Genomic DNA, 576,716 nt, shown 5'->3' with positions numbered 1-576,716 from the left:
TGTCTCACTAGGGATAAGCTTTTACCAAGAAGAGAATCTCTCTCTTTCTCTCTCCTGCTTCCCTGCCCCAGGAATGAGTGGTGAAGGGTACAAGAGAGGAAGTAAAGCAACGATGAAGAGGAGAGAAGGAAGGAGAAATGAAAGACCTAAGCAAGAGAAAGAGGGAAGCAGATGGAAGATTTGGTTAAAGGAAAGTACTGTGAGGGAAGAATACTGGTGTGTCAAGCACTGGGGGATCCTCCTTCTTTAATTTCATCAGCCTAGATGCTGGCACCCTATTAGAATATGGCACCAAAGTTGCCACATCCCCACTGTCTTCCTGGAGACTGATTCACTGCAGGACCTTGAAAATTTCATTTCATCTCTATGTTCTGTGTCTCTTCTTTGTCGTGTTACCCAGTGTGACTGAGCCCTCTGGGGTAGAAGCTCTACCTTCGCATTTTATGTCTGTGACAGTTAGCATAATAAATCCTCAGTCTTACTGGGGGTCAGGTGTAAGTGTAGCACAGATAATACTGTTACAGACATAATTCTTGCAGAAAGCACACTTGTGAATAGATCTGGTATAGCAACACTTTCCCTATGATCTTTAGTTTGTATTTCCATGCAGAAAAGTTTTCATGGAGAAAGTACATTCATGTTGTTGTCGCAATATAGGTTATCATAATAATGATTTCTCAGTTAAGGAATTATCTAAATCCACTAGAGACCTTTTAAATGTAAAGAAGACTTTTTCCAGGTATAGATTGTCTTTTTGTTGAAGTCATGCATTTATGATGTTGCGATAAATTGTGTGAAAATGAATTAGCAGCAAGACACAGGATTGTGGCTTCACTAAAATTCCAGACAAAACTATTACAAAAGTGAAACCCATTATTTGATCTCAAATATCTGTAAAGTTAGCACAGAAGGGCTCAGACTTACCCATATAAACAGTTAATCTTTTTCCTTTTCAACTTTGCTCCAATGTAAAAATTCTTCTCAAATAACACTTCATGTAATTATTTCCCAAAGTATGTGCAAAATGACCTTCTTTGGCATCCTAAGGAAGTTTCTTTTGTTGTTTTATAGGAGTTTTAAGAAATATATTGTTAGATATTCTTGCTGTCTACAGGCTCTTCTCTGAGCTGACATTCTGCTTGCACTTATCTGAGATATTATGTAAGACCAAGAATCTCACTTATTTTCTAGTTAGACAAGTGTGTATGTGAGCTAAGGATGACAGTCAATAAATCTTTTCACTTCCTTTGTACTTCCTTTGATCTCCAAGGAGGATTTTGCCATCCTCTTCAAAGAAAACAATATCCGCTGATGTCCATCTTTTCTGATTCCCTCTTGATATCTTTCCTTCTTTGTGACCATCATTGTGGCTTCTTGACTTCTTTCATTTGGTAGCTAACTCAGATATACTTGAAGTATTTACTCTTCTTTCATGTCTCTGTTTTCTTGTCCCTGTTCTCATCTTACCACCATTTTAATTAGCTGCCTTTTCTGGCTCTTTCTCCTAAAAATGCAGACATTTTTGGTCTCAGCTGTCCTCAGAGAGCTGTCCCTTAGTTTTACCTATCTCCAACACTGCAACATCTTTCTTCCCTTCACAGTCCTCGACTGTCCCCTCTGCCATCATTAGCAGAGTTTGTCTCTTCTAGTGTCATCTTGGATCCCCTTTGTTCACTCCTTTGCTGATCTACCTCATTATCAAAAAACATCTTCCTGGACAAAACTCTCTCTCTCATATCTTGAGTCTTTGTTTGTTTGTTTGTTTTTTACCATTGTTGTTCATACTGATCTCTTCATTTGATACTCTTCTCCTAAGTGATATCTTTTACTAACTTAATGATTATCTCTAATCTGCATGTCTATCTATTCCCTACGCCACTTTTTCTTCTGAATAAATGTTTGTTACACAGCAAGGATATCCTGTAAATACTACTTAGAAACTCTTTTCAAATCATGTAATCACCTTGCAATTCTGTCTATTTAGTCTAGTTGGTGTTTATTTTTAATTCCCATCCTAAAGGAGAAAAACATATATATCTATCTGCATTAGCAATGAGAGTTAAATTACCCAGTAGCTCAAGAAGGGATTGTGGTTTCACCTCATTAAAAGGTTTTTCTCTTTTCTTATCAGGCTTTATAATCAGTAAATGAGAAAGATCACAAGTGTCATCTCCCCAGTCCTGGGGGCAGTATGAGGCAAAACAAGAAAGCTATTCTCTTAGCAATTGCTTGCTATGTCAATGCAGATAAAGGAGTTTTCATTTAGTTTGTTGAAAAACAGCATCATCTGCATAGAAAAAAATAATGCAGCTAACAATTCTGAATTGGCACAGACTATGGGAGAAATAGGATGTACCAGTAAACCATCACCTAGTTATCAATGAGATAGAGAAATTCTACATTTCTTTTCTGTTTTTTTGAATGTCTGTTTCAAGATATTAAAATAAATATTAAAATAAATATTAAAAAATATGTAAGAAGTTATGTTAAGACAAACTAATTTGGCTGGGATATGTGAACAATTCAATAGCTTTGCAGGCAGACATGGCTTTAATAATATCCATCAATGCATGATACTTCTTATTTAATGGTTGCGGTCAACATTGACTGGGTCATTTAAACAGAGAAGAGGTGCCATTATCCATTTATTTTGAAGTTTTAAATACCTATCAGTAAATCAGTTTTTCATATTCGACCTACTCATTTAGTAGTATTGAGTAAAATTCTTTGCTGTTGAGGTCAATAGAGTCAGGATATTACTCACCAACTCTCACAAAATCATCTGTTGTATGGATGCTGAACATCTGGATTGAGCTAGTAGACGTTTTTCACAGATGATTTGATATCACTGTGGTACTGTACACACACCTGAGAAAATTATTTGGTTCTTATTTGGTTCACTTCATTGTAAATAGTGCTTTGATTAAACAGACCCTCCCCTTTTTTTTAAGTAAAATTATTCTAAAGGTTCTATTAAAATTAATAAAAGGTTCTATTAAAATTAATAAAACTCAGAAAATACTAATATTTCTGATGTGATTGAAAAGGATGGTGTATATTGCTTTCCACTCAGTGCGTCATCAAATAGGAGAAAAACAGTTATGTTCAGTTGAGCTGAATTGTAAATAATAATGGAACAGAGGAAGGTGTACTTCAAAATGTGAGAAAACTATCCAGTATCTTGGGAGTTTCTCTGGAAAAGCAGATAAGGAATGCTGTTCAGGAATGACCTCACTGCATTACAGGGTGTAGACGTCACCTACTTTCATGGATATAAATTGACTTTTTTAGATGGCTTCATGTAGGTAAATTCCAATCTGTAGTCAAACTATCTTTAGTGTCTGATACAATTTTTACAGTAGTATTTGTGGTGAAAAAGTGGCTTGTACATCACCTAGGGACTAGATCTATTAATCTAAGATGTTTTCAAGAGCTTGAAACTTTTGGCCTTTAGCTGTGAAAGAGAAACTTTGTTATCTGATGCATGGCTTGATATCTTTTTTCAAATGTCTGGAAATTAAGAGGAGCTGGCTTTTTATAAGTCATTAAAGTAGAATTTTTTTTTACTCTGCTCCCATTAAAGTGAGTGAGATTCATACAGCTGAGATCAGGTTTAGGCTAACAATACTGGGGTATTTCAATAGTAAACTATACAGTGAATCTTTAATAATAAAGATCATCAACAGTACTACTGACAATTTAATGATTTAGATTCAGGTTTATCCCAATACACATGCTTATTATATGTGCTCACTGGACAGCAGTAAGCTTCATCTTAAAAGAATAGATCATAAACACATTACATACACAAGGAGTAATTACTGAAAGTCTGAACTTACATGTTGAAATTTGAACCAAATCCTGTTTCATGGGAAGGTTAGTATTCTTTTAAACCTATTTTCTTTTTGGTTTTTTTTTCAGAAATGGAAGTACACAAGAGGTTGGATTTGTTCATGACTTTCCCTGACCTGTTACGAAATATTTCAAATTTGGTAAGTAGGCATGGGAACTAAAATAAATTGCTTTTATATTTTTTTTACCCATTTGGATGGACATATTTCTTTGGGTGGATTCCTCTGGCCAGGTTCTTTGATCATGGCCTACGTCTTTCTTGAAGCCTCTTTGGGTGGATGAAGAGCTTTGTACTATGCAAGCACCAACTGTTATTGTCAGTTATCTAATGTTTCTATCAGTTATTCACTAATATGTTCTAATATAATTGGTGTGAAATATGTGGTTTCTACCGTGACTAGCAAAAATTTCAATCTCTTTGCTGTCAGTAGTTGGCAAGATTTGCAAAGTAAACTCCAGTGGGCAGGTGAAATGCCCCAGGTTTTGAAAGAGTTTCTCTGCACTAAATTGTCTAAGATAAAATCCTATCCCATGTAACTCAACAGATAAAATTCCTTTAACTTCTACAGTCAGGATTTTGGACTGAAACATATCTTTATGGACTTAACTGAGAACTGAGATATTTTAAAACATGGCCTGTGTTTTAAGTAGGTCTGTATGAAAGTCGAGTGGGCGGGGCACCAGACACGTTACTGAATGAGTTTCAGGAGTGAAATGCTGGACCAACCCAAATCACTGGTGGACAGTACTGTGGTGGATGGCATGTTTTGTCCAAACAGGGTGCTCCAGGACTTATAATTGCATTTTTCCGCTACCCTGCCTTGCGGCTCTTGACTAGAAATAATGTGTAGGACATCTATTAGTCTCTGTGCAGTAATGTTGAGGTGAGATTTTTGTAGGCAGGCAGGCAGGCATAGCAGGCAGTTCAAATACAAGGTATGCGTGTATTCACATCCTGTTCGTGGTACACATGCTTACATTATACACCTCTTCTTTTTTAGTCATGACCCTCCTCTCCCTTTTGCACTTTCATATTCAAGGTTGCAACAATGTCAAACTAATTTTTGAAAGCTTCCAAACTCAAGATTAGCATATTCAAGCCAAATAAAAAGAAAGTGAGACAGCGACTAAAATGATGAAGAGAGATGTTTACAATGTGGAGCGGAAGGGTTGTGTAATAGTATATAACTCCTGTGTGGTCTGCTGAGAAGTGCCAATCTGTGCAATCTGTTGTGGCAAAAAGCCAGCAAAGAGGCCATAAATACTGGCATCATGTGAAGACACAGTATTACCACCTTGGTAGAGCTTTACAGTTTTTTGCTCATGACACAGCAAAGAGGGGAAGGAAGAAATCATTGTTTCTTAGTGCCTATTTCCATGCAAAGCCTGGCAAATCAAATTCTGACTGGCCTGTTGCAAAAGAAAATGTTTGCATTTCACGAAGCCATAAGGAAGGAGTGGTTATATTGACATGGGGGTCAATTTTGTCTGGGGAATCTGTAGAAGAACAAAGATAGGGAAATGATGAAGAGAAGAAAAGATTACGGAGGCTTACTTGGATGGATTTGTGCAATGTTCTCTTAAGACACGGTACCTCCCTCCTCTAGTGCCCCCCAGTTTCAAAGGGGACACAGGCAGGATGCAGGAAATCCGCTGGTAGACAGCCCATACATACTTTATGTGTGGAAAGAGACTGCTTGGTCTGTTGCCTCATGAGATTTGTAATGGGCCTGGTGATTAGCTGTTTTCGAGATGTCTTCCTATACTCAAGAGCTTTCCTTACTGATAATGTCAGAAGGAAGCTTAAAAATGTGGCCTTTCTATCACATGAGGGTTTAAAGACCAGAAGGCTCATGATTTTCAAATCATGCGATATAGGTTGATATAACTCATAAAACAAGATGCAAGTGAATGGAGGGAGAAAACACATATGATAAGTGAAATATTTCCAAAGTGTTTTGCTTTGATGGAAAAATACAGTGACACTTTAAATCTACTGAAATAAAAGGCAGCAAATATTTTAGCTTTCATATATTTAAATGTATATGTGGAAGCTGTTATTAACATGCACCTTACTATAATGATTCATACAGATGTTAAGCAGGATTATGAGACATATAAATGCATAACCATTCTCTTAAATCATGCTATACTGATCAAACAGTTCTGTGCAATACCCTAGCTATTTACTTACAACAAGATAAAACATGATTAGTGCATATTACCAGCTTGGTAAAAGGAAAATAATCTCAAAGCACACATTACCCAAGCAAAGAGTACTGAACTGAAATAGAGCCAAGTAATAAATTTAAACTCATCAAAGATGTTATTAAAAAAATTATTATGAATTTCATCAAATAACTAATGTATGCCTGTATTTGCTGATTCAACAAACCTCTAAATGCTGCTTAATTTTAAGCATGTAAATTAATACTTTTCAATCTGGGGTCTACAGACACCTGGAAGTCCATGGTCTCCTCCTAAGAGGACCAACAGAGGTAAGGAAGAAAAGTAAGCCTTTTAAATTCAGTATTCTGCTGGTAAACTTACAAGAGCGGCATATCAAAAAAGGGTAAAGACTGTTAATATAAGTAATCCGCCTCCTTGTCCATCCAAAAGCTTAAGCATGTGAGATTATGGAATTAAAGCACTGTACGCAAACTGTAGATTCATTCAGCTTGTCATTATTACACATACTAATTTTACTGTTACAATAGTTATTATAATCATTTAAATGTTGGCTGTATAAATCTCTTTATTGCATATGTTTTACAGAACAAAAGCAGAAAACACTGTGGAACCCAAATAGATTCAATGCTGAGTTGGAGACGATGTAAAATACACTACAGACATTCTTCCCAAGTGATATCATGACACAGAAGTTAGTGCAAATTCATGTATCTGTTTTAAACCTTTAAAATGTTACAGGGTGGCAGCTACTTTCTCTAATACAATTTGTGCTCTGTGTCCTTACCAACTGTTGGGTCCAACAAGCCATTCGGTTAATATGAAAAGTGATGAACAGACTTAGCAATTTATGTTGAACTCTTTTGTAGAGCAACAACACGTGTGACAGCACTGATGTGACAGGTGCCTATAGCTTGCAAAGAGATACGAAGAGCATTTTTGCTGTAGCGCCATTGTGTATTCATGTAGAGAGGTAGAGCAGGGTTGGAAATAAGGATGGTATGAAACACAAGAAAGATGATCTAGTTGACTGGGTATTAACCAGCAGTTGGAAGACCAGAGTTAAAACTAAATTTGGATAAAATTTCCTGCTGAAATTCTTCCCTGTTGTGCTACATAATTGCCCTGCGGCCTCCAGAGAGTCACACAGACCTAGAAAACCTGAAGGTATTTAGGCTCCTAACTTCCCGTTGAAAGCAATGGGGATATAAGCACCTAAATACCTTGGTGATAAAGTCTTTAATCTTTGTGTTTGCTTCAACTCCCCTTGTGTAAAATTGAGATAAACAGTGCCTCTCTGAGAACGTGATCATTTAGAAGGTGTGAGGTTTTGAGATATTACGGTAAAGAGGCCATAGAAGTACCTAAAGCAGATGCTTTTCACCAGGTGGAGCCTTCAAGCCAGCACAAAGCTTTGGCTGTTGCAGTATTCGTATTTCTCAGCAGTAGTTTGGATTTTTATTCTGCTTCTGTGAGCATTCTGTGCAGACTATCTTTGGTGTCTGTTGTCACTACAGATTTTGCTTATTTTGTTGTGTCATGGAAAACCCTGGTACCTTAGTTTGAATCTGTTTGGACTTCAAGATAGTGAGGGGAAAAAAAAGGCTTAATAAACATCCAAAATATGAACCAGATGAACAGTTATTTTCAACAGGAGTTTATTATAATTTTAATTTTGCCTTGAAGAGCTCTTTTTCTAGGAGCACTTTTCCCAACTGCATGGCCAGAAAAGTAAATGCTCACATCTGTTTTCATTGTCCACATTTTTTGGCATAGAGATTGATTTTATTTTTTTTTCCCCAAAGGAAAAACCCAACTGTGCAAAATAGATTCGGATCTCTATCAGGTACTTTTATAAAACTAATGGTAAGTCACTGTGCTCACAGCTGGGCACATTAGGCTTCCATCTTAATTGTGGTTAAATGCTACTGGAATAGAAGATATTTATTAGTATGATCATTACATGCAGAGCTGAAATATTAATGCAGAACTGGGTCTGTAGTCCTTATCAATAATTTTGCCAAAGGGAGAGGACAAGTAGTCCGGAGAATCAGTAGAAAAACTCCGCCAAATATAGCCATAGGAAAAGTGCAAAATGATGGAACATTAAAGTAAAATAAAGTGCTCAGCAGCTTTTAGAACAGTTGAGAACTTCTCTCTCTGCAATATTCATAGTGCCTACCTCACCAAAGTCTGTAAGGGTCATCTTTAGCGTTATCTACCTAATTGAAAGAGACCTCTTGGAGTATTTGCTATGGAGATGTACAGGACCTTGGCTCCCTGCACGGTTGATGGAGAGGTTTCGTCATGGTGCCTGGCAGATGGCCTGGCTTGATCTCAGTCAACTTTAAATCCCCATTGAGGCACTGATGCTGAGAGTGCACTTATCCTATATTGACTGGTCAGTTCTTCTGATGCAGCAAGTGTAAATCCTCTCCCCTCACTGCGTGGGGAGCAAGGGTGCAGCAGACAGCAGACTCACTCATGCTCTTGACTTTAGGCATCAATGCTCACACAATGAATACACCCCCAAATGCCACCCCTGTGCATGTGGTTATCTTCCCCAACACCTGAAAGGTAGGAAGGGCTGTTGTTCCTATGATGCATGCAGAACATAGGTGGGCTGTGTCTCTTATTTAAGTTCACAGTTGATGTCTTTGAAAGAGCAGGAATTGTACCCCAACCCAAGTCTCCCATATTGTACACAACTGGCTGGTCTTTACCATGTTCTTCCTCACAGTGAATGAGGCTGGTATCTTCAGCAGCCCCCTGGCAGGACAGGAGGTGATCATTCTGTGGACAGTAGCACAGTGTTGGTACTTCCAGGGTGACACTGGTGATTGTCCACAAAGTCTGCCTTGGTCCCCTGCCCAAAACCATGCCATCAGGCAATCATGAAGCTCAGAGTCATCTTGACCGATTTCTATTTTGTATATATGTTACTGAGGTTTCGTCATACTGCCTGAAGCAAACTCCTGTCAAACTAAATTATATATAATCACATAGATGCAAATTATGAACTGTCTACATACTCATTATAGAGGCGTTAATATTGAGATTGGTCTAGAAAAGTTCAGATCTGGACCGCTCAACTTGACTGTATCTTCAATTCATTTAGAAGGATGTCTAACTATTAATCCCTGCTGAGTCAATGAAGTGTCTGCATCCAGAACTGTGGATTTTTGCTTCAATGATAAATTTGGGTTTCAGCACGGGGAAACATTTTGTAAAGGTAGAAGAGAGAACTGACAAAGGAATTTCAAACTGTCTGAGGGACATGGAGACAGAGACACTGTTCTGTAAAAATAGCAACGGACTGTGTTATGGTACTGTTCTAAAAATCACATGGCAACACCTGAATTCAGAACCTCTTTTTATTCTAAGACTTGGAAGTTCAGGCCAACCACTGTTAGGACTACTCAGTAATGGCATGGCAAAGTAAGCTCTACCCACACATATAGTCCGCTGCTCCTGTGGGCACAATCCTGTGAGGCAGTGAAAACTTCTGAGAAATACTCAGCAGCCTCAATCCTGTTAAAGCCCCTGGGAAGGGAGGATACTCAACATGTTGGTAACATGGACTCTAAAGTGCATTTAAAGTGAGTACCTAACAGGCTTAGAGGTTGGATTTTTAAACTCTCAGAACTCAGTCAAATAAAACCAGTTTCCTCCACAGCAAGAATAAGTGCTACTTCCTCAGTTAAGGTTATTTCCACACTAAGATGGAATGGATCCGTTCCATGTTGGCTGCAGAGTTCTTGTAAGAACTAAGGTCAAAATGTGTTTTTATAGTTTGGAAACTGTACTTTTGTCATTCACTCAATAGTGTCTGAAATCTTCATGTTTGAATTTTCACAACAATAATAATAGTATAGCTTTTGAATGAGAACTCAGCATAGCAATTATCAGCCCAGACGAAATGAATGTTTCAAAAGATTATCACCATCCAAACCTAAGGTTTTATAATGCAAGATGCTTTATAATCTGATTGAGAAGAGATCCTCATATTCTAATAAAATAAAGTAACTGGAGGCAGAGTGAAATTAAGTCAGCAGCAGTAACAATACTCCTTGTAATTAAATATTTCATATTTCAAGGGTGCCTATTCACAAAACACTTAAATAGCTCATCAGTTTGGCCAATTTCCCTTGGTTGTGAGGAGAGGAACGCATTCAGCCGAGTGGACATCCTCATTGTACATCTACTTCAGGGAGTCAGTTTATCGTCGAGTTTTTGCAATTAGACTGTCTCATGTCTATAAAGTGCAAAGAAATCAGTCATATACGGTACACATTTTGGTTAAATAAAGTCACTTGGAGGCTCAGGTTCTGCTTAGGTCAAAGGGCGAAACACTCCACAGAAGAGGTCAACTGAATGTGGAGACCAGGGTTATGGGAGAAGCTTCCTAACTGATTAGCAGGCAAATTGCTCTGAGGGTTGTCAATCATGTTTTGCTTCCTTCGATATAAATACATGTTTATTTTTAGTCTCTTTAGGCCTTACTAGTACGAGGCAGCAGGGCCAATGTACAGCAATGCAGAGCTCTCAGCTGCCATGGGGGTCAGGAGGAAATTGTGAGAACTCAGCACTTCTCATGATTAGTCTCTAGACTGGGACGGGATGATGGCTATCCTGAAAAATAAGCCAGAAAATAAGATGGCACCTGACTTTCCAGGAAAATGCTTCTGTAAGTGTCTTAGTATTTAATAAAGTGTGTCTGATGTGCTCAGCTGCACACACAGACACACATACATAAATATGCTTTTTCTAGATTTGAGTCTACCCTTACCAAAAATAAAATAACTTAATTGATGTCAGTGGCATTACTCCTGGTTTCTAGAAGTGTTGAATGAGGTTCTCTATACACGTTCATAAAATACTCTTTAATACATATATCATATAAAAAATGTAATTATTTATATTGATATAATGTCTCTTTTATGATAAAGTAATACAAAACAAACTTCTAACTCCTTACATCCTTCATTGTTTTATTTTATAAATCTAAAGAAAAAATGGCTCGCAGCAGTCTTTACAAACAAGCTGCATCTGTTTAATATTAAAGTGCAAAAAATAATAATAAAACCATTACTTTTGGAATATCCAAATAACCTGAGGAAAAATAGCATCCATCTGGCCCTTGGTATAACTGTTTTTTACATCAGTTGGATGTTTCTGGGATTACAAGATTCAACACTTATCTTTAAGTAGCGCGAGTTTCTAAAGATGTAGCATCCAGAAACTTGCGAGTAATCTGTCTGCTTAGAAGTACAATATTGTGTTACCAGATCTGCTGAGCAAATGCACAATAAAGTTAATCCTTTAGTTCTGGGAAAGCTGTAGGTATAGCAATGGCAGATGTGCTGAAACAGAAGTGTTTACGTTTGTTAGGGCTTGTGAAGCAGCAACTCTGCCAGCTCACAAGTATTTGAATTTCCTGCGAACATTTACCTAAGGGCTATCATGGGGAAGGAAAAGAGCTCAGAAGGAGTCTCTGAACTCTGTTGGCAGACTGGCAAACCTCTTCTGGTGAACTGGTTGGCACGTGCCTGCATTTTCTCATTGAACTTATTCTCTGTGAAAGTAGTCATTATGGCACTAAAGTGTTTTTGGTATATGGGGTACAGTATTACCAAGACCAATACCCTGTTATATTTAATATGTTTTCCACTTCTTCCTTCTTACTATGACATATGGAAAGCAAGAAAAAAGTTAGATTAAGGATTTTGTACTGTGGAGGTGTGACATGACTCTGGTTCGGCCAGAGCTTTGAGGTGGAGCTGCCTTCTAGACCTTCTCTTATAGTGAGCTCCCTAGAGAAGACTGGGAGGCTTGAAACTCAGAAACCAGGCTGTGTAGAGCACAAACGAGTAGCGTAACCTTTTGAAGATAGGAAACACAAAGTAGCTAGGTTAGAACTGAAATAAAAATGAGTCATGTACAGCTCTATCCCTGCCTACAAAATCCTTGCAGGCAGGTCCTTTCTTCCATGCCTGGTTACAGTTGACTTGGGGACTTTGAGTTGCAGTTAAATCTGTCCAGGCCCCAGAAAATCCTTCTTTCTGTCCCCTTGTCCCCTTGTCGTGGTTTAACCCCAGCCAGCAACTGAGCACCACACAGCTGCTCGCTCACTCCCCCCACCCCAGTGGGATGGGGGAGAGAATCAGAAGAGTAAAAGTGAGAAAACTCGTGGGTTGAATAAAAACAGTTTAATTGAAATAAAATAAAGTAAAATAGTAGTAATAATAGTAATAAAAGAATATACAAAGCAAGTGGTGCACAATGCAATTGCTCACCACCCTCTGACTGATGCCCAGCCAGTCCCCAAGCAGCGGCCCCCCCGGCCAGCTTTCCCCCAGTTTATGTACTGAGCATGACGTCACATGGTATGGAATGTCCCTTTGGCCAGTTTGGGTCAGCTGTCCTGGCTGTGCCCCCTCCCAGCTCCTTGTGCACCTCCAGCCTTCTCAGTCGGTAGAGCATGGGAAGCTGGAAAGTCCTTGACTAGTGTAAGCACTGCTTAGCAACAACTAAAACATCGGTGTGTTATCAACATTATTCTCATCCTAAATCCAAAACACAGCACTGTACCAGCTACTAGGAAGGAAATTAACTCTATCCCAGCTGAAACCAGGACACCCCTCTAAGGCCCTGCTGACTGCTGTCTGCCCTTTCCCACTGCCTCTGTGGGAGCTGCTGACTCCCAGCTCTGTGATATATCTACTTTTCCCAAATGAAGGCACAGTTTCCCCCTTAGGAAGAGGGAGGTTTTGACTAGTCACTTTTCAGGGTCTAATTATGTTAGTTGGGTTATATCAAAGATGGTGGTGCAGGAGGTCGCAGTAGCACTTAAAAGTGTTTGTGTTGGGGACTTCAAAACATGGTGTTAGAGACTGTCCCTTCCCTAGGAAGCTTTTAGTTGAAATCTGAAAGGCAATCAAAACACAAATGGAAATGGACTCCCGAAAGAGTGAAGAGGTTTGCCCTCACCAGCAAAATAGCCACAAGAGAAGGAGAAGAGAACTGGGAATAGACCACAGCTCCACTTGTTCCCTTTCTATTCATTCTCTACAAACACAGTAGGACACGTTCAGTTTGCTCTATGGATGACCTGAACTCACCTCCACGGTCTTCTCACTAGAAATATCCTAGTTCTTCATCCAATATATTGATAGTTCTCTTCTTCCAGAGAAAAAAAAACATTATGAGGAGTGTCAGCAAAGCAGAGGAAGTCCCAGAGGGCCAGTTTCACTAACAGTATAAAAAATAAAAGACCAGAAGTCCCTGAACTGGATTCACTGTTGGAAAGTGAATGACGGTAGGTGGAAAAAAAGAACGGTGTTTCTGACGTAACAGTGGGGTTTTTTCTGTTGTTACTGTTGAGCATCAGCATAGGCCTTTGTCAAGAGCCAGAATACCACTGAACTAACTCCTGTATAAATACAGATTAAGAGGCCAGTCATTTCCCCGGACCATTTACAAAGTATATATGCAACAAGATAGGAGGAGGTAGAAAGAAACAGTCGAACCCTATTGATCATCACAATAAACAATAATCATAGAACTACAAGTTAGCAATTGTGGTCCAATTTTTTTGTAGGTATTGTGACAGAAGAGTTTACATCAGCATTTTGAAGGAGGATAATGATGATAACTTGATGTTATCAGAGAGCTGCTCCCAGGAGATGATGGCTGGAACAGAACATAAACGGAACTGAAAATTAAGCAAGTAGGTGGGGGTAGGGGCTCACTGCATGGGTGGATTGCAAGGAGGAGGGTGGTAAATAGGTGGGTAAAACCAGTTTATGAGTATCTTTGAAAGTAAAGGCAAAACCTTGTATCGACTGATAAAAAAGGGAAATGCAGTTGAGGGATGCCTAAGAAGGGTGATGTGGTCAGGTAATTGGCTAAGAAGATGTTTCTTGCAGCAGCATTCTGGATGAATGGATGGATGGATGGATGGATGGCAGGCAATAGATTAAAACTGCACTCATCAAAACCAGAAGAAAAGGGCATTTCAGCATTTAGCACACAATATGATGAGTAGAGAAGCTTTAGCTTTGTGGAATGGCAGAGAACTGGTAAAGTTTAAACAGAGCTGAAGCATGAGGACCTAATGAGAGACCCAGGTCAGAAATTACATCTGACTCATAAGCATGAGTGACAAGTAGGAAGAAGATTGTGTCAGGGTGGTTCAGCCTGCTTCAGAAAAACTGGTTGTTAATACCATAACCAACTCCCAAAATAGGCTTTAGTGCTCTTATTTATCATGCCTAGTATTTACCATGCTAGGCGATAGCTAGTTGTCCAGTGCAAAGACTGAAGACAAATGGAGGTAGTTTGGAATAGAATGATGACTGTGATATGTCTGTGAAGGAGTCCATTTTCAGGTCAGGTGTAAAGACACGCAAGGAAAGAATCATAACAGAACTTTGTGGGACTACTAGAGGGGCAAAAGGCAGCTGAAGAAAATCCTTCACAGACAGTCACAGAAGTTGAGGAGGATAAGCCATCAAGTTGATCATGCTCAAGTAGTAGATATCTGGCAAATCAGAAAGCAAAATGATTAGGTGTTGGTTCTAAAATTTGACCAACAAGAACCTATAAGAGATTCTGCAAGATCAACTTTGGTTGAAGGTACAAAAGTCAGATTCCAAAGGGCCTGGAATAAAAATAAAACAGAAGGCTAATATAAACTCCAGGCAGTCATTTAGATTTTGTGTTCACTATTTGCATAGGAGTGGAAGGGATCTCCTAGATTACCGAGTCCATTCCTCTGCTGTTGTAAGCAACTGTATCTCATAGTTGCATATTTATTAAGCTTCACATGAAAATTCTATTTTTTTCTTCCTAGTTTTAGTGGAAAGGTGTTTCAGAACTTCAGTCTTCTGATAATCAGAAACTTTAATTTATGGGTTGAATTTATTCATTGCTCATTAGTAATCATTTGTCCTTGTGTCATCATTGTCCATTTGCTTAAGTATCTTTTCTCTCGCTTTAGTGCCTAACCTGAATGTATTTATAGAGAGCAATTATATCCGCTCTCAGCATGAATGAGCTTAGAGATGAAAGGGAGAAGGAAGCAAACATGTTGCTTCAGCCTGGACCAGCTGGAATCTCTTTGTTCAGACTCATGTAAAATGTTTTGCAGCAGCTGAATCTGGAAGCAGCATTTGTGCAGCTCATAGCAATGTGATACAGATCTAGCCACCTCACAGCCAGATGAGATGGAAATGGACATATCAAGCCATGGTTGCTATCTGAATATCCATGGGCACTGTGGAACTCAGAACACTAAAACTACAGTCCAGCTTAGCTGGAGAATAACGATCTGCATTTGATTGTGATAAACACCCATGGTAAGCCATTGTAAACATTTTCCACCATTATCACTTGTATTTTTCTAGTGTTGGGAGTTAGGTATCTGTCTGTACTAGGTTATCACTAGCTGTGTGGCTTATTTTGCAGAGGGGACTCTACATAGTGTTGTCTGCATGCCGTAGACTCTGGAGTCAGCAATTCCTTCTGTTCTTTCCTAGAGTTGTTGTAAGGCTGTCTCTCAGAGCTCTTCACACTCAACATAATCAGAGAAGAGCAGGAGTTGCCCATCACATCTCTGAGATTTTGTTTACAAATTTCTAATTGCAAAATAGATTCAATAATTCAGTCATAACACTCTCTGCCATAGCATGTATTCAGATAAGTGGTTTGAAAGAGGGATCCTTAAGGGAAAGACAATTGCAATAAACTATTCTTTTGCTTGGTGGCATCTCATTGCCAGCAGCAGCAAGCATAGCTGAATGACTACACAAAGTGTTGGATACTTTAAATATGTGATTGTACCTCATTCCTTTGCATATAAATCTTAATTGCCTGAGAGCAGTTTGTTGTGAATCAGATTTTTTAAACACATTTTAATTTTTTTATAGAAAGGGCTTTTAGATCTAAAAATGTTTATTCCTCTCATAGATGTGTTTTCACTTGCCATCATTCATGCTGCAAAGTATGGGGTTTTTCCAGTCAAAATATTCTTGGGATTCCACGGACTGCAAAAGCAATGGAAAATTAAGGGCCTTTAATTCTGAAGAACATGCATCATGTAAATAAAAATATAGAAATTGAATAAGATGCTGGTCATTGTACCTGCAATAGATTAGTTACTCAGTGGAATAATGCATCTCATCAGCCCTTTTCTTCTGGAAAGTGGAGTTTTAGCTTGCCTTAAAGCTAAATCCTGCCCTCTCCTTGTAACTGACCTTTGTACATCCTCATGTAAGGGCAGAATTTGTACAAATTTGAGCTCTTCTCACAGGTCAGTACAAACCATGCTGTCTTTCCTGAGGGAGATAGAGACACAAGAGTACTGCAGGTCAGGGTTGTGGTGCATTGACAGAGATACGTAAGGAAGCTTGTACAATACCTGATTTAAGTGTAAGATTCTTACAGGGTTTTCAGAGAGGAAGAAAAACAGTGTGGTTGTCTACAGTGTTTCTCAAAGGAGCTCTGCATTAAGATTCTGGAGACACATTTTAGTTCACCTGGTCCTTTGCCCCTCGCTTGCCTGATCATGGGAGGGAAGGCCACATGGCAATCGAGAGAGGGACTGCACATTGCAGTAACTAATCAAAAATCAATTTTGGCAGCCTACTCAGTGAAAAGGAATGAAAAAGCAGAGGTGACAGGAGGGGTTTTTTAAGGCTTTCAGGAAGGGTGGTGGTTTTCTCCTGTAATTCAAAGAAACAGCAGCAAAACAAAAAGAGAGCTAAAACAACAAGGACAAATACAGTGTGTGGAAAAAGCCTTTTGGATACTTGTCTTTGCACAACAACTCTCTTCATCAAGAAAACAGCTTAAATACAATGAGTTGTGCAATAATACTCTAGTTTGCTGGTAGCGCCCTCATCTGTCTTCTCAAAATATTTGTCACTGGTCCAGGTGTAAATTAAAAAATAGGTAATAATCAGCAGACTGAAATCACAAAAATGTCTCCCATATGGTTATGCTGATAGGGTGATGCTGTCTGCTCTGTGCCTGCTCCGCGCACACAAACCCACAGGAGAAGGTGACCTCTTCTGCATGGACGTATCCAGGGCAGGTGTGGTGACCAGGCACAAAAGGATGTACTCACGGGTTTTGGAAGCATGTATAGTAAAGCTGCCTACACCCCCCACAGAGAAAAAGAGCTGGACCGTATAGAAGCATTTTCCTGAATCAGATTTGACCCACAGACCAGCTGCTGGACCAAACAGCTAAATAAATATGTCTGTAGGAAATCCTGAAATTTGGAGACATTTTGAAATGAAAAACTAGAATGTTTGTTTTCAGGCTATTCCAGGGTGTTTAGGGAGGGACCAAAGCAGACATAAAATTGCAACTTTGTGGTATCACAACTTAGTATCTTTTTAGCAAGAAAGGTTTTGTGTTCCTTTTAAAAAAAAAAGACATTGAAAAATGCTTACTCAAACTGTAGGAGCCAGTACCAACCTCACTTCCTACTAAGACCTTTCTTTTAAACAAACAAAACCCTTCTGCCATGAGAAGACTCACCAGGCTGATTCTTTTGTTCTAAAAAGTAGAAAATGCCCAACACATCCGAGAAAAGACCCAACTCTCAAGAAAAGCTCCAAATCCAGAAAGGAAGAAAGTAAAACCTCCATGAGGTGCCTAGGCACTTCTCTAATGTTACTGACTGTACGTAGAACATCCCCAACTCTATAGTGATGATCAGCAGTGTCAGACTCTCCAACTGATGTGACGCTTCATCTCCTTGAGACCTGCCATCGTTTGGATGGTGCTAGCTAGATGCTGGCATCTAGAAGTCATGGTCCAGATCAGGGGCCACTGTGCTAGGCACTGTATAAAGCTAATGTGAAAAGAAGGTCAGTGTCACATTGCAGCAATACCACATTGTTGTGGGATTTTTTGTTTTTTAATTGGAAAAAAACCCCTGCAATTATCTGATGCTCTAGGCGTATGTACAAAGCACGTTTAAAAATACAATAGGCATTGAAATGGGAACATTATTAATTAAAAGCCTCCACGTACTGTACAAACGAAACGTTCTTCTCTCTACCTACTCAAGTCATTCATTCAGAAAAATCCTGGGAAAATAGTTAGGCTTTGCAATGTGCCCCATAGGTCAATGTATTCTGGTTCCAACAGACCAAGTGGGAGGAGTGAGTTCCGGAATGGAGAAATCTTCTTTGCGAACTCCCTCTCAAAAGGAGTGCATTCAGAAATGTGCACAGCACGCTCACAGGAAAACGGCTCTAGCCCTTTGCCCATCTCAAATTTTAAATGAGTCCTTTAATATATGCATATCCAACCAAGGAAGAGATGCTGACCTATGTTCCTGTCTGAAGCACAGCAGTGGGAAGGACTTTGAAGCCCTGTGGGGTTTTCAGACCCACAGCTTGCCTGCCTTTTTTTTTTCCTTACTGCATATATCCTTATGGTATAGATTTATACAACAACCACCCCTTTTCTCTATGCTCAGCTACCCCATGTCCCCTTTATTTAATAGCAGTGGCATCCCTGAGACTCAAACTCTCCCTGGGTAGCTTGCTGACAGTATATTACAAAACGTATCCACGAGAGCTGGCCTCGCAACTATTTACTTTTCCTGTAGTCCCATAACAAAAGTCCCCTTTTAGTATAGGGATACTAAAGTCTGGCTGCAGAACCCAGAGCCAAACGTCCCTCATGCTTTAAAGTTTGGTGTTATATTTCAGATCCATCCCCAAAATCAGACTGGCTTTCAGTGTTCAGATCAGAACAATCCCTATCTTATTTGCTTGCTGGCTGCAAAACAGTAGGAAGATTGTTAATACGCTGCTCAGGCCCTAATTAAAAATCCAAACTCAAATTTAATATTTCAAACGTTATTTAAAATATATTAAGATAGTCAGTCTATTGCTGTTGCTCATTACTCTGTCGAAACCTAATATTAGTAACAGCATGTACAGAGGACCTGGAGCATGAATTAATAATGAGGTGCTTGTGCTGGAAAACATGCAAGAGCCGGGTTCCCTGAGTTGGCAGATGTTCGACAGAGACTAGTTTGCTTTTCTCTACACAGTGATCAAATCATCTGCTCAACAAAATCATTGGGAAGGAAAGTATTTCTGATTAGTTTACTTCTTCTGATGATCATTTTCCAAAAACAACGAAGACGACAGGCCATCAGAAATGAAGGGGGTCACATCGGGGGAAAAAAATCTTTAAACCATTGGCATTGTACTATTGATCAAATGGTAGTAGTGCTGGTATCTGAGTATGATCCTCAAATGGGTGAGGACCCCTCATGCCCTCAGCCTGCCCTCACCTTGTACATGAAGTCTCTTCTTAAGGCTTCTAAGGTGAGGTTTTAATCAACTCTTTCCCTCTTTCTCATTGTCCTAACAGAAAACAAATCTGAATGAGAATATAGAAAAAGAGCATGTGGCCTGTTAATGATCTTGGCCTGGAGCTAAGGTATCGGAGGTGTTTGCAGGTTTTCTGTAGATATGAGCAAGGACTTAGCAAGTTATTGAGCTCTTCAGGTGATGCCAGAATTGGGAAAGATGTGCAAGATAGAAAATATCTGCATCATTTGTAGTATGCAGTACATACATATTGAAATATATAATGTGTATGTGCCTATAAAAATATATTGTAGTCATGTAAGCTATATTTTTCATATGTATAATAATGCTACAGCTAGATCAATGATGTAGTATAGAGATTAGGTGTATTTATTTATATATACATGCATATTCCCTTCTTACGCATGCTTTAAAGGAAGCCGGCTTTCACCTGTCCTCGTGGTGCCCCACGCTGGCCTCCTCTGCCCATGCACGCTTTTCTCCTGAGGGTGAGTCCATCTACCTTTGTGCTTCCTCCATGCATGGAGATATGCCTTCAACATTTGCAGAAAACAAATAATAGTTATTGAAGCTGTTTGTGCCCTTAAACTTTACCTGTGCCCTAGCCTTACACATCCTTTTCCTTTAAGATGAATGTACTGTTGCCCACAGTGCAGCATTCAGTTCTGTAGCTACCGCCTTGTTCTCGCACTGTAAATTAAAAGGCGTGAAGGAGAAGGAAGTTTTCCAGAGTAAATGAGAGAAATTATTACATAATTTTGTGTAATTTTTGATGCAGGAAACAATTTTCTCAGTGCACCTGTTGGGGGGAGAAACAAGGCTGCTTCAACCATCAATCTGTGGGACCTCAGAGCTCAGCTTGAAAGCAAAGGTGAAACGAAATACGAAAATTGCAGTGCAGCAGAAGAGGAGTCAGCTATCTGAGGGCCTCTGCTGAAATCCCATCTTTCGGGTAAGGTTTCTTGTGCATTTTCGTGTTTTGGTCACCTGACGGTAGCTCTCTGGCCTAATTGGTTTCCTAGTTAACAGACTAAGTAATGATGTAACCAGAGTGTGTGGGAACCAGACCTGTGTGACAGATACAAATTTTCCCAGCCATACTAATTCTGCCTGCTTACCTGGTTCTGCTGCTGGTTATCTGGAAACTTGAACTACTTAAAGGATATAATGAGCCTAGCAAAGGTTGAGACACAGCTTAGTCATTTAACATGAAATTATTCCCCCGCTGCAAAATATATTAACTTGTGAAGTCCAGTTATTTTTGTTACTAAACAACGCTATATTTTAATAGATATGGCTGTCTACAGCTTTTATTTACTTTTTCTGTGGTTGGCTGAAGTGAGAATTAGTTGTTTGTAGCCTAGAGGAGCAGATCAGCTCTGTTCAATTACAAGCGTGTCTCCATAACCACTTTCTGCTCTTCACTGTCTGCCGTCCCCAAGCGCTCTCACACAATGTTGCTCGTTTGTGCTAGTCATCTTTGTAGCTGAATGTTGTTGCTATTGCTTGTATGACAATACAAGGATTTCAGAAAGGCTCCAGCTAAAATCAGGGTCTTGTTGAACTGGGCACTATATAAACCTATAATGAGAAACAGTCCTCTAAATGCAAAGTAGTTGCATCCCAAGAACCTCAGAAAGAGGTGGTTTGGTGGAGAAGAAAGCTTTGCAGCCTCAGAGCTGAGCCCCTAAGACAGTAATTTTTAAAATAATGAACCTGAGAAACAGCTTCATGTAAAATAAAATAATTGGGAAAGGGAGGTGAGAGGCAAAAGGGAATACCTGGCATGGAGGAGGCCTGACCAGCTTCCTTTTCCATGTGGTGGACAAAGAATGAAGGTCTCAAGACTTGTCTCTACGATAACATAAAATCCCAGTAACTACATGTAGCTCATACTGGGGAAAGCTGATCTTGGGAGCAGGTTGAGCTGGGGATGTGCCTGGCACTTGGCATTTCTGTGGTCCTCAGGTAGCTCTCATTTGCCCTTGCAGAAGGAACCATGTCTCTGCACAGCAGTTAAATGTTTTCTAACGAGTTGGGGCACCTGGGCTGTTGCTGGATGGGCTACAGAGCCTGGAGCCAACTTCGTCATGACCCTGGTGGTTATTGTTCTGCAGCAAAACGCAGCCAGTACAGCCTGTGTCTGATATTCTTTAATAGAGAGGAAGAAAGTTTTATGTTTGTTTGCATGCATCTAGCTGTTCTTTCACTTGGCACCCACAGACATGTTTGATAAATGGAAGAAACAGAGAGCAGAAGCAAGAAGCTGGACTCCTAAGGTGGTGTGAAACCGTTTTATGTTTTCCTTGAAAATAGGACTCTTAAATGTGATGACAGAAATCGTGAAAGTAGCAGGGCTTTGCATACACTTGATGTGGTTAATCCAGTTAGTAAACGTGATGTTAAAAAAAGGACACCCCACAGTGTTTCAGTATCTTTCTGTTTGAAGTTTATACAATGCCTAACGCGTGTGCAATGGATCTGGGGCCTGACATCTATTTCAACTCTTTGGGAGCAATATCAAACATTAATGGGGATTAGTGTTAGAACTGGTGTAAACATAGCAAACAATCTGCTGTAAGTGTATGCTCACATTTCCATATGTTATGTAGGTAAGCAGAGCCACCGAAGAGGAAAGAAGCCCTGAGAGGTAGTTCTCAGCTAACTACTTCTAGGACTGCTAGAGGCAGACACTAATGGGGCACAACTATCTCATGATATCAGTATCTACATACTCATAATATGCTCTGTCTAGAGCTGCAATTTAGTTTTGTAAACGGTAAGAAAGATTTAAAGAGATGCCATTCCATTGTGCAAAACCACTAAAAAACAGGTAAAAATGATTTAGTACTTCCAGGTGCACTGTAATTCTTGGCAGAAAAAGCTAATTCCAGGTGTGTAACTTAAAAAAAAAAAATCCAACAGAAATCCAACCCGGTTGTCAAACCTGGATAAAACCATCAAGTTAGAAAAATAGAAGCTAAACGAGGAACAAAGTCCAAAGTACAACTGAGGAAAGACAGCCTCTCCATTGAAGAAATTATTGCATATAAGTGAATATCCCTATTACTTAAGTAAACATAGCTTGATTCTGGGCAATATTTCAAAAGAGATAAAGCTTTGGCATGCATGAGCACATAGAAAGATGACATATTCGCGGTGGGAGGTATGAGGTGGGGTTTCCAGTAGTGCCAAAATTTATCTCACACATACATACTTAGGGCCAGATCCAAAGCTGCTGAAGCAAAGAGCAAATCTTTCCACTGTCTTCAACTGGCTTTGTATTCAATGTTCACTCACGCTAGGAGAAAGGGAAAAAAATACATGTTTCCTTATTTGCGGCCAAATCATTTACACATTTTTCCTTCTCCTTTTAAGCCTGGGGAACTCTTGTCATTGACTTCCTCAGGGGCAGGTCCTTAATCAACAGATCAAAATATAAGCTGTACCACAAAATGGAAAATACTATTATACCAGCTAAAGTTATTTGCTTCAGCAACACATGTGGTATGGGATATTATTATTCCATAATAGAATACACATTGATTCATTTGACACATTTTGTTTAAAAGAGCTCTTATTTATATGACGTGTTTATGGACAAATATGCATTGAATGCTTTTTAAGTCCTATTATGGTTTGGTTTTATTTCCACATGTTCAGATAAAATGACCATTACTGGGACTAGAAACCTACAGCACTAATGGAAGCTCTTATAGTTGGTGCCAGTTTTGCATCCTGCAGGGGTAGTTGCCACTGTATTAATATCCTGCAGGTCAAGTTAATTATTTTTTTTAAAGACAACATATTTTGCAGGCAATTCGATATAGTGTCACACTTAGTACATGCCAGTTTTGCATCTGAATTAAGAGCCGGGGAATTGTACCAGATGAGACCTCCAAGCAAGTAGGTTTTGCAGAAATCCATGGCCACACAGAAGGAAAACGGACACGGCAACTTTGTCTCCCAAAGGTACATGTGAAAACTCTTTAGAAATCAGAGTACTAGCTACAAAAGAGACCTATTTGTTGGGAATGTCTGGTTTTCCCTAAAGGCTGGGCCTTCTGCTGCCATGATCAGCAGTTGGGTGTGCGGCAGTGCATTCAGTTCAATTTGCTCCTGTGAAGCAATGTTTTTTCCCTTGCTGTAACCTCGATTTAACAAAAAGGGGGTTGAGAAACCCAGTTCTTTCTCAGTGACACGATCGCTCCCTGACTTTCAGTAGTGCTGCCATCCACAGGAGCCTAGACAGTGTCATGCCTGTGATAACACATGGGCATCTCAGTGACACAAAAATAACACAGGTGAATACGAAAACCTTTTTGTCCTTGCCCCTTGAGACTGCTGGGCTGGGTGGCCGTTTTTTATTGCAGAGGAGCAACAAGGTGTGACTCTGTGCACAGGGCAAAGCAATTAACAGCCCAGCTGTGATTGCACAGGGCTTTCTATAGCCTCTCTCTCTTTTTCCCACACATAACTACGTGCACGTAGGGGAGGGGAAGGGGCTTTTCATTTCCTTTCTCCTCTCGCTGCTGTGATTGCACTAAGTCGGTACAGAGATCCTTATCTTGAAGCAGAGAGGAAAGTGAAATCTCCAGTTTTGTCAGTTTGAGTGCTCTGTAATATCTAGGGAGTTCAGCAGGCACTGATTTTACTTTCATGGCATCACTACGAATTAGAGGTGTTCATTCTGTCCAGGCCTCAGCATTAGGGCAGACAGGGTCCCAGTGGAGTAAAGGTGTATCAAACCTAGCATGAAGTGATACTGCTTTGGTTTTGTGACATTGTGAGAAATCTGTTTTCCACTGAAAAACACTGAGGAGGTGTTTTAATTTTTACCTATCATTTCAGACTCTCCAGACTATTAAGGCTGCATAAATATTAAAGGCTTGTTACTTACATTAGAATAATTATTTTTATAGATATCAGTGCTTGTTAAATGATTCATAATGCATAATTCATTCAACCAATTCTGCCCTTTCCTCTGTTTGTTATTCACCTGCAAACAGACTTTGATTTTTACAAATTTGTTCATTATTCAAATCATTCCAGGCTCTCTTCACAAACACATTTTAGTGGTCTCCTTTGCTCAAAACCTATTGTCTCCTACCATATTTTTATCAATTTGCTTCTGTTGTTGCTTGCAGAGTGTAATTGAACATTTAATAACAGACCTGAAACTCTCCCTGACTTTAATCAAGATCTACAGGATAGCTGTGGGGATCCATGCTAATGCTTCTGATGCTGCCATGCAGCCACCGACAAGGTACGCTCTGTGGTCGTTCATCTGGCAAGCTTTGCCTTTTATTCCCACTTGTTGGAAACACAATAATTGATAGAGTTCTGCAGCACGTGGCCAGGTTGTAAAGTCTGGGAAATTAACTTTGGTGTTTATATACAAAGCAAGCGTGGCAAGATTTAGGTTTCCCTACACTGCAGCACAGTGTAGTTCAATAAGAGAGCACCAGAGTGGGATTTCAGAGATTTGGTTCAGATCTCCAGCCAGCCATTTCCATGCAGGGTTGCTTCCCCCTGTGCCTCAGTTTTCTCTTCTGTAAATTGATATTACTATTGCTTGAGGAAGATCTTGCTCTGCAGAGACCACAAGGAGTATAAAATGCTCCTGGCATCTAACCTTAGGCACATATATTAAGTCGCTTCCCCTGGGCTGCCTGAAAAGAGACTTGTGAGAAGTTTCTCCACTGATTTCTAGCCTTGGGGCTGATGTTCTGAAACATCTCCAAGCTGATCCTTCACTCCCCATAACAGGAGTCTGGAGAGACTCACCATCTCATAGCTTTGGTAAAGCGCCTGAAGAAACACTGCTAAGCTTCTATAAAAAGAAAATAGTTCGGCAAATAAGGTGTAGTGTGTTTGTCTCCGATCCAAATACTTTGATCTTTAAAATAAGAATAGGGAAGAAGTTCTTTTTGGTTTCAATTCAGTTCGTCACTGTTCATCGTTAGTTTATTTTGGATGCACTTCTGAGAAGTTGCTACCTGCACAATGGGGAAAAAGAACTCAAAAGAATATAGAAAAAACAAAGTCACTAGTAAGCAACTAACTTGTTATTTGAGTCTACAAATAAATGGTTGTAACAGATCACAATAATTAAAATCGGTTAAAATGTTTGAAGAAAAAAATTTTCCTAGAGTTTTTTAGAAAAAACAAAAGTGTACACTTCAAGTTTGACTTTTTTATCACTTCAGAGAGAAATTTCAAGATAAAAGAGTCAAAATTAAGCCTTTTTTTTAAGTTTAGTTTGAAACACAATTTTCGGTTTAGTTAACAAAAAAGACTTAAAATTTTCCTGGTGATTGCTCTCTCCATTATAAACTGATCTTAATATCTTTTTTTGTTTTCTTCCCACTAGAGGTAAAGGAAGAGATATGATTTATATAAACATTGAAAGTTTAGAAATGGAAAAAATTAAGAATGTAAAATTGGAATCAGAATCTTCTCTTCTCTTCTAGATTTTCAGCTAGAAAAATATGACAAATTCCCCCGAATGAAATTGTCCTCTTAATTTCTAATGTTTCTCTACTTAAAAATTTAAAATGTAATTGTTTTTCCCCTCATGTTCTCGGTTTTCTTTTTTTTCTTTTGCTTTCTCACTACTCTTAGTAATTTCCTTTTACTCTACAACCAAGCTCTTGTAAAATACTAATTTCTAATTAAGAGTGACAGTGATTCAGCTATTTAACATACACAGTCACAGTCCATATGGACATAAGTATCCTTGATATCTACTAACCACAATGCTCACCTTTAGCAGTAAAAAATAAAGTTGACTTTTACATCATGAGGTTTACTTTTACATTGTTCACAAGGAGGAATGAAGTAAGCCTTAGCATTCCTGCAATGTTTTTGGACTGAATATATGGAGGTAAAGAACATTTACTTATACAAATCCCTCAGCGTTTCTCAGGTCACATCCGCACCCAGACTCACGCCAGCTAAAACATTCGGGCATGCCTGGTGTGACACCTTGGATTGGTGTGTTATGGAGCTAAAGAGTAGCTTGGACTTTTTTTCTGGAGATCAGAACTCAACCTCCACCCAAGCACTGGGGTGTCTTTGGAGGAGCAGCAGCACTTCCATGCATTTCAGGGCCTGGAGTTGCAGTTCTGGTCCAAGTTTAGACCTGCCATAATCTCAGTCTGCCACACTCTGCAGAAAATCTATGATTTTCTTCATACCTGTCTCCAACTCAACTGATAGCAAGTTATGAAGAGAACCAGAGTCCACAGAATATAACAATCTCTTAAACTAGTCTCCTGATGAGCGATGGAAGCATTGAAAGTGAGAAACTACAGTACTGCTCATTTTCACTAGTCCTCGTTATCTTTCTTCCTTCTTCTCTCCCTTACACCATGAGTCATCCAACATTTGATGCTTGGGGACACCGTATGTTATTTTGTCTCCCAGTCACTTTTGTCCCTTCCTCATGCAATGCATTCACACAAGTCTTGTGATCACAGTGGAGCCCTGGCCAAAATGGTTCAGCTTCCTTCCCAGGGTATCAGAGAGCCAGGAAGAAAGGTTTGTTCAAGGTCTTGGCTCCCTCTCCTGGCTGGTTTTGCAGCAACCTAAAATGAGATTTTAGCCCTTCAAAAATTAGTGTTTGCTTACTGCCAATGCACGCTTGAAACAAGAGAGAAGAGCACTCTAGTGATGAGACTCTGGTTTTGGAAAAAAAAAATTAGAAATTTGAAAGCTAATCTCACTAAAAATATAGTTATTTAAAGCAAAATCATAATTGTTTTTGATATAGACTACTTGAAAATGTTTTCCTCCTGCCAAGACTTCTTGAATGTCACATACATATGAGAAAGGGTCTTTGTTTGTTTGTTTGTTTTTCTGCATTACCTCTATTTTTCTTCTGACCTGCAGGCTCTGGACTTCTACTTAGTAAATGTCCCAATAAAGGCTGTGTGTTATCCTTAAACAGTGGTAGCATTCCCCCTACCTGCTAATTGCTTTATTTGTCCTTACTGCTTCCGTCCCCTCATCAACAAAGGCTTTAGCATAAAGGGCAATGAGGTAGAACATGACAAGGAGAGTGGGAGCCAGAAGAGTGAATACTTCTGTAATTACACGGTAGCCTGGAGTAGCTCTTCTCAAATCAATTATGTAGCCTGGATTGCCCAAAACTCTGAGGACAAAGCCCTTGTTTTAATTTGCCTATGGAGATATGTGGTCCATAATGGGCAAAATTCTTGCCCTGTTACCAGTTGCCTTTTATCAGAATCCACAGAATTCCTTCCTTATTTATTTTTATTGAATTACTTTATTGATAATACATTGTACTTAGCACAGCTACAAACCAATCGTTGCAAATTGCTTTGCAAACATTAACAAATGAAGTTTCACCTTATCTTGTTGAAAAGGTAGTGACGTGTCCATTTTTCAATGGGGAAAACTGAGGCAGAGGATTGTAACAGAAAGTGATTAGAAAAAGCAACTGGAAGATCACCCATAAAATCCTGATAAACTGTAGTTGCAAAGTAAATTGCCAGATAAGCCAAGAATTTAACCCAGCAATCAAAACATTCAGCCCAATCTCTACACTTGCTGTGCGCTCCTCAGCATTGTCCTTTTTGGGAGTTTATAATGGGCATAAACCTAGACGGTATAAAAGCAAAGTATTGCCAGTGTCAAGAGGATTCCAGAAGTTTTGGAGACTGATTTTTGTTGTTGCTGAAGAGTTTACTAAATAGCGTACTGCATGTAACATGGACCTTACAGGAGTAAGGAGAATAAGCATCTTTATTGTCAACAGCTTTCACAGCTCCATAAAGGTCTCTTATCTTCCAAAGCTTCAAGCTCTTCTTGTTACAGAAGTCAGTGTCAGAACTTCCTTGGCATCAGTGATTGTGATTTGCCCACGTGGTGGTCACTGCCCTGATGTGTTTCTCCCTTCTTCCTTCCCTGTGGGACACTGAGCACAAGCTGCGTCCAAATGCTTGGAAAAGTTTGGAATCAGGCAAAAACTTGCTTTTGATGCCTATTCTCTTCCTAAATGAACTACCAATATGTAATAAGCAACTAGAGTACCAGTGGTTTTATTTAAGCAATGACTTCAGCAATGCTGTGGAGAAGGGGAGAAAATATTTTTGAAGATATATTTAAAAGGTGTTACTGCGACTGCCTGAAAGGACAAGTATACAGGAGGCAGAAGGATGGCTAGTGAAGCTGTTCGGGTTACTGGTTGTTCAATAACAGAGGTGTGTATGCAATAACAGAGGTGAAGGCCTGAAGTGAAGTTTTGGGCAAAATTTTGATGAACTAAAACCCTGAAAAAATATTTCATATTTCACTGAAAAGCAGTTTCAAGCTTCCTAGACGTTTCTAATTAACTGCAAGTAAATTTAGATTAAAACATTTTTAGACTCTTAGTTTAAAAAAAGAAATCAACTCAGTACCCATTCATGAAAAGTTTGTGATCATAACGTGTATTTCTCAGTGAAAAACATTTATCTGGAAAAAATGTGTCTGGCTCTAGCTGCAACCTTATCTGCATAACCGGTAATAGAATAACTATAGCTATAGAAAGACTTTTGTTCTTTTTGGCATAGCCGATCAATTAGATGCGTAGGATGGAGTTACAAAAGCTCTTAAAGTTTGCAGGAGCTGCTTTGCTGTTCATGGCTTTATGAACAGCACAGTGCTATAAATGAAGTTAAGATGACTGAATGATATTTTGAAAAGTGAGTTGTTCTTCTTTATGTCATATAGCTAAAGCCCTCAATTGCCACTGGTTTCCCATAGGATTTTGATGCCGCAGAAATGCCCATGAAGGGTCAGTCCTTGCTTCAGTCTGCCTTGATGGGGGAAAATAAAGGCAATGGTGTTATACCTGTTTTTTTACATAGGGACCTGAGGCACAGAGGGGCAGGCTTATTTTTATTCTGTAGTGTTGTTTTGGGTTGTTTTATACCTGGCCAAATTTTCAGTAAGCTTTTTATATTATTTTCTATTTTTGATGCTTTCACCATCACTATATCATCATTTCATCAGCAACCCTCATTGGCCGTAAGTAACTTGCCCAAAATCTCGGAGGAGGTCAATGGGAGAGCTGGGAACTGAACCTTTCTTATCTGTAATGACAGCCAATGCACACCTCTAGATAGGGAATAGATATAAACCTTCATCCAAAATCCATGTCAGGTTCAAAAACACCTTTTAAAAGACAGCTGACCTACTGCAGGATTACAGTTTCAGGTGAAGCAAGCCAGAGCCAGAGCAGGTCCTTACTGAATAACCTGCTGTGTGCAAGGTGAAAGCAGCACAATTTCAAGGCTGTGTACCCTTAGAAAGTCCAATGATCCCATGGAGAGCGACTAATCGACTAGGAATGAACCAGTACATCTTGCAAGATTTTTTTTCTAGGCAAGTTGGGTGCCAGTAAAATAGTCTAAAGAGGCAGAAGTGAAAAGTTTAGTAATTTATTTATGCACAGAACTCCAGTAGCTGGAGTGCAGGCTTGCCGGTGGAGTGTCACCTTCTCTACTCGGGCTCCCAGTCATCTCAAAAGGCAGCATCTTTTCTTTTTTATAACTCATTAAATTTCATGAGGCAAATCCAAATGCATTATCAGCCTGATATTAATTTGCCATGTTAGCCACTGCTGTAATGCCCAGATGGTCAAGAGTGCAGGGAATAATTGTCATTTGGGAGGAGACAGTATTACACGGCTAGATAGAAATCACCCCTTTAAGGATTTATAGGAAAACAATTGATGCAGTATGGTGTCCAGCTACCTCCCCAACTACTGGTAATGCATTTGTGAAGGCACTAACACATTAAGGTTTGAGCCAGGCTCCCTCTTATCTTAGAACAGCCACCAAGTGGCATTCTTGCAGTATTAACTTTCTGTCACTTCCAGCTCAAGATGTGACCTAGAGTAAAAGGCTTCCTATCTCCCCATCAGCTCCCTTAACTACTCCCTCTCAAGATGCATGTTAATTTTGTGCCTTCATTTCGCAGTGCACAACTGAAAAAAATGGACTTGTAGTAATAATCTTCCAATTAAATGAAAACATTTGTATTGTCAAAGTTAAAGCTAAGAAAGCTAACTTACAGTTTCCAGAAACTTCAGATATTAAGGAGCACACAGCCTTACCACACAGGTTGCAGGCAGGTGCATTGCAGAGTCTTTTCTTTCTTATATATCACTACGTTTGCTAAGTTAATAAAGGAAAAATAAAACAGTTCTCTGTTTCTTTAAAGATTTGGCTCTTTTTTGTACCCATGTGCTGCATGCACACTGATATAACAACCCCCTGTTCTTAAAAAAACCCCTCCCTCCAAAAAACAAGATCGATTTCTAAAACTTACAAACTACTGTCGTCGCCCACAGCCCGTACTGACAGACAGGGGCCCGTGTCACGATGATCAGAGGCTCAGGCAGCAGCTGGCAGCCCGGGCAGCTCTGCTGGTGCCGGGGCCACAGCTGGATGGGGCAAACTCCCCTTTCTGCTTTCCCAAACCCGGAGGCAGAAAGCAGAGATCACCTCTGCTTCGTGCTGCCAGATGAAAGGAGTTACAAACTGCAGCCAAGTAAACTGCCCAAAGCGGCATATTGTACTTAGTGTTTATGCCAAAGGTCACTTTTTACACATCTAAAATTAAGAATAATAAATATGACTAAAATATTGATGAGGGATAATATAGAAATAAATTTCTGCGTGGCCAGTCTGACCTGTGGAGATGTGCATTTGGCTTTTTAACAGATATACGTGACTTTTTTGCTTTGCCAGCGCAAGCATCACTCCACCTCCGCGCTCTTCCATTTCTCTTCACGACGGGAGGCGGCAGGTAGGGTTTGATGGAGAGAGACTGCTGCAGCAGGTGGAGGTTTTCCCTCATTGCATAGCTGGCTCGGGAGGACTCAAAACCCGAGGGGGAGGAAGGGGCTGCGAGCAGCCCGAACACAGTGGGAAAAAGCATCTTTATCACTGGGAAAGCGGAGAAAGCCGAAAGAGCTAAGCCTCCCTTCGTCCAAATCTTTTACCTTTGAGGGCTGGTTTTTTGTTGGTTTTTTTTTTTTTAAGGGGGGAAAAGGCCGGGAGGGGGGAGCAAAAATGCTGACCTTAATTAATGGAAGGCCCACTAGACCCGAAGGAAAAGGTTTGGCTCTCAAGGCCCGGGCCTCCCCCTGAGCCTCTCCTGGGTGTAATGAGAGAGCTCAGCTTCATTACTGGCAGCTGAGGGGAAGGGTCACTGGGGCTGGATTTGCAGGGCCCTCATTGAGGGATCACTCCATGCTGAGAGGAGCTGGCCATGCTCTTGGACACCTGGTCATTAACATTGCTAATTAGCGGCCATTAATCAGGGCCCTGGGTTTTTTGTTGTGTGTCACCGGCTCAGAGGAACCAAGTGAATAAGAAGATTGTTTCATTACCTCCACAAGAGGTGGAATGAAAGCAGTTCCCATCAGCTCAAGATGAGCTGAATTAAGGGAAAGGTTAGACAACAATTTAAGATGAGCTGCCAAGGGGGAGCTGGGGGACCTGAGCTGTCCTCTGAGAGGAAAACCAGTCACCTATAATTAATGAAATCTTCCACAACCTCACTCTAATCACCGTGTGAGCTTCTCACCAAAAAAACCTATCTTTTGCATCGGAAGGACCCTAATTTATCTGTTTATGAAGTTCTAATCTTGGCAAGCTTTAATTCCGTAGGATTTTAGCAACATATATACATATATATATAAAAAAAAAATGGAAGTGTGTATATAAGTATATGCTCACACAGTGTGAGTGTGTCTATGCGTTTGTTCAATACATTTACCTGAGTCAGCAAGGATGCTTTTTACACAGCTAACCCCCCTGGAAGGGGGGAGACACAATCTGTATTTAAAAGTATCTAGATTGTATTTAAAAGATTTTTTTTTCTGAATTGTATATAAAATATTTATCTATATATTTGTATTTTCTGTGCTATGGCTGTGAAAGCATAGAAGAAATCCAGTGTTTTTCAGAGGCAGAATAATTAAAAACAAGTTCTGTTTTGGTAGGTTAAAAATGACATGGGAAAAATGATAGTTATTGGCGTACATAGGAAAAAGTAAAGAATTTAATTAGCAACCAGATTGTTAAAATGCAGCGTTCTCCTCCCATGCTCTATTGTCTAACTTTTGTGGAACAGGTGCCTAATTTTCCTAATGGGATACATTTTAATTGACAAAGTAGTTTGATTGCTTTACACCAATTTTCAGTTTCTTGCTTACTTTTAATATAATAAACTCTTTATTTCTACAAACTCAGATGCCCTCAAGAAAGTAATTAGAAGCAGGTTTTATCTGCCTGTCTTTTTTTATAAACCACTTTTTGATTTCTAAAACCAACTAACCAAAAGCTTGATTTGTTCTGCTGATGTGTGAGAGCCAGTAACTTTTAGTCATATGCACTGAGCATTTCAATCGAGTTGTTTGCATATCCATTCATTTCGGAAAGACTCTCAAAATGGATTACAAACATTTAATTGTAAGAGGAATAAAATAATTAAGGAAGGACAAGTGGAAGTTAAAAATATGCCTAGGGATTCACAACAGTTATTGGATCATTCTCATCATGGGGCATAAATTCCTTCTTGTAGTTTCAAAGGACTTTATTCATGTAAGGCACATTGCCTTTTGTAACAACAGAAAGTAAAACCGTGTTTCTCATATATGTGGTTCTCTTTGTAGAGCTGTGAGGTTGGTTAAAAATGTCCATAAAACTAACCTTTGGAGCATTTCAGCTGGTCTGGAATTCTATAATATGATTTCTGGGACTTCATGGGAAAGTTGAAGACTCAAGGGGAAATTACACAATGAACAGCTGAGAAAAAGTTGCATTCTGGCACAGAATCATGCAAATGGGGCACATTCTTCAGTTTTCTCATGACGGATTGTCTCTGAAACTACTGAGCCAAGTTGCTGAAATGCTAATGAAGGAGAAGCATCAATGAGCAGTGTCATCCTGGGGGCTTCTGAAGGGGACAGAGTAGGAGACAGAGGGAGGGGGCGAGGGGGAAGGAAGGAAGGAAGAAAGAGAGAATGAAAAGAAATGGAGCAGGAGGAGTTTCAGATATTGGGGCTGGCCCACTCTTAAAATTAAATGGAGGGGGAAAAAAAATAGAGCCGTGATGAACTCTGATGAACAAGTCCCTCTTGGCTTATAAAAGCAAATAAAAGCACTTAAAAACCAAAGAGTTTGGCTTTGGACTGGGGGGAAGTGAGCATGGGCACTGCTAACATTGGGGGCCACCCTTCTGTTTGATATGTGGGGAAGATGGGTGTAAAGAGAACAAGATCCCATTGCAAAAATGTGGGGGAATGGTGCTTAATAATAGGTTTTTTACTTGGCTCTAAAAATTGTTACTGTTTACAATGTTTTAACAAGCATTTTCCTTATGGCACAGACTTTGTGCACGTCTATTTGTAAAGAAAAACAGCTACTTTTCCCCCAATAGATAGATAAGCTTTATAACCAGATACCCCAATGCTCAGCTATGAGTGCCCCTTAAAATATTGCACTTACAAATATTAGATCTTGAAACACATTTATATTAAAAATACCCAGCAGGCTCCATTTCGCAGACTTTCAAAATTGTTCTGTTCTCACTCAGACCACAGAATAACTGGCCAAAGATCTCAGCAAGTTGGTACTATGCTATTTTGAACATCTGGCTGGAGGTTGCTTCCAGTCAGCGTTCCTAGAGGTGCTGCTGGGTGCTAAGCACTTTAAAATACGGCCCTCAGCACTCCAGATGCAACATGTGTTATTCAAGCTCGCAGAAGGGCTGTGAAAAGCTGGCAGACGCAGAGGAACAAAATCCAGTCATCTGCCCTTTGTCCTCATTGCTGGTGAGAATAGAAAATTAGTAGGTGTCGTAAGTGTGTGTGTAGACAGGGGAGGAAACCAAACCCTCAAAGTTTGGGTCAGTGTGAGGCAGGGCTGTGCAGTGGATGCGTCACTGGTCCAGCGGTCTAAAGCCCTTGGTATTGACCTCATTTATAACCTCTGGCAAGTCCCTTCACCCTTTTTTGTTCCCTCTCCCACTTTTTGCCTCAATGTATCTATTTAAATTTGTTGAAATGAAGATAACTACCTCTTCCTATGGCTTTTTATGTTGTCTGCTAGGATAAGGCCCCAGCTTTACTTGGGGTTTTCTGATGCAGCTCTAATACAAGCAGAGATAAAAACGGTATAGCAGAATTGCACAAAATCTGAAATCTGAAATCTTTCAGAACAGTTTGGGAACGGCTGTGCTATATTGGGCCCACAGCAGTTAGGTGTGTTATTGTTGTATGTAACTGTGCTTTAATGGACTGCTTTAATGGTAGTTTTTTACTGCTTTCAAACCTCAGCAATACTTACAGCCTTAGTTTCACAAGCAGATTTTAAATGTTGTACCTGTATTTGCACATGCAAATCACTGGGTGGTGTTCGCCTGCCCACATGCTGCTTTTTTTTAAGTTTATGTTACATCTTGTAGCATTATTATAGCATCTAAGAGCTCTAGACACAGAGCAGGACTTGTGCAAGCACAGTTTCCCTGATGCTACAGTAACAGCAGGAGACAGCGGAGAGATGCAGGCAGATGTGGGAACACCAGAGCTCTCCTGCCTGCGGTCCCGTGGGCAGCAGGTTGAGGTTGGTGCCAGCACACCGGTGACCTAGTTATTGCCCACTCTTTTGGAATGTTTGTTAGGAGAGTTTTTGCAGATGCTATCCTCCCAAGTGAAAGGCATAGCCCAAAGATATTTTTGTTTGAGATCATCGTGACTAGACCACAAGGATCAGAGTTGACCTGGAGCTGGGCTGGCCATTTGATACTTAATAAGAGAATGATATGGGGAGAAGGGACCAGCTATGGAGGAGGCACTTAAAGCACAACCAGCACATGAGGAAACCTCTTTGGGTAACTGGCCCTGACGCCCCAGGGTAGGAGTTAAAGGGGGGGAGAAGGAAGCAACTCCTCCCTCATACAGTCCACATAGATACACAACTCATGTTGCTGCTAACCTGCAGGGAAAGGGCTGATGGCAACACAGAGGTGTACACATTGGAATATACACACCTTCTTATTCCCAAATGATATTGCAATGACTGTAATTAATGTGATTATGGATGCCGTCCCTGCCTTCCAGGACTCGTGCTACTGTGGCTGAATCCAGCCTCTCCACATGAAGCCCTGTCCTTCTATGCAGTGGTGTCCCAAAATGAGACAGGGCATGCTCCCATGCCCAAGGACCTCTACACTCTCCCCACCACTGCAGACATCTCCCAGTAGTTAGTGCATCCCACCCTGCTCCCAGCCGGCAGCACAATGCCTCTCACAGACCCTTGGTAGCAACCTGGGACTGTGCCAAACTAGACATTTACTCCTCCTTCATTGCTGGCCTTTCTGAAATATTTTCCACACCCCTGCAGGTGATGAGGGAGTTCTCACCTTCTGTAAATCCTGCTTGTGCTGCTGCTTCGTTTCACTGGTTTCCCAAGTTGATGCCGTAACTTCCTGATTTGCTGTGGAAGGATTGCTCTCTCAGCCCATCTGCACTGTTAAAAAAACTGGTAAGTGCTGAGATGAAAATATGAGCTCTTTTCTGTAGGGTGGTTCTATAGTTCTGTAACTACTGGAAAGTATGTGTGCATTAGGAGGGGGAAGAGAAAGAAAAGCTGTTTGGATTTTATTGCTTTGATTTAAATAAAAAAGAGATTCCTCTATAAGAGCAGGGGGTTCTTTGGTACTTAAGAAGGTTTTTACAATGTTCTACCCAAGCAACACTGAAACAGTAAACAAATGAATTACAGAAAAGTAACCAGAATGCAGGATAGGTGATCACGGCACAAAGCAGGCTGGTATAAAAAAATGAAAAATCCATACATAACTAAACATGGATGAACAAGAGGTGCCTGAAAGCCAACTAAGGCCACAGTCTGGGTCCAATGAGAAAGCATGTATATTGGCATCCAAAGTTTTGATTGTATCTAATCAAAAAAGTTAAATAACCTTATTTACCTCTCAAACTGAACTTTTCCAAGGTCTGGGGATGTCTGAAAGCAGGATTTTTGCTCAAATGCATCTCAAATGCTATGTTCTACACAGCAGTATGATTACAGTGAACAAGAATTAGGAGATTCTAAAACACGCTGACAGCCCCTAACATGCCTTATTGTGCTCCAGTGCTCCAGCTTATGTGGTACAGTCAGGAGAACCACCCACAGTTCATAACAGCCATAATGGAAAATTGTACGGGCTGCTTTAGCTAGGCATAATTGGATGGGCAAGAAATTGAGTTTTCCAGCTTTCGGAGCTGTTTACTTGACCTGTTTTAATTTTAGTTGAGATGGAGTAATACGTTTCTCAAGGAAATATTCAGGCGTTGTCACTTTTTAGCCTAATAAGTCTCATCTTCAGGAGTGTCTCTAAGATGTTCACATTTCTAATGGCAAAGAATACAAACTCTTTTGACATTATAGATTAAATTCACGGTGGTTGTACAGCTAACAGGACTTACACTGAACCAATTGAACTGCTTGAACGTTTTATGGGAACCAGCGTGGGGTTTTTTCACCATATCATTTGACCTGCTCTCTCCCACCCTGCCGGCCTGCAATTTACTTCTTCTGACATAACCTTAATGTAAGTCCTGGTGTGCCAGTGTCACCTTGAATTATGTTTATTTTGAAAGCTTGTGGACATCCCTGTTGGCCCCCCCAGGGAAAAGCACTTTTGGACTGACTGCTGAGAATTGGTATTGGAGTGTGTTTACTTTGCTCCAAGTCCAGCAGCTCTTTGGGCTGAAACTTGAGAAGAGGCTACCAAGACATTTTTAAAAACAAATGGATCTTAAGCCCTGAGACTTCCTAGGCAACATACCAGAGGCTGCAGAACTCAGAGCTGTTATGTTCGTTCAGGCAAGTATCCATTTATGGGACAATGTAATAATAAGGAGGGTTTGCACCAGTACAGTTTGTTTTGGACGGATTATTGTCTGTGGTGCCATTGGGTTCTGACAACACTCTAACACTGCAGTTGGCCTGCATATTTCAGCTGAAAATTTATGCCATACCAATTTTGGAGTGATTGAAAAAGCTATAAAAAGGTGTGAAACTCAACGTCCTGACATATGGGCCGTGGCCCATGAGAAGCAGGCGTCCCCAGAGTGCACCAATGCTTTGGGTGTTCCTCATTGCCAGAATGAGCCTTTGACATCCTAGATAGCATGGCACAGATTAAATCAGCCTTAGACTGTTCTCATGTACGCCTCGGTCATAATTCACTTCTCCAGTCCCCAAAATAGGGTATTCTTTGACCGTTCTAGTTCTGTGTCAGTCTGGCTTGAGGTTCTTTAAAGCCACTAAAGCCAAGACCATTTTCCTAGCAGCACTCTTGCAGTAAGGCTATTGGAGCTGTTGAGTCTTTCAAACCATTTTTTTGCAATGGTCAGTGTAGCAATAGTTTTATTTATCAAAACTTGGGACTGCAGCATAAAAGAAAGATCTCAGTAACCTACAGTTTTGCAAAAATCAAACAGTTGTCATAAACCAGGAAAATAATCCATTTTAAGGCAAATTGAAAACATTTCTAGAAATTGAATCAGTACGGGAATCTCTCCATTCCCCTCTGCCTAGAGCCACACTCGTCCGCTTGGACCCGAGGTGTGCTACCGGGACACTCCGGAAGAAACTCGTCTGGTCTTCCGCACTGATGGGAGTTTCTCTGACTCAGTGGGAAATTTGCCTTGACTTCATGGCGACTGGATCAAGCTTTCTGCAGCTAAATAAAGGATCCCATTTTACAGTCATAGTGTCTTTCAGCACTGGAAAATCTGTTCAGGTTATTAAAAATAATAATGTCATCAAACTGACTTTTATTCCTTTATATTCTGGCTTGAAAAATCAAACTGAGAAAAAAGCATAAACTCATTAAGCCTTAATCTAAACCAAAAGTTTGGAGCCAAATGTCCATGTTCAGTCTTTTCATTCTAAACAGCAGTGTCCTATTAGACAGAGATAACACGTAAGGGGTACAGATGACAAACACCACGTTCATAGGATCTGTATTCGCTCTGAACAGAAGGGAAAAAGAAGTGTGTATTTACCGGTAATTAACATTTTAACTAGTGTTTGGTAAAATCCATAATGTGATTAAAAAAACAAGAATTCCTGGATTACAGGGAAGAGCAATTACCTAAATAAAAGCTACTGAAAAGTTGTCCAGAGGTATATAATAATAATAATAAAAAAGATCCCCCTCCCCAGTGGGAAATGATTACACAGTAATCCATGCCACTTAGTCAAATATCAGAAAAGGATCCCATAGACCCATAATTAGCAATGTAACAAGCAGAGCCTTGAGAAAACAAGCTGGTCCTCAAGACAATGATCTTCATTGCTAGCACCCATCCAACAGGCTTCATCTCAAGGAGTGAATGAGGCAGGCAAGATAATAAAAGGACCTACAGAGCCGGCAGGAAAGTTCCCCATGTGCTACTTTGCGTGGCCTTCAAGGGGGTAAAAGGAGGAGAGGTAGGAGGCGGCAAAGCAGTCATGCCCCCCCCTCCCACCCAAAAAAGAATGCAAAAGAAAGGAAAAGAATCCAACTTGCTTCTGCAGAAGCTGCCTAGCGACACACAACTAATTACTATGACTGGTCCCCTGTTTGCAGATCTTGTTATCAGTAAAAATAATAATAAAATGAGCCCTAGCAGTCTGGATATCTGCAATTACAGTGTGAATTGCATGAGAGGATTATATGAAGTGCTCTTGGCGTGGAGGGTGGGGGACCAAGGCGCTTCAACTTGAGAGCAGTAAGCAGCTGCTTTGGGGCTTTGCACCTGCTGCTCACCAGGCTGTTTTCACCTCTAGACGAAAACAGGCTTCTCTCTCTCTCTTCCTCTGTCTCATTTCTTTTCACACAGCACACAAATGTAAAAACAGAGACGGATTTTTATTTAAAAAAAATAAAAAGGAGAGAAAATGAAATCGTCATCTTAAAGAAGTTTCACTGAAGCAACATGAGAGGCGTCTTATGGCAGTGAAGGGGAATCTGAAGATGGAGTGTGGGGCCAAAGAAACAGGCAAGCCAGCTCCATTTTAATGCAGAGGCAGCAGACAGAGTGCGATCTGAGATTGGCAAAGTTTCAATGTAAATCCAGGGGGGCAAGGGGGATGGGGCTGGGATGAGAAGAAAGGACTCTTTTACTGTTTCATGCTTCTAAGTCCTGCCGATCAGCATAAGCTCAGCTCGACATTCTGGGAATAGCAATGAGGCACACACAACAATCAAAACACCCTAAATCTGTTTGATGATTCAGACACTTCGTGCATCTGCACCGACAAAATGGGACTTCAATTAAATAACTTGCAGATTTCCACAGAGGGGGGAAAAAGTCGGGGGAACATGAGGATTTTTAATTAGTAACTCCGAATACAAGCCGTTTTTTTAATTAGGTGTTTGCACTACCACTTTATTCTTAAAGGGAGATTTGTAAGTGCGTGGGATTGTTGTGAAAGAAGATCCTGGACAGTTTGTTCCTAACATTTTGTTGCAACTTGCATTTGCTCCTAAACAGCTTTTCTTTAGCAAATGAAACTCAGCTACAATTCCAAGCAAGTTGTTCAAATTAAGGCCGAGATTTTTTGAAAGCTTTAAGTGCACACACAGATCCATAAATATATACGCGCATATGGGTAGTGTCCAGGATACGTTTTAAGGCCCTGCAACAGTTTTCCTGTGTTGCTATGGTTCAGATTAATCTCTGTGGCTAACCTAGTTATATATATATAACTGTACCGTAGACATTATACACATAACTGTACCATACGCAGGGTTTAAACAGAGATAGTAGAAGTTTGTTACGAAGTTGAATGAAATTCCCATATGACTACTGCACTGCAGTCACCACTTTTAGTCAGAGCAAACCACTAATGATTGCAAGCTTCAGAGTCTGAAAAATGATGGGTGAAATCCCAGACCCTTTGAAGTCATTGAGTGCTTTTCATTGACTACTGGGGTCAGGATTCACGCTCAAAATCTCCCAAGTGTGCTCTGGCATGGCACAGTGATGTACATGTCTCACACACACACACACACACACACACACACACACACACACACGCCCTGTGAACCTGCAAAATCTTCCTATGAAAAGGCATCCTCTCTGCAGCAGGCCGTGATTTTGGAGCCTTAGAAAACAGATCTGGTCTTTTTAGTAGACTAACCACCTAGTTACACTAGAATGAGGACACTTCTGTGTTAATTTTAAAAATATGACCAAAGAGGAAGCTGTGGCATTAACATGTTTTTGAATCTTTATCTCCTTGGCTCTTGGACAATTTTTGCTTTGACAAAACATTTGCAATGATGTGGAAGAGATTAAAAGTTGGATTTCTTTTTTCCCGTCTCCTTTTCCTAACAGGGTTACAGCAAGGAGATCATATAAAGAGGGACCATGATCATTTATCCAAATGCAAACAAACCTAAGTATGAGGATTTACCACAGAGTGACTTTCTTTTTTTTAAATTTATTTCATGTGTTAATACAAAGACTATTTAGCAAAAGTAGAATGCCAGGATTTGCATATGAATAGGTACCTAAAGATCAACGAGATCAACTCATTAGGGCCTGAACATCTAAACATAGGAAAGTCAAAGAGGCCAGAGCTCAAGAGTCCGGCTGCTGAGATTCCCGGTGACTAATCCAAGCAAAGCTGATAGTTTTAAACTTATTACTATTTTTCCTGCCTTCACAAAAAAAATCCTTTACCTGAAATCAAAGCTCATTCCAAAGAGAAAATAGCCTAGTGATTGTGTCTGGGACTCAATTTCTTCCTTTGCCACAGCCCTTCTCCATGGCATTGGGCAAGTCATTTAGGAGGGGATTCGTCTCACCTAGCAGTAGCTGTCTCAAAGGGAGGGATTTTAACTACTTCGTCATCCGGGCTCCCTTTGCAGTCAGCATAAACAGGCACTTTCCAAAGGGCCATTTGTTGTCGCTATAGTATCCCATCCCAAGACAGTGTCTAAATCTCTGGCTGCAGGTGCTTATCTCGTCCTCTTGCCTATGCCAAGAATGTCTCAGAGTAGCTCAGACTGAAATGAGTATGGAGTCTGATGTGCCTCAGTTCATCATCTGTAAAACGGGATTAAGTGATTAATGCTACCTCTGTATCTCATGGGTGAGTTAGGAAGTGGAATATGTCATAAAGCATGAGATGCTCAGATATTAAAATAGTGGGAGTGATATGGATGCCATAAAAAGATAAGGTCCTGATCCAGTATCTGTGGCAACCGAGGGAATCTCTCCTCTGGCCTTTTGTGGGTATTAGATCAATCAATCCCCAGTGACATTATCCATTCACTGCAGAGTAAGCGAAGGTATGGCCAGAATTTTTCCACCGGCAGAGAAGGGAGAGGGTATGGGAAAGCCCTGACCTTACTCTATGCTTGAATAGTAGGAAGAGGGAAAGCACAAACAGGCTTTCAAAGCTGCCTACAGGATTTGGACACATCAGCTTATTAATGTTAGCGGAAATTGGGCATCCACATCTCTGGAAATTTCAGCCTCTGCATTTACAACACAAAAAGAGCCCAACCACAGAGGAGATATTTCCCTAATCTTGGCACCACTGCAGATTTTTGTTTGAGCTTCCTTGGATTAGACCTTTAGCAAACGGCACTGCTCGGATGTTACGGGAAGGACACATTTACTCCTCATCCACCCCAAGGTGTAGCAGCCCAGTGTCAGGGCAGCATATTCTCATGGCTAGATCCTGAGCCTGTCATTAAATCCGTCTTTTGACCTTGGGCAAGTCACTTAACCTCAGTTTCCTCTGACTGTAAAATGTAGATAAAATATTCCCTGCCTCACGGCAGTGTTGGGAAGATTAACAGTTAGACATTGTTCTGAGAGCCTTGAATAAGAGCTGTGAGTGCATGCAGAGTACTGTTTCTATTGGATACTGCTTTCTCTTTCTACATACAGAAGGGCTGACTTTTAAACTGGCAAGAAGCCCAGGCCCGTGACTAGTGGTGTGCCCCATTTGAATGCACAATAACTACAGTTGCATGCACAAATTGGGTATCCGTGCATGGAAACTGGACACACAGTTGTTTACAGAACAGAAGAGTTTCTCGCGCTCGCTTGGAAAACTCAAGGACTCCTTTTATTAAGTAGAAAAAGCAATGCCACCACCCGTGCAATATCAAACAGTTTCTAGGCAGCATTTTAAACCGGTTAATAAGGTATAATATCATTCCCTCTGGAGACTGTAATGTGGGCACTTTATGTTGACCTGAGTTAAAATTTCACACTCATTTTACAACTCTTGCAGGCTGTCTTAGTTTAAATGTGCCAGATGAGATCCTTTTGGGGAAGTCGAGAAGGGAAAAGATCTGCGGGTATTTTGTTTGACGTGTGTAAATCAGGACTGAAATAAATGGCGCAAGTGCAGTTTACCCTGAGATAAACTGTACTTGGCTGAGGATCTGGCACTCTTTATATACGAGCCCATAAACAAATCACAATCAGGACAGCATACACGTTGTGTGAAGCCTCAGGAGGGCTGCTTTGCCAGGGGCTGGGCTCTGCTACCCTCACTAAAGAGCCCTGGGAGGGTTGGGTGGACAGGGAAAGCACTCTGGTCTGGGCTGCATTGGGTGGTGATGTGCTGGTGAGTTGTGGGGATCCCAGCAGCAGAGAGCCGTGGTGGGAGGAAGGGAGGCTGCATACTCCCTCTGTGCATAGTCTGATCTCCAGGCATTTTCCAGGATCATAACTCCAGGAGGAAAAAAAGATCTCATGAATAATGTAGGTGAGAGGAGAAGGAAGAGGGAGTGAGGGCAGAGAGCCACTGGCTAGGACAGTGTTATTTTTCTCACTCACACGGAACTCCTTTTGCTACGAAAGCTAAACCTTTAACCAGGAATATCTCATATCTCTGTATTCTCTGCTTTCTGCCTGGCTGTCATTGGAGGTATCTAGAAGAGACGGCAGCAAGCTTTTCCATCTGCGTTCCTGTGCCATACAGCTTCAGGGCCAAGCTTGCTCCAAGAGCCTTCCCATGCCCCAGGCTCGATCTGTGCCATGGCCCCATTAGCAGCAGGAGTCAGTGTTCCTCTCACACCTCGGCACACTAAAAGGAGATGATATTCTGGGATGGCATCAGGCCTTGTTGCCTTATTTATGGGGAAGAAACAGGCTGCATAGGTCTCTCTTCAGGGTGGGTGAGCAGCATCAGCTTAGGACGTCCCCATCGCTACGGCTTATCTGCTTTAAGCAGTAATACACTAATTTACTACTGTGGTAGGAATGATTGAAATATTTAGACATAATGGAGGAAGTTTAATAGGGTCTACTGAGAAACCCAGGTGTTTAGATCAGCTTAAAAATAATAACCTTCTCCCCTGCTGAGCACTTTCTTTTCACAATAAGCTCAGCTTTTATTCTTAACCATAAAGACTACCTCAGACAGGAAATTATTCACGTGATTGGTCTTTACAAGTAGCAGAGGGTTTAAACTCGGGGCTGGAGAGGTCATTAGTGGACAGCCATGTGATTAACCTTTGCTTGCCCGTTTCTTTTCACACTTTGTTAACAGCTCCCATTATTGCCCTTCTGTGTCTCGAGGAAGTCGTTTATTGACAGTATTAAAAATACATAGCTACAAATTCCAAAGAGCCCATCCTTGTGTAAAACCTCCAGTAATTTCTAACCAGATGATATACATGGGGCAGAGCCCCTCAATTTCTGGCGAAAGAGAATCCAGAAATAAATTTGCCCACTAACACTGGATTTGAGTTAACATCTGTTTGTTTTACCCATCGCAGGACCTGTTCCCCAGCCTGTCTCAGAAAGTTTTATACCACAAAAAAAGCTAAGGTTTAGTTAAACAGTAGTGTTAGTGCTTGTCTTAACATACCACAGCTTAATAGGAGTCACACCAGAAACTCAGTATCTTTTTGAGTAGAGTTGGGTATCCAAAGGACTTTGAAATCTTGATCAAAATGATGCAGTCTGTACTTTCAATGCTGTCTGTTTTGATTTTGAGATAATTCGTGTGCTACTTACTTCTTTTCAAACCAAAAGAGCAACCTTGCGTTTCTGTTCTGAACTGCGCTGACTGTGCCCCTGGAGCTCGCAGTGCGCTGGGCGAGGAACGGCTGGAGAGCAGCGCGCGTCACTCTGTCCTCATACCCGCCTGTGACACGGTCCCCTCCCTTTAACACACACAGACCTAGAGGGTCTCGTGCATGGTAGGATCCCTTCCCATGGCCAAAGAAACCAAGCCACGGAAAAAACAACGTCAAGGCAAAAGTGAAAAGTCATGAAAGAGGAACAGAAGTTCTGTGAATATAATGCCAAGTGGCAGCATTTTGCACTTGTCTGGGCTTTGCAAGTGTCTTGCATAAAATTAGTAGTGAAGATTGCAACAAAAAAAAATACTGCAGCAAAGGCTCGGGGCAGGGGAGAGGGGTGCCTCTTTTACTTATTTATTTTGCATTATTGTTGCAGGGTAAGTCAAGAGGGAGGTGAAAGGGGGGAGGTGTTCAATGGGGGCCTTTGCGAAGCAAAAGGGTCTTTTGGACAGAAAGGAAAGTGTCAAGGCATTTTGACAGAAAGTGGCTGAATGTGTCTTTTCTAGTTAACTTCTGTGAACTGTTGGGCATTTCTGCACACAAAGGGGCACTTTCTTGGCAGCTGAGGAGGGAGGGCAGAAGTCAGAGAGGGCAAAAGAGGAAGGCAAAGGGGAACATCAGTTTATGAATGCAAAACTTACAGTAGAATTTTTTTTTTAAGTAGAACACGTACACTGAAGAAAGCCCCTGGGCGGCCATAACTTCCTCAGCTGGTGGCTTTTTGGCAGAAAACCCAAGCCTCAGTGAATTTACCAGTGCTTCAGGAAGCATCCACCCACGACTTCACTCAGCCTGAGCTCAACTCAGCAGGGTGCTGAGCCCCTTCAATTCCTCTTGAAGTTGCTCAGTGTTGTGGTGCTCAGCACCTTGCAGGGATGAGGCCATAGCTCAGGATGGCTACAGTCCTGGTTTGGACCTGCAGATCCCAGTGTCTGTTGTTGGACAAGGTGAAGGCATGAGGCCTGGAGATGAAAATTCAGAGAAGATGCGTACGTGATCCTAGAGGTAGCTGAGGTACCAGCGGCTCTGGTGTCTACATCATTTGTGGTACCCAGGCTAGATTATTTAATGCTGGCTCAGATATCTCTACGCTACATTACAGGTCGGATATATCCTAAGAATTCAGCATTCCCCTTCGCCATCAGTTACTCTATTTAGACTTTTGGGTTTTAAATAAAATGTGGAAATTAAAGTGCTTGACAGAAGCGAAAACAAAAGACATCTTTAGGGATTATGAAAGCTTCCATAAAGATAAACAACAAGGAAAGCGCCTTTTTTTTTTTTTTTTTTAGTTTTACCTACATCTGACTATTTCTTAATCTATAACCCAAGCCAGACTAGGCCTTCCTTTATGACAGCTATAGATCAGAAGTGAGGCAAGATTTGGAATTTACTGTGAAAGAATTAAATGAAAAGCTATTCCAGGGGAAAGGTGAGATCAATCAGAAAGGTTTGTGCAGGTCTCTAGAAACAGCTGAGACGGAGCAGTGAGGAATTAAAAAGCCCTGCAAAAGTGGCAATGACAGGAGCATTTGAAATGGGAACCTCAGGAGCAGCTTCTAATTGCAGAGCACATAATTTTATTTATTCAGAGGGGGAAACTCAAGGTAAGGCCCCAAGGCAAAGGCAGCTTGCAGTTTAGTTGAATCCACAGATCCTTCTGTCATTGACCATTTATGTATAAACTGGTCAAGAGGTAGTTTTGTGAGGAGAGTCACAACTGTATTTTATGTTTTGACTTTCCCCTCAGAAGGAAGAGCTATGGTTTAACCAAACTTAATTAACTTACATTACTATTTAAGAGCAAAGGGGAATGGAGGCACAAAAGCCAGATAAGGACTCATTAGGATATTTTTACTTTTGAACTCTGTATTAGGAAGATGTATCTGTTCAGCAGCATAAAAGCATTTTATCAACAATATAGCAGAGGTGTTAGTGATGTTTTAACAGTGAAGAGCTTCTAACCAACACATTTTAGTGATTTACTTGTACCTGGTTACAACCCTCTAATTAAAGCTGTGTTGGAGCTTCTATGTATTCTCAGCTTTCTGGAGTTTATCACTTGACTTTAAAAATTAGCTGCTGGCTAAAATTTGTCATACAAGGACTTACATAGGAGCATGTTTTAAATAATAATAATAAAAAAACCACTTTGACAGCTTTGTAAGTTATTATAGTGTTTCAAAAAAGAAATCTGTCAGTTTAGGTTTTCTTAGGACCCCCTGGAAATGGTGCTGTCTGTTAAAGAGCAGTCCCTGACATTTGGGGATTGTTTATGAGTGTTGGGAATGAAGCCAGGTACCTCAGCTGAGGCATGTTTCTGAAAGAAGTTATTGCAGGTGTGTTTTATTAACTCACCTCCCCACGTATTTCTTCTGCATTTTAGGTCAGGAACTTCAAGGGCTGGGTCTCCTTGGTCTACTCATGTTGTTTTATTCTAATTGCAGCATAAAGGCAGGGTCACATTTGGACTAGGTCTTGTTGTGCTGTTGTTTTGTTTGGGGTTTTGGGGTTGGTTTTTTTTACAGCATAAAAAACCTGAAACTTGGCTGAACTTGAGATTCTTGAGAGCTCTCAGCTGGAGTTGTTTTGCTGTACACTGCTCCTCCTTCTTCCACAGTGGAGGTGTCAAGGTAGGAATATAGGCTGTACTTCCTTGCTCCAGTGCTGTACCAAAGCTGTAGGTTAGAGTCATCCTGAATTTGTCTAGCTTAGAGCAGGACTGAGAAGACACATAGTATTTGATTTTTGCCTGTCCCTGTTCTCCTGTGCTGGGTGCAAGTCACCCTCTGGCCATCAGGCAATAGTAGTAGCAAAGTAAGAATTCACTCTCTGCGCTGTGCTCTGAGCATAGCTTTTATATGTGGCTGAATACAGGACTCTGGTGGATCTTGTTGTAGGATTCTCTTCTGTGATAACTCCCAGCTGTGCTCTTTCCTTGGACGAGCCCAGAGAGCTTGCTGGGAACAGAGTGTATTTTGGGGAAGCCTTGAGCATGCTGTGAATGAATGGATTTGGCACTAGGTGAGACAAATAAAGGGGGTTTTAGTCACACAATTGTTTCTGCCCATAAGCTACTGTACTTCAAAAACCCTTTACCCTGCTGCTTCATGTCCTCTCCCTGGTAGCTGTCATTTGCTCCCTTAGTAAGGAGACATCCATGCGCTGTTAGCAACAGAGGTTGGTTGCTCACCATCCTGAGACCACAGGCTTATCTTAACTACAACACCCTGAAGGCAGCAGCACCTCTTATTCTGAACCCTGAGGCTGCTCAGTGTCTCTGGCAGGCTTGGCATTCGCTTGCGTGTTTTTTCTGTACTTTCACAGTCAGAAATCAGCAGGCATTTCAGTTACTAACAATATTCACTTTTTGAGCGTGTTTTAGTTTAGCTATATAGCCAGGGCATGTCTAAGCAGGTGTAAAAGACTGTTCTTTTTCCTCATGTTGGATAATGTGACTTCAAATATCCTAATCTGAGCAGGGTTTTGCAAGTGTACTAAGGTTTTGGGGATGGGAAGGTCTTTTCAGACTGCTATCAGAGCCCACCTCAGTGTTTTAAATGAGGTCTCTGTGTATTTAATACCTTAGCAGAAGGCTCACAGCTGTACAAATCTCACCAGAGCAGCCACAAAACTGGTTGCTTTTCTGACACAACCTTGTGACTAAGCTTTCCCATTGTAAGATTGGTTTTGTTGGCTTTTATTGTTTTTAAGTTCTGGATTCTGTTACATTTGATACATCTGTTATGATCTGGAAGGGTGACTCAGGTTGGGGGGTGTCCAAGTTGGGATCTGAGCTTTGCCACAAGCTAGTGTGATGGAGAAAGTCCCTTCAGCCACCTGTGTCTTCCTTATTCTTGCTGCAAAAGTGGACTGACAGTACTTCCCCATACTTACCCGCTCCTCATTTATTTGAAAGCTTTTAGAATGATGCCCTTTTTCCTGCTTTGGTGGGGTGGCTTGCTTGGTTGTTTTTTTTGACTGATAGCTCTAGTTTTTGCTATAATGCCAACATTAAGTGATGAGAAATGAGTGAGACAACACTTCTTCCCACCCTGTATAGGGTACACCATATCAAAGTGCCGAGTATTTTTGGTGAGAAGAGACAAACAAGCCCCTGTGCTTCTGCATGGGGAATGGCCAGAAAGGAGGGAGGAAGGACAAGGCTAATTCTTTTTGGCAGCGTTTTATTTTGAAATCCCAAGCTGAATGGTTTGCACTAACTTGCTAGGAAAGGCGAGAAGAGGTGCCAGTGAAGTTTTAATATCACAGTGTTGATGCAGTTTTAGTCCTTCCTCCCCCCCCCCCTTCTATCCATTTCTGTCCCAGAAGTCATATTTACAAGCGTATTCTGTGGCATCACTGATGTGTACGTGAGATCTTTGTATGTTTCTACCTAATGCTGAATTTTAATTGCATTTTTAATACTTTCAGAAAAAGACTTTCCTATAATTGGAATGTCAAAATATCAAATCAGGCTGGGTAGGACCTCTGTGTTTCATCCTGGGTAGCACATCCTTCGGGTTTGATGGGGCATCTCCTCTCCAAGCGCCGTCTACATCGATTGGCACCGCCAGATGCTTGGCTGCCTTTTCCACAGTGCTGTCTTAGGGTGCTTGGTACTCAGGCTGTCAGGACAAAAGCTGATTCAGACCAGCTTGATGCTCAGGTATACTGAGAACTAAACCATGAGCAGATACCATCAGAACACATTTCATTTGTGACCTTTCACAGCCAATGAATTGGAGGGATTTTCCTTTGCTGTGGATCAAATTTAAAACTACTTCCCAGGAGTGAAAGGTCATCGCGTGGAGTCATGATATCCAGTTAAATACAGCTAAATAGAACTCGTTAGCATCACAATGAATGGAGTTATATATTACCTGGTCTGGAGGATGACTGAGTGGAGCAGAAGGAGGGGGAGAGCAAAGGAATAGATCCCTCATCACCCTTAATAAAGTGCCATAATAGCAGAGGAAAAGCACAAAGAGCAGAATTTGACTAAATCTGCCCTTTAAATCTGTTTCTTCTGGCCAGCAATATGAGTGGCCAGAAAAACATGGGAAGTGTGACATAAAGAATGTATTCTCCTCTTGCTGTGTTTGCATTCACAGGAGTTGCAGATCCATCAAAGTGAGAATATACTATTTACCAGCTCCTGGCGGGGCTTTGATCTCCAGATATAGCCTGCACCGAGGAAAAGGAAATCCAGTGATCTCATGTCTGAAATCAGATTCCCTCGGAGGGGCAAACTGCGCCTCTAGACACTATCTGATTGGCAGAAGGATCTCATATATAAATGGATCCATGACATTTTTTATCCTTCCAAGCCATCTCCCTTCTGGGGAGTATTTCTTGCTCTCCAGACCTTTCCTAATGACTGTTATTTCAGCCTTTCTGTTTCTAGTTATACGTCAGAAAGGTTATTTTCTTCAGACTGAGTGTGAAGCTGCATGGCTTTTTCCTCAGCATTGGCAGCAGGTCAGGGGGTGTGAAATGAGTGCAGGAGGCTTTGGGAAGTGCTTTGGGATCTTTGGTGAAGAGGCTGTCTACAAATGGGGAGGATCTACACATAAAACTTAGCATCATTGTCCTGTGAAGTGAATAGCTCATAGTCAATCATTTACCTTGGTGATCTGGCTTTTTTTTTTTTCCTCCCCCACTTGGCATGGTTGGGTCTTTGTATTCTGTTTCTCTGTTTTCTGGGGGAGGGAAGGGTGGATGAGATCAAAGAGAAGGATCAGCTTCTTTGTTTATTTTAAATTAAACACTGTTTGAATTCTCTCAACCTTTTTTACAAGTGGTTCCTTTGCTTATATATATTGCTTTGACTTTTCTGTACTTATTCAAGGCTTAATGTTCATAATAGCCAAGCAAGTTACTGTCATTAGTAGTCAAATAGAGCTGGGCATCTACAGAGGTTCTTTTCCTGTTTAATTCAGAAGGTGTCATTGGGATGTCTATGCTGGAAGCCAGAGCAAACTGGACTCTGGGACTGCTGCACTCAACAAAGCTACCTCAGGACAGGCATCTCTTCTTGATGTGCAGACTTCAAGCTGTGGATGAGCTGCCATTTTGCTACTGTAGATGGCATTAGATTCCTTTTCTGGCTGGTTAAGCAGGACCCAAGCTGGGGAAAATGTTAAAGAAATAAATCAGGTTTCGAGTATCTCGTGGCTACGCTGCCCCGTTCCAAACCTCCCCCCACTCCTGCTTCAGGCCATGCTCTCCTGCTCCCTCTCAACACCAGATTCAGCAATCTGCTGCAATTCAGGAACTGGGGCAGACATTGATCTGAACAAAACCAATCTTTTTCCAAGTCAGCTGAGTGTGTCAGTAAGTTATCAACAGTTTTGCTCCCTGCTGAAACTACTGGAGATGCCGTGGGTGTGATCCAGCATGCAGCAGTGCCTCTGCTGGCTGTTCAGGCAGTGTGGCTGCATTTGGAGCACCAGACCAAAACCACGCAGTTTCCAAGCTATAAAGTTGAGAAAAGCTGGGGACCCTCACCCCCCTCCAAGGGAAACTTTTTCATTTCTTGCCCCAAGTATGATATACCAATCATACCTGCAAGCAGTAAGTTCTGCAGCCAAAAGCAAGCATGTGGGATAAATGAGAAGGAGCAATACAGAAAGGGGATCAGCAATGAAAATTCACATTTATACATTTATACATGCTAAACCAGGGATTAGCCATGGTGGGTGTAAATTAGTTTGTTAATGTACCCAAATAAACCAACGCTCAGTGCTAGGAGTCCCTATCTAAGCATTTACAGTGATTCACTGAAGAGATCTTAATGGAGGATGGTCCTGGGAGAAGTCTGGAATATTTACTTTTTTTTTTTTTTTTTTTTAGAATAAAACTTGTGTTTTAATGACTTCCAATAAACCTGCCATCCATGTACTGGAAATACCTCAAAATTTCCACCCCTGCCTGAGGCAAGCTCCACCGGAGTTAGGCAGTGCTGATTTACACCAGCTGAGGTGCCTGATTTTATTTTATTTTTATTGGGGTTTTTTTTGTCCTTGGTTATAAAACTTTTACTAGCTGGAGGAGATCACATTCCATTCAGGAGCTCGCTTATGTTCTTCAGATAGGAAATCATCACCTTGGTGCAGACAAGTTGCAGCATTTCGGCATTAAGAAAAGGGGGGGCAGGGAAGGGGAGCAGATTTATACTTCCTAAATGAAGCGCTTCACATGGATGGGGAAATGCCTCCAGCAGAAGGAGGCAGAGGGAGCCTGTTCTATAAGGAACATCTGGAAATAGACACATGCATATTGCTTTTCTTCATCTTCCCAGAGCTGTAGGGAAATTCTGGCCCAGAAGACCACTGCCTGCTCTGACTCTGAGCTCTCCCCATCATCTACAGCTTCCTCCTTTCCCACAGGCTTAACCTGCCAAACATGGGCATTTCCCAGGCTAAGGCTACCTGAACGTGTAACGCGATACCGTGATCTGTCATCTTCAATAGGGTAATCAGCCGCCTCTCTCTACCCCCATTTTTTAATGAGGAAATGATCTTCCTCCCCTGCTTTTAATGCAATATATCTTTTTGGATTTATAGAAATGCTGTGTACATCTGAGCCGCTGCTGAGTGATTCTATCAGTTGGGTTTATCTTAGAATTATTCTGCACTTTTTGTGGTTTCTAAGGCAACCACCCTTTTTGAATGAACTGCAGAGTAAATGAAGGTATCCAAAATATGTGACAGTTCAACCTACATGATGTGCCTCTGATATACTAAGTACATGCATGTAGCAGTTCAGCTTTTAAAACATTTAATGCTAAATGGTATCTTGAGCTCTTACAGAACCTGATTTATATCAGCCACAACTCTGATTCTTGTGGATATGGGACACGGTGCTTGGTATGGCCAGGCAGGTGAGGACTGTGAAAGACAAAGCAAAGCCTTGAGGATAACAAGCTGGTCCTTAAAGAGTTCAGCAGATTCAGGCAGTTTCCATGTGAAGAGAAGTAAGAGGCAAAAGCCCAGCTAGAACGCAATCTGGCCGCTGTCGTTAAAGACAACAAAAAAAGTTTTTACAAATATATTAATAACAAGAAGAGAGCCAAGGAGAATCTCCATCCTTTATTGGATGCGGGGGGGAACATTGTCACCGAGGATGAGGAAAAGGCTGAGGTACTTAATGCCTTCTTTGCCTCAGTCTTTAACAGTCAGACCAGTTATCCTCAGGGTACTCAGCCCCCTGAGCTGGAAGACAGGGACGGCGAGCAGGATGAACCCCCCATAATCCAAGAGGAAGCAGTCAACGACCTGCTACGCCACCTGGACGCTCACAAGTCTATGGGGCTGGATGGGATCCACCCGAGAGTGCTGAGGGAGCTGGTGGAGGAGCTCACCAAGCCGCTCTCCATCATTTATCAGCAGTCCTGGTTAACGGGGGAGGTCCCGGATGACTGGAGGCTTGCCAATGTGATGCCCATCTACAAGAAGGGCCGGAAGGAGGATCCGGGGAACTACAGGCCTGTCAGCCTGACCTCGGTGCCGGGGAAGATTATGGAGCGGTTCATCTTGAGGGCGCTCACAAGGCATGAGCGGGACAACCAGGGGATCAGGCCCAGCCAGCACAGGTTCATGAGAGGCAGGTCCTGCTTGACCAACCTGATCTCCTTCTATGACCAGGTGACCCGCCTAGTGGGTGAGGGAAAGGCTGTGGATGTGCTCTACCTGGACTTCAGTAAGGCCTTTGGCACTGTCTCCCAAAGAATGTCTCCTCCCCCTACAAGGAGGTTGTAGCAAGGTGGGTGTCGGTCTCTTCTCCCAAGTAACAAGTGATAGGACAAGAGGAAATGGCCTCAAGTTGTGTCAGGGGAGGTTTAGATTGGACATGAGGAAAAATTTCTTTACTGAAAGAGTGGTTAAACATTGGAACAGGCTGCCCAGGGATGTGGTTGAGTCACCATCCCTGGAAGTATTTAAAAGACGCGTAGATGAGATGCTTAGGGACATGGTTTAGTGGGCATGGTGGTGTTGGGTTGACGGTTGGACTCGATGATCTTAGAGGTCTTTTCCAACCTTAATCATTCTATGATTCTATGAAATCCTGAGAATTTTATCATGAGCATTGCTGTAAGTGTGATTAAGGGGATGAGAGTGTTTATTTCTCTGTTTTCTGTATTTAAACTCATCAGAAATAAGGTACTGGAATTCTGAACTTTTCAGTCTCCTTTTCTCTATTTTCTAAGGGTTGCCTCTCTGCAGAAACCGGACTTTCTGTCTGTGTTAAAGATAAATGATTTTTCCAGTGCAGATCAGTTTGGAACTGCAGAAATCTTACTTATTTATTCTGAGGATAATATCACCCGCTAACAAAACTGGAAGTGATGCAGCAGCAAGAGGATTTCCTCTATAACTGGCAACGTGAACATGAAATAGCAGCCTGTGAGCTTGGAGAGGGATGGTTCTTGGCGTCAAGGTGCAGCTTAAGCCACCTCGCTTGTACCCAGGCTTTTCTCTTGCAGAATTTACTTAATGCTTGGAAGGCTGGATGGTTTTGGGGACTTCTGAAATTACTGCTCTGAAAGCCCTACCCATTGCACACTTCAGTCATATTTAGCTGGAGGAATTGATTGGGCCTTTCAGGAAGAGGGCAGCTGAGAGTGATTGACAGCTCCCAGGATGACTGATAGGAAATGGATTGAGTGAAATGTAGCTTTCAGTTTTCTGTCTTCCCCTCCCTCCGCCTCTCATCAGCTTTGGACTGTGTGTGTGACATTTCCGTATTAGCACAAACCTGAACCACGTGCATCTTCTTTTGGACCAAATAGTTAAAGGAGACTTTCTATATTGCCAGATCTACAGTACAAAAATGCAGCATAATATGTACTTTCAACTATTGTGCACACCTCTTTGGCAAGGAAAACTTCTGATACAGGCTTTCATCTTGCTTCATTTTTATGTGGTTCAGCCCTGATGCTTCTAGATTCCTGCCCCTCCCCCAAAAAGGAAATATTTGTTTAATAGATTTTTCATTGCTCTTGCATTTCCATTTTTAGCACATGCAGATGTGCTCGCTCTGATGGAACCTTTCATTTTGCTAAATGGGGAGAAGGATTTTTGCACACACCAACTGAGCTGCAATTAGGATTATTACAAGAAATAGATCCAAGGAAGGTTCCTGTGTAGGCTAGGTCCGAGGTTCCTTGGCAACAGACAGGGTGGGGGGGGAGACAACAAATAAAATAGAAGACATTTCCTTCATAATATTCTCTTTTCCTTATATGTTAATCTCTTGTTGGGCCTTTTCTTCCCCCGAGCCCCCCCCCCCCCGATGCCCAATTTCTCTTCCCAGGAAAGCAGGTAGGTGTAACTGTCGGCATCCCCCAGAGCCTTCTCTTAATGCCATAATAACAGAATGGGACTGTTCACAGATGTGCTTGAAACGTTCAATCACCAATTCTCCTCTGAGCAGTCAAACATTATTCTGCCTTTGTTCTTGATTTCAGCTAAACAAAAATCAAGGCTATGCCCACCAAAACTTCAGCATTTAAGCTCTCTTCATTCTGCCTTTGCCACTGAGAGTTAAAACATAGAAAAGCATTTCAGTTTCCAAACCCAAGCATGTGAAACATTCACTTTCCTTAATCTGAAGAAGTGAATTCAACAACAATTTAAGAACGTATTCTGTGACATCCTTGCAGTGTTTTCACAAAAAGCCGGGCAACCCTTGCTGAATGAGCCAGCCTGTAAAATTGCAGCAACTTCCTGAGGCGCCAGCATGGCACCCAGTCACCGGGCTGAACGCAGCTCGGCACCTTCAATTGACGTAATTTTCAGGTACCCAAAATGCCACAATCTCGGAAATGAAAGTGTAGAGAGTGATCTGCTGAATTCCGTCAGGTAGTCGCGAGGGTGAGAGTGGGCTTGGACCTCAACTCTAGACTAGCAAAACCTGTATGCTGGGTAGCCTGGGAGGACTTGCCATTAGGGGATTTGCTCTGAGCCATCAGTGCTGCACCTCATGCAGGCTATGAAAATAATCTTTAATGAATGGGCAGGAAGGGATCCTTTTAACCCCTAGAACTTGGGGGAAAACACTTTTAGGTGGGAGGTTTATTTTCAAAGCCTCTGACCTGTTTTTCTAAGGGAGCAGTCACCACCTTTCCTAAAATGTTTGGACAGCCTAAGGACTGAAAGGTCTGAACAGCTTCTCTCTGCTGAGCAAACTCAAGAGACGGCATTTCTTTATGCAAGTTTAACAGTGGGTGGTAAACATAGAAAAATGTCCCTTCTCTCACATTGCAACATGATGCATCATGTATAACTTGTCAGGAAACAATGTCTGGTTTATGTTTGTTGCCAGGTATTACTGCAGGAGGAACACCTGACCTGGGATTTTTTTTTTTCCAGGTAATTAGTGGGTGGGGTAATCCACACCAGTGCAAGTATTTGGGGATTAGCTACAAATCATTCAGCAAAATTGGAAGCATCACTTAGCAGAAACTCAAAATAGTTACTGCTATCTGCAATACATGCTTCTGTGGCCTTTTTTTTTTTTTTTTTTTTTAAGGTAGACATGTGAACTACTCCAAACTTCCCCTGAACCACTCTGACTTCTTTAGAAATGAAAGTAGATCCTGACATAGAGAGTTAGAAAATAGAGTTAACTCAGTATCTTGTTATAAAATAGGGTAATTTCTGAATTTAAAGGTTAGGATTTCTGTTCATTGAGATAGTTGAGGGGGGAGGAAACTGATAGCAGCACGGACTTCACAGCCTATTTTCATGTTGGAACATCAATGGAATATCCCCCATACACTGCCCATATGTGCAGGTCTAGGACTATTACAAAGAGATTTGCACTATTAAAATAATTTCCCAGACAAAATTCCCTTTAGCTGATATATGTTACTGTATTTACATATAGTTATATATACAGATATAGCTAAGGACAGACTGGATCGGTTGGGATAAATTGAATGATAATACTAAAATGAATAGAAAATGAAATATAAAATGAATATAAAATTAATAATAATACTAAAACCCCTTTGTTCCTCTACAGCTGAGAGCACTCAGTATTTTGCAGACCTGGCTTCCTTAGCAGTCAATACAAGGCTAGATGATAAATGTTCGGGTATGGCAGTGTGGTAGTCTCTTTTGACAATCTTTCTCTGCAGCAAAATAAAATAATTCTGCTGTTACATGGAGCCCAGGTAAAACTGATAGCATGTGCCAGTATCTATTTTTATCAGGTGTAATGCCTTCCCAGGAGGTGCTGTTAGCACTGTCTTCCCTGGAAACCCAGAAGGCTCTGCTGTGTTCATGTGGCAACAGATATTGCCAAAATGAATTCTGGGAGCAGAAATTGCCCATTCCCTCTGAGAACCTCTTCGTTCAACATTTGTAATGACCAAGTCTCCTCCCAAACTCCTTCTCAAATACCTGAATGTACTGAGCTCCTGTCCTGGTTTTTGTTGGGATAGAGTTAATTTTCTTCCTAGCAGCTGGTATAGTGCTGCTTTAGATTTAGTAGGAGAAGAATAATGATAACACACCGATGTTTTAGTTGTTGCTAAGCAGTGCTTACGCTAGTCAAGGACTTTTCAGCTTCTCGTGCCCTGCCAGCGAGAAGCTGGGAGGGGGCACAGCCAGGACAGCTGACCCAAACTGGCCAAAGGGACATTCCATACCATATGATGTCATGCTCGGTATATAAACTGGGGGGAGTTAGCCGGGGCGTGGTGACCGCTGCTTGGGAACTGGCTGGGCATCAGTCAGCAGGTGGTGAGCAATTGCATTGTACATCACTTGTTTTTTATATTCTTTTCTCATTATTATTATTATTATTATTATTATTATTATTATTATTATTATTATTATTATTTTCCCTTCCTTTTCTGTCCTATTAAACTGTCTTTATCTCAACCCAGGAATTTTACTTCCCCCCCCCCCCCCCCGATTCTCTCTCCCATCCCACTGGGGGTGGGGGGATTGAGCAAACGGCTGTGTGGTGTTTAGCTGCCTGACGGGTTATGACAACAGTCATTTTGGTGCCCAACATGGGGCATGAAGGGTTGAGATAATGACAGATCTGACCAGAGTGTGTTAAGGCAAATTTGTTACAAGCATTCGTCATATTGGTTTAACCAGTTGCTGGTCACAGTGTTGATTAATTTACTCTCAAAGTTGTCGTGCTTGCTCTCAAAGTTGTGTTATGTAAAACCTTACTTGCTGTATATGTTCCCTGTTGCGCCATTTATCACCTCTGGGAGCTGGATCAAAGATACCATTTTGCTGCACTGTGTAACACTGCTGGTTTATGATGTGATAAAATTATTGGTCGTGAGACTAATTTTTGTATTTTACTCCTGTGTTTGTACTCAGCATTGCTGTTATCTCCGTACCTCGGGAGTCACTTCTCAGAAACTATTAATAATTACGCCTTTTACCTTTTCTCCTCGAGGAACCAATCTATGGGGGAGATGGGGGGGGACACTTTCCCCCGCTCCTTCACCTTCCCTTTCTCCTTCAGGTGAGTTACAACAGCTCTTGAGAATTTTGAATATCCTTGGGATGTTCAAACCAGCGTGGTCCTATTGCTATGTCTCCTGAATGTGGTTCAGGTCGTGATCTTGTTTAAGGTTAAACAATTATTTAAGAATACCATCCAGAGATCAACCCCGGTGACGGGCACTGTGGCTACTCCAACCCCCGTGATGGGCACTGCGGCTGAACCAGAGAACCAAGCCGTGCCAGTATCAGTCATCCCTATACACAAGAAGAAATACACAAGAAAATCAGCTCGTTTAGTAAGGGATGAAGATGAACCAGGGCCATCATGAGAACAGGAGCCGGAAGAGGCAGAACCCATAAATGAGATGATAACCACCTGATCCCTATCCCTGAGTGAGCTGTGAGATATGTGAAAAGATTTTAGTCGTCATCCAGGCGAGCGTGTTGTCACCTGGCTGCTCCGATGCTGGGATAACGGGGCCAGTAGCCTGCAATTAGAGGGTAGGGAAGCCAAGCAGCTGGGATCCCTTTCTAGGGAAGGGGGCATTGACAAAGTGATTGGAAAAGGGGCACAAGCCCTCAGCCTCTGGAGGCAACTCCTGTCAGGGGTGAAGGAAAGGTATCCCTTCAAGGGAGATGTTATATGTCACCCAGGCAAGTGGACCACCATGGAGAGAGGTGTCCAGTACCTGAGGGAATTAGCCATGCTGGAGGTGATTTATGATGACCTGAACAACAAGCAGTTATCCAAAGATTCAGTTTTTAGGAGTAAAATGGCAAGATGGATGTTGTCAAATCCCAATGGATATGATCAACAAAATAACAGCCACGTCTCCACCAACTAGCAAAAAGGAAACACAAGCTTTCTTAGGTGTCGTGGGTTTTTGGAGAATGCATATTCCAAATTACAGTCTGATCGTAAGCCCTCTCTATCAAGTGACCCGGAAGAAGAACAATTTCATATGGGACCCTGAGCAATGACAAGCTTTTAAACAAATTAAACAGGAGACAGTCCATGCAGTAGCCCTTTGGCCAGTCTGGGCAGGACAAGACGTAAAAAATGTGCTCTACACCGCAGCCAGGGAGAATGGCCCTACCTGGAGCCTCTGGCAGAAAGCACCAGGGGAGGACTCGAGGTTGACCCCTCGGGTTTTGGAGTCGGGGATACAGAGGATCCGAGCCCCGCTATACTCCAGCTGAAAAAGAGATATTGGCAGCATATGAAGGGGTTCGAATTGCTTCAGAAGTGATCGGCGCTGAAGCACAGCTCCTCCTGGCACCCCGACTGCCAGTGTTGGGCTGGATGTTCAGAGGGAGGGTCCCCTGTACACATCATGCAACTGATGCTACATGGAGTAAGTGGGTCGCACTGACCACACGACAAGCTCGAATAGGAAACCCCAGTCACCCAGGAATCTTGGAAGTGATCATGGATTGGCCAGAAGGCAAAGATTTCGGAATATTGCCGGAGGAGGAGGTGATACATGCTGAAGAGGCCCCACTGTATAATAAACTACCAGAAAATGAGAAGCAACGTGCCCTGTTCACTGATGGGTCCTGTCGTCTTGTGGGAAAGCATCGGAGGTGGAAGGCTGCTGTGTGGAGTCCCATGTGACAAGTTGCAGAAACTGCTGAAGGAGAAGGTGAATTGAGCCAATTTGCAGAAGTAAAGGCCATCCAGCTGGCTTTAGATATTGGTGACCGAGAAAAGTGGCCAGTGCTCTATCTCTAGACTGACTCATGGATGGTGGCAAATGCCCTGTGGGGGTGGTTGCAGCAATGGAAGCGGAGCAACTGGCAGTGCAGAGGCAAACCCATCTGGGCTGCCGCATTGTGGCAAGATATTGTTGCCCAGGTAGAGAACCTGGTTGTAAAAGTCCGTCATGTAGATGCTCACGTACCCGAGTCGGGCCACTGAAGAACATCAAAACAACCAGCAGGTGGATCAGGCTGCTAAGATTGAAGCGGCTTAGGTGGATCTGAACTGGCAACACAAGGGTGAATTATTTATAGCTTGGTGGGCCCATGACACCTCAGGCCACCAAGGAAAAGATGCAACATATAGATGGGCTTGTGATCGAGGGGTGGACTTGACCATGGACACTATTGTGCAGGTTATCCATGAATGCGAAACATGCGCTGCAATCAAGCAAGCCAAGCGGTTAAAGCCCCTCTGGTATGGAGGAGGATGGCTGAAATATAAATATGGGGAGGCCTGGCAGGTTGATTATATCACACTCCCACAAACCCGCCAAGGCAAGTGCCACGTGCTTACAATGGTGGAGGCAACCACCGGATGGCTGGAAACATATCCCGTGCTCCATGCCACTGCCCGGAACACTATCCTGGGCCTTGAAAAGCAAGTCCTATGGTGACATGGCACCCCAGAAAGAATTGAGTCAGACAACGGGACTCATTTCCGAAACAACCTCATAGACACCTGGGCCAAAGAGCACGGCATTGAGTGGGTGTATCACATCCCCTGTCACGCACCAGCCTCCAGGAAAATTGAACAATACAATGGACTGTTAAAGACTACACCGAGAGCAATGGGTGGCGGGACGTTCAAACATTGGGTTACATGTTTAGCAAAGGCCACCTGGTTAGTCAACATGAGGGGATCTGCCAATCAAGCTGGTCCTGCCCAGTCAAAACTTTTACGTACTGTAGAAGGGGATAAAGTCCCTGTAATGCACATAAAAAATATGCTGGGGAAGACAGTCTGGGTTATTCCTGCCTCGGGCAAAGGCAAACCCATCCATGGGATTGCTTTTGCTCAAGGACTTGGGTGCACTTGGTGGGTGACGCGGGAGGATGGGGAATTCTGATGTGTACCTCAGGGGGATTTGATTTTGGGTGAGAATAGCTAATGATTTGAATCGTATGATGTTAATTGCTATATGATACTGTATATCATCACTTCTATGGTGGCTATACGCCATATCAACAGTATTACAGTAAGAATCACCCAGATTAAGGAAGAATGAACTTTGATGAAACCGAGCAAAGTGCAGTGATGATAGAACTGGACAAGTGCAGCAGTGATGGGACCAAAACTGGCTTCAGCATGCAAAAAATCCAACACCACACACCATCTCTCCTGCCCTGAAGGACTGTTATGACAGATGGAGCCCAAAGTCATGGACTAAATGAACTCAACGAACATTTTAGAGGGATGGCCCATAGACGAAGGGAATGATATCTGTGTGTATATATCAGAAGACAGGAAAAATGGTGGTGATTAATTGGGATGTATTGGAAAGTGTGGGACCTGGGCATGACGTAGGTGGTATAGAATAAGGGGTGGATACTGTCCTGGTTTCGGCTGGGATAGAGTTAATTTTCTTCCTAGCAGCTGGTACAGTGCTGTGTTTTGGATTTAGGATGAGAATAATGTGATAACACACCGATGTTTTAATTGTTGCTAAGCAGTGCTTACACTAGTCAAGGACTTTTCAGCTTCTTATGCCCTGCCAGCGAGAAGCTGGGAGGGGGCACAGCCAGGACAGCTGACCCAAACTGGCCAAAGGGATACTCCATACCATGGGACGTCATGCTCAGTACATAAACTGGGGGAAAGCTGGCTGAGGGCGTGGTGACCGCTGCTCAGGAACTGGCTGGGCTTCGGTCGGTGGGTGGTGAGCAACTGCATTTGCATCACTTATTTTGTATATTCTTTTATCATCATTATTATTATTATTTTCCCCTTCTTTTTCTGTCCTATTAAACTGTCTTTATCTCAACCCACAAATTTTACTTTTTTTTTTTCCCGATTCTCTCCCCAATCCCACTGGGGGCAGGGGGAGTGAGTGAACGGCTGTGTGATGTTTAGCTGCCTGCCGGGTTAAACCACAACAGCTCCTTAGCTCTTCCCCCTAGAACTAAGTCTAGTTCTCCAGCTCCTGTATTATTTGTGTGGTTCCCATCTGAACTCTTTCCACTGTTTGCAGATACACAAGTGGACCTCGAAACTAGCCATAGTTTTGCTGTCATGATCTCGGTGTAGCTCCCTACTGAGGCAGGATCGCTTCCCCATCTCTAACTTGATACCTCCCTTTTCATACACTAAGAAGACACACTTGCCCTTTTAGCTGCGGCTTTGCATTGAGAGCTCATGTTGAAGCTGTTATCTCCACTGACTTTTTCAGTTTCACTCAGGGTCACTTTTTTCCAAGACAGAATCTTCTATCCTATAGCTGTAATCTGCCCTCCGGCTTCCCAGATGTATCACCTTGCATTTGGCTGTATTAAATGCAGCCAAACTGAATCACAATCATTTGACCAGGAGATTCGGCTCACTCTGTAAGAGTAACCAATCTTGGTGATGTCTGCTGAAACTTTATCAGCAAGAATTGTATATCATCACACAGGTTGTTGGTAAAAATCTTTAAATACTGTCAGACCATAGGGGAATACTTTCTCATTTTTTTTCCATGCATCTCTCTAAAGGTGTACTGCTAATTGGTATTTCTCCCTTAAAAATTGCACCTGTCATAAAGACGGTTTCAAGATATTGAAAGTATATACTATGTGATTCCTTTTAACAGAAGTTTTAACTAAAAATTTTGCTTACGGTAGAAAAGTTCAAGAATCCTATGTTAACAAACTGTCTTTATGAGCCTGCCCCATAATCCTTCTACCCTCCCCTCCCGCCCCCAAAAATATCTCCCAGACAGGTTTGCTAATTCCTAACCTGTGTCAAAAATACACTAATACGTACACTGGTATGAATTATGTCCTTGGCACTAATTGTCTGTTATTAAAATACCGAACAAACCGTTCCATTATTTTTCTGGGATCACTCTTGAGCTAGCCTCTGTAGAATGCCACGTATAATTTAAAGTCTGGTTTCCTAAGGAAATTTTATTTAGTCAGATCTGGACATCACTCATTCCTCTCCAGTAACAATTGAAGCTATTAGCCAATTTGAACTAAATTTCCTGGCGAGACTAATGTTCCAGAGATGCTAATTATTAGTGAGTTTTGTAAACAAGTTCCAACAAAAAGAGTGAAAGAAGGAGGCTCAATGTAATGCCCATTGCTCAGCCAAGCCTACTGGATCCCAGAGACTTCAACTAAGAGAAGACCTTGGGAAAGCTGGCTCCATAAGTTCAGTGTCATGGCAGTGAGGAAGAATATCTCAGTGGGTTGCTTGTCTCTTTGTCCCCACTGTTTTCTAATGTTAGACTGTTCAACATACCACTTCTCAACTAGTTCCTGTAGTACACTTCAGTGTGTTGTGTACAACTCTTGTTGCAAAAATGTCCATTTTTGGTAGGTACCGTGTCCCGTCCTTATTTCTAGTCCAATGCCAGCATCCTATTAAGAAGGTGGCATCTTCCTCCCATGCTCCACACACAGAACAGACGTAGCTGCACACAGTTCCCGCCTTTTTCTACATAATCTATTTATCACTTCTCTGTCTCGGGCTAGTAATGATCACATGCATGACCTATAGTTTGTGTGTTCCTAATAAGCTTTTCTTAAAAGGCTTATATTCAGCTCTTTAGACCGCAGATATTTCAGGAATTCTGTTGGCTTCACTGAGTAGTTGACTACATATTTTAGCTTACAGCTTTTATTTTACCTTATCTTGTTTCCATCTGTTGTATACAAGCTTTGTATCACTGATTATGCGTCTACTTGCAGTATGTACAGCTGCAATTTGACATTAATGAGGGCTCCAAGATAGCATCTTTATTATAATGAACTGTTAATATGGCCCTAAAATGCTTCTGCTTGTTCTGCTTCAGTATGAAGCAGCTGGAAGTGATGTCAATTGTCATTCTGAATATATTAATATACAAGAAAATAAGAAGTTATTAATATGAAGAAATACATAGAGACTAAACCAGGCAAATGGGCCTAGAACTGCAGCTGACCTGGGCAGTAGCTTGCACAGAGTAGCAGCTCACGTACACTTGATGAAACAAGTGTAAGAGTTTTCTATTGTGATTTGGATGGAAATTGAGGATTTGAATTTTGCCTGGAATGTACAGTTGTCTCCACCATGGCACCCTACTCATCAAATTCTGCTTTGTTATGATCTTCCTGAAGATCTTGGTGTCTTTTACAAAAGTCACTAAAACTGCATAGTAGCCTAAAGAATATCACAGGAAAATATTACCCTCATTTTGCAAGAAGAGATTAAAGAAAAGTAGTAGTAGCCAAGCTTCTTGACTTCCAGGCCCTTATTATAATTGCTAGACAACTTTCACCTCTCCAAAATGTGCTCTTCTGAGTGTAGCATCCCGCTGCAGATATGTCTATGTCTGAAGGCCACATATTCAGTATTTACAATGTGTACTGCATTATTAAAATGCTGACCTGTGATCTTAAGTTGGTATCGGGTAGAAAGCACAGAAATTGCAGGTGTATGTGCGATGTTTGTTGTACAAACACTACACCACTACTACAACCTGGTAGTGGTGAGAGACTATCAATGGTGTAACTCATTCAGCCACAAATTTGGAGTCCTTGAATGACAGCAGTATATGTTCCACAGAAATGTCGATTTTTGAGAGCGACCCATCTTCCCATCTCAGCTTAACAACCACTGTCCACCTGGTGACAGTTTGGAAGAAAAATGAACATAAGAAATCAGAGCAAGAGGAACAGAGAGGGGTAATGCTGAAGATGATTCGGGAGGGGAAAGCAACCCCTCCATAGATTGCATTTGCCCTCGCTAGTCTTGTGAATGGTGACTAAGTCGAGGTTACACAGAGATGTTAAAAAGATGAGACACAACACAAGAGGAAGCAGTGACAGGATGAAAGGTTTGCTGAGATCAAATGAGAGAAATGAGGACTCGAAGGGTCAGTCCTCCCTCTTATGCTTGCAAGTTCAGGCATTGGCTGTGCAAGGAACCACGGTTGACAAAGCAGGATCTGCTGAACGACATAGGGATGAAGGGCCTGATTCTTCACTCTCTGTGAAGCTGGTGTAACCAGCTTTGCATGCGTGGTACCCCCAGTGACTTCAGTGCATAAAGCTGGGAGCAAAGGAGCAGCAAGTCCTCTGAATGAACTGTGTAGAAGTACTTAACCCCTACTGGGTGGGTTGCAAACCTGTGATTACATTAATGGTCCCCAAGGCCTAGGAACACTTTGGGAAGATTTTCAGAGCTCAGTGTTTAACCATTTATTTAGCTGCAAAGAAAAGAAAGAAAAGGTTCTATCTTTGCAAACATTTCCCAATAAAACAGGAACGCTCATGAGTGAGTTTTTGTTCACTGCAAGCCCTGTGGACTTCCAAATGTTTTTCATTATCTGGTGAAAGCTAGGAAAAGCAGCAAAGCAGTAATAGCCAAAAATATCCCAGGAAATATTTGGAAGCTATGCAAAACTCCCACAGCGGTAAGGGATGTAACCAATCCTGCAAGACCATATGCAAAGCTGCGTAGTGATTATGTATAACCAATGTGGGATTAAATCCATATCCTCCAGTAAATTCTTCTTCTTTCTACAGACCCTGGTCTAAAGTGATTATGGACAACAACTAATGCCTCTCAAAAGTGTATCCACAACTTGGACTGGGAAGATTTTGAAGTTAAATGCCACACCAAATTTAATGTGACCATTCTGCTCAGCTCTGCGCTCCATGTACACATTAGCCACGGAGCTGGCCCGTTAGCAGTATTCCAACCATTACAGCAGTAAGGGAAGATGAATGTGTAAATATAAGTAATATTATCACTAAGTAACTTCACTATTAGCTGGATGTTTTTTCCTGGCCCAATAATATCTATAGCCTTTCTGCCCACTAAATATGGAAAAATAATTCATTTTTTGCTTACACTGTGCAGTGCAACATGGTACAGAAACTTTAGAGGTGGTGCTAATGAAAACCAGAAGCACAAGTCAGCACAGTGATGCAACTGGACTGATTAGCCTTCCTAAGAGCCTGGGCTCATTCACACAACATAATGCTGCACTGACGTGGTTGTATTGTTTCTGGGCTCTGAGCTGGTGTCTCTACCTGCTGAGAGGAAATGGCTGTTGATGGTGCTCTGAGCAAACTGGAGGACATCTAAGCAAGCATGGGTTTGCACTGTGCAGGCAGACCCTTTGTAGCAGAGTCTGTAGGGTCTTGCTCGTATTGGTCATGACAGTTAAAGACCTCAGTGGTCATGAAAACTCCTTGTGTTCAGTGGGAAGGGAAGAGGAGGAACCTTACAAGAAAAAGATGGGCTTTCAGCAAATCTCTTTTTTTGTAAATGTGCTGATGAAAATGATTTAGTTTCGTGAAAATATGTGGTGTATTAAGCCAGGCTGTTCACTGTGACTTCAGACAGATCTAGCAAAGGTGATCTGCTCTGCTAAGAGGTTTTTTTCCCCATCAAAATTATTTTAATATGAAATGCTCTTAAGAATAGATTTTGAGATGAAATATTGATCCTGTTATCCACCGTGCAGAAAGTGTGTGTAAACACAATCTGTAACACAGAATGATGTACTGTAAAAGAAGAAATTGTTTTAATTTGTTTTCACAGTTTTCAGTTGAAACCACACCCCTGTGGTCCAAAAACTGTCTGAGAATACCTCCAAAGCAACACTTAATGCGTGTGTATGTGCATTAATGAATTTCTGTTCTCAGTGAAAGAGGACTGCACGTCTCAGCACTCTGAATAAGAACAGAGCATTCAATCCCTCTCCATAGCAAATTCAACCTTCAACAAGTTAGTTCTTCCAGGGATGGCAGTGATGCAAAACTGCTTTGCAAATGTTTTTCTGGGTTGTGTTGCTAGGTGATGACTTGGAAAACTTTGCTATTCCTGCTGAGAGGTTTAAAAAAAACAGGCCTCACATTAAAGAGTACAAAAAATAGGCCATCTTGCTCCGTAACTCCCATTTCCTAACTCCTGGAGTCTGCACCCTGTGTGCCTTCTACACTCTCACATGCTCCTCTCTCCCCCCTGCCTCAGATCTGCTCACCAGAAATTGGAGGCCCAAAAAACCACTTCTATAACAGTGTGAGAAAGGGAGACAACATTAATCTTTCTATCCCTGAGCAAAATAAGCAATTCTGCGAGTGCACGTTGGTTTATACTGGCCTTTCCTTTCTACTTAAATTTTACTGTTTTTTAATTTTATTAATCCAAACCTGAATGAACAGATTAATTACTGATGAAATGGTTGCAATCACTTTCATGTAGCAAGAAACAAGAAAGCTTTGGGGATGACCCCACTGCAGTTTACTGAAACACGTACCTGGGCTGGATGCAAAATCCCTTGACTGGTAGCATGTTGGTAATTGATGAGGAAAAGATCTATAGGTGACACTGCGAAATCAAGTTGGGAGCTCAAAGAGTTATTCCTTGGGCTATTTCCAAACTAGGCCTGTTGGTAGGGGGGAAATAAGGTGTATTTATTCAATCCATTGTTGATTTTTGTGTCGAAGGGCATTTTTGATATATTATCCAAGTTTCCAGAGATGTAACCTTGAATTAGTATATGGCTAAACACAGTACACTCAGAAGCAACTAGCCACTGCTGCTCTCCTAGAAGGCTATTTCTAAAATCAGGGATGAAAGTCTTGTACTATAAACTGAATATAGGAACAAACATTTTTTGTGTATTGGGTCTGGACCAGAATATCAATAATGGTTAAAAATTGCTATGGTCAGAAGCTAAAGTCAGAGGAGCAAACACCTATTTTCACCAGCCAGAAAGTAAGGATCACTGACCTTTATAGCCCCAATTTGCAATCTGGCTCATTTGGAGCTTAATCCTGTTTCATCAGGTTGGCCAAGTAAGAAGACCCCAAATCTCATCTCCAGTGAAATTCTTGGCATTTGACAATATTCGGTCTCTTAAAATGATAGCATTTCTTGAGTGTAACTGGCACTGTACAACTCCATTGAAAGACATAAAGCCAAGAATTTCAGGCCCTAATCCTGTAAATCCTTGCATTTTTTTTTAAATCTATTCACGTGAAAAGCTCCCTTGGCTTCAGAGACACCATTTGTATTCATGACTTCACGTGCGTGAGAGTTTTTGTATGATCAGGGTCTAAAACCAGGAGAACCAACAAGCCTCAGTGTCTGACTCGAGTTTCCACCACCCACTCCTAGAAGGCTTTTGGCGGTTTTGGGTTTGGCTCTGCCGCAGGACTTGTTTTCTCTCCCTGTGCAGCCTCCACAGCAGATGCACAAGTGCTAGCAATCACCTTAACACTTCATTAGTTATGGTGCGATGGCAGAAGTTATATTCTCTCATGTCAGTAAGCAGTAAGTTTGACGAGGGGTGGGAAAGAGGCGCTTGCTTGCGGGTCTCGGGATGGGCAGTGCTTTCACAGGAGCAAGTGGCATGGACATTGTCCTAAGAGATTGCTGGATTTCTGGCTGCCCTTTTTTTTTTTTTTAACAAACTTAAGTAAGCAAGAATGTAGTCAGTGACAGCGGAACTAGCTCCTCTCCAGCCTTCATAATACAGAGTGGACGGCAACTCTACTCTCAAAGAGTCAGAGATGCATTTATTATCTAATTACGTATTCATCACCATGAGAAAAATTATTCATTGCAGCATTGCTGTTCTGTGCAGAATACCCCAAGAGAAGGGAGGGAGCTGGATACCATGTAGAGAGGGGGCTTTTTGTGGTTGGTGGTGTTTAATACCTACTCACTAGTGAGCTTTATGTGTGGCTTATAGATCTCTTCAGCTAAGGCTAAAGTTCTTCAAAGGTACCAGTTCAAAATTAACTGTTTCTTGTTGGAACAGCTTAGACTGGGTTTACTCCACCTTGTAAGTCTTCTGGTCCTTGGCTCTGCTGATGTCAAGGCAGCTTCTCACCAGCATTTGAACTTTTGCTTTCCTCTCGTCACCTGTCTGCAAGCAAAATGTTGTGGATCTGTCAATGTTTTTGTGATAGCACTGAATTATCCTTAGAAGCTTGCTCCAGTCTACTTGGTACATACTAATGTGTTTTGAACGTGTTTTTTAAAATATATGTCTGTTTAATGGTCTGGAATCATTTGGGAAGGGTAATGTTGATCTTTGGGGTGCAAAGATTATCCAGTAGCTTAAAAGAAAGGCAAAACCAAAAACAACTGCTTACTCAACATCATTCAACCTCCAGTACAAGAATTTAGAGGAATCAGCCACTGTGGAAGATGACTACCAAGAACGCAGCAAGTGAATCTGTGTCAAGTACATGAGAAAGAAAAGGGGATTCTAGTCTGCTTTCAGGTATTTTAAAACAATGGTGAAAAATATAAGTTAATTTAGTCAAATGAAAGCAATTTGCAATAGTGCAATACCTAGTGCAAGTAGTTCACTTACACACCAGCACTGTGAAAGATGCCATATAAAGGACTGTTAGAGGTGGGTCAGGGAGGACTGTCACTGGTGTCTACGAGCATCCCTCTCCCAGTCTGGTGGAGGGTTTCTGCCAGGGTGAGGTGGCACAATGGGAGTTGCAGTGCTCAGCACCGCAGTCTCTGCTCGTCTGTTTTCCTGTGGGACCAAAGGCTTACAAAGGTGTGCTGTCTGCATCCATCTGTGTGTCCCCTGCTAATGACTTTTGAACTTACTTGCTGATTTCATCTGAACTTGACAAGAACATAAAGGTCTCAAAGATCAGTAAGTTCCTACAGGTTTCAAGAGGTTTCCAATTAGTCTTGAGGCAGGGGCCCAAACTGTAGAAAATCAATATAGGAGAGAAAAAAGAACCCACATATAAATGACCAATTATGTCAAATACTTCTACTGGAACTTCATCCTCAGACACCAAAGGCAATGATGAGAAGTGTAGGAAACCAGGCTTCATTAGCTTCGTTACCTTGCAGAGCTGCTTGTTCCGTTTTGGGTGGTTAAGCAACCGCAGGAGAAGTTTGGTTGCTGAAAGGGCAGTAGGATCTGGGAAATGCGTGGGGACGGTGGATGCTGGCTCCAGCAGAGCTGTTACTAGACCAGACATATTCAGAAGTCTATGCAATGAGGTGTCCAAACCCAAATGACCTAATTGCCCTCAAATGGAGACAGTTATGGAGGAAGGTGCAATTGTCCACATACTTGGAAATTTGGACACTTGGAGCAAAAAAAAAGTCTGAATAGCTGAGATAGCAGATGAGCTAATGATTGGTTTGGATTTCATTATGACTGGTAACTTTGTATTAAATGCCAGGAACAGTCTGTGGAAACTCCCTTTAAAGATGTATCTTGGATCAAACAAACGATTTGCAAGCAATTAGTTTGCTGTAAACAAATTGTCCAGGGATAGATAGTGTAATAACGGCTACATGCTGCAGTTTTCCAAAAAAGAAAAAAAGGTATGACTGAAGCCTGTTTAAAGATCGAGCGCTTTGCCGGGATTTTAGCTGTGCGAGCTCACATTGATCTGCAGCAGAAACAGGACCTGTCCATTTTCCAAATCCACATTTCTGACAAGTAGCCAGTAGCAAAGAGGAGTCCTGCATTGTCATGAGTGAACCAGAGAATCAAGGAAACACCAGTACAGGTGGAGGAGATGGTGATTTGCCAGGGTGTTGTGGTTTAACCGGGCAGGCAGCTAAACACCACACAGCCGTTCACTCACTCCCCACGCCCCTACAGTGGGAAGGGGGAGAGAATCAGGGGGGAAAAAAAAAAAGTAAAATTTATGGGTTGATATAGAGACAGTTTAATAAGACAGAAAAGGAAGGGAAAAATAATAATAATGATGATAAAAGAATACACAAAACAAGTGATGCACAATGCAATTGCTCACCACCCGCCGACCGATGCCCAGCCAGTCCCCAAGCAGTGGCCCCCCCGGCCAGCTTTCCCCCAGTTTATGTACTGAGCATGACGTCACATGGTATGGAATGTCCCTTTGGCCAGTTTGGGTCAGCTGTCCTGGCTGTGCCCCCTCCCAGCTCCTTGTGCACCTCCAGCCTTCTCAGTTGGTAGAGCATGGGAAGCTGGAAAGTCCTTGACTAGTGTAAGCACTACTTAGCAACAACTAAAACATCGGTGTGTTATCAACATTATTCTCACACTAAATCCAAAACACAGCACTGTACCAGCTACTAGGAAGAAAATTAACTCTATCCCAGCTGAAACCAGGACACAGGGTTTCCATCGGAAGGATCTGCTGCAGACCTGTACCCGTAGCTGGGGAGTGGCAAAATCTTGTTGGGAAGCCTGCAGCTTGGCCGTGGCAGTGATTCACTCACGCTCTGTGCCAGCCAGATCCAGGTGAGAAGCTTCATTAGTGTGGCAGAAAGTAGCAAGCCATGGTGGGGAGCAAGGTGAATTAGTTCAAGCCACGATACTGTGGGTAAGCAGCTGCTGGCTCCACTCTGGGCAGCCTGGAGCAGGGGCAGAGCAGGACCCAAAACAAAAATAACATCAGAGAAATCAGCCCTATAGTAAAATGCCTCTCAGTGCTACTGGAGAAGTCAATAGCACAAATATTATACAATGTCTTGAAAGGGTGATGCCTGACTGCAAAAAAGCCTCAATTTCCTTCACAAGAATTAGATCGCTGTTGAGGAGGTGCCACTGGAAGTGGTCCCTGAGCAGTGTCACTCACTCACAGGGAGTGTTGTCTCTGATACTTGTATTTGCAGTCAGGATGCACTCTGGACCTATTTTCTTTTAGTAAATAGTTTCCTCATTCAAAAAATGAGGTTCCCATCACACTGAAGTAATCACAGATGGAAATAAAATTTTTCAAGTCATTTTTCAAATCGTTTCAGCAGAGGAAGGAATTGGAGTGAAATTGCTGATGCCTTTGGTGCGGGCTCTGTCACTGAGCTGGTAATTGAAGGATGAGACCATTGACAAGATATTTCAAGGCTTATCCTTCATCCTTTGTTTTTCCTACAACTACTCAAACAGAATTTTATTTTTATTTCATTTCAGGGCAGAAGGAGCCAAATCGATCATATCCCTCTACATAAAGCACAAGTGCCTTTTTCCTTTTTTTTTTCTTTTTTTTTTTTTTCCATTTTGTCAAGAAAGGAGGAATACACTGGTTTTGTTCTGCCCTTTTCTAAGCAGGTTATGGTTCAGCAGCCAAAATGGTTAATGCTCGCCCAGCCTTAGCCAGGAGAAAACATGTCTCCATCCCATGGCTCTCCAGACTTGCATACGCGGAGAGGGAGCTTGCCGGGGGGCTGGAGCAAGCATGGTGCTCCCCTCCCATGGGGCCAGGCAGGCCCAAGCATGTGCATGCCAGTGGTGTGGCCCTGTGCAGACTGGTTCGTTGGGAGACTAATTGCAAACCTGCCCCAACCGAGTGAGCGAAGAAATAGTTGCTCAGGGGAATATATGTGCCCAAAGGAGATGGGGTTTCCTATTGCCCTGAGTTGTTAGACGTGCAAGCAGGCCTGGTTTTGCTGCTGAAGGACTGGGTGTGCTGTCACCAAAATGGCCTCCAGAGCTGCTTAGGGATTCCCAAAGGGGAGACCCTGATGTCTTCATAACATGTGGTTGGAAATGGTCTGGTCACAGTGGGGAAAAATGTAAGTTTAAAGGTGATCTGTGTTTAGGTGATGGGGATAAATCAAAGGATGCTGAGGGCAGCTATCAACGGGTAAAAAAAGATAGTGATTAAAGGAAAAAGGAAACGATTTGTTGCTGTGGACATAGTGAAAGGGGTCCCTGCCATGTGACTGAGAGGAGGTGGGAAAGAGGAAAAAAATCTGGAGAGATTTACATGGCACTAAAATTGCTTTGCTTTTTCACGTGACTGACTAGGATGTGCTGCGAATCATGGCAGCGCCTTAGGCTCCACGGGGGCGATGAGTAAAGCCGGGGTGGAAGTGTTGCGAGGCGTTGATCTACCCACAGGTCCAAGTTTGTTTTCTCACGATGCCGTGAGCCCGAACAGCTCCCGCCCATCGGCTCGTCCTGTCTGCTCCCTCCTGTCCCCTTCCCGACTGGCGAAACAGCCGTCCGTGGGGCCATGTTGTGAGCTGGCTGAGGCATCTGATCTTCCCAGAAAATAACCTGGCACAAATGGAAAATTTTTTTTCGGCTGCATCAGCTCTGCGATCCACTTCACAGTGTTGTGGCAACAAATCCAAGGCGGGGGTGGAGGCTGGAATGAGCAGCAGGGCATGGGAATATTTTAGTTTGATATTGCCATCAAAGGTAGGAGCCTGCACTTAAATATCACTGAAATTTAGAGAAAGTGAGCACCACTTTTCTTACAGGGTCACTGTGAGAAACAGTGTAAACTTCTTTCAGAAATCAGGCTAAAACAATCGTGGCTTCCAACTCAAACACACCAGCACCGAAAACGTAGTATCTGCAAGGCCCAGGGGAAAGGAGCGCGGTGGGTGTCTTTTGGTGGCAGTTGGATGCTGTAGGCAGCACTGAAGCAAAAGTTTTCAAATAGGTTTCAAAAAATAAGTAATTTGTCTGTTTTTCTCCCATGTTCTGACTCATTAGGGATCACATTTTCTGCCTAAACAAGAACCCTTTTTAAAATGTAATCAAAATTACTCCAGAAGTTAGGGCTTTAAGCAAAATAGAAATGTATTGAGACTGACACTAGAAGTGTGGGAGTTGATAACTCCAGCACATTTATTTGTAACTATTGTCAGGATTTTGAAATTCAGTTGAGTTGAGAGGTTTCATGAGGCAGCTAGTTTAGAAACATTTGAAGTTGGGTAGTTGTGCCTCAGCCCTAATTGCAAGTGGAAAGAAAAGCATGTTTAAAACAACAATATCCTCTTTTCTCTGGGTCCCAGTGAGCAAAAGGGAGGCTTTAAAGAAGACTTTGTTGCAGAATTTCCACTCCCAGCACTGAAGGATTATAGCCCCACTCTTTTTTTCTTTTTTCTCTTTCCACTATGAGAGAAAGGTAAGTTCACTGTAAGTTGAAAAGCAAACAACCAGGCTAGGAATTTCTATGTACAAAGCAGATGGGTGCACATGGCCCTTTTTGGGATATTTGGACAGGTCTCCTTAACCACAGCTTGTTTTGCACTGCATATCACTCCACGCAGGCCATTGTTGCCACGCACCTGTCTGTAATTTTGGAGGTTCATCTCCCTCCAGCAAACTATATTTAAAAACTCGGTGCTGATTAGAGGAAAAAAAAAGTTCAGGGGAAGGGATTTCCTAGTTCACAAATAAGAATGTGCAGTGGAGCACTCACTAAGTAAACAGAAAACATGGGCAGCTGAGAGAAATCAATTTAGCTGAACAAACAATGTTCCATGTAATGAACTACTAATTATCCTTTTATGCCATGTCAGTCTGAGTGATTACAGAGCTGTGCAGTTTAATTTGACGTTTGAGCATTGCCTTGCTCCATTAGCCTCATATAAAGCTACGACACGTTGAGAGGAATTAAAAAAAAAATGGTGGTGGGTTGGGGGGGAAGGGGGCTGTATTTATCCAGAACTAAGTAAGCACCTGTAGCAGTCATGGGGAAAAGAGCTTCTTCATTTTTTCTTCTTTTGGCTTTTTAAATTCTTGATTGTGGTGAAAGGGACAGCACTTGGGAGACACAAAGGAGCATGTCTGATGCTCATAGAAAACTCCTTCAGCCTGTTGATAACGTCCCAAATCTTTAGAGCCTGCATTAAACTATCATCAAGGGCTAGAATAAATAAATTGCGTGGATCAGACACACATACAGATCAAGGGGAAAGTGGATGGTAAACAATACACTGTGGGAGCAAATATCTTTTCCTGGATACTTTCTTTTTACTGGCAATTTGCACACAGTAGGTAAATCAAATCCCTAGGTGCTTGGGAAATCTCGTGGTTAATCTAGGACTGAAGGACATGTATTATAAATACTGCTTTATTATCATACTGTTTGTCCAACTACCTGTACTGATAACAGGATTAGAGGGAATTAACATATGGAGAAAGTTAAAGACAGTTTGTTGGGATATATATTATGGCTATTAACTCTAGGAGTACCAGTGCAATACCTATAGTCTGATATAGAGCTACATATTTTGGACTAGATTTTTGTTTCACACAAGGTAAGTCAAGCCCAACATCACTGAAGTTCTAGGGGAAATTTCCATGGGAAAGGTACAGATGCAGAGAAGACCCTGCCCTGTGCCTAGGTAATACACCAACATGTGAAACAGTGTCATGAGGGATAAGTACGACCCAAGTGTCCAATGATAATATTTACGGGGTTGCATTCACTTAAGCACAAATTGAAACGCAAATGTTTAAATACCATTTGGTATAACTACCTGACTTCTCTGATATGCACACCACTGAAATATGTGCCATGACACCCTCCAGGCTCACTCTTCTCACAGTGTGAATATAGATGAGAACTCCCAAGTTGGGATAATATTTAAAGAAATGCTGTTTCAAAATATGTTTAAATTTTATTTTAAATCTCAAAGAGAATGAGTAGCAACTTGAATGGAAAAAGAAAGAAGAAAAAGGAAAATAAAAAGCCTCCCCAAAACTGGGAAACTCAAAGATCCAGTCAACTATTTTGGCTCACACGTAACTCATATGAGGCCAGATCCTTGGCAGGGGCAAGCTGATTTCAGTGAAGAATCCCTCTTTTGTCAGCTAAGGATGGGGCCTGAACACGCGTGCAGAGGGCGCAGTGGCTGCTCTCTTGCACTTGCTGTTGACACACAGCCTGATTGTTTTGGCCGTCCTCTAGGCTGTCCTCAGGGCCTCCACCCTGTCCCCCTTTCTTTCTTTTTTTTTTTTTAGGTCTGTTGAGATATATCACTTTGACAACCCTAGAGACTGGGGGCTTTTTATCCGCCACAGAAGTACCGCAGAAGTGGAAATTTTCCTGACACTGCATTGCCGAAAGGCTGCAGCCCCGACGCCGTTCAGCACATGCGCGTGCTGGTGTTTGGACACCTGTCTGCTGCCCATGCCACGGCCATCAACCTGCCTGTTTGGGGATTTTACATAGGACTCAGTCACCTACCAGGTGATACTGGGTTTTTGTTTGATTTTTTTTTGGTTTTGGTGATTATCCCATTGGGCTGGATTGAAGCTGAGTTGAATTTCGGCTCCGCTGCAAGGCATGACCGAGCTGCAGACTCTTACCCCAGGGCTGAACTGGCCCCTCTGTTCCTTCCTAATGTGTGTTAGACACATTGGGGCCTTTCTCCGCTGTGCATTTGTAACTCCCATTGACGCTAATGGGTGTGACATGTGTCTATCCAGCGGAGAATAGACCGCATTGACTACAGCAGTTCCCCGGCCTTGAGCGATGCTCGTCACTTGATTAAGCCAAACTAATGAGGCACGACCGGGGCCAATGGGAATGTGTGGGACTCAGGCATCGCAAAAGCTGGTGGAAACCTGCAGCTTTTACTGGGAGCTGGGTTTTGTTTTGCCAGGCAAAGACGCAGGATGCCACAGGATAGGGTGCACAGTAATGGGTGCTGTCATAGAAATGAGCAGTGGGGAGAGGGTTCACCATTGCTGATGACAGCACCCCGAACTGCCCTCTTCTAGTGGTAATTACATGTGAGAGTGTCTTGTGTGCTCAGCAGGATCTAAAGCTAGGTTTAGTCTTGGCTCTTGCTCAGTGTCTTTCTACGCTGGATCCTGAAGTTGGCCCTGTGGCTCTTTCTCTGGGGCATATGTACAGGTGTATTTTGGGCTCTTTAGCAGGTAGCCCACAGGTGGCTAAGGCAGGTGCCATCCTTTTCACCAAGATTAAACAGCATCAGTTTGGGAAATGGGAAAGGTGGGAAAAAGCAGAGACCCTGCACTGAGTGTTTCTTGCAGGTTGCCCACTCTGCAAGAAGAAGAGCCATTGGAGGCACGGCTCCTCCGCTGTGTGCTCGCCCTCCAGTGCATTGCTCGCCACTGTCTCCGAGTGCAGAGCACCCGCTGTGCTCAGGAGGAGCTGGAGGAAGTGTGCAGGACTGGAGCCTCTTTTACTTTGCCTGGGCCCAAATCATCCAAACTGGGCCAGATGCAAGAACGCAAGCTTAAGGTGAGTGCTTGGGATCTCAGTCTAAGTCTGAGCGTCACTGTGCTTGCAGAGAAACAGGTTGGGAGGAAAATCAGGATTTAGGAAGAGGCTAACACCTAACAAACTGAGAGCATGGACATGGCGTCTGTGAACAGGCCTGTACCCTGTACGGACACAAGATGCTGCTTGCTGAACTGAGGCCAGGAATCCTGGCCTTCCTGCAAAACACAGCATCATCCAGAACCACTGTGTTAACGTGAGGGCACAACCTAGTAGTCCAGGGCCAGACTACAAAGGCAGATAGGTCAGATGTAGATCTTGAGAGAAAACAGCATTAAAAAAACCTAAGTTCTATTTTAAGACTTGCTGTTTTGGAGAGCCTGGTTGAGAAGTTGCCTGTACTTTCCCCTGTACTTTACCTGCTGATACATTCCAGGTCAGAGGAGGTTTGTATTTTTGTCATATTGCAATACTTGCCTTTATGTAAGTGCTGCTAAGAATAAAATTAGCAGTGGGAGAAAAACATCAGTTTGATGTCTAAATTTGGAAAACTTGATGAATAAATCTATTAACTTCGTTGTGGGGAGAGAAAAGAATAGCAACCCTTTGTTTAAAGAAAAGATAAAATAAATATAAAATAAGAGCTGATTGCCCCCTCTGGTTTTCTGAGGTGGGTTTTTTAATGTCCTCTTGTCCCCTTCAGAGGATAAATATTAATTGACTCTGTTTGATTTGCGGGACTCTGGCTTGAGATGATATGGTCAGTTGGATCTGAAAGGCTTTGTCATGATTATCAAACACTTTCACATTTACGAAGGGAAAGAGCAAAGGGGGAAGGAGGGTTTGTCCGCTTGAGTAGGTGTCCTCCCAGAAAGCAGGCTCCTGCCAGGTGTTCAGCACCACCTCTGTCCTTGCTGGCACGGTCACAGTGGGCAGCCCCCTGTCCTAGGACACTAATTAATCAACAGGGAGTCTGTGGCAGGAAGCAGCACAGGGCTCTCCAAGGTTTGGCAGAGAGACTCCAAGCTTAAAACTGCCCCAAGCACCTCCAGTCTCCTCCATCCCTGCATCCTAGGCTGTGTGGGACTGTGTGCTCCAGTAAAACCCCACGGTGATCAGAGTATACATGAGAGTCTTCCAGCTTTGTCCAGAGCTGTAGAGGACACTGCCATCTGCACCTTGCAAGGCAGATGCCTCCTTTTGCCTGCCTCAAAGTTTAGCACAAGGTAGTAAAGTCTCCGTCACAGACTGTAGCATTTTATGGCAAGCACCGTCTTCCTTTGCCCAGCATCTCTGGCAGCTGCGCCCATCACTTTTCTTAGCATACCCAGAACAGGTCATTTTTACCTTTATTGGTAAATTATACCTTCATTGGTAAATTAGAGATTGTTTATTAAGTAATTGAGGTTGAAAGCAAGAGGTTAGAAATGAAAAAAATTGTTAGTCAGATACTAGACTAGTATAGTCCTGCTCTATCTTAAGAGGTGGATAACTTCCTAGTCATCTCATCTGTTTTTCTCTTGAGGTCCCTTATTTTTGTTCCAGCTGTTAGAGCTGCAAGTTCAGCATTCAAGTTCTGCAGAAATGCTGCCTTCAACCTGTTCTTTCTTTCCTCTCATCCTAATTGTCCCCTCTAAATCTTTTTGGAGTAAGAAGCTGGCTTACGGATGTGAATGTCCTGTTCAGTTCTTCCCAAGTGGCAGCCTTGGGTGCTTAATGACCATTTCCCTCTCCTGTTTTGTACTAAATTGGCTGGGCATGGAGGAGAGGCAGTGCGTAAACTAAGTAAATACTGTTTATGTTCTTCCTGTAGCTGCTTTTTGGACATCTACAGGTCATTAATTCCTTTGTTCCCAGCCAACCTGCCAGCTGGCGGCTCTCCTGCCCAGTTTGAGCCGTTCCCTTTGTGTGGGCTGTTGACCTGTTCCCACTGAGCCATGGGAGGCTCATCAGGACATGATCGGGAGGGATCAGGACTCTTGGGATATTACTAGCTTTCTGCTGAGACTAGATAAGTGATACAGTCGTAATACAGATAACCAGGAGCTCTGTCTCTTTTCCCACCCTACCCTCCATATATTGGCAGTGTTAAATGAAAGAGTAATATTATTACTTTGGTGGGGGCATCGGGCCATGCTAGCAGGTGGATGCCACTGCCGAAGAAAGGCTGAGAGCTATGCTGTGACTATAGATCCATCACACAAAAGCCCAAAGATTTTACTGCAGCCTCCAAGAAACAGCCTCTGATGTTGGAAAGAAAATCAGCGTCATCTCATGACACTGCTGTTCCTGTAGGTTGTGAATTTAAAAGAAGGCAGGCTGAGGAACAGAGCATGGAAATCCCTGCTGATCAGGAGCAAGACTATTTTTCTGCTATAAGAACATTTGCTCAGCTTTTTGATTTCCAGTGTTTCCAGTTGCCATATCAACCTGATAAATTTGCCTGGCAATTGACAGCATATTTTTCAACAGAAGATTTAAAAATTTAGTTGCATCAGCTCCAGCATCTGATTGCTGGGATTTCGCTTTATATTATTTTACTCCTAATCTTTGCTTTCCAAACCATGTTAGCAGATGACCAAGGACCCCCACGCTCCCTTTGACCATCTCATGTATAGAAGTTAGGCGCCAGGTCAAAATACAGCAGACATCAGTAGCAGGGATAAAGCCTGCGGGACACATCCTTCTCGGGTAGCAGGCTGGGAAAGGCCATGAGCATCAACAGAAACACTCTGGCTTAAGCTAGGTGGCAATTTCAGCTTTTATGTTGTTCTGAAGGGCAGGTGCAGGAGGCACAGTGGAGGGCAGGGAAGTTGCTCCTGGCTTTGCCGTTGGACAGTGTTGGTTTTTTTGGAGCCTGCATCCACCCCCATGTCCCTCCCAGCACTGTCGGGGTGGGGAGAAGCAGGGTGGGGAGGGAGCCTGCACCCATTCCCGATGGTAGTCCAGGACCTCCATGTCCCCCGATCTGTCCATCCATATCCTCTCTCCATCCCATCCCTGGCCATTCATGGGTCACTGGTATAAATGGGGACTGAATCTGCCCAGTGCAGATGAATCTGCAGGGACTTTTCTGTGGTGAATATATTGTTTGGTTTGTTGGGGGTTTGTGGTGGTTTTTTTTCTCTTTAGAAAGAATAAGAATGGAAAACAAGGAAGTCAAAAAGCCCTGAATCTTTACCTTTTTAAAGTGGAGACACCACCACAGCAGGACATAATGGCTCGCTGTGGTGGTGGTTTGCCTGAGAGCCTGGAGATTTATGTAATGAGAAACACAATTCCTGCAAAGAACATTGTTAAATCTTTTCAAAATTTTAGCTATAAGCCATTTTATTGCTAATAATATGGCTAGATTCTCCTTTTGAAGAATCTGGGAATGTTTGACAAGAGGGGCAAATGGAGAGGACTTGAGGCACCATAATCTGTATTTTCCATTTACCTTGCTTGAAGCTTGAACAACACATGTGCCACAAATGATTTGTTTATTCCTAAGCACCCCCAAGGAGCCCAGTCTCCATTCTCAGGCATATAATGGCTATTCAAATGAAAGCTTTAATAGATTGTTGCAGATCTGATATCAATGCAGCGAGAGAAAGAGATATGCAAATATTCGAAATTAAACAAACTAGCTCCTGCCCTTTGCCTTTGGAGGTGCAGTCTCAAATCTGGATGGTGTCACCAATGCAATGAGTTTGTTAGACTCAGCTCTCTGGAGAACTAGTTCCTTTTTTTCTTTTTTTTTTTTCCGCTTTGCCTCACAAAGCTGTCGCATTGTTTGAAATATTTTCTGTCTGTAGCACTCATGAGTAAGGAGAGCCCCAAGCGGGGCTGAAATCCATGATGTGCTCTGATTTGAGACTGAGGAACATTGGTAAGAGAAGCTCCTGCTGTGCTGGTTTGCCCCACATCTTCTTAAACCAAGGCCCTTAACCTCAATGTCTTCACCTGGGTATTTTCCCATACAGTAGAAACAATTTTGGAAGAGTGACACAGTCAAAAGCTTGCAGAGAGTAGAGCTGTAGTTCAATTTGGGGCTACAGTCTAAACAAAATTTGATTATGTCCACACTGCAAGACAAATTATGGGCTTCACTGGTTCTTAACACAACCCCCATTCCTCTTTCTCTATATATGTGGGAGCTGGGCCCAAAAAACACTTCAAAAATGTAAAAATAACGTCATCCACCTAACCATTGAAACTCTGCCAGCAGCTACTGTGTGCATTGAACAGCAGGGAAAAATAATAATTTTACATCAAAAACACCATAAAAGTTTTCAGTGTCTTCTAGGCTCTTGTAAAACTGCTATTATCTTGTCCAACCCCCAAGGCTTTTCGCACAATTATCAATTATGCTGTGTGGATTTCAAAAAAGGCAGTGTCTGAAACACGGGCCACGTGGTGAATCGCACAAACAGCAGTGGTAGCGTGGCTGTGCCTGGTCGGTGGAAGGTCCACATGCACCTCGGCTCTGATGCAGTCTCCCGGCTCAGGGGCAGAAACCCTCAGAGCATCACTGTATCTCTCTTGCCCTCCTATCTGCTGTGCTCTGATCACAAGAGCTTTGAAGAAAGGCTTGCCTCTTGCTCCATCATTACTGCTGATCAACCAAATGCTCCCAGCAATGATGGGTGGGACTCAACCTAATATATCTCCAGATATCTGCAAACAGCTAGAAAGCCCCTGAGCTACAGTATGAGCAATTAGAAATGAAAAGAGAGCTCAATGCTCAGCAGGAAGCATAAGGAGGACCTTGCTTCGGTTGGGGTATGTGGACAGTCTTCTGGCTGTAATAGTGACCAGAGTATGTTAGAAGTAGTGTGGGAAGGTGGGTTTGCATCTCAGAGACTTGATGCTCTGCTTCAATAACGGTAGCCAAGGCTGGGCACCTTAGGGTTTAGGGGGTGGAGGAGCTGATGAGGGCAGATGAGGAAGAGGGCTTCAGAAAATAAACTCTCAACTTTAATTTAGCTAGTCATTTATTTCAGAAACGAGGGAAATGCAGAGTACCCCAAATGATAGGGAAAAGAAGATCTTCCCATACAAGTGCAAACAGTATCGTACAGAAATGTTCCTTAAAACTATTTTGTGAGAGTGCTCGGAACCATAGCCAAATCCCATATTTGAATGTGGCTAGACAGTTGGTTTCTACTTGGAATTAAAAGCGATCTCTGAAAACCATGGCCATGTTTAAACACGAACTGGGCCATAAGCTTCTTATGGGCTGTGGTTACCAAAAAAAAAGGCTGACTCACAGTGGGAGAGGATTGGGTTGGAACATTCCCATGCAATCTTCCCCGCTTCCCGGAGGTGCCCAGCCTGTTCCTAGAGATCCTGGGCTCCCAGTGCTCCCATATACTTCCCTTGACATTTGTAGGTCATTAGTGTTTCTGAAAGACCGACTTAAGGGCTTCAGATGTTTCTTTTGGCCTGTCAGTAGCACAAATGAGAAGAAAGAAAATGGACTTTTCCAAAGTTTTTCCAAAATGCATGCCCAATTCAAACAGATTTGTCCAGTTTCCTTGCAAGTCTGAGTTCCAGATCACAGCTAAGTCTAGCACAGACTGCCCTAATACCATCACCAACCACAGCATTTCTGCATCGAGCCCTTGCTAAGCAGTGTACAGAAGCAGATTTGTATAGGAATTTTCCAATTAAGCATTTTTCTAATCCAAAATATTAATTAAAAATTGATACATCTTGTGGGAAGCTGTTGGTTTTGGCATATCTCATTTTCAGTTTAAAACATTTTGACCTGGTCAGCATTTTATAATGAAAGATATTCTTTTTCAAATCGAAACACGTGATTCTATAGGAAAAATATATTAATGAAAAAATAATATTTAAGCATGAAATAATGCCAAACTGTTTTATTAAGATCCAAGCAGCATCTAACGAGTTTTTGTTTCTTTCAGACTACCAGTTTTCAGAAATTAAGATTGCCATTTCTGGTCCTATTTAAGACTGGGGAGAAAATGTGAAATTCTGAAATCTTTGCAACACTGGAAAACAGTTTTCCACCAAGGTCTCCTCAGATGAGATTGCAGAAATTCTTCTGTTTTCTCCTTCCTCCCTGGCTCTGTTACCATGCAATTCTGTTCACGCTGTTCTCCAAGACAAAATCCGAGCCAGGCTGAGATTTGTGCTGATGGTGAGTACCTGCCTTTCTTTTTTTTCTTTCTTTAAATAAAACAATTTCCTAAGGCATTGAAATGGGGCTGATAAAAAGCAGCTTTTAAAATTCATTTTAGTAAATAGTTTGAAAGCAGTCCATAAAGTCTCATAACTGTAGGTTTGCCCTTAATTGTACCTCACTGACAGCCCATTTTCCTTCTCCCCTGCAACCAGGCTCCTTTTTCTTTAAGAGCAAAACATATTGTACGCTACTTTTGAAAGATTTGTGAGGTTTCACACAAATTGAACAAGATCTGTAGGTAAACAGTGTCATCTAGTGGATAAACGGCACCGATTTTCCCAAACTATGAAAGACGTTTGGCCGTGTGGTTTTTCCATTTTGTCCTAGAAAAATATTATTTCAAATTGGAAAGAGCCCTGTACTGAGAAATGGGATTATTTCCAAATCGCTGCAGAACTAAAGATGCATAATGCGGTGGCCAGCACTGAGCTGGAATATATGTCATGTGCACAGGCACGGATCCAGTCACATCAGTGGATACAAAAGGGGAGAACCAATTCTCCAGCTCAGTGCCTGAATAGCGAAATGTTAAAGCAGCGCAACGTGAAATACTTATTTCCTGGATGTGTAAAGGTGTACCGGGCTCCACATCATCTCCTGCACCATCAGCTGCCCCTCTCCAGGCACAGAAAACAAGAGAATGTCAGTAGGTGCCTTTGCCGTGTGATAAGCTGAGGCTCCTGAGCAGTAAAAGTAAAAAAATTGCCAAGTACTTGGGGTGACAGATTTGGCAGAGAGCATCTAAATGCTGGAGAAAGAGTATAAACTCCATGGAAAAATCTCTCATCCTGAGAGGGTGGATGATGACTTTGGGAATGTGGTGGTAGGTATCTATGAGAAAAGCTGCCTAGAGAGAGCAGGACATATGATAAGGCTCGAAGAGCCTTCTGAGTTGGAAGCAACAGGTTGGAAATTCCGGGCACGATAGCCTCAATCAAGGGTAAAATGCTCCAGAAGGAAGGATATGCTCCTGAAAACTAAACTGAGACTGGGTATCCTGAAGACCACTTACAGTACTTAGGTTTCTGCTTTCTAACTTGCTGTCAGGATCCCTTGGAGTCAAGCTGAATTTGAACTAAAGCAGTGGAGGAAGAAATTAATATAAACAGAATTGAGCCAAGAATTATGTGGAGAACAGTTCTTCAGGCTCTTAGAAACTCTTTGGGGAAAAAAAAAGTAGAATTCAAGCAACAAAGGTGAGAACTCAGGTAACTCTGTTTCTAAACAAAAGAAATATGGGTATTCAGCTGACTTTGTGCAGGGTGGGTGGGGAAGTGGAGGTTTTGTGATCCTCTCTCACTAACCCCCTGCTTCTTCCTCCTCCTGTAAGGCCATCACTGCAGTTTGTGAGCAGATCCTGGGAGCAGGGTTGGACATCTCAACTCTATAGTAACAATTGCATTTGTTTTTTCTGAAAATTCCTCTAATGTCCCTGATCCTTTCCTCACACCTTAAGGTAGCTGCTTCCCCTACAGCTCCTCTTGACGGGGCAGCGAGGGCACAGCACCGAGGGGCAGGGAAGACAGTGAGGACCCTGTCAGTGGGAGCAGGGAGCTCATCCTGCCTCATATGTTTGGGCAGGATGGTTCTCTGCTGTTATCACCCAGTGCAGGCAGACATGGTCCCTTGGCTGCTGCTGGATGATGGGATCATAAGATAATTCAGGTCGGAAAGGATCTGGGGAGGTTTCCAGTCCAACCTCCTGCTCAAAGCAGGGTCATCTGAGACCAGGGCAGGTTGTTCAGCGCAAACCTCAGAGGATGGAGAGAAATGGCACAACTTCTCTGGGCAACCTCTTCCAAAGCTTGACTGTCCTCATGGTGATATAGTTTTTCCTTATATCTAGTCAGAACCACTCTTCTTCCAGTTTATATCTGTTGTCTCTTATCCATGTCCGCCATGTGCATGTCTACCATGCACCTCTGGGCTGGTTTCTCTTGCTGAAATCTGTGGGTTTGCTCTCTCAGTCAACTATTCTGCCTATAATTAAAGCAAGCCCTGCCAAGAGCTCTGTCACTGGTTACATGGCCCTGACACAGGCAAAACCATGATTTCACTGGTTTCATTCATGACTTGTCTAAGAGTCGCTGAGATCAGAATGGGGGGCTGCATGTTCCCTATGGAAAATTCTTCCCAGCATGCTGGATCTAATTGAAAAATGCATTTGTGCAGTGGTAGAGCATGGAGGCTTCAATCATGGACCTGCTGTGGTCTGCAAAACCAAGCCCTGGTATGCATCTTGTTCAGGGGTTTGACAGGAGATAATCCAGGACACAGAAAGGGGCAGGAGCACAAGCCATAGAGATCTTAGAGACACATTGAAAAAGAACCTGAACAAGACCAAAAGCATGGTTCCAGAGGCAGCAGGTGGGAAAACATGAAAGTGCCTGTCTGAAAGCTCAATAGTTGGCCTGCAGGATATTATCAGCTTCTTTTTAACATAGAGACCAGTCATGAAGAATAGGAGGATTGTGTGAGGTGGTGAGGAAGAGAAAGATGAAAAGGGATATGACCCATTTGACCTGCAGGCCCGGTATTGTCGGCCTCCAGCGTGCTGGCTGTAGGAGCACTCTCAGACTGAATAGTTAGACCCAGGTCTTACGTTGACATGGATTTGGTCAAAGCAATAAGCCAGAGCATTTTGAAGAATGTATGAATGAATGTTAGAATTGTAGTCAAAATCATAAATATCTTATTTTCATAGTTCAGGAAACCTGAACTCTAGCAGTTAAGTACCTTCCAAATAAAAGGAAAATACTGATTGACTTTGATGGCAGGTTGTTCTGCTAAGTTTGCATTTGGCCTCTGTTTTCTTCATTTTTGTTAGGTATCAAATGGATGGTCTGTCATTCTTCTCCAAAAGGGTGAAAGTGATTATCATGAAAAGCCCAGGGAGCTCTGTATACAGGCAAGCTAAAATATGCTGCAAGTCAGGACACTTTCTCACCTGAGTATACACTCTGTTTCCAAAACAAACACTGGCATAACTGTATTTGCTCTGATTAGTGCAGTCTTCCTTCAAACTATTTCATTTTTCTTTTTTGTACTAGTCTTCTTGGACCAGTTCCCACTGATTGAATCAGTGGAAGGCACCATCTTCTATTGGTCCTCACTGTGGGCATCGGCTGGCATGGACTTAGCCACATGACTTTGATTACTCTGTGCCTCAGTTTACTCCTCCATTAATGTAAGTTCTACACTGACTTTCCACAGTGCTTTTATTCTTGGGATCTCAGAGCTCTTTTCTTAGCTATCCTCTCTCGGATAGTCAAATCATTACTAAATCAGACGCTTTTCATTTTTCCCTTCTCAAAGAGAAGGTGATACTAATTCCTTTGCTCATTAAAGTGTACATGGGGAGGAATCCTGTTGAGCTTAGTGATACTATGAGACATAAAAGCAGTGTGTGAGGTCAGAATCTTCCCATGTGAGTTACAAGTGCAAAAAACAGTGAGCAAAAAAGCCTGAATGGATCAAGGATCCCACTCCTGGGAACAACGGAAGGAAGAAATAGAAGTAGCCCCTGGAAAATGCTGCTCTCATCAAAAGAGGCCTCCTCCCCTGTAAATATCTGCTAACTCTAATATTAAACAAATAGAAATTCACCTATTCTGTGGAATCCTCTTTTGCTTCTTTACAGAGACATTCATAGTAAAGCCTGGGCTTTATTTTTAACAATAATAAAAAAAAGAAACTCTTGTTCCACCAGGAAATCATAATTTCTTCAGCCAAGAACATCTAGTCTGAAGTCTGAGGAGAGCTGGCATATCTCCGTAATGGTGTGTAATGACAGCCCAAACATCTTAACGTTCCCAGCCTGAATGCATCCCTGCTGTCAGCAAACCCATTGGATGCTCTTGCTTGGCCTCCTGGCTGCGTGTGCTCCCGTATCCATGTGCGCTAATGGCACCACGCCGAGCCCAGGGTGGGCTGCCAGGTCCCCTGGGGACGCAGGTACTGCATAAAGAGGGGTTTTGCCAGGCAGCCTGCCTAAAGCTGAGAGTGCTCTTGCCTGCATACAAAATTCCCTTCCCTCTGCGATAGCAGCACACACGAGTGCTCTTAAGCCCCGTTTGGACCCGTTTATACACACATACGCCAAATGGCGGGAGAAGAAGACTGTGTGGTCGAACATTGTTGCCAAAAAGGCAAATTGCATCGCTCAGGTAGATGAGGAACCTCTGGCAGCCGGGAAAGGATATAAAAATATAATCACATTAACATCCATCCCTCAGGCTGTCTGGGCAAATGAAGATCCAGGGCAAGCAGCAAGCTGAGGAAATGGGCTGGTCGTGAAACACCGTGTGTGTGCGTGCGCGCGCGTGCATGCACAAACATAACAGCAGGTTTGGAAACTTTCCATTCCTGTTCTCTTTTAATGTGAAATCAGGCTTCAGAGTTAACAAAAGTATTGTCTGGAATTGCCTTTTTTATTTATAAAACAGTATTTCTAGACAACATCTATTTCTGAGTTGCAAAGAAAAGTTAGAAAATCTTCACTTGGCTTGCTTTCAAGCATGCCCTTGCTTTAAAAGGTTAAACTCTCCCACTTGGTTGATTTGCTGTTTTCAGTAACCATTGGCTGTCTCCTGTAATTCTGATCTGATATCCTGAGGGAAAATAAGCCTTTTCTAACCAGCTCTATGAATGTGGTCCATGGAGGACATCTGTTGACTCCAGCTCCAGTAACATGGTCCATGATATAGTGGGAAGGCAAAGCCACAACACGATATATCAGCTTTAAGAAGAAGGGGTGGAGGGAAAGGGTGTAAGTGTGTATCTTCTGCCTGAATATTAAAAATGCAGCAGCTAGTGCTGTAGTAAGGGAGGCCATCTTTTATCCATTTAAATGATCAGCACACAAGAAAAGCGAAACACAAGGCTTACAAGCTGTCTGCATCCCGTCCTTCAAGGTGGCCTCATCTGCTAAGTAGTCACATTCCTGAGTACTGGGGAAATTTGAGCTAATCGTTTCCTCTGACTCAAAAGCAAAGCAGCAAAGCAAAAACAAAACGAAAAACACCCAGCGTGTTTCTGAAGCTCCCTGTTTAAATCTGCTTCTCAGTGTGCATAGGATTTGTTTATATTATAAGCTATTCTCAGGGTGATTCAGCTTAGGGCATCGGGTAGTTGTGAGGCTTGAGGACCGCAACAAATTTGAAGGGAGAGCCTGGAGGAACTATGAAAGACTCCACATTTCCTCAGCTTCCCTCCCAGCTGCCCATTCAGATTTTCCAGGAGTGCTATGAAATAAGCTTTTTATCTCCATCACCAGTTCACATCCAGTCCTGGAGGAGGTCGTGCCTTTCCATGAGAAAACATCTGGGAGCTTTGGGAGCTGGCTCTGAGCCAGGGGCCATTCAGTGGCATCTCCGAAAAGTTAGCAGATTTCAGGTCGTTTTCATGTGAAACAGCCATGTGAAAACCCACCACTGCTGCTGGCTTTACTGGTTTAAGGCTGACTGGCTATAGACCCTAATTTGCCCTCTTGTTCCTTGGGGCGGGCTACCAGGGTAGGACATTAATGATGCAATGAGGAGGAGGTGGCACCCCTTCTGTACGTGTAGGACTTCAGTCTCCAATTATTTCATTCCAGCACCTTTCCTCACAATAAATGCAGTGGAGATTCTTATTCATATTCTAAAGGCAGCATAAATGCGATGTTTTAAGCTGAGCATATTTTCCCAGCTCCTGGAAAGGGTTAGACGCACAGCCCTGAGGTGGGCCAAGTGTGTGATTGCCATCAAACTAAGCAGCCATGTTCAGCTTGTCTTGGATTTCTTTATATGAGATGGGATGATTCATAAAAGGAAATGCTGGGGACACACATGTTGTCAAGTCTCTAGTCTAACCAGATGTAATGACTGAGGTTTTGCAGGCGAGCTGCAGTTAAGGCAAAAAATCCATCCCTGATGCAACTCCACCATCTTCAGTAAGAGTTACTCCCATGTGAATCTGGCCCCATGTTCCTCACTCATAAAATAAAGCAAGATCCCTCCTGCAGCAGAATCAATTGGAAAAGGGAGAAGGAAAAAAATGCTTCTTTCTAACCCACATTAAAAAGAATCACTTTTTTATTGCACAATGGGGTACAGAAAACCAGTCCTACTAGACACCAGAGTACAATTTCCTCAGCATGTCACAGGGGGGAAAAAATTGGCATAACCAAGAGGTTTCTTTCATCTCTGCTCAGTTCTAAATGATACAGGGAAGAGGGGAAAGCACAGCTAGATATCTATATATCTATATATATCAGTATATATATACAGATGTGCTTTCCCCTTTTCTCTGATCTATATCTATAATCTATATCTATATCTAGATATATATCTATAGATAACTATATATCTATATGGTTAGATATATTTGTGCTTCCTAGGTTGATTATGTCACCAGTGTGAGATCTGGAGGTATTTAGGAGGAATTCTGCACAAACACAGAGTGATTTAGAAAAAATGATTATATTCCTTCTGTTGATTAGACCTGTTGTTTAAAAATAGTAAAATATGTCTGGTTTAAATGCCTGCTAGAGTTTTCACTGCTGCATCGTGTTTTCTGTCTCAGCTTTTTCTTCCCATTTGGCAGGTCTGTTGTGTACATGAGCTCTACGGGAATGCAGAAAAGCCACCTGAGGGAGAAAATTGCTAATCACTAAAAATTACTAATCATTCTTTCACACTAAACAAATCCCACCGAGAGGTTTTTAGTTACACAAAGGTGGATTTTTTTTTTTCTTTCCCCTTTTTCCTCTTTCCTCCAGCTAATGATACAGAGGTGCAAAATGCAGGATATCACATCCTACTATGCATTACCTGCGGCATTTTCATGTGATAAGATCTAGGTCTGAGTCCAAAATAAAAGCACAATAGCCTGAAAAATCTTCGAATGCATGCCACTAGCACTTTGCAACCAAAATGGCAGGGAAAGCAATTCAGACAGTCATAGAATAATCTTTCCAAGGTTATTTGTATTCCAGCAGCGGTGAGGTCCCCTTGCTGAGACTGTGGCCCCCATGCACTTGCCGCCTAAAAGAGTTTACAACCTAAACAGATGAGGCAGAAGGTTGGAAGAAAAAGGTACAATTTGATCTGCAATTCTTACAGCTAGGAAACAGTGAGAGTAAGTGCTTTTCTCAAGGCCAGTTGGGACCTCTCTAGTGGAACTAGAGGCTAGACCCACTTCTGAGTCCCAGAGTCCTAACCAGAGGAGCCTGCTGCCCCCCAGCACCACTCCCTTGCTCTTAGAAAGACCTTCACTGACACATCCCGGGAATGCGGAGCTGTTCTTCTTCCCATTATAATTCAACAAATGCATTCACACCTAAAACTGCTCATTTGTCTTTGCTAACGATGCTCAAAACCTTTCACTGGCTGAAGTTCCTCTTGTGTTGGCATGAGACAGCAGGCAGCAGCGGGTGGGTGGCTGGCGAGGAGCTTGGGTGCTGGTGTATGGCTCCTTCTGCGCAAGGGCATCCCGCTCCTGCAGCCCTGTGCTGTGGCCTCCCTCGTGCGATGTGTCCGCCTGAGTAAGCTATATAGAAATTGCAGCAGCTGACAGCAGCGTTTCCTGGGGAGTTTCCAGAGAAATCTGCCTTCCTGGGCTAGTAACTGGGTAACTGTCTGAAACTGGGGGGCAAGGAATTCACCGTAAAGGAAAAAAAAAATCAGTGGCAGCCCTGCCTGTACTTAATTATGCCATTAATGTATTTTTTTTTAAAATAAAAATCAGGCTGTATACCTTTGCTCACTCTATTCCACTTTGGTCCTCAGAGCACAGCTAAGCACCTTCTGCTGATGAGAAGGTGGCATATTTTGTGATTCCTTCAGCCCCTTTGGAAAATGCTTCAAGCCTTGGATTTCCCAGCCCATACGGGGCAGCCGGGGTTTCCTCAGGCTCAGCCGCTATGCCACAGCCCTGCAGCTGCCACCTCCCAGTGCTGCAGCATTCCTGTTTCCCACTTGAACAGATAGAAAATGAAGGTGACAAAATTACCTTGTTTTCAGTCCATCATCAACGATTTTATTGTGACAAGGTTATGGATGCTCCATCACTGAAAAGGACCTGTTTAATTTATGTTGACACATTGTGGTTTGTTTCTCTGGACAAAAATTAGGCCTGCTGTAAGCAAGCTGATCCCAGGTACATAATACTTGGAATAGATTTTTATTTCCACCCCGTTCCCTTCTGGTTTTTTCCTGTATCCGTGAACACAGCAGACATCATCTAAACCAAACCAAACAGAAGTGCAATATGTTTTCTATCACTGCTGTAAAGTACTCTGAAATTCACCTTTTTGTGTCAGCTGTGCCTATTCAGGTTGCAAAACACGAGACCTTCTCCAGAGCATTTTTACTACACTCATAAAGAAATAACAGAAAACCAAGAATGGTTCCTAAAGAAAGGGTGCCACGAGGCGTGAGCAATGTCTGGCTACAGTTCCACCCCTAATCTCTTCCCTGGACAGAACAAAGTAGGACAGTGCACTTAAAATACATCTATTTTATAATCAGACTAGCTGCTGCTTTGCTGCGGTGATAAGCAGTGATATTTAAATGCTGTTGCTGAGCTTTAGGATTAACACCTTGCGGGAAGCACCTGCGAGGAGCTGGCACTGCTTGGCTCTGCAGCTATCTGGGGAGCGCTACCAGCGTGGGGACCGCGGGAGTGCAGGCACTGCCACTCTGTGTTCCTGCAGATTGCCTTGGTTTGTGGTTTCTAAATCACTAAGTATTTTGCCTTGAAATATTTTGTCTCTAGAGAAGACACACTGGAATTTTCTGAAGCAGAACATGGCATTACATAAATTTGATGTTTTGACACACTGATATTTTTAAGCTTGCATAATTCATTGAATTCCACCCAAGTTTGTAGTTTCAATACCTCAGAAACATCATTAGTTGGTCAGTTTTAGGCTTCCTCAGAAAAACTTACTTTTTCCATTGCTCCATTCCCCAGGGGTCCCAACGGGCTCCAACGGAGCCTCCACGGAGCATCCTTTGCGTGAGAGGCCGTGATGACAACAGGCTTTCTCAAAAGTGCATATAAGGACTGTGATGTAAAGCTGCTGTTTTGTGGCCAAAACACGTCCCTGCCTTTATCAACCAGCCATAGCTACTGGCATCTGTAGGAGACCACACTGTTGCAGTGAGGTGGGTTAGTACTAATTACAAGGTGTTTATTCAGTCTAAGTAAATACATGGCATTTTACTCATTAGCACCCAAAATGGCACATTTAATTGGAGCAATATATTAATACAAATAGGGGATTACAGCTAAGCAGGGTGCTTAACTGTCTACAGTTAATTTATAGTTAACTAAGGTGCTTATTTACCCTGGTAAGAATATACATCCACACAGCAACTTTGTGAGAGAAGGATTTCATCATGCTTTAGAGAAGTGTAGATGCTGGGTCTTCTCTCGTGTTATCTGACCTTATTGGCATTAATGTGTTTGCAATAGGAAAAGATACTTTGCCCAGGTAAAGTTAAAATGGCCTTTCTCAACTCAGCTTTTCTTCAGCTGACCATCTAATAACTAAAGCACAGTAAAAAATTAGTCTATTTTCTCAAGTCCTGTATTTGCTAAATCTTTCCTATGTCCGTAATCAGGGCTGATCCTCAACTAGCTCATAAGAGATTTATTATAAGATCATAGGCTGGTTTCATAAAACTCAAGCAGAAGTCTATATGGACACATTTATGACTGATAAAGCTTAAAATTATTAGGAAACAATCTCAGCTCAACCCAAAACAGTTATTATAATCCAAGGTAAAAACATTTTCTCAGGGATTTGTGCTGATTGAAGTTCACATGTTCATTCATCTGCTGACTCCTTGCTGTGTATTTCACCATGCTACCTGCAAATCAGGTGGAGAGTACCTTGAGCTGGTCGCACCTTTTAATTGCTCCATTGAAAATGACTGAGGAAGAAGCAGACCAATAGAAAAAGAGGGTGTTGGGCTTGTTAACCCACAGGTGAGGTAACTTTCTGCCTATCAGGATGTTGGAGAGGCTATAAAAGGAGGAAAAGCGGTAGAAAGCATTTCTGACAGAAGTGAGCATATAGGAGTAATTTTAGACAAAAAAAGAACTTAGGTAAGAGTTATTGTATGGGATGATTTAATTCACTTGGTTTGCCATAAAAAAAGTAGTTGCTATTTGGATTCTAATCTTCTCTTCCTTTTTTTGACAATGGTTTTACTTCTCTTGGTCTGAGGTGCATTTCTGGAGTGAACCTTGATTTCTAGAGAGTGTTGTTTTGTCTCTCCTACTGGATAAAGAGCAATGCTGTTCTGGTGGCATAACCTTGGCTGTCTGCCAGATGCCCACCAAGCTGCTCTCTTGCTCCGCCTCCTCTACAGGGCAGGGGGAGAAAATGAGATGTAAAAAGCTCAGGGGTTGAGATAAAGACAGGGAGATCGATTACCAATTAGCATCACTAGCAAAACAGAATTAATTTTGGGGGAAAATTAATTTAATTTATTGCCAATTAAAAAATTGAGTAGGATAGTGAGAAACAAAAACACCTTCCCCACCCCTTCTTCCCAGGCTCAACTTCACTCCTTTGTTCCTGACTCTTCTACCTCCTTCCCCCCATGAGTGGCACAGGGGGGATGGAGGCACTTTGTCTCTGCCACTCCTTCCTTGCACTTTTCACCTGCTCCAGCATGGGGTCCCTCCCACAGGACACAGTCCTTCAGAAACTGCTCCAATGTGGGTCGTTTACCATGGGCTGCAGTTCTTCAAGAACTGCTCCAGCATGGGTCCTTTCCACGGGGTGCAGTCAGTCCTTCAGGAATGGACTGCTCCGTCGTGGGTCCCCCACGGGCCACAGTTCCTGCTGAAAAACCTGCTCCTATGTGGGCTCTCCATGGGCTGCAGCTTCCTTCAGGGCACATCCACCTGCTGCGGTGTGGGCTCCTCCACAGACTGCAGTGTGGGTATCTGCTCCGATGTGGTCCTTCATGGGCTGCAGGGGGACAACCTGCTTCACCATGGTTTTGTGAATGGGGGTGGGGGGAAACCCTGAGACCTTGTGCATATCTGTCCTGTATTTCTGCTTGACTATGTTTATTGCATGTTCTCTGTAAGCTCATTTTATCTGCTGTTTTTTTCTTATTAGGTGTTCATACTAACAGGGATTGCTATGCAGTGAAATCTCCTCAGTGTTCTGGGTTTTTTATATTACTGGTCACTCTGCCCTAACCCTAGATGTATGTGCTGAATAACCACATTGTTCATTTATAATGTCCTTGGCTTTTCTATAGCCTTGTCCCTGTGATATTACTTGTGGACACAGTGGGCTGGATTGAAGACAGTGAAGTTAAAAGCGGTGATGTATGCAGCTATGTAACTGTGAGAAGAAATGTATTGATTCCACATACTTCCTTTTTTAACCTGCTGTAAGGTGTTTCATCATGCAGGACATCATGGAGATCTTATATTTGTTACTTAACATACATTGAAAGGTCTGACTTCTTTTTCTTGCTGGCTTTCTGAATGGAAAAAGCTGTTGTTAACATGTCTTGAGTGTCAGGGATCAGGCTGTTCATGACAGCTTATGAAGCTTTGAACGTGTATAGTAATAGAGAGGTATGGCAAACTGTTAAATTAATGTAGCTGAAGCACAAAAAGTGGAACTATTGACCTTGCTAGCTCTGCATTTGGGGCAAATGTTACTGCAGTGAATAGAGTAACTTTAACCAGCATTAAACAGAAGTTGTTTTGAAATTTTTTTTGTGTGTTTTGTTCTGGTATAGATAAATGTGAATGCCGGAGAAGGGCTGGGCAAAATGCTAAAGATAGTTGCAATTTTGCAAATGTCAGGAATTTTTTTGTTGAAAACTTTACTTTTGGACAAAGAGACCAATAATGAAATAGAAGCAAAAATTATTTCCATGGGTTCGTAAGTCCCTGAAAAAGCCTCTGTTACTCAATTTCCTTTTCTGAAATAATGCCCTTTTAAATCAACCAACCAAACAAAAAGCCTTTACTATCACTCTTGCCTGGCATGGCATTGGTATTCTCTGAACAGAACCAGCAGGTATCCAGTAGGTGATTCAGCACAGCACAGCTCGTGACCCCCCTCAGACAAAAGGTCCTATGAGTTACACTGGCTGGTTCCTGGAGTATACACAAGACACTGCAAAAACATATGGCAAGAGACATTAATAAGCTTATATTGAGAGGTATGTATGAGCTACAGGGAGAGGCAGAGTGCTCAGCCGCTTTCCATTCTTTTCACCCAAATCCAATATCAAAATCAGCCTTGCAGGGCAGTGTATGGGAAGATAAAGCTTATCAATGGGCTGTTTCCAGGCTCAGTGATGTTATGTGCTGCCCAAGGGCCTTATTCCACAGAACCGATTCCTGCCCTATAGTTCATTTACACAGTCTTTTCGCTGCATGCAGCATCACATTTGCTTACACAGCTGCTGCCCTAGCAGGGGATAAAGAAGCTGGAGGCAGAGGCACCAACACACCATGCTCGGCCAGCCATGGGTTTGCACGGCTTGCATCGCCCAGTGCAGCCGAGAAAAACTGTCCTCTGCCTTTTCCACAAAGGAAAGCCCATGCACTCAAGCCCAGCACCGTTTCCCAGTCCTGCGCCAAGTCTCTTGAAGCAGCCTCCTTTCACCCTGCCAGCGTATATCTTCCTCAGGGCGCCGCGGCACGGGGAGCGTTCTGGGGAAGCCCGTGCCGTGGCCATTAGTGCTGTGCCGACAGCAGCCTCTGCGGATAACAAGAAGCCCTTCTGCCTCGCTGCTATTAAACTGCTGCCTTTTCACGAGAGGAATCCTGAATTCTTCCTCAAACCTAAACAAAAAAGTGAGCCTTTTATTCGTTTCATCATTATCTAGGGCTGCCACATTCAAATGATTCTCCAGCAGTCCCTTCATTTCCGAGTGCACACGTCGAGAAGGGATTGGAAGCCTTTTGATTAAGAATAAGAGGTGATGACACTACAACCAGTGCAGGGTTGTCATCATTACCGTGTACCTGCACTTCCACAGAGCTCTCACTCTGGGTTGCCTCTGATATAAAGCTGCTGTACTCTGTGCCCTAATTGAATGGAACTATTTTATAAACACGCATTCCCTGAATCCCAGAAAAGATCCTTTTAGAGGGGAAGATATGGGGAGGGTGGTGGGGAGGTGGGGAGCTAGATGGGCTCAGTTCCTGGCAGACCAATTTTGTCTGTGAGAGAGATTTCTTTGTTCCCTGCGAAACTGCTTGTCGTCTACGAGCGGATATCATGGGGTTTTTTTCCCTACAAGTCAAATGAATGATCTGACCACCCACTTTTAATCCTGTGATTTTCTGCTTTTGCCCTGGATTACAAGTCACCTATAGCCACCTTTAGCGCGTAGCAGGCTGCAAGTTTACACAAGACACCTAAGGGAAAACATCCGTTCCTCCCTGGCCCTGTTTGTTGACTGTTCATGTCTGATAATTTAACTGTCTGACTTGGTCACAGTAACGACCTTGTGGTAGCAACACAGGGAAGAAACCTGCCGTCTACCCACCAGGATGCTCTCATCTGTCTCATGAGATTGTATTCATGTGTACATCCTAAACCCACACTGCTTATCGCAGAAGTGACACTCTGCAGATGACTTATTTAAGCAGTGTCCCTCTTTTCGAGCACTCTGTGCTCACGCTCTGGAATCTCCACTGGTGATTTACTATTTTCCAGGTTAACTTTTAAGTGCTGATTTTGACCCATATTCCTGTCCTGGCTATTCCTCTGTTCCTATGCAATATAACTGCAGATGTAGCAGATAGAAGTGCTGTGCCTGAGCCTCCAAGGATGCAGGATCTGTGCTGGGCCAGTGCCGCTTTGGAAACTGGTCCCCCAGTTGCAGTTCAATAGTTAAACTAACCCTCTGCTATCTGTGTGTTTAAAGGTGAAAGGCTTTTATTGTTAAACAAGCTTTTCCTGGAGCCTACATTTTAGTAAGAATACTCTAAAACTGCTATATGAATTTGTATTAATAGACAACAAAATTACAGCCAATTCCTGGTACTATTTCAATAGCTATGTATGAAATTTACTGCATAAGGGATGTTGAGTTAAAAGTGGTCAGAGGAGGTACTTTTATCTCGGCTTACATATAGCATTACATTTACACCTGAACACAGGGTGAATTATCATCCAGAGGAGTTGAGAAGGAATCTCTTTTCTCCAGGAATGGCAATTATATTTGATTAGGTACATGGGAGCTTTTTCCTCTCCTGGCCAAGGAGCTGAGGGCAGTGCTTTGAAGACACCCAGCCTCATGATCAAGGTGTAAAGCATAATGACAAATGTGAAGTTCCTGCAGGGTCAGAGTCAGCTACAATAGTTCAGGGGAGAGGGCATCGGACTGGGACTTAAGAGGCTTGACTTGACTGCCCTGTTCTTCCACTGGGCTGCAGGACAAATCACTTCCTTTCTGTGCCACAGTTTCCTTATCTGTGAAATGGTGGTAATGAGCCTTTCTTCTTCATTTCTCTTTGTAATCGCTCCAAGAGCTGCAGGTAAAACATGCTATACAAGCACTTGGTATTACTGTGTTTGATTTGTGGGATTTTTCTGTGTTATATCCTAATGCAAGGAGTTGTTTCAGATTTGCACACATAAGCTCAAGAACCGTGGTGTTTGTCATCCTGCTGTTAACAGCTCTTCCCTGAAATCATTTGGATGTACAGGCAGTACTCTGGTTTTGTTTTTGTTAGGATATCTGCAGCCTGCAATCTTAGTGCAACAGGATTTGCTAGTCAAGCATAGCCCTCGAACAAAAGCACCCAGAGGATGTGCTCTTTTAGATGCTCTCCTTTGCACAACGAACCCCCTGTCCTTTTGCCTCTGGTCTCTGCTGGTCCCCTGTTGAGAGGCCTCCATGCCTGTGGTCGTCAACAGTTTGCCAACATGATGATAAGGGGGAGGAGGGAAAAAAAACCCCTGTAGTAACCTAAGCCTCGTTCCAAATGTGTTTGCTTAAGCATTGCTAAGGGTGCCCTCCTTCCCGTCCCCATCACTTCTCCCCTCAACCTGTCTTTGTTTCAAGATGGGAGGAGGCTGCTGGAGGGGTGGGGGTAGTTCTGTGGCGGTGCCTGCTGTGATCTGGGCACTCTTTGTTTGACAACGTGTGCAGAGTCCTGGTCACCGTCTCCTCTTGCTAATGAAATACATTGGGATGAAGAGTCCTAATTGTGAGGTGATACCCCACTGAGTGTCAGAGCAGGCGGGGTGTGTATGATGCTCTTTAGTTTGGGTCATTGGAAGTGATAGATGCAGGAGGATGGTAGATTAGTTCCTGCTGAAACCTGAGAAGCTGCCTGTATTGGTGAATGTCACCCAGTGCTCGGCAAATGCATTCAGATGAAATCGCTGCAATCTTGGGTTTCAGGCCTAAGTGACCGCTACAGGCACTAGTAGTTCCTGCCTGTGGAATAAACATTTGCTGAACACACTTCAGCATAATAACATTTTGTGCAGCAAGCAATCACTCACCACCCTCTGCCTCTTCTCGCTATTGTGACAATCCAAATGCTACCCAGACTACAACTATGTCAATCTCTCCTAGAAGTGTTTTACTACTAATAAATTGCTTATCTTCACTTCCCTTGACCAGAAGTCAGGGTGCAATATTTGCTTGTTGAATGTATTTGAGCTTACTGTGCTGTATTTCCCCTATCTGTTCCCTGGAGCTGGAGAGCAGGGCACTAATGAGAGATGCAGGACGTGCAGTGTTTCCACTAGCATAATGTGCAGATAGTGCTTGGTGCTATCGGTGACCTGAAATATAAAATGATTTGTCCAAGGCCATAAGTTTCCTCCCCTTCTCCACCTCTCCAGCTCATCTGCTGAACACCATTAGCATTTTGGGGTAAGAGCTGTACAATGCAGATCGTTTATCCAGTGCTGTGGGATATGCGATCTCACTCTAATACAACGAGGGTTTTTTTAGTGGTAGATCAATTTTCAGGAGGTCCAATGGGTGTACCTTTTCTTAACAGAAAACATCACTTGCAGAGTGAGGATTGGAGCCAAGTCTCTGGAATCCTGGCCCAGTATGTCATCTGCAATGGGATCTTGTTCTGGGCTTGGAGCTCCATGATGCTACTATGCATTTATGCAAAAGGACTGCTCGCAGTAAGAGATGAAGGGGTCTGCTTTGTAAAACTGAAACGGTACCCGTAAAACCCTTACAAGAAAGTGTGGACAATGGACAATATTATGACTTCAAGATTATAAAGATTACAAAAATGGAGAAGTGCTTCTCTTGCATTTCATCAGGCCTTTCTGCAGTATTTAACTCTGGAATCAAATTTCTCTTCCTGTTTTCAAATTTTATAGAGCCAACCATGAAATTAGGGATGTGTCAACTGGAAATAAGGAAGCATTTGACTTTGACACTAAAATTAATTAAACTGTTATTACATTGATCTCTACAGCATCTGTTCCACTTGTATGCAGAAATGCTAGTGTGCGCTACGGGGCCATTTCATACTGGTGGAATTGGATGCTGTGATCAGCCATATGCTGATAAAATTATTCTTTTGTCAGCATGTCTGCCTGGAATTGCTTCAGGAGCTGGAAACATTCAAAGCAACAATGCTCAGTGCTGAGTGCTTAAGACTGCTGATGTGAAAGGGACTTTTGGTCTAGTTCTATACTGCACATACACTTCATACCTCACATACAGGTTGGCAAGCCTGTTCCTGTGTAAGCATCTATAAATGGGCTTTTAGAGCACTTATGTTTTGAGACCAAACTTTGTTTACTGAATGGGGTATCACCTGTTTGCAAAGCTCCATCCAACTCTAGTCCAGTTGAATCTGGTAGTTCTGTTGCCACTTTGCGGGGATTGGGTCAGACCCCAGAGAAATCAGGGTAGAAGAAAGCTGACATAAAAACCCTGCTGACTGAGCATGTCAGGTGGAAGAGATAGGTAATTAGGTTGGTTTGTTGGATGGTCCTTGATGACCTGTCTGTATTATGCTTATGCAGCTTATAAATAGATCAGTCACAGGCACCAAATTCCATCAGAATATAAAAGGTTTGTGTGGCAAACAACAGAGCTGCATTCACGCTTTGCCTTCCTCTATGGTTTGCATCCAGAATTCGCCATGAGTCCCTATTTCACTACACATGAAGAATGTGAGATTTGTCAGGTGCTGGGAGGGGAACTGGAAAGAAGAAAAATGAACGAGCCATTGCAGTAGTTTGTAGAGTAATGATAGAGGAACTGTCTCAGTCCGGAGGTTATCTGCATTCCTCCCAGTGCAGTCAGTATTGCACGTAGAACCCTGTAGGGATTTGAAAAAAAAATGATGACGATGACATGGGCCAAATCCATCCATGGCTAAAGATAACGCTGATGATGAGCAGAGCCTCATCTGATTGTCTGGGTACTGTCCATATCTGTAATTAGTCCCTAAATATACACCTGAAACACAGATGTTAGAAGCTTTTTTTAGGAAAAGTGGCCATTTAAAAATGGGTATTGTGTTGGAGAACTTTCTTTTCAGTAGTTTCTGTTTACAGTTGAAAGCAATTCTCTTCAAGCCTCGAAAAGGATGTGATTATTTGCTTTTACAATTAAAGCCATAAAAGCGGCTAGCTATTGCTGCATGCTCCTTGAAAACATGCTATCACTTTTGACGACTGTGATATTATTAATCAGTTAATTATCATCACTGGATTAAAATAAAAATGCCCAAGTAAACACAAACGCCTTCTCTTTAAAGAATTCATCTGAACACATCTGAGTTGGCATGTGTGTTGTGAGCACTTGTTACGGCTGTGCTGTACGTCTATGCACAACCACCACGCTCTCGCACACAACGTGCACAGGCACAACCTGCAGCTCTGAAAGCGTGCAAGCCCCTGAAAGGTTGGTGCTTTGTAACAACTCCATCAGATGTCACCACAAGGTATTTGTCTGTCAGCAATGGCCAGCTAAGTGATTAGCTGACACAGCTACTCGCTGTATGGGTCGCTGGCAAAACAGAGAGGTTCAAAAATTTAAGACATTTGTTCCAACTCCTCCCGAGTGTCTTGCCTGCTTTGTTCAGCTATCAACTCAGTTGTCTCGTGCAGGCAAAATAACACATGTTGGCACTTAAAACAAACTGTTTAAAAATAGCCAGTCAACCCACAGTGGGCATAAATACTGAATTTTGTTTGTCTAGAGAGGAATTTTTTTGGCCTTCCTAGGGCTGTTTGCTGTCTCTGGTAGAGTGGAAAGGAAAGGCAGCACTGTTTTCCATGCTGAGCACTGCCTGTGTCCACGCTTGCACCTGTGCTACCTGATAACTACATTAAGTTTCTTAACTCCGGCCTCAATTTTGTGTCCTGTTTTCACAGTTGTAGGAAAATCCACATCAGCCTATGAAGCTGGTTTTAAGAGACAGAGATAGCTTTTCTGTCTCCAGAAGTGCAGCTATCTGAATCCACACTGGAATGGGAAATCTGTTTTCATCAAGTTGCATTTTAGACTTGTCCCTCCCATTTCCTTTACTCAAGCGGGATTTGTGTGAACTATAACCGAGGGATAGTTTGGTGGTTTAAAAAAAATTAGTGGTAATGTCCTAGCCCTGTAGATAAGTGTAAATAGCGTTATGATTGTGAGCTATAACAAGCCATAAAAACTAATGCCCAAAGACAGTAATAAGAAGTACCAAAGATCTGTAGTGGAGCTGATGGCTTAAGAAATGGACAGCCCATTCTTGTTACAGCACAAGAAAAAAGCTGATCTGCTTTTCTTAATTAAAGCTGCAGTTGGCTCTTAGTTAGGAGGGTTAAAAGTTGCTTTCCATTTAACATTTAATTTTTTTGAGAATTACCCTAATGATACACTACATCAAAGTTTCATAAGGGTCTGCTTTCTTCAATTGCCTCCTCTGCACTCATACATGTGATTCTCTCTTGAAGTGGTAATGGCTGGTGATGAAAGCTAAGGGATGGGCACAAGGTGGTCCTGCTAGCCAAAAAAGTTGCATAGATGGAGGAAGCGAAAGAGCATTTTTCATGAAATATAAAAGAGGCAAGTGTGATTGAAAGTTGGGGGATATATTTAGATAGAACAGGATCATGTCCTGTGTCTAGTTTCCATGGTGTCAAAGTCTTAGCTAAATCCTCATATCATAAAAATGAAAGTAGACAGAAATGTACTGTTTTAAATTTCGATTATGTGTCAGAGGGGCAGTAGAATTTGAAGATCTTGTCAACAGACAAAGCAGAGAAGTATTATTCTTTTGTAGGATTCAGCGCACAAAAGATACTACTCAGTTGACCACAAATACAAATGTTAAGAGATACAAGCCAAAGAACATTTTGTACCATGTGTGTAAATGCCTTTATGTAACTTACACTGGGCTTAAAGCACCCCAAAAAAGGCCCACGTTCTCCTGAAATTAAGGGTTTGACTTCAGGCTGAGAGAGCAAAGCTATTCAGATCCTGAAAGCAAAATGTTCTGCTGTGTTGGTTGTCTGAAAAAGACATGCAGCATCCCACTGGGAAGCATGGTGGAGGGAAATAAATCTACCACTCCTCCATCCATCCCTCCAGCCCTCAATTTAACACCCTTTTTTCACAAATCTTATCGAAACTCAGTGGCTGTATTTCAACATACCTATCTTTTTTCTTCCCACAAAAAATGGGAAAACCATGAAACCCATTAATACTTTCTCCCTTTTTTTTAAAACCTGAAGAAGAGGAGAAAATTTATCAGAGGACACATCACTGCTTTCTTCCATGTGTTTGTGAGCATGCTTGAAAGCAAAGATGGCCTTATTTTGATGAAGATCCTGTATGCTCCACTGCAGTATTTTAGCAGTCCTGTCCTCAAGACTACTGAGACTCCTTGAAGTTACACGTCTACGGATGCCAGCAATCTGCAATAACAAGCCATGGCTCTGCACTCAGGCTAATTACTGCTGAAGTCAAAGGGAGACGGATTATTTCCTGCCAGAAAGTGCTTGAGCTGCAGCAGAATGAATTCTGTGTGCAGAACCATTTGCGTGAGTTTTACTGTTTTCCAGCCTGAATGCTGAAATTGAGGCAGAACAGAAATTAAGGGATTTGCCAGAGGCTGAACAGAGAGGCACAGACTACAAGGGGAAAGAGGTGGGGCTGGTGACTCCCAAGATATCAGTTGGCAGATTGCTCTGTCCTACCAGCATGCACTGCAAGGAAAATTAACTACCTAAATGAGATGATTTTGAAAGACCTTTTTTAGCATCTCCCTCAGCTGTTTTTTTGGTAGAGGAAAATATGGGATGTTAGCCAAAACTATGTATTCTTGTAATGGCCAAATGTTATTCAAGCACCAGTACTAATAAGAGCAGGATTTGGCCCTGTATATTTGTCCTGTGCTCTTCTCTCTGCTCTATACTACTCAATGCTGGATCAGGGGTTACTCCCCACTGTTCAGAAAACAGGAGAGGTACATCCACATGAGAAGCTCTAAAACTCATTGAATTCATTGTTAATCAGGAAGGAGTAGAGGAGAGAGCCCTGTGTCTAACTCTCTTGCTGAATTTCTTTTGCAAGAAAACGTCCAACTTCAAGTATATTTAAATTTTTACTCCCAAGTTAAATCCTTGCATGAAAAAAAAAACTTACAGTGGAAATGCTGACAGGTCCTTAACTATAGTAGCAGTAGCAGCCTCCGCCATAATAAAGATATTGCATGTTATCAATAATCCTCTTTTTGCCTGAATCCCTGTCTTTCTAAAGAGAAAGGGCTTACTGACTGGGCAAATCTATTTATAAATTTTGTCTTGGCACAAGAGGAACATATTGACAATACAGTGGAGATCTGGGGAGGCAGCTGGTCTGACGGCACACAAGCAGCAAGCTGAGTGTCAAAGCAGGGCACTTAAATTTTCTCCCGTTCCTCTAAAAGAGGGAGTAGGGGGAAATTAAGAAGGGGAAAAAAAAAAGCTTTCCTTTGAACAAGGCAGGGTCAGCGGAGTTACAAAAGATTGAGTAAACTGTCACACTTGGCTCACTGAAGAGCTTTGAAGGGCTTTCACATACTACTCACCATTGGACAGAGTCATCTGAACTGGGAACCAGGGTGTGCGTGTATTTAGACTGTACAGAGGCACGCGCACCACGACAGCCCTAGCTGATAAGGATAGCTCTTCCTGGGGTTTGATGATATTTTGCTTTGAATAAAATGGTGGAAGGGTAAAGCTGGAAGGAAAAGAGATAAGATCTCAGGGAGGACACTCGCTATTTTTCCCCTCCATGCCATTTTTAAAGGATGTTTTTCTTTGAATATGCTGTGGTGGATTTCACATCTGTTCACTTCTAAGCAGTCTTACAGAGAAGGTGTTGGATTTATTTCATCAACAGCATAAACTGGCAAAAAGGTTGAAGTCCTGTCATTGACCATCTTTTCACATTAGTGATATTCCAGTAGAAATTGGACCTTTTCCTTTCAAATGGTAAGAAATAAAGATGACAATGGTCCTTAATGTTCCTGTACACCTGCAGCTGAGCAGTACCAAATAATTGCCTTATTTCCCCAGGTCCTCAGCCCATTTCTAACCAGTGTGATAGAGAATAAAGCCACCTAGATACTTATTAAGTAACCATGTTCCTGTGAGCACCAGGGCCTTCTTTCTCCTTTCTGTAGTTACTTTTCACAATTCATTGCGTGCATAGCATCGATACTGCATATGTACAAACACTGAGCTGCTATGTGCTACGAGTTACCACCTCAACTCTGCCTGCAGACTTTCATTACAATTCTTCACAACCCTTCTGTACATAGTCTCCTTCTGGAAACACTGAGCAGTTAAGAGAAACATTTCACTCTTATTGATGGGGCTGACAAAATGATGCAGTAATGAAGTGTGTGTAGAACTAAAAAAGGGTGCACTGAAATGGTGTGCAGTCTGAGCAATACAGCTCTGGTAATGGTAAGATGGGTGTTTGGGTGGAGGTGAGGATGTGTGCTCTTAGCTTTGCTTCTCATTTTCTGGCAGCTGTGTTGCTTTGCAAATCCCACAAGTGCTTCACAATGAAGTACTTTATGTATTAGTATACCTTGGGCAGGATTTTTTTTTAAAGAGCTCATTGTTGTCCTAGCAATGTTTCATTTCAGGCCAGGGATGAATGGTTTTGAAAATCCCATTCTCAACGTATATGGCTGTCCTCTATTACATGAATGTCATATTTTCCTCTTCTTACACCCAAAGGCTAAAGTTTACTCAAAGCAGAACAGCAAGGATCACATTGCTCTCATCAAAATAGCTTACAACGTGCAATAAGTAGGTCACTTATCTGAATGGGATACTGTATAAGTAGCATGTTTGCCACAAGAGACTTATGAGCAAGTCCCCTATAGTGTATGTATAATAGTCTATCGGTCTGATTCAATTCCCACAAATGTTTAAACTACACCTTGGTTTAAATGGAGATGGATCAAGGGGTATCGTCACGTATGAACTATGGATGTGTCTTTTTCCACAAGGGCTTACTGAAGTAACTGGGAATGTCACAAAAGGCCAAAATTGATTGTATAAGTTCACTTTCAGTCTTCACAAGCCATTTCAATGATCCAGACATATTCCTCCAGAAAATGCAAGGTATGCAGGGGAGGAGAATAATGCATGTGGCAGCGTTAGCTCAGGACATCGATGAACCGTTCAAATCTTGCAGGTGACCTGACTGACCCTTTTAGTGACTAAAGAGACACGAGTGTTTCTTTTATGTTTCTGTCTTCATTCTTGGCTGAGCAGCTCAAAGTTATGGGAAAGACGATAAAGACAAAATTCCCAACTAAAGCAAAGAAATACTGAAAATCTTGCTAGAGAGGCTGTAATTTGGGAAATTGTCTGCCGATTGCTTCTGCTAGTGGAGTGCATTACATCCAACAGCCCTAGCTTGGGAAAGGAGTCACAATTTGGGGCCCGGGGGCTGTTAAGCTTCGCTTCCAGCACTGTACGTTTCGGCAGCACTAGGGAAAATCTCCCTCTGCAGTGAACTTCCATCTAGGGAAGAGCATGACCCAATGTGTTTAAGTTTAAACTGTGACATGGCTTACGTGAAAGATAACCTTTGACTGCAAGGACCCAGGAAAGCGCTCGCCGCAGGAGTCGTCCAGCTGAAATCCCAGCACAGAATTTGCATCCCTCTGAGTTTTGAAGACTGTGACTATAATTAGGAGGTGCCTTTGATGGATTCCACCAACACCTCTTCTCCCAGAGGACAGAAGTCAGGCTTGTGGGAGATCAACTGTGAAAGCCGAGACTCCAACCGTATTGCACTGGAAAACCATAAAGAAGGGGACAGTGTCATTATTAATTTAAAACTATTTACAGTGCTGACAACATGACACAGAGAAAGGATTGGCACTGAGAAAGGATTGTTCTGCAGGGACAAGTTAGTTCTTCCACAGTTCTTATTATAAGAATTGCCTTGCTCTGGAGAACAGTTATTCAACAGTAAAGTACAACATTTTCAAGTGATTTAAAAAAAAACAAACACCAGAAAAAACAGCCCTTTTTGCTCTTTGTATAATTGCATATGTTCCAAGTCTGGTCGGTCAATCTAGGGTAGAAGAGTTGAGCACTGAACAGAACTGAACAAGACCAGACTGCCTGGCTGTACGCTCCCTGCAACTATCCATTTTTTTAAAGGGGCAGGAGATGCATGTGGATTTACTCCCCTGGGTATCCAGGGTTATCTGATTTCAACCAACATAAAAAAGAAGAAAACTGATGTGCTTTACTAGATGGTATATATACCTTCCTGACTGGGTCCTCACTCCTCACCTTGTTGTAGCTCTCCCTACTAGCAGCACAGGTTTTATATAGTTCTACTTTTTGCCCTTGGTCTTTGCACAAAATTTCAGTGCTGAAAAATGCACTTAAACCAACTCTTCTGGTTAAGGTGTAAAATTAATTGTGATTTTCTTTCTCTTGCCTGTACTAAGATACTTCACTTCAAGGAGCACCCTTTAAATCTATGTACAGGAACCCTAGGGGCCATCACCACAAATACTGTGTATGTGGTGTGTTACAGAGCAGGAACGGGTGACCAGGGCCTTCATTAGATGGCAGATTTCCGCATTAAAATGAACATTAGCAATTTCAGCCTCAAAAACACTTCTTCTGAAAACAGTTAAAAGGCACTGAAAGCAATAAAATATTAATCATTGGCAGTTTTAAGAAGGTAAAAGCATTTCCCAAGGGGCATCTTGTGGTGCTACAGCCTTGCCTTATGCACAGTTTCCTACCTCTCACTTCCTTCCTCATTAGGTTGGCATTGGGATAAAAGAGCAGAATGGGTCAGGAGGTCCCGTTCCAAGTAATTAGAGAGTTGCTTCTTTTATCTAAGTGTACCTTGTTAAAGTATATCAGTGTCAGCCAGGTTAATTGGAACTTTAATACATAATTGATGCTAATTTATGGCCCTTTTTGTTCCAGGATGCTCATGCAGACCCCAAAGTCAGGATACAGTTTTCTTGTTATTAATTATATACTGAAAACCAATATCCCGTTGGGAGGAGACCCACAACTTATTATAGTTGCATAGCTTTTCTGCCCCTAAACCCCTTGGTTCACTAGTGTTTCATGTTTTTTTAAAAAGCTCCCACTTAGCCTCAGCATAAAATAAATGTAAATGTTTATTTCTGCTTTCACCAGTCAACTTTCCTCAGCTCAATGGAAATGTTCCTCAATTGTGCTGCTGTGAGAAGGGTAGGACTCCCAACGCTGTAGCTGACACTATTGTTCCCACAAAATGCCTTTCCTCCCCAAAATGACAAAATACCCATGAAGAGAGAGGTAAACTTTTTAATGAATTTAATGCTTTTTAATGAATTTAAAGGGTAAAGTCAGGGCATTGGTGGATACTACTGAGAAGGGAAAACCTAGAAAAGGCAAATGGGGGCTGAGTACTATGCACCTTTGAGGCACATTGTTTTCCCTGTCTGAGGTTTGGACTGCCCTGGTGGGGTTAGCAGCTTTCCCCAAACAGGAGTATTTAGCGTAGTTGGAGCTAAATACTGAGCTTCTCATGGTGACATTTCATCTGAGGCACCTGGGAGCCTGAAACTTTTTCCTTCGTCCCACGGTGACCAAGAAGGGCAGCAGAGAAGGTGTGGGTCAGTCTGCAGTTCCCATGTAAGATAGATAGAGAGCTGCTTAAGAAAATCACAGAACGTATAGGATGGCCTGTTCTTTCGTTTTCCTTATGGTTTGCATGTCCCGGATTCAATGTCTATGGGCTTTCAGTGCTTGTGGAGGCAAAATGTGAAGAATACTTTTCCATCGTGCCAGTTTAGCTGAGATTTTAGTCAGATTTTTTCTCAAAAGTGTTATTCTAGCACCTAAGCATAGCAGGGGTTGCACAGATGATATGGTGTTATCAGATGCCCCTGCTTAGACGTATCCCAAAATACTGCCATTTTTGGGCTCAATGATGGTCCTACAAGTACACTGGAAGTTCACCTGCTCCTGTATGTTACCAGATATTTGAACTGGTTAGATCCGATACGAGTACAACTGGTTCCTCCTTTAATTTGCTCCTTGGTTCATTTTGTTCTCTGGAAACCAGATGTGGCCTAACATGATAACATACCTGTAGTGGGTTATGCTGGAACATGACACAACATGTGTCAAGTTTCTTTTGAACCTTTCTGAGATCAGGTATCAGTCAAAAGGAGGTCATTTTAATTATCAATGATTAATTAATTAGATGATTGTTGGACAGATGAATCCAAAGATTATATAGCACTCTTCATCAGTGTCTGTAACATAGAAGAAAAATTAAGATTTTTTTTTTGAAGTTGAATGAATGGAAGGACTGGTGCTCAAAATTTCAGCTACTTGTGTGACATTTGTGTAGCATTTCAGAGGGTTGAAAGTGATGAGGTGAAGTAGCATCTCTCAATACAGCCTCATGAACAGTGAGACAATTAGGGATCACTCTGCATTTTAGAAATTATTTCTTGATTTAAATATATTCTTACGCCTTTTTGGTTTTAGTTTCTAGATGACCAAACTGAACTATTTTTATTCATACTGCTATTTAGGGATTTGAGTGGTGTGCAGAGCTAGTCTGCGCCAGCAGTGCTTGCCCAGTTATCCCACGTGGATTCTCTTGCTGATGCTGCCGGCCGGTTTGGCTGGGGACCTGTAGGACAGAGTGATCCTGATCAAATCAAAGGCAGCACTGATCACAGAAGGCAAGGTGCAGACATTGGGATGGGGATGTTTTGGCAGCAGAAAAATCCTTGTGGTCAGATTTGTTGTTTTTAATGAAGCCTCGTGTGTTCTGCAGCTCTGTATATGCCGGGGCCCTGAGGGCACTAATGGTCCTTGCCGGCCCTGAGCCGGGCAGTGGCCCCATTTCAGTGCAATAGTGTGTACACAACTCAGGTGCTCATGCGCCCAATATTGTACATAACCTAAAGTGTTGCCAAACTTTGATATAAGATCAGTGCCTTTGATAGGACAGCCTTTTGAAGACCAGTTTACCCAGGGGGGAGCTAAGGGGATGTTAACACTTTGCTTTCATCAGTATTTCAGCTGAGGCAGTGTTTGCTTTTGCATCATGTGAAATGTTCACGTTAGACAAAGGTCCACCACTGCCCCAGGTATGGTGCAGGTCACCGTGAGAGGGAGCGTGGGGAAAGCCCAGAGGTCAGTCCATAGATCCCATCAGGAACAGAGAAATACAGAGGTACCAGTGAGCTCCAGCTGCTGCAAAGCAATGAGGGGTTTCGGTCTTCCAGTAACGAAACTGCATTTGTGAGTGCTGACTCAACAGAAATTGTGTTGGCAACTGTGGCAAAGAGGAAAGAGGGTTTGGCAAGTTGATTAGGCTCATTGTTGCCTGGATGGGTCTATCAGCCAGTGTTTAACACGTCAATCTCCGTGTGACTATAACCACTTGAACTAGCTTCCTTGCACTCGATGCTTTTTGGGTGCCAGGCTATACAAGGTGAACCTCTTCACAAAGTTTTGGAAGCTCTAGGTAAGACAGCATCTTGAGCAGTTCTGATAACTGACATGATGTTGCGCTGTACCTTGCTATATAGTGTTTTAAATGTGGCACAGTCTGGGTGCTCTTAGCAAATTAAAGGTGCAGTTCAGTATACGGGGTTTTTTTATTTAAGGAATAATATGAATATCTAGAAGCATGCTTTCCGAGGAGACTGAGACAAATACCACTAAAAATTGAAGCAATCTTGAGGCTATAAAGATTGCATGAAAAACTCTCTTAGCTTTTTCTCTCCTTATTCTTTCCTGTTCGAGGATTTCACAAGAGAGGACTGAGTGGAATCGATTAACCTCACAGAAACTCCAGCAAGACTTAATATTCTCAAAGGAAGGTCACCAGGTTTCAGTTTGTGCCAGCACTCCCTGTCCTTAGGTATTGAAGGCTGGGGAGCTGGAAGTGAACCTTGGTCTCCAGCAAAGGAACTAGAGAAATCTGCCAAGCGATTTGAATAGAAATTGATGTGGCAGTAATTTTTTCTTTTTTTTTTTTTTTTTTGGAAGTTGCTCCTGTTTTCAGGACTGTGCTCACCTCAGAAAGGAGGCTGGGGAATAATGCTTCACACAGGTGATTGTTACTGCTTTGGTGGCACAAAATAAACAGAATGGGGAAGGCAACGAGTGCATTAGGGCAGGGGGAATAAAGAAGCATTTCTAACCTCTCGCAGCAATAGGCAGCAGGGCACATAATGAGCTCTGCTGCACTAGTGTGAACTAAAGGAGGTTTTTTCTTTCCCCACCTCCCTCCTGATGCCGCATCTACCCATGCCCCGTGGAGAGCAGTCAGCCAGGGTTAGCAGCAGATAACCCTGTCTTATTAAGTGCAGGGTCTGATTTTAGGGGGGTTTATTGGATTTGATTGGGGGATTTTATTCTCCCTAAAGGGTGGCTGAGAAACCTGCAGGCCATCAACTTGGATGGAGTTGGCTGGGATTTTTTCAAAGTTGGACCAGAAACTGTCCCTTATCTCCATTATCTCCTCAGGTGAGGAGCCAGTGCTGGAGTAAATAGCCCTTAAGAAAGACAAAGCCCCTGTTTTCCTGTAAATGTCTGCAGTAATTAAAAACAAATGAATCATGACTTGTCTGACATACCCACAACTTTGTGTCTATACAGGCACGGGCTTGGTATGACAGACAGGCTGGTGGTGGGAATTTCCTGCCTCTCAGACATTTCTCAGCTCTTGCTGAGACTGCCTGCTTGTCCCTACTGCTTTCTGCACCATATGTACTGCTTTGAATTAAAAGACTAATGATAATGAGAATACTATTGACTCCTGAGTCTCTTTAAGACAAAGAACATGCAAAAGGTACCTCAAGGTCGCCTGTTTCTAACCAGCCCCTCAAAGAAGCCCAAGGATTTTGATTTTTATTTTTTTTAGGAAGAGAGCGTAGAAAACAGGAGGGCTCGCTTATTAATAAACAGATGACTCCAGCAGTGACTGAACAAAACTGGCTAATCAGAGCTCCCTCAGGAGGGCCGGCAAAATTGGGAAGGGCACCACTGCTCATACCAGGCAAGTAGCTCCTCTATAGCTCCATCACCCGCCAGAAACACTTAAACAAAATGAGAAATACTCTCCTGCCTGGTCCCCAGCCTTGCGAGCAGCCCTTCCCAACTGTCACTCCGCCTATGGAGGTCCTTTCTGGCTGTTATACATGTTTTGATTTTTTTACCTCAGGGACACTTAAATTATGAGGCTGTGCTTGCCACACATGGCAGATGCTGCTCCCTGGGGTTTTTAGCTGCTTGGTTTTTAAATCATGCTGCTGTTGCAAACCAATTTGGTCTTTTTTTTTGTGTTGTTTTCCTGGTCAGAAGAGTCCAGTGCATATTTCTGCTTGAACTGTTCTGCTTACCTGTTGCAATATATTTGCACTAATAGGCACCGATTGCACTGACGATGCTACAGGTATCCAAAACTGCCTTGTGCTTTAGTATGAAAGGGTAATGTGCAACTCAGCAGACAATAGCTTTGTAACTATAAAATATTCAGGCGTTATATGTCACCCCTTCAAAGCTGTTCAGATTAAATCAGCAGAGATGTACTTTACTTCAGACTCACAAGTTTCTGTTGTAAGCATCACTGTATGTGTTGCGTAGCAGTGTTTTTAAAATCTTAGCCTTCAAAAAGAGATGAATGAGATTGGTGTTTTATTGAGTCTATGTTGACAAGCTTAGGCTATAAGTACTTTCTAATGCCTATGACTGTGTTCGGCTCCAAAATAAAATGTATCATCTCGAAGACGTTCCCAGGAAATACCTAGTGAAACGCTGTATAAGCCTCACACTTCCTCAAGGTGTGCCAAGTTCCCCAGAGTTTGTAGCTGCTGTATTGGAAACCCAAAGTTAAGGAGCAGATTTACATTTCACAAATGTCCCTGTAAATGCACCATTAATTCTACGTACGTAGTTACTGCAAGAGGAAAGAAAACGGTTTTGGTGACATTTGCTTAAATGGGAGCCAGTGCCGAGCTCTGAGCCTGGAGCTCCCTTTAGCGGACCGAGGTGTGTAGTGCACTGCATCTTGTGGTTTGGCTCCTGGTGACATCAAATCGCAGCAGCTTAGACAGAGAATACGAAACACCGTTATCCGACCCATTTCTCTATCAGTGTAGAACTGTTAACATAAATCCCGTTTTTCAGCAGTGTTGACACGAATCTTAAAATGAAGTCTCTGTTAGAGATGGGGACAGATGCCAGCTCTCCCAACTTCCAGCTGGTAATCAAAAGACCAACCTTTCCATTTGCAATAGTCGAGCTTAGCAAAAAGCTCGACTCCTTTGTTGGTTGTTAAGTCTGGACTTGAACCCCCCAGCTGAGCCGGTTCTCCTGCTTGATTTGGAAAGCAAGTGCCTCTTTAATGCTAAGCTCATAGAGCTGGGACTTCTGTAACATGAAACAGCTCTTTCCTTCCTTGGTCAAGTGGGTTACAAAAACAAATGTGCTCTGTTACTGTGTGCCTCCGGCCCAGGATAATGGAAGACCTCAAGCCCCAAGTATTTATCTGCGGGGAGAAAAAGAGGCCACCTGAGGAGGTGATGGGTGGAAGGGAAGGAATTGTCTCCTCTCTCCACTGGGTGTGAATTACCCTGTCACTACAAGGACACACCATAGGCCTCTTATATCTCAAGTGCTGAGTATGTGACTTGCTTGTTTCACCTTCCCTCTTCCCACTTACTGCGGTGGCTGCGTCTCGGGCATTTGGAGCACCGTATCATATGGTCTCTCTCCCCCTTCTTGATCCCATGGGCAGACTGTGCTGACTTCTCTGGAAAAGTAGGACAGGATGTAGGACAGTAATGTCAACAATGAGTACTTGGAAATAGATGGGCTATCTCTGGCATGTGACCTCTGCTTACCTGAGCCCATGCTTAGGGAGTGGATGCTAACTCAAGCCTCTCCTGCACGCCATGGCTGTCTATGTGGTGAGGTGAGGTGGGGCAGATAACAAGTTTGTACTCCAGCCTATTCCCAGCAACTCGTGTACGTCATCATCAAGTCCTTGAGTTGATGACGTAGAGTTCTTTTGTTTATACATCTGAGTATTGTTACAAGCCTGATCCTTTGTAACTTCTGTTGCCTACTGAGGACACTTAGAAGCTCCCAAGGAGTTACCTGCTGCTGCAAAGCCTTGACATACAACTTACAAACCATGACACAATTCTGGAATTAAAAGTGCTTGTTAAGAGCTATTTGAATGACCAGAGCAACTGTGAATGGAAATATGGACAATGAAAACCTGATTGAGTTATGGTTCTGCAGATAAAAAGGCTTGAATTTCAAAATCTTGTATTGACTTTTTCAGGTTATGACAAAAAATGTCCTTCTAAGATGTCTTTTTCCCCATAGATCCCATGCAAATTTTAGATTTGCATCCATTATTCATGGGAACTGTTTTATTTTTATTGGTTTTTTTGCTCTGTGAGTGAAGTCATCTTTATATAAGAGCTAGTATTTGGCCTGAACTGCAGGGTGATGGGTATTACTTACATGTCTTTCCTGCATTTGTTTATTTGACAAATAGTTTATTCTTATTTTTACACACCCCTTTCCAATCCCTTATCTTGCATCTAGCATGCCAAAAGTGCTTGCCTTGCTGAAGTTCAGACTTCCCATTAACCACTAAAATTCACACTGCAATGTGAATTTTTAAGATTCATCATAGATTTTTAAGGAAGTAATCTGTACCACCGATAATAAATATTCAAAAGGCATTGATAAGTGTCTCTTCCCTGAAAGTATGTCTTGATAAGGAGAATGCAAGTCTAGTCTCCATATCCATTCAGTGTGGATAAATGAAAACCAGTGGTCTGAGTTGTTGGCAGCCTATACTGCGTTTGGACTGATGGCCTATATGCAAAATGTTTGATTTCAATATCAACTGCTTCAGCTGTCTGGTCCCCAAAAGTTTTTCTTTACCATCCTTCAATGTGATGTGATGGAAAAATACTGATAACATGCAGGCATATTAGAGTAAATATGTGAATTTGAACCCCCCCATATTATAGAATTTGTCGCGTTTTAGAAGAAGGTAAAGAATGAATGGCTTCCTTGGGAGCAGGAGCCAGTGCCTGGCTTTGGATGAGAATCTAAATTTCCTAAGTCTCGGGAGTGGTCAGGTCTCGTGTCGGAGTTCTCGGCTTCCAGCACACTTTGGGGAAGATTAGTTGCCTGTGGTAGCACATTCGACAAACGTGCAGAAAATCAGTAACAAGTCTAATTGGTGACTTTGAAGGATGGTGGAGCCGGCAGGAGAAGAGCAGGGGATAAGATCTTGACAACGTTGCAACTTTCCATAAACTTGTTTTGTTTAATTCCATGGTTTTGAACATATGGTCTATCGACTCCTCACGAGCATTTAAATTACATTTCCTAGTGACACTGAGGGATACGTTATTAATGCAGGATGGTGGGAGGTGTGTTCACAAATCCGTTTATCAGATAATGGGATTAACACGCATACCTCCCGAGCGCTGCTTTAAAAAACTTACTTCTAAATCTACATATTCAGCGACTACAGCAGCCACATTACAGCACAACAAATGAAAGTGCTGGATAAGCATTTTGAAGGCCTTCTCTCATGGTTCTGATAATACAGCAGCAGCCCGAAAGGGGGGACAAGCTCTCATGTTACCGAGTCAGTTGGAGGATGTGAGCTTCTGAACTACTGATAAAGTGAAACAAAGGCAGAGGAGATTGCAGCTGCATTTGAAGCAGAAAAGAGCAACACCGAAACACTGAAGGACACTGTTCTGGCTGTACCAGCATCTCCTTTGCTTCCGATTTCAGCAGGAGACAGAATGGGCCCAGGCAGAGAAGGGGAAAGATGCAGATGATTTAAAGATTAGATCAGACCTAAACTTCACGGTTAACTTCTGCTGTGTCTTATATAGGTCCAGCCATGCCACAGGCTATGTCTGTTTGCGTGTGCTGGTGTATTATGATTTTTTGTGGTTTCCTTTCTTATCCCACCCAAATTCTATATTTTTTCCTTTCTGCTGTATTCTTTATAGTTAACTGCTTTTTTAATATGTAAACTGTGGTTTGATGTGTTCCTTTTCTGAAAAGTCTCATCTGTAGAAGCAGTTCTTTGAGTTTAGAATATGATCAACCCTGCATTTTTACTATTATAAGCATTTTACTTTTATTTTACAATACAAGAAAATGCATCAGAGACAGGTTCTCTATGAGAATTAGCAGAACAATGTTCTGTTTGTACAGGGACATGTACCTTACTGAGCATGAACTTTTGTTTTGTATGTAGCCAAACACAAAGTTTATTGAAAAATTATTTCCATAAGCAAATACAATTTAAACCAAACTTTATCATTTTTCTCTCTCTTTAAAAAATTCCTTGAAGGGGAAAAGAGTGTGGGTTTTTTTCAGGAAAAGAATTGCAAGTTTCTCTTCATCTTTGTTGGTAAAGACACGAACAAAACTCCTCAAGCTGACACCGCTGAACCTCTACGTGTTGTAAACACAACCTGTGGCTTTGTAGCACCAGCCTTTATAGCTCTCTCTTTGCTTGTTTCATTCTTGCAAAGCAGAGCCGAAGGAGCAGTTTCGATATGCAAAGAACATCCCACCATTTGCAGAACGAGCTGGTTTCTAAGAGATGCTGGTTTCTGCATCCGTAACACCCTGGCTTTGACAGGAAAGCACTGCTAAACATTCCCTTCCCCTATACAACCTGCTGCTGCTTCTTACTCCCCTGCTGCAGTTCCTACCCCAGCCCCATGGTGCTGACAGTGCTGGTAGGCATGGGTGGGGGAGACATTTCTTACCCTGACTTTGCTGCTGAAGCCAACACATCCAGCATAATCTAAGTTTAATACTCTCACAGTGCATGTGTTAATGTCCACCTACTGAAGAACATGAACAAATTTAAAGATTAGCAATAACACAGCAAAGTATATTGTGAGATAGGTTACGGAGTTTTATGGAGGAAAAGGATTAGTAGATATTGCAAAAAGCTACTGCAGTAAAGGAAGTGCTGAGATTTTAATAACCTAAGGTATTAAGTTTTTATCTCAATTTTTCTAAAGCTCTGCATCAAGGTTTTTTGGAGCCATAGGGAGGATTTACACATACACATCATTTATTAATGGAATCTGGAAGCTGAGCAGAAACTCTGGGCATCTTGGGACAAGCTGGGCCCAAACTTAGTGGTGGTTCTCATCACACAAGCCCAGGGTGAGGGCTGGGCCATGGCCCTATTAGGAGTCACTGTTCCATTTTGGCTCCTGACCTTCAAATGTCAAGGTAGACTGGATCTATGCGAGGCCAGCACACGTATTTCTCCCTTTGAACCAAGTAGAACATAGAAGAGTAGGCACCGTTTACTCTTCTTTTGCTGCTGCAAGGCCAAAATGGGAAAGAATCAGCCTGGCATCAGTACAGGATCCAAAAGAAAACATCTTTATCGCAAGTACTCACCTTAGCTGTGACACTTGCAGTGTGTGACTGTGTGTCCCTTCCATAACTCTTCAGGGCTCTCTGCCTTTAAAAAAATTTCTGATAATGGCACTAAAAAGGTGTAACTATTAGAGTACACTGAGCTTTGTACTGTACTTTGAGTACTGCTGTCCATGTTCATGATGAGACTTCCCTCACTGACTTGTCCTCAGGAAGAACCTATATGCAAAGTGAGAGAAATGTGTTAAAAGACTGTACAGTTTCATGACCCAATGCTGAAGAGAACTGCTCTGACTTCAGGAATAAAAGATATGTAGTATCTTTGTGAGGCTAAAATACAATATCCTACAGATTAATCTTGTATTAATCGTTGGTTTATATCCTGGTACACATGTATTCTGTGTCCAAAGGAACAAATAAGGAAAATTTCTGGGGAAAAATCCTTGTTTGGTTGGATTTTTTAATTGAGGATAGACTTTTTGAAGTATGACATGTAATTGAGGTTCTTAGCTGAGTGTCTGGGACCAGCGAGATAAATAGCGCTGCAGTAAGTAGAGGTGTCAATAGACGAATAAACAGGGACAGGAATATTGGCCGTGGCTGTGCTGAGTTGGCTCTCCACATCCCTCCAGTACAGTATAGACGGGTGCTCCTAATGTCATCTGGCAGAGCAGCTTCAGAGGTCTCCATCTACGACCTCTCTGTTGTGCCAGCTGAGCAAGGTGCTAGCTGGCACCGTGACTGTGTCTACTGGAAAACCCAACCATTGCTTAGAGAAATTTGTACTACCCTCAGAGAAGGACCACTCGATTCATGTTGTCCTTGCTGGGAGAGCCCTGGCTATAAAGGGACACAGTCAGAGAGCCAGCGGGACGCCTGTGCTGTTGGATGTTGTCCTCCTCACATCCTGTGTGTGCCGGGAGAACAAGGCCTGCATAGACTGCGTCACTGCATGTGAAAGGGTGGGTTACCACCCCATTCTGATATGGTGGCATGGAGCCAAACAAGCAAAAGCTTTTCCTTGAAGCCCCTCGGTCCTGCTTGCATGGTCTGCCCGTGCCATTCTGCACATGCCCTCTGACAGGGGAGGACTGTAAGCAGCAGTGAGAACACATGAGAAGCTCAAGGTGGATATGGCAGGAGCAATGGAGGGTAAAATGTACGTGCAGAGAGCTTAAATCCTTAAATCCCAGTAGGTAGTCACCTTTTCCCTTTTTTTCTAGCTACAACTTGTTTCTCAGTTGTGATTATACCCTGACTCCCTCCCAAAGAGAAAAGAGACCATTTACTCCCAGGGAATCAAGCCCATACCTGGGCTTGATTCTTTTTCCTTAGTGCACATCACTCCCAAACAATCTGTGTGTCCGTCTAAGTCTGACCTTAGACAGATTTTTTTTTCCACTAGATGGTGCTTGAACATCTTCTCACCGCACGCCCCTGCAGCTGCGCTCTTCTGCCCTGACAATCCTCTCTGCCAGGGAGCTCAGCTCAGGGGTTTGGAAGCAGAAGCATCTAGCAGTGCAGATCTGGCTCTTGGCCTGCACCGTTGGCATTGTGCTTGCCATGCCATATCATTAATAATATATTTCTTTTCCTCTGCTGAAAACAACAGCAGCAACACATTATTGCGTAGTGGAAAGCCAGAGACCCCATGAGCTAATTCCTTGTGAGAGGATTCCTGAAGTCACACACTTGTTTGCAGAGCACCATCATGTCATATATACAGTGAGGCAATTTGCATGTCTTTGAGTATTTTTATTTTGGAAGTCTGCAGTGTAGCTGTGTTCCAGCATAAGCTTTGGGCTGTATGGTTTGGGAAAGTAACTTCCAAAATACGGCTGGACTCTGTTCTGGTACAATGCCATTTGACAGCAGATCGTCTGAATCCACAGCGATAATAGCACTGGGAGAAGGAGCAATGCCTGCTAGTCAGGCTGTGGTGCATGTTAGCTCTGAAGCTCAGTTACAGTATGGTTTCATGTCAGTACTAAAATTCACTGCAAATGGTTCTAGACAGGTATGAAAACTGCTCTGTGAGGGGCTCTGTGAAGACCAAACTGATAGTCATTGACATTTTGCTGGATCCTAATGGGAATGAGAATTTTAACTGCGTTTCCTGAAAAAATAAATCTGATTTTACTGTCCACAAAGAAAAGAAAAAACCTGTCCCTTTCCTCGTATCTTCTGAAAATCAGCAATAAGCCTACTGGGTATTTTTCTGAGTTTTTAAAACTGTCTGTGCCCTTCTCAGCCTTGGCATAAGCTAATTTCAACTGTTTTTATACTGTGTATTTCTACTTTCATGAGTGAAATCTTAAAGCTCTCTGAAAGGGAAGGAGTTTCTGTTACCGAGGGAGGAGGGAATTACCAGCTGCAGAAGAAATTCAGTGCTCAGGGAAGCTGCTGATTTTCCCAGATCTGGGCCTCTCGCTGAGGGAATAATAAATAAATCTTTTTAAACAAGCTCACACAAGTGAAAAAAATCTGACTGTTTTCTTCCCATATAGGTAAAAGCTGAGAACTTGTTTATTTAACTGAAATGGTCCTCTCCTAAGAATTGTTTCCCCTATACAGTTAGGGAAAACTGTGTTATTAATCTGTATTAATCTGTGTCTATATTAAAACTGTGATATAATACTATGGAGAAGTGATGCTTCTGTAATTTTCAATAATCCCGACTATAGGATTGAACACCCTTAGCAGGACTGAGCCCACCGGGCTGGTTTCTGTATGTCTGTACAGCAGCTAGCTCAGCCTGAATCGACTGAAACATCTTGTAAATCACAGTAATACCAATGGGAAGCATGCATAACTGGAGGGTGCACTGAGCAAGCATGATTCCTTAGGGAAACATCAGACGGTAAATATTATTTCCAGGCTATTTTGTTCTAAATCAAAGCTTTAGTTGCAAGGCAATTTATCAGCCTTAAAATTCAAGATGATCCCCAAGCTGAATTTTACTGATCATCAATAAACTCTGTAGAAGAGGTGTTTTCCTTTCTCCTGAGCAGGAGATTTGGAAACTTGCTGTTGACATAGCAGTCATTTTGCTAGAAATGAAGATTTCTGCCAAAACTGCATCTGACATCCTTGAAAGCCCAGGCACGTCTGCGAGCTTGACAAGCGGCTCACCTCTGAGCCTTCCGTAGGCACCAGCACAGCTTGACGTGGGTGTCAGTTTTCTGACTCCACTTGCGAAGTGCTTAATTGTGATTGAGCCCAAAGTCATCAGCCTATTGTGCACTGTCCTCCCCAGCGAAGGGTGTCCTCGTGAATGGCTCCTATTACATTAGCTCCCCCAATGTACTGATTGCAGGAATAAATAATGTATGCTGGGAACTACCCAAAGTGATGGGTGAGCTTTTTAGAGCCTGCCTCTGTTGCAGGCTTCAGTCACAAAAGGCATTGCCTTTTCTCTCCTCTTGTTCTCTGGTTATTTTGAAAGTGTGTTTGGTTTCCAAAGCTAATGGCGACATTGTTTTCTTGCCAGTCAGCTGATTGGCCATTGTTCCTTTAAATCAGAGGGATTTAAACTAACGCTCTTTAACTGTTCTGGAAAAAATATAACTTTACAACTGGACTCAAACAGATAATGGCAGCGAGAAATGCCACTCAGTGTTGCAGGAGGGCTGCTTTTAAAATGGTTTGCAGTGGGAAAAAAGGTTGACTGGCAGCCGGTAATGTAATGATCCATCTGATGTTTTGATTATGCTGTTACAGCTGGTTTGTCAAGGGCACCTGAAGACTCAGCTATAGCACCAGAAAAGTGAGGGAACAGTTATCCTGTGAATGGTCAGAAGCGAATATATCACCATTTCAGGGTCATCCCCTCAGTGATGCTTTGCATTTCCAGGACTCATTTCTGAAGGGAAAAGTACTTGGACGATATTGCTCAGCTTTGGCGTTTTCAAAGGCATCTCCATGGGTTAGATGCCAGATCAACAAGACTGGTGGCCATATGAGCTGAGCATTTAAAAGCCGGGGAGGCAAGCGTGTTCAGGACTGAAGTCAGAAAAAGCCCAAGATTTGTTCAAAAGGAGGCAAGAAGTCTATCACATACCCAGAACACATCCTCCCCATGGAGCACAGGAGATGTCAGACAGATATCTCCGATGTGACTATTTAAAGCATTCTCACGCTCCTGGTTTTTTCCTATTTGTATGCACACAGGGGGACAGAGAAGGGTGTTTCTGTTTTCAAATGAGGCTGGAACGAGAGAGTAGAAGACCGTGCCTAATGCTCCCAAACCCTTTTTATCTTGCATCTTTCCATCTGCCTGCCTGCAGTAATGGTAATACCCACAGGGATTTGCAGCTCTCAGCTGGAGCAGGGGAAGTCCTCCAAGCATGGCAGGGAGAGACACACAGTTTCAGAGCATACCATGAATATAACTGCCAGTCTCAGGGGAGCACAGATCGGAGATGTTGATTTGAAGAGTTAGAAGGTGGGGAGCAATTCACCCTTGGGGATAAGGATCCAGCTACAGGGGAACAGCAGTGCTAAGGATGAATGTGGAAGTCAGAGACAGTCAGTGCAAAACTTGTAGCCAAAGCGATGGAGCAGGTTCTTGGGCGCTGGGCTGTGTTTCTTCAAAGACTGCCATCTCCTCCAGAGGGGAGCACTTCATCTTGCAATCGGTGTGCTAGTTTGTCAGCCGCCTTCACATCCTGCCCTCCCACACTCAGCGGTGGCTTTCTGAACCCTCTAATGCTCCTGTTTTCGAATGTATTTCCTTATTATTTTCCCCAGAGATGAATCTCTCTTGTCATTTCACTTCAGGCTATGCTGTAAGTTGTTTTTTTGTTCTGTTATTCTCTGTAAGTGCTGGTGTGTAACTGAGCTGTCACAAGAACAAATAGGCAAAATAATTGTCTCTGACAGGGTATTCACATCATGTAACTTCCAGTGTCTGCCACAGATATTTAAACTAGCCAGAAAAACTGCTCTGAATCACAGAAAGGCTTTGATTTTCGAATGTGTTGTAGGTCTGAGTGTTACCTCTCTGTCTCATCTCGCCCTCAAGGTCCCACTCCTACCCCTCCCCAGTTTGGAGGCAGCCTTTGCATTGCCACCATGTCCAACCTGGAATATTAATTGAATCTGTGAAAGATGGAGAAGAAATCATGACAACTGTCTCAAAACAAGCGTTCCCCTGCTCACTACCCATATCCCTGCTGAGTGGCTCCAATTCACACCCAGGGATGGGGCTAAGGATCTGATTTACAGGTGGGGCTGGCTTAGCCCAGGGCAGCTGGTAGGGTTACTGCTGCTGGCTGTCCACCCGCCCGTGCTGCTTGGAAGCTGGGACGGGTTGTGGGTGAGCTCCAGCCCAGCTGTGTCCTCCAGCTCAGCACTGCAAAGCCAGGCAGAACTGGTAATACTGGGGAAGATGTGAGAAACTGCACTTCTCACATGGGCATCTTATTTAGGCACACAAAATTAGGCTGTCTGATTACATGCTGGCTTGTAATTTGTACTGTTCTCCCCTCGCTTTGATCTCAGAAGGAATAAAGACTAAATTTTATCAAGTGTGTTCAAGTATTTAATTATGCAATTAGGAAATGCAATTTGAAAGTCCCACTAATTGTCTGTCTGCACCATTAGCCATTTAAATAGTTTAAAAATCTATCCCCTCAGTACTTGACCCTGTTTCATAGAGCATCTTCCTTCCACTTGGGCACCCAGCCAGTACTCTGGGTGCAAAGGCAAGTGAGTAACATGGTGCAGGAGACTCTGCCTTTAAGAAAACACAGTTTCTCCTGCAGACATGGGGTTTCTTTCTCCTCCCATTTCATCTGTAGCCACTGTGTCCTCACTCTTCCCGTTGCAGACAGATTAACTCCAGCCATGAGCAAGGGAAATACGTGGCAGTAACACAGGCAGTATATCTGTACTAGAAGGGATGGTTAAGAAATAGAAAGCCCTGAGGTTCCTTTCAGCCCCACCTAGCCAAGATCAGTTTCAAAACTACTGCCCTGCAGTATACCCAGGATTGCCAACGACTACAATGTCCAAATATACTGCCTAAAACCGCCATCAGATTACAAGGAGGGCTCCCTCAATGTGTCCCTGGTTCTTAGTCTCCTTCCCTAATCTGCTGCTGACTATTTTGGAAGACTGACTCAGGCCAGCTGTTCATATGTATGTATTTATATACATAAATATTTTCGTATGTGATGCTTTATGGCTATCCCCGATAGATTCAAGAAAGCCATCAACCTCAGACAAGGTTTATTAAAGCAATTTTGTTTAGATAACATAATCGTTGTTAACAGTATATACCGATGCGGGGAGAATCATGTATGATTCAAGATTCGTGTATGAAGATATGTAATTTCAGATCAGCTCAAAATTTGTGGTTAATATCGTGTATAGAGAGAAGTAAAGATTTGTGATGTTCTTAGGTAGACTTTAGTACTAGAAAACTGCAAGCTACTAGCTAATTATCACTCATTAAATGTCTGTCTTAGTGCAGAATACAGCTTATGAGCTTTAAAGCTTACACTAATGAAGAAGCAAGATCAATCACTGATGTAGGTCACTTACAGCTCAGCTGATACGTAGCTGCTCCTCATTGATGTTACCACTTAATCATTTATATTGATGAAATAAAAAGTTACAAATCTACAATCTGAAGTAGGGGAATAATTATATTTTTATTATTAGGAAGTCAGTCACCAGTCCCATTTGCACAACTACTCAAGCAGATGAACAGAAACAGAACAATAAATGGATTCAATGATACATCATCTGAATTGTATCGCTTATAAAAAGTGTTGGAGCATCCATGTAAACGTCTTAATTGCTGTAATATTGTTATTTTAACCACAATTATAAATTTATATTGCAGAAGTACTTAGAGGTGTGCAGTCACTGGGCTGTGGGCTGTTGAGAAGGAATCTTTCTAAATCTCTCCTTTGTTTACGCAATGCAGAGATGTTCCAACACTTTCATGGAACAAGGACCTGGACACATATCTCAAGTGAGTGTCCTAACCGCTGTGTGATGTAAACCAGCCCCTCTTTCTGTCCCAGTGATTATTTTTTTCATTCACTGAAAAACTGGTTCAGTAGGCAGGCTGCATCCCACAGGACACTGTTGCTTGATAGTAAGAGCTTTCTCCTAGAACAGAAGTGATGCAGATTCCGGTCTGCATTTCACTCCTGGCTCAGGTTGCTCTCTTCACTTGGTTTCTAAAGATATCCCCTGTAAAGTGCTTAACATGCTTAGAAGAGAGACCTTGGATTGAGGCACAGAAACGAGTAAGAAAGAAATTGGAATATGTCGAGCAACTCTAGAGTAACTCTGCATCCTTCTGTGAGCTACTGAGCTGCTAATTCCTACTTACATTGGTTACCAGGGAATGCAACTGCATTATTTTTATGTATTCTTCATATTATGAAAACTGTTACCTTATAAGTTTACAAACTTTTGTGCATGATAGTCATCATTAGTAGTTGATATTTATATCTTGGTTCTTCTTTCACTTGCACTGGTGCAGCTGAGGAGTGGCTTGGTGAGAGCAGATCCGGAGTGGATGTAGATCAGCATAGCACTACTGATTTACAACAGTGGTTCATAGTTCATAATAACTGTGGCTCTTCACCAGTAGAGTTACACCAAAGTAAAGCATTACAATTCAGTTCTTGAATCCAATACCGTAACTGATGTCTAAATGCTTAAAAACGGAGGCAAGTACTCCATAGCTGTGAGGTCTAGGGCTACTTAGCACAAGTATAAAAGGAGAATATTGCAGGAAGAATATAAAAGGATTGAGAGTTAGGAAGTCATTCACACTGTCTCCTTGGATTACTTGGACATGTATTTTAATACTCTTTCCTTTCTAGTTTAAGTAACATTGAGGTCATGAACCAAAGTAGCAAAAGCAAGAAAGTTCACAGTTAATGGTGACATTGTCCTTAACTTGCCCTGAGCTGGAAAGGTGCCTTCATGACACGGCAGAATACTCTAAGGACACAGCAGCAAACTTAACTCATGTTTCGCCTCTGGCAGGATACAGCACAAGTGTAAAAAAACCTAAATAACTTGGTTTCGGTTAAGAAGCAGGACCAGTGAACAAATGTCTGAAATGGGCTGCTAGAGAGACATATCCAGTTTCTGATCCTCAGTTCTTTACTTAGTGGTGCTATCCTGGATTTGCATTTATGTGACAATTTGGCCAGGGTTAAAGAATCTTGTGAAGGCTTGATCTGCCATTCCTTGCGCTTACCAGTGATGGTTTTCCATGGAGTGCAGTGAGTACTGGGTTAGACCCAAAACTAATTAATTTTCCAATAGCTTGTTCTAGAAGTTATTTTTAGTTTTTCCTGACCTAGCTGCATTGTCATTTTGTTAAGAGCACTTTGATAATGTAATTCAGTCAGATGTACTATTACTCAGCAGAATCCATAAACCAACATCTTGTGTAACAAGAGAGTCGTAACAAGAGTTATCAGGTAGGAGCTGTCGTTTCCATCTGTGGTATTCAGCTCATCATATGAGATTCTGGGTAATATTAAACGATCGAGTTTCATGAGTTCTAACTAAACACTTGCCAAGGATGATAAACCTTAATTCTTGCTTTTCGCTGTCTCTGGTGTAAAGGCACATCGCTGTCTTGGAGAAGCACGTTCCATTTTCCAAGCCCCTGCACCAGGAGGTTTGCAAATCAGTGGCTGCCTGAAGATCTTATTGTGTGGCAAACAGCCTTTTCTTTCTCCCAGCTCTGTTCTTGGAACTGGCTGCAGTTGTTTAGAGATAGCTTTTTGTTTTCCACAGAACTTGGCCTGTTGCTGATCCCAATATGGAAAGTCACGGTGCAAGTCTTAAGGTGGAAAATTTGGCCTTATTCCTTTTAACAATTTGTTTAGGCCACAATTTTCAAATCAGACTGCCTAGATGTAGCTCTCTAGCATACGTCCTTTGAATCCATCTGCAAGGATTTAAGAAGCAATTGCCCACATGTTGATGTGGCCTTTCTGACAGGAGATACCACACATGTGAAGGAGGGCACAAGCCCCTAATTCAGGGGCTCCAGTTCATGCTGTGGTACCAACATAGGCAATCTAAATTGATGATTTCCGTTGGATCAGCAGTGGGAATAACAGAGCCTGAAGTTAAGCATCTGCTTGAAGTTATGCATGATACCAAATTGGCACCTGAAATCTGCACTGAGGCCTCTTAACATAAAGCTGAGTGCCTTGGCAAGCTTATGTCCACATTAATAATAAATCCTGGTGACACAACCCCTTTAAGAAGAGCAGTAAGAGCTGAAGCCTCCTTAGCGGAAGCAATCTGCTTTGTTTTGTTTCAATGCAGCCAGGATACTTGGAAAAATCTTTCTATTTTATTCTGCGCTCTCTCTCATTATCAGAGTTTCCAAAAACAGTGTGGTTCAGTCAATATTCTTTTAACTAGCTTGTTACTTTATCTGGTTAGTCATTTTAAGAGTTATCCACTTGCCTAGGGAAGTCTGTGTATTTTGGTTTTATTTTTATTCTGAATGACTGCAGTCATCTGACTGTTTATGTGGATGATTAGAGTCTTTAAAAGCCATGATGGATTTTTTTACTCCCTCGCTCCCATTACATTCCAGATTTCTGCAAATGCAGACAAATGCATGTCACTTTGTTAAAACAAAGGCTATTATTAAACAGTAAATAAACTAAACTCAACTGGACTTCTATTATAATGACAGACTAATGAGCCAAGTAATTTGAGTGGTATAAATAAGGAATGGCCAGAAAGCGAGGGAGGCTGTAACAGAGTCCATTGTAATAAGAGACTGAGTTTACCGAAGCCTTTCAGCAGAGTGATTATTTTATAAAAAGCCTTATAAGCAAAGGTCCTAGGCTTGAGCCTGCTTCTACCTCTGTATTGCTCATAACAGGACAACCCTGTAAGTGTTAGTGGGATCTGGTTCTCGAGTCCCAGTAGAACCGGAGGGGAATCCGGTCTCATGGCTGGTGTCACTCATTGGTGGTGCCTTTCGACCTGGAGTGCAAAACCGGGCTGGATTTCAGGTGAAAGAACCATTTACATAAGCTACGTGGCTCAGACATGGCCCTTGGCAGGGGAGGCAGCACCGGAAAAGGTTCCCCAGCCTGAGGCTGCACAGTGTGACAAAAGCACCACTTGCATGGGAGAGGGTAATAGGGGAATCACGGGAGTGGCAAGACGTGATTTGAAGTGGAAGGATTGTTGGAAAGGAGCGGTATTAAACTACCTTGCCTCGGAGATGGGGCAATATGATGCATTTATGATATGTGTGCATATACCAGTTTAACATAGCTCGTTAGTAGATTCTGGAGCATCAGAGTACAGGAAATAAATGGGCATGACATGGAAATGACACCGAGGATGTAGCAACAGGTGAGCAGGACACTTTAGGAATTATCATCTCTTATTTGAAGAATTGAGTGGATCTCGTCCCACAGCGCCAAGCCCTTTATAAATATATTCCAGGACAGAGAAATGTTTCTGTTACATTGGCTTTCATAACAAACAGCTAGAATTGGTTTACGGATATCTTTAAGACAGTGTCTTCCTTGCAGAATAGTGTGACATGGTCTCAGACACAGGACCAGACCAGGAAAAGGAAATCCTGCCAAGGTGTGGATATATCCAGGATATCTATTTGTATAGGCTGAGCTGAAGACGTGCTGATAAAGAGTAGTCCCTGCTATCCCCACATGAGCCCTTCCTTAGCTAATGTTAAACATTTTTCCTAGTGTATTGGCTGCCAACAAGTGGCACAGGATACTATAACTACTTTTCACTCCTGTCTCATACTTTCCTGACGATGATTTTTGACTGTGCTTACTTGTGTCTGTGTTGAAAGAAGACGGTGTAAATCAGAGAGTTTTAGCTGTTCTGTTGTTCAGTTCTGTATTCAGGTTTTAAATGACTATAAGCTCATGCCTATAAAAGTGTCCCTGTTTCCACCACCTGTGTTTGGCTTCCAAGCTACATACTATCACTGAAATTTATAGATATTGTGCGGCTTACAGGTGCTTTGTGGAGATTTTTGAGGAACTGTGTTCTCCATAGGCTTTAAGACTGACTGTATTTGAGTGGAAATGGTGTTCAGGGCCCAGAAACAAAGAACAGGCAAAGTAAAAGCAGCTTCTTGTGAGCATAATGGCTGGAAGTTAAAGCCATTTAAAAATGGCTGGAAGAGTCGCCTGAATTATTTCAGGCATTGCAGACTAAACAATCATGCCCCATTTGTACAGTCTATGACATGATAAGAACAGAAATTCATCACCTGAGTCCTGAGGTGTCCTTGAGCAGGTTGATGCCATTAAGATTCATATTAGCTTTTCTGTGTGCCGTTGAGCACTGGGAACCAAAGACATGCAGTGCCAGTGAGAATGGTCCACAGAGAAGGACCAGTGAATGTCAAACTTAGAGCCAATGTCTCTTTGGGTTTTGCTTTCCCCCAAAGCTGAATATTGTGTCATCCTCTTCTATTTAGATGCTGAATGCCACCAAGTTACGGTCTCTGCTGCATGCAGGAAGTGGTCTGTCCTCCCATGATGTTTCCACGTTCTCAGAAATGACCAGAGAGCTCTTTGGACCTTGCTGGGGGAAGCAAATAGACATCAATGCTTTTACAAAAATACATATGACTGGCTTTTTTTTTTTTCTGATTCTTCACTGTGCTTTAAACTGGAAAAAAAATCTCCTTCTTGTAATATTCTTCAGATGTTTGTAGCAAGTATCTGAAAATGTAGCTTGAGAAATGCTGATAGTGCTGATTAGTCCAGCTTATTGTACAGGAATATTTGTGCCTTACAAATACTGACCACTCTTCTCTGGAATGGTTCAGCTCGCTTTTGATTATATTTTCCAGCCACACTGAATTTTTCCCTGTAGCAGGTGTAGATGAGTACGAGAACTGACACAGATAGCAGCAAGGTGCTTCTTGGGGAAATGGCAAGTGACTATATAATTTACTCAGTAGTGTATTTCTACTTATAATTATGGCTAATTCAAAAAATATCAGCACAAATTGCATGACAGCAGTGTGTAAGATGGGTGTAGAGATAAAACATGAATACAACCCGTATCTTGTAGGCTGACAAATGAAGTGTAAAACGCTATTGTTTGTTTACTGACTGCCTAAGCACGTGATGAACGATTATCTCTGCCTCAAGAGGTAGCCCAAGGTTTACAGCGGTATCAATCTTCCTGTTTATGATTCATTTGTGTAAACAGTGGAAAGCTGAGCATGTAACCATGAAGGCAATTACCCGATTACTTCTCTGCCCCTTAAAAATTGTTGTTGTTTCTCCATTCCTTTTCAAAACTCAGGATTGCACTCGAGCAATCCTGGGAGGGTGAGCCCCCCTCCAGCCTGAACACGATGTGGCGGGTCCAGAGCCACAGTCATGTTTGTAAACCTCTCCGCTGCGAATTGCTCCTTCCCGGCAGCAACATTTTTCTAATGAGCTCACAGGGAGTGGGAGGAGAAGCCGGATTCATCACGGTGCATCCAGGGCTGCCAAAGGGCGGGAGTGACCTGTTGTCCTCCCAGGCAGAGGTTGCATTTATGTCCGCGTCAGGAAACTGTTGGACGGGGTTGTTTTTAGGGTGCGACATCCTTTTTCTGCTTCCTGCGCGGAGGCGTGAGGAAGCTGCAGGGGGTGAGGCTTCACCCCAGCTCGCACCACAGCTGCAACGGCAGGCTGCGCCTCTGAAAAAAGTCAAGTCCCGGGCCTGCTCTAGGTTCTCCATACTGGTCCAGTTAATGGCAAACTCAATGGGGAAGCTGGTCTGGGCAGCAAAACTAAATAAATAAGAAAGTCAGGTGTGAGCCTGATGGGTGTCTGAGTCCTCTTCCACCTTGGTGCAAGGTGAGAGCGGAGCAGCAGCAGGTCAGGGAGGACCGAGTGCCCGGGGCAGCTCCTGCCATCTTAACCCGGCTGCAAAACTGCCATGTTGTGCTCATCTCTAGGAGTTCAGCTCACAGCACCTCAACCGCACGCTTTGGAAAGAGCCTCTCTTTCTCCCTATACCATGCAGGACCCTGAAGAGTATTTCACCTCTGAAGTGCCATGGCACGAGGTCTCTGCAAAGGCCCCTCGGCCCTGTGCGCCGCATGGGAGCTGGGTCACGGCAGCATGAAATCCCTGGGTTTGCCAGGACATGCCAGGCAGCATTACCATTTTCCCATACCAAGCAATTACGCTCAAGCATTGTTTTGCCTTTGCAGGTGCTTCTTTCTTTCTGATTTTGATCTGCAATATTGTATTCATTCCGCTTCTGGCCATCTGATTCCCCACAAAGCACTGCCTGTCTGCAAACCAAGCTGGAGGAGTAAACTGAGCTCTGGAAAATAAACAAAGCTCCCAGTGAAAATCGTGGAAAGCTTAATCCGTTTAGTGGATTAACGCGAAGGTGAAGTGGTGACTAGACAGTAGTTTGTAAATATTTACATACATAAGATATCTGATAGTATTGGACTCTCTAGACTTTAAATTCCAAGGGACTCCTAAATCCAGCGGGTACCTTAAGTCAGATTCAGGTTAAAGTCTTGTCTCCATTTTTAACAAAGTGACTGGACACTGCAACAGCTTTGTAAGGGAGGGCTGGGCTTCTCCTTATTTGCAGTCATTAAGTAAAGAACTCATTCTTTTTTTTTTCTGTTAAGGAATAAAAATATCTAGTTTCACCAAAAAGTAGGGTCTGCATATGGGAGGTACTGAGTGAAACTGCCTGGCCGGTGGCAGGAAGAAGGTTAGACTAAAAGGTCTGACTGGCCTGTGAATCTACAGTATCATTAACTACTAAAATAAATGCTTTAAAATTAACTTAGCAATTACCCAGCAGCCTTGAAGAGAGAGTTAAAAAGTGAACTGTGGAAATGCAATGAAAACAACATTATAACAAGACACAAAGCCCTAATCTCCCAACTAACCAGGCCATTGAGGACCACGATGAGAAGACTGGAATGGATCATTTTCCTACAATCTGCAAGATGGATTGTCACTTCTTGGTGTGTGAGAAGTACCTCAGAAGAGCACCTCTGTGTGGCAGATCTGCCCACTGGGGCAAATAAAACACCAATGATTTAAAATTTTATTCTGTATGGTCTATGTCAAGAGTGGTTAACTTTTGTCAAAACCAGAGAAGTTAAATTTCACCTGCCATTTGAAGAAAATGGAAAGCCGTAAGCAAACAAGTGACAATAAAATAATAGAATATTTTGAAGCCAGGTTGTGACATTTACAGGAACATCTTGCCTTTCCTTTAATCACAGCGTTGGAAGGATGGGGACTAGTCGTCCCTCAAGAAACACACTGTTGGTGCAGCCAGCTCACAGCCCTGTGGACTAAGTATGAACAAAAAATGCAACCAAATACAAATAATTATTTGACCATACTAGCTTTCTTCTGGAACTCAGTATGGGTGCTAAAATAATGTGTACCCCATTAACTTTGGTCCTGACTCTCCTGGTTTGCCCAGTCCTTGCTTGTGTAGCCGAGTGCCTGCAGGAGCATCACTGGAGCCCAAAGATGATGGAAAGAGGTTCATTTTCATGGACCTGTTAGAACTGATCTCCCAGGAGATTGACTCTCCCTATCCACACATCATTTCATTCCTTTTCTCTCTCCAATTCAAACACTGATGTTCAGCCCCTATTAAAACTAAAAAAAAAATGATTAATTATTCTCCAGGAAGTAGGGATCTCTTGCGGGACTTTTTTTTTTTAATATCACTCTTAACTTAGCAGCATCGTTACATTGCTACCAGAGTGGAAATGTATACAGTACAGGCTGCAGCTTTAGCTACCTGATCTTATATAGTAGTCTAGCCATGTACCAATTTGTAACATGTCCAAAGCCTTGTGAAAGGATGCCCACGTGTAGAATTACATTTGTGTCATATTTATTTAATGGTAGATTTGCTAATACAGCACCTGCTAAACAGAATTGCAGACTATGTTGAAATCAATCACTGTATGCAAACTGCTTCTAGCAAATGGGATAGGTATCTGCCCACCTTATTTCTAGTCAGACAGTTGAGTATAGTTTTAAGTATGCATATCTGTGTGTGTTTAGTCATCTTTTTTAACATAGCTAATAACCTTGACTGTAAGAAGACTGTTTGGACACATATTAAATGTTTTTCTGCTTCTACTGTGTTTAAGTAAATGAAAACTGGTGCCCTCTCTAGACTTGGAACCAAACTGCTGGGAAGTCAGTGGGTGTCAGAGGTCAGGGTCTGTACGTAATTAGGGAGAAAATTCAGTTTCCAGCTAGAGCTCTAGCTAAATCTAGAGTTTCTTCTAAGTCTTTGTGTGCATGTCCTTGGAGACGGCTTTAGAGAGGTTTGAGCTTGAAAAGGCCGTGTTGGGTTTACCACTTTCTGGCGATGCCTTTCTGGGATACTTCTGGCTGCAATGAAGAATCATGTGTTCTGACCTGCTGTCAGACTGGGGTGCGTTCTGCTCGCCCTCCGCATCAGATATGCCTTTGGGCACATGCCTAAGAGAGGAAAAATCCCTTTCCTCAGTGCTATGTTGACCTAAAACAGCCCCTGGGGAGGGAAGCATGTCTGGGAACCCAAGGGCCTCATTCTCACCCCTTTTACATCCCTGTTGTAACTCCACTGGCTTACCTAGACTTCTTTCTGGATGACTACCACTCCTAAATACCTCCAAAATACATAAACATTTGTCTCTATAAACTTCAACAGAGTTTCCTTGCTTCGGAAAACTGTTTTATTTAATTTGTGTTTTTAATACTCACTGGGAAGCTGGAACTACTTGAGCTATAAAAGGAGCTTTGTGCACTTGATGCAGCTGACTTGATTTCCCTCATGAAAAATATATTAATCATCAGTTGCAGGATTGCAGTTTCTGATTAAAGTGTCCCCCAGAAAGATGTTCTAAAAGTTGAGGTAACCAAAAGAAATCTGGGGTTTTTTAAAGCACTGGTATGAATTGTGACATAAATAATGTTATATTAAATAAATATAACATTAATGATAATTAATTAATGATTAATTACTGATTCAGTAAATAAATTAATGATTCCGTATACTGTCAAAGACTGACATGGGGTTAATTCTGGCCATCACTGGAGGGAAAGCCAGAATCCTTCCATGATTAATATTAATGTCTTTTCTTCACGGTTCTGGATGAAAATAAGGTGGGTATAAAAACTGGCAGTGTTTCTTTAGCTTTAGAGGTAACTTTCATATTGGTGTTACAGGCCCTCGCCATCATAAATCAAACAAGATGGTACATCAGTTCCTTTCTGTATAGACTTCTTGCTTTTTGGTTAAAAGACTATTTTTCAGACCTGCCAAGACAGAAAGCTTTAGCTACTCAAATATTGGAGAGCTTTTCTGTAACAGGAGATACCAACAGAAAAACTGTCGCTCAGCTATATGCCGTCATTGTCACTATAAAGGGCACTGGCAACTGAAAAATATCTGACAAATTGACAACTTGACAGGGACACGAGATGGTGAATTAATCTACCTTGGCAGAAGGCTGTTGGTGAATATTTAAATAGGTTAATAGTCAACATTAGAATCCTGAAACCAAATACAGGCTGGCAGCAGAAGAGAACAGGTAAATCTGATATCTAAATTATACTGTTAATAGTGTGCTTCAATCTCAGAATGAAAATCAGATTCTCAAATCTGAAATAAAAGAGTTAATAATCTTTCCTTACAGATTCTTTTCTGAGCAACAGCCTTTTCTATCAAAAGAAGGATTTTTGCCTTTAATTCATGTGTGCCTTTACACAGGCAAATCCTCAACCCAGTTGACTTCCTTACTCAACTCAGATACATGCATTCAAATAGGAAGATAGGTAAGTTTAAGAAAGAAAAATCTATTAAGAATAAATAAACCCTGTCTGGGTTGGTTTTGATAAATATTGAACATGTCCGTGAGTCCCTCAATTTCTCTGGCCGTTCTCCAAAAACATCATGAGAAATGCCTGCTGGTCTGACCACATATGACAGACAGACAGACAAGAACACGTCTCTTTGGGGTGGCTTTCATGTGGTTTTACAGGCAAGATTTGTATTCCTGAGGGTAGCATCAATCCAACATCAGAGCTGGAAATGCAATAAAACGAGAAGAAGTAAAAAAGGAACATAAGGAAGCTTAGCAATTGTGTAGATGATCTAACCTCAGCTGTTAACTGCTGTACTTTCTGGGTCACCTGCAGTATCTTTCTGGCAATATGCAGAAGGGCTAACTCAGCTGGCACCACATACATTTACCTTGCAGAATATCATTAAAAATGTACAAGTTGGACAATGGACTTTGTCCATATCACTTTCAGGTACTTTCAGGTGGCATTTCTCCAAAGGGCTAACACAGTTCAATAACAATTGTTTTAGCCATCTGTGTGCTCTGTAATGAATTCTTTGACTAACCCAGAATCCTGTTTATCTCAAGAAAGGCTCCGGGGCAACCATGCAAGTCGGGTGCACTGGAAACTATCTGTTTTCTAAGGATAACTTAAATCCAGGTTAACAATAAGAGCTAGTGCTAGTCAAATCCATTTTCATTGTGAAAATGGAAGGATTGTTCTTGTGGGAATCTGTTCGGGGTCCAATACTAATTGGTATTATCATTAAGCATTCAGATCAGGGAATACTGTTTATTATATTTGCAGATGATACCAAGCTAGAAGGCACTTTGAAGGAAAGGATCCAAGTTCAAAATTATCTTGGTAAACTAGATGAATAGTCTGGGTGGTGCTAAAAAAATGATCAATGAAAAAATAGGTATTGCTTAAGAATAATAAATTGCATGAATATTAGATATAAAGTGACTGATTTGGCCTGCAGGAAAAAAAGTTTAAAATGTCATAGAAGAGCATACATTGACCAGTAGTCAACAGTGTAATAGGTATGGGGTAAAAACCCCCACTGTATCTTGTTATGGGTTATACAAATGTATGCAAGATAAGTGAAATGATTTTTCCACTCTGTGCAGCACAGATAAGGCCTCAGTTAAAGTACCGGCCCTGTTTGGTACTTGGCAATTTGGAAAGGAGGTGGCCAACTGGTACAAGTCCAGATGAGAGCAACAAAAATAACCACAGATTTTATGAGCAAAACTTGAGTAAACTGGGTGTTCTTCAGGTTAAGGAAGAAGGACTATTTTCAGATAGTACAAAGCTATTGCTCACTATCGTTCCTCATATTTGGATCAGGATAAGAAGCAAAAAATTTACCTTCTGGTGAAGAAGATCTAGGTTAGAGGTTCAGAAAAACTTAATGCTTTGGGGGATGTTGAGCCTTTGTAATTGATTTTTAGGAGCAGCTGGATGACCAGGATTGGCTGGTGCAGCAGGTCCTGCCTTCAGCAGGAGTGTGGGGCTGGAAGACCGCTGCCCATTTTAATTTCTAGAAAACAGTTGCTTAACTCACAACTGATGTTAGCGATATTGAGGTATCCGAATATATTTTTGTGGAATGAGCAAAACTGGGGATGAGCAAAACAAAGGGAAATAGAGTTACTTAAAAAACATGAAACACTATCGTTTTGCTTGCTAATGCTCATCATCTAATAACAACGCTTGAGTACTATATGCTGAGCTGTTGCCTTACATTTTAGCACGGGATTGTAGTACCTGCCATGAAATCTGTAAATTATCAAATGGCTAGTAAATTCATCATTCAAGAAGCTTTACTGTTAACTATAATCTCATATTAGATTTGAAGTCTTCATATAATTAATAAAAGCAATCGTGTCACCCTCATTATCATTGTGATGCTGTAGTCCTAGTTGTGAAAGAAGCATGATTTGTGTGGAAGTGCAATAGCAGTAATTAAACCAATTGATATAACTGGAAAAGAAGACAGACACCTGAGCTCTTATTTCCATTGACAGGCACTAAATTTTTGACTGCATGTGTTCTTTTAGCCCCTGACCAGATAATATTGTATATCACATCACCAAAGGTTAGTTATGCAAGGCAAAACTTAGTTAATCTGTGTGGATTCCACAGAAAGAATTACTATAAATATAAGTTTCAATTTGTAAATACATTTACAAATGTGTTGGGTTTCTTCCACATGTATTTTAGCAAACAGATTCATGGGCAGGCATGATAGTAAAAAAAAAATAAATAAAATTGGAGAGTATTTGCAGGACTCACTCACCAATTTATAAATGTGAATATTCTCTGCTTAAGAATGATTTCTGTTTTAGCAAGCAAGAAATAGAAGGAATAATATGTCAAATGTGAAACAGCTCATTTTTTCAGTACTTCCAAAGAATAACTTCGGTAACGTTTACAAAATAGGGATAAACTTCCAGTGACCTAGCACTGTTCCCACTCAAGTCAATGAAAAGCCTGCTATTTATTTCAGCTGGACGATCTCACAGCTATTTTAGCAATTAGGTTCATGTAATGAATTAATTACATAAAATTATAAGCAATTTGTAGACAAATACAAAGAAATTAAATTAACTGGATAAATTATATGCTGTGAACTACTCAGCTGTAATACTTATCTTTTGCTGTTGTGCACCCTTAGAAATATTCCAAATAAAAGATACAGTTCAATAAAAGGGACTTTTTCATAAAAATTAAGAACAATAATTGTCATAAGACGATTAATTGATATGTGGATTATTTTATAAAGTTTTTGGTGAATTTTATGAAGCTGGTAAATTCCAAAACATCTCCTGGAAATATATCACAAAACACAATCAGTAGCGCTCTCTCCCTTGTTTTTCTGAGTCCAGTATTTAAATCTGTACAGGATCCTGTCCCTCCTGGCCATTTTTCATTGAGCCAGTGAAATAATTTCGTATTATACCAGTGGCACAAATCCTAGGGTAAAATCGGAACAGGGTCAGGTTGCCCACAGAGAATTTAGTGCTCCAAAGCTGGAAGCGATTTGTTACCAACCAGTTTGTCTATAGCTATCTTCGATATCTTCTGGCTCCTTTGAATTATGCATTGTTGACATACCCTCAGCCAACCTCTACTGATATTAATAAAACATTGAAAACAATAGATATCAACTAAGGACTGAGTAAAAAATGTTTAAAGACCTCTAGGTTTGTTCCAATAGGTGCTTCAACAGGGTGAGGCTTAACATCTTATAGGATTGGGCACCTGTATAGCAATAGCATCAGTAATCAAACTGTGATTTTGCTGTGATCAAACATACAGTACAGTAAGGAAGCTGTCAGAAGGCTAAAAACCAGACGTCTCATTCCATTAGAACCATTATCAACTAAAAACGTATGCTTTCAGAAAAAGACAGGAGACTGGGAAACAAAAATAAAAATATGCAGGGAAATCACAAAATATGGGAGATTTATAGATTTACAGCTGCAGCAGGCCTAGATGGAGAAAGTGAGACAGCAGAAAAGGGATTAGGATTAGGATTGCTTATGCACTTATATAACGTTTGTTCTAAATTTGATTACAGTACTCAGTAAAATGAGAACTCAGTATTCATCATGCACAGCAAAAAACTGTATGTCAGCATCATCATTTACATTTGCAAAAATGATTAGGAAACATTTGTAAAATGCTTTAATTATGTTAATCAGCCGATGTTTTGCTACACTTTGAAGACATAAAGCATTGTAGGAAGTTCAGACGGAGCAGCCATATGTTTCTTTGTCTCATATGGCTGCAAGAACATCATCTGTCATGTTTACAGCTATTTTTTTTGTCTGCAGAGACCACAGACATCCCTGCATGGTAGATTATTGCACCCTACTTCTAGAATACTAGGCCACAAATGGATTTTTAAAATAAATAAATACATACATACATACATATATATATACACATACTCTCAAATTTTGAGTATCCAGTTTCAGATTTATAAAGCTTGAGTTTAAGAACTGCTAAACACTTCCTGTGATTTTATTCATTACTGTAGTTAGTTCTGAAGTTTGACTCTGAAATTATAGACAGGTTTTGAAACTCTGAGCCTACGTGACTTTTCTTGAAGCTTAGCCAGAAGTGAAATGCGGAGGTGTTGTGGTATCAGTAGTACCATGATCTGTCATTAGACTATACATATACTCTTGCTATATGATATACAACTTGTGCTAAAAATCATCTTTTAGTTATGGTACTCCATCCTAAAGGCCAGTAAAGTCTCATTCCCTAAGAGCAGTGTATATAACCCCACTTTACTATGTTTACTCCAAAATAAAGAGGGGGAAAAAAACCCAACCAAAACCCTTTTTGTGGTTGCTATTCAAAACCGTCAGTGTACATCAGCGCTAACCTAAACTAAACTACAATGTGCTGCGTCTGGGGGTGAGGAAAGCATGACTGACATGCACAAACCAGCACAGGGCACAGCACGGGACAGGGCCTCCTGGGGGGGGACCAGGGAGCGGTTGGGGATCCCCAGACTGACAGGCCAGGATCTATCCCACCACCCTAGCAAGGGAGCAGGGCCAGCCTGGAGATGGTGGCCACATTCAATCAAGAGACCAGATCATCAGTTTACGGTGACGGATCTGAAATGAGGTCAGGGTCCAGATCAACAGGTCCACGGCCAGGCAGGGCTGGAGATTGGCATCCCACGGTGTCGCTGGGGCAGGACGGGCAGCCCCAGGCTGCTGAAATGGAGCCCCCAGGCCCATGGACAGGATCGGGGGAGGGTCTAGGCGAGGCTGCTGTGGTCCACAAAGGTTCATTAGCACCCTCAGCGCCCTGACGGAGTGAGGGAGGTGAGCAGCTGTTTGGAGACAGCATGGTATTGCTGGTGGACACACCTACACTTCTCTGGAGATCTGCCTGGAGATATGGAGTGTATTATTAGCACCCGTTAGCACTTGGTTTAGGTAGGAAGGATGGTGGTGCTTAAGAGACTGAAGATACCCATTCTGAGATGCATTCTGAGATGCAGATAGGTCCTATAGCAAATATCAGCTGGAGATGTGGTTAATTTACAATTTCTGAAGTGCCAAAAACTTTACTATAAACACTGTATTGGAAGGAAGAAGTGTTTTTGCCAGCTTATTCTGTTTGGCAAATGTTTTTGCTAAACCCTTTTTCTGTATAAAATGCATCTCTGTCAGGAAAAAATGCTTTTACAGCTGTACTAACGAACAGCCTCAACCGTGTTGAGTAAGTGCAAGCTAGTGATTTTGTCTTGATCTGTGAGACCTTCTCATACCCACTGATATATCTGAAACCTGTGTTCATGGCCAACGTTGGCAAAGCTCTTTTATTTTGTCCTTTACAGCCCAAGGTGGCTGTATCAATTTTAGATGAGGCACGGAAATTTTCTTTACCTCTCCAAGGTGTCTGTCTTGCCCCTCCAAACTGTCTCTGCCTTGTTTGCTGAGGCATTTGCATAACCCAGACACACTGGAGCCCTGTGCTCTGTCATGGGCATGCCTGAGCGAGGGAGTAGCCATTACTCTTTAAGACACCTGTACAAAGCAGGTACACAGTTAGCTTCACCGTCCACCAGTTTTAATCTCTCACACTCTTGAGACAGGGACGAACTCACTGATACTGGGTAATATCCTTCACTTACCATTGATGTACGTGCTTAAATGGTGGGGAGTTGATGGAGAGCGCTGAATTAAGGCACTCCTAAGTTGTTTTGCCTTTACCCTTGGATGAGTTGAGAGAAGGAAAGAGCCTTGAAGAGGAGCCTGTGTAATCACAGCTCATTGCTGCTGGAAGTGGTAAGAACCATAGGCACCCAAGTTAGGTTTTCAGCGTTCAAGCTGGCTACAACCCAGCCAACAGCACAGCAAAGAACACCTTGAGGAATATCTGCTTCATAATTTGAGTGCTGTATAGGGGCATCTAAGCTAGTTTTATATGAGCTAGCTCAAATACTAGAAAAGCTGAGCCCTGGAAACTTAAAAAAATATATAATATAGATACACTCTTAGTTCTGACAAGCTTACTTCATACCTAAATCCCATTGAGATTTAGTAACAAAGCTTTTTCCCGCTTACGTGACTTGTAAAGTCTGAACCAGAAGGTGCTTTCAGAAAACCTCTATCAAATTCAGTAGTTTGTCCCCCAAAACATGGGAAACGGAGGTTCTACATGAGGGTGTTTGAAATCCTAACTCCCACTACCTGGAGAACGTCCCATATAGTAATGTTACACTATTTTGAAATAAGCTATTAAGCAAAGCGAGAGCGTATACAGCCATGAACAGAATTCCTGTGTTCCTTTCCCACAAAGATCTCAAACTTCTTTCCAAAGTAACATACCTAGGTGTGTAAGTGTATGTATTACAGTTGTCATGGCGGTGACCTAGGAGACTAGTGTCAGGAGACCTAGATGCTAGTCCCTGTGTTTATTCTCCAGAATTCAGTCTTTCATTATGCACTCAGTGGTCTTAACTGAGATGCTACAAAGCAGAAAAAAACTTCCCTGTAGAATATATTATGAGATGAGTGTTTATTAAGAAATCCCAACATTGAAATGCATCCTTTTCTGCCTGGCAATTTTTTACAAGGGCTAACCATGAGGTAATGTATAGATGTGTCCAATAATCACTTGAGCATATAAATTAGAAAAGTATATTGTTATAACAGGGCAAGTATAAGAATGAAATAGTTGGAAAAGTGTATTTTTATAGATCATTAAATAAAGATTCTGGAGATAAATTCACATTTTATAAGGATATCCATGTTTATAATACAGAATAGCAAAATGATGTCACTGTTCAGGATATAATAGCAATTAACTGACTAATCTTAACACACTTCCTTACAAAACCCTATTTTGCAAGATTATGAGTCCTCCAGTTTCCCTCAAGACAGGGCCATTGGAGATGTTCCAAACCTTATGAGCCGTGTGTTCAAAATTTAGCTCTTCCTTTAAAAAAAAAAAGAAAGAAAAAAAAGGCATGAACAACCAGAGTTTTATTCTTCATCCTGGTCATACTCAGCTTCATGAAGATAAGGGATGGCTTTTAAACATTTCCTATTTCCTCTAATCTTGGACTGCTTCCCTAGGGAAAAAAAAAAAGCAGTTCTAGAGAAAGCCACAAGCCAAACATTATGGCTTACAGGCAACACATAATTAAAAAGTTAACAGTGAGGCTGAAAGGGAGGATGAACTGTAACGTTTTCCACAGCTTGCTGTTATCCTGGGGTCTTGCAAACTGGGTAGCACTGACCCTAAACTCTCTGACTTGCATTTAGCAGGCCAGGCTATTCCACACAGCCAGGAGATCATGTAAGTGCAGAGTGTCTTTTTGTGGAGTGTGGTGCACTGCAAACTCCTCTGTGTGCATGCAGGGGACCTGACAGGTTTGACCTTCTGCATGCCGCATGGAGCCCCTAACCGGGCACTCTGGGATCTGGCTCTGTTGAGCTTAATGTGTTGGTGGAAGTTGAAGCTCTACACTGTAAACAAAGCTTTGAAGTGAAAAGGAAAAAAACAATAAAAGAAAGGTGAGGTTTTGCGTCAGGATCCAGGTTTTAGCAATTGAGAGAATGGGTAAGAAGAAGAAATAACAAAATAATGCACTATTGTGTAGATCCAGTAAGTGTCTTGGAAATGTCACTTTGTGCATCCTGTAATTTAATCTGATCTTATTTCTTGCAAGGCACACAAAAAGGAATAACAAACTACACACAAGGTTTTCCTTTAAAAAGCTCTGTTAATTTTCTAACTCTTTTACTTTTTCCCTGAAGACTGGTTGCTCTAGGCAAGAATCCACATGTGTATTTAGATGAAGGGCCTTGTGACTGAAAATCAGCCACTGGTTATCTATATATAATTGGTGCTTCAGCCAGTAATTGAATGCCTGTGGAATAAAGATGCCTTGAAGAAACCCTGTGTCTCTCAGGCAGCTCTTTCTCTCTATGGATTAGAAACAAAATGGGCATTTTTATAGTTAGTGTACATTTTTAATTAGCACCGTAGTTACCTAAGTAAATAATGCATAGATTAAAATACTCATTTAAAGAAATGACAAAATACTTAATTAAAAACAAAATAATGAGTGATAGGAATTCTCCACCAGGAAAGTGGTGAACTGTAAGGAGCTATTACTAGTCCTTTGCTACACAAACCTACCTCCCTGCTCCACTCCTCTTAGGCTTTGCTGTTTTTCTGTTTGGCCCCAAAGGACACTGGTGCTCACTAGCAGCAACACAAGACCTGGGCTGCCTCCCTGCCATGCGGCTGAATGCTCCAGAGTGCACCGTCCCCCTTTGCTATCGCATGCCTCGTCTGCACTGCGGCAGCAACCTGGGATGTGGCTGGTGCACCCAGGGATGTGGCAGGGGAAAGCGTTCAACTACCAAGCTGAAAAGTTTTCAAAGGCAGGAATGCTGGAGGCTGCTCACCATCTGGCATCAGTGCCGTACTTCGGTCTCATCTCATGATATACCAGATGTGGCCATACAGCCATACAGCATGCCAACACTTCACCAGCTCCTGCTGAAGATTGGCCCCAAAACACCATTCAATAACAATGGAAATGCATGAATGTATCGCACAAGAACAAGCCCAGGGAGTAACACCAGCAGCCCCAGCGTCAGTTTGATGCTTGCATGTTCAGGCAATGATTCTGTGGTTACCAATGTTTAATTTTATAAACCTAAAAGTAGTACCATTGATTATATAAGAATTACTCATGGACACATAATTAAAAGCTTGCTGGACCTAACGTTTAAGTGTGTGCTTTTATGTTTGTGTACACATTTTTATAACAGACAACATATGTGTCCTCATCTTGCTAAACAAACGTGAAATCATTGCTCTCATAGATACTTAACTGGAAAGCTTGGAGTCTCACCAAGAAAGCCTAGGCGATGGGTTAAACCTAATCTTCATATCAGAACGTGACTTTTTTCTTAAGCAGTTGCTTTTTTTTCCATATAAGCCAGCTGTGCAAATTCAGGTGAGGTTTCAGGGCAATATTTTAAACTGGGAATCTCTTATATGGGAATCTTAATTCTTAATACAGTTGACCTTTGATTTCAGAAGTTCTGGAGTGTTACTAGCTAATCAGTATCTGGCTTGGCTGCTCTGCTTCAGTTTTTCTCTTCTGAAAACTATTTACCTCTCAAGGGTGAGATGAAACTTCATAAATGTCTAGTGTGGGCTTTTGAACAATTTAAAAGGTGCAAAGTTTTACTAGCCAGAATGCTAGGCAAGGATATTAATTCTGGTGGAATTTTGCTGTATATTGGAAAAGGAATGCGGTCAGATCCTTCTGCCGCACACAGCAAAATAACTTCATCCTATCAATATAGTTTCATCCACTAAAATATATACTTTTTAAAGTGAAAAATATAAACTGCAGGGTTCAAATCACTTGTAAATTGCTTCCAAGTTTTGTCTGGTGATATAGTATCATTACAGCAATGTGGAACAGGAAGCGCAAAGTAGCTTTATGTAACGTAACTGCAAGCCGTGGGGATAGAGGCTTGCAGAAAGTGCAACTTAACTTACACTTGAGTTTGGCAGGGACACAGTGACAAATATACTTGCACTTCAGAGAAATGGTATACGATTTTTAGCGTGTAGTGGTCAGGACCCAGTTCTACATCTGGTGATAAAGGAGGAGCACAAGAATATTGAGTGTATCAGTTAAGCTTTTGGCTTAAGGCCACTCTCCAGGCAATGTGCCATAGCTATGAAATCACTGTTATTTTAGACTTCACATTAGATGAATAGGGTAGTGCAAGCTGTTTGAAATTCAGCTTTGATGTATTTCAATGTTTTGAAATAATGCCTAGCATTTAATATAGTTTTGCTAACATTAGCTTTCCTAAGTGCCTGATAAAATAGTCTTATTCCCCACTGTTTTAAGGTTATTTTTCTAATTAAATGTAGATGCTTAAACCATCAGCATTCACCACAAGTCGGTTGTTCAGATGTTATAGCATCTATCTTAAATCCTGAATTATGTTCTAAATTTCTAACTGAACACTAAAAACTACATTAGTTCTATGGCAGATACGATTACGATTCGTTGCTATATATCATAATTACCTGGAAACAAATGGGAACGGCAGGAACAGTACTCTGATCTTTACAAACAAAAAGAATTCCCTTTAAGTTAGCATCAAAGTTGTCATTGACTTCACTGACAACAGTATCTGGTCACAAATACCCAGGTATTTACTGCTTAAAATAATCTCCTTTAGTTATTAGCCACACAGGCCCAGAAGCTGCAGACTTTTATCGGTGTGCATGTTTGAAGCTGAACACTGTTTTGTTTTCTTAAGTAGTAGCTGTTTTCAGAGCAAATGGAAGATTTCAAAGAGATCACTGCCTGACATCAACACATTTCAACATCCAATTTTAACCAAACAGCAGTTTAGCACAATACTGCCAGTAGCAGGAAAAAAGAAAGGTGCCAGATCCTCCCAGCACGGGTACCTCGCCTTGGGATACCTACACACTGCGTACTTGCTTTTTAAGTTTAAATCAGTGGTTATCAGGCCTCTTTTCAAAGTCTTTATTCCAACATTTGCAGAAAAACAAGATGTACAAGGAAAGAAAGATAAAAATAATGAAGTTGTGAAGTAGCTTCACTTCACTAGAAAAGGGGAGTCTCAGAGCCGCTGAGGCCCTGGCTGACGGGCCCAGAGACCTGACAGGCTGCGACTGCAGCTCCTGTATGGGGAGGTTGGGATTTTTTGCAGGCCACCCCTGCCCAAGTCCCTGTAGGAGGCTGCTTGGACTCGGTCACTCACGGATGGCCCTTGTGATCCAGAAGCGGCACCTCGGGGCAGTGAAGAAATCAGGACCAGCGATTCACCCCGCCCAGACAAGGCCCGGGACGCATCAGGGGCTTCACCCCCCTTCCTCCATCCCCTCACCCCCTTCCTCCACCCCGCCACACCCCACCCCTCTTCCCGCCTCCCCCCGCACTCAGACGTCACTTCCTGGGGGCGGGCCGCAGCGCCGCGAGCTGCGGGGTGTCAGCGGCGGCCTTGTGATGGCGGCGGCGTGGCGCCGGCAGCCGCGGCGGCTGGGGGCGCCGGGGGGGCTGTGCCGCGCCTAACTCGGCGTCGGGCCCCTGCGCCATGGGGAGGAGCCGCGGCGGGCGGCTGGCCTGAGGCGGCGGCGGCGACAGCGGAGGGCGCGGCACTGCCGAGGGGGCCCCGCCGCGGGGGCCGCGACCCGCGCCGCCGGGGATGTTGCGGTGGGTCCGGCAGCAGCTGGTAGGTGCCTCCCGCCGCCGCGGGGCGGGGAGGGCGCGGCGCCGGGCCGCGGCCGGGGGCTTCACCCGCACCCCACGCGCCCCCGGGCCGGGCGGCCCCTCGCCTCGGCCCGGCCCTCCAGGGCGGCCCCGTCCCCACGCCTCTGGCCGGGCCGCTGCCGCCGCGGGGTCCCCAGAGGAAGCGGCGGGGCGGGCGGGCGAGCGGGCTGAGGGGGGAGCAGGGCCGGAGCGTGTGAGGGAGGAGAGTCCTGCCCGCCGCCGGGAGCGGGGAGGTGTAGGGGCTGGGGAGACCTGCAGGCTTCACTTGGATCGTTATTGTCGTTTTTTAAAAATTTTGGTTTTAAGACGTATCGGAGGGTTTGGGGTGTCTCTGTTTTCTGGGGTTTTTTGTTTGTTTGGTTTTTTTTTTCTTGAAACCACGTTGACACAGAGGAAAGCGCGTTCCTTTACCTGTGGCCCCCTTTGGGAAGGGCTCCCCGAAGTTCTTCTCTCGGAGGAATGACGGTGCCTTTTTCCGTGGACCGACACTTCAGGGATTTGCTGGCCTCTCTTCCTCCTTCACGTTGCGAAATCTTTCAAGGCTTTTTCACCTGACGTGCGTCTGTCTCATTTATTTCCCTGTACCTGAGAGCTTTGCAGCTGTTGCCGCTGCGTGTGTTAAGGCTTTGAAAGTGACGAGAAATGGAAGAAAAACATCCGTGAAATGCTTTTCGCGGGGGAAAACAGTTGAAAAAGGCTGCAGATAGAGGGTGTCTCCCTCTAAATAGGCGCTACTTGGTGTGCTTGTATCATAGCGTGCAAGGGAAATAAGGCGGCCGTGACTGTAACGTCTGTGGTGCTGTAGCAGGGAAGTACGTTGAGTTTGGCTGTTTTGGTTCAAGTGTTGGCCAGCTTCCTGCTCCCTCCAGCATTATTTCTTTTGCGTTTTCTCAAAGGGAGAAATTCCTTCTAAATGATGTATTTACAAACTTACTTTTTCCATTCATTGGAGTTACCTTGCATCACAGATGTTGCCCTGGTTAGTACGAGAACTTACATTAGTTAGGGTTTTATATTTTAATGGTTAAAGCTTCTGTCTCGCTAATGATTTGTTTAATTTGTTGTTACATCACTTTTTACAAAAAAAGGTAATTTCTTTTTTTTTTTCCTTTTCTTCCCCTACCTCCTTTCCCATGGCCCATAGATTTTCCCAGATCTGTGTCTGAAGCACACAGCTTGCGGTGATGGTCTCGGTGCCAGCTTGACAGTGCTCACTAGTTTGGTGTGACACCAAGAGTCACTGACCTGGAAGTTAATTGCTCTGTCTGAGCTCTGACTGCACTCTTCCGTTCTGTTACAGTCATACATGTGTTTTTAAGAATAAAGCCTGTTTGGTGTAACAGCTATTATTTTTTCCCCTTGAAGGTGGCTTGAGGTTTGTGTGTGTGGTTTTTAAAGCAGCGTTATGTTGTCTTCTGTAGAGTGTAGATTAGGACTGCATCAGTGCCGGGAATTCATGTATCAAACATGGTTGCTTTTCTCCCTGTGAGTACACTGACCAGCTTTCCTGAAATATGTTTGCCCTTAATAGAAAGTAAAAGCTTAGTGTAACAAGATGAGCAATAAACCTAGCACTAAGCGGTTTTTGTTCTTCAAAAGGAAACTGTTTGATGGGAAAATAACTGTTTAAAACTTGCACTAGTTTTGACAGGGAAGGATTAGTGTAGTAGAAGGACGGGATAATAAAAAGTCAAGATGCTTGAACAGACGTTCAAATATGGTACTAAGGAGAAAAATGTTTTGTGTTTTCTGTAAACCTCGCTGTTTGACGTTAATGGCTTGGTTGTTTCACAGCTCATAAAGATGAAAAATGGCCTAAGATAGGTATCACACTCATGTTTCTTCCGAGGGACACTCAGACAACTCATCCCTGTGTGTAATCATTGGTTTAACATAGATCCCACCATACACTTGCTTCTTCATACGTCCGTGATGTTTAGATTCTGAAAGAATGTCAAACAGCCGAGAACCTGGGGAAAGATACTGAGAAAATAATCAGAGCGAGTGGGAAGAGTGGGGTGGCAGAAGTAGTTGAATCAAAGGGTAGCAAAATCTGTGTCTGATATTTCTGATGGGAAAAGAGAAGAACGTGTGGGTTTGGGTGCCTTCAGAGTGTGTATTTGTACCTGTGCTTGATGTGGCAACAGGTTTTGAAAAAAGTGTTCTCTTCCATACAGGGGGGTTGGAACCAGGCAAATATGTGGGAGTGATTTAAGTGGGATGTTGTAGTACAAAAGAAAAAAGTTGGTGTGCAGAAATGTTGGAAAGTAGTAAGGGATTGGGGAAAGGGGGAGGGACTGGTACTTTGCTGAAGGTGCTTTTAGGTAGTTAAGTACTCTCTGTACGAAACCAACAAATGTTTTGCAACTTCTTGTTTGTTTAAGAGGACAGTATTTCATATACTAATTAATGAGATTGTCCTGAGTGTATATGGTCTTGAGAACTTGAGTTCTCAAGAGTTGTAAAAGGGGGCAGGGAAAATGAAGCAGGTGGTCTTAGAAGTAACTGATAGGACCTGGTATGGAATTCCAGTTATTTCAGCTGAGTTCTTTAAGTGGTGACTTTGCCGTGCTTTAGTCTGTGAAGATCTATGCATGCCTGGATAGCTACAGAAAGGGATGACTAGTCCTCTGAGAACAGGAGACATGCTGAGAATATAAGACTTTCTTCATCTTTATTATGATTGTACAAGTCCAAAACAATTTTCTGAGGTGTTACTTGTCTTTTCAGTGATTTGTTGTATAACACAAATTGGTGATAGTAATACTGTGGCTCAGTCTTCAGTGCCTATGTGGGACTCTCTTACAAATTGTCAGTTTGATTTGGTATCTTGGCCTTGAGTCTGCTTTGTTTGCTCAGAAACAATTAACACCACTCTACACAGACAGTTTATCAGTTTTTGTTCATCTAATGCTGTCCTCTACTATATAAACTGTCTAGTAAGTCATTAATAGCGTGCAACTTTCTAGTTAATATTATAATATATTATCTAGTTAATAGCTGGAAGTACTTAAGTTTTAGTAGTAAAAAACTGTAGAGACAAATGGAGTGCAGTTCATTGCTTTGAGTAAAACGTCCTGATGTATTTCAAAGACAAGCCTTGAGCAGGAAAGATGCCTGACTTCCATCTCTCTTACCTTGAGATCTCAGAAAGCCAGTAGGCATGTGGATTTGCTGAGGGTTGCAGAACACCACAGGCACAGCCAACTCTGCTTGAAAAAAGCAACCAGGTAAACAACAGTTGATAGGAAGCATATTCAGGAATAATACACTACATTTTATTTGCATTTCCAAGTATGATGGGTTAGACTATATAGCTGATTCGTGTACAGCAGAGTGCTATTGTGGCTCTCCTCGTCAAGTTTGTGCAGTACCAATACAAAACAAGAGTACAAAGTGGCATTTTGTAATGCTCAGTGACTTTCTGTACCACTTCTAGTTTGATAGATTTATGATAGTGTTTGGACTGTGCTAATGTCCTGATGGTGTACATGGAGTGTAGGAGCTGTTGCAGTGGTATTAACAGAAAGTAACGACAACTTCAGTTGTCTGGCATGGAGGTCTCCAAAAATTGTGATAGAATACCCTTGTATGTATGATCTTAGCTGCGTAATTTTGAACTATTAGTCCTGTCGAACGAAGAACGGTCTCTGGATTTCCCTAAGTTGCTATTAGGTGGAGTTTGAGCCTTTTGATCTGTTATCTAACAGTGCAATGATGTACAAAAGATACTGCATGGAGAAAATCTAAGGAGCTACCTGCCTGGTCCCTCTTTTATACGTGACAGTTCAAGAGAAGCAGAATTATGCTGTGTTTGGCAGAGTATCTTCTTCCTACAATTTGAGAACCTGTACGCTGTTGTGCACTGACAACAACTTTAATGCTATGCAGAACAAGGTATTCAGGCAAATGTAGCTTTGCTATTTAACTGGAAGTCAAAGACAAAATGTATGGATTAATTCCTTTGGATCGATGTCTTTTAACTGGAAAACCTAGTTACCAGACTATTTTATTTTGTGGTTATAGGAAGGTTCAGATTGGGAGGGACATCAGGAGTTCATCTAGTCCAAAAGTTCTACATAGCCTGCATTGAGAGGTGATCACCGGGAATGTTTCTGTTTTGTGTTGGTTGTCCTTGTCACACCCCACAGTGTCCTCCCAAGGACAATATCTGTAGGAGTGTTCTTGCTCATCTTTTGGATGCGTTCTAATGAAAGTTCCTTCTACTAATAAGGGAAGTGTCCTCGAATAGATTAGCACTAGAGGGCTGTATGTTTGGGATGTTCTTCCTTTTCCTTCCAGGTGTTGTTATCTGTTAAGATGTTCTGAGAGGGGCAGATGGTATTCTGTGATAACTTGCGGTTATTGGCATTCTGAACAAGGTGAACAGCATTTGATCTCATTGTTTGTACTGACGTGTGTATTATTTTCACTTAATCATTTTATAGAATTGAACCAATGCGGCTACTTCTTTTTTTTTCCCCAAAGAATTCCCTGTATTCTTTGAATACTGAAAGTACTTTGAACAAATCCAGTGAGTGAGAATCCTAGCTTCTGAAATCACGTTGCTTTTCTGGAGCACAATTTTTCCCCTCTATTCTTACTTGTCATTGAAGCCTGTTCCCCTTTTTGGCTAAGATTAAGTGGGTGTTTGTTACTGTATACTAGAAAAATAAACGCCTATTTGCTCAAAAGAGTTCCTCTAGTTCAGACTGCCCAGCTAATACCTTCTGTATTGTCACTGAAGGATGAGGTGCATGTTAGAACAGCCCAAAGGTTGCAGTGCTTTGGTTAGAGTAGTTTGAGAGCTGAGGGTTAATGATCCCCCTCATGTAACTTCACATAGGAGAAAAAGTGCTGGTTTTTTGCTAGAGATATTCTGTGATCTGCTGGACTAGTCCTCCCGTTGTGTTTGGGTCTTTTAACCTTATTTTCTTTTTATATTCTGTGACTGCTGAAGGCTAATACATTTGCAGCACAGTGTGTTCCAAAGTGTGCAGAACCTGGCCCTGTCTTCAGCCAGCTGTCCGTTCCAAACGGAGACATCCGTTGTGTTCTGTGTGTAGTTTTTAAATCTTATCTCATAAAAATGAAACTCTAAATTTAAAAATTGCCTACCAAAACCTAATCAAACCGGTCTTGACACTGTTTCTTTCAAAGACCATTTTAAAAATGGGAAAATCAGGGTTGTCTGATGTGCTGCCTTTCTGTGAGACTTGAATGTTTGACCTGTATCTTGTCCCATCTTTTATTTTTTCCCCCTAGCCATGAGCCTTTTAAGCAGCAAATTTTTAGTGTGCCAAACTTCCACTTGTCACACAATAATATGACCATTTCATTGACTGTATGATATTCCTGCACTAACAGGGTCCTGCTCCCTTAATAGCTACTGTCTATTTATATTTTATGTGACTGAGGGAGAAAAGTATTATTTTGTTGACAAAGAGCAAAAGCTTTTTCTGTTCTGGTCAGTAGTAGGTGGTACCTGGTGGGATGGCGGGATGGTCAGGGTGGATGCCTCTTTGTTTAGGGCTAGGAGATTGCCTCTGAACTCTCATCAGAAGGTAAAATTCATAATCTAAGGCAAGTAAATATGTGCTGAATTTAATTACATTCAACATGTGTTTTGGATATCACTGGTATTTGTTTTTCTAGTTTTTGGATGGGTTGGCTGAATTAATTAAAACTTTTTTTTGCTTTCTTCTGGGGTGGAGAGATAGGAGTTATAAGGGAAAAATATAATAATGTGTTTAAATTTCATTAAAAGCATCATGACTTGTCCCTTTCACTAGTGATCTGCCATCTGTTTTTCTTTATTGTGTTGTGGTGTCCTCAGTAGTTATGACTGGTTTTGTAACTATTTCACCGGGAAAAAGGTATCTACAATATACCTCTAAAAAAAAAAATCCTTTAATTTCTAGCACAAAATCTGTTTGTAAGGCAGCAGATAAGAACTGCAGCAAAATAGATATGACAAAGTGCCTCTGTAAACGCAAGGTCGTATCTTCCAGCTAAACACTGGTGACATATTTGCAGCTAGACTTTTTTTTTATACAAACCTCTTTTCAACTGCTGTTGGAAAAAAACACTTAGCAATAGTACAGACCATGGTAGAAAAGATAGAAAGTAGGACCAACAGCTACACCATGATTTAAAAACCAAAACCCTGCAATTCCTTGGCCTCCCACATGCTGTGACTTCAGAGGACTTTTTTTCTTGTTTACTTTGAGTAAAAATAAGCAGAAAAAGGAGAACTTTCCTGTGAATGGGAAGGAGAGAGAATGATGTAGACAAAAGGCAAGCTGTTTTCATCCTGAAATATTTTACCAGGGAAAGAAGTTTTATATGGTTTATACCAAGAAGTATACTTTGGTGTATGTTGTTACATTTTGTTACTCTTTTACTACCCCCTTTGCACATTTTTGTGCTAGTTTTATGAATGGCGGTGCTAATTTTTGCAGATATTTACATACCTGTTTGGAAAAAGAATTGCAACAAAATAGGAAGCTTAAGATTTAGCAAACTTTAAGGTTAAACTAGGTTGTAGACATGTCTGAAAGCAGGACATTAAACTATTTAGATCATAAATCATGTTTGAAATGGAATTAAAACTTAAAGTGATATTCGATGAATGGCGTAGACTCAAAACTGTAATATTAAGTGTTACAGAGCAGGCTTTATCAAAGCATGTTAAAAGGAAGAGCTAGACAGTTCTAGCTATGAACTACATTCTCTTCCCATTTGTTGTGGTTTAACCTCAGCCAGCAACTGAGCACCACGCAGCCGCTCGCTCACTCCCCCCTCCAGTGGGATGGGGGAGAGAATCGGAAGAGTAAAAGTGAGAAAACTCGTGGGTTGGATAAAAACAGTTTAATAATTGAAATAAAATAAAATACTACTACTAATAATAGTAATAATAATATACGAAGCAAGTGATGCACAATGCAATTGCTCACCACCCGCCAACTGATGCCCAGCCAGGCCCTGAGCAGCGGCCCCCCCCGGCCAGCTTTCCCCCAGTTTATGTACTGAGCATGACGTCACACGGTATGGAATGTCCCTTTGGCCAGTTTGGGTCAGCTGTCCTGGCTGTGCCCCCTCCCAGCTCCTTGTGCACCTCCAGCCTTCTCAGTCGGTAGAGCATGGGAAGCTGGAAAGTCCTTGACTAGTGTAAGCACTGCTTAGCAACAACTAAAACATCGGTGTGTTATCAACATTATTCTCACACTAAATCCAAAACACAGCACTGTACCAGCTACTAGGAAGAAAATTAACTCTATCCCAGCTGAAACCAGGACACCATTAAATTTGTTGAGTAATAACTGTCAGAGCAATTGTCAGTATAATTTTGGCACACATTTTGAAAAGGCCTTAAGATTTATTATCTAGAGGCGGTTCTGGGGGAAGAATTTCTTGAAAAGTTTTTTTTTTTATACTGAAAGAATATGTGAATTAGACTTGCAGTGCAGGAGCTGATCAGCCTAAGTAGCTATTGCCTACTGGAGCCAATCTAAGTACTGAAAATGGTAGTTCTCAATATTCATATGGGATAGTGGTCATATGAATAGCCCAGAACAGGAGCCCTTCACGCTTGTGTAAAATAGTTTTATAAATGACTCTTCTGAGCAGTGGGTAAAGAGCATTTAATTCTAAGATAATAGTGCACACAGGAATGTGTGATTCCTCTGTATTTGTCCTGTCATGGACTTGACAAATTTAGTTTTTGTATATGGTGAAATTGCTAGCTACAAAATTGGAGCTGCTTTCTAATTTTAAGTGAAAACAAATTTCATAACCTGTCACAGATTTGAATGCCTTATTTAATATTGAAAATCAAAGAAAAATATTTATGCTATAAAATGACTTAAACGAATCCAGGGACTGTGCAGAAAGGATACAATTAAATTTTTTTAATTTTGTTTTTAGTTTGAGATACTATGGTTATTCAAGGTATATGAAGGATTTGTGTGTTGAATGTTCCATTTACTGTACTGGTTCTGTATTTCTTAGTGTGACTTTGTTTAGTAACTGCTATTTCTGTGTGATTGGTTATTGCAGAATTGTAGCGCTTCCCATGTTCAAGTACTTTACATATTTTGAGGAGCATTCTTAAAAGTGGCTATTGATTTTTTTGAGATCTCAATTCTTATTTTATAAAATACGGTGCCCTATAGTTGCCTCCTGATGGGCGTCTAAAGTCACCCTCCAGCCTTGAAAATCTTGCCTACTCTTTGTTTTTATGTGTCTGAGAGGGAGATGATACTACAGGTAAGGATAACTAATTGCTGGAGCCCACAGAGGAAAACTGCTAGTTCTGAAATTAAGCCTGTGTAGTTGGAACTTCAAAGGCATCTTCATTCCCACTTCTTTAGAGCAATGGGCTGCTTTGAGAGTCACAGCAAAAGACCAATCATTTCAGACCACAGCTGCTGTCAAGCCTCAATTTCTCTTAGACCTCTTGCACCTTTATCGTAATGCATTTTCTTAAGGAAAAAATTTAGAGAGCACTGAATGGCCTTGCGAAGTAGTTTGGGAGCCACTAGCCATGTCTTTGGGATTGAGGCTTGCTTCTTAGAATCTGAATGTTGACTAAATTGCTTTCTTTATTAAAGACACATTTATTGTAAAGTCTCTGTTTTCTGTCATCTCTGGTGCAGATCGCTTTGCCATGTGTATGTTTGATTCTTGCCAGAAGACTCTGCAGTTATTTTCCTCTCCTCATTTTTTATTACTAGCACATTTTCCCCTCTGTAACAGTATAGACAGCCAGTTTTTTTTAAAACTTGCCATTGTATCCAAGTAGTGCAGAATGTGTGGTTAGAGGACATAGATAGTTGGATGTGTCTTGACACCCCACAAATACACAGTTTTTTGGTGAGCTGTTAATGACAGATAAAACTCATTAAGTTCATTTTGCTTGAACTGGCATTACTAGTCCTATAGTTTTTTCTTGGTCCAGAGTTTGACAAAATTATATGGATGTGTACAAATTTTTCTTATTGTTAACAAAGTCACTGCTAAAGAGATAGAGCAAAAGTATCACTGGGTCTGTTCATCACTGATAATTTTCATAATCTGTGTGTCTTGAGTGTGAAAGGGATCATCCTAAAATAAAGGAATGAATGAGGAATGTATTACAGGCATTTGGATAAGAATTTTAATAATCCTGTAGAAAAAATGTGAAGCTTGGAATTCTGTTGAAGACAGTCACCAAAAAAAGTAGCTGTTATAAAGCGTTAGGTTTGTTTTGTAATATGATGTCCAACATGGATTATGCTTTGTAAATACTGTGATTTGGATTGTAGGGGAGGATAAGAAAGCCGGTTCCTTAATTGATGCAAAGTTGGGGTATTTTAAAATTAAGCAGTGTACCTAAATCTCTGTTAAAATTCTTCACTACTAATGGAAACTGGACATGTCGTAACAGTCTTTGAGAGCGCTATGTTAGAAAGCCTAACTTGCATGCTCAGTTCGCTTTTCCTTTCTGATTTATTGATGTTACAAGACCAGTATGTTTGGCATCGGTCATCTGAATAGAGAAACTGGCACAGGCAAGTATCTTACCGATGAATGAGGCCAGTTTAGTTTGATTGTTACTTTTGCAGATAAATAAGGAGAAGATAGATGGCTTTTTAAATTTTAAGTAGGGATTTTTCCAGGTTATTTTTGTGGGCATTTTGACAAAATAAGGTAAAATAAGAACAATGTGAGCTGTATGTGACTAGGACTTTGTTCCAAGCCACCAGTATGTCTTTTCCAAATAGGGTACTAGGCATTTTTTTAACTTTATGAAAGGAAGGATTATTGCTGCATGATTTCTCAGGCCTTGTTTCGTAGAGTGTTTGTTTTCACAAAATAACGTCATCTGGTTATAGGTCTTTTAGGACGTTACAGCATGATTTGTTATCAGATATTTTAAAACAACTGTAGATACAGTAAGCGGGAAGAGGAAGTTGCATGAATAGTGCATGATTCTTAATACTGTTTTATTTCTTGACTGCAGTGATATTTAAAAGAGGAGGAACAAATGGCATGGCACTATGTAAACCTCAGGGTGCTTCAGCTGATTCACTACTTTAGTTGTTAGAGCAGTGTTTAAAATTGCAGTGAGAGGCTGTTTCTTCCTTCACGCTAACCTTTGATATGACAAATTCAGTTTGACTACTGCCCAGTTGTATGACTGAAAGAATTATTGGCTGACTGTTTTGAGTACAAATTTACAGACTTCTGAAAATGTGCATGGAGTGTGAATAGATCATCTTATCTGACAAAGGGAAAAGTATTCCATGTATATTCATTAAAAAATCCAAAGCAAGAAAATCCATTTCCTCACCTTTAATCAAAATATATCTTGGCAGCAGTGTAATAGCAGGCTTTTGGGCTATCTGCCAGGAAACATGGTGTTCTGTTGCTGTGGCCATGGTCAGTCATTCACCTCCCTAGGAAAAAGGCTTCCTGAGACTGAGTTTTCTTCTGTTTGTTAGTTTTATTAACTAGTATGTGGTGTCCAAAGGGCTTTTGGGGGAACTACTACTTTGCCTAGCAGTGTTCGGTGTGTTTTTTGAAAGGAGGAAGATGCTCGAATTGACTTCCTTCTTCCAAACCCCTTTAACTGAAAATTGGTCACATAGCAGAAGTTTTTAGCAAACATAATTTTGCTTTTTTTCCTGTAAAAGCTGTGAATGATGAATAAGAAACGCTGGGAGATCATGTTAAAGTATACTAGCTTTATGCAAAATGTAAGCAAAAACTGCTTGTCAGATGATTTGTAATTATCGGTGCAGGTATTGCAAAGCTTGAAACAGCAATTGATTTGTTGTGAGCTGGTCTCATGTCACTAATCCTAGCTGAAAGATCTGTGGATTTCTGCTGTCTCGCTTAACAGTGCTGTAGAGTGCGTGGAGAGGGCGTACGTGTATGCTGCCATAAGTTAATAGTGGTATTGAAGAAATAAGAGTCTGCAGTAGATAGGGTATCAACAAGTTGACTGAGAAAGCATTTTTTTTTTCTTGCAGGTGTTGGGAGGGCAGTCTTGTCCTTTGCACGGTTCTTTTTTGTAGTGCTTCTTCCCATTTGTTAACTCTGCCTGATTCTCCAGCTGCCTAATTCATTGTTCATGCTAATAATGCTTCCTCAGCAGCAATATAAAACTCTTCTTCCATGCTGTACCCTTTTGTTATACCACCAAGCTATTGGAATGACCATGCAATTGTTTTAGGGAACTGATACGTTAAAAAAAATAAAAAACAACTGGGTAAATGGTGGGGGTTCGGTTGGATCGGTTTTCCAGTCCACTTTACCATATGGCTGCATGGGCAGTTCTCCAAGTTCAGTGGAGGAGATGGAGATAAAAAGTAGGAAGGGGTTATTTGGAGGAGAGGTGGCTGTTGAAGCCCGTGTCTTTCATGGAAGACTTAGGATAAAATCGCAGTCAAAAATTTCTCCTCAGTTCCCCGGGATATGTTTTCTGTGCTGTTTTAAAGGAGCCTAATTATTACACAGAGGATGTCTTTGTCTAACTTTCAGAACACTGACAAAATCACTGCTGAAGAGGCTTAGTAACAATGACTTTGACTTTGGTTAGAGTCATTATAAATTTATAAAAAGGAAAAACTACGAAGCACTACTTTTTTTATTATTCTCCCGAAAAGTTATGTTGGTTTGTGCTTTATAAATCAGCTTGTCTCAAACATCTGTGTGTTCTATGTAAATGACATTCGTTTAGACTATTTTCAAAAACAAACGTCAAGTTTATCTGGGTGCAAAATTTCTACTGGGGAGGTGTGTATCGAAGATTAAATACGAGAGCTGTATTCCAGGGTAGATAATGCCTGGTTTATGTTGATAACATCAGCTGAATGGCTGAACTTTAGCCAATAAATCTAGATTTAATTTGCAGCATGAAGGGGAAAAAAATCAGGTTTGGGGTTTTTTTTGTCACTTAATCTTGTGGTCAAATTTTATTTTATTTACAGTTGATTCATGTAATACACCTGATTAAGAAGCCTTAAATATTAGGTTTTGTAATAAACTCTGCTTTTTTCTTTATGAAGTCAATGATCTATGCGCTTAGGTTGAAATCACTTCACTAGATAACTGCAGGAAAACTAACTTCATTGAAAGATATTGGTGATGACTGAATCTTTTTGCAAGACTCAATTAAATTTAGGGATTCTCTGCTCATGCGATTTGGCTGCAGAAATCCTTTGACAAGGGCATGTTACACTAGTTTTGCAGCTGAGTTTGATAATGACATTAGAAAGAGAAAGAACTGTCTAATAGGTGAAATTAGGAAACTGTGCTTTCTGCACCTCTTTGCTGGCTTGCATATAGATACTATGCAAAATCCCTTTGCTGGGCAGAAATTTGGACTACAAATCAGTTTTGTGTCAGGAGCAGGATCTGTGACCAGCCATATAGTTACAGAAAAGTTAAAGGCATTTCAGTTCTTGAACAATTAAGTTTAACATCTGTGCAGAATTTTCCGTGGAGAGATGTGTAATTAAAATTTCTCTGGAAGATCTGCTTGGTTGCAGTCTCACCAGCTAATTATGTGATGACAGGGTTGTTGGGTAATTTCAAATGATCTTTCATAGTTACAGACATGAAACATGGGAAACCTGGGTTCTGTTCCCAGCTCTGACACTTATTTCCTGCTGTGACTGTAGTCACGTCACTAAGGTTGTCAAGGGTGTGTCCTTTCCCAGCCATAGCTCTGAAAACTGAAGAGGTTCTTCCCCCAGCCTGCCTTGCTTGGGCATTGCCATCTCCATAGATCTGCTGACTGCACAGCTTCTACACTTTCTCCACGATAAATTTCAACAAAACAGAGTTAAGTGTGTACAGACAGCAATTTTAAATTGTTTTAGCTGCATAACTGCAGCTGTAAACTCATATGGCCTGAGATTTTGATTTGGAAAATAGATTCCTCACTTTTAATCAGTTGAGTCTGCTTCAGCAGAGGTATTCTCCTCTGATAGAAGTGCTTGTGCAGTTAGGCTTGACTTGTATGGAGGTCTTTACTCTTAGTGATAAAAATGTCATTAAACTCATCAACTTCCACGTGCTCAGACATTGGCCTAAAAGGGGCATATAAATATTTTGGAAAAAATTCAGTGATACCCTAGTCATCCTAGTCACTCTAAATTTTTTCATTTATCTTTTAATAACTTTAAGCGAGTAGCATGGCAAGTAGTGTTTATCACCATCAGAAGACTGCCAGTCGCTTTCTTTGCTTTTTCTGTTTTTTCCCTGCTTTATGTCTGTTTGGTTTAGAGTGGAATTTTTTTCAGGCTGTAGAATATGACTTTCCAAAGTGAGGATGTCTGGCATTTTGTGAGTGCCAGACGTTTTCTGAGATAGAAAAGATCTGTGTACCTAGTCTTACTAATTAAGCACATTTTTTCTTGCTTGCAAAACACTTTTATTGTGGCATCTTCTGGATTGGTTTAGAAATAATGTGTCACTAATATCCAAAATGCTTCTGCTACAAACATTGTTCTCTTTTTAAATTTTGTGTCAGCATTTAACAGGTACATTTTTTTTCCATCTTGCTTTCATGCTTGTATTTCTTTTCTTAAAGTTGTGAACAGTTCCTTTCTTTTTGCATCTTACATATTTCTTCCAGTCCTTTCCCCTATGTACTTTTTGTCTCCCTGCTCCACTCTTATCTTTAAACAAGCTGTCATACTGGAGCATGTGACTAGATGACATGCTTGTCATCTAATGTTTATTCTCCTTCAAATCTCTTTGAAAAATCCCCCTTCCTTTCTTTTTCCCTTGTTTCTTCTGGACCTCTTTCTTTCTGAAACAGAATGTTTCTGTAGTAATGATGCCAAATACAAAAATTTGTATGGTTGAGAGGATTTTTTAAATTATTCCTTTACTTTAAAATGACACCATCCTGAATGTGAACATACCTAATGCCCTGTGTTAGAGAACTTTATTGATTAAAGAAAATTCTTGGTTGATTATACCAGCCATTTTTTACGTATCTCACTGTGCTTGCTGTTCATCACCCTCTGTAGTTAACTGGTACAGAAGTATCTTCTGTTGGAGTTCTGTGAAGTGTCTATTTTTACTTGACACGCATCAAGGTCTGAGCCTGGTTTCACAAGTGGAGCAATACAACTGCAAAGGTAGTTTCCTTACCTCCGGTAGTGGAACTGGTAACGCCCTTTCTACCTGTTTCATCAGTTGTCCTTTCACTTGGCATCAAGGAACAGGGAGACTGTGTCTCCCTGAGCGCAAATTCAGTTCTAAGATTAGGAATGTCTGATGCTCATGCTGAAATTTACCACTTCCTGGACAATTGTTGATTCCCTGTCGAACAACTTAACAGTTCCAAATTTAATTTCACTAGTTTGTTCTATGTCTTAAAGCTTTTTGTTTTTTATTTTAGTAATTTTCTTGGCCTGTTATCTGAATTATTACTGTTTTACTGTCTTGTTTGTTGTCTTTTGCCATCACCTGCTTCTCCAGGTCAGAACGTTAGAGCTAGGAAGGGTTCTGGTGAGTCATGTAGCCCCAGGAAAGGCTCAATTAAAGATAGACTTGAATGACCTAGATATAAGCCCTTGTGTTACAGAGACATTACAATCTTCCCATGTGACTTGAGTTTTAATTACTCCTTTCCATAAGAAAGGAATTTTTGTTTGTTTTTCTAATATCCAAACTAAGTTTTCCTAGCTGCAACGTAAGCCTACTTCTGTTCTTTGTCCTTCCAATTACCCCTTTTCTCAGTGGAACAGTCTTTTATATATTGGAAGATGTGCTAGTATATCCCAAGTTTCCTCTCCTCTAGGCTAAATGACTTTAATTTGTTTGCTCTTTGCTTTTCAGATTGTTTAGCCTTGCATTATATGTCATGTTTTCAGTCTCTCTTGTGGCTCATGTTCCACTCCTCTGGATGCTGTCCAGCTGGTTCACAGCGCTTCAACTGTGGCTCCCACTCCTCCTCCAGCCTCTAGTACTGAAGGCCTTTTTCTCAATGGGATGACATTACTGACTCACATTCAGCCTGTGATGAGCTATAGCCTTTTGATCTTTTTCTACAGAGCTCCTATAAGGGCTTTTATTCTCTTTTTGTAGATGCAGTTAATTGTGTCTAACTGCTGTATCTTTCAGTCTTCTGTGCGTCTGGTTGGTCAAGATGATTTTGAATTTTTTCTTGTCATTTGGTGTTCTTGCAGTCCTGAGGTGGTGTCATCTGCCAATTTAACACCTGTATTCCCCTTCCCCTTGCAGAGGCAGTTGATGAAAGTACTGACCATTAGAGCTGAAACAGGGCTTTGGTTCCAAGGGACCTCACTCAGATCTTCTGTTTTGGCAGGAAACTATTGATAAGTATTTCTGAGTGTCCTCTTTTTTTATTATGAGTTTGCTTTCAGTGTTGCTACCACTCATGTATGAATTGGTGGTAATGGCAGGAAATCGCATTTGAGGTTAGACAGAATGTTAGTTCTTGGAGATAGAACTTGTTTGGAAAGATACTATTGTCTAGTCAGATGCATATGCTTTTGTTTTTAAGCTGTTGAGAATATTTTCAAAATCTAGTTATCGCAGCATATGAGTATGACTTGTTTTGACCTTTTACTTTTCTCATAATCTGTTTTATTAGGGTTCTCATGAGCGCGGCTTTGAGGTTTTGTAATTTATATATGTTTTCATCTCCATTTCTGTTTCTTCTTTAAGATTCACAGGGCTGCAAGTTTGCATGATAGCAAGTATTCTCTATCCTTTTTGAGACTTAGGATTTTTTCTTTCATTTTCCAGAATGAGTACACAACCTCAAAATTGAGATTTTTCTTTTTTCCCCAATTTTTGAAAATTCTCTGGGCACAGCAGACTTTAATTTACATGTTAATTTTGTTTCCCATTCAAAAGCTGCTATTCTAAAACTGCTGCTTGATATGTGGATATAATTTTTCAGCACAAAGATAACAATTTTACAAAACTACAGTTAATAAAATAGACTTTCTTGATCATCTTTTTTTTATTTTGTGTTTTAGGGTTTTGACCCACCGCATCAAAGCGATACAAGAACTATTTATATAGCAAATCGTTTTCCCCAGCATGGCCATTATGTTCCTCAGAAGTTTGCGGACAACAGAATCATATCATCCAAGGTAAGGAATCAGTTTGTCATGGGAAAACACTTGATATGTTACCTAAGTTGTGTAGCGAATGTGCATTTTTGTGTTATGTCTAATGGTGCATATACAATATTCAAAATGAAACAAGCTCTAAACTTTTTTGAGGAAAAAGCTAGATTGCTTCCTATGTAGTTTTTCTCCTGCTCTCATCCCGCTTTCCTCAGAACCTGACTAACTACAGTTAAGAATAATTAAGCATGTTGGTCAGAATTTCTGAAGAAAAGTAGGTTTTAAACCAGTGTTGCCTGTGTCTAGATGTGATGTACAGAACCACTTAAAAGGAAGGGTGAAGCTGGTTGTGAGGATTTATAAAATAGCCAAATTGTAACCTAGTAATCTGCATAAAATAAATCAGCAATGGACTGCAATTGCAGATTCCCTCCTAGTGTGACTTGGGATTGGAATCAATAGAACTGATGGTGGGGATGTGTCTTGTCGCTGTAGTGTGGGAGAGAAAGTTACAGCTGCAAGAATTAATTTCTTCTCTGCTAGCCAGGATGCAAGCAGCCAAATGACTCCAGCTGCTCCTATCCCAGTTGGTAGGAGAACATTTAAAACTTTGACTGTAAAGGCAATGCAGTTGCTACCCCGCTTCCCTGCTAGCTGTACTTAAAAAAAAAAAAAAAAAAAAAAAAAAAAAAAAAAAAAAAAACCCAAAAAACTGGATACAGCAGTTCTGTGTGGGAGTAGGGCAAGACCAGAAGAAGATTTGGGGAAGGGGAGATGGAAAATGAAAAGATTTAGGTTAAGAGAGTTTAATGGGAGCAGAACTGAATTTCAGTGAAAAATTGTTCAGTATGTCATAACAGTTCTTCTCTCTCTCTCCCTTTTTTCCCTTCAGTATACAGTGTGGAATTTTGTTCCAAAAAACTTGTTTGAGCAGTTCAGAAGAGTAGCCAACTTTTATTTTCTGATTATATTTTTGGTTCAGGTAAGTTGAATAATACTCAGGAAATTGCAATTTATGTTGTAAATTCTGCCACTGGTTTTTGTTTTAGGAATTTAACTTCTCTACTTAGATATTCTGTCTATAAAAACAACACATTTCCAGCTTCTCTGGAAAAATAACATAACTGTAAAAAGAATTATGTCCAAATTTAAGTACTGTCCTTAGGTTTTATCTTCATGAATGCTAATATATTTAAGTGTGCAGCTTCAAAGTCCATTGCACTGCTAGCACAGGGACTCAGTTGTCTGCCTCAAAATACAATTTTAAATCTGTTTAGTTAGTAATAAAATCCCAAAGATGCTTTTTGATTTTTGTGGCCATTGGTAGTGTTTGAATAAACCAGGAGTTTTACTCTGTGTGTTTTTAAGTGCTTCTTGGACATCAGTGTGCAGAAATGCAGACATTCAAGTTCACTTGCATCAAATTGGGCAGTATGCTTGCTCTTGAGCTGGGCATAGTTTATTGTATATTTTTTCATTGTAGGTGGAATCTTGCTTTTGTAAATCAACACAGTATTGTCACACAGTTCTAAGATCTTCAAATTCAATTTGTTCAGATAAAATGAGTACATAAAAAATTTACAGCTAGGATTGACAGTTTGTCAGTTTTGAAGACATCAGTTGATGTTGTTCATACAGTATAGGTCAGAAATATTACTGTGGCTTTTGTAGCAGAGTATATTTCTTCTAATTAAGAACATCCACAAATATATTGAAAGCATGACAGTCTGTAAACTTTCTGTGATCTTTGCACCTCCAACTCTGTAATTGTACTTGAATTCTGTTGAGCTATTGCAGACTTAGTAGATGAAGGATAGGTGAGAGAGAGGTTGTAAGGAGAGATAATAACTTTTGAAAGAGACAGAGGCAAGATTTTCGGGTACACTAACTTTTCTTTAATTATAAAAGAGAATGCTTTGAACACGTACAGCTCTCCACAGTGATTAACCAACTTTTACAGTATGTATCTGAAAAAGATAGTACCTCATTTGACAAAAAACAGGAATAGTGAAGAGTTCATAAGATTTGTCTGATTGTGCAAGATGTCAGTAGCAGGGCCAGTTCTGCAATTTTTAATCCATTGCCTCCATTGCCTCCTGTGTCCCTTGCTCTTGTTCTTTCACATTTAGAAAGAATGAACTTTCTAATAGGCTGAAAATCCTGTGTTGGGAGACTGAAGTCATATAGTTCTCACTTAGTCTAACAGAATGCATTGCCCATCCCATCTTCATAGTTAAGAATATTGACTTTGTCATTCCTGTTATGATGTTTCACGCTGTTAAACATATTGTAGCATGAGGAAGGTGGGGGCATGCTAGAGATGGAACATAAATGTTACTTAAAGTAACCACAGATGGTGTTGCATTTTTAAAGCTTTTATTTCTTTTTAATGCAAATTTACCTCTTCAGGTCAAGTTTGAGACACATTCCTTTCAAACTGTTAGACTTCAGTAATATCTGAATGTGATGTCCATGAACAAATATGGATCTGAAGGCAGAACTTCTATTCAGAGTGTAATCCTGTTCTTCTCTCAGTTCGTGACTCAAGTGGATGCCCTAATTTGTATGGGAAATGTCTTGTCTATATGTCTGTATTCTTGGAAACCGAACAGGAGAAAAGCTGCAGTCATTTTTGTTCATTTGTTAGAATGGAATTCTGTTTTTATTCAAATGCCATTTGGAAGTTCATTAATATCTAATATTTTTTTCTTTTTATAAGGCAAAGGTGCCTTTAAAAGTTGATCACCATGGTATTTTCTCTGTCTTACGAATCTCATGTGACCAAGATGCAGTGTCTGTCATTACCACCTTATTCCACTGGGGATGACAGAGCTGGGGCAAGTTCTCATTGTGTGATTTAAACATGCAGCACAATCCAGTTCACATTGTTCACCTCACATATGCATGCCAGAAACATGGTGACAGACTGCATTTTGGCAGCGTGAGGCTCCACACCAGTTGTGTGATGGATGCATGTCCAGCTGTGTAGCAGGCTAAGGGCCATGGTGTTCTGGTGAAAGAGGCAAAAGGAACAGGCTGCCATGACAATTCCACCAGAACAAAACTTGCTCCATTTTCACATATGAGCCTCTCTTGAGAAAGAAGGAGAGAGTGTCGATGGCAGAAATGTCATGGTTAACTCTATCCAGCCAAAAATCAGATGCTTTTGGCATGGGTTTTCTTGGACAACATGCTGCCAAGCTGAAATTGCAATGCTACAGTTGAAGAACAGACAATATTGCAGGCTAGGCCTAATTTTTGTTGTTATATAAATTGTTTGTGTTTCAGTGGGGAAGAAAAAAAAAAGCTCATGCATGTGTTGTAGGGTGGCATAATCTGTTTTCTCTATGAGGTTCTTGGCTTTTAACAGAGTAAACTTCATGTATGATTGTTGTTGTTTTTTTCTCTTCTTTAATGGTTCCCAAAGCAATGCCATAAGTCTCAGGTAAAGTGGATCAAATCAGTGTCTGTGGTTTTGAATAGTTTTTGTGTATATTTTCTTTACAGCACTTGACCATGTTGTTTTTTTCCTGCAGCAGAGGAGAACCACTAATATCCCCCCCACATACAGAATTTTAGTGTATACACTGCACTTTTGGCATGCCAGCAATAATAGCACAAATTGTAAAAACTGCATGTTAACTTGGAGGAACCAGAAAGGAGCAGTCTAAGAGAGTGTTCTCTAATATCTAAACTGTTGGAAATTACTATTTTTAACTTTATTTTCACTTCTGAAGTGGATGTTCTTATACTATACATTGCTGTTAAGTGGTAGATTGTATAGAGTATTGAAACAGCTTCACGAAATGTAGATTTCCTTCCTTTGTAATATACTTTTGAGTTAATCTTTGTAGGATGAAGACCTATCTTTCTTTTACTAAGGACTCTTAAAATTGGCGCATGCATTACAAATGTGCTTAAGTCTGTTCTATGCCCTAGCACCTTTGTTTGCATCATTATTGACATGTATTATTTAGGAGTCAGGAACTGAGTTTTGCTCCAGAAATACTGCAGGAAATGCAGTAAAAATACTCACAGGTTATAATGAGGAGTTTGGAAAATAGTTGCAATCTTGCTTCATTGGGGTTTTTTTGAAAGTACAATTGTAAAAATAAAATGGGGGCTAATTTTCCTCTTTTCTTCTCTTTTAGCTCATGATAGATACCCCTACTAGTCCTATTACCAGTGGATTGCCATTATTCTTTGTCATAACTGTGACAGCCATAAAACAGGTAACGGGGAAAAAAACTTGTAGCATGAAGTCCTTCTAAGGTAAAGTTACTTAACGAAGTCTGACCAAGATAATGTTTAGATACTAAAAATAAATAAAAAAGGTGTCATTTTTTAGAAAGGATTTTGTATTTCATGTTTCTTGTTAGACGCTTGAACTTTGAGCATTTTGGCTAGTTGACAAGCACTCAGTGACTCACTGCGGTACCCTTAAATGGACAGTGAATGACTGTCAGCATTTTTGTCTAAACATTACATGTCACTTGTTGTAAGACCTTTTCTGAAAGCTCCTCACTCCTTTGGCACACCTTTCTGCATATTAAAACCAATCCTCCCACATGACACACTGAGAAAGGAACTTGGGTAGATGAAGCAATGGTGCAATCCATGTTTGTCAGTAGTTAAAAGGCAAATTTTGCCCCAAGGAGTATGTTTCATGGCATAAAATATATATTAACTGTAATTCTGTACCAGGTAAAAGGTCCAATTTAGAAAGCTTCTGGTTTTGTTTTCTTTTTCTTTGGCTGCATAAAACATTTTGGAGTTCTTTATAGCACTTGAAATAAAAAAAATCTTCTAAGTATGAGTTTAATAGGAATCTTGTTCAAGCATCATACTACATCCTACTAAGACCTAGAGGCCCTGGAAGGAGAATGTTTAAAAAAAAAAAAAATCTTCTGTTTTCTTTAAACCCTTAAACTGAGAGGAGAAAGAAACAAGCACATAAATAGAGGTGATGTGGATAGAAGCTATATCTTCTGCAGGGAGGTAATTTTCAGGAACTGTCCCCTTCAAAGGGTTTGACAGTGCTATCTGGGGAAGAGATGCAGTCATAGCAACTGAACTGTAAGCAGGAGACTGTTGCAGAGCTACAACTGGAATTTCAATTTGCCTTCTGTGCCAGTAAGACCCAAAGCCACCCTGAAATAGGGCAAAAGTAAAAATAGCTCTAGCTTTCAAGCAGATAGAATGGTGTTTGGGGCAGAGGGGATCTTAATGCTGGAGTAATATTTGAACTAACATTTCATCTTGTTGCTGTGCAATTTGTACATGTAGAGTGTCCTAATCCTATTCAATTGCAGTTGTTATAATCACTCCCAAAAAATCACATGTTCAAAAGCTATAGTCATAAGTAGGCAATGGAAAATATCCCTTAAAGCTGTGTGAACTGAAAGAGATTGTGCAACTTAGTTATAAATATTAGATTTTTTTTTTCCCAGAGAGAAGTTGGACTTGGATAAGTCTAAAATAGTCCAAAATAATCTATTACCACCTTGTTTCCTGATGTCCAGTCTTATACTGGGAAATTTAAGTATCTTACCATCAATTGCAAAGAGTAGAGATTCTGGCATTCCTTCTAGAAGTTTCAAATCATTCATGACTTGCCAAGCATCAAGAGTTTTTCTGATTGTCTCAATATCTCTGCAAGGACTATTGGAACCACCTAAACTGATCTAATGGGCTCTTGTGTTAATCCTACCTGCTGCAAAGTAGGCAAACAGTATTCACAAGCTGGTATCTTGGAAAGACAATTCAGTGTGCTATTTTCAACAGGCTGCCCTTGGACAAGGAAGGAAGATAAATCCTCTGTTGGAATACAGAGGGGAAAAAACCCAGTATGGTCTCAAAAACAGCTCCCATTCTCTCTCAAACCAGAAGTGGAATAGGAAGCAGATTTTTAGGGGAAGAAACCCCTTTTGAAAGCTGCGGTGCACTGATTCTATACAAAGTTATATCAGGTTACTAAGTTATAGTTCAACATTTAGTCTCCTAAAAGATGAAGGGGAAAAATAGAAGCATTAACCGTATGCGGGTTTGAGAAGCTTAGTGGTGGATGGAAAAACTCTTCCCTGCTTCCAGGAGGCCAGTTAACATGGCACCTCTAGCAAACCTCAAAACTCAGCCGTATTTTAATCTCAGCCAAGGAAATAAACTTTTTCTTCTTAGAAGTGTAATTGCACCTAGGTCAGAAGAAGGACATACAAGCCAGCAAAGTGATGCAACTCATGCTGTGTCATTTTGTCGTATCTTGTTAGCCAGAGTGCTTTCCTCCTTATGCCTATGAAGATGCGTATGCAGTCCTCAGAGGAGTCCAAAATTAGAAAAGAAAATAAATAAAAACAAAAATTAAAATTAAAAAAAAAACCCCGAACAAAATACTACAATATAAAGGTATTTCGTAAGGAACTTTAGGGAATTTAGTCCACTTCAATAAGTTCATAGGTATTTAGCAAACAAGCTGATTGGACACAGATGTTTACACGATTATCAGGTAAATCAGAAGCAACTACTTTGCAGGTTTTGATTAAATACAGACCTAAACTGAGAATGAAAAACGTGGTAATATAATATGCAGGCCTGTTTTAATTTTGCCCTTTTCTCAGGTACATTGATGCAGTTATTTAAGCAGGACTTAAGAATCTAATTTAATTGAGGGATTTTAATCTTTAGTTTCTGTTCATGCAATTAAGCAACGTTGCCTGTATTCCTATTGCATCTTTCTTTTTAACAGTATTTTTTCAATATTTGCAAGTAAGGATGAGGAACTCTCTCAAAAATGCCGCAGTAGGTAAATTTTGGGGGAATTTAAACTGACCACAGTAAGTTGGCTCTTAAGAATTCCCTGGTGTGAAGTGTTACCCTTGTGTTGTAGGCAATAGGTGTCAGATGGAGAAGGTGCTGAAATCTGTACTTTCTAAAGAAGGTAAATTTCAGTTCTTTGCCAAATGCACATATTGCTCAGCTGTTCAGGTTTATGAGACAAATGCCCCAAGGTTACTGGATGTTAGTTAAATCCTTGTTTTCTTCTGTCAGTCACCTTTAACAAGGAGCTGTATGTACTGACTCTTGATGCTTTTTCATACTGATTAGGAAGGGCTCTTAAAGAGTCTTACTTAGGGGTTTTAGGATTCTGATTTCCCAGTATGTCCTGTGTGGCTGCTATTACTACACGCTTATTAATGATTTATTTTTGAGCAGTTGGCATATAAAGCTTCCCTCTTTTCTTTTCTTTCTTTTTTTTTTTTAAACCTACGTAGTGCGGTTGTGCTGTCCTTACTCATTTGTGCTAGTAACAGTGGAGGTGCATGAAGGCAGAACTGCAAAACTATACTTTTAACATGCTAAATTCATCATATAACTTTCCTCCAAACTCCAGTCAACTACAGAATTCTCCAAACTGCATCTGCATTAGTGCCTTTTGTATTATGACACTCATATATAATGTTTGTAGCATTCTAGGATGAGTTGGGATTATGCTTACTGTTTCAGAAGGCCCTGTTCTTCTGTCTGCAGACTTCCAAGGAAGTGGTTTTAACTCTTTCACATTTTTTTGTACCTACAGAAAAGCATTTTAGGAAATGTCTCTCTTATTGCAAATCAGTTGTAGGAGTCTTGCCAGGATGTAAGAGGCAGTTGAACTTCTGCATAGACTGATCCATTTCTTGTGCTTGCTCATGGGGCTTTCCAAACAGTACCTAGACTTGGGGATCAGAAATCATGCTATTGAAAATCATGCTATTAGATTAAATAAGCAATGTATTAATAGCTTAGGAAAATAGGAGGGGAGTAATATACCTGGATTCACTCTCATGAATATTTGCACGTGTCTGCATGGGATAAAGGGTGCTTAAAGAGGTGCTGAATATCGGGTAAAGGAAAACTGCTTAATTTATCCATTAAACAGTTGCTGTGAACTGTTGCATTAGGGCTTGCAAAGAACTAAAACTTTCTCAGTCATCTTTTCTTGCTATATAGAGCTGATGTGTGAACAGCATGTCCTACAAAATTAAGAAATCTTAAGATGTCTTGCATAGGCTATGGCAGGAACCATAAGAAGTGCTGTATGGTATGACATGAGGAAGTAATTTCAGTCTGTTACTTCTCTTTAAAAAAAAAAAAAAATCTGTAAGAGAGACTGGGAGTGACTGTTCCCAGTTTTATGGTATATTCATCCATATAGATAAAAGATTGAATGAGTGCTTGTTCATCTTGTCTGTAGAAAATGTCGCTGCCTGTTTGTTTTAACAGAGCATGGGACTGTTAAGTTTCTTCACCACTTTTGCTACTTTATTTGCCTTTACTTATTTGTGTAAATTGAGTAAAAAATTAAGAGGTTTCCCAAGTTCTTGAGTAACAGCTGTAGTAGAAACTCAAGAGAAGTTAGTAACTGTATTCAGGCTATGCAGCAAGTAATTTGAAGCACATTTACTTAGAAGATATCTGTTATGCTTATAGGTTTCTTGCTTAAAAAGTGAATTTGTATGTGTTTTCCACAGGGTTATGAAGACTGGCTACGACATAAAGCAGACAATGAAGTAAACGGTGCTCCAGTTTATGTTGTTCGAAGTGGTGGCCTTGTGAAAACTAGATCTAAAAACATTCGGGTATGTGCCTACGGACAAATTGAAAATTGTGTTTCTATTGCATAGCTAAAGTTCTTATTTCATTACTAGTCATTGTGGCCTGTTTCATCATGGTTCGTTAACAATGCTGAAATTAATTCTTCCTTTTAAAACTCTATTTGTACACTTCTCATTTGTGTTCATTTCATTAGGTGGGGGACATTGTCAGAGTAGCCAAAGATGAGACTTTTCCTGTTGATCTGGTGCTTCTGTCATCTGATCGAGTCGATGGTTCATGCCATGTCACTACCGCAAGTTTGGATGGAGAGACCAATCTTAAGGTCTGGGTTACTGCTGTGAAATAGAATGTAGTTAATTTGCGATGCCATTTTTATTTCAGCCTGTTGGAATACCCCCCTGCCTGGTAGTCCTGTATCATTAACTTAATGGACACTGTTTTACAGACACATGTTGCAGTCCCAGAAACAGCAGTGTTACAGTCCGTTGCCAACCTGGACAAACTTGTAGCTGTTATAGAATGTCAGCAGCCAGAAGCAGATCTATACAGGTATCACTTTATTAGTAAATATTTTGAAATAAATCAAAATGAAGTGTTTAATATTAGGAGTGTTACGGGTCTTGGTGGGATTAAAATAGCTTCAGACATCTGCTTAAATTTTAGGTTTTAATAATTAGCATAAGTGTTTATACATATGTACTTACTGAAAATTGCAAGTGACAAGTTAAATTTGAGTATTTCAGTAGTAAATCAGAAATTATAGGATAATATTTACCTTTTGTATTTTAATCATGACACTTACATACATTTCTGTTCTAACCAGTAAACTTGTTTCCAGATTTTAAAAGATTAAATGGCCCATGAATCGGAGCAGGTTGGAGAAAGAGTTGTATAAGGTTCTGCCAGGATATTTCAGTACTATATAGTATATTTTTTTTAATGGAATTAACTCGAACCATAGCAAATTGTTGTAAGCTTATATTAGTTCTAAGGATATGTGTTGGTCACGTTTCTTTTGCTTATGCTCAAGAGAAGATTTGAACATTCTTCAGCAGCAAAAATTTAGATTAAAAACAGCTGTATCTGAGTGTGCTTCATTTCAGCTTTTAACATCAGCCAGCAACGCCCTAGACTGTAAAACAGCATTATAGGTAGCAAAAGTTATAGAATCATAGAATCATTAAGGTTGGAAAAGACCTCTAAGATCGAGTCCAACCGTCAACCCAACACCCTCATGCCCACTAAACCATGTCCCTAAGCGCCTCATCTGCACGTCTTTTAAATACTTCCAGGGATGGTGACTCAACCACTTCCCTGGGCAGCCTGGTCCAATGTTTCACCACTCTTTCAGTAAAGAAATTTTTCTTCATGTCCAATCTAAACCTCCTCTGGCGCAACTTGAGGCCATTTCCTCTTGTTCTATCGCTAGTTACTTGGGAGAAGAGACCGACTCCCACCTCCAACCTCCTTTCAGGTAGTTGTAGAGAGCGATAAGGTCTCCCCTGAGCCTCCTTTTCTCCAGGCTAAACAACCCCAGCCGCTCCTCATAAGACTTGTTCTCCAGACCCTTCACCAGCTTCATTGCCCTTCTCTGGATACGCTCCAGCACCTCAACGTCCTTCTTGTAGTGAGGGGCCCAAAACTGAACACAGTATTCGAGGTGCAGCCTCACTAGTGCTGAGTACAGGGGCACGATCACTTCCCTACTCCTGCTGGCCACACTGTTTCTGATACAGGCCAGGATGCCATTGGCCTTCTTGGCCACCTGGGCACACTACCGGCTTATGTTCAGCTGGCTGTCAGCCAGCACCCCCAGGTCCTTTTCCGCCAAGCAGCTTTCCAGCCACTCTTCCCCAAGCCTGTAGCGCTGCATGGGGTTGTTGTGGCCGAAGTGCAGGACCCGGCACTTGGCCTTGTTGAATCTCATACAGTTGGCCTGGGCCCATCGATCCAGCCTGTCCAGGTCCCTCTGCAGAGCCTTCCTACCCTCGAGCAGATCAACACTCCCGCCCAGCTTGGTGTCGTCTGCAAACTTACTGAGGGTGCACTCGATCCCCTCATCCAGATCATTGATAAAGATATTGAACAAGACTGGCCCCAAAACTGAGCCCTGGGGAACACTGCTCGTGACTGGCCGCCAACTGGATTGAACTCCATTCACCACAACTCTCTGGGCCCGGCTGTCCAGCCAGTTTTTTACCCAGCGAAGAGTACACCTGTCTAAGCTATGAGCTGCCAGCTTCTCTGGGAGAATGCTGTGGGAGACAGTGTCAAAGGCCTTGCTGAAGTCCAGGTAGACCACATCCACAGCCTTTCCCTCGCCCACTAGGCGGGTCACCTGGTCATAGAAGGAGATCAGGTTGGTCAAGCAGGACCTGCCTTTCATGAACCCGTGCTGGCTGGGCCTGATCCCTTGGTTGTCCCGCTCATGCCTTGTGAGCGCCCTCAAGATGAACCGCTCCATAATCTTCCCCGGCACCGAGGTCAGGCTGACAGGCCTGTAGTTCCCCGGATCTTCCTTCCGGCCCTTCTTGTAGATGGGCATCACATTGGCAAGCCTCCAGTCGTCCGGGACCTCCCCCGTTAACCAGGACTGCTGATAAATGATGGAGAGCGGCTTGGTGAGCTCCTCCACCAGCTCCCTCAGCACTCTCGGGTGGATCCCATCTGGCCCCATAGACTTGTGAGCGTCCAGGTGGCGTAGCAGGTCGTTGACTGCTTCCTCTTGGATTATGGGGGGTTCATCCTGCTCGCCGTCCCTGTCTTCCCGCTCAGGGGGCCGTGTACCCTGAGGATAACTGGTCTGACTGTTAAAGACTGAGGCAAAGAAGGCATTAAGTACCTCAGCCTTTTCCTCATCCTCGGTGACAATGTTCCCCCCCCCATCCAATAAAGGATAGAGATTCTCCTTGGCTCTCTTTTTGTCATTAATATATTTGTAAAAACAATTTTTGTTGTCTCTAACGACAGCGGCCAGATTGCGTTCTAGCTGGGCTTTTGCCTTTCTCATTTCCTCTCTGCATGACCTAACGAGATCCCTGTACTCTTCTTGAGTTGCCTGCCCCTTCTTCCACAAGTGATAAACTCCTTTTTTTCCTGAGTCCCAGCAAGAGGTCCCTGTTCAGCCAGGCCAGTCGCCTTCCCCGCCCGTTCTTATGGCATATGGGGACAGCCTGCCCCTGTGCCTTTAAGACTTCCTCCTTGAAGATCATCCAGCTTTCCTGGACCCCTTTGCCCTTCAGGACTGTCTCCCAAGGGACTCTCTCAACCAGTGTCCTGAACAGGCCAAAGTCCACCCTCTGGAAGTCCATGGTTGCGGTTTTGCTGCCCCCCCTCCTTACTTCACCAAGAATCGAGAATTCTATCTTTTCATGGTCGCTAGGCCCAAGACGGCCTCTGACCACCACATCTCCCACCAGTCCTTCTCTGTAAACAGCAGGTCGAGCGAGGCACCTCCTCTGGTAGGCTCACTTACCAGCTGTGTCAGGAAGGTGTCTTCCACACACTCCAGGAACCTTCTAGACTGTTTCCTCTCTGCCGTATTGTATTTCCAGCAGATGTCCGGGAAGTTGAAGTCTCCCACGAGAACAAGGACTAGCGATTGTGAGACTTCTGCCAGCCGCTTGTAGAACGCTTCATCCGCCCCTTCATCCTGGTTGGGTGGTCTATAACAGACTCCCAGCAGGATATCTGCCTTGTTGGCCTTCCCCCTCATCCTTACGCATAAACACTCGACCATATCATCATCACAATCGTTGAGCTCTAGACAATCGAAACACTCCCTAACATACAGAGCCACCTCACCGCCTCTCCTTCCTCGCCTGTCCCTTCTGAAGAGTTTATAGCCATCCATTGCAGCGCTCCAATCATGAGAGTCACCCCACCATATTTCTGTGATGGCGACTAAGTCATATCTCTCCCGCTGCACAATGGCTTCCAGCTCCTCCTGTTTGCCGCCCATGCTGCGTGCATTGGTGTAGATGCACTTGAGCTGGGCTATCGATTTCGCCCCCAGCATTGGCATGCCACCCCTAGGCTCATCTCTAGTGAGCCTGGTTTTATCCCCTTCCCCCTTCGAACCTAGTTTAAAGCCCTCTCGATGAGCCCCGCCAATTCATGAGCAAGAATCCTTTTCCCCCTGTGAGACAGCTGAACTCCTTATTCCCATGAAAGTTTCTCCTGAATTGTATAATGGAAAATGGTAGCTATCAAGTAGTAGTTTTCAAAATCCGAGTATATCACAGCAGCTATTCGTAAGTAAGCTTTGGGATCTTTGAGAAATATTAAATTCTTAAAAACTAAGATACTTATTTGAACAGCTATTCAAACTGATCTTTAGTTCAGTTTGTAGAGAACATCAAGTTAAGGTACAATTACTATAGAGTTTATGTCCCTAATTGTAGCTGGGGTCATGCTAAATATGCAAGTGTCAGATGTTAATAGCAGAGTAGATTGGCTTTATTAAATGAAAAATTACTATTTCTGATGGATAATATGCTAACTTATATTTGTTGAGGAATTATTTCTTACTGATACATCAAGAAGTCACAATCTGTTTTAACTGAGTAAGAAATATAATCTTTTGTGGTTTTATTAATGAAACCTAATAGGCTTTCTCAAATGACTGTTCTTTTGAAGGATAAATATTTCTATTGTTAAATCTCTTGTAAAATTATTGCCAGTGTTGCCATATTGTTTTAGTTTGATTGTTAATAAAAGTCAATTGTTTTGTACTTGTGAACCATTAATGACTTTTTTGTAAATATAGAGGAGTTTTTTACGTTTTTGAGTCTTTATGTAGATACTTCTAACATGTGGCCATCTTTCATAGATTTGTTGGAAGAATAACTGTAAGTCAACAAACTGAAGAAATTGTACGGTAAGTAAAATTCTGTAAGATTAATGTTTAGAACTGGTGGAGGTGGTTAAAAACATGACCATCACAAAAAAGAGTTACTGTTGAATATACGAAAGGGAGGGTTATTTTTACTGAAAGTATCAATTGTAGCTGCATACTTCAGATGGAGATGAGAAAAAAATTAGTGAAAGAAATTTCATTACTACCCAGTTTTTCAGATTTAATAGGACAGTTCTGGAAAGCTTGGCTGTTCTGAAGGGGGTAATTCTTAGGCACTGGTAATCAGCTGGTAACTTCATTGCTATTTGTTACTTAAAACATTTATTGATCTTAAACATTTTCCAGTGGCATGTTATGTAGACTACAACAGATCCCCTGTCATCTGTTTATCAGAGGCACTGAGCAGGTGTTTTTGCAGTTGAAATTCCTAGAAATTATTGGTCTGTTTTAACAAAGCCTCTACTACACATTTGTAGCTTTTAGTATATGTTTCAAACTACTGTACTACCTGGACTGTAAAGATAAGTGCTTATATCTGTAATAGTCAACACATAATTGTGTACACATAAAGCTATGTGCACATAATCATGTGCTCACAGCCTTTCCCTGTGCAGTCACAGCAAGTAGCATACACCTAAACACATGTGAAAATATGAAAATAAAGATGTGAAGCCACTTAGACCTACATGTGGACTTCCTCAGAAGATTGCTAATTGTGGTGGGTTGGCCCCAGCTAGCAGCCAAGCATCCACACAGCTGCTCATTCACTACCCCCCACCATGACAGGACAGGAGAGAAAGTAGGAAGAACAAGAGTGAGAAAGGTCATGGTTTGAAATAAAGATGGAGAAATCACTCACAAGAAATTGCCAGATTTTCAGGAATATTTATCATGCAAGTTATTTAATTGTTTTCTCTGGAGAGTTGTTGATAATCAAGCTTTCAAAAAAACTTGGTCACCTCTTCTCAAAATGTGAAGTGCTGTGTTATGATGTATAAATATGTCACAGAAACAGGTAAACGCGTTACGATTCTTTCACTCTTCTAATGTCCAAAACGTTATCCTTTACATGTTTCTTCAGTGAAATTTCTACCTGAATCAAATATTAAAGCAGTATTCTTTTCCATGTAATATGTGCCTTCAGTCTGAAGAACTGAAAGTCTTTCAATCTGAGAGCCTCCTATGAGGCTGGCAAACATCTGTCAATTTTAGATAGGAGTAACGTGGAGTTCAGAGTGAATCAATGATTTGTCAATGGTTTTGCAAGAAATATGGGAATGTAGAAAGCAGATCACTTGGCCCCAAGTCCAATGCCTTAGCCACCCCCACAAACATGCCGCCCCCCCCCACCCCCCCAACACCCACTCAGCTGTTTTCTGAGGTCGCTTTATGTGCTACTTCACTTCAAGCTTTTCAGAATTCATTACTGCCAAGCTTGACAGGTTCAGCTTTGGGATAATCTATCAAAATAATTTAGTTGACAACATATAACAGAGCCAGTTTAAAGGGAGTGTGAAAAAAAATTGCAAGTTCTGACTACTGGTGGAGCTGTATCTTCTGACTGTCAAAGATAAACTTGTCTAGTCTGTGTTGCACTGATTCAGGTTTTGTATTTTGGGTTTGTCAGACTGGTTTTACAAACTGCAAAAAACATTTGAATCCAGAAATATACATTAGGTTTCTTATAAGAAAAGGTTAAATGCTTGAGCATTTAGTCCCTTTTAGTTCAATTTTCAGTTAAAGTTTGAGTCTAGCCTAATATAGTAACATATGTATGTGTAATTTAAAGAACCTATCATAATCCGTGTGTATAATTGTGCACACAGTATTTGTGATGGTAAATGTTACTGCAAATGTGACAGTTAAATGTTTAACTGTGGGAGGTGGGGTGTGGGGTTGGGGGGTTTTTTGAGTAACTCCGGGTTATGCTTTCAAAGGAACTTCAAGTATAAGAGCTTTGTTTATATAATAGTGATCATGGACTGCTTGTGGTACAGCTAATGGAAGAGTAAGACAAACCCAAGGCCTTGTATGCCGTAGCACTTAGTATATGATCTTTAATTCTTTTACTTATACCCAGTATGTCAACCTGGCCACCGCAGTTGTTCAATTTCTGCTTTCATTTGAAACACTGGCAAAAATAGTGAATGCACCTTTTTGTTTTGTTTTGTTTTTGTTTCAAACCAACCCTGCTGGCAGTTTCTAAGGATGATACAGCCACTGGAGTAGAACATATGGCTCTAACCTTATATGAACCTCGATTCTAATGGGACCTTTATTTTCACAGTGCTGTTTACAGTTAACTTAGCCAATGAAATTAATGTAGTATTGTGGTGTGATAGATGTGAGGAAAAAACACTTATGAAATTTTACTCTTGTGTTAGGAAGCAGAACTTGCACTGTTGTGGTGGTGGTGGGTCCATCTACTTGTTTGTCTTTGTTTCTCTGGTATGAATAGCTTTTGAACTTGCTAGATCACTTTAGTTTGACAGAGGGGTAGAAGTAAGATAGGTAAAATAGCCAAACCTAAAATAGCACTCCTGTTGCACTGTGAGCTCGACAGGTTTTTTTGCCTGCTGGCTTCTCAAGTAACTTGCAGGTCTTTCTGAACCAGCCATTTGGTATATTTAGCTCAATCACTAATTATGGGATATTGAACAGTGGTGGGAGAGTGTGGCAGTGACCAAAGGCGATGTGAAAGGAAACTGAGAGCTCTGTGGAGATGTGTGGGGGATGTGTGGAAAAAGGGGTAAGAAGATTGAAGGTGGACTTAAATGAGGGTGGGGTTGGAGTTGTTGTGGTGGGAATTCGTAGGGCATATAGGACAACTTTACATAGGAAACTGGATTTCACTAGTCCTACAGAATACAGAACAACTAATTTTTAAATGCTGATATGTCTATTTCTTTTTAGACCTCTTGGGCCTGAAAGTCTTTTACTTCGTGGAGCAAGATTAAAAAACACTAAAGAAATATTTGGTTTGTAGACCTCTAAATATTTAAAGAGTATTCTCTTCTTAAAACATGTTAATGAACTGTGGTTTAATTCTACTTGCACTGAAGAAATTGTAATAATCTTGCTGACTGTTACCTGAGGGGATATGATTATAGATGAAAGTAATGATACTATGTTGAAGAATCTCTAAGGATATAAAGTTCCAGCTCTGCTCTGTGAAAATATTTGAAGTGGTTTGATAAAGGAATAACTTAATTTCAATGGATAAATGACTGTTGTTACTGTTACCCATTGTTCAAGACTTTCTCCTGAGATTTACCAGTCTGATTTCCATAAAATACATATTGAAGAGCAGTACAGTCATAATAATGAACAGCTTTTTAGGTATTAAAATTACTTCAGTAGTACCGTTTTACTATAGCAGAATATTGCAAATACTTACAAAATACTGTCACCATTGTACTGAAGTAAACGCAAAAGTAATATCACCTCTTAATTTTTATCCTATGTCTCTTAAAACGAAAAATTCTGCAAATTGCATATATGCAGAAAATAAAGTGTAACTCTTTGTCCCCCCCTTCCTTCCCAGGTGTTGCAGTGTATACAGGTATGGAGACAAAGATGGCATTAAATTACAAGAGTAAATCTCAGAAACGGTCAGCAGTAGAAAAGTATGTTTATTTTCTAATATCTTTCTTATTTGTAGAGTTTTAACTTAGTTTTTCCTCGGTAACTTTAAAACCCTGATGATCTCATCATTGGGTTGTAGGCAAGGGAAAAGAGTGTAATTGCTCTGCCTTCAGTAGGAAGTTATAAAGATAAAATCTGTTTCTTGATGTTTCATCCTTTATTGATTCTTTCAGTAGTGTACAAAGTTGAAATTCCCAAGCTTAAAAAGGACTAAAGCAGAAAAAGTTAGTTCAGGAGGTTTGTTTTTGAGATGTGGAGATTATTTATTCACCTATAATGACAGGTGAAATGCTGCTTGAACCAGATGCTCAGAGATAGTTTTCACAACAGTCCCAGCCTCTGCTGTTCTCTGCATCCTTTACTGTAAAACTGCATCATGCCTTTAAAGAGGATGGATTGAAATGAAGTCTTAATCACTTACAAATCTTTGTCCTGAATCGTAATATTTGATATAATGGAAAATAGCTTTGTTTCACATAGTCTAAAGGATATAGCCTATCCAGATATGTTTTGCAATGAATCTTGCTTCTAGCAGAAGTCGCAGGCTCAGTTTTAAAAATCTTTGCTCGTAGTTACGGGATAGGTGTTACTATATTAGAGACTTATATGTTGAACCTCATGAATTATTTTAAAAGGAAAAGGAGTTCTGATATGTTGCCTTTATTCCAGTTACTAAAAATCTGAGATAGCATCCTGGCATTCTTTTGCAAACATGGGATTGATTATTCTTCTATAGCCAGATACAAACAGAACTGTAGAGTGCACAAGAAAAGTACAGTCATCAAAGCAAGGGGTGGAAAGATGGTCTGGCTAGCATTACAGAATATAGAGGCAAGTTTGACTATATCCTGGTAAAGCATGCCCTGGGTTAAATAATCAGATGCATGTGGTAGTGCTCTTCTAAGTGAAGAAAAAGGTGCAGCCTTGGATTTCCACTGTGGTTGTTTGTACTGCCTTCACAGCCTTGCTAGATACTCAGGGAAGAAGAGAAGGATAAGTCAGCCCCCAAAATCTTGGACAACAGGTGTGACACAAGCCAGCTGTTGGGGTATTCTTGCACCTTAGTCTAGTCTTCATACTGCTATAGGTAAAGTGTATCTTAGTCAGATGTAGGATTTCTTTTCACTTCTGTTGGCTGCTTGTCACACAGAAACTTTATATCCATATCAAACACAGGATGCATTTAAAAAAAAAATTGTCCAATAAGTTTTTGGTCGGTTCATGTAACCACAGTGTGTCAACAGATTAAGTAAAATAAACTGAAGTTGCATTTTTTTTGCCTCTTTGTAGGTCCATGAATTCTTTTCTGATTATTTATCTAATAATCCTCCTCTTTGAAGCCATTCTGAGCACTATTTTAAAGTATGCATGGCAAGCTGAAGAAAAATGGGATGAGCCTTGGTATAATGAAAAAACGGAGCATGAAAGAAACAGCAGTAAGGTAATGTATCTACCCAGTTGCATATCTGAGGAACCCTCAACCACTATATACTGAATGTGATATTTATTATGTCTCTATTCTTGGATATAAGTGTAACTACCACATGATCCACTTGAAAGTCTGTGTGCTGTTGTCTCAGTGTTTTTGAGAGAGTTAGTCCTATGTAGCCTCACCCTTGTGTAGAAATATCTTACCTCTGTTACTGGTTGGACATTTTCTTCCTTTATGAAAAGACCAAGCTTTTTGAAAAATCTGGGTGTTGTTAGGACGTATTTCTGATGTTCTATGTTCTTATTATAGGTATTGTTCTTTTTGGGTGTCTTTTGTCATTCCGTAAATGAAAAGAGGAGGAGGATGGCTGTTCTTGTGCACGTTCCATTGCAGTGATTTCACAGTTCAGACATTTTAGACATTCTGTGATGTTGAGATTGTTCAGACAATTTTGTAAGGCTGTAATTTTGCTCAAGCTCCTGCTTGCCTTCTCACTTTTCTGTAGAGATTGGGGGGATACTTTGAACTGTTCCTTCGGTCTGCAGTTCTGAGAAGCGTCTTTTTTTAATCATTCTGTATTTTTGTGTTCTGTTTAATTTTTTATTTCTGTATGAGTCTGCCTTCTTCCAAAGCAGTTCAGGAGTTGGCTGGAGCTGATTCTAAGAAGTAGAGGGGATTTTCAAAGCACAGAAGAATTTGAAATCCAGTTTCCACATGTGATGTGGTGTCAGATGTTTAACACCCACACACACACTCCCCTGTCTCCCAGACAGTTGAGAATTGAATGTGCTCACTAGGTGCAAAAAGGTCCAAATCCAAAGTCAGGAGAGTTCTGTTCTACTTCACAAGTAGAGTGAAATTTATGGTTAGTACACAGTGGTTCAGGAAGGAAAAAGAAGTAATTCAAGAATGTAGTTGATTCAAGGCGAGTTAAGAGTTTACTGGCGTTTCAGTAGAACATGCAACTTTGAGAAGCTTATCATGCAGTGTTTTTTGTGGTTTAACTGGAAAAATATCTTTATCTCAATGCTGTGTTTTATTTAAAATTATTAATTCAGGTTATCACTGCAGTTACCAAAAATTTGTCAATGTATTCTAAAATAATCTTATCTAAAAGTCTCACTGTTGAAAAGTACTAAATGACTTTAAAAGTTTTCAAATTGTTTAGTGAGTTTTATTTTTGGTACCTGCACCCACTTAACGCACTTTCAACTGTTTGAAGTGGTCAGTCAAGTAAATTCTTGGCTCATCTTAGTTTGAAGTAGTTGCTATGTAAGTTAGACTAGCCTGTGGAGCCTTTTCAGTTCCGAATAAGACCGGGATAAGTTCTTTCCATTCCTTTACCTTTGCCTTCAGGAGCATAGAGCCATCTGTGTTTCTGCAATGTCACTCTCCTTTTATCATGTCTTTGTTTTTCTCTCTCCCTTGTTTACTTCCACAATCTGCTTTGCATTTCTCAATATGCTGACATACTTACTTGGAGTGCTTTCTCTGTTCATCTGTCCTGTGTTGTGCAGATTGTTATTTAATAGACAGTGCTTGAAGAAACTCGCTAGCTGTAGTAATTGTCACTTCTCAATATGTCGTCTTTTACATGAATTACTGCTCTCCATCTTTATCTTTTCTGGTTTAGTTTGGAAGATCTCTTAAGGCACAGTACTTCCTGAGTTTTTTGTCAGACACCTTAATTATCGGTACTTTTATTAAGTAATGTATGGCAACACACCCTAATTGGGAAGAACAGACATTACTTAGCTTTGCAAACTGCTGACTAGTTTTATACGCCCTTTCTTCAAAATGTTCTCCTACACCAATATCTGGTAGAGTTGAAAGAGATGTCCCAGTTTTTCTCATCTCTAATCTCCCTTGCTCAATATACAAGTGTTGGTAAGAGTATTCCCAAAGTTCAATTTAGATACTGAGTTTGTTGTGCAGATGAAAAAGAGACTTGGAAGAGACTGTAATGTTGCATTTCAGAGTTTGCTAAAATTGTCATACCTAACAAAGAGAAATTTCTATCCTATTACATAGCTGTTTACCTGAAATGTATGTGTTGAACACAATGATTTGAAGAGGCATAAAAGAAGTCTGTGCCATTGAAAGCCACACAGTCTCTTTCTTGTCACGTAGTCTGCATCACCCATGTCACTGGGGAATGCCAGTAGACAGGAACCCTCTTGTTGCTCTGCTGTCCTAAACCAATATAGAATACTTACAGATTCCTCTGACAACATGAAGTATCAGTTGTTTGCCTTCACCATTTATGGTTCCTTAGAAAAGCCTATGAATGGTGCTGTTTGATGGAATGGGGAACACGTTAGTTTTTTCAGCTTCAGCTCTTTAAAGAGAACTGTTTGAAAACAGAATCACCATGACAGTTAATATTAATTGGCAGCCCTCCTGACAGATTCCATAGAAAGGACAAAAATTAATGAACTTGAGAATTGAAACATCCAGTGATAGCTTAAGGCAGTCTTTTTGCATCAGTCTGAAGGCACGTTACTGGGGCAACCTGGAAATGCCTGCATTGTCACTGTGTGTGTTCTCTCTCATGTGTACATGGGACTTGGTCTCCTCCGGCTCTGTCAATTTGTCATTTTTCATGCATGTTGAAACGTTAACTAAGTAACCATGTTTCACCTGATCCCTGCAGTAATCTGTACATTTTCTCTTTTTCTCTTGTAGATTCTGAGATTTATTTCAGATTTTCTTGCTTTTCTGGTACTTTACAATTTTATCATACCTATTTCACTGTATGTGACTGTTGAGATGCAGAAATTTCTTGGATCTTTTTTTATTGGCTGGGATCTTGACCTCTATCACGAAGAAACAAACCAGAGAGCACAAGTAAATACTTCAGACCTCAATGAGGAATTGGGACAGGTAGAGTAAAAAATATGTTGTTTCTTTTTTAACCTTCTATTTTCTACTTCTTTTTTAATATTAAAATTCGTTACTGCAGACTTCTTGTTGGTTGCACTTTGATTTCTGATTAATTTAAAAATAAGGTATAAATATCTGATGGCAGAAATTAACATTTTTACATGAGCAAAAAAGGGTGTGTAGTGCAGAGTGTGAGTTGAGATTATTTTTTTTTTCTTCTAACAAATACATGCAACTCCAAGTCTGTTTTTTGTTTTCTTTTACAAAAGGTAGAGTATGTGTTTACAGACAAAACTGGTACATTAACTGAAAATGAGATGCAGTTTCGGGAGTGCTCCATTAATGGCATAAAGTACCAAGAGGTCAATGGTAAACTAACTCCAGAGGGGTTTTCTGAAGATTCTCCAGATGGAAATAGGCATAGTTTGGTAAGACTACCCCCCTCCCACCTCCACCCCTCCCACCCCCATCCCCACCATCAGGCATCCTAGATAGAAAGTGTTTTATTTCAGAGAAATATTCTTCTAGCATTAACATTTTAAAAAAAAAAAAAACAGAATTTCTGAATAGTTTGAAGCTATTAAGTGTTACTGAACAACTATTGATTAAACATGTTGAGATGTGATAATTTAACATGGAATACTTGGCAGATTTTTTAAATAAAAACTTCTTTTTTATTAAGTATGTTCAAAACTGGGTTGTTATGCAAATGTTACAAATACAATTTTTTCCTTCTTATAGATGAAAGAGGAAGAACTCTTCTTGAAAGCAGTTTGTCTTTGTCATACAGTGCAGATCAATGCAGATCAAACAGATGGTGCTGATGGTCCCTGGCATGCCAATGGAATAGCATCCCCATTGGAGTATTATGCTTCTTCACCAGATGAGAAAGCTTTAGTTGAAGCTGCAAGCCGGTGAGTTGTACTGCCAAAACTATCTAATGTAGAAATTGCCTACTAGGGCAGGCAATTTGTTTTAAAAGCAGTCTTAAAAATTGCTCAGAAAGATTGTAAAGCCCAGGGCCTGGCACCGTCGGTTTACTATGAAAACATACAAAAATAAAATACACAAAAAATGAGGCATATTATGAAGTGATGATTCAAAATATTTATGGAAATCCTCGAGAAATTATAATGGACAGAGTATGTTGCTATTAAAATATTGTAGAAAGTGGGCATTCATTCCTAATTTTCTCTAGAAATAGAGAGCAGTAATGGGTTATAAGAGTCTCTTTTCTCACACACACACCCCTCCCCCCCCCCCCCAGTCAATAGGCATTATGTCTAAAGTGATGATTAAATGTATATTTTATTTTCCGTTTAGGGTTGGAGTAGTATTTACTGGAACTAGTGGGGACAGTATGGAAGTAAAAAGTCTCGGAAAATCAGAAAGGTATTAGTTTTTATTCCTTGTTTCTTTTGAAGGACAGAACAATAGTGAAGATTAATATAATGTTCTCCTCTTAATCCTCTCTGTTCATAAGAAAACCTTGCCTTTCCACAGCGTGCTCTTTTTAATGCTTTTTCCTTGATGTCTTAAGGACAGCTTGCATCTTATTCCTTACCAATTGAAACTGAGATGCAAGAATTTTGTGTGAGTTACTCTGTGTAGGTGTGTATTATAAAAGTTTGTGTCTTTGCCCATTCATCAAAGGCTGAGACTGTAGTAGAGTTGGGAAACTGGATTGCTTATTCAAGTCTTACAGTTTGTGTTTTCAGCTCTAGAAGTTCCCAGAATCAGTCTCATGTTTGCATAATCTAATTGCATGTTTTAAATTTTCCCAAAGTGAGTAGAAATACTGTTGATAACTGTATATCTGAGGTATGTCATAACACCTTTTATCCGTTTGATCTGTGTCAATTAGTTGGCAGTATTTTAAATTTAAATGTCTAAAATTAATTTTCTAAACTAGTGGTAATAGAACAAAAAATAGCCCAGTTATCAGGGAACATACACTTTTTTTGACTGTGTAGATTGTTTACAAGTGTTAGAAATAAAATGTAGTTTTCAAAGTTACACTTGAAGCAATGATAGAAGGATATGATGGTTGATAGAAGGATTGACGGTTGGACTCGATCTTAGAGGTCTTTTCCAACCTTAATGATTCTATGATTCTAAGGATAAAGGAATAGGTGGGAGCTCCTTGTAATCTCCAGATATAAAGCTAGTGTTCAGGAAGCTATTCCTATTGATAAAAACCTTTTATTCTTATAGAATGGGATTAAATATATATAAAGTGATGAAAAGCAATCAGTTGCACAAACACCGATAACAGTGATTGGTCAACGATGGTAGCATTAGTTTTAGAGTTTCTATATAAAAATGACACTTTGGGGAAAGCTCTGCGGGATAAGAATGTATTTATAAGTAATTGTCTTTGGAAATTTATTTCTAAAAATGTTTTCTTCCCCTTCCCTCTTCTATTAAAACAAAAAAATACAGGTATAAATTGCTTCATGTTTTGGAGTTTGATCCAAATCGCAGACGAATGAGTGTCATTGTAGAGAGTCCCTCAGGTAAGTGATCAGAAGTTGCATAAGCTGCAGTTGAGAACTTCTTAAATAGTATGTATTCTTAATTTCTGTTCTATTTCACTTTTTAGGGGAAAAACTTTTATTCACAAAGGGAGCAGAATCTTCCATTCTTCCTCGTAGTAAGAGTGGAGAAATAGACAAAACAAGGATACATGTTGATGAATTTGCTTTGGTAAGTGTATGTTTGCCCAGCTGATGGGAAGAAAATTCCTCGGTACAAATTCTGTGACTTGAAGTGAACAAATTGCAGGTGACACCTTCTTGTTAGGTCAGAATCTTGTCTACTCTGAATGTAGTCTTTTATTTTCTCACAGAAAGGACTAAGAACTTTGTGCGTAGCCTACAGAAGATTCACACCTGAGGAGTATCAAGAAATTGGCAAACGCCTTCATGAGGCCAGGACTGCCTTACAACAACGGGAAGAAAGATTAGCAGATGTATTCAACTTCATAGAAAGGGATCTGGAATTACTTGGGGCTACAGGAGTAGAAGACAAGTATGCAATGGAGTTTCTGCTAACTACACTCAAAAACATAGCGAGTTTAGGATTCATAACTGAAATATGATGTGTGCCATGAAAAACTATCCCGCCACGACCAAAAGTTCTGTGCTATTGTTCAGTATGTTTACCACTCTTTGGATTGAGGAGCATTCAAAACACATGTACCAACTGCTTTTGGCTTAATAACGATGACATAGTGTGCTTCATCAGGAGAGATTTAATGTATGTGAAACAGAATAATTGCAGTAAATATTTAGGGTAACGGCTAATTCCTTGGGAAAACTTCTATACATAGCTACTTAACAAAGCATTTTGCTTGTGTAGTGTGTATTCTGTAAGTCAGAGGGTGTATTGTACACTGGAGTGTACAGATGGAGCACCTAGAAGCTTTTCATGTACCACAGTAGGTAGTCATTGTTGTGGACTGTTTTAAAGCTTCTCAAATGCAGCAATGGTGCCTAATTTAAATTAAGATATGCTTATTACAAATTTTTGACCACTTTGCAGGATTGAAGTTCAGTTTTTGTTTCATCAAGGCCTTCGTTTTATTTCTGGTAACAGAATGTCATCTACCAGACTATGATTCTCTGAAAATATATGTAACGTTGGAAATGCAGTCTTAAATCATCGTGACAGTGGGGTTACAGCAGTAACATGGAGTTACAGTGTGAGCTCTTTTTTTGTAAAGTGTTTGATTGGTTATTTAAGATTTTTCTTGTTTCTAGACTGCAGGAGAAAGTCCAAGAAACTATAGAAGCACTCAGGTTGGCTGGTATCAAAGTGTGGGTACTCACTGGAGATAAGCACGAAACGGCTGTTAGTGTCAGTTTATCATGTGGACACTTTCACAGAACCATGAACATCCTTGAGCTTGTGCAGCACAAGTCAGACAGTACATGCGCGGAGCAACTGAGGCAGCTAGCCAAGAGGTAAAATACCCGAGGTGTCATTATCTCAGTGATGATCTTGGTTTTCTTTTATTTTCAAATTTTATGACAATCTCTTTGATGTATGTGCCAAACACATGAAGTTGCCTTTTTAGAAATTTATTTATTAATATGGTAGCGGACTTGAAGAAGCAGTCTGTCTACGAGGCTAACTTCTTTGTTTATTGTATGGGCAACTGCGTATTTCATAACAAAATTTAATTTTTTCCGTCACACCAATACAAAGCCAATATTTTTGTCCCTGAATAGAATAAAGGAAGACCATGTTATCCAGCATGGACTGGTTGTGGATGGGACCAGCCTCTCTCTTGCACTCAGGGAACATGAAAAACTGTTCATGGAAGTTTGCAAAAACTGTTCTGCAGTGTTGTGCTGTCGCATGGCACCCCTTCAGAAAGCAAAGGTAAGCAAGAATATAATCGGGATTGTCTTGTAGGTGTTTTTATCGTGCTTTGAGGAGGCAAGGATTTCTGGAACTGCTTTGTTTGTTTGCCTGACCTTTTATGTGACTTTTGAATCCTTGTTAAATTCGGTTGATCTGGAGTAGTTTGCTCAGAAGTTTCTATGTCTGTGTTTGAAAATTTGCAAGTGGATGGAGGAGAGTCAAAATACTGCCACCGTGCAAGAAAAAGGCTAATCTTTGATCAGCCTCTTGAGTGTTCTGTAAGGCAGTAGCTGTCCTGATCACCTGCATGCTTTTGCATTGCCTGTTCCATCACTTCTCCAAACCAAAAAAGCTAAATTAAAAATTCATGAAGCGGTAGGGTAAAAATGTGCTTCTCTAAAGATTTAAAAAATACTCAAGTTTGAGGAGAAAGTAGAAGGGAAGGGAGGCTGAGGCCTAGTCTTCAGGAGAGGTTTGCCTTAATGCTCTCATCTAAGACCATTTTTTTTTTCCACGTGTACTTAATTTTACTCAAATACAGATCAGATAAAATTCAAGTTCAGATTTTGTGAATTTTTTTTTACTCTAGAAAGCTAAGCTCTGAAGAGCTATAATATTTATTCTTTCCTTTTGAAATTTTCTTTCTTCATTTTATGCTTCTCTTTTTCTTGACTAGTATTCAATTGTATACCTCTGTCGGAGTATTTTTTAATTAATTATACTTTTAGCTTATCTGTATGCTGTAAAGGCTTTTTGCATGTATTTCCTGTAATATTAAACCTCTGAAAGGACACTGTTGCCCACTGTATTTTTACACCTTGTCAAAAAGAAAAAAGACATCTTTTTACCTTAAAGCACTAGGAAACCCTTACGTGAGGTACTAGATGTCCAAGAGGGCAGGCTCTTTTACTATAGCATGAGTGACCTGTTTTGAGGTCACTCTTCCTGCTTCCAACATTTAGCCAGACTTTTAATGTAGTCTTTAGAATCGCTTCATTATAAAACTGTTCAGCTGTGTATAAAACTTGGTAGTTTTATACTAGTAGTATAAATACTAGTTTCAGTATAATGTTAAAAGGAAGTTGTTTGTAACTACTGTGAGAAAAACAGTTTGTTGGATGTGCGTCCACTTTATGTACACTCTTTTAGCTGAAATTTTTGCCATCCCCTCTCTTTAAGGTATAATTTGCCTATGTTGTGTACTTGTTCTTATTTTGTCATTTAACTTGATTTATAATGTGGTTTGTACTGCCAAATTTGGCAGAAAGCAGCCAATAATGCTTTCCTTAATTCTTATCCTGTCCAGCGGGTAATCTCCATTATTTCCTGTGTTTTGTCATAAAATACAGTAAAACCTAACTTTGATGGCAGTGACTTTAAATGCTGAAGTATAAATCACTGAGACAAACGCTGTACAACATTGGAGAGAAGGGTGGGGAAGGAAGTATATGGCAGTTTATTCTAGTCTTGCATTTGATTTTCTGCTGTAGGCACACTTTTTGTGAAATTTATTCTAAGGTTAAGCTGGAACTCGGCTTAATATTTCCCTCATCTTTTCCTTTAATGCTCGTTAGTATATGGCTAGCGGTCTCACTACTTATTTTTGTATGTTTTACGGCTCGGAAACCTTTTTGAACATCTTTCATGTCAGTCAGAGCTGCTGATGATTGCTGTTGGTAAAATTTGCCAGAGGATTTGTCTTGACATTTTCACATAGATGTTTGTCTGTCTAAATTACCACAGTCTTCAGTATCTCATGAGGACTGATCTGGGTGACATACTGCAGCCTTGCTACTTCTCTAAGGCTGCTTACTAAGTTCTAATGCTAAATGTATTTGAAATAATTGCCCCTTAGGAATGGGGAACCTTTAAACTTGAATATTAATACCTGCAATTAGGGAATGCATTCCCACAATCAGGTGGATTACTCTGAACTGTGGACTGTATTTAATCACTGTTGTGTTCCTCGTGTGAAGTGAGTTACCACTCCTATGAATCAATGCACTGTGACACTGCCAGCTGGAACTCAATTATTTGAATACAGTTTTTGGTATCTACTTACCTCATGCAGTTGTTGCTCTGTTCATATTTCCACTTTGGGTTTTCTGGAACTTTGGGGGGAAAATGCAATATTTTTTCATAGGTAAATATTTTTTTGTTTTTAGAAAGCCGCCTGGATCTGCATTCACACCTTTACCTCTGCAGCCTGTTTACGACTGAGTTAGTGAAGCTTCTACCTTTAGTTAGAGCTCTTTGGGAGGTTAATGAATTATTAATTCTCCTTAACCAAAAACCTCATCTAACTCTCTCTATTTAGAATAATGTTGGCACTTATATTAAAGAGCTGTTTCCTTTCTGGGAAGAGCGGGATATCACTGCTCTTCTTTTGAGGATTTTAGAGCCTTGTATATAAACAATTTTTTTCCCTCTTTCTGTCCTATCTTCTTCTGTGACTTTTCCAACTGAGAATACCCATTGGTGATGATGAAGTTGCTTTAAAAAGAAACTATATTCCTTAATAACAGCATGTATTGATCTTTGAGCTAATACATTGTTTTTACAGATTCCTCTTTTACACGGATTAGTTCCATTAATTGAAAATGTGAAGAATCTGGGCATGTCTAGTAAAGGGCATTAAATCTGGATTACTCCCTAAGTAAATTTTCAGTTCCAACTTTTACTTGACTATTTTGTATGATAAAGCACCAAATTAAGAGTTGTAAAAGAACATCTAGATAAGAACAGCAAAATAAGCTCAAGGCAGGCATAATATTTAAATAAGGCTTGTGCCCCAAAGCAAGCGGCTTTTCTGAAGGAGCAATGAATTTGTGCATGTGATATGCCAAAGATGTTTTTTACCCAAGCGTGCACATTCATAAAACATATTAATTATATTTACAGGTAGGTAACTAAGATACTTGGGAATTAGTGTTATGGTTTGTAGATAGTCTGTCTAATCTGAAAAATTTCTGCCCTTTTTTTTTCCAGGTGGTGCGACTGTTAAAAACGTCTCCAGAGAAACCTATAACATTAGCGATTGGTGATGGTGCTAATGATGTGAGCATGATACAAGAAGCACATGTTGGCATAGGTAACTTTCTTTTGTCAGAAGAGATAAAGGCAAATAAGATGCAAATTTTAGTAAAGGATTAGATCATGAATAGTGTTTATAAACAGATAAACTTCTAAGGTTTTTGCACCTGTGAATGACAGGGTGTTAATCTGTGTCATCTGTTGTAGCAGAGTTTTAGTGACATTTAAAATTTAAGGCTGTTTGGTTTCAGAAGTCTTAGGTTTATTGTGTAGTCTACCAATAATCAGAGGCCCTGCTTAATGCTGCCTTAAGAACAGCAAAGATTCTCTGTAACCAGAATCTCAGAAGTACTCTACTTCAGGTGTTGGAAGTAGGTATCTCTAACTTCAGACATTGTCGGGTTCTAAGTTCCTGTGTAAACTTGACCTTTAAACCTTTCTTTGCGCTAAACTGCCACTGTTTGCACCATGTCTGTATCACTGTAGAAATGCCATTTGTGTCTAGTTTGTCTTTGAGTAGAAGGCTTTCATTACATCTCTTGAGAGGCTGATTCTCAGCTAAGGTTGGTAGTTTTCTCTGTTTATATTGTTTTCTGTTATCTGGCCAGGACCTTCTTTAAACTTTTTTTTTCCCCTGCTGTGTTATATAACTGAGTGCAAAACAAAACATACATACAACTGAATTGGTACCCATCACATAGTGTTTTGGTATTTCCTTTACTGACTTTGGTGGATGGTGTTTATTACAATAGTAAATGCTGAACGTTCTTACCTAAGGTATTGGTGTATTGGTACATCAGGATATTCAATCTGTCATCCTTTATGATTAAAAAGGTATATGTAATGTTTATCATGTAAATCATGTGGCCATGATTTTTAAGACCATGGGTATAACCTGCTTGAGAAGATTAGAGGCCAACAGCAAATGATGCTTTATTCTACAGCTAGTTTGTCAACTAACTGAAGCTTATTTAAAAAAAAAATTATTCACGTTTTTATTGTAATTTGTAGCATATTAGACATTACATGTACGTTGGTCAGAACTAGCAAATCTTTGCCACAGAGGGTGATGGGACCTTTAGACTATCTTTTTTTCAAAAGCAACCAACACTTTTAAGCGTCTGGTTTTCAGGAATCCTGGACGACTATTCTTCTGTAAAAGGGCATTTTGTGTTCTCTGTGTGTGCTTATCCTAATCTTAATAAGAGTTTTTAGAAATGAATTTGTGTTTACCTGTGACAAGTGACAAGCATTGTCAGCCCATCAGATTAAGTAAACTGCTATTGTAAGAACATAATTTCTTTTATTCTGCTGTTGCTTATAAATCATACATTATTCCCAGAAAGTACTTTAAGAAAAACCTCTCTGAAGTAAAACATGCTAAGTAAATTGGTAATTGATGATGGAGTGATAATGGTTTGCTTGGTTTGGGAATTTTGGTTTTGTATGAGTGTTATTATTTCTATGTCTCCCCATAAATCTTTTCTTAAGCATAGCTTACGGAAATAGTAGTCTTTTTTTTTTTTTTTAATTGAATCGGTATCAAATGAGCAGTTTTCCTTAGTTGTAAGTGTCAAGAATAATGCCTTCTTTTGGAACTGAAAGTTGCTGAAGTCTTTTATAATGTTGAAGTGCAGGAAAACAGAATTGTAGCTTCAGATGTATGTTGCTCTTTTTTTTTTAAACTTTAATTTTTATAATATTTAACCTGTTTTCTGTTTCGTTTCACAAATGTTACAGGAATCATGGGCAAGGAAGGAAGACAAGCTGTAAGAAACAGTGACTATGCAATAGCACGGTTTAAATTCCTCTCCAAGTTGCTTTTTGTTCATGGGCACTTTTACTATATTAGAATAGCAACCCTTGTACAGTACTTTTTTTATAAGGTAAGTCTGCAAAGCGTGCTAATGAAGTTCACAGAAAAATGTGTAACTCTTTCCCAGCAAGAAATTTATTTCAGATCTAAGAGTGTTGTTTGGAACAGGTTAAATATGTTTGTTCAAACACGTTTTCTGGGCTTTTTTTATATTTTAGAACCAAATGCAGTAGTTTAACTGTGAAATTGTTTAGTACTTCCACCTAGAAGTAGGTTTTAAATACCCCAATGAGTTTGCCTAGGCTGAGAGGCAGACGTGTTTGCTCTCTGAAAGCAGTTATCGCCAGCCTGAAATTAAATGCATTTTTTAGCAAGATGTAAAAGTAGAACCTTTTTTGTTTATTGATTTAATATGAACCAAATTCATTCATCTTTCTTAAAAGGAAAAAGGAGCACAGGAAGTAGTTGAGGGAGGGAAGGGCCCGCAGAAAGTGTATGGGGAGAGAGCATGCTCTTTGCCGGCAGGTTCACCTTAAGAAAACTTAACAGTCCCAGCCTTGACTTAAGAAATCCTGAGGTGAAACACTGCAGGGGAAGTAGGCACCTGGGACTGAGTTCTCTCCAGATACCTCTCAGGGAGCTATTGGCATGAAGCAGCAGGGTAAACTTAAGCACCTGGAAGCTCAGTCCTGGCCTGGGGTGTTTAAAATGCTAATAATGTCTTCCTGCCGCCCCCCCCCCCCCCCCCCCCCAATCATTAGTTTTGATAAGAAGTCAAAATTCACTATCTTACTTGAAATTTATCTGAGATTCTAGCATTGGCCACCAAGCCACTTTTTAATCTTCTATTGTTTGCTTTCATTTCAGGATAACAGCATGGTGTTAGGTTTTGGTTTCTGTTTTGTCTACTCCCATGCAGAAAGCTGACATGAGCAGGGCACAGGCTTTCTTGAATGAAATGTGGAAAATATTTCGCAAAGAAATTCTTACAAAGAAACTGAGGGGAAAATGGATGGATTTCTTCTCCTTTAACACTACTTGTACTCCCATAATGAGATGTGTTCATCAAGCACATATTAATTAAGTTTATATTTTTCAGGTTCATTGTCCCAAAGGACAAACAAAATACGCTCTCGAGCAAAGCATATTGCTTCACTTTGCCAAGTTAAAATGCTGAAATGCTTTATGCTCTCGCTGTGTATTTTTACCAGCTTGTAAGAGTTAGCAATTTCTTTTAGGGTTGTGAGGCGCATACTGAGGATTAACTATTTCCTTCACTTTTCTTTTTTCAGAATGTGTGCTTTATTACACCACAATTTTTATATCAGTTCTTCTGTTTGTTTTCACAACAAGTAAGTATTGGATGCCTTACATCTTGGTAAATGTGTATGAAACACTCGGGGTAAATAACTAAAAAAATGGGAAAGAACTACACAGGAGCAGCACAGATTTTACACTTAACAAATATCCAGCTTCATTTTCTATATTTGATAGCTTGTTGTTACTAGATGGTTATGTTAGTATAGCTTTTTTCTAACTAGTAAATTCATGTAATTAATTATTTGTTGCTGCTATTAGTGTGCTAATAAATGTTAATAAATATAAACAACTTTTTTCTTTACAAGACTCAAAATAATTTTTGTTTCCATTTTCAGACACTCTATGATAGTGTATACCTGACTTTGTACAATATTTGTTTCACTTCCTTGCCTGTCCTCATATACAGTCTTTTTGAACAGCATGTGCATCCGCATGTATTACAGAGTAAACCTGTGCTCTATCGGTATGTATATCTTATGTATATTGTCACAGTAGCACATCATTTAGAACAGTGGCATCTGCAGAAGTCTGAACCTGCTATTATGCATACGTACAGTATTTTTATCTGTAATTTATGCAATTTTTAGTAACTATCTTGATGAGGAAGAACTGCAGCTACATAGTTTTCATCCTAAAAGTTAATCAACATGAGTATTTTAAGAGAAGCATCTTTTTATGTCAGTCATGTTAAGACTGGAAGAGAGTTGAGCACTTGGTCAGCTTACGTGATTGGCAGCCTTCTCTCCTATTACACATAGGAGGTGAAAATCAGTCAGACACGCAACTGAAAAACTAGGACACTGTGGTTAGGGGAATCACCACAAAAAATGCTTTACTAAGAGGGGAAGTGATTTCCTGTAGAATTAGATGTCCTCCAAGTGGTAGCATGTTGCACTGCATACTGCTTTTTGGAGAAAAAAAGCGTGTATTTTTTGTAAAAAAGACATGTCTCTTAGATGTTTCTCTTTTCCTAAAGGTCTTTTAAGCAGAACAAGGGGCAAGTATCAGGAGATGTGGCTTTTTCTTCCTCTTGCAATTCCACCTCTGGGGAGAAGAATTCTAGTTTGTGCTATTCTGAATTTGACCCATTAGAGACATTCTTGCCATTGGTGATCCCTACATAAAGCAGAGGCAAATCATGAGAGCTCAGGGTTCTTTTTTTTGCCCATGATTTATGTATTTTTTTTTCATATGTCAGCATTCGTTAAATGTATCTTGGTGCAGCTGAAAGTTAAACTTATTCAAAGCAGTAGCAGTCATGCAATGTGAATAGCTGATGGGTTATATAAAGACAATCTGAAGTCCAAAATCTGTTTTCTTTCTTGCAGAGACATCAGTAAAAATGCCCATCTGGGATTTAAACCTTTTCTTTACTGGACCATCTTGGGCTTCTTTCATGCGTTTGTTTTCTTTTATGGCTCGTATCTTCTAATGGGAGAAGATACTTCTCTGCTGGGAAATGGCCAGGTACAATACCGTAAGAATTATTCTACCACTGTATTTTTGGTGATATTTCTTAATGTTTTTTTGAAAAATCCGCTTGTGTCAGAAAAATCTAAGATTTTTTTTATTTTTATGAACTATAGAATTACTAAAGATGCTTTGCCAATATTCTTGTGTGCTCTCAAGAGTAACATTTCTTAGTATGGAAACTGTAAGACGTTGTCAGAAAGTGTATGTCCATGAAGAACATATCTTTCAAGATAATAAATGTATTATGGTTGTCTTAAACTTTGTTCTATTTCATATACTGTCTTTGTCAAAATCATACGTCATAACTTCAGTAAATGAGAATTTATATTCATTCATTCAGAACTCATTTTGAGTTGGACTTAATTGCAGTGTCAAACAATGGCTTCCCTTTAGCATATGTTATAAAATTAGGCTTAAACCAGAAAGTTGCCAAAAGTCTTAAAGCTTTTCCTGAAAACTTATTATTTGAATTACTAAGAATTTTTAAAAATTAAGTGGTGCAAGCTGCTTTTAAATTACAATTTTTATTCAATAAATGTTTTTAAGACACTAACTTAATGAAATAATCAAATATTAATTTGACACTTTCTATTTTAAAGATGTTAAAGTTAACAGAAAAATCATATACAAAAAACTCTAAAGCTTGGATGAAACCATTACAAGTCTGCTTCCTCACTTTCCCTGATTCTGAGTTAGTTAACCCAATTTAGAACAATTAGATACTGATTTTTCTCTCATAAAACTGTTACGGGTAGCGATACAAAAATACATGTGCTTCTCTCATGCCATTCTTACTACTGACATGAAGTGCTTGCTGATTCTCGTGTAGTGCTTGGTAGAGTTGCAAGTTATGGCACAAGGTACAAAAATAGCATGATGCTGTATTCACAGTGGTCACCTGGTGATAGGGAGTGGGCATGAGCTCAGGAAGTTTAGCCAAAAAAAGGGTTTCCATATAATGATGTACAGACAATGGCCAGAATTGTCTTGAGTGACTGAAATCAGAGAGCATGTGAACTGGTGGTTAGCATCTCTGCAGAGAAAGGAGCAGAGAAAGGAGCAATAAAGGGGAATGGTGCAGCTAGCGGGAGTACCTGTTTCATCATGAGATGTTTGCTAAAAACGTTAAAATAATTGTGCTTTAGGCTAAAATGTCACTTACAATTGAGGTATGAGTGTGTCCTCTCTTGGCATTTGTTACAAGCGGTGTGACTTTGAAGTTGTTGTGAACTGGTGAAGGACTTTCAGTACTCTTCTAATGAAGTAATTTTATATTATGAATCACTATGTTTCTGTGCATCTGTCTTAGTTGTCAAAGCACCTCACTTCAAAATTGCTTAGTAAACATCCACAAGGCAGGAACAGACTTTTTTCATTGTATTTAGTAACAAATGTTTAGTTTGGGGAACAGATTATATTCTGTAAAGTCTAGACCAGTATGTTAATGTAGACCTTATGGAGAAGGTTCTTTTAATGGTTTCTTGTATAAATTAACCTCAAGATTTTTTAAATATACTTAGTGAATGAGCATACTGGAAATAAAGCTTTCAGACGCCCTTTGGCTTCTCATGTTTTCTGTGATGTGACTTAAGTCTTAGAATTTATTTGGAGTTAGTCTCAACCTCTCTGTGTTTGCTAAAAGATGGTTATTGGAACTGCAGAACTGCGTGTTGCAGTAAAATATCTGTGGTGCATAAAGTATGTTGCAGTTTTAACGTGTGCCTGAAAAAGCCAAAGTCAAGGGCAAGAGAAACTGGTGTACTGCTGAAGTGCTTTCTTGTAAGAAGTCCTCAAGAAGTGACCACTTTGTGCGAATGTGTGATACAGGGTACTGCTGGTGCAAGGCCTCACATCTTGATTCCGAGTTCTCAGTTTGGAGCAAAGCAGAATAGAAGAGATTGTAAATAACTTGTTAATGCTGGTGGCTTGTTAGGCTTACCTCAACACATTGTGCGACAACTTGATCTTTTAGTTCTTTTTTTCTCCCCGCTTTTTCATGCTGTGCATGTCGTCAGATATTGAAACCTAACAGGCAAATGGTAAGAGTTTAGAAGAGGAGGAGATACAGAATACTGTATCTGTTAGTTCACAGGATTAAAGGATGCAGCATCCACAGTGTAAATGTGTTCAAAAATAAAATGGTGGCAAGAACCTGTTCATGTTTTGCATTCTAACTCTGACCATTGAGAGCAGTGTTAGCAAAGACACTTTCTTTCACAGGTCACTCAGGAGCAGTAGTCTAATTTTACTTCAAGATTATTATTGCAGTACTTAACAGCAAGCATGTTGCTTGTTTAAACATTACTATTGTCATGAAAAGTAAATAGAAGGCTTCAGAAGATGTGTTTATAACAAAGATCTTTAATCAGTAAATCCAGACTCATGGCTGCCTCAATTTTCTACCTTGTGTAAAGATGAGAAAAGCCGTTGTGAGATCTATGATCGGACTGTTGGGGTTTTTTTTTTTGTCAGAGCTCTGTAACAAGGACTACAACTGTGTGAATCCCAGCTTCGTGCCTCTGTGCTGTACTAACAAATCAACTCTAGGATGACCTTTCATTGCCTGTCTGCATGTGGTACCTTTCTTGCTTGCATAGTTTGCTACCAGTAAATACCAAGTTGAGGGTTTGGTCATTGTTCAGTATGTCAGTGGCAAAACTAGCTGCGAAACAGCAATGTCTTCAGTTTCAGCACCCAGACTGCTTACAAGAGCAGAGCAGTTGGACCTGTTGTAGGATGGCAGTGTGTGTCTGAGTAGCATGTGTGTAGATAGATTACAATCTCGGCATCCCTGTTTGGTTGTCAGAGCTGAGATTTTATTGTTGTAGAACTTGTTCAGAGTTTTGATGGTTTAATTTACATGGACAAGAGAATACAAAAGTGACAGATACAGTGTTTTAGAATTGAAGCTTAATTTTGTGTTTATTAGCCTTGAAACAAAGTGTCTTTTCCTTAGAATTTTCTTAGAAAAATACAATGGCACCATTATTTTTGAATTGTAAAATTGTGCGTGGGGTAAAAAGTGAACTTTCAGGTGATGCTGCATGTTGAAAATAATCTGGAAATGTTTAAACTCAGTGTTTTGCACTTATGTTAAAGTAAATACCTTCCACCTAATATTTGCTTTCTTTTGGATGCTTGTACTTAATTGATCAAATTGATATCTTCATTTTCCTATCATTTCATGTTACTGTTTTGGACTTTCTTCGTATTTCATGTAAGCTTTGAGGTGATTTGTTTTGAACCAAGAAGGAAGATGACTTGTGGATTGTTAATTTTGCTCTTATTATGAGCTGTGTTTTTTCCTAGTAGTTTGTGTTGTACCCTTCTTGCTTTTCCACAATATTTGTTGTTACAAGCTTATGTCCACAGACTTATTCCATTAGTATAGCTGACTTGAGAAGAATTTAACTTACTGTGAATGCTCTTAACTGATTTTTTTTCTTCCATGATTTTTGCCTTGCCGTTTTCTTAGATGTTTGGAAACTGGACATTCGGTACTTTGGTCTTCACCGTTATGGTTATAACAGTTACGATGAAGGTATGATATTATGCTAATTACTCTCTGTGTTTGGGTATATAGGCAAATATATAATGGAGTGATAATTTAAAATTGATTCAGAAGTTATACAGAAGTAATTGATTCTTGAGGATTCCGGATAAGTGATTTTTATGTTTGGTTTCAGTGTTGGTTAAAATTTTTCTTTGTAGTTTTTGCATGTTACAACAATATTTAGTGTTTGAGCTGGAAGTTCATAAGTACATTCAGACCAGTATTTATCACTTTCTGTAAAGTGGGGGGAAAAAGAAAGTTCATTGAAGTTATCTTTGTTTTAGATGGCACTAGAAACTCACTTCTGGACATGGATAAACCATTTTGTTACTTGGGGATCCATTGTATTTTATTTCATATTCTCCTTGTTTTATGGGGGAATTATCTGGTGAGTGATTTTTTTTTTTTCTCCCGCCTCTCCTTTCTGTAGCACATGTGATAGATGAAGCTATGAAAAAACACTGAAGTGTTATGTTCTACCATGTTGCTCTGAATTTTGTGACAGGTGTTGAAAAATAAATTTTTAAGCCTAGAGCAGCCTCTCGCTTTTGGTGATTCTTTTAGAAATTTGAGCAATGCTGCTAAGCTGTCCTGTGCTCAAGGACAGAAATTACTTGTCTCTCACAGGCTGTGACTATAAAGGCATTTTTGTTTTTAAAAAGTAGATAGGTTCCCAAAGGTGGTATGCAATAGGTAAATATTTGCAACAGAAATTAAGATGCTGGGGTTTGAGTCAGTAAAGTGGTGTATTTTTGCTTGTATTTTGGGGTCTTGGAGGGATAGGATGGTGATTGATTTACTGCAACACAATTTAAAACTAAACCAGAATGTTTCCCTCCAGAGTTTGGTACCCTCCTTCCCCAGAGTTTCTTTGCAGGTCAGTTCCAACAGATTGCTAGACTTCTTCATGGACATCATGCAATTGTAACTCTGCATCCTGAGTGACTTGCTGCTTGATGTAAAATAAGATGCACTTAAGCCTGTCTGTGCTGTACTTCTGTTTCTAGAAGTTCCTTTTAGTAATTGCCAATTCTTTTAACATTTCAGGCCATTTTTACATACCCAGGACATGTACTTTGTATTTGTTCAACTGTTGTCAAGTGGTTCTGCTTGGTTTGCCATAATCCTCATAGTAGTTGCTTGTTTGTTTCTTGATGTCGTGAAGAAAGTGCTGTATAGACATCTACAACCAACAAGTACTGAAAAAGCTCAGGTAATGTTATGCTTTTGTATCCAACTTGATCAATAGTTAAAAGAACACATTTGTTAAAATCTGTCTTGTAAATTAATTACTTTCCTGTGATATTTAATTATCCTCTTACAGTGCTGTCATGTTTAATGCATAAAAGTGTTATCATTTCAAAAGATAATGTTGATTTGAAATTACTAAAATGAGGACACCATTTTACAGGGAAATAACTTTTATGTTTAAGTAATTGATATTAACAATAGTAGAATTATTTATGAAGGGGTCACTCAGTCTTTTGCATCTCAGCTTGCAACTGTATGAGATCGTGCTACATTTTTGTACTGCATTAAAGATGGTAACTCATTCTCATTTTTGTCTAGGCATTAGAAGTTCTCCAACTGTAATTGGCGCTGAATAGTTCTTAAAATGTGATGAAAACAATAATTTTAAAAATTACTTTAGTAGGACTTGTTTTAATTAGTATTTCTTAAATCTTGATCATATCATATGCCATGTATTTGATTGTTGATTATGTAATTAAAGATAATTACCTGTGTGGCATTTTCATAAATTCATAGAAGAGGTCTAAAGATATGCTGTGATAATAGAATCTCCCTTTTGCCTGACACAGGCTGTAAAAACTCCTTGAAATCATTCTGTTGAAATTAGGCTGTCTTTTAGCTAAATATCTCATCTATGTTTGAGTGTTTTCTTCTTTTTAGTGACAGTTATGGAGAGGTCATCCTGACCCATTGTTCTAATAGTAATAGTTACTGTCTCTGGTTTCAGTTTTCAGCATTTTATCTTTTTACACTTCTTCTGCTAAAGTGAAAAGCCTTCTATTAACAATTTTTTGTTTTATTCATGGTTAGGTTTGTGATCAAGCTAATTTTCTCATTGATAAGTAGATTGGACTTGCATCTCTTGTCAAAAAGGTTATTTTCCAGTCTTTTAATCATTCTTGTGTTTCTCCTGTAATCTTCACGATTCCTCAACCTCATCTTGAATTTTGGATTTCACCAGTGGACACAACATTCCAGCACAGCATACATCATTATCCAGTATGGAAATAATGAATCCCCCGGCTGTATTCAGTTTACAAAATAAGATACATCAATAACCTGTTATTTTCTGCCTCTTTTTCTCATCTGCAAGTGATTATGTTGGTTTCTTCCAGGTTGTTGATGAGAGGTCAAATAGCATAGGGCCAAAAAAAAAGTGAAAGTGAATGAAGAATCCAGTTGACAAAGATATCCCATATACAGTTATGTGCTGAAATCTGTTAGCAGTTTTTAGTCCATTTGTGTGCCATACTGATTTTGTGTGGTGTCCTAGTTGCTTAATTTGAATTACACTATGTGCCATACAGAACTCTTAACTGCAGTACATCAATACTGTTACCTTTAGCATCTAACCTTGTAGTTACTTTGATGTAAGTGCATGTTCATTTACTTAAATTATATTACTCTTCTAATTTGTGTGTTAAAAAAATCCATGTGAGACATTCTCTTAATTTGCCTGGGATCAACATCATGCTGACAAACCTATTGCTAGCCAGAATATCCCATTAGTCCCTTTTCAGAACTGGAATATGAACTGCTTTTTCCAGTCTTGGAATTTAGTAGCTAAAAGCCAAGGTAAATAACCACTAGCTTTCAGAAAACCGTCCAACTAGACCTGATAAGACTCTTGATTGCATGTTATTGCACTTTTGGGATCAAGTGTCTTGATTTAGGAGAAATTCTATCGGTAGTGGTAGTTACTTATCTTTTTCTTTTCCCCTTCAAAAACTAGTGGCAATATTTATCAAACACTTCCCTTTCTTTCCTTCCTGTACATCAGCTGTTTCTATTTGGCAGTCTCTTGGTATGGTTGTTGAGGTTTGTCATGTTCCTAAAGTGCTTGAATTAAAAATCAAAAAACCCGCATCTTTTTTCCCTAGCCTTATCCATATACTTCTTGTTGCATTCTCTTGCTTTCTGAATCGATCCTAAAGAATTTCCAGGTTCAGTTTGCTTCCATTGCAGTTGTGTCATCAAGGACAGAGTCAGACTTCTTATTTTTAAGAAAGAATCTTGATGAATGTCTAACACCTTTCCTGTGGCTATAGCTTGATTCATAGCCATGGGAACTTTGCTTTGTGCATCTCTATTAGTAATCTTTCTTTTTTTCCTTATTCCCATTCTACTTTGCCATTTGACAGTGTCAGCATAAGGATCTATGTTTACCAAAATACTGTCTTTTTTCTGAAAACACTTAATTCCTGATATTGCAAAGTTGAGGTATCTAACTGGTTTGACCAGAAATGCTTCAGCAGCCATTCGATGGTTTCTCTGTGTGTGTCTGATAACGAACTCATAGTTAAAAATGTATTTGCGAAAAGAAGGCACCTGTTTGTTGCTTTCTTGAGGTCTAATCTGTTGAAATTTTTCCATTCTTACTTTTAATGGGACAATCAGCTCCACTGAATTTCATTGGCTATTCTTGTAGTGAGGAAGTAGACATAAGTGAAGATTAACAGATGACCAACTTAGGACAGTTATTGTCAAGAAGTGACAGAATGCTTCTTTCAGGATTATACCTCATCAGATTTGTTTAAAATTTCTAGTAAATGTTTTTCTTTCAGTTTCAAAGAAGAGGGGAGGACTCTGACTTTCAGATAGAATGAGTTTGGAGAATGTCTTTGTCCTAAAAGCTAAGGAATTTTCTGTGGAAGTCATTCAAAGAGTGAATATGGAACTTTGTGTATTGCCCTTTTAAATGCATTTTTCGTAGTGTAGGTGCACCCTCTGTATAACTGACTATTTTTAAATATTCATTTTTAATTGTAGGACTAAGTATATTTGCATATTGGGGGAAAGAAAAAGTTTCATTTACAGTTACTAAGTTTTTATGAGGGCAAGATAAATTGTTACATGAACTAGTCAGTAATTTTTTAAATCACAGCTATTTAAGTTATTTGTTTCTGCCCCCCATCATTTAAATTCTGAAATATTCCCAGGAGCAGTGAGCAAATCACAGGTTTCTCAGCTGAAAATGCTTGCCCCTATTGTTTTAATCTTTCAGAAACTAAGAGCACACTAGTTGTGCAAGTTACCCAACTTAGTGCTCTGAATTCACTGTATCTGTAGGCATCAGCCTTACTCTACTGAGTATATAAGCAACTTGATTTTATATCTTTTATTAGTATAAGGTCATAGCATCAACAGCCAATCTGCCTCTCATCACTTGGATGTTCCATGTTGCTAATTTATTCATAAGAGAGCGAAGAAATTTAACTGGTGTGAGAGAGAAACACTTGAGAAATTCTGCTAAAGATAAACTTTTACATGTAAATATTGTTCTGTGTCACAACAAATTTAAAAAAAAAAGTCTGTTCCATTTTGGGAAGTCGGTGTATTAAAAACTTGACAGGCAAGCATGAGTTGACTTTTATAGAGGCATGAGTTTTTGGTTAACTCTTACCTTCCTTAATGCACTTAGGGTGCGCATGTGTAACTTTTTTTTTTCTGTGTTCCAAGATATTTTGCCGGCCTTAAAGAAAATCCATCTTATTAAGTTTGACTTTGGTCTGTTGCCCTGAAGTAGCTTCTGGGTAATTTCTGACTATAGGTCTGTTACAGAATCATATAGGAGGGAGTGAGGTAAATCTGAATCAAAATATAAATCTTCAGGTAAATACAAATCACAGCACTATTGAGGGCAGAAGGTAATACTGAATAAAGATGTCTGGTAAAGTATAGATGTAAAAGTATATGGGCCTTTTTTCTCAGTATGAAAGCTAAGGTACGCTTAAGAATGGTCCTACCAAACAATAACTGGCTGTGATGATCCCAGGAGCTGTCCTGAAGGTACCAGGCTTGGTTTCTGTATATGATGTGTATTCCGCTTAAATAACAATGTCTTGTCCTATGTCTTTCTCTTAGAAAATTACTGCTGCTACTTACTGACACATATGTTCCATCCCTTCTCTGTCCAATTGTAGATGTACTCCAACAGAGTTGCTTTAAGTGACGAGTTCATCGCACTGCAGCCATTGTCCAGGGCAAGGAATCAGCTGAGCAAAATTAGGTAGAGTAGGAGGGACAGTTCCTCATCAACTCTTATGCATGCTGAAGGTGAACTAACCAGTGCTGAGAGAGATGGGAAGAGGCATGAATATTAGTGGGTTGAGAGGGCAATACCTCTAGTGCAGACACATTCAGTTTGGTTATTTCTTAGCTTTGCTCTGTGTTTTTGAGCCAAATGCTTCTTCTAAGTAGCATGTGTTGGACGTGCTTTTTTTAGGAGAAAACATCCCTAGCATGACGCTCAACTTTCAGAATACAGATCTAGCTCTTCTTGCATCCATTTTTAAATAATCACCGTTTCTAGCATGGTTATAATGCTTTTAATTTCTTTATGATCAAAATTAACAGTGCTTTTTGCATGTTGGATAATTTCAGCTTCATAAGGCTGTGACAGGAAGGTCCATATATTTCAGGCAGCAATTTCTTGTGAGTTGTTTGCCCATTTTAATTTGCTTTCACTTGTGTTGAAAGGGCAGAAAATTTGTTTGGTGCGTGCATACACTTGTGCGGCTAAGGCTTTTTGTGTTTGTTTTGTGCATCTATAAAGTGAGTGTTGTTTGTTTTCAATGTGTATGGTGGATACATATTCCTAAAGGCATTTGGCTACAAAGTCCTAGAAAATTATTCAAAAAAAGATCAAAGCGTACATGTGTCTGTGTAGGTGAACCATTATGAATCTGAAACTCTTCAAATGCACTGAGTTCAGTCCATGAAATGCTATCAAATGCTGATTCTCATTTGTAAGACTAAAACATTCGTATGCATTAATAATGTCTCAACCTGTTTGATGTTTTATCCCACCCTTATCTACTTCTGTATTCCATAGCAAGAATTAATCCAAAGAACTGATTCCTTTTCAGTATTTTTTTAAGGTGACTGCGTTGTTTAAAAACATGCAAATAGGTGCTAGGAGAACCAACCATCCTACATTTTTGGGACCTCATTGCCGTTTGTTTAACTGAGGGAAAGTAGGAGACAGGAAGCTGACATTGTAAATGATTAGCTGAGAACTTTTAGTGGTTAATTGAAACAGATGATACAAGTCCTTTTAAAGGGGGGCAGGGAAGAGAAGAGCTTTGTATTTCCTCTGAGAGTGTGCTATACCTTTGCAGGCAAAACTTGAAATGGCTATTGTGTTTAGCTGTTAGTTGTCCCACTGCAAAACGTATCAGCTTAGATTTCCAAACACCCCAGGGAGGTAGTGGTGGGGTGTTTTTGTTTTGTTTTTAAATTCTGTACTTACTAGCTTTAAAACGGGCAAACTGCAGTATACCTCTTGAATTTTAGTAAACTTAGCAACATATTGGGGAGATTCCTCTGCAAAAGCTTTTACAAGTTAGCTTTTAAAATTCTTGGTTTATCAGTGTCATATAAGTAAGTTACCTTTTAAAAACTTTGGATAAATATATTTTCAGTAAACCTTTGTTTTCTCACTGAATTATTAAAGTGGTGCATCATAATTACACCAAAGGTTTTATAACAAAAGATTCTGTTAAACTTTCCAAAACTAAACAAGTTTTAAGGGTTATGCTACTGGATGGTAAAAGAAAAATAAAGCTGTCTAGGAATCTAGCACTGTAGTTACTAAAATACTAAAAACAGGCGAATGCTTGCTAACTTCAGGGGATTTTCATCATGTTACACTTAGGGAAGGGGTTGAAGAAAAATGGGAAATTTGTTTTGTCCATGAGTAACAAATGATTATGCAAATCCAATTCTCTTGTATGTCAGAATTTTTACACTTGAGTATCTAATAGTAAGGTACTGAAATACAAACACTGAGTGCCTTATACTATGCAGCTGAAGTTGTAAAGTGCAACAAGAAAGAAACAAGGGTTCGGGTTTCTCTAGTTCTTTATTTGTAGTCTTCAGATGAAGTTCGGAAGGTATCCTGTGGATCCTCACCTAAAACAGTAAAAAGGAAAATCAGCTAATAGATGGAAACTACTCACTTCACTATACTAAATCAAAACTAATTTGGAGTGAAGACCACGGGTTAGTTTCTGCGGTGTCCAGGGCAGCTGTTTTCCAAAAGCAGTAGAGCAGAGAAAGCAAAGAAAACTGTAGGAACATGAAACAAAACAGCTGCTTGGTGAATGTAGCTGTAAGCAGCTAATTTTGTCACACCTGATTTGTACACACCCACCCAGTAATTGCATCCTTCGTGACTGCAGAATGCATGTAGATTGATGAACAGACTTTGGCAGTTTTTTGCTGTTTGTTAAATATGTATTAAAAACCTCAAAAGGAATATAGCACCAGGTTAAACTGAGTTATGCCTTGTTCTGCGAATGTGCTTACTGTTCTGTTGGTATACAAAAGGAGAATATCTTTATGAATGCAAATTAAAAGACAAGTATAATGTTATCATCAATTTTCATGTCTATAGGCTTCACAGCGTGCAAAAAATGTTCACGTTTATATTAAGTACATTTGTGTTGTACAGTTAAGAGCTTTGAGGTGGGTCTTTAAGTGTCCATGTGATTTCTGTAAGTCAGAAATGCGGTCTTGTGTGTGCCTGTTAAACTCTCGCCTCTGAACTTTACTGTCACTTTTGTAACTTGGGATGAAGGGGAAATCAGGCAGCACAGGTCAGGTGCAGGCTTTATGCTTAACTGGAGACTGACTTGAGTACTTCTTCTTTCCTCTGTAGCTGTCTCTCCTGTTCTTGGAACATGTGAAATATATATCTGAGGGTAGTAACTGTATCTCATTGTATCTCATTTCAGTTTTTTTTGTTGTCGTGGTTTAATCTCAGTCGGCAACTAAGCACCACGCAGCCGCTCGCTCACTCCCCCCCACCTGGTGGGATGGGGGAGAGAATTGGAAGAGCACAAGTGAGAAAAACTCGTGGGTTGAGATAAAAAACAGTTTAATAATTAAAATGATAATAATAATAATATGATAATAATAATAATAATACACAAAGCAAGTGATGCACAGTACAATTGCTCACCACCCGCCGACCGATGCCCAGCCAGTCCCTGAGCAGCGGCCCCCCCCCCGGCCAGCTTTCCCCAGTTTATGTACTGAGCATGACGTGCCATGGTATGGAATGTCCCTTTGGCCAGTTTGGCTGTGCCCCCTCCCAGCTTCTTGTGCACCTGCAGCCTTCTCAGTCAGTAGAGCATGGAAAACTAAAAAGTCCTTGGCTAGTGTAAGCATTACCTAGCAACAACTAAAACATCGGTGTGTTATCAACTTTGTTCTCGTCCTAAATCCAAAACACTGTACCAGCTACTAGAAAGGAAATTAACTCTATCCCTACCAAAACCAGGACATTTGTAAACAAAGGCTTGTGTATGTATGTAAACCTATCTCTGTGCTTTATGAGAACTGTCAGAAATCTTAAGACACGTGAGAAGTGTTGCTCAGACAGATGTTTTAATTCTACTTACTGATGGGATTAACTGTTTACAGAGTTTTTACCGTTGGACAGTGTGTTACAACTGTACACAATACTAGGGAAATGTAAAACACAAAAAAGGTTTTTATTTACAGGGGAGGCTGTCAGTGCTTAATGTTATATCTGGGACTCTCGAACTGTAGCATTTGCCTTAGCACAGCCAAGACCCTGTTCTTTCCCCATCTACAAGCCCATGAGTCTATTGATGCCTTGTTTTCCCTTCATCTCTTTACAGATCTGCTTTCTTTAGCTGTCTCCAGAACTCCAGACTCCTAGCCCTGGCTTTACAGCCTTCATTACTTGTCTGTATTTTTTTCCTCTAGTTACTGTTTCATAGGATTCCCCTCCTAATAGCTTTCATATCTGATCCAGCCCAGCTGTGTAGAAGTCAAGAACAGACAGGTTTCTGTTCCTTTTACTGCGTATGTTTTCTGTAAGGAACATATAATTTCCAAGAAGACTGTTAAAGTGCAAACATGCATTCGCACTAGTGAAGTATACCAGAACATCTTAATATGCTAAACTTTGAACAAGGGTAATCTCTGCCTTTACAGGTTTGTACATTGTGTTAGCATAGTGTGGTGCTGATCTGTTAGCTAATCCGTAGAATCTATCGCAGGAAGAGGGAATAAATGAGAGAAGCATAGACTATTTCGTATTTATCTTCAGCCACAACAGTGCACGTATTTACTTACCTGAAGATACTTTTGTCTAATGACTTTGAAATAACAAAATAATTTGGCATTTGTAGGTTTATTCGATTCAAAGAGATGAAGAGTAGAAAAACTACAAAGATGTTGAAAACATAAGTGCCAGTGAAGTTGTTAGATGTCAACATTCTTATATTTTCATCTAATTGTTTGGGATTTTGGTATACAATATATTAAGGATTAAAGAAAGTGAGCTTTACAGCAGGGAGCAAGTTTTAACTTAATTGTGGAATAGTAATAACCATCTCATATATTTTCTGAAACATCTGTGTGGCATCAGACATGTCGGCAGCTAGGACCTGGGCTCAGGAAAATATGCTGCAGTGCTCTTAACTTGATGTACAGGATTAAATACATTTCCTGTTCAGCAAAGTCCCAACTGTATATTTCCGTGTGATTAAATATTTAGTTGAAATGTCTGTCTTGTGGCTTATAGAATACCCTGTAATAAGATAAACAAACTAAAATGGTCCTTTCTGTTAGAAGGGGGAAAACAAATAAAACTCCAAAATCTGAAATCAAAATCTGAAAATTTGAAATAGATTTCAAATTTGTTGGATTTTCCTCTTTTGTAGTCTACGGCGCACAAAAAGACCGAACGCTTCTAATATTTGTGCACTGATGATAAACCATGTTTGATCCACCGATTAACTTGAAAAAATGGCCTCTTTACCGTGTAAATATGCCTTGTTCTCTCAAAAACAGATCTGTAAAATGAAAGTTCGTATAAAAATGGTAACTGTTTTAAAGCAATGCAAGCATGGTGCTTTATAAGATTTGTTGCTTTTCTGTCCTTCTAGATGGAAGAAGATAAGGGTTCAGTCAGCTCAGCATGTGACTTTGCTGAAAGCAGGCACAGAGGGGAGGACAATAGGCAACTGCTAGATCCATCTAGCCTACCCGACAGTTCTTACGTTCACTAGGTAGTACTCCCACTCTACCCTAATGTGTGTGTATATTTATATATATATATATATCATATATAGACAGTCATGGAGCCATCTCCAAAATACCCATACTTTTGGTATCTACAAGAAAATTTGCATCGTAGTATGTGGCTTTGATTTTTCCTTATCAAGCTGAATCATTCTTTAATTCTGCACTTCAGTTGCTTTTTGATTTATTACATGAAATGGGCCATTATCATATGAAGTATTATGTTTATTGTGATCCTGGATCTTACCTTATGAAAATACTTTATTTGCAGTCCAAATATGAATAATATGAGGTATTTCTCTATACTTAATTTTTTTAAGGCATCGTCTCTCCTGCCTTTTGTTTCCTGAGGGTTTGTTTCAGGTCTTCAGAGACCATTATGCTCTACTGCCTTACTATGCCAGGTTTTACTTTGATATAAAACTATGATCATAACTGTCTGCTATAGAGAGAAAAGTGAGAAAATGGACTTTTTAGCATAATACAAGTATCTTCCTTCCAGGTAGTGGATATAAATATAAAAATCCGTGTTCACCAGGCAGTGATACACAATATATCTACACATAAAATTGAATTTACTTTTATGTTGTCCTTAGTGCTTTTCCAGTATTACTTTACACTTAACTCTGAGTTTGATTAAACATAAATGTTGTTTCCAGGCTATGTAAGGTCACGTTTGCTGTTTTTTAAAAAAGGGCAATATTAACTTTTCCATAAATTGTGGTTCAAGCATGATCCTAGCTTTTTGTGAGTATCTAACTTGAGAAGAACAAAGGAGGTTCTAGTGAAGAAGAGACATCAGCCCTCCAAAATCCAGAGCTGAGGGTTCAGTCCTTGGAAGCTAGTTTGGGTTACTCTTGGTTCCTCTTTCTGCCAGTCTTTGAATAATATCTAGGACTGCTAGCTCTTAGGTCAGCAGATTCTAGGGAAAAAAAATGTCTGGTCCATCTGATCCTACATACAACCGCTGTCATATGACCTTTTACAGTAACTTTAAAGGTATTACTTGGTCTGCTTCAAGATAATGGATGGACTAAATATTCTTTTTGAAATCCTAAGTGTAGGAATGTTGAGAGGTTTTTTTTGTATTGCTGTGAACACAACCGTGAAGATCATTGCATATGCAGCAGGGAGCTTGCTTTCTGACCTCCTAATAGGAATTCCTTCTGCTCTGTGTAATTTCTTGTCTGATACACTGAGCGCAGTATGAAGTGACTGTGAAGGTCATATTTGCTAGTACTGCAATGCTGCAAATTGTGCTGTTCCTAATTATGGTGTCTTCTGTGACAGTGCAATTATGACCAGATGTGATGGTCATCAAATAAGGGCGTTCAGGGACTCAAGCTCTGTTGAGGTGTGTTTTGTTTTGGTTTTGCTTTAACCAAAACCCCTTTTAGACCTGTCAGTTGCAATGCTTCTGCTCCTGTCTCTCAGGTATTTACAGAAGTTCGTTGTCATAGTAAATGTTCATTTTGTGTCCAGAAGACCTCCCAAATGAGTGTGAGTTAGTCAGAGGTGTGTGGTATATCCACTCATTCATGGCATCCGAGGTGCAGCAACTGAATCAAGGGTTTCAGTTTGTAATGCTTTCTGTAAGTTCATACAGTTGTTAACTGACAATCCTGTAAGCATCACGTTAGCGATGTGATGGGAAGATCTGGAGGGACCATGGGGAATGCGAACAGAGCTGAGGAAGGGGCAGGTGTAGGAAAAGATGCATGGAAACACGAGTTCTGCCTGTGTGGTCCCTCCTTGTCCTACCAGTTGGGATTTTTCTCTTGGATTTCCAAATGCCTCTTGTTTCTGTTAGCTGCCTCTTCTCTGTAGTATAGGAATTGTTCTGTTATGAAGCTGCAATCTCTCCAGTTGCCTGTTTCCGGGGATTAGCAAGGAATGTGTCCACTCATAGTAAACCATTCTGATAGGAAACTCTGAGGTTCTTTGCTTTCCTTGCAGTGCTGGGCAAGTGTGGGTGGCATGAAAGAAACTGGGGTTGGAAACCAAAGTCTTTAGACAACAGTCAGCGACCTTTGGTCACACAGTGAAAAGTTGGGGGGAAGCTCTTTAGTGAACTGTGTCCTATCATAGACTAAGGTGTCTCCTCCCAGATTTCTTCATTCACTGGTGTCTGAGAGTGAGGTGAGGATAATGGATGCTTAAATTTGGCCTGTGTGTTCAGCATTTGTTTGACAGGATGCTCTCATGCAGAGTTTCAAATTAAATTAAAAAGCTTCCCCACACTCCATATTTTTATTTCCTTTTGGAAAGGGTACTGAAGTCAGTTTTGCATATTCTCTCTCCAGCAGTATTATATTTCAGTTAGATTTCAGTTATGCTGCCGTTGACTAGTGTGCGAAAATAATAGAGGAGCACACTGATAGATGGCACTTAACTTAAACCCATACATCTCTGTGTTACTACTTTAGTTTTGTTTGGGTCTTTTTTCTCACCTACAAAGTATGAACAGTAGAAAGTTTGTTATGCTAATGTTGAATTATTCTTCATGCTGGCATGAACATGACTGAACCTTTCTAACATCAGCCTTGTTTCCATTTAGATAAAAGATATTCACAAAATCAGGAATGTGCTTTTGTTCCTTACCAAGCCAAGGGTATCTATGGTAGTGATATAATGTAAATTATTATAGGAAGTTGCATTCTACACTTCTTGAGGAAAAATTACTACTTACTATCAGGTTGCTGCCTTGTATTCTGCAGCCCTGGTTTGAAGCTTTCTCTTGATAGATTTCCCTTAAAATAGGGCAGACCTGCAGCTTGTATAAATTGTACCTCCGCTGAGGTTAATCAAGGCATCACAGCTTAAACTGCATGACGCTCTGCTCCAGAGATTCATTATAGCTGTAATGCAAGAGAATTGCTAACCAGTTTATTTCCAACATTAAGCAGAGATGGTGCTAAACAATTTCCAAGACTGCATTCAAACCTTCGAAAGATCAAATTTTAGTGTATATAGACCTTAGGAAGGGAAATGGTAATGTTATTCATCATTGTAGTTCTCCTGTAAAATTGAAAAATATTCAACACTCCAAGAAAATCTGCTTTTCCTAAGTATTTTCTGATAACACCTTCATTGCTAGAATCTGTGCGTACTGATTTTTTTGTTTTGTTTTGTTTTTTATTTCCTCCTTCCAGCTTACTGAGGCAGGTTCAGGTATCAACTGCTTGGACTCCATGTGCTGCTTCTCAGATGGGGAAACAGCATGCACATCTGTTAGAAGAATGCTGGAACGACTAATGGGAAGATGTAGTCCAACCCGGGTCAACAGGTGTGGCATTTCTCTCAATAGCCTTTGCTGCAGACGATTCTCCTATAAACTGGAACCTGATGAGCCTGCAGCAATAGATGTCTAGCAAACCAGCTGCAGGTTTTACTTATTTAAGTAGGAAATGCAACTCTTCATTGTACTCTTTTCATCCTAAAAGATGAGTTTCTTGTTTCTTTTTAAGTGCTTTCTTTTGGGATGGGGAGGGGGAAAAACAGCTTTCAAAAGATTCCTGTTAAAACGTTTAGTTTGGCTTACTAGTAGTTCTTGTGTTGTACCTATCATAATTTCTCTTGATTTGTACATTCTTCTCTTTAGAAAATCAAGCCTTGCTGTTTTTTTTGTTCTCCTTTTTATGATTTTTTTTTTTTTGCCTTCGCAAATCAGGAGTTGTTTGTAAAGTTGAAAGACTTTTCCCTTTGGTTCTTGATGTACAACCTCCAAATATTTACCTTGGAGCTTGCATTACTCCTGAAGATATACAAAAGGCTCACGTCCCCCCCCCCCCCTTAAATATAACTTCATTGTTAGAAGGAGAGTCTTTAAATCTTTCAGTCATTGATTGATATGAAGATGAAATATTTTTGTAGTATAACTTTTATAATCTATTTCTAAAATCAGAGTAATTGACAGAACAGAGCCTTCAGGTTCTAAGAATTTTAAACTTTTTTTGGTTCTAGAAGTTATATTGTCAAAATCATGTGTGCCATTCCAAAGTATGTGCTAAATAAATCTTTTTCCTTCACAAACCACGTGTGAAACAAACCTCAGTGGGGTAAAAGCACGTTAGAGTAATCGAATATGTCTAAGGAGCAATACTGCTCTTGCAGTCAGCATAACTGCGAGAAAATCTCTTACTAAATCTGCTAACGTGCCATCTCCCCATTTCCAAATAAAAAGGGATAGCTAACAAACATGGAAATATTTGGGGGTAGAAATAAAAATAGTGTTGTGTACATCGTAATCTCTCAGTCCCTGAATGATATCATGGTCCTTCATAGGTCAAAAGGCAAACCTGAAAAAGTTGCACTTCACACAATTTCAAGGAAACTCATTTTGTATTTGAACAACTTTGTCTCCTTTTGGTTGTGATATCATTCAGTCAGTATAAAATCTTGTGTGGGTAATTTTCACTGACAAGCTTTGTCAGTTCCGATTCTGCCTTTAGGTATTGACTTGGTATGTGGTACACCTCTGTTTTGAACTCGTGTTGAACACAGTGTCGGTGGTTTCAGTCAATTTCTCTCTTCTGGCTTGCTTATGAAATTTATTCAATGTTTCTACAAATCTAGGGTATGATTATGCAAAATATTTCATTCCATATGAAAAATGAACTGTTATGATTAAGTACATTTTTAATTCAAACTCTTGCTGTATAGAAAGTGGGCATGATGTATAAAATAAACAATTTAATAGAATTTTTAATCTACAAGGTGAGCATTTAATTGGTCTAAAAATCAACATTTTGGTAGCAGTTGCTCTAAGTTTTTTTGGGTTTTTTTCCACTTCTCTGTAAAACTGTGCTTTCCAAATGAGGAACTTCTTATGCTAGTTTTTTTCATTTATTGTTATCTAATTAGGGCAGACTTTTAGTTAACATTTGCCTTAGTGACGTGTAGTCTTATAAGGTAGGTATTCTGTGTTTATTTTCTGCAATGCATTTACGTTTTTACAATTTCTCCTTTTTTCCACTCAATTTTTCTTTCTTTAAGAACTAACAAATATTTATTGAAGATAACTCATATTTGACAGAATATTAAACACTTTTTCAAGACTGCTTTTTCTCAGGTTTCTTGTCTGCTTACCTCATGTAATTTTCAGATGAAGTTCCATCTAGCTGAATAATTTTGGAGCTGTTAGAATAGGGAAGTTAGTATTATGTTTAATGAATATGCAAAACTATCTTGGTGCTACACGAAGGGATTGAAGTTCTGTAGTTTTTGCTTCTGCCTCTGGTTGAAATTACTCTGAACCATCTTCTAGTTTCACTTAAATTTATATACAGTACAACTAGAAAAGACATTTTTTAAATTTCAGTCTTACTTGCTTTCTTCAATGACTTCAGTTCCTTCCACTCAGCATTGACACTTAAAACCTAATCTAAAAGTCAAGGTACTAAGACTGTTTTTTCCCCTACGCTTTCCTAGTGATGTGTGAAAGTCTTTGTTTATTTTTTAATGTACTAATTGCTTAAATCGCGTGAGGCAGTTAAAAGTTGTGAAATGCTGAAGGTACAGTTAAGAAATCTATTTGGTGATTTCAAAATGCTTGTAAAATTGTTTAGCCTTTATTCATGAGCTTGAGCTGCTTTGATTTTTACCTAAAGCTAGTATCTTCAGAAGATTGCAGTGTCCCAAACAGGATGGTCTTTTGCGTACTTGGGCTGTATTAAAACAGCTTCTTATTCAACCAGGAGGTAGCTGCAATACGTTGTCTTTGAGAGTGCTGTAGAATGAAGAGCACTGTTTTAAATAATGTTGCTGTAGCTAGCTTGTGTTGTATTCCGTGCTCCTGATATTCTGTCAAATATGATACTCTGTCAAATACGATAACTGAACATGAAATCAAACATGGTATCAAAATTTGATAGAAACTTTGATGAATCAAAGTTGTACAAATGCTTGGAGTAGCGGGCCACAGAAATAGTCTCTTGTACTTAATTTACTGCTTGTAAAATGTATTCGAGAAGTATTTTATATAGCTTCGTTCACCAGTTAGAATAGAAAATGTGTGTTGCGGTATGATAAAATGCATTTTTGTGTGTTCCATTAAATTGTCTGTCAACTTGTCAGTCACTAAAATGCTAAAAATGCAGGATCACATACATTCTTGTACAGTAGGATTCATTAATGAATTGTTCGGATCTCCCATTAGTGGTACTCGTGTCAAGGCACTGCATGTAAAAGTTCTAAAGAAACAGCAGATTTCTGACAGAGGCAAATTTGGAGGATAAGTTTGTTATAGTTTGATTTCTTGCCTTCCAACCTCCTATTTTTCAGCTTTTCACATACAGTCCTGTAATATTCTTCAACCAAGAACAGTATGTCTTCCTAAGTAGTAATCTGTCCTTAAGAGAAAGACGTTGTGAGATCCCATCTTAATCAAAAGCTCTGTGACGTGTTAGGTAGTTTTCCTGATGCCTTAAATTTTAACTTAAATTTAACACTAAGGGATGAAATAGATTCATGGCTGTAGATAAGTTTTGCCTACCCGTAACTTTAGACAGCATGGAGGCTTAACATGAGATATGTTAACCAGTGTACTGGGTTACCACGGTTAGCTGTGCGTACCACAAGGCTTTACTAGAATGACCTTAGGCCAAATCAAATTGTAGCATTCACAGTGCCCCAACTTATACATGCAGCGTTCAGATTTTCCTTGAGGCACAGTATTAAAATTTTAGTTGTAGAACTGGCATATAAACCTCTGGTCATTTTAGTTCATAGTGATGAAAATACCTGTATCTGTGAGTAAACTTTGCCAGAAAGGTAAACATAGAATTGTTAATTGCATAGTTGGCATGATTAATTGCAGTATATTTTCAAAGGTTTGAATGAATTGCAGGTACCTACATGAAATTAATAGATTAGTCTTTTAAAGAGTTACATTTGCCTAATCTCATAACACTTTTATCTTTTGCTTTCATAGACTTTTCTCCTCAGCTCTAGATTGTAAGTTCCCAGTCAGCCAAACTTTTCTTTTATTGTTACTTTAGATCATGGAGTTCATCGGATCCCTTCTATGCCAACGACAGAAGCATCTTGACTCTCTCCACAATGGACTCGCCCACTTGTTAACAGGGACATTTGTAAATGCCTTGTGGAAGCCATGTGGCGCTCACACACTATAATAGGTTCTGAAACTGGTTCAGTGCTACATCCCTGCCCTAGAAAAGACTAGTGTGACTTCTAAATACAAACCGTGGCTTGTCTTGTGGCCTAGCATAAGTCATCTGGACAGTAATCGCTTCCAGTATTTTTTTTTCTAATTATATCCACAAATTGCTATATAATTTTTATTTGTAAGGAACGCTTTTACCTCTGACCATTTAATCTTTTTTGTTACCATATGAGCAGATTGGGATCCTGCATTTGATACTTGAGATGTCACTATAGCGCAGTGACAAAACCTTTCTCCTCCCAAATCCGAGTGATCCAATAGAACTGAACTTGCACAATGAAAGTTTTAGAAGTTGCATTTTTCATGATGACCCTTCACTTTAAACACACGCGTTAATTTTGAGCTGTCTCTTACAGTTGCTGTCTTAGCAGCTTGCACGTCAATTTTGTTATTTCCATGGATGGTTACTATATCCTATAAGCAATCAGTTTAGTAATTTTTGAGAGTTAAATACAGTTCAGATATTTATGCTGGTGTATGAATGGCAATATTTTAGTCATTGCTTTGAAAAACACTTAACTTTTACAAATCAATAATTTGGAATAATAAGGGATATTACAGTTCACTGTTCTCTTAAAGAAGCCAGTCATTTTTTATTACGCCCTGTGTGTCTTGTTAACAATTCTTGATCTTGACATGGAAAAATGTGTAAGAATTGGTGGCTTGTACAGAATTCTCACTAGCATAAATTTTTTTAATTATTAATCCTTTTAAAGTTGGGGAATTTTTGCATGTTTTGTTCTGTTTCCTGTGTTTATATTTGGTCATGTTGTACTTTGAAGATACAATTAATGCTTAATTATCTTCATATATCTGAAGGATCTGAGACATTGATGGCAGTGTTTTGATACCTAAGTATGCCAATAAAAACAAATCGCACAGATGGAGCTTTGAATGGTACATCTTGCAGGTACATCTATTGTCCCAGTATAAACGTGTCTGCGTGTTTGGGGCTGGGTAGCAACATTTGCCTGTTCATTCAGCTGGGATGACTAAACCTATTGGTTGTCTTTAGATGTGGGAGAGAAAATGGAGGTGCTGCCACCAGGGACATCCGTAGAGCATTGCCTTAGGTATGGCAATTTTTATGGCTAGAGGCCGGTAAAAGTGCTGCTGCTTCTAGACCCTTGTTTGGGAATCCAATTGGAAGTCAGTCTCTGACACTGAAGTCCCGTCAATAACTGGAAGAATCTTCCTGTCAGACAGTTAAAGATGTAAAGCTGTGTATTAAAACTATCCCTGGGTGGAACAAACTGCAAATCGAACACAGACTGTAAATAACACCTACAAGAACTCTAATAAAGATGTGGTTAAGTGTAGGATTTGGACAAAACCAGTATTAGCTGCTTTCAGCCTGCCTGCACAAGTTTCCACTGTTGGCTTAAGTGCTGTCTCCCAAGCAAATTACATGGCAAATACTACTTATTTCATAATTCAGGCAGACACATCTTACCCTCCTGGTATGACACTTCAGTGGGGCCTGGGCTGCTGCCAGAGTGTATCCCTCTTGTTACGATGGTCCCAAATTCTCCCGAGTTCCATGAGCTGCAGGAGAGGAAGTGTTCGAGAGGTCCGACTTTCCTTGTATCAAATGCTTCGGATGTTCCTTACCTATAAACAGCTCTGCTGTTCGTTATTCTTGTTCATGACTTTAACCGGTATTACTTGAGTTCTCCTTTGGAACTTTATTTTTGCATTAATGACTGGAAGCTTCACTAAACTGAAGGCTGCAGATAGATGGTGTGGGATTTTCAGGATCTCATTGTTCAAGGCAATGTTTGTGTAGTAAAGAAATTGTCATTGCAACCTTGTTTTGAAACTCGTAGTGACTTGAACATGCAGTACATGAGGTTTTTGTCCCACTGGCATAGTTGAAGACCAGTTCACAGATTGATTAAGACGCTCTAAAAATGAATTACGAAACAGAAGAAACAAAATCGAAATACAGCAAATTTTCCTTTTAAATAAGTGTTTAATTCAGGGTTCATAGTTCATATCTGTATCATGCCTTCAAATGCCTAAGTGCAGTGAGGCTTAAGCTTGAAAATTGCAGTTGTACACTAGATCCCCACATCGAGTGTCCAGATGATTAAGAATCACTGAAAATCGAGTCTTGCATGCTCGGTGTAACAGGTATCAACATGTGACTCATCTGACTGCATGTCGTTTGAAACCTGGTTCCTATGCGGAGATGCAATAAACTGATTCTCATCTCTCCGGTCCCCAAGAAAACTTTTATCCAGATGTGCAGTAGTAACAAAATACACTTGGATTTCACCCACTCCTGTAACTTACTTTATATATCATATATATAATATTAAATCTGTTTTTTAAATAATTATTTTCTTCCTGGTAGTTTCTCATTCTAAGAGTCTTCATGCTGCCATGGATATCTAGGACATAAAGAATTTTTTGAAATACTCTAATCAGATATCTGCTGTTTAGCTGCATCTTTTACATCTAAATTGTAGCGTGTCACTTTTCAGAAGTATTTGTTTGTCCATGTCAACCACAGCATTCTAATCACCCAGTCAGCTTGTGTGACCGTGTAACCTCATTACTCTGTGTGGTTAGTGTGTCATGTATTGAAATATAAACTGTGGCTAATTTTGTGTAGTAGAAGGCAGAGGCTTTGATATACAACCCCGCTCCAAGCATTTAGATTGGCTCAGCTCTCTAGATACGTGTATTATTTTGGCTTTTACCACAGAAACGTGTTAATTATATTTGCACAAAAGAAGCACAGTCCTGTATTTGAAGAATAATTTACGTTCATTATGTGTTTCTTTAAAACCTTCCATCTCCTCTTCTCCCTTTGCCCCTACTTTCCCTTTTCCCAGTGTTTATAAGGTTACCGAAGAAACATGCATTTAAACAATTCAGGAAGAACTTAAGAATCCATCTGTCTGCCAAGGTATATTTTTCTATTTGCAGTAAATCTAAATCGGTAATTTCTCATTTAGTAAGAACGTAGAATTGGTTTGCATTAAGACCAGATTTTTTTTGGTCTGACAGATATTTTGGATGGGAGAAGTGACTGTTTTTGTACTGGTGTCACGAATCTTTTAAAATTGCTTCTATTCAAGGAAGAAAGATTTTGTGTATTTCTTTGGTTTCATACACTTTAGCTGTCATTCACTGTGCATTGGGTACAGTGTAGAATTCTTCATGAAGAAGACTGAACAAATACAGCTAATTCAGTGTAACGCTAGCATTCATCTCTGATTTAGAGTGTGAATGGGTGAGGGAGAATTTCCCACAGAGAGGAAATGTTTTAGAATTACCTCTTAGCCTTGAAATCCATAAGGTATGGCAGAAAAGCCTATAGTAGATGTTCTTCGTTAAAAGCAAGAGTGGTGTATGGTCACTTTACTATGCAGTGTCTCTGAAGAAGCACCTTCTCCATAGCCACCTTCGGAACGGGACTGAGTTCTCAGCAGATTTTAGTTCTTGCTCTGAAAAACAGGGTTTGGGTTTGTTACTTAGAAAAACAGTTTTAGTTGCCAAACTTAGGCTTTTTAAAGAGTGCAGTGGAAAAGATTAAGTGGGAAGATGCTCTGAATTGTTTCACAAACTAAAATGTAAATATTCTGTGTATTTTTTAAGGTTATGAGGGGGAGGGGGAACAAATGCAAAGGAAGGAATGCTGAAAACTTTGGCTTTACATTTTCAGAATGATTTCGTTTTGTAGTGCAAAAGATGATTTGAGACAAGATTATGCAACTTAGAATGCGTACTAGGCAACTCTAATTTCTTACTGGAAATGTTTGGTAATACTCTCAAACACATGGGGGTTTTTATGACAGTATAACCTCTATACTGGAAAAAAACCTCATTTTCTAGTGTTAAATGTCTCAAAGCTGTAGTCTGCATTATTTTTAATAGTTTTATCTGATACTTCAGAACTTCTAAATATTAGTAATTTTGGTGAAATTCGGTGTTCAAAAGTGCTCAGTCATAATGTGCTCTGACCATTCATTTTGAGATTCTGTTTTCGTGGTGTACAATACCCAGTAACTCTCACACCATCGCCACTGCCTTGTTACACAGACATCGCTGTTCTAAGGGCGTTATTCCTAGAGCTGGGCAAACCGGTCATTACGGACTAATTGTGGACTTTTTTCTGTTCCTAAATTATTTCCCAGCTAGACTTTCTTCTTTGCAGATCTGGGGGTTTTTTTCTGTGAATGTTTTTATTGTTGGTTGTTTTGTATGTTCTTTGCTTCTGTTTGCTTCCAGCGGCATGATTTGTCTGGTTTTTGCTCTCTATTGGAATGACTCAATTTATAACAGGAGGAGGAAAGGTTGAAGATGGCTGTACCAACTCTTGCCATCAGTCGTCTTAGAAGCGCATTCGCATCGGTATTTGCAAAGCTTTTGCTTTCCGTAGATTTTTTTTTTTTTTCCCTCAACTAAATAATGCTCGTAAAGTCATCAGAAAAAACTCAACAGCGAGACCTTGTGCTGCCCAAGCTTCTGTGGCTTCCGTTAAAAGGAACGTTCTCATCACTTTGAAGTATTCACCTTGCCCTAGCTGTTGCCACACTACGATGTTGTATTACAATAAGTACGTACAATTGTCATCACTGTAGATAGGACTTTTTTTGTTGTTTCCAGTTTGTATAAATGCATAGACATGAATAAAAGAGGAGGGGCCTCTATATGTTAACATGAAGGGGAAAGAAATGAAATATACTGCTATTTGTGACACAAAGTGTGACTTGTCTGAAAGAAACCCTGATGTGCACATATATTGTGGTGTATATTAATTTTTCCTCAGCGGTTTTAAAGGAAATTATTTCATACATCAGTAGGTTCTCAACCTCTTTACATTTTGGCAATGTGATAAAAGATAATCCATGGGGCATATCGTTTAGAAAGTGGAAAATGGTTAAAAATGAGACTCACTTTCAGGTATAAATAAGAGAGCATTATTGCAGCAAAGAAAACATTTTTAAAATTCCCAGTTACGCTCCTATAAGAGAGTTCCAGTCCCATGCATACAAAAACAACAAATCATCTAGACTCCTGTTTGTTCACTGAAGTGTGAGCAAGTTCGGAGTCTTTTTTGAAGAAAAGAACTTGAATGATCTCATCTCGGCAAGAAGTATCTTTTTAAAGATGTTGATCTTTAATTTTAGGCAAATAAGGGGCATTGACAACTGGAAACTGTAGCAATAATTAGTACAAAGAATTTTGGACCTCTGACACTGTGGCTGCGTCATGTTATTTTTGATTCTCTTGACAGCGAGTCAGTGTGCTTGCTTATTGTACAGCTTGGTCAGTAGAAGTTGTTTTAAAAACAGTTTATGAAAATTATATTTATTAAATAAAACTTTCACTTCTAGCTGAGTCATTGTTTTAATTATGTAAACATTAGAGGGAAATACGCCAGAGAAAAGCAAGGCGTGCTGCTCCATGTGCCCAGGCTCATTCAGTAGCAAGGCTGACGGTACATTCCCAGCAGGCGCGTACATACAGATGTGCATGGCCACCTACGTGGATCACAGACAGACACTCAAGAGCACCAACGTGAGCATGGAGAGCGTGCGTGTGCACACACACACACAGGTGTGTGTAAGGGGGGTTCCCCCCCCCAGCAACTGCACTCAGTTGGCCCAACAGCTCCAGCTCACGGTGGAGCCCACCATGAGGCGTGCTTAGCGATGAATTCCAGCATGGGCTTCGTTCCTGTTTCTCCAACAGCAAACATAACCGAGTGTTCCCGCGGCTGCCCAGCCGCAGCCTTCACAGCTCCATCATCTCGCAGGCTTTCTGGGCGGCTTCCTGTTCCTAATTTGACGTACAGCTTTCTCATTCTCACCATTGCCAGTTGTCCTCTGAATTCTTCAACAAAGGAGCTTGAAATCTTACACTCTGAAGACATAGAAGTGAGTTTAGAAAGGAAACAGTTGTAATTTCATGTAAAACATTCAAATTACAGTTAGGCAGCTTTTGTTAAATTGAGAACTTGAATACAAGTTACTGGAAGAACTTCCAGAAGCAGGGAGTTGATTTTTTTGTACCAGTTTAAATGCCAGACTTGAGTTTGAGTTACAGGTGTCTGTTTAAACTGTCAGGAGCAAAACTCTTAGATACCTTACTGATAGATAAGATTATAATTTCATCAAGTATTTAATAGTGTGGTCTACTCTTTGAGAGCTCAGGGGACTGAACAGCACCATGGGTTTAAAAACCAGAGTCCGTGCACCATACTCGAATAAAATCTACAGAGACTTCTGGCAACATTATTTAAATAAAGTATGAATGACAAAAGTTTATTAAATGCATTCTTAAAAAATTATATCTTTCTTAAATAAGGATTTCTCAGTACGGATTGCATTGTAAAACAGTAAGTAACAATGACTTGCCTCAAAACTAACAGGTTGATCAATAATAAAAAATCACTTTAGGTATGTATGGTAGTCTCCAACCATATTTAAACAACTTCCTTCACATGCTAGGTAACGTCAATGCAGCATAGCTGGAAAAGATCAGCCCCCTTTTGTACTTCTAAACATTTAGAGTAAGCAGTAGGCAAGGTGTTGCAGCAGTTCTTAGATTTCACACACCCCCCCAAAAGAAAGACAGACCTACCCATAAAGTGTATTTTATGCAGAAGACAAGTATTCTGTACTTTTTTTTTCCCCCCTGCTTAAAAGCACATTCTAGAAATAAATCTTACAAAGAATACACTGAAACAATGCATGAGAAGACTTAGTCGTGGCAATTTCACTGGAGCTTTATTGCCTCTGTTGGTAATGAGAGGGATTGTAAGAAGTTACATTTCAACTTACAGAGATATGTAAATGATGGGTTTTTTTACTAAATATAATCTCGAGATTAAGTGTTTTATATCAGGGCACTTCTAATTTTGTACATATTTAATGTATAAAAACAGGTTACAAACTTGATGTTCGCCTTCTTTTTTTTTTCTTGACATTTGGCAAAATTAAATCGATCCATTTAAGGGGAGATCATCAAATTGAAGACATAAGCACTTACGAATTAAAGCAATCCAAGTAAGCAACTGTCTGCATTCTTAAAAAAAAAAAAAAAAACCCACACAAATATATAAAGGAAAAAAAACATGGCCACATCTGAGCACATTTCGATACAAAATATTCCCTGTAACCAGGTATTTTGTCCTTAGAACAACACCCTGTTAAATCAATGTTTCTTTCAACTTCAGTCACTCATTTTGAAAAACGTTTAAAATGCCACCGTAGCACAAATAACCCTTTTCTGCAACATAATTAGTCAAAGTTTTATGTATTTCTTTATAATTACACAGTAATTATAAGCGTGTAGTACCAAACTGATGACAACACTATTTTGTTGAAAAGATCTTGCATTCAAAAGGAATATTCTTTAAAACACCACGGCATTACGCCACTCCCCAGTCTCAGACTTTTTTGAGGGACAAGTCTGTATTGGGATAAAAAGCAAGTCAGTTCTCCTCTCCAAACACAGCATACTTGAACTAATCAACCTGAAACTGTACCAAAACCCTCAAGACAGAAAACAGCACGCATAGATACCTTGTTGAGCTTTTTTCCACCCCACCCCCCCGTAAGTTCAAGTCCCCATTTAATATTTACACAAAATTGAGAAAGGAAATACTGAAAGCAGCAAAACACACATTTTTTGGCATAGCCAATTCCAGTAGCTGGAAAAAGTTTGCAATGTTTTTTGTGGAACTGTATTCTTGAAATAAATGCATAATTGGATTTTCTTAAAAGAGCACTGCGATAGGGGGAGCTAGCCTTATGGTCAACTTCAGAGAATACAAATAAAAAATTTTTAGCAGTTTAATAGTCAATTTTTTCCTAAAATACTTTTAGCATCTGCATAAAAGTGTTCTGCTGTTCAGTGCAAGTACCAGTTACTCATTTCAAAAATAATCCTGGCCTTGTCATGGGACTATTCAGAGCACGGACTTAAACCTCTATCCTTACTTGTAACTATCGTCTTTTTTTCCTGGAGCTTGGTATTTTCCAGCTTGTTTTAGAGAGTAGTATTTATCAAATCTCTTCACAAGTAACTAAGTGAGGAGTAAAAGACCACGTTTAGCACAAAAGCAGCTCAAGAGCTCTTGTAATATTAAAAATAAAGAAGAATTGCATCTGATAAAACCTGTTTTGAACAAAACAAACCATTTAGTTAAATGCAGTAAGACAATAAGAAGTAGTGATGGATCAACAAAATAATTTAAGCAAACAAAGCCAGTGTAGTATTTTATATCTATCTGATCTGTGCTTGTTTGGGAAAGCTTTACTCTTAATTTCTGTATTTGGCAACCACAGTGATATGTCAATTTCAGGAAAACTCAAGAAAATGATTAAAAAAAATGGGTGTCATCCATAATGGCAGTACCTCTATGTTATAAAGATTTAACTTACTTCTCAGGATAATGGTTTCAAAACCTAGATTCACATCACACTCACCAGCTTCTTGTACAACAGGGCCATTTGTTTCGCCATACCTCAACCATAAAAATTCCGTGTCTCAATTTAAAATACTGTATTGTGTAGCAAACATTTAAGACACAAATTCAGTATATTCAAGTTTTAGATTTCCACAGAAATGAAAAACCTTTCTTTGACGGACAGATAAGCATTTCAAATCTGTAATGAAATTTGATTTCTTAGATAATAACCTAGAGAATATTAGATTCTATCATGACGCACACAGCTTATCTCAATGACGCTCACTGAAGGCTGACTATAACGTTAAACACGGGTGCTTTAAGTGCACAGTAGTTGCGTCGTACTTCAACTGTTCTCACAGTCAGCTGATGTACAATCAAACCATTCAGATAGGCACCTAGATACCCCAGTATCAACAACCTTGCGTTTTCTTGGTTATTTCTGTAATTGTTTTTACCAGATACTCAAACTCACTTAGACAATACCTGTACTTTTCCAGAAAAGAAAAGGAAAAAAATATCGGACCCAGTACACTTAAATATATCACTCTTACAGGAAGTGCTATCAATACAGTCTTTGCAACTAGCCCCAAGTGTATATTTAAGGATTCTTTTAAAAATTGTTTTGTTGTTGATCTGTATAATTCAGATGCCATACAACAGTTGTCTGATGATGACCAGCATTGTGCTTTATGTGAAACCAGAAACCTCAAAATAATTATAAAGCTTCTAGGATTTATGGGAGATGAAACTAGGGTGGTCCACCAAAAAAAAAAAAAAAAAATCCATGATGAAATCCACAATGTTGGAATTTTAACGGGCAAGAGTGGTCCAGACTAGAAGAAAAGCCCAAACCACCAGTAGAAGAATGAAATATGATATGGTCCAAGATGTATCCTTAAAGGTTTGTCTCAACCCTCAGCCATATTGTGAGGATTGATCTTCAGTTCAGTCCAGCCAGCAGAAATTGACTGTGCAATTTTCCATTTCAGGTATTTGTACAGACTATGTACACTCTAGAAGGGTCCTTTAGTGCTACACTGTCGTACTTTTTGTCCCAGCAATTTGAGGGCGTGCAAATTCCACAAAGTCATCAATAAGAACTGGCCATGCCCCTAAAAGAAAAAAAAAAGACCAGAACATAAGAACTCAGTTCAACAAGGCATTCTTTTTAAAGCTTCAGATCTAAACGAATTATTTACTTTCCAGTCTTAACTAGGTATAGTTTCAAGCAAAAAATTGTAATTTGATTTTCTTGCTTGAAATTTAAGACCTGGTTAAAGATTTCTACTTCCTTTAAACCCAGTTAATACACATCCCTTTCAAGGGTCATACTTCGTTCATCTTCCTGACCAAAAAAAGAAGGAAAAAAAAAAAAGCTGACAAAAATTCTAACTTACAACCATCCTGGTTTTGGCACCAGAACCTGATCTCCAGGATGGCAATAGCTGCTTAAAAAATGTTGAACATTGGATGAAGCAGTCTATGCTGTAAACAGCAGCATATCTTAACATACTACAGCATTTACTGCTCACAATTTGATTTTGCATGAATGCAATGCTCATCTGTTAGAATCAGCATACTTAGCCATACTTGAAAACAACAAAATGCACTCCGATAGCCAGCAATATAGTATAATGCCCTAGAAGGCTGGTATTACGCTATATATACTCTTCCATATTCCTTAGCAAGAGGTAGTTAAAATGCATATCAGTATTTTACATGTTATGGGCAGCGACATCCAAAGAGGTCCCCAGTCATGTGCATGATGGTCATGTGAAGGTTAAAAATAATTGTGGGCTAGGTTTTTCCCCCCTCCCTTAAAATATTTTTATTCCAAATCATTAAAACATGTTTTCTGCCTTTAATCTTTCTAAACTACATTGATTTATTGTGGGCAGCAGCCCATTTGTTCAATGATGAGGGAATGAGAACTGTCCATAATTATTAAATAAAGTTGTAGAAGTTTGCTCCCCTCTGCTCTGGAAGTATCAGAAGTTTACAGTTTCCTCCACTCACTGAACTGATCTGCCGCCAACGATTGAAGGTAATTAGCTGTTCTTGGCTACAGATGGACTGGAAGAGGAAAGATCAATACAAAAGTTTACAAGAAACACATTTGGTAGGAAATAACTTATGTTTAGTAATCCCTGTATGCTGCCAGCTTCACTTTAATATTATTACATGTCCAATCTTCACATAAACTGAAGCAACCAAACTTAAAAAATACTCTCAGCTACAAAATGCAATAACCAGAGGACCCTACAAAGAAATGCACAGGCCATGAATCAGTTACTTAGTTGAAGATGCCAAGAACTGCGCTGACAGAGAATCTGTGTTTTTTAAATGGACAAATGTCAGGGTTTGTCTCAATAATAAAGAATTAGTATCTGAGCTTAGACAGAAGAAAAAAAGAAAATGGATTTAAGAAAGTTTCAGCATTTCTTTTTTAAACCTGCAGTAATAAACAGATGATGACAACATGCATTAAAGTAGCTCTAACTGGACTTTAGATCACCAGTAATATTCTAATTATGCTGTTACTAGACAGCTGCACCAAAGCAGATACACAGTAATAAAGGTAGCATAAAACACAGTTAGAAGTTAAAGAAAGAAAATGGAAATGTTTACCTTCCTCATCATAGTTAGACATATCGTCTGCTATCATTGTACTAAAGTCTAGAAGAAGGTTCCAGGTATCCTTAGGAATTGATCTTTTATGATGTTCCTGTTTGGAGGGGTGGAAAATTTATATTTAAAAAAATAAATTAAAACCCCTTATACACATTCATTTTTACTGTCTTGGACGCATCCACATCCCCAAAACATATTTCTCTTGTACACACTACGAAGTGCAGTATCTGGGATCTGGGTCAAAATAGTCTATTTCATCTACTCAATAATTTAAAACATATTTATCTTCCAAGCTTTGAAATTACTACAGTCATTTATGTAAAGATTTAAACTTACCAACAAAAATTTGTTCCACAAGTCTAGAAATTTAAATCTTCCATTAAGTACTAAATTCCAGTAGGCAATGGCCATTTCTAAATCTGTAATATTAAACATATTACTCTTAGAGATATACATTTCAAATATATCATCTCCACAGGTATCTAACACTAAGATGAACCATATATTCATAAAGGTGAAAAGAGTAATCTAATGCAAATATACTCATGGATCCTTTACAAAAAGGCAACCATAAAGTGTCACACATATTTTATAGATTTTTATACTATCACTTGAATATAGAAGAACTGAAAATTTCCCGTATTAATAGCTAACATATCCAAAATATGCAAAGATATTTCATGCGCCTTTTGCTATTTAACAATACCTTAGTTAAAATTCAGTGAAATATTTTTGTCTTAAAAATGCTATTGACTTGAAAAGAAAATTTGTAGTATTTTGTAGTAAGATCTGCTTTAATTTTTTTTAATATATAAAATACAATTTACATAAAACTAGCTTTTTTATGATTTCATTTTTAGAGCAACCTTGTTACAGGTGCTGGCTTTGTAACATAGCTTTTGTCAAGTGTTCATTTCTGCAACCAGGTTTCCTTTTGAAAAAAATCTTTAAGTACTGTACAAGCAGATGGTTGACAGTTGGTTTGTTTGTTGGTGGTCTTTTTTTGGTTGGGTTGGGGTTTTGGAGGGGTTTTGTTGGTTTGGTTTCTTTTGGGTTCCCCCCACACACCCCAAAGACTCCTGTTAAGTTCTTGCTTGTTTTGAATCTGTTTCTCAGGATGACCGAGAAACCTCAACTGGCACAGTTCAGGAACAACCACCTACTGCCTGTCAGGCAACTGCGTGCTGCTGTCAACAGTGGGTGCTGTTAGAGTGTAGCAGTTGGAAAAAGAGACTGGTTAGTCTAGCACGTAAGGCAAAAAAACCCACCCCTCACCTCCCTGGTATTTGCCAAAGGCTAAACTGACATGCATTATTTACGGTTTATTAGTGGCATACAGTAACATGTTAGCTGATAAAAGAAAGTTATGCATCTGAGCTCTAAATCTCTACCTAGCATGATCTCCATTACCAGGAACTAACAAGGACCTCTGTACTGTATAACTAAATGCTACTAACTGTGATTTTACTGAATTCAGTATCCATCACCAAGTACATACAGTAACCCCAAAAGGCTACCTAGTTAAGTGACCTCTTTTTTAACAAAAGCTCTTATATATTTTGCAGTCTAGCAAATCTCTTCTTCCATAAACAATCCTCTTGTGAGAGCAGAGGCACATGATCAACTGCACCTCAGGAAAAAAAGAAAAAGAAAGAACCTGACACAACCCAAGAAAACCACTCCCTTCCCCCAGATGCCCAAACTATTTAAAAAAACAGGGAGGTGGACCTTAGAGGTGAAATCAATAGCAAGCAAAACAAAGCATGAAGTCTGCATTGCTGGAGGGAAAATAAATAGTAATGGGGGGAGTTTATGAATAGTTTAGTATCTTTGATTTTAAAAGTTCTTCTCGAACAGCATATTCACATTCTAATGCTTCCTGACCAAAGTAAAGAATAAAATTTGTGGAGGATCTTCCAGCAGCTGCAAAGGGGTGTGATTTCAGACAAAAGTGTAAGTTTGAGTTTCGAGAAGCAGAGACTAATTAAACAGAAGTCACTACTCCTCAGTAAGTAAGCTATATGTGAAAATGACAACTTAAAGAGTTTAACAGAAGATTCAGATACAAAAATACGCACTTCAGCTTTCAACTAAAACTACTGTCTTTCTAAAAATGAATAGATACAAACTTCAGATTAAGCTGATCAGTTTCTCAAGGAAACAGATTAGAAAACTAAGTTTTATTTACTTGTGATGCATTAATAGCAGGCATACCAAAAAATGCAAGCTCATCAAATCACTGCATATTTATAATGGTTTATAAACAAACACTATAAACAAATTCTGCATTTCGACATGCTTATACAATTTTGAGATTATTCTTGTGGGTAAGCAAAGGCCTTTAAAAAACAGATCTCAGGATACTGCAATCTCAAACTCATTAAGTGAGTCCAAACATGTAAAGCACAGAGACATAATGCCTTAGGACAAACTATATGTTTTAAAAGAAGTTTTATGAAATCACAAAATTTGAAAGTAAAGATATAATTTTAGGTTTTCATAAGAAAGTAAAAGATTACTCAGGAAAGTCCTCATGGATCAAATATGAAAGTCTCAAAATATATGCTGTGTTTTGAGTTTTATCCAGAGAGATGCAAGAGAAGCAAACAATGTTCGAGATGAACATCAGCTAAAAGGTATTCTCAAATGATATGCAAATATCACAAGAACTTTTAAGACATCCACAGTACTTACATGGTAGTAAAGAATTATGCAGAGGAAATGCGTTTCCAGAACTGTGCCTGAACTACTATACAATGTTTGGAAGATTAGAGACCAATATACATTAAATTCAATTTGCAAGTTCCTACAAGCAGTAATTTAGACACTCCAAAATTAATTGCCTTACTAGGAGCACTTACTTTTCAGCACTGTACTTCTCCCTATATTCTTTTGCTTCAGGGTTTCCAGAATTATCCTGCCCTATTGTAAATTCATGCCTAGAACTGTGTATTTATTGGCACCAAAAGGGTTGGTAAGCATACAGATTTTAAGCTTAGTTCTACATCACTTCCAGACCCAGACTTAAAGTAAAAAAAAATAAAATAAAATTTTACACTACGTATATGCTATATGAATCTGAGAAAACTATACTTGTCTTTGTCACTGTTAGAGCTTAACCTGCATAAAGAAGCTTTAAGATGAATGAGAAATAAAGCAAGGGACTTAGTTTTCCTGGTAAATAATTTTTACTGAAGTCTGTTCCATCTGGGATACTCAAAAGATTCATTTCCATATAGGACTAGGGGGAAAAAAAATTTCAGAAAAAGAATGCAAGTCTCCCTTATACCTTAGAAATACGGAGAAGAAAATAAGAGGCAAGTACTACATCAAACAGTTCTGTTATTCTGAAGCTTTGAGAAAATATAATTAAAAATTATCATGTAACTGATATCATTGTGATTTGTCATTTCACTTTTACCATCTTACAGGGATTTTGCAAAATACTCCTTGTTGTATGAAGCTGTTTAAAGATTAAAAGCAACATACAAATGTTACAACAAAAAACCCCTAACAAAACCCTGCAACTGTTTACACTGCAGAACTGATTCCACACTTACACTCTCTATAACCTAACTTCTATCCTCTCACAATTCAATTACTGTCCACATTTTCCTTGTAGCAGCCCAAAAAAAAAAAAAAAAACTTTCTACAAGAAATAAGAATCAGCCCATTCATTTATTTGCAGGATTCAGATCTGACTACATGCATGCACAAGTATTTTTAAACAGTTTAGCAGTGCTCTTTTAGCTTCTTCAAAGACAATGAAACTCATAATCCAATTGAAAACAAAAAACAGGATACAGAAAGATGTTAAAGAATGACACAGAGTCAAAATTGAGACATGAAGCTTTTGCTGATTTACTTATTTTTCAATATTAATTTTAAGCCAGAAGTTGGTCCACATATAAACGACAACAAAACCAAAGCAGAATGCTCATCTTTTCACAGCACATGAATACAAAGCTGGTCAGCAGCAGTCAGTTTAAGGCATTTTCATTACTGAGAAAAATAAATTCACAAGCTGCCAAGGAAGAACCTACTGGCCTTTCAGTATTCTATTTCTTCTCAAAAGCAGAACAGTTAACTTAAGAAGTTAACAGTTACAGAGTCATGAAATACTAGTTATGGTTAATAGCTCAACTGCACTGTATATAAATGAATACGCATTCTGGTTGGTTAATATTACTGCCTGAAAGAAATTTTTGTTTCCTTATTTTTGCTGTTTTGAATAGACAGATCTATAGTTTGTTCGTTTAGTTCCATCCAAACTGTGGTGTTCTGTCATGTTTTTGGTGTTGGTTTTTGTTTTCCAAAAAAATTATTTTTAATAAGTGATTCTTCCACTTCACCTGTTATACTAATCAAAAGCACAATCAGCAGAAGAGCTCTGAAATAATGAAAAAAAAAACATTCAGTGAGCTGGGGGGGGCGCGGGGAGAGGGAAGGCTGTAGGTAGGCACCTGTTACCAACAGCACAACAACAACAACAGGCATCAAGCCCAGGATATAGAAATCTATTTGTACTATTCCAATTCTATTTTGCCAAGACATTTGCAAGCATTTTTGGTGTTACAAGACACTGTACAAGTGTACTTACATGGAAATCAGTTTTACAGCTTAAATTTATCCTAAAAGTGAAAATTCAATTAATCTGTTCAGTGCTGCAAATTCTAAATGGCATAATTATGCCTTTAACGTAAGACCATAGTCCATTGTGCTTACTGAGAATTGCACACACTCTTAGGGAAAGAATAAACCCTCTCTCATAAAATTTTGTAGTTTATACTAATGATGCAGATATTTCTATCAATTCGAACACCTTAAATTGACATCTGTCTTTCACAACAGAGAGATGTATTTTATCCCAAGGGTGGCTATCTTTCAGACTCACTGGATCACAATAGTATTTTCACTTACTGCTTTAATCAGTCATTTCCCATATCCCATCAGATACCAAACAAATGTTTATGATTAAGAATACATACCTAAACCTTTCTGTCCTGGATTCTTTGCAAAGTTGAAAGTAAACTGATAAAAATCCTTAAATCTTCCCGGCTCTTTTAATTCTTGTTCCATTTTAGGAATCTGGGCCTTCAGTTTTTCTATGCTGTCACATCTGCATTTTAAAAAGCATGTTTATTTGTGTATTACTCATTTTGCCATAAAATATGAGTTATAACTTAAACAAAAATTTATAAAATTTTTGTGGAATACAATACGATTATCAAAACAAAATTCAGGAAGCCTTTAATTAGTCTGCACCTATAACAACAAAGAAATGAAATTGTTGTATTTCTTCACATTGCCATTCGCACATACTAGCTGATATATCAGATTCTATATCCACAAGATTTTTAGAAAAACGTGATGAAGACTGCTATATTCTCATAAAGCAGAGAAAACCCAGGTATACTAGACTTCAAGACTGCAGACCAACATCCTTGCTTTACCTACTTGAGTAGCTCTATGGCAACTAACTGAAATACACAACCAAGGCAAGTAGCACTCAAAGTTGCCTCCCTTTTTTTGGTCACTAAGCATCTAGCACATAAACAGCAGATGCATTTTTACAGAGGCAGACAAGTGATGCTAGACTCTGAAAAGTCTCTGAAGTCTGAAAGGACAATGTGATTGTGAATTCCCCAAAATAGGGCTGTTTCACCGTACATTCCAGTTTCTGACACTGGAGTACACTGTCAGTGTCTAATAGTGCACACTTACCCTAGCTCAGTCATTCCATCCATGAATTCCAGCTTTGAAAATTCACACTGTGTTGCAGCTCGGAATTTCCATGCGATGATGAGTACAGTAATGCTGGCTGGGTCAAGAGCTAGATCATCACAAAACTGCTGTATACCATCTATACCAATTTTATTTTCATCTTGAGGATCTTTGGGATATAAAAGTAAGTATCAAGAAAAACAGATTTTTGAAAAAGCTAATTTATTCAACACGAGTATTTAAGATAAGCAAACGTTTTCAAGAAGCCACTTTTGGGATCAGCCCTTATAAGTGAATATTTTAAAAACAAAATTAAATTAGTATTTTCAACGGTTAAGCTTTAACAATTGAGGAAGTTACTACAATAAAGCCTCCCATACAATGAAGCTTATGTTATTTTCATTGAGAGACAAAAGCACCGCAAACATTTGTTTTCTGCTGAATAATATGCATGATATTCTGACTCATTCCATAGAGAGAACAGTGGTCCTTTCCCACCACCACACTTAATTATTGGCATCTTTGGTAAGATTGCCAATCTGTGTACCATTATAAACAATTCTGCAGTGTCCATTTGCAAGCTGTACTGATACAATTATCAAATCTGCCCATAAACTACTAAGTTGACATTAGTTTTATGCATTTTCTGGCATCACCAGCATGCATGACATTGGACACGGTAACCTCCAAGAGGAAAGTTACATTGCCCCATTACCGATTCCAAGCCAGCCAGGCACACTCCTCTTTCCACGAAGGAATCAACATCTGGTCTGGAAGTGAGATGCTCACATTTCAAGTGCACTAACAAAGATCTACTAACGCAAGCCAACAAAGACTTCAGGAAAATGGTATTTGGATTATGCATGCATATGAAAACTGACAGAAAACGTAGCACTTTTTTTTTTTTTTTAAAGTGCTAAACCACAAAATTTGTTCTACTATACTGCATCCATTTTATTTGTGGTAGGATATCACCAGTTGAACACTGGTTATATAACAGATAAAGAGACTTTGTTTTCTTTTCCGCTCTGTTTGTAACTATCTGATAATAAGCACAAGATGAATAAAAATTAAGGCAGAATCCTTGGTATACAACCTTTCACTTTGTCAGGAGCGAGTCCTGAGTGATGTGCTTTCCCCAGAAGAATCACCTAAAATCCATGTTAATCATTACAGTTTACTCACTGCACACACAACTCCAGTTCCAGACCCTAATCGTGTATAAATGTGCATATATTTAGAGCACAAAGCATGTAATCCTTGTGAAGCAGAAGCCTACGTATATTCCCCTTCTAACTTGTATTATTAGTAATAGAAAAATAAAGCTGAAAGAGTCAGTTAAGACCAAGCACAAGAGCACAGCTGCAATGATACATTGTAATTAAGAATAGATACATACAACTAGGAAATAAGCCTTAAAACTCAGGGTACTCACCTTTGTATCTGTTATACAGTTGTTCTAACTTCTTTCTGTCCAATGATCCTTTAACGCTCTCTCGTATATAAAGTTCAGGATTTTGGAAAAAGTTGTCTGTTGCAACATCTAACTTCCAGTCATTTTGAGACAGACAACTCACTGCTGTCTTTTCACTAGATTGTGTGAAGACCATAAACTGACGCACTTTATCCTTCTGTGATGATTTCAATTTATTCTAGTAAAAACAGACAATACCGTAACTAGAAATGTTTTACTGGACAAAATAAAAAAATCAGTACTGTTAATATTTTTAAGTCAGTACCTTCTATAACTGCTGGGGCAGTTAGACACTCAGACCAGCAGTTATTTTCTCTCTTTTTTAAAATTTAAACTTACCTTCATCTTTACATTGTAACAAAACTGAGTTAAATCATCACAAAAATCATGCTGGCAAAGCAATCACAGAAGTAAAAAATGGGTATTCTTATCGCATATTTGGAGAGAGAGCTGAAGGGCATAGCAAATTCACATACAGCTGTAAGATGGGACATCTTTCTATTTAAACCAATTTTTGTTTTTTAAAAGGAAAAAAAACATTCTCCTCTTAATAGAAGAATGCTACACCTACCAAAAAAAAAAAGCAATTGAGATGCCTAAATAAAGCCCATGGCTATCAACATATTTGATACATTAATTGCCTCAACGGATGCGTCGGAACAGGCCATTTAATAGCTTACCATCGCTGAACAAGAGGCTGGCATTCATTTAGTCCCAGCTGACCAAACTGACAGAAACACCAGCTAGTGCAGGACTGGGCGCAAGACTACACTGCCAGGAACAGGATCTCCTGATGTGCCTCTTGATGGCAGCAAGAAACTAGGCTGGGTCATCCATTTCAGGGAGCTACACACTGAAATATCTTAAAAGATTTTTTTTTTAATTTTATTTTTTTTTTTAAGAGCTTTTTCACTTTGAAGGTGCTTAACTCCACCTACATAATTTGCAAAACATTCCTGTGAGGAGGCATTGTCTCCATTTCACAGGTGCAGCAACTGAAGCTAAAAAAAAAAAAAAGGGTAAGTAATTTTGCCGAAGGCAGGCGGGGGAGTGAGTAGCCAAGGTGAGAGCTCTGGAATTTCAGGCCTCTTGCCCAGACCAAGAGACATCTCTCTCTCCTCTAGCGTAAAACTGAATGGAGAACTTGCTGCCAGTAATTTATCAGCGTAGAGTGATTCCCAAGGATATTTTTGATGACGAGAAGCACACTCAGTATTTCAAGGGTATTAGTTACACAAAACTAACTGCTGATCAGGAGAAAGCAATCATACAGCTCTTGCACTAAATCCAAATTTAGTTCTAAAGTTCAAAGCAAAAATACTCCTAACGTTATAACTTGGTAAATAAAAGTTCTGACTTTTAAGTCAGGATTGGATTTCTTACATGGCACAAATATGTCATTTGTATTTTACCTTGCATTCTAATCAAAACTTGGAAATTACAATAATGAACAGAATATATGAGTGCATGGCTCCTTCTCAGGGAGTATGGGGAAAAAAGGCCAAAAAAAATCTCTAGACGTGATAAACTGTCCTCAGCCAAAGAATGAATGGTTTAGGAGCAGTATGAGCTCAAGCTCTTCATTCCAAAGGATAATTAGTGTCCAATCACATTATCATTAGAAAAAAGAACTACTGCTTCAAAACACAAATTCATCTGCCCTAAAAGTCAAAATCAGTTTTCTGCTGCTTGATGACAGTGAATGTGAACACTATTATTTGTAAGAGTAGTTAAGTTACCAGCTTCAGAGTTACACCTTTAAAAAAAAAAAAAACCACAAGAGCATCACATTTGGCTTAAACTGATACCCACATAACATACTAAACAGACCAATACCCTTTAATTTAAGATCACTTAAAAAAAAAAATTAAAAAAATCCTCCCCAAACCAAAACAACCCTATATCTACAACACTTAGCTGAAGCCAAAATTTTAGCACACACTGCAGACTTAAACACAGTGATATTAGTTAGGTTATACTACTTTTAAAGTTACAATGTGTTGCTGCTTTATTTCAGTCTCTTGAGTAAGTTTCTCACATTAGACCTTTGCTACAAACATGTTTCTGAAACTCAGATTTTCAAAAGTGGTTCCAGGTAAAGGTCAAGCCATCAGAGCAGGTCCTGCAAAGACCCACTGCTGACAACTTGTGCACGCTTCGAGTTTCACAGCAGACAATCAGCACCTTACAATATTGAGCCCAAACTTTCACAAAAGTCACTTACGCTGACAAAGCCATGTGGAATGACTTCCAGAAGTGACTAATACATTTTTAGTTCCAGTTTTTAAAAATATATTGTAAACTCAGATATATTAAAACAAACCATTGAATTATATCCCAAATGAAGATGAAACAATCCCAGTAATTTTCTGCATCAATTACCAGCTTCCTCAAATCAGCTCCACACAGCCAGACTGCTGCATCACCACAGACTCAGCTGCATTATAGGGCAGAGTCACACTTAAGACCTTAGCTTTTCTTTTCTTTTTTTGACAAAGTACATGCCTTTAATCACCAGTTTTTTGTTTGTTTTGTTTTTTTAACATGTACACATAGTATGCATAGCCCTTTTAATAGTGAATATTCTGTAAAACCTCAAGAGGCTTTGTTCTGCCCTACTCTTGCAAGGGTAAACTCTAAAAGCAATGACATACAACAAAAAGTCAAGTAACAGGTTTACAAGGGCTTCACCATGGATGCCCAAGAGCACAAAAGGTAGTGGGGTTTGCGTGTTGTCACATAAAAGGAGAATGCAATTTATTAGATCAAAAACTTGCAGCTTAATCACTTTTACAATAAAATTTAAATCCTATATATGCACATGAGATCTTCCTGTGCTTGGGGCTCCCTAAGTGATAACAACAATATAAAACCTTTTTAAAAAGAACATCGAATTTGCCAAGAGTCAAGCAGCTAGTGACACTAATCAGTACAGCATTCAGTAATATATTAAGATGCAATAAATCACAATGTTCAGCCATAATCTTTTTCTGGAATAGCTATATTTTTTACTGGTCAAATACAAGTTTATTTTTAGTGAATAAGTGCCAAAGCCCTTTCTTTATATTTGATGAATGTTTCCGCAGAAGCTTGCCAACGTGGACAAGACACTCCACATCCTAAGTGACTGGACAACTCTTTGAAGGCCTACTACAGGACAGCAAGAGACAAAATTACTGCTGAGTTTTTATTATCCTATTTTAGCTCTTCTTTCATCACATTAAAAACCCACACTTCAAGCAGGAACAGGTTCCAAGCCTTCTGCACTTTTAAGGGCTATTTCTAGAAGCCGAGCTCTAACAGTCTATTATTGTTTTAAGTGTGCAATACAGAAGCCAGAGCACCCTATAACCTTTAATCCTGTAGTCATCAGGCAACAAATACCTTACACTGCAATTGTATGTGCTGTAATGCAATGCAATCCATTTAAAATATCTCAACTTTAACACTAGTTAAAAGGGAAGATAGAATTTTATTTATCTTTCTCACTAAAAATATACAAGTGAAAACCAATGGAAAACAAATGCAACAAATTTTCTAGTAAGTCTTACCCCTTGGAGTAAGGGGAAAAGGAAAAAATCAGATCTGCAAGCCTTTGATCAAGTTTGTGTGGTATCCAAGCTACCTTTTATAACGAGGATGTTATAAGAGACAGGAGGCAAACTTACTTTTAAAAACACAGAATAACTTCTTTAAGTGAAAAGCTACATTGTGTAGATTCTTAAAACTATAATAATTATATCTTTCCAATGAACATCTGATGATATAATATTAATTTTAAAATAAAAATTTGCCTCTCCCCATCAAGTACCAAATTTGATAATTCTAATTCAATAAATCATCCTTGCCTGTGACTAGTATCAGATACTTTGGTGAAAGATTAAAAATAAAAATTAAAAAAATACTTGGGCTTTTTTTCCCCCAAGTATTTTTTTTTTCTGGCCTCTGACTGAAACTCCCCCGGTCTAGGGGAGTAAGCTTTCCCAGTTTAGGGGAAAAAAAAAAAAAATGATCTGCCAACTCTGACTATATAGTTGTTTTTCCTTATCTTCTACACTCAATTTTCAGTCACCTCAGATTCAAAGATCAGCTCTGCACACTGGTCATCAACGTTTTCTGGATAGCTAATAGCCGTATGAGGGCTCCACTCTCCTGGATAATGTCCATGGGAAACAACAACAACCTTCGTCCCACACTGCCTGGACTACAGAGCTGAGGATTCCTACCAAAACCCTGTTCTTGGACTTTGCTCAAAGGTTATATGCGGCTGCCAGCTAGACAAGCAGTGCACGATCAGTTTGAAGTATCCCTGCCCAAAATTCCTTATGGCCCCCAAAGATGACATTCACACAGTTACTCCTTAATGAGTAACTGCTTTTTACCTTTCCTTCCCAGCCACTGCTTACAGATGATCTGATTCCTGCTAGTTTCACTGCTAACTAAAGGAATTTGAGCAGTGACATCTGTGCTTCTGTTTCAGTCAGGACTCAAAGAAAAGCCTGTTAAGTTCTCATGCATGTGACAGGTAAAAAGCCTTTTCTAAAATAGTATCAACCTCCACAAAGTCTAGGCTTTTATACTACTGCATTTAAACTCCAAAGAGATCTGGCTGCAGGAAGCATCCTTGCACTTTCAAAGGACCCCAGTGACGTCCATTCAAACACAGAATAACTTCAGCCCACACACAGGAGGGACTTTTGCATGTAATAACCTTACAGATCATGACTGCCAGTTTTGTCGTGCCTTTATGCGACACTAATGGTCAAGAGAATGTTGCTCCCTTACAATGTCTGAATCATTCCATGTTGGGCTGTATCCATTAAAGGAACGTACAAGACACCTGCAAATAATCTGGTTTACTGCTTGTATTCAACAAATACACGGCTAAAGCTTAAAAGGCAAAATGCTGAGTATTTTTCTTTGGTAAGAAAACAAAAGTTAATCACAACAACAGAAGTCTACAAATACACTGAATTACATTTTAATCCACCAACTGTGACAGCATACGTGTATACTACCAAAAACCCCATAAAATCCAAGTTAAAGACAAAAACGATTAAAGTAAATAGCCATAGTTTCTGTGTAATGTAAACAAACATGCCCTTCAACTACGTTTTATTTTCTACAGTTTCTCAAAAAGAGGGCACACAAAGTAAGATCATCAGGACGTTTTTAAGCTTCTGTTTCAAACTGATGTGAAATCCATTTGTCTGCAGTGGAACAGAACAAAACTTAAAAAATTTACAAGGTCTGTTGAGATATAAAATCCAAGGAAAAAATATCACAAGCAACATAAAATCAAAGTTGCTTTTTACATCCTCTAATGTTCTTTTAGTGGATAAAATCATTTTAGCACTTTCATATGGGCAGAACGTCTTGTGCAGAAGATCAATATATAGCTACCCAGAAGAACGCAGTAGTTGTAATAGTATTTTAAAGTAATTCATGTTAACCTGAAAGGTGAAGGAAACACCAAAAATCAGCGCTTTTCCAATTAAAAAAAAGGACAAAATAAAGCTGTCAGTTGTTTAGCATTCTTAACTGGTCCAGGGCAGAAGCCCTATTCAGCCATTAGAAGCTGCATTCATACCTTACATTTGCATTGGCACCATAAAACATGAGTAAAATATGAAGAGCTACATAATAAATTTCACACCTTGTTCTCAGAGTAGATCATATTCCTGAATAATTTTTTCATGGCTCTAGTTAAAAGTGATTTTACAGTACAAGTTCAAAGGGTTCCCTGGTAAGCTGGGAGAGGAAACAAGATCATGCACCATCTTGTCTAGCACTCAGACTACTCTGTCCTAAGCATAATGCCAAGAATCTACAAGTTTTACTATGGGACAACCAAAACCAAAAAACATTTAATATCAACAAACTACTACGGACATGAATATGCACCATACAAAATAGCCTTGCAGAATAGCTTGTTGAGTTAAACACCACATAACAATGTCATGAAGTACAATAACATTACAGGAGACAGCGTCAGACGTGAAATTCTTGTAATACTAAATTTTTTTAACTTTCTGTCACCTGAGGTTTGCAATAAGAAATTATGTATTTATCAGCATAGAAATATTCTTCAGAGAACACAAATTGGATAATATAATAAATAATGTAAATAGAGATAAGGTTAACATTTGGCTCTGGATAAAGATATGGCTACTCACACACTTGCCTTGATTATCCCACATAGTCCTAAATTCATTAAATCATTCCAAATAGTACAGGTAGTACTACAGGTAGTAGCTCTTCTCCTCACAGAAGATGGCTTAGAGTATAATGGACCAGCTTGCTGCTCTGTCTTGATTCGCAGGCACATTACTCGTCCTCATGACGAGATGAAGCAGTCACATACCAACAGATAAGGTGAAGGAGACCACTTCTACAGATGCTGCTCAGCTCAATTGAAAATGTGGGTAAGAGAAGCAGATTACTATCAGCAATCCAAGGAACATTGCCAGGGTGGTGTACCTGAGCACTGGACAGAAAACACTTTTCAAGTTACCTAAATGGCCAGACTGAGCCTAACAGGCTGCTGTAATGGTCTCCCTTCCACATATTGGACAAAGACAGTTTGAAGCCAGGAAACCTTTGTCCTGAAAGCACTGGCCATACAAACACTGGTGAGACTAAGTCAGAGCCAGAAGCGCTCTAACTGGCAGTACTGCATGGCTGAGTAGGAGTCAGGCCCCAGCTGCAGAAGCCTCTACCGCAGCATTTGCTGTGCTGGACATGCAACCCAGCCCCAGGAACCTGCCATAGCCACTGGAAGGACTAGCCAGAGCAGTAGCACATACGGGCAGAAAAATGGGACGTTGAATCTCATGTTTCTGGATGGACATCTTCAGATCTCTGTGAAGAAGTCTCCCTACTAAATAGAAGATTTTGACATACCACAGGTATAGGTACAGAATCCTATACCTGGGCACTAGAAACAATTCATACCAGTATTTACTACTCATAAAATCTGCAGCCTGTCATTTAGTCCCACTTCAGTGTCTATGTCATCCTTTCACCTGGGTGTTGGAGTCAACAAGCACAACCTGGAAAATAGTTGTTTGCATAGTGCCTAACAACTACGCTTGGGGCCATGACTAGAGTATTCAGATACTCTCTCCAATCTGATAAATACCAATCTATCAGTATAGTATTGTTCCACAGAGTATATCTGCCAGTTCTTCAGTTAAGTATTCCAAGAAGACTAAGCAGATAGGATTCTGCTGTTTCTCACAAAAAGCTATTCTCAGAATAACATGCCTCACTATTTCTGTTATATTGCCACTTACTGCAGTATTGCTCAATTTAAATTTCTAACCACGTAGCCAGCCAATAATATATGTATGTACAAGACATCAACTGTGTATTTTGCATACCTACACTGGATATACTGCAAGACAGCTCTAGGTGATTTTCATGGAAAAAAGTCTTTGTAAAAAGTTGTGTAACACTACTGCATAAGTGCTATCTGAGACAGTCCCAGAACTGCAGAATTACAGTAAGACACCTCTACACTCTGAACTTTACCCAGACTTTAGTTTTAAGCTCCCATAAAAAATTCAAGTGAAGATCTACATCAAACAATTCAATTAAAAATTATACTAGTGACATAGTGACAAGTTTATTAGAGGTCTACATACTGCACCACTAATTTAAATTCTGGCTGACCAAATTTTTACGCCAACATAACTCCATCAGTTAAAGGTGATGTCATTTTTTTAATATGCTTTTAACACTGCTTGCCAAAATAGTATTAACTGCAGGTATAAGGTATCTTTATACCAATAAGTGCACACCAGTACATCTTAGACTCCCTCCTACACCATTCCTAAGACAATACAGCTGCTATAGAAAAGTACTACTTTAAACTGTACAGGTGTAGCTAAAGCTGTACAACTTTTGTATACAGAGAAGGCCTAGAAGTATGACTACAAACATGTTCCCTCGGGTGCATAAGACACTGTAAGGACCCCCCGTATTTAAAGCTAAGGAATGTCTTTTTCTTTTGTTTAGGTGAACAAAAATAGCAAATTTTGTTCCAACCACTGCGGTTTCCCTCTAGAAGAGGGAAGAGAGAAAGTCAGTTGATTTGAGAGTCCACAGCAAATCCTCAGCTATAAGGAAAACAACATTATGGAGAAAATGCAAGATAGATGATAGGTCCTCCTTTACAACACTTATATGAATAGAAGCCTTACCAAAACCACATAATAATCATCCAGAAATTCTCCAACATAATCCCAGTTCAAGAAGGATCAACATATCCGAGTTTCCCGGTGAACTGACAGCGCTTAATGGGCCCTGAGTCACCTGAAATCCTGCAAAAAACTCCAAGTAGCCCCTGGTTTCTGGCAGGCCCCTGCACTCTCTCCAGTCACTGCTGCTCACCACCCCACACAGGGCACAGACCAAGCTGCCCACAAAACGCCTCTATTACCGCTGTCCCGTACAAAGGTGCCTGAACCCTTATACAAAGTGCAAGCAAGCACTTCCTCGCCGTGAGGAGGCCTGACAGAGCCCTGTGGACCGAAAGCCTCCGCGGGATCCCGGCGCCCCCCACCTAGGCCCCGGCGCTCGCCCCTGTCCAGGAGCAGCCTCCTGCCTCCCGGCCAGCGGCCCCGGCCCACCGCGCCGCCCTCCCCAGGCCCCACACACCCTCCCCGCCCTGCTTGATAGGAGGGACGTGGAGCCCACGGCCCCAGAACATCATGCCCCGGCTGCGGGGCCCCCGGGACCGGCCCCTTCGCCGCTCCCGTCGAGCCGCTCCCGGACACCCCAGCCCGCCACGACTAGGCCCCAGCTGCCCCTGCGGCGGCGCCGCAGCTGGCCGGCCCCAAGCCGCCGGGCTGGGCCGAGAGGCGACCCGAGAGGACGCTCACCATGTTGAGGGCTGTGCAGGCCTCTTCCCTCCCGGCTCAGGCGAGACTGAGGGCGGCGGCGGCAACGGCTTCCTCCGGCGGCGGCAGCGGCAGCAGCTCCCGGCTCCTCACGGGCCCTTCCGCCGCCTCCCGCTCATGCGCAGTGCGGCGCATCCCCCGCGCCGGGAGCCGGCGCTGCGCGGCCGCGGCGCAGCGGGTGAGAGCCTTCACCGGTGGGACGGCCCGGCAGCCTCCCCTGTCCGCGGGGGGCCGCCCCGGCCCGCTCCCGGCCCCGTCCGGGTTTGTCCGGGTTTCTCCGGGAGCGGCGGGGAGCGGCCGGCGCCCGCGGCGCGGCGGTTGGGGCTGTGGCGCGAATGGCGGTTGGTCGTCGCATGCAGCTGAGGTGGGGGACGCCGCACCAGGGTAGCCTCAGCCCGAGGAAGGGAAGGAAGGGGAAAGCCTCCCTCCCCGCTCTCCTCAGTGTTATTGCGGGGTCGGGAGCGGGGGTGGGCTTCCGGCCCGCGGCGGCGTTGGGGCGAGGAGAGGCCGCGGGGCGGGAGGGGGCTGCTGTGGTGGCGGCCAGCTGCGGTAGGGTCTCGCCGCCCTCTGAGGGGCGCGGGCCGCGCGGGGCACTGCCCGGCTCCTTCACACACACCCCGGCTCCTTACCGCGGGACCCGCGGTCACCCCGCGTCCGCTTTTCTGTCGGGAAAACTCCTTATGTTCTTTTTTTCTTAAATACCCAAAAGTAAAACATTTTGCGAGGGCTCCGTGTGAACGCGTGTGGTGTAACAGCCTGTTCCTGCCACGCCGTGCTCGCAGAGGTGTTTCGCGGTGTTTGTCGAGGGCAGGCAGATGCACAGCCCCAACGCATGAACTTAAACAGAGGTGCGATATGAAAAGCCCGTGGGCTTTTCAGGATGGATTCGCAAAGGAGGCAGAAGACATTTGCTGTGCAGCCACGGAGACCTGGGGAAGGTGAAGTCTGAGGGCAGTGGTCTTACAGGCATTTTCTTACAGGACCACCTCTACGCTTGTAAGATTTTCCTTTCCGCCTTTTCTGCGGTAGCATAGATGTACTAGCAAAAGAGGTTGTAAGGGTTAAATCACAGTTTGTACCAGTATCCCAGACAGTTGTTTTTTTCCCAGGAAAGTTTACTCTATCTACTGCAGACTTTTGACAGGGAGAAGGCTTGGGGAAGCAGAGTATTTGCTGATAAAACTCACAGTGGTGGCAAACTGCTAGTTGTGAAGGACAAAGGTTTGAGATCTGATTCTTGTTCTCTCATCTGCTGCTGAGCTGGGAGCTGTTAAAGTAAGCTTCTGTATTTATGTTACATGACTGGTATGATTGCACACACCACAAAGAAATTAAGACTTCAGAAAGCCATTCTTCATGATGAATGTACAGGGCTTACATGTATGTTTTTCTAGAAAAGGGTCCGAATCGCTTCTCAATTATTTCACTGAAAATCAGAGCTAAGCTTAGATGGAGTGTGAGGAGTTAAAGCAGTATTTGGAGAGGAGAATCAGGCCTGTCCAGTGGAGTGCCCAATTGTGTTGGTGTTCTGAAACAATAAAAATAAGGGTTGTCTTGATATTAAGTATATGGAAATATGTGTGAATTCAGCTATCCTGAGAGACACTAGTTGCCTGGATACCTTGAATCCTTCTGAAAAGCATGTTTTTGAAATCAAGGATAGCTGCAAAGTGGCCAGTGTAAGCAGCCATCAACATTGCACACCAGCCCAGTCCATGTGAACCACAGCAGGGGAGACAAAGCCAAACCTGAAAATCAGTTTCATTGAGTTAGCTAATTGCCATCACTATAACATGCTGTGACAGCCCTCCTGCAATCCGAAGACACAAATTAGACCTTCTTGAGAATTACTGCAACACATAACAATAATCTGAGAGATGAACTGTGATTGCAGTGGATTCCTCAGGACAGAGACAGGATTTTTAAGTCGCTTGTTTTTCCCTAATGTCTGTGACTTGCTCATTTTCTATATTGCAGGGTCTATTGGGGGCTTTTTGAGTGTGTTTGAGAGCACATTGTGTTTAGTTTTACCTATTCTTTTAACAAGTTGTACAAAAGATTCTTTTAACTTAAAAGAATGTTGAAAAAGTATTTCTATTTTTCATTTTGCTTCTTTTGTTCACTCAATAAAGTACTAAACCTATTTAGTTTTAACTTTTTCTTGTTTAGGTCCTAATTAGGTACTGAAATCAGTATGGTGCTTTGTTTTCAAAGGAGTTTAATCTAAAACTCATAATAAATTAAGGCCTGACGTTACAAATATTTAAGAGCACAAGGAACTTCACATACAAGAGTGCTCATAAGTTTTAGTAAGGTGCTACTTATATCAGTAGACTTACAGGTATTATCTAGAAGACCTGATTTTATGCATTCAAATAATGTTTACTTTAAAAACATTCATTGAAAAAGTCACCATTGCTACAACTTACAGTTCAATCCATTATTTTCATCTTCTGCCTGGGTGCAGGCAGACGGCACACACGTCTGGTGTGTGGTATAGCAGGAGCAGGTCTGGTGGAAGTTGTTCTCTGTACTTTAATGTTCAGAAATTGTTCCTGCTGTACCATCTTTTTTTTCCTAGGAGTCAGGACATTCGGACTCTGCTTCCAGCTTTGACTGACTTGTGATTTGATCTCTCTTACTAAATTCCTCTACATTATGAACTCCCATTTTATAAGGTATGGAAAATCATACTTAACTGCTTTGCAGGGGCTTCTCAGCAGGGCAGATAGAAATGAATGATTCAGTGAAATGCAAGTGATATAAAAAAATGTGAAATGCAGATTAATGCTGTTCCCAGTGTGCATGCTACTGTTTTATGGTGGGGTTTTTTTCCATTTAAGTTCAGTTATAAGGTGAAACTGTACATGAGAAAAGAACAGGAATGACTTCCTACTGCCATTTAAGTTGGAAGTCTAGTGTTACTGATTTTAGTGGAAGTTACCATATGCTTTTCTGTCTTGACTTCCAGAGTGCTTCCATAGGTATGTCTGAATTGCAGAAGCTAAGGTAAGTTAGCCTGCCCAGAGGTCTTGGCTACCACGGCCAGGCTATCTAGTGCCTCAGCCTGAGGTAGTTTGATTAGACTGTCTGAGTTATCTTCTCCGTACATGGCACACTGCAGTAGGCATATCCCACACAGCACACGCTTCAGGACACAGTCAGATTGCCCCAATTCCACTCATATCCATATGCTTGCTTGCTGGCTGTACATCTGCAGATGTAGATCTGCACTTTAGTGACGTGTGTGCCGTCTGAATCTCACCCTTAACAATTCTGAGCAAAAATAGATGCTTTGTAAAGCAAGTGGCACCATGAGGCTGCCAAAAAGTGTATTTGTACATATTCAGAGTAAGTTGTCTAAATTGGGCTTGTTACGTGTGAACTCTTGTACGTCTCCATCCAGGATGGCACACAAGTCAGACCAGTGATAAACAGCTCTGCTATTTGTAAACATGACACACACATTCAGCGATACAGACTAGAAGGAAGTATTATTCATTGTGCAGTCTGCATGCAGCATAATCACTGTGACCACAGTAACATGATGACTTGTTTAATTTATGGTAAGGCTGACACGCTTGCCTTGTTTTGTTGCGTGATCCAATGATGTTTTATCGCATGTGAACCCTAGGAGAACCAGTCAGTGATTTTTTAAATCCAAGTGTGTCAAACGCATAGTTCTGAATAGAACATTGATCTGTTTACACTGACTTGAGCAGACAGAGAAGTCTAACATTAAATCAATGCAGAATCCATTTAGTGTAATCCCCTTGCTGAGAACTTCCACTTAGAGCACTTTCTGAGGAAGAGACCCAAAGCTTCATGAAGGGTAACAGTAACCTGGAACAGCTTGGCCTGGAAATGTCTTTCTAACCACCACATCTTTTTGTCAGCTACTTTATGCTCTAGAAAGTGAAACCACCAATTTATCTTACACTGATGGAATAGCCATAAAGTGGTTACGACTAATGGCCCTTTCCCTGCAAACACTGACCACATGTTTAACTAAGAGAACAAAGTCCCATGAACTATCCTGCACAAGGAAATTTAATGCCACTCTAAAGGCACAAAGTTCTTAGCATCCACAGGTACAGACCCAATGGTCTGCTCTTATCCCGCTCTTCAACTGATGCGGTTGGAATGTCTGTATCAGCCTATATAATTTGTTCTGTATTGAAAGAAGCACAGAGGAAGTAAACAGCCTGAGTCCTCCTGTAGGTGTCTAAGCAATTTAACCTGCAAACTGGCATATCGCCAGTATCTGAAGATTGTTGTTAATAGCAGGGAAGGGTGTTCACCTTCTTTTAAGTTTTTCATCCTTCCTGCATTACGCAAGAGGTTAACAAGTTACTACACCCAGTCAAAGGCACTGTTAGGAGCTGGGTTCGATGTGAGTATCTCTGGGAGGGAGCAGGACAGGTTTACGTAACAAAGGAAGAAAAGTCAGGTCAGCGAGCCTAAGAAAGTCTGAAAATTTCTCATGTACCTAACTATACCCTGACAGGCCTGAATAAATTGAGACTTTCCAGGACACCTAAACGCGCAACAGACTGCAAGACTTTTGTATTTTTTTGGAACTCATAAGTACTGAGATACATATACTAAAATCAAGGCATTTTAAGTAATATGAATTAAGAAACGAGAAGGCAATAAAAATTGAGATAGATAGTTGTTTTTTATGAGATACGGACATTTCCTTAGTTCAGAACTGTAAACAACGTATGATCTTTGTAAACAGAATGATTTGAAATTTCCCAAGCTATAAACCAGACCGTACCATCATAGCTATGATTTCATGATTAAAACCTACACCTTATAACTGTAAACAGCTCTCCATTCTCACTACAAAGAATTACGGGTGATTTCAAAAATCTAGGAGACTGAGACACACTATTATTTCCCTATCACAGGGATTTTCTATATGTGCCATCTTTAATTGTTCAACTTAATAAAAATAAGCCATCCGAATTCAGAGCACACATTTTGCTATTAATATACAAAACAGTAATTTAAGTTACATGTATAGAAGGCATGTACCTCAAGCCTTTTGCCTTGAGGTAAGCAGTCTGCAAGAGTAATGCAGACGTACAAAGCAAGGGTAATAAAATGACTCTTACCTCCTGCCATACGTGTCACACACATTTAGCCTTTTCCACTCCTCACACTGTCATAACAGTTTCTGGGAACATGTCTACGCAACCCAGCCAATATTAATTTTCTGATATCTACATGGCAAATTGTAACCTCCATGCCCGTTACTGGCTATCAACATCAATACAGTGGGGCAGACTTCAAGGAAAACATGCATTAACCACATCTGTATATAACAGTTCTGTTTTTAAATTGGTTTATTCTAGTTCATATTTTATCTCATTTTAAAACTCTATAGAGCAGGAGCTATGTCTTATGTTTCTGGGATGCTTAGCGCAGGACACTGAACATGTGCGGGGTCTTTGGCTGCAGTTATCATACCAGTATTTATGACTGACTGTTTCTGTGTGTGCCAGTGCACACTGATGAGTAAGCAAAACAGTAGAGCCTAGAATAAGATGTCTCCTTCCTTTCCAGAGAGGCAAAAGAGGGATGGAGCTCGCAGCAGCAGGCTTTTTCACCAGACACTCCTTGGAGCTTTGCTGGCTGTGGTAAGTTAACATCTCCTGCTTTCTTTACTTTTTAAGTGAGTAGATTGGCTGCCATTCACAGAGACCAATTATCATTTCAGGAACAACTTTTTGGCACCAGAACTGTTTATATGGAAAACAGATTAAAGCTAAAACCCAGCTACCGTCATAATTTCAAAACCCAGTAGGACTCTAGACATGTGTTTTACTTGCTTATTACTTCTGTAATAAAAAATAAAGGGTATTCAACCAGAACATCCATGTTTATTTTAATGTGGATTCATCGTATAATCAACAGATTTTAAGCTAACATCAAATGTCTCACTAAAGATATTGCATTGCTTTTAGAGCCCAGGCTCTTTTCTTTCAAGAAACATAATCAGTCCACATCAAAATAAATGCCAAGGTTTCAATTATTAATTTCTGCAATATTGATTTTTTAATATGACACTCAGTAGCGTATATTACTTTCCAAATTGAATTCTTATGCAGAAAGGTACGCCCCAGTATCATAAAGATACTAAGTGATATTCACCTGTGAATCATTCATGCATAAAAATCTATCATTTTGAACATAACCGTACAAGCAGTTAAAGTATCTGTTGAGAACATACGTTGTGTAAAAGCTTAAGTTCAGACCTTAATCTATTGCCATTGACTGTTCAGTAAGCACGTTCTACACAGCATTGCTGAGCTTTTTACAAACACAACAGATAGAACACAGTCAAATAATTCCTGATCCAACCGAACAGAAGAATAATCAACAGAAATGAATATACCTGTGATGAGTGCACTGGTTGATAGGCCCTTTAAAATAGGTACAAGTTGCTTTAATAAAAGAGTAGCGCGCTCAGATCAACTTTTTTTTTTTTCTCCCTACCACTGACTTGAGTATTTATTTTTTAATCATCAAGAAGACAGAAGCTAGGATTTTCTGGTAACTAGGTAGTTACAACCACTACAACAAAGGATTAAATACACATTGGAAACTTTATTTTTACAATTCAGTGGTATAGATATTTACTGTATAAAAGGTAAAAAAATAATCTTACAAGTAAAAATAAAGTCTACATCTGAAATTACAATTTTACCAGCAAGCATGGGAAATAATTATTTATAAATCACCACGTCCACAAATTTTGCAGTGTTTTGATTACCATCAGCTTCATTAAATAGGAGGAAACACAGGCAAGTATCTAAGTGACTTGCCTGAAGTTACGGTGAGTCAGTGGCTGAAATGAGAACACAGTCCTGTTCTCCTGCTTTCTACTCCCTGTGTCCTCATCACTGATTCAGCAAGAATTCAGGCTCCACACCACAGATCTTCACTGGGTATAAGCTATAGTAACTGCCAGCAGCTGAAGAGTGCAAGAGAGACGGCGATCCCCACAGGTGGATAACTAAAGTTTATGAAGGGCTGTCATTTTGGTATGGTAACATTCACACTACCAAGCAGGCTGTTACATACCTGATATAACAAGCTGACCAGTAAGCTCACCGAGAGTGTTACTCCCTGATCCTGTCTCACAGGAGCCATAGTCTGGAACACTAATGCCCTTGTTCTTTCCTGTAGACTATCAACTGTGGCTGAACTACATATCCCGTGACCTGGTCCCCTCTCTCCTCTGGCAGCAAGAGTAGATCATTACAATTAGAAGTCAGTCCAGATTCCTTGTTTCTGTAATACCTATGACTCTTGTATCAGAACTACAGCACTATTTGAAAAGGTTTATTGATAACGAATAACTGTCAGAGATTATCCTTTTAGCTCGAATACTAAAATATTGCATTTTAAACAATTACCGATTTTTTTCTTTCTTACTCTACCACTAAGTGTTCTACAGACAACAGTTTAGTTACAGCTATGTTACTATCATATGGCTCTTATCAATTCACATTTATAAACACAAGGATTTATTTTTAATAAACAGAAAATTTCTGAATATTTTGTAAGTTAAAATTCTGAGATACAGGAACAACCTACCTTTAACAATTCTTTGCGCATCTCTAAGTTCAATTAAATCACACTACAGCAAAACGTTTCAAGTGTGCAAATTCTGACAGTGACTTCTGCAAGACATTTTATTCTGAAATAAACAAAGCCATCACTATTTGAAAAAATCAATCTCAGTGGAAGCCTACAGAGAAAAAACCTAACACCTGATTTTCAAAAGTGAGGGAAAATTAAAACTGGTAAAATTATTTGTCTCCCTATATTCCTAAGGGAGACATTTTGTCAGCTTCCAAGGAACATACTCGTTTCACTGGCTGCATGAAGCAAGCAGTGCAGATTTAGGGGACAGAGAACTTCATGCTGTGAGTTTTATTGTTTTGCTACAGGTTCAGTGTAGCAAAGTAGGTCTAGAAACACAGCAATGTCACATAGAAAGAAAAAAATAAATGCCAAGCTGCAGTGTCTCTTCAGGACTGAGTTCACGTTTCTACACGTAGATTCAATTTTTATATAAAACAAGTCACTAAACTTACCTGCAGTGAAACCCATTATGACTGGATTACTGCCTCCTAAATGTGATCTGCAGATTGTGGTCTGTCAGATATCAGATGATGATACATAAACAGCTGCTTAAAACCCTCTAATGCATAACATGAGCAACCAAGGAAAGAACAAAATGGAGAAAAATGAAAACAAACATTCAAAGTTAAGCTTAATTTTTATTTGGCAGTAAAGAAAAATCACTGTGGCAATATTCTACAAGATGATCACCAGAGTATAATTTTTTGTTAGGTGGCTATTGGATTACAAGGAAAATTGAAAAGTATTACTGTATGCTTTTAATATACAGACCATCCAGAGCCATTACTTCTTTACAATTTTTGTCTGCATTGCAGGCAACACGGCACAGTTGTAGAATCAGATCAGAGAATTCCCCGTGACATTGTATATTGATTTAAAGATGAGATTTCAGGTAAGAATAAGGATCCATTTGCACAGATGTAACTACAAGTTTGGGATCACTGCAGCATCTGTGTTTGTTCCTTTCTGCAGTATAAACCATGCTATCATCTGAAGTTAGTATATCAAAAGTTCATATGACAAGCAGAACTTCACCTTAACTAAAAGGTGAAAAGATTTTGCAAGTTTGCAACAATTAAAACGTGGGGGGTTTTTTTCTTTCCCTTTTCCTGTTTCTCTGAGGTGCTTTTTAAACAAGTTAAAATAAATTTATGGCAAATGATCAGTATGCTGCGTCTGAGAAATATTTTCTTTGCATATCAAAAAAACTGCCAATTTTCCCTTCTGCAACACTGCAGATACAAAAAAAAAATCTATTATTCTTAGTCATATTTCATGTTGTTATAAAGACTTTGGTATACTTCATTCCAGCCAATAAGTAATATATTAGAAAGTGAACAATATGGGAAAAGTAACGAGGATTTTGAAGTCAGTATTTTATTTTGGCACAGTTTCTAAGTATTAAGTAAGCTTATCTTTCTGTGCTACTACTCCATGTTTAAAGATCAAATGATATTTTGGAAAGCAGTTACATTCCAGCTTTGATTAGTGTAGCAAATGCTAATATGTATTTTAAAAATGCTTTGTATCAGATATTTCAAAGTATATTAAAATAATTTTTGAAATGCAAATTTTCACTACTCATTGAGGTAAATGGGGAAAAAAGATGCACCAAAAATGGCAGAGAGGGATCCTGGGCTAAGGAACAATCCTGAATTCCCTTATTTGGGCAAAAGCATAAGCCACAAACAGGAATTTAGCCAGAGAAATGAATTCACAAAACAACTGTCACCTTTCAGATTTCCTTCAAATCAATGCTCTCACATCTCAGGGAAAAAAGGCAGCTGTGAATGACAAAGTAGGCAAAAGAACCCTAGCTGTCTGTAACTTACAGTCCTTACTAACCTCTCCCATCCTTTAAGAGTTCCACATCTTCTTCCAGTCTAATGCCTTTTCACAGGCAAACATAACCACTGAACAACAATCACGTACGTCCACAAGTTATATATACGATTACAGTATAGTGATATCCAAATTTCTGTAAAGTCAGCATAATTTACAGTCAAACTATGCAGGAAGTGCAGAGGAAACCAATTCCCCCATCTATTATACAAAACAGTTTGCTGAAAATATGAAGAAATCTTCTCCTGAGAGAAAAATCAGCAAAGTAGAAAAAATAAAATGCACCTTCCTTGAATTTTATTTTGACTCGGCCTCTTCATCCACAAATTCAACTAGCGGAGCGTGTCTATTGGCCTGGGCACCTTCTTGGAAATTAACCTTTTTTATCACTCCTGCCTTTGGAGCCCTTATGGTATGCTGCATAGAAACAGATCAATAGTGAACCAGCAGATTACTTTTTTTTTTTCCTTCTCCTCTCTCTCGCTGCCTCCAGCAAACGCTAATATTACTCTTTGGTGCAATTAAAACAGAACACACTTAATTACTTCCTTTGACACATGTATATTTATTTTAAACTTTCTTTTAAAATGTTATCCTAGACCTTTTTCAAGTTTTATTTTCTCATCAATATTTATTTTGATAAGTATACTGGGGACAAAAATGCTATATAATGTTCTATTTTGAAGTATGAACAGCTGAATATTATTTTACTTCACTAATACTTTTTGTTATTACGATAAATACCAGGTAGAAATAATACAGTTTTAGTCCAAAACATTAATCATATAGCAGATTTGCTCCCTTAAGAGAAATCTGCAGATTTATTAAAGATATTTTTGTTTGCTGGCCCGGAGGGGTCTTTATTGAATAGATATTTGGCAAAATCCAGATGAAATACAAATACAGCTACTAGTGACAGTAAAGGAATAGCATGTTTACATACCAATCCCCAAACTGGTCTGCTTGCATTGTATCAGGTTAGTTTTCCATTGAAGTTTTGTTTCTTGGTAATTTTCTAAATAGGGTTAGTCTAATATCAAAACATTTAATATCAGGTATTAAATATCCTCATATCTAAGCAAGGATTCCTTTAATAATTTGCTTTTTAAATTTTACATTTTGTATTTCAATAACATTGAAAAAAAAGAACAACTCCTCAGATAATGTCAGTCTGAGATATCAGCTGGAGAGGCACAAACATTTAGCATTCAATCGCAAATAATTCTGGGTGTAATTTTTTTAGTGCACAGCTGTTGTATTTCATGTAGTTTTAGTGCAATTTAGAAAAGGACATGATAAAGGCAAATTTTCTCAACAACATTAATTCTGTTACCACAAACTGAAGTTTAAAATAAACTAATAGGCAAACCAAACCAGTTCAGGCTACAAAAACTATAATTCAAGCAATTTGAGCCATGGTCAAGCAATGTGACAAGATATAATGGCCAAAATACTAGTCCACTGAATGCTATGTGGACAATTACAAAGAATCTTTAGTGTGCTCTTGGTAAAACTTTATGTAAATAATAACAAAAAGATTATAAACAAAAAAATCCTGGGCATATTTACAAAGTCATCATTAGCTAGATTTCTGCATGAAGTAACTGCAGACATTACATATGCTTATATCACAGACAGTGAGCAAGAGATATACCTAGACAGTTTTGTGCTAGAAAAATGAAAGGATTCTTGATTTCTTGGGAAGGGAGAGAAGGACTGACGAAGCTAACCAAATGAATGTTAAACCATCTGCAGAATAGCATGGATTATATAATCATCATTTGTTAATAAAATAACAGCAAATATAATCCTCTAAAATCTAGTCAGACACAACACTTGTTTTACAGCATATAAAGGGATACTGACATCTGCAAGCTACAATCTGCACCATATTTCAATAATGCAACCACAAATAATTAAATTATGACCAGATTTTTATTTTCTCAGTAATTAAAACCTTTTGTATGTCACTCACCTCCATTTTCATAGCTATCATAACCATCAGAGGGTCTCCAGTCTGAACCTTATCCCCTGCTTTCACAAACACCTACAATTCAAAAGAAAATTAGGAAAAAATCATGCATGTCTCTACCATTAAAAATCATCAGCTGGATCGTGGCTAGCACAATCCACTGAGTGACTGTGGTTTTGCAGAACAGCCTCGTAATATCTTTATTATTGTTGAACTGGGTATCTGAGTTCTGTAGATAATACCCAAGGGGAGTCGGAGGCTATAGAAAGAGGTTCAGTAACAGCTAACAGGATGACCAGGAAGCCATTTATGTATCAAAGAAGAAACACTAGAAGAGACAATGTATATTCTACCTTTTCCGGGCTTAAGAGCTTCTATTTTCAGAACCTCTTCCTGGAGTCAGCCACTAAAGTTGTTAAATCCAGAAAGAAGATTGCAGGAGCCACCTAGTTTTTCTGCAATAACTTTGATTTAGAGTGTTCACTCAGCATGTAAGAGATCCATATTCAATGTACTCCACCCTGTGAAAGGGTTCATGCCTTTTTATTGCTAGTGGAATCCTTTAGCTACTAAACTCTCCTGGAAATCTCTTTTCTTTTGAAACTTTTCCATTGTACAGAAAAATACACAAGACTTGCTGAGCTACAGAAAAAGAAACAAACAGAAACAGCAGCAGTGAAACACACAGCTTAACAAAAAAGGCATTTCTGACTATTTCTTTTTTTTCAAGTGCATCTAGCATCTCAGTCTTCTGGTTAGATGAAATGGATCAAACAGCCTTTAACACTTTGGGGAATTTTGACTTAGAATTAATTAAGATGAAGAAAAAATTATTTAAGTAGTAGGATTAGTTAAATATTCAGATCTTCCAGAGCTCTAGAAAAAGAAGACTATAAGCCTGAAAAACTCTTGGGTGGCTGCTGAAAAGTCAGAGTAAACGGCTTTTTCCAGCTGGGAGAAGCCACTCAGCACTGACGTTCTGGCCCTGATCCTTTCCTGGCAGTACAGAAGCAAGCACCATTTCTGGAAGAGTGAACTTGGATATATATTGGAGAATTAATTTCCTACCCGTATTATTATAATTACCTTTTCAACTGTGCCTGTCATGGGGGCTACAGCACCACTTTGCATTCCCACCGAACTCACTGCAGATAGGTACTTGGGTACAGGAAGGCCAATCTGAGCACTACCTTCCTACAGAAATAAAATCAATGACATATGAGCTAAGAACATAAAATAATACCACTATGAGACATATTGACATACAGGGAAAGAACAGCTTTAGTCAAATCAGTCAACTGTTTAGGGTGGCAGACTACTGGGGCCAGGGCAGCAAAAAGACTGTGGGCATGCTTATTACTTTGCCAATGTCTAAGTCCTCAAAAGCCACACCTGCTGCTGCTAAGGATCAGCGAGGAAGGAACTGCCCCTGTGAAAAAGAGGCTGCACATGGACCTTTGTACCAAACCCACACCTTCCCTATTCACGCAGCAATGGCACAGAAGGTTTTAGAAAATGAGTAAAGGCTGTTTGCCCAAGGGGTAGGCAGGTTGCTGCAATGAGTAAGAAAGACATTCGCATCTTCATTGCCAAGCATTGTCAATATGAGCGTTTCACAATTCAGAATAAAATGGATTCAGTGCGAAGTTTAATGAAAAATTCTCACCGTTATTCAAAATCCCCTAATTCCTCTCAGACTTGCTACCCAGTTTCCCAAAGACTCATTCTCCCCCATATCCTACTCATACCCAAAAACTCCTGTTTATTCTAGATCCCCCACCTCAGACTCCACTCTGATACCACAGGAAAACTGAGCTTTGCCATTCCAGCATGAGTTATTTTGTCCCCATCATTGGAGCAGCAAAGTTTTCACTGCATTCTGCTGAAAGTCTTAAGGGGCTCGGAGCTAGAGGTTAATTATTGAAACTAATACATAATAATTTACTTATTTCAATTACGTTTTTATTGAGTTACTTTAAGACCCTGTAATCTTTTTAACTGCACATAAAAAATTACCAGCCTAATCATGCAAATTAGGGTGTCTCCTCTTTCAAATGCCATTATTCATGCAATGCAGATAATGCCATGGTAAGTCATAATTCCTATTTTTTAATATTAGCTGAACTTACCCTTCCTCAGACCAATACCAATTTCTTTCTTATCATTTAATAATAAAAATTAAATACACTGAAATAAAAATACAAGTTACAAGCACTTTCAAATAATTGTCAGCTTGAAGTAATTGCTACTGTCCTATGACAAACTTAAATACTTGGCCATTTTAATATTTTGTGTTCCCCCCTCCCAAATCATCATTTGCAACTCTGATTCACCTAACTGTATTTTATCTTTCTAAAAGTAATTAATTTTCTCACTCACTGACCATAAGCAACTAACTTCTAATTATAGCTATAAATCCAACAAGTATCAAAACATTACGGGCCAATGTAAGAACTTGAAATTATGATTCTCTTTCAAATTCTCTTGTAATTTATATTGTTCATTTGCATGGATAAAACTGAAATTTTATGCTTGCGATAATAAAGAGAGGAACTTTACCGGGAAGAAGAGATAAATGGTGTTGTCCAAAATGACCAATTTGGACTTACACACTGTTCCATTTAATGAAGACCTCAAGTAAACTGAATCACCTTCATTGAAGATCTCTCCAGAAATCAGGAACGTTTTATCTTGAATCTGAAAGTTAAATGCTTTTATAAGGACAAAGCCTAACCCCTCAAGAACAATAAACCAGAAGTTAGTATTTGTAGTATACGCTCATAACCTGTGATTCTTCATGGATAATTCTGGAATTTAAAAGAAAAGAAATCTTTTTAAATCTTATGTATCCTTTATTTTTCAGTTAACAGACTGTATTCTGTATCCAATGCAATCAGCTCAGAAGATTAGCAAGTGTGCTCTCCCAGGACAATTTTTATCATAAACTATGCAATAGCACTCAGCAAAATACAAAGGTATATTATTTCTCAGGAAAAACAAAAAAATCAGAATATTCAGTTTAGTGATGCTACTAGATTCCAGTATTTTTAATTTGTCCTAGCATCTTGACTTTCTTCAAACTGAAAAATCCATACTATTCAGCTGACATCATAAGATTCCACAATGCTTTCCAAAAGACAGGTAACTTCCTCGCTCTTGGAAGCTTATAATGCAAAAACTACAATATATTCAGTAAATCTACAAAGGAGCAGAGGAGAGCAGTAATGGAGACAGTGTCAATTAAACACCAAAACTGCAAAATGAAGACCAAATGGAAAGGTCATTTATTCTTAGGTCACCCTTTCATCTACGTCAATGGAAATTGTATTCTGAAGTTGTGGCAGAGGTGCAAAGACAGTAAGAATATGAACATAAGTACATTACATTTAACTGATATTTTTGGTTTTGAGTCTAACATCACTGAACAAAGAATCAGAGACTTGTTGGTCTTTCAGGATGTTACGAGTAGAGATAAAATTCAGTCTTCATTTATATTGTTGCATACTGTTTTTCCAGTGAATGAAGACCTTACAACACGCATTGAAAGGATACTGTTGATCTGATACTGATCCCTGAGGAAAAAAAAAAAAAAATCATTTGCTTGATCAGTATCCTGAGCAGGGGTGCAAATTAGGGCAACACCCTGGGCAGCACTGTGAGTGCTTGTCAGTTCCATGGCCCAGCAACCTGCTCTAGTTGATTGGCCTCAGGACAGGTTTTGTAGCGCTCCAGAGGCAATGTCTTCCTCATGATCAGCTCCCGATTCTGTTTCTCCATCCCTTATCTCCAGCTTCCATTTCCATCTCAACTGCCATTCCTCCTTCTTCCCTGGGAGTCTACATTCTCCCCGGTTGCACTTCTCCTCCCCAAAAGGCCCCACTCTATGTTCCTTCCAGCCTCTTTTTATTTTTTGCTGACATTACTTATATGAGATAAGCCTAAAGTGTAAAAGCTCTCCTGGCATTACATGTGTAATCAATACGCTCAAAATAAACTGGGTATTGCTTGAGGGATACGGGTTATCTCAATATTCGTATCAGTAGAAATAAGGGTTTGAGGTACCCAACATGTGGTTATACACATAGAAGCACAATAATTTTCTCACTATTTTTCTAGTACACTCATCTCTATACAGTCTAAGCAGTTCATAAATACCGACTTATTCTCATAATTCCCCTTTTCTGAATATTGGAAACAAGCTAAACTACAGAGAGACTACATTCTCGAGCATGCAATCATTCTGGGTGCCAAATCTGAGATAAAACCCATTCGACTCCAGATGATGCAAGAAGGATATTCAACACTCAGCAAAATACAACCCCCATAAGCCACACAACTAAGAGGCTATCACACATGCACACACAAAAATATCTATGTTTAAAGCATCTTGAGTTGTATCCTGTAGGATCTTTATAGTGTAGACAGACAAAGAAGCCAATTCTGTGAGGCATCATTCAATTCTTTAACCAGAAGATTTACTAGTCTCATCGTTCCTCATCTCATTTGGCAATCACTTTCCAATTTCCATCTTAAAAAAAAAAAAGTGTTATCTTATAGATAATGCTCTAGAAAGCTTTTATTTATCCCACAGGAGATCCATCTCATGCACAAAATAAAGCAGGAGTCCTGTGGAAAAAAAGTCTTTTTAAATGCAGATTTAAATCTAACTTCCAATGTTTTAGAAAGACAAATTTAAGGAAGACAGAAATAAAGAGTAAGATCTTTAAATACTGGAAAAACAAATGCTTTTCTTAGCCTTTAGTAGCTCTTCCATGCCAATCCAGCATCTAGCAAAGATAATTTCAGGCCAAAATAATAGTCTACAACAACGGCTGCAAGCAAACCAAAAATAGAATCCTGTATCAGTAATTACGAGGCAACTTTAGTAACAGTTAATACCAAGAGAAGTCTACAAGGAATGGATTCTTCATTTATCTAATGAAGTATCAGAAAAAATTGGGACTTGTACCTGCATGTTGTACGACCCTTCTTGATTGTAACTTACAGCTACATCCACAACTGTTCAATAAAACAAAATATGTATATGTGAGTAGATTTAATTATAGGATCCAGAGAATGACGACATATAAACAATATTTAGTCTATCTTTCTTGATTAAAAAAAAAAAGACTTACCAATACTAAGAACAAGTAGTTTCAGATTAGCTTAGTACACACTGCAGATTTCATACTGAATTCTAGACAACTTGTTTTTCAAAGATGAACACCTAAAGTTATGCTCTGAAATCTGTATTAAGTTATCTGGATGGAAAACAGATTTTTGATGGGAAAAAGCGCTAAGCACTTTCACACCAAAGTGAAGAAAAAAAAAGTCAATGGCACTCAGCTCTTTTAAAAATCTCAACCTTACTCATTTAAATGATGAACATTAGTAGCGTCATTTGAATTTGGTTTATATCTCCTCAAGATCTAACAGTGTGGATTAATCATGCAATTCTGTGAATTCCCAGCTTAAATTGCATAAAAACTCATACTGCTTCTATTTGCTGTTTCTTAGCCTGAATTTTCAAGCACCAGTTGAAATAGCTTTATTCATCAAGTATCTCCTTTCCCTCCACACACGTTTTTATTAACTTACTGTTTTCCCCATCCAGCAGAGACAGTTTTCTAGTATAACATATATTTATTCTTCTACCAGTGCTGGATGCAAAAGGTGAGAATTTATCTAAAACACAAAATATACAGATACGTTACTTTCATTCTACTTTTTTTAAGTACAATACTTAAAACTTACACCATAAAATCAATGTCCTACTATTACTATCATCATACTTATATATATTTATATTGCACATAAAAGATTGGGGAACCACTGTAATAGACAGTGACAATCCCTCACTCAAGCTTCAACACTGAATAAACTGAGGCTGTGTAACCTATAGAAAACGTGACACTAACAGCAGCACTTACTAAGAAGGATATTGACTGTTCTCCATGAGCACATCCTTGAACAGGACAAGAAAGTATGGGAATTCAACTGCAACATAGCAGATTCAGATTAACCTTTAGGTGAAGGTTCCAACTGTAAGAGTAGTCAAACATGGCAGCAAATTGCCTGGGAAGATTGAGGGTTTTCTATTTCTTGGTGGTTTTGAGAATGGATCACATATACAGCTATCAGATATTGCCTGATTAGTTCATCATCTCTTGAAGCAACGGAATAGTGTATGGGAATCTTTCCAATGCCACTCTCCCATGCTTCCAGGATAAAGTGGAGGAGTAAAGAAAATTAACGAGGTTGTTGGCAGCATATATTAGATTTATATGTTTATAAGTTATTAGATTTATAAGTTTTTATTAACAGCAATCACATGCCCCACTGGTATAGCCATATATTAATGGTGTCAGAACTCAAGAATGTTCAGCTCCTGGAGTCCTGTTCATTCCATTAAACCTTACTGCCTCTCCCAATCCTAGCAGAGTCAATTTTACCTCTGAAGACCTTGGGCCAACTGTAGGAATAATAGTGACAGATACTCACTGTTTATGCTTGTAAAGAGCAAAGAGTACACAGTGACACTGATTGTGAATCCCAAGGTCTTTCAGATAGGGCTTATCTGAAGTGCTGTGGGAAGCACAGACTGATATATTCAGGTGATATATTCAGTATCTGTCCCTTAACAAAAGTTATAGTGTGCTCTGTGTGTAAATATCTGACAGATGCCAGAATGCACAACCCTGAGCAGGCACAAAGTGAGGCAAAAAGGGAGCACACAAATTAAATAATTGCACATGAGCTCACAGCACTGTCTCATCCAGTCACAAGTAAAATGAAACAAAAGAATGATCCTTACCATCTGACTGATCTCTAAAAGCATCTGTTAGCATTTTCTCTTTCAGTATGAGTCCTAGAGCTGCCTGACACATAACTTCACGTGGGGTTGCCTTTTTAGTTGGAAACAGTTCATCATGGTGCTGAGGAATGAAATTAGTGTGCACATTTCCAGCCTCAAACTGTGGGTGTCCTGACAGGCTCAGTAAGAAATCAATATTAGTGCTTAATCCTACAATCTGTAAAGAGAAAGAAGCATATTGCCAAATTAAAATGAAGTTATGAATGAATATACAGCTTTCTGCTCAACTTATGCACAGATGATAGATGAATCTTTCTTCAGACAGCACCATCAAAACACAGAGTTTATCAATAAAATGTAATTAATTCAACTGGTCTGTTTTATTACTGATGAAACCATTGCTTTTAAAAAGAAAAAAAAAAACAAACGAGTAGCTTTCTCAAAAGCACTCTGTTTTCAAAATGCTACCTTTGTCCACTGTGAAGTCAAAGAAAGTTTCCCAGCAATAGTAACGGAAGGTAATTTAGGAAAAAACCCTACTATTTCAGAAAATCATGCTCTGAGTATTTAAAAGAACATTCCTAATATGAAAAGTGCCTCATTAAAAATTACTTAAAATAGTTTCAGATATTTCATATTTGATCTTTTACTAATAACAAATGGGAACAGTGACTTTTATGAATTTACTAGATACTATCAGTTTCCTGTAGCACAAAATACCTAAGCAAACAACATGAAAATAGAACTAATTATTTTAGAGAAATCAGTGAAACTGATAATGATATTGTGCTGTCAACATTTATTGACAAAACTACTAAGAGAATTCTGAAAAAAACCAAGGGAATTCTTTTATCTCTTTAACTTGCAGTAATCTTCATTTTTAGCTAAAAACAACAGTGGGCCAAACATTTTCAGTACCTCAATCATGTTTATGTTGTTGATTTAAAAGTGTAAATTAATTCTGCACAAATAATATTCAGTCTCACCTCAAGTCAAACTTTCTGAATTCTGTTTTTGAAAATATATACAATACCTGTAGTTTTTACAGGGGAAAAGGGACCGTTTCTTAAAAAGAACTGGCAGCATTAAAAATTCTCCATTATTTCTTTACCACAGGTATAGTCTAAAAATTTAATTGTTTTTATAAATTAGAAATTACAAGCAAACATCGTCTGACACAAATTCCACCTACAAATTCCTTTAAGTTTGAGAAAGCTCATGCTACAATTGAAAATGTTGTTTAGCCTTACTGCTATATAAAGTCCCAGCTGCATCATCCACTTGAAGATACCACAAACTTAAGAAAAATCTGTGTAAAACTGGACTTCACACTTATCTCTACTCACTCCACCAATGAACAGTTTGCAAATTAGGAAAAAATACAGCCTCTGAAAACAAATAACAATTCTGAAATGGTAGCGGCAATGCAAGCTCCCTCTTAGAAACCACTTTTGTTTTACTGTAGCATTTCATCCATATTTTGTTAGCTCAAGATGTTCACAAAGTTAGCTCAAGATCTGAAATCATACTGCGTTCCTTCTACTTACGTTATATTGATGCAAACTGTATCGCAACTTTCTCAGTGCTGCTTGACGATCTTCAGCCCAAACAACTAGCTTTGCAATCATTGGATCATAATGAACAGAAACCTCATCACCTAAAATATATAAAAAAAAATGCTGTAGCACTAAACCAAGTCTTTCTGAAAGTTGGTAATGCATAGTACTGCACACCATACGGCATTAAACTCTGACACAATTGATGGCCGCATTTCTCTGTGTCCTTAAAGAACATTAATCTTTCATGACCTGGCATTTCAATTGCAAGGACAACTTCAGTACAGACTTTTGCAGAGGTAACGTTACTCAAATTCACTTTTCTTTGTTGCAACCAGAAAGCAGGATTGATAAATTTTGATGGGAATATAATCAGCATGATCCAATGGACAGTAATTTGGATACAGGTAAATAAAGAGGTAAATAAAATATTCAGTGATTGACCAAAAGTACATGGACAATCACAAGGAAGAGTAATCCTGTAGAGACTTGTCTCTATACCCTGTCAGACAAACTTATTTAGGCCAAAGAGGGAAAGGCTTACAAAGAAAAGCTTTTGATGTGAAATATTTCTGATTACGCCACTGCCTTCAGTTTTACCTTGTCTGACTCCAGTTTCTATCCTGGTGAAACTATCAGGTGGTGGGGTGGATAAGTGTAACAATGGCCCAGCCCCTGGCATAAAGTTATTATTAGGGTCTTCAGCATATATTCTAGCTTCAAATGCGTGGCCTCGGAGCAGAATCTCTTCCTGCATTAGGGGAATCTTCTCTCCTGCTGCAACCTGAAAACAACAGGGTTTTTTCTTTAATGCAGGATCAATATTCTGGAGTGCCAATGTATGAAATATTAAATATCTTTCTTCTAAACATGAACAACTAGAAAGCACATGAAAAAAAGTGCAAGGAGAAAAAAGCGGTAGGTCATAAAAGGCTAGTTCTGAAGTTATTCCATCCTTTTCTCTGTGAGTCACCAGTCAAAGGATTTTGAATTATTGTTGTGTAAATCAACCTCCTAATATTTCACACAGCTAAAACATAATGGAAGAACAGTCTAATTTTTTTCTACTGGTTATGGCAAAAAATAATTGTTTAAGGTAAAGTCTGGTCAACTAAGACAAGATTTTATTAGAGAAAAATTGCTCCAGAAGCAGATGGTAAAATGGATTACTGGCAGCCAGCACTACTGGCATACGCTGTTGATTTGTCTGTATACTGTGTATGCATTTAAGGGAATGTTTCTCTAAGGGGGTTTCTGACAATTTAAGAACATTTAATGGGGATGGAAACATCATTTTATTACTCAAAGGAATTCATATTACAAATACAGGAATACCAACAAACACCAACAACACACCAGTTTGAGACTGAAAAAAACAAGGCTTTTAGGGACAAAATAATAACAAGAAGCCTGCTGCAGTTAAACACAGAGGAGACCCTTGACCAGGAAGCTACACAATTTCCACCTACATGGGAAAATACAAGTTCCTATTAAAAAATTTGTAGCAACATTTCATCTTCTTTTGAAGTGTCGGGGATTTTCCATACTCTGCCTTCTGCCACCAAACTATGAATTTCAGCAGAGACAGCGGAATATAACTTAGTCTTCAAAGAAAGAGTAGTACTATACAGATTCACAAAAATAATCTCTCCAAGAACTGACAGACATATTCTATCTATCGACTCATTAAGCCACATGCCAAGACGACTGAACCTTTCCACCTTCTCTCTTCCTTCCAGTATTGTTTGATCCCTGCTCCAACTCAGCACTCAATGCTCAACCCAGATCAGGAAGCCAAAAGCTCCTCCTTTTTGCATCAGCATTTGCCATTTTAGTTTTCTTTCTGGTTACACTAAACACTCCCCTATCTACTTAAGCTCAATGTGTGCTGCTGTCTTCACTTTTGGATTTATCTAACCAGAACTGTTTCTCATTTCCAGTTCCCTAAGGTCCAAAACTTCCTGTTATCATTCGAACATGTGAGTAATCTCTCTGCAAATTAAGGGTGTGAGGAAATAGCCTGTTTCCAGTCCACATGACTATACATTTAGAATGTGACTATACTGGTATAACACTCAACACGTTTTTCTGAAGAGTTTTCCTCCTACAGCCTGATCCAAGAATGATTTTTGGGCCAGAGATACATTTGAACTAGAGTTTAAAAAAAATTTCAGCATGGCAAGGGAAAGATCAGGACCCTACTCCTCCTACGTTCCACATTCTCTATAACCTCTCTAAATATACTTTAAAAAATGTTTTTCTCTACATAACTGGAAGAAGACTTTGTTGCAATTCAGAGCAGCTACACAATGCTCTACCATCAAATACAGTAATACGAGATGTTCCTTAGGAGCAAAGGAAACTACCCAATTAGCTGAACAGGAGATGAGGATCTGAAAACCTATCTGGTCTCTCGTACACAATATCAAAGAGCACTGCTCACCAGACAAGAGGAACTCTACATGTAAAATCAATTAACACTTACCCTAAGCTGCCATTCCACCAAGTCTGTTCCAGTGATCATCTCTGTAACTGGGTGCTCTACTTGCAGTCTGGTATTCATCTCCATGAAGTAAAAATTATGTTGGGAGTCCATAATAAATTCCACTGTTCCTGAAGTATTTAATAAAAGGGCACTTCACCAAAACAAGACTTTTTCCAGAATGGACGCCTAAGACAACTGATTTATGCCAGGACAAGACTATTATTTCTAAACCAGATACGCTAAATTTTATTAAATTCTATACAAATGATCTTAAAGGGTCACACAATTGAGGTCTGAAAACAGAAGGGTTGTTTCCTCGCACATTTACATATCCTGTGCTCTTTAGTAGCCATTCTCTTCCACAGTAAGAGCTGCATTTTGTTAGAGCTGTAAAAAGTGCATGAAGACTCTTTGAAGTATTGTGTGTATGTACAGGGCGTGTAATTATTTTTTAAAAATAAGTATCCAAAGAAAGCAGTGAGAAAAGAAAAGTCACAAATAATTTTACCAGGTTATTTTTCATCTGGGAAATAATGTGGACTTTACAGACAGTGAGTTGTGGGTTTGTTGTTTTTTTTTTTTTAAAGGCTTTACTGTTTGAATATAAACTATTATTCTTTGTATGCTGAAAGAGAAATTATTTTTCCTTTGCTCTGCTCAAACTTACTAACATGCATAATGCTCACTTTCCAACAACAATCCAGTTGATTGAATTATCTGCTCTGAAATTTTTTCTATTCTCCAGCTGCCACTGGTCTTGAGCTCAGACCAGGTATGCTAGTTTAAATTTGTAATTACATCAGAATTAACTATGTGATTACTTGCTTAAACCTCAAAAAAATTGGGGGATGTATGTCATACTCTAAAACAACCAGATGCCATTTGCCTTGAGGCTTAAAGTCTTACTGAGTTAAAAGCATACCTCTGGAGCAGCCATACCTCCAGACTTACCTGCTCCCACATAATTCACTGCTTTAGCTGCTTTGACAGCAGCTTCTCCAAGGCTCTTTCGAACTTCAGGATTAATTCCTGGCTGTAAATAATAATACAAAAGTTTATAAAGTATTATGAATTTTGGTGATATTAAACCTACTATGCATGAATATTTTGCGGTATTTAGCAACTGTAGTGAAATCCTAATCAATGTTATACTTGAAATCTATATAATTTTTCCCTGAGAATTATTTTCTAAAGAAAGTCATTTTTTCAATTAAAACATCTTCTGCAGCAAAATGAAAACAGGTACTGAGAATTACAAATAAATTACTACCCGCTAAATAAATTCGATGGGAGTTAGCAATTACTTTAAAAATACGTCAGCTCAAAAAATATTTTAAGAACTTTCTGCTCACCCCTGGTGCCTCTTCAATGATCTTCTGGTGTCTTCTTTGCACGCTGCAGTCTCTTTCAAACAAATAGACTGCATTGCCATGATGGTCACCAAATACTTGGACTTCAACATGCCTGTTTCATAATAATAAATGGTTCAACGTATTTCAATAAAGCCCCAATCCTGCGACTGACTTCACCCAATTTGAACTTGTACACAGTCCTGTACACTTCAGTAGGACTTCTTACAGGTTTAAGTGTCTGCCCTCAAATAGCCAAAAATGTAGAAATGAGGCTGCTATTACGCAGGATTTCAACTGGTTTAGACCTCCTCAGTCTCCTAAATGAAATAGGATTCTAAATGCCAGCTACTGCAGTGAAGCCTCATAGGCCATAGGATAAACAAGATACGTATCTAAAGGCTGCTACCTCTTTATTAGTTATTTTATTATAATAAAAGGAAAACCACTTCACTATTATTTGATAATGATGATTCCCCTCATAATTTACTGTGTAGCAATTCACAAGGGGCAGCAGCCCTGGCTCAGGAATAACATTGTTTATTTCAACATGCCATTTCAGAGGACAACTGTTAGGTGGCAGAACTTCATTCTATATATAAAACTAAGAAAAGTCTGTCACCATTCTGATAATCCTCTGATGCTGGCAAAAGAAATTCCCCAGGAATTTAATGAGATTTTTCTCATGCCCATCTGACAGCATAAGCAGGCCCTCAGTCTCTTTAGAATAAAAGCTTGCTTTATAGTGATGCTTCAAGAAAAACAGATATAAAGTACAAGAGTATCAAACAGACCTCTCTGAGAAGTTTTTTATAAAAAATAAATTAGCTCAGTTTCACAGGTCAGGCATGAGGTAAAGACTATCACTTCTGTTTTAAATATCAAAATAGAGAAAGATTAAATAACTAGTTTAGGACACCTGAGGGCAGCAGAAACACCATGACAGCTTCACTCAGGTCTGTAGTTCAAGTATTACAAAGTGATTTTTTTTTCTAGATGTAAATTGAGTTTAGAAAGCTCACTCAAGGAGGAATATCAATGTCATTAAACGTCACTGCCATGTCTCCCAAACAGCGGTATTTTAATTCTTATCATTCAAAACAAAGTCACTACAAGAATTCAATTCATTACAAACAATTTTGACTAAATTAACACCTCCCATAGTGCAAATAAAACATACAAGACCAATTTTCATCCCACCACTAAACCAGTTACGTTTATTTAACAGTAGAATAAACATTAGTGTTTATATTAAAACATCTATTTCTCACCTTGGATTATCTACAAATTTCTCAATCAGCATTGCATCATCATTGAAAGACTTCTTTGCTTCTCTCCTAGCTGATTCTAGTTGATCCAGAAACTCCTTTTCTGAATGAGCAATTCTCATGCCCTAAAATACAAAAGAAAAAAGCATATCTAAATATCTAAAAATATGGTACACAAAAAATCCTTGTTGCACACAAACAGGTACATGACTAAAACAGCAAGGAATGAGCTTAATGATAACACTTTTCCCTTCTTTCTCAAACTTCAGCAAAATTGTGTATCAACTTCCAATAAGATAAGCCTACTAAGTCCCACTGAAAGTGCCATTAGAAGTGTAAAAAATAGATATTATCATTCCATTGATATGGATGAGTACAAAATTCAATTTTATTCTTAAATATCATAGAAATTTTCAAAGATTAGCAGAGAAAAACTGATTTCATTAAAAAATAAATATAGCGATTTTGGAAATAACTATAATTCTCTATCATGCCATTTTTATACAAATTTATTTCAGAGTGAAATCAGATTTAGACAGGGAATTCACCATACATTTAAAAGTGTCTAGACACCAAATACTTCAATGGTATTTCTAATCACTTCTTATGCAACATTTAAAACTGTTAGCAAAAAAAGTCACAAGTTATCACAAAGTAACAATTTAAAGTCATCTAATTTCCCACAAACAAATCCATAGGACAACTTTTCTGCTTATGTGAATTACTGGAGATCCATTGAAATAAACAAAACTCTTCCAATTTATACCAGCTAATTATCTTGTGCCTGACTGCACAACAAATGGAAATGAGATTTTATAGTGCTAGGTTGGACATTAATAATAAATTTTAACCAAAAGTAGTTTTCCAGTTTCTTTGTTTTCAAAGATTTCTTTTAGAATATTCAGTTACAGATACCGAGACACAACAACTTTACACCATGTGATAAACAGATTAGTTCCCTTACCTTCCCTCCACCTCCGCGAACAGCTTTAATCATTACTGGATATCCTATTCTCTTGGCATGTTCCTTCAGACACTCATCTGATTGATCTTCTCCATGATAACCTTCAACAACAGGAACGCCAGCAGCAGACATTATAGCTTTGGAAGTGCTTTGACAGAATAGTTTTATGTTTAGAATGATAATAGTATTTTTTTTTACTTTAAGCTCCAAACCTGTATATGTTCCCAATGTTAATTCTCCTCACAAAAGTAGTTCTGCTGACCTCAGTGGGACTACTTACATAAGCGGGTTACATACGATTTGATTGTAATTAATCAAATGTTTCAAATCAGGATCTTTTTCTCCAAGCCCTCCACATAAAAGTAGTAGTCAGTTTCAGGCTTACTGTTCTTTCCTATCTTTTGACCCACATTACAGAGGCCAAAACCTAACATTTTCAAATTACAACACTGTATCCTGCCAAAACTACATTTGAAGCTGTACAAAGGCAAAACTCTTTTCATGATACAGGCTGGATTCACACCATTCACACTTTGGGTGTGTTTTCACCCAAAAACACTCGAGCATAACAACTTCATATAACTTCAAATATGCATGCAAAACTAGTTAAATTACAGAGGTAATTTACTCTCACGTTAGGAAGTGATAAAAAATTAATTCTCTGAAATTAATATTACACAGTTCATGTGTTGGTAATAACCTTATTTCCATATTCTTGATTTACACTTCATACCCTGGAAACACTTCTTTGATCTAAGTAACTAAGAATAAGATCCTCTGTGATGAACAACCAGTTTACATGAGCCACAATAACCCCTGATGATATGGTGTTTCTTTTCCACCGTTCTTTTGACCAATATACAAGACACCCAGTCTGACTGCTGAACCCTTACCTATATAACACTGCAATGCACCCATTCTGGAAAACTAGAATCAGTTAGGTATTTAATTATCAAAATCCTAATAACTGAACAATCTTGATTGTTTCTATGTCTATAGGCATCCCACATCTATAAACCTGGAACTTATTCCTTTGAAGAAAGCCACAAAAATAAAAGACAATGAAAATTGACAGAATAAAACAATTATGGAACAACTGGTCATTTGTTAACAAAATTAGCTTTGCCAAACTGTAAATTGCATAACCAAGTAACGAATCAGAAATAGATACCTCTTAATACCCATATCTCTGATAGCAGATGAAGGCGGACCTATGAAGATGATTCCCTCTTGCTTGCACAACTCTGCAAACTCTGTGTTTTCTGAGAGGAAACCATAACCTGGATGAATAGCCTAAAACAGAATAATGTTACCAGCCTATTTTTATAGCAGTTTAGCTTAGAAAACCCTGAAACTTCAGTAGAGTGCTAAGGAAACACATGATGGAAACACCATGGGTAAAAATAAAGAACTAGAGAGCATGGATGTAACGGAAGATTTAAGGTCATGATCTACTTACCTGTGCTGCTGAGACCTTGGCCACCTGCATTATTTTCTCCATGGCCAAGTAACTCTGCTGTGAGGGTGCTGGACCAATGCAATATGCTTCATCTGCCTGTTACAGAAAAAATACACATAATACAGACTGTTTATTAGATACTAAAAAGCAAACTTAACTGAATGTCTGAGCTAATTATATTGTGTATCACTGCTAGCATGCAACAGTTTAAATCACTGCCTCTCTTCATGGAGAGACTCAACTGGGTGAAACAAATTCTGACTTTATTCCCATAAAGAGAAGAGTTAGAGTCCATTCTCTAACCCCCAGTGGCTATTCTGGAGTTAGAGAGCTAAACTTCAATGCGCTCCCTGTAAAGTTGTCAGGTGCTGAGACAGAGACTAGGCAAACTTTTCATTGATTATGATTATTGCTTGGTTATATACTTGGAAGTAACTCTATAGGTGTGAAAATCAACTGCATTAGCACACACACCTGCTTTCACATTGAACTTACTAATGAGAACTACTGCTGTGAATGAGTGTTGATCACAAACTTAAGGAATATACTTCACCATTGCTACATGCACGGAATTCCTGTCTGCTTCACTATAAACTGCTACAGACTTCACACCCATTTTCTTTGCTGTTCGCATCACTCTGCATGCAATTTCTCCTCGGTTTGCGATAAGAATCTTCCCTATGTTGTGACCTCCTGTTTAAAAGCACGAAGCACAGTGAGCAACTTTTAAAAGAAATATATCCTTAAAACCATTCCTGGAAATAAAGCAACTTTAAAATTCTGATTTCTTTTTCATCATTTATAGTGTTTATGCATTTCTTCCAATAATGAAACAACACATGCTTCACCCAAAAGCATTTCCATGCTAGTCTTGGAATTTTTTCCTTAGAGTCCTTATGCAGAAGTATGTTTAAGTCTTTTTTTCTTTTTAGAATTCAAGAAATATATTCTAACCCTAAAACAACACTTAAACATAAAAATTGATGCTTATATTTTTACTGTGTACTTTCTGGACCAACTAGGAAACAATTAACACCTGCCCCCCCCAATAGAAGTGATTCACATTTCTTTGAAGAGCACTATTCCCCATTGATACACAGTCACAAAGAAATAACGAAGTACGAAGGCTTTTGTCGTTGGGTTTTTTTGAACAGTGACTTACAAGCTTCAATTAAGTCTCATGACAGCAGTTAAAACGTGACAGAAATATAAGGCCAGCACAGCCAGAGATCTCACAGGCAGAACTAAATAGCTTAAAACTAACTAATAAAATGAAAATATATCTCTGAATTCTAAAACGTATCTTCTTAGACAGCATGACAACAGGGTCAGTTTAAATCATCTTGCTAAATATTTTTAGCTTTCCTTCATATATTGTTTAAATACCATTATGCCTAAAAGACAATTCTCACAGACTTTGCGACGTTTGTATCAGAAAAGGACTCAGAGGGAAATATCACAAAAATAAATAGTTTTCATTAAGTTGAGTATACCTAAATATGACAGATAAAATTATTCAAAATGTTGTTTACACATTAAAGATTATTTCTGTTAGGTCAGCTACAGACTACTGTTTTCAAAAACTATACAAATATTGAACATTTATTTTTAAAAACCTCCAGTTTTTCAGCAACTAACGGTCTAAAACTAATTGTAAAACGATCCACATTACACATGCAATTAAACCTAGTAGCCAAAGAAGTTAAATTTCATACCTATTGTTGAGGCCCATTTCACAAATCTTTGTACTTGGTTCCATTGCCTGTACAATTATAAACACACAGAAATGTTACTAAAGTATATCAAGAAGTGGCAGCTGAGCTACTTTTATTTTCAGGTGAGAGGAAGACAGCAGTAAAAGAACTCTGAAGCTTTTGATGCAACTATTTATACTGAACATATTCAAGTACAAGAAGGAAGGTCGTACAAACTTCACCAGATCTCTCCTTAAGTGTTTTCATTTAGACACAACAGAAATTATCCCCTTGCTTTTTCAGCAGCATTCAAATTGAAACAGTCAACATATATTTAGAAAAAAAAGAAAAAACAAACCTCTTGTAGTGGACAGAACAGCCAGCATCTGGCATTTATTACAGAGAATGCAACTCGAAGTATTCAGGAAAGATGACATAACCAACCACAAAACAGAAAAGCTTAAAAAGGAAATAAGGGTTGTTTGTATAGAATAAAGGTGCAAGAGAAAAGAATGTGAAAGATAGCGAGAAAGAAGAGCTATGAAGAATTTCAGAAATGAAAAGTTAAACCTCAAACGACTAATACTGAAGAAATCAGATAGCGAAGGCTAAGTGGCTGGAAGAAACTGTAAAAGTAAACTCTTGGAACTGTTTTAATTAACATATAAATCAAGTTTGGAATATTGGATCAAGTCCAGCAATTCTTAAACGATATCAGACAAAAGGACATGAGACGTCCTTGACACCATACAACCGAAAGCTCAGTTTCAACAACGAGAGGGGAAATTAGTGCATTTCCTAAACTTCTAGTAACAGCTATCACGGTCGCCGATTCGTTCTGCACAGGATTACAGCCAGCGGAGGGGTGAGTACAGCGGGCAGCCAGCGATGGTTATCAAACCCCGACCACCCAGGGCAGTTTCATGGAACCTGTACCAACTGTTAAAACTATGCTTGAAACTCTAGGTGGGTTTTTTTTGCTCTTTCTTTCCGCAGAAGAGCGGGGGGTACCTGTATCTCCGCCCCCCCCCCCGCACACGCGCCACCCTCGACACCGAGCAGCCGGGCCGGGCGGCGGCCCAGGTCCCTCGCTCCTCCCGAGGCGCAGAGCCCCTTCCCCCTTCCTCCCTCGGGCAGCCCGGCTCCAGGCTCGGCTTTGGGAAGCCTCCCCCCCGCCAGGCCCGACAGCCGCCGCCGAGCGCCCGCCGTCCCCGAGGAGCCGCGGGGCCCGGCGCGCCGCGTACCGCCTCCCCCCGCCCCGCACTCACTGACGCCGCAGCGCCCAGAGGCAGCAGCGGCCCCGCTCGGCCGCCAGCACCAGCGCCATGTTGGCGAGCGCGGGGGCCGGCGGGACGGAGGGTGTGCGCGCCGGGCCGGCCGCCAGTGGCTGCCGCGGCATAGGCGTGCTGAGGCGGGCTGCGGCGAGGAGGAGCCACCGGGCGGGGAGCGGGGAGAGAAAGCGCGCAGAGGGGAGCGAGGTCACGGGGAAGCAGGCCGTGTGCTCGCTCCCGAGCCATCTGGGAGAGGTGGTGAAATGGCTGGTGGGGGCAGAGCCAGGAGAAGGCGGCAGGGGTCGGATGACACCGAGAAACTGGGCAATAAAACGGCAGATCAATTAAAATTCTTATACATGTGAAGTAATGGATGCTGCAGAAGGACTCCTGGCTACATTTGTGGAAGCATGGACTCTCAGCCACCCGTGTTCCTTTGGGAATGACATCTGGGGCTGTAATAGAGCAGCGACACGAGATGTGAGGGTGGTTGGGAAGGGCACGGGGATCCCCAGATACCATAGCATCCCTGTGCCCAGGCCCAACTCCCCAGCTCAAAACTGGACTATGTAAGTGGAGGAGGTTCAGATTGTTGTGGGACCAGCACGCCCCACCGTCTCGTGAACAGAAAGCACGCGTGATCAGTACCACTCCCTCAGGCTTTGCAGGTTTGCAGGTCACCCTTGTGCGGGGCCTTGCTAAACCTCCCTGCACAGCTCCAGCGCAGTGCCCGTGCTCCTGAGGGGACAGGGCGCAGGGGAGCTGGGCCTTTGGTCAGGCCTCATCTGGTCATTCTTATTTTCCATGTTGAGCTGGATCTCATAATGCAGCAAGAAAAGGAGTGTGAATCACCAAGGTCACTTCGTTTGCCTTAGTCACACTGATTTACTGAACCCAGGTTAACAATAATGTTCAGTTAACCTGTGGTACTGGTAGACTAAAATAAAGCACTTCCAAAGTAGTATTTCACATGACCATGATTTTAATATGAATTATATAGAGAAATTTTAAAAAACCCAAACAGTAGTACTTAGTCAAAATAAGTATTTCTAGTTGCCGTTTACCAATAGCAAAGCAACCATGCTTTTTCAAAAGGAATACACAAGCTATCAATTGTAATAGTGGCAGTATTTAACATCTTATGTGTTCTCTGTATTCTGAAGCGTTAACATGGTTTCTTATGTAAAGAGTGTTCTTGGTATGCAGGTAATCCCTGCTTGTTCCGCTGTTACTTTTTTTAATTTGGCTTGGTGACCTCTCATACCAGGGACTGAGTGGTTGTAGTAGCCTAAGCGGATGCCAGATCAGCTTGGGGAAATAGTATGGTCCCTTGAACCTGGCTGCAAGAGGTGGTGGGTTCAGCACTTGCTCTAAAGATGAGATTTTAAAAACTAAATTATTAAGAGAAGCTTCCACTTTTCTATAACTCATTCACTTCATTCTTCTTCAACATAATGTGCTGACAGCATAGATCCTACTTTTGTCTTTTGAAATCCAGATTTTAAAAAATTTCAGCATGTTTAAATTGTCTCTAAACACAAGATGGCAGCATTTTATGTAGTTTAACATTGAACATTGGGAAGAGCGAAAGGTATTTTAAAATACATAACTCAGAGGTGGTGGAGGAGTTTACGCTTTGAACAGTAGAACTAATGGAAGTTGCAAACTCATTTATTTTGCAAATCTGCTCTTGGTGAAGGCAACCCGCAAGCATGGCTTTTAGGGCTTGGAAAGTCAAGTGGGATCATCAGATTGTATACACAGGTGTTTGAAAGTGCAATGTAATAAAACTGAAATGCAGAAAATAATAATTTTCTCACTGACACCAGTAATATGTTTAATGTGCATGTACATAGATAGAGGCACTGTGATGAACCTAGTGATGTACTGGAATGGTTGGACTGGCAACATTTTAAATCTTATTGTGGAAGCTTGGCATATTTTGAAAGCTGCTTTAGATTAATAATTTGAGTACTTTTATCTTTTTTTTTCCCATGAGCAGATTGTGAACATCATAATTTGTTTGAAATATGAATTCATTTTCCTTGGGGAGATGAAAAAAAGTCATTCCATGGCAAAATGAATGAGGTTAAACATTGGCTGGAATCATGAATCATATTCTTCAGAAATTCCTGGGGTATAGGAAAGCCCCAGCAAAGCTGAAATTCAAAACCAAGGTCTGTGTCTCTAATCTGCACAGATTTTCTGACTCAGATTGAACACTTTCCTTTTTTCCAACAGCCATTTATTTTGTTTCTGCATGTGGGAAATGCAAACTTAAAATTTTGAAGAAAGAGTTAAGTAAGAAACTAAGCCAATTGAATTATAATTTAGTAAAATACCTGGGATCTAGCGACTTCATGGGCAATAGGACTTGCAGAAAAAGGGAAATGCAGGTTTTGTGACATTTTGTGGCTAGCTGGGAAAGCCCGGATGCTGACGAAAGCCCAGGAGTGTGAGTATTGCTGTGGCTGATAAACTTCAGGCCCTGCATTACTGGCATGCAGTGGCCACAGCCATGGATGTGAGAAAGAAAGTGTAGTCTCCAAGTGTCGTTACCTTACTAGTGAGGGTTAACTTCATAGAAATCTTTCTCTCCTCACCCTTGTTATTTTCCTCAAATTGATGCTTTAAAATAATACTTCTTTTTTCTTCTAGACACTGATGCAAAAATGTTTCTCCAGTGGATTCAAAACCTTTGTGCTTCTGGGACAGTCCATGGTGTGACTTACAGACGGAGGGGTTTTTGCCTTAAAAGGAAAAATGATTGACTATTCCTCCATCTGCCATTAAACCTTGTCAAGAAAGAGAGAATGAGACATCCGGCAGCCTTCGAGGGTCCACTTCAGATACCCCCCCCACCCACACACCCCAGCAATGAACATGCAGAAGGCCCCATCTAAATCCTAGTTCATCAGCTGAAATGCATCTCCCAAGTGTGTATTTACCAGCCCAGCTTCTAAAACTAACATGACCAAGCCAGGAATCTTGTCCACTAAATAGGTGTATCACTTAGGCGAACCTGGCACCAAATTTAATATTGTACCAGGCCAAGCAGGTGCAAAAGAGCAGAGCAAACTGACCCTGCTCTCCTGGCAGCCCTGCTTTTCTACTGAAGGACAAATCAAGGGGCCTGTGAAGTTTTCACCTTGTGACTTGTAGCCATTAAATTATCCATCATGTAGGGATGTGCACTGACACTAGAAATGGTAATAGCAAGTGAAGCATAATTCTGGTATTTTATCACTGAGAAAAGTTACTTTATTTCTGCTGCCCTCATTAGCACTTCTCTAACAGATAAGTTCCTGAATCAGCTGCCAGCAGTAGAGAGAGAGGTTTTTCTCCCCCATCTTTACCATGTCTTCTGCTTTCCTGCAATCTGTCTAGCAACTTTTGCTGCTTTAGCCATGAAGAGGATGACATGTTAGCCTCATTCAGCCATTTCAGAGCCTTATCTTGCTCACCGCAGGGAAGGTAGTATCTTGTTCCCTCATCTGTCTGCCCACGCCTCTCTTTCCTAGCCAGCCCAGCTCTATCATGCAACCTCCCAACAACAGCCTTAGAGGCATTATAGGAGCCTGCACCCAAAACAGGGTCTGGCTGCAGTTATTAGCCAAATGTAGATCTAGACAGATTTGGTTTCAAGTTTCTCTGAAAAACCTTTAAAGATGAAGCTGAAGAATTTTTGAGTGCCCCCTTTTATTGAGAGGTTTACCTCATGCAGTTGTCCCACAATTACAGTATTTTAAGCTGGCTGTTGATGTGACAAACAGCAAAATCACAGCAAAGTCACATAGAATCATAGACAGGTTTGGGTTGGAAAGGACCTTTACAGATCATCTAGTCCAGCCCCCATCCTTTGGGAAATTCCTTTGACCAACATAGAAGCTGTTGATATCTCAAGTTTATGTGTGGTATTTTCCAAGCTATTTATTTCCTCTAGTTTCCATAACTGCACACTGAAAGGATGCATTCTCCTCAAAAGACTCTTATCGTAATTCCTAAGATTATTATCTGTGAAAGCAGTTTAAACATGAAGTAACAAGCATCCATCACATCTGCTCCGAGTTCTGGTCTGTGTTTATTGGACCAGTAGGAAACAAAAAGAGATCTAGTCATATAAAGAAACATAGTGAATTCAGATACTCTGGAAGTTGTGGGGAGATTAACAGAAAACTGCATAATATTTTTAATACCCTTTTTTTTTTGGTAATGCTGATGAAACAAAGATAGAAATGTCAGATGAGCTGCCCAAGCCACAGAAGAAATAATCATCAAAGTTATGGTTAGGATATAAGCTTATCTGTGTCTGTGGCTTGTGTCCAGAGCCCATGCGACCCTGCCTGTTTGTTAGATTGTACTTGTATTTTAAACAGTTTGGGTGAAACAGCACTCGAGAGAGAAAATAATTGCACAGCAATGCACACTTTAATGACTAAATACAACCTTTATTATAGAAACACCAATAATAGAAAAATAAAGAGCATATCTTACTTCTCATAGCAAATTAATTTTTAGCAACCATGTATTACAGCAAGCTAGAAGTGATCAACGAAACCCTAGTCATACACTCAAGAAGCTAATCTACATCTCCCTTCCTCTTTCAACCAGAGTTAACAGCTGTTTTTTAATTTGGACTTTGTCCATCAGAGAGCAAAAAGGACTGAAAGAAATTAAATCTTGCTTTATAAACTCCTTGGTGATTTGGCTAAGTATGACATCATCATACTCATGGGATGCCCTTGTGTCTTCCTGGGGTGTGCAAGAGACCATAGTAAATGGTCTGGGCTGAGAGCTGTAGCAGAGCATCAGGGAGCCGTAGGGATGTGCTCACCTCCTAATTTCTATGAGTGGCCCCACGGTATCCTGACCAGCGCATGCTTGCAAGCAAGTTAAGCATAGCTTCCCTGATGGGATGCATCATGTCATCGTGATCATTATCTTCTGGTTCAGGGATGGGTTGATCTGAGTCCACAATGGGGGGGAAAAGTGAGCTAGGGCTGATGAGACCAACATTGCTGGTCACTCTCAGAGCCAGCTGCAACCTTGCCCCCTCCCACAGCAGACTCTGCTCTTCTCTCAGCTCTCTGGGTACATGGGCTCATGCTGACTATATGAAGGTTTTTGGCATGCAGATTTTTAGGGCAGGTTGGTTGGTGAACCCCTGTCCCAAGCAGTGAGCAGGTTGCTGAACAAGAGTCTGACTATGGCAAAGAGCAGCCCTGGAAGGGAAGCAATCTGCCAGGCTTAGAAAATACCGTTTTCATTTACATCCAGACCAACAGGAAACAAAGAAACTGTGCCCTGCTGCCCATGGTATAATTATTATGGCCCACCTAGTGTACAACTAGTTTATCGTAAGAGGCTCTTCTTTGTCTGGTGCTCCTTCAGGGACTTTTTGCTCAAAATGTTTCCTTGGACAAAATGTTGGCAAACTTTGTTGGGCAAAGTCTGGCAGCCAAGACCAATTACACCTATAGAGAGTTTTCCCACTGGGAGGAGGACCTCAAAGCAACTCCATTAGATAAAAAAGTGCCAGCCAAATATCTACCTAAATTCTGGCACAAAATAAATACAGGCATCAGCTTTAAAAGCTGCACGTGGCAACTCGGAGGAGCTGGGCTGTCTAATTCTAACTCAACATTAAATTCAGAGAGGCAACACTCCCTGCTATGCTGGCATGCTGACACGCATCCCTGCTGCAGGCTGTTCGTGTGTTTTGTGGTCAGGGAAGAAGGTGATGGCATGCAGGCTGGGCTGCAGGTGGGAGGAAGGTTGCACATTAGGGGCTGGGATCTCCTGATGCAGTAAGGAATTCTCCAGTGGATCCTCTACCATTATAAAGTACTAACTCCATTGGATTCAGTTTGCTGCATGGTGGCATCATTTCATTGGACCCTCCAATTGTTTCATTGGTTTGTACCACGGGCACTTCACCTGTGCCGTTTAGAGCAAGCCCAGAGTATTATTCATGTAGAAAGGGCAGTATGCAGCTTCATAAAAATAGCAAACAAATAATAGAAACAAAAAGCATAAGAACAAGTCAGGTAAACCTGAATCCAAACGTTGTTCAATACCAACAGTTTGATTTGCTGTAGAAAGAAAAAAGTGGGGGGGGGGGAAACATTAACTTTGCATCATCGGTAAAAATGCCAGAGGGCACAAGGTTAAACACAGAATTATCAGTCGTTAAGAACAGTTTTCTCTCCTCTTGTTGCTATCAAACATTAAAAGACTGAATATTGACATAAAGAGATTTTTCAGTACAGACCATAACAAGAAAATGCTATATCCATATCAATAGAAGTAACAAACCGTACAGATCACGCAACCCAACAATCCAAAGAACATGTGAAACAGGACTAAGTTTTGAACAGGAAAGATGTCTATTGATCACTAGTCAGAATGGCTTAGGCTCAGATCATGTGCGGGGCTGAGCTTTTTAGGCAGTGTTTGTTGTTAAAATGTCCACATGTAACAGTTTGGGATGATAACATCACTATTGCATACTTAGGCTCATTTTCGAATGGAAGCTCTTCCATATATTTACCTTTCCTGCTGGACACCTCGTCAATTCTCTTGTTTTCAAAAAATGTGATTGCTTTAATCAAGTATAAAAATCTGCTTTCTAAACAACAGGTTAATAGTATTAACTAACCCTGAGAACTAGAGGGATCTTACTAATCCAAGGGCCTGAACAATGCCACTGAGTTCAGTGGGCTGCTTGTCCACTAAGCAGGGGGGAAAGGAGGAAGGGTGAAAATAATCTAGATAAAGTTCACTAAGCAATATTAACAGCGCTGGAGCCTTTTACAAAATAATAATCCAAACACTCAAATTTCAGTTTGTATTCAACTGAATACAGTTCAAATCACTGTATCTGTATTAAAGGTTTGAAAGTTTGGTATTCTGTTTCTTGTGCTACTTTACCTTATAATCGTATTGAACTGCCTCCCTTGCTCACAGCTGGTTCTGACTTCCGTCTTATGCTTCTCCAAAAGTGCTTCAAAATTGTCTTTATCTTTCTTATTTATTGGTTCATTCAGACCCAAAGGGAACATTTCTGGAGACTGTTAATTACTTCCACAGCTACATATTATGTCAATTATGGAACAGTATGACCATGTTTCTACTTGACACAGACCAGCATCTTCTAGTAATTCATGGAATGGAAGGATTTCTTTACTTTCTTGATTTAAATAAGTAAACTCTCAATGGTTAAATACTAGTAAAATATCAAAACTATTTTAAAAATACTTAAAGGAAATTAAACTCACAAGATAGTATCATCAGTTTTACCCAGTGAAAATCCAGTGAAGTTTCATCACCATTAATAATTGCTCAGGATTTGGGCCATTATTAATGGAATTAAATTATCTCCCAGCATCTCTATTTTGTTTAGATCCAGATTAAACTAACAACAAGGCATTTTTGCAGATAACTTCAGTCTTTCTTTTGTTTAATGGGTGCCATTCCACAGTCCTTTTCCAGGCAAAACTTTTATTGGTAGAATTTAAGTTATTACCTAATGACTTAAACTTAAACTTAAACTCCTAAGGGAGAAATGTGCTCTTATTTAATATTATTTTCTCTTCTGTAAATGTTTTTATATATAATTTCTTACCATTTTGATGTATTTTGCTGCAGTGAACAGATTTGTATGTGGTGTGTGCACGTCTGTGTGTGTATGTGCACGTTTGTGCATATGTTTAGCTTTGTAAATCTTTCGTGACAAGGAGATTTTCCTTGTTACAACAAAGAGAGTTTGTCCAAGGCCTGTGCAAGCTTTTAGTTCCCACCGAAGTCTTGAACATACAGCATCAGTGGATTTCCATTTACTCATGGGCTTTGTGTAGGTCTGCCACAATTGTGGCCACTTAATCCCTGGCATTTTCAGTGAGCGTGGTATCTTCCCAGATTAAGAGAGATCACAGTGCTGCCATCTCCGTGGAGGGACAGTTATTGAGTTCAGTGGCAGTCACTGTAACAGGTCCACGTCTGAATAGGAAGTGGGTGATTCATGAGCTCTCACAAGACCGCAAAATATTAAGCTCCTTGAATTTATCAAGCATTCACCCCAGTCCCCATCTATTGCACTGGCATCCTCAGCACCGGCCCATGTGTCACAGTGCTTTCAGACCCTCATGTTAGCTTTTTCCACGTTGTGTTGCAAACATGTGGCAAAGGGATGCTGTGCCTTGAGCGCCCATCGACAAGTGGGATGGCTTGGCCTGGTGTGGCAGATGGATGGAGTTACTGCCTGCCTAGTTCCGCTGCACAGGCATCTCAGCTGCCTGTCAATCAGCTCCTGAATTGTGCAGTTTACAACATCACACTTCAGGATAAACTTACCAACATCAGACTGCTCTAATGTGCTGTGCTCTATGCAGTTCAAGAATTATTGGCAAGAAGCTCAGACATCTTTGCAGCAGGGCTGAGACAAGCAATGACAAGTGATAATTTTGGAACCTACTGGTCGGGCAGACCCTGTATGACCTCAGTTGGGTAATCTTCTCTTATTTGCATACACAGTCACTGGAAACTAGAAAATTTTCTAAAAATACTGCCTCTAGAGTGAGAGTCACATATGACCACTGTGTTCTTCCGAAGGGCTTAGTAGGAAAAACCAAGAACTTATGAAATGTAACCCTGATATTTACAGGACAGGTGAGAACTTGCTTATGAATGGAAGTCACTTACACTTGCCCTGAGACTTCAGCATACACAATGTTCCCACAAGGCTTCCACTGAGCTGTGATTTAACAGGGTTGTCTGTAGCTGTGGACCTCTGGTTTATTCACTTGAAGGTCGTATCACTGGACTCATCTATTTTAATAAATCTAAATGCCATCTTCAAGAAACCTGATGGATTTTCTGGGGGATAGTGATACTGTCCGCTTTAAGCTATTTTTAGGCATCTGACTTAGGTGGTCTGAATTGCCTCCTTTGTTGATAATATAAACAATTTAGGCTCCTCACTTTGGTCCTCTGGACTACATCTAAATTAGATGCTAAAAATAGCCTAAAGTAGATGGTGTGAGTTCTCTCCTTCCCACCTTAAAGAAATCGCTTCCAGAAATATTCATTAGCTTTAAACACATGGTGTCATCCCACTTAAAAATATGTCTTCAGGGCAATGAGATTGCCAGGTAGAAGCTAAAACTCCTGTAACTTCTCTACTTGCTACGCACATTTGGAAGTACAAGGGCACCTCAGATACGTTCGTATCCTCTATGCGGCTTTCTTCTGGAAATCAGGAATGTGGCAAACACAATGACAAACAATCCCAGGATACTCAGGCCCACCGCGATGGGAGCTGCTTTGCTGTTTTTATCAGGAAAACATTCTTCTTCTGAAAGTAAAAGGAGATCAGAGAATGTGTTACAGCAGAACACTGTACTCCTAGACTATACATCTATATTCCAGAAAAGTTAGCAAATACAAGCCAGAAGTTCTCAAAACCTTGTTTCCTTTTTTCTTTCTTTCTTTTTCCTGAGCTATAGTTAATACATTTTTATCTGTGGTGAATCTTATCTCAAGAAAACTATACTTGCCCCTTTCGAAATAGCTACATGCTTCACTGGAGAATGACTCTGCTCTTCCATGTCCACAGTAATTGTTTTACCATCAAGATCAGTACATACACAGCAGGAGATTTTTCTTGCTGGTAGCAGATGTGGAGCATCACACTACAAAGTGCAAGGCTCAAAATAAAGAGCAAGACACATCCTGCACAGACAAAAACTGCTCCTATGTGGCACCTAATTGCTTCTGCCCAGTAAAAAGTATCAGGCCAGAGACAGGAGCCCATAGTCCAGGACATCATTAGCACAGCAAGGATCCTAGCTAAGTCAGTGTTTCCTAAGAAAAATCAAATTCTAATTGTTCTCTGTGTTTAATTCAGAATATTTGTGGATAATTGTGGCTAACTCAGAACATCAAGAGATTATGAAGGCAGAAGCCTTGGACTTAGTCCAGGGGGTTGCTTTAGCAGTACCATTGTAATTTTATTGTACGTATGATGATATCAGAAAAGGTTTTGACACAAATAGTATCTTTTAAGAACCATCCAACGATATATTCACTCCAAACATACCTCTTAGCTACAGAGAGGCCAAATCCTGACTTCCTAAGCCAGTCCCTACCCAAATGAATATTCAGGTCATCTTCTGATTAAATGAAAACTTATTATGTAAAAATGAACTTCAAGATTGGGGTAAATTGGCGGCTTCCCTATGGCGAGACTGCACCATCTGGGTCACTGACATAAATGGAATATTTACCCAACTAACAATGGCAGGATCAGTCTCAAAGTCACAATACAACAAGTGTAGCCCTGGAGTGAAGGGAAGGTCTGGGAATGATCACTAATGTGTTATCCCAGAATTGGATCAGACCTACATCTTCTGTCTGATCTATAGGAATCGTCTTTCCTTGGGCTCCAGGGAAAGAAAGACCTCTGGCATGATGCTCTGAGTAGCATCTGAGTAGCAAACTATCGTCTAAGTAGGGTAGCTTGATCAGCTAAACCCCAAAGTATATCACAGCTTAGCAGTGAATCCAATTTATACCTAAGGTTTAAGAGAGATCCAACAGCCTCTACCTCTTTAATTTCTTGTGACTATTGCAAGGCAGATTTCGACAGCGCTCTAAGACAAAGGCCTCTGTTGTTATTGTCTAATTCTGATGACTATGCTGGCACAGATAGTAGCTTAGCTTGGGCTTTTCCCCAATGGGAGTCTTTACGCCAACGGCAGGCAGTTAGCCCAGGGAGCATGTGGAGTGCATGACATCATGTCACAGCTCCAGAGCCTCCACGCAGCTCTCCCCAAAATCTGATCCTCTTCTCCTCTCATCCAGATGGTCATTTCATGTGATGCAATGCCACAAAGCCAAAGGCATCAGCATTCCACTAGATGCTGCCTTTTAAAAGCTTTGTCTGATTAATGCAACCTGCTGTTAAGGAAGTGAGCTGAAAATTATTTGTATTTGAGTATTGCAAACGCCAGAGATGTTTGAATTGGCCATTTCGCTTTGACAAAACCTTGGGCTATGAACTCTAGGAATTGTTTCTGATATACTGAAGTGCAGTTCAGGAGACACCTTTACAGCTTTCCAGACTCAAACAGGCCAAGCTATTGTAACGCTGCTGCAGTCTGTACAAAATTGTAAGGAACTTGAAACCAGAGATCATTAATGTTTTCTTTTTCTTCCCCCTTTAAAGATAAGCAAATCAGGAGCAACAGAAGTGAAACTACCAGTATTGAGAAACCTGAGGGGAGGAGGCTGGTGATGTGTATAGAGTCATTCCTTCACTGGGGATTTTGTCTTTCAAAATCTGCATACACAGCAGAAGTACGTAACAGTTTCATAACTATTTCATGGCCCCTGGGGAATGATTTCAGAGGTGGTAGCTGCTTTCTCAGCCCTTTGATTAACAGCAAAACTAATTAATTTTGTATATGGTATTGATTAGCAGAGATTAGCCTGACCTTGGGGGGAGAGAGAGAGTCTTTCTAAGCTCTGTCTCTGCTAGAGGTGACGCCATACCAAAAGCCATATCTGAACTCATTCATTGTACAAATTCAAATGGGAATTTGGGGACCAGGTGGGATCCTATGAGTTGTTCCAGCTTGGTTTTATCCTATGAAAAAAATCTTCATGAGAATGAGAGCATAGATTGGATTCTCAGTGTGGCTTTTAGGAACTTAAAGTATATAAAAAAAAAAGTCCATGTCTTAAAAAAGCCCCAGATGTTGTTTCCCATTATAATTCCTTTTAGAATAAGAAGGGCAGCCAAAATATTGAGCTAACAAAAGAAGAATCAGTCAACCAAAGCCAAACTGAGTCAAAAGACAGATCTAAAGTAAAAAGAAGAATACAGGGGCAATATTTTGTAAGCACGCAGAAAGTCAAATGTTGGAAGAAGGAGATGTTTTATTAGTGCATATGAAAGGCTGGAGAGCTGATAAGCCTATCTGTCTACCTGAGTTCTTGTATGGAAACACCCTGAGAGGAGGGGGGTGATTCCCCACAGAAATGTGAAGATGTACAATTTGAAAGAGACCACAGGGTACCATCTAGTCCACCTCTCTGCTTTTTGTAGGATCTTTCATGCATCTCATAAGAAGTAAGGCAGCAGACCGTGAGAGTGTCCATACTGTGGGACATGGGAGTTTCCTGGTGCACCCAGCAGTCCTGGACCCCACACCCCGGCCAGGTCCTGGCTGCATCGCTGGACAACAAACAAGGATGACAACATCTCATTTCCCTGCGGAAGGAACCCCAGGTGTGGGTGTAGGGAAGAAGTTGTGATGAGCCTCAATACATTCTCCCAGTGTGGGCAATCCAGGGACCAGGGGAGTCAGTACTGGCCTGTCTCTGTCTTTTACTAAGCTACATGGTTGCCTCTTTGTGGCTGTACTCAAGAAAAGACAAATTGCAGAGATAAGCGTCACATTTAATTCTGAAACTAGGGAGCATGCCAATTGTGCTTCTCCTCAGGAGTGCATTTCATCATGTCTAGGCACAGCTGCTCTGAAACTATCATCCTGCATTCACAAATATGCCTTATTAGTTGGCAGTTTTGCTGCTGCAGCTGTGGGACATCATGAGTGTCAAGAGCCTTTCAAAATAGCTAAAATCTGACTATGTCAAGAACAGTGACCTTGAACTGAACTGTACATATTAGGGGTTTGGGCAATGCAGTGGTGGTGAACACACTTCTGCTTGCTCTGGGAGAAAACGGGTGAAGAATAAAATGGTGGCTGTAGAGTTGAACATTTTTAATGAGAAGGTGAAACAGAAGGTATTGAATATAGGAGGGAAAGGTACTTTTCCATCTTCCGTAGGTATTAGCAGTGTGTTGAAAATGACTCAGAAAAGGGTGAGAATACAACAGCAGGCAGGTTACAGTATTTGGGAGCTATTACAAATTGCTGTGATTGTGCTATAGCTGTAATAGGATCACCGCATGTGTATGGTTATAATCTAGCAGAAGGAGATACCTCAGGCTAGCAGAATGCTGACATGTAGATCTTGGAAGGGTGGAAAAGGTATCCTTTCTACTTACCTTTTCCAAACTGGTTACCAACAATATCAAATGCCTGCAGCTGCATATTAACGAAGAGTAGCTGGAAGTTCTTCTCCAAGCTGAAGGTTTGCTTGCTGGCACACTTAAAGGAATTCCCCAGCTTTGTTGTAAACAGCTTCTCATGTATGGCTGCATAGTAAAGCATACCTGGAGGCCATAGAGAGACAAATGAGAATCTGCACTAACTCTGTTGGAACCAACATCTTTCTGAGATAAAATGGAGGATCCCCGGTGCTTTGGCAGAGCAGCAGTCACAGATGTGACTAAAGCATGGACAACAGGTTGCCCAGAGAGGTGGTAGATGCCCCATCCCTGCAAACATTCAAGATCAGGTTGGACGGGGCTTTGAGCAACCTGATCTAGTTGAAGATGTCCCTGCCCATTGCAGGGGGGTTGGACTAGATGACCTCTAAAGGTCCCTTCCAACCCAAACTATTCTGTGATTCTATGATTCTACATTTTCCCCATAATGTATCAGTTACATTTCTTCCATGTTTAAATGAGTGCTTTAATTATCAATGGGCAACTCAGCTGAGCTTGGGTCTGAAAAAGTGGCTAAAATTTCAGATGCTGCTTCATATTTTAACAATCTGAGTCTGCAAGAGGGGGTTAGGATTCTCGCAGGAGCAGACAACTATCTTAGGTCTCCAGCATGGCTATTTCCAGACAAAACAGAGATACCATCTCTAGCATGGGAATTTGACATATCTAGTCTATATTGCTTTATGTATTAAATATGTTTTTAAACATATTTCAGTGTCACAGTACTTTACGGAAAATATGGCTCAAGTTCAAGGCATGAAAAGATCTTGTAGCCTGGGCATGTCCTGGATGCATACCCTCCTTTGAAAGCAGATATACCAGTTTAAGACAAAATCATCCACATCACCAACTCTGCATCACTGTATCTCGACCACATCTGCCAGCATACCCCTGGTCCCCTTCAGTCTAAATCAGTACACCAGTGTGTACTGATACAGTTAATTCAGTAATTTTTATCTTAGAAAAAGATACAGGCTTGCTCACTGCAAAAATACTGCTGGTGGACTGTGAAATGACAACATCTGGCACAGAGGCTGTAACAAACAGCCGGGGAGAACAAAGTCTCTTGCCAGCACCACTGTGGAGGATTCAAAGTATATTTGAAGATTTTAAAACTTATGATTAAGCCGATTAGTTTGTGTTTGCTGCAATTTGCACTTAGCAATGCACAGGAAAACTCTGATCATCTAGACTGAGAACATCCCTAGCAGACGTGTCCTCTGGATCAGCTTTTCTTTTACTTTAATTGCTGTAGATCAGAATAGGCTCCACTTGAGTTAATAAAAGTGCTCATCGGTGAGAAGAAAAATTAGGACACACCTGGTCAAGCTCCTGATTTGTTTTTCTTCTTTCAGGGACAAAGGTCAATCCAAATACTTATGAGTAACAAGCAGAGAAGTGACATAATATAGTCGTTAACCTGTCACACATTTGATAAATTAGGAAGAATTTGTGCAAAATTAATGTCAGAGAAAATCTGAAGTGGTGGCTCAGAATTTTTCTCTTTGACCTAAATGATGTTCTCTTAGCATTTCTTGGAAGGTAGCATCTGGGGCAGCTCCTGACTGTTCAAATGGCGAGAAGCAGGGCTATATAAGAAAAAGAAAATCCGATCGCTAGAGAAGAGCACAGACAAGGTCTAGGATTTCAGCATAGTTTTAAGAACCTCAGCCTGTGTCCAGTTCTTATTTTTGCCAAATCAACATGTCAGACATGCCTCCTCTCCATATTGGTGTATTTGAAATCTGGATCCAGCTCTGCATTTCCATGACCCAGATACTGTATCCATTTAGTTTGCGTATTAGACTGGAAAGATGCATGCAACTGAACTGGATTCACAGCATTTTTGTGTGGTTGCACATAAAAACTTTAAGGACTGTTTTGTATATTAAATTTGGGTTTGAAGTAATCTCTATTCTGAAAGAGTAATGAAAGGCAGGGAAAGTTTTTGAGGACAAAAGGAAAATTGAACAATTCTAATGAAACTGCAGCCCAGTCCCTTCTCTTCCATTTTCATGCCGTAAGATTTAGGTGAATGATGTGTTGAAAGCCTGATAAAATACATAATTTGCAAGATTCAGTGTTTTAAAGATATGAAAGCCTATCACACACCCAGCACAGTTTGATATAAAATTAAGACAATGTAAAATCACTGACCTTCAGAAGATAACTGTAATCTGCTCTCAATTTTACTGACATAGTACATTGGAGCTTGCTGCAAAAGAAGATATATCTTTATTCATAATACATCCTCATATTTGTGGAAAAAAAAAAAATAAATACAGTTCACCACAGCAAAATGGTCACAAAGAATTTCCCAAAGAAACACATTTTAAAGCATCACCTTCAAGACCCAAGAACCAACTTGCTTGGATTTATTGCTTTTTCTTTTCCAAATCACTCCATCTAATAGGTAAGAAGCTGGTGTAATGCAGCAACCTCAGCTACATCACCAATTCTGCTCAGGTCTGTGAAACTGGACCATGCAGGCGTGATTTTGCACACACTGCTTAAGCTAGACATTTGTGTGATACTTGTGGTAACCAAAAGTAGGAGGGAGTTAAGCAAATATTATACATTGCACAAATTAACAGGCATGTGATAAGGCCAATTTATTTTTATTCATCTGTTCTGCTTTCATTGAGAGTCCCTACAGTGCTCTCATGAGTAATCTTGCACTGAACTCATCCACGCTGACCTGCACTCTGACTGTTTGCAGGACCTAAGCTGACACCTTTAGAAGTACTTGGGACTTGGCACTGCAGCGCACTTTATGCATAGATGCCCTTCGCGTGAGCAAACTGCAAAAAGCAGCCGTGCTTCTGTGTTCATCGTTGTTTTGAACTAGAAGTCAGCAACAAGCTGAGAGCCGGGAGCTCATCTCATGCTAGTACCACTCATTTCCTATTTTGTCTGCCAACAGCAGTCACTACAAATGAGGAAACAGCAACCTGGATGTGTCTGTGTAGGGGGGAAATAACTGTTCTTTCCACCCTGCAGACACCGTCGGTGCTGGCTGTTTTTTTTCATATGCCTACAGACTGCTGACATGGAAAGCACCTGGTAAAACAGCATAGAGCAAAATTTCCAGCTGACTGTCCTGCCTGCATATGCCCTAAAAGCCTGGTGCAAGCTGAACGCTGTCCTCCCCAGGACTGTCACAAAGTGAGAGCCAGCCCTAGGAGCTTTTCCCTGGTAGCAGTGTTGGAATATAATGTGAGTCTTTATGTAGCAGCCCTACTATTCATTTTAATTCCAGCTGTGAGCACACGGGGACTGGTGAGTGCAGCTGGTGGATAAATGGCAGCAGACATGAATGTCTCCTGTGCACCCAGTTTTAACATTATGCAGTTTAAAAGCTGGTAGGATGGATTGGGACAGTTTAAGAAAGAAGTACACCAGAGAAGAGGTTCTCAGCATTATTCCTACTTAAAGACATAAATAGGTCAAATATTACCCTTTTTTTTGGCTGCAGCGCTATATTCTGTTTGGCTACAGTTAATAACTTTGCTTGGGGAAAACACCTGCTCCTACTTCACATCTTGTGGGTTGGTTACAAAACTTCCTTTTTTCAAGTTCTTTGCAAAAAGCAGCTGGCAGTGGTGAGTACTGAGCCAGCCGCTCACCTCCCACTACCCCACACCAGCACTGCAGCCCTGGGGCCTGATCCAGCCTCTCTTTTACCAGTGAAAATCAGAAGTGCCATCGCTGGAGCACTCCTGGTTCAAAGCAGTTAGAGAGGCTGTGGGGGCCAAACACAAAAACCAGCAGCAAAATGATTTCTCATTGACTTGAATTTCAAAGAAGTCTAAGCCGAGCCCTGCTGTGCTCTTGAGGCTTATCTTTAAATGAAGGGAGGATTGTCTAATGCTGTGCCAATAACCACCTTTTTCAGGGCAAGACAGGTCAAGTACCTCCTAAAGGTTCACATCACTCTCCTTAGCACTGCTGCGAGCTGGGGCTTTCATGGGTACTTGAATCACCGGAGTTTTTCTAAGGATCCTTGTAACACAGAAAATGCTCCCCTTGTTGCAGGAAGCATACGTTTAAAGCAAACACTCATGGTCTGAACTGATCGTTTGTTTTAAAACAGCTCCTTGATTTTTAACCTCATTTTACCTCTGTAGCTTTTAGACAACTTTTTGCCATAAACTAAAATCAAGGTGATTATTAATTGATATCTTTTCTCTGCTCAGGCGTTAATGACCCAGGCGTGGTATAATTTGCTGTTGCCTCTTGGACTTTCTATGGAAATGACTGATTAACCATTTGTACTTTTCTTAATTGTCACTAATTTGAGCTTGGAACCAGGCTGTAAGATTGACATTTTGGCTTGATTAATTGAAGGACACAGATCAGCAGTGATGGCCAGATGCAGCTCTGAACTGTTATGGAGCTCCAGGACATGGCCTTAATGCATGTTACACTCAGTCAGAGTTTGATGGGATCCAACCCGTGCCGTATTCCTCCCTGCCCATTAATGACTTTATACACAGTATTAACTTCTGTCTTTAGCCCTGCTGGCATCATGACCCAGCCCTTATTAGCTTCCAGATAAATAGTACTGCGTGCTGCCTCCCAAAATGTGTAAACCCTGTAAATGTCTGAGGAAGCAAGAGGATGGCTGCACTCAGCAATTTTCTCCTGTGGTTATAATAGCAGCAGCGCTCTTGGTAGCTTATGTTAAAGCCTCATCCACATACGATGTGGTCCCAGTGGGGAACGTGGTATCAATAGATGCAATGTCAAAAAGAAAGCTCATTTTCCACTATGTAAGCAGGACCTCTCTCTTGCCCAAGTTTCTGTGTGTACTTATGTCTCCCTGGTGTGGTGCATTTTAAGAGCACTTATCAACAATTTTGTTGTTGTCGTTCACTTGTTTGGATTTTTCCACTCAGAAATTAGATGAAATTAGGCCCCTTCAGCTATGGATGGGCCGTGGCTCCTGGGCACTTACAACTGCATAGGCTGCCCTTTGGATTTAACAACCACAGCTGGCTTTTGGCTGGGCAGTTGTGATACTTGGCATTTATGGGAAGCAAATGGCTAATCTCACCTGCATTCAGGTGGTCCCTGAGACACCATTTCGTAAGAGCAACTCGATAGTGTGAGTCAGAGCTCCAGGCACACACACCTTGTTCCTGCCCAGGGACTCCAGTCCCAAACCCATTCCCTCTGTCCTGCTCCAATGCAAACAGCAGACCTGTCTTCCCTCCCACTAGATTTTTACCTATGTAAAAATGAGATGCAGATTCTGTTTGGGGCTATTTCTAGACTTTGTGTTGCTAGACTGGTAGCTTTAACACTGTTCTCTAGGACTTTGTATCAAAGGATGGCAAGGCACTGTACTTACCCTTCATCGCACATACGAACCTTTCCAAACTCAAAGTTCAAATAGCCAAGACCTGATCTGACATTGAACTTAGCCCTGCCCTGAGCAGGGGGTTGGACCAGGTGGCCTTCAAAGGTCTTTTGCAACCTGAATTAATCCATGGTTCCTCTTGGGAAGGACAGGAGTAATAATGCCTTATATACCAGTGAAAAACTAGCATAGGGATGAATGAAATGCCTTTTCCCACAGCACAAGCTGCATCAAAGGCAGCCTGAGTTCCAGCTCCCCAATCCTGAACACTCCTTCCCTCTTGTTCTGGTTTCAGCTGGGATAGAGTTAATTTTCATCCTAGTCAAAAACCTAGTCCAGCTGAAACCAAGACACCTCTAAATGCAACAATTACCTTTACAAAGATGAAGTTTATAAACCCTCCACTGAAAGTTATGTTCAGCTCAGACTGCACCATCCCACAGCTGCCAGATGTCTGTGTTGCACTGGGGTCGACAGTCGTGTACTCGGTCTGCTTCTGTGGAGAGAAGAGACATTGCAGGGCTGCTGCTGAAGAGGAGGGAAAAACTTAATAAGAAACACATGGAGATTTATAGCTGCCTTTTTTTTTCAGACAGGCTCTGTGTGGCTGAATGAACAGGGCAGCGGCAGTGGCAGTCTAATCGCTGGCTGCCGGTGTCATTCCCCGCTAGAAAACCAGCACTAGCACTTGTCTAACACAGCACCAGTTCCAGTGTGTTAAGCTGGCAGAAGATAATCATTTTCTGCTCATTCAGTGAACTGATATGATTCAGAGCAGGGTCAGATGAACACCAGTGGTAATTTAAAAAAAGGGAGCAGTGGGAACTTGTGCCTGAAGGCAGAGGAAAGATCAAGACAGAGGTTAGATTGGCTTCGGCGTGTTGCTCCTTGTATCACCCTGGCCTCCTCCTCATGTCCTGCACAGTTCATCCCTAGCATCAGCCAACCCACGTTGTAGCCTGAAAGGAGAGCTCTGGGGCCCTGAATACACAGTTTGGCTCCTTCAGTCTCATCTCATACACACCTTTTGTAATAAACATCTCACTGTGGTCTGGTGAGGTTGGGAACAATGCTCCCTGCCTGGCTTCGGACAGGACAAGGGATAAAAGACATGTAGATGTGGTACTTAGGGACATGGTTTAGTGGTGAACTTGGCAGTGTTAGGTTTACAGTTAGACTCAATGATCTTAAGGGTCTTTTCCAACCTAAATGGTTCTATAATTCTATGAAAATTACTTTCACCAACGTTAGATACTTATCCCATGTTAGAAATATTCAGACTGAAGGCAAGAATATTTGGATTTCTAATGGGGATGGCTCAAGGCATATGAACTCCAGAGCCTGAGGATGTAACCCCACATACTGTATTAATGGAGGTTACAAAACCTTAATTCTGAGGGACATAAACACCATTTTGGGTTTTATGACATCTTGTGCTGAATCATTCACAGTGGATCACTGCTAGGAGAGGGTACCAGCTCCCCTGCTCTGACCCAGCCTGGCAGTTCCTGTGATCCTAAAATCTCCACGTGTCAGCATCAAGACAACCCACCTCTGAATCCAAGTCTGAGAGTTGACAATTTCTTGCTTTCATTGCAACTCGCAATGTCAAGGCCTTCACTGAAGTCAATTCAGATTTTAACTAGTCTCCCATTCTGGGAAACACAAGTAACACTGAAGCCTGACCTGCCCTCCCAAGTATTGCTAGCACAGATAGATCGCTGAAACAAGAAAGCACCCATACGTCCCACTGACATCATCATACAAGCCAAAGTACAGCATCTCATCTGCTGTGGCATAGAAAAGGCCTTGGACTGGTAGCAAACCACTTATTTTTATCATACAAGCTAACTTCTGAAAATTGCTTTGAAAGAAGAAGAAAAAATTCCAGCTAATGAAGAAATAGTCGTTACAAAGCTCAGCCTTGTAGTGCTTCCACCTCACCGTCTGTGTATTTTGAGCCATCAGTTGCAAACCCATGACTGCTTTGATGCAGGTCCCGTTCCCACTGGAAACGGTGTATGTGCCAGTGGGGATGGGAGAAGGCTGCGGTGCAAGAGTGGGTCTCAATGTCATCGTAGTAGATGGGATGGTTGTTTGAGTCCCTGGACGAATGGTTGTTGTGTTGGTCATGGCTGTGGCTGTTGGACTTTTAGGCACCGTTGTTTGATTTCCTGACCCTGTGGTGGGCTTTACAGTTTGCATGGTGGTGGCTGCAGCTGTCATTTGTGTATTTGGTGTTGTATGCTTTATGGTTGTGTTTGTGGCTGCCGCTGTCATTTCTGTGCTCACATGTGTTCTGGCTTGCTTGGTTGAGGACATAGGGTGCACAGTTGTGTTCTTCACTGCAGGCGTAACCGTTTCCATTGCCTGGGTTGTAGCCTGATCAGCCGCAGTTGTGTTGTCTGCTGATGTTGTGGATACCACCGTGGGAGATTTCTGGCCGGTCACTTGTATGGTGGTTGCTCCCGCCTGGGCTGTTGTGTGATGGCCTGGTGCTGTTGTTACCTGACGCTGGTCTGTTGTCTGCACAGTTGTTCTATGGCTTATGGGTGTTGTTTTAAGAGAGCCTGTGCTGTTAAAATGAACTGTGGTGCCTTGATGGGGTGAAGAATGATAAAGGGAAAGTGGCTGAGCAGAAGTAGCCGTATGGTGGAAGGATGTGGTTTCTGGAGACAGTTTGACCCGCAGGGCCACTTCAGCAAAGCAGGAGGAAAATGCTGCAAAGAAACAAATAAGTCAGTAGTCCAGAAACCTTTATGGTTAACATTTCTGTTGATACCCGCAACATAACTGCACTGATTTTGTTATCAAATGGGTGATACAATTTTATTCTTCATTTGGCTCCAGTCATGATAGGAGAGTGAAAGCAGACATGCTGTAGGACTATCCATAACTTTTCACCGCTCCCCCAGTCTTCACACCTCTGAATACACCCATTGCAGTGGAAGCACATTGGCTCCCAGCTCCCCACACGCTGCTTTTAAGGCTGAAGAAGCCGGAGGATGCTGGAGGCATGAGCACACCTTGCACAATCCCCATGCAGCACAAGAATTCCCTTGCAGGCAGTAGTACAGCAAGATTTGCTAGAAGCAAATTATCAAGGTCTAAGGAAGATGAAGTGGGTGTAACAGGCGAAGGGGTGGTTGGTTACTTACCAACAAAGCATGGGGAAAGGGAACATTTTGTGTGTGTGAAGGAAGTGAGGCAGCGTAATGGTCTTACAGTGAATCACAACAGTCTGGGAAACCGGTCTGGGAGACAGGGAAATTCCAGATATTTATTTATGGTTTTGTTGTAGCCATGCCATCTTGAACCCTGAAGTTCTTCCTCCTGGGAGGTACCCAATGGGATGCTCCAAACTACGAAAGACCAGCCCTCTTAGCGATGGGCTTTCAGCAATGAGAAACAAATTTCAGGGTACAGCATCCAGGGGCTTTTTGGACCACATCTAAAAATAGTCACAGCACCAAAATTATGTTTCCATCTTACAACATTTACAGAAACATTTCCCTTGCAGAACTGGAAAGAAAATATCTGGCTCCTAAATGTAAATAATGAAGTGAAGAAAAAGTGGGAAAAGTACGTTGTAGCATAGATGGTCACAACTGTTCTGCGTGAGTCTTTGATTGTGAGTATGCACTCTGTAAAGACAAGGTCAAGCTAAAAGAAATCATAAATCACTGAGATATATGAATTCCTTGATGGGCACGAAGCTTCAGGTGTAGTTAAATGCTTTACTGCCTAAATTAGCTGGAGGACAGAGATGAATTCTCCAGTTTGGAGACAGAAGGGACCCAGAAGTCCAAGACAGCTCATATTCCTAGCAGTACAGCTCCACAGAGGACACCGCAACACATTGTCTGAGAAGTTTATTGTATGCTGTTTTTTCCAAATATATTTCTCATGAATCGGTATCAAAGCTTTGTGGCAGGCAGGTTGCTGCGATTTGGATTTTAGGATCGATTAAGGCCAGAGGCACATTCAGAGTGGAAATGGCTGAAATCTCACAAGCTCATCTTCCTTTCATTTATTTATTTTCACTCATCATGAACAGAGAACTGCAACAGCAGCTGAATTCACAAAATCTTACCATTTTAGGATACATATAGACTACATCAGAATAATAAAACCTACTGGGTTTTGAATCAAATTCAAGATCGAAATGAAAGAAATGAGAACAGATGTATAGATCTGAACCCACACTTCAATTTTCCCTTAAAATGGCTATGCTAGAGAAGAGCAGAAGTGTAGATGTATACTCCATATTCCTAAAATTGCCTGGGTTTCACCTCTGTGCTGTACAGAATATACTTGACTGCCAGCGTAGCTGTTATCATCAAAGAAGGGCAACTTGATACAGTTGAAAAGCCACAAAAATGACAGGACAGATCCCTCTGATTGTGAATTTTATCAGAAGGAAACTAAAAATGCCATAATTAATATGATACTTCAGTTCATTTTCGCACTTTCCCCTAGACTTTACCACACCTGCTGGCAGAGCTGAAAAGCAGGTAACGTATCTCCTCTGCATGCCAGTGGAAAATCAGAGCAGTTGCCGTATACCAGCTATAGGTAGTTGCAGCTAAGTGTACCAGCACGATAAAATCAAAAAAGAAGAAGTTGCAATTTTGACTCTTTTTTCCCCTATAAGATTGCAAAACAACCCGTATTTAAATTTACACAAGTCTTAAATAGTCAGTACTTCTTAGTTTTTAGTTAACAGATTGGTTTCGATTACTGACCAGGTAACACTTCTCTTACAGACATGGAGAGAAACATTATTTCACTAACATTTGGATGCCACCCATAGCTTTTAAATGAAACTTCATTTTCCCCAAAAGGTCATTTCAACCTAACTATTTCTCACTAGAGAAACGTTCAGCCTGACAGGTTCACTGAGGGGTAAAGTCAGAAATGTCTTTGGGGTGATGCATGGCTCATGCTCACCCGGTGACCTGCCAGACCGTTCCTCCAGCCTCCCACGGCTCTCCCCAGCATTTTGGACCCTCTGTCGGGGCTTGGCCACGCTGCTAAACCTGTTGGTTTGGGTCACCTTCTCAAAAGGCATTTGGCCACGTGAGCTCCCAGGGATGGGTAAGGATTGCTCTCCGAATGGTCTTGGCTCTTCTTGAGTGGTTGTTGGAGGTAGTTCGTTAGCTCTGCTGTGCAAAGGGGCAGGAGGGCCCATGGGATGCCTGACCTACCCTCCAACTAAGGCCTGGGAGGCTTCACCACATCTCCTTCGGCGCTGCAGCGTTGCCTCTCTTGGAACCTGGCACAACTTGGCAAAGGAGCCACTTGCACGACTCCCCCCACCGCAGCCCTTTTCACGGCTCTGCCGGCAAAAGGGGCCACAGAGCAACAACGAATTGCAGCTCTGCCTCCCCCTGTTAGTCTCTGTTTCTTTTTTCTGTGAGGCTATCTCAAAACTTCACACGACCAATATTTTGCTCAAGGGATGTGTGCTCCCTGTGGTGCATCTTCCTGGAGCAAGCAGCTGCAATCCCTCATCTCACCTCGGCTTTAAAGTTATGCGTTACAAGTGCCAAGGGTTGCATTTCTGCCCAGCAAGCCTCCATGCATGCAATGCATCAGAACAAAATTCTCAGAAAAGGATCAGGGCAGCTCTCAGAAATTCGCTGTCCCCAATCTGGGCCTGGAGACCCTGTTTTCATGCTTTGGTGACCAGGGAGGGTCAGTCAACGCCAGCAAGGGAACGTCACTGCTGTGCTCCCAGGTGTTACAGTGGGAAGCGGAGCGCTCAGTGCAGTGATCTGGCTGTGACATTTCTCAGCCTGCCGTCCTGTAATGGGGTGGGTGAAAACAACTCTTGCTGGGGATTTTTTCTCCTTCTTGTCTAACCACACACTCATGCTGCTTGGCAGCCCAGCAGGTTTGTTCTGCTTTATGCTGCCCAGAAGAAATGCTCGTGTTTAGCTGACTGATTTTGTGTGGACACAAGAACCTGACCCAGCTCCTACAATCACTGAAAACACTCTCGCCGGCTCCGGCTGCTTTGGTTTGAGTCCTTGAGGAACTGGAAAAGCACCAAGATTTGTCATAGTTTCCCTCCAACACAGGAGCAGTTTCTCAAACCTCCAACCCATCAGACTTTATCCCTTAAACTTTAACTATGTTTAATTCATTATTCTGTGCAACTATGCACAGAAAGACTTGACTTTGTGGCACTAATAAAACATGACAACAAATTACTAAAGGAACAATCAAAAATGGATAAGGAGCTGAGGAAACAAGTTCTTCCTGGTCAAAAAGATCCTTGCTGACCACCAAGTTATTAGTGTTATTTCTCTCAGTCTGATCTCGCTTTCCTTTTGTGTATACATTTTGGGGCTACTTCAGCAGACTCTGGATATGAAGCGGGTGCGGGAAGGCAGAGCAGATATGGCAGGAGCCGCTTTTGGCCAAGTCCCTGGGCTGTTTCCCTGCTCACTGCGCTGCCGCAGTAGAGCTGGGAGGGAGATGGGGGTTGTTACCTGTGTGATCCCTGTACGCCGATGGCAAAACACACTGCAGAAATCCAGCGCCCCACTAGCAAGCTCAAACCTTTAGCCATTACACAGATTAAATCGTGCTCTGTCCTTCTTCACCTGGCAGATTTTGTACCGCTGCGAGCGTTGAGGGACGACTTAACATGCTGGGACACGTATTTGACCAGGCTAGCTCCCCAGATTTTCACAGAGCAGCATTAAGGATTGAACAGTGACTTTGATCTGGTTTGTCGTTGAGCTAAGCCCCAGCCTGCCTCCGCCTTCCCCAAGCCCCCTGCCTCACTCTTGCTTTCCTGATCATGCTCTGCATCTCGCAATGCAGATAAATTAATGACTCGAGCAACGCTTCCTTAGTTTTTCTTCTGCTTGTCTCACTCAAGACCCTCAGTCAGTTCTGCTGGCCTGGGAATTATTTTTAATTAAGAAAAGCAAGCCCCAAAAAGCCTGCTTCTAATACTATTTTGAGCTGACTCCATCACACAGTCAGAGCTTATGTCACCACAGAGTGCAAGGGAAAATACACAGGAAAACATCAGACTAAGTCTATACGTTCTGCAATTAAATGTAGTTATAGTTATTTCTTAGCAGTGGGACTTTATTAAAAGCACCCTTAGTGCTAGCAACAAAACTATTCAAGTTTTCAGTCTGTTAGGTGCTGTCCTGACTGCAAGGAAACAAAACCAGCATAGTCTATCACATTTTTCTGATAGAAATGATGGAGGATGCTACTCACCACAGGCGAAGGTTAGCAAGACGAACTGCCATGCGCTCCTTCCCATGGCCAGCACAGCTGCAGGTTTGACAGATGCTGCTTCTTACCGTGGAGCGGGTGGAAAGGAAATCAAGGTTTCCTGGGGACTGAAAAGTTTCACTTGATGCAGGGAGTGCTCAGTCACATGGCTGGAAAGGAGGTGGAGAGAGAGGGGGGCAGACCAACGCTTCTCGTCTGTAAACTACCACAGAAGGAAATAAATGATGGTTAGGAAAGAAAGTGAAAACAGAAAGGACTGCAGGCTTAACTGGGGGGAAGACAGGCTCTCACTCTGCAGCTGAGACCTGGGGCTCTGCAAGGCCACCTAAAGCTTCATGCTCCTCTCTCCCGTTTTGATAACTCAGTGCAGACCATAGCTATACTCCGGTGGAGACTTAAGACCTGTAAATCACTACTTTCCCATGTGTTCTTTAAAAAAGTACTTTCTTCAGGGCCAAACTCTTATGTTAAGGCACAGAAGCGAGAGGTGTAATCTTGAGCCACCTCTGCAGAGCGCCTGCTAAAAGCGAGATAGGGCTGAACAAAGCCCCAAACGGGCTCTGGTCCCAGTTGGGGACTGTTGGCAGCCTTTGCTGGCTGGTTCAGTCCTGCTCCAAGGACTGAGCTTGTTGAAGGTGGATCGGCTGGGGTGGCTCACCATTAGCGTTGTGTCCAAACACAACCCTCAGCAAATAACAGTGACCCAGCTCTGTCCCGTGAAGTGCCTCCTCCAAGCCACGCCAAGCTGGGACAGGAGCTGCGCAGGCAGGTCCTGGCATGCGTAGCCACGCACCAGAGATCTGCAACAGGAGAGCGTTACGCCTGCTCATGTGTGCGGCTGGATTTCCAGCCCTGGGACTTTGCCATGGGGCCTGCTTGGTGTGGGGGGAACAAAGCAAGCCCCACACCTGGGATCTGGTGTGGTCCTCATTACTGTTTTTCTCATACCAATATTGAAGTGCAGTAATATGATAAGTAACATGAAAACTCAAGTGAAGTGAAGTTTGCCCCCGGAAATCTGGATACTGGCTGAAATTAGTTCCAATTTATTCTGCTCTCCATACTTACATTGTGTTTCTACATTCTCATTTTTACCTCCTTGCCTTTCTACATGATCCACAACATGCATTTGGGTCAACTAGCGCTCCCTAATAAACCACTGGTAGCCAAAGGAAAGCAGATATCTTGGGGGTGACTATAATAAAATTATCCTACAACTTCCTTGCCTTATGGCTGCAGCATTAGCATACGCAACTCTGAACTGTCTGTGTGAACCTTTGCGCTCTCCTACGAGTCCAAGGGATTCAGGAACATGCCTAAGGGGGATGGGTAAAGGAAAAAACCCACTTTGTGCCTTTTGTGACACGTGTGTTAGACAAATAAAATTATATTGGACAGATGTGTGGATTTTTTTCAGCTGTGCTGATGTGCCTTTACTGATACTCATTTATTTTGAATAGAAAGAAAGCTCATTTGACTTGTTACTTCATATAGAGACATCAACCACAATGTTTTGTACTAGTTATAATTTTTATAAATTTCAAACAAAGTGTGGTTCTACACAGGTCAGAATGGCCTAATTACAGAAAGTTCATTTGCACACTTTTTTCTTGTAATAAATTCATACATTCTGTCTTGACTGGAAAAAAAGGACAGGTAATTCTGTGCTCTTTCCCTGTCTGATTATCTCTCATCAGTCACGATATACAAATACATCATTATCAACACCATGGAAAATATGTAAGAAAAACAAACTGTACCAATTCTCAGCTGGGGAGAGGAAGTCTTAGCAGCTATTTCAGCTCCAGCTGCAAGAAGAAATACACAATTTGGCTCTTTTTTCTTATTATTTTTATATATTTCTAATCTCATATATATATTTGAAGTCAGGCTTTGAGTATTTTTGGAAAGGAAGCGCATGGCCTTTCTCATACCCAATCCTGTTTGAAATCTCAGAGTCTAAGAAAATTATGGATAATAAATGGCTTTTCATCACATACACAACCAGAATATAAGACACGCACAGCTTTGTTGTCACTGGCAAGAAAAGCCAGTGTTCAGATGTGGTTTGGCCGCAGCCGTTTATGATCCAGACAATGACCATTGGTCTGATTCTCCACCCACTGGGGTTAGACGTGAGAGAAGGAGAGGATCAGGCCTGGTTTACTAGTAAAAGCAAGACTTGCATACCATGTCAACTGCCTGTCTATCTGTTTGTCATTACCGCCAGTGAGGAAGGAGTCTGTTGCCCAACCACACCCAGCTGAGCAGAGGGCAGAGTTTTGAGGATGTGAAGTTTCTGCAAGTTTCACAGAAGGTGACAGCAGGGCAGAGGGGTGAGATCTAAGTCAAAACCTCAGCCTGGAGGGCAGGTCTCGCTAGTCCGGACCCAGTGGGAACAGCCAGGCAGCTGGCACGGACTCGCTGGTCAAGCAGCGAGGGCACAATGCTCAACCACGAGTGCTGCTACAGCATAGATTTACCTTGGACCTTGTCTCTTCTACAACTGAAACTTAGTGGCAACCATTACTTTTAAATTACTTTCTGGTCACTATATCATCTCCAAACAACACTGAAATGAAATCCATATTTGGAAACTATGATTTTTGGGCCCATCTACCTGAAAATGATGGTGTCAAAGACCTACATACAGAATAAGTATACCTTAATGTACTCATTAGTCTTGCTGGACTTTACCAAATCTTATTCTAGACTGTACATGGAGAGTCATTCCCTTAATTATCACCTTGCTTGACAGAAATACACTGATTAAAAGACTATCCTGTCTACTATTAAAAAAAAAAAATCAAACCCCGTTTTGTCTCGTCAGCAAAGCCAGAAGGTTACTTCTTGTTGGCTGCTGTCAGACTTGTCAGCTGCCTGATCTGTCATTGAACTTCATTCTTTAAAAAAGCAAACCCAGCAGCGTGGCACTGTCTCACTTCCATTGGCACCAGAGGCATCAACCAGGCAAAGGGCCCCGGTTACTCCCCAGCAGCAGCTGCAATGGTGGCAGTATGGTCTGCGTTTGGAACGTGGAGACAGAAACAGGCAGCTGCCTTTGGCTCGCCGGCACTGCAGGAAGGTTAAAGACACAACTAATGGTTGTGGGGTCCCTGCTCAGGTTCAGTAGTGTCCGAGGATAGCTGTGATACAGCCAGCTCCCAAAGACCGCTGAGACCAGAGTGCTGTGCCACTGCTGCACGCAGCCACAAGGCAGTGAGTTATTTGCCATCCTCAGGGCATTCATGGTGCAGGAGTGACTCAAACTTTGGTCCAACAGGATAAAACATGAGATTTGGAAAAAAAAAAAATTGTTTTCAAAAGCACAGTAGGGAGGAGAATTGTTATAATCCAGTCTATACCTTTGCAGTTGTCATGACGAGATGGTGAGCTGGGAGAAAGGAGACACTTCTGCAGCAATCCTCTTCCCTGCTCCAGCTCTAGACTGCCCCACACAGGATGCCACCACTGGCACTCATGGAGGGCACAGTGGGACATATGGGGCTGAATGCTTTGCTCTCCCCTGGAGGGTCCCCGATTTTTGCATACATGCTAAAATTTAGCATCAGAATTTGACATGTGGGAAATCCAATAGCTCCCATTTTACAGGAAGCTATCGAGGCACCAGGGGATATAGGACTAGCACACTGTCACCCTGCACACAGCAGAGGTAGGAAATGGACTGACAATACCTGATTTTCCATCTTCAGTTCAGAGTCTTCCCACTGCCATTTCACCGTTAGAATGAGATTCCTCCAGAGAAACTCCAAAGTGCAGGTTTGCGTCTTTCCACCTGTCAGCAATGTCACAAATCCTAGCTTTGGCAGTTTCATATACCCAGGGTAACCCTTCCCTCTCTCTCTCTCTCTCTCTCACACACACACTCACAAGCTTACTATATTTATTAATGTGCAATCAAAGCTCCCTACCCCTTTCCTCTCCTATGCTTAGGGCAGGGGTAGACAGAAGCACTGTTATCAGGCTGTGCAAAAATTACTGAAAGTAATACAGAAACCAAAATGAACTCATTTTAGGGAGAGGATAAAATAATTGCACTACAAGAAAACATTACTGCATATTTCCTTGGGGGACTGAAAGGAATCAGTTCTTCCCTCAAGATGCTCATAACTACAGTAGGCAACAGGATTCAGGTTCCTGAGAGCCTATGTGTCATTTTTAAGGTAAATGACCAGCACAAAACAGACAAGCTCTTATCTCCGTAGGACAAAATTAGCTTCCAAAAAGGTACAGAAGGTCCTCTAGTTATGAATGGAAAACACCAGAAATCACAGAGTTTAGATACTGAGGGTTAGAAGAACCATGGGAATTAACCACCACAGTGCAACTCACAATTAACAAATAAGCCGTCACAGGCAAACAAAATCTGAATAAGCCTCTACCCACTCCAAGGGTTTTTCTTGAATGGGACTATCTACCTGCTTCACAGCTATCCTGACTCACACACTAAGATATTTGCAATGCCAGCTGCCACTGGGACACAAGGAAAAACATTCTGGTCCCTACAAAGACGATAGCAGAAATGATACGGACTCCTACTATTTTGCTCGGAGGCTCAATTGCTAAAGAGCAGGTTTTGGTTTTGCTTCATCTCCATTTTTAGTGCTTTTGTCCCCTTTGTTATTTACATAGAGCACCACTAGTCTCAGGGTTAAACAAAAAATCCCTAATAGTGAAAGCCAATCACTCACTCTTGAGCTTCTAGGGTCATTTTTACCAGGCTGATCTTTGCCTGTTTGCAACCCTTAGTCAATACTTATCTTTACTAAAGTATTAGCAGCTTTTGTGGGACCTAAGACCCGATTACCATCAAAATGCCTTCATGCCTTAACAGCTGCTCTGAATGAGCTAATGGCTTGTATAGGAATAATAACATCTGTAATCACTTTATATTATACATTACATCCTGATGTGGCAGAGATTTGGTACAGTCCTTTAATCAAATGTCCTGGAAAGAAGTATTTAACAACAACACTTTATCCACTCGTTGGAGCATCTAATGCTCACTGCTTATTTGCAATGCTTAAGTATATTCCAAATGGGGGATGAAATGTATCTACTCCATAGCCCAGCACACAAAGGAAGCATGCAGTCTACTCAAACATATGACATAAATGGCATTCAATTGAATTCTCGGCACCAAATGCAAAGGATTGTGATCCAGCAACCACAGACTGCAGAGGGGGCAGAGGAATGACTTATATTGTAAAAAGAGTTCAAAATGTTCTTTGTCACAGTAGCTGTCACACGTCTTTGCTTCCCTGCTAAGCCCTGCACCTCCACCGCATAGCCAGGAGTTGCCATCTGCATCATCCCAACATAATGCTGTATGCAGCAGGTCATTCACTGTGCCATTGCAAAAGTAGTCACGTCATTGCTGCACAAAGCCTCTCTGATGGTCTAAGTCAGAAGTTTCCTTTCCACAGCCACCCTAAAATGGGATGTTTTTGGTGTTGACCATCAGCAAAAAGGGCACATTTGTGATGTATCAGCTGGAATTAAGGAGGACGGGGAAGGCACAGCCAGAGGCAAGCAAATGGAAAAACCTCCAGGCGACCCCATGGTAGAGCAAGAACTCGTAACCACGCATGTGTCCCTCTGCAGTAACTCGGTGTCAAGCAAAGCTGCCAAAAGGTGCGTGCATAGTAACTCTCCAGCTCTGCTGTCGACCTAATTTAGGCCACATCTTCTGAAACAGTGTGATAATCAATGCGAGAAGCATTTTTCTCCTCTAATACTGAAGGTGGGTTTCGATGCTTTCTGGATGTTTAATGCTCCTTTCAAGTCTGTTTTTCCCAGCTTGCCAGGTGGACAGCACAGTTCTCATCTCTTCATGCTGATAAAGTTTTAGTGAATTATGAACCTCAGAGCTTGTGAGAAAGGCAACTTTGATGCAGTGTCCACCCAAAATAAACAGAGATGGATGGGGTCCTGAGGAAGGCTGGTCCTGCTGTTCAGCTGCCAGCCCTCTGTTCTGCTGGGAAGCTTTTGGCCACCTCGCTCTCCTTGGTGTCTGACTCTACTGAGGCCGTACTGCAGGAATCGTTGTACATGTCTGAAAAGGAGGACATGGGCATTGTCACTACAATACATCTAAAGGATTTCCCATCTACAGTCTTGAGGTTCATTGTTAAAAGCCTGAAATAAAATAGAAAATAAATAATCACAATTCTACTGCTCTCCTAATTCCTTCACTAAAGGCAAGGGAGGCTCTTTTGGCATGTAACTAACTGTAATGTGTGTGGCTTTATTTTTCTTTTGAAGCATTAGACATGCCAAAGAAATGAGAGCCGTAGTTAGGCACTGAGGGTGAAGACAGAACTGACCTGCTGTGGAGGTGAACGAGCAGTAATTACAAAACTCCCTTTAAACCACAGCAAAGAATCCTGGTTAACTTTCAAAAAGGTTCTTCTCCACTTTAACAAACTGACAAAAAAAAAAAATCAGAAGAAACTGGTAACTCAGAATAAAATGCTGGTAGCTCTCTATTGCAGGTCCCCAGGGAATGGCTGTGCCAGATTTTGCTTTCTTCTGTTATCAGAAGAAAATCAGGACACATTTTGGTAAATTATATTTAAGGATGGGCAAAAATTAATCTAAAATTGTAAACCTTTGATCTGCAGAGTTGCTGAGATTCAGCTTTTCCAGTGCAACCTGTTTGGGTGTTAGGTCAGAACCAAAGCTGAAGAAAGCATGACTAATGCTGATTTGGCTGCAATCTCACCAGAGCAGCCCTTCGTCCAGTCTTTGGAGCCAGCAGTGAAATATGATGAAAGCAATAATGTTTCATGAAATTTTAATGTTTTCAAACCTAGACCAGAACCACAGCCCTGATGCTGATCTAAATCCAAACACTACCCGTGTCAGGATGAAAGCTATCCTGCAGTTACGACACACGCTGCCATATGACACACTTGGGCTAGCTGTAAAGTAGCCAGCCTGGGTACTGGTAGCCACAGGAGTTTGGTGTGAGATTCAAGTTCTGCCCAGGAAGGGGAAAACAATTAAACCGTGCCAAGGTAAGCTGCTGTGCCTAACTAGCTCTGACACCCAGGGCACCAAATTTCGGGCTAGCTCAGCTGCGTCACCAGAGACTGCAGCACAGGCATACGCTCAGGCCGAGTACTTTAATACAGAAAGTGCACTGTTTTTCACATCCTTTCTTATCACATCCTTTTTCAGTATGAAAAAAAAAAAAATGACAGTAACACATTTTCTCTATTACCTGCATTGCTGTTCTTAATTATGTTGTTACTGTCCCCCTCTGCTGGCTGCAATATACTGGAAGGAACCCAGTCGCTTTTCTCGGAGACCAGTTTCTTCACTAACCTGAAATTCAGAGAACAGGCAGTGAATTTCCCTACATTCCCTTTCCCTGGGTTGTGTTTCTTAGAGGTGCATGTTGGGCAGCTATTTCCTAAACTAAGGAAGAAGGCAGAGGACCCAGGGCAGTCCTACGCAAGACCTCCCACGTAGCCGGTGACTATGTTTCAGCAGTCTCAGATGGTGACCCAGTATCCCAGATCAAGCTCACTTGCAAGCAGACTGTGTGACAAGGAAGCAGTGGCCTTGACCTGTGTTTGAGACCCTGGGCCAAATTCAGAGCTGAAGAAAATGAATCTTTCATATTGCCCATCCCCCTTGCTGTAAATACCATTCAGGGCGGATGGGTTTAGTTCACTTCCCACCTGCTTCACCCTATGGGACTTGCTCCCGTCTCAGCTGCATGACAGTTCTGAGTGAAGGGTCTGACTGCACAGGCAATTCAAGGAGATCAGATCTTCTCCCTCCAAATTACCCATGGAAGGAGAATTCAGATACCCGGCCAGGTCTGTTCCTAACACTTACTTGTCAGCAAGAGAGAATAAATACACCGAAACGTAAGTGAGCTCAAGGGGGCCAGATTCATTCCACTTTGTCAATCACGTCTTATATCTAAGCCTTTGGGGCTAAAAATGCTCTCTGGTTCACTGCTGCAGCTCAGTGGAAGGCACGGGGATTTTATTGATGTATCCTATGGGAGGGTGCTGCCTTTGACAGTTGTCCTTCTGGCTAGAAGGTGTCAAAAGCCCAAATATTCCCCTCCCTTTCCTTTATGCAAACTTCTGTTCTCTTAAGCCTCATGTCACAAGCATTTAGGATGAAAGCCAACCAGGTGGAATTAACCAAAGCTGCTTGGTGTTCATGCCTCCCACTGCCTCTTTCACATTGTGGTCAATGGGGTGAGTGGATTTGGATTGATTTTGAAGAGGCTTTGACATTCTTCTGAATATTTTCCATCTTTTCCAGGAGGTTATGGCTGTTCAACCTGTCAAATTCTGCCTCTCTGCTGTACTTACCATTGACCGTTCTCTCCTTCCTGCACAAACTGCACTAAATCTCCATCCTCGAGTGTAAGAGAATCCGGGAAACAGCTGTCAAAACTGCCTTCCACCCGAAAAAGATTGGTCCCCTAAAATGAATGAGACAATGCACCAGAAATACAGTCACTATGGATGAAAGAACACTGTGCAAGAGAGAGTGAGTTTAGTTAATACTGAATTAGGCATTTCAAGCTGGCAGAGATTTCTTCTGCAGGGAATTGTGTCACTTTTTATTCCTTTTATCATGCCCAGGTTAAATATTATTCAAACTTAGGACAGAACTGTGCTGTGCATTCAGGCTTTAGAATTAACTGGCCAGCCATTATTCTGATACAGAAATTGGGTTTGTGACACCAGGTTAAGTTATCTGGAAAAGACTAAAATTACTTTTTTAAAGGCTCAGAGTTTTCCCTCACTTTTGTAACAGGTAAAGCTACAGCTTACAAGTAAGGGTGACTTTTTATGGTCCTGATCCTGATCAACAAAATAGTCTTGGAATAATCTCCCAACACCCCAGATCAAATTCCCATCTTCTGCATTCCCACACATCCATGAATTTAAGGCTGGTATGAGCCCAAACTTTGCAGGTTAAATAGCGATTAGAGGAGAGGAGGTTGCACTGGGAAAGGGCAGCGTAATTTGAAAAAGGAATTACATTGTTAGGGTTGGTCTCTTCCTCCAAGTCAGAAGAGTTGGAGAGTTCATCTGTACTGGAGGGGATGGCTTCGAAATCTTCAAATGTGTCTAGAGATGGCATTTGCCTGCTGGGCCAACCTTTTCAAAGGACATAAAACAAAAAAAGTTAGCTAACAGTCATTAGCCTCTTTCAGGCTCAGTCTTTTAAAAATAAATGTCACAGGTTCACTTCCCACTATTCCACTTACTGAATTGCTTGTACCATTTTACAGCTTGTTCCCTGATTTTGCCATAAAAATTACGTTGCAGCCATTATTCTGTCTCTAAAAACCTGTACCACTTGCTGTCATTTGTGGGAGGGCAGGTTGTGTGGCCACAGTGCATGCCCACCAATACCTTGAGTGTTTAGCATTGCTAAACCTCTTCAGTTCAGGAGGTACAAAAAGCAAGGACCAGGAATATTTCTGCGGAGCGAGTGCTGTAGCAAAAGATAACTTTTGCTGACTTTCAGATTTTCAGAATTTTACAGACTTTTCTGATTTTCAGAAAGCCATGCTCATTCAGTTTCCAGCTTACCTCCACATGTTTATCTATAAATTGAAGTCCAAAGCCATTGAATTTTGGTTGACTTCTTATCTCCATCTCACCCCAAGGTGATATTACCACCTGAGCAACTTACAAGACTATACCCTGGAGCAGGCTGGAAGTGCAGGGAAGGGACAGAGTAAACAAGAAGGCACAAAGACAACCAGACCTTGGTGATAGGTAGAGAAGATCTCATTAATATTTCTGCTGTTAACAGTCTTATTGCATGATTTGCACCCAAAAGCACCCCAGCCCAGTGGAAGTGACTTAATGAGAGATTTCCAGCCCAAGCACAGCAGCCAGTCTCTGTACCTACAGAGGCATGCCCAGAGGATGTGTCCTGAGGGAAATTCAGGCTGAGCCTTAGAAGACCTGCCTGCCTGAGGCTCCCATGACGGAAGAGTAACTCAGCCTCTTTGTACAGATGGCAATCATGATCCACACTTTCCTTCACACTTGATGCCTGTCCCTTTTCTGACAGGGATGACTACAGTCAAGCTAGGAGGAAACAGACCTTGCACGGAGACAGATGCTCATGCAGTGGGATTATACATAACCCAGCACTCACAACCCACAGCAAAACCTGGCCTGAGACAATACAAAACCCAAGCCAGGCAGTTCAGGCAGTAAACAGAAAAGCGATCTGATCTGAGAGAAATAGGTTTATTAATCGATTTATTTAGTCTGTCCCCATGCACGTCCTCCCTGCTACAGCACTGGTTGGTGCAACATGTGGTCATGCAGCTCTGCAGCACCTTCTCCTCCCTCCCGTTACATAGGGGCTGTAGCTGCCCCGACCACTGCAATTCAGTCACAAGAGAGACAATGACCTCCTTCCACCAGGGCAGCATCCCCAGTTATAACCCTACAGGTATGGTTAGGTCATCCTACTTTTCAAGGTGTAAACTACCCTCTGAAGTGGCATTCATGTGCTGGGTTGTGAGTGTCCCTGCCAAGGTCTATACCAATGGAGTTTTGAGACCGAAGAGACAATTTCAATTACAGACCATGCAGCATATAGAACTGGACCCCATATTCTGTATCAGTTGAATCACACCAGCAAAATACTAGCAACTCTCTAAATGTACAAGAATACATTGATGCTAATTGGCTTTAAACTGCTATAGCAATTTTAGTTCAAGTTCACAGGCTGGGCTACAAACACCAGAAGAAAAAGATATCCCTCTTCCCACTTAGACAAAGCTTCAGTGACCTTTTGTCACTGTCGTTTGTGGAAAGCATCCAAGGCAGAAACCTGAACAGCAAGGATTCCTTACAAATACATGCATCAGCCCTCCTCTTCCATACAAATTGCTATTCTAATTTCAGAGACTAAGAAATAGCCTAAGTTTTATGTGCTTAATTCAAGCTATAAATTAACACAGATCAAATTCTGAGCTCTCTGACATCAATTAAAAGAATTGTTTCCAGCTGTGCCTGACCTACAGAAAACCAGAATCTGGGACATTGTTTCTATACCTGCTAGTGATCCAAGCTTGTTCTTTTATTGCTTTCACGGCAAATAACGTTCATTAAAAGAGAAAAATCTCTTTAAGTTAAAGAGAGTAAATATTATCATAAATTTATATTACACTCTCAAATTGAGATGATAAATGTTTTAATTTTGTTTACCTGTCTGTGAAGCAGATCTAGGTACAGGTCTCGTGGTGGAACTGGTATTACATTTAGTCTGGGCCAATATGGTGTTCTCAAAAGCATCTGTGACAGGAAGTACAATTTTGTGTCTTCAAAGTGAAACAGCGACCAGACAACCAGTACGAAGTGAATTCCTGTATCACCTCTGTAACTGGTAGTCTCTTTAACAAACAGGTGGACTGGGGTCCAACAGTTATAAAAAAGGAGACACATGACCAGCACAAATGAGTGAAAAGACAGCAGCATTCCACAGAAAAACTGTAAGTCTGAGAAGGACAGAGAACAGCCAAATGAATCAAACAGAAATATTGATGTTAATTAAGGAAAATGATTGCTGGGTGAACAGTGCAGTGTTCTATTTCACTACAGCTTCCTTACACATTTTTAACATATTTTCCTTGCAGCGTTTCAAATCATTCTGTAGGTGAGGGTATATGATTTTGATGCCCATCCATACAGCAATGAAAGGGGACCAGGGAGGGTCTTCTTCCCCGCCAGAAATGAATGACCTCACTCTTGATGAATGCAATGCAATTTTGTGGGGGATGTTTTCATCTAAGTAAATCAAATCCTTTGCGTTAACTCTGTCGGAGCTCTGGCAATAGCAGCAGTATCTTCTGGTAAAGGGATGACAATGATGTTCATTGTTTCCTACTTAAAGAAACTCAGTCTGGTGAGGAATGTTGTGCAGTAGGACCATGTTTTTAACTAGTGAGGATCAACTCAGCTCTATCCTATGGATAGTACTTGCACCTTGAAATACCCCCTGCCTCTGCAGCCACATCGTTTGCTGAGCTCAGAAGTATCTGTCATTGAGGAAAGTGAGGTAGAAACACCACAGTTTGGAAAACTGATGCTGGGTACCAGGATGATTCCAAACTTAGTGCCAGGGGTCACTGGCAAGAGGAAATATTCTGCAAACAGCAAAACCGCTATTTCCTCTGCTGCCTCTGAACTGTTTCTTCCAACCTCTGTGTTCCAGTGTGCTCTTCTACTGGAAGCCACACAGGAGAGAGCTCCGATATGTCACCAATTCCATCACTGACCTGGCCACTTGCCCTTTCTACCAAGGTTTTCTACAGAGCAACACAATCCTAACAAAAGATTCCTCAGCTTACATCTCTCTCCTCCCTGTCCTGCAACAAGGGTACCCAACTGCTTGTGCCCCACAAGGCAACAGGCTCTGGCAAATCCTCTTGTAAAGGGAAAAGCTGACAACGGAAGCTGGTGATCTTCCAGTGGCTGGGGAATAACTTCCCAGTTTAACTCTTTGGTATTGTTTATTAAACAGTAATTGATGAATCTGCTGCAACAAATAGGTGGAAATTCTGCTTGGCTGAAATGAAACACTGCACCTTAAATGGATATTAATGCACAGCCTAGCCTCTTCTGTAGTCTTCATGCACATGGCTCCTGCTCCTCTTATTAGGTACAGACACTAACAAGGGAAGAGGGATGCAAGCGGCCAGACTGCAGGTGAGGGTGAAAAGTAGCCCCTTGGCTCCCTGCTGCTGCACTCTACCGAGTGAGGTAGAAGCCAGGCAGAAAATCCAGATTCAGATCACAGTCTAGAGTATTACTTCCCAAAACTGGTAGAGAATTGGGGTTTTAATTTAGGCCCACCCCTAGGTGAAAGTTGGTAAATATAACATGAGCACAGGGGACAGGCAAGGGGGTGACAAGCTGTGTTTATCAGAGTTAAACAGATAAACTGACACCAAACCCCTAATGGACTCCAGTGTCGTCTGCCAGCAGTGATGAGATGTGAATTCAGTTAATAATATCAAAAGATTGCCAAACAGATTTTCATGCAGGATGGAAATACTCATACCTTCAAACCCCAGGGGAGTTGGGTCACTCTTTATTTCATGTCTCTTGACTTTAACTGCAGGAACAAGGGGACCTGTGTGAAGTTTGCAGAGTCACAAGGCTGTAAATATTGTTAAAGGAGAAACTTGCTTTCCCATTACCTGGAAACACTACCTGCCTAATACTTTCCATTTCACCCAGAAAAATGACCAACCCCTAAATTATAAGTGGTGAAGATAAACACTTCTGTGATGTGGATAGGAAACAGGTGCCTTTTTGCAAAAGACCTTAAGACATAGTAAATGTATCTGCTTCCAATCAGGTTTCACGGATGGTTTCTCTCATGCTTGTGCAGGAGATGGCACTAATGCAGGTAGACTCACAATCTCAGCTTTCTACCCATAAGGCTGGCAGGGAAGAGCCCACAAAAGCCAACACTTCTGCCCCACAGAAGTGGAGGGCATCCGTCACAGGTCCGTGTACAGTGCTTCTCCTGTGTCCTGACTCCACATGTGGAGGACCGGTAATGTGGCAGAGCTGAACTGTTAGCAGTGAGGATCAGTACACAGCAGTATGTAGTAGCCTTGAATGAGATGATCCAAACACCCTGGCTAGATCTGCATTTGGCTAATGCTGAGACAAGACTCAGGCTTCAGTTCTTTTGTCATCTGAAATATTTTCTTAAAGCAGATGCTGTAAATGCAACACTTAATTGAAAAGCACTGATTTTGTTTTCTAGCTTTTAAAATCATTACAAAAGTAGTTTTCTCAGCATTTCAAAACATTGCCAATGGTCTTGTGGTGGACAGGATCCTAGGATAGGATTTTTTTATATGAAACTGTAACAAATTTTGAATTTCATTGTAATTCACACATGTTCTTTTCAATAAACCACACTAAAGAGCAACCCTTGGTTGCCCATTCTCCTTCTATACATGTGCTTCTTTCTGTTCCCCAGCTTAGGAAATCGGCATTAGGAAACAATTCAGTCTTCCCATAACCTAGTAACTGATCATGTATTTCTGAAGCTGTTGCCACGGACAGAAAGGTATAAGAACCTCTTCTCCTGTGCTATGCCCATCATTCCCATGTAGTGATGTTGTAGTGTTATGGTCTAAAGAGGTTGGCAAAGAAACATTGTAGGTAGGGGTAATATCACATCCTTCCTCTGCCAATAAACCCCACCACACTCCCATTTCATGACACCCTGGAAGTAGGTTGTTTCAGATACGTGTTGCTTCATTGCACAGTCAAGGATACGGTTCATATCCTTCACAACTATTTAGAACGCACTACATCAAGTACTGTGCAACCTTCTTCCTGACAAATATATAGCAAAGGTTTTTATACAAATTAATTCAGCCATTTTTCTTTCTATTTTGGTTTGTGAATTGCCCCGCAAATCTTAAACTTGCAAATCAGTTCCTCCACTTCATTCCAGGAACTGCCAAAAGACAGTATATTCAGAATTCGAGGTAAGACCATATGTTCTGTTTTCAAAAGTAACTCTAACGTGTAGGCATAGGTGCCTACAATCCTACTGATTTTCAACACAACCAGCTTGCCCAAACGCATGGGTTGCTTTTGAGTTTAAGTGTAGGCACTAGTGCAATAACTTAAAGTAAATTTTGTAAAAGTGCCTTTTCTCAAAATAATTACAGCTCAAAAATAAAACTTTCATAAGTTCCCACACAAACTGCATAGAGTTCAGTGCATTCTGGGCACCTAGCTCCCTTACACATGTCTGAAAATTTCCTTGCAATCATAATTTCTAATCAAAACTGTGATTATGCTAAATATTTTTAAAACTGGTATCTATTGCTACTCCATTTTTAGCTTGATTTCAGGCTTTCTTGCCATCTGATGTCTGCTACACAATGAGGAGATTCTCTCCTTCTTGAAAGCAAAAATCCTAAACGGCTTTAAGGAAATGGAGAAATAATTTCTACTGAATTTCAATTAATCCAAACCAGGGAGAAATTGGAAACCTAGCCCCACATCAGCCAAAAATTAATCCAGTTTCCATGGAAACCAGCACCACTCTTTGAAGCCTATTATGGAGAAATTCAGAAGAGTCATTATATATGCTGGCAGGACACCTTGATATACATTCAAAATGTCTTGGCCTGCCTCCCTGCAGGTGTTACACTGGTCCTGACTCTTCTTCTACTGGAACCTCCTGCATTTATAAAAATTGAGCCTGATGTACTCACTCTGTGAACAGCATTTGGCAGTAAATGTATCAGTCAGCAGGAAGGGAGAAGGGTAGCTAAGCAAGCAGCATGACGGTACCTTTGGTCACAGCAGAAGCATTAACTGTGGTGCTGATGGAGGAGGCTAGGGAAAAGCGACGGGTAACTTCTCTTTCCTTAGATTCTGGATCTGGGAGAATAGACAGATGCAATGCAGGGCAGGATTAGAGGTTAATAAGCACTGAGGGTGAAAGATGTCCAAAGCAAAGCAGCAGCTGGAAAAGGGTAAATAAAAGGTAGGTTGCTCCTCTAAAACAGCCAGGAAAAATACCCTCAGCAAAGCGAATGGGAAAGAAAAGAGTTTATATGAACATATTTTTTCAAAGCAATTCCAATTGCACCAATTTTAATACTTCAGAAGGGAGACTTATGCCAATTAATATTTTAGCAGCCAACTAGCCTAAGTACAGCTACAAAACACAGAGATGAGCATGATGGTTAGAATGGTGTGTGTGTCTACAGATGAGGTTTGGATTATTTTAGACACTGAACTGCTTATTCTGTGATGACTGACCTGAAATACACTGAAAAACAAACATGAATGGCCTGGAGTTCACAATTGTCATTTTTAGAAGTTAACTGTGTGAATGCCTGAAAACGTTCTCTGAGCCTCCATCCTTACTGGTACAAATCAGCTTGGAGAAAGTGAAGACAACAGAGGTTTTTTAGGCAAACAGAGTCAGATAGGATCCTGCCTTTTCTCAAAGTCTGCTCAGGAATGAAGACACAACTTCCTCAGATTTCACTGTACGATGTGAGTAGCATTTTTGACTCAAAATATTTCATAAACAGATCAGAGGTATAAATGGACTAACTGTATGCTAGCTTCAGAGAGCGCATGATTGTTTCAAAACACATCAAGGTCATTAGGCAGCTCTTAAGAGATTGTGCCTACACATCTACAAGCACATCAATACACTTCTTGCACCTACCAACTACAGCAGCACCACTTGGGAGGAAATGTTGCTTGCTTACAAATATTTGAGCATTAACTTTTTAGTCTCTTCTGCCGAAAACACTCTAAGCACATGTGCTGCATTACTCAAGTGAGTATTTCCATTGAGACATGAGTAAGGCTGTTCATATGCTTCATATCTCAGTTTCAGGTAAGATACTTGAACACTTAATGCTACCAGGACACAACCTCTGTTGAAAATGGTATTAGAAATGGCTTTAAATATTCTGTTGAAGGTTTTCACATTTGTCAAAAACTATTTGTGATTTTCAAAAATATCAGAGACATATTTATGTAAAAATTAAATAGTTGTTTCAATTTTCACTGGAAAATTTCCTGGGATAGGTGAAGAGTTATTTCACACTGTCCTGGGTTTGGCTGGGATGGAGTTAATTTTCTTCCTAGTAGCTGGTACAGTGCTGTGTTTTGGATTTAGCATGAGAATAATGTGATAACACACTGATGTTTTAGTTGTTGCTAAGCAGTGCTTACACTAGTCAAGGACTTTCCAGCTTCCCATGCTCTTCCAGCAAGGAGGTGCAGAAGAAGCTGGGAGGGGGCACAGCCAGGACAGCTGACCCAAACTAGTCAAAGGGATATTCCATACCATAGGACATGATGCTCAGTATAGAAGCTGGGGGGAGTTGGCTGGGGGGAGTGATCGCTGCTCAGGGACTGACTGGGTGTCGGTCAGTGGGTGGTGAGCGACTGCATAATTTTTTTTTCTTTCCCTGGGTTTTTGCTTTTCTCTCTCTCTCTCTCATTGTTTTACTTTCCATTACAATTTATTATTATTATTATTATTATTATTATTATTATCATCATCATCATCATCATCATTATTATTCTATTATTTCAAGTATTAAACTGTCTTTATCTCAACCCATGAGTTTTCTTACTTTTGCTCTTCCGATTCTCTCCCCCATCCCACCGGGGGGAGGGTGAGCGAGCGGCTGTGTGGGGCTTAGTTGCCGACTGGGGTTAAACCACAACACACACAAAACTCTTTGTAGCACGTGCTTATATGCTTTGCTGAATCTTAGCCCAGATGTTCCCAAATGGTGCCTGTGATTCAGAGGGACTTTTCTATTCCAATTCTTTCCTTTCTGTTATCATGTCTATCTTCTTTTCTCTCTCTCTCTTCCCCCCCCCCCCCCCCATGGTGAACTGGCATACAGCACTGGAGTAAAATAAGTTTCAGATGATTTTATATTTCGGGTTTAAATATCCTGTGCAGAACTATACTACCGTGAAGATTTCCATGCCAGGGATCTTAAAATTCTCTTTCCCATTCCTCATCTTCACGTTTCCTTATTTTAATGTTCAGTCACACAACATTTCTCTTTACTTAGTTTTTTCCATATTTCTGCCTAGTAAATGTCACATTCACTGTATGTTTCCAGTGGAGCAGAAATTAGCGTGACTGGTTGAACTGCAATTCCTATAAAGTTTTATTATGCCAAAACATCAGGAAACCATGTTAGCTCCTTAAAATCTCAGTGCAATTTTAACTGTAGATTGGCTACTGTAAAAAGACTGTAAATTCTGTATCTGCCAATGCACTTCCTTATCAATTTACTCATAAAAGCACATATATTCAAGTAGATCCTTATTCACACCTCCTAAAAGGCTGAAGAAAAAGGAGAGGTTAAACTCTGCTCTCAGTGATAATTACAATGGAATGACTCCACATTTAGACTGCTGTAACTGCCCTTATTAAAATACAAAGAAAATTTCACTTTATAACTACGGTGTTGGGCTACATCTACACCACATCATGCAGCTTTTAGAGACCCTGTGCCAACTCCAAGGAGTATGAGCTTGGCTCTGCAAACCAGGACAGCTAACACCTACCCAAGGCGGGGAGATGCAGGATGCTACGAGTGTGGGCTTTCACACACTTTGGTATCAGTTCTGGTATGGCTGCCTTGGGGTCTCTGCACTGATGGTGTGCAGGATGGTAAAGTTTCTCCTCCAGACGTTGGCATTTCTTTGGCCAAAACACCAAGGTGCTTATGTACAACGTTTTGTACCCCGTCATATCCAGCCTGGGCAGACAGTTCAGCAATGTTTTGAGAATCCATGCTCCACTGCCGGTTGATATCTATCAGGCAATCTTGTTTTCCCCCTAGTTGTCTTGTTATTTTATTGTTTAAACCTTCCCTTTTATGTGTTCTGGACATGAACAGACACAGTGGGTCTGAACCAAAGTATGCTCAGCTCAGTACACCACCTCCTGCCACGGCCAGTAACAAATCCTTAGACAAAGGGGTCAAGAGCAGGACAAGTTCTTATTGCAGTAACTTCCCTGTTACCTTCTCACAGCTTCCCATCTGCCTTAACAGCCAGTCTGTATAGTGCTAACAGAGCTTTGCATCATCACTGCCTACAGAAATGACCACACTGCAAATCATCCAGACTATTTGCCAACTGGTTTCCTCTCAGCCAGGACCAGATTAGCAACTGAACAGCACAAGAAAGTGAAATGGGACATTGTGTAATGGAGGTGCTTCACAGGAATCTGAAGGAACCAGACCCAGCAAGTCTTTGAGCTGAGACTGCCTACGGCTCAGGGGGTATGAACTCTTCTGAACTGTGCTTTGCTGTCTGGAACGCGGAATGACTGCATAAAATGCAAGACATTTCACATGACAAGAAAAATTCAGAAAAAAGAGCAGAAGAGGCCCAAACCAAAACTGCAGATCCAAACTCACCCGAATTACTGCATTTCCGAAATCTGTATTTTGGAATTGATTTCCTCAAGTCACAGGATCTGAAAACCACTCCCTTTTTTGTATTCAGAACATTGAACTGGTTTGTCCATCTTGGATCTTACTACCAAGTGCAGCCTTAACCTTGCAAGCAGAATCTTATGGCTGCTCTGGCTCTTGGTGTGTTCTCATCTACTTTATAACATTGTCATTTTTATTCTTTCATCTTGCTTCTTCCTTCTTTGATGTTCACCCTCTCCATCACTGCACACTAACCCTTTGTCTCACAGAAGAAATATAATTTATCAGAACAGGAGAAAAGTCATATAATAATAATAAAAAAGTAATTACATTATCTTTTCAGAAAGTAATTGCAAGTAGTCATTCAAGTTAATTTCTATTCACATTTTTTTCTTTCCTCTAAAGTCTCTTCCTTGTACAGCCATCACAGGAACATGCAATGCTCTCTACTCATGGATATTAAGTGTCTTCTAAACATTTATGCACAAAGACTCAGAACACACCATTTTACAGTGTCATATAACATAATTAAGTAGAAATGGCAATAAACCCCAGATCATCTGAATTCCGGTTCCTCAGTGTTACCACTAGGCCATGGCTGAGCAACATTTGAAAAAACAAAGAGGTCCAACCAATGAACAATTTAACATATAAAAAGCTTGTGTAGGACAACACAATGATACTCTTCCCTTCAAGACAGTAAACTGCTGAAAGAAGTTAAGTTGATGGTTCAAAACATGTTCATGCTTTGGCCCTTGAGGGAAACTGGAAATAAACATTATTTGCACTGTGCACCAGTAAAAGATCCAACCAGTCAACTCAAAGGTTGCCTTGCCAACACTGCCGTGGGAGCAATTTTTGCTAACAGCGTCTTTGAGAAGGGGAGCCATATGTGTGTATCAGACAGGAGCATTTTGGTGAGATGCGGCAGCACTTTAGGAAATAGTGATGGATGGCACTATGGGATGGAGAGAACATTGTGGGAGTGCAGGAGACAGATGGCCAGAGACCAAATGCTGCATGGGTTGATTTTACCTTTGGGTGGAGCTCTGCGGTTGGAAAGACCTTGCAATGTGAATCGCTTTCTAGCAAGCGCTGTGCGCTCAAGGTTAAGGCTGGTGGAAGCATCAACTAGGAGAGAGAGGGAGAGGGAAGAGAAATAAGGAAGGAAGGGTCAGCTGTTCAGCTTATGGGAAAGGAAAGGTTAGCACTGGATGACAACTTAAAATAAATAAATAAATTTTGCTTCAGTTCAAGCCTGAGCAAGAGGTAATCAATTAGAAAGGTGACATGAGGTCAGGGTGATTAAACCAGCTGAGCCAAACAGAGCCCCTGGGTTGAGTTTGGCTCACTGAGTTTTAATGGAGAAAAACAACAACAAAACAAAACCAAAGAAAAACAGGTGAAGGGATGTAGCTCTCATCAAAGGAAAATACAGTTTAGCAGCAAGCTCATTAAAAAGGGTCTAGTGCCTTTTACTACGAAAATACATCATTGTGGTTGGAACAGCAAGGTTGTAGGGAAAAATAAGAGAAGCCTTGCAGTGCAGGACATGTACAGACAGACAGTGTTGCGAGCAGTCCCACTTCTGCTATCCAGTACTAGCACTGAAGAGTCTGCCATCATCAGCCCTGTGGCTGATACGCTCTCAGCCTTACCCGCTGAAGTCTTTCTAACAGCCTCCAAAGCTGGCATATAGTCATGCATTTGATCTCATGATTTGCTGGGATGTAAGGAGTGCCATGCCAGCGAAGCTTACATGCCAGGCTCCTACATGAATAAGCCAGTCATGCCACCTGACAGTCGCATAAGTCACAGATGGATCTAGGTCCTGAGACTCTGGGTTTGAAAGATACTCAGTTACTTGCACTGCAGGAAAGAGGTGGACCTAGATCAAACCCCCAGATCCATGCATTCCTGCCGAATTCTGCATCTTCCCCTTTCTTTGCATGGGCAGGTAGCACACAGAAGGTTTATGGCAATAGAGCAGGAGAAAAGCCATGTGTCGGCTGCCTGGTTCTGTGCCTTAGGATTTAACCACTAGCTTTCTCCTCCTCTTTATTTCATACGCTGCCAAGTGAAAATCATTAGAGGCACAAATGAACACCAGAAGTACAAAGGGAACATGAAGAGACAGTGAATCCCACACTGACGGACAAGCAACAGACAAACAAGCTGTGCTTCCAAAGGAAAGCGCATCCCATCACTTCCTGATTTGCAGCCAAGATAATCCAGCATCCGAGGTGCCTGCATGCATAGGTGGGTGAGAGATGAACAGATTTTAACAATACAGAAGTATTATGTCGGTGTGGTTCAGCTCCTTCCAGCCAGTGGCCTGATGCCAGCTTTGGGCCAGGCAGGTGCATCTGGTGAGGAACTGCTACGGAGCAGCATTTTCAGCTGTGGGGCTGCCCACAGGTGCACTGGGAAGCATTTGACTTTCAGACTGCTTGTGTTGGCCTAAGAGCCATTCCCTGCCATGGCTGCTCCCACTTCCAGGCAATCTTTGTAAAGATACTGTAGCTTATAAAGAATCCAGAAACTGGTATACAAAATATATTTACTTTCTGTTTGTGTACAGCAAAAAAATCCATAGTATTTGATTATCACAGAGTCATGCAGCAAGTACAACAGTGCATGTGTATAGGGGGAAGGTTTATATGCTAGTTCTTGAGCTATGCAATTATACCACTTCACTGACAGACCCCTTAGGATTTCACAAGTCCCCACAGCTTCCCAGCACCAGCCAATTATTAGAGACTGGTCTCTAAAGACATGTTGTCTCCACTTGAGTCATTTCAAACCTTTTCCTTTGTTCTGCAGGTGTACCAAATAACCCTGGAAACCATTTCCAAACATAATGAGGAATAGGTCCTGATGGGCAACAGGTTGAACATGAGCCGGCAATGCACACTTGTGGCAAAGGCGGCCAATATCGTCCTGGGCTGCATTAGGCAGAACCTTGCCAGCAGGTCTGGGGAGGTGATGATTCCCCTCTATTCAGCACAAGTGAGTCAAACCTGGAGCGCTGTGACCTGTCCTGGGCTCCCCGGTACGAGAGAGACATGGACATACTTGAGTGAATCCAGCGAAAGGCCATGAAGATGATTAAGGGATTGCAGTAGCTGACACGAGGAGAGAGTGGGAGAGCTGGGATTGTTCAGCCTGGAGAAGAAAAGGCTCGGGGGATCTTATGAATGTATATAAATTCCTGATGGGAGCGAGTAAAGAAGATGGAGCCAGACGCTTGTCAGTGGAGCCCAGTGACAGGATGAGAGGCAATGGGCACAAACTGACATATGGGAAATTCCATTTAAAAATAGTAAAAAACTTTTTTTACTGTGAATGTGGTTAAAGAGCGAGACAGCATCCCCAAGGCGATTATGGAGTCTCCACCCCTGGAGATATTCGGAACCCAACTCGACACGGCCCCGAGCAACGTGCTCCAATTGACCCTGCTTTGAGCAGGGCGGTTAGACTAGGTGGTCTCCAGAGGTTCCTGCAGGACTCGGCTCCCATATAGCTTCAAGTCAGTGAATCTACCAATCAGGTCCACACAAAATACTGTTTTATATGTAGATAACTCAATTACAGGCACTCATCCATAAGAATAATGAAACTGAAATAGCTTGCCAGTAGTGCCCTCCTCCTCTGTACTAGAAAGAATACAGTATTTTAAAATAATCTGCGTTCCGATTAACTACATAGATACCGAGAGTCAGTAGGTGGCACAAAAGAGCCAGGTTTGGCAGAGAACCAGACCATCCTGCTCGGGTGCTGCAGGCTAGCGCAGCCGTGCCCTCCCCAGGGGGCCGCAGCACGATTCCGCTGCACCTCCGAACGCAGGACCTAACCGTACATTTTTAAGACGAGTGCAGCCCCTGCGGAGTCCCAGCTAGAGGCTCTGGTGCCTCACAGGGACACAAAGTTTCGGTGGGACACCTAGAGCCGGATAGCTCCTCCGCTGGCTCTCTGCGCAGCGTCGTTTGCAGCCCAGGATGCACACGCACACCCTGAATCCCCCAAGAGAAGTGACTCACTGCTCGGCTCCGCGGGAGCAGCCGCATGCCGGAGGATGAGGAGGCCCTCGGCCCAGCTAGCAGGAGCTGCAGAGAGCGCCCTGAGGAACTGGGCATGGGAGAGAAGGCGGAAGAATGAAAATCGGCATATAGGGTGATGATCCCAGTTCCCACTCTCTCGTGTAAGTTGGACCAGTTATAAAACTCCAATAATTTTCCTGGAAATTTTTTTTTAAACAGGGTTTATGAATTTCAAATGAAAGTCTGCTTACCAACTTTTTTTTTATTTTTAAAAATCGTATTTTCTAAAAGGAAATTTTTACTGAAACAGGTTTTTAATTAATAAAATCTGATTTTTTTAATGAAGAATCTATAACTTTCTCCCCAGAATGAAAAGTTACTGCAATGAAAAATTTTTTGGTGAATAGCCTATTTTTCAAAGAAAAAAATATTCAACATTTTTTTACCATCTCTATTTATAAAGGGGCCTACTGTTACTTTAAGCCTGATTTTGACATTCATCTCTTAAGACCTCGCAATTTTCTTTTTTATATTATTAGAAAAGTCATTGCTTTAACATTTCAAAATACTACCTAAAAGAGAAACTGATGTTGAAAGATTTTCTGTTCCTGCTACTGCCTCATGACATCCAGTTTCTTTTTAGTGTTCATTTTAACCTACATTGTACAGAACACATCTATTATATTTATGGCTTCAGATAATGGAGGGACTTTCAGTGATCGCATGTGTGTTTATTTACTATACACTAGAGGGGAACCTATACACAGAGGAGGCAAAAAAAATCTCTTCAACATAAAGCAAGGAAATTTGTTAACAAAGTCCATTGACAATCTAAAAATTAAATATGGCTAGAAACCAATTTAGCCAGGATATAGAAGGTTAAAATACACATACTATCCCCCCCCGAAATTCTATTTTTAAAAAACACAAGTTGTATAAAGAGCGCTGTAATGCATCAAAACTCAGACTTAAAAAATCCTAAACCGGTAACACTTTTTGGTGTTCAAGAAGTATCACCGTACAGTCACTCAGCTTTGTAGCACTCTTTTTTTGATGTTGAGTTTAAACAACATACATTTAAAGTATCCTCATCAAACTCTAGAAATTAGTGTGCAAAAATAAAAATATTACCCTTTGGAAGCAAAAAGCTCTGTGTCAGAACTCCTACCTCTCTTTTGTCTGGAGCTGGGACTGGAATTCCTGTTTTTGTTGTTAGATGCTTCCACGTTTGATGTCTCAGATTTGTTTTCATATATACTTGACGACTTCCTGCTATACCTTTGGACAAAAGAAATACAGAAATAGTTACATTCCTGCTTAATACCTAACCGAGCACTAAGCATTCTTTCTTACCCTCAGATATGGAAGCCTAAGGACAGGTTTTAAAATTGTGTGCACTATAAATTCTGCATCTGTGTAGGCAGGTACGGTGGAAAAAGCCATTCTAGCCCCCGCCTCCTTTCCGTACCACACAGTAAGGGATGTCCTTAGTGAGAGCTGAGAAGGGAAAAATGGAAGAACAAACTGGTTAAGTCTGCACAAGCTCTTCTTGCAAGTGCAACAGATTTGGAAGGAAGGGGTAGGAAACCAGGTTAGAAAAGAGGACCCCAGTTTTCCATCCTTTGCAGCATAAGTATATTCGACTCCAGGAGAGAAATGGGTACTGGATGGTCACGTAGAGGTCATACCATGCTTAGAGGAACATTCCACTGGCTCCAGGATCTCCCAACTTCTGTTTCTTCTGCTCTTTGAAAACATTCATCCAAGTGGGATATCCCTATCTACAGCTGAACCACAGACGAGGGGAACCGTCTTGCCAGATTTGCACAGGTACCGGCCCTTACCGGTCTGTAATGGGAATGACCCCCCCTGCCCCAGGTTTGTAGGGCATTCGAGCTGCAAGATTTTCTTATCCTCATTGTTTTGCAAATGTCTGGTGGTTTAATTTGAGTGTTTGACTGTTATCCTTGGCAGACTGAATGTTCCACACATTTCATCTACACACCCGACATACTCTTTCCCAAAATGCTCATTATTAACATGTATCAGCAATTACACTGCTGTTTACAATTAACATATGAACTGTTATACTTAACATTCATAGGGTTTGTCTTGCTGTATCATTAAAAATTTAAAAACATTTGGAATACTAGAGATCTGTGAATACCTTTTATAACTACAAGGCAGCCTGGGACTCATTGCTTTGTATTTGAACCTCTGACCTGTTTCTGATGGAACCTTAACAGGGGCCTCTGTTACCTCCTGTACTAAATCAAAATGTGATTTTACAGCCTGATGTCAGGTCCAAAATGGGGCTCAAAATAAATACGGGAACAAATCCAAAGCACACTCACATTTCCTTATTCTTTTTTCTCTGTTCCTTCCCAGCTAGGCTGAGATAACTGTGAAACATGCAGCTGACAGAGTTAAAGATTTACAGCTGTGAGAAAGACACCAAGAAAACACACGAGCTTCTCTGAAACAGCATCTGCAGTAAAACTCCAAGTGTTTGTGTGTATCTATGTGCACAGGATATTTTTACATGGACGTATGACTGAATCAGTCATTTCCAAGAAAGCAGATAGTTAAGCAGTTAGAACATAGTCTATTTAAGTTTCATATTTTTAAAGAGATTAGAAAACAATACAAAGGGATCAGTTTGTTATCACTGAAATGCAGCAGCCATCCCTTGAGAGAGATACAGCAGCAACAGATACCACAAGGCATCTCATTTTAGGATTAAACACTGAAACTTTGGGGAAGAATTTACAGAGAGATAATTTAAATAGATTGAACAGGACTTAGGGACATCCAGTAACCGCCTGCATTAAGGGCACCGGCTCTAAGTGTCTCTTTTGCAGACACCTCAGCTCCAGTCCTGAGTCAGCCCAGCCCTGCCTTACCTCATGGAATTGCAGCCCCAAGCGCTGCGACGGCATATAAACAAGTAAAGGAGATAGTCTTTGAACTGTCATTGAACAGATATGGCTCAGGGACAGGAGAGTGTTCTGCAAACAGATTTCCCCAATGTCACAGTACAGGTTTGACAACTCCCAATAAACAGTAGAGTCACTGTTACACATGGGCAACCCAGGAGAGGATGTCTATTGGTTAGATAAAACCTCAATAATTAATTGGCCTCCAACCACTGGCAGAGCACTGATGATGCTGGTTGCTTTTTAACTAATACTGTCTATCACTGGCTTACTTATAGCGCCTTTCACAACTGGGGCTGCTCAGTCATGTCAGTCATAAAGACAGACTACACCCATGTGGGTGGCTATCACAAAGTCTAGCTTCCTCCTTCCTCTCCTTGCCTCCACCCAGCATCCCAAAACAGGCTGCAGAAGAGGCTCCACAGCCTGAGAATTCTGGATCCACTACGTCACATCAGCCAGTGCAAAGACACCTTGTGCTGCAATTTCCCTGTCCTTGCTTCTCTCTGAGACACGTATTACAGAGGATCAAGGTGGCCTCAGTTTATAGTAGCCAATAGGACACTCTGTACTCTTTGTTCCATTCATGAAAGCCCGGGGCTTTGTTCTTTCATGAAGACTTACCATACTCTTCCTCACCCTATAATAACCCAGCATTTGGAGCAGAAGTATGTAACCTCTCCTTCTCTGGCATAGTTGGCAGAGTGAGGACAAGCAGCACTTAATTTTTCCTTTGGTTTAATCCACTCTAGGACAAATAGCTAATCACATGGCCTTTCTTCCTGGAGTTAATTAATTTTCTGTTGACATATTTTGTCTATAATTTCTGCTCTGAAAATTCTCACTTTAAGAGCTTTATAAGAGGGACATACATCTGGATTGATTTGAAACATTTTTGTGATTGCATTTCGTATTTCACTAGAATAATTTTCTCCTATCCCCAAGGTGGTTTTGCTGAAAGATTTTCACCCTTAAACCTTTTCAGATTAAACCTTAAACAAAGCAAATGTAACCAAGCCTAGAGAAAATATGGTGCAGGATTAAGAGCACTGCGTCTGTTTAAAATTTCTTGCATTGAGTTGTACAACTCTCAAAGGCTGGCTGTGTTACCTGGAGTCTCTTGGTTTCATTGATCCTGCTAAAATTTTATAGTGATATGCCATGCCAACTTGCATTAAACTTGCCCAGCAATTGGGTCATTACAAAAATTTGCTGACAGCTCCATTTAACGTCCTAGAAATGTTCCAATACATTTTGTCTAAACTTGAGTTAATCCGGAGCATATGGTTCTTTTGCAAAACCAAATTATCATCTTTGAAATGAATTCTGCATTGTGATTTTTAGTTTCCCCATGAACAAAACCTTTATCTGCATTTACATGTCTTTAAAGAATTTGAAGACAATCGAAGTTCGTACCCAGGAAGCTAAACACAGAAAACGAAGAATTTAGGTACTGCAAAAGCACAAAGGCAAGACAAAACATGGCCCTGATATGCCATGATAGCTGTGGTTACCTGCTTGCATTGGAGGAATCCATTGGTGCATGGTATACACTCTCGGTGATTCTTTGGTGCAGTTGACTTGCTTCTGTTAAAGAAAAAGTAAAAAGAAATTGCTTCAAATTGTATAAGTTGCTTCCTTGTTTGCATAGAAGGTGGGCAAGAGAGAGAAATAGGAGAGGAGAGATTTTGACTGCTGCTGCAATCAAAATGGAATACTCATGCTTGAAGAGAAAGGCATATGGTGTCTTAAAGGCTGAAAACTTAGCTCACCCAAACAGCTCTTCTACCCAGATTTTTTCAGTGCAGAAGAAATTTCTTCCCCTACCACCTTCTCTTTCCTCTGTACCTCTTCCTAGCTCACTGCACAACTTGGATCTTGGGAATGGACCTATTGGCTTTTTTCCCAGAATACAAGTTTTGCGGCTCACAGCTTTTTCTGGATTTAGCAACACATGTACATCAGTCCTTTTGCACACGCAGACATCCAGTACAAAATATCCCCATCCCTCTGAAGAATGCTTTTGCTCAGCATCCTGGACCAACAGCAATAATAAAATGTGATTCAGATGCCATTTGTGCACTCTTTTTGCATAGCTGCAAGGTAGCAACAGACTCATTTGTATCTGTGTCCAGTAGCTGCTGGGTGGAGAAAGATAGTAAGAAAGATGCTGACAACCTGGTTTTCAGGGCCAGGAAAGTCAGGCATTATTAACATGTATCAGCAATTACATTGCTGTTTACAATTAGCATTCTTCAGACACTGAGAAGCGAGGAAGCAATGGAAGGAGCTGCTTTCAAACTCTCAGATAGCTGAGATCCTGGGGCTATTTCACTCTGGAAGAAGATGAAGCTCCAGTCAATGAGAGGAGAACAGACAAAGGGACAGGGGCAGCACTGGAAGATTAAACTTGAAGTCTTTTGTGGGTGGGAATGCTGGGAGAAAGGAGAACTCTGAGTGGGGAGTCAGAAGTAGCTCCATTCCTGGTTTTGGCAACAGATTCACAGCCTTGCACATACCTCTTAAGCCGCATCCATAATTCCTTTGCCTGCACGAGACAATTATGCTCTTTGGGATCGACGGATCAAGGCGTTACCCAAAGCCTTGTTAGCATTCCGTGCTCACTGCAGTATACGATAGGGGGTGTGTATACACTAAGTGTTTGGACACTAATGACTCATATGTTATGCTATTTATCACATACTTTTGGCCACCTTCTTTGCCCTTTACTCACTCATTCATCTCAGCTGGTTCCTTCCAGCATTCCAACCCCCTGTGCAACTCCTAACAACAGTCATTAAAAACAGCCCAGGCAAACAAATGTCTCCCTCTTCCTTCTCTCATTACAACGCACAGTTGGAGAAATATCCAGTCTTGGATTAAGCATGAATTAAGGCCTCTTCTTTCATGAGTCACTGGAAATAGAAACAACCGTTTAAAACCACAGGTCAAAGCATTTGCTTCCTGCCATCAGTATTGTAATAAGGGCTTTGATTCATGTGATCATTTGGGAAAAGGCAATGGAAGAGTTGCAATAGCATATAAGATACAATTTCTGCCCTCTGGCTGCTGTTCTGCTGGATTCACAGTGAAGTAAAGCTTGACTTTGCTCATAGAGTCATGAAAGTCATCCTTAGAAGTTCTCAAGACCAGATTGGATAAAGTCTTGAGTAACCTGTTTTGACCAACAACTGACTCTGTTTTGAGCAGGATGTTGGACTATGATGTTCTGAGGTCCCTTGAAACCTGAAATATTCTAGGATCTTATGATCTTAAGACAAAAAAATAAAGAATATCAAAATATAAATCTTTTCAAAAACTTTCAGTCTTGATTCCTGCATAGTTTTCTCTGGAAAATGCATAGTAACTCTAGCATATAGGTCTTGTATGCTACAAAGATTTCACAAATGCTCATCTGGGTGACATACAAGCTTCATTTTCTTTGCCTAGAAATACACATGGAGGATTAGCACTCTATCCTATTAAACACATACATTTTCTCCATAAGCTACTCTTCTCTTCTGTGATAGCCTAAGTAAAGCCAGCTTTTATACTTCAGAAGTAAATATTACAAACCGTATCAGAGAGTCCCTAGATCAAGTCCTGAAACTGCACTGATAAGAATCTTGACTTCTTTCCTCAGCAGCTCCTGCTGAACCGACCACAATGAAATTCAGAATGAAAAGAAGAAAGGATGAAGACAAGAATAGTAACAAAAGACCTGAGTAGTAAGCATTGTAAATAAGTGTATTGTTATGGGTTGGATTAAATTGCTGAGGCTAATGTGCATAGTTGTTTCCCTCCACTTAAGGAGGTTGTAAGAACTCATTGTCTTTGTGAAACAGACAATTAAAATAAAGGTGACCTCTAAAGTTAAAGCACAGGCATAGGTTTCCACCTGGGACAAAGTCTGCTTAGGAATCTGAAGGATGTGGGTGGAGAGGCTTTGCTTGCATTGCTTTAAAGAGAGGTGTGTGTGTGAGAGAAGCAAGGTGACAGGTCAAGGTGAGAAGCAACACCAGGGCACAGGAAAAGTCTGTATTGGACACAGCTATGTTTTTTTGTCCTAAGAGAGCCTGAAAAATGGCTTTTAGGACTCTGTACGTTCTTGTTCATAAACAGAATAGTATCTCAGATAGTAAGAGAACATAGTGATGAAAGCTATCTGGAAGAACCTAACTGAATTTTGTCTGTCTTGGGTTCAATATCTTACATAATTATATGTAATTATTTTAGGTAATTATGTGTGTACTAATCATTCATGTGTTGAGCATGTCACAAGTCACCTTCATAGTGACATCTCTGTGAGAGAGGGAAATGTCATTAACCATGTTTTACAGGGAGGTCACTAAGATAAAAAGATGGGATAACTGACTGACATTTAAAACATAAGGCAGGCGACTAGATTTAAAATAAAAACCCTCAAAAACCACACAAAGCAAAACAAGCAATAGGACCGAAAGGAACAGTTGCTGTGTCTGGTCATGTATGTAGAAGGAGATCTTTTGTGTCAGGTCATGTGAGAAGGCACAGAGTGAAGACTGGGACCCCATCTCCTCACATGCTGATGTAAATGGATGTTTCTAGGGTTGCGGCTTGAGAGGGAGAACAGAGGAAAATCATGTTCCTCGGAATAACTGTGAATGCAGTAATTATTCATGACGTTTCTAAAGTTCTAAGAAATTTTCTTTGATCAGGACAAGCATTTAAATCCCAGCAATGCTGCAACCACCCAACTGATCCTCACATAGAAGATCTGTACTTGCTGATTTCACTGGTGGTACTGGACAGCACTGTAACTCATCCCAGCTCCATGTTGTCACACACAGCTACATAAGGAAGGCAACATTACCAGATCTTGCTCTGTGTGTCCTACCTCTACATGCTTCCAGTTGTCCTGTCAGGACTTTGCGAATCTCTGAAATCCAGGTGTTTTTCAGCTCAACAGAAGATGCCTGAGAACACAAGAGGAAAAGGCAAAGCAGATCTAGTTGAAGCATGCTGCCAATCACTTGGCTGCCCTAACCTACATTTGCTCTCGATTTCCCCAAGGAATGAAACACTGTGGCCAGCTTTGAGCAAAGCAGAGGATGCTCTTCAAGATGGAAAAGTTACCATGAATCTAAGGTCCTGTCCTTGCTTTTCTGTCCAGCATTCCAAGTAATTTTCCACTTCTTTGTTTCCTATTTTACCCCAAATCATGACCATTTTCACAATGATAAATTGGTAATTTCAGTGCCAACACAACAATGAAGCTTCCAATGGCTACTGCTTCTTGAGCGTACCAGACAGTGAAAGTCATGAAACTGAAAACTTTCTTAAAAACAATTCAATTGAAAGGAAGTATAGTCCTTGGGAAAAAAAAAGGACTGTTGTTACCTGAATGATATAGACCTCTTCTCTGCCATTATACCAGATCTCAAACTTCTTGTTATCCCCTTTTACATTTTCTGTAATGCCCACAGTGCTCATCTGTTTCAAAATAGAAAAGAAGAAGCCAGAATCTGGTAAACGTCAATAGTCTTTAAACTCTTTATCCTCTGAGAAGTGTTTTTAAAAGGCTGCGTTCACTTCTGCACCTTAGGGAGTCATTAAAAGTAAAATTCAGAACATGTTATTTCTCAACATCTAATTTATCATTCATCTTTTTGACTGTTATAGGAAAAATTAAAAAAAAAATATTTAAGTGCTCAAATGTAACACAAGCTAATGTCTGATCACGAGTTTATCCTCTTTGCTTTTTTTGCTTGAGCTGTGGGTCAGTTTTCAACCCTATCCTGGCTCTTGTCCACCTATACAAATTTTCAGTTTGAGGAAGATGGTATTTTCAACTTGCCATCACCGACCTTTTGAGGTGGGAGAGGAAGAGGGATGGAACAGGGCTTTGTGAGATTTAATGACTCATCTGCAAATCCAGACAACACAAAAAATTCAATATAGTTTCAGGAAAATTTAAAAAAGAGGTGAGCAAGGAGCTAAGTGCCTAACTAGGCAAGATGAACAAGGAACTGAAGAAAATAATTCTAGATTTCGTAAATGATAGATTCTTAACCACAATTTTGAAGTCCAGCTGCTACTATACTTACCAGCTTCCCATCTTCTTCCTGTATTTGTTCATCCCCCTTGTTCTGATTTGCCTCAGCATTAGATTTGAAGATTTAAACAGCTTTGATTATGTCATCATTCCTGCTATCTCCACAGAAAGAAACTTCAAATGTTTGTATGAATTGGTTCACTCCTTGAGCCAGGTTCTATTACAACTCCTGTCTGGTTCCCCGGTAATAAGTTTGCAGCGTCACACTTGATGACCCATGTTAGTTGTCTGAAGTCACAAGTGTCACACCAATGTGCTTAAAGGGAACATTTGGCCGGCTTGTGAATCTCAGCTTAACAGAAAATGTCCTGACTCATATCTGGAAACATCACTCTTGCAAATAAAAGGGCACTTCTACTGCACTGTGATTCATCTGTAGCTATTATCTGTTCAACTGATGTCAACAGTAAAACTCGCGATAGGACTGAACTTGGAGGATGCTTATAGGCAGAACAATGAGACAAGCAGGTCCATTCAGTCTTGCTTCTCTTTATGGGACGCAGGGCAACAACACACAAGGTGCCCGTTTGTATCGAGTTGCAAAACCAACGTTCATGTCTGGAGCTGCAGAACATATGGCTGGGTCTGTCTCCAGATCAAAACTAAATGGGAGCTTTCATTTAGTCAGGATTGCAAGATAGCTCCAGATATGTGTACCTTCTTCAAGTCTCCACATGGAAACATCCCCATGTTGTGAGAACACCAGATTTATTTCTCTCCCCCACCATTACCACTTTTATTACCTTTAATGAATTTTTGAAGCTGTATGAAGCCGTCTTCTCATGGCCATCTGTGTTCTCCTCCCGTTTCTTGCAGAAAAGTAGTATCTTTGTATAGAGGAAGAGGTGTCTCTGCATCGGTTTGAATCTAGCCAAGTCCTTCACCTTGTTGTGCCCTTTCTTGTGGTCAGTCCACACATTGAATGAACCTTGCATCAACAGCTTGCCAAGCTCGCTGACGTCTCCCTAGCAAGCAAGGAAAAGAGAGAGCCTACATCATGTTCAAACTAGGGTAATCCCAGGCACAGTTCTTTCCCCTAGTGGTGTTTAAGCTTCCAGGCAGAGGCATGTGCCTAGGCATCCTTTGTGTTGGAGAGTAGACATGTTACAGCTGGAATCCGACCTGCACGTCTCCTTGCTAGACCTGTGTGGTTTCTTCATATAACCATTAACCCATTGTTTTCCATGTCCATAATTCCCAGTTTGTCTCCCCATTCATAGTTAGTGTCTAAGGTCTGTCTCAGGACTTCTTTGGATCTGACACACAGGCTGTCCCCTCTGATGACCTGAGAGGAAGCATCTTCTGACAAGAACTGGGTTTCAAGACTCCTGACTCCAAGGCAGCATGAAGGCCCAGTGCAGTCCAGATATCCAAGCAAAGGCCTTGGCTCTGAAAGATCTAGGTTCAGTTTCTGCTCTGCTATGAGCTGCTTCTATCCCTGGGCAAAACCTTGAAAGATGCTTAGATGTCTGAAGACGCAGATTGGTGCCTAGAGATATGTAGGTGTGTAATTCCCTCCCATTGCAAAATAGTCTTTAAAAGCTTTGTCAATAGTTTCTCGGCTCACCATCTGCAAACTATGCAATGCTGCACATCCTTGGGCAAAGGGGGAGAAAATGCACCAAGGAGCCATAAAAGTACCTGAGGGAGAGTGAAACTAAGCAGGAACCAGACCTTTCTAAGTTAAAGCCCTTGTCTAAGGACCACTGATGGGTAAATACTTCAACCGATATAAATATTTGGCTCAGATGCCACCAGCACAAACATTTATAGCACAGTTAAGTACCAAAGAGTGTAGCAATGTGTGGATAGAGGACATGGCAACATCTATATGGTAATGGGCTTCAACAAATAATGATAAACGTAATTATCCTAGCAGCAAGTTTTTCTAGGAGTGCTTTGTATAATAAGTTGAGGGAATAAGCTCAGTGCATCATTAAAGCACTTATTTTCAACATCTATATGTTCCATTGATGATATGGTGAAGATGTTGGCTTCAAGTGGAAATGTCTGATTTCTTAAACTATGGATTGCAACCTGTTCTCCCTCTCACTCCACATCCTCTACCCTAGACCCAACTGCAAAACCAGGGTTTGATTAGGTACTTTTCCACTCCATATCAGGGTATTATTAGACTCTCCAAAGCATTCAAAAAAACCCCAGTAATTTCTATAACAGTCTCTCATCTCTAATATATAGAGTTGGATTTTTTATTTGTGCATACAGGACTGTGTGTGTTTGTATTTATATGTGCACGCAGGTGTAAACTGCAAGCCTGTGAAAAGCATATGGATGAGATGTAAAGCTAAATAGAAAAACCAAACATTTTTTCTACATAGTTCTGACAATGGTGAGAGGCTCCGGTCACTCCAGGCACTGTTCAATATGGCATTGAGATCCAGCAGCTCAGTTCAACTCTTGTGATAGGTCCATCTCTTCAATCTTGGATCTAGGATTGGGATTATAGCAAGTGAAGTGGGAGGCTACCGCTGCAGAGAGAAAGAGGATGGACAGGGACGGCAGTCTGCAGCAATCCCACAAAAGACTTTGAGTATTAGCCCACAAGCCCTGGACTCTCTCTTCAGTGTGGGCAGCAAATAGAGAGGAGGACACTGTTTCTGGTAACTTGTGCTAGTGGACAGCAATATTTTGTCCTAAAGGAAGTTTATTTAAAATGGAGGATTTGATCACTATCTCAAGTATAATTATTCCCTGTTAGAACAATACACTGTATCTCATGTTTATGGAAGATGAGAGATACATATGAATGGCTTAAGTGCCATATAACTCATGGACAAAATACCCAGGCCAGGTGGTATACAAATGTTAGGATGGTAGTAGGAAACATCTCTAAAGCTTATGCTCTCCAAGCTTTACTCTACTTTTTTTGTGGCTTTGCCTAAAAATAAACAAAACCAACCCCAAACTTACATGTTAGCAATTTCTTACCCAAGAGTTCAGCTCCTCACGTCTGCGTGTGCACAGGTCCAAGAAGCAGAGTATCCTATGCAATTAGGAGCATTCATCAGCTGCCACAAAACCTGCTTTTCTGCTGGCATAATATCCTTCTCTGAAAGGTGTTCTAAGCAAGTATTTCTATCATGCCTGTGTGGGAAAGACTCCACAAGATGGGGTGCGGTTTCATGAGCTATTGGAGGTGTTTATTTGGCATCACAGCTGAGCACCTGGGACAGGTGGAATGGGGAGAAGAAATTATTGGGTTCATCCTCTTTCACACTTTCACCCCATTTAATAATCATGTAACAAACCATCTCAGGAATCCTGTCAGCATCGGGCTACATAGCAGCCATGTTCCACTTTGTCATGTCTTTTGGTTCAGCTAACAAAGCAGAGGCAAAAATCTAGTCCTTGGAGCTACTATCTGGCATTCCATGGAAGGCTGGCAAATTCAAAAGTAGAAGCTGAAAAGGAACAGGAACGCTCTGTTGAATTCCTCAGTATAAAACTACTCTGAGATTTGAAAGTAAGGAATAGGCAAAAGGATGACCGCAACATTTACATGGATAGGAGTCTGGATAGATCCCCTCTGCTCAGGATAACGTTACTTTTCTTGGAGAAGCTCTTCTGCCCATCAGAACTTACGGAACTGTTTAAAAACAATTTTTTGTAAAATTGCTAATTACATACATTTAAACTGGGAAACAGAGGAGGAAAGCTACCTTTCTCTTTGGGGATGCATCAGAAACAGTGGAAACTGGGGAAGTAAAAGACGTGCTGTATCCATGAGCTTCTCATGCCCATGTTGACTGGTCCAAGTCTGCAATAATAATATCCAGGCTTTAAAGAGTCTTTCTAAAATGAATCTCTGAGACACTCAGAATTAGCCATAACCAGAATGATTTAGAGAAGCTTTCACAAGCTATTTCTCCTGACACCTAGAACGCTGTAAAAGACTCACTACTGAAACCAAATGGACTCGAACCAGAAAAACCACACAGGAAAAGTCCTATCTTTCCTGCAAGTACAGATGAAGACTTGATTGTTTCAAAAGAGAAACTGTTGAACAAGGTAACGTGTTCAGCAATGTGCAAGTTACCAGTTTGTACAGCAGTTGCTGGAAACCCCAGGAGGAGCCAGCAGGCTGTCACTGCAACCAGTGATTCAAAAAGTCACATCAAGCAAAACCACGTTGAGTGCTGAGAACAGTGGCACCAGGATAAAGACACCTGTCCCTAGAAAGTCCATAAAAGAAAGTCTGGAGAAACCTGAAAGCGGCAGAGATGTGTCTCGATGTTCATTTATACTGCTCCAGGAAAAACTTTTCACAAAACAAAAGTGCTAGAAGGGAAAGTTTGTCTACTGTGATGGAAAAGTGAACACAAGCTTTGCCACTGGCTCTAAATAAAATAAAACAGCTTCCCAAGAGTAGGAAAACTAAAAGGAAAACTGACTACTAAAGTGGACCAGGTTTGTTTTCATTCTCAGGAAATACAAATAGGAATAAAACATACAGAATTAAGATTATTTTACCATTCAGCTTTAGAGGTCTCAATGGTTTTATCAGTAGTAAATATATTTGGACAAATCCTCATCTGTAGTGAGTCACTTTAAGCTGTTGGCTTATCTCTCTCTATTTAAACAAAATGTATAGCTGACAATACTCTTTTACATCCAATTACACCAGCATAAAATATTTCATTTTAAGACCAGTGTTTTCTTTTGTGTTACTGAAATTAAGATTTGTTCAGTGAAGATTCAAAAATATATAGCACTTCTGCTCCATCAGAAGATATATTAGTAAAGAATTCTTTAAGAACTTTCAATGGCAGAAACAGTCAGATGCTGGATTTGACCTTGTATGTTGGAGAAATTAAAAAGCTAATGAACTATTCCTGTTCAGCCAACAAATCTGAATATAGTAGGCTTCCCCTACCTTGAGAAAACCTGGAAAAACTGCAAATTAGATGGAAAACATATCAAAGAGATACTGCTAACCTAAACTAAGCATGAAAATTTCATGCTATATTCTTAATCTAAACCCAACTGTTAGCGCAAAGACATACAGCGCAAGACCCCACTGATCAATTCATAATGGGCGTAGCTCATAGCTGTGCAGAAGGCTGGGGTAAAGTATATGCTTTACTTAAGTTCGTCAGGTTTGGGAGACCTAAGTAATGCTTAGGACCTGTGGTGTTTCTCTGATCCACAGGCACTACAGCTGGTCTATGTGTTTACTAATATAACAAGGTGGCCACTGCTTTGCATTCAACCCAGTACAGCTACTGCAGGGTAAGAACTCATATTCTCATTTCAAATGTAATGCACAATCCACAGGAGCGTCTCCAACTGTGTACTGCAGTGGATCTATGACATACAGCCGAGCAAGCAGTTAAATTCATTTATAAAATAATGCTGACAGAGGGCATGGTTTCCTCAGCTACCAGATGCAGATGCACTTGCACAAAAAAGAGAACTATAGAAATTTAAACTCCTGAAGCCATTCCGTCCTGCAAAACACAGAATAACTCTTCCCACCCAGACACAGTCAGTATAGACCCCAGCACTTTCTCGGGAAGTGACTTTCTGCACAAAATACTGTTTTTCTGGTGTCCAGACTAAACCCTGTTACTCTGATCTAATAATTCTTTAAACCCAGCTTCTCAGTACATTTTTTTTTCTTGACATTTTCACCCTGCAACTATTTCAAAATAGGCAACCCCGTCTCCCTCAGGCCTCATTTTGTCAGGCATGTTTCTCCTTTATGTGTCAATCACTTCCACTTCTCACTTAAGGGCTCATTTTCTGTAGGGAACACTAGTTCTTGAAAGTCATATGACTTCAGTGGAGCTTCAGCAGAGAGATATATACATTTGTGGCCTCTGAATTGTACTGTGGTTGTTATTTCACATTTCAGATAATGAGTTTGCCGGTCACTGGGATGGATTCTATTACCCACTTTAAATGGAAGCCAAATTTTCCTCCCTAAGTGCAAAAGATTTGGAAACACTTGAGTTGCATAGCAGTCACAAAATTTCAGCAAATTTCTTAAGTTGTGTCTGTCACACTTGCTACCTCTCACCTACAAATGAGTTTTGGGTGTGATTACTCAGAAGGACCGCATTTGTCCCAATTCCTCCACACATTCACACCCCCTCCTCCACATGACAGGTATGTTGACGTGTATTTTTGGTCACCACAACATGCCACTTGGGTGGCATCCTTCAAGAATGTGGCATGGGCTCCTGCAAACTGTACCAGCCCATGGGCACAGCATGATCAATGATGAGAGGAACATCGGATGGGTCAAGACCAGAATAAGAGCAACAGCAAATAATACCTCATATCCTGTGATTGCTATCTGGTGCATGGAGTCATTTACTGATTTGATGATATCAAGCATCGTGGCGAGGGCTTCTTCCAATTCAGCGGTACCCTCTGAATTCTTGCTGCACTTCAGCATTTCCTGATTAAAAAAAAGACGTGAAAACTACTTGAAAACTTCTTATACCAGAAGCCACCATAAGACAATCCTCCCTGAAATTTGCATTGCATAGCCAAAGTAGCAGAACTATAGGAAAAAAAAAGAAAAGAAAAAAACCAAAACCAAACAGGACATTCACCAGGATTGTCACTGAGGATGTACATTTTGACCTTTTGGACATTTTCAAGTTTTATGGGTTCATTTAAGATGAGACAGGACCATTCTGACATATTTACAATGAACTTTTTGCATGTCACAAAACTACATCCAGGTTTTTTTCACTCCACATCTGCTAGAAAAGAAACTCAATCTTAATATAATGATTCCAGGTGTTAGAGAATTCACCATTTCCCTTTGCAATTTGTTCCACAAGGTACTTATTACCACTGTTAAAAATATAATTAATTTCTAGTCTGAATTGGCAGGTTTGATGTTCCACTCATCAGGTCGTAGCAAGCTCTTGTCAGATAAATTCTGCATGGGAAGAAGTCGCTTCCTGTGTAGATGCTTGTAGACTTATGCCCAAACCATCTCACAAATCTCTCTTCCTTAAATTAAATGAGACTTCTTTAACCTATAAGACAGGTTTTTCAGCTGTTAATTTTTTTGGGGGGAAATAGGCCAGATTACTATAGATCTTCCCCACCTCTTATTCTCTACCTCCGCACTACAATCTACAGATCTACATTTGCAAATTTGAAAACCTTTTTTGAGAGATAGTAATTTTGAAGAGCAATGCTGACCTCTAGTAAAAATTCAAACATTATATTCCGCTTGAAATAAGGGAAGTTATTCCATCTTCCAACCCTTGCACAAGGAACAAGAGACAAAGTTCTGGACAAGTTAAGAAGCATGTGCCCAAAGCAAAGAAACAAACAAAACCTTTTGAGGGCTCAGTTCTGTAATCACTTCACATACAGAGATGCTATTTAGAGTTCCAAATATTTAGGGCCAAGTACTTACATAGCCCAGTACAGTTCCTTACAAGGATGACTTTTCTTATTTGTCTATGTGCCTTTTGCTTGAAAAGTTCTAGTCATAGCTCAGGACTTAATTCTCTTCTTGTAACCAACGGTTATAACCTATGAAAATCCTGAAAGACACTAAAATCTTCATTTTAAATGAAATTAAATGCCTTGCCTCTTGCTCTTCTGCCTACAGAGGAGCCCTGAACCTGATTCAGATGCGCAGATTGTTTTTTCCACCTGAGATCAGAATCAGACTCTGTATCTTTGCTAAAAGCATCTAGGGAAGAAAAGGTTAACAGATACAAACCCACATATAGTTGGTACAGTCTTGAGAAGACATGAATCTCAAAACAGCTGGAAGATCCCAAGACTACACCATAGAATTTGAAACCAAAGCCAATTGGGATTCCCACCATTAAACAGAAAAAGTAAGATGACTGTAACCAAAAGTAGTAAGATAACATTACTGTCACATATAGTGACCTGTGATTTTGATGTTTGGAATCTGCATCCATTAATCAGCTGAAAGAATAAGTTTATTGGTTGTTAATGAGACAATAGTTCCAGTGACAGAATTCATAACCAAATAACCATTTTATTAATCATTATTGACTTGTCTCTGCCCTATATATCTACAAGTGGAATGAAAGAAGTCTTTGGCTGGATGCAATTTTCACTTCAGAAATGCAAGCTGTGAAGAAACTAAGAAATAAATTATTGTAATAATAGCACCTCACTAAGAACTGTACAGTAATTGAGTTTAGTTTTGTTTCCTTATGCTAACTACAATGTCAACAGAAACTATGCTCCAGAAATACACCTAGGAATGAATCAAGACTCTACTAACTTTAGTAATCTTTATTATAGTAAAGAATTAGATCCCTTCAGCAGGGATGGCCATTGACATGATTTTCATTCAGGCATATCATTTTCAGCCACATTTTGAGTTTGGAAATCATTTAATCCAAAAGCTGAGGCACTTGTGTTCCTGCAAAACAGGGCTGCAAAAAGGTAGTTCTTGCAAACCCCAAACAGCAGCAGTCTCTCCTCAAGTGCTTGGGTGACTAGGGCTTAGAAGGTAAAAGCAGGATGCATTCCTATAGTACCTGTTGCACAATTTCTAGGATGAGGATGGATCTCTGCTCTCTGCATAGCGGGCATGCTGCTTTATAATATTAGCTGAACTGATTGAAACCAAAGGGTTGCAATAATTGTGACCCAGGATTTAAAACTAGTCTGCCCATCACTCAAGGCGCACAGCTTCTTAGGTACTTGTTTGTTACCAATTTTTCACTGACTCCCATTTTCCTACACTTTTAGATGCTCCTGCTGCCAGGGAAAGAGTGCACCATCTTCACAGATCTCATAATCCTTGACAAAGTAAATGTCCGTGCCAATGTGTTGTTGCTACGTACAAAACTGGTCTGACCAGCTTCAACCCCAATGGCTGCAACCTGTTTTGCCAAAGAATTTTACTCCTTGATCTAATCTTGGTTTTATTTACAGTCATATTTCAAATTAAAAGTAGAATCTGGTTTACTCTTGCTCTTCTGAAGACCTTGACATTTCCTCCGTTGTCACAGAATAGTTTCAAGAAATAGAGCCAAATTTACTTCTGGATTACATTGATGTAAATCTACTGGAATCAGTGATTGTTAATATCCCCCTTCAATATTTGGATTCTACAGTTTTGTGTAAAGTCAATAAACAGGTCACAGAAATACTGCACAAGTGAATGGCCAGCCAGATCCTCACATGGCTTAAACTGGCACAATTTGACCAGCGCCATGGTAGCTATTAGCAAATAAAATTGCAGCCTAAAATCTTCATTGCAAATTTCACGCTAAATTTCATGACAGTACACAACACTACATTAAGTCCAGAGGCTTGAGAACAGCATGTAATTCACCTTCATGACCTGCCCATAAGGAAAGTCAGTAAACATTATTTTTAAGAACTGAGGCGATGAAGACAGAAATTTAAGCCACCATCTTCAAAAAATGTCATTAGTTTGAGAGCATATATTTCCTGTTGCCCAGTTCAGACCAGAATTTCAAGCATGGACCACTCACAGTTCCAACCAAATCAAGAGGGAAGTTCACACATTCATCCGGTGGAAAAGTTACAGACAATTTGTTCCTAGCTGGGTCTTTAAAACAGAGGCACCAAAAGGGAGTGGCTCCTTCTGAAAGGTTTGAGTCACAACCATGGGAAAATATCGGGTTCATAGAACTGAAAGGATTTTGTTAAACAGGGACAGATATCAGAGACAGGATTTAAAGCATCTGTTCCTGTTTTCAAACTGTAAGACCATATACTGATCCAATAAAGCCAAATTCAATTTCTGTTTAAAGACAAATAAAACAATAAATAAAACAATAAAATACTATATAAAATCTTACTTTACATATATATAGCAGTATATACATAATAATAATATACCGCTATTGCTTAGTACATAAGTACTTCTAAGTAATAGCAGTATTTATTCTGAAATAGAAGTCCTTTCTTCGATTGTTTGTTACTATTTTACAACTTAGCATTACAAAGTATTTGTTGAAGAAGTGAGAGAGGATTTATTTCCAGGGAGTCCTTCAGAAAATAATGCTGATATGCAATTCTGTAAGTAAAACAAGCTATGCATTGGAATTCTTTGCACTGTCATGGAGAACTTACCTTTAACAGCAACTGGTACTTGGTGATTCTCTGGACTGGCTTTAAGAGATAAGCATCTAGTGAGAGCTTATGATCCAATTTACGCTGACATTCCTGTAAGAGACAACAGGGAAGAAAAATACAATTGATTCTTGAAGCACAGGCGAGACACCAAGATCATTATCATTTGGTAATCTGAAGATTATATGTCTGTGAATTAATTGAGAGAGAAATTTGTTCCACCTGCATAGCAGTTTCCAGGTTACTTATGCCACAGTGCAAATATATCTAAACAAGAGCTGACGTTTAGGTTCAACTTAGCCTCGAAATCTGGCATGCTCTGCTCATGAGATTGCAGTCGTCTGGGGTTTGCAAAGAAGCCAGCACTTCTTTGGTTTGGGTATAGCCTGGAGAGTCAGGCTCCTGTCCAGGAAATCTACTTGCTACTCTACCTACCTAGTGTCCTGTAGAGAGCACCTTGACACATACTGAGCACCTGCCATCAGTATAAGAAGCATGCAGAAAAGTCTGTATATTTCTCTAAGTTTTCTAAAGAAAGAAGAGCTACAGAAGGAAAACAAGCTTTGATGGTCTTGCACTGCTACTCTGCAATGATATTCCACCTGAAAAAAGATGCTGTCTCCACACTGCCTCCAGAGAGCTTCAGACCTTGGCTTGTTCTGACAGTATTTTTCATATATTTGGAGGTCCTCTTTCTGCAAGAAAAGGAGAGTTTAAGTAAGGTAAGAAAAAAGAATCCACAGAGCATCTGCCTTGAGTCACACTTTTTCTTACCTTCCATCCTAACACATGAAGTAATTAATTCATGGTGATAACTCTGTATGTAAAAAATATACTGAAGATACCAAACTTGCTTTTTACTCCTGTAAAATTAAATACACTTGAAAGTGAGATTTTTTTCTCTCACTTTTTGCACAAAGCAAGGAGAATGCAGACTGGAAGACACATAATCTAACTGCAAAACTGTTATCTTCCAGAGAGGGGAATAGATGGCTTGAAAACAAAAAACATTAGAAATGTAAATTTTGTTAACAGTACTGGCACAGACTGGTGATTGCTAACAACACTCACCACTTAGCCAAGGTTTACATGTTCAAAACACTTTGAAAATAGTGTTGGCTCTGAATAGTACGAGGATGAATTAAAAAGTAGCAAGTTTGTCTTGTTGATGTCCTAGGCCAGGCAGGGGAAAGTGCTTAAACTCTGTCCTATCCAAATTAGAAGTGGGTGGATTCACTTAACCTCTGTTTACCTTTGACTACACTCCAGGTGCTCTCACTGAAGTCCATGCCAAAAAATCTCACTGACTTCAGTGAAAACAAAGGCAATCTCTATAAAAGCCCAAAGAGGTGTATTTTAAGATCCCTAGACTATATGGGTGGATACAGACAGAGAGGAGTTCCTCTGCCAGGTTCTCGGCTCACTAACTGTGCACCCGCTCGGCACAGAAGCCCTGCAGCCATGCGACCGTGGAGCAGCGCCATACAGATTCCTGAGCAGGGCTGGCTGTGTCTGACCGGCTGGGAGCTTCCCATCTTTGTCTGCACCTATCCTGGTGGACGTGACCTCGGTGAATCAAAGACAGCGCCAAAAATAAATCTCAGGAATTCCTGGCTCTTGCCTCTGTGCTTTCAGCCCACTAGACCGTGCCTATACACTCTTGGTGCAGGGAAAGCATTTTCTTTTGTATAGAGTTACTAGAAGAAATCAGTATTGCTGCTGTCTTCCTCTGTAGGCCTATACTGGCGTCACCCTGATGAATCATGTGAAAGCAGCGCTATGCCATGCAACACCTTACTGTGTGCAGGATTATGCAATACAAAAAGCACCGTTGCAACTCAATACAGTATTAATGGTGCTGTTTCCAAATAAGCACAGAGTTTTCTTCATGCAAATAGGATTGTTTGTACATGTTGCCTTGGAGGGAGGTTAGCAGGGGGTAAAACCCACAAAACTGAAAGTAATAACAAAGTGTAACCAAGCATTACAATTTGTTCCTGGCCCACAGAAAGCTAATTGGACTGGGCAAGAACAGACACAGTGACGGTCAAGAGCACTATTAGGAGTAAAAGAAAAGTACGAATTTAAATTTAAAGAAAAGGTACAATGATCAACAATTTATCAGTAATTTGTCATAGTGGAACCACCCTATGCTAATGCAATCTACTGCTGCCTATATCAGTGACAGCTGCTCAGGCAGATACTTACGTCTTTAAATACAGCTTTAAGTTTTGTAATAGAGTAAGGAATAGGAAATTCCTGATGAAATTACTAGGATCAGACTCTAAAATGCCAAGAAATAATTAATTGCCTAATTACTCAAATCCCAGTCTTAAATGTTCCACACATCTCTCTTTTCATATCCAGAGGTTCTGACCTCTTGCTGGTACTTTTACATCATGCTCATCTCTCCTGTAATGCTTTTCCTTTCCACGGTGATTTGCATCCTGAGATCTTTGCAAGCTTTTGCACACATGGCATATATGCACAGTTCCAATTATCTTTTTGACTGCTGATTTATGAATAAATTTTGCTTCAGATTAAAATTTAGCCCTTTGAATCCAACTCGCAGGTTTCTGGTCAGCTGCTACAGTCCTTTCACAGATAGCTTCCTTTTCTAAATACTTCTTTCTCCCTGAATGACTAAATGCCTCAACTGCTGGCTCCGATTAAATTATTCTCTTTTTCCAAGGTTAGCAATATGAATAAGTAAACAGTGGTAATCCACAGTGAGTCACTCCTGCCAGGCACCTCACCTGGCACATGGTGGTAAGCAATCTGACACACTTTTTGTTTCTTCCTGGGCATTCCTGCCTTGGTTTGGTAAGCTTTCCTTCTTCCCAGCCTCGTATTTAGCAGATCAGTCCAGAGTGTCCCTCTTGCTGCTGATAAAGCACTAGAAGAACCGTCCTGCAAGGCATTCAGTACACATCCCTCCCCTCTTTGAGCATCTGTGAAGTCCTTGCCACGCAGAGCTTTAAGCAAGGTCAAGCACCTTGGTGATGGTATAATAGCTGCCACGTGGGCAAAGTTGAGCTGGCTTACTTGTAGTTTAGTTCATATGAAGATCATGCCCTAACAAGGTCAAGCAAAGTGGGAGGGAGGGCAAGAGGGGCATTTCTGGCTCATCTTTCACCTGATTCAGCTGCCTTGTTCCAGGAGAGAAGCCAGAGAGGAGGAATAGGCTGGGACTCCACAGACCGTTTCTGCCATCACCTGAGAAGAAGGGTTCACATCCATGGTGACAGCTGACCAGGTGGCACTGGTGGAGGTGGGAGAGTGTGTGGGGACATGGCAAAGGAATGACTAGCAGGGGATGGAGGGACTCAGGCAGCAGGGTGTCCCACTGCAGCTCTCAGGATGCTTTCAAGCAGCTCTGGAATCAGGGCTGAAAAGCCCCACTGTGATCAGACAGGGTAATATTCTTCAAGTATGAATCTAAAAATCAGTCTGTTTCTAATCACAGGCCAACCACAATGTTATGGCAGGATGGTTACACCCATACAAAGAAGGAGAAATGGAGAAGTGAATCTGCAACAATGCAAGTTTCCTCCCAGAACTCGGCATCGCCTTGAACAGCAGCCGTTTCAGTTTCCCCCATGCCAAAGCAAGCATGGTCATAACTCACGGGGCAAGCCAGAAGCCTCTGCTCAGCAGGAAGACGTAAAAAGCTGCCAAATCATGGAGAACACAAACACACAACCAGGCTTTTGTTTGTGCCTCCTAAAGGCAGTCCAACAGAAACAACAAGTTTCTGGACTTTATGTGGCTTCTTCTAAAAACAGAACGTAAGGGCAAGTTCTTGAATCAAAGGTGCTACTGTGTGAGCAGAGACATCTCAGGAGAGAGGCTTTTGCTTTCTTAGCGCGAAATTTGAAATAGGGAGAAAGCAAATGCATGATTTAACCTCTTATTCAATAGATTTAGTGTTGTTTGACTAGGCCACAGAAACTGATAAGCAAAGGTGACAGAGGGACTGATTTTCTTTCACTTCACACCTGAACCATAGCTTTAGTGCTGCTGATTTCATATTGGTAGAATAGTGAGGAGAACTGGGCTCAACAACTGTTTTTACAGAGAGACATAAGCTACAATATTTAAACATGGAATTTGAACTTTCTGCAGAATTACAGGATTAATTCTGTATCAAGAATTTCTCTTTAGCTCCAAATTCAGGGACATTTGCAACATACAGACTATTTTATGCTTCTTGGATTTCAAAGGTTTGCGTTCTTCAAAGACTGTTTATCCTATTTGCATAATGATTTCACCACAATATTTTCCTGCTCAGCATCTGAATCTTAGGATAACAACATATTCTTTAGTAGTGTAATTTACTCAAGCTCTAAAAGCTTCGCTGTTAAACAGAAAATAATACAGCGGACTTATAATCACATTTATACTCATATGATGCTCTTCAGCCTGACCTGTTTGTAAATTGGGGGCCTACCCTTTGGAAGTATCACGTGTTCATAATTCCCATTGAAATCTTAGAGATGTGGCAGTGCTCAACACCTCTGACAACTGGGGTATGTATCTTTCATCCAAATCTGTCTGCATTTCATACAGCTCCTTGTTAAAAAAAAAGAAGATTCAACATGTACCCTGGAAAAGCAGCAAATGCTAGATGCAGTATTGTCGTGGTTTTAACCCCAGTCGGCAGCTAAGCCCCACACAGCCGCTCACTCACCACCTCCCAGTGGGATGGGGGAGAGAATCAGAAAAGCAAAAGTAAGAAAAACTAATGGGTTGAGATAGGAACAGTTTAATAATTGAAATAAAATAAAATAAAATAATACAAACAAAATTATAACGAAAAGGAAAACGACGAGAGAGAGAGGACCAAAACCCAGGAAAAACAAGCGGTGCAACCGTTTACCACCTCCTGACCGACGCCCAGCCAGTCCCCGAGCAGCGATCACTGCCCCCCAGCCAACTCCCCCCAGCTTCTATACCGAGCATCATGTCCTGTGGTATGGAATATCCCTTTGGCCAGTTTGGGTCAGCTGTCCTGGCTGTGCCCCCTCCCAGCTCTTGTGCACCTCCCTGCTGGAAGAGCATGGGAAGCTGAAAAGTCCTTGACTTAGTGTAAACACTGCTTAGCAACAACTAAAACATCAGTGTGTTATCATATTATTCTCATGCTAAATCCAAACCACAGCACTGTACCAGCTACTAGGAAGAAAATTAACTCTATCCCAGCTGAAACCAGGACAAGTATACAGTGGAAGCAGGAGGCACCTTTGACTACAGAGAAGAGGACAGATTTTCCCATTTCTTATGCCTCTTCCATTTCCCATGCAAAACACAGGATCTTATTCAAGCAGTTTTGTCAGACTATGAAAATGGTAGCAACCCACCAAAACAGGCTTTTTCTTATTAGTAGGGCCTCTGAATGAGTGTATAAACAAGCACCTTTTGTTCTGTTACAGGAAACAGAACTAAGTCACGCTAATTGGGGGGGGGGGGGAGGGGGAGGGACATGACTTGGAGCTCTCGGAGGAGAGAGTTGCAGAACTCAGGCACTGAAAGCCACAGGAAGTGAAGACACGTGCATCTGACCAAAGCCACCACTGCCTGTTGGCTTTGGGCTTTCTCATAAACTGAGCTCACTCTACTTTTAAGCAAACAGCTAACCCTCACCACTTCATACAAGTGGAGAGAATCCCACTTGGTTGTTGAATTATGTGAACAAGGAATCAACCTCACAGAGTCTTATGGAGCTGGTGGGGTTTCACCACGCAAGGAAGGTGGTTGACTCTGCTGGACCAGTTCTAGGGGAGTAAGTCTCCTGAACGGTGCAGAGAAAAGAGAGATAAGATAAGGCAGGAACAGGATGTACTGTCTGCACTCAGAGCAATCTGCTGTGATACTGTTCTCTGCTTATTTACAGTAGGGTGGTGTCTGGGATACATCAGACTGCTGGTATAGATTTGTCTGATATGAAAAGCATGTCAAACATACGGATCGCTGATTTTTTTTTAACCAGGGCTTAAAATACATTGGTAAAACACTGGTAACAGATCTCTTCCTGTCAGTAAACCAGGTAAAGGTTCAGATTTCAGAATACACACTTGTTAACTGTGGCTTAATTTGGGAATATCTGCTTATATGAGTTTCCCTCATTCACAAAAGCAATCAGAGTGAAAGGATAGGAGTAAATCTGTAAGTACTGTAAGATAAGACCATAGATATTAATACAAACCTGCAAAAGGATTTACTTACTCTTTTCAAAAAACATCGGGCAAGAAGCTCAGGGTTTTCAATACAATTTTCTATCTCCTTAAGGAAAATCCTGAGAGGGAGAAAGGAAAGCAAACAGTAAGGTAACATCCCACTCACACTGTGTGTTAGCTTCTGTGTAAGTGCAACTTAAAGCCTATGTTTTTGTAGTAAGAGGATTCAATAGGGAAGGTAACAATTCTGACACACAAAGAAATATATTATATATATTTTAGAAAAACGGGATGTGGTTCACAGCTGATTGCCTGAATCACCAATATTATCATGTTTTCATCTGCTCACAAGCATCTGACACATCTGGCTCCTCTGGCTGTTGAGATTTGTTTCCAATATGTAGCCCAAACACCTGCTTCCCATTTGGTTATAAGGATTTTTCAGAACAGCTAGAAAAGACAGAAAAGCTCTGTCAGATGCAGTTGCTTAATCAGCAAGCAGTGAAAATATGGGATGTAGTCCAAAGGCTTCTGCGGTGGCAGTCAATGCACTAAGCCTTTAGGGAAAGAAAGACCAGGCTTGCAAAGGGAGGGGAATGTCATTCTCCAAATGGAAGACACATTCTTTCAAAATAATAGGTAAACTGCAAAATAATTTTTCCACTATGTATCAACTACTCTGGCATAATAATTAAACTTGCAAAAGAGGGGTTTTTTTATTTATTTTGTTCAACTGTTTGGTACATCTTACAGGCAATTATTATCCAAAAGAATTCCTAAATTCTTACTTTAGCTATAGCCAGTTTTACTTAATCAAGGCTAAGAAAAGCAGAAAATTTACAGAAGTAGCCCTAAGCTTTGTGTTTTGAAAGAGGATCTAAAGAGGTTAATCGTGTTCATAATTGATATTCTGTAGTTAGGAGTACTAGATCACCTTGTCCACAGTGTGGACAAGGCTTCTGGAAAGGTTTATGATCATGTGAAGGATAAAATTCCTTAAGAAAAGTGCTATCAAATATATCATGTCTTCTGATGTGATAACAGAAATATGGGACAAATAAGCTGAACACTAAGAAAACTTCCTCACAGAGGAGTTTTGCCAGAGAAAGAACATCAAGATTTAGTCGTGTGACATCTACCAGTGTACCAAGGGAGGTAGTAAAATACTCGCCATGAGGGACATTCAAAATGGATAATGCCAGGGGAAATCACTAGTAAATGCACAAAAGGGTATAATCTTTCACAAAAAAAGATGAAATAGATGATCTCGGAGGTGTTCTCCACACATGGGTTTTATAGGACACACACAGAGGCAAAGTGAGGATGACTTTTCCTGCCTGCGTATGTGTGAGTATGACAAAGCACCCACATAAAGGGAGTAGAAATGACAGTAGCACCCGAGGGCGCAGGACAAACACCAGTTCCCACGTGCCTGTTGTGGAATTCGTAGATTTCTGGGAGGTTCCCAAAAAGAATTTCCTTCTTGTTCTGGAGTGCAGATGGAATCAGATGTACTAAACTGGGATTGTCCATTTCTGAAGCATACCCCTGCAAAGAGTGGAAAATAAAACCAGGCTGTTTTTACCAGGGAAGAAATACTGTGTCTGAGACACTGAAAAGCCCCAAAGCCTATGTGCTTTTTGTTCTCAACAGAGCATACAAAGGCTTCTCCTATGCCAGCTTCTTTGTTGCTCCAATGAATTTCTGATGCTTCTAATTTTCCCCAGAGCTTTTACCCCTGATAGCTGTGCAAACACATTTTTAACCACAAATGGACAGATTACTGGATTAACAAAAAAGATTAAATGATGTCCCTAGGATTCAAAAGCCATTTTGGTCAGGTAGGGATGGAAACTGCTAAGTTTGATAGACACATATCTTTCTGCTACACTGCTTCATTGCAAAAGGGTTAGTTTGGATTTATTTGTTGAACTGTGGTATTTGGCTTGATTATTTGGTTGTTTCTTGTAGAAACTGGATTGTGTTTCTTCAATAAAAACTTTGAAAGAAGAACATTCTGAGTGCAGATTTTAAACTCAAGAGTAATATACCAATTATCAGAGCTGTCAGCTCCCACAGATCAAATCCAACAAAGAAGCAACCACATGGTTGTAAAAAGAAACTACCCAGTCCTTCAAGTCCCACCCAAATACAAACATGATTGAGCCCTACTCAGCCTCCATCCTCCCACAGACTAGGGACCTCAGACTCTACACACAGAGAGTATGCTGGTATTCTACGAGTTTCAAAAGCTCAAGAGTTATATTTGCAGTGTGAGCTGTTCTTTTCTGTGTTCAGACGCTACATGGGACAACAAAAAAGAGGGAGAAGAGGGCCTTCCTTTTTTTCAATAATTTTCCAAACCTACATTCACAGAAATTTAGTGTCTGGCCCCATGGAAACCAAGGGTGCTGTTTCTGAGGTCTATTGATAATATTTTGAAAAGGCACATTATTAACTATTCCTCTGTCCCTGACTTTGAGAACCATGCAACTTTTATCATTCTGTGGGCTGGGGTCAGAAAAGGTGCCTCTTCCTTTAAGCCCTGAGGAAAGATGTTCAAAACATCCTTCTCATTTTCCATCTCCAAGGCTAAGCTATCTTGCTAACAAAGCCTGTGTACTCTAAACACAAGGTGGTAGGTGACAGTGCTCAGCCCACGAAGGATTTGCACCCATAGTAATGACTTAGAGGTTAAGCACCAGAAGTCATTTCGGAAGAGTTTCTTACCTCTATTATACTTTGAAGTTCTTCTACATAAACCCGTTCTGTTTCTATCAGCTCATTGATTATGTGGCTAAAAGACAAGAAAGTTGGAGAGTTAGAGTGTTTACCAACAGTTCAACACAGCACACATGAAAGAAAAAACGTTATTCTTTGCATATTCTTGTTTATGCCTCTGACTACACAAAAAAACCCTCCAAAGGTCATTTCTCCATACTTCAATATTGTGCCTTGATGATAAGCTTAAAAGTCCTAAACATCCCTTGGACTATTGTTTTTTCAGCTCATTTTAAACTCCATCTTGGTTGCTTCTGTCGTTTTTATACCTACAAATCTGAATAAAAAGATTAAAAATGCCCCAGAAGGCAAACAAAAAAGGTTTCCTCTTCTAATAATAACTAACAATACTCAATAAAAAGGGATTATATTTCCCAAGGCTATGTTATGTTTCTGTTTTGCTTTCTTTTATAAAATAAACAAAATTGGTGATTAGGCTTCCTTTCTTTAATAGATTGCAAACACAGGCAACAGGATGATGTCAGAAGTCTGAAAACATGAAAGAAAATTAGAGTAAAATATTTATACTATATTGTGGACTTTTCATTTCTAATATTAGTTCAATGCTGCTAAGTAACTTGGAGACCTCTATCTTGAAGATGCCTGATTTATTTCACAGAAACATGAATGTAACCAATTCACTTTTGGACAAATAACTAATTAGATTTTAAAATAAAATTGCATTAAATCCTTCAACTTTTTTTATGCATCAGTTGTCCCATATTCTCAAGAAAATGTTCTTTTTAATACTCTTATGAACAAAGTTTTCAGGGTAGCTCTTTCAGTGGTTTGAGCAGTTTCTCCAAGTAGAAAAGGACTAACACCTAGTATTCCTTTCCCAGTCCATGCTTCACAAGAGTCTGTAACCACACAGCTACATCAAGCAAAAACACATCACCAGAAGGACACTAGGGAATAAAGTCTAGAGAAACTGGAGTAAACTAGAGATGCCGGGGGAGGGGAACCTCAATCCATCCCACTCCTACCAGTTTGATGCCAGGGCCAGCAACAGATGCCCAGAGCCTGGAGAAGGATCACAGGTCAGCAGGAGAGCGCTTGAAGAGCAGCACAAAGGAACTCCAGCCAGTAGGACAGCTTCATCGGGGGCCCAACTTAAATGCCTCTATGAAAACGCACATAGCATGGGGAATAAACAAGAGGAGGTAGAGACATGCGCACGCCTGCAGGGCTACAACCTTATTGGCATCATGGAGATGTGGTGGGATGGCTCCTATGACTGGAATGTTGGGAGGGGTTGGTGGGGAATGTGAAGCTCAAGGGCAGCCTGAGCTGCAGTGACCACGAAATGGTGGAGTTCAAGATCCTTAGGGCACCGAGGAGGGCGCACAGCAAGCTCACTACCCTGGACTTCAGGAGAACAGACTTTGGCCTCTTCAGGGATCTGCTTGGTAGAGTGCCATGGGATAAAGCCCTGGAGGGAAGAGGGGCCCAAGAAAGCTTGGTAATATTCAAGGATCACCTCCTTCAAGCTCAGGAGCGATGCATCCCAACAAAGAGGAAGTCAGGCAAAAACGCCAGGAGGCCTGCATGGATGAACAAGGAGCTCCTGGACAAACTCAAACACGAAAAGGAAGCCTACAGCAAGGGTGGAAGCAAGGACAGGTAGCCTGGGAGGAATACAGAGAAATTGTCCGAGCAGCAAGGGATCAGGTTAGGAAAGCTAAAGCCCTGATAGAATTAAATCTGGCCAGGGACATCAAGGGCAACAAGAAAAGATTTTATAGGTACTTCGGGGATAAAAGGAAGACGAGGGAAAATGTGGGCCCTCTCCGGAATGAAACGGGCTACAGAGAAGGCGGAGGTACTCAATGACTTTTTTGCCTCAGTCTTCACTGGCAAGTGCTCGAGCCTCACTGCCCAAGCTGCAGAAGGCAAAGGCAGGGACTGGGAGAATGAAGAGCCACCCACTGTGGGAGAACATCAGGTTCGGGATCATCTAAGGCACCTGAAGGTACACGAGTCCATGGGACCCGATGAGATCCATCTGTGGGTCCTGAAGGAACTGGCGGATGAAGTTGCTAAGCCACTACTCATCGTATTTGAGAAGTCGTGGCAGTCTGGTGAAGTTCCCACTGACTGGAAAAGGGGAAACATAACCCCCATTTTTAAAAAGGGAAAAAAGGAAGACCCAGGGAACTACAGGCCAGTCAGTCTCACCTCTGTGCCTGGGAAGACCATGGAACAGATCCTCCTGGAAGCTATGCTAAGGCACATGGAGGACAGGGAGGCGATTTGAGACAGCCAGCACGGCTTCACCCATGGCAAGTCCTGCCTGACCAACCTAGTGGCCTTCTATGATGGAGTGACTACATCAGTGGACATGGGAAGGGCTACAGATGTCGTCTATCTGGACCTCTGTAAGGCCTTTGACACGGTCCCCCACAACATCCTTCTCTCTAAACTGGAGAGGTATGGATTTGATGGGTGGACTGTCCGGTGGGTGAGGAATTGGTTAGATGGTCGCATCCAGAGGGTAGTGGTCAATGGCTCAATGTCCAGATGGAGACTGGTGACGAGTGGCGTCCTGCAGGGGTCCATACTGTGACCGGTCCTGTTTAATATCTTCATCAATGATATAGACAGTGGGATCGAGTGCATCCTCAGCAAGTTTGCAGATGACACCAAGCTGAGTGGTGCGATTGACATGCCAGAGGGACAGGATGCTATCCAGAGGGACCTGGACAAGCTCGAGAAGTGGGCCCGTGTGAACCTCATGAGGTTTAAGAAGGCCAAGTGCAAGGTCCTGCATCTGGGTCAGGGCAACACCTGGTATCAATACAGGCTGGGGGATAAAGGGATTGAGAGCAGCCCTGCTGAGAAGGACTTGGGGGTACTGATGGATGAAAAGCTGGACATGAGCCAGCAATGTGCGCTCGCAGCCCAGAAGGCCAATCGTACCCTGGGCTGCATCAAAAGAAGCGTGGCCAGCAGGTCGAGGGAGGTGATTCTGCCCTTCTGCTCTGCTCTGGTGAGACCCCACCTGGAGTACTGCGTCCAGCTCTAGAGCCCTCAGCATAAGAAAGACATGGACCTGTTGGAGCAGGTCCAGAGGAGGGCCACGAAAATGATCAGGGGAATGGAACACCTCTCCTATGAAGAAAGGCTGAGAGAGTTGGGGTTGTTCAGCCTAGAGAAGAGAAGGCTTTGGGGCGACCTTCTTGCAGCCTGTCAGTACTTAAAGGGGGCTTATAAAAAAGATGGCAGCAAACTTTTTAGCAGGGCCTGTTGCGACAGGACAAGGGGGAATGGCTTTAAACTAAAGGGGGTTAGATTTAGACTGGATATAAGGAAGAAATTTTTTACGTTGAGGGTGCTGAAACACTGGAACAGGTTGCCCAGAGAGGTGGTGGATGCCCCATCCCTGGAAACACTCAAGGTCAGGTTGGACGGGGCTCTGAGCAACCTGATCTAGTTGAAGATGTCCGTGCCCACGGCAGGGGGGTTGGACTAGATGACCTTTAAAGGTCCCTTCCAACCCAAACTATTCTATGATTCTATGAGTATCACCAGCCATAAGCAGCACACAACCTGATGCTAGTAAAGTGTAGGCAACTATTAGCATCAATAACAGTACATGCATTTGTCCAGTATCTCCCTGTACATATGTTAGGGTAAGGATGAAACCAGTGATGGCTAGAAAGAAGAAAAATATCTTATGCTTGGAGACCCCTCTACCTCAGGAGCTACCTGCCACTTTACATGTACAAACAGTACCATTAATCCCAGGTTTTCCCCTGGAAATGTACTCGCCTAGCATGCTACTGGCCAGCCAAAGACATCATGGTGTGTCTGGAGGGTAGCCTCCACAGTAAATGCTACAGGAACCATGTTTTTTGGCAAAAATACAGATTTCTGGTATTTTGGTAAAAAGCTCTCCAAGAGACTGGAGGAGATAGAAATCTGCTCCTCTGCTGCCTAGTGCCAGAAGCTTGAAGCATCTCAAGGCTGCTTTCTAGAGGAAAATACAAAGACTGGAAAGTCACTCTATCACTGCTGCTGGGAAGTTTGCTCTGCCTATGTCCGGTTACCTCGTTTTTACATATAGCACAACAGTCATGTAATCAGCCAGACCCCATTAGCCCTTTATACCACAAACCACATTTATACTGGTGCATCCACTGTAAGGGGATTTTGTCATTCTCTACATTTTTTAGGATGTCCTTTTTGAGATTAATAAATCAATCCTACTTCTGATAAAGCCTCCTTTATATGGTTTGGCCAGGCATATGAAAGTAAAATACTCACATTTCAGGCAGCTTGAAATGCACAAGCACTAAAACCTTACTAGGTCACTAAAAGAGATTCATTGATTTGCTTCAGATTTACCCAGTCTTTTTCAAGGCAATATGGTTTTGCAGGCTAGGTGGGGACCACTTACTCTGGTCTCATAGGCTATTACTGCTTTATGGACCACTGCTTGAGAAACATTATAAATACTGAGAAAACTAGACCTTACCTTCAACTGACCCATAACGTTTCAAATTTTGTTATAAAATAACTAGGATTTCAGAGATATCTTGCCTTAATGCCTTAAGTAAAGACAAAATTGCAGTGTCTACCACAAGGTAGGGAAATAGGTCAGGGCTGTACCCTGCACACTCCAGGAGTACTGACTCCAATTAGTTAATTGAGATATTTACGCACAGGAAAGTTGCACCTAGCAATAAGGAAAAAATTGTATCACTCTTCATGACTAACCAGTACTACTGAACAAACACAGGTGCAAAGGGATTCTGCAGTACTATGCATGATCTCATAAAGCCAAGCCATGTTGGACTCTGATCCATGTAAGAGCTCTGTCCACGTTTCCCTGAATTTGTACACTTTTGAGCTGGAAAATATGTTTGGGGTATGCTCAGAGTACTAGATTACTCTTCATGAGATAGATACATATGCCACTTTAATGCACCTTCATAAGAATTGCACAGTCAATGGCCTGAGGGGCCACTTGTTCAAAAATTATTTTACAAACGTTAGCACTTGCTTTTACAGCTGACTGAAACCAATAAAACTTTTATGGTTAAATATGCCTTTCCTTTTAAGAACTATTGAAGTTACTGCACGGACCAGATGCAAAGGGGGACAAGCAGATTGCCACTCTTCTAGCATCACTACCAGTTGCAGCACTGAAAAGAAATCATGAGGACAAAGCACAACTTGTTTCTGGAGTCAAAAACTTAGGTTGGCTATCAAACTGAACTAACATATCTCATCAAGCTCAGGCCACTAATGGTTATCAAGCTACAACACAAACTAGTGGCAGAAACTTGTTGAATCAGACAGATGTTTGGTGGTCACTATCTGCTTCAAACTAAGTAGTTCAAATTACATTTGTCACTCTGGCTATCAGCTTCAGTAGAGAAAATTGGAGATTCAGTTGTCCAGGTAGGCAGCTAATAAAACAAATACAATAAAACAGACACATCCAAGTATAATTTCCTATGCAATCTTCATATTTGCACTGGCACGACAATGTGGCCGTAGAAACTGTGCATACATCCTACCTGTGCACACAGCTATGGTCTTTGCAATGATACACAGAAATATTTTAACTTTTAGCACTCTTCAGAGCCAAAGGATGGTTATATTCTTGGTTCCCTTGGTGGACCTAAGAACTACTGCTCTGCGTTTATTTCATGAATTGGAGAACAGGTTTGACACTGTTTGAAAAGGTTGTTCCATCAGTTACAAGTTTTGAAATATCATCTTTAACTTCAGCTCTAACCTAAATTTATTTTAAGGAAACCTCAAATTCTCTTTATTATTTCTGTTCTCCAGGTCCAGAAGACCTAAAATTTCGTTTTGCAGCAAAAAAACATAACAGAGCAGGTGTGACAAAGTCACCAGAGAAACTTAATATTTTTACGTTTTAAATTAATCTTTAAGTTCATCTTACTGTTGAAAGATGCCCATTTACCTGCAAACAAGACATAGATCTTCCAGATGTTATTTAGTCAGTTACCTAACAGATTACATCAGGACTGACTCAAGCAAACCCAGCACTTAGCTGACAATTATACCTGAAAAGCAAATTATTAGTCCATAGGTTTCCTAGCTCCTGTCATAAACAAACAACAGTGTGGTGCCTGTCAAAAGTACAACTCAAAGTAATCCAAAAAGTAGAACAGAGGCTTTTAGGATATTTTGCTATTCAGCTTTCTATGAAAGATGAAGCAAAAATGAATTATTTTAATCTTTTCTGAATCCTAGTTTAACATAGAGTACCAGCTCTTGAATCCCCGTTGTAAGAAATCTGTTTTTTTTAATTGATTTACTAATCCTAATTTTGTTTGGAAACATAGTCCATTCAGGGCATAAAAAAAAAAAAAATCACATATGAGGAATATTTTATTAGAGGAAGTTCTGTGGGGCTCCTAAGACACTGCCATTGTAGTTATGGGGTTGTCATAAAATCTAACACGATTCTTTAAGAAGATTTGATTTTACTATTCAACTTAATTCTATATGTAGATTTATACTAAGAGTAAATGCTTTAGCTTTTTAAGTGTTATGAAAAACTTGTCTAACTAACCCTTTCACTCCTTGTAAAGGTGGTGGTAGCCATTTCAGCATCTTGGTTTCAGTGACGATGAAACAGAGACAAAATCATGATGGTATTCCTTCAGCTCCTGGTTAGAGTTCAAAAGCTTCATATCTCTAAACCATGAGTCTGTACATAAAGGGTAATAATTTTCCAATACTTCTCCATAGTGAGACAGCAGGATTTGCTGCCTAAATAAGACTTTCACTGCTCAGATTTTTTGGTGGGTTTTTTGTTGTTGTTGTTGTTTATTGTTTTTAACTGTAGTCTTTTTCCAACCACAAATTGTGTCCACATGAAAAAAGAGGAATTTGACCAAACATCCAGCATTCTGTCAGACTCAGCACACATGCTTTAGAACTGTTTTCACACTTGCCTCTTAGTACCCATGGCCAAGTACATCTGTGGGATTTCCTACTTGGAACACAGGAGCTGTATGCTTAAGCCTCCCACTGTCCCCAAAGCAGAATACCTCTCATGCTTCTGCAAAGAGCTGGTGGGTGCAAATTCTACTCCCAACGCTGCCACTGGTTGAAAGTGTTGCATGATATAATCCATCCACCTATCTATCTGTGCCCATCCCACAGTCTCCAGATGTTATTTTACGTGATTACAACTCTCTTCTTCTGAAAGTGTTATTCTGTATTTCTTTCTCTAACAGGGCTGGTGCTACAGCAGCCACCAGGAACATTCAGCACAAACCCATCAGAAAAGAGCCTTCCTTAGCTCCAGCGCTCCCGGAGTAACTTACCTGAATTGCTCTCCAAATAATATCCAAAGCAGCAAAATCTCAACCATTAAAGGCTGTTGCACAAGAATCACTCTCTTGTCAAACTGTTAACAATATAAAGCTGTGCACTTGGTCAAGGGCCTTCCACAGACCTTAGAATTGCCCTGACAAAGTTGCAATTTAAGAACAGTAAATTAAAGAGCTACATAAATGTGTCTTGCTGCTGCGGGGGAAAGCGATGAGAGGCTATAAAGGAGATAGATAACTTTTACGCTCACTGTGTGAGCGCGCTACATTGGTAAATGATGAAGTAGAGAGCTTACTATATGGCACAAGGGATTTAATGGCATTTGAGATAGTCTAATGGCCTAGAAAACTGGTAGTGACATAATCTGATTGACATCAAGCCATGAGGGGTGAAATGTGAAATGTTCATCATCTCTTCCAGGATGTCATGGGGCAGCGAGGGTAACTCAGCATGCACCTGCTGCGAGTATCATGTTTAAGGAAAATATGATGCAGCAATTGACAGGACTATTGTCACAGTCAGTTCATCCAACTCCCTTTTGCCCTTGCATGCTCTCAACAAACATGACTAGGTTAGAAGTCATTTCTGGTGACCAGCTACATCGTAAGTCCTCTTTACATTGTCCAGCATTTGAACAAAGCTAATATTGCAAACGCAAAATACATTGTTTCTAAAGAGAAAGGACATTGGACCGTAGATAAGAAATTAAGACAAATGCAGCTAATCCATTGTCTTTCTAACTGCTAAGAAGAAAGTACAGGCACCAGGGTTCACCCTTATGTTTGTCAATAATATCAGAAATTAAACAAAAGGTGAAACAGTGAAGGAATGAAAAAGCACATCAGAAAAATGAAGAATATAAACTAATTGATGTCAGACCAGAGATACAGGCCCTTACTGTATTTAGAGTTTTAAACTTAGCTCATTCAGTCTCTCGCTTTTTTTCTGTGCCCATGTCCAAACTACATAGCAAAGTTTCATGTAGACTTCTACCGGCTTCCGAGGGCTTTTCTCCAGCCTCCAGTGCTGCCACACACACTGCTCACTGGCCTAAATCAGCAGACTACTCCCTTAGAGGTAGCAGCAGACACAGCACTGATATATCTGCCATCCCACCTGCTTTTGTATTTGCTTTCCCCTTCACAAAGAAACATGAAAACAGGAGATAGAGCCAGAAGGGACCACTTGAAATCTTGCCCTTGGTGCTAAGGGACTGTTCATGGTTTGGCCAGTAAGTATGACAACTTGCATCCTATAAACAGGCTCGTTGCAGCTGACTGTGTCTGAGAGGATTCGGAGGTAAGTTCAGAACAGAAGCAGCTTGCAGCCTCGACTTTGGACTCAGCATTGTGATTACAGGAAAGACCCAAACACTCCCCTTGGTGACTGGAAAGTGGAGAAAAAACAGGTGTAACTGGGATGTGTGAGGTAAAGGTGGGGAAGATCTTCCACACTCCATTGTTCCTTCATTTCAGAGACATTTTACAAGAATGTGAGGTTTGGATGGCAGCAGTCCAAAGACAACAGTTGGCTGAAGTTTATGGGCAGCTCTCACAAGGTTAGTTCCTCACCAGGATCATTCCCAAGTAAGCAGGCCATCTCAGCACGGATGGTGAAGGATTAGGCATCTGACCTGAAGGTCTAAGGTTTCCATGGGATCTGAGAAATCCCTAAGATCCTATCTGTAGGCATCTTTGCTGCCAGTAAACCTTCATTCCACTGGAGTATACTTGCTCCTTCCCTAAAGAAACAGAGACTCACCAAATTAGAAGAGTTCCAAAGGTGGAATATTCTGGTCCCAATAATACCTGACCCACTAGCTTTCCTGGTGTGGAAATAGTGACGTGAAACACTGCTCAGGAGAGCAAGGCCAGCTTTCCCTCTGTGGAGGGAGTTTACTGTGTGTCTTAGCAGAGAGGGCTCAGCCACCGCTAACCTGGCAAAGCAGTCTGTATGGCAGGGCCTTTGCTGCTACTGTAACTTGGCAGAAGTAGGATGCGGCTGTGGCAGGGAGAGATCGCACACAGGCCCACTGATGTGATGTTGTCAGATGTTCCTCCAGCAAAGGAAACTTCTTGTTATGGGAAACAGTTAAAATGCATGAACTAGCTCGCATTTCTTTGAATTATTGATCTGGGTTTCTAACAAAACATCATGGCCTTGGTTACACTAAGACCACATTTCCCACAGGTGTGATTTCACATCAGTTTCCTTTGGGCGGATTATTCTTGCTTTGGCAACCATGACATCCTGTGGCCCTGCAGCACTACTAAGATCTTGCACATCGAGCCAGTTTCCACCTGAAATGACTCCTAGCTTTGAAAGACATTGCAGTGCTAGCACAATAAGGATCCTAAGAAAGGAGAAAGTAACAGGAAAACTATTTCTACTTTGTCATTAGTGCTCTCTCTGACCTCTGGCAAGTTATTCATGCCATGCTGAAGTGAAGGAAAAAAAGGATTGCATAAAGGATTCTCTCCAACAGGGGTGAGAATACAGGAGCTGCAAAGGACAGCAAAGTGGCGGGAAGAGACTTGTTTTTAGCCAAAGTCATAAGTGAAACCTTGAAACTGAGGTAAACACGGGTATTAATTAGCACCCTTCACTTGTAGTGGTGCATTTCTCTAACTGTCACTGCCTGTGCTGACATTTAGACCAAATGTAGCTATTTATATTGCTTTGGACTGTGCAAATAGCAACTAGCAATGTTGTTAACCAAGTATAAACTAATCCTGCACTGCGTTGCCTTGTTGCAACAAAACTTTGTCAATAGGTATTTATATGAGCTAGCTTCTTCTGCTAACTGAGAGCACACTACTAGGAAGGTCCTCACTACGATGACCATAAAGAAGATGTGTACCGGCCCATTATACATCAATAACTCTTCCTCCTTCTTTCTTCCTTAATAACAGAAGAAAAAGGAAACGTAATTGAATGGCTGGCCGAGCTCCCCAGGTATGTCAGGTCATTATGCAGTTCTGTATCACAATAATTCTGGTAGGAGCAGTGTCAGATTGGTTCTTTGCTGTGGTATGTGCTACCTTAAAAAACCCTACCATATATTGATATAACAAAACACTAAGCAGACATAATATCTAGAGGCTACCACAACCTAGTAATATCTCCATGGCTAAATCTCAATGGCTTTTTGCTCATACAGTTACAATTTGTGCATCCAGCTCAGATGGCACATAAAACTAACTCAGGATTTTTGTTTCCATAACTGTGCTTCTTTTCTAACAAACTCATTGGCTCACTTCCATTCACAGATCTTGTTTCTATGCCAGGATTTGCTATCACAGGTGCCTGTCCTGATAGGGAGTCTTTTCCCAGAAGAGGAATTGGAGCCATCAAACAGAATTAAACCAGTGAGCTTTTCCAAACCCCAATCCATAAATCATAACTGGTGCTCCAAAATTATTATGCTGCAGAAAACCTGTCTGCATGACTGATGTGGAGCCAGCAAAAGTGGCACTCATGCATGGGTACGCCATATCTGTCTTGCAAAAACACACGGTGTCTGGAAGATGAAAAGTCAGTATTTGCAACAGCTGAAACAGCAGAATACCAGTGTGCAAGAGTAAAATACTCAGTGGAATTTATTAAATTAATAAAAATAAAATAAACATCACCTTTATAAATATATCTAATTTAGATAGAGATCTACTTAAATTGAAAATACTGGCTTTTGAAATACCTGAGGCTTCAAAAACAAGAGAAAGGACGGAACTTTGTGCAGCGCAACGGATACATATACTTGGAATAAACATCAACATTGGATAGAGTTGGAGATACACATAACAGAAGTGAGAGTGAAAAATTTACTGGCTTGCAAAAATGAGCACAGTGGTAAAGACCTTCTTGGCCCAGCACTCTGGCTAGTCTTAAGTGTTGTCAGATTTCTATTTCTGAATGTAAATAAAATATAACAAAATTATATTTTTTGCAAAGGTATCTATCTCCTTTGTAGGTAGTAAATGGTGAAAATCTCACTGTCCCACTGGAAATAGAATCAGCAATAAATAGCACATCCAGTTTTGAACTAGAAATTGCTACTAGAAATTGCTACAAGAAATTCTAAGACTGGTCTAATCTTAAAATCTCAAAATGATCTCTGTGCTATGGAATCAAAAGAAATGACAGCATGTCAGCTGCTGCGTAGAGGAAACTTCCATTCCACCTACATAATTGCTTTTAAGAGGATTTTTTTTTCATTTCTCACAGTGCTAAAAGTGCCTTTCCCAGTTGAAAAGTATTCTCAGCTGAGATTGTGCAACAGCTCAAGTGAAATTTAAGTAATAAGTCAGTTGCTGTACTTTACTTCCTAAAGTGGAATAAAAGATCATTCTGGACGTAAGAACATTTGTTTGAATGGAACTTTATATTTGTTAGTTGATACAGAAAACACTTCTGATTTCTCTGACACATATTCCTTTTTTTTTTCCCAAATGAAAGAGAGTAATGCCTTGAAAGAACAGTGATTGTTCTTAAAGTACATTTCATGGCTGCAAATGAACCCCAACTAACTAACTTTGAGAAGCATAAGGGATTTAGATAGTAAGCTCCATCTCATCTGAAAATTAGTGCCCCTTAGTGAAGATATTGTAATTGCCTGCCTAGGCTGCTGCAATGTCAACTGGATTTGCTCAAGTTATTATGGAAGTTCTTCTGAACAGAAGGACTGTATCTTTGTTAGAAATATATTTCACCACCGAAGTCACCATTTATAATATTTTGCTTCTTCTGAAATCTTCAGATCTGATCTCTTTGCATATAAGGAATTGTCCCACATTCATTGTTCCCAAAACAAATTACCTTGGGGAAATATTTTTATATATCTTAATTAGTTGACCTACATTACAGGAACCAGAACACAGTTGTTAATGGAGAGGCAAATTAATTAAATCACCTACAGAGAGGAATAATATGAATAGAGGACTAAAAGTCAAGCAAGAGTTGTTTCTCATCTCAGCTGTGCATCTACACTGAAGTGAGGTAGCTCTGTACACAAATCTGAGCTAGCTTTAGACAATGTGGATGCTGCAGACTGGTCCTTACTATAGGCCAAAATAACATGCCAAGTAGCTGGGCAAATATTTGTCAACTACGCATATTTGTGAACTACCCATCAGGTCCACCTTGGGATTTGGGTCTTTTAACCTTGCAGCTGCACCATTTCTATTTGATGATAAAGACATACTTAGCTCTGCGATATCTCAGCATTGAGTAATCAATTAGCTAAAAGCAGGTGAATAATTTATAGATCAAATTTGCTACTAATGTAATTGCTAAGTGGTGTTACTATTAGGCCATATTTTAGTAGATTGTAGTAGGCTGCTAGTAGATTGTTATCCGTACAAGCTACTTGACACACACATGCTTGTAAAATATCTGCATGTAACTGAGACATTGCAGGTTAACCGGCTGCTCCCATACCGTGGAGACTTCCATGTAATTTCTTAGCATTGTTTGCTTGCTTGAGATTATGAGTATTTACATATAGGCCACAGAATTAACTTAATGACTCAAATTTCAGTATTCTCCCTGAGAAATATTGTCCAGTCAAACGCAAACCTTCTGATTTCTTAGGGCCAGGCAGATCTAGTACAGCTGGATCTTTCATTTACTACAGCAAAGTATATTGCATAAAGGACTTAAAGTGAGGACAGAGGAGAAAGAAATAATTCTTCACTACACTTGCCTAAGAATGGATTTGATCTGCTGAAGTCATTATGGGCACTCAAGTTTACCAGCCAACAAAGGAAGCTCACTGCTTTTTAAAATATAAAAATATAAAAATATAAATATATACATATATGTATAAAAATTAAATAAAGGTTATTAATATACTCATGTTGAGATTTACCTTCTTACTCGTTTCTAGCTAGTAAGGACTAGAACATACAGTTACAGATTATATTCAAAAGATAAGACCTCTAAAATAAAGCACTCTAGATTTTGCATGTCCTGTGCAAAATGTGGGAAATTCACAGGGTTCCTGTGTCCTGGAAGCCGTTTCCTTCCTGGATGCTATTTTCTTAAAAGTTGGAAATAGAGCAGATAAGAGATCTCTAGATATGTAATAATTTCTGACTTTTGCAGAAACTATTTAACAGCTTTTTTCTATGCTCAACCTGACTTTTAAGACAGAAACTACTTTCAGTTTACATACGGTATATTTTTCCATTCCTTTGTAGATACACTATAATGATATCTAAATACCAGTTGACCTCATTGAGCAAGAAATCTGATAAAGGCTGACAGTGCTGTGGATTTTCCCACACAGAGTGGTAAAGCATGATATTTGAAAACAGGCTTTTTTAATAAAAGCAAAAGTTACAGTGGTAAAACCCCAAAACTTTCAAACAGACAGGACCAAAAAAATAAAACCCAAAAGTAGGTTGGAGGAAGCTTAATGGGAACTATTTATACTGAGAACTCATGTTGACTACTAGAGCTCAGGCTCTAAGTAAACCTAAAACATGCCCACAGCCTCTCCAAAAGTCTGTGTAAGTTCAGGTGGGTATCCTTGCTGAGCTGGTGTGACAGAGAAGGATTTAAGCACGTGTGACTCTGCTCCATACAGATTCCTACACCACCCTAATCTCTGACTCCAGAGCACCTCCGTTAGGTCGTGCAACTAACATCTCTCATGCCTGTGGTACTCACTTGTCCTCATCCTGTCCCTGCAAGGACCTTTTGTGCCGTGCAGAGCCATTTTGGATTGGGATAGAGAAGCTGAACACGAAACTAATGTTCACTTCATGCAAATGGAAACACAAATACTATCCTGAAGGGCCCACTGCTGGAGGAAGAGATGAGCTCCAGTGGTTTTGATTCTCATAGCAGATCTGCCTTTGATAGCTTTGTTCTGCAAGACTTTGGAAGGCCATTTGGGTAGAATGAGGAATTAGTTTTATTATTAAAATTAATAATAATTGATTTTACAGACAGCCCTGAGTTTATGTTGGAGCGGGCAGACCAGAGAAGTGCATGTTGTACTTGGAAGGGAGTGGATGGATTTGATGAAGATGCCTAGTTCCTATGTGGGTTTGTATTTCAAGCATTGGAACAGGCTGCCCAGGGAAGTGGTGGAGTCATCATCCCTGGAGGCATTTAAAAGATGTGTAGATGTGGCGCTTAGGGACATGGTTTAGTGGTGGACTTGGCAGCGTTAGGTTAACGGTTGGACTCGATGATCTTAAAGGTCCTTTCCAACCTAAATGATTCTATGATTCTATGATTTCAGTCTGAGATACGACCCTAAGGAAACTCCATCCTGCAAAATCTGCTTCTCCCTGTAATAGGACACAGCATTGTGCCAGACTTAAAATCTACGGTCCTCCTGCCTGAGCTTTGGTAGATCTCTTGGATATACCCTGCTTTTAAATGTCCTCAAGAATCAGTATTCTGTGGGGCTTGGGGGAAATAAACCAGGTGTTAGTTACGTGACAATGGGAATGGAACAGGGAAAGAAAATCCTGACAAGCTAAAATGGAGTTTATGGGAGCAGCTGGAACACATATTCTGCTCGAGTTAATCTCTTCTTGGCACATTTACATCAGTAAGTAAGTTGTAAACTGCCATGGCTGAGGAGCAAACACATCCTTTTTTTGTGTGTCATGCTTTCTCCGCAGGGGTAATCTGGGGCAGACGGGCAGGCAAGGATCATACTATCTGCAGCTACCACACTCCATCCAGCAGTGACTGGCAATCACAGCTCTTAGCAACATCCATATCCATTTACTAAGCTATACTTTGGACAACCCTCTGTACCACACCTCTGGAATGTGGCTTGCAGAATGATAAACTTAGAGAAAGAGGGAGAGACACTGTTGGAAGATATTCCAAACTTAGAAAGCAGCTTTTCATAACTGTAGGATAGATTCCAGCCCAAGAATATGTTCAAAGGGCCACTTTACAGAAAACTCTCACAATTGCAGATTGCAAGAAACTGGGAGGATATTACCCAGCATTTGGGTAACAGTATTACCCATGTTTCTTACTTTTTTCTCTAAGCAGCTGCTAATGGCCAATGTCCAAGATAATACAATGTGACAGATAGATTTCTGGGCTCATCCAGGACTGCCATTCCTCTGCTCTTTTCCCTGGAAGAATAGGAAGCTTGGTTTATCAGTCTCAGTGGCTGTTACAGGTCTCACACAAGCCTTGCCTACGTGGGAAATGTCTAGTTTGCCACTTCAGTGTTTGTTAGAATTGGGGCTGGGTGCAGCTGCAATGGTGACTGGAAGAGGTAAGAGCACGCCATGCCAGGCAGAGCTATTACAGAGGTTGGAGCTCTTGGTGTCCTCTACCCATGCAGTAAGTCTGGCCTGAGAGTACTAGTGGGGGAGCCAGCACAGACAAACAGAACCTATGCATTTTTACCAAGAATAGCACGTGCACTGCCACGTTATTTAGCTCTAATTCAGGTCAGAGGCCATAAAGGCAAGATTGTCCATACTAGTTTGTCCAACACGGCTATTAACCAGGGAACAGCATTTGAAGACAGGTTTGCAATAACTAGAAATGAAAATAAAGCATCAGTGCTTTCAAACGAGAGGCTACAGAGAAAGATCAGCAACGGTGCATTGAATAATCTGGATATGCACAGGAACTTTGCAGAGTCTGCAGAGGATCTGCTTGGCAGACAACTGAGACTATATAGAACAGAATTCCTGTTTAGACCCATATGAGGAAAGAACGTTCCTGCTGGATGAAAAAATGTAAGTGAATTTTCAGAAATAAATACAGCATTCTAAACATGAATATGTCACAAATCTTCCAAACCTGGTTATTATATTCCCAGTTAATGAGCAGCTTGTTAAATGCAGGAAGTAAAGTCAGCGGTGATTTACTGAACAGCGCAATTGACAAATCACTGCTCCATTGCATCACTAGCTACACAGGACTGAGTGATCTCCCATCTGCTATGTCCTGTCTGCTACCGTCCTGCAAACCATGCAATTATTTAGATCAGCCCAGTGTGGGTGCAAGTCACTGACATCCTGATTAGGCAACATGACATGCTCTTTGTGCTGCTGTAAATGACAATGTGAAGCGCTCAGCACTCCTTCATGAGCTAATTGACATACAGGAGCTGCACGTTTTTAACTTCAGATCAGTTTAAAAACAGATTTCATTGGAACTGGTGTGAACGTGTATGGGGAAGACAGGTATGCTTTGGCAGCTCTGTCTGGAGAATTTTACACCCTGATAGGCGTGATTGCTTCTAGTTTGTTTCAGTGATTTCTTAGTCTGGAGACTGTCAGTGTCCTGCCCTTTAAAGAGAAAGCAGCACCATCTGAACTGAGGCAGTATAAAATCATGCCAGTGCCTCTCCTTCTCTTTCCCCATCCATCAGCTTGGCAGTGATAACAGGGCTGAGTAACATCCTCTGCTCCTTGGCTTGCGCCTATGTTACATGGGATTTCTAGGTGTCCTTCACGCAAATACAGAAAGGCCAAGGACTGTCAACCCGCTATGTAGCAAAGCAAGGTTTTTATGGAGAGGTGATACAGCTACAGTTAGGGGAGGAACAAACATAGAAGCCTTCAGCCCCACATGTGCTTCTTCAGACAAGATGCATCCAGTCCTAGGCCAACAGAAAGCAGCCTTTCTTTGCATATGCTCTATAAACCCTGAGATGGATCAGGGTGTGGGAGAGAGGAGAACTTTAGTAAAGTCCTGGATAGGCATAGAAAGTAGCCATCCAGTAAAGGATGCAGATTGCCCCCCATTGACTATGTGCTTGCTGAAGTTTCCAATGCTTTTCAAGTGGAGCACACACATTCCTGTGACACAGGGCAAGACAGAAGAGACCTCCGATCCTAATCTCCCCATGTGCCTAAAACAAACCAACCATCCAGTATGTGTGTGTGGCCAGCTGCATTACAGGAGCCTGCCCAGAGCCAGCAGGCAGCAGAACAACTGCACAGAAAACAAGTTGAGGAATTCCTGGGATTTCTGAAGAGTATTAAAATAACCTTAGTATCCAATAGCAAGCAGGTATGAGAGATAATAGCAGAAGTGGCTGCTTATCCCTCTTTGATACTTGATTAAGTGCAAATTTTGTAAGAAAGCATGTGAATGTTGAGAGTGTTTATTTCAGCTTTTCTCTACCTCCCAGATTTTTTGGGACCAAGGACACAAGGACTTCAGAAAGCCTCCAGAACACTCAGTAAACCAATGTATTGTAACAATAAGATTTTTTTTTCCCCTGTTCCTAATAATTTTCCCAGTTCTCAGAACTATTTGGATCTATAGTAGGAATGTCTCTTCTTTCTATTCTACACACATTTCTATCAGCAGCAAGATCTCCCTACATGGCAGCATACACTTCACTTCAAAGATCTTCCCAACCCTTTAGGCTGTAATTAGACTTGTAAGTGCTGGAGCCAATCTGCCCAACAGGGAAACTTCTCTGAAAACAAAGATTTTGCAAGGTTAAAAGAGATGATGGCAAACAAGAAATGGCTAGTGGCTTCTTGAAATTTCTCCTGCTGACTGCTCTTTCATTAACTCTGGTGAAAGAAAACAGTTCCCTGTGCCTAACAATAAAGTCAAGAACACAGTTTCTCTTTTAAAATGTAGGCTCCAAGTTCTTCTGCTCTACCAGCTGAAAGTTTTCACGAGTCTGGAAATTAGACTGGAAAGACATGCTGTTGGGGTTCTACTGTAACACTTAGGTCTCAACTACTCACCAAAATCACCTTATCTCAATTGTAACAGAAGTCTATATTATATTATATTATATTATATTATATTATATTATATTATATTATTAGTGTGAAATTTGTTACATCTTGTATTTACACACTGTAGGGAAACCTTTGCAATGGATCGATCTTACGCCATATAAAAGGGGAAACTCATTCCCCCTTTTGGGGTTGTTCAGTCTGGAAAAGAGAAGGCTCCAGGGAGACCTTATTATGGCCTTTCAAAATATAAAGGGGGCCTATAAGAAAGAGACATTTACCAAGGCCTGTAGTGACAGGACAAGGGGAAGCAGTTTTAGACTGAAAGAGGGTAGATTTACATTGGACATAAGGAAGAAATTTTTTATGATGAGGGTCGTGAGACCCTGGAACAGGTTGCCTAGAGGAGTTGTGGGTGCCCCATCATTGCAAGTGTTCAAAGTCAGGTTGGACAGGGCTTTGAGCAACCTGATCTAGTGAAAGATGTCCCTGCCCATGGTAGGGAGAGTTGGACTAGATGATCTTTGGGTCCATTCCAACCCAAACCATTCTATGATTCTATGATTTATCTCTGCCTCCTGTAGAAGCTCTGCATCTTTGGCCAATAGCTAATAAAATCAGGGGTCTTAGTTTCTCTCTCCTGTCATATGCAGCTCTGATGATTACAACAAGCACTTGGACACCAAAGCTTTTAGCAGCACTCCCTGAGCTACTAGTATTTTTGACACCAGTCCACACCTAAATTTAGCAATTCCCAGACCTAATGTCAGTGCAACTTTGCTATTGCTGATTTAGAATAGGGCTCTGGCACAATATTCTCATTCTGAAAATAGCTTCTAATTCTTTACCCAGGGCAGAAGCGCTATCCTGTTCTACCCACACAACCTGATGATTCAGTGATATACTTAATTATTCTCATGTTCAGAGTGATGCACAGACTGATTTATGAAGCTCCCCAGTCCTTGTTAGATCAATAACACTGAGGGTAGGCCTGACCCAGATATTAAGATACACTGAATTTAAAGGACTCTTAAATTTAAATCACATCCAAATCTGCAGTTGGAACCTGTCATTTAAGGGTACAAACACCTTCAGGCATAGACCTGCAGGTTGCACACTCCAGGATGTGAGTTTGCAAAGTAACAGCTGGCTGCTTGTATGCAGAAGAAGTGGTGCCAGATGCTCCTCAGATTTCCTCAGCATGTAAAGCAAACTTTATGTGCATGTTCAGAGGATAAGCAATGAGTATGGACTGTGTACTTGCTTGAAGACTATTTTGCATGTATACAGAAGTGCTCCATGCATACGTGATAGCTAGGGCCATCCCATATTCTTAAACTTGACTCTCGTTTAAGTCCCATAAATGATATGTCAGGGTCCAAACCCTAGAGGTAGTCATTCATGAAGTTAATTCTATCTGAATATAAGCTCTAGGAGAGCTTACCGTCTCGTGAGAATTTAATTCAGAAAGCAGGGATTATGCTGCTTACATGACATGCCACATCTGAGTACAAAACCACCAATGCCTTGCAATTTTCCAGCTTATTATTCAGTAGCAATAGACATGAATGAAAATTAGACACAAGTAACACTACCGTAACTCCTGCCACTGCACACCTATCACTTCAATATACAGATTGCTGTGCTTGTAAGTGATCACTGTCAAGGCCACATTGACAACCCATTGATGTCATCAACACCATGTGCAAGATCTGTGGGGTCATCTCATGAAAAGAGTTAGGCTGTGGTCAGAAAGTCCAGGAACAGATGTCATACTTCTGTGTTTCCAAAGGGAAGCACTAACATTGACTAACAAGGTCTCCCAGCCCTTGTTGCAAGGTGGACTAGAAAAATGATGGGTGAATCGGATCCAAAGCCAATCAACCAGAAAATATTCCAAATTTACAGGAAATTCAGTTTCATATCTGATGGGTATCAATATCAACTGTTTGGATGCAGTTTCTTGATCAGTTTATCCACTCCATAACTATGAAGGAATAAATATGCACCTCTGCATGCTCCCAGTCACTCCATCCTACCCCCTCCCTTGCATTTGACAGTGACTGTACACCAGCATGGATGCTCAGATAAACTGGTGAGGAAGATGAGTTGACCAAACTCAAAACTAACCTCACAAAAAGATAAAAAGTCATACTAGCTGCACAGTTGCTAGCCCTGTACAACGGATACAAAGGGACCACATGGGGTGGGTGTGGGGAGAAAGAGGAAGAAAGGACAGCAGCAGCAGCAGTAAATGAGCTTAGACTGATTGTGAAACCATCATCAGAATAGACTTATGAATCAGATTTCCCATCGTAGAATGATGACCAAATCAGCTCCCCATAATAACGTTTGAACATAAATTGCAAAATATCACAGTAATGTAGTTAATGCATATAAGATACTAAGGAGCACAGTAGTTAGGACTCCATGAACCTTGGTCAGTTTCCTACGATAACATCTATACAGGTAGCCTACAGCCATTTCTGTAAATGCACTAGAAAGGGTTGCCCTCCTTGTGATTGTATCAGAAATGCCCAACTATTTCATACTTACAGTCTAAACTCAGTCATGTGATTATGAAAGACCATCAGATTTCTCATACAAGAAACATCTCATGGTACACAGAAAGATTTAAAAATGCAAACTAAAAGGCTCTCAGCTAGAACATGATATAACAAGAAAGCTAAGAAGGCCACCTGAAAGTAAAGGCAATGAGAGTCCAAAATTACGATTTTTGAATGGAGGGTGCTGATTTGGCTTATCAAACAGAACTGCGCTTCTGGATTTAAAAATCACCTTTCTATTGATTAAATACCTCCTCTCATGAATCTTAGGCCCAGACTCTGTGTACTGGGCTGCACCGGACAACGCAACAGTTAGGGCACACAGATGCTGTTTGATCATGCTGGTCCATCCGGTTGGAATGGGTCTACATGATGAAGAAGGCAGCGGTTGGGCCAGAGGCACCTATCACAACCCCTCTGAGAGCACTGTGCGACTTTGTCAGGGCTCCATGTAGACTCAAAGGCTCAGAAGCATTAAATGACAGATCTCTGATCCCAACCTCCTTGTAAAAATACCTCATTGGTAAGCAGGCTTCTGTGTTACTTTTTCTTTCCTAGAAACAAATATCTTTAAGGAAAGCCATTCCCTCCTACCTTCCTCTCCCACTGGGCAAGAATAGCTAAAAGTACGTTGCTCATACCAAGAGTAGGAAACAGTAACAGCAGAGCAGCTTAACACAAATCTGCAGGAATTGCAATTCATTCTACAAGATTGTAACATCTAGGTGTTTCTCCCTGTTCTGTTGAATCTTATCAACTCATTATTTATGCTGAAATAGGGCCTGAAGTCTCCACCAGCCAGACTGAGGCCAACCGTGCCAGATGGCTGAATGCGTACAAGGAACCAGCCTGTCTAAAATCCCATTCCTGCAAGCATGCGACTGTACTCTCCTGTATCCGTTCTCAAGTATTAGTCCTTATGCCAATAAATCACTTTGCTCTCTAAACACCTGTCCTGGTTTCGGCAGGGATAGAGTTAATTTCCTTCCTAGTAGCTGGTGCAGTGCTGTGCTTTGGATTTAGGGTGAGAACAAAGTTGATAACACACCGATGTTTTAGTTGTTGCTAAGCAGTGCTTACACTAGCCAAGGACTTTCCAGCTTCCCATGCTCTACCGACTGAGAAGGCTGGAGGTGCACAAGGAGCTGGGAGGGGGCACAGCCAAACTGGCCAAAGGGACATTCCGTACCGTGTGACGTCATGCTCAGTACATAAACTGGGGAAAGCTGGCCGGGGGGGGGGGCCGCTGCTCAGGGACTGGCTGGGCATCGGTCGGCGGGTGGTGAGCAATTGTACTGTGCATCACTTGCTTTGTGTATTATTATTATTATCATCATATTATTATTATCATTTTATTTCAATTATTAAACTGTTTTTATCTCAACCCACGAGTTTTTCTCTTGTGCTCTTCCAATTCTCTCCCCCATCCCACCGGGTGGGGGGAGCGAGCGAGCGGCTGCGTGGTGCTCAATTGCCGACTGAGGTTAAATCACGACAACACCTCTGAAGACCTGAGCCTGTGTGCGCTGTAGTAGTGCATGACAGAGTGTGATTAACACACAGGGTAGGTGTTTCCTGGAGAAAAACATGTGTGAGGTACTTTTCAGAATAGCATGCTTGACAGTGCCGTTTCCTTTTTTGTTGGTTTAGATATGCAGCCTGCTATGCATCTCTGTCAGGGCCGAGGCCGAAGTGGACAAGATATGGCTGGGATGGGATGTTAAAGATTTAATTTATAAAGAAATAAGGGTGATGTTCTAAAAAACCCCTCCTTAACAACATTACTGGGGAAAAGGAAGAGGTGGAGCTTTATTTCTAAATAAGTTTTTATCTCAACACAGGATCTGACCCTAACAGGATTTTGGTTTTTTTTAAAAAAAAAAAAAAAGAGAAGGAAAGAAAGAGAGAGAAGCCAGTAAGTCCACTTTTTTTATTACTGTAATCCCTGAAGTGATACAGATAGAAACTCTCCTACTATAATTTCAGGTCAGAAGCAGGATGAAGTCTGCTTACTTCACTGGCAGAGATGCCTCTTTTAAATTGGGAAAAATTCAGATCAACCACGATGGGAAATTAGTGAGCACAAAGGAAAGGTTGTTGATCGTTTGAGCAGATGTCACTTTTCAGGAGAAAAGTGGACACAACTGTAAGACAAACTCAGTCACACCAAACTAAGTCTATTGGTAGTGCTGATTAGAAGCAGTCGCTTTTGTTCAATAATTTAAATACCTCTGACTTTGCTTTCTATGGACCTAGTTCTTAGAATCTTGTAATTATGTCTGAATCATGTTTCCCCATACACATACCTTAAATTTTAAAGCTATCTCCTGATTTTGAAAATGTGACTCCTTGAAGCTGTATTTTCTAGAAACCATGTTATCAAGACACAGATAACACAGAAATATTTTGGTTTTAATTTTTAAATGTCTTTGGAACATTTGACTTTGGAAGGCTCCGAGTTGAGACTTTTTTGTGCTTGTGTTCGGTAAGCTGGCCTCCTACACATTAAAAATATGAAGTTAAAATTGCATGCTTATAGTCATATTTGGTTGAAGCATAAGTGAATCATGGTTTTTTTTTTTTTACAGTTACTTGTGGAAGGCAGAATCCAGCTGCTATTTTTTTTTCTCTCTGGTTTACCAATTTCAACTGAAAATGAAAACAGGAAAAACTGGTGTCACCAGCCAAGAAATCAGTGCTCTAGAGTTTTTTAAATATTGATCATTGAGAATTTCTCATTCCAAAAGGGACCGTTTTATCACTGATAAAATGCTCGAATGGGATGACACCTAAAAGTAAGAATGAAGAATAAACTTATGAAAAAAAAACATTTGTGAACTAGGGAAGGAATCAGCAATTATCGTTTTGGCAGGAAAAATGAATGATGCTTTGTTTATAAGGTTAGTTCTACTGTTATTTAAACACTGCTTAGATAACAAGCCAAATTTACACAAGATCTACAAACTTTTCCTGCTAGGGTGAACTGCCAATTGTAAAGAATTCTAGTTTGTCTTACTGCAGAATCAAACAGATGAAGAGAAATCTGGGAAGGCTGCTATAAAGTGTTTAGTCATATTAAGACATATAGCAGGAAAAAGGAGAGATCAAGTGAAAAACTCCTTAGGCCTTGAAGTTTCCCCAAACAAAACCTGTATTATGAAGCAACACATCCTTCCATGGGATTGTTAACTGCTCAGGTTTTACCCTTGCTCTACTTTTGCTGGGTGCCCTTGACAACAGTGTTCCCATCTCTGATTTTCTCTCATGTGTGTAAAAAGAAAACAATTCCTCACCTCACAAAGATGTTGTCAGATTTATGGCTGTAAAGTGACAAACAGACACTAATTGCCATGATATGCAATAGTTAAATTTCTATGAAGTCAACGATGAGGTCAGGAATGATTCAGATCAATCACAGTCATGTGAAAGAATGGAAGACACACCATGGGCTTGTGTTTGGTATTTATATTCGGTAAGAAATTTCAGATTTCCAATAAACCATACAAGGCACAGCATTATAGTGGCTTTTCAACTTAATTTGAATGAGCTTTTTTTTTTTTTACCTTGTTTTTCTCTCTACAAAAGTTTTGCAAAAGTGTATTTAAAGAAGGCACGTTCATAGCGCTTACCTTGGTTTGCTTTTTAAATACTTCCATCTCAGTCTACCGACCACAAAGACCGACATTGATGTACTTCAATGAATCAGCCATTTCCCTCACGATGATGCAAATAAGCCACCAATGCTTGTGGGGAAGGTAGAAGAGAAAAAAACCCTAAACCCCACTCTTCCTTCTCCTCTGAAGATTTCCAACAAGAAAGTGAAATAACCAAGTTTCACTGTGACCTGCAAGCTAACTACCCAACAATAAGATGTTATTTAGCACCTCGGAGACTTAGCGCAGCAGTTAGCTAAACTTTTTATCGTGCCCCCTAAGACATTTTTAAGATATAAGTAACTTTGAACTTCTAAGAAACATTACTTTTAGCACTTTGAGTGTCATTGCAAGACACTGTTTCCCCACGTAGCACGCCGCAGTCTCACCCTCACCACCTCCTCGGGAGAGAGGAAGAGGGAAAAAAAAAAATTGCATCAATCTGGCACACCGGGAGTACGGATAATCCCAAAGGCACACGGTGCCGCAGGCGGGCAGGGTGTTTATAAACAGTGGGAGATCTGAGAAGAGCAGGGGAATCCAGGGCCAAGCCCGGAGAGCCTGCAGGGCTCGGCGGAGGGGGAGGAGAGGAGGAGCCGATTGGCTCCCCGGGCCGAGGGCTCCTATATGCTGCGAGTGAATGAGGCGGCCCCGAGTGCGGGCCGGGCGGCCGCGCCGGGGCGATTCCTCTTCCCCAAGGAAGGAAGCGGAGGAGAAAGCAGCTCGCTGTCCGGGTTTGTTGGTGAGATGCGTGAATTTGTGCTGGGTGTCGTCGTGTTTCCCCCCCGCTGTCTAAGTTTGTTCGCTTGCAAAGAGCAGCCGGGTTGTTTCTTCCTCATTTATGTGTAAAGCGAGTAGCTGGGTAATTAAAATTAGCGAAAATACTCTGTTTTCCTAAATGTTCTTTCCTCTTCTCTGCCTGGCTTCGGGGATTGTAAGAGCTGGCCTATTCAGGGGAGGAGGGCGTCTCACTTCTCCGCGTTTCTGGAATTGCGGTTCCATGCTTTGGACAAACAAGTTTTTCAGCTGCTTTGTTTAAAAGGTTTCTGCTGCAGATCGCATCCATTAACTCCGTACGCGATTGCCTTGCTGCTGCCTTAAAGAAGGGTTTTGTCGGAGTTGGGGATTTCAAATTTCTGTGATAAACGAGACCCAAACTTCAGTGCGGTTTTAATGTCTGTTTTGTGTAGCCTTCTAGCAGATTTCCCCCCAAATCTCTGATGATCGTCTGGCAGTCGGTTGCATTCTATAAAAAAGAGAAGCCTCAGAAATTTTTTGTGGCCTTTTCAGGGTCTTTTACATCCCCTGAGCCGTGGAGGGAAAACCCGCAGCCACTCGAGCGTTGCGATGAAATAACCCATTCAAAGCAGTGCTGTTTCCTCCGCCCCTTGTTCCAGCAGCCCCTCACGGGTTCCTATTTCTCCAAATTATTTTTTTTTTTACTACAGGAAAAGTGGTTTGGTTTGGGGTTGGTTTCTTTTTTCCCCCTCTCAACTGTTCCCACCCAAGAAACTCGCAAATCCGGCTCGGAGTTTCTTCGCTCGGCCCTGGGTTGCAACACGGGGACGCACCCCCGAAAGCGTTGGGGCAACCCTCCCGCCCTGGCCTCGTTAGCGCCCTAATTAGCGCCGGGAGTTCCTCTCCCCAGTGGAAGCAGGCACGGAGGCTGCCGGCCGCCCTGCCGCTCGGCGGGAGCAGCCCTCTCAAACTATTTTTGGGGGCTCCGTAGGAAAAATCGGCTGAGAAAACGCGTTAGGCGAAAGGGGGGGGGGGGGGTACTGAACGCTTTCAAAAAGCGCGTTTGCGCGAAGCAAAGCTAAAAAAAAAAAAGCCTCTTCTTGTCTGTGCTCTTGGCCAGGCTGCAGACTTTCAAACTGTGTGGGCTGGAGGCGGCGGACGGGCGTGCCCGGCTGTCGGCGGGGAGGTGTGCGAGGGGAAGGGCCGGGCCGGCTCCCTCCTTTGTTCCCCCGAAGGGGCGCCCGCAGCCGCATGGCTGAAAGCTGCTCTCTCTCCCGCTCCGTCGCTGCCCCTTTCCCCCCCTCCCAGGCTGCTCCCGGGGCTCCGCGGGTGCCCCGGGGGCTGGGGAGGGGGGAAGGTGGGGTGATGTGAAAGCTAACGATCGATTTGCGCTAGTTTTGGGATTCTCGCGGGGGTGCCGGCAGGCCGCTCCGCAGCCGCTGAGTGAGGCGCCGCGGCGGGGGCCCCCAGCCCGCCGCCAGTGCGAGCTGCCGAGCATTTTCGAGCCTCCTGGGTTTCAAAGGTTTTTGGGAGAGCTTGGGATGCTCTCGGCGCCGCGCCGGGAGGCGGGTTGGGGCATGCGGGGCAGAGCTCCGGGCGCGATGGGGGCGGCTGCCCGGAGCTCCGGCTGGAGAACGGGGCGGCGGGGGCCCGAGAAAAGGGGTGAGTCGCATTGGCTCACCCTCGCAGTGGGGAGCATAGGAAACACCTGAGCTTTTTAGGAGAAGTAGCTTTGTTAACTGCTTCTGAGCAAGTTCTTGGAGTCTCTCTAGAGATGGGAAACTGGCGTTATGCCAATGTAAGCAACTAAATTAAGTGCAAGGCAATGATAAAAAAAGCCTGTAATTCTATTCTGGCTACACAAAGCAGTGGAGAACTCGGTACGTGCTGCTTTCTTGTGCTGCAGCATGCTCCTCTAGTGACTGCTGGGGCTTATGCCCGAGGATCTCTTAGCAGTGGTGTTGAAACTATTAGTGCAGCTGTTGAAATAGACTTTGTATGATGCTGTCTTGTTCTCACTTCTCCTCCCCAATTCTTGCATTTCTCCTAGCAGTTGGAAAGGGAAAAGGATGGGGTTACCAAAGGGATAGATTATTTTAAAAAAGGGAAAATAATTGTATTCTGAGAAAGGATAAATGCCAGCTTTTTTTTTTTGCCTTGTTGAGCAGGGCAGGAGACATTAAATCACTGTTGATAACAACAGTCATGGAATATTCTAGCGGTGTCCAGAAGGCTAGACCGTCACATAGGGCTGGGTGTTGCTCTGATATTATAGGAGTTATTGGTTGTTCTGCAGAGAACTAGTTTCATAGATGCCCACCATCTGTGATATACAGAAATACAGTATCTCAGTGAAAATGTGGGCTTTTTCACTGGTAACGTTTTGGGGGGTTTTTCTGCTTAGAAATGCAATAGCAGTATCTGCTTACTAGTTCTCTTCCATTGAGTGAATGAAAACTGTATCACTTCCTGCTTTCTCTAAGATCCTACATTATTGAGAAGCGAACTGGTTGCTCATGCTGCCCAAAGCAGTAGTTGGGACAGTCTCTCTGACATCCAGCCAAACTGCAGTAGTGCATACTAAAGCTAGGAATGGTAATTCACCTACAGATTAGGGAAAAGCATGTGGAAAACCCTGCAAGTCATTGCTTATCGTTTGAAATGCCAGTGGCTTATGTGTTGGGTGTTATTCTGCACCTACAGTGTTACGGCATCTAGGATGTACTAAGCACTGCCTTATCTCCCATGGTTATCAGTCTATGCCTGAAGAATTGTCTAGGTAATCCTTTAACGTGAAGATGTCGCTTACTAGAAGTGCAGAAGTACTGAGGGGTTTTTGTTGTTGGGAAAACTTGCTGTGGTTTTGTTGTCACTGCAGTAGGTCTGCTGGGCCTCGGAACTGGCAGAAAGTGGTGGAGGGAACCAGAAAGTGATAGATTAGCATTGCACTACTAGCTCTTCCTTCCATATGGCTTGCAGAGTTTAGTAAAGTACCTTCCTCAGCTTCCTAGGATATGCACATCTCGAGTGAGGCTATCTAGTTATTATTGAGGTCTGCTGAATAATCAATCTTTAAATTCCAGTGGAAAGCAGCATAGTCCACCTCTGTCAAGTTGGCCAGAAGTGACAGCAGGATTTTCCACTGATACAGGAGACATTGCGTATTTGGAATCTTTGCAACATTTGGGAAATTGTGGTCCAGATCCTGAACTGAGGTCTGTGTGTTCCTGAGTCTTCAACGTCTGAAATAATAGTCATGGACACTTGAGAGGTTCCCCTCTTTCATAAGTTTTGTGACTAGGACATTTGCCCTTGGCAGCAAGAGGGGGAATGCTATGGAATGATCTCTGAAAGATGTCACTTGACTTAAATTCTATAGTCAATGGGGAAACCACCACAGCATATGGAAATAGGATGATGAAATAACCCCTTCACTTTGGAACTGCAGCTCTTTAGAATGAACCCGTACCAGTCCTGAAGTTTACCTGTTGCTTGGGTGGCTCCATAGTCTGATCTTCAACTTAGATGGAATTGTGGCTTGGAGATACATGCCCAAATAACTCAGAAAATCTAACAGATCCCAAGACTGCTTAAACAACCTGAGGACAGATGACCTCAGAAGGGAATGTTGTAAGTGAAAGCAACTTAGTTTGAAGGACTGTTTAAGAGGGACATCTACATATTGCTAAGACCACAGACTGTAGGAGTTCCTGCCTTGTAGTGCAGAGCAAGTTTGCTTGCTGCAGACCAGTTTCATGAGGTCAAGCTTGACTGCCTGGTACCATCTCCAGGTTGCTGGCTGTAGTCTTAAACTTGAATAAAAAGTGCTTGGTCACTCAAAACTCCCAGGAATGCTGCCATGCTCTGAAGGTGCACCGTCACCTTTCAGGTGCAGCAACTTCAAATTACAGAACTCCTTTTGACAACATGGATCATATTGTTGGAGGTGCTTTGGGACATACCGGCATTTAGAGCTGAGGAAGCTTGCTTCAAACTGAACTTACTGTTGGCCCAGTAAGTCACTCTCTGCTCACATTTCACCTGCTGCATCCTGCAACTTCTAAGTTTCTTCCAGTTTCGCTTCTCCAAAGACCTGTGCTGATTGACTTAAACTAGCCTTTTGTCTTAGGGCAGGAAACTTACAGCTTTTCTTGTTCTTTAAACTGCTACTCATCGTTCACCACCACAGCCCCTGCCCCCCCATTAGTTGTGTTTTTCCACGGAATATGAAACAGACTGAGAATGGATGGATTTTCTTCTACTTGACTTGGTTAACTAAAGGAAGATTAATCTTTCACTTAGCACTGTATACTGGGGTGTGTAATCTGTGTTTTATTGTTAAGACTAGAGAAAGTGCTTGTAACTTTCCTGACTTCCCAATAAAATATTTATTCACTACATTTTTAGTAGGAAACCCTTATAGTGGGTAATAGAGGTGGCAAAGGTACCATACTTACGACTAATTCTTTTCTGAGGTTCTGGCTGCTTTGTCCGCAAGACTGAGTAAAGTCCTGTGGTAATTACAAGTACTGATTTTTCTATTGCATTGTTCTCAAAGCTCAACTTTCTAGAATGATCAGGCTTCTTTAATGGCTGTCTTTGTTTTTCCTTCTGCCTTAAGTCATCCCTGTCTTGTAAGCTTCTGCTCCTGTCTTTGTAGCTTCCTTCTAGAATCCACAGACTGGTGTTTTGTGATCTCTCTACCAATGATTTCCATTTGTAGTTTGTACTTAACTCTGTTTCACTAAACTGTCCTCGCAGCAGTTCTGACTGGTGCTGTGTGTATGCTAGTGCTGTATGTAGTTCAGTTACATTCTTGGCCTTACATTAGTCTTGCATACAAGTGTGTGTGTGTATACATACACACATATACACAACATGCACATATTTTTATATATCAAAATACTATTTTTACTGGCTCTTGATGTTATTGAACAGTGTGACCTACTACCCATTTCTCCTAAGCAGAGACAAGTACTTCTGGTTAAATGCAAATGCACAAGTTCCTTCATTAAATTTACAAAGACTGTAGTCTTAGAGAAATCTCACTGCTTATTAAACATGTCGGGAGTAATTTGCAGCTCCTTTGTTTGACTTTTGTTATCTGATTTGAATCTTGAAGCTAGGCCTGACTAATTCTTTCTTTAGTCCTCTGTTCTGTGGCTTGTTAGGGCCAGTGACTTGTTAGCAGCTCTCAGTGAGGGTACTTCAACTGTGGTAAGCTAGAAGCTGCAGGATGCTGTTCTTAAGTTGCTTCAGCTTACTGTATTGTCACGTTTCTCCTAAGTGCATGTGGCGGTTGTTGGTTCTTCTCGCTTTTCTGCTATGAGCCTGTGCTGTTCCTGCTCTCCATACTTTGTAACAACAAAAAGCAGATGAGTGTCTCCTGTTCAGTGCCTGGCCTTGTTGCATTGCAGAAAAAGCTGTATAAAAGGCCAAAATTCTCCTTGGTTACCACAGAAACAGGAGAGGATTAATGGAATTCATCCCACCCAGTTTGCAGGCAGGCTTAAACAAAGCCTTGAACCGCTATTATTCCAGCCAATCTACAGCCCCTTTGTATATGCTGAGGTGGTTCTCAATCCACAGATCACAAAATCTGAGAAGTTTGTGCCTTTCTGGCTTGCTTGAAACAACATGGAGACCTCCAACATGTATGTAGGAGCCTTCTGTATTGAATCTGTCTTTAAATTTACAAAAAATCAACAGCTTTTGTTGTGAAATATTTGACTGTCTTGAAAACTATTTAAAATGTGAAGACTACATTAAAGGGCTCCATCATGCATAACGGTTACTTGGGAAGACAAATGTCATCACTCCGAATGTCCCGCCCCTTCCTTCTTCCCCCAGCTTTATATGCTGAGCGTGACGTCATATGGTGTGGAATATCCCTGTGGCCAGTTGGGGTCAGCTGTCCTGACTGTACCCCCTCCCAGCTTCTTGCCCACAGGGCCTGAGAAGCTGAAAAGTCCTTGACTAGTATTTAGCAACAACTAAAACATCCCTGTGTTATCAACAGTGTTTTCAGCACAAATTCAAAACATAGCCCCATACTAGCTACTATGAAGAAAATTAACTCTAGCCCAGCCAAAACCAGCACACCTTAAAACTTATGTAGTCATATAAAATAATTGAAATAGACCTTAGCTTAACATTTCACTACCGAACTAAAGGAAGAGGTTAGCTAGCCATCTGAATCCAGATCTTGTGGAAGTATTAAAACGGTGGTGACTTCTGTCAGCAGGTGTTGTTGCAAATGCAGAAAACATTCTCCTCTCTAGTCTTTTTTGGTTGCCAACTTTTCCAGTACACTTAGCTTTAACAAAACTTTCTTTGCTGTTTTCTGTAACCCTCTCCCCAGGAAGTGGTATCTTTTGATATAGATACCTAGCTCTTGATTGGAGAGCATGAACCTAGCAGGTTTGGATGATACCTGTTTCTTTGATAGGAGTCTGGCTTTCCTCAAACTACACGTACTTCTTAACATAATGCTTCTAGCACATTTATTCAGTTTCAACTTTAAAACTACTTGGGGCTTTCTTATGCCAGCGAAGACTGAGTGCTTTCAGAATTGCAGTCTGGAAGTTAAGACTTAGGAGAAATGGACAGTCTGGTGTGTTCACTATTTCTAGATAATGATTTGCCTAAAGTTAGGGTGACTCTTTAATTGAATTCAAGGTGCTGTTTATGTAACTTTAATTTTAAATTCATTAAAAAATAAAGTTCTTTAACTTCTGTTGCTGTATCTGAATGACTAGTACTTCATGCTTCTATAGAAAATGTGTGTGAATGTATATAGTGTATACATAGACTTCACTTTTACACTGCGTTTGCACGTGTGGAAACAGTTTTAGCAAATTAGTGCAGAATTACCCCAAATGGGAATTAATCTCTTAAGAAAATAACTGAAGTACAAATGCTAAACAAGAAGAGACTATGTGGTCAGGTAGACTGCTTGCTTGATTCAAATAGATTAATTTCCTATTAATAAAAGAAGACAACCCACTAGATGAGATTATCCAAGAAGCAGACAGGGTCATTAATAACTCTCCTCCTCTTCCCTCAGCCTCACGTGGAATACAACATTTCTCTCTTTCAGCTTAAGAGTTGCTGGCAGCTATGTACAGCAGTGAACAGGAGGGGGTGAGAATGAACAAGGCATGATTCTGTTTAGGGCCAAGGGAACAGAGTGTGCAATGACTGTCTGTTCTTAAGTGCTTGTAGATCTGTGGGTGTAAGGAAAGCTGAAGTGGCTTAAGCAATATTTGCTCTTGGTGATCTCAAGAGAAGGGCTTTGAAGTGTTGTGGCAGTGGCAGCTCTGCTACATTTGTGGGGATAATGAGCCATTAGGGGGTCATCTAAAAGAGGTTCTCTTCCTCACGATTTTTCACTCAGCAGAAAGCTCATCTTTTAAATGTAATTACATATGCAGATGCTTTCTTAGATATGATAGAAGTATTGTTTTTTTTCCATAGAGCTGCTTCTTTTCTAGGCTGATCCTATAATTGCTTTAAGAGAACTATCTTAAATTACTAGGAGACCTTTGTGTATAGGTGTGTGCTTTGCTTGAGGTACATCTCTGTGCATGGTGGATTCAGTCTGGCATTAGACCTTGTGCTTGCTGGGTGTGTATATGTGGTGGGGAAAGCATGGCCTTGAAACTGAAGACCTGGATACTTCCCTGGCAACAGAGAAAATTAGTCTGTACTGTCTAGTATCCCTGTGCATAGGATTGGGACCTGATTTGCTCCTTAATTTCTGTAACATGTCTAAAGAACTGAAAAACAGGCTATGTTCCTGACTGTGTGACTTGGCTCATCTAAGTGGAAGAGTTTTTAACAGAAGTGATGTTGGTTCTTACTGACCAGGTACCATTAGGATGGGAACCAGCATTAGTGTTCTGCAGCCCAGTTTCCTTGAACTCTTGTGTACATGGTTTGCAGGTAGACAAGTAAACCTACAGACTTGTCTCCCAGGGATCTACTTGTAGGTTTGGGAACATAAACTACTAGAGAGAAAGATTTGATGCAGAAAGGGGTGATCCAGGACTTCTGTCATACTCAGTTGCGTATAGAGTATAAATGGTGTCTGAATGGTAAGTCAGCATGATACTTGGCTCAAGTTAATGAGCCATGCTTAAGAGAAAGGCAAGTTTATGCAGCTGAGCTGATTTGGGAAGTCTAGATGGGATGATACTCTGCTATGTGGACTCATGAGTTTACATATCTCTGATCTGTGCAACTTCAATCTGGAAAGGAGAGAACTAGTCTAATAGAACACTAAAAAAACCCCACTGGTTTCTGTACCCTGTAAGTTAACCAGTATCTGACTTGACTTTTTTTTAATTCCAACACATTTTATCATTATTGGTCTAACTGAAAGAAAAAACCCACAATGCTCTGTCTGGCACAAAAACCCCCTGCATTCTAATCTACAAATTGAACTTCTCATTTGTCTGTCTTCCTGCCTTAGTGCCCACATGCTAGTGACACATGTAACATCCAAATTTTGACTGTAGACTCTTGCTGCAATATGGGAGATTCATCTGGAGTTTGATGCTGAATTGGGATCATAGGCTAGAGTATTGTCTGAGGAAGAGGGATAGACTGGAGAGCAGATAAGATATTTGCTCTGGAATGAAAAACTTAAAACATGGAACTAGAATAGCAAAGCTTAGCATGGTTTAGAAATGGCCATGGTACAACAGTGTTAGTCTTCTGTGTAAGTGAGTCCTTCATACACTTTCTAACTCGTATTTTTTAAAAGTATTCTTACTAGGCAAAAAAAGTTTCAAAGTGAGGCCCCATAGAAAGGCAGCTTAAACTAGTCTTCTTGCAATTAGCTGTGTCAGTCTTAAATTTGACTTCCTCTTTTAGTTTGCCAGCTAGCACGGAAAAAGTCTGCTTCAGATAGTTGTTCAGCTTGATCTTCAGGTATGGCCTGTAGGCTGGAACAGAAATCACCATAGGTTTGTGGGGAAAATATGCAGGAAATAACATCTCTAGATCTAGCTGCCTAAAACAGGCAGCAAAAAGAATTACTGATTAGGTGGGGCTGTGATGTTGTAGCTCTTCAACTTTAACATGCTATGAAACAGGAATTCAGCATTAACATGTAACTAGAGAATTTGCATTCTCGTCTTCCAGTGTTGAGCTTTGGACTCAATCCTTAACTGCTTGATATTTCACAATTGCTTTCTCTAGTACGGGGAGAACAGTTTTCTTTGACCTTCAGCTCAAAGCTTGCCATGTGTAATGGGATGTCCTTCTTGGAAGGTTGTCTGAAGTACACTTTTGTAAAGAGGTGAATACACTAATGTGGGATAGAAAGCAGTGGCAAGCTAGCCTTTTTTGGAATGCTTTTTGTGGTCCTCGCCCACTTTTGCAGGCAAGGTGTATTTACAACATTCTGAGATTAAGTGAAATCTAGTCACTAGAAAATTCTTTACGACACTCATACAGAAGCTTCCGGATAAGGTTCCAAATATGAACAGAAATTGTCTACTATAAAATTGGGAGGGAGCTTTCTAGAGGCTATAAAAAGTGCTGACTGAAGTCTCACTGAAGCAGAAGATTAGTGCTGGGTGAATGGTTTTGATACTTAAGCTCTGCCATCCACACCTGACAGGGTAGCACTAACAGCTGCAGTTAATGTGCTCTGCCCCTTTGCTGCATATTTTTGCCTTAGTACATGGGAGTTGAAAGGAATGTGTACCAATCTGGCATGTCTTTAAATACTGGCACTGTAAAAGTGAACTTACATAAATGCAGACTGCTGTTCAGTATAGCATTAGAGCTCATCGCTGGCATCTGCCAAAACAGATATACAATAGGTACCATTACGGCCTTTGTAGCTGTGTCTTACAGCTCTGACTTGCCTGTGTGGAAGTTAAGTACTTAACTTAGTCACTCTTCTCAGAAAATGAGGGCATGTGGCCTCAACCAGTGTCAGTGCCAGACTCTGAAACTTCAGAATATTATCCTTACTGTCAGTACAAAGAACTGGGTCTTTTCACCCAATCTGCTGCACACAAAGCAAAAAATTTCATGTTGGTGCTTGTGTTTTGTGCAAAATCCCTTGTACTAAATGACTCATACTTTGGAGGCTTTCATTCTGAAAAACGCAGTCCTCCCTTCTAGCTTGTGTGGGGAAGAGTCTCCAGTAGATATAGCAGGTTAAAGCAACTGAAAATTTCAGTCTAAATGTAGACTGGTGCTTGAAAGATGTGGTCCTGCTCCTCACCTGCTATCTGCACAGTAGCTGTTCAGGGAACTGATCTTGATGAAAACAACTTAAGAGGGCAAGTCTGTCCATCCTGGCAGATGTCTCCATTTAGCTTGTAGCAGCTGGGAAGCTTGCTGCTCCATTTTAGGGGAAACTGAAGAAATCACTCTCTTCCTTTCCACCCAATAGTTGCAGCGAGTGCAAAACCTCTGTAGAAACTAAATCTCTACTGGCAGTTAGCTGTTTCCTGGCGGCATTAAGCATTTGCAACCTGTTTCTGCTTCCAGCCCTGAAGGAGTTGAAATGCTTTACTCAATTGCCATCTGATGCTTTGCCATCCTTTTGAATTTCTCTGCCAACAAACACTTCAGAGATTGCCCCGGCACTTATAAATGTTACACATCAATGAGCAGCAGCAAGTGGTCACAGCTTTCAATGTCTCATTTTTCTACACGCTGTTGTAGTTATTTCTAATACAAAGCTCCCCTGGAGGAAGTGCTGTACTTCAGTGCCCTTTTTTTTTTTAATAAGGGGATTGCTCTTGACTGAGCAACTTCAGAATCGTTTAAGGAGTCCATGTTTTGGAAGGTGTTGGATGTTTACCTTCTGAAGATCAGGTGTCTGTTCAATCTGAGAAGCCCTCAATGCATGCACAAAAAGCATCTAAGAATGCTGATTCTACCATCCCAGGAAACTACCCTGACAAGTTGCAGGCCAGCTTAAGAACTTGCAGGCAAAGTCTGCATATGACATTGCAGAAGATGGGTTAAATGTTCTTGAAACAAAATTTTCAAAGCTACTGTCAGTCACCCCTGAGTTAACATTCCTTATTGATGCAACATCTATGACCTGACTTGAAACTTTTCATAGATCTTGATAGCACTAGACTGTTTATTATTGTTAATCCCATTGTCATTGTGACCATATTTTCCTACAGGATACCTGTTGGAATTGACCTCTCATTTCTCACCAGTTTTGTACAGAACAAGGTGTAACAGTGGAAGTTTTGACATTACTTGAAATTATTTTCTTTGCAGGCTGTGTGCTTGTGCTTTCTTTCTATCTTGGTGCTCGTGAACTATGTAGGAAGGAAGGCTTAGCTAAGTACCTTACTGCATCTCTTTTCCTTAAAATGACTTTCTGTCACTGTGGCAGGAAATCCTAGAAGTGTCAGGGGTGTAACTTGCTCAGTATTTCTGTTCAGTTTTCTTTTGTGATCCAGCTCATATATAAGAGAAGCTTGAAGATTAGTTTCAAAGCAACTTCTTGATGTATAAGAAGTTCTCAAATATTGGGGAGTGAAGAAGGAGGACATAGGCCAGGGTAGAGATGACAGATAGTATGACTTGTGAAGACATGTCAGCAATGGAAAAATGGTAAGAGGAACCTAGGTTACATAATCCTGTAGCTAAAGCTGTAAGCAGCAATGTCCGTTCAGGCTTTGTTCCCGTTAACTTAGGCACATACTTTCTTGCCCTTTAATTAGTCCATCGGAAGGGAAAGTCTTGATAAACATGTGATTCTGTGTTTTGATGGCTTATTTGATGTGCTAACTTGACTAGATTTCCTTTGGGCTTTTGGTGTAAGCAGTACATAAATCAGTACTGCTGGAGATGGAATTTCATAGGAATTGTAACTTTAAATTGCTCAGAACCCAAACATTGAAAAAAAGTTTTAAATTCTACTTAACAAACAAAACTCAAACATGCCAAAATGTGTTCTTTGAACCCCATAGCTCCTTTCTAAACAGATTGAAATCTTCAAGAAAACCCAACCCACTCTTTTCAGGATTGTCTCATTGTTACGCTAGGCTTGACAAATCTGTCTGAATTTAAATCCGAGCAGTGCTAATCTTAGTCCCTGCAGCTTTAACTGCAGTGTGTCTGCTTCTGCCATCTCTTGTGGTTGGGCACATTCCTTTAGTGCTGTAGAAGTGGTGTTGCAGCTTAGGTCCATGTGACATCTGAAGTCTTCCAGCAGGATGGAGCATCTCTGCAGTGTGCCTTCTGACCTGGACATCGCACTCCACTATCAAACAAGCTGATCTGGAGTAGCTCATATGACAGGACTATTCTGACTTTAGACCAAAAGCCTGTCCTAGGGCTTCAAGTTTTCTGTAGTAACACAGAGCCTGGTAGTAGCCTTAGGATAGAAAAGACTGAAAGCTTCAGAAACAATGTGTGTTACATCTGGTTCTACAAAAGCAACCCTCGACTCCTGTTGTGAACTTAGGTTAGGGTCTAGATACAGCTTGACCTGAATTAAGCACTCTCTGATATTTCCTTCAGGGTTACAACAGATTGCTTTTTCAGGGGTAAAGGTTGGGAGGAGCTGAATTTGGCTTGTTGAGCAACTATGTAAGCTCCAGAGCTGTTGCAAGCTGTGGAAGGTCAGTGTGATGAGGATGAGGGGGCAGTGTTGGGGGAAGAGTGAGTGTAAGGCTGTCCCCAACTGGCAGCAGTAAGCTTTCGATTGAGCTCAAGCATCATATGGAACTGCACCCTTAAACTAAGTGACTTTGGCACAGCCAAGGACAAGACATGGACATAGAGATCAGCAGCTCTTCAGATGACTTCTGTTTGAAACTAGGTAATGTTTGAGGTGTTCTTTCTTGTAGATCTTCTGAACTTTCTTTATCTAAGAGTTGTTGATGTGAAAGGGACAGTTGCTACAAGCCGATAGTAAAAAATGGTTCTATTTAAAATAGTGTTTCCTGGAATATCCTGCATTGCCTGGGGAAGCTACTTGTGATCTAAACTTATCTTCTGTCCTAGGCAGAAGGAGCGAAAAATAACTATATGTTACGATTTTTGTCTCTGTCCCAAAATACATGTTATGCAGGGATGTGGCATATCGAATCTATTGCAGATTAATTGAAGCTCAGCCTGTGTATTGTACCACATGGCAAAATTTGTAGCTGGGAGTTGTCGGGTGTTCTCTCTGGGCAGTCTTAGTTGGTATCTTAGCTTTATGTTTTTATCAGGGTGGTGGTAGCTGGAAAAAATCTCCATGTTGGAGTGTCTTTTGTGTGAATGTTGTCTCTTCAGGGTTCTTACCGTGAGGGTCTGTCTCTCTGGTGTTTCATGTCTGAGGTGTCTCTGTGTTTCTTCAGTGTCTCTCTTGTCTGTCTCTCCTCAGTGGACTTTCCAAAACTGTTCTACTTCTATCCTGAAATTAACTTCATACTGACTTTTTTTCAAATATTGACTTTGTGGATATTTAAAGTAGCTCCCTAAGGATCTGCTTTTGCACAGTGGTCACTCTATAAACTGTCAGGTTTGCATAACAAACTATGCTAGCTCCACTTTCATCCTAGAATATATACTGAATGCAAAATACAGAATTGTAAACAGATGTTACATTCAAATGACAGTCATGCTTGTGGTAATACTGAAAAGTTAAATAACAAACCCCTTTAGGAAAGGTAGGATTGCTGCAGGGTGAAAAAAGCTTGCAGTACTTGCAACTGGGGGAAGACCACATGCAGTTGTGAATCTTAAATCTACTGGAAAGGAAGGCAGCTGCAGGAACTGTGTATGGGTGCTTGGTTCTCCCAGTCTCTCTCTGATCTTAGAGTGGATCCAAAAGCTTCCAAGCCACAAGAAATTGCACGCCAAGAGGCAAAACACCTTAATTGTGGTCAGAAAAATGACTGTCAGACATGGTTTTATCTCTGTTCCGCAATGTTTCCTCTTGCTAGGGAGAACACATTGGTGTGTTAGGTTTTTTTTTCTTTTCTCAGAATTATGAGAATCGGTTGGCAGTGAATAGCTCCTGTGGTGAGTCGAGTCAACCTGTTCTCCTGTTACAGGAAGGAGAACATGATTAAGCCCAACAGATGGGTGTTGCAAATGGGCTGTAAAAAGTTCCGACAATGGAAGAGACTCCACTTGTGCATTGGCACCTTCAATGCAAATCTCCAGGCTTTTTTGAAGGGAGATGGGGGGGCAGGTATAGGTCTCCTTAAGTTTCATCAGTATTGCTCATCTATAATTGCTTTTAAAGTTTTACCTGAGGGGTATGTTTCTGAGAAGGATTCTGAGCAACTTCTGTCTACTAAAAGCTGATCTAATTCCCCTGAGCTAGATCAAGGAAATGACAGACTAGACTGTTCCATCCTTTAGTCAGTTGATCTTATGGCTTGTTTTTTCTTCAAGGAAAAGCTTAACTTTTTTCTTTCCAGCACCTCTAACTTCCAGGAGGGGGGTGCTAGGGAGCAGAAAATTTAGTTTATGCACCACATCCCTTGTCCCCTGTTATCTGCTCCATAATTCAAGCTGTTTCCATGGTGACTTCAGTGTGGTTTGTTTTTTTTCTGGGGGCTTTTATTCTTCCTTAGTGGCAATAACTGTCATGTAGGTTAGTTTCACTGCTAGTCTTCAGTGACCTCTGTCACTTTGTATTTGTGGTGTTGACTGTTGTCTCCTTTTACCAGATGACATGGGCAATTGCAGACTGTTGGCAAAACATGTTATCCAAGCATAATCTAAAAAAGCTGTATTTGGTGACTAGGATTCCTGTGCAAGGTAAACTGCTTCAAGTGGTTAAATAGATTGCCTCGTGCTCCCTTTACTTTCAGAAAAGTCAGTCAGCTGCTTTTAAGTTATCCTGATGGCAGTGGGCATCCTGACCACCTAGGCTGAGCCTCTTTTTTCTTTTTTTTTTATAAGACTTTGTAAACTTAGTTGGGGGAGATGATGCTGCAGCATTTGTGCTAACTGGCCAACTTCATGTAGAGTACAAATTTTTGGAATAGAGCACAAATAAGCATCTAGGTCAGAGAGGAAAACCAGAACATATCTTCACTCTCAGGAAGTAGTGGGTCTCTTCAGAGAGAGAGCTCCAAAAGGAGCTATCAAATGTCTGCATTTCTGTAACACTCCAGCTTGTCTGCATCTCTGTGCTTCATCTGAAACCAGAGTAAGCTTTGCAATAGCATTCTATTGTAACGTTGCTGAGTTTATAACTCTGAGGTGCATTGTTTAACTTCATCTTTCCAAAATAAAAAGGGTTTAAACTGATACTATAAAAAGCGCTGACTGACTTTTATTCACTGAACTGCCCATACAGCTTTTCTGTTATGCACTACAATCTGCAAGCCTCAACTGCACCAATGCACGGTTCCCATTTTGAGCAGCCAGTCCCCTTCCTGTGGTAGACAACTACACCAGAAAATTGATCAAAGTTTTCTTATCTCTGTATAGTCTGTTGCGTTCTTATCATGCTATCTAGTTGCAAGACCTCAAATGGGTAAAACAATCTCAAAACATTTGTGTTACATGTAACTTCTAATGTAATAGTGATAGCTTGTGTTCTCTTGCTTCAGGGGTTGTGTTTCTGTGCAAGAAGTGCTTAGCTTGTGGGGTGCCATTCCTTATGGTGCCAGTCCTACACTTCTGGCATGACAGAGAGCTCACTCTGTTCTCAGGTTTTTACATGATGATCGGGTAGCTGCTCCTTCAGACTGTTCTTGTTTAGCAGACAGGAGAGTGAGCTCTGGCTACAAGAACTGAATTTTACAAACTGCAGGGCAAGAAGGCTGGACTTGGGTGGCCTTTTATTCTTTGGATTCTTTTCTTCACTAAATCCCTAGTGGCTAGCAGAGATGGTAGCCCTGCAGTGTTAGCTGTGATAGAGGGGTGCCTAACTGAAGAGTCTGTCTGTGGTCCTGTCTGGTGTAGCTTGCAGCATCATCTGCCTCTTAACCTTACCTTGGGTTACAAACAATCTATCTGTACCATCAGCTAAAAAGTAGAGGTCCTAAGCTGATACTGGGATGTTTGGTAATGGGTGCCGCTGGAGCACAGTTGTACTAGTGGCACTTTCCAGCCAACCTCAGGCTGGCCGTGGAAGTCAAACGGCTGCTTCCCTTCAACAAGCCTGCCCGTGGGGTTGAGGCAAGAGAGCAGTGCTGCCCTGGGGCTCTGCGGCCCGGGGTGGGGAAGGTGCTGGATGAGGCCATTGCTGCGCTACCAGGGCTGCCGGGGGAAGGACCAGTACAGGCAAGGGGATGACATGGAAGTGGCGCCTTCCCTCAGGGCAGAGGCGCTCCTGTGAGGAGCTGGGCGGGTGGCACTGCGCTGAGGTGCGGGCGGCCCTGCCTAACCTGAGCCCCCACAGCCTTCAGCCAGACGGGAGCGAGGGCTGTCTTGCTTGCCTCCAGGCCCTTCTTGCAGAGTGCCTGGTTGAGGGGGGTGGTGGTGAGGGGAGGGTGGCAGCGCAGGGGACCTGCGGTGGCTGTGAGGGAGGCAAGGCCTGTGGGCAGCTCTGGCCATTGTGGTGGCCCCACACTCCACATCCGGGAGCAGTCGCAGGTCTCTGCGTCTGTCTTGCTCTTTAATAGGCCACCCAAAGACAACTTGTAAACTCGGTCATTTGTAGGGTGTGGCTTCCCTCCTAGCTGAAAAGAAATGTCATCTGTTGGTTAACAGCAGTGGATTTTTCTAAGAAAGAGTTTCTTGTGTCAGAACTGAAGCCTCTGTGTCAGGTTCCCCTGCTCCTTCACTAGCCTCCTCCTGCAAGCTTGTTCTGGGCCACTGACAACCTCTAACTTGCTGCCAGGTTTTTTTTGGGGGGGGGGGTATAGGTGGGTGGTGATGGGGAGTGTCTAAGTCAACTCATTTCTATGACGAAACCTAAACCCAGATGTGTTAATAACAGCTCATTAAAACTTTTTTCCTCTTCTCCCCACCCCCTTACAATTGGTAGGTATTCATCTTCATGAAGGAAAGAAACTCATGAGAAGATCCGATTTAGAACTGTAGCGTTCACTTCAAGATGCCCCAAAGGGAAAATACTCATCTGCAAGTCTCATCTTTCAAAACTGTCTGCGTTCTTTCAATCAAAGAAAGGTCATCTTTTTCAAAAAAGATGACTTGTGAAATCTGTGAACAAAGCTGGCTTTACAAGGATACTGAATGAAAGACAACATGCCTTACAATGGACACTTATCTTGAAGGGGTGACGCTGTGCTCTTAAACTAAAACACAGGCACTATAAAAACACTGATCCTGAACAAGAATAAGGATTATAGAAACTGCATCAGAATGTTTGTTAGTCCCAGAAGAGTCAGAAAATGCCATTTTTTGCAGATATTTGCCACTTGCTTCATACTGTGTCTCATGATTTTTTGGGGACCATTTGATAATCACATTGTGAGCCATATGAAGTCCTATTCATACAGATACCTCATAAATAGCTACCATTTTGTGAATGATAGCCTGTCTATCAACAGGGATAACTTGGACAGAGTATCAAGCTACCAGTACTTGATCAACCACAGAGAGAAATGTCAGCAGCAGGATGTCCTTCTCCTGTTGTTTGTGAAGACTTCTCCTGAAAACCGTCATCGGAGGGATGCAATTAGACAAACTTGGGGTAACGAGAAATATGTTCGCTCTCAACTTAATGCCAATATTAAAACTCTTTTTGCTTTAGGACGACCAACAGATCATCTGCAGCAAACACAGCTACAAAGAGAACTTCAGCTGGAAGACCAGAAATACAGTGATTTGATTCAGCAAGACTTCCTGGATACTTTTCACAATCTTACTCTTAAATTGCTTTTGCAGTTTAGCTGGGTGAATGCCTACTGTCCTCATGCCAGGTTCATTATGTCTGCAGATGATGATATATTTATCCATATGCCAAATCTTGTTGCTTATCTCCAAAGTCTAGCACAAATGGGTGTTCAAGATCTCTGGATTGGTCGTGTCCATCGTGGATCCCCTCCCGTAAGAGACAAGAGTAGCAAATACTATGTTCCATATGAAATGTACCAGTGGCCCTCTTATCCTGACTACACAGCAGGAGCTGCATATGTAATATCAAATGATGTAGCAGCTAAAGTATATGAGGCTTCATTGACTCTCAATACAAGTCTTTATATAGATGATGTTTTCATGGGTCTCTGTGCCAATAAAATGGGAATTGTACCACAATATCATGTATTTTTTTCTGGGGAAGGAAAGGCTCCATATCATCCCTGCATTTATAACAAAATGATGACATCTCATGGACATGTAGATGATCTTCACCAGCTCTGGAAGCAGGCTACAGATCCCAAAGTTAAAAAGTTTTCTTCAGGGATTTGGGGTAGAATATACTGCAGACTAGTCAATATTGTGCTTCTCTGTAAACTATACTATGAGGACACATATCCTTGTTCAGCTGCATTTTCTTAATACTTGAATATCTGCGTTGAAGATCCACTGAGCCAAAACAGAGGAACAACTTTTTAGCTGTTTATTCAAAATATATGTAAACATGGAAAGAGGTAAAACTTAAATGTGAATAGTTGGGGGGGGGGTGGGGGGGGGGAGATGGTCCCAAATTCTGTTCAGAAACTCTTATTGGAATAACTGTCCTATTGTACTGCAACTTTTTACATTGTAGCCTGTTTTTTTTACACTCTTCAAGGGATGCAAGTCTGGATTAAATGAACTATAATGGACTTGACTTCTAGACTTTGAAATGGTTGGTGAAAACGTCTGTTACTTTGAACTTGTCAGTAAGTCTTAGCTTTTTTTAAAAAAACTTATGTGAACTAAGGCACATGATAAAAAAAAAAAAAAGAAAATCTGCTATATTAAAATGGAGTAGACCTTTCAAGACACGAGGAAAATAGAACTTCTGACTTGATGAATGAGACTATTGCAGAAGTTTAAGGCAATGTAAATTGGTTACAAATATTCACCATTTCTCAGTGCTTCGTAGAAAGTAAGTCTGGACCTGCACAATTGACAAACAGTGAGTGCTAGAAGTGAAGACCTGCTACAATCTTTTTCTCCAAGCTCCCTAAATCTTTGAAATACAGAAACAGTGTTTGAGTGCCCTCCAACTTGTTTGTTTTAAGTAACAAAGGAGCTCTCTTTAGATCAGGACTGAACTTGAAAGGATAAAAATCAAATATTACTTATGTAACTGGTTTTGCTAATCCTTCTCTGCCTTCTGAAAACTGAAGCAGTATATTTAAACAGTCCAATCCTCAATAAGCAAATAAGCTAAATGAGTTTTCTTTTAACAATGCTTCTGCTTTCCAATATTCATGGTTCTAAAGGTGAAAAGTAGCAAAAGTCCCTGAGAATGTTACTTATAGCTAATTTGAAGCTGTTAAAGACTTTAAAAAGCAAAGTTTCATGTATGTATTAACAAAGAGGGAGGGTATTTTCTGCACAAAGTTTGACTTCACAGTGAAGGGATAGGGAGATGGTGATCCATGGAAACTTGGTACACAAATCAAAATCACTAAAATATTTCTCCTGAAGTCTTAAGCACAAAATTGTCTTTAAAATTTCAGGGTAGTTTGTGTCCACAAAACCCTGTATCTTGAATATATTTCAATGTTAACTGAAGTTAACCTGCAGGAGGAACAAAACACCTGTGCATTGTAAATCAGGATAGATGATCTAACTCAGTGATGCTTAAACTCCAGCCATTTTGAGTTGTACTGTGGTGTCATATAAATACTGCAGAGAACTAAAGTTCTAGGATGCCTGCAGTCTTTTCTTGTATAGCTCACTAATGGTGTTTTCACAGACTCTCAGGACAGATATTTTAGTTGCTAATTGCCAAACCTGTGGTAGCTCTTCCTGGAGTGGACACACAGCCCACACAAGGTACAGTCAGATATTGCTTGTGAACTGATTTGATGCTGGAACAAGTTCTAGTGTAGATAGTGTCAGAAAACTACTTCTGAAAGCTTGAATGAGTCAAGTTTATCAGCAGTATAGCAATAACAGTGCAAAAGCTCACAAATTAGCACATTTACAACAGATACTTGATAAATACAGGAGCAATACTACTTGCTTTCTGTCTAAGACTAGCCTCTTTCTTCTGCCTGAAGTTTCTCACTGCATGGAGCAGTGAGGTACTTGATCTGTCTTCTGACTTTACTGTAGAACAGCTATACAGGACTTGGCAGTTTTAAGCTACAAGTAGTAAACTCTTGTTTAAATAATTGCGACTGCTCTTGGAGCTGTGCTGCAGGTTTTAATGGTTTGAATGGCTGATGGTATATGTTAGTGTAGACAGAATCCAGGAGTGAGCTTGCTGACTGTTCTCTAAGCTGCCATTTCAGATGGATGGTACGTAGCTACTGGAATTAAGTGAAGTATGTTACTTTCTATAATTGGTTTTCCAGAAGGCAAAGAATAAGAACCCTAACTGGACCCAAATGTTGGGTATATAAAGAGCCCACAAATAAATCCTTTACCGGTGTCAGAATGACTGAAGAATGTAACAGCTATACTTTAGAAAGAGCAAATCCAGCTCCTGTTCTTGCCTAAATGGATTGATTACAGTACTGAGGATGTGTTTTTTAAAAGAAAAAAAACAAAACAAGACAACCCTAGATCTATATAACCTGTTGGCTTATAGAGAAATAAATGCACATATAGAGAAAGTAGTATTCCACACTGAAGGAAAGCTGCTTCATCAGATCTCTGACCTGTTGTGAGCCATTTAAATCAACAAGCTGCACAGCAAAACTGTACTACTAGAAAAAGTCACCCTGTTAACTGTAGGGAAAGAGGGTCTTCATACGCAGCATGCAGCCAAAATGTACTGTTAAGACTACAATTTTTCCAGCATAACTATGTGTTGGGATTTACTGTTTTCACTCATACAAGCAAAGGTAAAATAAGTTTTAAGTAGCTTAAACTTCTATAGGGTAATGACCTAGCTAACATCTAAAACTGCTTAAATGTAGTTTGCCATTATCTGAAAGTCACTTTTGACCATGGAAATACTTTGGTTTTACAGCTGGTTTGAGTTTTGTTTGAATTGTTTCTTAATCTTAAAAGGGCCTTGATGTTTGTAGTATGCATTTTCTTTTGCTGCAGTGAAAAGAAGTTGCTTGTTGAATAAAACGGAAAGCATGAAGGCACTCCTTTCAAAAAATGGAGAAGCTAGAAAACTTCTTATTTTCTGGTTCTAAACACTGACTTAAGATTTGTACACCTTTATCTGGAACCTTTTTTAACAATAGTCTCGGTGCTCCAATGCAGGGCTGTCAGGTTTTACTTCTACAAATAAAACTGTATCAGCCTGAATGGTCACTCCTCATTAAGAGTTTGACATTGTTGCACAGCATATTTAATGCTAAAATTGTTTTTACCTGTTTGTTTGGTTTGCATCAGTTTCCCTTTGTTATTACTAATTTTTATACAAAGTATTCAATATTTATTCTTAAACTTTGCTCTGTACCACAAAAAGATAATTGTTTTGTAAAACTTGTTTTGAATAAACAGACTTATTTCTTTTAAAAAAAAAAACCAAAAAACCAAAGCAATACAACAAAGGTGGTAAATATCTTTTGTTACTTTCTTTGTAACTGACAGGCTCAGCTCTGACGCTTTTAAATGCTGTTCTGAGTCCCCTCTTATGAGAGGACTTCAAACTGCTTCTCCGCCTTCCCTTCTCTTCTACCTTGAACCAAACCTTTTGTGGCACAAAAGGCAAAATTGGTGTTCCCAAGAAAGGAGACAGCTCAAAAATTTTCTTACCAAGCTTCTAGGTCTAAAGTTGTTTAAAACTGCTGAATATTAGAAGCTTAACCTGTTGTTAATATTAGCTTTCAAATTTGTATGTTCTCTTAAGGCAATCATTCCCTGAGAGATGTGTATCTATCTAAATAAGTTCTATTTCAGATCACACTTTGTACTTTTTGAAAACTAGCTGATGGTTTGGAGACCAGTCATAGTATTTTCATGGGGTATAATTAAATTCAGATAGTAGTAAGTTGCATTTTTGCATGTCTCCAATTTGTCTAGCATAATGTATCAAGCTAGTGTTTTTAGAAATGTAGTCTTTTGCATCAAGTAACTTCAGTGTATACCTGTGTGAGAGAGGCATAACGTAAGTATAAATCATCTAAATTGTACTGAAGAAGAGAACAAAGGAAATGAAGTCAGTGAGCACTGTGGGGTTTGGCTTGTTGCAGGGTGGGTTTTGTGTGGGTTTTTGTTTGGTTTTTTTTTTTTTTAATTGCTCCCTTTGGCCTAGAAACAGTGCAGTTCAACTAAATTAAACTGGGTTTGCTTGGTACTTTTTGTTAAACTAAATGACTTAAGTATTTGGTGTTTTAGACTACATCATTAATAATCTCTTTCTCAGGACTTTGCAGAAAGGGAGGAAAGATTATTGCTTGCATTTAAAAAACCAGAAGCTTCTCAGAGGCATATAGTCAGTACGAATATCCTGAGCACAATGGGATGATCTTTAATACTACTTTTTTGTAAATACATTAAGGCTTATTCTAATGACTTATTTTCCCATGTCATGTAACTAATGCTTCTAAGGAAAACAATTGCAAAAAAAGCCCCAAGCCGGCAAAACAAAAGATAAATCTTGCTTGCTTTTCCAGCTGATAGCCTTGTGTATAAATGCACAGCTATAAGCATTTCAGTGACTTGATTAATAGATAATTAGATATAATCTCAGTGAACTTCAAAGAACTCGTAGAGACTGTACTATAAATACAGCTATTCGCATTCTAAGAACAAAAACATGATACTGGCTTATGTGTGCAGCCTTACCTCCTCCTTGTTGACAAGTTCTCATCACTTTCACTCATCACCAGGACTCTACTAGATCCTCCTTGACTAGCTTCATGCATCACTTCAATCTGAATAAAAAGGACACATTAAAAGTGAAAATACTTAATTGCTGATGCTTTTATTTAGAGAACATTAACTCTTTAAAAGAATAAAAACCAGATCTTACGTAGTCTAGAAATCACTGGACAAGTTAAAATAATTGAGTTCTAGATGTGCAGGTTGTAAATCAAGAATACCTCCTCTATTTTTCTACTTCCTTGCTCAGTATTGGCATGGGAGGCATTCTTGACTTCAGGCAAAGTCTTTATGTTCCTCCACCATAGAAGGTGAATTACCTCCTTATGTAGATAATTACAGGCATAACAGTCTGTTCCTTAGACTCTGAAATACGGGGTTTTTTTTTTGTTTCCTGCCTGAAGCCAACCCAAAGGCTTCCCATTTTCAGAATTCTTTGTACAGTGCTATATGGAGAAGTCTAGGGAATCAGTCTTTTGCCTCTGAGAAGTGCCTTTGTATACTAGTAGCAGCATTATGTAAGACAGTGCATACCCTCAAATGCTGAGCACAGTATACATGTGCAAGGGCTGTCCCCAGGTTGAAATGGACTGGGGCTTTTTACATAATATTTTGATAAACATTAACCTACCTCCTTGTCCAGTCTTGCAGAGTTGGATCATTTCCAGTGTGCTCCAGGCAAGTTTTAAGCAGGCTTTTCCTCCTTTTGGCCTGCAGCTTTAAAAGCACCAAGCACTACTTGGGCTTACTCAAAGGCAATCTTTTCAAATTCAGTAAAACAACTCAACTGCAGTTTGCAGTTAATCCAAGCCAATATCTAAACTCTAGTAGAGTCTTTAAGTTCCTGAGCACTTTCATTTTTAAGGGCTGATTCTGGGGGAAAAAAGCAGTGGCCTGTCTTATATTCTGTATAGCTAAATTATTTAGCTGGTTGGTGATGATAATGGAATCCATTAATAAACTATCCTCACCTGAACTATTATCAGAACAAATAAAATACAAATTTTATAGCAATGATGGGAGGGAAGGAGAAGGGGGCATAATTTGCACTGTAGTCTTGGAAAATAGATTTAAAAATTAATGAATAGATGTTTTTATAAAGCCTGTACCATGTTGTTGCATATACCTATGTGGGAGGAATGCAACTGATGATTACCTGCATTACTAACAAGTAATAAGAATAAGACTAATTCTGAAGTCACTTTCTGTGAATTTAGACAAAGGTGAGACCAGCTGTGTGTTCCTGCTGATAACTAGATTTTATCCTGTGCTTCTTGCTGAAGTTGTAGGCTGTTTTGGCCATATTAGAAAATGGACTGAATTTAATTTTTGCTTTTCAGCTTTAGGGAAATAAAGGTCAAATGTATGAGCAAGTCAGGGGTATGGATAGCAGAAGAGCTGGGTTGAAGTAGCTTGCATTATATCAAAAGTTACAATTAAATAATAGAGTTGTGCTAGGTAGACACGATACATTTTTGGCTTTTTGTGCCTCAGGGTAACACTATTCCCTTCTTCGCCCCTAAATATTCCCATTGCTGTGCCCCCCCCGAAAAAAAACCAAACAAAAACCCAAAACAACTAGTTCTGATCTGTGTGGAATTCCTGCACTAACAGGATTAAACCCTTTTGGGGTATTTAGGCCAAAGTAGCACATCTGTGTGTGGCTGTTACTGGTGTAAGAAGTGCTAATGTAAGAGTTTCGTTCTGTGAATTACTCAATTAAAAATCAGAAAGTCCAAAATGCTTCTTTTAAGAATACCTTCAATAATAATGGACTAAACTGGAAAACACCCAGAGAACTTTTATCATAAAATGTGATCTCTATTATTGGCTATGCTCTCACATAGAGCTCACCTTTAAAAATCATCTTTAAAATAACTAATGAACTATGAAAAAGTTAACAACTGCAGCTGCAGGGGCTAGTGCGTCATCTCCTTTCCCTGGTATATAACCTATTTTAGGTTGGGGTATTTCTTTCCCCCAGAGATGTACTGACAAAGCTTATTCCTTTCTTCCTCTTCTGCCCCCAAACTGCTGATCAGTGTGAAATAGGTGACTTGCTGTTTTCATCACGCTTTCATGAGGCAGCCAAATCAAGATCATACCTCTCTCACATACTACCCAACTTCTTGTGCTGTTCTTTTCTGAATATTAGTTGTATTATTTCGCCCAACACAGTCAGGGCCCTCTCTTATCTTTTTCTTTCTCAGAACATACCTTAAATTGCACTTTTTACCATTCTAACGATATGCTGCACTGAAGAGCTAATAATACAAACCTTAATGCAGGGAAGATGCAAGAAAATAATGGCAAAACAATGTTATTTAAAAGGTTGTGAGTGAATGGCACTGCATATGTTTCGATTTTTTTGTCTTATTTTTGGTAAACTTGTAACTAAAGGAGATGCTGGCAAAGTTACAAAACATTTGTGCACAGACCATTCAGAATACAACTTCAGTGGTACTCCTCCTATTTCTTTCACGGGGATATTTACATGGTCTAAACCCAAACAATTTGAGTAAGGCAAATGTGGCATTACTTGAATTTGACAGGGAAAAAAAAGAAGTCTGGTCTCTGAAAGTGGCTATTTCAGCTAGCTTGGACAAATGAAAAGTTTCAGGATGCAGCTGCACTTCATGTTAGTTACAGGAATTGCAGGTGAATGAAGTTTCTGGATCCTTCTGTTTCCAGTCTTAAAATACTCGAGGGGGGCCAAATGGCTGTCTTGATAGCTCCGTTATCCCAGTCAGTCTCTACAGCTCAAAGAAAAGACTCTCTGCTGTAAGGGCAGGGCTCTTAAATGCTGTAAGGCTTGGGAATAGGGAAGAAAAGATAAGGATGTCCGGAGTCCTAAACAGAATCTTGCTGCAGAAACAATAATGCAACAAATCTCATCATAGAGACACAAAAGTAAAATACATTTCCCTGAACCTTACTTGCCCATGCAGCAACAGGTGACAGTGGAATTTTTCTTTGGTTTTTTTGTGTGTTGGTTGGTTGATTTATTTTTAAGTATTAAATGTCTAGTCTTTCCTCCTTTGAGTAGAAACTGCCCTTAGAAAATATTTAAATGAGGAAAAATATATAACTTTGTAAAACCCTGAACATCACACAACTTCAGAGGAGCTGGAATAAAATTCCAGTTTTAGAAACAAAATAGTTCATACGCTATAAGGAAGGATTGGCACTTTGGATGCGCTTGAATGTATTATTGTTGGACATTCCCTCCACATTTCCCCTTTCATCCTTTGAAAGCAATTTCTACTTTAGTGTAACTTGTTTTGCCATGTACGTGAGCATAAATCTTTTTAACACTGTCATCTGAGTAACTTTCAAACTGCAACCTGAAGTGTAAAAAAAAAAAAAAAGCTTACCAGAGAATTAACTTGTAAATGTTTGATTTTTTAATTCCAAGTATAAATATGTAAACCTATATTTATATTGTTTTGAGTTCTCTCACAATATGGGATGTCCCCAAAACACAGATACTCCTACCTTAATTCCACCTTTAGTCTTCTTAATGTTTTTCTTTTTTGATAACTCTACTTCAGAAATGGACTTTGGAGGGCAGGAAATTTCTGTGGACCTCCTGTTGGTAGCTGAAGGAGTCAAAACAAAAGTAACATCAGAAAATGTGTGCTAAAAGTTGAAATCCTACTTGCTAATAAAAGCAACGAGGAAAGATCCTGTCGCATCAGTGGTAACTGAGACCTGGCTTAGAGAACTGAATTGTGGCTGGAGTGGTGACAGACCAGCTGGCACAAGGGATGGGCTATGTTGTTTGGTGCTCTGCTGTGTCTCGAATTGGCACCTACAGCTCCACGCTGTAATGTCTACTTTGGTACATTACATCCTCCCTGGCAATCATCTTTAGGGTAGCACAGGTAAATGTTAGCCAGCTGTATCAACAGTTGGGTAGTTTTCACTTGCATAGTTTTTCAGCTCAGGTGTTGCTACTCGTATGGGTTCCCAAAGAAAGGAAATTTTTGTTCTGGTAATGGTTTGCTAATGTCTGATTATAAAGGCTTGTTCCCCGTAAGTTTCATCACATGAACAAGTCTCAAAAGAGTAATCATAATGTCTTCAACAAGTCTCTGTGCCCATGTATGTAATGACAGTGAATCCAAGGGAATTATTCCAGAATATGCTCTGTCCTGTCAGGTTTGTTGGGCCTTGCAGGCTCTGTAAACCACAGTAGACAGTGAGTTGTCTAATGCTACTAGGAAATCATCCTTAACGACATAACCACTTATCCTGAGACTGCTGTCCAGGGAAAAGGTTTAGAGTGAACTGTGAGAAGCGGAATCATACATTTGGCTTGAGTAGAAAATAAGCTGTTACAGTTTGTATCTTTGTTTTAAATTGATAATGAGGTCACAGTGCATGTTACGTAAGTACAAGGCAAGCAGTGCTCTCCTTTTTCTTAGTTGCTGAATTGATACAGGCAGCCATGCATGTCATGGTAAAAACAAATATGAATAGCAGACGAAATGATGGAAGAATCTGGGTCAGGCAACAAAGAACAAAATTGTTGCAATTCTGAGATTAAGTCCTTTGCAGTTTTATTCTGGGAAAACTTTCAAATTGAACAAGAACTTTTCCAAAAATAAAAGCTGGTGTTTTCAAATGCATCCAGTAACAATCTGTTTAAGATGGTTTCACCAAGTTTAATGCTTTGAGCCATTGAGAGTCTTGGTGGTCACTAATAACTTTTTCTTCTCTGGGAGAAGCTGAGGGATGCAATAAATTGAAGGAGGAGGACGTGGTACCAAAAGATTCATGTAGGAGACAACTGAACACTTTTTTTAAAAGAAACACATTAACAAATTTTCAAATGCCCTTGTCATTAAATTCTTATTTTAATGTAGTAAAAAAAAAAAAAAGCCAAAAAAAAGCATAGAAACACCCCAAATTATATACAGTTAAAAAGACAACATACCAGTTTCACAGACAATAATAACAGAAGCTGACATTTCTTCTACCCTGTGTCTTTTCAACTGCCTTATCATGCAGCTGGGAAGAGAATTAATTAAAGCAGCTTCTCTCCAACTCTTTCCTAAATTGTCCTGGTTTTATCCCATGCTGAATGACATGAGGACTTGGCAATGTCCATTTCATGCCTATTACTTCCTCACAATGACTTCATATTAGAAAGTTTCTTCAATGGAACAGCAAAGTCTGGCAGCCACCAGCAGCTATAATCAACTGGTAGAAGATTCTTATGGTTCCCAGGACTGAGCTGAAATGCAAATGTCGACTCTATTTGGTTCTTCCATCGCTCTCTTTCAGAATATACAGCAGGGGATTTGTTTTGATTTTGAGCACTACTTTCAACAGATGCCTTTTTCCCGTCCCAGAGAAAGCTTTCCATGAAGTAGTAATTATTCTCTCAAAGGTATTGTTATTTCACCCAAAAAGTGGTGTACTGACATTTTGAAATCAAAGGGGGGAAAAAAAAAAGCAAGATGCAGCAAATATAAGCTATTTGTCCTTATTGTCTAAGTTCTTCGTACCTTTCTAATCTGCAGGGAGGATGATTTCTACCATTGGCGAAAACAGAATACCAACCTTCTTCAACTTGACAGATTTTCAAACAGGCCCTTTTATGTTTTTCCCAATGAATCCCTGAGTAAAGTGGTTACAAGCATCAGCAAATTTAATCTTTTCCATACTAACGCATCCTGAAGATTCTGTTTAGCCTTAAATTCTCATCTACCACGACCTTGACAAGACGCAGGCTGTGATCATATCTATCACACTTAACAATATTCTCTCCTGGAGCTTCTCCCAACTATATCCTATTTATACCTCGAAAAATCAGCATTAAAAAAAATAAATCTAAGACTCGATCGCAAAAGAACTGATTCAATTAAAGAAGACCAAGACATTGTTTCATACTCTTCCCCACACACTTAGCAGGCACTCCCGAATACCCCAGATATGCTGCCAATGTCCAGTTACCCTATCTAAATCTGAGTTCAGTCCATTGGATTGCTCTACAAAGCTAATTCCCAAGTTTTATATATGCTGGATGTGTTATTAGAAGGAATGGAATCAAAGGAAATAACTTTAGGAAACACAAGAACTTTTGCTTAGAACAGCGTAGTCAGCAATACCAAGTTGTTTGACCTATTCATTAATCAGAAAACTTTCTATCTTGAAGGGATGGTTGATGCTGGTGTGAAAATCCTGGCTGAAAGCAGTCAGCAGAAAACATGGAAATCAATTACGACTTCGATGTCTGGATCACAACTTGCAAACCCAGACAGCTCCAGGTGATCCAGGAAAGAGAGCACTGGACAGTTTAAGTGAAAGATGACGCATTCACAGAAAGCCCAAGTGCAGATGCTCCTTGATCCAGCTAATTACTCCAGTCCGTTTACTAGCTTAGTCTTGGCTTCGTCAGTATGACGTATTTCAGAAAGGAGGCAGCAGATACAAGATAAGGAAACAGTCAAACCCAACTGCTTATATTTCAAGGATGAATTTGATGGAGATTGAGACAGCAAACTTTCCCCTTCCAATTGACCCAGAAATGAATTGAAAACAGGAAGCAATCTGTTTTCAGTTATGCTCCAGAGTATTTTTGAGTTATTGACTGGCCCATATTCAGAGACTGCTGCATGTCACTACATTTAAGTAGTTTCTGGAGTCATTTAGAAAGAAACAGCCCAGATACCTGCCAATTATTATTGTACTAATTACTGTGGAACGGGAAATATTTTATAAGGGAAACTCCCTTATAAAATTCAGTACAGTTGGCCATTCCAAGGTCATTACTGTACTGTACTGCTGAGGAAGCTGAAAGTTACAGTGTTCAACTGCCTACTGAAAGAACAAAGGCACAGGAACAAAGGAGAACTACAACTATCTACAAACAATCTGACGTCTGCATGGTTTCAAGGTGGTTTTCATCCTATTGTTTCACAGTACTCCCTTGATGAGTAATGAAGATTTCATTTTAATATTTTAAATCGCTTGATGCTGCTTTTAAAGCAAATATTGTTAAAGGGCATTGTATGCAGAAGTAAACTTTTTATTGCAAGGATATTTACAGTAAAGCAGGGTTTGGGTCTATCACTTGCATTCACCTGGAGCACCACTGTGCTTCTCCTATGGGGCTTTAGTACTGCTTACTAGTTTTTTATGAACAAGTTGCATGATAAATATGGAACTACTGTTTTATTACCTAGTCTACAGCAAGTGGTGATGTGGGCTGTACTGTCCCTAAAGCTCCTAGGAAAGGGCATAGACTCATGGGCTCAGTGTTGCTTTGCAGTCTCTCCGCCACTCCAGGACTGAACTTGCTGTGCTGCTCATGAGGAAAGGCTGTGGTTTCACCCATTTCCCCACCCTGCTCCTGCATGGCAGGGTACAGGCACCATCGCTCAGGAGTTCATCTCTCGCAGGGGGGCTACGTCACACAATGAGGCACAAACAGAACTGTGTGCAGCTCCCAGGTACTCGGAGACAGCTGGATTAGTCCCTCTGGGTAACTGGCCTCAAATTTGCTCCTGCTAGAGTAAGTCTGTGCCTCTCATTAGCTTGCGAGAGGCACAGACTCTCTAGTCAAGGGTTTATGACACACGCCCAACACTTGCAAGATGTTCAAAGTTCCCCTCAAATAAGTACCATGCTTTACGTTCAGGTCTTGAGTGAACTTCCCAACCACATGCTTCCCTATCTGTTCTGTGGGAGAGTTTGTGCATTCTCACTAATCACCTACAGCAGAATCAAAGCCCTTTGGCAAGAACAGGCATGGAAACAACGAGCCTGCTAAACTGTTTATTGGGGCTTGCAGATCATGCTGTCCCACAGGAACATGACTTTGAAGATAATTAATGACTTAATAGTGGTTTTGAATGCTGGTGATGACAAAACAGCATGCTTAGGCAGCTAAAGAAATACCAGAGCACCTAAGGTTTATCATTTAATGACTTAATACAGAAAGTCTTTTCCATTCTTAGGCAATATAATCTATACTTCTTTGCCCTAGCAAAATTGCTGTCAAGCCCCCTGAAAATCTGCCCATATAAAAAGCATAGAGCAAGGCCCCTGTATGTGGATTATTATTCTGCAAGGAGACACACTACTTGGTTTCCTCAGACTTGCCCAAGTGTGACAGCAGCCCTACAGCTGCGAAATTGAAAGCATCTTTTCCTTTTCTCTACTTCCTTTATAGAAATATCTTGAACTATAGGAACTGATGGTTTCCCAAAACCATTAATGAAAATCACATGCACCATCTTTTCTGAGTCAGCTAATCTCTCTGCAGCCTCACTTCTGCACACATCCCCAGACTCTTGCAAGACATTCTTCTTTTATCCTCTATCCAGATGTTATTAGTTAGTGAGTGTTATGCATTAGTGACTGTGAGGAATGCTGGAATGGATCCAATGAGCAGTTGTACACATTTAACTGAGATGGAACCAGTTTAAGTTTTATTTTTTAAAGAACTGAAAAGGCTCCAGCAGTGTTCCCCCATATGAATTTCATGTTCCAAGTTGGCCTTCTAAGATGCTTGTAGAGTGAGTCATGGATTTTGTATGTGCAATGTGCTGTTAAACATGTTATTTGCTTAATGAGCTCACAAAATTTTGACATCTCTGCTCCTGTATTTCACATTTATGTTGCACACAAAGAAACCTCTAGGTGAATATTTTATAGCATTTAGAAGACAGGAGATGCCAGAAGCAAAGCTAAATGTGCAACCCTAATTTTGCCCCTTTCCTGCTAAGGCATCTTGCTCCACCCCCCTCTAAGAATCCTTGCCTCATTCAGCGCGTGGAATCAAAACCACTTAATTCATGAGCAGCTATTCACTATTTTGATTTATCTGTATTTCTCAGTGGGGGCCCAGAGCCTTACTATCCATATGCTATTTCAATCCCTGCTCTGAAAATAATTGTCTTTTTTCTAATAGTCATTTTTACAATTCAAGTGCTTCATTAATATTTACTGAGCTGTTTTCACAACACTTCTCAGAAGTAACAGGCTGTTATCAGCCACACTGAGATCTCTGAGTTCCATAGATAAAGATCAAAAGAGAATACACTACTTTGGGAGACCAACTTGACATTTTTAGAACTTAATTTTCAGGTTACTGAGTATTATATGCCACTTCACATGTTCAAGGGCACATGCCCTGCCCAGCAATTCTGATTTCAGTCTTTCACTGTTCTTTCAATGTAGATTTCTTTATGTAGTTGCACACGTTATTAAAAACAATACCCCCAAAACTGCACTAAGTTGAATCATATTAAGACCCACATGGGTTTTTAACAGGGTTGAAACCTTTACACCTACTGCACCAGCTTCTCTTTCCCATGTCAGCAGGAGTAAAAGCAGCAGTAAGTAGTCACAGTTTCAGGGCTGACTCCAGAACAGCTGAAACCCATCTCACCTGGGTCTGGTACAGTTCTCCCTCTCCTCGCAACCTCTGGCCACATACTTCTGTCTCCTTTTTTTGTCAGCACTGCTGTTCATGGAACTGGATGATGAGGAGCTGAACTAGCCAAAACAAAACACCCCACCCCTGCACAGTGGCAGTTTTCAGTTCCCTCCTTTGTTCCCACTAGTTATGTGACGATAAGTACTGAGGGAAAGCAGAGTCACAAACACACTGCTGTGCTGGGCAAAGAGGAGAGGAGAAAGGGAGACTGTGACAGCTCTGCATGAAGAAGGGCTTAAGCTGCTGCAAGATCACACTGTAAGGAAACGAGCAGTGCAGGGCATATGAAACATACTTTGCCTCTGAGTTCCAAAGATTTTTGCTGACAACAAAGGAAATGAGACTATAGGAGCCAAACTGTAGCAAGTTCATACATAATGAACGTGTATGAGCTGAGATTCTTTTTTCCCCAAGTGCTTATAATTCTGCCAAATCTGGACACTTTAGGAAGGGACAAAACTATTTTGTACTGCCATGTTCCTGCTCTTCCCACAAAGGTAACTAAAACAAGACAACTTTCCTAGCCTTGTTCACTGAAATGGCCAAGCCATTTTTTACTGAAGTTTTCCAAGAAAGCGTCAGGCTGAAGAAGATAGCCTTTGGGAAAGTTTTATTTCAAAAAGTTAGAGTTTGGGAGAATTACAAGCAAATGAAAATAGAGGAATACTACAGTCACCCCTAATAGCTTGTATTATCCTTTACAGCTCTGTGGCTTATCCCACTGTGCCTGACAGCCTATGGGCAATACTAGCCTGCATGGTTTAACTTTGTGGACCTATCCCAATTCACTCCAGCTAAGGAGTTTTGTACAGAAATGCAGTCCGCAAACATGTAGGCAAATCATCAAAAATGGTGCCCCCAGAAGTGAACTAGAGCAAAGGAATTTCACCATCAAGTGCCACCTCTTTCCTCCCAACATATACAGGGACAAGTTTAGCCATTAGCCGTATTCAAGCAGCTTCCATTGGGAGTAAACAGAGCTCTCCTTGAAATAAGGTGTCATATATACTATTTAAATATTTTCAAGGCACTTATTATAAAAGGGTCAGCAGAGGGTTTTCTGCCTTTTCTGGGTTGATCTGTGAATAATATTTAAGCAGATTCCCACAGCTAAAAATGTGCATCAAGTCCAGCTGGCATAATCTTTTGAGCATCCTGATAATTCCACTACTAGTTTTCCAATGTTGAACAGGCCTGTCCCTGCAAAATTTACAAGTTCATTTGTGAAACCAAAAGCTTCAAGCAAAAATGGGATGAATTTAAAATTTTGCTTCAGAATTTCCAGACCCACAGAAAAGCACTGGGTGAGGGAGAGTTTACAGTGCAGCTCTGAGCTGCCTTTCTGGATCTTCACTAAGCTAAGACTTTGACAAGAGCCACCAGAGACCATAAGCACATACACATAAGAAACTGTCACAGTCATTTCCCTGATAGAAATCTGCCCTTTCTCTCACACATGGTATCAGCTCTGCCTGTATGCACCTATGTACATATCCATGTAAAATGAAGAGTCTCACAGTTACAGTAATGGAGTATTTTCATGCCTGAGCCTTCGCATCTGCTAAGATTTTTCCATTAGCACCCTGAATTGGATTGAATTTTCCTACCACTCCTTGTTAGGGAAATGGAGAGTCAGCAAGTAAAAACAAAACAAAACAAAACAAAATCTATTCTGGAACAAATGTAACTTTTTTTCCTTTCACAGACAACCACTGCAATGCTGCCGTGGTATTGTTACATCTGCTGCCTGGGGACAAAAGCCTTTCTTTCTGGTCTTCTATTTCTGTTTACCACATTTTATTGCCTTTGCCTGCCTTTGTATTTACACAGCCTAGGAACATGGTATGTTCCTGTTGCCATATTCTATTTTGCAAGCTTTTAGAAGTATTCAGGTATGTCCTGGGTAACAAATAACAATGAGTTACAATATCTGTTTCAAGAAGGTGCTCTTAGCCTCTTTCATTTTTCCAAGATGGTGCTCAATAAATTCTCCCCATAAATAAATGCTGATTCTGCATTGATCCCGTGAATGTGAAAAAAGGGCACAGAGGAAAGTCCAGAAGAAGAAAGCTCAAGAAGAACAGAATTCCACAGCCTCATTTTCAAGGCTTGGAATAGGACTCGGTGTCCCTGTTTCTATTCTCAGCCACATTTCAGACTCAAGACTGTGAAACCCCTTGGTGAATCACTCAGTTTATCTGTGCTTCAGTTTTCTTTCTGAAAAAAAGAGGTTAAAATACTTACCAGTACTTGCCAAGTGCTTTGGCATTCTGAGGGAAAGGGCACTCAGGAAATTAAAAGTAAAACTCTTTGTATTAGACACTTGGATAATACCCAAAGGATGCCATTACATAGTATATGTAAATATATTACACATATATATGTAAATATAAATGTACTGTTCACAGCAGTTAAATCCTGAGCCCCAGGATAAGCTGTAGATAGTCAGGGACTTCTGTTTCTTTGTACAGAGGTACTCTAGGTCAATCATCTTCAGGCACAAAGAATCTGAATGAGATGCTGTAGTCTACTTATGAATGTCTGAACAGGACTGGGTTGCACTTTGCATCTCCTCAGAGAACAACTGGAGTAACATTTTAAAATAAATTTCATCTACCTATTAAATTGCAACAGGACATCAGAGGCTAATCCTTGTCACACAGTTATCCTGTATTGTGTTTTATAACACTGAACTGCAATGCAAGGGTCAGAGCAAAGGAGCATCTCATGATTTCCTGTGAAAGAGCTGATAGTATTGGATTGGCTGCATGAATAAGAATCAAAACTTAAAGCATTGTGGTTTATATACTAATGACTATTTTTTAAGGTTCTATCTATACCAAAAGTTTAATTAAAAAAATCTGCCAGTGCTCTAAAATGACAAGAAAGAAGTTCAAGAAACAATCACAGAGACTGCATGCAAAAACAGAAATGCAAGACTAGCTTTTAGCCTGAAGGTGCAGTTTCACAATAGGTGAAAGCCATTCTAAAACTGTATTACCACTAACAGGGACTAACTAGCTCTGACCCCATAACTCCATTTTTCTGCAACTTACTTTGCTTCAGCACTAGTAGCCACGCAGTGAACAATCTGATCAACTTTGAAGTTAGCGCTGCTTTGAGCAGGTGATCGGGCTATGTGATCTCCAGAGCTCCCTATGTTTTTCTAACTCATCCAATGGAAAACTACCTACTACATTTTTGCAGTCAGTTCATTGAGTTTTCAAGGTAAATCACAACTCATACAGCTAATTGACTGCCAACAACAGTGCAAGAGGGGAACACATTGCTGGAAGATGCGTGGGTAGCAGAGCAGAAACCCTTCAAAGGCATTGTGGTCTCAGCTTGCCTTAAGCCAATAGTGAAGCTGAAACTTGAGGTAGCAACTGTATGTTAAGAACATGGCTAGCATGGTTTGGGGGAAAAAAGTACAGATGTCAAACCAGCATGGTAACTGGAACAAGATGATGATCTTCCCTGGTGAGAAAGGATGAGTGTTGGGGAGCAGAGGAGAACAACAGGGACGTTTGTGTGACCTTGTGATAGTATGCCTAGAAAGCAAAATGGTCAGGCTACTGGCTGTCCTAATCTTCCTGTTGAGAAAGCAAAGTTTAATCCATGCTCTTCAAGCAAATTATTTTTTTTCAAGGCGCTTTGCTAAAGGTTCCCCTTTTAAAAAGCCCTAAGGTTCCATTTTTTAATTTCTTATAACCATCTCTGCTGAAAAGGGACAATCCCTTCCTGCCACCAAGTACAAGGTAGCTGGTCTCCGAGATCCAAATTAGCTTCACCCATGGTCTTTTTTGCAGAAAATAGCTATCTTTGTTAAAGGCACGTGCTAACCTCAAATCAGGAACTTTCAGTAAATTCCAAATAGAAGCAATGTTCAACTTTTATAGTTAGTAGAGGACAATGCTAGAAAGTGAATAAACAGTTATGTAGAGGGAAAAGCCAAAAATTGCACAAATGAGTCAGTGTCACTAATGAACCCTTAACCTTTGCAAGCATCTGATTGAAACTTGAGGGATTGTGACCTTTTAAAGCCAAATACTCACTTTACAGTATATGCAATGTAAAATAGGTTCTCATGCTTACTTTGCATACTTGCAGTGACTAGCCTGGTTTGGGCTTTCAAGAATTAGCAATATAAAACATACTGAGAAACAGTATAGAAATGTACTCTGTAGATTAGATCTAGGAAGAGAAGCTTGAACTTTTTTTGATTCACCCTTGTTGGCATGTTTGCAGTGACAGATATTTCACATTCATTTTTAACAGCTAGGCCTACAAGGCTGACACTGAACATCAAATGCAAGTTTTCATTCTGACAAAAATTAAACATGATCATGTGGACAAAACATTGGTGTGTATCTGAAAGCAGCTGTTCATGGCCTACCTACTCCTGCAGGTCTGGTAATCTTTGGTGATGCTCGCTTTGGGGAAGATTCAGGATGTGGGGCAACAGGTTGCACTGGCCGGGTCTGTTTGGCTGCCAGCTTCTTCAGACTTACTTGCCTCTTGTCAAACATTTCTTGTACATCTTCTAGTTTTTGTAGAATTCTTTGGGCATTGGCCTAGGCAAAGAAAAGGTAAACAATGGATGGTTGTCAGTGCTGGACTGAGCAAGTTAAGAAAGGACTTCTGTTACCCAGACTCAGACTAGAGCTGAAGATCATACCGTGCTGCAGTTTAATGCAACCCAGCCCATGCATGCTGCACAGATCTCAGTTTCACTGAGCAGGACATGGTGACTCATGCAGCCTTTCTAGTACTACTCTGAAGAAAATCACATATATGTTCCATGACTACTCATCTGAGTAAAACTTACTGCCCCAAGTGCTCACCTCTGGTGAGCCTCTTTCTGGTGGTGCCTCTTTCTGGTGTAGGGAAAGAGGCATATTTGAGCAGACTCAAATATATGGCCCAGTACACTCTCATGTACAAGGCAATTGGTAATTTTGAAATTCTAAGTGAGTGCATGCACATCTGAGGGGTTTTACCTTTATTTCGGGGGTGAGGATCATGTCAAACTGATTGTAGAACTCCTTTGGGTTAGAGAGCTGGTGTTCCTTAGCTGTTACCAGGAACTTCTCAATTTCAACGAGTGCAGTTTCAGCTCCCTCTTGTGACTGGCACTTGTCCACAGCTTGGGAAGCTAAGAGGTAGATTCCAGCTTCACACCATTGGCTTGCCTTTAAAGAAAAATGGGGCAAGAAGGACTCCATCGTCACTGACAGTCCAGCTTGTGAAGTGTCGCTTCTACTCCATGAAATACAGATTTGCCCTAACATGTCACTAAAGGGAATGAACGTTACTTCGTAGCACCCAACAGTTCCTGCCCACAAGTCACCCCACCTAGATATGTAGAACACTAGCAAGTTCAGTTCAGCTCTCATGGGCTGGATGGTCCAGTCACATGTAAAATAATAATATTTTGAGCAAAGAGGAGAAGTGTTACTGTGGTTGCTGGAAATCGAATCTGTCAGCTGTACTACCTCATTTCGGTGTTCAGTCACACAATTAACCAAAACCTGAAACAAATATTTGAACCATATCAAAACTCCCCAAAACTTCTTAGGCCTATAAAACTCAGTTAAAAATACTCTAAAGCAGGTTTGTACCATAAAATTTTGGTAATTCCTGTTTCAGATAAGGCTGGAATAGCATGCAGACATTCTCAAAGCATTTAGCTTGCTATTCTAGCTAGATCAGAGAAAGTGAAAACAACTGAACAAGCAGTGAACTGTTCATTTTTAAGCACTGGGATACATTTGGTTTTCATTTCGAATTTAGGCATAGCTCAATTTTTTCTTAGTTTTATTTCCTACTTCTCATCGTTTTAAGACCATAATTATGGGAAGCTACTGCTCCAATTTTTATAGTAACAGTTTCTGAATGAAATTGAGAAAAAAGGAATAAATCCTTTTTCTCTTCATCCAAATTACCTGAGCTTATAAAAACATTCATTTTCAGTAGAACCTTACCAGGGCTGTTATCTGATAAGGTTCACTCACCTTATCTAACTGCTTATGCAGCTCAAGAGACTTTCCCAAAATATCATACTTTTTCTTGGTCTCATTGGTAAAGTCATCACAAATACGCCTGAGTTCAACACACTTTGGTCTAATGGAGTCAACTGCATAATGGTTGTTTTGGATGAGCTGTTCTCCATGGAGAGCTAGAGACTGGGCCTTCTCCAAAGGTTCCTGTGAAATTAATGAGAAAAAAATCCAAAGTTAGATCTTAAAATGACATGCATAATAAAGACAATCCATCTCTGCAATCTCTGCTGTAGCCTGGAGGTAAAGGTTTGGGATATTAAGCTAGCTGATATGTCTTACTTTATATTTACATTGAAGACCAAATTCATTGTCAGTGAGCATATTGAAACACAAGAGGTTCCATCTGAACATAAGGAAACACTTTTTACTGTGAGGGTGACCGAGCACTGGAACAGGTTGCCCAGAGAGGTTGTGGAGTCTCCATCCTTGAAGATACTAAAAAGCCGTCTGGACAACCTGCCCTCGTGGGCAACCTGCTCTAGGTGGCCCTGCTTGAGCAGGGGCGTTGAACAAGATGACCTCCAGAGGTTCCTTCCATCCTTAATCATTCTGTGATAACTGTGATTCTGTGAGTGTATGCCTTCTTCTTTCTCACATACTGGGGACATTCATTGTACAAGTTTTTTTCCCTGCAAAGTTCCCAATAATCAAAAAACCTGTATTTTTTTTCCACTCAGTAATTGCCAGGTTTATAATGCTTTAGTTTATTTTTGATCCCAAGGTATATTTTGGAAAACTCTTCAGATCCTACTGACTGAGTACAGCTTAGTCACAATTCATAAGCTTAGTCACAATAGGATGAAATTAGCAGTGGCTAATGGGAATAGAGCACACATCGATACATTATGTGATGTGGACAATGGAAGGAAAATGCATGTTACTATAACTTTTATTCCTTTAGACTTCTGCAGAAGAGCTGTGCAAAGATCACAAAATTTCTCAATCTTAATCCTATTCCTAAAAAAGATGATCATCAGCGTTTTCATTTGTGCATTCTCCTCTGATTCAACTTACTTGTTTGTTTGATGCTTTCTAATACTACTAAATGTGATGTATATCACAGCTGACCAGCAGATGGAATTACCAAGTCCAAATGTCTGGAAAAGAAAGGTGCTTATTGGAAGGCATGGGTGTTCCTCAGACTGCTATGAGTCTGAATAGAATGGTCTTAAAAGTTATCTGGCTAAGGTAACCTGTTAAGTATTCTGAGCTTTTCAGATTCCAAAGATGGACCTAACATTTCCTGGTTTGAAATACCGATTTTTGAACCGGATTCTAGCTTTCCAAGTAACGAGCTGGAACTACTGGGTCTGAACAGCCCTGGCTCCTGGAAATTAGGATCTGAGTTTTGTAATTTAAAATAATGACTCATGAGAAGAGAGTAAGCGTGATGTAAGGACAGTGACAGAGGAGTGTCTAGAAGATCATGTCTATAGCAGCTAGAATACTATATTCAGTGCAAACCTGTCCTTTCTCTTCCAGTTGTTTCTGTTCCCTTAGGAGGTGCTCCACTCGAGTCACACTGTCTCCAATGTCAGCAAAACCTGCTTGTGCTTCCATGAGATTATCCAATGCCAGTTTTACCTAAAAAACAACAACTACAAGATAAAACAAAAAAAACAACAAAAAACCCCAGCCAAAACCCTGTCACAAGATACTCACAAAATTATAACAAACCTATGGCTTCTAAACATTCACCTACCTCTTTTAGAAGAGTCTGCATCTCAAGTTTAATCTTTCAGCTCATTCCAAAATGGAAAAGCCAATGAATAAAGCAAAAATCAACTATTCTTCAAAGGGTTGCCCTGCTTCTCACTATTTATTTAGGTGCACACAGTTTTGAAGACCTGTAACTCCAGAGTCTATATTACTCCAGAATCTGTATTATTCCAGCCTCTGGGCTGACAGTTGGGCTTTCAGTTGACTCTGGTGGGATTGGCAACTTACCATCACAGAAGTGATATTTGGTAACATCACACATAAATGCAAAATGATTTATCAAGAAGCCGGTGTTTCACATTTTGGCCTAACAGGTTGGCACTTTCTTCACTGTGCCTTATTGAAATGTTGTAAGATATCTGATAGCTGTCAAGAATTTAATTTTTGAATATCCATTTCCTATTTCATAATGAAGGGCTCCTCTCCCAGCCTCCTTTTTGGATTGCCAGTATACTCTAAGTACGGGTAAAATTTGGCCTTATTTACCAGAGAAGGCTAGACAGAATGAACAAATGAAATACCTCTCTGAAATCATGTTCAAAGTGTCGAAGCTGCAGGCATTGTTCTAGTTTTAGGTGATGCTTGGTCCAAAATTGATCAAAAGCCTTTTCTGTTTCATCCAACTGAGCCAACAACCTGTTAAGAAATTAGAATGAAAAGAACTTACTTATTTCCTATTGTTCATTTCTTTTAAGTTACACCAGTTGATGGCAGAAAGCAGAGTAGGAAGATGGTGGGGAGCCTACACCGATGTAAGAAGGCTCTGTGTCAACCTTCCCTTAAGCAAAAGAGAATGAAATTTGCAGTGGGACAGGCAGGAGTGTGACTGATGAGTGACAACTACATGGATCCACTGTGGCAGTTGCAGTCCTGCCTCCTGACCTGCAACAGGAACACAGAGCTGTTCCATGCACTGGCAGCCAAAGGCAGCTGTCTCTCCCTAGCTTCCACCCAATTCTTCAAAGATAATTCACCCCAGGCTAATGCAGATTGAATATGATGCAATTATTATTTTAAGGAATGTTTAAAGCAGAACTCTACAACTTGTTCATTTTCTTCACCCATCAAAAATAGGCAAGGATGGAATCATTTTCCTCAGTCCATTAAATGCAATAGATTAGAAGCTCATAATGCCTCCCATGGACGTTGTTTCACTTTGTGTAAATGATGAAAGATTTACTCACAAAGAAATTAGTATCAAGGTGTCATACATCTTGAGTAAAATGTCTGACACCAGACTAGTGAGTCATCCTCACAGTCTCTCAATGATCTATTAATTATACTACAAAGTAGAACAGTTTAAACAGAAAAAAAGTGAAAAGAAACTCTTCTCTGAATCCTGTATTTCCATAGATGGGCACTCTTTGGGCAGGCAGGGGACCAGGCTTGATCTCCTACAAGCTCAGTGAGTGCTAGAATCATCAAGTTATTGGGGCAAACACCAATAGCTCCCTCCTATTCCTCTCAAAAACAAAGTTCTATTTTCAATCTATCCCTGAAAAACTTGATTTTAATCAAAGCTAGTTGTTGAATTCAAGATGAATTCGCAAATTGCTTTGGGATGACTGTTTAAAGGATTTTAAAGTATTCAGTGAAAAATATCAGCTCAGCTTTACTTTTGGCAGCTTTGTTCCCAGTGAATGCAGACACGCTGAAATACTAGCATGACATTTCTCTTTCCACTGCATCACATGGCACAGCAGAAACTTCTACACGGTGACTAAAAGCTTTATGGTAATAGCTAGCATTGTAGGAAGGAATAGGGGTTTCTCTCTCTCTCTATGCAGCTGCGAAGGGGTATGTTTCAGAGTATCATCTTCATCTGTTCCTTCCCCAGTGTTTCCACAGACATGCACAAGCACATATCCTCTCATCTCACATGGATTCAGATGCCACTTTCTAACCAGGCATAAAAGTTTGGAGGATTCATATGTTATGGGGAAAGTAAGTCCCACATTAAATCTTCAGCCAAGTAGTTAGCGGTCCAACCAAAAATTACCAAGAAACTCAGGATTTGTTTGAACTTGCCTTGACAGTTTTATCAAGTAATTTCCTCAAAGCTATCCCCTTCTCTGAGTTACCTGTCCAATAAATCCTGAAAAACTGAACCAGTGGGAATTTATAACCTGCGTATTTAAATCATTTAAATTACACTTGCATTTCTTATGAATAAATTAGCAACTTGCACAAAGCAATCTAGTTTCACTGACCTTTCTACTGTTGCCACATTTTCTAGTTCATCTGGACTGAGTTTGCTGTTGGCGCTTCGGGTGACTGGCTCCCTAATGCATGTCAGTAGGGTGGCCCCCTGCTTCACAGCTAGTTTCAGCTCATCCTGAGGGAAAAAACCAAGCCAAACAAATTGTATGTACTTATTCTAACAATGTTCACATCTCTTAGATGGACAACATCGTAATGCTAAAGGAGGATTCTTTCGTAGGTATTAAATACTTGGAACAAATTATAAATGCTTACCAAAGATGTTACGTCTCTCTAGAAATGCAGAGACTACATCTATTCCCCTTGAATAGTAGATATATTTCTGAGAAAAGGAATAGTATATAACTTCTGAGCAGATTGCATTTCTGACCAGGCAACTTGCAGAATACATTATTCTACCACAAATTGAATGTGTGCCGCAGATCGTTCAGTGAGCTGAGAGACTGTGCTGAGACATTGCACTTCTTAATGGAATTTCCTTAAACAACATTGTGACATGCTGAGCCACAGTACATCAGCTATCAAGGAGTCATCCACAGAAGAATGTGTCTTCCCAGCATGAGAGATGAGCAATGAAAAGGACAATGAGGCTCAAACATTAACATGTCAGCTGAGGAGTGCCCGCATCACTGCGCACTTCTTGCATAAAACTTGTTCTTGTGCTAATATAGCTTAGGTAGTATTTTTTTCTCTTGTGTTTAACCTAAGGTGTTTGTTGACAGCAGTAATGTTTTATTCTGAGCCTTACTCTGCAAAGCTAAACTTCCCCCAACTTTTTTTTAAAAAACAAAATGACAGTCATCATCTAGTTAGATCATTCTGTCTATTCCTGGATTATCCTCACAGATGTTCTCTACATCTGGTCCAGTGTGAGTTCACCCTTTCTGATTAACTCTTCAACAGGAGCCCACGCTATTCCAGATGTGATCCCATCACACCCTCTCAACACAGCAGAAGTGACATTTCCCTGTTCTATCATTCCTGAAGCTGTAAAAAGTCTTTTTTCATAGTTGAATCAAATCGACCTCCTGAACGCAGGCTTCTCTCCTCTTCAGTAGTTTCCAGACAATGGACTCCCAAACGATGGCAGGAAAATTTGTTAAATCAAAAATCATCTATTATGCTGATGGACCTGTCATGAGACAACATTCACCTTCAGCTTGCTATGGTGGTCAGTGTGTGCGGAGAGGAGCTCCTCTGTGCACTGCACATCGTTGGGAAGTTCAGTCTCTGCTAGGTCTGTTCCAAAGGTCTGTAGCATCTGTGCTGTTGTTTTTACTGTCATTGCAAAATTTTCAATAGCCTGGAAAAGCAAGAGCATAAAGTCACAGACTGGTTATTTACCCTTAGCCCTTTAACAATGCTTAGTCCTTCAGACACACTGTACTGCAAGTATTACATGCCTGTAAAGCTGGCCGTGTTGCCCTTTTTTGGGTGGATATGCTAAAAGTTACAAATTAAATCCTGTGTCACAAATGATCCTTTCACAGGCCTATAAGTATTATCATCTCCACGAACCAGCTGGGGAACTCCCAGAGCTTCACAGACATCATGAAACCACAGAGGACATCAGCTTCAAAGCCAGGACTGGAACTTCAGATCCTCAGCCCATGCTTGCTGGGAAATTCTGCTGTGTTTAAAATTCTAATTAAGGCCTTATTTAAGTTGAGGAGACTCTGAAAGTATATAAGGCAAAGCCTTTTTACATTTATATTTATACAGCTATTGTTCACTGAGCAGCAATCTGTCTTCCCCCGACTTCTGAAAACGTGCATCTCTATCCTGCCTATCTGTACTAGATGCATTCCAGTCACTCCCTCCCATCTGTTCACATTAGTACACAAATACAAGAACAACTTACTGCAAATACAGTCAAAATGCATAAATTCATTGCTGTTTCTTTATCACTTGGGTACACCAACACAAAAATTGTCAGAAATCTGTGGGTTTACTGAAGAAAGGGTAAGTGAGGAAGGCTTAAAAAGAATGCTGCCTTTTCAGAACAGGATATATTGTTCTGAATTGTGACATGATTAAAACCTTTGTATCTAGTAGCAAGTAACTGCATGGGATGTTTTTTCATGATCATGCCCAAATTTCTTTAGGGACTGTATTGTCCTGTATAGCTCTTTGTTCTTTACACTTTTTGATATAAACCACCTGTCCTGGTTTTGGCAGGGATAGAGTTAATTTCCTTCCTAGTAGCTGGTGCAGTGCTGTGCTTTGGATTTAGGATGAGAACAAAGTTGATAACACACCGATGTTTTAGTTGTTGCTAGGTAGTGCTTACACTAGCCAAGGACTTTCTAGTTTTCCATGCTCTGCTGACTGAGAAGGCTGGAGGTGCACAAGAAGCTGGGAGGGGGCACAGCCAAACTGGCCAAAGGGACATTCCATACCCTGTGACGTCATGCTCAGTACATAAACTGGGGAAAGCTGGCCGGGGGGGCCGCTGCTCGGGGACTGGCTGGGCATCGGTCGGCGGGTGGTGAGCAATTGCATTGTGCATCACTTGCTTTGTGTATTATTATTATTATCATATTATTATTATTATTATTATTATTATTATTATTATTATTATTATTATTATTATTTTATTTCAATTATTAAGCTGTTTTTATCTCAACCCACGAGTTTTTCTCACTTGTGCTCTTCCAATTCTCTCCCCCATCCCACCGGGTGGGGGGAGTGAGCGAGCGGCTGCGTGGTGCTCAGTTGCCGACTGAGGTTAAACCACAACAGTCCTTTTTGGCGCCCAACGTGGGGCACGAAGGGTTGAGATAATAACAGATTAACCGGAGTGTATTAAAGAACTTATATCTGTTAATAGTTGTGGGTCACAATGTTGGTTGCTCTGTTCTCGGTATTGATTTGTATAATCTGCATCATGCTCTTTTCCCTGCTGTACATGTTAAAGATTGGTGTTGGTTTTTGCAGTTTGCTGTGGTCTGCAGTGAATAGTGATGTCTCGCTTGTGAGGTTTGTTTTTAGAACATTGACCTTGATGTTAGCGTGGTATGTAGGTTTTGCAATGAAGCCGTTACTGTACCACAGATACCACTTCATGGAGACAACTAGCAGTTGCAGTAACTTTTCTGAGAGTTTTTTTACAGAGGAAATACAGAATGGCAGGGTCACTACCTTCTTCTATGATGTTTCCTCCTTCATTACAGTAACTTTTCAGTATTTTGAACAGCCTTGGGTAGTTAAGATACTTCTATTGGTACTTCTTGGGAATATTGTTTCGGTTTTGTCTAAAGTTGATAAGCAATTTAAGAATATCATCCAGAGATCTGCCCCAAAGCCAAACAGTTATGAGTGGCAGGGTGTGTGGGACAAGATGGGCAAGTACCTAGGCCAATGGGCACCCCCAGTGTTTTGGAACTTCACCCCTGAGCAAGTGCAGAATCCTGAAGAGTTAGTAGAATATTTGGACAAAGTATGCTGTCACCCTGGCAACTCCAGAGAGATGCAGATCATTGCAACGTGCTGGGGCCTGGCCCATGCCTACCGAGCCCTGTTCAACACCATTCAGTACCCTCAAAGGGAAGAGAAGGTCTCTGGCTCTGACAGTAAAACGACACGCACTGCAGCCACTCCAACCCCGGCGACAGGCCCTGCGGCCACTCAGACCCCAGCGACAGGCCCTGCGGCCACTCTGACCCCAGCGACACGCCCTGTGGCTGAACCAAAGAACCAGCCTGTGCCGGTATCAGTCGCCCCTGTACACAAGAAGAAATCTTGGAAGCGAAAGTCGGCTCGTTTAGTAAGGGAGGAAGAAGCTTCTTCTAAAAGGGAAGCAGAGGAAGAAATGTACGAATACCCTGGAGAAGGGCCATCACGAGAACGGGAGGAGGAGAGACAGCTGCTGATCAGGGAGGAAGAAGAGGAAGAACTCATAAACGAGGCAGTGACCACCTGATCTCTATCCCTGAGTGAGCTGCGAGATATACGAAAAGATTTCAGCCGTCGTCCAGGTGAGCATATTGTCACCTGGCTGCTCCGATGCTGGGATAATGGAGCCAGTAGCCTAGAATTAGAGGGTAGGGAAGCCAAGCAGCTGGGATCCCTTTCTAGGGAAGGGGGCATTGACAAAGCAATTGGAAAAGGGGCACAAGTCCTCAGCCTTTGGAGGCGACTCTTGTCAAGCGTGAAGGAAAGGTATCCCTTTAAGGAAGATGTTATATGTCGCCCAAGCAAGTGGGCCACCATGGAGAAGGGTATCCAGTTTCTAAGAGAATTAGCTGTGCTGGAGGTGATTTATGATGACCTGAACAATGAACAACTATCCAAAGATCCAGATGAAGTCAAGTGCACACGACCCATGTGGCGGAAGTTTATAAGGAGCTCACCATCGTCATACACCAATTCATTGGCAGCGATGACCTGGAAAGATGGAGAGGAACAAACAGTGGATGAATTGGCTAGTCAACTCCGGCAATACGAGGAAAGTCTCTCTTCCTCCCTCATCTCGGCTGTGGAGAAACTGTCCCGGGAGTTCCAGCAATTCAAAGAGGATAGGTCCTACTCCCCACCTGTATGCACCAATATCTCAGCTATTAGGAGTCAGCGTTCTTTTGCTCGAGAGAGTATAAGGGGTACACACCACAGGGCACCCTATGGTTTTACCTGCGTGACCACGGAGAGGACATGAGGAAGTGGGATGGAAAACCTACTGCAGCCCTAGGGGCACGGGTACGTGAATTGCAAGGGAAAACAATCACAGAAAGAGGTTCTTCCAGGAAAATTGCTGCTCCAGTTTCCAGCGGGCAGTTCCCCAGACAGAGTAGAAGGGCTGATCTTACTCCTGATGTTAATGAAGAAATTTCTGATTCATATGTACGAGAAGTGAGAAATGAGTACTGTGATGAGGATTAGAGGCGCCCTGCCTCCAGCCAGGGGGAGGAAAGGGACAACCGAGTTTACTGGACTGTGTGGATTCGGTGGCCTGGCACATCAGACCCACAGAAGTATAAGGCTCTAGTAGACACCGGTGCGCAGTGTACCCTAATGCCATCAAGCTATATAGGGGCAGAACCCATCTGTATTTCTGGGGTGACGGGGGGATCCCAAAAGCTAACTATTGGAAGACGAAGCAAGGCTAACTGGGAATGAGTGGCAGAAGCACCCCATTGTGACTGGCCCAGATGCTCCGTGCATCCTTGGCATAGACTACCTCAGGAGAGGGTATTTCAAAGACCCAAAAGGGTACCAGTGGGCTTTTGGTATAGGTGCCTTGGAAACGGAGGAAATTAAACAGCTGTCCACCCTGCCTGGTCTCTCAGAGGACCCCTCTGTTGTGGGGTTGCTGAAGGTCGAAGACCAACAGGTGCCAATCGCTACCACCACGGTGCACCGGCGGCAATATCGCACCAACCGAGACTCCCTGATTCCCATTCATGAGCTGATTTGTCAACTGGAGAGCCAAGAAGTGATCAGCAAGATTCGTTCACCCTTTAACAGTCCCATATGGCCAGTGCGGAAGTCTAATGGAGAGTGGAGACTGACAGTAGACTATCGTGGCCTAAATGAAGTCACGCCACCGCTGAGTGCTGCTGTGCTGGACATGCTAGAACTTCAATACGAATTGGAATCAAAGGCAGCCAAGTGGTATGCCACAGTTGATATTGCTAATGCATTTTTCTCAATCCCTTTGGCAGCAGAGTGCAGGCCACAGTTTGCTTTCACTTGGAGGGGCGGCCAGTACACCTGGAACCGACTGCCCCAGGGATGGAAACACAGCCCTACCATTTGCCATGGACTGATCCAGACTGCACTGGAACAGGGTGGAGCTCCAGAACACCTGCAATACATTGATGACATCATCGTGTGGGGCAACACAGCAGGAGAAGTTTTTGAAAAAGGGAAGGAAATAGTCCAAATCCTGCTGAAGGCTGGTTTTGCCATAAAACAAAGTAACGTCAAGGGACCTGCACAGGAGATCCAGTTTTTAGGAATAAAATGGCAAGATGGACGTTGTCAGATCCCAATGGATGTGATCAACAAAATAACAGCCATGTCTCCACCAACGAGCAAAAAGGAAACACAAGCTTTCTTAGGCGTCGTGGGTTTTTGGAGAATGCATATTCCAAATTACAGTCTGATCGTAAGCCCTCTCTATCAAGTGACCTGAAAGAAGAACGATTTCAAATGGGGCCCTGAGCAACGACAAGCCTTTGAACAAATTAAACAGGAGATAGTTCACGCAGTAGCCCTTGGGCCAGTCTGGGCAGGACAAGACGTAAAAAATGTGCTCTACACCGCAGCCAGGGAGAACGGCCCTACCTGGAGCCTCTGGCAGAAAGCACCTGGGGAGACTCGAGGTCGACCCCTCGGGTTTTGGAGTCGGGGATACAGAGGATCCGAGGCCCGCTATACTCCAACTGAAAAAGAGATATTGGCAGCATATGAAGGGGTTCGAGTTGCTTCAGAAGTGATCGGCACTGAAGCACAGCTCCTCCTGGCATCCCGACTGCCGGTGTTGGGCTGGATGTTCAGAGGGAGGGTCCCCTGTACACATCATGCAACTGATGCTACATGGAGTAAGTGGGTCGCACTAATCACACAATGGGCTCGAATAGGAAACCCCAGTCGCCCAGGAATCCTGGAAGTGATCATGGATTGGCCAGAAGGCAAAGATTTTGGAATATTGCCGGAGGAGGAGGTGACGCGTGCTGAGGAGGCCCCAATGTATAATGAACTACCAGAAAATGAGAAGCAACGTGCCCTGTTCACTGATGGGTCCTGTCATCTTGTGGGAAAGCATCGGAGGTGGAAAGCTGCTGTATGGAGTCCTATGCGACAAGTTGTAGAAACTGCTGAAGGAGAAGGTGAATCGAGCCAATTTGCAGAAGTAAAGGCCATCCAGCTGGCTTTAGATATTGGTGACCGAGAAAAATGGCCAGTGCTCTATCTCTAGACTGACTCATGGATGGTGGCAAATGCCCTGTGGGGGTGGTTGCAGCAATGGAAGCGGAGCAACTGGCAGCGCAGAGGCAAACCCATCTGGGCTGCCACATTGTGGCAAGATATTGCTGCCCGGGTGGAGAACCTGGTTGTAAAAGTCCGTCACGTAGATGCTCATGTACCCAAGAGTCGGGCCACTGAAGAACATCAAAATAACCAGCAGGTGGATCAGGCTGCTAAGATTGAAGTGGCTCAGGTGGATCTGGACTGGCAACACAAGGGTGAATTATTTATAGCTTGGTGGGCCCATGACACCTCAGGTCACCAAGGAAGAGATGCAACATATAGATGGGCTTGTGATCGAGGGGTGGACTTGACCATGGACACTATTGTGCAGGTTATCCATGAATGCGAAACATGCGCTGCAATCAAGCAAGCCAAGCGGTTAAAGCCCCTCTGGTATGGAGGAGGATGGTTGAAATATAAATATGGGGAGGCCTGGCAGGTCGATTATATCACACTCCCACAAACCCGCCAAGGCAAGCGCCACGTGCTTACAATGGTGGAGGCAACCACCGGATGGCTGGAAACATATCCCGTGCTCCATGCCACTGCCCGGAACACTATCCTGGGCCTTGAAAAGCAAGTCCTATGGTGACATGGCACCCCAGAAAGAATTGAGTCAGACAACGGGACTCATTTCCGAAACAACCTTATAGACACCTGGGCCAAAGAGCACGGCATTGAGTGGGTGTATCACATCCCCTATCATGCACTAGCCTCCAGGAAAATTGAACAATACAATGGACTGTTAAAGACTATGCTGAGAGCAATGGGTGGCGGGATGTTCAAACATTGGGTTACACATTTAGCAAAGGCCACCTGGTTAGTCAACACTAGGGGATCTGCCAATCGAGCTGGCCCTGCCCAGTCAGAATTTTTACGTACTGTAGATGGGAATAAAGTCCCTGTAGTGCACATAAAAAATATGTTGGGGAAAACAGTTTGTGTTATTCCTGCTTTGGGCAAAGGCAAACCCATCCGTGGGATTGTTTTTGCTCAAGGACCTGGGTGCACTTGGTGGATAATGCGGAAGGATGGGGAAGTCCGATGTGTACCTCAAGGGGATTTGACTTTGGGTGAGAATAGCCAATGATCTGAATTATGTGATGTTAAGTACTAATTATAGTTATAATAGTTATACTAATAATACACAGATATACTAATAATACTAATAATATTATATGCCATACTAATGTTATTACAATAAGAATCACCCAGACTAATGAAGAATAACTTCAGTGAAACCAAGCAAAGCACAGTGATGATGGTACCAGAACTGACTTCAACATGAAACAACCCAACACCACATACCATCTCCATTTTTCCTGCCCTGGAAGATTATTATGACAGATGGAGCCCGAAGTCATGGACTAAATGAACTCACCAAACGTTTTAGAGGAATAGCCCACAGACTAAGGGAATGATATCTCTGTATGTGTGTGTGTATATATATAGAAAAAAAGGGGGTGGTGATTAATGAAAGTGTACTGGAAAATATGAGACTTGAGCATGACGCAGATGGTATAGAATAAGGGGTGGATATTGTCCTGGTTTCGGCAGGGATAGAGTTAATTTCTTTCCGAGTAGCTGGTACAGTGCTGTGTTTTGGATTTAGGATGAGAACAAAGTTGATAACCACCGATGTTTTAGTTGTTGCTAGGTAGTGCTTACACTAGTCAAGGACTTTCTAGTTTTCCATGCTCTACTGACTGAGAAGGCAGGAGGTGCACAAGAAGCTGGGAGGGGGCACAGCCAAACTGGCCAAAGAAACATTCCATACCATGTGACATCATGCTCAGTACATAAACTGGGGAAAGCTGGCCGGGGGGGCCGCTGCTCGGGGACTGGCTGGGCATCGGTCGGCGGGTGGTGAGCAATTGCATTGTGCATCACTTGCTTTGTGTATTATTATTATTATCATATTATTATTATCATATTATTATTATTATTTTATTTCAATTATTAAGCTGTTTTTATCTCAACCCACGAGTTTTTCTCACTTGTGCTCTTCCAATTCTCTCCCCCATCCCACCGGGTGGGGGGAGTGAGCGAGCGGCTGCGTGGTGCTCAGCTGCCGACTGAGGTTAAACCACGACACCACCCAATGGTTTGAGCCAGTCAACAGCACTAGGGATGCTCTTACACCCAAACACTATATAGTTGTTGCAAGTCGCATTCTCTTCTCCAGCAATGATGGGAATTCCTCATTTGCAACCATGACAGTTAAAATTATGCTGTGTGCTCAGTGAAAAACAAACTGGAGGTAGATCATCATTCAAAAGGTGCAGAGAGAAATTACATTCCACATATGTGATCTGAAACATGCCCCAGATGAGGCAATGCTAGCAGGGTTCATAGCCTTCTTCCCTTTTTTCCCATAAATTCATGCCTACTTTCAACACAAGCAGTACAGACCCACATATGCTCTGGCTTCGTGCTTAGCAGCTGTAGCCTGCTGTTCTCAGCGCTGAAACCACTGGATTAAAGTTGGCTGAAATGTCACTGCAACACAGATAGAGCCATGCATGCCAAAGGCTATTTACTAAAAGCCAACAATGTACTCTGTGGGCAAGAAAGCTCATAGATTCCTAGCCATTCAAGATAAGATAAGAAAGCAGAAACAAAGAACAATGCAGTGAGATTGCTGTGTCACTACCACTTAGCAACAGTTTAAAGCTGTTTCAGAAAAAAAAGCACTGGCAGGACAAGATATGAGAACACTAAAAGAAGCAGCAAAGGGGATGAAGACAGTAGCTCAGCAAGACTGAAAGTCCAGCTGTTTCAAGGTGCCATGGAGGCTAACACTTCCCTGATGACAACTTATCCAGCAGAGATTCCTTGGCTGACTGCACCATGAGCTTATCAGTGTTTCACCTAATAGTATGCTTGCCCCCACACTCTCTTGTGTGTACGAGCAATAAATTGTTTCCTATACCTAAGTTATGTCTGTGGGGTTTTTGTCAAGTCTCTGTGCTTGGTAAAAGTTTTTCAAACAAATTTAACCAGAAGATCTGAGGATTACAGAGCCACGCTCACCTCAAATCTTGCCTCACTTTTATTTGCATATTTTACCAAACTATATATTCATGCTTTATGTAAAATCCTGTCATTAAGAAACAATACAAGCTTTCTTATGCCTCTTTTTACTTCCCTTCCTCATTTTTCAAGCCTTTAGCTGTTTGAAAGCTCATACAGATGATTCCTTCAGACTCACCCCTCCTGCAAGGACAGTTTCATATTTTTGATACTTTCAACATGTAAACCTATTCACCTATCTCAATCCTAACCTCACTGTAGTCAACACAGCTATAAATGTAGCAAACCAGTGTTAGAGGAAATTCAGATTCTGTGTTTGCATATTTAGAAGCCTAAAATATTTGGAGGTTCTCAAGGAGAGCAAAATTTAATTTTGTATGGACAGTAAAGCACAGAAAATCATAGTGGGAAAGTGACAAAAGTGATTTGACTTAACAAAGCTACCTCAGAAAAGCTCTTTTTCTGAGTGTTAGACCTAACTTGCAGGTCGGCAGCAGGCTCAAACCCAGGGCTGCTCAGAACGCTGCAAAACATTGGGGCTACTTAGATGTGAGCTCTAACATATCAGTCTTGCAAGTAGACCCACAAAGACAGATGCAAATGTTGCATACAGTCTCCAGGAAATTAATTAATTTTCCAGGATCAGGACCCAGCTTTGCCTGTTTTTGCTTATATAGGATGAGACAATATTTTGGCTGCTGATGTGCCAGAGTTTGGGATCTGGTTTTTGCAAACGGTCACCTTTTCTAGGCACCATAATGAATTGTTTACATTCAACCAAAAAAGGGAACAAACAAACCTGTAACAAGTTTCCTCAAAGGCAACAGAATAAGTCTTTCTGCCTTCCTACAATCATTAACTCTTATAGAATAGAATCATAGAATCATTAAGGTTGGAAGAGACCTCTGAGATCATCGAGTCCAACCGTCAACCCAACACCACCATGCCCACTAAACCATGTCCCTAAGCGCCTCATCTACACGTCTTTTAAATACTTCCAGGGATGGGGACTCAACCACTTCCCTGGGCAGCCTGTTCCAATGTTTAACCACTCTTCTTTGGTTACTTAAAGTAAGACCCATCTGGAGTGCATGTTTACATAGCACAGAAATGGAAACAAAGGTAAATAAAATCTAGTGTCTTGAGTATTTTTCTTCTCTTAAAAACATGGACATAATTAATCATTAAAGATTCTTGGCCTTTGATTCAGTAAAGTGCTAAAGCATATGTTCAACATCAACCATGAGCTAAAGGCCTATGAATCTCATCAATTATTCAAAAGCTAAGAATGTGCCAAAGGGCCTTGCTGAGTAAGAATACTATGACACTGTTAGGCCCTAGTCCAGGTCAACAGCGAGAGACAGATTACCACTTCTATTACAGACTTTTGGGGAATTTGCCTTTCTCTATTTGAGTCATGGATTTCCTCTTTCCATGAATCCCTAGCAGAATCTGTAGGCTGAAATGCAGCTGAAGAGTTACTACTTCACAGTTGCTCTACATTTGTCATCTGGACAATTCTGGGTGTAGACATGTATAAGAACACCACCAATACTCACAGTTCGGTGATGTATCCACTGACTGTGGCCATACTCCAGGGTTCCTCCCAGCTCCCGGGTCAGCTGACTTTTGTCAATATAGCCATGAAGATCAGACACAGAATTTAACATGATGATCTGAAACGAATCCAAACACAATGGACTGAGAGAAATAACAAGCCCTTTGAACCATTATTCCTAGGATCTGGGTTTGCCTTAAACATACATGACCAAACTGCAGTTCCACCATAGGCAGTAAGTTCTCATTATGTATTTGTTCATGCAGTAGCCACAGTTTATTTCCACTAGATTCTGCCTTCTCAACATGTACATGGCCATTCTTGAACTAACTGTAATTTGACATCATCTTGCTCCTTGCTAGGCTGAGGATGCAATCATTTTGCATATGCATCAAGAGCAAAAGTATGGTATTTACAATGTTCACGCAAACTTCCATCAAATAAAGTCTATATTTTCTAGATAACTGTTATTTACAGAGAAATGGAGGAGTAGGCAGGTTAAACAGCTTCCTCAACACCAACCACTTGATCCAGGGAAGTGCTGAAATGAGACCACCAAGAATAGATTTTCCTTCCAGTTGCATAATTTTTATGGCACTGTATGTCCACTGAGTTCACTGGCATTATTCCGTTTTAAACCATGATGAAAGAGAGAGACAAACCTAAATCCATTTTCTTACTTTAAAGAGTCTCCTTACCACTAGACCTGCTTAATGAAAGCAAAAGATTTGCATTCAGCTTCAGGTAAGCAGTATTACCTTTCGGCTACCACTGTAAATCTGGCAACAAAAGTGGCTATTACACAAATAACATAAATGTATTCAATTATGCCTTGTTGTTCTAACAGCTAGAAAATACACTATGATTTCAGCAACAGAAAAACAAGATGTTGAGCATAAATGACTAGAAATTTTAAGCCTTAGACTTTAATATGTCAAGTGTATTACTTCACTCTGCTGTTTAAATAAAGGATAACTGGCTACGCCTGTTCGCAGGCTCCAAGGGAGCATGGTAAGTACACTTGCAAGCACTATGGACAATGAGATGAGCACAGATGTATGGAGGCAAGAGGATGTATATTCTAGGCTGATAGTGCTCTAAGAAAAGCCTTGAGAACAAACCTGAACAGGTTTTTAGCTGATCTTTGTTACAGAATCATTCTAGAATAATTCAGGTTGGCAGTAACCTCAGGTCTCTAGTCCAACTTCTTTCTCAAAGCTGGGTCAGCTGTGAGATCAAACCAGGTTGCTCAGGGCTTTATCCACTTGGGTCTTAAAAACCTCCAAGGATTGAGACCGTACAACCTCTTTAGGCAGTCTGGTCCACTGCCTGATTATCTCTGTAGTGAAAAAGTTCTTCCTTATATCAAGTCAGAAGTGCTCTTGTTTCACTTTATGTCAGTTATCTCTTGTCCTACAAAGCATGCGCAACCTGGCTGAATGCTCTCAGTAACCTGCTTGGAGGGACTGGAAAGCTGCTGTTATGTCATATTAAACCTCCCAAGCCTCCCCTTTGCCAGGCTAGACAAGCCCAGTTCCCTCAGCATCTCCTTATAGAGCATATGCTCCAAGCCCTGACCTTCTTGATGGCTCTCTGTTGAGCTCACTCCAGATTAGTATATTTCTCGTATTGGGGGAACCAAACCTGGACAGGGTATTCTCAGTGAGATCTAATGAGAGCCAAGTAAAAGGGGATAATTGCTTGTCTCAATCTGCTGGCTATGCTCCTGTTAGTACTGTAGCTGTTAATGCAGGATGCTGATAGCTTCCTTTGCTGCCAGTGCACACTTCTGGCTCACATACAGCTTGCTGTCTACCAAGTTCCCAGGTCCTTTTCAGCAGAGTTGCTCTCCAGACAGTCAGGCTGCAGCCTGTATTGTTGTCAACAATACAACACTGTTGTGCTGTTGGGAGGGAAAAACATGGGTTCTTCCTTCTTGAGGAAGGAAGTCCTTCCAGAAGGAAGGCCTTCCCAGTTGCAGGACTTTGCATTTGTCCGTTTTGTATTTCATAATATGCTGGTCAGCCCATTCCTTGAGCTTATGTTCCAGTGGCCCTGTCTTTGAGTGTACCAACTGCTCCTCCCAATTTAGGGTTGTCTGCAAACTTGATGACAGTGCACCCCGTTGACTCTTCCAGGTCATTGATAAAGTTGTTAAACAGGGCAGGTCCCAGCAGATATCACTAAACCACTCGTTGCCCACCTCCAGGTAGAGTATGACCCATTAACCATTACTCTCTGAGCCCAATTATGCAACTAGTTTTTAAATCCATCTAGTTGTCCACCCATCCAGACTTTAACATCCTAACTTGGATACAAGAATATTGTGGGAGACACATCTGGTCCCATGGACCTGTATGGGTTGAATATTCTCAAGTAGTCCCTGACTCAATTCTTTTTCACTTCGAGCAGTTCATCTTCTCCTTGAATCCTACTTCTAAACACAGAGGCCAGGAAACCTTGTTGGTGAAGAAACTGAGGCAAAGAAAGCACAAGGTACCTCAGCCAAAGCTAAAGGGAAAACTGTTCCCTGAATGTGTTACCAAACGCTGTTTTGTTATGATCAAAGCCAGAAAACTCAAAAACTAGGTCATCTTGGAGTAGCCTCAGACTGGAACATGAAGTCTGTGCACTACTTCTGAATTGCAAATCACCTTTGAGAAAGTAAGCCTTAACTGCTTTGTAGCTCTTCGCCATCAGAGATGTTGCTAATAAGTTGGACATCTTTTGATACTCCAAACTTCACTGAAACTACAGAGGAACACTGTCATGCACTTTTCTTTTAGGAAGATGTTAGTTTTAACCTTATACACTCAGCATGAGCCACAAAGCAAACCTATTAATATTGCCAGCTATGGTGCTACCCAACAGGGGATGAGTCTTTGCCTTGCAGGCATCTCTGCAGGAGAAAGCCTAGGAGCAATCTAACATCCATCTAAGAAACCAATCTCACAGTGCATTAGCATCTCCCATACTTCTTCCCAGACTGCAGACAGCCACATTCAGTAAGATGGAGAATACAAGAGAGAAGCAGTTTAGAAGAGGAGGGCCTGCATAAGCAGGTCAGCACAGAACAGAGCTGTGGTGGGGTTGCTTCATGATGGGTTAGGCCATCTGAAAGAAGTCACAGTCTACAAAGGACAAAGAAGTGCCTGCTATAGACAGATTATTCAGCCTTTTGTGTATACTATGAAGATGCTTTAATTCCCTTCCCATGATGGGAGGTTCCTTAGGTAAATCTCTGGGTGTTCCTTTTGAATTCGCACATTTCATCTCAGATGAATATTCAATATTCAAAATATCTCCAATATTTCTGTACCTTGCTCCTGGATAATGATATTTAATCAAATAACTATCCCAATAGAGATTTACCTCAGGAGGTTTTATTAACCACATTCGTATGTCAATAAGTGTGCTTGTTTTGGCTGGGGGAGAGTTAATTTTCCTTATAGTAGCTAGTATGGGGCTATGTTTTGGATTTGTGCTGGAAACAGTGTTGATAACACAGGGAGGTTTTACTTACTGCTGAGCAGTGCTTACACAGAGTCAAGGCCTCTTCTGCTTCTTACCCCACCCCACCAGCCAGTAGGCTGGGGGTGCACGAGAAGCTGGGAGGGGGCACAGCCGGGACAGCCGACCCCAACTGACCAAAGGGATATTCCATACCATATGACGCCATGCTCAGCATATAAGGCTGCGGGAAGAAGAAGGAAGGGGGGGACGTTTGGAGTGATGGTGTTTGTCTTCCCAAGTAACCATTATGGAGCCCTGCTTTCCTGGAGATGGCTGAACACCTGCCTGCCCAATGGGAAGCAGTGAATGAATTCCTTGTTTTGCTTTGCCTGCGCGCGCAGCTTTTGCTTTACCTATTAAACTGTCTTTACCTCAACCCACAAGTTTTCTCACTTTTCTGATTCTCTCCCCCATCTAATTGTGGGGGAGTGAGCGAGCGGCTGTGCGGGGCTTAGTTGCCGGCTGGGGTTAAACCACAACAGTAAGTCAGATAAATCCTGCATTTCCTTATTGTGTCTGATTTATTATTTCAGCTTCTATTTCCTTCTCCTGTTTGATCTTCTGGCTTCTGCTCAATCCAGTGTTGATTTAACCCAGCAAATCTATTTCAATGAACATATTTGCAGTCTGATAGCTCAGATAAATGGTTTAACAAACGTTTCCTTAACAAATGCATGCCATATTCCTGAAGCTCCTTTTGAATGCTCATGTTCTGGCTCTGACTCACTTATAGTTGTGATAGGAAATGCAACTCATCCATGGCCCATTTATGACATTAATGTCATAGTGCCAAATGCACAACATGAACAACCAACCTGCAAACAATTTAAAGAATGATGTTGGTATTAAAGACGGGTACTGATATCTAATTCCTTGAGTAAGGGTATCTCCCACGGGACAAGAACTCTCTAGCCCTGTTCTCATGCTTGGCATGTAGGATGCTATTTTCAACGGGGACAAATAGATGTTGCTCTCAGTAACCCACCTGTTCTGAAATTGGGCTACAAAGGGGCATGCCCAGATTATCTTTTTAGGATGGGCTGCAAACACAGCTGAAAGGCCCCTCCAGAGAGCACGGCAGACCCCAGGAACTTAGAACACCTTTAGCACAACCCTAAGCAACTTACAATAGCATCAGGTGTACGTGGACAGACTATATATAAATCTGACAGGCTGTCTGCAGATATCTGGGCAGGAGGCAGCAGATCTAGCAGCAAGCATATCACGCTCTTAGTTTTCATAAGACTACTCTCTAAGAGCTCTGTGGACATACCTAAGATGACTCAAAATTTGAATGTCCAAGAAGACCCCAAACTAAACTCATATCTTGATTTTTCTGCCTGTAAGAAAGGTAAGTTACTATTTAATACTTAATGCAGTGCTCGACCCCTGCCTAGAATTAACCTCTCTTCCAACTTTGATAGTTTCAAGTTGGATTTGAAATGCAATGCTGGCGTCAAATAAATTGCTAAAAGTATGGAAGATGCTGAATTGCTAGAAAATGCTAGTCCTTGATGAAGTTGTCTCTTCTCAGGCTGCAGTTGCTGGTACAACAGTTGCTATGGTAACAGATTGTGGCTTATTAAATACAGGAACATCCATTTTTCAAGGTGAAATAAAATTAAAAGATTTTGTTTTGTAATCAAACATACATTTTTACATCAATTTTGCATTTTAATTACCAAAAAGCCACCCTTGCCAAACTACAGTCAATGTTACAATTTAATCGACAATAACCAGATGAACATTCATGGTTCCTATTCTGTATGCATTGTAATAAATGGGCTGCTGTCTCTTACTTCAGCAGAAGTATAAAGTGTCACCTGAACTTCAAACTTAGGTATTGACAGAGCTAGAACTCATTGGAGAGCCATGGGTCTTTTGCAAAACAATATAAAACCACAAGCAAAATCCAAAACAATCATATGAAATCACTCCAGTAAAGTCATTGTGGAACACAGTGTGAGTCTGTTCCAGGATGAAATACCATTAATAATCATCATTTAAGTTTATTTATAAAACACTTTGAAACCACATGCAAACACGCAGCTAGGAACAACTCCCAAAAGAGCTCTCAGAATAATCTAAAACTTAAACTTTTTCAGGATTGATAACCTGCTTCAAATCACATTCTTAGCAACACGCAGCATATGCCAAGTGCATATAAAAAGAAGTAAAAACCAGACTTTGAATCTTGAGGGCATGGGGACCATAAAAGTTATTAAGAATAGGCAGTGCTATGCAAGCACTTAACAGGGGCACTGCCAGATTGTCAGCAGTCCCATGGATAATACATAAGATAGTGCAGAATTCAGCCCTAGCCTTTCACTGCTCTGTAGTCCTAAATAATTATGTTTGTCACTGGAGTGAGAAGATCTACCTCTGCCTACATCAGGAGAACAGCTCCACCGAGTTAAGATGTCAATACTTAAAAACCAAGTCACATTTTATAGCTACACTGACTGAACATGTCCGTTAAATACTGTGAAGCATCCACTGGTAATTAACTCTTCGGCATTACTATTATATACACCATACAGACCCAGATCAAAGTCCCCAGCTGCCACTTGCAATCAAATTTCAGTTACTGGGTTATGAGAAATTGCTGACACCTAAGAACTGCAGATGGAGATAAAGAAAACACATGGACAAAAAAAATGCATGCTTACCGGTACCTTCATTTTAAAGTCATCTCGATAGAGTTTAATGCCAATGTCAGCTATTGTCCTTTGGATAAAGCGGGAGGGTCGCAGGACAAACACCAGCTGCAGGTTTCCTGGAAATGCTCCCTGCAGAAATATAGAACTATTAGAAGGCACAACTCTGCCTTACAGGAAGGCCAAGGGAATTTTCAGCCAAGTGTTTCCTAAAGGGGGCAAAGCAGGTAGGACTTACTGAACCTTGCTCAGTCCAGCTGCTAATAATATCAGCTGGTCCATTCAGCACGTGCCCATTGTCACAATCTCCAAAGCCAACAGGAAGACCAGCCCATGGATTTTGCTGCCCAGCCATACATTGCTTTCTGATATGGATTTAGCACAGAGCTCTAAAGTTTCCGCACTAGTCCCTTCCTCCCCCGGATCTGAACCACACCAAGCCCCCTTTGCACTACCACACCATAGATTTTCCCATTTTTTTAGGCTGCAGCCAGTAGAGGGCAAAACTGGCTACCTACAAAAACTGGCTACCCATGTTGGACTTGGTGAAAGAAGCTGGTGGCACAGATAAATTCCCCAGGCTGACCTACCTTCTCACTCTGGAAAGGGTTTTTAATCTTTTTAACCTCACATATTTTTCCCCCCACAGGCACTCAACACATTCATCAGACATGGCCCTGTCTGCAACACCCAGCCTACATCTCTCACGCACTCCTCTGAGCTCATCAGACATAAAAAAAGAACAATTTCCAGAAGAGAGCAGCTAAAAAGAACTGAGAATGAAAAGCAGTTCTGTCTAAATTCCTTGAAAGAACTTAAAGTCACCTTGGTCATCCCTCCATCCTACACCTCTGCGTATAAGCACTTGCTCCTCACACAGCACACGTTCCTGGTAATAGATGTATAAAACCAGCTGCTTTTATTAGCACTGAAAATCAGTGCTTAGCTCTGACTTTTGCAAATGAGATATAATAAGCTATTAAGAGTTTCTGACAGAGATCACTTACTACCACGCAGTCCCTTGGGATCTGTTTCTTTCATAAGCAGGCCACATCATCACTCCTCAGTGCAGAGAAGGGTACCTCTGTTATTCTCTTCTAGGAACCAACTTCAAATTACCAGAATTTATATTGCAGTCAACCCAGCAAATAAGGAATTTGCCCTAATTCAGCAGTAAACAAGACTGTGTAATTTGTTACTGCAGCTTCCTCCCTCTCTTATTTAACACTCATGAGCTTCAGGGCAGGGGAGAATCTGCATCCACAGCCAGAAAATGGGAGCTAAAAATGAGCACATGAGACTGTATCCTGTGCTGAAGCTTCAGCAGATAATTTTAATTTCTAGAAGATAAATAACAAAAGCAAGCACTTACTGCTATCCGTGTCAGGGATGCCTTGACCGTGCTCCATTTGTCCCGTCGTCTGTCTATGATGATGATGAATCCGATGCTGGCAGCCTCCAGACTGCAAAACAGATGAAATAAGTATGCTGGGTTACATGGAGATAGTCCCGTTCCAAGGAAGTGTACTGCAGCAAAACACAGCCTCCGTCAGATCACCCTCTAAGCCCGTTATGAAAATGCAACGTACAGTGGAAAGAATGAATATTTGGCAGAAATTCACATGAAAATGAAAGCCGGCAAATTTTCTCTTTCCAGCGTAAGGCTAGCAGCTTACACAAAACATGAATATTTTATCTGCTAAATCTCAGCTGCTATGCTACTCTGCTGCCAAATCTAGGTGATATGAATAGTTCAGGATCACGAATTACACTGTGCTGTATTGAAGGCAAAAACCTCAGATCTTGTTTTCTCTGCAAAATAATTCAAGTTATTAGACACCCCACTTCAGTCTTCATTCTCTAAGTATGCTGACATCTGACAGGGGCAGTTCGCTCCAGGGAGTCAGTATCTCCCTACTGTCACCACCTTGCCTGTATACACAATGCCCCAGGAATTCTGGTAGACAAAGCAGGAATGGAAGAGTTCTTTCTTGCCAACCACAAACTGGTTCTAGGGTTGCAAGTCATGCAAAAGTATCCTTTTAACATATTGACTAGAATAACAGTTACTGTTCCTTCTCAGTACTTTTCAAGGAGAATCTATGAGGCACTGATTTGGTGCTCCATCCCATCTATGTAGACCTCATAAATACCCCATCCTCTCTCTCTCTCAAAAATCCCACTTTGGTGTGCAGGGCTTCAGTGGGACTGTGCTCTACTCTCTGCCTTCCAAGAGTGCTCAGAGTTGGAGAGAAGTCCTTGGAAGCTAATAAGCACACACTGAGAAAAATCTCTAGAAACTTCATTATAGCAGGATGGCTCAGTCATCTCTGGACAAACCAGAGGCGGGCAGAAAGAGTATAAATGTTGTCATAATCAAAGGACATACTACAATCAAACATCTCATTACAGATTAAGATCAAGAGAAATTGTATAAAACATTTCCTTCATCCCTTTTCCATTGTTCACACAAGAAGCATCCCAGGAACACCATTTTCATGGGTCACTTTGTGCAAACTCATGTCAATAATCCACTGAAGAGCACCAACAATACCAACTCTGAGCTTCTGCTGCAGCTCTGCAGGATCAAGAACAGCAACCTGGAAGCCAGTGTTGTGCAAATCTGGGATGCCATGCAAGTGTTCCTAATAGTTCATGCTGGTACTGGAAAAATTCCCTGAATTTCCCACTTTGATATTTTTTACGGCATTCCTCTGAGAATTACGAAATTCAATGGATCTTTCCTCTTAAGTAGTGCAACATGCAGCTCTTTATGCAGAGGACAGAAAATGTGTTTGCAGCAGTGCCTCTCAAGCACAGGGAAGATAATTCACCAGTTTCTCCTTTTATATATATACAAATATATGCATACCCTTCAATAGCCGAACAAGTGTTTCAAGGAAAAAAATGCCCAGCGTGGTATCTACGTGTTTGCTCTAGACATTAGGAAAATCAGAAGAAGGCAACAAAGAAATTGTGTGTATTGCAGATTGTTACAGAAAGAGTGTGAGAAACTAAACACAAAAGTCTCAACCTGGGAGCTTCCTAACTTACCCAAAACTCTGCATTGGTTTTATCAAACTGCTTCTGCTGATTGGGACCAAAAATTGCTTTGGAATTCTGGTAGGCATGAAAGGCCTGGGCAAATCAGCCTCAGCCTCCAGACCACCAGGTAGCATCTCTGTGGACAGGGTGCCTGTCCTGCCTAATGGAGACACATAGGATGAGGTCAGGCTTTTTCTCTCTGCCTTGACAACCGATGTTGCTGCATTACAGGTGAAGTGCCAGGAATTCTGGCTACATCTCAAACAGAGAAGGTTGGGGTAAACTTGCTGATAGTTTGGGAAATCAAAAGGAGCACAAAGCCATGTGTCATTTTCCTCCTTTGCTTGTGTGATACATGTCCAAAAAATCTTTTTGTTTAGTAATTTGCTAAGAAATATTTAGGTCACTACAGAAAGAAAACAACTGCTAGAAATTGTAGGGTGCAAACGCATTCAGGAGTCAAAAGGAAAAGGAAAAGTGGTTTTTTCCTTCTCTGTTCCCATTTAATACCCCTGGCATCTCACTCCAGGCAGAATGCTGGGGTGGTGTGAACCTCCACTCCTCAGCATCAGAGCTGCATCCACCCTGGGCACAGTGGTCTGCCAATCCCTGTGCCAACAACAGCCCCGGTTACTCCATTTACTACAGATGGAGAACCTGGAAACGACAAGCCTCCAATCCTTCAGTTAATACAATCACCACCCCAAAAGGCAAAAAAGCCATTGAGAAGCTGTCAAATAGAAACACACTCTAAAAACCAGCTCATGTGGGTTGCACCCAGTCCCCTGGCCTACGGAACAGGAGACCATCCAGTCAACACTAACTGCTGTCTGACCATTCAGTCCACAGATAATTGGCTTGTTAAAGATAGGATCATAGTCATTAACAAATACTTGAAAACTCCTCTACATACTATCCACCAGTTCAGACTAATCCAGAATAAATCCAGAATAAACATTTGATACTGATAATATTAACAGTTGTCACAATCCAGTGGTCCTAAAAACAATCCCAGCACCCTCGCTGGCCTCTTGTTAAAGCACAGACTCAAGCATGCTCTGGCTCCATACAGGTAGAGGTTAGCTCTTCTATTTGCAGTTCTTCAAATGACCAGAGAAGTGAGTAATCACAAGATGCGTGTCCCACTTAGGTTTCTTTGCTCTTGCAGGGAACAGGATTTGATCCAAATGGCTGGTTAACCAGAACAAATAAAAAAAAAAAAAAATGCTTGTCGTGACTAATTATTCCAATAGAAAAATGTTACAATTCAACATCCATGTTGCTTACAGTGTGTTATTGAAACTGGTCTATTGTTTAGAACGTTATTAGTAATATAGTGAGATATGAAGGGGGAATTAAGCCAATGAAATTCTCTTTGCAACAGTTACATGTTTAGATGACCTTGGAAAAGGCTGTCTCTTTAATACGCTTTATGTATTTTTGACAGCCGTGTTAATCTTTGAGAACCGTGTTAAAGCAGGAAGATGGGAATGTAAGAGGACATAATTTGAATCCAACGGATCACCAAAATATGGCCTCTACTCCAAAGAAACAGAGAATATATATTGTAATCAGCATCTAATTATGTTTTCAGCTCAGACTCACGCAACCAATTTGTAGCTGCTGAATATCTCTCAGACAATAATTGGACACACAGAATCAGGTTCAAATCTGATGCAGTTCCATTGAAACCACTGATTTATAACAAAATGACCAACAAAGTAGGTGTATTAGCTGAAGTTAACATAATGCCAATGTTGGTCTAAAGAAATCTATCATTCAAGTAATATCAAGTTAATAAAAATGAGAAAAATCTGTTCTTTGCAAAATTTATGATGTAGTTAAACCACAAGTAACTATATCCATAAGCACCATATTCACCCAAGCTGACTGCACATAGAAATTGCCTTGTTTTGCCCATCTGCATGGTTTGAGAGGCTGACTAAAGGCTTTCTAAAAGGAGTATACCTGGAGGATGGGAGGCCTAAAAAGATTCAGAATCAGACCCTTATAATCTCACCTTGGTGAGCAAACTGCAATGGAAGTAACTGACAAGACAGCATCCGCCAAAAGCAACAAGTACAACTGCGAGTTAAACAAACACAAAAGTATTTCTGCCAAGTAAAACTTGCCTCTGTGCCTCAGACTAACTCTTAAGTCCCATTTTTAAAAGTCCCTCAAACACGTAGATCAGAAGTCACTTAAAAAGAGACCTTTCCTGTCTTTTCAAGTACCTGTCCATGATTGAGCAGTTCATTTTTTCAGACGATCTTCTGCATGGGGATTTGTAACAGCACAAAAGCATCCAGGCATCAGATGCAACAAGAAAAATTAAATTCATAGGTAATAGGAACAGGAGCTTATGAAATACAGATAAAGCCAAGAAAATGCAAGAAAAGCAGCAAAGGAATTTTCTCATGAAATTAGCCTTGGCAAGAACGGTCATGGGGGTGGGGAGAGCTGGGAATAGCAAACATATGGGAATAGAAACACTGCTTATCAGTTGCCACTGCAAATCACAGTGTTGCAGGCCAGTTAAAGAGACAGACTGAGGAAATGAAAGATGAAATAGATACTTATATAATGACTTGGATTTAAATATAAGAAAAGAGCAAAGGAGAGCAAAACACCACTGGGTGTGCAGTCTAGCTATGGTGGGGCGCTACTCGCAGCTCTCTCCCTCCAAGACTGAGTGTAGTAGCTGCAGCTGGCTGGCAAAGACAAAACCTGCCAACCAGCTGTGCCTGGCACGTGGGGCTGAGGGGGACAGCACAGCCAGAACACTTTATTACACAAATAGCGCAGGTACAATCCTAGCTGCAGAAGAATACAAAGAACAAGCCAAGGCATGAAATTTGAAAGAGATTTGGCAGGGTAAAATGAGAATCAGGCCGTTAAGCAAAAAATTGAGTTACCTATTGCAGTATATATCATTTACAACATTGAACTTATTACATTGTCTGAGATGAAATGGGTAAAAAATGGAGAATAGACTTAAAAATTACACAATCTGAAGAAGGAGGAAAACAGTGGCAAGAGAAGATGAGAAAACCACATGCTGCTAGAAAGCAGAGCAGCTGAGCAGAGCACAGAAGAAAATATAGGACAATATCTACATCACTCAAAATCACTCTGGCAGACTCCACAAAGGCAAGCAGCAAAGAAACCATTCAGAGATACACCTCTAAATCTTGGCTGCTGCAGGTTGATGGATGCAACACAACAAGGGTCTAGGCAAGAGAGGTACCTTTGCACAACAGAAAACTCAAAATTGGCCTCTAACCCTGACACAAAGCTAGACCTCAGCCTTCTGCAATGTTATTCCCTGCTTTTCACCTTGATGTTCACTGAGATAAGACAACGGTATTTGTATGTCTTTTTTAATTTTTTTTTTTTTTTTTACTAGATAGGGCTGATTTAAGACCTAAATTTAGCCAGGGAAACAGAGAGAGTGTCAGCAAGTGATCCTATTTCAGTCAGCAAGCCAAAAGGAAAGGCCATACCAAGGTCTGAATGTCATTTGGCACTAAGGGATGCATGCAGGCAAACAGCCGTGGAAAGAAGCCTAGCCAAGATGGCAGCACCAGCGCAAGTGGATGTACAGCTGAGAAACCCCACTCCTGTGTGTATCCAGAGGAAGGGAGTTCATTTAAAAACACACACACATGCACTCTATCAATGTTTTCTCAGTGTCAGTACTGTAATATCTCTACCCTTATTATGGAAATGCATTGGGGTTTCTCCAGTTCTCTGAAAAGAGGGCTTTGAAGACAATCCTGCACAGCAGATAAACATCAAGCTTACCTCCAAATCAAATTCTGGCATATTTGCCTAGATCTACAGATGTCTGGCAGAGAGGTTCCCTTTCCCTGAATGCAATGCGTGCAATCAGTGGAGCTGTTCCATCCTCAGCTCTGAATTCAGGTCAGCCCTCAAACACTGATTTGAGGAGGCCAGGAGATGTTGAATTTCCTGACCTCTTTTGGAAGGAGAGAAGGGCACCTGTTTATCAAAGTAGTTGATCCATGTCAATTGGAAGAGAAGGGAATTCCAGCCATGGAATAAAGCAAGCAAAAAACGGGCTTTCTAGCCCTATACATTGTAAATGTGCATGCATAGAGGTATGCATGTGCATACACCATGTTACTCAATGTTTGTGGATGTGTATGTATGTAGACCCTTTTGGTGGACCACTCTTGTGAGCCAGTGTTGAACCAGGGGGAAAATTAATCAGATTACAAAAGTCTCACTGGACTGATCTTCCATCCTGGAAAGTAGTTAATGTTTTAAAGCCCAGAAGTGCAAGGTTTACTTACAGCCCACCCCAAAATACTGTGGTATGCCACAGCTGGTAAAGCAAATTTGCTCAGCAATGTCAAAGACAAGTGCATGCCTGTGCATCTGAATAACAACATTTGCTGTCTATCTTTATCTTTTCAATATCCTGTCATACGGGCACAGAATATCAATCATTCCAGAGGGACTTAGAAAGTTACTAACTCACTAAATGATGTCATCTGCAATCGTAGATCTTATCTCTACAACTAGCATGAACCTTATTCCACAGGATACGTAGAAACAGACACTACAAAAGACAGATATTCTCTCTACATTTGCCTGAGAAATGATGCTGATTTCTCCGGTTCGCTGAGCTATGAACAAGGAAGTATTTTTTATGATAAACAGGGTGAACTGCTTTTCAAACTATACTTCATCTCACCTGATTCATAGCCATACCCTTTGTAACTCCACAAGAGCTAGAGACTATTCTCTTCTCTTAGTCACTTTGTTTGATACCTGCACATCTTCCTTGAGAATTAAAATAAAAGGTGAACTACTAGCAGTGAAATAACACGTACAGGAATGCTGTCGTAATACACACAGTAGTATGCAGTACAGTAGTGCTGATGAAAGTAACACATGCAGTCCCTTTATTGCTTGCTGAGGTGTATGACAGAGACACTCTCTGTGCATGGATCAGCCAACTGCAGATTAACAAGGCTCTGCTACACCCAAACAGGTCCACTACTTATGCCACATTAAGATTGTACTTCATATACTTATGTCATAAATCACACAACCAAAGCTTGCTGCTCAGGTTCTTCCTCTTCTAAATTAATACCTTTGTCCCTCACCATCTACATAAGGGTGGCAAGTTTCAAACAGTGACTCAAGAAATGCTGTCAATCTTTCTAAAAGCACTGCAACAATGACTAGCTAACTCCCTGGAAAACTCACATCCCTACAGAGTTATCTATGATTGAACCTAAGGGTCAAACCAATGTGCTGGTATGCAGAAAATGTAGGTTCAAACCCCAGCCTGTCACTAACCTTGAACAGGTCATTTAAATCAAACTGAATAATCACTTACTCAACACAAGGTTTGGTGAGCCTGTCTGTAGTGCAAGATATTACTTACACATACCTCATCATCTGTAAAATAGGCGTATTGCAGCTCTCCTGACGTACAAAGTTTTGAAACTTAATTCATCATTCTTTGCACATTGTTCTGGGATTCCTCAGGGTAAGAGAAAACACAAAACTGATAAACTAAATCAAAGCAAAGGTCCATCTAGCCCAATACCCTGTCTCCAGTGTTGGTAGGTAGTGGATACTGAGGCAAAAGCAGAAGGAAAGTGAGAAGGACAATCTTTCTCTTGGTATATTCTCCCAAGTCCCAGCATTAAGGAACATATGGATTTCTTCAGCCAGAGTTTGCATCTGAGCCATTGTGTTCAGGTGCCATTGATGGGGCTATCCTTCATGAATTTGGCTAATTTCTTCTGAACCCATCTTTACTTTTGGCTTTCACACAGGCCAAAGAAACATAAAGCATTTCTGTCTATCACATTGACAATGTAACCTGCTAGTTCCCCAACATGTGACATTACTGGGAATCACCCACCAGCATACCAAATACAAAGAACTGGAAAACTACTTCTGTGTTTTCCTCAGCTACTCTTGCTGTTTTATTAACCCTGAAGCTGGTCATCCTCCCAGTCCTGAAGCTAGTGAAGAAATACAAAAGACAGAGTTTCTCCTGGCAGAACAAAAGCCCTACAGAGTAGAGTGAAACAATGAAGCTGTTAAGTTCATAGTGTGTGGTTTCTCTCAGCTTGCTTTGGCAACTCACTATGGGGAATACATGTAGGTGGAGCTGGAAAACTTCTTACTCAAACTTGAAGGAGGCACGTTTTCCCCTCATCATCCTCTAAGCACCTTTATATGCAAGACCACAGGAAATAATAAATCCCTGCTGTGCTTCTAACTAGCACAAACAGCCATGGTCCAGAGACAGGGTCAGGGGACTGAAAAAATATTAAGCTCTCTTTTTGGATAAACAAAAAGTAATTCAGCAGCCATGCCTTAGCGCATTTCCTCAGAGCAGTGGAAGTGAGTTTGTTTCACTATCCTTGCAGAGCTGCAGGCAAACAGCAAGGAAAACATCCTAGCTGTGGAGCAATCACCCAATAAACGAAGCATCAGAAAGCACATGGTGCTTGCCAGAATCCTGTCAACAGAGCACCTAGCTTGCTTTTGCAGAAAAGAGAAAGCTTGCTCAGAAAGATGCAGTCGGAGAGTAAGTAGTAACAGGACCTATATAAGTATGGCTCTTTCCAGATGCAACCCTTCCCTTGTTACATCCAGTGCCCCTGAGAGTTTTCACAAGTGGCCCCTCTTAGCCCCCTTTTGATCTGCTATCTTTACTGCTGCTCCTCAGATCTACACCCCCTCCCACCCAGTTCAAGCCCTGAACGGAAAACCTGTCCCGTGTGAAGCTTTCTTTCCCGTGCAAATGATGTAAGTGGTTCCTAGGGCCTCCTGTCCATAGGAAAGTTTCATACTCACTGGATGGATGCAGAGTCACTGGTACATCCTGGTAGCACCACTAAAAGCAGTGAGCCACTGAGGAAGCAAAGCTCTCTAGGAAACCAACCTCACCTGGGAATGCTGGTTAGATATGTGACCACATTCAGAAAATCTTCATCAGGTATGTCACTGAATCCTGCAAATTCTGGAAAGGTTATAATCGGTGCCCCATCCTTCCCTCTTCCTCCTGCAAAAGAGAGGTTGTAAAGATTAGAGGGTGACTTTATGCCTTTGGACAGACTGGTCAGTACTCAAATGGGAAATGGCATATCCCTCATTGAAAAGCACCTAGATCCAGTACACGTGATCAGCTTCCCATTTGATATTATAACTCACTGTAGTTTCGTTACCTCAGTTTACTCCAGATGAGATTCTAGCCTCTGTTGTTTATTCTCAGCTTTTTCATTAACCTTCTGCATAATTCTGATTAAGTGCTTTCTTTGGTTCTTTGTTTTCCATTTCCAACTAATTTCTTGTGATAATATTACAACATTTCCCTATGTATAGGTACAGCACTCTCTGATTCCTTCTAGACATTAAAGGAAATGAAGCAATAGAGCATACAAGCGTTGAATACACACATATAACCCATGACACAGGCCTAGGACCAATCCAGTCTTAAGTCTTTCCTTAACAAAAAAACTGCTCAAAGTGCATGGAGTATTCAATCAATGAGTTTTGCTCTTGTCGTGTTTATTTGCATCAAACCTCCGTTAAATAGGACAGGAAGGTCATAAGCAGCAAGGTCAAGAAGAGTCCCTGTCTGAGGGACTCCCTAATCCAAACAGCAGTATTCAAACTCTGGTAGAACTATGGGAAGCATGGAGCTGAGTCCCTTATAACCCAGCAGCCTTTACAGTTCTCCTGACACAATGCTCAGATCTAGGAGATGTTGTACACAGCACAAACCCTGTTTACTTGCAGGACCAATCCTAACTTGGTTCTGCTAATAAATCTGTGCGTCACTCAAACCACACAGAAGTTAATAGGAGTTTTCTCACCAGCTTGGACTCAGAGCCAAGCACAGACTAATGAGGCACTAGCACATAAAGGAATACGATGAAACAAAGCGTTTGTTAACGGGAATCTTATTGCTTAGTGCTGCTTAGGACATTAAGGACGTGCTTTTCCCTGAGTCTTTCTCCTTCCTCTGCAATCTCTAAGCCTATTTTTTGCACTAGGCTGAGGAATTCTCTACAAAACCGATACTGACCCTAGTCCTGCAGCACACAGTTTTCCTAGTCATTTATCACCCGCAGAAGATTCTTGTCCAAGGAATAGCCATGCTCTGGGTTTCCCCTTAGTGAAGGGTAAGCTGTGAGAGGGAGACAGAAAATTACCTTCCTGAAGGAAAATATCCAATAAATTACCCCATCAGTATGGGAGAAAACAGAGACTCAGGGAAAAAAAATTAGTCCTCATTCCTCAAAAGTACCCTCTAAATCCCCATAAATGAACCCTGTTTCCAGCCTGCTCCCATAGACCATTGCCTTTCCCTGCTGATAACCACAGCTGATGCCACAAACCAGCTGCTCCTGCTCCTGTTTTGGTGGTTATTGCAGAGGTGCACCAGTAGTTCCTAGCTATTTCTGTGTAGAGTGGTCAGTCCCTTGCTAGTTCTGATCCTGCCTCTTTCCAACGCTCCCAGGCTCAGTTGGATTATTTAAGGTCCCTTCTGAGCTGTCCAGCCATGGAGAGCTGGGACGCTGAGGAACACAATGTTTGCATAAGGTAAAAGTGAGAGGTCTAGAAAATCAGAATTTTGAACAAGGAAACCCTTTTCCTTCTTGACATCTGGTGACATGGTGACTTTGTCAGGACACTACCATTAGCCCCTATTTTCCTTTCTGAAGGTTGATTATTGCTTTAATTACATCTGAAAATGACTCAGTTGTGTTAGATCATCTACTAAACTCACCCTGCTAGGGAGAAAACAGGCCTACAGAGATTCAAAAGGCTTTCAGCCAAAATGCAAAGAAGGAATACTATCATTCACACTGCACTGAATTGGATTTCAAATGCTGAGCAGAGCCACGGCCTCCACATTGATCTCCACATTGGCCTTGGGATAAGGCCAAATGCTGATGCATGGCGGCTTGATCTCAGGGCACTCTAGCTGCACTATCTGCAGTCAGCAGTGACATAGAATATGCTGTCATGCAAATTTAGTCAGACTTTCCCCAGACTGTTTGCTGCACTCTAGAGGCCAGGAACGCCAACCAGCAGGTACCCAGTTAGGATGGTTTGTTGCAGATTCTTAGTGACATCTTCTGGACACAAACAGTAACGGCCAGAAAAATGAAATGGTAAGCTTGTCTGCTCTGTCTCTTCTTGCAGAGTTCAATACATGCCAAGGTATTTCATAGTTGGTATCTTGTATACATTCACATGGTTCCTGGGCACCACGCTTTCCCATTCACGTATCAGATATGTGAAGATACTCTAAACGGGGGAGATGTAGTAACCTGGAATATTTTGGTTTGAAGCAGCAATATTTGCCCCTGGAGGATAAGATAAAGATTCCCCTGGATCCCCTCCTTCAACACCTGATAGTTTACCTGCAGTTATTCTCAAGATTTGTTTAAACTACAAGTTTCACATGGCACTTCTAATGCTCCTGCTGACCAGGGTCTCTTTGCGTCCCTTTTATCTTCTCTTTCTCTTGCATCCATATTCATACATGTGCTCTTCTTCCTCTGGCCTCTTTTCCCCGAGCTAGATGAGGCAGGCTGATGACGCACTGTATGCATGTGGGTGTGTATTTTTGTCACAGGATCTTCTCCTATAAAAAGCCATCCAAGGAATGAATGTAAGCAGACTGAACACTCTCTTCTTCCCTTCACCACTGGCAACAAATCTAGAAGGACACTTAGGAGCAGTTGCATGCTCAGTCTGAGGCTAAGAGCCTTGCTAAGGGTCAGCGACTCTAAGAGTCAGCTCCTTGCCACTGACTAGGCCACGCACCCTTAACAGCTCTTGGGCTCCATTTCATTCTCCAAGGTGATGGTAGCACTTCCTGCTGCAACCAAAACAGAAGAATGCTCAGAAGGTTCTTAAATACAGCTATGTTTCAGACAGGGAAATAAACAAGGAAACCCTCAGTTCCTGCCATACCATGAAATTAGGGTGAAGTTTGAGGAGTTTTGTGATCAGAAATTGTTAAGTACTATGACAAGGAGAGAAAGCAGGAATGTCTGAAGTGTTGGGTGACAAGTAATAACACAAATATGTTAGGAATGGGTTGTTCCTGCCCATGTATCTGAACCTTGAGCAGTAGTTGAGTTACAAGGGAAAACGATCCATATGCATTTATCCATAGATCTAGCAACGTAACAAGAGTGGATGTTAAGGGATGTAAGGGAAGCTCCTTATATACCAAGGGTGTCTGGAAAACACTCTCCTCTGGATGAGAGAGCAGTTCCACACATCTAAATGTTAATGCCATTTTTTTTCTTGACACTAAACCAGGATTTGCTGCAGTATGCAAATTTCTGCAGAATGTGAATTGACAAGTTGCAGCCCTTTTTTTCTGGGCCATCAACCTTGCTTTCTAGGGAGTTGCCACTAGGTTTCTTCCAGTCCTTGAAAGATTTTAACTGGCTACTCAACGTCTTGGAAGGGCAGAGAGCACAAACTAAAAAACAACAGGGACAGTCTTCAGTCTGTTCCACAGCCATAAGGACTAAGTGCATCTAAATGCACGGAATTTGGCCCCAAGGAGTCCGGCACTTGCTGGGACTGTGCGTAACCCCCACACTCCTGGGCATCACTTGTGAAAAGAGTCTAATTGCTGAACAGAAAGTTTTACAATCCATCATAAGTAAGGCAGATAGCGACAGAACAGCTCCAGCAGCTCCACAGAAGGCCAAAAGAGAAGAATAGTCCTCAAGAAGAAAAAAAAGACATTTTAAGTAGAAAGTGAGGGCAGGAGGAGGGAGACAGAAAAGAAGTGCTGAACAGAGTAAGCCACATGAACACAGCACAAAGCTGAGAGGGTTACATTACAGCTACCTGAGGCACATCTGCTCTATTCAGCAGTGTCTGTGCAGCAAGATAAGGGGGCCCAAGGACTGCCAGGAGCAAAGGAGCTTGACGAAAAGCCAGAGCAACATGAGGCACGAACTGAGCTAAAGAGCCCCATGGGAGAAGCGAGCAATAACTTGACTTTAGTGCAGTCAGAAGGAGAAACAAAGATACACTGAAAAATAGGTATCAGGAGCATGGCCATGCCTAGCAGCTGTCTTCATGCAACAGGCCCCTGTCTTGCTGACTTGCAGCTCCTCCAGGTGCCATTAGATGCCACTCCACAGCACTCTTCAAGCAACCCAGCCACCTCCAACACCTTCTGGCAGCTCCAAATGCTGGTGTCAGGCCAGGGAAAAAGCGGCTGGTGGCAGCGGCCGATGCAAGCAGCAGCCACAAGAGTTGGAGGTTCAGCTGGCAGGAGGGGAGGTTCAGGGCTATCCTGTGGCTGAACTAACATGAGGCTCACTCCTGAACCTGCCTTAGGGGAGCCAGGCCATCCCACTGGCAGTCTCCCGTGGGTCACTGCTCCTCAGCCAGACCCCAGGCTGCTCTGTCACAGCTATCCCCCAGAGTTTTGCCTGCAGAGGAAACTCAACCAGATTTTGTCTACCATCTCCTGATGCAGGCCTGAGCTCCCCTCCCAGATAGCACCCACAAATGCAACACATGCTGCCACCCTGATTCAGCTCCATTGATTTCCTTCAAGAGGTCCATCTCCTTTCTGCTCTCTACCTCTGCAGATAGCAACCTGCCTTGCATCCATCCCAAACTCATTGTGTCAAAGGTATGGACCCACTGCTGCTTGGGGAAGGGCATTCTGATTAAAAATCTTGACGTGTGATCAGAGGTAAATTATCAGCAAGCAGTTAAACCATTTGCATTCAGGGTCATACACAGAGGTGCATCAAACTCAACAACTTGGAGCACAAACGAGGCAGACAACATCAGGAGTTGGAGGAGCAGAAGGCTGAACTGCCTGGAAAAAGGCAAGACTTAAGAGGAAGATTACAGTCAGCTTGTCCTTCTGCCTGGTTTGCCACTCAAACGACAGCATCCCTTTCCTCCTCTTCCTGGGCACTTTCCTTATTTTCCACCCCAGCTTCTTGCTCAACTTTTCCTCTTCTCTTGTGGCCCAAGGGCAAAGGGACAGGAAGAACCTGGGTGACAGGACAGAAGTACAGAGTGAATGTGGAAGGGAAAGAAAAGTAGGAGAGATGGTGCACAAGCTGCATCAGGGTAGTACGAGGCATGGTAATGGGACCATCACTCACTCTTATATGTGCCGATTCCCAAAGTCCCAGGACACAAAGCAGCATTCATAGTTGCTCCTATTAGATAGGCTTTCCTGCTGCCAATGCAGCCTGGCTAGCTGTTGCAGTGAAGATGGGGCCAGAATTCAGCTGTGGAAACAAAACAGCTGAAGTATTTGGGGGAGGAATATGCATGGGGGAGAATGGGATATGGCAGCAGAGAAAATTTCATTTTGCCTTGCAGTGTAAAGGGTGTGATTGACAAATGAGGTGTGAGTGCTGAATTCTGAGAGCTCTCACAGCTGAAGTTGCATGTTGGTATGACTGATGTAAAAGCAGCAAGCAATCACAACTGCAGGCCAAGTTCCTGGACGTGATGGGGATCCTAGGAAACTTCCCACTCCCCAGTTCTAGCCCACCTATGCCTCCTGTCCAGGGACCAAAAATATCCATGGTTTAGCCAATCAGGGTCTAGACTGAAGTCCTATTCCATAGCCAGCAGCTCCTTTTCTTGTAACACCAACAGCAGGATTCGTAAAGTAACATCTAACTAGATCCTACCAAATATGCTGAATCCCTTGGAAAAAAAAAAAAAACCAGCCGACAAACAGGTTATGGGCAGAAGTTCCAAAAGTTTGTCTGCAAGTTTACAGTGCACACCTCCCCAGCCTGCCACAGACACCAACTCATCAGTTAGTATTGGAAAGTTTTCTTTCAAATTTTGCTGACACGTGCAGGCTAACTGCTCGGGTCTGCCCACATGCAGAGAGCTCCCTTAGTCATAGCAGACCTGAGTACAATTCATCTTCTGGGTCAGACAGCTGAAGAGTTCAGTGATATCTTGGCTGAAGTTTCACTGCCTTGGTCAGGTTTTGCTTTTTCCATGCTCTGTTGTTTTGGTTTTCCATGTTGATTAAGGGTTGTGAATGCTGAATTTCTCATTAAAGTTAAATCGTGCTTTCTGGGTCTAGACTTTTACACAAGCTCCAAACTGTCCTTTTGGCAAGGTCAGACCAGGTTTTCCAAAAGGCTCAGTCTGAACAGGAAGCAGATGGCCAAATACCTTCCAGGCTTTGGAAATGAAATAAACCAGCTTCGGAGTCAGTTACCATTTTCAGATACGGTCTCTCATCCGCTTAAGTCCATTGACTTAACAGGAGCAGAACACAAAGAAAATGAATCTCTGCTAATACACTTCGTGACGGTTTGTCTAATAAATCCATGATTTAGTAACAGGATCCATTATTGCTGCAAATGGCAGATTGGGCTCTTTGACAGAGTAATTTCAGATGAGAACAGGTTGTGAAGCTGCAGATAAAAAGGGAGGGGGTAGTAGTAGTTCCAAGAGCAGACTGGTACAGCGGGTTATTAGTCTGTCAGCAGGACAGGAACAGTATTTTACCAGTGGTTCTCCATTCTTCAGTAAAAACTGGTGTGTGTTAGAATAGCCAGGTTTTCAGTACTACCCAACTTTGTGATCTAGTTCCCTTAACAGCTATAGGAAACACACAAACATAGCTGTGCACTCCTCTGTTGTCACAGCTGTAGTCCCATAATTGGGAGTTCAGTTTTCAGGGAAAGGAAAGAGGCAGTAGTGGTTTCAAAACTAGAATTTAACCACAAGAACCAGTACTCCCACCAGATCTCACAAGCTAAGCAGGGCTAGATCAGCGTATGGAAAAAGAGATGACCGAAGTAGAACTACGTGATTAAGGACATTGTCACACCACACTGCAGCCTTTTCCATGACCACAGTGGACCAGGAAAAGCTTTGGAGAGTTTCCCTGTTCTTGGCATGGACAGTACAGTCCTGGTTAGCCTGGTAGCTAGAGGGCCAGGACAAACAGGAGGCTGTTAGTATCTAATACATTCATTATAACTAGACCCTGACACAATCAAACACCAAACTCATTAGGCTTGTTACATAATTCCTACCATCTGCTCAGAGACTGCAAGACAGTCAGATCCTCTTCTAAGAAGTTTGTGCACAGCAATAGTAGTGGAAAGTGTCATGTCCAGAGAAAACAAAGAGCCTTTGACCTCAATCGTTCTACTCTTTCTTTTCTGCTTTACAGCAAGGGAATATTATGGTTTCGCTACATCTGCCTCAGCCGCCAGGTGTTAATAAAAAGCTGATATTAACCAAATAAATATTCATTTATAACAAACTCTGCAAGAGTCAACCAGTTACTTTCATTATCACTGGACAAATGGATTTGGGGTCCACAGGACTGAACAGGAGAGCTCAACAAAGCTAGAAGCTGTGGAGTAGCACAAACCAGACTCACTGCTAACATCCTCCAAGTTCTGCATGTGCATGCATGGAAGAGGTAGCTAGCTGCTCTCTGGAAGCTGCAGCCTACAGAGTAAAAGAAATAACCCCAACTAGTATAAATCAGCATATACCATTTTTATAAAGTTGTTCAGAAAAACATTATATGCCCAGAACACTCTACAAGTAAGTTGGGAGTGTCTTTTACTGCCCACAGTGATGGGGCCAAAGAGCAGAGGGTTTTTTTTTCAGACAGTGGCTACTGAGCTGGAACGTATCAGCATGGAAAACCAGGAAATAGACTAAGTATCACGAGATTTTCAGTCTCTATGTAGGCAAGCACTGAAGCACCAAAATATTTGTGGTTGCTTGTGCCTAATAAAAAGCAGCATGTTTTAAGGAAAAGCTGCAGAGCCGCCTAGGAAAAAAAATAAAATAATTAAAATCAAATGAGGTCATTTATGTGTGAATTACTTTAATAAATGAAATGAGGCAGGAGAGTGCCCAGATCTGTTTTCATTGGATGAAAAAACCAATCTTTTGCTAGAGGAAAAAGAAAGTTACACTTATTTAGAGAAATGCATTTCTGAAAAGTATAGTCATTTCTGGCTTGTACCTAAACCTCAGTTTGCAGGAGGCAAATAAAAGGACAGTAAGGAAGATTCCTATTATTATATTTTACCTATGACCCACCAGCGGTCACCAACAGAATAAGGTACTGGGCTAAAGGGACCTCCGAGCAGATGATTTTATGTTCATGATCTTCTTCACAGACTGCCATGGGGATTTCGGAGTGGAGGCACCCAGGCTTCCAAATTTAGCTGTAAACTTTAGACTGAAATCAACTTAGAAACTATGAACTATACTGCTCCATTTCTTATTAGGATATTATTTCTGGATTCTACTGAGGAGATTTTAGATAAGCCTGAAAATTCTTCAAATGAGATTTGTTATTTTTGTAGATGGGGGCATGAAAGACACCTTTTCACTCACTTTTGGTATTTGTTGTTAGTACTTGTATGCTGATGAACCAGTTATTTGCTGATCCCTAACAAACAAGCCCCTCCGCCCTGTCTTCTATGAAGAGTTATTTCCAAACTCTTTAAGCACCTTAGATTTAAATAGTCTTATTTAAACAACTTTCTCATCGCTTCCAGAAATAAAAGAATTAGATCAAATGTGAAGAGTTGAATTTGCTAAAATAGCAGGTGAGAATACAGGCACTGCTGAAATGATGAGTCCATAAAGAAATAGGAAAACACTTTTTTATATTTACCCTTGACATTTCTGTGCCATGTTTAATGTTCTAGCTGGAACTGGAAATGGGTTTTTCGTCCTGTTTAGTAAACCACTTTCAACAAGTCTTCATTACATGCCATATATAGCTTTTATTAATGGTCTCAAATGTTGCAAGGTAATGGGGTTTAAGAAAAGCAGTCCTCCACATTCTACCGGATAGACATTGCACGAGGCACTGAATTCTCAACATGCATGACGTTCTTTACGCTGACATAAGTGTTTTCAGGCATTTCTCTTCTACAGTATCCAAAATAAGTATATTAAATAATTTGGCAAATATTTCAATGTCAGCTATTTATTTGGGGCAGGAACTGCGTCACTTTGTGTGATTGCAAACTTCAGGCAAACAAAGGAATATGTAATAATCAAATCTTTAAAAGATTAGAACCTTACACTTTAGAAATTAATCATTTCTAAAACAAAGGCAAATGAGGAAGAGGGGGAAGGTCACGAATAGCTCCCTGATAGATCAAAATCTTTTCCCACAAACAAGGTGCTTGAACATTGTGCAAAGATATATACAGAAAGATTTGTTTAATTTTTTACCCTCTAAATCTATTCCCCCTACCCCCCACCCCATTGTAGAGAGCATGGAAAGTTAACTTGCCTTACGAAAAACAAGCACCGCAAGCTGGCATTTATCAGTTCCATACACTGTGAGTGTCTGATTGTAACAGCACTTTTCATTAGCAATATAAAAATACTATTGCAACTGTTGTACAGAGCTGAAGGGTGACAGTCAGCATGACAGATTCCAATATGTTTCCAAGAGAATCCCGGAGTGTGATTACCAGCAACTCCTTACCTGACAAGATAGCAAATTGCCTGTGGAGCTGCTCTATTATATCCACTGCAACCAGCGGCCGTATCTCCTGCTGCATGATTTCATCTGTGCAAGTGAAAACAGAAATCTTCAATGAGTTAATCAAGCCTTAATGACAAATTTTCCGTCCTTTAAGAACCCAGCAAAACAAAGATGACACTCAAAGGAAAAGAGCCTGGCTTGACTATTGGTTAAGATGTTATATGACTGTCACGGAGAAGCTTGTGATACTTACAGAGTCTCATCTATTGCCTTGTGATTTCAGAGAGAGCTTTTCATAAACCAGCTCCAGTAGATCTGCCAGACCTTGTCACAAGTTTGCTCAAGCTGACAGCCTGCTCCTTACTACTTCATGTTCCATATTAAATTGCTGCATTTGGCCTCCCACATAAAGCAGCTTTTCAGTCTTTGAAACAGTAAAGTCTATTTCAGATACAGTGCCATGTTCCACCCTGAACTCGTTGGTCTCTGCTTGAGGACTTTGTGTAACCAACCAATCCAGAACAGTTTCCTTTGCTGATGCTTTTTCCGCTACAAGCAAATACATAGTAAAAAGAGGAAATAAGGGGATGTGAGGCTTTCTTTTCATGAAAACAAAGCCTGTTCTTTTGAAGTAAACACTGAAAAGTTAAAAAATAACTTGGCAAGCAGCTGGGGAAGAATCACCACAATTTTTGTGTGTAATCTGTTCAGTGACCAGCAACTATAATCTCACATTGAGCTAATTTGATCTCTTCTGTAACAGGTGCATCCAATTGTTCTTCCCACTCTTCACCCCAGTCTAGACCAGCAACGTTTACTGGGGAGTATCTGCCAGCTCAACTGGCAGGATCCAGGTTTACGTTACAATAGCACCTATTATAATTAGGCCTTTGGTCACTGTACAGCTACAGAACAACAACCAGTTTTGGCTTTGTACAGCCCACCTCTAACTGCCCAGACAACAGGTGGAAGGAAGGAACCTGGGTCCAGACAGACCACAGATCAGACTAAAAGCAGGTAGTTGCCCTATTTAAGCACCAAGATCTTCACTGATGTCAATACAATGCAGGCACTTAAATACTTTGGTGCACCCGGTTTTAAACAAACTGTCCAGAAATAGAGAGGGAGGTCAGAGAGGTTAGAAATTAGCTTCTTTCTCCTGCATCCTAGTCTACTGCTCAAAATACCATCTCTGTCTTCCTTTCAGACATTCCCTCTGATCCTTTCCAGAACTAGGGATTCTAGGTTTTAAATTACACAATGTCACTTGGAAACTTTTCTGTTCATTCCCTAATTCTTCAGGCTCATTTGACTTTCAAACACTTCACTAATGCCTTGAGACAAAGTAACTGAAGAGCATGTGTCATTGCCCTCTCCTAGACAGACCGTGACACACAATATGGAAAGAAGTTGCATAGATTTTGGCTGATGCACAAAACAAGGCAGTAATGCCAAGCAATTGAAAAAAAATCTCAAGGGGTCTGATTCCGCAAATCCTCCCTTAGAACTAAAAAGGGAAAAAGTCAAACTAGAATGAGTGATGTTTTTGACGTGGGACCTTCATTTCCATCCTGTTTATGCAGCCCACTATCAGCTTCTCTGATTCTTGACATTGCAGGTGGCTAAGAGCAACTGGAAGAGCAGACTAATGAACCACAGCTAAAGAGCTTGGTTTCAGTGATGTTCATAGAACTTACTGTAATTTCAATCTACTGCTATGGTCATGCATTTACACTGTTGTACAGAGTTAGCAGACCTAAGGCTTAGCTTTGGACATAGACTAGTTTATTTTTACTTTGAGCATGATATACTGCTCCAAGTAACCAAGCTGGGTGTCTGCAGAGCACTGAGCCAAGCAGTTATAGCCCAAGAGCCCTACATGTCAGTGTGCAAGCTATGCTCACTTATTTGAATGTGTGATTCCTAGTCACCAAATGTATTTTATACTACCCTTCTCATCACCTGAATGGAGCCCAAGAGTTGTCCAAGATCTGAGTCCTGACTGTGTCAGGTACAGCGTGTATACATAAGAGATCAGTAAGACTCAAGATCTCCCAAACTGGTGGGGGCTGCAGGTAGGGAAGAGAGCAATTTGTTTCATAAAGCATAGGGGGACAACTTAGATTTGTGGCTTATTCTCTCAGTCAAAACCTGAATATGCAGTAGAGATCACAACACATCGGAAGGTAGATACAGCCTTTGTAGGAAAACCACCATATCCTCTCCCCACCCCAAGGCACCAGAACTGCAACAGTGAAAACTACATCCCAACACAGCTTCACAACAGCATCTTACACACAGACTCATAACTTAACCTCCAGAGATGACCCTGTCAAAACCAAGAGAGTTTGCCTTTGCTTGGGATGGCAAGAAACCTGACGAAGCCCTGTTGCTCTCGGCTGATTGACACAGCTTGTCCAAGTAAGATAAGGGATCCTGGTCATTCTGCCAGGTACACATACATTCTGACACCAGCTCAGTGTTTGCTTTTCTCTCCAGACTTCACAGCGCAGGAATTAAGAGTGAGATCTGCCTCATCTCCGCCTTGACATCAGGGCAACTTAACCTTGTGCTCTGATGCATTACACTACTTCTTAGCAGCCACAGTGTAGTGGTTGTCTGGACCACCTCATCACACCCTCTTTCCTCCAGCCTTGATCGCTACAGCAGAACTGCCAAAAGCAACGCACATCTTCCTGTAGAAGTGCCCTGTGCTACACAGGGTGCCACTGGTGGATGATCTTCCAGCGTATCGCTGACATTGTTCTGAAATCTGCTTGGGGAAAATAGACTCGTCCTTTCTCTCACCATGACCCTCATGACTGTATTTCACAAGGCTTCTATAACAAACAGGCCAAAGGGACCAAAGACTGCACAAGGCCAGAACAGGGCTGGTCTCTTCCACTCAAGAAGCATATGCTCTTCTCTGTGCTATGTTTGTTCTGCAGGTGCTGAAAAAGAGTCATTCCCCAGGAGTCGTACAGCTGTTAGGACCTTTTCATCAGCAGGACACACACTTGGAATTGATTTTAAAGTAGGACAAAAGTCTGCAAATTTCTAGACAGAGCAAAAGAAAGGCTAAAACAGTAACATTGTTCTGAATCTCTGTGTCTGTAGACACCCTAGACATGAGATAACTTGGTGTTACGGTCTGTGGGAATCCATTCAAATGGATAGTAAAGCTAAACTCAGTACATCATATTCAGCAAGTTATGTTCAGTTTCTCGAAGGAAAGCCCACTGGACACTAGGGACAGAGAACTGATTTCCATTCTATGCCTTTACAAATATAACTAGCAATCCCATTTGCTGGGCTTTGCTCTCGATACAGCACATGGTCACTTCGAGACTGAAGGACGGAACAGCCTCCTCATCTCCCTGCAGGTATCCTGCTGACCCCAGCTGACGTTATTCAATGCAGCTGAGTACCATGCTGCAGCAGTAATCTCACCCCTCCTCCCACAGCTTCTTCTTGTCTCTATATCAAATATCCATAAATCCTTAATCCTTAGACATCAGGATTCCCGGAGTCTGTTTTACCCCCTTCTGACAACATTTTTGTGCATAGGAAGGACACGAGAACAGGCACAGCGTCACCTGTCTTGCGCATCTGTCACAGACAAAGCAGGGAAGTCAGAGGACCCACAAAGTTTTTAGCCTGCCCCCTGAGTTGCTATGTTTACCTCTTCCCCCAGCCCACGTAGAGTGAGTTTTATGCGGATTCATTACGTATATGGTGGCAGCACAGAGATCCCAGCCAACAGCCACACGGTACTCCACGTTTTGGGGAAACCGAAAGAGGCAGGTATACGTTCCCAAAGCAAACAAAATAACAGTAACCCATTAAGTTTTTCCTTTTTTACTCTCCAGTTTCCCCCATGCATGTCTAGAATAGAATCTGGGGGGGAAACTGCAGAGTAAAAAAGGCAAAACAAAATCATTTTGAATATACAAGGTTATTTATTAGAAAGCAGAGAACACCATAAGCCTGATTTCTCTGCTAGCTGCTTAAGAACAGCATGTTGATAGCCTTGTTTAGAGTCAGATAAATACTACACCCAAGGAACCAGCAACAAAAAGGTCCTGTAGTCTATGAATACAATTCTCAACAGCTACTGACAAGTGCCTCCAGATTTTTGGTCAAAGACTTCTAGCATCCTTCAGACAGTCTACTTGAAGTGTTTCTGAATCACCATAATAGTAATAGATACTCCCTTTTCAAATCACAGGTTGGCAGCAAGATGGAGGCAGAGAAGAGAAAAATGGGTGTTTAGAGATGACTATAGCTGAATCAAAAAAATAGCAAAAAACCCCCTAACCCAGAAGTAGGAAAAAAATCAAAATAATAATTAAAATAGAGCTTGGACTCTCAGAACCAAGAAACCTTGGAGCATCCATTGAAGAAAATACTGTTGATTTCAGCATCCAGAAGATGCAAAGATACTGTGACAACTGTGCAGTCCCACAGGTAGATAGGTGCACTCAGTTCTGGCTGACCAGGACTGAGCTTGTGCCAAACAGTTGCAGAAATGGAGCAAACATTTCTACAATGGATGAGACAATCACAAGGAGGCTCGACAGAAACGGAAAATGAACTAGAAAATGTGCCACCATCTCTAGCCTCTCAGAGACCTCATCATCCCTCCAGAGTAACAAACCTGCCAGAACAATAGCTTGCTTTTGATGTTTGCCAATATGAAGGCATCATTAATATCAACCAGTCTTGAGCAAAACAGAAATCCCACCCCCGCCCCGCCCCCCTTCATATAGCTGCTTTATTACCTGGCTCTAAAAATAGCTTGGTTTCTGATTTCTAAAGATCCTTTTTCTACCAAAAGAATTTTGTGGTGTAAGGATAAGATGAAGTAATAGAAACAAGAACTGCAGAGTGCCAGTTAGGTCTCATCAAATCCCCTGCCTGGGCAAGACTCTCTCCAGTGAGCCACATGGGATTTGCTGTAAAACCCACACTCAGCAGGAGACAGTCAGATGATAAGAAAGGTGGTATATAAAATACATTTGGTGACTAGGAATCACACGTTCAAGTAAGTGAGCATAGCTCACACACTGACGTGCAGGGAAAAGAAATTGTAGCAAAAGAAACTAGCAAGAGACTGAGAAAGTCTGAGGAAACAAGGGAAGGTGACTCATGAGCCCAAGTAGCAAATCAGATCATGTGGCTACGAAATGCTAGTAGCTGTAGCCAACAGCATGCAAGGTAACATTTGCCCTCTTGCATCTTCCTCTAGGACAGTGCTTAAAGGTAGTTACTCTCCAATATTGATAAATTCGTAACACCATCACAGCACAGAGCTTGCAATAGAAGTCCCAGTCCTTGGAAACGTGATTACCTGGGGCTGCCTAAGGAAGTTTTTAATCTTTGACTAAAAGAAAAGCTTGAAAAAATTATTTAAAGCAAACCAAAAGACACAGGGTTTGTTTTAAAGCAAAGAGATTTTGCCTAGCATTAGTAAGCATTAATCCATTCGTATCTTCCACTACTTTATCCCAGGAGGCTCCATAGCCTTCCTGGCCTGTGTACTGCAAGCCACAAGCCTGCAGGAAGTGGTGTTCAGCCTCTTGGGTGGAAGCAACGTACCACTTTCCTGTGGGACAGATACCACAGCTGAGAAAACCCTACTTTAGGCTGACATGAGCTGATATTGAGCTAACAGCTGCAGGTTCATAGACTACTTCAGAAAAACTTATTGATGATAGGCATTGTGCTGGTTTTGGCTGGGGGAGAGTTAATTTTCTTTATAGTAGCTAGGATGAGGCTATGTTCTGGGTTTATGCTGAAAACAGTGTTGATAACACAGGGATGTTTTCGTTACTGCTGAGCAGTGCTTACACAGGGTCAAGGCCTCTTCTGCTTCTCACCCCACCCCACCAGCGAACAGGCTGGGGGTGCACAAGAAGTTGGGAGGGGACACAGCTGGGACAGCTGACCCAAACTGACCACAGGGATATTCCATACCATGTGACATCATGCTCAGCATATAAGGCTGGGGGAAGAAGGAGGAAGGGGGGGACATTCGGAGTGATGGCGTTTGTCTTCCCAAGTCACTGTTACACGTGATGGAGCCCTGCTTTCCTGGAGATGGCTGAACACCTGCCTGCCCATGGGAAGCAGTGAATGAATTCCTTGTTTTGCTTTGCCTGCACACGCGGCTTTTGCTTTACCTATTAAACCGTCTTTATCTCAACCCATGAGTTTTCTCACTTTTACTCTTCTGATTCTCTCCCCCATCCCATTGTGGGGGGAGCGAGCGAGCGGCTGTGTGGGGCTTAGTTGCCGGGTGGGGTTTAACCACGACAGGCATGTTTTAATTCACTTTTGGGGACCCAAAAGTCAATGGGAAGGTTTTAGGTTTTAGCTGCAGGAGCTTGACAACAACTGTTTTGCTTCATTGCACCTTGCTAATATCTGCATAAGAGACTGGACAAGCCCTGGTCACCTCAGAGCAGTCCTGTGTTCTGACAAAAAAATTCTGTATAGCCATGCAACTAAAGATCATATCAAAACATACACCAGCCAAGTGGCTGGAACACAGTTATCTTGGCAACTTTTACTCAGGCATTTCCTAGCGTCTGTGTGGTTATTCTTGTGGTCTTAACTGCTTTTTTAATTGAAGAGGCAGTTACACATATCTTCTCAAATTTAAAAAAGAAAAAAGCTTAATTGACCAAACAGTGTTATGTCAAACAGTGCCAATCCCCTATATAGGTCACCAACATTGAATCTTTCCACATACCATGCAGTTCTTCATTACTTGAGCTAATTGAATTTGCCAGGACAATTAAAATGTGAATAAGGATGTGATACTAGGGGAAAAAAAATGAAACAAGTCAGTTCATCTACTCCTGGTTCTCCTCTTAAACTGCTATAAATTCAATTCCTAGCAGAGACTGTTTGAATTTTTACATGCAAGACCAGTTTCACTGCAGAAGAATTAGGCCTTACAGTTTTGCTTCCCAAGCTTTTCTAACAAGAGGAAGAAAAAGAAAAGCAATTACTATAGCCATCTGTCTGACACAGCTTCTCCTCCCTCCCAGATCTCTAGGGAGGCTAGCTGCAACTGTGCTATCTAATCTTTAAGGGGAAAGCCGTTCAGTTACGCTTCATAATTCCTCACTTAAAAAATGAAACATGCTTGGGCTTCCCCACACACACTTGCCTGTTTTATTTCTCACCACAGCTGTATGTATTCCTGCAGCAGGTCTGGAGCACAGCCCCCAGATTGCCACCTTCAGGGCTATGCCAACAGCAGCTGATTAAAAGCTACAATGAATATAATCTCATTCCTTCCTCTCCTCTCTGAGCAGAGAGAAACTAGTTTACATGCTAATGGCAGCTAATGGTTTCCAACAGTGTTGGAAAGATGACCTGCTGGAGTGAAAGATTGGACTGCACAGAGCAGATTGACACAGCAGTGCCTATTGCTCCATGAAAGACAACCAAAGGCAACCAGCCATAACAGGACACTGGGGTTTCTTTGTTTTTTAGTGACTGAATGCTACAACTGCCTGGCCCTCTGTTGACTAGAGGAGGGGGCTGCTTCAATCCCCCATCTTAAGTCACTAATCTTGGAATAATGGGTTACAAATTTCCAGAGCAAAGTTCATCTCTTCTTAATGACAGCCTAATATGTAATTCACAGGAAAGGAAGACAGCTGGGAGTGAAATAAAATCTTTGCTAAGCTCGTAGAGGACTACTCTACTTCTACTCTGTGCAAGCTCAGCCAAAAATGACCCTCACAGCATTCAAATAAAAATTGTGGATTTGAGGAAAAATCAGATTGCTGATGCGATGGAAAAGATTCAGACAGGGTTAAGCATAAGGCCACAGATTTCATTTTAAGAGCATGAAAGGACACCTAATGTTACGTGTTCTTATTCTTCTTAAAAAGTACCAAAAGGCAACACACAAATCCAGAGTTTGAAAGCTGCAAAGTACCTACAGTTCAAATGTTCTCCCAAGCCCTGTGTCTGCTGGCCATGAACAACAGCTAGCTAGGAGTCTAGCAGAGCTAAGTGAGATTTCAAGAATTAAACAAGCTAAGGAGACAAATTTGCATGTCTTCACTGATAAGGTTTAAGCAAGCTAAAGGATTTGAAAATATTCTGTCCCACCAGAATTTCCAATGCAAACCCTTAAGCAAAACATTTCCCTTCCTGAAGGCCAAAAAAACTTCAAAGTTAATACACCAGAGAAAGAAGCTCTTGGTTTGGGTTTCTTTTTTTTAATTCTATTTATTTCTCTTCCTGACCATTTGTGCCCTTTGTTTACTTTTTGAAAAGGTTTGTTTATTCTTTCAGCCCAGACAGAGAAACAGCAAGATCAGTTACTGATACAAGCTGGCTGTACTACAGATTGTTTGCTTTAAGAGGAACTAAAAATCCAGCTATAAACAGAAAGGAAATCCCATCCTTTCTCTTATTCTTCTGCACATTCCCACCACCTCTTTTTTTTCTAACCCATGTTGAGTCAGCTCAAAACTAAGCCAGGAAAAACATTATTGTAAATAAAGTGAAGTAATCTTTTTCTTAGTGGATTGTTTCTTATCTGGGTTAGTTCTCTGCAAAGGAACTTGAAGGGTACGAGTGCTAGTAACGCGCGGGGTGGGAAATGGCAAGGCCAGGACTACCTCTTCCAGCAGAGAATCACACTTAGATCAGCTTAGAGCAAACGCCAAAATGCAGCATAGGTAGGTGACTGGTGTCATCTTTTCTCTCAGATCATTTGCTAACCAAGCACAACTATAAAACCTACAAAGTGCATTTGTTTAAATGCAATTTCTATTCTCATTAAAACCAAGTTTCATAGCAAAGTTTGCTAACTAACTTCCAAAGACAGAAGATTCTTCTAAAATATTTAAGTAACTCTGGTTCATGTTTGGAGGTAGCCCTTAAAGTTTTTTGGTTTTTTTTTTTTCTTAACTGTAACAGCAAACCCAACGTTGTATACACTAACGTAGTAGAAACCTGGACAAGCAAGGTTAGGAGCAAGACTCCAGCTGTCTTGGGTGATGCACTGCCGATATGCTCTGATCCCTTGAGAAGGGGACAGATCTAGGCCATGGTGTGGATGGAATTGCCTTGCAAGCTTCCCCAAACAATGTCCATGAAAGAGGGAAAGGTTAGCAATGCACATCTTTCTTTGAAGAGCTCAAAAACCTGTGACCCTCAGCGTCTACCTGAGCCTAAGCTGAACTGGTGCCTGATGTGATCTTCTATTGCACAATAGATCTGCTCTGAAGTTTTCTCCTTTCGTTATGCTAAGTTGTGATCAGTATTTCCAAAGCATTCTGCGCAGCCTAATGAAGGACGTACAGCTTTACTTGAGCTTTGCTCTGCAGGCACATTAAACATTTCTTCTGATTTTAAGTCTTTCAGCAAAGATTGCTCAAATTACTTTGTATCACCGTATTTTTCAGTTCATCTCGTTGACTAGATTTGATGTTCACTTTTAACATAAAATTACAGGAGTGGAGAGGTCACAGATTGAAAAGACCTGTTTAGTGGTTGTGTTTTCCCATGCCCCAGGAGTGGTTATGGACTTAGTTAAACAAGTTGTTTTTACAGGCAGGCATAGTACACATTAGGAGTCTACTTATGAGGAGCGATATATATATATATGATATCCTATATATATATCATATATATATATATGATATCCTCTTATGAGGAGCGGCTGAGGGAACTGGGGTTGTTTAGCCTGCAGAAAAGGAGGCTGAGGGGAGACCTCATCGCTCTCTACAACTACCTGCAAGGAGGTTGTAGCGAGGTGGGTGTCGGTCTCTTCTCCCAAGTAACAAGTGATAGGACAAGAGGAAATGGCCTCAAGTTGTGCCAGGGGAGGTTTAGATTGGATGTAAGGAAAAATTTCTTTACTGAAAGAGTGGTGAAACATTGGAACAGGCTGCCCAGGGAAGTGGTTGAGTCCCCATCCCTGGAGGTATTTAAAAGACGTGTAGATGAGGCACTTAGGGACATGGTTTAGTGGGCATGGTGGTGTTGGGTTGACGGTTGGACTCGATGATCTTAGAGGTCTTTTCCAACCTCAATGATTCTATGATTCTATGATTCTACTGTGGCTGACTTGGAAGGGGGTGAAAGGAGAGCTGTTTATATCAAAGAACTGAAATCATGTCCTCCCAGCTGGAAATCCCCTCACTTTCAGTTTCTTGAGCAGGTACGTTGGGCTGCTGCGGGAATTGGAAAATCTTAACCACCCTGAAGATGCAAACCCATTAACACACACCTGTGCTTGAAGTTTACTGAATGGAATCATAGAATCATAGAATCATTAAGGTTGGAAAAGACCTCTAAGATCATCGAGTCCAACCGTCGACCCAACACCACCATGTCCACTAAACCATGTCCCTAAGCGCCTCATCTACTCGTCTTTTAAATACCTCCAGGGATGGGGACTCCACCCCTTCCCTGGGCAGCCTGTTCCAATGTTTCACCACTCTTTCAGTAAAGAAATTTTTCCTTACATCCAATCTAAACCTCCCCTGGCGCAACTTGAAGATTCAAGAGGGGCTCAAAACAGACATTAGTGGCAACCTCTAAGAGCCATTTGAATGCTGTCCAAGTAAGAAGGTAAGTACTACAGACAGGCAGGCATCAGGAAAGCAGAGACACTGGAGAGAATTAGAATTCCCAGTTATTTGCAGGTCAACATTGCCATTACAACACAACAGGGAAATTTCTAGCTTACCCTCAAGATCACACATTGGCAAACTGCAAGGACTTTTCAAGGACTTGCTTGCAGTGACTTTCAAGTCACAGAGAGTCCAGCATGCTCCTTCTTTACATTGGAAATGCAAGTGAACCACAGTTATTTTTGATCCAAACCTGAACTTCCCCCAGGCTTTAAATCCAGACTTTCAGGTGGTTGCTAATTCAGCAGACCCCTCAGGCATGTGCATAAAGTAAAGTTAAGTCCATGTGCAGCTGCACTGAAACTAGAGGAAATGTATATATGCTTAGAGTCCTGTTTTGTTAAACATTTAAATGTCTATTAATCTAAAATGATAGAGAATGGCCAGGAAGTTCACATACAGAATTAAAATCTGAGCCCGGGGAACCCCAAGACTCAGAAGTAGTGAAGTTGACAGTTCTCAATAAGGCCTATCTATAGTTTAAAAATCAATTATTCACTTCTGTGTCAAATTGGCGAGCAAGCTGTTACCAACCCAGGCAGGATGGGTCCCTGCTACTATTATATGCAGTGCTGCTACTGCTAACGTGCACCCTCTAGGGTTTATTTCAGCTTTCTAAGCCAACTTCAAAAGATTTTGGTATAGGCTTCCTTGGGTGAAGAAAGAGATTTTGCCACTTTTTCCATTTAACCACTTCTTGAAAAACAGTCTTTTGATGTTCTTGTTTGGCTGGGATTTTTTTGTTTGTTTTTAAAGAAAATGTCTTAAAATTGATTGGTGAATCAAAAAATCAAAATCTTTCTCCTACATAAGTAAACTGGAAAGAAAGTGAAAATAAGCCAGTATTTTGATTTACTGTTGGTACATTCTACAAAAATAAATTGGTGTGTATAAATATATATCTATAGTTATACTTCAAGGATTTTGACAACTACTTAGTGTCAGAATGCACCATACATTTATGCACATATCTAAGAATCTTTGATTAATTATTCCCAATAAAAGCTAAATTATACAAACTAATATAAAATTCTTAAAGCATATACTCTCACTGTTCAGTTTAGGTGACTTCATATCCCATCCTGTTATGAAAACATTTGTTATATTATTTATGTAAAATCATAAGACATAAATAAGAAATTATTAATAAATCTTCACTATACATTATGAACTACCCATAATCAGCAAAGAGCTAAAGGAACACACCATTCCAAACCATTTGCTCAGGAAATTTTTTTTTTTTTTTTTTTTTTTTGATAGACATTGCTTGATTTCACAGAGCACACACTGGGATATTATAGGGGGGATGTTATATCCTGCTCTCCACAAAACAGAAACTTCCCTAATAAAAGGCATTAAAGGCCAAGGTCTAATCTCAACAACAGCTTCAAGAAATTAATCCAGATTTACAGCAGCATGGCACAGCCCCTTGCCTAGTCCCTCAGTAGTAAACACTTCTTGATGGTTTCTGATTTTTGCCAGAGAAAAGGTAATTCGTCTTCTTCCCAAAAGCTGTGCTTCACAACAATACTGGACTGTTAGAACACAAATTCCTGCTCAGAGAACAACGCAACAAAAGAAGGTTTCACATTTCCACACTGTCATGTTGAAATCCATCATGAATAACAAAAACCGCATGTGGCAAACTGCAAAGCTGAAATACATTCACTGCAATACTTGGACACTAAGCTAATCAAGAGATACGGCAGGCTGTATGGCAGACTTCATGCTTTCCTCCCCAGAGCTTGCCAGCAGACAGTTTCACAGCTGAAAGAGTATCTCATAAAAATTCCAGCCACTGGCTCTGCTCTGAACTATTGCATCCAGCAAAATCATTTTAGCGCCTATCCACATAATTTTTGAGGGACCACCCAGCTCAGGAGCTGAAGGACTGTTTTCTTGCTCACTCCTGAACAGAGGCCAGTTAGCTCAAAAATATTTCCCTGGTTACTGCCATTGGAGACAAACAGTGAGCCATAGCAGCCGTCACTGCCGCCAGCAGCACTCTGAATATATATCTGAGTAACAGGACAAATACCACTCATAGACGACCTCTCTGTCCAAGGAGACCCAGCCACCCCTCCAGCAGCCTTCTCCAAGCTATGACCACCATCTCAGTTCAGATGCCCATTAGAAAAAGCAACAGAAACACACTGTAAAGCGTGATGCCTCCCCTTTAGACCCATACACACTCACAAGCATGTGCCCTCCCTTGTGTCGCAGGCTGGCTTCTCTGCAGTCCCGCTGTGGTAATGAGTTCACATGAGGCAGAGGGGAGGGTGGAGAGAGGCAGCCTTCTGTGGAAGCAGTCCTGGATCTAACCAACGGTGCACCAAAGAGCTGACGCTCTCCTGGAGGAGACTGCACAAATTGCTTAGTAACTGCTTCAACGCAAACCGCAGCAGAGACCTCTGACACACACCATACCCAGGCTTTAACCCTCCCCAAGGTACAGCTAGCTTCTTCCCTCCCAGGCAGCTCTCCACTCAGAATCTTAAGACACTTTGGAGGCATTCACAGCTTAGCACAAACAAAGGTACATCCTGACAAGAGACAAAACAGATTCACTTGCTCAGACTAAGGCATGGAAAGGGCTCTTGTTAAAATAACTTCAAACAGTAGAGTATTCAGGGCCAAGGGAAACCAAGCTGCTGTGAATAGCTGTCTTGGAGTACTATCCCAATGGCACACCCACACACCAAAGCATAGTACTGTCGTTTAAAGACAAAGGAGAAAACTGCACGAGACCTATGAATTTGGTTGGAAACATGATGCCAGCTCTTTGACAGGGGAGTAATCAGTTCTTGCATATCTAGTTCAACAAATTCTTCAGGACACAAGTTTGCACAGTGCATGAAGAAAGTACACATGTGCTTTCATGTTGGTGTGACAATGGTAACATGGCATCTATAGCTGTCTGAAGCAATACCAGGTCATCACTTTAGCATTAGGTTTATTGATAAAATTGCCCTTGTCTTACCACAAACCCCAGCAGCTGAGTAAATTTAGATACAGGTCACTCACTCTTTACCTAGGGTACAGCAGAGCAGCTGTCCGCTAGAATGCATGATGCAGTAGTAACATCTTGTTTCTGCTACATGTCCTGCCATCAGTCAGGCTAAAAAGAGACAAGTGTCACTCATTTTATAGATAGGGAAATTGAGGCACAGGGAGAGGAATCCAGGTCACCAGCCAACCTCGGTTTTCCCCACTTGTAAAATGATGAGCAGACCAAAGTTGTCTATACATATAGGGTACTGGAGTGGATCTGTCTTAAGAATAACACACTCACTGTTTCCATCCTTCCCCCATCAGCCAACCAACACAAATTATCACAACGTTTATAGTATAGCATGAGAAAACTAACAGGATTACAGATAAATGCCAAACCAAAGCAGAGCATCGCCATGCTAGGTACAAAGTAGATACGAGAGCTTAAGACACCTGTAGTGTTACAGACAGACACTAGGTGGATACAGGTAGACTAGGAGAGCAGCAAGATGCGTAGCATGTTTTTACATTGCACTTTCTTTCCCCAGCCTCTTCTAAACTGCATGCTAAACAAATGAATTTACCAGTGCGTGTGTAACGTTACTCTCTGCTGCCTATACATGTCCACATGTAACCAAAAATCTGTCTCCCACTCCAGACGCGTTTTGCTCTCTGGAGGGGAGGCTGTGGGTGGCAGATTCAGCTCCAGCTCTGCTTGCGGACAGCGAACGGACAACAGCCCAGCTACGCACCGAGAGCCAGCTCACCTCCGGCGGGAGCCCCACAACAGGCCGCAGAGTTCCCCAGCCAGGGTCTGCTGTAGTGCACTGCCCTCTCCCGGGCAGCGTTCCGAACCTTCCTGCAGAGACTCGTCCTCTAGCAGCAGAGGCGGGAGAAGCTCCAAAGCGTTACGGACAAGCATCACATCGATGTAAGTGGCTGATAAATGTGCCAGATAATCACACTCTAAAAATCATTTTAACCCTGTGTGTAGAGATGCTGCCGAAGTAGCAGATCCTGCAGCTGTGGAGTCGGAAGACTAAATGCAACTCTGCAAGTGAGCGTAAATGGCTGACCTATGCTGACTCCTGAGACTAGGAGAGGAATGAACTCACCATAGAAGGGGCGCCAAGAAATTCCTCTCGGTCCACTGCATGCTCAAAGGAAAGCTCATCAGACAGCACTTTCAGTTTCATAAACTAGATTTACAAGTGTCAGACATTTTTTCATTTGCATAATTAGTCTTTATCAAGCTCAAAAGGCTTAGTTGTGCCTCTGTCAGTGGAACAATATTTTTTACTACCCAAATATTGTCCCACCAGCATACAGCATATGGAATAGAGTAATACTTACTGATGTTTCAGGTTTTGTTACTGTTAAGCATCTGCAGTGCATATGGAAGTTTACTTTAAAAAAAAAAAAAATTCAAGGACCTAATCCTCAGTTGCTAAATACACCCCAGTTTCACTGAAATAATTTGCCCCATCCGAGCACCGGGCCCCATATGTTCATGTGTTCACACCTGTGGGTATGGCTCTCCAAAAGCATGACAAAGAATGGCTCATACCTGAGTGCCTCTAACTCAGAGATCATCTTCCCAGATTCTTTCACTGCAGGACCAGGGGGCACCACTAGGTTCATTGTGTTTGACTTGTTGAACACACAAGAAGTTCACAGAAATTGGATTAAACCAGCATTTTAGAAAGCTCTTTAATCTTATGTTAAAGACTCCAGGCAACTGCAAATCCACTGTTTCCCCTGGAGCTGGCCTAACACAAAGAAATTGGCTTGTGTTTCAAAGCTCTCACTTTAATTTCCAGCCCGTTGATTCTCACTGCGGTTTTGATTTAAAAATTTGATAATTGCCCCCAATTTCATCCATCCTCTGGCAGATCTCCCTTCTTGAGTCTAGAGGTAAAGTCAAGGGAAAATGGAACAGAGTATCCCATTCCTTTACCTCTTCCCGTCTCACCTCAGCTTTTCCCAATGCTAGTAGAGGATGACCTTACTAATTAACAGCATCCCAATTTCATAATCAGATCTTCAGCCATATAGACCCTTGCTCCTTAGAGGTCCCCACAGCAGCACACTGTATCAAGGTGGTGACTCAAGGGTTTAGACAAATAGCCTGAACTCAGCAATCCCCAATTTAATGACTCACAGGAACAGGTTCTGAATATGAATAAAGTGCTGTCTCTGTGCAGAACAAAGTTGCTGAGACATCCTGGGTTAGAAAAAGGTGAAAAAAGAAATGTTTGGTCAATAATTCTTGTCTGTTGTAAAAGCCTGGAGGATTTCTTTTTTTTTTGCCCTTAAGAAATGGAATGAACTAATAGGATCAGAAATTTGTGCAACAAGACACCTGGCATAGTTCAAATATTCATATATAGGAAGCTGGGCTGCTACAACCAAGCTTTATTTATCATTCTTTTATACTTGAGCACCAGTAATTCTACTAGATGACGTTCAGGTGGTGAAGGAGGAGAGTCCATGGCTTAGAAACCTCACTGGGCAGGCTAATCCACAGCAAGATTCAGATAATAAAGCAGCAACAGAATTTGTACACAACACCAACATACTAGCACAGCTAAAGTGGGTCTTTAAGTGGGGCTTGAAGCGGCAGAACTGGCTGAAATTGGAGAATAAGCTCTGTGGGCATAACCAGGGTGAGAGCTCTGCACAGATGCGCTCCAACCTCCCAGTACATTCAGCACCATTTTCCCCTGAAATCTTCTCCCCAAACAGTTTACACTACAATTTAGGCGATACAAAAAAAGCAAACTGAGCTATTATCTTGTGGTCCCACAAGTTAATAAAACATTACCAATTACAGCAATCTATCTATCTGTGTTTAATGCTTTTCCATTTCACTGAGTTGTTTCTTGTTCTGGTATCGTGGGAGGAAGGGAAAAATATAAATACCCAGAGGGCCTCTGCTATAACTTGCCCTCTGAGAATTTGTTCTCTTGATCTTCTCAGTACTACTTCTCTCTCAAAACTCTTTTTAAATGGAAATCAAGCTATGCCTTCCCTATTTTCACCACCATTCTCTGGACTTTTCTGATTAGGTAAACAGGGTTCAGTATTGTTCAATAGCAGCAGAGCAGGCTGCATATCAATGGGAACAGGTGAAGAGAGACACAAGCATCTAAGATAAGGATCTTTTCTCAGAAAAACCTCTGTGGAAAACAGAATATTTTATTTTAGCTATTTTCTTTGCAGTGAGAGCCAGCTGAAAAAATTTATCCCAGGTTCCCTAGGCAGCATTTTACATTAAAGAGGAGAATAGATACTGAATGCAAATAAACCAAGAAGAATTCTGAGCAATGCACAAGGAGGCACTGTGACTGAGTCTCAAGGGGTTTAGAAACACCTTCCACTTACACTGCAGATTTCAGTCCTCACATGAAAGAGTCACTTTCCCCAGTAACCTGCACCTTTGTAGAAAGGTCAGCTGTGTGGGAAAGGAAAGCATTTCTCATTTATTTCACTGTTGAAGGTGGTGAAGCTCCAAAAAGTCCATGAAATTTCAGTCTGATCTCATTCAGATGGGATTTCATTCTGGAGATAGCGCCATAGAAGCAGTTTTCTATCTTTAAATCCTTAACTGCTCTAAAGCCATTTCCAATACTTCAGTCCCTTTTCCTCCCTGAACAGATAGATCTGAAGAACTGCTTTTCATTTCCAGCAGTAAGAGAGACACAGCACTAGGGCAGAGAACAAGTGCCCATGATTGCTGGACAGACAGAATTGCAGCATTCCTCTGTCCTACAGAAGGACAAAATCAGAAATACTCTGTTAGCACAAGAGACATCCTACTGGCAAGGAGGATCTTGCCTGGTTTTGCAGCAACAGCAATATCATGAATAGTCTCAGTAATGAACTGCATACTCCTTAGTGTCTGCAGATTCATCACCCTGTTTTACACAGCCACCAGCCTAGAGCGCAGATAAAAACCACACATTTATTCACTTAAAAATATATAATCTGCATGCAGCCTCAGGCTCCACAGCATGCAGAAACATAGTCTAACCAGCCAATGCTCATCCATCCATGTTAAGCCCCAGTATCTGTGCTGTCCCATTGGAGGACTTCAGCACCACAAAAAGGCAGGCTAATTAAGAGCATCTGGGGACAGAGGGGGCTGTTTTGGCAGGAGGTGTCCTCAAGCATAAAATATGTGAACCAGCAGCTGGGTGACATGAATAGTCATGTCAGTGCTGAAAAGGCACATGAGCTACTGTCCAAGAATGATGTATTTCATGACGAGGCCATGCTTTGCTTTCAGCTTCATTATCTCTTTTGTGAGGAACTGAGGGCACTGCAAGGAGGATCAGCCCTGGTCTGGAGTCCCTGCCACATTTCTTGCCTGGCTTTCTGGGGGCTCCTTCCCTTTGGTTGTCAGTTATAGCACCTTGGAGCTGCAGCTCCCAGAGAGTCTCAAGGTCACATACTGGTACTCAAAACAGCACCATTTGTACATCAGACCCCAGAGGGGACTTCAGCACTCCTAGGCCAGCTCATACATCAACGTCCTGCCTGTTGCAGGGAGCCAGGGCTGTGGAGCTCTGAGCAGTCATCACGTGGCCACAGGGAAACTGCCCTTCAACTGCCCCCTCACAGCGGCACTATCTTTTTGTAAGCATTCACTATTTTCATCTCTTTACATGAACAGGAGATTACAACCACACTTTTAACCACTCATCAAAACAAATCACATTGATTCAAAGTAAGCCTTGAACTTGCATGATCCAGGAACTGGATTAGCTTGGCAGAGCTCTGCTTGCTATGGGGTACTGCTGATCAAAGGTTACCTGCCGGCCTGACTGCAACCACGTGGCCTCTTTCTGCTGTAGTTACCTGTGTGCCTTCCATTGCTTCTAGTTATGATATTTAGTACAAGAGATAAAATTGCCATAGATTATTCACAGGGCTCCACAGATGTGGTCTGTATGCGAAAAATGCTTCATACTTTGGAGTGCCTGAAGTACTCAGTAAGCACTAGCCAATTAGCCCCCAACAACACTCCAGCTGGATCTTTACATTGCAGAAAGGGTACCCCTAAGTGAGAGTCAAGTCAGAACACGCCACAGAGATCCATGATCCTGCATTGCCACTATGTGCAGACAGAGCCAGCCTCAGAAAAAGGCACGCATCCACGCCTAGAGTTGGTCAACAAGCCTTTGCTCGTAGTAAAGGACTGGCAAGATGGGGCAGGCAGAGCCCAAGTTCTCTGGGACAGATCATCTTTCTTCCCCTGTGTTTATGCAGCACCTACTGCAAAGGGAAACTGGTCTCATCTTCAAAGGATAGTCATAGCTACGTCATCAGGATCCACTATGGAGGCAGGTAATTCCCACTGCTTCTACTTTACAGATAAGAAAACTAAGGCCAAGACAAGACAGGAGATGAGTACAGGGTCAGAGTCAGTTCAGAGCAGAAGAAAAGAACCCAGGCAGTGGTGGTGTTATGAATTCCTATGCCACCTTGCCAGCTCCTTAGTCCCCTTCTAACATGGCCACTGCATGCAGACTTGTCACTGGTGTATTCTCACAGCTCACACAGCTCTAATGCATGCATCTGAAGACACCTTGCCCCTAGCAATAACCTAATTTCTGCCCCTCCTGTGGCTTCTTTGGTCGAATTTAAAACAAAAGCAGCAAAGATACTTTCTGCCTCACAAAATGGCAACAGGCTCAGACTAGTTGACACACTATCTGTTCTCTAGCAGAAAATGATTTTCCAAGGGATTTTCACCCATAATACTATGCCAGGTCATCTCTCAACATGAGAGGCAGGGAAGGTGTTTCCCTGGGAACAGTAACCATGGCAAAGCTCTTCCCCTCTCTACCTAAAGGAAGAAAAAGAACAGCAGATGCCTGAGCTCTGCCTCCAGCAGGCCCACGGGCCCCCAGAGCCGTACGCAACCTGGAAGCACCTGATCAAAGATTCAGGAACTTCAATTAATTCTGTTCTGTCTTTTACTCAGATACCAGACATTTCTGCCATGCTACGCTGAACTCAGAATGCCTCATTACAAAGAGTGCAACTGGAAACATCAGTGTTACCGAAAGGTCAGCCAAATACAACAACGCGTAGGTAGGCACCGAGCCCAAAAATCAGCACGGATAGATGCCCGACAGAAGCAGAGGTACAATGGACTGGCTTTGCAGTTTTCAAACCCTGGCATTGTACACTAGAGCCCTATTAAAGAAAGCATCTGCAAACTCCAATTTGTAAGCAGTAGCTGCCAGCAGATGACCTGCTTCTGGTCCACCTCTTTTTCTGCAGAACATTCTCGATTTACCAGATTGAATGCAACTCTCTTTGCTGAAGAGCTAATTAAATCATAACAAACAATTCAACTTGAAAGTACAATCATATTGCATGCTTTTGGGGATCTTTTTGTCACGTACTAGTGAACACGTTATAAATTTCTGGATTTGAGGTTTGCTAAGTATTTATTCAAGTTAACAGAGCAAAGGAAACCAAAGGTCTCCTTGGTTAATCTTCCTCTCAGGTGACACATAGAGAAAAGATTGCTGAATCATAGAACACTTTGGTAGATAGTCAACAGCCTAGATTTCAACTACCGTCACTCCACTTCAGAGTTAACATGCAATTAGCACGAATTGTCAGGATACCAGCATCTTATACTAGCAACCCACTCAGAGTGGAATACTGCCCTGTAGCCAGACTGACTCACACAGAGCACAAAAAGCTCGATAGTCCAAGTTTCTGTTATGAGTACAGTGAAACCAGAATCTTTACAGTGAGAAAGATATTGACCTTCTACATAGTAATTTAGGAGCACAGGGTGACAGGGTCAACTGGGTCATGATACTACTGCCCCATCTCCTTACATTCCTTTCAAAAAGGTGCAGCAAATACCTGCTCCATTTACAGAAACCTCAGTGTCTAACACCCGAGTGAAATAAACATTTATTCAGAATGAGTCTAACATTCATTTTAACCTCCTCTAGGTCAAATCACTGCAAATATCCCAGAAATACACAGCCAAGTCAAATGATGCACTCATACCTGAGTTAATATCCAAATCCAGCCAGTTGTCTTTACCACTGAATCCTCAGAGAAAGCATTAGAAAAATAGTATCTTTTTGCAAATCTCCTAGGAATGCAATGCAGCTACCACTAAGAGAAGATGCTATTTCTTTTAAAAATGCTGCACATACCTTTCTTTGCCATGCACTCCAGTCTAATGCATCCTCCCATAAAATCATGATAAGATTTCATTTCTCCTTCTGTTATCCGGACAGCAGTGAAAGGTGGATTCCTGGGCACCTGTTGTCCACATTTCTGACACCGGGAAGCCATTGCCACAGCTCAGGAGACTCTTGTCAGGAATCTGCTCTCTCAGTTTGCTGGAATCCAGCCTGATTCTTCAGCCGTCAGTCCAGGCTGATGACTTTATCCCACTTAGTTCATTCAAGGTCACCCTCGCCAGCAGGATGTTCGCCATTGCAATTGGCTAAGACTTTTATAGGCTTACTGACTGTGTTTGTTTCTCCCTCCTTGCTTTCAATATCAGTTTACTTTATTCTCTCATTCAGAATGAAAGCTGTGAACCTCAGCACAGCCCATGCCCTGAACGGCTTCCTTATCATTAATTTAAAGCTATCTTATAAGCGACAATGAAGAGAGAAGATGCCAGAAGCACGTTGCAAGATCACAGAATGTCTCTTAAAGAGCATGCCAGATATGTTCACAAAGAATTTTTCTTTAAAAGGGTTTTCTTCATGATTTTTGGTCCCTTTCGGGCTTATGATTTTATGATTCTTCATCACTGAGAATGGATTTTTTTACTTCCGCATTTCAGCTTGGACGGTGCAAGGAGACTGCTCTGCAGAGCTGCTCAACCAATTACTCATACGTCTGGCAGTGGTACTGGGAGGCTGCAACTGTACAGAAAAGCCCTCTGCTGCTGTGCATGGTCCCTGCTCATAAGATCTGATAATCTAAATGAACAGAGTAGCAAATGGATGACAACAGGGAAATATTGCTGGCAGACATGCTCTGCTAGCTGTGCAACCCCCGACCCAAATTTTTTTAAAAAGAAGTTGGATCCATCAGTCTGACACCAAAATGAGAGATCTTAAACATACATTTAGAAATCTCTCTTTGAAAGTGCTGGGTATTTAAGCTGACTTTTTTCCCTTTTAACAATTACTGTGATACAAATCACTGATCAGAGCACCTTGTGAAGAAACTAGTACTTGGGGAACTGAGTGCAGAGAGTACTCAATCCTGATGAGTGAAATAAAAAGGAGCCTTCCCTGGGGTCGGGAGGGACTGCACAGGAGATGCATGAACAGGCACAAGGCCAGCACTGGTGACAGTGCAAAGAATACAATGAGAACCTAATGAATCAGGGCTGACCTGCAACCCAGAGTTCAACTGCAGGGACCTGAGCACAGAACAAGCTTCCTGCAAGGATCTTATGCATAGGCCAGGAGAGACTTTGCCCTCCTCTGCCTCAAGCACTACCACCTATTGGCACTTTACATAGTTGCATCCAGTGCTGTTCAGCTCATGGCCCTCTCAGATCACAGCTGAACCCTAGACACGGAGTGGGAAAGGAGAAGCCTAATTAATAGAATTCAGAGAATGAACTAAAGGGGACAAAGGTGCCCAGGAGAAAAAAGCTTTACATGATGCCCTTACTAAAATGATGAATAACTAGATGGACAGGCATGAATGCCTGTAAGCCGAATCATACAGAAGTCAACTCAGCCCTACTTCTTCCCCATTCCACAAACTTCTACCACTTCTCCCCTGCCAGCTCCGCTGCTCCCCAGCCACACAGTGAGCTGTTTCAGCTCCCTAATCCAGCACACACAAACTGACCATGCAGTAAAACAGCTACCAGACCTGGGAAGTAGTGAGTCCCAGGACATCTCCTTTTGATGAAAGGAAGCTATAAAGGGGATCTCCACTCTTCAAGTAAAAGATCTGTGCTCCCTTCCCCCCCAATTTGCTGCATGGCGTGAAGCTGGTCACCCTCCTGCTCTTTGCCTTTGCCAAAACCCTGCCTGCAAAGCAAGGACAATGATGTTGGGTGACCTGAGTCATTAGCATTTGTAAAATATTTATTAGAACTTCCATAGAGAAATCCCCAGGGGACTGCAATATTTTGCAGATAGGGAGCAGTGGCACAGAAGGCAGAATTAATTCATAGAAAACTATCACCATGAGATAAGAAAACTAGAAACATAACCCAGCAGTTTTATCTTAAAGCCTTTCTTCCATCCTCTTTTCTTTCATTACAAGGGCTCAAGGTGTCTTCCATACACAGGCAAACATGATGTACCTTGGAAAATAAGCTTTTCTGACAATATGTTCATGTGTGTCTGACATACACAGAATAACTGCACTTCAACCTTGCACATATATAGATACACAATGGGGGAGAATCCAGCATTTGTGACCATACGCTTCTGTCTGCCATCCTCCCTTGCATACGCTGTTCCCACCAGTATCCACGTGGCTTAGCAACAGGAGGATCTGTGAGACACTCTGTTCCGAGGGGGGAGACTTGATGCTGGAAGTGGAGTGCAAGAAGAAATCTGCCCTAGGTGTGAGCTTCTGAAGCACAGGTAGCCACAGCACACACCAGGAAAACTATCTAAAATCATCTAAGTCTCAGTCTTTCTCTACGAAACACTGATCCATTACAATGCTAAATACACACCTCTGATGCCTGGGCTACCACTGCCATCACCCAGCTCCTGACAAAAAATAAGCTGACTGTAGCTGCTACACGTTTAGCAACAGGGCACATAAGGTTTACCTCAGGGACTGAGTGCTGTGCTGTGAGGACTAGGATGGATGGACAGAAGGATCTGTTTATTCTCCCGTAAGTTTCATTTCATTCACATTTCACAAGCAGCTGGGCTAGCTTCTCCTGACACGTATCGGAAACCTCTGACATGGGAGCACTAAGAGACTTGCACTGTTTCCTACCACACAAATTACCTCTTCTGTACGGCACTGGATGTATCTGCACCGGAGCTGCTGCAAGGGCTGGCTTGCAGGAATGCTTTTATGTAACATCTTACCAAACGTGCACTCAGTGTGAATAATTGATTCTTCACAATTTTCCTCCGTTAGCTAAAAGGTATCAGTCTGACTGAAAGCAAGTTACTGTTCTTCGCATGCAGAAGAGTATAGCGGAGGGAGCAGGTACAGAAAATGGCAAGCATGCTTCCTTGGGTCTTCTCCATAGACAACACAGAATGGAAGGGAGTTACTTTCCTACTGCTCCAGACAGCCATAGCAAAATGTTTGGAAAAGCTAAGGAAGAGGACATTTTCTGCTCATAAATTGCCATCATTGCCTAGCAACATCATCTGGGTTCATCTGTCAATCAATAAGCAAGTAAATAAACGTAAGAACATGTCATCAGAAATGGGAAAAAAAAACCCCAACCACCCAGATATCCTCAGATGCCATTAACCAAAAGAGCCTGAGGAACTGCAGTAGTTCTAGTTGCATTAGAAATATCAGTTCACCTTGGAATTGGAGCTTGCTGTAATTACTGTATGGCCAGAGGACTGCTACAAATTTAAAGTCAACTCAGTTAAATCCGTTTAAGCCCCATATCTCTTCTCATGAAATAATATGCTTCTGCCCCAAAAAGCAGTGCTCCAGTGGTTGGTATCACTGTTAAGCATGAAACATGCAACAAACACATTGGATCTCAATGATGCTGGGCATAATTTCTTTTGAAGAGTCAAGAATTGAGTTTGGGAACAGCATTTATGTGCCAGAGGAAGGAGGGAGAGAAGTCTGCTTCTGCTGCAGGTGTAAATGAGGCAGCTAGAAAATACTGTAAAACACTCCCTGTTTGCAACTTACCCCACACAGTCATTAAAACAATTGAGGGGAAACAGACATCTCTTTTCCAACAGAGCCTTGTAAGAACCATCGAGAAAGTTTAGTAGATGAGAATCAAAAATTGCCTCTCCTATCCACCACTGATTTAAAAAAAAACCCAAACAGTGAGATCAGCACGATATAATAAAGATATAATAAATATCTTATTTATTCATGAAGACCCACAGCTCCCCCACCTATGTACAGTATTCTATAAGGCTGAGAAATAAGTAATCTAAATCCAGTGCTGCTATAAGATTGATGTACATAGAAGCTAAGAAAAAAAAAAAATCCATATTTCATTCCTGAAACCCCAGCTTCACATTTTCCTATATTTTATGTGATGTTTTATCTGAAGTTTGAACTGTTCTTTGATAGCTATGCTGAAGTACACCATTCCTTTTGCATATACCTCCGTGACCTTCTTTCTGCCTTCCCCACCGTCCAGATCATGAATCTGATAAGCCACAAGGCATTTCAGCAGCCTGAGGTGAAGGTTTATTTTCAGAGCACACTTAGTGCTGTTACAGGTAACATCCATTCTACTGCTCAGCTAGGAAACTGAAACTGGTCTTTCCTATTAACTTCCATTTATTTTCTTCCCACTAATAAAAAGCAGACCAGGATTCCCTCCCCCTCCTTTTTTAATAAAGGGCTACATCCCAGGCATTGTTTTAAGCCCCAAGGAGTTAAAAGGAATGAGCAGAGGAAAAAATATCTCTGCTCTTGAAATTACTTTTAGCATACAGCACTGTTGCAATTACAGTGTGCAGTTACTGCACTAGAAGGCACTAATTCCAGTGCCATATGGCTTCAGAATCACATTACACTGATCTGCTTAAAGTGATTTCCTAACTGACGAGCAAAACATTTTTGCTCACCTTCAGCAGTGGGAAACAAGAACTCTGCCACTGTTGGTGCACATTTACTCCCACACAAGCTGCCAAAAGCAGGAGTGCGCATAGCAAAGATCAGAAGACAACCTAGCCAAAGAACTTCTGTTGCCATCTCAAAGCTGTATAGACATCCAGGGCTAATCAAGGACCGTTACCATCATTATTAAAAAAAAAAAAAAAAAAGCCAGTGCCATCACTGCTGGATTAGAGAAGCTGCCCAGGAGATCAAGAGATGAGTGGAATCTTCATAGGCCAAGCAGTTGGCAGGACTTACTGCTGCACCTGCAGGGTTTATTTTATCTAGCTTTCTTGACCTCTGCAGCTAAGAGCACATCAGCAAGAACAGAAGGCATTTCTGTCCTGCTGGGCATCTGCTTGGCAAGATCAACAAACAGGTTCCCAAAGTTACCAATCTGTAACTGGCACAGGGCTAAAGAGCAGCTAGATCCAGGGTTTAGGCTTGGATGCCAAGTTATTCCAGCCTTGATCATGAAAATGCCTAAGGACCCAAGTGAGGCTAAGAGCCTTTCTGTGCAACACATACCCAAAACACAGCTCTTGGCTTAAAGAGTCGGGAATAAAATGAAAGACAAGTAAATGCAAAAGGAAAAGATGAGAGAAATACTAAGTAACCCAGAGAAGGTTGTGATCCATAAAACTGGGCGTGTCAGGTCACCGTTCTCCCACACTCCTAGACACGATGATCACCTTAGCACCAATGCAGCATGCACAGTGAGAGGTGGATGCACAGGCACACTCTTTGTGCCACTGCCCTCCAGCAGCAGCATGGGCGCTGGAGAAGAAAGTATCTGGACATTAAGATGGGATCATGTTTTTCTCCTCCCTGTGCTCTGCCGTGACACACTGAGTCACCCCAGTGTGACGGTAACCCTGATTCTTGCTAGCATCCAGAGCACTGCACTGTTCCTCTTTCTCTCCCTCTTCACCTTTTTCTCCCTGCAACCAACCACTGGAGCACAGGCAGGGCAGAACAGCTGCTGGATCCATGCGGCCAAGATCATCAGGACAGCTTCTTTCCCTGAGGAGCAGCTGTGCACATTCCCCGACAGAAGCAGCATTTTTTTGTTGTTGCAATTCATAACTTAAAGCAGATAAAGGAGAACCAGAAAGACACAGGGATAAAAATAGGATCTGTAAGAATCACAAGGGCTGTTGATACTCAGGGCTTTTGGACACATGCCAAATGCTAGCTGAACAGGAAGAAACAGCTTCTCACGTTACAAAGTACAGTAAAGGCATTTCCAATGTTTTATTGCCATCTCTCAAACACTCAACATCAGTTACTACATAGGGTGGGATATTGGGCTTTAGGGACTATTGATTTTTTCCTGTTTGCATGTCTGTGCACTGAGGTTCACTCAGTCACTCTGAGCAGTCCACAAGGAAAAAGGAGCTCCTACCTAGACTTTTCTGAATGCCAAAGCTTTGACTGATTGGGCTCTCAGCTGGCAGATACACATCAAACACACTCCTTTCACATCCCCTAGGATAAGGCTTGCATCCTTCTAGGTAACTGAGGATTAAATCAAAGAGAAGTTACTCCCTCTGGCCTGGCAACTGTGAACTACACATTCTTATTTTTTCCCAGGACAGGGCTGCAGTCAGAAGCCAGAGGTCTGTCCTGAAGGACCTGCCCGCAAGGTAGTTTCTCAGTGCTGGGCACCTGCAAATGAGAGGCTGCAGCAGTCTCCTCTGTGTGCACCCACAAGCGCAATCACACAGGGCAGCTGGACGCTTGCACACACGTACACCCAGGCAGTAGGAATTTATCCTGCTCAATGCCTGATGCTGCAGAGCTGTTCCTTCCTCACATCCATCCACAGCCTGAACCCCTGAGCTGTTCCCAGTTTATTCTCCCCAGCTTTGTCTCTAAGCCATCAGCTGTAATGGATTTAAGGTTCTAGAAAGACACAACCTACAGGGTGATTTCCCAAGTTACACCAAAGCCTGGTGTGTAGCAGAAAAATAAAGAGACGGATAACCTGCTAGCGTGTGCATCAGTGTACATCATGCGTACACTTCATTTACCTCTCCCCACGCAGAGCACTGCATCAAGCACCAGAGCACAGCAAGGCCAAGATACTGCCTCACCACACACAACCACACTCTTCCTCTTCTCTCCTCCCCGACCAGCACAATTAACTGGTTTTCATCACCCTACTCTTTCTTGATTCTCTAATGTCTAATAGTAGGGTAAATTAATGATTGGCTCTCTCACAACCTATTTTCACAAGATTTACAGGAAACCAAGAGTTTCAATACTTTGTCAAAACCAGGCAAGAGCTGCTAAAATTATATCGAAAAGGGCCAGCTGGGATAGACAGACAAAGCATGAGCATAAAAGACTCATTTCCGTTCACAGCAAGCCTAAAATTATCCAGGGACGATATATACTAACAGGCAAGTATGTTCACACAGTAAAAAAAGATTTCTGTAAGTCAGCTTCAGGTGCAGAAACAGTATAGAGCTGCATCTGAGATAACTTGTCCTACAAGAGGCAGTGCAAGGGCTTCTCTGCAATGTTACACTAATGCACAAAGACCTTCCCTGTCAACTTGTGTCCTGCTATCACGACATGCAGCGTTCATATGTGCTAAACACTGTATGCACAAGGCTAGACCTTCAGCCAACATAAAATAAGGACAGTGCTTTGACTTCAACAGCACTGTGGACTTCAATTGCCTAAAGCGGAGTGGTGCAGTGTTCTGATGAGATAAGAAATTGCTCTTTAGTCTGCCAGGAAACCCCACTTCAAACACTTTCTGCTGACCAGCACAGATTAACTCAATAAAACGTATTTAAATCCCACATCCGTTTATGGACCTTAGTCCCAATAGGCATAAGTCCACTTCACGGAATATAGCATTAAATAATGCTTTGTACTTCTCCAGTGATTCTCAGCTGAGCACTTTGGCACCATAGAGAGATTGTTACTCCCATGAAACAGATAATTTCCCATTTAATTGCCAATAAAAAAATACGGTTCAAGAATAATTTTGTTTGGTTTGAGTATGCATCCGAGAACCATTTGAGGAAGGCTTGGGGGGGGGGGGGGGCAGGAATAATTTCACCTAAAGTTTTGCCCCACAGAAGCCAAAATTTGGGGAGGAATGTGCTAAAAGCAGATATCCATACATCTCCCACTGGCTTGAGAGCCCTTCGAATTTGTTTATACTGAGGGAAATCGTTAAATGCAAAGATGTTCTGCTTAAAGAAGCAACAGCAAAATAGTTCGAAAGCAGCTAAAAGCAGTAGGTTCACAATTAGGGCTATTCTGTTGTCAGGAATGAAACCATGTCAGACAACGTATGAGACTGTTGACATGACTTCAAAGTGGACAGGGCATATGGATCAAGTGGCATGCCATCCTAATTGCTCCCACATATAGGTCTGTTTACCCTGGACTTTTGATTCTCTGAGGTACCAAAGACCCATGCTTGCATTGGTACCGCCTGGAGTCAGAGGTGTTCAGTCCTTGTTTCAAAGATCTGTAGCAACACTGATGTAGATCAGCATGATCTCTCCTGGACCTGCAAACTAGAAATACCTGCCAGCACCGTCTCAGTAGCAGAGAACCCTCTTCAGTCAGCTGTACTTAGAGCATGGTTCTAAAGATACTGACAGAGGCAGGCTGCATATGGGCAGCAAAGAAGGTTGAACCATGCATTATCGGTACATATGCACCACTAAAAGAAGTAGATTTGAGTAGGTGACACATCTGCTGGAATCTGCATTGATTTAAGAGGGATTCCAGCTCCCAGTGCATCTGCTGCTGCAACAGTGCAGACAGTTGGCAGAGATCTCTCTTACTGTGAGGACTTTTGTGCCATCTGACCCCACACCCCAGCAGACAGCAACACCATAGGCAGACTTTAAGCACCACCGTGGTCACCCAGCCAGTGCTTCCAGGCAGCACTGAAAGCCAGCTGTAGCACCCAGGAGAACATGTTAGAGCCAGCCTCCATCCAGCCTATCAGTCAGATTAATTCTTAAGTGATATAAAGACATTCAGAGTAAATAGCCTCTTCTCTTCCTTCTCAAATGCTGCCTCCTCTTAAGATGCTATAACATCTGAACAGTCTCTACTTTTTCTTCCACCTCCTGTAGCCCTGAAGGCTCTGAGAGCTCTAGGTTAACAACTGACTCCACAAAATTACTATCTACAGTCACCCTGACTGAAAGTGAATCTAATTGTTTAATGTGCTGGTAAATAAACCATAATTGTTGCTTGCCTCCCTGGGCTCTGGAATACCTACAGGATCTCTTACAACTAATTATACTTCTTTCTTTCTCAAGTCTCTGAGCCACGTGAGCTGATAACATTGGACTCAGATCAGGCTTCTGGCCTGTCCATGCAACACGTGAATTTCCACCCACCCACCTGGCCTCCAGGTCTCCCATGTAGCCTTCCAGCATCCCACTCATCCTTCCAGCTTCCTAACAGCCTTCAGTCCTCCCATACACCCTCACAGCTTCCCACACAGCACACACCCTTTAGGTCTCCATGTAGCATACAAGCTTCAATCCTCAGATCAGCTTTCCACACAGGCTTTGGGTCAGCCAAGCAGCTTTCCAACCCCACATCCCATACACCATACAGCCTCTTCCAGCCTCTCTTCTATATTTCCTTCTACACCTAACAATCTACCTTCTTGTTTCATTTCTTCCAGCTAGTATCTCTTTCAGAGCTCCTTTGGAACAGGCCCTGTAGCCATTCTCCACGCCACTATTAGTGATAACACCTGCTCCTAATTGGTACCTGCTTTCAGGTGGGGAAATAATAGTTTCACCCCCTCTTTAACCCTTTCTTTGTTGTTCCTTTGTAGTATAAATTCAAAGAATTCTACACAGTATTTTCCTGTCTCTTGTTTTAAATATACTTGCTTCAAGAATAACAAGCAACTGTACAAAAAATAAAGCAATATATTTAATTGTGTCAGAAGCATTATAAGAACCCACCAATGAACTTTAAAATCTCAATACAAATAATGAAGCATAAGGAAAAAAGTCTTCAGCTGGGAACTGAATCCCAAGGTATTCACACAATTTGTCTAAGATCAATTGCAGTTACTGCAGTAAAGCTGGAAGATAAATGGGGACATACCCAGAAATGTCCCTTTCTTGGTTGCAGCCTTGAACATAGCACAAAGAGTGTCTCTCAACTTTATTTTATATCATTTGTAGATATCCCCATCTTTTCAACACTGTATTTTAAAATAGCATCTTGCTCATTAAGGTTTTGCAGTTGTTGTTTGTGTCAGGCTAATTACTACTACATGCGCTTTCAGAGGCAGCAGGTCTGATAGTGAAGGCTGCTGAACTGAAACTACTAAGAATGAGCTAATTGGTTGAAATAAAAACAAAACACTAACAAGGAGTTTTAAAATCAGGCTAGGTGACTGATCCCAAATATCAGCACTGGTACTGGACATGGCAGCTATTTTAGAGCATGTGGGCTGTACTGAGAAAATATTTTGCATTTGGCAGCAGCATGTAGTCAGGGTCCTGAGTGCACTAACCAGCCTTAACTGCCAGAGCATTCTCACCCGAGGCCCCCACCAACACACCCTCCACCCAATGCTCCAGCTACTCCACTTAAGAGGGCCCCCAGTCCCTCTTTCTCTTATGCTGTGGGTAATACTGTTTTCAGCTGCTTTCTCTGCTGTTCCTGACCTGCAGTTTAGACTTGCTAGATTAACTTAGACCTATATGTCATTTGAATCTGTCGCCATCTCTGGTCAGGTATTGGGGGACTGCTCTCTGGGGTGTGAGGATGATCATACTAATGCCAGCCTTATTTTCCGATAAGGTATATTCCTAGTCTTTGTATTTCCTGGCAGATGTTTAAGACTCTTAATAACTTTTGTGGTGTTCAATTAAGTTATCAAAATCACAAGAGATTCTCACATTTGCTGAAAGAGAAGCTGCCATAAGATTAGGCTCTTTCTTGTATTTTCCAGAGATTAAAAGGAAGGGATGCGCTTACTCCTAAATAGAATGGCTTTTATGTAGAACTTAGACTATGGTTCCTAAAGAGATCACACACGTGATCACACACTACTCACATGTAGTCAGGTGATGTCCTTCTATAGTATATCCTAGTTTGGATGAAAAGCTTAAATAGAGAACTTGTGTGCCCAAATTTTCAAAGGTTCAGCACCCATCTCACAGGCTATTTATCTCTAGAGACCACGCCTTTCTTTGAATTCCTGCTGTCCAGGTATTTTGCACTTTGAAGCTATTGTAGCATGACCAGGGAGATGGCCTTGCTCCCATAGGGTTTGTGCAGGGAAATGGTTACACCCTCCTGGGCCCTCTAGTGGCTCCTCAGCGAAAGAGGCAGCGATAGGGACCGTCTGAATGTCGCCGGACGGGGCTCTGTATCACCAGAAAGTAACTCCTGGGTACCAAACCCTGCAGTGCCATAAAACGTCTCGGAGAAGGGGTTTGAGGGAGTGAGGATCCTCTGCCCAACTCTGTAACACCCTGCCTTTCAGAGAAAGGAAGATAAAACGGCTTGACCCTATCCTTGAGGGACTTTGACAGCAGAAGTTGTAGCGCAAAATGGCACCGATGTGCCCTCTGCTGCCCTCTCCCCTGCGCTGGACAAGGCTGCTCCAGCACAGCTGCCTTCCTGAGACCAACAGACACACACCCCCTTCCCCAGGCAGCAGCCCTGCTCTGGTATCCTGCTGGACAGAGGAGGATGCAGGGGATGACTGCTTGTGTTTCATGTCTCCTCCTTCCCACGGCTGGAGTGGGAAACCTTGCATGGTGGTGGCACTCCGGGTCTGAAGGGGAGAGTGGGACAGGCAGATTGTGGCCTGTAGAGCTGCTATTGCAGACACTGGGGCAGAATGGGCACAGAACATCACTGACACACTCCTTTTTGCTTCTGTCCAAACAATACTGCTCCTCAAAGTGCACTTGGCTGCTAGCTTTCTTTTCCTATTCAAGATACAACTATGCACAAGGCTCTGCTGTATAGCCAGAGTGTAATTCAACATGATCCAAAATGACAATTGCACATTGCTGACACTGTGTTCTCCCCTAGCTGAAAACAAAGCCAGAAAGTAGGATTTTTATGAGCTAAAAAAAAAAGGACCAAAAAGTTTATCTCAAACTGAACTGTGACTTCAAAGTCTGCTGTGAAGCCTCTCCTGGCTTCCACAATATGGAAGGGGAAAAGATACTAGACATTGATAACAGTGCACATATCTGAGACAGATGAAATGGTGAGAGTAGCTTTGAAACTCTCTTTTAAGAAATTAGGAATTTTGTTTTCACAAAATAAGCTGATCACCATAACAAGGATTAACCTCATTTTCCCAGCAACCTTCCTGCACCAACTACTGGCATGTAATTGCTGGGAGCTTTCTGATTAGCTATGCACCTGATTACAGCTCAGAGTCATACTAAGACCATAGCTATTTCTGTTTGAAATAACCTTTCCTCTGAATATTGCAAGATCGATAGTACGGGTCCTATGTATGTCATCAGCTTTGGCTTTTATGCCGCAAACACCAATATTGATCACTTCGGAAATTAAGCCTTGGCTTCAGAGACCTCTGAACCAAAGTGTAATGGGTAACAGTGAACTTCAGACTCAAAAGGGGGAAATATTTGTAGTCATCTTTTGTTATGTGAAGGATTATTGACTGATAACAAGAGGCAAACTCTCCTGATAGTAATTCAAGCCACAGCGATTCTATTAGAATATTAACTCCATACCAGAAAAAAATGCATGTGAAGTGTTAAGGTTGTAACACATCTAATTAACAGACAACATATCCAAACTTCACACATCCAAATCATCTCACTTCTACTTATCATTGTTACTAGAGCTGCATGTGTTTGCTGCAGTTCTTTCCCCCAGTACCTGTCTGTCGGCACTTGCACATCCTCAGAAAGTTCTAACTAAACTATAGGTATTGCAATAATAATAATTGGAGATGCCAGCAACTGTGGGCTAATCCTCTACCTCTGTATAATTAAAATATGGCTACTACCTTAAAGGTCTCAGAATTTAAAGGCAACAATCACTCTCCTGAAATACTGAAAGATACCGTCTCTGGTTTTAGATTTTCTTCACCTCTCCACGTTCCAGTATCTTGAAGTGGTTCTCCAGTATTAACTGGGAGTAACTACTATAAAATCTCTGGAGCTCAAGGCATGTATTGAACGAGGAGAGTCAGATCCTGTCAGCAGCTGTTGCCAGGCAGACCAAAATGCTGTACATTAGCATTGTTTGGCTTGTATTTATGTCTTGGAACTGCAGATAACTGCTCTTGTATCCAGGGCCAGCTGTAGAGAATTCATTGCCCAAGGGAAACTGGAAATCATACAGTCATGCAGAGAAAGCAATAGCTAAATGGTTTGCAGCCCCTCATATCTCGTTGCCCCAGGCAACAGCCTGCACTGCGGAAGTGGCAGATCCAGCCTTTCTCATATGAAGTCTGAAACATATGGTGTTAATATATGGATTCACACTATGAAAGCCCTGCTGTAGTACCATTGGGGTGCTCACATATTAGGTGATACAGGTGGGTGCATAAACAGGCTCAGGATAAGAGGTGCTGGTTTCCGTCCAAGATCTTTGAGACACAGATGGAAGTAACTGGAAGCATAGAGATTACAGCCTGCACTCATGGATGTGGGGCATCTGACTCAAGGTCCTCGCAGCTTGGCTTTCCTTGAGCTCTTACAGGAACTGACCCAAGATCCCCAGATGAACTCAGGGCAATTCTGACAGTAGGTCATAAGCCTCAGCTCCCAAGGCAGTGCCTGCACTGTGCTGCCTCTTAAACCTTTTTGCAGCAGGGGCTATAGCTGGGTCAGCTACAGCTGAGTACACTCAAACAAAAATATCTGGTCCTGCAGAGTGCTGAGTGCCAGCAGTTCCCCATTTATTCACACAGAAATAAAGAGCTCTTTGCACCTTTCTGGATCAGAGCCACTCTGTTGTAATACTGATAAGAGATCATTTCCCATCATCTTTTTGCAGTGTGTCAAAGGATTTTGGCTCCTGCAGCGATTTAACCTTTACCCCCTTGCTTGAGTAATCCAGGTCAGGAATCAGTGACTTCTAAAATCAAAAGCTGGACTAACATCCCAAAAAGGACCTTTGTATCTCTGTTTAAGCTTCCAGAGAGTCAGCTTTGCATTCATTGTCATAGTCCTGCACTTACTGCAATGGAGTCCTCAGAGAACTCCATCTCTGTTGCATTCGTGTAGCTCTGGAATCAGGGAAGCTCTGCCAATGCGAGGGAGGGCTGGGCTGGCTGCCTTGAGGTGCCAAACAAGCCCCTGTGTCCTCAAATCAGGAGGGCACTGGATGGTAATGCCTTATACCAGAGCCAAACCATGGGTACAATCTGTCTTCGAGGCAGGCAGGGTAATGATATTGAAATGAGTGGCAGTGCATCTCTATGAAGGCATGGAGAATCAGTGCTTTGGCTGTGCTTGTTTAGCTCTTGACTGCCTAAAGGATTCAGGACTCAAATTTCATGACAGCAGTGATTTCGGAACAATGCATTTTGAAGAACACTCCAAATACAATGCACAGCAGGTGCAAAGCTGTTTTTGAGCGATTGTGTGCGTGTTGTTCTGGTAAACAAAATAGACAATCATTTCATAACAGCATGGATTTTTGATCCTGGTAGCCCGTCTTTCCTTTGGCCATATTGTCTGGGATATTGTTCTGTACCGTCAGGTCCCTCCAATGGCTGGAAAAGATGGAGACAGAACACAGCAGCTTTGTAAACTAAATCCTAGGGTCCACTGCAGCTGGGGATTGTCTGTCTCAGTTCAGTCCTTCATTCCCTACTACACTGCAAAGAATACTTTAATAGAAAACAGGAGAAAGGACTATTCATTAATGCTGAATTATTTGCAGGCCTCTGCTGAAAAGGCATCAGCCTTCTGTAATGCTGCACTGCAAATGACAAGAAGTGGGTGGGTACAAATGTAATGTAGTTCACCCTTGAATAAATGTTGCTGCTTCAGACTTATACCAGCCTGCGTTCACATGCTGGACATGGCTCTCTTCCAGCACATGAGCTCAGTCATTCCTCAGAGGCAGTGATGTCTTTGGACTCACAGATGTTATCTATGTTGTGCTTACATGACAGTGGAGCCTGAAAATACTGTGATCTCAACCCAATTGTCCCCTACACATCTGTCCCTATGCCAAAGTGGAGCCTGCTGTCCTTTCTTCCACTAAACTCACAAGCTTTTCTTTACAGCGTTTCTGCTCTCAGAGCAGTACCTCCCTCCGTGCCATGATTTACAGATCACTTAAAGGTATTTACAAGTGATGTTTTTCCATCTATGCATGTAAGAGTTGGCTGTTTCTTCACCCTGTCTCCCTCGTTCTTCAATTTCAATTCTGGCCATGTCTGCTGCACTGGTTAGTGTGAGTCACCAAAGCTGACTGACTAATAATGAACCATGTGCCACGTTACCCCTTTCACATCATTCTCCAGCATTTTCTTATGTGAATAGGAGCAGGCAGCTTTGTAGAGAACTCAGATTTCTCCCAGTCACTGACCCACTGACCACCTGGGGAAATCCAGATGTTACTGTGCTGAACTCTAAAGTGAGGTACAGAGGCTCAGTCAATGGGCTACAACACATCAGCATTAACACAAAGTATTTGTGGTTTATCTTCTCCCAAACTTGAACACAAGCCCAGCACCGAAAAACAGAAGAAAATATACAAAAGGGACTAGTATCAGGTACTAGACACTGTGCTGTCAAAATTATTTTAGCAGTCATCCAAGCCTCATCCAGAAAGATTCAGCCTAGACTGAATGCTGAGTCATTCCTCGGGGGCTAAGAGAGGCCTCAAACATGGTGCGGAAGAAGGGAGAAAGGAGTAACAGCAATGAAATTGCTTAGCTTATTCTCTATTCATTGAGATGGTCTGGTGCTGCAAGTACCTTCCCAAGTGCTGAATCTGTTTCTCCTAGGGATATGTCCTCTCAGGGGATCTCTTGGATTCAGGCACCATATGGAAGGCGAGAAAAGGAATTAAATAAAAGATGAGGCAAGAGGTGGAAAAAGGCCCTTGTATTTAACGAGCTGCCAGGAATTGTGATAGATGTCAGCTCAGTTTAATTTCCACTGAGGCCATCTGAGCTTCCCTCCGCCATGGAGATGGGAACAGACAGGGGCTCCTCTGTACCTGCTTTTGGCCCTATTTGCTTTTTAATCTTGGGCCTTAGCAGTGCAGAATGGTTGCAACTGCCTACCCTGTTAGCAAGCGATGACTTCTGTCAGTACCAACAGCTTTCATTGTGCCTGACCCAGAGACCTCACTCAGGAGGAAAACTCCTATACTTGCTTTCCCCTGGAGAGTCCTCCCTGCCTCCTCCATTCAGGTAGCCCTGGGCTTGCTCTGGAGTGTTTAAGAGGAGAGGGGAAAGTGTCACAGTCTGACTAGCTCATTGAATGATGCTGCAAGAAGTAATTTTTCTCCTGCTTGTATGCTAAACTACCTCATTCATCTTTTTTTTTTTTAATTATTATTTAGTAACCAACCTCCCTCCCTGCCCCTCCCCCTCCCCCCAAAAAAAACTCACCCCAAAATACAGAAAACTACCATACAGTGTTTGCAAATGCCTGCTCTGGAAGTTGGTAGTTCCTCCTTTCTGCTGTATTAAAACTGTCTGAAATACAGTCCTGAGATAGAGGTGGGCTCAGGAAAGCCATGAGAAGAGCTGACTCCAACAGCAGATATATAGACTTGCTTGCAACTGAAACATGCATCTTAGAATAATTTGTCTGAGACCCAACTACTTTTCCAGGCACCAACAGACAAACTACAGAGCCCAGCAGAGCTTTCTAAGGATGCACAGGACCTGGTGCCCGGCATGCATAGCTGTGGAAGGGACCATGGGCACCACCAGTACTAACAGCAAAACTTGGATCCTGCCACCTGACTTTCCTTTAATAATTTCCTCGCATGTCAAACACTCCTCCATGCATTCATTCCAAGAAACAAAACACCTACAAGCCATTACTGAGGTAGGCTGGAAAGTAAAGGACAGAGGGAGACTGCTGTAGCATTAGATTTACAGCAGCAATTTGAAGGCTTTCGAAACTGACAGTGACCTACAGATTGACAGATTGGATCACACCTCAGTTCCATCCAGCCTAGTACCCTGTCTCCAACAGTTGCCATCACAAAATGCGTAAGTAGAAAGTGTGAAAACCCTGCAGCAAGCAGATGGTGGATGGTAACTACTCCTATTCCCTTTTCTTCCCAACATCCTGGTCTCTTACTGGCTTGCGAATGATAGCTCAGGGTTTAACAGCCAGTTTTGGGGAGGATATCAATAAATGAGAAAATAACTAGGGCTGTAAGCAGCCTTTCAGTTCTGTGGGGCTCTGCATGGCTCTGCTTACTGCATGCTGCTGTAAGAGAAATGATTAAAAGTAACACACCTGGATATTGCAGGATTTTTCTAACTTTCTCTTGAATTCTGTTAAGGATGGTGGAGTCAGAGTCACATCCCATATGAGAAAGTATTCAGCTAAAGTAAAAGATGGAATGTAGAAGAGAAACACCTCTGAGCTGTTCTTCCCTGAAACAGAAGCAGTCTTAGTGCATGCTATTGTTTCTACTGGTTCTGGGAAGCTCTTTAGTCACCTCTGTCTCCCTAAACACAAGGCCAAACTATCACGTAAATATTTTGCCTTGAGATGAAAACAAACGTGTTTTGGATCCCCAACTCATAACAATTTGTTATGGTCTTTATTTCTGATCATGCCACGACAAACCAGGTTAGAATGTGGCCTTTAAACAAGTACCATGTGCTTGCAATATTCTACATTTTGAAGAGTGCACTAGACATATCTGCACATTTTTAATGGATTTCTGTGAAAGCTTGATTTCCACTTTTTATAGGCACAAACTTTGCAGCATTAACAAAACACTTTTAAATTATTAAACAGTTCCCAGTGAAACAGCTGCACAGAGTAAGCCATATAGAATGGGGTAAAATTAATAACCACAATCTAGGAACAAAAATGTAAACAAGTAGCTTTTTTAAGCTGTGAAACTAAAAAAGATAAATTGTTATTAAAGCTCCTTTCCCCCATTCCACTTTCCCATGTGGATTCTGTGAGGTTTAATAGAATAAGCTTATTAGCCTTTTCTTCATTAATTCCATCTTTCTCTTCTCTTCAGTCACTGTTTTCATATTTTGCATGAACTTCATATTTTATGACCTTTGTCACTTCACCAAATTCGGTAAAAATTGGCCAACAGTTCAAAAGCTTTATTGGGGTACAGAGAGAAAGATGCAGATAACATGGTCGCAGAAGGTCAATTTTTTAATAGAAGCAGGTTAATGGGGAAAGGAACTCCAAACTACCACTTCTCGTTAGCATGAGATCCCAAGCAAATTTAGCAAACGCATTTCTGCAGTTTTCTATTGTCCTGTTTCTTTGGGAATGGAGTGGTAGATGCACATCCCATGCTTATATCTTACTTTTGGATAAGGAAAACTGGTATGCTGCTATCAGTGGAAAAGACCAGTTGTCCCTTGCTGCTCACCAGAAAACTGAAATTAGGACAGAGCTGTAGAATCAGTGGTTCGAAAAGAGTTCCTGAAATGCATGAATGCTCTAAAACAAAGGGAAGAATTTTCTGTTGCAGGCAGGGGAATTTCCATTGCCTTGATTTAAGCCTTTGCATAGAAGCAGCAGAAGACCTATTTGATATGGTACCTTGAAAGCTAATTTCTTAAAAAAATCTCTTTTGAGTGTCCTTGCTGTACGCATACACAGATCAGAAACATTGCAATCATCTATCCAGCTGTGACATATTAGATTATTTGTGGCTTTGCAGCATAAAACAGATTCTGTGACTTGTGATGCTAAGCCATTGGCCTCGGACCAATGCCAGCTTGGGTTATTCCATTCTGCTGACCTAAATTCCTCTCACACAGTTAAGTGGATGCAGTATTATCCTTCACTTCCTGTCCCAAATTGTAGCACAACTTCTCTTCACATACACAGATATTTTACACCACTCCTCAGAGCTGGTGGTTAAGCCAAGAGTGGTAGGAATTGACCTGCCATGGTTAACAGGTAAGAATTTTAAGTGATCGTGTAAGTCCTGAGATGTCCATCCTAAACCAACTTCTGCCACTGACTTTCCTTTTGATCTCCACCAAGTTGCTTAAATTCTTTTTTCTATTCATAAAATGGGAGATTGGGCAAATAGGAGTGTCTAAAACCAGATGAAAGCTGACATGAACGTATGTTTTTTTTCTTGTATATATCATTTGTGCAATGTATTGCTTTCTCCAATTTTACATGAGTGCCTCCCCTACCAGGGATGCTGACAGACAGCTCATCTGGATCCAGTTGTCACCTGAAGATGTGAGGAGCTCTTACAACTTAACTGGAAGTTAAGAGGAGCCTTTAAGGAAACCCTGCCTCTAATGTGCTGTGGAATACTCTACTGGTAACAGAGAGGAGCCAAGCTCTGCTATTTCCTTTTGAGACAGTTGACATCGGTTCTGGCAGCTCCATCTTATTATAAAATCATTTTAAGAATAACAATCTGCGTAAAATAGGGCACTGGGTGGAGGTGCTTGTGTGTGTAACTGTGCCCAGAACATTGCCCACACATAGCAAAGCTGGCATCAGACTTCTGGGAACCAACTGCCAAGCGTGGGTGGGTAGCGAGTACGCAAAAGCATATTCTGGTGGGCTTCACAAGCTGGAAGAGACGTACCATTCCCACATGCAAACAATCCTGCTGTCAGCACCAGGCATGTCACATAGCAAAGCGTCTTCCCTCCCCGTCACTGAAGAGCTGCCACTTGCCCACCTACCCAAAGGACACGCTTTTTTCAAGAGAGATGAGTGTTTCCCCAACACCCTCCAACAATCAAGTTTAATGAAAGTAGGTTAAATTAAAAAAAGAATCTTGACGCAGTTTTGGTAACAAGATTGGGTAACATTTCGTGCTAAATCTTGGATAGTAAGCAGAAAGCCTGTTAGCATTGACAAACTACTGTCCTAGACACCTGTGGTGGCCCCATTACCTCACCCACACCAGGGCAATCAGGAATAATCCCAGAGGGGCTAAGGGAGCACAGGGCTATTTAAGAGATCTAATTTGATCCTCTATTGTTTGACACTGTGTAAAGATGTGCTACAGGGCAGGGTGCATGGTACTAGAAAAGTACCAAGATAGCTACTGAGGAGTAGGCAGATAACTTCAATGCTTTGATTTTAACCTGGGTGAAGCAGGTAGCTATACGTATGAAGTCTGTAGCGGGGTATGAGGCTTTTTTTACAAGCACATGAACTCTCTAACACAACATGAGTCAGCTAATGAGGGATCAAAGCTTCTGCCCGGGACAGATAAGTTAAGCTCCAGGCAATTAACTATGTTTGTGACACTCTTATTGACACATTAAAAATAAACTGGTGTGACATCTACGTCACACAGACCAAAATGATCCCATAAAGGTTTTATTGCAAATATAAAGGTCTTTCTTTTTAATGCTCCCATAAAGTTCTTGTTTGGCTTTTTGCAAATTCTGTGAATAAGTTTCTTCCCCCCTGCTATTGAGTGAGCTGAAAGCTGTGCTCCCAACCAAGAGTTGGCTACATTCTAGACAGGTTGAATGCCATCAGTCCAAGTGGTAATATGAGGGTGACAGAAGCTGTAAAAAAAGTAAACACTATAAAGTATATTCATGGCGAGGGATCCCCTCAGTTTGCTAAGGATGAGAGCCCTTTCACTTGTTTGAGCTGTAAAGATTCCCACTGAGCTTTCAAGAGACTCCTGCAGCTGCCCAGGAATTACTGTTTCAGTAAGCTACTGCTGATTCAGCTAAGGGAACTCACGTTACAAGGTGTGATTCATAAACATGGTGCATCATCAGTGGGTCTGGAAGAAATGTTCTTCCTTCAGCCAATAACAATTTTTTTTAACATTACTTGCTTCCATTTTTGTACAGCTGCTTTTTCTAGTTACATGATTCGATAAAAAATGAGCACTGTCTACAAAAAGGCTGGCAGACTCCACGAGTAGGGTCTGATTTCTAGGTCTTGAATGGCTGGGAAAATGGTGGGATTATCCTTCCCTGTTGGAAGCTGGTGAACAAAGCTCTTGCCTCAGTGTGAAATGGAAAAAAACCAAGAGCTGCAAGCTTCATTCCTCTCCCTAGGGCTGACCTGCTGGTTGACCTCCAGGAAACCAGTGGGACTCTCTAGCCTCAGCCACATGACCCAGAAACCTCTCTATTTGTCAGGGAACAGGGGAAAGGTTCATTAACATCTTTCTACTGTCCAGAATGATTTCCTACATTGCTAAACGCTAACATAATGCTATGTTACCTCTAACTAATCCCTGCTGACATCAAGGGGGGTCCTCAATATGGATGATAGGGACCTGTATTGAGTCTAACAGGAAAACTAGGAGATGCATAAATCTCTTTGGCTCTGCTGAAATATTCTTCCTAAAAAAATTAAATGTGCTTCATACTGAATCCCAAATCTTCATAATAAAAATGTAAATTCAATGTGACTTTGTGTCAATCTGAATTTGTACAATTGCAAAGCAACTCGTGTTGGCATCACTGGGTCAAAGAGGCTGACGCTGCAAGCTCTCCTGGCAGTCACACTCTCTCCCATACCAAGCCCCTGTTGAGGTTACCAGGAGCACCAAGACTGACCCCTGGAGAAGACCTTGGAGAAATGGGAGCTGGTCTTAAGTATTTTATTCAATTTAAATCTGCTTTTGTGCTATTTCTTTACGCAAGATACCAATTGCATTTGCTTTCTTAAACTTAATTCAGCTGCTACAGCTAGTATCAAATCCAAGAAGAATTTTGGTCTAAAATCTTAATTGTATATCCTCCAAATGCCACATTTTGGTCACACTGTTTCATATACAGATTGAACAAAGTCAATGGCAAAGGCATTTCAGGAACCTGTACAACATCTTTGGCATTCACAACACACAATCCATTATAAACACTGACAGCTATAAAATTTGCTCCTGTGCAATTCAACTAAAAATGTTCTCTTTACATGATGCAACACAGCCACAATCTGCTTTAACTCAATTGTATGTAACAAAAAAGGGTCCCAAAAGCTTTTCTCAGCCGATATTTTAAACACCAGCATCTCCTACTGACTTGCTAGTTTCAGGTTATTTGGTTCCTTGTAGTTTGGTCACCAATGCCAGCAAGTGGGTAGCCAGCTTAGACTTATAAGGATGCCAGTGCATAGTATAGGGCCTTACCTGTATTCACTAGCGTTTGAAGGTTAGCAAACAGTAAAATCGATCCTGACATGGAGAAGAGCTTTTGGGATCCTGTCCTAGCACCTTCCAGAACCCTTGAAACAGCAATGGCAATAAAAAAGGCTCTCTGAGAATGGGCTGCTATTCCAGTATCACAAGCAAATGCAAAGCACATTAGCACTGCTGTTGCTCCAGCACCCTTCCACCATCCCCTTTTCTCTACCACCTCCCTGCAAGGACTGTGCTTGGGTATTTTACACAGATCAGTTCACAGGTAGGACACTGTCTGCTCTTATTGTTTCTGCTTTTCAGAGAACTGCATGCTTGAAAAACAAACCAAACCATCAATAAAAGGCTGTCTAATTGCCCACAGCCATGGGTTTGCAATCTGCTGATGGCTCATATTTCACACACAGGTGTGATATTGTCACACAAAGGCTTCCTGCCAGTACAGAGCATCAGCACCTCCTGGGGGAATAGGGCCCCCAAATCTACACAAATGTAGTGAGAAGAAAAATAAAGATGTCTTACCCACATGGGTGATAACTGTAGTCAGTCGCTGGGTGAGCTCCTGATGTGACATCTCTTCTTCTTTTAACCAAAAAAGCATTTCACACAGGGAACTGCACAGCATCCAAAAAAAGATGCACCCAGAGTGGGAGGCTGCACACTCACTGCCTCGCCTGCACACAAAGCGAGGACCACTCCCACAGCACGGCCCTTCCAGCTCTCACATCTTCTGCCGGCTGCTCACCTCTTCCAATTTGCTGCCGTCCGTGCATGGACCTAGAAAAGCTCCTTCCAAAAGGGGATTTTACCCTCCTTGACAACAGGAAGGGAGCAGGAGGGGGGAAATAAAAAAGGAAAAAGAAGCAGGCGAGTTGATTGCTTATGGCTTTTTTTCTCCCTTCTCCCGCAGATGAGGCAAAGGATAAAGAGACAAACCAGCAGGCAGATACCTTCCTCCAGGGAGACTTTTGGATGGTGATGCTGTGAGTCAGGGAAAAATCCTGGAGGTAGGAATGGCATCGGGAGGAGTGGAGCTGGCAGGAGAGCTGTAACAGCAGCAGCTGCTCTGCGATGCTCTCTTCACCAGCGTGCCTGGGAGTCGAGAACAACCCACCGGCAGCCTCCGGTGCTCCCCCTTGGCCCCTGGGGCCCAGATGCCTTGCAGGTTGTCCCCAGGTGGAACCCCCCCGATGTCCCCGGAGACCCTCCTCCCACCCTCTCTAAAAGCCCTTGCCTGACAAATGGGGCTGCCGCATACATGGAGGGGGAGGGGGGTCACTGGGCTTTTTAGGGGTGTTGTGGCCAGAGGCTTTGTTGCCCTCCTGCAACAAAGGATCCTGGACAGGATCCCTGGGATCCTGGTGTGACTGAGCTCACAGGACCCTCTCCAGCTGCACGTGTACAAGAAGGGTGAATTAATTAGCCCTGGGTGCTGGGCGGGTCTCACCTGCGATCATGGCCACAGAGCTCAGCTGTGCCCGTGGGCAGGCAGGCACTGGCGGACATCAGTGGGTCAGAGTAGGTCTGCGGGGAGCAGCTGCCCCTGGGTGCCAGGGACACAGCTGAGCCTTGCACGGATGCGTGGCTGCCACAGGGCAACTGGCTGCTGAGCTACGGGAAAGCTTCATCAACCCTCCCAGCTACAGACCCCAGCTGGGATCTGAGAAGAGGAAAAGTGAGGCAGGCAAGAAAGTGAGAAAGGGCAGGGCATGCCAGACTTGTATGTCTCCATTCCCTCTTTGCACCTCCTCCTTTGAAGCCTACCTGAAGCTCCACGCAAGATACTTAAGGAAACAGGGAAAATTTATTACACATCTGAAAATGAAGAAATAAAATAGAGAAGGGTGCAGCTGCCTGCAAGAACTACTCTATTCCCGCAGAATGGATTCAGCTCTAATTCCAGATTTCCCTACCCATCCATAGGATTTTGCTTGGGTCCACCTTTCCAGACATGCCAAAGAACATGACATCATGTATACACAAAGCTGGAGCTGTAAAATACCCCTGTGGGCTCATCGGATCTTACAGCACAATTAGTGCATCATTCCTGGTCTTGCAAAAGGTTTTATCTACTTCTGTGATGGGAAAATCCTATAATCAGCTGGCTGACCTACAAGCCAGTCTGAGTATCTGTGCTGTTGTCCTCATTTTTGGATGATTGACCAACTGTGCTGAGCAGTTTCTTGCATAATTCTCTTGAGTTAGTTTAACAGCAAGTCTGCCTGAAAACAAGTGAGGAGGATGACTTGAGAGCCATCCACCTGCCAACATTTTGGGATTAAAGCAAAAGCCATTTTTTTCTGAGATCACCTTTTTACTGCCCATCTGGCCAGTAAAGTTCAAACTGTAAAGATCTTGACTAACATTAAAAGGATTCCCTCAACCAGGGAAGAGATGCCATCATCAGGGAAAAAAAGCATATGGGAAGCAGAATGCCACCCCGACATAATCTTTGGAGGGGTCTGAAAGATCTGGGATGCTTTATTTTGCTCTCAGAGGGTCACAGATTACAGGTAGGAACACAAGACTAGAAAAGTCATTGTGTTTCCAGACACTTAACAGATTTTTTCTTTTTTCTTTTTTTCTGCAGGCAGAGACACTGTATAATCCCATTCATAAATGAATTAAACTCCACTGGAAAGCAGTGTAGATGGCTTGCTCTCGCTACTCCTACAGCAAGGCTGTTCAAGAACATCAAGGATAGCTAAGAGCCTTTGTCTTATTTCTAGCTAAATTTATTCTCAGTTATTTTAAGACCATATGCTCCTATACCAACATTGTTATTCAGCATCAGTAACTGCAGACACGTGTACATTTGCTATTTTAAGATCCTTTTTCTTTTACTATTTGTTCTTGCTATGTTAGTCTGCTTTCCAGTTTTCCGCTATACCTTCAATAACTTTGGAGCTGTTGGTCAATTGCAATCCAGTGCAGGAGACAGAAATTAGTTCTTATAGGTTCACTGAAAATTAACAAGGTGTAACAAGCCTGAAAGGGGAAAGGATGCGGTAAGGACTGAATAATTATTTTGTGGCTGCTCCCTGCCCAGCTTGTACTGTGGGGTGGGTTACATAGGATTCAGCTGGAGTTGAGGGCACTGTCCTATGATGTGAGTTATAATGAACAAAAGGGGGAAACGGGTTATTTTGGTGGGAAGGTTTAGGCTGCAGGACGCAGCCATGGGATAGCAAACTCCACCAGTTTTACCAGTCACAGGATGATTTCTTTACACTGCCAAGATGCAGTGGTGCCTGCATTAAAAAGGGCTGCTGTTCATAGTGTGTATTGCTATTACAAATTCCCAAATAGAAGAGCCACAGGGACTCAACCAAGTCAGAAATACTGCAAAAGCACTGGTGATTCACAGTTCAAGACCCAAGTTGAGAGGGGGAAAAGCAGGAGCCAGGACTATGGGGATCTCTTGGAGACAGAGAGAAATGAAAGCCCTGTGCCTGTCACTTGAGGAATGGCTCAAAGATGCTGAAGCAACTTAGTCCATCACTGTGATGGTAACAATTTCCAGTGCTGCGAATATTTGTGAAATTGAGCCAGCACTTTAACTACAAATACAGACTTCCCCTCTGAAGGATAAAAGCCCTTGCTGATACACATGGGTTAGAGGTACAGAGGATGATGATTTACATTTCAGGCATGAGCCAGGGTCTCACCAGAAAGCAGGGCCAGGGGCTGTACGAACACCACAATTCCACTATTAAAATGATGGCCAACAGGCAAAAGAATTTTATTTCTCTGTAGGATGACAGCCTGACAAATCACCAGCCATTTATTAGATCCTGAATCAAACAGCTGAGGCCAAAGCATTGGAAGCAATTTTAATAAACAGTAAATTACACACCGCAAACAAAAAATGTTTACAAGATCCTATGGCCTGGCCAGATGGAAGGGGAAACTCTCACAGCAAAAAACATATATAGATTAATCTAATCCTTCCTTCTTTCTCATCTTATGTAGCTATATTTCTCTTTCTTGTGTCACTAAAAACCATTCAGCCAACTGAGATTGAAGGGCTGTTAAAGATCAAAATGAGATCCATCCATGAAACTAGCCTATCTTCTTCACTGTATTGATTATCTCCATTTTCCCAGTCCTACATAACCTTTATAGGCTCACCCATCTCTTAGTTTTTCAGGAAAATCTCCTTCCAGAACAAGATCACAACCTTCTGGTGTACAGAGTGCATCTGAAGACACTTTCATACCAGAAAAAAGGCAGGCTGATGGAATAACAGGAAAGTTTAGAATCCCTTTCCCAATTTTTCTTCTTTTGCAAACAAGCTACTTTGGTACCATACCTCTTCCTCCCTTAACTTTTGTCTATAGACTGATCCCCATATCAAAGGCTGGGGCTCTATTACTGGCTGGGAAGAACTGTAACACTGTCGGCACAATCAGGAACGGTAATTACCCTGTCACCACTTCTGACTGGTTATGGCAGTACTTCAGATCTGCACTACATTTCCATTAGTAGAAAAAACTGGTAACTGAGTCAGATGCTTCTCTGATGCATACCTACAAAGGCGGCACACAGAGTGCTGTTTCCTTTCTGTAACATTGATCACGTAGTAAAGGAAAATACCACTCCATATTTCAAGTTTTCTTACTTTTGCTCTTTTTGGAACACTTCAGTCAACAGTGCTCTTGCTTAGCTTTTAAGAGGGTCACAGTGCTAGTGCTCCTCTGGCTGTTCTTGGCTTTCCACTGTCCTCTCAGTCAGCTCCTGTGACAAATCTGGGCTCCTCTGCCGAAACGTGCATGTACACTTTTTCTCCCGCACACAGCTCCCCCAGCAATGCCTAGGTCTCTGCCTTCATGCTTAGCCTCTTGGCTAAGCTTTGCAAAGCCTGACCTGCTTTGCCTCAGATGCTGTTTCAGCTACTTTACTTGAAAAGGAGCACAGCTGCTTCTAACATCCATTCTGAAGGAAAAGAGGCCGCTGAAGACACTAGTTTAAGCAAAGCTCTCTGCTCCTCTCCCTTTCTTCCCTCCCCATCATAAAACTTTTTGTCACCATCATTTACATCAATCATTCACTCTCTGTGCTCCAGAACAGCTGTCCTGGCACAGACTGGGGCAGTAGCCCATCTGTGAGTAGGACCGTTAATACACCCTTAGGAAAGAGTGTATGAAACAGGCCACTTGAAGAGAGAGTCCCTCTCCAGTACTCCCCTCTTACATTGCAGCCGTCTGTAGTTCATGGACTTTCTGAGCTTAATTTTGCATTTGCTTGATCATATTTAATACTCCATTTCTTGATGAATCTGTCTAGTTATTTTTTTAATTTATTTATAATTTTGACAGCCATAAAGTTTGGTAGCAATTACTAGACCTGAGGTACTTGGAAGATACTAGGGTTTAAGTGTGGCTGGAGGACCTGGCTACAATGAGAATGAAGGTTGCCTTCGATCAGTATCAGTAATGAGGCATCTGCCACTGTGGTACTACGATTTTTAAATACCAACACATCATGGGTTGTATAGCTTTATAAATTAAAATAAAGTCTTAAATAGTCTTACATAAGAACAAATCCAGCATGCATCAAATGATTAGCATTTTAAAGCTAAACTGGCCTTTCTACGCATTAGACTAGCAGTTTCTACGGGCCACATTTGAGGAGCAGTGATGAGGCTAGTGTAAAACACAATCTTTGCCATGGGAAACGCTGTGGTCACGCAAATGAGAGGACATCATAACTGTCTGAGTTTGATCTGTTGGACCTTAATACAGTGAGTGAATGCAATTCAATAGAATAGAGCAAGCATAATTTTCAGTCCTTGTACATTTGAGGGGGAGGGAGAGGAAAACAGGGAGCAAGAGAGAGGAGCTTGGGTTTGATTATTCCTTTCTGGAATTTTTAACTCTTGTTAAGGTAATGAAAGAAAAAGTTGTGTTACGAAGTTAAATTAATGTAGCAGACAGGACGTTCCATTGCTGAACTGAACCTGAGGCTCACAGATAGATAGCTGATAAAATGCTCAAATGCCAGGTATATGTGAAGTGGCTCCATTAAGGAGAGGGGATCTAATAGAGACCACCAAATAGAATGAAGCTGAAAAAATACAACAAAGCTTTATACAGTTTCAGAAAGAAAGCTAATCTGTTCTAGCTGCTTATACATCCTTACCATTTCCAGGTTACCATGACTTGGAAGTACCAAATATAATCACAGTGGGGAAAAAAAAGAGCATTGCATTTTCATCTAGAACAAGACAACTTCAGTAATTCTATGTGTGGGCATTTCTTGCTGCTAAGGCTACGATCTGGATTTCATGCTTCAATAGCAGAATGCCAGATGAGAGGAAACAGTTTATTTAAAATTTCCCAGACAAGGATTACAGGCTTGTCTCAGTGACAGAATCATGTATTTTCAGCCTAAATCCTTTCCCGCATTTCCTTTTCCGAAGACTGCTCATCTGTTGCCATAGAAACCATTTCCAATCCACTCTTTTCCCTTGCACTGGTTCTATTCTGGGTGATCACTACCTCGGCTGCCCAGGCCACTCCGGCTGTGCCTCGTGCCCAGGAGTAGCTAAGGGGTAATAGTAAAGCTGAACATCTGCAGCCACACAATATACAACTGCTGGTAGCAGAATTGCTTTATTTTTTTATCCACAAAACTGGTACATAATTGGGAGGATAAGCGGTAGCTACCTAGCGCATGAAAATGTGGGCGTGCATCACGACTGCCAGATCTACTAGGATGTCTTTTTGTCCTTTAAAGGGAACTGTCACATCAATCACGCCCCTCACTTTTTTTCCTGGCTTTGCTGTAATGGAGATTATTAGAAGTAATGGGAAAACAAAAAGGATTCACTTTAGCTTCACTGGTAGCTTTTGCCTAGCTAACCCCTGCGCCTGTACACCTGGGGGAGCTGCTCGCATGGCAACAGCAAGGGCCGGAGAAGGTTTGAGCAGCGATGACCGTACGATCGCAAATCGCCAGGGGCAGCTGGAGCAGGACAGCGCTGGGACAGACTCCGGCTTTCGTGGGTTTCACTTCCAGAGACCCCCCCCCCCAAGACGCACCTCAGCCGCCAGCCGAGGGGAGCGGCCCCCGCCCCAGGGCCGCAGCGGCTCCCACCTCCTGACAGGAGAGGCCCCTCCTCCGCTTGCTTTCGGCGCTGCTTTTGTATAGCACTTCCCCCCCCCCCCGCTGGGGAAGGGGCATTTGGGATGGACGGCGAGGAGGGGCGCCAGCCGCCCAGCACCCCGCCGCAGCCGCCCTGAGGGGGAGCGCGGCCACGGCGCCCTGAGGCGACGCCACCGCCCGGCCGGAGGGGACCTCCCGCTCCCCGCCCAGAGCGCGCGCTCCCCGCTCCCCGCTCCCCGCTCCCCGCTCCCACTTCAGAAACCGGAGCATGCGCAGCGCTGCCGGCGGGCGCCCCCGGCCCTTGGCTCCAAGGCGTTACGTCAGTGCCCGCCTCCGCGGCGGGGCCGAGCTCTGCGGTTGGCCCTCGGCAGGCGGAAGCGGCCCCGCCCCTCGCCGGTCGCGGGTTGGCGGGAAGGGGTGGCGGGGGCCTGTGGTGCCGTGGGCTCGCGCGCTGCGGCCGCGTGCGGGCCGTGCTCGGCCTGACGGCTGGGCCGAGGCGGGGAGGCTGTGAGGTGAAGGTGACGGTCCGGCCCGGCCCGGCCCGGCCCAGCCCAGCCGGAGCCATGCAGGCCTTCCTCAAAGGCCCATCTTCCATCAGCACCAAGCCCCCCGCTGCCAAGGAGAGGGGCGCGGCCGGCGCAGCGGGGAGCAGCGGGGAGGGCAAGAGGCTCAAACCCATCCCCTGGGTGGAGAAATAGTAAGGGCTTTTCTGGGGCAGTGGGGTCGCTGGCCGGGGTGGCAGTGGCTGGTCGTGGGGGTGGGGATCGGCTCTGGAGGGGGGTTTGTGGAAGAGGGAGTGGGTGCACAGCAAAGGGGGTTACAGCTGTAGGTGTCTCCACCTGGGAGAACAGCTTTAACTTTTTCAGTTACAGGGGAAAACCAGCGCTGTGAACTACTATAAGAGCCCTTTGTTGGTGTTACTGAGCAGAATTGCCCGTGTCAAGCGGTGCGATTTCATCGCTGTGGCTTGGTGCAGAAGTGCATTAAGTGCTTCGTTTTTGAGAAGCCTTTATCAGCTGATGAAGTGGTAAAATATTGCAGTTTGCAATAGAGTTCTGCTTCTAAAAACAGCTCAGGCTGGTGTTTACAATAGAAATAGACAAACAGCTTCCTGAGAAATTAGATCACTTCAGCAATACAGACCAGAGGCACTAGACGGATTTTCTGTTATGATTTTGACCTCAACTACAAAATTTGCTGTAATTCTTAAGTACCCGATGTAATCAGAAAGGGGAATGTTGTTTTTCTCAATTTCAATTTTCTTCTGAAACTTTGTTAGCTAATAAATTGCATTTAATGTCTTTTTATTTAGTCGCCCCAAAAATGTGGATGAAGTCGCCTTCCAGGATGAAGTTGTTGCTGTGCTGAAAAAGTCCTTGGAAGGTGCTGATGTGAGTGTAAAGATAACATCTACCCAATCAGTATGTTTAGGCAGAAGCTTTAGCCAGTGGTAACAAAAACTTCTCTTTTCTAACTCAGCAATGATCATTTTTACAGTGGTACTTTACAAACAAGCTAACTGGCTTGCTTGTAGTATGTTGTGATATATGTGTAAAACTTGTGATGTTTCCAGCCCTCTAAACATTGTAAAATTGTCAGCTCTGTGATGCAGTTTGGAATTTTTCTGGAAAAGCTTAATTGGTAAACTTCTTGTTAATAGTTTCAAATCTGGAAAGGCTTTTGTTGTGTCTACACTACTATTCAGCTAGTACTTTTGACAACCGTGTTTAGGAGGAGAGGGGAAATTTTTCTTTTGTAGAAAAGTCTGGATTGCCAGTCGTTCCTAAACAGTTCTGGTGATCTGTCAGTGCTTCTATGAAATTGCTGAACATTAAAACAAATATACTGTTTGCTAATGAGGGAAGTTTAAGTTTTAAGTGCCAGGTCTACTACTTAGATAGCGATCCCCAAACTTTTTGGGTTAAAGTTTCCAAGTAAGCCTCTTTGGCTTTAAAAAGCTAAGTATGACAATTTCACTAACTTCACTGCAGTTTTGGCATCTGTGACCTAAGAATATGAAGAGGATGAGCAGAGCATTTTCAGTTGCTTTTGTTTACATTTGCATTTGCTTTTGGATAAAAATTTAGTAAATATTCAGTATGAATGATGGTTATTTCCTCCAAACCAGGTGATGGGGAGGTGGAGGGACTGAAGGGAGAAATAAAGTAGGTAGCCAAGAGATGGCTGTGCTTTCTTGTAAATCTAGACAATTCCTTCCTTCGTACTGAGACTGCTGAGACTTTTTTTTGCTCCACATTTCTCCTAGAAGGGTCATTCTTGTGCTCCAAAAGCTGTTTCTGTTTTCATGGACTGCTAATGCCAGCTGAAGTGGTTGTCTGAAAATGACATTTGTGATATGGCTGTCTGCTCACCAAGAGCTAAAAGGAACGATACGGACTTTTCAGAGTTTTATGCAAGAAGCCTTTCACTTGTAGTGTGCTCTGATGTGCACTATGCACAGGTAGTCTTTGGTATTGGAAAATTTTATCTTATGACAATTTACTTTGCAGTTCTGTTTTTGACTAATGTGAATCTATTTCTACCTGAAAATATTCATTTAATCAGAACTTGCAAAAGCAGAAGTACTTTATTTGTTTGAGCATAGCTGGTACGACAGAACTGGGAAAGACTTGTATAATTCCTTTCTTTAGTTCATGTCTCCAGATTCAGTTTACTTTGAGAATGCTGTTATAATGTGACCTTGTCATGTAATGTTGTACCCATAGAAATCTGGGTTTCACAGGAGTGCTGCTATATTACAATATTTGTATAGTTGAGGTAATTAGTAAGGAACTATTAACAGCTAAGGAGAAATGAGGTGCTGCCACCTATTCTGTCTGGACACATCAGTCATGTAACATCGCTTAGGTGATGGGTTGTGAAGTTCTATTTTGAGCAACAGCTATTTAAAACCTTACAGCTTCTAGATCAGCAATGTTTCTTGGATTATGAGCCTAGTACACTTGTGTTGACTTTTTGCCTCCTGAGTTGAAAAGACAAATTATAATTTCCGCTTATGGTTACAGGCTTTGTATTCTGCCATAACTACCCAAACTCAGCAAGGCATTTGAGAACAAAATCATGCAAGTACTTTAAAATATTTGACGCTTTTAAAATTTGGACATTTTCATTAGTCCTTGAAAGGACTCATTCCGTCAAAAAGGCAAAAGTGTAATTTAAACTCTGAGGTGGCTGGTATTTATTTCAGAAGTTCTTACTGAATTTGGAGATCTGGGGAGATCAAAGAAACAGCTGTGACAACACTGTAGGTTTATGTAATGTGCTTTATTTAAACCTTAGCGTTGAAAATGGAGAGCCAGTCCTTTGTTGATTGGCCTGTAAGTATTTGTGGGCCTTGGTTTGGGAGCTGCTAAATGGAGCAGGACTTTTAAGTCCCTGATATATCTCCATCTGTAATAGCAAGCATCTGTCTTGTTATAAACTGGGGAGACCAGAGTCTAAGTGGTTTTGAACTGGAGAAATGGATTTCTGTCTGCCAGGACTGTGGATTTGTTGTTACTTTTTGCAAAGAAACTGACAAGTGTCATAGTATTCTTTAATTTTCGTTTACTTGATGCTATCTTAATGACTGAAAAGAGAGTTAGGTGTAGGATTATCATTGCAATTTACATCTTCATTTGTACTGAAACTTCTAGAAAAGGACTTGGGGTTTGCACTATATGTGGTAACTTTCCCATAAGCGGGATGATGCCTGCAGGTATCCTGCTTACCCCTGGCAAGCATTGAAAAATGGATAACCAGATCAGGTTGCAGTCTGTTTAAAAATACTGCCACAGTTACATAAAGGATTAGGCTGTGCTTGGTGAAAAAGTAGTGTAAATACTGGTGATAACTTCAGTGAGAAAACAGCATAAATGAGGTTGAAACAGAAACAGTAGTAAGGTGTGGGTTTAATGGAATTAGGAAGCAGATTATTATTAAAACTTTTTACCTGCTAATGCTTGTTTTGAGAACTAGTAGAGTGTGAATTAGCAGAGAGGCATGAAATTATGAATCTCCACGAAACTGTCTACCCTTGCAGTGTGCTAACCTGACACGGCTGTTAGTGAATTTTCAGCTGCCATTCAGTAAACATTTCCTTTCCCTGGAGCTTTCCTAAAAGATATAGGGGGATAATAATGTTGTGGTGTCTAATTAAACCTGAAAAAACTTTTGTTAGTACTGAATGCTGTTCCACTTTTTAGTAACTAGGGAAACAAGCACCGAATGATTGGCAGAAAGAGTAGGCAAAACTTGAAATGGATTTATTTACTATAAATTGATTGAAGATTGAAATTCTTCTATCTGTACTTTTACAGTACATAGACAGTTGAATCTGTTCTCTGTGTCTTATCTTAGTTGTTAAAATGGGGTGCTTGTTACCAGACTGGTCTGTCTCTGTTTCATTTTCTGATCATGGATTGTGTACTCCTGCATTTTTCTCTGCTCTTTGGATGTCTTTGGTTTTGCTGTTCCCATTCTGTCTGCATTGCTTGCTATATTCAGTATAAAATTCTCTAATCTAATTTTAGTTGACTCTTTTTAAACATAGAACATTTATTAAGGGCTGGAAATCAAGTCAGACTGAGAGGTTTGTCTTTTTGCTGTTGATCGGAGGGGACTCTTGGATTCTTGTACTAAGAATGTAGAACTGGAACATCCCCTACTCTCAAAAGCAGCAGTTTTAAAGTGCAGCCTGATAATTTGTAAGAGGGATTACTTGAAATAGCAGTATAGAAAGCTATCACTCCTATGTTAATTAGAAAGCTTCTTGATTTCAGCCAAAATTTAGTCATGGATAACTTATACAAATTTGGTTTATGCCAACTTTGTTCTTTGTCCCTGTGTTGCTCTGATATATTTATGGAGATCAGTTGTATTCCCTCTCAGCTTTTGTTTTGCTGAGCTAACAAAGTCAAACTCTTTAAAAAAGTCACTTCATGTAAGATAGGCTCTTCACTCCTTTAATCACCTTTCCCAGTTTGGATTCATCATTCTTGACTAAGGGTGACCTGAACTGTGTGTAGCTTTCTAGATGAAGTCTTACTAGCCCCACGTTAGTATTAGTAATTTTCCATCTGTATTGAAAGTGCACATCCTAGGACCACGTGTTGCACAGGCTTAAACTGTTCCTCTGACTGACAGACAAAACAAAGTCAGCTTGTATTTTATTCCAGCTGATAAATTCCAGACATCTAGCAGATATTTAGTTATATTCTCAAATTGTGAGATTTTATGCTTTGTGCTGCTAAATGTCATCCTATGTTACTACTGTGGTCTTTGCTGTGCTGCTTTGATCTTCCTGTGTCAGCATATTTCTTTAATGCATTCCTATTTTTCATGCTGAGGTTATTAATTAAAATTATTCGAAAGATCAGCTAACCTAATCTCTTTAAGAAATGCCACTGGTTTCCTCCTTTGAAAAAATCCTTGGAGGGATGTAGAAATTTGCCAGCCCTATGCATTCCAGTCAGTTGTTGCAAGCATCTCTGTGATTAGTGTTAGGGTATGTCTGCATTGCACTCGCTGCAGTATAGTGCAGGCATTCACAAGCTACCTTGTACTTATTGCAGTTGGGTTAATGGGAGCACAGAATTCTCAGCATGGCTTGAAAAGGCAGTCTGGGGAGCTGAGTATGGGATAGTTAACCTGTGCCAAATTTTGTCACAGCTGCACTGCTAGTAGTATCCAGACTGTTTGAAGGGCATCCTTGGATAAATTTGCGTGTCACTGCAGTCATAGCAGTAAGTTCTGTAGGCTTTAGTGATCTCAGACATGACCGGGAGGGAATATATCAAAATAAAATATAAATTGAAGTATCAATTTCGATAGAACATGCGATGGTGCCACCAAATAATGGTTTGTTCATGCTGTGTTATAGACAGCAACTGTTTGTCCTCCTTTAGAGCACGATGTGCAGTGACCTGGAAGTGAAAGACTTGGTATTATTTAACAGGAGGAGTAGATAGTTTCTGTTCTATTAGGTGCTCAGATTTTCAGTAGGTTTTTCTGTTTGTGGTTTGTTTTGTTTATTTGCTTTTTTTAAAAAACAGTGCCTTGCTGTTTCAGCTTCCCAATCTGTTGTTCTATGGCCCACCTGGAACTGGCAAGACTTCCACTATTTTAGCAGCTGCTAGAGAACTCTATGGGTAAGCTGGAATGAAGTTGCTTTGGTGTAATCGACTATCATGTGTCTTGTAATCATGTGACAGAGTGCCTCTGGTCATTGCCTGTTCTTATGTAGCTTCTAGGTCTTTTTCAGGAATATCTTCATATTCTAATTCAGCTCTAACGTGAGATTTCTTTCTCACTTGTCCTGTCACAAGTCATTGATTTCTGTTACCGATATAGACTTACAACACTTGAGACTAGCAGCCATGTAACCCTATAGCAAAGAGTATGAAAAGAAATGGCTTGCATATGCCTTACTGAACTTTGTAAAGGAATTCCAATTTTAATGATATATTCAGTAAGTTGTTAGCTACACGTAGATCTCAAAGCACTTCATAAAATGTCTGAATCGTAATCTTTCCATTATGCACCATTGAATTGTGTCTGGAAGTAATATTGGGAGTCAGACTAAAATTCAGCATGTGTACATTCATCAACTCACTTGTAACACTTGGGAGTTTGAGTAGTGAATTCAGTGACCCAGAAGCAAAAAATGGATGAGAAGGTGGTCTGATGTTATGAGCAAATCTAATGTTGACTTTAGTCCCTCACCCCACCCCCCATCGTCATCTTTAATTTTTGGCTCATGTTGTTTTTTGGAAAGAACCATTTCTCGTTTAATAGTAGGAAGACAACTCCACATTGTGTGTCCATTTGAATTCCCAGAACTTAAAATCCACTGTATTCATATTTATTTTTTTTTATCAGAGGTGCTGCTGTATAGTACTGCTGCTAAATACTGCCTGTATTATACTTTCTAGATGCTTCTTTCTAGTAGTATTGCAATGGCAGAGCACTGCCAGTGACTGTATCTGGGAATTTTACTTGTTCTTCCACATGCTCACAGCATATAAATAGAAAGGCATATAACATAGTGCTCTGAACTTGTGAAGCCAACTTCCTACTTCTTTTTTCCTGGATAACTAATGTAATTTTACACTTCATTGTTTTTCTGCAGTCTGAGAGGCAATTGTAAAAATAGCTAATGGAAATTCATACCTAACACTTAATAATCTCAACTTAACTGTCCTTTAACAAAGTATGTTATTTAGTAATGCTGGCAAAAATAATACCTGCCATTCAAAAAGGCCGGAAGGGTTGTTGGTATACTTTATAATAAATCATTACAAGAGTTAGCAGCTAACATCTTGTAATAAAAATTTTGCAGGCCTGAATTATTCCGGCAAAGAGTCCTTGAGTTAAATGCTTCTGATGAGCGTGGAATACAAGTGATTCGGGAAAAAGTGAAGGCTTTTGCTCAGCTAACTCCATCTGGAAGCCGTTCAGAGTAAGTGCTGGATCAAAGCTGGCTCTGTTTGATGGACTTTCTTGCTTAGGACAAAGCATGTGGTTGTTTTTGTTTAGGTTAACTTTATAATTCTAATATAAATGATGGGTCAGCACTGCCCAGAAGTTTGCAACACATGCAGTGCTTTGGCTAAGCTTTGACTTCATGCAATTTCACGTTGAGAGTTTGAATACCTGAGATGAACTTCTACTAGTGCTGTTAGACTTAGAGAGAGGCAGACAAGGAAAACCCCAAAAGATCAAGCCTTCTAGATTGGTGATACGTCGCTGCCTTTGCAGATGTTGTCTGACTGCCATATAAAAGCTTCTTTGGGTGAACGGTGGTGGAAGTTGCTTCTGTAGTACCTCTAATCTGCAGCATCTTACACAAGGTGGGTGCTAGTTTATGAGATGCTAACAAGATTCTGGTGTTAGGTGGTGAGAAGCCCTGTACAGGTGAAGCCGTATGTGTGGAAAAAACAGATTGTGGAAAGTAGCAGGAAGAAAGTACATGCCAGGACTATCTGGCAAGAAATTGTCTTGTGTACTGAAGTTAGTCTGTTGCAGTGTTCTTTTACAGGAAGCCTGTAAAAATAAGTGCTGCATTAGTTATTAAAAGAAGAAACTTAAAGCAAGAGTACATATTTTTGAGGACTTTTGCAGTATTCAAGTGTAGGTCTTTCTATGGGAACTCAGTCCCCCCTTATTACAAATATTAGTCTGTTATCTAAAAATAATTGAAAAAGATCGAACCTCTGAATATGTTCTATTTATCCTGTATAAATACTTAAGTATATGACTTGCAGTGATTTCTTTTTTTTTTTTTTTTTTTTTACTTGGTCTATACATTGCATGTCTCCTGGATAACAGATTTCTTATTTTTTCAGTGGTAAAGTCTGTCCTCCTTTTAAAATTGTAATCCTGGATGAAGCAGACTCAATGACTTCAGCAGCCCAGGCAGCCTTAAGACGTACAATGGAAAAAGAATCTAAAACAACACGTTTCTGCCTTATTTGTAACTACATCAGCAGGTATGTGTGGAATTTGTTGCTTATTTGGACTTGTTGCTCTTCCTATTCTGTACTCTTTTTTTTTTTTTTCCTTTTTTTTCTTCTTCACTGAGAGGTTGATATCTAGTTTTCATAGTTAATAGAGATGTAACTGTGAATACAAGACTGAAGACAACGTTTAGGTATCAACTTTTACAGTGTTGCAGTTTTAAGGTTATGTTGCCCTTTTCTGCCTTGATAGCTTTGTCTGTATGAACTTGACCCATGCATTCATTTACCGAGCGCTTACCTTCCTTTCTTTCAGAATAATTGAACCATTAACATCTCGATGCTCCAAATTCCGCTTCAAGCCTTTGTCAGACAAAATCCAGCAGCAGAGGCTATTGGATGTTTCTGGGAAGGAACATGTGAAAATCAGTAGTGAGGTAACTTCATGGTTGCCATGTAATTTTATTGGTTAATCCAGTGCATAATTGCATTACCGTGAAAGGGGCTAAGTCAGCATACCTTTCCAGACTGCTCAATTGTATTAAATACAATATATAGATTCATTTAGATATTATTCTCCTTCCATAGATGGGATGAATTTTAAGAGTCTTCCTAAAACCAGAGAAATGTCTACCAGAGCAAGTTGAAGCTAAACTGTAGGGCTTTTTGTTCTGTGCTGAGGATACTTGCATTAAACCGTGCTTCATTCTGAAATTGCCAGCACACATTTATATTAGCAGAGAGGTTGCTTTGTAATTTGTGTATTGTGCCTGTCTGTGACAATCTGCTTTAGGCACTACTTGATGTTTTAAAATCAATGTGCTGAGAAAGTGTGCTGGATTTTAAATAACAGTGAACATATAACTTGGCATTTTCTGACATTATTTTTCAGGCAGTATCTTACCTCGTTAAAGTGTCAGAAGGGGACTTAAGAAAAGCAATTACTTTTCTTCAAAGTGCCACTCGCCTAATGGGCGGGAAAGAGATCACAGAGAAGATAGTCACTGAAATTGCTGGGGTAAGCTGTGCTTTACAATTTCTCCTGTAATTAGTCTGAAAAGCATTTGTGTAGTAAGTGTACTTGCTACCTGTATCTACCTTTGCTCAAAGCTTGATTAAAAAATTGTTATATTATACCCATTAGTATTGCAGTATGGTACTGATACACTATCCACCAGAATTTTAAAGACTCCCTGATTCTGTACACTTACTACATAGCAAGTTTCTAGCAACTTATTCTGTAAGTCAAGGAAAACTGTAAAATAGTCTTATCATTCAAACTGAAGTTGAAATACTCTGCCCACGAATGCAAAATGTATTGCCTTTTCTGGGACAGTAGACTAGAACGTCTTTTTGGTGCGCTTGTGTGTGTGTGTGTGTCTATGTAAGTATAGATCATTGCAAAATACGGTTTGGAAACACCACAGGGGAATGACTTTCAGTAGCAGCTCATTTTCAACTTAACGTTCCCAGTGACAGTGTCTCTTCAAGGATCTGTGTAGATTTTGCTTTTTAACAAAACAGCAGTGATTTCTTCTAGAATGACATAGATAATACCGACAGGGACGGGAGAAACCTGAGAGGAAATGCATTTAATGAAACTTGTGTGAAGGTGTTCCTATAGCAACAAAACACTTACCCCCTGAAGCAAGAAATGTAAGATGAGGAGTTGAGGAGCTGAAGAATAAATGGGCTTTAATGATGGACACACTTCCCTTGAAGGTGCTATCATCATAGCTAATTGCAAGGGTTGCGAGGTTTTCACTTTGATAGAACCAGAGGCAATTGCTACCGTGCATGTTTTACAGAACAGTTATAAACAATTTTCTCAGTGAACTCGTTCAGTTTTGTGTATCTAGCTGTAGAAAAGAGCTGGATTTCACTTACAGCTATCTGTAAATCACAATTTCTAAGAAACCTGGCGGAAGTTGACTGTAATGATAAGAAAGAGAAGCATGAAAATCCATTATTGAATAATGCTTGTTTAAACCAAAGGAACCCAACTTTACATCTTCATAAAGACTTCCAAGTTCTTGGTCGTACATAACTTTTGTGGCCCTGGAGTGACCTTAGTACAAAAGATTAATAACGAAGCTTTGAAACCAAACCGTCCAGACACTCAACTGACAGGAATGACAATGAGTAGAGGGGAGAATGTGGGCAGTGCTGCTCTGCTCAGAGCTAAATAATGGCATCTGTCAACTTTTTTTCTTCTGATTTATTGTCTGATCTGGTTGCATTGGGCTTTTTTTGTATGTCCCTTGTGCGTCACTGGAGAGAAAACTGATTTGCTGTTTTGCTTAGGTGTAGAATGGTACAGAAAGCATTGGCTGATCTAATTGTTGAAGTAGGTCCTCCACTTAGTCAGTGTCCTGAATAAGCGATTGTTTGTTGGGTTTATGAAAGTGACTTTGACAGTTCACTATCATTATATGGGGTTTATTTTAATATCACCAATATAGGACAAATATTACAGCCTAGCTCTCACTCTTAAAGCTTAGTGAGTCTGTCTTATATACTTGCTTGAAAGTGGTTGGGTGTGTAGAGGAATGAAATGCTAAAATGGCCTCCTTCATAAGCAGTTTGTATCTGTTACTGTATGCATCAAATTCAATTTTAAGTTTACAAAGTTGAAATTAAGAAATGTAACTTCTTGTTACAGGTCATCCCTAAAGAAACAACTGAAGAACTGCTATCTGTTTGCCGGAGTGGTTCATTTGAGAAACTGGAAACACTGGCAAAGGTAGAGTCCTCTTAGTGCTCTAGCCTGGGTATTTTTTCCAGGTCACTGCCCTGTGAATCTTTTGTTGCTGGGCTGCAGCTGAAGAATGTTTGGCCTCAGGTCGGTTAGGATGCACACTTCAGGAAGCATGTCTTTTACCAGGTAGTACTCTGATCTTTCCCTTCTGAGGAAGAACTGTCAAAGCTGCAAATAAGATTCCCTACCAATGTGAGTCTGGCTTTCTCCTGAGTTAAACTGGTGACCTGTGGAGCTGTTAGGCTGAATTAGGCAGAGTAGGAATTCCTAGCGAGACACTTGGATCAGGCCTTTAGAACTGCGTCTTCAGCGGACTGGTCTCTGGACTAGTCACCTTCTTCATTACACGGAAGCTGTGTTAGATGAGAACTATCTGAATAAAGCTGTAATAAGTCTTCAGTTTTAAAATACTTCATGTTAATCTTACGGTACATTAGTGAGTAAGTTTGTCTTACAAACTGCAGTGACTTAAAATAGATCTTGCTGGAGAAGGCACAAGCTACTGGTTTATAGAGGTGGATTTCTTTTCTTTAATACAAAAAAGGTTCTTGCTCTCTTTGAAGAATGGGAAATTCCTAATCTCCTGAGTTTAAAGGAGGCTCAGACAGTCTTGAGCTGGATTTTAAATCAAGGAGTTGTCCCTGGCAGGGGGGAGCATGCCATGGTACCGTTCTCCCAGTGAAATGTTCCATGCCTGTATGAAAAAAGCCAGTATTGGTCAGCCTCTTGCTTTTTACTTGGCTGAGCCTCATCGGATAGTTTTGGCAGGACCTCTGGTTTTGAGTCTGGATCTGTTCTTCTGTAAACTTGCAGCAAATCTTAGAATTGTTGTGCCAGGATTTGCGCAGCTGTCACTGCCTTACACTTCCACATTTACTTATCATGATGTCTAATACGTGTTGATCTTAAGAGGTGATGATACGGATTTTCTAAATCCTTAGAGCTGATATGGTCTTTCATCAGACCATGATCTAATCTAATGTAGTAGTTTGGAACTGTTCTCCAGTTTCTAGAGTAGGTGGGGCTTTTGTTTCAGATAATAGTGCTCAATATGCAGTTGACACAATTTGAATGCGTACTTCTGTAAAGCATGGGTGTATATTTTGCTGTACAGAAAAATAAGGTTGCACCAACTCTTTTTATGTTTTCATAAACTTCTCTCTGCCTAAATGGCTTTGTGGACTACTGTTCTCAATATTTGCTGGTTTTGTAACTGAGCACTACTGTGGTTTTTTTATTTTTTTTTTTTTTTTTAAAAGCTATCTTTAGTTGCCATGGCTTTTAATTTATTAAAAAAGTTTTGGCCTTACAGATCTTTGTATGCCTGAGGCTAGCAACTACCAGATGAAGAAAATAAATCAAAGTAGGTGGCACTTTATAATGTGAAAGCTGCGCAACTGCCACATGATGCTGTGGATGCTGAGCTTTCCTGATTTTAGAATAAGATTGGACAGGTTCAGTGGAGGTTGTTAAATGCTTAAAATGTCGCTAGCTCACAAAATCCCCAAGATGTAAATTGTCAGAAGCTGGAAGAATATTTGGGCAAAATTAGTGCTGTGTGCCTGCCATGCTCTTGCAGTCTTTCCTAGGTGCTCACTTTGGGTCACTGTCAGGCAGGATGCTGGGCTATGTACAAACTCTACTGACTTGTCCTCTAAAATGTGAAAGTTCCATAATAAATTTCAGTACAGCCTTTCAGTTCAGACAGAATTTTTCAGATTGGTTTTCTGGTTTGTGGTGTTTCTGCTGCTGAATTATTTCCATTTTCTTCTGTCCCTGACACAGAATCTCATAAATGAAGGGTATGCTGCTGCTCAGCTTGTAAACCAGCTGCATGATACTGTTGTTGAGAGCGAAGATTACAGTGACAAGCAGAAATCTGTCATAGTCGAGAAACTTGCGGTAAGTCTGTAGCTGGAGTTAAAAAACCCCACATGAATCTCCAATGATTAATTTTTGTTTATTCACTGTTTCCCAAGAAGCATACATAACTATTTATTTTGATTTTTAGTTCTGAATTTTCTTGGCGTGACCTAAATTTTTGTTCTGAGAAATCTCATGAGAAGGAATTGAAATCCAGTTAGGTGAATTATTAGCCATATTTAATTGTTCTAATGGTGCTCAAGCAAGACGTTTGTGAGTTGATTGGTTTGAATATAAATTGAGAAGGAAAACTAAGGCAAGATTTTAAGTCAGCACTTAAACAAATTGGGAACTGCAAAATGCAAGTTTTTGTTCTGGTGTGTAAAATATGCCTTTTCAAAAAAAGTTAATTAACTTGCTAAATTTTGGCCAAGAAGAAGAGACAGCTGTGGTGGAGGTTCTGCTAAACTCACTGAAGAAAGGCAGATAGCGTTGATGACCTGCAGGGTGATGCTCCTAGCAGTTAGTTGCAGTGCAAATGGCGCATCCCTTCCCGTATATAAACTGTCACATCTTGGCCTCCTCAAGAAGAGGGAGGCCGGAGAGGTAATTTTTCCCCGTTTGGTATGACGGGTATGTAGGCGATGTGTGGCTGCTAGAGAAGTCGTTGCCAATTAAGTAAACAGTTGGCAAGCTTCATCTTGGTGTTCTCCATTGTACCCTAAGAGACAGCTGTCCTGAGCACCACCATTTTAAGAGGGTTTTACCTTCTCTTTTCTGTTTGCAGGAAGTGGACAAATGCTTGGCAGATGGTGCTGACGAATACTTGCAGCTGATGAGTCTCTGCGCCCTTGTGATGCAGCAGCTAACGCAGAACACTTAACAACTCCTCCAGCAGTGGCTGGCAGCAGAGTAGAGCAGCTTTTTGTTTCGTGGGCAGCTGAGGTTCTGAGGGCAAGGGACCTGTGTACTTTTGTACTGCTTTTTGCAATAAAAGGACTGCTCAGCAGTTGGAAAAGCTCATGCTGGAATACTTTTTTTACACTAGGTTAAAGAGATCTCTGGCTGCTGAGGGGGCAGTAATGCTCCTGCGCTGTAGTTCTTTGTTGTGGATTTACACGTGGAAAGGTAAATGCATCAAAACTGAGTGTATACATACTGTTGTTAGTCATCATCAGCTGAGCAGAGAAAGAAAGGAGGGGTTGTTCCTTTCGGGCCCACGTTGCTTGGTTTTGAAAATGCAACTTGGCAAGAAGATCACATCTGTACTGAACACAAGGCTTCAGGGAGAACCCAGCTCCTGAGGGAACGTCTCATGCCACCTCCATCTTGTATTGCACCCTTTAGCACTACATGCTCTAAAAATCGCTCTCTAGTTGAAGTATTGCAACACTTTCATTTCACTCAAGCTACAGAACAAAAAACGTGGCATGAAGGGTAGGTCATGGGTCAGAGCACATTCTAAAGAAGTTGCTTAGATTTTCCCCAAGTCTCATTCTGTTGTTGCTCACAAAACTATTTTTTAAAGGTTTTTCCTGTGTAAAGAACAGAGCTCTCAGTGGTGGTTGAGCATCTTTGGGGTAGTCCTGGACCTCTTCCTTTCATTGATGCTACTTTGAACACCTGTTGGGATTCTTTTTGGTTGGAAGTTGAATTCTCTGTACTGCCCCACCTCCCTGAAAAAAGCCCTCAGGCTGGTGGCATCATTGATGCAGGCAGTGGGCTTTTTCATCAAGTCAGTACAGATTAAGTGAGCCATTTTCTACTCTGATGAAAGGGTATTTCAATGTTACAGACACACATCCACCACCTGTGAGCTGTCACAGGGGAATAGCCTCTGGCAGGTCAAGCTCACCATCTACAAGCCATGGTAGTAACTCCAAAAGCAGCCCCTGCAATTACCGACGAAGCTGAGAACCACCAAGGCAGCCAGTAACTTGATAAAGCACAGGGGGTCTGGACAGTGAGCACCCTCCATGCTTCACTGAAGACAGGTCAGACACAGCTGCTATCACCCTCCCCTCTTAACCAAGAAGCAACTGTTTACAATTTAAGTGAATATAGAAGTATTTTATTGAACATTCAAACTTCATTAAGACATGTGCAATATGGCAAATTTTACTGGGTTTAACCCTAACTAAGACAATAGTATGATTGCTTGCTGGGGCTTAGCAACAGGGTCCAGATCACACTTACCACTAATTAAATACTTTATTGAATAAATACATATGAAACAAAAATGCATTTTAATGCTCTTATAAAAGGTTAGATTTTGAAAGGCCTTTCCAATTCAATCTGAAGTGTAAGTACATACAATAAAGGAAGGTAGGCTAGTTTAACATAATTGGCTGACTTTATACAGCACTTATATCTTTTAGTCCATAAGTAAATTATTAAATGATAAAGAACATCTAATACAACCACTTCTATGGAACTAGGAAATAAATTTCTAATAAAGAAAAAATTTACAGACCCCATGACTTTCCACCCAACCCCAACAGTCTAACCCTAAAGTGGATAAAGCCAATGGCTTTCCCCACAAGAGCTCACGACAAAAAGTCGCTTCGCTTATCAAAAATCTGTATTTCTGATCCGTTATGAGCATTGAGACAAGATTCAATATATCCCCAAAGAAAGAAGCACAATGCACGTTGTGAATCGCCTATTCAGCAACAGCGAGCACTGCATTCAAAACCACCTCATCCCAGGGATTAAATGAGATCAGCCACATTCATCGGCATCTCCTCCACTGTAGTATTGTAGAAAGTCTCAATGTCTCGCAGGATCCTCTTGTCCTCTTCAGTGACAAAATTTATAGCCACGCCTTTTCTGCCAAAACGACCACCCCGGCCAATTCTGCACAAAAAGAAAGCACATTTACACACAAGTTAGCTACTCTAATCCGCTCCAAACCATTGCAAGATCCATTCATTAACTGCTGCTCTTTTATCTGCCACTGGCCAGTTTATGCTGTATTTACAGGACTAGCCGCTACCAAAGTCATGTCTGGTCAGGAAAAACTAGCAGTTAGTGCCAAGAGTACAGAAGAAGTGTCCATCCTACGGAGAGTAGCAGAGCAGAAAAGGTTACTCTTTTGGCTGCAAAGTAAGATCTTTATTTAACGGTTGGTACTGTGGTATGAAGTCCTAGCTTGGCCTCCCTCCCCTCTGTTCAGCTAGCACACCCATACCACATGCATCCAATCCCAAGCACGTGGCGAACAAAAGATAAGCTACAGCTACTGTTCAGAAGTCGGACTGTTCCCAAGTTAATCCAATTATATCCAGTAACATGGAACAGCACACTCAACTTGAGAATTTTAATTCAATGTAACTGTTTCCAGTGGGAAAACTTAGGGTTGTTTTTTTTAACAGAAAAATCCAAGCTCAACATTTTTGCGTAAGCCCAAGTCAGTCACTAACGCATCACAGTACAGTTTAGTTACACCCATCAGTTCTACCTTCCTGCAGACCGCACAGTAAAGCACCTAGTCAGCAAGAGCTAAATAGACAAAAATGGCTCACAGAACTTAGTGAATAATCATGACAAAAGAAATATATAAATACCGACTCGCTCTTTATTCAAACTGTGCCGCTTACGAATCCACGTCCTAAATTACGTCAACGCCGTTTCTGAGCACCATCTTGTGTCATCAACTGCTGCTATCGACTCCTGTATTTTTTTACATCAAGTAACAAAGCACAGTTTACTTAATTTAGGGACAGTCACTAGAAGCAGTTAACTAAACCTAGGGAAACAAAACTCAAGTTGCTACCAGAAGACACACACCACAGAGGAAAGAATCCCACTGTAAGAGGAGCTACCGAGAACAAGCAAGGCACACGAAACATGAACACAGTTGGACCTCCAGAAGTGAAGGCAGTCCTATACAACTGGTTTGCTAAGAATATTAAGGTCCAGCCACTGAGCAACAGCAACTGAAGATGAGCTAGGACCTACAGATCGAGCTAACACTGCTCTTCAAGATGCTGTGCCAGTAACGGCTTTTGCAGCCATACTCCACAACCTACCCGACAAAAAGGCACTTCAGTAGCCAGCCATTTCCCCAGATCTCAGCAATGATGATTGATTAACCATCACTGAACTCATCACACATCTAAGTTTTCCCACTGCTTTATTGTCCAAAAGTTCTGATCCTCCCTCGTTTCGGAACCATAGCTGTGCAAGTCAGGGCTTTTTTTAGAGCAAAACCACAAGCAGTTTATCTCCTGCTAGCTTTTTAGCAGTGACAGTATGAACAGATGTGTAACACCTCCTGTTACTGGTAAGGACTAAAGGGAAAAACAGGTGAGGTTCTGTGCTCATTTCTGTAGCAGACGTGACACTCGGCGTAGCGCACCAACTAGAGGATAGAGCCAACTAACCTGTGAATGTAGTTTTCACGATTGGTTGGCAGGTCATAATTTATAACCAGTGAAACTTGCTGCACATCAATGCCACGAGCCTGAAAAGCAATACAGAGTCTTTAGTGCAAGTCACAGGCTTTAGATTAAATCATTTATGCCGTGCTTTTGTCGACCACAAGGTCAGTGATGAACTACAACTGTGTAGTCCATAGTGGAGCGTAGTCTTTACTCTTCCAAGAAGCTCCAAACAGTTCAGGCTACAAGAACCATCACTGGATTATGAAGCTTTTGGCACCAGGTTTAAACAGGAATGTGTTCAGTGTAAGGTAATACTCACCAGCAAGTCAGTGGTGATCAGGACACGGCTTGATCCTGACCTGAACTCCCTCATGATAACATCCCGTTCCTTCTGGTCCATGTCACCATGCTGCAAGGTTAAAAAGTTTTAATTACTACAGTTCCAATACTCAACTGGAATTTCCTTTAAAAAACAAAGTGATGTATGAAACCCAGCGTCCCTACCTGCCGTGGGAACAAAGCAGGTAGGGATAGAAGGAAGCATTTTTCTTTAAGCAGGGGGAACGATAATACAGCACTGCGCAGCTATATTATAACTTTCCTGCTTTTCATTCAAATGTAGCTCGTTACGATTTGTTTTTCAATACGTACATGGCATTTCAGAAGTTACATGCAAGTTATCAATTCTTACCAGAGCTGAGACTGTGAAGTCCCTGGCATGCATTTTCTCTGTAAGCCAGTCTACTTTTCTCCTTGTATTCAGGAAAATAACAGCCTGTGTAATGGTCAGTGTCTCATACAAATCACAGAGAGTATCCAGCTTCCACTCCTGAACAGAACAAAGAAGATCAGGAAACGCACCATGCCACTGACAGTTCAGTACGTAACAAGAATCCCAAACAAGGACTAAAACTCTAGAGCAACAACCAAGCATGCTCTAACATGCCATTATATTCAGTATGACCTGAAAGGCTGGAGCAAGACATCAAGCCAAGTTTCTGCATCAACTGTTGCACCAAATCTTAAGACACAGGACACTGGACATTAAGAAAGAGGTCCACCCTAGTCATTTTTGATCCAGTGCGTAGTTTTTCTTCTTCTTGCATGTACTCTACTAGCATTATTACAGAAACCAAAGCTCAGCCTTGGTTTCTGTAATTTTAGCACAGTGCTTTAACAAGAAGAGAACTTGAACTTAAGTCTTCCAGCCAGAGCAAGTACAACTGATACCAACCTCTCTCTCAACATTAATGTAGAATTGCTTGATACCCTCCAGAGTCAGTTCTTCCTTCTTCACCAAAATACGTATGGGATCTCTCATGAACTTTTTGGTCACTTCCAACACATCCATTGGCATTGTAGCTGATAGCAACACAACCTAGAATGCATTACTCGGTGTTAGCTTGTGCCTAGGACACTGGTTTTGATGTAGACAATTCAGTAGTTCTCAGCTACACTGTAGCCAAACCCGCATCCATCAGTTTAACAATGTAGAAGGTGTTTTACCTGGATGTTTGTGCTTAATTTTTGAAAGATCTCATAAATTTGATCCTTAAATCCACGGCTCAACATTTCATCAGCTTCATCCAGAACAAACATTTTGATCCATTTAGGTGCTATTAAAAAAAAAAAAAGAGTATCACATCAAGTTTCAGAAACACACTGAATACTTTTATTAATGTTACTCTCCTTTAGGACTACGCTTTCCAGTACAACTCTCTACAAATGACAGCAAATGCATTATTTAAGCCCTTACTAGGTGTGAAATTTATATTGTAAATTTATTATGAAGAGCAAAATTAATTATACTTACAAAGGTAGCGTCTGTTTAACATATCAAACACACGCCCTGGAGTTCCGACCACAATGTGTGGAGCCTCAGCCTGAAGTTTTTGCATTTCATTGCGAACATTTGTACCGCCAATACAAGCATGGCATGTTGCTCCCATGTAATCTCCAAGGGCCAGAATTACCTTTTGAATCTAAAATAAAACCCTTCCATTAGTAGTAGTTCCTGGTACATTAAAGATTAAGCCCTGTTATCACTGGAGCTTATGCACTTTGGAAGCTAACAGAGCTAACAAGGATTATGCAGCTCTAATAGTTAGAAAAGACAGTTGCTAATGATTTTGCCCCACTGCTTGCTGTTGAAGTTGTTCACTAGAAAGCTTAAGTCAGAGGGGCATTTAATTCAATTTTTGTCCTTACTATAGTTGAACTAGCTAAAGTGACTACCATGCATCTGCTATTGTTAAGTTAAAAAGCAGGGCCTCCAGAGGTCAACCCAAGTTTTGAACTGCTAAGGCCTGCATGTGAAGCACTTGCAGAAAGTTCCTAAGAGCACAGAAGTGCACTGCTATATGCCAGGCTTCGAAACAAGCCTCACCTCACCAATGTCTTCAGAGTAGAACAAAGGCTAAACATTCTGATCAGAGGTTCTTGTTCCGCTGATCTGCTTTTTTTTTTAATAGATTTCTTTCCTGTCTGATTTAGTACATTTAGTTTTACCTTCAAGAAGAATCTTCACTATAGCACTGGCATCTCAGTATATTCTAGTTGAAAGACAGGAAGTTGTATATGATCTATTTTCTACTCCCGAGTTTTGTTCAACATTTCATCTTAAGACCCCGTACTACTGATATACATTAATCCTAAAAATTAAGTATCCTCTAAATTTTGTTAAACACTCCCACTTAGTAAAACCGAATACCAAGCCTCCAAGGTCAAGTAGACATGCAGTAACATTGTCAGGAAAACATCACAAAAATACAAAAACAATGAAGTGACCACATGCGCACTGCAGTTTTCATGTTGCACAACTGCACGCAAGTTCAAATAGCTTCCAAAAAGTATGTTTTGTTTCCACTCAGAACACTGTGCTTTAATAACGTATCTTGTATTTTGTTTTTCTGCTGAAGATGCTCCCTCAGAACTATACACAGCATAGGAGCTGGCTCCTGCAACCCTGCCCCAGCACACCCTCCACGTGCATCAGCTCAACTTTTCAAGCAGGCAGAGAACTTGTGGGGCAGAAGCCAGTTTATATCCCCCATTACTCAACACAAAAAGGGTTCTGAATGGATATTAGTTACAGCCCCTTAAGAAGTCTGTTTGTTGTCTCACAGTTGTGAAACCTGAAACCTATGCAACACACAAGCAGCTTTTTTTTTAACTACACTATCAATACCTGTTGAGCCAGTTCTCTGGTAGGGGCCAATACTAGTGCTTGGGTCTCCTTGAGATCAATCTCCAACTGCTGCAGGATGGAAATAGCAAATGTGGCTGTCTTGCCAGTACCTGACTGAGCTTGAGCAATCACATCATACCCTAAAAAAAGTAGGATACACATTTACTGCTCCCACACAGGTCATTCATATTTAGTTTTATTTTATTCCCTTTGAAATAAGTGATCAGTATTAAGAGTTCTCTCCATTTCAGGTCAGTCCCGAAAGATGGTGTACCATCATATCACTTGTGCAATAAGGATTAAAAATAGGTACCATCGCACACTAATAAAACAGCGTATGCATTTTACAACTTTCCTTATTATCCGATGTTGATATCGACAAATGAATCACCTGCATACCTTTGATGCATGGAATAATAGCTCTCTGCTGAATAGCCGAAGGCTTCTCAAAACCATAAGCATAAATGCCCCTTAGAAGGGATTCTTTTAAATTCATATCATCAAAATTGTCAACAATCTCATTCCAATTGCTCTGTAATAAAGAAAAAATAGAAGATATTAAATCCAACACCTATCTCCCTCAGTGATTAAATTCCCAAGTCAGTTCACATGTGCTCACCTCAATGACACCATCGGGGTCCATTCCCTCTGGGCCGCCATGGTCTCTGTCACCAAATAGAACAAGCCGTTAGCACAGTAGCAACTAACATGCAGAAGCGAGTTGACACCTTGGCTGCCAAAAGCCATATCTGGAACCCGTGACAGATCATTCTAGCAGGTGCTTTGATATTTTGCCAGTGGAGGAACTCCTACCCTCTCCCCACTGGCTTGCGTGCCACTAACCCAAGTCCTCAGCTCTCAACGTCACACAAGATCATCCAAGCCTTCAAGCCACAGCGAGGCTCACAGTGAAGAAAAACCCACCAGAAAAACATGGCTCAATCCCAGGTGAACAGCCTTGCCTATTAAAAAAACCAGCCGGCCAGCAACGACCGCATGTCCCAGCGTACAGCGCCCCCCTCACGGAAGGCATCTGTTTAAGGCGGGGCTCCGCACGCTGGGCCCCGCAGTTGTGGGGAGGGAGCAGGGCAATGGCTGCCACTGCGCACGCTAAGCTAGCTCAGCTGCAGCGCCTGGCGTGAAGCGGGGGGGGGGGGGGCGGGGGAGGCGGACTCCCGGCTCCGCTGCGGTTCCCCCCCGCCCCGCCCCAGCGCCGGGCAACTCTCGCGAGAGCTCCACCCCTGGGATTGCGCAAATCGGACAGTGCGCGCAGGCGGAGGAAGGCGCCGGGCGATCGCCCGGGGGGGGGGGGGGACGGGACGACGACGACGCGCCCCTCCCCCCTCCCCGAAAAAATGGTCTCGCCCTCAGCCGGGCCCGCAAAGCCGGGGCGGACCAACGGCGGAAGGCGGGCGGGGGGGAAACCCGGGCGGGGAGGGGGGAGAGAATTTAAAAAAAAAAAATCCTTAACAAGGCGCTCCAACACTTCAATTACAACTCAGCTCAGTGGTTACGGTGAAACTAAAAATAGCCCTTTTTCAGGGGTGGGGGTTACCACGAAAAATCAACAACGGAAAAGCGAACCCCAAGAATAGAATTAAAACCCCGCTGAACCGCGACTAAGGGGGGGAGACGGGACCGAAACGTCTAGAACCGGGAGGGGCCGGGGCACCAGGCGCTGTCTAACCGCAGCGCCGAACCGCCCTCAGAGCGCTGTCTCGAGCGCGCAGGCACCCCCACACACACAACCTCGCTTCTTTCCCTCTCCCTGGCCACCTCCGCCCAACCCATCGAACCCCCTTACGAGGAAGGGGCCCGGGGCCTCCGCACGCCGCGCCATACCTGCTATAATCCGCGGAGCCGCCTGACATGTTCCGAACACCAGCTCTGTCCTCAACTGAAAAGGCAAGCCCTCCGCGGCGCGCACTTTATATATCCGCCCCGCTGCCGGACTCGTTTCGCTCTGCTCTGCGCATGGATATACACCTCACGCCACAGGGAAAAAAGCACGAATCCCCCCGGATTGAGCCCCCTTCCCAAGAGATTCCCGTCACCCTACTGTTTGAGATACTCTGAAAGGGGTGCCTGAGCCACTCGGGGCCACGAGGTCAAGGGAACATGGAACTATTTTTTTTCTCAGAGCGCGGAAGGATATTGCACCATTGACTGCGTGACAGCGCCTCGCTCCTTCCTCCCGCTCTGCCCCCCCCGCCCCCGCGCTCGCTCCTGCGCACGGGGTTTCCCGCTCCAGCCCCTGCTGCAGCGCGGGGGAGGGGGAGCGTGGTGGGGGCGGGAAGGGGGGGGGGGTGTCGGCGGGGGGGGGGCGAGGGCGGCCCGGGCCTGGCGGGGCGCGGGGGGCAGGCAGCCGGGCTGAGAGGGGAACCGAGCAGGCCATGCGGCAGTGGCTGGGGCGGGTAGAGCTGCTTCCTGTCATGGCTGCGTTTCTCCCGCCATGTCGGTTATTTTTAAAGCCCCGGTGTCTGGAGTCAGGGGACGACAGCGGAGAGCGGCTTCCTCGGGCGGGGGGAGGCGGCCGGGGCCGGGCTCCTGGGCCGCGGGGTTCGCCCCCTCCACCCCCCCCCCCCCCGCACAGACACGGCTCCCTCCTCCTCCTCCCTGCTTAGGCAAAACACACCCTGAATTCTCTCTCCTCACCTTCTGGTGAGGGGCAGGAAGGCGCTAAGTCCGGGTCGGTTAGCGAGGGGGCAGCGCCGGGTGACAGGGAGCGGCGGCCGGAGGGGCCGTGAGGTGAGGCGGGGGAAAGATGGTGGCGCCTGAGGGGCTCCCCGCTCAGCCCCGGCCCGCACAAGCGCGGGGCGGGTTTGTGCGGAAACCGGCACCGCGGTGAACGGGCCGGCCGGGCCCGGGGGTGGGCAGGGGCAGGGGCGGACGGCGGTGCTCCGTCCGCCCGGGTCTGAGGCAGCAGCTAGCTGGATCATGCAAATTTGTCGCGGGGGGTTGAAGGTGGATAATTTCTAAAGGGGATGAAGGCGTATTTGGAGAGTATTTGTAGGAGATAGGCAGGGTGGTCCTCGGGGCGCTACTGCAAACGCGGTGCTGTAATATGCCGCAGTTCATAGTGTAGCGATGTCCGCGAAAAAATCTGTCAAGACTGACTTAAAGGTTAGTGCAATGCAAAGTAAAGCAGTAAGGAAAATATTACTGTACAAACCGATTCAATGAAACGATCAGCGATCATGCCCACTGCTTTCATACTGTTGTAGAAAAAAGTATGGAACATTTTAATGCTCTTCTCAGGTTTTACAATAATCTGTTCATCAATCTTTCTTATGTAGGCAAATAATATAAATTGTAAGCAATAATTTGTGCCAGGCTTAATGGGTTTATGTGTGTCACTTCTCAAACTTGTTTCCATAGTGATTATATATGAACAAATGGAGGCAGTGCTTGAAAAACTCGACCCTTTACTTGTCTAGAATATTGTAAATTGTCTAGAACCGTCTAGAATATCCATAAAGGGAATCTCTGAAAGACTAAATGTACATTAGCTCTTCCTAATGGTAGGTAGGTAGCATCTGCTGGGGCGATATTATCTGTAGAAATAATGCAACACTTACCAATACCCCAGCTAAATTACATAAATGCAGCTCCTCTGTCGACCCACCCTAATGCTTTCAAGTTTTGTCCACCCATGCTGGGTAGAAAATAATGAGGATGCTTCTTGTATTTGCAATTTAGACAGCCCCACAACAATAACCGGAGGCCTTTTTAAATGAATGATAGCAGTTTGTGTGAACCCATAAACCTCTGGTTGTAAGCGAAACAGGATGGACCGAAGAAAGAACATGAACAGAGGTTTGGGCTGGCACAGTTAGATTTCCCATTAAAAATTACTTTGGGTCTATATGGAATAAATAATACTACTGAATATTTGTTTTTATTAAGGATCTTGAACGTTTATTGAGAAAGCTGTAGAATGTATATACTTTGTATTTAAGTATTGCGATTAGGTCTTAGTATATTTGTAAACCTGAGTGGAAAAGTTTTCTTGATGTGGGAATTTCAGGAAGGTAAGCCATCATTTTCCACAGACTTTATATGTATTTTTAAAAAACATTTGTCATCTCAGAAACAAGTATCTAGATTATCTTTTCCTGTGAAGAAATTAGTGTCATTTCAGATTACCTGTGTATGCAAACCACTTTGAAAGTTCGGTTTTGACAAAAGTAGTTTTTAACTCACAAGGCTTTCCTAGCTTTCTTTAATGATAGTTGTAGGAGAAACTGTTCCCATTGCTCTAACTTGCTGCAAGTCTTGTTTTACTCTGCTTGACCAAACTTCATCCCATTCCAAAAAATCCCCCAAACTCTCAGAAAATGTTTTTTGACTATTAACTTCAATCAAGGGACAATTTTTAAAATTGTTTTTGTTATTTACTGTCTGCAATAACGGCATCTGGGAGTCTCTTGATCAGATGCCAAGATTTCTTTATGCAGACATTAGGTAACTATGGAGCCAAACAGTGCTACCTGCCCCGCAGAGCTCCTGACCACTGGCCTTTATAGTGGAGCTTGAAACTTCCATGTCTCTGAGGATTTTGTTCATCTGTAATTTACCTGATCCTTAAATATAAAGAAAAGTCTGCGGGCATATTGGTATCTCCTGTCACATGGTCGTGGCGGAGTTTGACAAATCTGATTAGTTGGCTGTGTTATTTGCTCTGGTTCATCGTTATTTTAATCCACTGCTAGAGAATCAGATAGTCCCCAGTCAGGTGGCCTCTCATCAGATGCTCTCTATTTGCCTTAAGTGTTGTACAACTGGAACTATGAAATTGTGTTTTAAGAAACAAATCATCAGTTCCCATGTTAGAGAGATTCATATGGATGTTCCACATCAAGGCATATGAGGAAAGGAATCCAGCGTTTCCTCCAGCGAAAATCATTGACTTGTTTCACCAAATAAAAAGAGGAAAGAAATTTTGTTTCATTAACTTCGGATAAGCAAAGGGTTGGAAACACTGAATCAGTCCTTTCTTTTTGTGAAACAAGATAGCAGAAATCCAGGATTGTTGTCCTAGCAATGACCCTAAGTGTACTAGAGGAAAAATTTTTGACATTTTGTACTCTCTAAAACCTGTGTACCTGAATACAGTGTTTGAGAAATATCTCTTTGGTTATAGTAGGGCAAACAGCCATTTCGTTTGTGACCTCGTATCTAATTTGTGTATTTTTAGACTGGTGGTAGCCATGCTCTGCTTGGGACTATTTGTGTTCTGAACATGAAGCATCATAGTGAGAGGCACCGAAAGGTCAGATTTTGTCACTGACAAAAATCTTGGACTGACACTGGGATTTGTTATGGCTCCCTGGCTTTAAATCTTACTAAGCTTTCTAGAGCACTATCAACTGAAAACTTGCTCTTGAAGGACCAGGTTCATGTTATTATCAGGCAGAAGAGATACCAAAAAGATACTAAATAATATATCTGTGCTACTAAAGATAGGATCCACGGCCACATTTATATAAGCACATAATACACTTCAGTAGATGTCTCCCCAAAAGACAATCCTGGTGAATCATGAGCTCCTTAGTGAGAGTGAACATAATTATACATTTATTAACAGGGGGTAACAGATGGACTAGCTGGTTTAGCAGCTGGGTTTCTAGTCATTAGTCATGCAGACTGAAGTAAAGAATGATGTATCTAAAGAAAGCAGTAGGAGCTGACACCTCCTGAAACTAAGCTCTGGTTGAGCAATCCCTGTTCATCAATGTTCTGGCAAAGGCGATGTCACAGTTTGCATTAGGAAAATTCAGAAATCTCCTTTTAGAAATCTCATACCATGATTTGAAATTGCCATGAAACTGTCATGTACTTCACGGGAAACCTGGAAGATCCTGAGTTCCTCTCCTGCCTTTGCAAGTCTGATGCTAGAGTACGTGCTGTATATGATTTGATTGCCACAGCTTGCAGGGCAAAGAAAGTAATTGTAAACAGACAGAGTTTATTCACAGTAGGTCACGTTAAGGATCGAGATGATTTGTTAGGGTGTTGTTAGCAAGAAGTAATGTTTTTCAATTCATCATTCCCAAAGGATCCTGCCTAAACAAAAGCATGCTTCCTCAGACATAGGAGTGGATAGGAAAGATTCTGGAAAATCTCCAGGGGAGAGAGAAAGTCCAAATTCCAGGAGTCCCATGCTTGTTATTTAAATACAGTCACAGGGTTTAATTAATGTTAACTTATGCTTTTTTGTCATTCCACTGAAATTATAATCTAAACAAAATAATAAGAATTTCTAAGATGCAGTGGTTTTAATGCACTGAGAAAGCTTGCTTTGTATTCTTTAGTATCTCAGTGTAATTTGAAATGCACATTATGATGACTTTAGTACATTAGGCTGCTAGGCTTGCTTTGCCATCCTTTTTTAAAGTTATTTTACCACTTTGTTATGCTTTGACAGCTATTTCTACTCTTTGTAACTGTAATCAAACTTGTGTTGTGAAATCTCAATGATGTCCTCGCTGAGTGAATTGAAAGTACGTCCAGACATGGAATTTTCTCTCCCACTCAAAGTTTTGTCTCACTGAATAGTTGTGTGCTAGGCCAATAAGGAACACTTTCAAAAATGCTTAAATGATTTAGGAGCCAAGCACTATAGAAAGTCAGTGGGATTTAAGCTGCTTTAGTTAATTTAATTGTCCCCCATGCTCAGTCTATTCAAGATATTCAGACTTGTGCAGAGGATATAGGGTGGACAGGACCTTTTGCTGACCAGCTGACTCACTTGTCTGAAATGTATGAATGGTGGTTTGTGGCTTGTGCTCCCTAATTGCTTAGAGCCCAAGTCTCCAAGGAGTGTTCCTGCTTCAGTTTTGCATAGTTTTGTTTCTTAGCCTGAGTTCTCTCACTCCCAGTAAGATTTTTTTTTTCCTTGATGATATTAATTTCTTAAACTGTCTAAGACTAATTTACTTTTTTTTTAAGGAAACTGCAAAGTTGTGTGAATTCCGTATTTCAGGTTATTCATCCATTAATCCATTTCCTCTTACAGTTTGGAGCTTAAATTCAAACTCGTAGTGACCCTAGTGCCTTCAGAGGTCTCCAAGTCATCCTTTACGTATTTCTGATTCTGGAATAATGAAGTTCTCTGAATTTTTAAGAAATATGGTTTCTCTTTCACACAGTGGGGAAGTTCTTGTAACCTGCTGCTGAAAGGAAGTGGCAGAAATGTTCTGGGACCTCAGAGGGACCTGGGATTCTCAGCCCTGTCTCAGAGGGTCAAAAATCTAAAGAACTACGGCAATAGATATATAATATAATAGTTTCATCCAGTGGCCTTTAAACCTGTGAAAAATTTCCCATTTACTTCAGTTAGTGTTACGTTGGGCTTCTAATAAAAAATCAGTGTTAATTTTAGAAAATGAATATTTCCTTTCTTAGAGGAAGTATGTAAATTATTGTTAATCCTTTAAATGAATATAAAGTAAAAAAACTATCATATGGGATCACTTATGGTGGTCTTGTGATTTTAGTAACTATTCTGGTAGTAAGAAGAATGTTGGCACAATAAAATCCCAACCCAAATACTTGAAACAGAAATATACTTTTCTTTCTACAATTTTCTTAGTCATTCAGTCCTCTGCATGCTATAAAACTTGATAGTTATAGTTTTAGGTCTTGGATGCTCTCCTCGATTGAGTGATTAGATACTTCCCTGTAGTTTTTAAGGCTTGTAGTCAGGCCCAAGACATGGAGTCAGCTTCGCTCTGTTCTCTCTTGTGTTAAAGACTCCCAGTGTGACCACAGACATGTAATTTTAGCACTAAAATTGAACAGATGATATTTATTAGAGACTTGCCATTGACTTTTATTGGAATGAGAGCTCTTTCTGCACTTCAGTTTTCTCCTCTGTAAAGTGGGGATGATAGTGTTTGCCTCAGAGGTTACGTGTGGGCAAATGTTTGAAAAATGTGGAGATCAGTAACGGTAGGAGGCTTAGAAATCTTTGATAGAAGTTATGTGCATACTTTCAGGGTAGAGTTTGTTCCTTCTACCACAAAAGTAAAGAAAGCTGGAGAGATTAAGCAGGTGGCAGCTGCTGATAACATCCTGACAGAGTACTGTGGTTACATTTATTTTTTAAGTCAGTTGGAAGACTTCTGCACTACCATGAAATAGTGTGTGTCATATATTTCTGTGAGACAGTCTGCAAAGAACTTTTTTTCCAATTCTGAGAGAAAGGTAAATATGAGCCTATGCATTCTTTTGAAGTAAACATTTTTCCTTCTCATATTGGTTAACCATCTACGTAAGTTATTTATTCTCATGGTTATTCAATTTGGAATCCACTGATGATGCTTGAGGTTTTTAATTGCTAAGCTGATTTCAGTTGTTTAATTTTTGGAACAGCCACTACAGGCAGACCTGTACTCTGTATTTAATTTTGAGTACCTTTCCTCATTGATAAAACGTTGAGTGTTATGTTCTTAGTAGGAGGAACTAATGCATGTGAACCAAGCCAAGATTAAAACACCAAAAAGGCCACGCAGTTCTTTGATTTTACAGGGGTATATTCACAGGACCAGAGTTTGTGGTAAAAGAATAATAATCTCTAATGTATGTTGTAGATATGCTTACCTTGATAGATGCCCTATGTCCTGACTGATGAGACCAAGCCATACGACTCTGTCCTTCCCCATCCAAATTGCACTTTTAGACATCAGAGCAAGCACACTGTGCTTTTCAGAGTTTATGTACAGTGCTATGAGTTATGAGGGCCATCTCAGATTAGTGGCAACAAAATGGCTAGGTTTTATCAACTGATACAGCATTGCACAGAAAGCTTTGGTATGAGTGTCTTACAGGCCTTTATTGTCAGAATATTTAAAACGTGTACATCCCTAAACAGCAAGAGTAAGATACCATAGAAATTACTTCATTGTTCTTTAACAGAAGCTCTTTCTGTCCATATCCAGCCTTGTGTGCTAACTGAAGTCTCTTCCTCCTTCTCTAGCAGAGCATCTTAACCTCCAAAACAGTATTTTGCAGTTTATAGAGCTTGTTACAACATGTAAATGTTAACAATAAAGATAAATACTTTGTCCTTAATAAAATGAGCTATGTAGTCAGAAGTACTGCCTCAAGGTAAATCTTAATTTCTACAAACTGAAAGTTTTCTACTGAGCTTTACTTTTTGTAAGAAAATTGAGTCTATTCAGTTCTGCACGTAACTATAGCTCAGATTCCCTGAGTTTTGTTTCTGTCACTGATACGGGTTTAATATGAAATTGTAGATGAGTAGTTTCAGCTTTGCGCCCTTGTTTTGCCTGCCTGTAAAACAGAAATTATAATCTCCTGTCTTTGAAGGATCTCTTGAATTATAAACTGTTTAAGGCTGGGACTGATTGCTTTATGTGCTGTGCTTCAGCCTACAAAGCAGTTAGTTCTGGGTGGGAAACTGAGGCTCTACCTGGGTAATAGCTTAAAAAATTAATCAAGAAAAACATTGTGACTTCTTGAACCATTTTGTTTGTTTGTTTTGTTAATCCTTCTGAGATTTTTTGGATGAAAAATGTAAATATTACAAGGCTTTTCTTTTTAACAGTGTTACAGATGCGTGCTATTATCGTGATTAGGTCTGAAATGTGCGCCCCTGAAGCTGCCAAGTGGGCTGCTAAGAAACTGTCTTGTAACTGTTCTGCTCTGTTGTTTGTGGTTTCTTTTTAGCGTTATGAAGCCTCTGTAGGCTAGTCCTTAGTCCCAATCGTTTGTGCTTTAACCCATCCCAGAATGCTATTATATATTATTTTATATGCTAATTGAATACTGCCAGATGAGACAAAAATGAACATATAAGGTGCTGGATAGAAGTGAATTCATTCTTTTCCTCTCAGGTTGCACCCAGGAACAGCTGCCCATGTTTTTCTGGGGTCCACTGATGCAAGCACAGACAGGATGCAGGTGATCACATTATTTTAGCCAGGAGTAACTGTGGCATTGCTTGTGCTAATCCAGGGCATGCACTTTAACACGTCGTGCCACAGCAATTGTCAGTGGCCAGAAACCTTTGTTCTTTACACAGCAGGAGACAGAAATGAGAGTTCATGCTGAATTACAGACATATATTGATTCATTTATTTCACGCATGTATTGAAAGTGATTAGATTATAATTTACTGGCAATATTTTGCAATAAATAAATAAATAAATAAAATGTATGTGCCTCTATTCAAAGTAGTTTTATCTTTTGCTAGGTACTTTAATTTAAGAGCATCTGGTAATAATTGTTTCTGAATCTTAAGGAGTTGTTTATTTGCTATCATATTCAACATTTACTTATAGCTCATTCTTCTGATTAATTTAAAAGTAGCAAAGTCAGGAAAATTCTAATTTCTAAGCAGGCTGATACTATAGTATTTGGTAACCACCCAGTTACTGCTATTTTTTCTTTGCTTGCTCTTTTGTCCTCTGTAGCTTGTGTTACCATTTCTAAATATATTCTGATATATGCTTTCCCATGGGTTACGAGACTACAAGACCTTGTTTGACATTATTCCTTTTATTTCAGCAGGAATTTAACAAACAAACCACTGCTTTCATTTATGTGTTAATAATGAATAAAGACTCAGTCAACCATTATGTTTCAGGACTTCATTTGGATGTGATACTTGGTGTATCTTAAGCTCAGAGTTTTCTTTTTTTCACATTTCTGTCCAAGAAAGCTGAGTTATCACAAAGATGTTTTTACAGTTTACTACACAAAAGGATTTCCTTTACTATTATTCATTTGCATTGCTAACGTTCAGCTATTCTGGGAATACAACTTTGTACCTCTGGGAGCACATTTTTTTTTCTGAAATCACATCGGAATTGTGTTTGTTAATTTACATCACATCAGACTTGTCTTTGCTAATTTACTGGGCAAACAAGCTGTGTATCTTTATGCAGAAAGAAAGAAAGAAAAGTGAGAACCGTAAAGGACTGCTGCCTCAGAGCTGCTGTTGCCATAGAGCTGCTAACGAGGAAAAAAACTGCAGCATGGATTTCTTCTGCTGCTGAAGGTAAGATGAGGGCACAGCAAAGACTGTAGGAGGGGGAGGGGAGGCAGAGGGAGGGAGAAGAAGAAGAAAGTCTGCGTCCTTGCTGTCTAAAAAAGGAAGTTCGGTTTCAGTGTTCATGAGCAGAACTGCTGGTGCAGAAGAACAAAGCTATCTCAGTTGTTTAGGGTAGCAAGAGTGATGAGCAAGCAAGCACACTCCCATGCTTTCAGGAGGAAATACTGCAAAGAAAGGAGGGAGAAGAAGAGTGACTTTATCGTTTAGAAAATACTGCTGCTTCAAGATAGCTGCTTTTTGATACTACTTTGGCATTAATATTGTTCCCCTAGGTAAAGACAGCTGTGAAAAAACCCAGTAGGTAGATAAGCAAGAAGAAAAAGTGGTGCTAAAAAGATTCAGAATAATTTTGAGCTGATGAATTCTGTCTGTACGTATTAAAATGTGTCAGTTGTTACACTCAGCTGTGCAGTGCTGTGAAACCTTTCAAAACGCAAGTGAAATTGTTTTTTGTGGTAAGATTGCTACGATAAATTGATCTGTTATCAACCTTTTATCAATGGTCTTTCATCTTTTATCTAAGTACATGTCTTTTGAGTGAAAATGTATAATAAATAACTGAAAAGTAAATATTAGATACTCAAGAATAGTGACCTCAGAACTGCCATCAGACATGCTTTCTGTGGAATCTCTTTAATGGGGTGAGCTTTGTAGACTAAGACTCTTTATGATTATTGCAGAATTATCTGCAAAACACTCATCCAAAAGCTGCTGCTGCTGTTTCTACATCTGTCTAGCATGTTACATATTGCAGCTTTTTACTATCCTTCACCTGCTCCTTCTCTCAGACTTTTGGCTCTTTCTGAGGTGACTGAACCCACGTGCCCTGCACAGCAAACCCAGCACACCTGCCATGTTTGCATAGTGGGGCCTTGAAGAGAATGAAACAACCTTTAGCAGCAGTGGTAACACTGTCTTAGCTGTCTTGATACTAGTATGTTGTTATTGCTTAACCATCTGATTGCTGTATTATTGAGTGTGCTTGGATAGAACAGCCCTTCCTCACAATTTCTTGTTTTGCGCTTTATCACCGTTTATCAGTGTTTGACTATTTCTCCTGGAGTCTGTCTGAAGATTGGGTCAGAGTGAATTTCTCCTATAGCAGCCTGTTAGCTTGAGCGAGAATCAGCAGTTCAGGCTGTAAACAAATAAAAGTATATTAGGGATTCAGAATTTTTTTAGCATTACAGTCTCTTGCTGTGAAATTGTTATTTTTTGAGATTATAGCACTTAGCTCATACATGCCATTTTCCAGTCATGAATGGCACTGGGCGAGGTATATTGATCATGAATACATCAGTTACCATTTCAAGGGTATGTCATGAGGAACTGAATGTGTAAGTGTATTTTTACTAGTCAGACTCTTTTTATGATTCAGACTAATTTTGTCAGATGCATTAGCTGCAGACAGTTTTTCTGTGGTCTTCAGAACCATTCTTTTTATTTACTATAGACCCCAATGCAGTCAGTGGTTGATGACATCCTGTTAAGGTTTGCATGGGTCTCCCTTGAGCCAGCACATAAAGATCAAGTCTTAATCCATGATTGAGGCAACCCCTGGCAATACCAGTGACTATGCTTTACTTCAATGTCAGCAAGGGGTTTAGTCATCTTCTGCTCCGAACAATTGTTAGTATCTTGCTGGAGTGAATAATTGTGTTAGGACTGACTTCCACAGAACGTGAGGCGCTACATTTCAGAAGAGTTCAGTGAACTTCTGGATCAAACCAGTTTGGGTTCTTCAGAGAGCTGAGGTGATTATTCAAACAAGTATGACTCTGTATAACAAACACCTCTTTGTAGAGTAACTGTTCAAGAAGGAATGGATGGTCCCTATGCAGACTAAAATTTAGTTGCCTTAGATAAATATTTAGGGGAAGGTTAGTGTTGCAGTCTTAAATCAATTTAATGTAGTTCTTCTTTGACAAAAACAGGTAGCCAGAAGCACAATGTTGCTAATTGACAGGCTATTCTCATAAGTTTCCAAATAGTGCATGTATGCATTGGTTCCAACTGATGGTGGCTAATATGCATGTACAGTGAAAAAGAGAAGAGCTACAGTAGTGCTAATACAGAAATGTCTTGGCTGATTAACTGTGTCCAGTGTGTGGAGTGCAGATGCATTATAACCTTCATATTGACGCTATTCCTATGCTAGACTGTCAGATACAACCAACAGATCTATCAACTTTAGTGAAAGTTTCAGAGGCATCTTGGTTGCCTTACGATAGAAAAGTAACTTAATCTGAAGCTAAACAAAGCAGAGGAGTTGTTTGTAAATCTGCTAATCTGTCCATACATTTGTACTGAACTCTGAAGAAAGAGGTGATCTTGTAGTTTATGCTTGTTTTTCCTGCTTCTTCCATCTGGCTTATATTGTGGGAGTGGTCAAGAGAATAAGGAAGTGTGGCAAAATATTACCCAGTATTTAGGCCAGGAAAAAGGCTGTTAAGCCACTAGTGCTGCTGTGGTTGATGCCAGGACCTGCACCAATTCCCCAAACATTCCAAAATATAAGAGCTATTTTGAGGGTTAATGCTGCCCATAATTACCTTTTTCTGCTTGCAAGGAGGCGTTGCACTGCTCAATGTCCATCTCAGCTTCTTCCAAGTAATGCCAGTTTTCTACACCATAGGCTTTGGCTGAGTGCTCTAAGGCCTGATTTTTAGAAATGCTGAGTACCTGCAATGCTATTTAAAGTTAATGGGAGCACAGGCTTCTCAGCACAATTTAAAATCAGGCCTCTGCACTGAAACAAGAGATTTTAGTTTAGCAGTCACAAGACTCCTTAAATGATCAGTCTGAATTCTAGATACCTTCTGGAACTGATTTTTTTTTTTTTTTAAATGCATATTGCCAATACTTGCTTGATACCTGGGAAGCTGAGCTATGTCCCATTAATTCTGTGAGCATTACTACTCTTTTAGTTAATATACAGCTAGTAAAACAGCTGGCATGTATGAATGAAGAAAATACAGCTATAATAGATTTACTTCTCTGTGATGTTTTATGGCATTAATCTTTTTTGGATTGGATTGAATGGCAAGGAATTAACTTCTGCTGACATGCTTAAGGGTTAGAATAAGAAATAAAAGAATGTTCCTTTATTGTTTAAATTTCTTTACATGTGTCTGGTGGATTTTTCAAGGTACTGAACTATAGTGTTTTGGGCATGTAGGTCAAAGTCTTTCTTTAAACACGCTATAGTTCCCCCTGTTCTGTTGATGAGCATTATGTTCCCACCTTGAAATCAATAATTCTCCATTCTTGTCTACCCCAAATGTTTGAGTTTTTTATAGTAATCTAAGTTTCAGTTAAAAATATGTCCTCCCTGGATAAAAGGTGCATCCTCATTCATTCCCTGCCTTAATCAGTTTTGTTCGTTTACTCCCTTGTTTTTCGCTCACACAACTATTTTTTCGTTTCAAGCCAAGAGGTCTGTTAGAGCTCCTGTAGTAAGTACATCCAGTGGAAGATGGAGAGTCATCCACTGAATTCATGCAGTGACTTCTCATAAAAGATATTTTGGGTTCAGACTCTTCAGTTTTTAACAAATATACTTCTTTGGCATGACTCTGGATTCTGTGGGGAATTCTAATTCTCTGTCGCTCACTTTGAACTGAAACAGCAAGGTAAGTAGTTTGCTTTGTGAAGCCAGTAGTTTAATGCCTGATCTTCGACTCACAGATCAGCACTATCAGTATTCATGGCAGAAGAGAAAAGAATCACTATCGGGTTTATAATCCCTGTTACTCCATACTGATAGGAGTTACTCCTTTGGAGCTTATGTTTGGGTTTTCACTGAGCAGCAGATTGAAACCACTTCAGGAACAGCAGTAATACTAGTATTCATTGTAGCAAGATGCCTTACCCAATTAGGAAAACCTTCACTCTTTCCTCCTTAAAGCAGCCTTCCTCTTATTTTAGAATGCAGTAGAAAGATTGTGTTATTAATTACATTTTACCAAATGAACTTCACTTAAAGCTTAATTAAAAATGTGGAAGCTGAATTATACTAATGTAGTCTTGTAAACACAGCAGAATTAGGAGTTGTGTGTGAGTAGCTAGTCACAGAATTGAAAAGATCTGTCCCCATTGTTTTTTTAAGAATATTTGAGGAATTTGTACATTGGATTTGGTACAGCTCTGTCTATACGACAATGGCCATGCAGTGTTGTCATTTCTAATTCTGTAGCCACTTAGACCCATTTTATCCTCAGAGCTGATATTCCTAAATTGGGAGCAATTATCTTGCTGGCTGAGAGACCTGAGAAAACAAGGAAAGAAATGGGTTCTTACCTCTTATCAAACATGTTCATCTTTAATTCTCCCCATTTTCTGTTGTCAGGTGCTTGCACATCTCTCTCCCATGGCTAGTTACACTCTGTGAACATAGCATTAGAGGATGATTGGAATTGCCGAGTGCGATTAAAAGGTCATGTCTGAATTACAGCAAAAATCCAATAGGCCATCCATAGTAAAGCTGAGGAATTTTTCATATGTCAGTTAAAATATATATTTTGTCTCATTGTCAGAGATGGAATGAATGAGAGAGAGTGCATTAAATCCAGACAGCTGCAGAATGGCCATCAGGTGGCTCTGGATCTCAGCAGTATCATGAACAGAGGTTTAATTCAGACATATTTTCATACCTCAGACTCCTAGTCCCGATTACCTGTATCAGTAAGAATGCAATTTTTCTGGTGCAGGACTAGCTATTATTTTTTATGTTCATGAAAGTACACTTAGAGCATTATCTATACACCTAGCTCATAATAAGTAACTGGCAAACTTTTTATGCTCTATTGATAGAGCTTAATATTTAAAACAGATTGCACAGATGTGGTGTTTTTATCTACAGTGTTACTAACCCAGAAGAAACGCTGAACGTTAAGCCTGCTAAACCTTCCCTGGCAATCACAAAACCCTAATTTGGAGATCAGAAAATCCCTGTGGCAAAACATCTGCCATCTGCTGGCCAAGGAGAAAAGTACTTGTGAAGCATTGATTTGCGCTGGATAGGGCACTCCAGCCTATCTCCAGCAATAGGAGAAACTCGTAGTTTTACAGAGCTCTTCAGCAGCAGATCTGAAACAGGCCTGGTCAGTAGTTTTCTGACAGCATATTTTTCCATCAGAAAGTGCTGTTTTGTTATAATTAAAACTTTCTGGGGGAACATGTCAATGAGAAATTGAAATGTTCCGTTCTAAAAATATCAGAACATTCTGTTTCAAAATTTTTAGACTGGAACACTTTGCTTTTTATTCCAGAATGATTTTTTTAAAAGTAATTATTTTTGTACATTGTAAAAACAAGAAGTCAAAATTGAAATTGTCGTCTTTGTATTAAACATTAATGAAACCTCACATCATCACTATAGCACGTGGTAAATTCAAGGCAGTCAAGAATCTAGGGGTCTTGGCTTTTATTACCCTGCTGTGACCACTCAGTCTATGTCTCACTACTTGTGGTCATGTACGTATGCTCTGTAGGGAGAATATGTCAAGAGTGTGACTATCTTTTCATTCAGATGAGGGAGATTGGAGATGGGAAGAAAACTTTGGTTTTCTCATCTTTGCATCTTTATTTCTTTTATTGTAATTTTGCAAGAATTACTTAAATTGCTACAGTAATTTAAAGAAAAACTGTTTTGAGCTTATTTTCCTTTTAATAATACAGCATACACAAAGTTCCCAGTTATAGCCAAAATCATACCAGTCAATATTCAGAAAAAAGAAAAGAAGCAAACAACTAAAGATAACTCTCAAGGCTTTTCTTTGCCTAGCTTTGTAAGTTTAGTACTTGTCATGTACTAAAAAGAAAACATAGACTTTGCGTTTTGTCCTGCAAGGAAAGGAATCAAAGAAAATATGCAGGATTTGATTAGTGATAGATCCAGACTTACTATTTTATATCTTTCCTTAAAATGGGGCTCCAGCTGAGTTGTATGACTTCTTAAAGATTGGTAACTTTGTTTTCAGAAAGAAAGGAAGTACAGTGGTTCTGATTATATATCACCAGTCATGACAGATAATTATCTATCTATCTATCTATCTATCTATCTATCTATCTATCTTTCTATCTATCTTTCTATCTAATATATGCCTATATGGCAGCCAATTACACTGTGTTTAAAAAAAATGTTTAGATGCACATAACCAGGCTCTATTTATACTCACAGGGACAGTTTCTAATTTTGGACTTTGTGACTTTTAAAATATCATTTTAATGTAGCTTTTAATGCAATTAGAAAAAATGAAGAAAAAGAAATTGCGCGTGCAAAATCATAGCGGTTGTCCCTCAACATGGATTTTCAGAAGGGCTGAGTTCTTTTCCTCACAGTGCGGTTATCTACCATGTGAACTGGGGAAGTAACTGAACACAGAAGGTTGTTCACCTCTGTAGGAACCAGGGACTGGAGAGGGGAGGTGTGCCTATGCTTTCAGGGAATGTTTAGATTCAGGAAGTATGAGTTCAGTTCTGTGATTTGTAGGGGACTGTCCTGACATGATTGGAGAGACCCTCCTGCACAGGTCTTTTGCTTTTTGTTTTTGCTCTTGCCTCCCCTCTCCAGTTCCTGCCCTTTTTTGCTCCTTGGCCATGCTACCTTCACCCACTTCTCCATCCCCTTCGCTCTGTTTCCATTTTTGCCACTAAGTTGCTGTTTTCTTTTGTTCTTTTCACCCGTCCATATCGTTCCACCCTGCCTCTGTCCTTTCCATTTCTGTGTCTTCTGACCTTTCCTTGTAGCTGTCTTCTCTTTCAAGATCTTCCCAGGCCTTTTCTGCCAAGACCTCCTGATCCTGTTGATCCACCTCTTTCGCATTCTCTAAGTAGTCTTCATCTATCTACTTCTTCCTCACCAGTGAGGTGATGGCAACAGAAGCATAGTACACAAAAGAAGGACACATTCCCAGCTGTTGAGTATGTAGTCTTGATGCCACAGCAATCCCAGCAGTTGGGATGAACAATTTCAGAGAATACCCTTTCTGCCTCTGCAGCTGTGTTGGGGGATACTTATACTGTGGTTTTAAGCAATGTAGTCTTTTACAACAAAATCGGTGAAGTGTTAACATTTGTAGCACCTTACCTGTTCAATAACCTTTTACAGGACTGAGTGGTGGTTCAAACTGGTGAACTGATCTGGCATTAAAGTATTTATTTATTGCTGGGTGTTTTTTCAGCTGAAGAGGTTATTGGATCCATACAGGGGGAAAACACATTTTAATTTGCCAGAAATATTTGGTGCTTTTTAGCTAATGTATACCACCAAAAACTCAACCTTTCGAAGATACCCAGAATAGAAAATTCAGTCTGGTCTCTAAGTCATGCACAACCTAATAATGGAAGAAGGCAGACAAATTTTAGGTAACTCAAGTGTTTGTAATTTTGTCATCTGATCTGTAATATTTGTGCACCTCTGCCACATGAAAATCTGTCAATCATAGTGCCTCTACTGTGTAGTTAACATAATATGCATAGAGAATAATAAAGCTGCTTTATTTAGGATTCTCTCAGCTGTTCCTGTTATCTTATTCAACAGAACAACCTGCTAGTAATAGACTCGGGGTAATATTAATTTGTTAAAGAAATTGACAGGTAAAACATGTTCCTTTATTTTATTTTGTTCTCTAAATGATTCACTCTGGTAAATTAGAGAAATATTATTTCAGATATCTAAGAAAGGCATCCTTGCTCTATATTGGCTTGCTTTTGTCTTACCAATATTTGGTTGAGATTCTTCATGTAATCTGTGAAATTCTTTGTGCCATTGTTTTAAACATAATACAGTGAGATTTGATGCAGTGATTCACTTTGTGCTTATAGCAACTTAAGGCAGATGAGATACAATTTTAACTTCTGCAGCAGAAGGCTATTGATTTGCCTGGTCCCTTTACTAGACTTGTTCTGAATCATTGGTGCCATTGCCTGATTTACATATTTGCAAATACATGCAAATACAGAGTATTGTCATATGATCTTAGGTCCCCAGAACTGCTGGTGACCTACTTGAGTATCTTAGCTAGCAGAATAGGAGCTTTTGCCTCTTCACATTTTATACATTTCAAAAGGCAGTATTTTTCTATGTGTAACTTCTGAAAAGGATCCTACAAAGTTTGAATTATAGTAAAGCATCTGAGAGATCAAGGTCTTTGGTTTGGGGATGTGTTGAGTTTTCTGTTGCTGGATTGATGTTTTCTGCTGCGGAAGGCAAGAGATCCTCATTTGTGAATTCTCTGGGAAAGCTAGAGGGAGCCGGAAGGTCTATAATTCGTTTCCACGGTTTTCCAGGACATCTGGGGAGCGGAGATTCCGGGCGGTCTGGCAACCCATTAAATAAAAAAGTATCAGGAAGAATTAGTGGTTCTGCAGGTGTACTGATTTCCTTTCTTGCAACCCCTGGATTAACTAGCTCTGATACTGTTTCAGCACTGGATGATGGGAGGATTTCATTTTGATTAAAAACCCTTTCATTGGACTCCTCAGAAGATTTGGGGTTTGGATGTTTATGTTTACAGTTTTTACAATGGTGGTTTTTATCCCCACACCCATGGCCAGTTCTGTGCCCACAACCAATTTCATGCCTATGCCTTTTGTCAGACTCATGATCCTTTTTATGTCCGTGCCTGTGTTTATGCCCATGTTTATGCCTGTGTTTATGCTCAGGTTCACCTTCACCTTCTGGTTCCTGTCCACCATCTTTTCTCGTTTCTTTCTCAGGTCTTTGCCTTTCTTCTTCATTTTTATCAGAGTGTGAAATTTTATTTGGCTGGTCTAATGCAGCAAAGCTTCGGAAAGGTGTGAATCCAGGAGGCCTTCTTAGAAATGTAGCCTAAAAAGCATTGCAATAATAGCCATATGAACATAAATAATAGCCATACATGAACAAGAACAATAGCTTCAGATCTGGGAAATTGAGTTGGCTCATTGCAGTACATGAGTCATTTAGCAAAAATATGTTATTGGATTTTTGAAGTAAACTAAATAATTATCTTTTCTGTCTGTGATAAGCATGGAAACATGAACACCCTCCCAAATAACTCCAGAGTATTTTAGCAGTTATATGTTAAAAGAACAATTTATATATCACTGAAATTCTGCCATTTTAACATGGGAATGATACTATAGAGAGGAAAACATGTACTGGTTTTAATTTATGAACAATACAGTTAATTTCTAGGACTAAATGTCCCTGTGCTTGTTAGAGTATAACACTCTGATATATAAAACCAATTTATGCTAAAGGCTAACACATCTCTGAGTAGTCTCAATATCAGAATATACAAAAGATCTGGATCATTTTGTTATATGAAATGTAATTATTCAATTTTTTGTTTCTATATTTGACATATGCATTTCATAAGACTGCTTAGAAATGACAGGCATAGGTTAAAGCTGATAATATGAAGCGTTCAGTTGTTATTGAGTAATCTCTATTTCCCCATCACTGTTCAACTGAAAGACAAAGACTGAATGCATGGTGTACAGTCACTATCCAACATGGGTTTCATTTCTGTCCACCAAAGTGCCTGATCATTATCTAGCTGCAAATCAGAGTTTTTCTGGGATGGAGCTAAATTTGAAAGTTGGTGTGGATACAATATTGTAGTGAAAACAAAGAGGAAAAATATTTACTAGTTGATACATAATGAATGAATAGGTAGTTATGAAGGTGCTGAGCACAGTGAAGTTATTGATTATGAATGCAAGTTAATCAATCTCACTTTACTCAGTGTATCTTCTCTTCTTCATTGGGGAGCATGGGAGTCCCTGCATTTATTAAAAAACCTGCAATCATCAGAACTAAAAAAGTTCTGATAATAAAAAAAAGTTATATTCCATTCTGAAATTTTCAAACTGACCCATGTTCAGGGCTAGTTAATTGTGGAGCTGGGCAGGAAGGAAAATGAAAGATCTTCCTGCAGAGATTGATGACTTGTGGCAGGAGATCTGCTACTCTACTAATATGAAAAGATTCGCAGATGGTTTTGAAATCTGTGGGATATAACTATTGCATTGGCAAATACATTTTTGTCTCAATTTTTAAACCTAGTATGAATAGTAATTCAAAGGAGCTGATGGGGCTTGATACTTCAGAGCTTAACTGATAATGCAAAGGAGCAGTCGACAGGCAGAACGTTCTCTCTGTCCTGTTGCCTTTGTATTTCTGTAATCACTGTGTTGTCCACTGTCTCACCTTGTGGTGAAACTGACTTCGATGTAACAAGTTGCTGAGGTTAGAGGGTGAGAGGAAGGAGTGTGGCGTTACTGAGGCTGTTAGAAGAACCGTGTTTTCCTTTATTTTTGGTACCAAATATAGGATAATTTGGAATGGATAAAGAATTTAATGGCTGCCTTTGTTCTATGCTCTACTTATGATGATGGGTAATGAAGAGGAATCATACCATTGACCGTTCTTTAGAGCAGTTAACCTGGGAAGAGATTTTATTCTCCCATGGGATCACATGAATTTGTGCTTCACATGGCAATGGTGCCTGTTGACAAAACAAAAATCAGCACATCAACGCAACAAAACACCAGACACAAAGGAAAAGAGTTGTGCATGAAAAAAATCATTATTTTTTTAGTAATACTTTTAAATACAAATATACTTGGAACTTTACCCAAATATCTATGAAATCCATCTTAGTGATGGAGACTTCTGTATTGGGACACATCATTGCTTAGCTTTTTGAGGTTATAGTATGCCTGTATGAACACTTTAATTCAACTTTGGATTGGAGAGTGGATCTTGAAAAATTGGATTTTTCATCTCCAGCACTTTTGGAGCACTAACTGGTTAATCTTCATGATATTCCTAAGAAATATTGTTTGTTGATGGTATTTCTACTACTAAAAATTGGGAATTTGAGATAGAGAGAAAGGCATTCTTTTTCTATTTAGTGCCTGCTACACTAACAGATTTTAAAATCTCACAGGTAAGCACTTTCATATGGTGGGAAAAGAGAGAGGAAATAAAGCCTCTCTTTCCCAACCAACTTCCTTGCCAATGGTTTCTGGCCCTATCAGCATTACTTTCCAGTGTCTGGAACACATTTTCCCGGTATCAGCAGCATGCACTCCAGAAACATCATTCATTTGCACACCAGTAACACTCCAATCTCATGTTCTCCTTAGCTGCAAGTCCACAGAGTCAGGAGTATTGCAGCTATTTCATTTTGCAGCAGCCTCCTCCCCTCCTTTCTTTGATTCATTATTATCAGAAGAAAGTTCCTTTCGCTTTGCAGTGAGCACTGATCCTGCAGTTGGAGTGACTCAGTTTAAGCTTCATGTTTTACTAACGTTGTCACTGGCTTGGGTTACAAGCAGTGAAAGGTGTCTTTCTTGTTAAAACAAAAGTTTACTGAAAGAGGTAACAGAACTCAGGATGTGATTTTACTTAAGGGTTTACAATTTCTGGTACAAATGAATTTGTCCATTAGGAACATTACAGTTGGCAACATCATCATTACTTACACTGTCTGATGTGGCTTCACAGTCTTCATTAAGTTTTTCAAACTCTTTCTTTGAGCAGTTTGTCTTCCAGACCACAAATAATATATGGTAGTTTTGTCCTGCAACCACCTGAAAAATTAGCAACAAGGCTTTCTGCGGTAAAGGCATTTTATTGAAAAGGGTTCACAGGAAAGATGGTTTTCTACAAGCTTATACTACTTATATTCTACAAGTCCTGACCACTAGAACAATATTAAAATATTTGGCAGCAAACCTATCTGCTTCTAATCAACTTACTTATTTACTCCAGTTCCCATTCTCAAAAATTCCAGCATTGAAATTGAAGGAAACAGAAAGGTAAGAATAATATCAGGCCCACAGTTTTGGCTTTGCTTTATTGGATGCCTGCAGTAATTTCATTAATAACAAATGAAATCATTAGAGATACCACTGTAGAGAGCCAAATATGATGTAAGAAAAGTGGAATGTGAGTAAAATGAAGCGTGTGATGAACAGGCTCAGTTGAAAACGAACATATTTGCCAAATGCATTAAGGAGAGAAACTTGCATGGGTTCAAGGATGTGCCTGGGACGAGTTCTCTTATTATTTTTTACAGAGCCCAAGATAATATATCTTGCTTCAGAGACAGCAGGCAAAACGTGAAATTCTGTCTCTTTTAAGTCTATTTTAAAAACGTATGCATGCTAATATCAATCTTGATATGAAAAGTGAGAAAGAAGAAAAAAGTTTAAAAGAAGAAAAAGCACAGATATTATTAGTAAGATAACATAAGCTATTCAGAAAAACTCTGGTGTGCTTTTAGTGCCTTCTCCAGTGGTACCCCTCATGCTCGGGAGAAGTTGTTGACAAAGTATTTTCTGAACTACTCCATTGTCTTATTTTAAGTTCTGTCCTAAACCTCTGTTTTGATATGTTGGGACAGTAAACAAGGCAAATGCAAATGCAAATGCTGACCAATATTATCCTCTTGATTCCTTGTTCCTCTTTATCCAGCTGTATTTATCTGTGTATCAAGTTATGCACAGATGTTCTCTTCTGAATCTAGCTGGAGTATTATTAGCAGCAGAATCAGTGTATAAATTAACAGATTTCTACGGGAAATTGGGAAGCCCCATTTCTTGGAGCTTACAGCTGCTGTAGGGTGGACAGTGCCTAAAATAACATACAGAGTATTGGTGTGGTGGATCAAGTGGGTAGTTTTGTCTAATAAATTTTTTCTACTTTAAGAGTTTAAGGTATGTTACAAAGGCTGGTAAAAAGTGGGGTAGCTATACAGAAATCAGACACCCTAAGTCAACCTTCTTCCCATGCTTTTAAAATCATTTTGTTTTAAGAAAAATAAAAAAAAACTAGAGATGGGAGATTTTTAAATCACTTCTGAATGCAAGCCAACATGGATAAAATTTTGCAAGAAAAATTGCATGGATATTTCAGTTACCCCATGTATCAACACTTAGAGAAAAAAACATTATTTCAAATCTAAATACAAACTTTAGCTAACATTCAGCTTAGACCAATAACACTGCCATGTCTGTTCCTCATCTCTGTGGTATATCCCAACCTGAACTGTCGCTGTTTCTATTTCTCCACCTTTATAGTAGAAATCATCATTGCTCTCTGAATTATACTTCTCCATAGAAACCTTCAGTAGTTCCTTCAGTTCTGGACTGTCTTTTGGGATAGTCTCCGGACAACCACTGCAAGTGTCAGGATTTACCGTGTCTTCAACTGAAAGAAACCAACAGATTTCAGATCTAAGGAACAAAAGATTCAATGTAGATATAGGCTGGGAAAAACAGTTAGTTTTAAACCCCTGCCTTCTGGAATGCTTTGTATTTGGGTCTATGAAATGAAAGCAAAATATCTTTGAGTTTTATATGACCAGCATTATCATATCTTGGTTATCTAAAAGAGCACTGCATCAGCATCTAGTGTTGCATTGGACACCTAACAACAGTTTTCTCACAGAAACAAGAATTGTGTGTACCAATTGTGGGTAGCTAGCAAATAAAGAGAAGGAACACCTATATATATATATATGGAAGGACCTGAATCAAGTGAAACAAGAGGTGTATGTTATTGGCAATGAATGTGTTGAAGAATATTGTTATCTTTTCTTGAAGAAAAACAAGTCTGAATGGGTGAGAATGCAGCACTTACTACATGGAGCAGTACTGTACTCCCTGTTCTAAAGCTCTGGAGCTGTGATAATCTGTGTCTAAATAGATGGCTGGAGGAAAAAGTAACAATGAGAAAACCATTTGGGAGTTTGACAGTAATGAACCTATAAATTCTAAATAATTTATTTACTAGGGGAAAAAATAAGCCTCTAACATATCAAATGTAAGTATAACCATGCAATATGAAAAAAAAAAGGTAGTATCAATAGGTGAATTACCAATTTTGGACAAAATCTTAAAGTCCTCATCTCCTTTGCCTTTCAAAAGAATACATTGGAGTGCTTTGGAAAGTTAGAAGTTACTTATTTAAACAACGTGATATTAACTTGCTTATCACTGTAGTGGAAAAGGAATCAATTTTTGTAAGACAGTTATACTCTTTGAGTTTGTATCTGTTAATCTCCAAACAAGAGTCAGCAACCAGCTCCACGTCATGCAAATAGGGCAGTATACAAATGATAAAATGTAACTTTCAGCTGCGTATGAAATACTTGTAGGAAGTGAAAAAAATCTGTGGTAATATTTCATTAAGAGGCAGTGCTTTTTTGGTCCCAGAAGAATTACTTTCTCTTGTTATTATCTGTTTTCATCTCTTGCATTTTTATTTTGTCTTTTTTTTACAACTGTAAAAAAGCATTGAAAATTGCAGAACGTTTAAAATTGATAGTGCCTATTACATACCTGGAAGCTTGCATTGGCTTGCAATATCTACGATCTGCGCGTGAAGATTTTCATATGCTTTGGCATCACATTTACCTACACGCTGGAGTAAAAACCCAAAACAGCTCCTTATTATTCAGAAATAATGAATAAGCTCACATCCTAATACCTTCCTGCTAACAGAATAAGTCAAGCATACTACTAATAATTCCTTCCTTCAATACACTGGGAGCAAGAAGCCTGACAGATAGTCTGCAGAGCCAATAAATGATCAGGGTTCAAAAGGACCACCCAGAGAAAATAAAACCATAAAAGAGAAGCTAAATGAACTATTTGTATGTGTTTGTTACAGAAGGAAATGGGGGGGTTTACAAGCCAGAATCCTATTTTATGGAGAACTCCCTGGAATTTCTGTCTCAAAGTGTAAAGACCAAAAAGAAGGTTACACAATTAACAAATCAAACATTACTGAGTTTCTGGTATTTACTCAGGTGTTCTAAAGGAACTGTGGTAGATGACTTGCTTAAAATTGCCTTGATATCTTAGGGCTGGAAGAAAGCAGATGTTGATCCTGTTCTTTTTTTTAAAAGGTTATAGACCCATAAAACTGATGTCTGTACCATTCAAATTATTAGAAATGGTAATAAGGAAAGAACTAGGAGGCCTGAATACCTCAAGGAGAGACTGGGGTTTTTGTTGTAAACAGAAGTTGTATTTTGCAGATTTGTCAAAGTTCCTCAAAAGCATCAATGAAAGTGGGTAAAGAGACCTGTTGATAAAGTATACGTAGATTTTCAAAAAGGTTTCAGTGAAGTCCCTTGTCAAAGACTCTAGAGGAAACTAATCAACTGTAGAATAAGAAGGAAGATTGTTAGAATTCAGGATCAAGATCTTAGGGCTATGACAGATACTTGAAAGTGTCATCCATAAAAAAATCTGCTTAGTAGTGGTTTAGAAAAAATAATAAAAAAAATAAGCCTTGACATTATTACCCAGGTTAAAGAGAATGACATTATGCCCCACTATAGCTCTGTGGTTCACATGCATGTTGAATACAGTGTGCAATTCTGGTCCTCCCATTTCAGAACGAATGGTACAGAGCTGAATAAAGGTATGGAACAACTTTGGTGGACTTTGGTCATTCCAAGGTATAGAATATTCTTGGAATATCATATTCTAATAATATCTGTCCATGATATGTTAAGCAAGGCTGCTTAACAGTTCAGTGTATAAGTGATAAAGATCCAATCCCACAAACTGTGCGTGATCAAAGCCGTATGTGAATGAGGTAGCACTTCTGCATCATGTGAGGTGGACAGAAGTCATTACCTCTAGGTGACAGGTTGGGAAACAGACTCAAGCAGATTAAGTAACTTCTTTAAGGTTTAAGGGCAAACGTGGGTAACGGAGGGATTTGCTTCAGCTAGTCTGATTCTCTCTCTATTATTATTTACCACAGTGTTGTCATTCTTTCCTTTTTTGATCAATGCTTCTGAAACATTCTGAAACATTCTTGAGACATCCAAGAAGTACTTTTTGAACAGGAGAGGCTCTTGTATGTAACACTCAACAGTGCACCTCCACAACAGCTGAAACAGATGCGAGCCAGGACTCCTGTCGTTCCTCCCCTCCCATTTACCATCACTGTTCATTATGACTCTACGTTCCTGCCCTCTACCTTGTATTTGCAGAAACATTTGTCTGACGCCATGGTGAGGCTAGTTCAGGGAGGTCGGTTGAGAGAGCAACCCTCTATTTTTGGTACAGTTAATTCTGTTCCAGGTCAGAGAAGCAGAGGAAGTACCTGGTTTTGCAACACTTTTAGCTAGAGTATGTATGTTTGTTACTAAATTTCTCTTGAAGCTCCCTTATTTGGACTGTGGTAGAGGTTAAGTAATAATTCAGCTATGTACTTTTCTTAGAAAATATGTCTTAAGCTGGAAAAACAGTGCTAATTTTAATTATCGCTTTTTGAGTTGTACCTGAGTAACTCCTTGAATATCTGGATAGGAACTTCTCGAGGGATTTATTATTTGGGTGAGACTGTTTAGATTCTATAGAGTAATCGGTAAACATTTCAGTGGTCATCTTAGTTGCTGATTCAAGAGAAGGCATGGATGTTCTAATTGCATGAATAGACAGTTATCTATAAGCCTGGATTTAAACTTCACTCACAAAGTGAAGCAAGACTATAAATATTTTCTTGAGTCAGGTCTCAATGATTATTTGTTAATATGATATTTTCTTGATAAACAGATTTCGAAGATTACTTACACCTCTAGAAGTGGTTTTGCACTCTGGAGTTAGATCTTGAAATTGGTCTTTCGAGCAATTAGTCTCCTCGATTTCATATTTAATTACGTAATTCCATCCAGCTACCACCTGGAACAGATATTTAGGAGGTACATTATGTAAACGAACACAAACTTGGAAGTTAAACTATTAAATGTGATTAGCAAAGAAAGCAAAACTACTCTTCTAGTGCCTTCCATCCATCAAATCACTGTGCAGTCATTGAGCCATCATGGACAGCAAAAAAAATCTTGACTTGTGATACAAAAAGTAAACTAAGTCATGCATATATTAGAACTGCACTTTGTATTTGGATTCCACTTCTCCTGGCAAGCCTGCAGCCTCATGAGGCTTGGTTTCTTGCACTTTCCTCCAAAGTATCTGTTACTTATTATTCCCAGTAACAGGAAGCTGGTCTAGATAGATGACTATAGTAATACAGCTTGGCAAGTCCTACGTTCCTGAGCGTGGGACATAGTAAAACAGCATCTGAATAATGTAACTTTATACTGCTGGCATAATTTGTTATTGAGTGTCCTGCATTTATCATCTACCTGTAATTGGTTCTGCCTTGGGCTTTACCTTCCCCCACCCGCTGTTTTGTCCAGATTTGTGACCCTTTTTTTAATTTTCTCTCCAGGAAGCAGTTCACTTTTCCTCACTGTGGCTACTGCTTCTCACCCATGAAATCTCTCCATGTCACAGTGTTGGATCAGGTAGCATTGGATTAAAAAGGGGAAATAAGAATCAAATATAGGAACTTTCTATCCCAGATCAATTGAAGTGGAGGGCTCTGACTAGTTTCTGTTGGCTAGAAGTGACATGGTGGTTCTTTTTCCAGCTGCTGGATTGCAGTCTGTCTGTGACATTTTGTCATGTGGCTTAAATGTTGTGCAAGCTTGTCTCTCAGCTAAGAGGATCGTTGCCATCAGTAAATAGAAGGAGGACGGTCTGAATTAAATCATAGGTCAAATTGACAAGAGACCAGAAGATGCTTTTTGGCTAAGTAAATACATACACATTCAAAGAAAAGGGTCTGTATTTGGTGTCAGGTTGCATACTAGTTGAAAAACAAATAAGAAACTTAACTTTCTAGCAACATCACACCAATCCATAGGAGAGCCTTTCACAGGGAAATAATTGTTGCATGGAATACTAGATGACACAGAATTTCTGCAACCTGAGCAGTCCTTTCTTGCAAAGCAGATATTCCTGTGTGCAGATAGCACAAGCAGCAAGTGACATGCTGGCTTTTTGTTGTTCTTACCCATTTTTCCTGTATAGGGTTTACCCTTCCTATAGCGTATAGCAGCTGTTGACATATGGGTCCTATTGCATTGCAAAAACATAGATGCCTGCTGCTGTTTGAGAGGCTGTAGAGTATGAGACATCTGTGCAGGCTGGCAGTTTTGGCACAGAACCTAGGAGAGATCTGCTCCTGCTGGAGCTTCAGGGAGAGGCCAAGCAGAATACCCAAGAGCATCTGAGATGACACAAGATCTCTGTGTCAGCACCGAATGCAAAAAAAACCTGGTGCTAAACACTGGTTAGCTGCAACTGCAGATAAAGAAAAAAATATGTTTACTATCAGTTTGTAAAGTTGACAGCTCTGAAAATCCAGTAGGTAACTGCTATGATTCCTTAAAAATGAAGAGAATTATTTACAGGGTCTACACTCTATATGCATTTTGTATGCATTTATTATGAAATATAAGCCACCTTAAAATAAGAAACGTATACATAAAACAGCCAAGGTACCTGGTTTTGGGTTTTTTTTTAGTAAAATTTAGAGAAAAATCATACACAAACCTGTCTTTTAGCTTCTTTTATTCCCACAAGCTTAAAAAGGGCATGTTCAGCACTGTGCCTGTTAAACTTTTGAATGGCTTGTTTCAGAATTTCTGACACTTCTGAACTGTCACTTGATATAGGATGGAAGCATCCAAGACATGTAGCCTCAGTAAGTGTTATCTTTGGCGTAGCTGGAAAAGAAACAAACCAAAAAATATAGGGCTTCATGTAAGACAGCCTCAGGTTTTAATTTTTCCTATCTAGGAATGAGACAGAAGGTTCAATGAGCAAGAACCTTTCTGCTTTTAATTGGAGTGATCAGCTAAATCCGCATTTCAGTTTCAGGGTCTGCAAAGACATTCATTGTATTTAGAAACATGCTTTGGTTTGTGGTGGTAGGGGCCATCCATGACATTTGGATCCAGGCATGGTTTCAGCAGCAAACTTCATTCAGAGGAGTGAGTTCAGGAGTCATTGAATGTCTGAAAAACCTTGCATGTAGTTTTGACACCACTAAGAAAGGGTCATCCCTCATTCAGTCAGGGAAGAAACAGTGGAGGCTACAACTAAGGAGATGTTCTTAAAATTCTTCAAAGCTCACCCACTGTGTACAGCTGCTTACTGTCCTCACCATGTTTGAGGATGGGGACTTTGACAGGCATGTTTTGGCTCACCCAGGTGAACTGCTCTGACTCCGAGCTCCTTAGGGACTGTAGTTGAACTGTTCTACTGCTGTGTTGTTTGAACTTCCCCGATAGTCACTTTGGCTGCCAGTTACCACTTGGTGTTACCTTCAGGCTTAACCACCTGGACTGGCTGTGGATAGACAAGCTTGTCGGGGATGCTCAAACTTCTGTTTCCTACTACTAATCCTATTAACTCTTTTTTCCTTTCTAGTAATCATGGATTGGATTTTCATAAATTAATTTTATAGTTCAGTACATAAATTAATTTCATGATTCAGTGAGCTTGAGAATTAAAGTGGGACAATATGTGGTCTCTGTGGAATTGAAGTAAAATTTGTGTGCCTGATCCTCAGCTGGCATAAACTAGCTTTAATGGAGTTACGCCAGCTTGCACCAGCCAGGAAACCAGTCCAGGCTCGATATGGTCAAACAGTTCCACCCAGAAGGCTGAGCAGTATGGTACCTAACATGGTGGGGAAATCCCTTACCAGTTAGGGTCTATTGTTTCACTCTGTTTGAATCCTTTGGATTTGATTTGGCTCCTCTGTACGTTTGGAATATCTCAGTGTAAGCAATACTATTTAGCCTTAGCTCTCCAAGGGGTACTTGAACAAATTCTGGCCCTTCTTATTTCTAGCATCATTTATTTTGACTCAGTAATGACAAATATATACGTTACAGAATAATGTGACCATGTTTTCAGGGAGTAATCACAAAGGAGAGAATAAAACAACAGTACACCCAGTTCTAAACCGACTATGGTCTCAGCATTTTCAGAAGGGCTGAACAAATGTGTATTCTTTTTTCAGAGTTGCTATAACTTGGTAACGAGATGAGCTTCTCAGGCTGAATACGTGATTCATTTAATTTATGTGTGGTTTTTTAGCTTTCTAAGCACATATTCAAATGCAAATTTCCCATGCATTCTCTGTGGGATTCACACACCTTTTACTGGCAACTAGATGTCACCATTGCCCTACAAACACGTCTAAACCAAGTGGCGTTTATTCAGTAGCAGAACATGGAGTTCGTGTGTACTGCAGTTCCTAGAAGGACACTGGCTGTAGGTATAGCCATTTAAGCTTTAAACAAGCTAACCAGGAATAAAAAACAAAGATAAGCTGTCAAACATCTCAGAAATCACAGTAAATATTTCTGTAGTTAATATGCACTTAGCTCCCTGCTACCAGTTAGACGGATATTTTAAAACTAGCTTGTTATGTCTTGCATGAACAGTAGGCATAGGCACATAGAGATCTCAGTTGCAAAGCTTTAAAACAATGTGATTTCTTTCTAATAAAGGAAATTACTAAGTGAACATAATAGTTATATACGAATGTCTTATAGGCAAGAAATGTAGTACTGCTTATTGTTAAGGTCTAAAAGATATCAGAGTCTCTCTTACATAATTACATCACTGCTAAATTTTTATTTTGTAAATGAAATTTTTTTTTGGTTTTTTTTTGGTTGGGATAAATATTTGTTTTGGTAAACTAACAGAAATAATATAGTCATTTTTAGTTTGGAGAAAATTGAGGTACGATTTTTTCTCATAAAGGTTTTTTCTAATAATTTCTGGCACAATTTTATATTTGAATAAGTAAGGACAGAAAATTAAAGTGTGACAAGTTGTATCTAGTCTCTAAGTTACTGATATGCTTTTGGTCTTAAGCAAATTCATTTTAACTTGGTATAATTCCAGTGTTTGAAGAAACTTACTACTGGCATGCGCCGGTTTTCATTACCCTAGATAGAAAATGCCAGTGCTTCACTGACTTAGCCTATATGTGTATAACAGTGAAGTGAAATTTTATCTTTAACATGTAGTTGCTTATGAAAGATTATTTATAAATGTCTGAGTAGAATGATAAGGAGCTCCTACCTTTAAAATCACCTGAAAGTCTCAATATTATATTTTTCCCATTCTTATTTGTCAACGTACTTGTTGAATGCTGCCCCAGACAGTTACATACCTGGAAAAATTTTGCAATCTTGCGAAATGTTACTTGTTTTTTCAGCATTATTCATGTGAACTTGAGCTGTGCATTCTCCTGTTTTCTGCAAAAATATATGACAACATTTGTCTTAAACTTGCTGAAGAAAAATACAGTGCTATATATTCCTCTAGCTATTGAACAAAGTTGACAGTTGCAAATTGAGTTTGGGGAACAAGTTCATATGTACATTTGTAGTAATGTCTGATTTGCTGTTTTGTTACTGGAAAAGGAACGGTTTTGTTGATTGTGAAGAGAGTAGGGGATGAACTGAGCAAATAATCTGAAAGATTGCTTTATGATTGATGCTTATTAATTAACTAAAGAATTTACAGCCAGAATAACGGAAATGAACACATCCTCATAAATAAAGTCTGTATAAATTGTGTATTTGCCTAATTTCCTTTCTGCTAGTACAGGATATGCAGCAATGATCATGGCATTCCACATTGATTCAAATGATATTATCACCATCATCCCTTTCTTTGCGTTGTGTACCGTGTGAAATAACAGTGACTTCCACTGGAAATGTGCAGTGTTCCCACATGCTATGTGTGCTCCAATTGTACCTCCTCTAGGTGCTCTCTAGTAGCATGAGCCAGACATGCTTTGCATTGCTAAAAGCCCTCTGGTAAATTTTCTGCCGTAGTGGCTTCCATGTCAGTATTTTTGTTGGTGCAGATCTGAAGTCAATTTAGTTATGCAAGTTTCCATTACACATAATTAATAGAAAGTTTTACAGCCATCACTCTCACAGTGCATGTATCTTATGTTGAATTTACTGTGAACCTTCATATTGAAGAGCTGAAATGTTCCCTTCTGCACATATTCAGGATTATAATGGTAAACTCACTATTATAATGGTTAACTTTAGAGTTGTAAATATTTCTGTACTGTACTTTAGTCCTATAAGCGCTCAGAAGCAACACAGCTAAAAAAGTTAAATTCTCTACTGTATTTTTCCCCAGGTGACTGCAGTTCGGGTCATTATGCTGATGTTTCTGTACAGAGAACTTTTAAAGAGGACAGATACTTACAGCCTCTGCAGGTACTTTGTAATCACAGTCTTGCCAGAGTTTGTTTTCCTCAGTGGCACAAGTGGTTTCTTGTATTCGATATTTCACATAGAATTGTGTGTCAGGACCTGCCTGGATAAAAACAATATGCATGTCATCATTTGCCTAGTAATAAATCAAGTGAAAAGATAAGAGCTTCAAAAGGTAAATACTATCCATTGGTTACCTTATATTTTATAGTATAAATATATATATACACCCCTTATATTTTATAGTATAAGGTAACATTAGCTGCTGGTCTCCATGCAAGGTCTCCCAAATCTCGGTAGTTCAATAATTAACTTATCTAATTATATTACTGAGCCCTTACTTACAATTACAATATGCTGATATAATAGATACGGTATGCTCAACTACCTTCATTTTAACTTGTAATACCAAGGGTTTTAAAACCAGAAGGAAGTGGTTAGGTTTTATACTCATATTCAAATGTACTCCAAATAAGCAAATTTGGGTTGCTGCTTGGATAGTTGGCATAATTACCAGCTTGGACTGTGCTCCTGTCCAACTCCCTCACACTCACTCTTGGCCTTCTCCCAGATCTGTCTGCTTTCCTTCTGTACAACTCTACGGGCAGCCCAGAAACAGCAGCCAGCAACCCTCAGGCAGCCCGGCAGTGCCCAAACTGCCTTTACTCTATGGTAACAAACAGAGCACTTAAGCTGCCCTGCCTGCTTGGAAAGGGGCGAGGAGGGCATATGCTCTGGAGACAGCCTTTGGCGGTGCCTGCAGTTTTCCTATAGGCATTAAAGGCTGAGCTGCTCATGAGGGTAGCCTCAGGAATCCCGTAAGATGAAATACAAAGTATTAAGCAAAGTTTGGCCTGGCCAGTGGAAGTGTTTCTGATGTTGGTAAATCAGTAGGGGGGATTTTCTCCTTGCTACAAACTGAGTAGTGAGCCTGTGCCTACAGGTAACATTAACACACTGCAAGGTTTGTAGTTCATCCTTTAGAGGAGATATAAAGCCAGAAGTTACTAATCTTTTACTGCCACTAAAAATGCTCTGCCTACGTGCCTTTTCAAATACAAGCACAGCAGCTGCTGTACTTCAACACTGGTTATCCTCAAGTGATACTGCTGGGAGAATTAAATGATAATTCTTGCCCTAGTGGTACCAGGAAAGTGAAGCTGAGCTGATGTGGGTGGAATACACTGGATTTACGCTGGTGTAGACACCGAATTATATTCGGTGTTCTCTCAATTCCTGTTGTGTATTGCTACAACTACGAAGAGGTGTAGAGGTACCTGATATAATGGTTGCAGGTTGTAAGACAGGATGAAAGGGTCTCTAAAAATATAATGGACTTAATCCTCAGCAGGTATAAATTGACATTTATGGAGCTGCATCAGGTTATACTATCTGGGATGTGGACTTAAAAAGAGCCAATTCTCTTCTCTGTTACAGTGTTCTAAATCTGCAATAAATCAGCTCAGTGAGTAAATGAAATATGTGAGAAAAGACATTATTTCTGTATGTTATTTGTTGTTGGTTTATTTCATTATTATTATGAACAGCTATGCCTTTAACTGGGGCAGGTTCAGTCTTTCACCAGTCAGCTTTTATGTCTTATTACCTTATCAATAATGAATGTACATGAATATGTAATAACCAGCTATTTAATTAATGCATTCAACATTGTGAGAGTAGCAATGAGTAAAATCTATACTCTTTCTAGAAAAGGAATATTGAATATGATGAAATCTCTATTGCAGATTCCTTTTCTCTGTTTTTTACTTAACATCATAGTTAGATCAATGATTCAAAGTAATAATTGATTGCAATAAATATGTATTCTTAAAAATAGAACGTTGTTTAAGATAAAATACTGAAACTAATATCTGTCCATCTGAACATCAGCAAAAGGAAGGTGGTGTTACAGCTCTGATATAAAGATGTTTGCATTTGGCTATTGTTAAGGATGTGTGTAGTTCAGTGAAGAGAGTGGGACTATTCATTTGTTTGATGTTAATTGTGTAAGGGGCTTGCCAGATTTTAGTCTTTGTCACTACATGCTAAGATCTCCCCAGTTTGAAAACAGGAAAACTAGACAGTAGGTGCCAGGAGATGTGGGCAGTTTACTGTAGGGCATTTAGCAATTCATGTTCCCTTTCTGAGGTCAATTTCTATCTGGGTAAAACCATCTTGTGATTTTGGAGTGCAAAATATTCTCTCTGACACTGGGTTTCTTGTGTTTTACATCTGAAAATCCAATCCAGTAGAAAAAAATGCTAATGTTATTTTCAAGTAAAGTAATGCTTGTCATTATTATGGTAATATCATCTTTGTATGCCTCTCAGAGGTAAATACTCTTTTGTTAGATTAACACTATATAGAAGGACTCCAGGCAAAGGATCATGTTTCATTCTTTTTTTCTTCTGTAATTTTAGCTATCCCCCTATTTGACTAAAATATCACCTAGTGCTTTTAGATAGATCTGTGACTCAGGACTAGTGTCAATCAAATAATATTCACAAACAATTTATTCAGAATATTGCCAAATTTTATCAGGTCATTCTTTTTTATGTGTGATACCAGCTCTTCCCAAGTCAAGATAATATTCAGGTTTTTTAGTAAGTGCGTTTTTGCCATTGATCTGAAAACCTTACTGATGATGGAAAGGGGTAGAATACCCAACAGAGAAAGGAGAAAACAGAGTGGACTAGTAAGACAAATTGTATTCGTGATAGAAATTTTCTATTCTTTAGTCCTTGCATTAATAAGCAATTCACCAGCACACATAATTCCATTGATAAAAACATAATATACATCCCTGCTTGTCACGGTAACGAGTATATTATTGTTCAAGTATTTCTTTGATTTTTTAAAACGTTTTTGGAAGACACTTTGCTGTCATGCTTGCTGTCTTATGAACGAGATGGAGATAATCTGATTCAGAGTGCATAAACAATTCCAACATATTTTTTTTTTCCAAAGTCTACTTACAGTTCTCTTGGCTTCCATCACCACATATAGAGCAAATTGATTACCAGCTGCTCTGTCTCCATTGTATTTCTTCAGTGCTGTGTCGACAGCTTTAAAGACATCAGGGTCATCACAGTCCAAAAACTCAAGTGGAAGAGGGGTGGCTCTGCTAGAGAAAAAACTACAGCAGAGTGCTAGTACAATGAAAGGTTTCATAACTGGACAAAAAAGGCCCCCTGAATTAGAAGGCTCTTTAAAAACCAAATGGAAAAGGAATGCCTGACAGGGTTTTAGTCACCACTTCTGTTTTTCAGGAGCAATAGCTAAGTAAACAGAATGAGTAGGTTGCTGGGGTTGGTTGGTTCTCGTCATACCCTGTTTATACTGCAAATAAACTTTGAGTTTATCTAAATAAACTTTGTGTTGTCACCAGAATGACACTAAGGTTATCCACCTGCCATCAAGATAACAGGCTAAATGGCTGCAGCTGGGGACAGGTTTAGACTAAGCAGGATGGCCCCTGAGCAAAAAAGAAAGCAGAATGTTTGTAGCTTTCTGGCTTCTTAACATCTAAACTGCTACTGAGAATGAATTTTAGAAGGCTTAAATAAAACACCCAAGAAGGTCACAGTGGCAATGGAGTTCTGGTTCTGGACAACAGCCCTGTAAATTTTATAGATCTGTTTAGTGTTCAGACTGCAATAGTTCTGAGAAGTCAGAACATGTTTGAAAAAAGTCTTTGGACAGATGCATATCATTGAATGTCACATAACTTGTCAATAACACTTGATAAACATTGTCCTTCATGCTACTATTGGAAGTGTCCATCTTTGCCGCCATGTGGAGACTGCCTTTGGACCATGGATTAGTCAGTCTTCATAATGTTTGTTATCATTACAGACAGGGAAAGTGACATTCAAGAACAAGGGATTAAGTAATGTTGCCTATTCTGGCAAAGCCAGAATTAGAGCTGGCAGGGAACATACGGTGCTTGTCTCCAGTGTTGAGCACCAAATAGCTTTGCTTTGAATCTGTGAACACCTTGGGATTGCCTCAGCTCCAGTGCTCCAGTTGTGTCTTGCTACAAGTTTTGGTTAAAGAAAATGCACTTTAGAGACTTCATGGATAAACTAGGCCAGAAATAAGGTTGTTTGTACATGATAATGCACTTTAAAAAATTAGACAACTTTCACTGTTACACAAAATGCTGTCCCCATTTTGTTTCTTTGTCTTCCATGTAGCCCTCACACTGTATTTTACTTTATGCCATTAAAAAGCTACTCTGAGGACCAAATTACTAATTTTTTGAGATTAATCCCATGTTCTTGCTTATGAGATAACTGTTCTGAACTAACTCATTGGGGTCCCAGGTCTGTATGAATGGACTTTACCTTGATGGGGGCTAGAGTATAAAGAGACATCAGTATTCTTTCTTCCTCCCCCTCCCAGCTCAGTTTCCAGTGAGGAAGGTTCAGTGATAAAGAAAACATTTACATGAAAGAGTTATTACATGCATCTGCTTTTCTCCTCCTCTGAGAGCAATTATGAACCATTTGAAAAAGGCTGTCCTTGAAGGCAGTATTTCTGGTATATCACCACCAGCAACTGTAGCAATGGAAGTACCTGTGCAGGCCACCCTGCAGTGTTACACTACAAGTCATTAACTATTCTCAGACCTTTTCTAGATAATGGTGGTTACCCAACCACCGTTGTCAGTTTATGCTAGAGTATGCCTCATGGATGTTTACTGTGCAGCTAAACATCCATAGTAACAAAAAAGACAAAACTTTGACAACTGTGTCAAAAAAAAAAATGCTTACATATTTTTATTTTCTTTGAATCTTTATAAAGCATGAATGTAGTACCATGGATCATTTTTTACGGAAGGCAGTCAACTTTCCTCTAGGTCAGATTTCCTCAGAGAAGTACATTATAATTATGAATGATGAGAAAATGAAAGATTTTAGATGATAGTTTTCACTATTAGGGAATTTTCCTTTTTGTTAGAACTAAAGGAGCATTGTTTGCTGGGGAGATTTGTACCCATTCACATTATCTGAGGGACTCAGAATTTTGAGCCTTTCAGTCACAGTGGAGTCCGAGATAGCTGGGATCAAGAGGCAGGTTGGAATACTTGTCTTAGTCATTATTTTCAGTGCTTCTCCTCCCTAGAAATTGTATGCTTTTTCCCCTTCTCCACATGCTGTTTTCATTCATTGTACAACTGTCATTGGCCCTGCAACTCCCAAGCCAGGAACATCTTTCTCTGAGGTCATGTAGGAGAATTTTCTGCCATGGAGCTATGTGGAAATAAAGACAAAATTTTTGGAAGAACAAGTTTGGGGTTTCCTGGGCATGACTTTGATTGTGTAGGGTGATCTGGAAAACCTGGAGCTTCTGGCATCTCCTTTAGACTTGAGCCAGTGAAGGGAATACCTTCACCAGGGCTGGAGGAGTGAGGGTTGCTTTGGGATAGCTCAGGAAAGTTTGCAGCAGGAGGTGTGAGAGAATCCTGATGGTTTAGAACTGGAGTGCGATAGACAGCTCCAGTTATTTGGAGTGGAAAGGACTTTCCCGATATGTTTGTCTTATTGCAGTGATGTCTGTAATAGTGATGATAGAGATGAGGAGGGTGTCCTGGAGGAGGAGGGTGATGTGGTCCACGATGGGGAGAAGGATGGTGGTGATGTGGTCCATGAGGAGGAAGAGGACAGTGTGGCCTACGATGGGGAGGAGGAGGGTGGTGATGTGGTCCACCATGGGGAGGAGGTGGAGGACAATGGTGTGGAGGGTGAAGGTGGTGATGTGGTCCACAGTGGGGGGGAGGAGGAGGAGCAGGTCCTTCATGGCTGTCTTGATGTTCTTCATTGAAACTATGGTTATGCTCAGGGTCTTCAGGTCTGGATTGAGAAGAGGGTGGACATCCATGCCTGTGATGATGCCTATGATGATGCCTGTGATGATGTCTGTGATGATGTCTGTGACCAAAATGATGATGGGGATGTCTGTGTGGCTGTCCCAGAGTTGAATATCTGCATCTTTGCCCATAGTCATGCTGCTGTTTATAAAAACACCAGTGGAGGAAATATTAAGTGAGATGTTAATAAGACAGAAGAAAGTGGTGAGAAAGAAAGAGAGGTGGGAGTTAGTAGGTTTGCATTTACAGTTCTGGTGATCTGTAAGGAAAAAAAAAACGTGTTTTTTTCAAGATAGAAGAGAAGGACTAGATGATAAAATGCCAAATTACTGAAAATCACCTGGAAATACTACACCATAACAAAATGAAATGATATAACCAACGGAGCAAAATTTGTGATGGATCAAAACAAAATAAAACCCACACTGGAGTAGCTGTTGTAATATAGACTGGAATACCAAATATGATAAAGATCATCTCCCCTCCTCTTGCTTTCTGAAATTCCTTTGAACTTGTTTGCCAATCTCTACTAACTTTAACTAAGGAGTATGATTCGACTGAGAGAAGACACCTTTGGAGGGAGTAGTAGGGACAGCTCAATTCTAATTCATGCTCTGATTGACCTAGCAGTCAAAAGCCACTCTGTCCTGACATGCTGCATCACACCCAGGCGGCAATAAAGGGACATAAACAGCCGTTGCAATCATCTGTCAGTCTGGACTAAGTGAGGTTGCTGTAGCCTGCATGAGGATATAGCCAGAGACATTTCAGTAAGTGAGTACCTACCCAGGGATGGTAGATTTCACAGCTTATATCTGTTTCATCAGGTTCATCTGGATCACTGATAATTCTTGCCTTGCAGAATCCCACGTGCTAAGCAAAAGAAAAGAAAAAAAAAATGCACATCTGGGTTCGTGTGATAGAGTTAATAGAAGCTACTGAAAGTTCAACATTTTAAAAGTTAGGCTAGTTCCTTCAATACCTAAGTATGTTTACATAACTTAGCTAGATCCTGAGCTTTCTGACCAGTGATACTTGTCAGTGATTAAAATATATGCCATTTTTTAGTGTTTTTGACTGTGAAGACCACTTTGCCATATGCATCTAGAGGGTTACTACTCTCTATCTTACTTCTCTTTTGATGTCTGTAAGAAATTGGTCAGCTACTGATGTCTCCAAAATGAGTACCCTGTGGGTGACTGAGTTTTATTCCTTTTTTTTGTCTTTGCTTGTCAAACATCTGTTCAGATTGGGCTATTCTGAAGTTTTGCTCAAAGTCCTCGAAAACAGACACTGTGTAGCTATGCTGTTTCAGACAAAGCTCAAGGTAGAGCTTTCTTCCATATTTATTTTTTGAAAAGTAATTTGTTGTAATCTTTTAGCATTACCTCCCTTAGCATCCTGTTTGCTGTGACTTTCACCTCCTGTCCAGTCATTGTGTGTGGAATTGCTCATGTGAAAGAGCACAGAACTCAGGTAAGGGGTTCTGTGTATGCTCTCTGTAGTGGATGCTTTGTCTTTATATATGTTTGGGCCATTAGTAGCCTATTATGATCAATGATTACAAATGTTAATAGCATTTTACACACACACACCAGTGGTGGCAGCATTGAGAACAGAATTCAAAACCTCTAGCCATCTGGCTTGTGCTTCATTCTAGTGAACTTTTGGCTCCGCTACCGGTTCATTCACAACCTTTTCCAGTCTTCTGGAGTATAAAGAGGCAGAGGAGAAAATGGGTGTAGATAAAACAAAAGTTCTACATGTTTTATTTTTTCCATATTTTTATTTCATTCCTTCAATTTCATTTCTGGGGAATAATTTATTCTGAAATTATGATCTTGCCTATTGTTTCTTTGGTGTAGACTATTACTGTAATGGGAAGGTGGGGTGAGGAGAGTACTTTAATAGTAATCTGCAGACAAGCCTGAATTATTCCACTGTCCATTCTGCTGCAGTAGAGGAAAAAGAAGTAACCCTGGGCTCACTGGGATGACATAATACATGTATTTTTTTCAAGATCTATGACTCATGTTAGTGTAAAAGTTTTAATGAAAATAGCATGAATGATTTACTAGGGAATGGCCACAATTTGAATGTGGAAGCCAGATCCAAACTGAAAAGCTCAGCTCTAGGTCTGTAATATGCTAGACTCCAGTTACATTTAGATTTGAGAGTTCAGATTGGCTCCTCATAGAATAAAAAGGAGCAGCTGTAAAATTAGGATCTGGACTTGGACATGCTGGATTTTTTATTTTGAGTTTGGGTGCATGCTTATAAAAACACTTGCCAATATTGTGGGAAGATCTTCCTGGTGCCACCCATTGTATCAATTCTCATTCTAAGACTTTACTTACAGCGTGCCAGTCATCCAGAAAATCACATTCCAATGCCTGATCTGCCTGTTGTGTGGATTTAGTACAGTTGGTCTCTTTTATAGAGAATCCTAAAACGTGACCTTCACGGGAGGCAGTCTGAAACCAAGAGGTCAAACAAGAAGTGGTAACAAGCTGTATTTAAAGTCCTGTATTTTTAAAAGCAACCATACTTCATATTGTTGTCAAAATCTGGTCTACCTCATGCTTTCATTACCTGTGCTGTTCAAATGTTCATACATATACGCGTATTCAGTAAGGAAAATAGATTAGATAGTTTATACCATACTTGCCTCACACCTTTATGAGTTCCAGGAATGGTTGCTTTATTTCTTTGTCTAGTATGTGTATGTTATAAAACCTGTTACTTTTATAGTGTGTGTTTTTAAGAATTAGCGTCCTTAGAGTCTTCTCCCTAAATTGAACTGCTGCTCCTGTGAAAATACAGAGATCTACTGGATGGCAACCACCCCTTTCCAGTGATGGGAGTGCATAGTACTACAGTGCTGATGTTAGTTTGGGATGAAATTCTGCCAGTTACTGTGAGATTGTTGCTTTCTCTGTTGTCAGTGGCATTATTCATAGAGAAGGCATTACTCCTTTAGAATATGGGAGAAGGCCTTTGTGATCCTATTAAAATCCATAAAGAGGTGTTTCATTTTAATTTCCGACTGTAGTAGTAGTTTGTTTGAAGTCTGTGTTGAAGGTGTCCATAGCATGTGTGTGCATGCAAGTTTCACTAGTTTAACTAAATCGGTTAAAAGTGGATGCACATACTTTATGGTATATTTTTTTATCGTAATTCATAGTTTCTAAGTAAGTGTTATGCAGTCTGTTGAAATCCAGTGGTACAATCTAAATTGTCACTGTAGCTAAAGACGGCAAAGTGTGAAGACAAAGCATTTAGGGAGAAATCCATGAGTCCAGGCAATCTGAAAACAGCCACTTGCTAAATGGGAGTAGGGGTATATCCTGCATGGGACTACAGTGTAGAACACTGTTAAGTTTCTGAGCAATATTAAAAGCTGCAGGGAGGTGGGGGTGGCATGCTATAATTTAGGCAGTTTCCAAGATCAACAGGTATTATGGCAGGGGCCATAGGACCTCATTACAGAGGTGTCCTGAATTGACACATGTGTTGGCACAGTGATCCTGTGCTGTTTAAGTGAAGGTCTCCAGTACCTACCACAAGAAATTGTGGTGATGTGAGAGTTATACTTCAAATCACCCAAAGAATAAGTCTTCATGTCGACATCACTGAAAGATGGAGGTCTTATTTATCAGAGCCAGTAGTTCTTCAAGAGGTACAGCACAGATACAAATTTACCTCCCGTCCTTCAGAGCTCTCAGAGTGCTGCTTTGCTCTGCAGCAGAGAGTCAAAATGATGTTGAGCGTGTTCCACTTTGTGTTGTACCCATGTGCTAAATATTCTGAGTAAAATATTATCTGACTTCAGTTGACAGAATGTATGACTGTGAAAATACACATGACTGTACATCTTGAAGAACTCTGGTCAGTAGCAAATAAACTCTTGTGTGTTATGATATGATAGGCAAATAGGCATTCAAAATAAAAATATGCACACAAAGAAGGCTCTGACATTTTGGATGCCATCACACTGTCATAGTTTTTAGCAGATGAGAAATCCTTTTGCTTTTGCATGCCTAAAGTAAAGTTCATAACAAGTCTTTGCAGAAGCAGGACCTTCAATTTTAAACATGATTTATGCTGAGAGGTGACAAACAATAGTTCTGATCCTAGAAGCATTTGAGTTCTAGTCCCATGGTTTTGGAGCTGCACACAAAATTTTGTCATTTATAAGTAATCCTAGGACAAAATGCCACTTACCATCTTTTCAACTTTGTCCACGTCAAAGTAGTTTGTGTGGTTACCCTCACTGTTGAACTTCTCCAGGGCCTTTGCAGCAGTATTTTTATGTTGCTCGGTGACTTCTAAGACTTCAACTTTCACAGGACAATCTTTGCACTCTAATAAATCAGGAGGAACTGTGAAAACAGAGAGTTTACTAATATTGCGATGGATATTAATACTGTTGGGAGTGTGCATGTGCCTTTAATGTGAACTCATAATGAGAAACTGAAATGCAAGCGTTTCCTTGGAAGTGAAATGCCTATCCCTCACTCCACAAATATGGGTTTGTCCTGTAACGTGAAAAAACCCCAAACCTGTGAAAATGAATGAATGTTCTTATAAATCTTTTAGCTCCACCTTAGAATCTTACCACCCCAAACAGGCATTCTTTCCAAGTTTACTTTTTTCCTGATATTCGTTATCATGTTTTGATGGACTGGAACGGTGATATCATCTGACATTAATAAAGTCTGCTTTAGAAGCATAGGGTAACCTTAATTCTATTACTCATTCTTAACATTCCATTTGAATTATCTAAAATATGAATTGCAAGCAGATGAATGAATCTGTTACGGTTACCATACACTAGTAGTGCACAGACTTGTAATTTGGTACTAGGGCTGGTTTGAGGTAAGCATTGGCTTACAACAGTGGTTATTTTACCTGGACTTAATGTACAATTAAATCCATATAGTTGAGGTTTCTTCAGCAGCTGGCTTGTATATGTGATAATCTTACATTGCCCAAAGTCCTGAGAGGGGAAAAAAAACGCATGGATTTAATTGGATGTAGGTGATCATAGAAATTATGCCTCCTTCTAATGTACAGTACTTCTAAGAATAACAGATGTGGTCATTAATGGAATGTTTGATCTGGTACCACTCAAAATTTGTATTCAGATAAAATAGGAAATCCCTCTACAAGAGCCTTTTTTTTAATTCTCAGTTTGCATGACTGAGTAGACAATGGAAAACTAAACCAGCCTTCTCAGTCATTCTAATACTTATTTACAGTAAGATAATACTAGCTAGCAGGGGAAGTTAGGATGCCAGAGATACTCAAGGTCACATAAATCTTTATCAAAAAGTGGATGGACCTTTTCTTCCATTCATTTTCCCCATCTTGATAAAAAGAGTAAATGTGGTCTCTTCTCTCCTCATGGCCTTCGTGCTTTGTCCTGTGTGGTAGTATCACCACTCTCCTATTTAAATAAAGTTTTGGACTAGTGGTTCTCATTCCAGACTGCATCATTGGACCGCAGCAATGAAGGACAAGTGTTGCTACATATCATGTGTACTGACACTACCAATATTTCATATTGTCATACCACAAATGCTATGACCGAAAACTGACAAAATATAACACTGGTATTTCTGGCTAATATACTAGGAACATGCTTAAAAAAATAATTTCTAGTGCCCTTTTGTTGTCAGCAAATTATTCTTAAAACATCAGTACTGCCACCAGCAGTGGAATGCGGAGTATAGCTCCTTTGAGACAACTAGTTAAATAAAGCTGCACTTATTTGAGGAGTGAACCCTTTTCCAAATCTTTAGCTTATGTTTAACAACTCTAGAATTCAATAGACTTTATTTTATAGTGAGCCATATTAAAGCCTAGTCTTCACTTAGAGATTTTGTGACACAGAAATTTCTGGGCAGTTCAGATGAAGATCAAGTTAATGCAATATTGACATATGACTCTGCCTGGGTGCTATTACTTGCCATGGAATAGGTGTCACTGTATTCACAAGACTCCCAGTGTCTTCTGGATAATACAGAGCATTCAGTTTCCAGTACATCCAAAGTTAAGTAGAGGACTGATGAATTTCCCTGGAAGATAAGTGCAGGTAAAAAAGAGTTTGTGTACAAGAAGTTTGGTCTGAAAGAAACTTTTTTTGAAGTAGATATGTTTAATCTTTAATGTAGCTTCCCCAGTTCCTTATTAAGGTTTTTCTGAGCTGACAAGCGTAGAAAGGGTTTAGGCTGGAAGGGACCTTTGGAGGTCATCTTGTCTGGCCACTTGCTCAAGGCAAAGCTAACTTCAAGGTTAGATTCAGCTGAGTTCTATATATCACCAAGGCAGTTGTTCCACAACCTCTCTGGGCCATTCCAGTACTTAATCACTTTCTCCATGATTTTTTTTTGGCCTTACACCTAGTCAGAATTTCCCTTCCTACAACTTAGAACTGTTGCCTCTTATCCTTTTGTTGAGAGCCTGTGAGAAGAGTCTGTTGTTAACCTGGCATCCATCAAGTAGGGAAAATGCCAATGTTAAAAAGTTGCCATTCCCTCTTTCTGATTTTCACATAGAACATATTGATCTATTAGGAAATCAGTTGTCTAGGCAGCCAATTATTAGCTACATCCATTTCAAATGTCCTTAGTGACCAAGTACTCTTTCAGAACTTTGCTTCCTGCTCTGTTTGTTCAAGGAGTGATGCAACAAAGCTGTAATAAACCCTACAAAGTCAGGAGCCTTAGCTCTGAAATTCTTCTAGTGTGTTCAGTCTCCTGAGCAAATAGGATGGAGAATCAGAATTTGAGTTTGGCTGCCAGTGTAATGGGATGTGGTGTTAAGAATTATCTGTGGCCCACAGAAACAATTTTGGATTTTTCTGCAGGAAAATGAATCTCAATTCACATTTGGAATGGATTGTTTAAACTTAATGCAACCCCTGTATGGACAGACATTCAGAATGAACACAGACGTATTTTATTTTGTCATTTAGATAAAATAATGCAAAGCCGTTCACTCTGAATAAGTGTCCTCAGGTTTTATGAAATTTCATCCATTCAGATTCCTTTTTCAGAGTGTTTCTGTATAGACGAGACCTTGAGAAAGAGTTACTGCAGTCTAGTGTAATATTTTTATTAGTAAGAGTCCACCAGTGTCATGTTAAACACTAGTTTTGCCGTATGCGTATGTCTTAGCATTGTCTCTATTTTTAAAATAGGGGCTAGGTGATTTGCACAGACACATGTTATTCAGTGGCAGAATCAGGAAAAGAATATAGTTGTCCTGGACACCCATCCTGCCTGCTAGCCACATGATTATTCTCTGCCTAGGGGTAGTTAGTATTTCTATTTTATTTTATAAATCCCAATAATTTCAAGCTGCTAGTCAACATATTAGTACAATGCAGACAGAGAAGAGAACAGAGACAGTGAGAAAGACTATTTTTTTCTGGTTTGTATTTATGGGATTGCACTGAATGGCAACGTAAGATAGGTAAGATAGTCTTTTGTAAAATGTGCTATTCACTAGGAGCCCTCTAAAACTGAAATGACTAAATACATTCACTTTGTCATCCAAACTTGTGAAATGCCAGAGAAACCAGTTCATCCCTGGCAAATATTTATTTTCTTCAGCAGGATGCATTTGGATTCAATAAAGCCTAAAGCAGAGCTTGGGTGAAATTGAGTGTCTACATCCAAATATGCAGTAGGAAATTCCTCTGTTCATCTGCTGGATAGCTCTTGGAAAAAAAATTATCTTATATGGTGCCTTCATGGTTGTTTTAAAAGCATCTTGGGCACCAGAGTTCTGCACTGCACAAGCCCAGAACTGTTCTAGTGTGAATACTTGAGTATCTTATGCTTCTAGAACTCCCATGTAAACCCAGTAGAGATCCAGCTGCTAGGAATTGCTCTGCTTAAGTTTCTAAGGGGGTTGATGTGATAGACTTGATGCATGCTATTGCATGGAGATAATCAAAATAATGTTCTGGTCTTTTTTTTTTTATATATATTATTTTTTTAATGTCATCTTGGCAGTGGAGCCAACGTAACTTCTTGCGCAATAGTGTACATGATCAGTATGAAGGAGACCACACCTGGTGGCTTTGGGTCTGAGAAGGTACAGAGACCTTACAGGGAGAATTCTTTAGCAGTAAGAGAGATAGAAGGGTCTTTTCTGTTCTTCTAGATTCTGTGTGATAGCTGAAGCTGTGGCCCTGGACTGCAGAGACAGCAAAATTCATTAAGGGGACAAAGCAAAACATAAGCATGGTAGTCTAGTGGTCATAGCATTCATCTGGAAGTGTGAATCCTCAGCTCTGGTCCCTATTCCAGGTTATGGTTCTACAGTTTATATAGTCAATAATTGGTTAAAATGTAGAAACACTGGGATTTTTCTTTTTAGAAACAACTATGGTTTTTCTCGTTCATCCAATGAATTTTGCATGTCTTACTGCCCAGTGGCTCCGCTTCACAGGGGTGGCACACACGTAGCTGCATGGCAGCAGTATTCTTCAAGGATGGGAGACTTGAGGGCTTAAATCTCTTAATGCTGAAGAAAGTATACCTGAAGACCTGTAGGAATATGGGCTTTGGGTCACTTTCTGAGCTTTTTCTTGTCCTAACAAGCAGTCTTAAGCAGCTCCATCAAAAACTAGCCTGTTTTTTCAGTTGCCATACTGAGGTCTGTAATACACTTCTTAAACAGTGCATGTGTGCCTGGATTCTAGTTTCATAGCCAAGCAGCTAAAAGGTAGCCAGGTGTATTAGTAAATCTGCATGTCCTTGGTCTCTTTTGTCTGCTAGTTAAAGAAATTTTTTGTTCTATTGCTTTTTCTGCTATTTATTTGTTTTAGCATTTAGGCAATCATTGAGAAAGGCTTATGTATCCTCTCTAGGAAACAGAAATAGAAATAGGAAGGAAATAGGAAATGACCGATATGGATTCTCAATCCAGCCCTTCCTCTGTTTTGCTGAGTGGCATTTTCATCTCCTTTGGCTTCCTCTGCTTTTTTCCCTTCCCTCCAGTTATCCAGCTATCTCCAAAATTAAGATAATAACAAAATACCTATCTTGCAGGATACATTGATCTAATTAATGTTAGACATTTGCAGAATAAGAAACCCTCCAAATATAAATTTTGAACATAACATCTGAGACCTGACAAGAGACAGGACAGATTAATTTCCAGCGTTGTATAAAGCTGTTCAGAGCATCTCTTATGCAAACATCCTGTCGGCCAAGAAAATAAAGGGCATCCAGCATTGTTCGAAATAAAGCTTACATACACTAAATCATGCACAAATGAATACTGAGATAGTGTAAATCAGAGCTGTTTCATTGAATTACATCAACATTGCTCTGTTAAAAGCAATAAACATGAGCTTTTAATGATCTGGCTCATTATTTTAAAATCATAGTCTTGTGTAAATCAGCCTTTACATTGATACTTACTATATGTAGTTCTTGTGCATCAGCAACACGGATTAAACCGAAAACATAGCCATCTCTGCGATGTCTGTTGACCAAATCCAGGGCCACTCCTGCATCTGTTTCAACAGTATTACAGTCTGCAGGTGTAATGCTTGTTTTGTTTTGGGCATTAGAGCACTGCAGTAGTGTTAGAAAAAAAGCTGAAGCTAGAAGCAGCATTTTGTTTGTGGTGTTATGTCACTTCTGCCTAAGCTCTGATAAAGCCAGTAGTCTGCTTTTGAATCAGAGTAGCCCACTGAAGTTATAAATGAATGCTAAAAGGGCATGGTTTTATATATGTGTTGTGTCACAGGGCCATTACCTTGACCCTGGATTAATGTTTGCAAACAGCAGGTAAATGATTATATAGTGATTGAGCAGATTTTGAGGAAAGTAGGCCTTATGGAAGGTAGTCTCTGGACTACCCATCAAAGATACTATGTTTGTGATTCTTTAAGCAAGCATTCTGCAGTAGTGTTTTACTATGAAAAATATTTAGCTTCTAACAGTGTGCTGCTGAGCCTGGCATTAAGAAGGTCCAGTTTATGTATGCAGGTATTATGCAATCTTGGTTTTCTGTTTACTGTAAAAACAGTTGAACTGAAAATATGCTGAAATATTTGTGGTCAGATGATGGCTATATCCATATCCCTGTTTTTACAGATCCTTATCTGGCAGAGAACTAGTGAAAGGGAAACAAGTATGTCACTCAGATTTGGAAAAGGGATGTAGCTCAAGGTACACTTGCAAGCTGGTGGTCCATAGCTTCTATGTGAGTACCTGCTACTCTTCCAGCTGCAGAAAATTTAGAGCAGACTTCTATCAGCTTTACATCATTTCAGACTGGTACACAGAATGGGACTGACTGGCTTAATACTGATGTAATCTAGGCATGGCATGAACTAACATAAAGCTGCCTTCGCATTCTCAATCTGAGCAGTTTTGTGTGCTCTTTGGCTGTAGTAGCCTTCATAGGCTTCTTCAGAGAATTGCTGGTAATTTTTTTGTATTTATTAAAATAATTCAGTACATACTGAGATTCATACCTTTCACAGGATATCCTCTGCTAAGCAGAAAGGAGAAGATGTTGTCTCATTGTATTCAAAATCTTTTATTCAGGATAGTTTAAGACATTCTTAAAAGGCAGTAATCGTTTGTCAAGGAGTGGCTGAAGTTTGAATACAAAATTCAACCTCTGAATAAGAAAATACAAAAATTCAATGTGAGCCCAAAATGACAAGGTCAGATTCAGTTGAGAAATTTTCCAAATCCTGGTTGGTGTGAAGGGTTAGATCAGCTTCTCACAGAAAAAGGTGCTAGCTGTATAATTGTCTTGGGTTTACATGTTTGACTTTGATGTTTTTCTTTGACTTATTTTTCTGAGAAACTTAGGAAAATATAATGGGTAACCCTTACCCCATTTCATTAATCTTTATTAAAAAAAATCCAACTTTTAGCATGTCTGGTGTCTAAGAAATCACATTTTAAAATGCATAGAGCTGAAGCAGTGGCTTTCTTTTATAGTTAGTTCAGGACACACTGAACAGTTCTCTGGTAGTAGATAAGCTAAATGGAGACTCTTATAATATGAGAACCAGGGGCACTCAAAACTAGTGTGAATCAGTTTAAAATGCATAAAAATAGTCCCTGCGCAGTGGGTAGTGAACTTCTGGAACTTGTTGCCGCAGAAAGATGTTGAGGCGGACAGTATCAGCAGGGTCAGAAATGGCTTAGAAAATTTCATGGACGGCAGGTCTTTAAGTGGATGCTAGAAGGACTAAGCAGGTAAGTACTCTTTTAAATCCCTGGTACAATGATTCTGGGTACTGGAAAAGTACAAGGGGAATGGTTTGCAGAAAGGGGGCAGGTCATATGTTTCTCCTAACCACAATTGTCTTTTGCCACTGTGAGAGATGAATACAGGGCTGGGTGAACCACTGTTCTGATGCAGTAGGGCATTTCTTTTGTTTATGTTTTTATAATGTTTCATTATAATAATTCAGAATTTCTTCTGGAATATTGGAAAAAAGCGGTGAAATAAATGTTGTGTAAATAGTCAAAGACATTTGAAATACAACTCATCAGTTAAAAATAATATTCACATCATTGCTGTGTTCCAAATCGCACCCCCATTCATTACTTACAATACTGTTTAATTTTTCAAATGGGCAGCCATATTGAAGAAAGGCATCAGATTAGGTAATTTATAACATAATTCCCTTAGTCGTCTATTGTTTGCAGATTGTTGGTTCATTTTTTCTCCTTTTATTCTGTGCTGTTCATTGTGACACCGATCATTTTCTTGGCAGTGGCTTATGTATTTTTTATGTATGAAATAGAAACACTATGAATAAACAGTAGAAATTGTACAATTCCTGCAAAATTAACTGCACAAGTAAAAGTAAGATTCTGTTCCCACTGTAGAGAGTTTTGTCCTTGACTTCTTTGTAAAAGAAGGATTGGACTCTATTATTAAAGTACAGCATGGACAAGCACTTCAGGCACAGTCAGAGCAGTTAATTAAATATTGGTTGTACTTGAGTCAGTATAATGTATTTTTATCATTTCTCACCCAGTTTGATATCTATTTAATACTTATCTTGTTTTTATATTTATTGCTTGTAAGTTTTGCGTGTTGTTTTAATAAAGCTATTTCTATAAACAGATTGCTGTCAGGAATAGGAATATTTATCTAAACGTGGCATTTCTCTTGACTAGCTTATCAAAAGCTTGTTTATGTCTATGACTTTTACCAAGGCTTGACTTGCAACAGTAAGAGGTGATCCACATTCAAACTTTAAGGAGTCGGTAATAAACATCCATCCTAAACCTTTCTCCAGAAATCCGGGAAAACACACCAAAAAGTGGTTTGTCTTCCCCATGTGAAAAATAGTGTATCAAATGCTTAATAAATAGAACTTTATTCTAGGGGGAAAAGAAAAAGACACCTGACAAATAAAGGAGATTAATATTCAATAACCAATTACTCCTTTCCTAAAGTATAGCCATAACTATTTACAGATACC

General features: G+C 40.9%; 10 protein-coding genes, 1 long non-coding RNA gene and 3 other non-coding genes across 36 annotated transcripts; 4 read left to right on the top strand and 10 right to left on the bottom strand.

Annotated features, from left to right (window-relative positions):
- The first annotated feature begins 145,058 nt into the window (after positions 1-145,058).
- Positions 145,059-221,087, top strand: ATP11B (ATPase phospholipid transporting 11B (putative)). 8 transcript variants are annotated; one of them, XM_076341305.1, is made up of 31 exons: positions 145,059-145,132; positions 161,181-161,297; positions 162,166-162,255; positions 165,425-165,505; positions 169,781-169,888; positions 170,059-170,187; positions 170,311-170,414; positions 174,697-174,744; positions 177,637-177,701; positions 178,268-178,349; positions 179,659-179,809; positions 182,486-182,683; positions 182,953-183,111; positions 183,425-183,597; positions 184,007-184,075; positions 185,126-185,199; positions 185,286-185,389; positions 185,532-185,713; positions 186,445-186,648; positions 186,916-187,069; positions 190,040-190,142; positions 191,825-191,970; positions 193,193-193,252; positions 193,556-193,683; positions 194,549-194,687; positions 198,169-198,234; positions 198,531-198,634; positions 199,294-199,459; positions 211,710-211,843; positions 218,581-218,654; positions 219,980-221,087. In XM_076341305.1, the coding sequence occupies exons 1-30, from the start codon at positions 145,106-145,108 to the stop codon at positions 218,612-218,614; spliced, it is 3,399 nt and encodes a 1,132-aa protein (XP_076197420.1). In that variant the 5' UTR covers positions 145,059-145,105; the 3' UTR covers positions 218,615-218,654; positions 219,980-221,087. The 8 variants fall into 8 exon arrangements, with proteins under 8 accessions (XP_076197420.1, XP_076197417.1, XP_076197416.1 ...); XM_076341302.1 differs by adding an exon at positions 203,421-203,506 and having other exon boundaries at positions 218,581-221,087; XM_076341301.1 differs by lacking the exons at positions 218,581-218,654; positions 219,980-221,087 and adding exons at positions 203,421-203,506; positions 215,556-215,640.
- Positions 221,088-222,456: 1,369 nt separating this feature from the next.
- Positions 222,457-242,984, bottom strand: DCUN1D1 (defective in cullin neddylation 1 domain containing 1). 3 transcript variants are annotated; one of them, XM_076341297.1, is made up of 8 exons: positions 242,886-242,984; positions 233,962-234,178; positions 232,527-232,695; positions 231,791-231,921; positions 227,139-227,221; positions 226,800-226,896; positions 226,188-226,244; positions 225,241-225,283 (listed from the first exon to the last, which is right to left on the bottom strand). In XM_076341297.1, the coding sequence occupies exons 1-7, from the start codon at positions 242,886-242,888 to the stop codon at positions 226,234-226,236; spliced, it is 711 nt and encodes a 236-aa protein (XP_076197412.1). In that variant the 5' UTR covers positions 242,889-242,984; the 3' UTR covers positions 225,241-225,283; positions 226,188-226,233. The 3 variants fall into 3 exon arrangements, with proteins under 3 accessions (XP_076197411.1, XP_076197413.1, XP_076197412.1); XM_076341296.1 differs by lacking the exon at positions 226,188-226,244 and having other exon boundaries at positions 222,457-225,283; XM_076341298.1 differs by lacking the exons at positions 226,188-226,244; positions 242,886-242,984 and adding an exon at positions 242,205-242,213 and having other exon boundaries at positions 222,457-225,283.
- A 38-nt stretch (positions 242,985-243,022) lies between these two features.
- On the top strand, positions 243,023-251,154 carry LOC143161877 (uncharacterized). 3 transcript variants are annotated; one of them, XR_012995607.1, is made up of 4 exons: positions 243,023-243,081; positions 245,485-245,581; positions 248,475-248,548; positions 248,629-248,776. It is a non-coding gene; the product is annotated as an uncharacterized LOC143161877 (long non-coding RNA). The 3 variants fall into 3 exon arrangements; XR_012995608.1 differs by lacking the exons at positions 243,023-243,081; positions 248,629-248,776 and adding exons at positions 243,092-243,267; positions 250,101-251,154; XR_012995606.1 differs by lacking the exon at positions 243,023-243,081 and adding an exon at positions 243,092-243,267.
- Positions 251,155-251,180: 26 nt separating this feature from the next.
- Positions 251,181-273,298, bottom strand: MCCC1 (methylcrotonyl-CoA carboxylase subunit 1). Of its 2 annotated transcripts, XM_076341292.1 has the most exons (19): positions 273,234-273,298; positions 271,987-272,033; positions 270,825-270,964; positions 270,272-270,367; positions 269,984-270,105; positions 268,813-268,960; positions 267,852-267,973; positions 266,584-266,695; positions 266,183-266,264; positions 265,232-265,359; positions 263,347-263,530; positions 262,738-262,847; positions 261,191-261,407; positions 259,975-260,061; positions 259,346-259,395; positions 256,936-257,073; positions 255,463-255,570; positions 254,380-254,451; positions 251,181-252,821 (listed from the first exon to the last, which is right to left on the bottom strand). In XM_076341292.1, exons 1-19 carry the CDS (start codon positions 273,290-273,292, stop codon positions 252,702-252,704), a joined length of 2,142 nt encoding a protein of 713 aa, XP_076197407.1. In that variant the 5' UTR covers positions 273,293-273,298; the 3' UTR covers positions 251,181-252,701. The 2 variants fall into 2 exon arrangements, with proteins under 2 accessions (XP_076197407.1, XP_076197408.1); XM_076341293.1 differs by lacking the exons at positions 251,181-252,821; positions 254,380-254,451; positions 255,463-255,570; positions 256,936-257,073 and adding an exon at positions 257,090-257,948.
- A 4,365-nt stretch (positions 273,299-277,663) lies between these two features.
- Positions 277,664-299,043, bottom strand: LAMP3 (lysosomal associated membrane protein 3). Its single transcript, XM_076341294.1, has 6 exons — positions 298,979-299,043; positions 293,678-294,453; positions 292,107-292,229; positions 288,529-288,586; positions 286,309-286,476; positions 277,664-282,588 (listed from the first exon to the last, which is right to left on the bottom strand). The coding sequence occupies exons 1-6, from the start codon at positions 299,022-299,024 to the stop codon at positions 282,449-282,451; spliced, it is 1,311 nt and encodes a 436-aa protein (XP_076197409.1). The 5' UTR covers positions 299,025-299,043; the 3' UTR covers positions 277,664-282,448.
- Positions 299,044-300,430: 1,387 nt separating this feature from the next.
- MCF2L2 (MCF.2 cell line derived transforming sequence-like 2) lies at positions 300,431-498,373 on the bottom strand. Of its 7 annotated transcripts, none has more exons than XM_076341284.1 (34): positions 497,920-498,373; positions 454,643-454,726; positions 445,063-445,177; positions 436,448-436,538; positions 435,088-435,207; positions 428,907-429,023; positions 418,496-418,645; positions 417,333-417,457; positions 415,644-415,758; positions 414,868-414,987; positions 413,356-413,547; positions 412,342-412,533; positions 411,738-411,915; positions 401,386-401,489; positions 397,855-397,943; positions 350,068-350,134; positions 348,770-348,885; positions 347,387-347,456; positions 341,764-341,856; positions 341,162-341,254; positions 337,374-337,499; positions 331,819-332,040; positions 330,361-330,453; positions 329,858-329,936; positions 326,496-326,568; positions 323,214-323,323; positions 319,041-319,136; positions 314,359-314,448; positions 312,089-312,160; positions 310,234-310,320; positions 308,036-308,154; positions 307,357-307,469; positions 306,243-306,346; positions 300,431-305,072 (listed from the first exon to the last, which is right to left on the bottom strand). In XM_076341284.1, the coding sequence occupies exons 1-34, from the start codon at positions 498,020-498,022 to the stop codon at positions 304,972-304,974; spliced, it is 3,819 nt and encodes a 1,272-aa protein (XP_076197399.1). In that variant the 5' UTR covers positions 498,023-498,373; the 3' UTR covers positions 300,431-304,971. The 7 variants fall into 7 exon arrangements, with proteins under 7 accessions (XP_076197399.1, XP_076197401.1, XP_076197397.1 ...); XM_076341286.1 differs by having other exon boundaries at positions 497,924-498,373; XM_076341282.1 differs by lacking the exon at positions 497,920-498,373 and adding an exon at positions 475,497-475,811.
- Positions 374,996-393,583, top strand: B3GNT5 (UDP-GlcNAc:betaGal beta-1,3-N-acetylglucosaminyltransferase 5). Of its 2 annotated transcripts, none has more exons than XM_076341290.1 (2): positions 374,996-375,097; positions 392,027-393,583. In XM_076341290.1, the coding sequence occupies exon 2, from the start codon at positions 392,365-392,367 to the stop codon at positions 393,499-393,501; it is 1,137 nt and encodes a 378-aa protein (XP_076197405.1). In that variant the 5' UTR covers positions 374,996-375,097; positions 392,027-392,364; the 3' UTR covers positions 393,502-393,583. The 2 variants fall into 2 exon arrangements, with proteins under 2 accessions (XP_076197405.1, XP_076197406.1); XM_076341291.1 differs by lacking the exon at positions 374,996-375,097 and adding an exon at positions 389,797-389,844.
- A 6,546-nt stretch (positions 498,374-504,919) lies between the features above and the next one.
- On the top strand, positions 504,920-518,604 carry RFC4 (replication factor C subunit 4). The gene is made up of 10 exons (XM_076340659.1): positions 504,920-505,201; positions 505,817-505,895; positions 510,574-510,653; positions 511,844-511,963; positions 512,850-512,993; positions 513,277-513,397; positions 513,853-513,978; positions 515,623-515,703; positions 517,504-517,620; positions 518,369-518,604. The coding sequence occupies exons 1-10, from the start codon at positions 505,068-505,070 to the stop codon at positions 518,462-518,464; spliced, it is 1,098 nt and encodes a 365-aa protein (XP_076196774.1). The 5' UTR covers positions 504,920-505,067; the 3' UTR covers positions 518,465-518,604.
- A 1,032-nt stretch (positions 518,605-519,636) lies between these two features.
- EIF4A2 (eukaryotic translation initiation factor 4A2) lies at positions 519,637-527,102 on the bottom strand. Its single transcript, XM_076341281.1, has 11 exons — positions 526,996-527,102; positions 525,773-525,818; positions 525,553-525,685; positions 525,154-525,293; positions 523,780-523,948; positions 523,473-523,582; positions 523,201-523,344; positions 522,658-522,795; positions 522,286-522,375; positions 521,967-522,046; positions 519,637-520,437 (listed from the first exon to the last, which is right to left on the bottom strand). Exons 1-11 carry the CDS (start codon positions 527,022-527,024, stop codon positions 520,293-520,295), a joined length of 1,224 nt encoding a protein of 407 aa, XP_076197396.1. The 5' UTR covers positions 527,025-527,102; the 3' UTR covers positions 519,637-520,292.
- LOC143162640 (small nucleolar RNA SNORA63) lies at positions 522,447-522,573 on the bottom strand. The gene has a single exon (XR_012995732.1). It is a non-coding gene; the product is annotated as a small nucleolar RNA SNORA63 (small nucleolar RNA).
- Positions 522,972-523,152, bottom strand: LOC143162657 (small nucleolar RNA SNORA81). Its single transcript, XR_012995748.1, has one exon. It is a non-coding gene; the product is annotated as a small nucleolar RNA SNORA81 (small nucleolar RNA).
- Positions 525,371-525,440, bottom strand: LOC143162659 (small nucleolar RNA SNORD2). The gene has a single exon (XR_012995750.1). It is a non-coding gene; the product is annotated as a small nucleolar RNA SNORD2 (small nucleolar RNA).
- A 14,779-nt stretch (positions 527,103-541,881) lies between the features above and the next one.
- KNG1 (kininogen 1) lies at positions 541,882-561,623 on the bottom strand. Of its 3 annotated transcripts, none has more exons than XM_076341279.1 (11): positions 561,337-561,619; positions 558,353-558,463; positions 557,295-557,379; positions 554,654-554,826; positions 552,827-552,934; positions 550,574-550,655; positions 549,274-549,440; positions 547,712-547,819; positions 546,640-546,729; positions 544,907-545,066; positions 541,882-544,555 (listed from the first exon to the last, which is right to left on the bottom strand). In XM_076341279.1, exons 1-11 carry the CDS (start codon positions 561,529-561,531, stop codon positions 544,356-544,358), a joined length of 1,479 nt encoding a protein of 492 aa, XP_076197394.1. In that variant the 5' UTR covers positions 561,532-561,619; the 3' UTR covers positions 541,882-544,355. The 3 variants fall into 3 exon arrangements, with proteins under 3 accessions (XP_076197394.1, XP_076197395.1, XP_076197392.1); XM_076341280.1 differs by having other exon boundaries at positions 544,913-545,066; XM_076341277.1 differs by having other exon boundaries at positions 541,882-545,066; positions 561,337-561,623.
- A 1,496-nt stretch (positions 561,624-563,119) lies between these two features.
- On the bottom strand, positions 563,120-573,936 carry HRG (histidine rich glycoprotein). 2 transcript variants are annotated; one of them, XM_076341275.1, is made up of 7 exons: positions 573,673-573,936; positions 570,205-570,312; positions 569,144-569,231; positions 568,457-568,614; positions 566,590-566,706; positions 565,019-565,105; positions 563,120-564,373 (listed from the first exon to the last, which is right to left on the bottom strand). In XM_076341275.1, the coding sequence occupies exons 1-7, from the start codon at positions 573,868-573,870 to the stop codon at positions 563,588-563,590; spliced, it is 1,542 nt and encodes a 513-aa protein (XP_076197390.1). In that variant the 5' UTR covers positions 573,871-573,936; the 3' UTR covers positions 563,120-563,587. The 2 variants fall into 2 exon arrangements, with proteins under 2 accessions (XP_076197390.1, XP_076197391.1); XM_076341276.1 differs by having other exon boundaries at positions 563,120-564,370.
- Between the last annotated feature and the right edge of the window lie 2,780 nt (positions 573,937-576,716).

The sequence above is a fragment of the Aptenodytes patagonicus genome, chromosome 6 (assembly GCF_965638725.1).
Source record: "Aptenodytes patagonicus chromosome 6, bAptPat1.pri.cur, whole genome shotgun sequence".
Lineage (NCBI taxonomy): Eukaryota > Metazoa > Chordata > Aves > Sphenisciformes > Spheniscidae > Aptenodytes > Aptenodytes patagonicus.
This window is presented reverse-complemented; position numbering and strand designations above follow the sequence as displayed.

Bases quoted from the DNA above. Each gene is read 5' to 3' on its own strand.
- ATP11B (XM_076341299.1), top strand. From the start codon at position 145,106: ATGTTGCGGTGGGTCCGGCAGCAGCTG. The intron at 145,133-161,180 runs GTAGGTGCCTCC...TTTGTGTTTTAG, and splicing joins GGTGGGTCCGGCAGCAGCTG to GGTTTTGACCCACCGCATCA. The intron at 199,460-211,709 runs GTAATGTTATGC...TCCTCCTTCCAG, and splicing joins CAAGTACTGAAAAAGCTCAG to CTTACTGAGGCAGGTTCAGG.
- DCUN1D1 (XM_076341296.1), bottom strand. The intron at 227,222-231,790 runs GTATGTATTCTT...TTAATATTACAG, and splicing joins TCCAGGACAGAAAGGTTTAG to ATTTAGAAATGGCCATTGCC. The intron at 226,897-227,138 runs GTAAGTTTAAAT...CCCTCCAAACAG, and splicing joins TGTGGAACAAATTTTTGTTG to GAACATCATAAAAGATCAAT.
- MCCC1 (XM_076341292.1), bottom strand. From the start codon at position 273,292: ATGGCGCTGGTGCTGGCGGCCGAGCGGGGCCGCTGCTGCCTCTGGGCG. The intron at 266,265-266,583 runs GTGAGCAGAAAG...TATTATTTACAG, and splicing joins TCATTGAAGAGGCACCAGGG to CCAGGAATTAATCCTGAAGT. The intron at 261,408-262,737 runs GTAAGTAGAAGG...TTCTCTTTACAG, and splicing joins ACAGTTTGCATCAATATAAC to ATTGTAGGATTAAGCACTAA.
- LAMP3 (XM_076341294.1), bottom strand. From the start codon at position 299,024: ATGGGAAGGAGCGCATGGCAGTTCGTCTTGCTAACCTTCGCCTGTG. The intron at 294,454-298,978 runs GTGAGTAGCATC...GTTTCTTTGCAG, and splicing joins CTTGCTAACCTTCGCCTGTG to CATTTTCCTCCTGCTTTGCT. The intron at 288,587-292,106 runs GTAATTGTTGCA...CTTCTTTTGCAG, and splicing joins TAAACTTCATCTTTGTAAAG to CAAGCTCCAATGTACTATGT.
- B3GNT5 (XM_076341290.1), top strand. From the start codon at position 392,365: ATGTTTGTTAGTCCCAGAAGAGTCAGAAAATGCCATTTTTTGCAGATA.
- MCF2L2 (XM_076341282.1), bottom strand. From the start codon at position 475,638: ATGGCTTCCCGGTGTCAGAAATGTGGACAACAGGTGCCCAGGAATCCA. The intron at 436,539-445,062 runs GTGAGGTTGGTT...TCTGTTTTGCAG, and splicing joins TATCTAACCAGCATTCCCAG to TCTGGAGGCTGCCAGCATCG. The intron at 413,548-414,867 runs GTTTGCACTGAA...TTAATTTCACAG, and splicing joins AACTGGAAGAGAAAGGACAG to GAACCTTTGGAGAAGGCCCA.
- RFC4 (XM_076340659.1), top strand. From the start codon at position 505,068: ATGCAGGCCTTCCTCAAAGGCCCATCTTCCATCAGCACCAAGCCCCCC. The intron at 510,654-511,843 runs GTAAGCTGGAAT...AAAATTTTGCAG, and splicing joins GCTGCTAGAGAACTCTATGG to GCCTGAATTATTCCGGCAAA. The intron at 511,964-512,849 runs GTAAGTGCTGGA...TTATTTTTTCAG, and splicing joins CCATCTGGAAGCCGTTCAGA to TGGTAAAGTCTGTCCTCCTT.
- EIF4A2 (XM_076341281.1), bottom strand. From the start codon at position 527,024: ATGTCAGGCGGCTCCGCGGATTATAGCAG. The intron at 523,949-525,153 runs GTATTGATAGTG...GTTTTATTTTAG, and splicing joins CCAGAGAACTGGCTCAACAG to ATTCAAAAGGTAATTCTGGC. The intron at 522,376-522,657 runs GTAAGAATTGAT...TTAACCTTGCAG, and splicing joins ACTTCACAGTCTCAGCTCTG to CATGGTGACATGGACCAGAA.
- KNG1 (XM_076341277.1), bottom strand. From the start codon at position 561,531: ATGAAACCTTTCATTGTACTAGCACTCTGCTGTAGTTTTTTCTCTAGC. The intron at 558,464-561,336 runs GTAAGTAGACTT...GTTTTTATCCAG, and splicing joins TGATGGAAGCCAAGAGAACT to GCAGGTCCTGACACACAATT. The intron at 546,730-547,711 runs GTAAGTAATGAT...TTTTGTCAACAG, and splicing joins GTGAAGCCACATCAGACAGT to GCACCATTGCCATGTGAAGC.
- HRG (XM_076341275.1), bottom strand. From the start codon at position 573,870: ATGCTGCTTCTAGCTTCAGCTTTTTTTCTAACACTACTGCAGTGCTCT. The intron at 570,313-573,672 runs GTAAGTATCAAT...CTTATCTTCCAG, and splicing joins ATGCACAAGAACTACATATA to GGAAATTCATCAGTCCTCTA. The intron at 565,106-566,589 runs GTAAGTAAAGTC...TCTTTTGCTTAG, and splicing joins TTCTGGATGACTGGCACGCT to CACGTGGGATTCTGCAAGGC.